The following is a 521,687-nucleotide window of genomic DNA, read 5'->3' as shown; positions in this document are numbered from 1 at the left end:
AAAAAATTGGGGAGTGTGCCTGCTTTGAGCAGGGGGTTGGACTAGATGATCTCCTGAGGTCCCTTCCAACTCTGATACTCTAATAGGAGGCATTAGCAGGAGTTAAGATAGAGGCCTATAAAATCATGACTGGTGTGGAAAAAGCGAATAAGGAAGTGTTATTTACCCATTCACATAACACAAGAACCAAGGGTCACCCAATGAAATTAATAGGCAACAGGGTTAAAAAAAACACAAGGAACTACTTCTTCATACAGTGCACAGTCAATCTGTGGAACTCATTGCCAGGGGATGTTGTGATGTCCAAAAGTATAACTGGGTTAAAAAAAGAATCAGATAAATTCATGAAAGATAGATCCATCAATAGCTATTAGCTAAGATAGTCAAGGCTGGAGCCCCATACTCTGGGTTTCCCTAAAGCCCTGACTGCCAGAAGCTGAGCCTGGATGACAGGGGACAGATAATCCAATAAACTGCCCTGTTCCGATCACTCCCTCTGAAGCATCTAGCAGAGGCTATTGTCTGAAGACAGGATACTGGGCTAAATGGACCATTGGTCTGACCCAGTCTGGCTGTTCTTAGATTGCAGCCTCATGCCTCATGTAACAGGCTATGCTGCCTCTCAAGGGCTGGAACTGTTTTATTGTATGATTCTGAGGGTCTGTGTTTTGTTTTTCCCCCCAAATCACACACACACAACTGTGCACATAATTACCATGACCGTGTGAGCAAAAAAGAATATTAGTTTGAGCAAATCTAATAGACAATTGACTAGTTGCCCATTCAAAAGCAGTAATTTTGCATTGAGATTAGCCATGTGATTGTGCATGTCACCATATAAGTAAAGAGACCCGAAGAAGAGCTCTGTTTAGCTCGACAGCTTGTATCTGTCAGCAACAGAAGTTGGTCCAATAAAAGGTATTACCTCACCCACCAAATATGCTAGGACTTACGGCTACAACAACGCTGCAAACATTGTGAAAATAAGTCCCTTTATGTTCATGTAACCTAAAGATAAAGAACCTGTGCACATGAAAATGAAACACTAAGGTCTTGGAGACAACTCTTGCTTTTTTTCTTATTGCAGAGTCTGGTGGCTCATACCAGTTTACATAGCCATTTGTTTCCACTTAATTTCTCTTGATTTATTTTGTAATCCTAAAAAAATGTAACCCTCATTTGAAATATAAAGGAGAGCAAGAACATCTTTAAACTGGAGTCTGTTTGAACACACCACACTTCGAGTGATGAGTTCCAAAGAATCTGTGCCTTTGACTACACTCTCCTGATTTGTTTTATTGCAACAATAGCAGTGAAGATACAATACGCTCATTCAAAGTGTCCCAGATTGTTTTACTGCAGAATGTGGACATTCATCCTGTAAAACAGTATAACCGTATAAAATAGTTTGTATGTTATGCGTCAGTTCATAATGTAGGCGGCAACAATCCCTTTTCTCTTAAATATGAACTTTCTGCATTCCTGGTTGCAATCTACTCTGCTGTACAGAAAAGTTCACATGCCACTGTTAGGAAATGGTGTTATCACTGACGTTCCATTGTACAGTGATTAGTTCAGTTGATTGGTTCAGTATTACATACCCTCCTATTCTGTCAGCCAATCTGTCACTCCTACACAGAAAAAAATTAACCCTATTTTGACCAAAACCTGGAACTCTCTTGAAGCTAGCGGGCCAGGGCTTTAGCTGGTACAAATCAGAGTAGATCTTCTGAAGTCATTTTACACTAATTTACACCATCTGAGGACACAGCCTATTAGTGGGAACATGAAACAGATTTAGAAACACATCATAATTGTAACTGTTACAGAGCGATCTGCACATGCCGCTTTCTCTCATTCCATGTGTTCTTCAGGTATTTCATCTCCTTAATTATGATGCCCTTTAGAACGGGACTTTGTATTTTAAATTGTATATGCGCATTATATCTTTATGAAGGCTAAAGAATGATAAAGCTATGTATCTTGTAGTTAGAACGAAGACTGATAATACAACTATGGGTTTAAAAATAAATGCAGTACTTAACACTTCTGTGCACAACTTCTTAAAGGTTACTCTGAATCTGTAGATCCATTGTGCCCATAATCACTGATAACAAGGGTTATCAACCGTCTTTTTCCCAAACAGTGCAAAACCAAATAATAAAAGTCAGTGGAGTTTAAAAATCAAATCTGCTTTTTGCTGGAGCTAGAGGGAATCCAGGAGTTCAAACAGCAGGCCACTGGAGGGCAACACCTAAGCTCAATCAGGAGCCTTAGGCTAAAGTTTATATTGCCTTATTTTTTATGAGTTACCAGTAAAACCAAATCCCAGGAAGGGGGACAGTTTGGGGTCCAAATGGCCTGGGTCAAAGCCCACTGAAGGCAAAGGGAGTCTTGTAATTGATTTCATTGGGCTTTTGATCAGTCCCCGACTCAGGGTCTGAATGCTTTGTCTAAATTCAAGCACAAACCATCAGATGCATGTGCCTTCGCCAGTGCCGGATTAAGGTATAAGCTAACTAAACTACAGCTTAGGTCATCGCAATAGGAGGGGCCTCTAAAACAGAAAAAACAGAATCCATTAAAAATTTTATCAAGATCAGTTGATAAAGGCGATATGGGGAAAAAAAGATTCTCTCTAAATATAGAAATTTTCATTCAAATCTGACAAAAATATACACATCTGGCTACACAAATACCCTTACCCTACCCTTACCCTTCACTAATTGTTCATTATTGACAGGCGGGAGGCCAGGGCTGAGGGGAAAAAAACGACAATTGCACTTGTAAAATTAGTATTTCTACAAGTAAGTCTGTTAGCAGTCTCCTAAGGCAGTGTTTTGTTGGCCAGCTGCTACTGGTAAAATTATGACCGTGCCCTCACAGTTTATTTAAATAAATAAATAATCTCACTGCTGATAAAATCGGGAAAAATGTGAAGTCAGAGATGGCAGTGTCGTGAAGCCGTCCTGCATAGCTCATACTTGTATGTTAGCGTGTTCTTTCTCCTTTTGACCTGTACATACGGACAATAGTGTATTTTAGTGCGCACGCCACTTTCTGCGTCATGCGCTATCCATGCTTCACATGGACTTGGGTCGAGTGGATCTTGAGGAGGATACATTTTTGTTGGCTCCCCTCCGTCAGTTTTGGGAACCTTCACAGTAAATATCAGAGAGTGCTGACGAGGGGATAAATAGAGGGTTTTGAGAGAAGTGAAGGAAGACAAAGCCCTGGCTGGGATGATTTAGCTGGGGTTGGTCCTGCTTTGAGTAAGTGGTTGGACTAGATGACCTCCTGAGGTCTCTTCCAATCCTAATCTTCTATAATTCTCTGATTCTAAGATATACATATATATCAAAATATTTTGAGTACTTGGTGAGCAAGTTATTTGAAACTATGTGCATATGTGATTTATAGGCTATTAAAGCTTATAATATTCATTATATTTGCTTGAATATAGGCTAGTGTTTCTCACTTTCTCAATGCCTGTCTCGAGATTACCAGTCTTTTTTCTGGTAAATTCTTTCTTTCTCTTTCGCACATACAGCCTGTTGTCACTCTGTTTGTCTGAGGTTTTTACTCGAGATTATTAGTGGTCTTGGGGGAGACAGAGGATAGAGAAGAGAACATGAAGAGAGATGTCTGCCTAGAGAAAAGACTGGGATTTTCTGCTCGGGGGGTTTGGAGCGCACAAGATAATATTTTATTATTGGTAGTATGCTCTGTAAAAATTCTTATATAGACTTATAAATTACATATCATATGCATAATACATTGTATTTTTATATTATGGCAAAAGAAAAATCCCAACAATTCATTGTTTCGTAGCGAAAATTAAATCAGAATAAATATTTGTAAATATATTTTATATATAGTCTGGATACACTTTGTATTTCCCTAACAAAATTAATCAAATGTTTTTTCATTTATTCAAAGAAGGATAATTTTCCTTATTCATGGTGTAAAAAAAATTATATATCCTCTCTTGTTTTCATGTGAGAACATAGACAAAATAGTACTAACTTTTACAGAAATATCCTGGTAAAATAACACAGGTTTTCGGCATATATATATGAATAAAAATATTATTTGTTGTATAGATATATACATCTCAATATTTATAATATACAATTATTTTTTATTGGTTTCAATAAAAACTTTCTGCTACTAATTTTAATATCAATATTAGGTATTTAAGCACAACCTCCTATAAAAACAAAACAAATCAATTTGTTGGAACAATACAACCCGCATACAATTTACTGATGGTTTGCTTATTGCCTGGGTGTAATTCATATCAATATAAGTAATAGTTGAGCTTTAAGCTTGTGGGTGATCTGCATCCTATATCCTCTATTGCCTCTTAGACAGAGGATAGAAGATGTCAATAGAGGATACAAGAGTGTCATTGCGTATTCAGACAAGGAATTCCACAATTTAGATGCCCCAACAGAAAAGAAAAATTTCCTGAGAACTATTCTAGTAAATTGTATTATTTCCTATATTATTTTTATTTTTTATATTGTATTGTTTACTTCCACTTTACTTACATGCGCAATTAGTTCAAAGAATGTGTCTAAAATTTATTTCTCTCATGATGCCATTGTTACAGAGAGGGCTGCTGAAAATGAAGATTATTATTCTATTTTTACAGTTTCGCTTTTGTATATACACAAATATAAAGCTTTCATGTTTATATATTCAGTGTCCTTTTTGTGAAAATAATAAATACTTTCTTTTTATGGTGTGGGGCCTCTTACACTTGACATAGTTTAGGGCCTCACAATGTCATAATCCAGCCCTTGCCTTCCCACTTCAAAATTATGCTCAAGGTGAGGATTAAACTGTATACCTTTATGGGGAGCTTAGAGCCTTTTATAGGTGTTATATACATAAATCAGTGGTGGGCAACCTGCGGCTCGCGGGCTGCATGTGGCCCATCAAGGTATTCCACTGGCTGGCCATCAGACAGTTAGTATACATTTGCATGGCCACCCGCAGCTCCCAGTGGCCACGGTTCGCTATTCCCAGCCAATGAGAGCTGTGGGAAGCAGCGCGGACCGCAGGGACGTGCTGGCTGCCACTTCCCACAGCTCCCATTGGCCTGTAATGGCAAACCGTGGCCACTGGGAGCTGTGGGCAGCCATGCAAAAGTAAACAAACTGTCTGGCAGCCTGCCAGCGGAATACCCTGATGGGCTGCATGGGATGGCCGCAGGTTGCCCACTACTGACATAAATCTAAAAGATAAATACTTGACAGGTAAACTTCCAGGTCATGTTTCCAGTATTGTGCCTATTCTCTTTTTTTCACAGTGACAAATTAGAAATCCAAAAAAAAAAGATTAGGGGAGAAAAAGTCTTTCAACAGCTCTGCTCTGCTCTGATCTTCCGAGAAGAGCCAGAGATGGCATGCTAAAGGAGTATACACTGCATATGGATCAAAACTCTCTGCATTTCCATTTTCTGCAAAAGTGCGCTCTCTCTCACCATCAGGAACAATTTGAAAAACTTCATAGTAACTATTGAAGCTGATTTCAAATGAGAATAGAATGAAATAAGATCTCTGAAAAAGGTGGACACTGAAAGAAAACAAGAAAGATCAATATTGCTTTAGAATTCTGTCGTATAAGAGAGTCTGGTTTGGATAATCAATCTAAAGTATGAGAGGGGACACGGACAAAGAAAATGGTTTTCAAACTTTTTGGTGTCGGGTATTCCATAATACATATTTTTCATTCTCTAATTTCATATGAAATCCCCACTGTACCAGGGAATGTGGGCCCTTTATAGGCACAGCCAGGCCTGTTCCACTGCTACGAGTTATCAGCCCCTTAAGTTCAAAACGAGGCATTCAGGGTGGTGTGGTACTGAGAAGGAGCCCCTGACTGGACCCAGAGTAAGACATAAAAGCTCCCTGCCTCAGTCTGAGGATGGGAGAGCCAGCTGTTGGGCTTCTGGATGTGAGTGTAACTAGGGTGTAGGTAGGCCTGGTGTTGAGCAGCTGACGGAGAGAGAGATGGCAAAGGGGTCATGGTGGGAAGTAGCCTGTGGAAGCTAGAACAGGTAGCTGCTCCTCTGTATGCAGAGTCTAGGGGCTTGTTCCTGGTCTAGAGTGAAGGACTGGGCTTCCCTATATCTCAGCTGCACATTATGGTGAGTGGCAATCAGGTTAAGCAGAAGCCACCTGTGAGTAAGTGAAAGAATTCAGAGCTGGTTTATCTGCAAACTTGCACTGAACTAATTACTTCTGTTTTATTATTGTGTTATTGTAGTGCCTAGGAGCCCTAACCATGAACCAGGAGCCCATTGTGCTAGGTGCTGTACAAACACAGAACAAAAGACAACCCCTGCCCCAAAGGGCTTGCTTGAATCCACACCTCTTGTTCTTTCCGTGTAAGTCTTTGTGTGAACACTTAGGGCGTGTCTCTATGGAGACTTAAGGCAGGTTTACACTACAAATTTACAGATTGTAGCGTATCTAGTGGAGATCCTGTAAGCCAGTAGTTTTCAAACTTTTTTTCTGGTGATCCAGTTGAAGAAAATTGTTGATGCTTGTAATCCAATGGAGATGGGGATGAGAGGTTTGGGGTATGGGAGGGGCTCAGGGCTGGGGCAAAGGGTTGGTATGTGGGGGTGAAGGCTGCGGGGTGGGGCCGGGAATGAGGGGTTCAGGGTGTGGGAGGGGGCTCTGAGCTGGGGCAGTGGTGCAGGAGGGAGTCAGGGCTCTGGGCTGGGGGTGCAGATTCTGGGGTGGGGCCAGGGATAAGAGGTTTGGGGTGCATGAAGGGGCTCAGGCTTTGGGGGGGCTCAGGGATGGGGCAGGAGATTGGGGCACAGGCTTACCTCAGGTGGCTCCCAGACAATAGCGCAGTGGGGGTGCAGAGGCAGGCCTCCTGCCTGTCCTGACACCACAGACCACGCTGGACCCCGGAAGCAGCCAGCAGCAGGTCCAGCTCCTAGATGGAGGTATGCAAGTCACTCTGCGTGGCTCTCACCCGCAGGCACCGCCCCCTCCCCAGCTCCCATTGGCCAGTTCCCAGCCAATGGGAGTGTGCAGCTGGTGCTCGGGGCAGCACACAGAACCCCGTAGCCCTCCTGCCTAGGAGCCGGACCTGCTGCTGGCCGCTTCCTGGGCACAGTGCGGTGTCGGAACATGTAGGGACTAGCCTGCCTTAGCCAGGCAGCACCACCGATGGGACTTTTAATGGCCTGGTCAGCAATGCTGACCAGAGCCGCCATGACCCAGTCCCTTCCATTCCATGGTTTGAAAACCACTGCTCTAAGCCAATGGGAGAGAGCTGTCCTGTCGGTTTAATAACTCCACCTGCCTGAAAGGCGGTAGCTATGTCAGCTCGAGAAGCTCTCCTGTCAACATAGCACTATCTACACAAGGGGGTTAAGGTTGGTATAACTACATTACTCAGGGATGTCAATTTTTCACACCCCTGAGAGACTTAGTTATACTGAAGTAAGTTTGTAGTGTAGACCAAGCCGTAGTGGTTTGAGCATTTGCTTGCTAAACCCAGGGTTGTGAGTTCAATCCTTGAGGGGGCTGTTTAGGGATCTAGGGCAAAAATTGGGGATTGGTCCTGCTTTGAGCAGGGAGTTGGACTAGATGACCTCCTGAGGTCCCTTCCAACCCTGATATTCTATGATTGATTCTGTGATTAGAAATTCCACAGTGTGCTTTGACCTTCTGCTGTTTTCAGTATGTCAGGGCTCACTAGGAAAGTTTTAGGTTTCAGAGTAACAGCCGTGTTAGTCTGTATTTGCAAAAAGAAAAGGAGTACTTGTGGCACCTTAGAGACTAACCAATTTATTTGACCATATGCTCAAATAAATTGGTTAGTCTCTAAGGTGCCACAAGTACTCATTTTCTTTTTAGGAAAGTTTTAGTTTGCAGTAGTAGAGCCCACATGACCAGCTTATGCTTGGTAGGCTAGTTCGCTCTACAGTCACACCCTGGCTTGCTGCTCACTAAGTTTCCCTAGAGACAAGCCCTTATTTTGAAATAAAGTGTCTTATTTTGGTGTAGTTTATTAAAAAAACCCAGTCAGCTTAACCAAAATTGAAATCAGATCCCTTGCTACAAAAGGGGAGCATCCACACAGACTTGCACCCATTGTGCAACAAAGGCGTGAATTAAAACAAACTTGCACCCATTGTGACAAAGCTCTGTCCTTGCCTCCATGGGTCCCATGTTTCCTGGCGGATTTTGCTAGCCTCAGAGGCTCACTGTGACCCTCCACATAACCCTTCTTTCTCTAGAGACAAGGGTCACAGTCTACTGAGCCATTTTCATCATAAGCCAGCGAGGGAGGTGAGGAGAAGTTATCCTTCCTTGCACAGAATCTGTTGTCTCCCAGTCTTAGTGATTAATCAGGGGGCAAAGGTGCGGGGAGGCACCCAGGCCCACCCTCTACTCCGGGCTCCAGCCCAGGGACCCTAATAGTATCAGCTATGGTAGCTGACCTTTTAGAAACATGACACGTACAATTCCCTGGGGTACTTCCCCCACAGCAGCCCTCACTTCCTCAAGCTCCACTTCACCCTTACCTCAGGGCCTCCTTCCTTGCTCCTGACATGGTGTGTGCTACTCAGCCTCTCCAACAGCACAACTTCCTCCCACAGCTCCTGACATGCACCCCTACCTGACTGGCTGGGAGACTTTTAACTAGTTTCAGCCAGCCCCTGATTGGCTTCAGGTGTCCCAATCAACCTAGCCTTCTCCCTGGCTTCTGGAAAGTTCTTAATTGGCCCCAGGTGTCTTAATTGACCTGGAGCATCTTCCATTTCACTTAACCTGGTACCAGGGATTTGTTTAGACTGGAGCTAATATATCTATCTCCCACTACTTTTCTATAGCCATCCAGCCTTGCCCCGTCACACCATATAACTATGTCTGTCCAGCCAAGGCCTTACTGACCAAGAGCTTTTATGATTGGTGCTCTTTCTTTGAGCAGAGTCAAAAACACCAGAGCACCTACCAGTCCATGGACTACTGGGAAATGGTGCCAGTGATGCTTCTGGGTGTTGGAGAGGTAGGTGACATCCACACACCTCACTGAGTAGGGAATGCCACAGAGCCTGGCAACATCAAAAAAACAGATAGGGCCAGCCCTTAACAATTCATGTGTGTGTGTGTGTGGGGGGGGGACGGGACATGAGGCTTGGTAAGGCAAATGGCTTATTGCACACAGTTTTTATTGAATAAAGACCAGGTCTAGAAGGCTGTTCATTTATATGGTTTTAAAATAACAGACTGGATCCACTCACACAGGCAAGAATGAACTGTTTTATGACAATATTGACCACCTTTAAGTATGAGACACAGGATACCCAGTAGGTTGCACAGTATACATGGTGCCCAAATCTCCTCGTGGAAGGAGAGTGAAGGAAGGGGGAAGTTCCAGAACAGCCTTTTGATTAGTCTTAAATTAATCTATCTCCTTCTGGCATTCTGCTTGAGGAAAAGGCAGTGTGATGTTTTCTCAGGTCATCTATAAAGCTATCCAGAGATTGTCCTGGGTGAGCTGAGAGTTAGGGATAGTAGTGCTCACACATCGCTAGATTAAATTACCACTTCTGCTGTGACAACTACCAAGCAGGTGACTAAGCATGGTGTGCTGTCACTACTGCTTATGATAATAAACCAGCAAATTTGATTATTTCACGACTATATTGTCCTCCCTTTCTCTTTGTTGTATCCACTTCTTGTCTCTCTCAGATGCTAAATTTGTAAGCTCTTTGGGGCATACCTCTCAACTGGATGCAATGTGTAACAAAGACCAAAATGAGGGACAGAGGAAAGAGTCATATCCCATACTGAAAAGACTGTGGAATTCACTCCGATAATGGGATGTGCACTGGGGCACAGGTTTTTAAAAGTATTTAGTCATTGCTGTGTTCAGTGTCGCAACCTCTAGCTGATTTAGACCCCTAAATATCATTTTCAAATGGGATTTAGGCACTTAGGAGCCTAAATCCCATTGACAATCAACAAAGACTTGTTTAAACTTTAGAGGAAACAATTTTTAAACACACAAACATGCGTCCTAGTTACTATGTATGCAACCCAAATCTTGCATCATTAGGCAACTGTTGGAGAGGCTCAGAAGGAAATTGACTAGAAAGTGACGCAAGCACCAAAAAACAGTAATAACCCAAAGTGGTTTGTGTGCGCCAGTGATATAGCTAAGGAATTCTCTCTCTCAGGATAGAGGCTATCTTCAAATCCAGCTGTGTCCCCTCGACTGCTTTGAAAATCAACACGATTTTTAAACCTACCACTTCTTTTAGACGGAGAAGTTCATATTGGAACAAGCTGACCTATGCTGAAAAAAATACTTCTGAATCTAGTTTCCTTGGCATTGAAGGCTTCGCCTTAAGCCATGTAGCCCAGCAGAGCAGTCACTTCTCATTTTAAAACAACATTTTGAAATGCCCTGCAGCCAGGAGCAGAAACAGGAGAAAAGAAGGGGAGAAGAGACACAAATAGGGGAGGAGAGAGAAAAGCAGGGGAGAGACAAGGAGATAACAGGGCAGTGAGAGAAGGGAGAGGAGCTTTGCCTCAGAGAAGCAAGGACTTCTGGGAAGGATTTTTTTAAAAAGGTTATAAATTACATTTAAATCGACAATGGGGGAGGAGCAGGTAGGAAAAGATGAGCGCAAACATGGGCCCTGATCCTGTGCAGGCAGACATCTCTGCAGAGATTTACCAGCAGGGAGCTGCTTGCTAAATAGAAAAGGAGGACTTGTGGCACCTTAGAGACTAACCAATTTATTTGAGCATAAGCTTTTGTGAGCTACAGCTCACTTCATTGGATGCATAACTTGGAAAATACAGTGAGGATGTTTTTATACACACAGACCATGTATTACCAGCAGGAGAGTGGGGTGGGGGGAGAGAAAGCCTTTTGTAGTGATAAACACCCATTTTTTCATGGTCTGTGTGTATAAAAACATCTTCACTGTATTTTCCACTTTATGAATCCGATGAAGTGAGCTGTAGCTCACGAAAGCTTATGCTCAAATAAATTGGTTAGTCTCTAAGGTGCCACAAGTCCTCCTTTTCTTTTTGCAAATACAGACTAACACGGCTGTTACTCTGAAGCTTGCAAAATAGAGACCATGGTTAGTAATCCATATTGTTTTTTAAAAAACATAGACATTTGATTTTTTTAGAAAAATGCATTGTATACATGGCTGTGTTTTCCGCTGATTAGAAATCAAGGAATGTTACAAAGTCGCTATTAATAAACAATAGCAATCTGCATATCTCTATCTCTTTATCCAAGGCTCTCTAAACATTTCACAAACGGAACCCTGCATCTTCAATGCCCAATTGCTGCTGAAGGGGCACTGCTTTTATCTGACTTAATTCAGTACCAAACTGGTTGTGCCTGCTGGTGGTTAACCAGGATATTAGGCTGTGGCTATTGAACCAATGAGAATGCAGGCTTTCCTAAAGCCATTTCTTAATGAGGATTATCCACTGTCCTGTTAATAGGCTCAAGACATTCTAATCCTGGTCTTGTGCTGCAGACTGTTTTGTTACCCTCGTCAAAAAAAGTGAGAATGGACATTTATTTGCATTATGCACGTCGGTCGCTATTCTGTCTGCAGCTGATCTATTGAATCAGAGTCTTTCAAATATAACAACAAAGATTTTTGAGGCCTGGCTTACCTGAACCCATTACCTTTAACTGGTGAAGGTGGTTGAGCTTTAGTAACTCAGATTATTGCAAAAGCTCAGCAGATGGCACTGTAGAACCACAGGCCTGAAGAGTAGGATGATGCAGATGGGTTAATGTATGTAGAATACGCCCAATATACAAGTGCTGTAACTTCAAAGCTTCTTATGTGCCCTCTGTTTAGTACAGCAAGCAGTGAAGCCTCACTTATTGAGTTATAGGCTGGGGCCTGAAAACTTACTGGGAACACAATTGTCACATGGGTGGTATGGAGACCGGGGACCGGACATGGGATTCCGATAGGCTAACGGGGCCATATTCCTGTTAGAGAGCAGTTGATGGTTGTGAAAGAACGAATCTGGCCCACGGAGAAGGCTTGGAACAGCAAACCATAGCAAACATAACAATGTCCTACACCGTTAATGCCCAGCAGAAATAAATACAACAAGCTGCATACAGACATAGCTGAAAGACAAAACAGGCCAGATGCTTGGCTGGTGTAAATTGACAAGACTCCATTAATGGAGCTACCCAGATTTACACCAGATGATGATTGAGCCAGAGGGTGGCTCTCTCAAAGGAAGTCCCCAGTACAAAGATTACAATTCTGCCCAAAAGAGACGTGCCCAAAGACGGGATTTTGCAAGAGCCCCTGCTCTGTTGCAGTGTGCATGCCCTTGCCTGTATGCTTACAGACCTCAGAACGCAAGGAACTGGCTGGCTTGCTGCTAATGAAGCACAGACATTCATTGCTTGCAGCACCAACCATTCGACCTGCTGGCTAGCTGAGTGCATAGGAGACTGGCAATTTGGGGAGCTGTTTTAACCCCATCCCTGCCAGAGCTCATAGGGGTGTCCCTTCCACCGAGCACAGCAAAATGCACAGGGAAATGCAGCCAACCAGAGCCACAGGGAGTTTATGTGAGAAGTCTGTAAGAGGTTGGAGATGAGATGAAAACTGACTGAGTAACCTCCGGTAACTTAGCGACACCAAAGCTGTGGATAACCCTGCCACTGGGGTGGACTTCAGGGCTTGAGCTATTGTCTGAAATGGGAACCACTGACTCTTACTGAAGAGTCACTGTCCCAAGTATTGTACTGAATATCTGAGAAAACAACATGGTTTTTACCTCTGCCAAACGGTGGGAAGAGAATGAGGAACCCTGGTTCCCCTAACCTCTACCCAGAATCGCCAATTGGGGCACATGGAAGAAAAAGCTGCTCCATAGAAAAGGGTGAAGTCACTTGCTCCCCTAAGCAAGAGGGCAGCAAGGGAGGAATTGTGAGTTTGTGTCACAACTTTGTCCTGGGGCAGCGCAGTTCACACACTGCCCCTTCTTGGCTCACAATCATAAAATACAAATACTCGCTCTTATCCAAAATGTGTCTCTGTCTAATCGCAGGCAACTGTGTATCCCGGCTGAGCCTGCAAAACTCCAGTTTTATTGAATGTTTTGGGGGTCCCCTTAGACTTTCAGAAAAATAAAGGTTCACCTGTTGCAAAGCCAACCACACAAGGAAGCATTTGTTAATTGCACCATTCTATAGACTGAGTAGACAACATAGAGAACACCAGCTTTGTCGGTCCTGGATACCAGTGCCTTCATTATAGCCACACAACCCATCAGTTGTGAATGAAGGGGTTCCGCTTATCAGGGGAATACACATTTTTTGTCCTTGGCATAATTATACCCTATACCCTGTACTTTAAACTATAAGGAAAATGTATCTCTAAAAATAGGAATCGCCTGGCACAGGGCAAATGACCAAACTTGTGCTTGTCCTTTAGCTAATTTTGCAAATGTACAACAAACAATTTTAATGGTTATCAGGTTTACCCCAGAATTCAGACTATGCCCATCACTGTGATAAAGGAGTGCCTTCCACAGCATGGTAGTCTGAACTTATGAGCATGTCCCTTTGGTTCTCTCCTGTGTTACAATAACTCCTTTTGTTCTCCAATTGTTTCACTATCTCATCTCATTCCTACTCACCAGAAATCGTTAGTGCCATTCTTTGCCTCCAAATCTCTTTGTGGAAAGTCCAGCAGAGGGTGCTGTGAGATCACTGCAGTAACAGCTGCTTCGGTATACACAGTTGGCTCATGTGCTTTTGAGGACATCTGTCTAACAGTGGCAAATTTAAGAGACTGTGATTTTTCATCTTGGTGGGTCACACTCTGGCCCCTGAAGCTCCTTTATACTATCTGACCCAAAAAAGTGACATGAAAAAAATGCATTTTTTTCCATCAGGAAAATGAAATAGTCTCCATATGTAAATGTCATTGTACAACACTGGGTCTCAAGACTTGTCTTTGCAGCCTTCCTAACCAGACTCCATGTGTCTGTTCCCTCCCCACTGTATATTCCTTTAACAGGATTTTGGAAGCTGCTTCTGGAGCCTGAGAAATCCCACAAAAAACCTGAGTCTGAGGCCAAATGCCTGAGGTGAGGCAGGTATGTTTGTGTGGCTCCCCTTCTCCACAAAACACTGAGTCTGTTGCCAGCAAGATGTGGCCCTTCAGTGCTATTAGAGCGTTTGTATGATGCGCAGCAGAAATCAAGATGTCAGCTCAGTGTATATTGCCAGATTGGAATGTACTGGAGAATCTCCATTAAACTTCCTTTCTAGTTTAAAAAAAGAAAAAAGGTGAGGGGGGGCTCAGGTTGTCAGTGCACCTGTTTAGAGAAGGCAGAGGCAGTGCCAACGTGTGGCTTAGCACACAGAAAAGTAATTTTTTTGGACCTCTTTAGGGTCTGATCCTGCGAGAGGCCAGGGCTGACTCAGGAGCCATTCAGCTGAAGGACTGAGCCTTTAACTTGCTATATCCTTAGATAGCATGATGCACAAACAAAAGCGGAGCTCAACAGCAGAAGAAAGCAGGGTACAAGATAAACACTTGGACACACTGACTCCTGGGTTTCCGTAGAAGTGTGGTGATGGAGAACTCTTTAATGGACTATCAGAAATGTTTTAGATTGAATCTAATTCATGCATAAAGGGGACAGATAGCCTAGATCTGGAAGGCTAACTTCTTGCCGCGTCTTGGAGCACAATAATCGGCATGTTAATTTAGGTAACCAGAGGGGAAATGACATAGGCAAGGACAGAAACAGGGGCCAGGTCATGTCCCAGCAAAGCCATCGAGGGGACAGTGGTGCTTTCTCGCCTGATTTTGGGCTAAGCCAGTCAAAGACAAGCTTCTTATCTGCTAACATGGTTTGCAGCTCTCATAGGCCCTGGCACATCTGGCATGGGGATCAGGTCAGGCGCCCGGACCACAGGCAGTGGGAAACAAATATTGACAATCTGACCCTTTTGAGATGGGAGGGGGGAATAGGGCCAGTTAATGATTTCAGGGATTTACTGTGCAGGAAATTTAAAAAATAGAAACTTGATTGTGACAAACTGGAACCTAAATCTTGGCGTTGAGCATTCCAGGTGACACTGCAATGCAGCAAGCTTACCTAACTGCATCGTCCAGGGGTCCCACGCGTGGCTTTAGAACAATGGAGCAGGTGCTGAAATAATGGTATCAGCGGCACAGGGGGTTAGCAGTGGTGCTGGCAAAGAAGGACCGCACCATCCCTCCTTTCCAACCCCAGCGGGTGCTCTGGGAAGTTTTTGCTCTTTTCAGGGCACCCTCTGCCAGCAATGGTGCTGTAATACATGAGTGCTGGCAGCGAGTCTCACGAGTGTTTAAATTTAGTTTGGGGGCTTATGACTTAACACTGCCAGCAGGGTGGAATCAGGAACTGGTTCTGGAGAAAGCCTACTGGTGGCAGCTCTCCAGAAGCAGCTGCTATTCCACTCCCCTTGGTGGTTTGTTTAGCACCTGGAGTACACCCAGGAATAAGAGGAGGAATTTCTTTTTTAAAGGAAAACTCAGTGAGGAAAAATATCAGGCAACTGCCTGACAATGTATTAGTCTAGAGAATAGTATCTCAGCGTTCTGTGACTTCCCTTATTGCTTGGGAGGTTCAAAACTGGATTGGACAAAACACTGAGATGTACTGTAGGAACAATCTTGTAATGCCAGGAGGATGAATTAGGCACCCTGACAGCTCTCTCATCACTAATGAGATCCAACAGCACCGGGAACCCCTATTCACTGCATGTCTTAAAGTAATCAGACAACAGTGACATTTTGGTCCTGATTCCGCAGTTAGCTCGAGATAGTTAATTTCCCAGTGGAGTCCGTGTGGCTCTGTAGGGGTTTCCGACCATGCACAGCTCTTTGCAGAATCAGGGCATTAAACATATGTCATTGGGTTTCAGAGTGAACATCCACGGTAAGAACTGGATGCTGTTGACTCCTCCCCTTGTAGTTTCAGACTCAGTAAGGCCACCAGCGCAGCCAATGCGCTCATGTAGATGGGGCCCAGCCATGTCCTTATGATCATGTTAAAACCCAGCTCAGTCCAAGGCTTTCGGCTGGCTATGGGGGCCAGTTAGGTCTGGTCTATCCTGAAGCTGTAAACCAGTTGTAACGGGGTCTGCGGAGAACTGTAGTTAGGGTGTCCTGACTTACTAGTTGGAATGTGTGTGAGGTCTAAGGTGGTGTTGCCTTAGTGAATGTTGGAAAGGTATCTCCACCGTGGCCAGAGTTAGACACAGAATTATAAAAAAGAAACCTCAGTGTCTGCAGAAATGAATGGATCACTTCTGCACCGGCGCGGGACCGAGAAGAGGTACAGCTCTCCTTGTCGTGAAGGGGTTTCCAGTAGAGGCAGGGTTTACACTTTGGTTCAGTGGCTCTCAGCACCTCTACTATAAAAATTGTTCCAGCCCCCCTGCACTTGAGAAGCATTGGAAAAGTCATCTCTGTCTGTCCCTTCAAATCCCCGTGGCTACTTGCACTGTATCTCCACTATCAGTATTCAGTCTTTCCTGGCTGGTATCTAAAGCCCCGTCTTGTGCTAGGAAACAGAACCGTGCCTGAGAAGTGCTGAATTGCTACTGGAGACAATTTGTGCTCGCGCAGACAGGACAAACCCATTGAAATGGACCCCAGCAAGTCCAGCAATTAGAAAATTCCTAACTCCTAGTTATTAAAAAAAAAAACCCCATGATGAAAATAATTGCAACGGAGTAATTTGAAGGCTTTTCAGTTGGTGACAATATTTAACATTACTCCCATTAATCAGCTAGTGTAACTCCTTGTTTTATTTGAATTCTTTTTTTAATTCACTTAATTATGAGATTTTGTGCATAGGCCTTGAGCTGGCTCTCTGAACAGGGATAAATTTCACTCAGTGCATTCCGTTATAGGCAAAGTTAGCAGAGATTCTTGTAGGTAAGGTTGCATAACACTAGAGCTGGGCTAATATCGTTTTTTTAGTTTTCTTGCAAATTTTAAAAAGTCAGAAAAATTTTGTTTGGGGTTGAACTAAACATTTCTTTTGACTTGAAATATTTTGATTTCAAACTTTTACTTTTAAAATTAAAACTGAACAAAATTTTGAAGTAGTTATTTTGAACTGAAAATTAAAAACATTTTGTTTCGACATTTTCAAAACAAAAAACTTTTGACTCTATCAGAATATAATGGGTTTTTTTGGCGGGGGGTGGGGAGGGGCAGAGGAGAATTTGACCAAAACAATTCAGCAAATTTGACATGAATTAACTAAGTATTTTGGCTAACCCAAATCTGAACTTTTTGACAAAAGAAATTTCAGTAAAAATAAAGTATTTCCCAGCTTTACCTAGTACATTCCATTAGCAGTCCCTTGTCTCAACTGTCCAGAACTCTGCCAGAGTGTTAGGCAGGCAGGCAGCTAGAATCCATGCCAGATATCTACCTCAGGATGATGTTGGAAAGTTCTGGCAAAAACGGTTCAGCTGCTTCCACGATGAAGGAAAAGGATGTTATTTTGGCTTTGTTAAATTCTGGCAACCGTTTTGCTGAGATGCTCTAATGCCTCTAATGCTTCAGAGCAAGGAATTGACATTTGACAGGACAGGTGGATCACCATGGTTCCAAAAGGTTGCCCCTTGTCACCTCTGTGAAAGTCTACCCAAGTCTGGCAGAATGAAAGGCCTCTGAAAAATGCCATTTGTACACACGCAGTAGGGGCTTAGTAGAATCTGGCAGCTAGTCTCCAAATAGTCCGTGTACACTGAGATGCTCCACCTACACATCTCCTACATGCCGACAGTACTGAGCATGTTCCAGCTCCTGGCTGCAGGGCATGAGCAGGATTTTCTCTGTAATTTCTCATTTCAACTCCAGGAAGCAATCCTGGGGGGAGGGGGACTAATTAGTATGGGATCATGTAATTAAAGACTATATGATAATGCACGCACACCTTAATTCCGGCACTTCCTAACTTGAGTGGTTGACTTTGCAACCTTAATATTCTTTTGACATAGGGTTCGAAGTCAATACATTAAACATCCATATCTATCCGTCTGGTCACAGCCATTCAGATTTGAGTCACTTCAAAGCTTTTTGTGATACTCTGTCCAAGGGGCAGTGTTCAGACTTCTCCCATCTCAGAGTCACCCCCTTGTGGCAAGACCTGCTGTTGCAGCAACTCGTCCCCATTTCTCCTCTGGACTCCAGTGGCCTGCACAGTGGCCCTCCAGCTAGGTCACACTGTGGTTCTGCCCCTTCTGAGGTACTCCAAAGTCCAAAATAAACCCCAACAAATAAAAGTGGGCTTAGTTCTTTCTGGCTTCCTTACAGAGCACTGCCTCTCACGGCTATCTCCCTAGTCATCTGGCTCTTCCTCCAGCCAGGTGGCCATGGGGTTTCTCCCTGAAGTCCCATCCTCAGGTTGGAGCCTTTTCCCAGTCTCCCCCCAGGCTGTCTGCCTTAGGGCTTGGCCTTCTCCTGGACCTTCTCTCCCGATAGGAGAGCCTTTCCTCTTACTGCAGGCTCCCTTCAGAGCCGTTAGCCTACAACTCTCTATCTCCCTTGTATCACCCTGCACTCCTTCCTTTAGGAACCAACCAGTCTGATCCTCCCTTGTTGCAGCCAATCCTTCATTACCTGTCTCCCGTCCAGGTACCACAGAATGGGCTATTTGAGCTCTCCAGCTCCCTTTAACCCTGTCACTGCCAGCGTAGGGTTTATACTTCCCAGCACAGACAGTCTGCGTAGTACCCCACAAACATTTGTTGTTGTTGTTGACTCTCATTTGGGCAGGATCAGCTAATCTAAAATTGGGAAAACCCTACTCGTATTCTTCCCACAAACAAGTGTTTAAAGCCACATTGATTTTTTTTACCTGAGCCCCCATGAAAACATTAATTTACACTAGTGGGTCGGGATGCATCGTGGCGCCTGATGCTGCAGACCTCAGTCAGACAAAACTCTTCCTCCTATCAGTCACGTCAGTGGGAGTTTTGCCGGAGTAAGGGAAGGAGACCGCTGCCCATCAGGCATATAGATTGTGATGTTAATGATGTGGGGCACCCAGCTGCTACATTAACAGGGCCATGGAAACTCTTGTATAAGTAAATAAGGGTGCATCCGCTGTGGATGCAAACATTAGTGTGTGTCCATATTCCCTCTGCATGTCTCTGCACAAAGGTCCAGCAGAGACAGCACACACATGCATAACGTGAAACTCTAGTGAAGCCAAGGGGACTAGGAGCGTATTTGAGTGCCTTGCGGATTGATGTTAAATTGAGTAAATGCCCTGCCAAGGTAGTTGAGAGACAACATTGCTTCTTTATAAGCACGGCCATTTCCTTCACACCGATAATCTGGGCCACAAGGAAAATGAATTACTAGTGTGTGTTAACTGTTGTTTAGATGAACACATGGTCCATATGTTAGGAAACATGGATTTGGTGCTTAGGGGTGTTTCTGCGATGCTATGCTGGAGCCAGGCTCAGTAGTTCAGAAACCTTTTCAGAATGGCACTTTATCGTAGCACCAATTTTATTTCTCAATTGCCCTTGCTAGCCAAAGGCTATTTATTTCACGGCCAAGTTGCAAAGCAGTGGCTGGCTAATTGGCTATTTAGTTGGAATATTTTTAATTCCTGCCAGGTTTTTTATGATCATTGCATGTTGTGATTACAGGAGCAAGGAAATGATAATAGATGAAGCGGCAAAGCTCTAGAAACACAATGCTGTACGTCCCTCGTCATGGGCTTTGCCCTCAGGCTGACACACGCTGGCAGTACATAGGTTGCAGGATGGAGACTGGAGCTGGTATTTTGTACGGACAATTAACCGTCTCACTCAGCAAAGGGGAGGGCTGTTTTTCTAAATAAACCACAGACTATTTCACTGCAAGATATTTGTCACTGCTACCCCCAAGACTCTGCTAGCTTTTCTAACTAGACACGTACAGTCGAGAGCTTAACTTGCTTGTGTAATTCCACATGTAACTTTGTATTAGCTGCACTAGTGCAGTAATTGTGTGCCCAATTTGCACACACATTTGTTCATGGATCTGGCATCAGTTCCCTTCTTTTCCAGCATTGGCTCTGGGTGTTGCAGGGCCTCTTGCAAGGTAAGACACCCAAGAGTCCTATCAGCACCGCTCCCATCACCTTAAATCTCTGTATTGCCCACAATTACTCTAGCCCCCTTCTTATATTGTTGTGTCATGTCTTGCTGCTTAGTGCCATTTCCATGTCCCCTACAGTCCCATCTGCAAAGGCTTATGCGTTCGAGCTGGTTAGAAAAGTGTGAACCCTGGAGATTGTGTAAACACCCTTTAACTTAGAATTCTTTGAGGTTGGCTGTTTTGCTTCTGCAAAGGAGCCTTTGGTCACTTCTTCCACCTCTCTTTCCTTTAAAGATGACCTGCAAAGTGAGGATGTGGGCAGGGCCGGCTCTAGGTTTTTTGCTGTCCCAAGCAAAACATTTTTTGGCCGCCCCCCCCCTTTTTTTGTGGCTTTTACACGTTTGCACGTTGCAGTTTTTTTTTGTTTTGTTTTTTTGACTGTTTAAAATTTAAAAAAAATTAAAACAGAAAATTTGTAGTTAGTGAAATAAAACAATTTCCTACTCGTGTACTCCTTTAATTTTAACAAAATCACAATTACAAACAATTTGGGTTCAACTATACACTGTCATGAAAAACATTAGCGTCTTTCAGTGCACCCAGTTTCTCATAAATTAAAAGAATTTATAACAACTGAATGTTTCTGGTTTTTATACTTGCGTCGTCTTTTAATAATTCAGTGAAATCTAAATTTTTTGCAATGGTCCTTTCAATTGAAATTCATGCGAGTCCTGACAAATGATTTTGAGACACGGTGGACTCATATAATTCTTTAGTAATTTCAGTTTTGAGAAACTCCGCTTACCAGAAGCCACTGATACTGGTAATGTTAAAAGAATGCATAATGCTAGAGCAGTGTTTAGAGTGAAAAAATCATTTCTTGCTATAAATTCTAATACTTTTAGGAGGAGAAAGTTTTAGGACTTATTAGCTCAGATAACGCTATTAATTTATCACACAATTCTACTCCATCAATGTCAGCAGCGTTATCAGTACTGAGTGCTCAATGCAGGTCTTGGCAGTGCTTCAGGTCATCTTTGGAAAACTGATTTTTAATATTTCCAATATCATATAAAAATTCAAAAGTTTCCCAATGACCATGCAACTGATAAAATCTTTCTTCAATGGATGTTACAGCTACATCCAAAATACAATAGAAACATTCAACTTTAACCCTTTCTTTTGGATCAAGAATAGGATCATCACGAGCCTCGTAACAAAACTGTCTTGGTTTTTTTTGAGGATGAATGAATTGTTGAGGTGCAAATGTCAGTTCAAAATCAAGATCCTCTGCTATTGTTGTTGCTTCTTTGACAGTTTCTTCAAATCCTTCATCTGAACGGTATTTTTTAAAATATTCCAGCATTTTATTCAAAATCATTTTTGCCTCGGATATGTCTATGGTTATGTTCTGCATAACTTTGCTAGTCAAATTAATTTGATTTAGAATATTATGCCAAAGAACTGTGCAACATGAAGATTGAAACTGCATCATTTTCTGAGCCAATGTTTCAGCTTCATGTCGAAATAAAGGATCATACGACAAGTCCTGGCTTATTTCCAATAGTGCATCGTAAATCTCTCCTGATGAATATTGGAATGGTCTAATAGCGTCTATCCTGCTTTCCCATCTAGTTTGACTTAGAGGTTTAAGTTTTTGTTCAAGATGCTTCTTCAAGACTGCCCAGCGGTGTGTGGAAGCACTAAAAAAGTTGTAAATTGCTTGCACTGTGGTAAAATATGAAACGGCATTTTTAGATGATTTGGCGGCATCACTGACAACCAGACTGAGCGAATGCGCATGGCAAGGAACGAGAAAAGCTCAATTATTTAAACTTAATATTCTTTGCTGTACACCTGCATGTTGTCCTCACATGTTCGAGCTGTTTGACAAGCCAAACTCATGATCCTGGGGAGCTTGATCCATGATCGTGGACCACATGGAGCTGGCAATAGTGTAGATGTGAACAAAAAATGAAACAGTTTCTGCACAGTGTAACTATCACTTCCATTTTCAATCAGGGTTCACTTTCAAGTTGGCTGCAGTGTAAATCCAGATAATTCAGACCTGCATTTCTAGTATGGGTTTGCTTCTTTTTAAAACTGCAAAAAAGAAACACCCCCTTGTTATCATTTGTATAACCGTAGCGCTGAGAAGCCCCCATGATGGACCAGCACCTAGCTGCGCAGTGCTACTTTCCTTGTATTGCTGTCATCTGATGTATTTCATACTCTTCATTTGTCATCTAATTGTTCCTTGTTTACCTTGAATGCAATAAAATTTAAGAAAATACAATGTTGGGACAGATCTTTGAGCCCAGTACAGCTTTACATGCCCTAAATAAAGCATAAGGTAGACCCCTCTGGGTTGATTTATCCAGCCACCCGAACTGACAGTAATCAGGCAGGAGACAAATAAATGGTTGAACAGGTATTTCACACTAGAATGCCTTGGACATGAAATCACAGCCCTGAGTCAGCCACAATCCCAGAAATAATGACAAAAGGCCCTTCTGTTTAAATTACGTTTCTGACAGGTTTTAGACATCAGAGTCCCCACTTTAAATGCAAAGTCCTAGAGGAATAAAAACTCTGGGCAACAAAATGTATATTGGGTATTGATGTCAGCGATGGAAGTGGATGGGATGGGTCTGGTTGCTTCTCTCCAAATCTCAGGCTCAAATGTGGGTCCCAAGTCATGCTCTGGCTTTAATCTAAAGGCCTCCCAGTTAGAACATGGGAGATAGCAAGGATGGCCAGCAGACAGGGCACTACCCTGTGAATCAGCTCTTCTCCGCTCTGCCACAGACTTCCTGTATGGCCATGGACAAGTAACTTAGGCCCAGATCTGCAAAGGCACCTCACTCCCATGGCAATCAGTTGAGGCTCTGGGCCTTGGTCTCTCTGTGCCTCGTTTCCCCAGCACACAGGGGGATTGTGTAGATAAACACATTAAAAATTGTGAGGTGCTCAGGTATTACAGCAAAGAGAGACTCCTGAGCTAGAAAGAGAGGTAGACCTAAGGCTCTGTATAAACTCAAAGTGAGGGAAAAAAGCCTCCAGTTGACCTGGGTAGTCAAGGGATCAGACCCAGATTGCGCGGCTTGACTAGTCACTCTAGGAAAAAGAAAAGGTATCTCAGAGCCATGATGCTGGTTTGCTGCCAAGGCTGTTACACTGAATTTCACCAGGGTTTGTCTACAGGGAACAAGTTCTTTGTACGTCTGACTTTAGTAGAGAAAAGTGTTCACGTTTTTTTTTTCCGGGGGAACAATAGTCGCTGGGTATTTTCATTCTTAGGGTAGTTCATAAATCCCTGCTTTCTTTTAGAAGGTAAAACTATGGAGGTTTTTAAGAACAAGATAAACACCTGTCAAGGATGGTCTAAGTATACTTAATCTTCCCCAGCATACAGGCTGGACTAGATGACCTCTTGAGGTTTCCTCCAACCCTACATTTCTGTGACTTCTATTTTGTAATTATACTTTTGTCTTTCCTTTGATGCCTTGTCAGGGTACCAAATGCAACCCTGAGCACTACATGGACATTTAATGAGCTACTCTAGTGAGTCAAATATTTGTAGATTTTAAGACCAGAGGTACAGATTTGGTCTTGATATTGCCAAATCTGCAACATGCGTTTATCGGTAAAATCAATCGTCAGGATAAACTTTTTGCCCCATAGTCTCGACTTGTCAGTGCCAGAGCTGGTCCCATGTGGGTTGTTTTGCAGACAATGTGACCCAGGGTTAAACACTGATTATTGCACTTTGACGATCTTGACTGTGGAATTCTGTGTGTTCCAGAATGACGCAGTTGTGTGTGTTGTTGCTTTTTCATTTCTTGTGCTCTCCTCTCCTACCTTCTCCTACGTTTCACGTCTCTCTATTCCATACTCTCACTTTCCCTCCTGTTAATATTTTCCTGGTGCTCTCTCTTGGTTTTCCCTTACCCTCTTCTCATTCTTTCCCTAAACCATTTTCCTCTTCCTTGTACCTAATACCTCATCCATCTTCCTTCTCCTCTACTTCTGGTTCCTGTCCACCCTTCCATCTATTTCCCTGGGTTTCATCTTCTTAGTTCTATCCCGCTGGTTCCCATTCTCTTTGCATGCTCATCACAGGCTTCCCTCTGAGCCATCCCAGGTCAAGCTCCATTTCAGGTCTCCAAGCTTGTTCTCCCCTTCCAACCCCCATCCCCATTATCCCTGTCCAGATCTCCCCAGGCCCATCCTCTACGCCTTCCCTTTTCCTCTCCCCACAGAGGTGCAAGTCAATTTTGGTTCAGAAAAAAAAAGGAGTCAATGCTGCTCCCAAGGCAGCGCTGGGGGCCTCAGAGCAGCGATGCCACAGAGGGAGTTGAGGCAGATGGGGAGCCGGCCTGTGACGGTCTCAGGGCCTTTTCCTGAAGTCTTTACACCTGCAAAGCTCAACAGGAGCCAGCTGAGTTCCGAATGACCTCAGTGTGAGCATGCAGTTCCATGCTGGTCCCAGGCCGTAACCACCATGAAGCCAAGCTGAGCAGCTTAATTGCTGACAAACTGTGAATGAGATACTCTGAGCCAAACTGACGTGGCCTTGGGGCACCATCAGAGACATTACAACGCACTGAGGCCCAAAGGCAAGCTAGGTCGCGTTGTGTGGAGTGGCAGGCAGGCAGAGCTGTCTCACCTGTCCGTAGAACACCTAGCACACGGTTGGTGCTCGCCAGCGCACGCACACACAGCATTATAACTGAGGATGTTTGGTCCCTTGGTGTCACTTTAAAATGGAATTTCCCAGTTAAAATGGACTAATTTAGGGGTAGTTAGTTCCACCACATGAGGCCCCATCTGTATGCAGGAGTCCAATGTTCTGATTGGCTGATCAGTCCTTTATGCCTCCTAATTGTATTTAGGGATTCTTCACAATGGCTTTAATGTCAAGGTTTGAGTTGGCAATAGCTTCCAGTTAAATTAAAGCCTCCGAAGCATTGCATTTGCAGGAAATAAAGGATAACGGGGAGAAAACACCGCTCTGCATGGCTTGTTATAGTCCATTGAGAAACCGGCAGTAACGAGAGGAAATTTATAGCTATCATGCGGGGAAAAAGGAGGGGAGCTCTCTGATCCCACTGAACTAGGCCGCAGTGAGGTGCTCAGATATGATCTCATAAGTTACCTTTTATAGAACATCTTTCATCTGATCTCAAATAACTTAAAGTGGGTGTCCCATTTACTACCCACTCATGTTCTGGGGGCAAGTAACATTACCCTATTTTACAGATGGGAAAAGGGAGGCACAGACTCACTCAAGGTCACATTGCAGGCTGCAGTAGAGAACGCAGGCCTCCCGAGTCCAGTTTCCTATCCACAGAAGTATGCTGCCTCTTTGCACTCCCATCCTTGCTCTGCTACTTGTCCTCTTGGGCTTTGATCCTGAAAGAGCTTAAAAATGTGCCATGAGACTCCAAGTTAAGCACATGTATAAAGCACTGAAGAACTGGGGCCTTAGATTGTAAAATCTTCAGAGTGGGGACCATGTCTTTGTCCGTGTACAGCACCTAACACAATGGAATACCGATCTTTTGAGCTCTAGGTACTACTGTTGGTAGTAATGAGGTATTACTATGAGGAGCATGGTCTAATATTAGAGATGCCTTTTTAAGCCTGGGGGCATTAGAATAACATGCTCATGCATATTTGCTTGCAAACGTGTTATTTCAGATAGAGAGGAACTGGACAGACATCTGAACATATTTGTTTCCTGCTTATATAAGGAAAAAAAGGTGTGCATATAAGAAACATGATGGCTAACACATTTTAATATCCAAGTGGGGATAGACCACATTGTAGTTCTTTATTACATATACCATCAGGGGAAGTTTAATCTAGAGCCAAAATCTGCCCATCAAGCCCAGTCCCGCTCTCTACTAAGCCACCCTGTAAGGGACAGCATCTTATGAGCCAACAGAATAGACACAAAAGTCTTTCCTATAAAACTTTATTCTGATACATAAAAAAATTCTATACATTTGTTAGACTAAAATACAGTTTGCATCAGTATTCTGCCACAGTCAGTTTACACAGAAAATCTAATATTAGATCAGAACTGTTAATTTCCCTTCCCTCCACCATTTACAATTTTCATTACAACACATTTCAGGTTCTCAGACAACAATAAACAGCATCACGTTAACTAGTTTTATTCCAAAAGGAGGTGGCATTCCATTGGAAAGAAGCGCACTTCTTAGTAAATGGACCAGCAAGATTCAACATTAATTGTTAATACACTCCATGGGTTTGATCCCCTTATTAGAAGTATGCGTGATCTGGATGAAAAGCCTGCACCAGGATGAAGTAGTGGTAAAGACTGTAACAACGCCATCTGCAAGTACTTAAGCCATGTTTGGTCTGTAAAACCAGTATTTCCAAACAGATTTTGACTCCCTGCTTTTTTGGTATCAAATATAGTAACTCTCTGTGATACAATCCAAACAGTACAAAAATAATGCCAATCTGCTGGTAGACGGCTGCACCTTCCTTATTGCCTACTTGCTAAGAGACCATAAAAGAGGAAAACCAACACTTGCCAAACTGCAAGAGTATATATATATATGCTTTCTGAGACACTAAGAAGGGTCTGACCTCTTTATGCCTATGAAACTCAGCTGTGAAGGGCTCCAGGAAACTTTTGTCAATGCCTATCTGGTCTGCAGAAGTAAGTAAAATCCTGTTGACTGGTTTGTTTAGGTAGCAGGGAAGGATTAAGGCAGGCCCCTTGCAATACTGGGGGTGGGCACCAAGGAGTTAGTGGACAGCAAGCAGCAGAGCACTCATCTAATGGCTGCCATCTACTGCCAGTGTAGGATTCCTAGACACATGCTGGGTCCAGTCTGCCCCCTTGGGGCCCACAACTATGGAAGGGAAGGTGGACACAGGAAGGGGCTGGATGCTGTGAAACCCCAGTTTAGCCAGCGTGCATGGCACACACTACTCAGGCTTTGAGGAAGGAAACTGGAGGCTATTTTGGAGAGGAAGGAGGTAGCTAAGTTGTGGATCTGGGCCATGTGTCATTCTAATCCACTGCTGTTCTGGAGACATGTCCCTTCCCAGCTACCGACTTTCTACCATCACTCTCTGCTCCTGGATCACAGACATGCTTGTTTTAATCACAGTGAAGCCAGGAGGGCAACACCTGCAGCCTACATGTTGAGTGTGGGAGTGGACAGCGCTGTGGGCCAGATCCTCAGCTGCTGTACATCAGTGAAACACCATTGTCTTGAGAGCAACATTTACACCAGCTGCAGATCTGACCCTGTAAGAATGAGCGTTAGCAAATGTAAGTGCAGTACTATTTCGCAGAGAGCCTCCCCTTCCCCTATTTTCTCCCAGACCTCGCCTCACCCCTAAAATTAAACATGTACCAGTCATCTTGTTTCCTTACCTGTTAAAAATCAAGGTCATTACCTACAGCCCTGTTGAAGCAAGATGTATTCCCTACTTTACTGTGGCCAAAGAGCTGTGGTTGAGACCCATCTCAGACCCTGAGCAGTTCAGCGAGGTCCACCAGCCAGCTAGTGATTCCCAATCTTCTTGGTGCAGGAGGGGATCACTTGTGACATAACTGTGCTCGGGTGTATCTACGTTTTACCATCCGTTCTCTCAGCTCATCTCTTCTAGGGCTTCCAGCTTGTAAAATAGATAAGCATTTGAAGTCTAACTCATTGCCATGTTTGGGGTTGGGAAGGAATTGTTCCCCAGGTCAGATTGGCAGAGACCCCTTCCTTGGCAGCACAGGGCACTTGTGTTTGAACTACAGTAAATGGTGGATTCTCTATAATGTGAAGTCTTTAAATTGTGATTTGAGGACTTCAGTAACTCAGCCAAAGCCTTGGTCTAATGAGTCTATTACAAAGAGAACTTCCTTCAAAATGGCAGGAAGGAAACTAGAGTTCTTGTAAACCAAGCACCACTCAGATTTGCTTTACAATGTACCACTCACCCAGGAGACAGCATGTGGTGGAGTAAGAGCCTGGTCTGCTCACACTACATTTAAGGGTGAAACTCCCATTCTTTCCCCCTCTCTTTGCACAGATGTTCCAGGGAAGGAGGGTTGGAGGCTTCTTTTTATTCTGCTCATGTTAACTTGCATTGCTTTGTTAGAAATATATTACTCCGCAGCAAAGAGACCTTGCTGACTGCCTCTCTGGCCTTTTTCTGCTGAGTAGATCCCCTACCTTACACCTGGGCTCTCACTCTCCTGGTAAAGATCTACCCAATCCCAACATTATAGTAAGTGAAGTATTTTTGCATTAGGAGCAAAGGAGGCGTGGAACTCCCTCTGACTATCAACAGGAATTGCGTTCCTAAACTCTTCTGAAAATCCCAGCAACACACATTTTTACCTGCCAAGAGAAGCACTGTCTCATCTTGTGCAAGTTAATACCTGTACTGCAGGCATTGCTGTTCTAGGGGTCGGTGCTGCCTTTAACTGCTGCAGAGAAAACAACCTTAAGGTAGTTTTAAATTGTTTGCTGCTTGTAATTTAATCTACCTATGTCTTCCGTCAAATATTTCAGAGACCAAAGCATTCTTTGAATTTATTTAAAGCATTGCAGTTCAGTTTTCAAGACTGGTGGTGGTTCTGCTTTAAAACCTTGCAGCAGTCTTAGTTCCCTGTTAAGGTATATCCACATTTCTACAGAATCTACCAAAGGATCAAATCCTGCTTGGCTTATTTGAACATCAATTGGAACCAATTTCAGCAGTAAGACAAAACAGGTTTTGATCCCATAGTACTTGGTCATTTGTTTTTTTTTAATAGAATTTCTACCAACTATTTTTATAGGATTTTCGCTGATTCACTATGGAAATTCCAGACAACCATCTGTTCTAATTCCTCTGAAATTTCCTGTAGAGAACAGGTATAGTCAGAGCATTATAATTTGCATGTTTTCCCCTTTGGGGCGAAAACTTGCCCAAAGGGTTTTAATTGTTCAAAAGCTATTTCTTTCTTTAAAGAGAATGTTAGGTGGCTAAATCCATTGAAAAAATAAATGGAGTCAAATAGCTTAATGTGAATAGGAAAGTATTTTCATGATTTTAGAAAGTCACTGAAAATCATTTTGGCTTGGTTGCATTCTCTTGCTACATTGAAGTTAAACTTTGCAGCACTATGGTACACTAACAGTTGTCAATGTTTTCCATAACACATCCCAGGCTACAAACAAAACAGTTGAGACCCCAGCCCTCTCTAATCTATCCATAAAGGAAAGTAGCTTGAGAATACAGGTGGCTAGACAGCATATGAAACATAGAAACTTACTAGTCTCTGCCCATAGGCAATAAGAAACAGCAAGTGTCCACAAAGACATTGTTTAAAAAATACATTTAAAAGTGACTTAACCGAATGTCTTTGTTATCAGAGTGTGCACAATGTTTCAGACACATCTGTTAGTTTTAGAGCTGGGTTTGGGAATATTAAATTGAAAAACTACAGGCTTTGTTCAGCCATAATGTAGCTCAGGACCTATTACTAATAAACACTTTATGAAACTGATGCTTAGATTAGGAAAATAGTGACTGTATAAGCACAGGCCAAGACTTTCAAAACTGGGCGCTTAAAGTTAGACACCCACTCTTAGATCTGGTCCACAGTACTTCTTAAATGACTATTACTTAACACAATGTGTAATATGCATGAAGACCAAAATGATCACTGTTTGGTGATTATATACTATACAAAAGTCTGCTAGATGCATCTTACTCTGAATCCACAACATACATTCATAGAATACATTTTAACTGCTCAGAGCAAGCCATTAAAGTGCATGTCATGAGGGCACGTTAGAAAGAAACTCAAATCCTGGCAGATCAGTTGGTCGAACTTTTGACTCAGCTGGGACTCTCGTCTCTACCATTCTAGACTGGGAGAGCCACCAGCCAGTGTGCTCAGCAATAGGGGGCGTCTTGTTGCAAGGGAGTTGCTTATTGCGGGGAAAGCCCTTTCAAAAGGCAGCTATCACCAGCAGAGGGAGTTATACAGAAACTACTGGAGAAGCCCTGGAGAAGCACTAGATTAGTTGTGAGTAAATGGGGCCCATAACTGGATTTTCCAGGTTGAGTGAGTCCCACTTAGGTGCCTCTCTTCTTGGTCACACACTAACAACAAGACTCTCTTGAGCTACAGAGCCAAATGAAAGCTGTACATAAGACAGACCTGCCAACAGGCACACTTGGGGTTGAATGCAACCCCAGGAATCAAACTAAGAACAGGGGCTGGGGATGCATCTTGAGTTGTTCGCATCGCATGCTTAGAGGCTAGCTGTTGAGCAGTGCTGAGATCTCCCAGGTGGCGGTATGTCCTCCCAAACATGGCAAGTGCAATGACTGCAACTGCTGTGAGGAAGAGGGGATGGTCTCAGCAGGAGATAAGTGGCTCAGAACAAAGCGGTGGGGAAGCACCTTAAATCACCCAGTCAGTCCAGGTGATCTCCTGAATCACTGCCTTGGGGAGGCGAGGATGCCCTTGTCACATGCTGAGGTCAGTGGGGCAAAGGGGACCTGGCGCACAGCTGCTTGGTGCCCCTATGCTGAAAGAGAAATATAGAAATGAGAGCTTTTCCGCAGGTAGGTGTGTTCTCCCTGTGGCCAGCACATTGTCCTTAAAGAGGAGGGTGAGGCAGGAAGGGCCGGACACTGCTCGGCCTCCACCTGAAGTGTAGCGGACAAGTCTTCTGATCTTTCAAGCCCACGTGACCAAAGCTAGGAGTATGTTGCATAACGTGCTACAATCCAAATGTGCTGTCATTCACCCAGGCTAGGATTTTAAATCCAAGCTGACCTGGTTGAATCGCTAATCCTGCTTGCTTACGCAGAGTTTTTAAGCATCAGGGGCATCCTAAGGAGATGGCTTCTCCAACTTTATCCTTCTCAGCCACCCCCTCGCCAGTAAGAGTCACCCAGTGCAGGAGGGAATGGTAGCACTGACACTAGCTTTGATAACCAGACAGGAAGAAATGTCTAAATCCTTTATCACTGCCAGTGCCCAGTGTCTCAGCTGCCACGTGTAGATATTACTGCAGGAGAAATCACATTCCCACTACCCTCATTATCAGGATAGGCAATGAGCGTCTAAAACTTGCTCTGCAAGCAACTTTCTCTAGAGACTTGTTTTCCGCCTCTCTCCCCACACACAAAGGAGGGACTAGGAAGGAAGAGGACAGCTTGTAGTCTGCTGCAAAAGTAAGTTTCAAAGAGCATCCAAAACACTGAAGTGCCGCTACAAGCCTGCGTGGGAAAGGAATGCTTCTGAACAGCCAGGGCATTTGTGATCGTTCAGTAAGGCATGACCCTACTCTGTAACTGAAAAGCATGCTGTACACACACTAAGGAATGGTACACTTGAATTGATTAAGAACTTCATAATGATAGATAACTTGAAAATTACAGCTACCCATACAAAAGTGTTGTCCATAACGTCTACACACTGTGATAATAAAACCAATTTATTTGTAAAACAGGCCCTGTTATAAAAATGGTGCACAGGCAAGTTATACAAAAATACAAAATTTGTTTCTGATTACAGTTCCAGTTGTAAGTTAACTGAAAAGCACCCCCTCCCCCCACAGCTTCCAGGGAGCAGAGAACCCAAAGTTGTGGAACTTTTCATGGCGGGAATCTGATGTTAGGTCATCAAAGTGAGCAGAATCCAAGGCTTCCGTCAGAGCACGTCAAATGACGTCTTCAGAAACAGGGTGTAAGCTGCAGTCCCTGTGGAGTAGCTAGGTATATGACAAATCCTTTTCTTAGCTTTGGAATCCAGTTTCTATGATCCTGCTGAGCCAGTATTTAACTCGCTGCCAAACCCCACTGATCTATGCAAGTATTGAGTGTCCAAACTCCAGAGCTGCAGCTGAGCTATTGCACTTTTGGCCGTTGATGTAGCAGAAACTCCTTCCGTGCACAAATGAAGGCTGCTCTAACGTCTTCCAAACGTCCTGACAGATTCATGTAATTTACACTGAGAGACCTACCCAGTGCTCCAATTAAAATCCCAGACTAAAGCCCTGATCCAGTTAATGCTTACACAGGTGCATAGCTTTACTTACACGAGCAGTCCTGTTGAAGCCAATGGAACTAATTCCTTGAATAAAGCTACACAGTTGCGTAAGTGTTTGCAGGATCAGAGCCTAAGCCAGTTTTTTGCCCTCAGACAGCTACAGTTTATTTATATTCATACTGTTTGGTTTGTGTTATGAAAGGGGTAAATCCTTTTTATTAATCCTGATCTTTATTGCAAGAAGTCTGAAAAAATTGAAGTATCAAATGACTTATAGAAACAGAAGTAGTTAGCTACCACTGGAACTGTTAAGAGCACTCATTAATTAAAAAAATACAGGATGCCTTTTACCTTCAGCAGCAGTTTAAAGGTCCGATCCTTTGAAAGGAAGCACATAAGCAAACAGTTGCTGATAAAACCCTGGTGGCATTAATCGTATGCTTCTCCACACATCCCTCTTTAATCCATTGCAAAGCTTAGCTGGAAGGGCTGCTCTCCTTCAAAAGATTTTCTTGTATGGAGTGAACAAACCATTGAGGCATTATTTATTCTTACAGAGCTCGTATTTAGTGCAATAAGTTTAAAAATTCTGCTCTGAAATATTAACTTTACATTAACAAAAATAGTTTTCTTAAAAAATTGTAACAAAAAGGAGTATATAGCATGAACAGATCGTGAGTTCTTAGCAAATACACTAAGCATTTACCATTACAATAAGCTGAACAACGGAGTATTAGCATTCATATCTGGTAAGCTTCAGGAATGAAAATTTTTAAACACTTAAGAATTAAAATGAACAAGTTCTCTTATGGTCAGTGGATAACTTTAGATACCATGGCAGTGTCATTTCCAAAGAAATGCTTACCTACCCTTTCCTGTTTTACCCACCTGCTACAGTACATACTAATATGAATGAGAAAACAGCCAAGGCCTGGCCATTTACATTTACACTTCCCAAATCTCTCTGGAGTTAAATAAAAACAACTTACAATACTCTTTGTACAGTTCGTTTCTCTCCCCGTGTCCAGCATCCTTATATCTAGTCATGAATGAATCATGAGGACTATGGCTAAGGCTGAGTTTTAATGATCAGTTTGTTCGACTGCTCGTTTGGAGAATCCATACTCTTCCAAGGAGCCTTATGAAGTGCAAAGGAGGCTACTGAACTCAAAGGGAAAAATAAAGTAAAATGGAAAACAGTTGCATATAAAACTCATCCTTCCCATTTTCTGGTTTCTCTTTCATAGAAATGCAGGGGCTCCCACAACATCTAAATACCTGAGGAGTTGGTTATTTTGATATCTGAAATTTATAAACAAAACAATGTGTAACCCCACTAGGCCCCATTAGGGTTGGTGGGTCAAATGACTGACTACAAATGAGTTATATTTATGACTCTCATTGAAACCCTTTTAAAAATACCTACAATTTTAATTGTTTTTTAAATCTGAAGCATTTCCCCAGAAGTCACTGATGCATTTGAGTTTAAATATAAAATCCTAAAGGAGCCGATTTAAACATAATTCTCGGTTACATTGCAATTTTGAGGGACACCTGATAAATCTGATACTCTACCCAATAGTTTTGATTTAATTTTTTTTTAAATAACTGATTCCTCCTCTAGATTGTATCTTAATCAGATAAGAATCTTAACATTTCCATGACCACAATGATTAAAAAAGGAACAATGATAAAGTTGCTTGTAAAAGCCACCCGTATGAAAAGAGTACATGTTTCACAAAAATAATCATTAAAAAAAGTATTAAATCCCTGTTCCTTTTCTGATTTTGGCTGCTTAGTTATATATAGTGTTTTGGAATGTCAATGGGTTCCATAATGGCTGGCTAGTTTCAAGATGAACTTGCTCCAGGGGCCTAGAAAACAAAGTCATATAGGATAGTCTTAGACACATGGCAATGGACAACTGAAGAAATTGATCCAAAAGGATCACTACAAATAGTAAAGTTTGAAATGACTTGTTCTTGAACCTACACAGTCTCTTTGGATATGACAACTCCTAAATGTTTCCACTCAGATTTTTAAGAAGTGTAATTCTAGGTAGCCATTTAAATTTCTGAACTGATCCTTCACACTCTTGAGAGAAGAAAAGGAGTACTTGATGCATCCGATGAAGTGAGCTGTAGCTCACGAAAGCTTATGCTCTAATAAATTTGTTAGTCTCTAACGTGCCACAAGTACTCCTTTTCTTTTTACAGATACAGACTAACACGGCTGCGACTCTGAAACTCTTGAGAGAGATTCCCTCTACTTTATAAATGAGGGAACTGAGGCAAAGCAGTGAAGGCCCAAACTCCCAAAAGTGGCCTTTAATTTTTGGGGACTCCACTTTAGGAACAGAGGAAATGCTGGACCAGATCAGAGCTATGGGTCCATCTTATCCAGTACCCTCTCTGATAATGGTCTTCAGAGAAAGATGCAACGAATTTCACAGTAGGCAGATGTGTAATAATCTGCCCCGCCCCATGAAGGTTTTATCCTAATCTCTAATAGTTAGAGATGGGCTTCAACCCTGAAGCATGAGGTTTTAGATCCTTTCCAAAAGGTCAGCATTAACTATTAGAGCTCTGGATGTTCTCATTATCCATATTAGTGGTCAATTCCTGCTTTTCTGGACTCCATGCAGCTGAAATTAGGCACCCCAAAATTGGAAGCCACTTCAGAAAATATGGCCTGATGATTTGTGCAAGACAATCAAGTTAGTATCAGAACTGGAAATATAATGTAGGAGTTCCTGCCTTCCTGTCCCACGCTCACACCATCTCTCTAGCAATCCTCTGTAAGGAACTAAAAGATAAATTTCAAAACCTGAGTGGCCTAAAGGTAGGCTCCTAAACAAGAGGCCTCACTTCCAAGGGTGTTGAGCATGCAAAGCTCCCTCTGAAGGCTGTGTCAGTGGGGACGTGCAGTCTCTCTTTTCACAGGGTCTACCAATGGAGGTAGGAACCGAGCTTAAACAACCAAGTCTGAAAGTGCTGGACCAACAGCTTTTAGTGTCTTTAGCAGTGTGCACTAGCTAGAAGGTGGACGTTATTAGGACACTACTTGATATAAACCAGTACTCTGAATTGGGAGTGGAGTAAAAAGCTTTAGGTTAGGACTTTCAACGCTGCTTAGAAGATTTGGACACCTAATTCCCACTAATTTTAATGGGAGCTGTGCATACCCTTAGATAGATTTGAAAATCCCAGCAGTTGCTTCTAATGTTCACTTAGTTGGAATTACTCCTTGAAGAAAATGGTAGATCATACATATGAAAACTTTCTTGTTCTATAGTTAGATATACAACAGCACTTATGCTTTAACAAATACTTTAAGGTGGAGAAAGGCCAGTCATGGCTAAAACGTTGGCCCTCCAGAAGACTGTGCAAGGGGAAGTTTGAACTAAACCACACATGAGTGAGCCAAACCACTGTCACTGGACTAAGTGTCTATACGCTGTGGAAGTTGTGCATTGGAATTACTCTGCACAATTCTAAAGACGACAACAGTAACCAACTCTTGGCACCCATAATAATGAAAGACCATTTCTAATCTAGGTTGGTATGCTAGAACTGACTGTATAAATAACGTAGCGTAACACACCTCACAGCTACAGAGTTGATCAGAGAGCAGGGACTCAATCTTCCTAGGTCCAAATGCTGGCACAGCATGGCATTATATATGCCATATTAAAAAGGAATTTTCTACTATAAGGAAATGTATTTTGATTTCATTACTTTTTATGATTTAAAAGAGTTACTACCTACTCTTGGAGGAATCAACATAAACCCCACTATACCCCATGGCAGGTACTGACGTAATAGGAAACGCTGTTCTAGCATCAGTATTAACAGGATCATCTCTAACTAGTTCAGTCAGACCTGCCCATCTCTTATTACACAGAAAGCCTGGCTCCCAGTTCTCCAAGTCCCAAGCTCACCTTGCAAGATGGATAACTCCATTATCTGTATTAGTTACAGATGTTCCTTATTACAGGATACTTAAACATGCAATGCCTTTCAAATAGGCACAGCGTGAGTGAAAACAGCTGGTGGTTAAGACTTCAGAAGCATAAGTGATGCATTGTCCCTGTATCTGACAATGTGAGATGGAAAGAGAGAGCGCAAGAGACAGCAACATAAATAGTTAGCAATAAAAAACAAACAACTGGGAGAAATGTTATTTTAAGCAGGTTGAAAGGAATCGCTGTATCCAATCCCTCGCCACATTTTAAAATCATTTGGTGTGACCCTGACGTGCATGGCCCCATTGTTTTAGGGGTCAGCTCCTAAGCGTCCTTCAGGCTTTTATACTGAATGCAAAATTCAGAATTTAGTTCACCAATGGAAAGAGGATTAAGTTGGGCTATGCTAGTAATTAATCATACACCCTGCGCCACAGATCTTACAAAATAAGACGACTGTCTTCTGTGTGCACCAACTAGCGTGTAATGGGCACTGCTGCAATCCTGATCCTAATTCAACTGATTCTTCCACTGTAGTTCTATTTCACAAGATACAGTTCCTTTCAGCTTACTTTTACAGGAGATGGTCTCAGCTGTGACAAAAACTCTGCCATCCAGGTGATAGGCAAGCTCACAAACAGAAAAAGCAGAACATCTTGAGTGATACAAAGAACAAAAACTTCCCCTGAAGAAGTGCAGTCAGTAAAGACAGAGAGGGAGAGGAAGTAAAAGTGAAATTCTTGGAGGATGGCCACCTCCTCATCTGCACCTACCATTGGTTTTAGCTCTCTGCCTTCAGCTCCACCTCCCCTGCCAGATTCTTTCATTGATTTTCTACTGTTCTCCACAAACTCCTGCAAAATAAATCAAGTGGCTTAATCTTTCTTCCGCTGGTTGTATACTGAAGTACAGCCAGGGAATGTGCAAGCTGATGGCTCACATATAAAATTCCCTGACAACGTCACAAAAAGTAATCTGTTCTGCCCCAAGAAGTGAACAAGAAACAAGAGATACCACCTCCCTCTGTCTCTTACCCCTTTGGCACTCAGATTTCCCACATAGGATCAAGAGATTCTTCAGACAGTATTAACCATCCTGCCTGTACAAACTATCACATTTACCATGTCCCCACCCATCCCTGGCATCCACATTCTGATGATGGCACAAAATAAATACAGACCCCAGCCATTATATTCTGTCCAGTTAAAGTAGTATGTAGTGTTACAACTCTATCAAGCTGTTGTAACAGAAAAAAATACACTGGGATTTCATTTTTACTTCTAGCAATGCCTTCCTAGTTTTCTCTAATCCCTCAGAACACAATTTCTCAAAACTTTTCCACATCCAGGGTCTCATCTTGTGAGATTTCCTTGCCCCCATGGACACTGCCTTTTCCATTTGTTATATCATCAAATGGAAGCAGCCAGGCATTACACCCTGCTATTAAAGATATCAGCAGATATACTATAGCTCTGTAGTATTTCAATACTTCTTTCTATTGTAAAGGTGCAAGCATCACGTAGGAAGTTCCATGCCACTAGTACTTTGATATCTATCGCATAGATGGGGTGGGATCTGAGTTATTACAGCAAATTCTTTCCTGGATACCAGGCTGGTGAATCTTGCCCATATGCTCAGGGTTCAGCTGATCACCATATTTGGGGTTGGGAAGGAATTTTCCTCCAGGGCAGATTGGAAGAGGCCCTGGGGGTTTTTCGCCTTCCTCTGCAGCATGGGGCACGGGTCACTTGTTGGAGGATTCTCTGCTCCTTGAAGTCTTTAAACTATGATTTGAGGACTTCAATAGCTCAGACATAGGTGAGAGGTTTATTGCAGGAGTGGGTGGGTGAGATTCTGTGGCCTGCATTGTGCAGGAGGTCGGACTAGATGATCATAATGGTCCCTTCTGACCTTAATATCTATGAATCCCTTTGTTGTTTACAATTCTGCGGCCAATCTGAACATTGATTCTCTGCACACACGCACACGCCCGTGCACACAGAGTGATCTTTCTAAATTTCATGTGCTAGATTATATATAGTGATCTTACTAAATTACCTGTGCTACGTGAGTGTAAGGTATTTTCAATTATTATTCTGTATTTGATATCAATGGAATCAGCTAGTATTACTTACTATACAACCTATGGCACTACACAACAGAGGTTTAGGGTTACAATCCTGACACACTTCCCAACAAGTATTCAGAAATCAGAATGTTAAGAATAATTGGGATTTGAGTCTCTCTCTAGTTTAGGCATGAGAAAACATTTCATGCGAAGTGAGAAATGGACTCCATGGTTACTTATAGCAGATAGAGAAATAGGAGCAAGGAAATTCTCTCTGAATTCAGTCTAATGTTGGCTTTAAGAGGGTTTTTACTTCCCCATTTCTAGTATATCAGATGTACGTGGGGGGAGGGGGAGGGACATTTAAATAAAGAAACTAAGACCATGTCTACACTACCACTTATGTCAGCAGAACATATGTCACTCGGGGTGTGAAAAAAACGCGATGCTTGCGAGCATCTTTGCGAGCAAGCTGGCTAACCTAGTGAGGAGGGCTTTAAACTAGGTTCACCGGGGGAAGGAGACCAAAGCCCTGAGGTAGGTGGGGAAGCGGGATACTGGGAGGAAGCACAAGCAGGAGCATGTGAGAGGGGAGGGCTCCTGCCTCATACTGAGAATGAGGGGCGATCAGCAGGTTATCTCAAGTGCCTATATACAAATGCACAAAGCCTGGGAAACAAGCAGGGAGAACTGGAGGTCCTGGCAAAGTCAGGGAATTATGATGTGATTGGAATAACAGAGACTTGGTGGGATAACTCACATGACTGGAGTACTGTCATGGATGGGTATAAACTGTTCAGGAAGGACAGGGAGGCCAGAAAAGGGGGGGGGGGGGAGGGGAGTTTCATTGTATGTAAGGGAGCAGTATGACTGCTCAGAGCTCCGGTATGAAACTGCAGAAAAACCTGATTAAGTTTAGAAGCCTGAGCAACAAGGGTGATGTCATGGTGGGAGTCGCTATAGACCACCAGACCAGGGGGATGAGGTGGACGAGGCTTTCTTCCGCCAACTCACAGAAGCTACTAGATCGCAGGCCCTGGTTCTCCTGGGAGACTTCAATCTCCCTGATATCTGCTGGGAGAGCAATACAACGGTGCGCAGACAATCCAGGAAGTTTTTGGAAAGTGTAGGGGACAATTTCCTGGTGCAAGTGCTGGAGGAACCAACTAGGGGCGGAGGTCTTCTTGACCTGCTGCTCACAAACCGGGAAGAATTAGTAGGGGAAGCAAAAGTGGATGGGAACCTGGGAGGCAGTGACCATGAGATGGTCGAGTTCAGGATCCTGACACAAGGAAGAAAGGAAAGCAGCAGAATATGGACCCTGGACTTCAGAAAAGCAGACTGACTCCCTCAGGGAACTGATGGGCAGGATCCCCTGGGAGAATAACATGAGGGGGAAAGGAGTCCAGGACAGCTGGCTGTATTTTAAAGAATCCTTATTGTGGTTACAAGGACAAACCATCCCGATGAGTCGAAAGAATAGTAAATATGGCAGGCGACCAGCTTGGCTTAACAGTGAAATCCTTGCTGATCTTAAACACAAAAAAGAGGCTTACAAGAAGTGGAAGATTGGACAAATGACCAGGGATGAGTATAAAAATATTGTTCGGGCATGTAGGAATGAAATCAGGAAGGCTAAATCACACCTGGAGTTGCAGCTAGCGAGAGATGTTAAGAGTAACAAGAAGGGGTTCCTCAGGTATGTTGGCAACAAGAAGAAAGCCAAGGAAAGTGTGGGCCCCTCACTGAATGAGGGAGGCAACCTAGTGACAGAGGATGTGGAAAAAGCTAATGTACTCAATGCTTTTTTTGCCTCTGTCTTCATGAACAAGGTCAGCTCCCAGACTACTGCACTGGGCAGCACAGCATGGGGTGGTGGCCAGCCCTCTGTGGAGAAAGAAGTGGTTCGGGATCATTTAGAAAAGCTGGACATGCACAAGTCCATGAGGCCAGATGCGTTGCATCCGAGAGTGCTAAAGGAATTGGCGGATGTGATTGCAGAGCCATTGGCCATTATTTTTGAAAACTCACGGCGATCGGGGGAAGTCCCGGAAGACTGGAAAAAGGCTAATGTAGTGCCAATCTTTAAAAAAAGGGAATGAGGAGGATCCTGGGAACTACAGGCCAGTCAGCCTCACCTCAGTCCCCGGAAAAATCATGGAGCATGTCCTCAAGGAATCAATTCTGAAGCACTTAGATGAGAGGAAAGTGATCAGGAACAGTCAGCATGGATTCACCAAGGGAAAGTCATGCCTGACTCATCTAATTGCCTTCTGTGATGAGATAACTGGTTCTGTGGATGAAGGGAAAGCAGTGGACGTGTTATTCCTTGACTTTAGCAAAGCTTTTGACACGGTCTTCCACAGTATTCTTGTCAGCAAGTTAAAAAAGTATGGGCTGGATGAATGGACGATAAGGTGGATAGAAAGCTGGCTAGATTGTCGGGCTCAACGGGTAGCGATCAATGGCTCCATGTCTAGTTGGCAGCCAGTATCAAGTGGAGTGCCCCAAGGGTCGGTCCTGGGGCTGGTTTTGTTCAATATCTTCATTAATGATCTGGAGGATGGTGTGGATTGCACCCTCAGCAAGTTTGCGGATGACACTAAACTGGGAGGAGTGGTTGATTCACTGGAGGGTAGGGATAGGATATAAAGCGACCTAGACAAATTGGAGGATTGGGCCAAAAGAAATCTGATGAGGTTCAACAAGGACAAGTGCAGAGTCCTGCACTTAGGACGGAAGAATCCAATGCACCGCTACAGACTAGGGACCGAATGGCTAGGCAGCAGTTCTGCAGAGAAGGACCTAGGAGTTACAGTGGACGAGAAGCTGGATATGAGTCAACAGTGTGCCCTTGTTGCCAAGAAGGCCAATGGCGTTTTGGGCTGTATAAGTGGGGGCATTGCCAGCAGATCGAGGGAATTGACCATTCCCCTGTATTCGACATTGGTGAGGCCTCATCTGGAGTACTGTGTCCAGTTTTGGGCCCCACACTACAAGAAGGATGTGGAGAAATTGGAGAGAGTCCAGCGAAGGGCAACAAAAATGATTAGGGGTCTGGAACGCATGACTTATGAGGAAAGGCTGAGGGAACTGGGATTGTTTAGTCTACGGAAGAGAAGAATGAGGGGGGATTTGATAGCTGCTTTTAACTACCTGAAAGGTGGATCCAAAGAGGATGGATCTAGACTATTCTCGGTGATAGCAGAAGACAGGATAAAGAGTAATGGTCTCAAGTTGCAGTGGGGGAGGTTTAGGTTGGATATTAGGAAACACTTTTTCACTAGGAGGGTGGTGAAACACTGGAATGCGTTACCTAGGGAGGTGGTGGAATCCCCTTCCATAGAAGTTTTTAAAGTCAGGCTTGACAAAGCCCTGGCTGGGATGATTTAGTCCTGCTCTGGGCAGGGGATTGGACTAGATGAGCTCCAGAGGTCCCTTCCCACTCTTATATTCTATGATTCTACGACATATGTTTCGCCAGCTTAAGTGATAGTGTGCACAGCTTCTCCCGCCGACATAGTTATCACCACTCATTGGGGGTGGTTTAATTATGTCAACGGATAAGCTCTCACCTGTTGGCATAGATCTGTGATGTAGCCGCTCTTATAGTGGCGCAGCTGCATTGGTACAGCTGTGCCACTGTAAGGTCTCTAATGTAGACATCTAGTGTAACTGCAACATGGCCTACTTTGTCCCTGTCAGATGAGGGCAACTTGGGCTCAGACACATACTCCAGGGAGGGGCTGTAAGTGCCGCTATTTGAGGACTCAGAGAGATACTGTCTGAGCAAAGGCTGGTTTGTCGGTCTGGGTAAGAAACACCAACCTGGGCACTATTGACGTGAGTCATATTTTCCTCTGTATCCAAGAGAAAGGTCTCTAAAAAAGGCTGACCCTGGGGTTTTTGTGCTGAATGGCATCAGAAGCTTGCATTAAATTCTTTATAGATAGTAGAGTTCCTTTGACTCAAGGCAGAGGGGAGGAAAACTAACCTACCATGAGAATTTTATCCATGTAGAATTCTCTACCAGGGCTTCCATCGTTGTATTTTGTATCAATGGCAAAACATAAGAAGAGGACATCCACGACCATTTCATAAATTGACAGGAAGCAGTGAGCAACCAGGAAAGCAAAGAGGCAGACGATGATGAGAGGCAGCACCCACACTGTGTAATCCCGCTGGTAGTTCAGCAACATAACCCCTGCCAAGCCTGTGCTGCAAACGATCAGGACCTGAAGCAAAGAAAACAAAAAGACAAGAATGATTGCAGAAGCCGTTGGATTATTTTTCATGTACGTGTGCACAGACTTTAATCTCACAGGTGTAGGAGAACTGGATGCTACAGTGTCACTGACTCCACCACAAGACACTAAATATGACTAAAACCCAGGTGCCGCTGGATCCAGCCAGAGCTGTTTTCAATGCTGTGCCTGCGCAGAGGAGAATACCATCTCTTCAAAGCCCTAAAAGCTAATTCACATGAGTAAATACAAAGCTGTCACTTACCCATTGTTTTTGGGGGGGGGGGGGGGGAAGAGGAGAAGATACCCTAGTAAGACAGAATCTTACTCTGCTGTTTTGTCAGTTTATTCAAATGATAAACTCCTCGGGTCAGGGATCAGTTCTAGGTCTGTACTTTTTACAGAATATAAAAATTAGTATACCCAGATCCATCAACTAATATGCTTTATAATAATTTTGCTTGCAAACACACATTTTGACAAAATATTCCTTCAGCTTGTTCCTGTCCCTCCTATTTGCAACAGGAAGGCTGCTAAGAATTACCTTGTGTATTAGGTCCCCACTGTAAAATAAGCCTTATTTCTCACACTAATTTTAACAGTGTAAGGCATTTCTACATCTCTTTCAGGTAGTTTCTCAAAAATTAGCATGAGTGGCCCTATGAAACGTCATATTGGGTGTCAATGTAGTTTTTATGAACAATACACCATATCTCTGCATTTAAAAAAATCAAACACTGCAAAATAGGTCAGTTTCCACTGTATTATTCAGATATTGCATTAAGCTGAAAGAAGAACGGGGCTGGTCAGGCAGCACCATGGAGCTAACACTGTTGTTTGGTAGTCCGCACCGCTTATTTAAGCATTACTGCCACCCTTCTGTTCACCCAATGATCTGAAAGCCATTTTTTGATGGAGACATTTCCTGTCATGTTAGAGTACTCCAGGGAACTGCACTGCTCACTTCAATACCCCCAAGGCACCTGTATCTTCATTATGTGCTCATTCCCATCACTCTGTATTGATTTGTTTATTTACTGGATTAGAAAACCACACTTAAGAGTTCAGCCCGCTGTAATCTGATTTAATACATGGAGAGGAGCATACAGAGGACAGACAGTTCTTTCCATGAAGGGCCCCAATGCTGATGCATACTTGTGGGGCTACATCTGAGGCGGCTGGACTAGTATTTAGTAAATACAAACACAAAAAGTCAGCCCAGATGGAACAGTAACGTACTGGGTTCTGGTTTTTCCTGAAGAAATAGAAAATGGAGCTGCAACAGCAGTTCTTAGTAATCTTTCTACCTTGGAATATACTTGATCCCAACTCTTTCCTCTTTACTCCCACAATGGGCAACTCCCAGCTGCCAATACAAGGTCCTGCTGCCTCCCATTCCACCCCTACTACAAGGGCTGGTTGAAAAGGGGTAACTTCTTTCTGAAGGAAAACTGAGGTTTGATGAAACAAGTTGTTAGGGGAATTGTCGGCTTTCCTTACATTTTAGATTTTTCAATGGAAAACCAAAAACTTCTGGTCAGACTTTTTTCAGCTGTCCATTGTCAAAGGAATTTTCAGCTGAACCCCTGCAACGCGCACTGTCTGACCAGTCTTACCCACCACCATCCGGAGAGTCTTTTACACTTCCCTTTCCTGCTCACGGCCCTCTAAATCATGTTCCTGACTGGAAACAGCAGGATGGAATGGGTCCCAGCAGTGGGCAGTGGGAAAACAAGCTCTCAGAGGCACAGTGTAGCTGCAGCTACAATGTACAGGGAAGGTTTCCGACAGCAAGCAGGCTTGTTCCAGGTCTGTAACAGTACACCCCTGAGGCATACCTTTCCCAGGAACAGCATGAAGTCTCCCACTGTGTTTATGGCAGCCACTCGCAGAGCATTCTCCACTAGAATGACAAAGGCATCCTTTGCTGAGGTGCAGAAGTTGGTGCTGTTGATAGCTGTGGCTGTATATGCATTCTGGGGGAAAGCAAAATGAAGAATTAGTCACAGACACACTGTCTCTTTTCCTTCAACATTCCCCAGAGCTCGTGTTCCCAATATCTATCTACCTGCCAAGAAATCATCTGCTACGGCAACAAGACTTTCTCCTTCCATCCCCTTCCACAACAGGGAACACAATGTCATGAGACACTTAATTTAATAAGAGATCTTTAAAGGTACAAATCTAATCAATAAATAATGAGGACTCAGTAACATGACACTCACTTTCAAGACAACCAGCTCCATCCCAGAATTAGGGAGGAAAGGAACTGTGTAATGAAAAATCCAGTCAGTGCTCACTGCTGATTTCATAAACAAAAAAGGCAAGGATTTGTGCTGGCTTTTGAGCCAGTCACGGCTCACCTTGAAGCTGCGAAACCAAGTCCCCCCAGGGCAGTAGTTGACTCAATAGACAGAGAACAACAGAGGAAGGAATAACCATTTTTCCACCTGCCTTGCTTATTCTTGCCATATATATCAGTTTCACAGCAAAATGCTAGTGGAAAAATCATTTGGAATCTCGCTGCAGGAGTAGGAGATGAGCAATGACATTACTACCTAGTTAAGCAGCTGGACAAAAAATCTCTCTCAGGACATACAATAGTTTGAGGGTCATGTGTTTCAGAGAAGTTGCTTTCTAGATGTTGGAAAAGAAAGCATTTTTAGTTCTGTCCAGCATCACTGACTAGGTAAGGCATAGGTAACAAAGACAATTTCCAATAATTACACACTTCACTAACAATCTTCATCAAGACAATTCAAAAACAAGGCCTGGTGAGGGCAGGCCAGGACTATGCCCACGCTAGAACTTTATGGTATGCTATAAGGTTTTGTCTGGTAGTTTCATCACAACTCTGAAAACCAAGCTTTGAATAAGGCAGCTTCCAAAAACGTATCTTGTGGTTCTACAAGGAGTACAAGTTCTGAACGACTTTAATCTGACCCAAGGGGAAAGTGAGCTCGCTTACAAAGGTAGCTGGGTTCACAATCATATAGTTTGCGAAATCAAAGAGGGAGGAGCTCCATCATACAAAACGTTTGTCTCAAATTTGAGAAACAAATCGAATAGTAAAAAAGAAATTTATATTAACAGACTATAGCACAACTCTCCCACAAGGAAACAGATATGACTAAACAACCCATCACAATTCACAGTTGTTCTCCTTCTTTAGATAATGCTACACTGAAGCTGGGAGGTATAATTCAGGTCGATGTACCCGTGACAGCTCTGCTCAAGTTAGCATGCTAAAAATAGCAGCGTGGCAGCTGAGGTGGCACCTTGGGCTAGCCACCCGAGTACATACTCGGGATCTCAGACGTGGTTAGACTCTGACACTAGCCCGACCTGCCATAGCTACCCTACTATTTTTAGCACACGAGCTCAAGCAGAACTAGTATGTATACATCTACCTGAGATAGGAACTGCACCTCCCATCTGCTGTGTCGACATAGCCTTAAAGGAAGAGACTTAAAAGAAACACATTTTCTCAAATATGTGATGCTCAAATATTAAAAAGGAGAAAAGCTCCACACTCTGTTATGATAAATACACTTTCAGACTTAAATGTACCTGGGGAGAACGGGTGCCGGGGGTGTTGTACTCAGCCATTAAACTAATGCTATATTGCTTAGACACGATTAGTCATTTTTAAAGGACAAAATGTCTTTTCCAGAAAGAGAAATGTGGACAATTTTTCACACAGGCGCTGTAAATGAGGACTAATGTAATGAGCCTCAGTGAGATCACAATGTACTTTAATTTCAGTAATGGGGACATGACTGAGGTACATAGGTTCAATCAAGTTCCAAAGTACAATTTAACATGTGTCAACTTCAGGAAAAAATTACTCCATCTTCTGGTTTAAGACTATCCTTCCTCAAACACATAAATTGTCAGCCTTTATATAAAAAGTCATAGTATATAAAATCTTACCTGATTTAAGTAAGTCAGGCACTTTTCTAGACACCAAAGGCAGCAGATGCAAGCTTTCAGCATACATCGAGCACAGGCATTTTCCTAGCATGGCAACAGGGGAAAAAAACCCAAATACATTAAAAAACCCCCAAAGGACAAAGAACATGAATGACCATTACATTTAAATGCATGGGCTATACTTTAAGGGCTGAATATTCTGAAATCAGCCCGTAAGTTTCATGAACACACTTACTTTTTTGGTCAGAACTTAGGTTCAAATTTCAAGCATTTGGAACCCAGTATTTTAATAAGAAGTAGGTTTCCCTTACTTTTCCTTTGAGTTGGGAATGAATATACATAAGGATCATTCGTGGAATCTTCACTAATGTGATAATGAAAGAACCTTTTGCCACTGTTCCTAGGTGGTAACAGACAAGGCGATTTACTGATGCCAGAATAGGAGTAAATGGCAGATTCCGTTTCTCCCTGTGGAAAATCAGCAGAGAAATAAAATAAAGCAGTATCATCAATATGGACTTCAGATGAGAAAAAACACCTACAGACAAATTTGGACTGAGTTCATAGGTGAAAAGCAATTTGGTGGTCTCATTCTAGTCTTCAGTGGACACTGCTGATACACTGAGAAGCAGGGTATAGAACAGTATTAGCTTTAATGTAATAACAGGAAGAGGATGAGTCATCAGCTGAGCTGTGCGGGGATACTGGCCTGCACTATAGTTATACCTAACCAATCAATATTTTAAGCTCTACACTTTTATGAATGTCTAATTCAACATTTTTAAGTCTTTCCCTCCTCTCCCCCAAATTTATTTTAGGATTTTCCCTATTTTATATATTGGAAAAAGCATATATACATTCATTACACAAAAGCTGTTTTCAGACCATTTGTATTTCTGAATATACCTATCCACAAAGCCAGGGAATCAAGTATTAAAACAAAATACAGTGCTGTAACCAAGTATTTATTGGGATGTATTTATAAGGGGAAATAGGGATGTATTTATAAGATGAGCTGAATGCACATTCAGTCTTCTGATATAGCTTTTAAGAAATGTATTCTTATCATTCGTATTTGTTTCCTCTAAAGCAAGCCATCACTATTTCCCTCTCTACAGCAGGTCCATTCAGCATTTAGTGAAAGAGCGCCCGATAAGTATTAAAAAAAAACAACTCAGTGATACAAGTATCATAGGATTAATGTTAATGAAGTGCCAATGTTCCAATAATAAAATGCCTCCCCTGAATTTAGGAAAACCTATTCTTAAGGTTTCAGAGTAGCAGCCGTGTTAGTCTGTATTCGCAAAAAGAAAAGGAGTACTTGTGGCACCTTAGAGACTAACCAATTTATTTGAGCATAAGCTTTTACATTTACATTTACAGATGAGGTGAGAGTTCAGGGCTGGCAGTTAAACAAAAATCTTTCTGTATGCAAATTATGTACATCTGATCTAGAAATCATTAACAACAATGTGGAACCCCAGTATACCATTTTCACAGTCACTTTTCAGACTAGAACCACACTTTAATATGCAAGAAAACGAAGTAGTAGAGGGAAATGGATATTTAATAACTCAAAATTCCCATTAAGGGATGATGGACAGGGAGCAGGTAAGAGCAAACTCATTTACCTTCAGGTAAAATACAGTTAATAAACTCACAGATGTTGAGGATGCAAAAGATCTCTTAAATCATCTAGCCCACTTCCATGCCGCAGCAGGACCATTCCTGCCTACTGTGTATTTCCTAGTTATGTACCATTTTTGAAAACCGTACATTTGTAAAAACAGCACAGCAGGGACATCAATGAAATGAATGGTTGCCGGATATCAATGAAAATAAATTACGGTAAGGTATCTTTCATATGAGAGAACATTTAAACCAAAGTCCTGGTCTGCTCTGCTCTGCATGGACACTGATGACCCTATGGCAATTTTAATAAGGCATAAAGGCTTTGTCATGGGTTGACATTTTCCTCCCTTACTCCACCACTCTTGCTGTGCATCACCGCTGATGCCCTCTGCTTCAGAAGTAGCTGCGTTTTTCCAGAGGTGCTGTATCTCTATTGTTTGCATACTACTTTGAGACCATTTGGAATGGGAAGTGTAACTTAAATTATCAGATTGTTGAGCACAGAGATTTCTTTTTTTAAACAAATATATAGTGAACTATAAAATATCACGGTTACATTTTGAGAAATTTCACTTTAGAAAGATATACTTTAAAAAAAAGAAGAGGTGAATAAGTTCAATAAGATCATCATTTCTTTCCTTAATCAAAAATGTTGCCAACAGTTGTATGTTAGCGAAAGCACTGGATATCACTTCAGTATTCCTCATTCTCACAAAATTATTGCAAGACTCATGATAGAATTTTTCTTAAAGCCTTATCTCCTAGCTCTGTGATTGAAGAACCTCCGCTTCCATTTAAAAAAAAATAAAAATTTCTAGTCCTTATTGTGTAGAAAAAAGCTTAAAAACATGATTTCGGTGCACCTAGAGACTAAAAAAAACCAAATTAAAAAAAGCTCAGATTTATTTATTTTTAATTCTCATTATTTTTGAACACTGCAATACTACCAATTAGGAGTTATTATTCTAAAAACATGGGATGCATCCCTGTCTTGCATTTGAGATACATGTGCATTAGCTGATATGAGTATAGCATGATTTACAAATTTAGGACTCATGCACAGTGATAGTACACGGAGATTTAATATATACATTTTGCTTCACATGAATATTAGTATATAATCTTGCCTAAATTCATATGAAAATGATGGCTCTAATGGGACTTTCTGTAATCTTAGAAAACAGACAAATGAGTGGGTGTAAAGAATTGAAGGACTGTATTTTTCAATTAAGTAATCCCAGTCAATTAGTGCCAATCCTCTTAATTTAAATGGAGCTTATCGGCGTTATTACTGACAACAGATGAACGTCAAAGTGCTTTTTACTTTTTTTTTTTTAAAAAATGAATCATCTAGGTCTTAATTGTGTATATGGGACGTAGGGGCAAACAAGACTGCAGTGCTTAACATCTTTAAATTGAACAAAACCAGCTAAACATATTATTTATTTTAGGAGTTTGCTTTTGCTTTTCAGCTTTCAGGCAGAACACATCTGCTCATTTCACCACAAGCTCTGGCCCCAGCTATTTTTGATGATTCAGTTACTAGGTCTCTCAAGAAAAAGCTGTCTGAAAAGTTCTCACCTTGTGAAATAGTATGTCACAACAGCCCCAGCTACAGTCATCTGTTGACATGCTAGAATAAATTCACTGATCCAGATCAGCCCTACCACATGGTACCACCACATGTATCGTAGAGGGCCCAAAACCCGGAATTCCACAAACCCTTGTTCATTTAGGACAGGGCTACCTAGAAACAAATCAGAGAAAGAAGGCAGATAGCCAATATCAACTTAGAAAGAAGGAACCATTTGTAATTCAGCTAATAACTCTCAATCATTTGAAGAGTGATAGCTCTGTCTACTAATAAAGCGTTAACACCTGTGTAGCTGGACAGTTGATAATGGAGATAATATTGCTGGGTCAGCCTGCAGAATTATTAATTACTCTTAATAATTATGCAGAGAAAGGATTTTAAAATTCTCCAGAGCACATTCAACATCCAAGTTAAAAAAAAAAAATTGTTAGCCATGTGGCAATTTGGAAAAAAATAATAAAGCAGAATGATTTCTTATTCCAAAATGTAAAGGAAGGAAACCTAAGTCATTCTGAATTTTCTGCCACCCTCTCTTCATATCCATAGTTTGCAAAAATTGCAGAAATTTATTTAAAGATCATAATTTGTATTTTTTAGTTAGGATCAAACAACATTAATGGTCACCTCTATTTCTTGATGGTGCAAGTGTTTATATGTGTGTTTTGTCTATATTTGAATAACAAAATCTATTTGCGAGAATACTAGCAGCATTTGAGAAGAGAAGATTTTTCCCAAAGAATTTTATACATATTTTAAAACCCAATAGACTTGTCTGATCCAAGTAGCACTTTCACATAAGCTCACTGACATTGTGTCAGGATTTCCTCAGGCGATGGATGCTCTATTTCAAAAAGCATTAGCATTCACTGTGGAGGTCCATCTCACCCATCAGAATGATGTGAACAGCAGAAGAGGTTCAGGAAAATACAGAGGATGGACATAACAGGTGCATAAAACAGATCCAACTTGAAAGCCATTCGTGTTTTCACTTAGGTTTGCACTAAATCTGTTATGTGAGTGGTTTCAGATTTGTATGAACCTTGGAAGACAAACACCAATACCAAAATAATTTTGTTCTAGTAAATTACTATTTGGAAAAGCAAGTTTCTTCTGACTCATTTTTAGAAATGTTATACATTTTGGCTTTTAGTAGTTTGGGAAATATTGATATATAGTATGTATGGCCTTGTTTCTGCAAAGGACTTCAATATTTGTTTAACTTTAATGCAAAACATTTTATCCCATTGACATCAATGGGACAACTCACAGTGCATAAAATTAGGCACGTGCAGGACCAGGGCTGAGGTTACCAACAGTTAAAACGGAGCAAAGCTTTTTATTATTAAAGCCCAAACTTTGGCCCTGATGATGCAACTGGGTCCATTGGGTGCAGGGGTCTGTCTACCTGCACAGCTCAAAATGCAGAATTGGGACCATAACCATTTTCAGGCACAAGAAAAATAGTGTGACTCATTGTTCCCCAGATAACAAACATCACATCTCATAATTAAAATTAAACTTATAGCAGTAAAACAAACAAAACCAAGAACAAATTCTGTTATCTCTGTCCCTTGTTAAAAACAGGGCCCCAAAATCCCAAATATTTTCCCGTAGTTAGGCCGAAACAGTTTTACGATCTAAAAAGTGTTAAAATTACTATAATGTATTAGAGCATCTGTGAAGTAGTGAACCCACTATTTCAAGTTCCATTTAACCCTCTTCCCCCATATGCTTATAACTTTCTGAAAAATACACATTTCCCATTTTGAAAAGTTACTGCCACCGTTTTGTACAGAACTAACTAAAATCAGCTAAACATTTAGGCCCCAATCCTACAAACTCCTCTATTCAGGCAAACCCTTGTACCTCTACTGAACCCCAGCAACTTCTATGGTGAATCTCTAGGCCTTTATCTTGAAACTGGGTGTGTAAAGTCCTCTTTGCTGAGGAGCATGTCCACTGCCAAGGCTACGTCTACACTTAAAATGCTACAGCACACAGCTTAGCACTTCAGTGTAGATACTTCCTACAGCGATTTCTGTAATAAATTCACCTCCCCAAGAGGCAGCAGGTAAGTCGATGGAAGCGCTGTCTACACAGGGACTTAGGTTGGCTTAATTATGTCGCTCAGGCATGTGGATTTTTCACACCCATGAGCAAGGTAGCTGGGTGGATCTAACTATCTAGTGTAGACCAGCCCTAAGCCTGCCACAAACACCAGAAAATTGGCTACTGTGCATTTGCGTTTTGAACGATGCTCTGTGCATGCATGTGTCCTTTTAGAAATGTGCATTTATCAGTTTACGTAGTGGCTAAATGGCTTGTGCTGCCATAAGTCCTTAGAGGAGCGTCTCTGGGTTTTTTAACCCTTTGCTCTACAATGAAAGGGAGGAAAATTAAATGCAAAAACCTGTTAATGTAATGTTCATGTCACAGGAGATATATTTAAAAAGTCAAGAAATGCAGAGTTATGGCCCCTACAGTAACATTAGCATATTCATATTGCACGTCTCTAGCATTTTCTATTCCTTTTACTTTTGTTAAATACATTGCATATATGTTGAATATTATGGCAAGTGACTATATTAATATTTCTGCAGGAACCTTAAAAAGGATACCATCAACCTGAAAATTACATTTATCTGCATGCGATTGTTATAAGTAATCCCTAAAATCACCATAACAGAGAGACGACAGAATACTTTCCCTCTATTATTGTTTGTTTAGTTTGTGTATTTGACAGCACCTTATCAGGTTGCTGATGTTGCACCAGCCCTGGCTGGGGACTGTTTACTGGTAACAGCTGCAGCAGAGCTGAAAATGAATAGATTACAAGCAGCAGGTGGCTGGTTGTGTGCACAGAGAAGCGGGAAGAAGGACCAGGGACAGACCTGAGCATGGCTGGTGGTGTCTATCTCAGGTCCAGCCAAAATACCCTCTAAACACAGAAAGGAACAGAAATAACAGAACATTATTTCAAAAGATGTGCTGAGTTTAATTTTTGAAGATAAAACCAGATTGATGGATTCCGCTGAAGTTGTACATTTCCTGACTTTTAAAAAACATGTATGTCTTTACTGATGTATTGACATGCTTTTTTTGTATTTAATTTCTGCAACTCTGCAAATCAATGAGACAGCCAAAAATGAGAGACTATCCAGTCTGAAAGCTACCCTAACAGGATAGCTAAGTATTCCTCTGGCATGGGGAAATCTATGAGTGGCATAAAGCTGGCATCATAAACTCTCCACCTTCCTTTCCTAGGCCCCGCTACCGTATATGGAATATGCCATAACCAGAACACACTGTGTTCGAACAGGTCCCAGCTAGCGTGACAGTCCCTTGGAGACTTACTGCTTGCATGTTACAGCAGCCCTGCAGCTGCTCTTCCTCACATCAAAGGGGGGCAAAATAGTGGTAGAAAGCCATTTCCCGGGCACCAAACAATGGGTAACTTCACACCTGATGATGAATACAGATGTGCACAAGAACACAGCAATCTCTTTCAGCACTAAAGTACTCTCTGTGCTCATTCAAAGTATTCAAAGTCAAAGGGATATACCAGAGCACAACAATTCTTATTTTCAAATTTTAACTACATCTAAAGTCTGAACAAGAAAGTACTAGTGTTTACTTAAAAGAAGCAATGTACCCACATACCTGTAGTGCCAAGGAAAAGCAGGACCATGATCCAGTAGCTCCAAAACAGGATGAGGGCAAAGAAAGTCCAAAAGGGCTGGAAGACTAGCAGTGGCAGGTGAATGAAAACTTTGCCAGCCACGTGGAACAAGGCAATGGTGAGAGCTACTCGCTTGCGCATAATTAACATTATCAAGAACAAGATAACCTGAGGAGAGAAGTTTCCAACTGACATTTTAGGTGATGAAAAGCAGACCATCAGGTGCAGTAAACAACACAGGCTCTTCAAGTAGAGCAAACTAATCACACTTCCAACACAGTTTATGTAAACCCTGCAAGCTTACATGACTTAATCCTACATCAAATATTTCGAGATTGATTTATCAATGCAAACTATTCTTAGTGACTCCTGCTATCTTTTAAATTACATTTCTGAACTGACACTCAGACTGACAAGACTATAGAACAAATTCTATCACTCAGTTGCATTGTGCAACCCAGTGAAAGCAACGAGATGGCACAGGTGTAGCTGAGGGCAGAATCTGCCCTATATTTTGAAAAAGATCCTGGAGAACTTGTCAGATAAGTTTATAAAAAGGTTTAATTACAGTGCATGCCTGTATCAAGATTACTAACTAAAATGAAATTATGAGGTATCATCTCAGCATTGCATGTTTGATTTATCTGACAAACAGGATCCAAGTGCAAGTGAACATACAAATTAAGGGTCCAATCCTGAAGCTGCTCTGTGCAAGGAAGTCCCAGCTGACTTCTGAGAGTGGCCCAGACCAGCTGTGGGTTCAGGCCCTACAATACACTCTCCCCTGGCATCAGAAGAATAGGTCTACCAGAACAGTGCCTAATAGTAGAAAGTGAAACAACAAAACATAGAGGGATATTGTTTCTGAAGCGTTTTCAATCTTTCCTGCACACATTACAAAACCTGCATTGACAAGCCAAAGAACATGGCGAGAATGACAGAAAAAAGGAATACAATTTTGTCAGTGACAAAGCACTTACCGTGAAGACAGTAGCTGAAATGGCATAGACCAGGAGGGCCTGAAGATTGTCTTTGGCTACTTGAAGCTGATCAGCAGTAAGAGTTTCATTGACAAAGTTTCTTTGCTTAGCATACAGCCACCACAGGACTCCTGTGCCTCCTATGGTTTGAATTAAAAACAGGACAAATACTATATTTCCCTCTACAGAACAGAGGCACAAAGAATGGAATCAGCCAAACACAGCATAGTCTAAACTGACAGAAAATATCCAAGTGGGCGGATGCTACTCTGAAAGGAAGGATTTTGAAGGGGGAGTGCTCTGGCTTCCCACTTGCCTGCTAATCAAACAGGTACTCTCCCTGCACTGCTCCTACCCTGCTAGGTCCACCCGAAAATCATGCACCCTTGGATCAGTACTCCTCATTTCATGGGTTTTAGAGAGAACAGGGTGAAGCCACTAGTCAGGGGAGGCATGGTAAGGACAGATACTGCTCTGATATGACAGGCATTAGAGGACTGGAAGGGGGTAGGGAAGGACAGGAACGGATGATGATGTGGTAGGATGTGTATGGGATATTAAAATAGAAGAACTGAGTGAGGGAGCCCCAGAGAGGATGTAGAGAAACAAGAAGAGCAAAGAAAGGTGGATAAGTGAAAGGGTAAACACTTCAGAGAGAAGTGCCACCAGGAAAGAGGAAAGGAAGCAACCAGGAGACAGAGAGAGGAAAGGGGAGAAAATCCATGACACCGGAAACAGCACCTCAAATAAATCACAGATAGGTGTTCCTGCCTGAAGAAGAGCTGATGCAGGCACTGGAAGTGCAGGAGTGATAGGGAAAAGCCAGCTCACCTCACGTGAGGTGGGAAAATGAAAAATAAAAATAAAAGGCTAAGAAGAGAGGGAAGCATCTCCCGTTAAACTCTCTGGTGGAAATCCCAGCCCTACTGAAGTCAATGGGAGTGGCAAAACTCCCATTGACTTTAATAGGGCCAGAATTTCACTCTCTGGCTCTAGCCATTTTTCCAAGACAGAACCTTCCCTTTGATCTGGGATTCCACACCTCCAACGAATTAACCTTTTTCTTTTGATATTTCTTTTCTCTCTCCAATTCTCCTCTCCTTTCCTCAAGGTTTGAGACTCAGCTGCGGTGTGCCTATCTAAAGTGCCAAAATCTTAGCTGATGGATTCTATTCGTTTCAAAAGATAGGTGTAGGACTCAGGAAATTCCACATTTGCTACCGACCATATGGGGCTTTCAAAAACAATGAACTAATGTAAACAAAGCAGCGTGTCTCACAAAACATAACTTTTAAGGTCTTTGCACTTGGTGCTGTGTTTCAGCATGTAATAAGATGTCAGTGGGGCAGTTCAGAAAAGCTAAGTGATCTTGAAAGTATTTTTACCGGCCCACTGAAATTTTTCTAACTCTGGCAGGTCACAGGACCTTAAATCATGGCTGTCACCTAATTTAACCTCCTGCCCATACCCAATATTTTGGCTGCATTATTGAAGATCAACAATATAAAACTTCAGTTCCACAAAATTTGAAGTTAATGGGGTAGATCAAAGCTGCCAGAAAGCAGCCCTAATGGGACAACTGGGAATTCACATTATGTAGAGGAATCTCTGGCATCTTAAAGCCAGCGTGTCTAACTCATCTCACAGCTTCAGGCTACTGTTACTTGCTCTGGGGGCCTAACTAGCCCCCTGCTCCCCCAGTAGTCCCCAGGATTGGAAGAGGTATGCAAAGAGGAGGAAAAGTGATGGAAAACCACCGATGTTCCCCTCTGCTTAAATGTACAGAGCAGAGCTCAGGCACCCCCTAAGGGCCTCTCCTAAATGTGAATGGGGCTGCTCTGCCCCACAGGGCTCTATACTGCAGTTGAAGGATTCTGAATAGATTCCTGGTGTCTCATTCTCCAGGTTGTCACGGGCTGTGTGTACTCATCCGCCAAGCAGGAGGTGCAGTAATTATCTGGCTGGGTAAAGAGCAGCAATGACTTAATCTAATCCAGTCCTCCTCAGCCAGAAGGATAGCAGTTTCCCCATGGAACCTTGAGACAGGTCAACGTAAAGCAGAAAAAAAGAAGTGGCTCTGAGTAGGACGCTGATTAACCTCGCGATTGTGGGAGAGAGATCAGAACTTGGTTCTCAAAAACAAGGAAATGAACAAGACTTACCAAGCGATCCCAAAATGACAAGAATTGTTAAGATCCAAACCAGTACTCTTGAAATGTACCTGATTATCACCATCAAAATCATGGACAGCACTGCAAAAGAGAAAAATATAATAAGCAGAGCAATTATTTCAAACAGGAACATGCTACAAAGGTGTTGTTTTTCGCGAGCAAGGGGGAGGAAATTCAATTGAACTCACTACACTAAAGATAATATTATCATCTTAATAATAATCTTATTGCATATTAATAGAATATTTTATAAAAGGAAGTGTCCCCCCCCATCCATGGCTTTCAAACTTATTATACAAATACACAAGGAAAGTCAGGTAGCCTCTACAATTCCTGCTTCTGCTAAGTAACAAGAGCATGTGTGCATTTACATAGTACACTATATATCGAACATAATTTACCCACACAGATGTATTCAGACAGTGACAAAACAAACAAGAGGACATGACAGAAGTGTGAGTTTAATATTATGAGTTGGGAAAACACTGCACAACTCTGAGCAGCAGAGGAGAACTCGCATGCAAACACACATGCTAAACAAGTGCAGATATTATGATGTATGTAATTTAAGATGTCATGTTTGTTACAAGGAAAAAATTACTGCTTTGTTCTTTATCTTTATAATTCACATTGGGTACTTTAATGAGTTTTATTGATTCTGCAATAATTTTTTACTTGCAATTTTCACATTTCCTCCTCCAATCTTTATTATTTTCCCATTTCTCATCTCTTAAATCCCCATTTTTGTGCACTTGGCATTATGGCATTATATGCAACATGCCACTTCAAAGTTCATTCATTTGGATTGGTACATAAATATTTCTGCATCTGTTTTCATAGTGCACCTATCATTTGGGAAGCTACTTCCCTCACAGAGAGCCAGCATGGGCATTGTATTAGTCCCACCGACATACAGACACAGCATGCTAAAATCCTCCTTAAATTGTCACTCACTAACATGTATTGTGTGTGCACTAGCTACATTTTGAAGGGAAAGGCATTGTGGTCGTCTTTGTGAACTAAACGATCTAACATTCTGATTTTTTTTAATTAAGGGGGCATAAAAATTGATCTGAAAGCAATCACATTTTTTATCCTCCTTTAACCTAAAGGACTAAATTAATTTTACATTATTTATTGAAAAATTTTATATAAAGTAAAATTTGGCAGTAATCCAAATATAGTGTTGCTAATAGACAGGGCCCTTTCAAATTCACGGCCATGAGAAACGTGCCATAGACTGTGAAATCTGGTCTCCTGCCATGAAATCTGGTCTTGTGTGTGCTTTTATCTTATACTATACAGATTTTATAGGGGAGACCAGTGTTTCTTAAATTGGGGGTCTTGACCCAAAAGGAAGTTGCGGGAGGGAGGTCACAAGGTTATTTTAGGGGGGCTGTGGTATTGCCACCCTTACTTCTGTGCAGCTACCCAGAGCTGGGTGGCTGGAGAGTGGCGGCTGCTGACTGAGCACCCAACTCTGCAGGCAGCAGCGCAGAAGGGTGGCAATACCCTATCCTGCCATCCTGACTTCTGCACTGCTGCTGGTGGCGGCTCTGCCTTCAGAACTGGGCTCCTGAGCAGCCGCCGCTCTCCAGCTGCCCAGCTCTGAAGGCAGCATCGCTGCTAGCAGCAGCGCAGAAGTAGGGTTAGCAGTACCGCAAAAAAAACAAAAACAAAAAAAATCTTTACAATAACATTGCGACCCCCCCGCTCCCCCCAACTCCTTTTTGGGTCAGGACCCCTACAATTACAAGACTGTGAAATTTCAGATTTAAACAGCTGAAATCATGAAATTTACAATTTTTAAAATCCTATGACTGTGAAATTGACCAAAATGGACCATAAATTTGGTAGGGCCCTACTAATAGAGCTACAAGTTTGCAAATTCTTAATTTTCTTTTTACCGTTAGATCAAATTATTACAGGTCCGCTATTATTACCACGGAGTGCAATGGAAGAAATAGTTCTGTGGGTTTCTTTGCAGCTGGTTCCAAGAAGTGATTTTGCGTTTTATTTTTTTTCAGTCAAGATCTCTCTCTCTCTCTACTACAGAGACAGATCGGCTATAGCAGAATCTTGCTGCTGTAGACTCTGTGGCACCCTACAGTCAGTCGTCATTTCTTTTTCTTTAACCACACACTCTTGACAGATGGCTGTAACAGCAGGGGTTGGCGTTTTTAAGAGGTTAAGGGCCTCACACTAAGAATCCAATGAAGTCAGCTGATCAGAAATGTAATAAAATTGTGTGCATCCAAATTTACCCTCATTTATAGAGTCTGTTTAAAACAAACAATCACTTCACTTTGGTGTGATATCAGTGATCGACAAGAAACCTAAGGCCCAGAATTGGGAATTTCCCAGCTTTTAATAACACACTTGCAACATTTACATTCATAGAAACCAAGGTTAGGAGGTTCAAAGGAGCCAAACACAATTGCTTCTTTTCGCTCCTTTGAAAATCCCAGCCCAAATAGCTAAGCCATACACACAAAAAGAAGCCTAAGTCCCAGGTTTCTGAGAGCATAATGCCATGCATTGCTCTCATTTTTAGAAGGAGGTGCAGGGAGTGGGCAAAACTGTGAGTGAAAGGGCCAAATGAGCATTAGAAAGTACAGCTGCCTCTCCTTGACTTAAACAGCTGTGGCAAGAGCACTGAAGAATGTCCAACCCCTCCCCCCCATCTTAAATAAAAACTAAATGTGCATGTATATTTCTTTTGAAACAGTTATTTGGCTACTGAGTAAAAAGCATTTGAACAGTTTCCTGAGGGCTTATTACTGTATAGGTTTTATGTTCATGTTGTGGCTAGAGGATGTTAAAAGTCTCCTATCGCAGTACTATGAAACAGCTAATAATGAGAAAAACAATTACCTAGTGATAACAAGCAAAGTCCCATTATAATCTCTTTGCTGGTCATAACTCCACTAATCAGCCTGTGTAAGACACTACTGTCACTGACAAAGGTGATCAGGGCCTCTGCAAACTTGGCATAGCAGGAAATGTTCACAGGAGCACAGCGATGGAAGAATGGAATAGGTGCACTGGTGACACAAGAAAAAAAAAATCAGAAAAAAAATTACTCCTACTTAATATAAATGCCACATCAACACACAAATGAAAGGTGAATTGATGCAATACTCTCCACCCTCATAACACCATAACAAGGAGCTGTGAGTTTAATGCAGAGGTGCTGCTAGAATGACAATGGTCACAATGAGGAGTGATGCAATTTTTACAAGTATTTCTGTAAAGAAGGCAGCATGCATATTCCAATAGAATATTACCCTCCGCCTCTCAAAAGAGAGTTTTCTTAATTCAGCTTAAACATCTGTCATTCAAGTGTCATGTGGTACACCAGCTCAAACAATGCCCTTCACTGACTTCAAAATGGAATACTGACCCACTTTTGTAGCAAAAAAGTCATCTAAAAATGATTGTACTATAGTTGCAAAAATATACATTAGTCTAAAACATGTCACCATTTACAAGTGTTGCCAAGCAGCCATGTTAAAGATATCTTATTCGTTCCCTTTCTTATGTTTATTCTGGTCATAGGATAGGAAAATTACAGTAATTACTTACATTACCTCAGCTAAATAAGTCTTTAAATGTTTTATAAAAAATGCAACAAAGAGGCCTGTAATTGTTTAATTATTCATTTTACCCTGAATGGTATTAAGAGTCCTTCTCAAGGGGTACTGACATTTTGCATTACACACCGGACCCTCAATAGAACGCACGTCTATATAGCGCGAATTCACACAGAACATGGTCATGGCCCTGGATCCCAAATGTAATTACTTTAATTGCAATTCATTTTAACGTGGTCCCCACGTTAATGCGGTACTGCACATGGATCCTAAATCCTGCGTTCTCGCGAGGGTTCGGTGTACTTCTCACCCCAGTAAACAGACATTGGGATGCAGTTCACCAGCAGATAATACAGGAGAGCACAAACGTGAGACATTATTTTCCCAATGCTGCCCACTGGGGAGTTGCATCTTCTTGTACCCTAAACTAGATCAGACTATCAAGGTTGTTTATTTTATTTTTTAATTATTCTTTTCCATTTTATTAGCAATATTCTCTTGCTTGTAATTGAATCCAATGAATAAAATATATTTTTACATTAAATTGAAGAATTTTCTTTTAACCTCCAGATTCTTTCCTTCCTCTCCATCAGTTCCTACTGACTTATTTGCAAGATTTCAGTATAATGAAGCACCAGTGCACACTATCCCTTTGGGATTCTCCTATTTTAGTAGTGATTTTGAAGCCTGAGGTTTCCTGTACCAGATACCTCTTTTTAAATTGTGAGTCTTACCAAAATTTTAACCCTCACTTCTAATGTGAAGGGTTAGACTCATCTACTTTAAGAATATCCCCTCTATGCATTATTATTTTGGGGAGGTGGAGGAGACGAGGGAGATAATATACTAAAAAAGCAATTGTCTAATTATTCAGTGCAGAATTGGGAGGAGTTTATGGTCACCCTCATAACTAGATAATTAACAGATTCCCATGCTTTTGTGAAACTGACAGACATTTCTAAATAAAAAGAAATGTTATTTTTTAAGGTTTTAAGTCAACTGTGCTGACTAAGTAAATGCGTTGCAGATGCTTATGCTGATACCCTGCTTTCAGTGAGTGGTAAAGCCAGCAGTTAAGCAGAACAGTTACACATTTAGTCAGAGCTGTTAAAAATCAAATTAAACCCATAGTAATGGCCTTCCCATTTAGAGAGCAGCCTATATATTCCCTCAACTTTTTTATAAGATGGAGCCAGTTTTGGAATGTGTTAGCATCTCGCAGGTCTCCACAGAATGTATGCAATGAAATTTGAAAAACTTGAAATTAGAGGGCTTTGCATTTAACTTTTAATTCGTGCACGTGGTCCAATTTTAAGAAAGCTTACAACGTTTCACAGGCTTATACCGAAAATTAGAGCTATCATTCTGACAAAGCTCAGTTTTTATCCTGAAACATTCAAAAAAAAAAATCAATTTTTTACATCTTGACAAGAAAACAGACATTCTGAAAAAAGCCATTAGAAGCAATATGTCCTGGAGGAGAAATATATACTCTTTATCTTTATCACACAGCATTCCTGTATTAATCTCCTCATATCCCTCTTGCTTGTAGCAATTATACTGTACATATTAAGTTACCTGTTTTTATGTGTAATAGTTAAATAGAAACTGTTATAATTAATAAAAAATAAGGTCAGTGGTTATTACAACCTTTTTTTGAATAAATGAGACTCTTGAGAATGCAGCACGAGACCTGTTTCCATTTCAGTGGTTCTGACTCAATGAGCATGTGATGTGCCTTGTTTAACAAAAAATGAAATAATAAATCTAGTCATAGTGACCTCTGCTATTGATAAGACCCCTTGCTTATACCTTGAGACATTACATACTTAAATGAAATTATAAGCTTCTAAGAATAATCTGCTGCTTAATCATCATGATCAACATCGGCAGAATCTGCCTAGTAGGGGATGAGAAATAAATAAAAAAGCACAAATATGACAGTTGCATTGAAATTATATTAAGAGTCCAGTTTAATTGGATACAGACGAGGAAATGAATGCAGAGTTAAGAACAGAGCAGTTCTCTATTAGGTGGGCCTCAAAACAAGGGTGGATGTGAGATATTTAGAGTCCCCATAACTGATATATACCAACTCATGTAGAGGAGACTAAGCCAACAGAATGGAGCGTTCTGATGCTGTGATATGCTCTCCTTTTCTCTCCAAACTCAATGGAAGCTCCTCTGCAGGGCTGTGCAGAGCTGGAACAGGTAGAGGCAGGAAGGAAGTGGAAAACTGGCTAGAGGCCCTGCTCCAAAACCACCTTCATGCAGTGAAACTGCTCTCTAGCACAGGGAAGAGTTCCAGGAGGCACTACTGGAGGGCGTGCTTATCTCTGGCAGTGCTGTGAGGAAGCCAAAACGAGTAAGGACAGAGTTCCAAAGTTGAAATGTCAGAGTCCCCCAAGATCTCTGGGTTCCTCTGCAGGTCATGAGGAACACTTTACCTCCAAAACGATCAACTGGGAAACTGCAGGGGACAGTTCTCAGCTGACGTAAGTTGCCATAGCTCCACTGACTTTAACGGAGCTATTCCATTGACTTAAATAGAATGATATAATTTACACCAGCTGATGAGCTGCTTCCAGGAAGGGAACAACAGGGAGTTTTCCTCCTCAACACCCTTCTTCCTGAAGTTTATTTTATTTTTCCATCCTTCTGACCGTTTCATTTCTTCTTCACAATGTGCTTGTTCTCTCCAATAACTGCACGAGCACAAAGAAAAGGAGTACTTGTGGCACCTTATCTAGAACACAATGTGAGTTAAAGGCAAACTATTGGGCATTTCCTTTCATTTTTGGGGGGGGGGGGGTTAAGTCAAACTTTGGGAAACTTTAAAATTTAATGAATGTTTTTATTTTTATTTTAACTTATAACTGTAGAATAAAATGGAGAAACCCTCCACTGACATAACAGCTCCTTCTGACTATTTTAAAAAGCATTTTTGCCAGGAATTTGCACTGTATTATAAAGTGACATGACACTCCATTCTACCTGCGTGCTTGCTTATTAAGCAAAATTCAATCCAATTGAATGACATGGGAATGTTTAGGAAGAAAAGTACATACAATTCTGGCAAAAATTAAAACTGACAAGCCATTTGAGTATGCAAAACAACACTGGAATTTGTATTTATTTTAGTTAGGTAGTGCAGCATCTATGCCTAGGTCTGTTGCATAGGCTACAGATCTGCAGTAAAAAAAAAACACAAATAAAGATTCAGAAAAAGTATGTTATTGTCAGCATTTGAGTTGCTGCTTATCGTAGTCAATTTAAAAACTTGGGTAAGTTATGGAGGTCAACAAAAGACATTTAAAACAACAGGTCCTAAAATGGATACAACATATCCTCTCCAGAACTTTTCTCTGTTTTTCCTTTACAAACACTCATGTCCATGCAGAGAATGTATGGCCTGACCGTGAACAGATATAATCAGACTGAGGTTCTTTAAGAAGTAAGACCTATGACTGGTCGCAACTGTTTGCATTGTCAAGCCCCTTCAATTTCAGCTAAAACACAGAAGACCAAAGCCGCAAACACCCCTGTAGAAATCTTGTTAAAGACAGCGGGACTACTCACAGAAGTGTTTGCAGGACTGAGCCCTAAAATAATCGCACTGCTGAACAACTCAAAATTTGCTGTATAGCTGAAGTGCTGACTGCCCTTTTACTTCTGGGCAGCACTCTAATCTTCAAACACACAGCTGGGCTCCCCATGCCAGCAGCATCCTCTTTGTTACAATCGCTACCGTGTACTTTACCAAAAACAGCCAAGGCAGCTCTTGGTTGAAATTTTAAGCATTAAAACTAGAGCAAACGTAGTAATACGTGAACAGGAGTGCCTTCAGGTATTTGGGCTTTTTCTCTTCTTTCTGCCGTTTAAGCATCCCAGTGCTGGAAACTTAGACACAACAGAGAACCAGCAAATGAAACAGACCCACCGAGTTTAACTGGCTGAGTAAAGTGCAAGAAGCAAACACCATAAATGACAAACGTAATATTTTATGTGCATATATCACCTTTTATTTCGAAGCCCTTCATAACGCTGTGTACAAACAGCACCGCTAAAATGCAGCCAGCCCTCAGCGTGGCAAACACATTGCAGCACATTGCACAACACTGAGTATAGAACATCAAATAGTAGTTTGAATATTCCAGTTTTAATAGCACTAGTAACACAGTAGGTTGTGGGTTTTTTTTGTTTTTTTTTTAGTGTTATGTTGACAGAGTCTCTTTAAAGATGAGCTTTGTACCAACAGAGTTAACATGCTAAAAACAAACACAGGTATGTTACAGAGAGACCTAAACTGTGGTTTGTGAGGTTTTTGTGAAATCTTTTTCAAACAAATGAACAATTAGACAAGAAGCCATTAAAACTTACCTCTCTGGAACCGGGAGCTTAGGACAAAGCTTAGAGGCCTGTGGATCAGTAGTGTACTCAGATGACTGTAGTTCATAGCTACATAAATTTGATCCTGTTGAAAGAAAAAAAATGTTACAAGATCAAAAATCTAATATTCCTGTTCCTGTCCAGCAAATCATCTTAAAATGGACAGGTTTCAGAGTAGCAGCCGTGTTAGTCTGTATCCGCAAAAAGAAAAGGAGGACTTGTGGCACCTTAGAGACTTTAACGTGCCACAAGTCCTCCTTTTCTTTTTATGAAATGGATAATAGTCCTGATTCTCCACTCCATTACATTACTTTCCCACTACTAAAACTCCATTGACTTCAGAGTTACAAAAGACTAGAGAAAATGTTTTGTAATAGAACGTTGAATCAAGCCCACCGTACGCTGCATTAGATGGGCACTTTTCTCCATGGTTGGGTCATCTTCCTACCACCTTTGATCATGCAAGAGAGAAAGGCTAAATTCATAGTCCATTTTTAAAGGAAGGAGGACATAAATCACTGGACTCCTTGAAATAAGTCTCCCCCACCCCCAACTGTTTCTTAATGCATCAAAATTGCATAGAGACAACATCCATGATTAGGCATCAAAGGAACAGATTTTTATTGGTAAACATAAATTTCACTGTACACCCACAAATTGAAAAAAATAATTCCATCGATAGCAGGCCAAACTTACAGATGGGCAAAGTGAGAAAATGCTGCCTGACAACTCAGCTTGATTTAAGAATATTTACTTTGTATATGTTGACGTGATGGTGATGATTTGAGTTTAATGGTTAGAAAGTTTTAACTTTTTGAATCGCCTACTGTCAGTAACTAATTATAGTCTGAGCCGCTCCTTCCCCTAGTTTCCCCACAACTGTGAAAAGTTAAAATTGCTAAACACTGGGAAAAAAACTGCTTAAATACAAACAGATATTATCCATCAAAATTATACAAAAAAAAAAAAAATCAAATTCTGCCAAACCTATCCACGATGAAAAGAAATTATTCAGTTTTCTTTTTAAACTACAATTCATGTGCTTTACAGGGAGTAAAGAGAGGACCAACTATTGAGGTTAAAGAGTGAGTTAGCTGAAGATCTGTACGGAGAAGTGCTCTCATGTTTATATTGTCAAACTCTATGGATGCTCAGCAGCTCTAACAAAGCTGAATCCCTCTCCACATGCTGGCCAGTTAAACCGTATTGGAGACCAGGTTGGCTACAATCAAGTTCAAACCATGTGTAAGCACAGTTTTTAAAACTGCTGAGCCAGCATCAACTGGGCTTAATGGTGCTGCACCACACAGTAGCATTTCCTCCCATTTGCTACCCCTGCAGAAAGGAGTCCTCTAATTGTACAGAGAAGGGGCACAGCCTGGGAGTACCAGTGCAAAGTATCCCATGCAGTCTCAAGAGCCTCAATTGTATGGATTAGATTTTTCAGGAAGAGATGAACATCTCTGTATTTAGCAGATCATTAAAGAAAGACAGGTGGCTGAAAGAGGCAATCAAGAATCAGGAGTTCTTGTTCCAGTTCTGCCATTTAGATAAATACTCCGGAGGGTATTCTGCGCCAAAAAATAAAAAATTCTGCATACAATATTTTAAAATTCTGCAAATTTTATTTGTCAAATAAATGTGGATGCTCTAGCATGGAATTGGGGAGCACAGGCCACTGGCTGCACAGAGGTGGGAGATAGCTGTGAAGCTCCCTCTGGGACACGTACTTAGCGGTGAGGCTGCACCAAACCCTGACATAGTGGAAAGACCGGGCCTGGCCTAGAAACACCCTGGCTCAGCAAGGCAGGATCCAAGCATGGAGGGGCTTAGCGTGGAGGGATCCAGGTGGGGGTTGAGAGGGTTCTGTGTGGGGCAATCTGGGTGCGGGCAGCTCAGTGGCGGATCCAAGTGCAGGAGTAGGGAGATCTGGATGCACAGGGGCTTGTTGGGGGGTTCTAGGTGCAAGAGTAATGGGACTCTGCAGGGGGGTCCACGTGAAGGTGGTTGGGGCTCAGCAGGGGGAGGGGTCCGACTGTGGAGGGGGACAGAGCTTTGCAGGGGGTCTGGTGTGGGGATCTCGGTGGGCGGGTCCAGATGCTAGGGGACTGGAGCTCATCGGGGGGGTGAGGCTCGGTGGGAGGGTCTGGGTATAAGGGGGTCTGGGTGCACAGGGGCGGGGGGAAGAGGGAGCTTGCAGAGCTTCCTGCAGCTGGGGGAGAAATCTGGCAGTGGGTCTGACTCGGCCTTGAATGCTGTGCAGGAAAAAGGAAGTCCTGTCCTCCCCAGCCCAGCCGGGACTAGCAGCTGAGCCCAGCTCAGGGTAGGAGCCACTAGCCGGGTCTTCCCCAGTCTTGCCCCCAGTTGTTTACCTCTTTGGTGGCTGCCCTGGGTACCTGAAACATACTGCTGGGAAGGGTTGCATGACCGCTCTTGTGGCTTCCCTTTGCTTTCCTGTCAGAAAGTCATTTTTCTGCAGGCAAGCAAAGAAATCTGCGGGGAACATAAATTCTTCGCATTTCTAGAGGCGCAAAATTGCCCCAGGAGTAAAAGTGAAGCACTATGCCTCATCTTACCTATCTGAAAAGTGGCTATAATACACCTGCCTACCTCACAGAGGTGTTGCAAAACTTATCTGTAATGCACTTGGAGCTCTCTGGATGAAAGGTTCTGTAATAGTGCAAAGCTATCTAATCTGAACATCTGTACTGAAATATAAAAATTCTGAATTAAACGTGAGCATGAACAGTCATAGACATGCCAAAGAGGGCTAGCAGTGGGAAAAGGAGCCATCAACATGCCCAGCACACTTTGTAAATAAAAGAAGAAACATTTTTTCAGTTCAGATATCATGAACCTTTTAAAGGATGCCAAAGTCAGCACATGAGGGTCGGGGAAGGGAGTAAGGAGAATCATTTGCTGATTTATGATGTAGTTATCCGAGCAAGCCTAGAAGTCTAATAATTTTGTTTCCCTCTGTTACTCATTTTTAGCAATGATCTATAAGATATTTGTATTAACAGAAGGCCCAACCCCACGTTCTCATATCTAAAGGCCCAAACCATGTCCCCTTCCCTTTGTCTGCAGAGCACCCTGCCGTCAATGGCCTAGATCTCACAGCGAAAGTGGATGACAGCAGATCTAGTGAGCACAGCCAGTGTGGGCTGAACCCCTTGCACATAAACTCATATCTGCAGGGCCTCTGTCCATATCCCTGCGCATGAACATTTAAGGCTAATGAGGAGTGGAGGTGGAGCCAACACTTGTCCTTGCCAACACTTGTCCTTGCAAGATGGAAACACAGACAGAACCACCAGCCAGAGGGTTCCAGTAGTGGCCATGCACTTTGTGGCTTGAAGGAGGAGGAAGAAAGGAGATTATTCTTTTTGCCTTCCTCTCCCCAGTCCCACAAGCAGCTACACTGGATGCTATTCTGGTGGCTGTTTTCTGAACATCTTGGGGATTCAGCTACTGTATGAGCTTCCAAGTCTGCAAGAGATAAAAGCTCTCTAGACCTAATCAGCCTTACTTGGAATAACACATTGACCAGAAACACCATTAATTCCAACTGGTTTAGGAACATTTCTGCTGGAATCCAAATAGCCAACTGAAAAATAATCAAGGGCAGCAAAATGCATTATTTCCTACACAAGGGGGTGTGCTACATTTGGAGATGTAATCAGGAGCGTGCCAACAAACTGTATCTTGTAGAAGATGGACTCGAGAGCTCTGCTTGTTCTGAGGCTTATGAAAATACTCTCTTATGCTGTAGTCCCGGGTTCTTGCTAGTGGTCCACAGGACTATGGGTCACGGTGCTGTCTTTTCTCCTTGCTACTAAATTATATTCTGAAGATATAGCATTTATTTTTAGCTCCTTTCCTAATATTAAGAAAAGGAGTACTTGTGGCACCTTAGAGACTAACCAATTTATTTGAGCATAAGCTTTCGTGAGCTACAGCTCACTTCATTGGATGCATACTGTGGAAAATACAGAAGATGTTTTTATACACAGAGACCATGAGAAAATGGATGTACCATGTACATTGTAAGGAGAGTGATCACTTTAGATAAGCTATTACCAGCAGGAGAGCGGGGGGGGGGGGGGGGAGAAGAGAAAACCTTCTGTAGTGATAAACATCCATTTTTTCATGGTCTGTGTGTATAAAAACATCATCTGTATTTTCCACAGTATGCATCCAATGAAGCGAGCTGTAGCTCACGAAAGCTTATGCTCAAATAAATTGGTTAGTCTCTAAGGTGCCAAAAGTCCTCCTTTTCTTTTTGCGAATACAGACTAACACAGCTGTTACTCTGAAACCTTTCCTAACATTACTTTTCTTCATAAACACGTGGTCCAGTCACCAGAGAGCTATGATGTGACCATGATCAGGAGGGGAAGTGACCCAGGAGACAAGCTTTCCCTTTTACTGTGGCCCACAGCTGGAAAAACTGAGAACGCCAGCTTTGAACTCTGATTTGGAAAGCAAACATTTCTTCCTTTGAAATCCTGCCTTCTGTTTTGCTTGGGATTGATCATTCAAGTACTAAGCAGTTATTAACCCCGGTACTCTTAAAAATGCTGCCACAATTAACATGAATTGCATAAAGATGCTGGAAAAGCTTGAGGACAAGGGGAACATTTGTGCCGAAAAGCCTCTCTCCAGTGGAGAATGCAAAATATTGAAGACCTTGTAAACTTTGGAGGAAGCTGCACCTAAATTATGTGACATGGCCATCTGCCTTCTATGATGCTGCAGCAGACTGAAATGAGAAATGAAATTAAGAAATGAAGATGTGTTTCAGTACAGTACTCCTTGGGGCATTTATTTTTATACAAAATGCAAACAAGGTCTTCCCATTTTTTTCTGGGAACATGTAACACCACTGAGAGTTATAGGAATAAAGCCAGTGGGGAAAATAATGCTGCTATCCACTTGGAGGACCACAGTATACTTTGCTGATGAGTTATACAACTATCTGTGAGATGATAGCAAAATGTTGAGTATATCAGCATTGTTCCTGGCTCTGGAAACAGTATTGTTTAGTGGTGGTCTGGACAGACTAGTGGAATGTAAGGATATCCCTGTTTGCATTGTCTGCAAGAACTGAATCTGGGACCTCTGGATCTAAAACCCCAAGTCCCTAATTCACACAGTAAAGGGCCATAACCATGAGCATGGAGGAAATAGCAGATTCATGACCTTCCATATATGGTTTCTTCTCTAGAGGGAGACAGAACCACACTGGTAGACTGGGTTACATGAAGTCATTTGGCCCAGTTCTTCTGAAAGGTAGTGTGGCAAAGAGGAAAAGATTTATAACTGTCATATTAGAGAGTGGGGTTCTATTCCTAGCTCTCTCTGAAGTGAGACTCAGAGGGCACACAGTCACTCATCCATAAAACAAATGACTGACAGTTGCCTCTAAAAAGGTCTATGAGACCTTGGTTAATAATGGTTATAAGTATGCAGAAATATTAACAGTACGTCAGAAGGTGAAGTGGAATACATCTGATTGTCTCCAGACAAGCAGCTCAGTGCCCACTTCCTTGAGTACAGACTATTTTGTGGGGGAGTTTGTCTCTCATCAAAATCACGACAGATCTTGTAACTGCAAGAATAAATCTCAAGATGGATGATACTTGACAGGTCTTCACAGTACAGGTTGGTGGAGGGAGCTGAAGGCATTAACAGATGGATAGTGGCAACCTGGGCTTTTGGTACCCAGGATGGGTAGGCCTGGAGGCTCTTGTAAATTTTGGGCAGGGTTTAATTCATTTGATCGTCCCAGCAGGTATTTACAGCTACCACCTTCCACATCCACACATTTGCCCCATATTCATGTGCCCAGCTAAATCTAGTCAATGTGTCTACTAAAATGATCAGCAGTGAACAGTTAACCAGGGTGCCATTTGCATTGTCATTAGGTTTCAGAGTAAATAGCCAATTAAGAAAAATGGGATCAGTTCCCTGCTCTAGCTATACAAGTGCTAGTAACATTACTTTAAAAAGAAATGAAACCTCAGATACTAGAGCACAGTTCTGCAGTAAATTATGGCTACGGAATCTGCCCCAGACTTCACCAAATCAGAAACGTGCATGAGCGCTTATTTCACATGGTAAGGTATGTTCCACTGCCAACCACTCTCTGTATAAAGGAGACAGGTTTGTAGGACAAGGAGAAGATCATCATGTGATTAAGACAAATTATTCCTATGGAGGACGAGCACAAGGGCTGTTCTCACAAAGACGACTTTTTTGAGCCCTTGCAAGTGCACAAAGTTTAAGAACGTCAGAAAAAGAAACATATTGAGACTGACCAGCTCTTCTTCATTCTGTGTCTGCTGGACCTGACAGTTTGCAATAATACTCAGTCAAATGCTAAACTGCTACAGGGAACAAATTTACCTGAATGTATGCGCTAAGAACACACATAATTTAGACCTCCTATGCCAGAGATTCCTATTTGTGTGTGTGTTTTTAAGAGGAGGCAGGAAAGCAGTTTGACTTTCCACTCCTAGAAAGAGAAGCCACAGGTTTTAATGCTCCGTCATGGGATCAAGAGGTGCTGGGCCAGATGGGGGAGGAGTCCAGTAATAAGATACAGAGACTTTCACTTCCAGGTCACTGGTAATCAGGAGTTCTCACCTAACATTAATTCAGGGGCCTATGTGAACTGAGGAATGGTGCACACATGAGAATATCACAGACCTCACCAGCATAAATGATACTCTTTACTGGCAACATTAAAGAGGATAACCATCAAATAGCCACGGCCACTGAACTATCTTTTCACTACAGCTGGTTCCAGCTGGTAGTGATTGAAGCCACAGACAAGGTGGAATAAGACAGACTGTACTGCTTACTATGCTCTACTGATACAGTGGACTTCATTCTCCAGCACTGCCACTTGGCATCTTTCAGAAACATTAAATACACTTTTAAAGGGAGGGAGAACAGGTGCAGTTGGATATTCAGAGTTTCTTGAACTCCTAATTGTCTCATAGGAACATAGTAGGCGCCAGTAAAGAGGAAGCATCAGAGGAAGGGAGAAATTAAAGCTCTCTATTAAATAGTTCTGGGATTCAAATAAAGAAGGGAGTATTCTCTAGAGCCTACAAGAGAGTTCTAAGGAACGAGACATTATTTACATCTTCATAAAAGGTATATAAATAATATCTATAAGACTGCAAAGGAGGAATAGCGGAGATATCCAATCATGGTTGCCACAGCAACTAACTGGATTCAAAAATGAGATTAAGAAATATTTATCTATCCTACAGTGAGTCAGAGAAGCCTTAAAGATGTATTTTTATATTCAGCTGCAATCCTTTATTTAAAAAAAGGCAGAATGCTGCCCAAGACCTTTTGTCTTTTCTGCTCTCCATTCTTTATCAGTAGATAGAAGCTTGAAAGAAAATATTACTGATTTCCTTGCCCCCTGGTACACAGCAATTCTCTCTCCTCCCACAGATTTTAATGGAGCTTAAAAATGAGTGTGGCTTTTTAGCTTACTTTCTTTGCAATACAGAGTCATTGATGCAAGCACAATCCGGGGAGAGAGGTTCACTGGTTATACTCCCATTCCCAGGAGCAGAATACAAATATGTTTTGTGATTTTTTTTAAAGACTTGTTTGTTTTCAGTATAAGTGTACCAGACAGTGCTGACAGATGCAGACAGTTCTAGGCTACTGTGGAGGAGTGCCCCCAAGACCTCCGTGCAGTATTACTCAACCATAAATAATCAAACCAAAACATCAGTTGTATCTGTTACAGCCATTCAAAATTGTACTTATATTCAAATAATGGCTTTAGGCTATATGAGGTCTGGCAGAAACCAAGAGGTGTAAAATCAGTTTCTCCTTGGCAACATGCCTTTAACTAGGAAACCTAACAGCACAACCAGGAGCTTCAGTAATAATTATTCCTTGGCTACGATTTTCTTAACGGTTCTCAGGAGTGAAAACCAACATTTTCTAACCTTTGCGCATTTCCACAAAATATGGAAAAAATGTACAGTTCACTCCACATTATCTCCAACACATCTGTTTTTAGGGCAGGTACCAGTGATGTGCTTCAAAGCAGTGCTTTGATTATTACGTGTACAGAAGAAGAAGCCATTATAGCTCAGACCAGAGACCACTGAGGCAATAGTTTCCCCTATCTACAGCTGCTTCCAATTTCTTCACAATAGCTGTGTGCATTTTACTTTCAGACCCATCCCAAAGAAATCTCTACGAAGTCAGCAGATTAGGCCTTCTGAACCCAACTCTGATAAGACGACTAATTCAGTGTCTCTTTCCATTTCAGTTCAATTTTCAACCTACTGGTGTAATATAAACAGTGTGTGGTGGCTCTTGGCTTGTGCTCAAATCTGCAATACCCTCAGCCTCAACTCAGAAAGATGCCTGAATGTGACCTAATCAGCTTGATTTTCTTTAATATTTTCATTCGGGTCAGCCCCTACAGCAGACTTTTCTCCTTTAGTCTTTTACTTCAGTAACTGCCCCAGGAGTAGCATCCACCTGGACCTCTGCTGGATTGGCCTGGCTACAGACCTCTGCAAGTGAGATCCAGGCCAAGATGTTTAAAAATAGAAGCCTAATTCTAGGCTCTTAAATCCACATTTAGTCATTAGTGGCCTAATTTTAAGTGCTGAACAGCCAGCAGTTCCCACCAAGGTTAATGCTAGATGCCACACATTCAGCACTTTTGACAAATCAGACCACTTGTTTAGATGCATGTGGCTAATTTTAGGTTCCTACTTTCAGAAATTTTGACCCGAGATTTCATAGCACATGCATATATAAAGGCACTTTTTGGTGACCAGGGTTAAATACACACTATGGGACATGATGAGGAAGAAAATGAAAAAAAAATCTAATTGTCTTAAAAAATTATTTTAATTCAATCTGGCCAACAAGCACTATGTTCATCCCTGGTAACTGTACGATTACTGCATGGAGTCACTACAGGGCAGAGTTCAGGTTGTTTGGGTCCTTTAACTGTGCATTTTCACACATTAGTGTGTTTGGATTTTCAATTTAATCTGAAAAGTTATAAATCCAAGAAATTGAGAGTTGGTTTGGGGATAGTTACGATATCCCTGTAATGTTTTTTATCTTAACGTACATATACGTACTCCAACGTTCCTCCACCTTAATCTAATTCTTTTCTGGGAATATTATACAACCCTAACTAAATACAAGAGTCATTAATTTAGCTTAATTACAATCCAGTTATTCAGATGTAGCCTGTGCACAAGATTTCAATGGAGTTCAAAAAATGCAGAAAGTTTGAAGAATGTGTGATTCCATTATGAAGATCATCTGAGACATTACAAGGTCTGACACCAAAGAAACACAATTTCTTAAAGGCCCCATTCCGAATTAATTTCAATCTAGGTTAGTTAATGGATTTACTTTCAAATTCTCAGAAATATCCTGAATTCGGTGGATGCCATAATGTTGGCATGGACACACTATTCTTCATACTTAAGAAAAAGGTTGAATCTGCTTTAACCCAGACTCAACTCAACCTTAACTATGGAGCTGTAACCAGCACTATCATAACATTTAGAATGCAGGCAGTAAATTTCCCGCAAGTAACAAGTTTAACTGAATCAAGCTTTGGATCCTAAACAGTTGATATAATTTAAACAGAAGTACCAGCAGGGGATGACAAGATTTCATAACTATTCTCACCATCTTGCATAGTGTTCATCAGTGATCTTGTACTCTGGTTACATTTTTTTTGTGGGTGCTAATTTATTTACAACATGAAAGCTCAGTTTCGATTCATCATCTACTTCAGTTAGAATGTTAATAATACAGAACTTCAAAATAACTTCACAACGCCCCTCTACCATGTACATTGGCCAAACCGGACAGTCTCTACATAAAAGAATAAATGGACACAGATCAGACATCAAGAATTATAACATTCAAAAACCAGTCAGAGAACACTTCAATCTCTCTGGTCACTCGATTACAGACCTAAAAGTCGCAATATTACAACAAAAAAACTTCAAAAACAGACTCCAGCGAGAGACTGCTGAATTGGAATTAATTTGCAAACTGGACACCATTAAATTAGTCTTGAATAAAGACTGGGAGTCGATGTGTCATTATATGAAGTAAAACTATTTCCCCTTGTTTATTTTCCCCCCTACTGTTCCTCACACGTTCTTGTCAACTGCTGGAAATGGCCCATCTTGATTATCACTACAAAAGGTTTTTTTTCTCTCCTGTGGTAATAGCTCACCTTAACTGATCACTCTCATTATAGTGTGTATGGTAACACCCATTGTTTCATGTTGTCTGTGTATATAAAATTGTCCTACTGTATTTTCCACTGCATGCATCTGATGAAGTGGGCTGTAGCCCACGAAAGTTTATGCTCAAATAAATTTGTTAGTCTCTAAGATGCCACAGGTACTCCTGTTCTTTTTGCAGATACAGACTAACACGGCTGCTACTCTGAAACTTCAAAATAGTTTACCTCAAACCTAAATGACTGGCCCAAGGTCACACTGAGCGAATATGGATTAGAAAACAGGGATCAAAGCCCTTGAGTACTTTTGGCTGACACTTCCCTGCAATAAGTGCTAGACTTCAGATACCCTGGCCTAAGTTTACAAGAACCAAGGCAATTCCGTTTAATGCCAATTTTAAAACATTTCACAAGCATTTGTTTTTTATACAGCAAGTGCCAAGGAGTTTTGGTTAGCCTGGATGACCTTTAGCACAAGATGCAGTACATTTTAGCAAATCGTGTAGCCTTTGGTTCAGTTCAACAAAGACAGTCATGCTGAATATACTGTAGTTATCACAGGATAATAAAGGAATTTTGATTTCCCAGCACAAGTTAGACTTACACAGAAAAACAACACCAGTCATGCACAGACAAGAGAAAGACACTAGGCTTAAGTGGCCACGTTTAAATATTTCAAGAGGCTCTGATGAAGAAATTTCTCCTACTGAATCCTTCACTTTAGTTGCACTAGAAGGCCACTGTACATCAAAAATGAGAGGTAGCCAAAATTAATACAATAAAATAAAGCCACCCTCAGATACTTGAAATTGAAGAGTTAATGGAAGTCAGCACCTCCAGGCCTTCACCAAAAGGGGCTCCAGGCAAACAATTCTCTGCTTTGTGCTCAAAACAGTAACACTGTCACTATTAGCTAATGAGCAGAAGTGTTCTGCCATGAGATGCAAAAAGATCAAGTGCCCAGGTTTAAGGGGAAAAAACCACTAACCATAGTAATGACAGCTGAATAACAGAACAACGAGAAGGGATTTTTGCCAAATATTTACATTTGGCTTCCTCACCTTTTAAAGTCCCAAAGTTGGTCACTTATCAGAGGGCTTTTCTAACACTGCTGCTTAACTCTGTTATAATTATTCCAGAATGCCTTAAGGTGGTGATATTGGTGGTCTCCCACAGTATTCTTGTCAGCAAGTTAAAGAAGTATGGGCTGGATGAATGCACTATAAGGAGGGTAGAAAGTTGGCTAGATTGTCGGGCTCAACAGTAGTGATCAATGGCTCCATGTCTAGTTGGCAGCCAGTGTCAAGTGGAGTGCCCTAGGGGTCGGTCCTGGGGCCGGTTTTGTTCAATATCTTCATAAATGATCTGGAGGATGGTGTGGATTGCACTCTCAGCAAATTTGCAGATGATACTAAACTGGGAGGAGTGGTAGATACGCTGGAGGGCAGGGATAGGATACAGAGGGACCTAGACAAATTAGAGGATTGGGCCAAAAGAAATCTGATGAGGTTCAATAAGGATAAGTGCAGGGTCCTGCACTTAGGACGGAAGAACCCAATGCACAGCTACAGACTAGGGACCGAATGGCGAGGCAGCAGTTCCGCGGACAAGGACCTAGGGGTGACAGTGGACGAGAAGCTGGATATGAGTCAGCAGTGTGCCCTTGTTGCCAAGAAGGCCAATGGCATTTTGGGATGTATAAGTAGGGGCATAGCGAGCAGATTGAGGGACGTGATTGTCCCCCTCTATTCGACATTGGTGAGGCATCATCTGGAGTACTGTGTCCAGTTTTGGGCCCTACACTACAAGAAGGATGTGGATAAATTGGAAAGAGTCCAGCGAAGGGCAACAAAAATGATTAGGGGTCTGGAACACATGAGTTATGAGGAGAGGCTGAGGGAACTGGGATTGTTTAGTCTGCAGAAGAGAAGAATGAGGTGGGATTTGATAGCTGCTTTCAACTACCTGAAAGGGGGTTCCAGAGAGGATGGTTCTAGACTATTCTCAGTGGTGGAAGAGGACAGGACAAGGAGTAATGGTCTCAAGTTGCAGTGGGGGAGGTTTAGGTTGGATATTAGGAAAAACTTTTTCATTAGGAGGGTGGTGAAACACTGGAATGCGTTGCCTAGGGAGGTGGTGGAATCTCCTTCCTTAGAAGTTTTTAAGGTCAGGCTTGCTAAAGCCCTGGCTGGGATGATTTAATTGGGGATGGGTCCTGCTTTTGAGCAGGGGGTTGGACTAGATGACCTCCTGAGGTCCCTTCCAACCCTGATATTCTATGATTCTATATCACCATGGATAACAAAGCAGCACAGTTCTGAGGGGGTGGGGGGAAGGGGAGAGAGGAGGGAATTGAGTCAGTTTCATTCAACAGTATAGTTTCTCTTATGCTTACCTTACACAAAATACAATAAGAATGTTGAAAAACAGGGAATTGCACTGCAGTACTAAATGAAAACAGGATTATTACCCACTCATTGGCAGACACTATGCTCCAGTGCAGTTCAATAGCGGTACTGATCTCACCAATCCAATACTTGCAAGGAAGACTCAGCAGCGTAGGAAGGCTACCTGAAGCAGTAGCTTGCAGCAGCTTCCAGAATGCAGGGCCAGAGGTCCATTCAATGTAAAACCCCTTTGGTCAAGTTCCTGTTAGGTCTTGCCTTTTTTCCTTCTTTTAGAAAATGAACTTTAAAAAGGACCTTCATGTAGATAACAGGGCAAGGAGAAATGGCTACTGTTAGTTTTAGTTTTATAAGAATACTAGAAATTATTCCCTTTGGTATTTCCCATCATGTTTTGTCAATTCAGTTTTAGTTCTGCTAAGTCTAAGACACCTTTATCTTTCCTATATCTATGAATACTAAACAAACGTATTTGGCTCCAGAGGAAAAAACGGATGTGCTTTCCTCATACCATTAGTTTCTGCAAATTTCTGAACATCAGCCAAAGTTTTTAGCTCTTTCCTTGGGCAAGCTGCTACACACAGAGCAATGGATTTGATCTTCCGATGTACCAGGTCTACATTGCATGGATCCAAAAAGAACACATACCTACAACAGGAAAAAAAACAAACAAGTGGCTGAATTATTTATATTGTAAATGACAAACTAAAATTTGTTTCTAGCAGAAAAATTCTACCAAGACATCAACAAATAATGTCAACCATAACAATAATTTCAGGATTCCTTATTTTAGGGCAATGCGACATAAGCACATACAGAAAGAAACTATCAGAGGTTGAATGTATGCACTGTAGGGATCCTTGAATGTACAGTCTGATATTGTACAATGGGAATACTCTAATACATTTGATCAGACTTCAGTACATTCAAGTGGCATTGTTTGTACAGCCTCAGCACTTCTATTATAAATGAGCTTCCACAGTTATAAACAGGTTGTGAACATTAACTCCTGCTTGAAACTTAACTTGAAAATCTCCAATCTTGTCCCCTGAAATACAAAGTGGAAAAACCCCCACAAAGGTTGTATGTATACCATAAAAAGAAATGAAAAGAAAAGAAAGCTCAAGATGCTTTAATCAATGTACGTAACTCAAATAACTCAAGCTTTTTGTTTCAGATTGATTTTTCACACCACTAGTCCATAATATTGAATAGATCATTTTGGTATTTATTTAGAAGCATAAAAATTGTTCAGCTATTTCAGGTAAATCTATCTACCGTGTAAGTGCAGTATTTTAAAATACCTCCTTTCCATGAACTCCATCATGATTTAAAAAACACCCAAAGTTGTGAAATGTGCATTGTTTATCAACTCCCTAGCAAACATCTCCTTCCTATATAGGTCTTATCTCAAAACCTAACTCTGGAGCTGGTCTCATTCATTCAAAACGTTAAGAACATGAACTCTTTCTATTAAAAACATCGATGAAAAATCTCTTCTGATTTCAGAAAGCCTATTTCATCTCACAGTACACTTGGAGACAGTTATAAATTGTTTTGTAACAGGTACACGATGAAGTACCCTAGCAAAAACATTTTTCAGTTGATCCAACTGTTGAAATGCTTCTCAGCCCAGTGCACTAGCAAAAATACCATTACAGACCATTTAAACAGTTTTACTGGTTTTGATAGTTTGAGATTAACTTGGGGGGGGGGGGGAGGGGACAATAAAAAGCACTTTTTGCTGAAAGTGAAGAGGGACTGAAAATTGTCAGATCCTCAGTAAATTTTACACCACACTCCTTAAGGAAATACTTCTGAAACTACAGTACTAATAATAGACCTCTATGGGAAATGCAAAGATGTCCACATGTATGTTTATTGTTAAATAATCAGAACAGGCTACGTCTAATTCATAGTGTCAGATAGTGGGGACAGAAAATACCACAGGTCATACAATCTGACCCTTTGCATATAGGCTTTCTACTGTTCCTGGCTTTTCTCACATCATTTTGACTATATGCAGTGATGGTGCCTCACTCTGGGTAGTCGGTTCTATTATCCAATTTCAACGTACAAAAGTTATTACTATTTAGCCTCAATTTCTCAGTTTCTAGTTTCACGTCCTACCTTCTGAAATGGAATCAATCCCTGTCATCATTTACATTAACTTGAATGTATTTATAAACTGCTCATGTTCTCCCCTGAATGTTCTTTTTCCTAGTGAAACTGTAGTGCTTTCAGTCTCCCTAGGTATTAGCCTCCACTCCTTGGATCATTTTTTAATTTCTGTCTCCCCCGCATACTATATCCATCCAATACTCTACAAACATTAGGGGCTGTGACACAACTGGAAACTGTGAACTTCACATTCTATCTGGCAGCTGTTTTCAAAGGTAACTACACATAGTAATACACGTGTATTAAGCCTTTGATTCCCCATTTCTCTCAGCAAAAGCACAATCTCCACGATTTAAAACACTTTTGAGTAGCTAGAATTGAAGATACTAATATTTAAAAAAAAAAAAAACTAGAAAAGTAAAATATACAAGACAGGTGGTAATCCTAGTCTTATTCCCAGAAGTGGATAGCTTTCACTCAGATCTATACCATGAATAATAATACAATAACAGCACAACTGAATCAGGAATCCTTTGGCAAGAGCAAGTTAGGAGAGACAGTCCACTCTTTTTGTTTACTTGAGTTCTTGCTATTAGTAGAGAGGTATAATTTCAGTGGAAGGGGAAAATTACACAGATTATTTTATGAGGAAAATCATGTAATTTTGAGCTTGGTCCTGTAATTTACAGGTATAGCATAGCTCTATGGTGTCATCTACATTCCTGACAGAAGCATTTTGTTAATGTATCATTAAATAGACACATATAACCTAAACACTAAAGTACTCCTTGGTTTAGAGTACATTTGACAGGCAAAGTTTTCAGTGCAGCTTCAGAATGAAACTGGAAGCTATGGTGGAGCCTACAACCTTAAATCATACTTTTTGAGAGTTACTGAGTGCTTCTTGTGAGGTGCTGAACACCCTTCAGCTCCCACTGACTTAAGTGAGTCATACTCAGCACCTCACACGATCAGGCCCTAAGTTAGAAAAGTTGACTCTGGAATTAGAAAAGCAACGTAAGTTCACTATGCTGTTTAACACTGTCACTTCTTGGGTTCCTGAGATAGGGGGACTCTTGGACTTCTGTAGGAAACCTACCTGAAGTAAAATACTTCTGTCTTCCTCTAAGAGGGACCCCAGTTCATGAACGGACATGGCTTGTGTCCAGAAGAGCAACTTATTCAAGCGTTGCCTCTCTGACTGGTGTTTCATAAGACTTGTCTGGTCCTAGCAGAGTGAAACAACTGGCAATTCTCATACTACTGGAAGTTGCAATTGTGACAAAATATTTGAAGTCACTTTGTGTTCCTGGATGAGACTGGTTAGGGATGATTTTATTCAGTTGTTCAAGTGCTTTTTTGGGTGATGCAACCAAATAGTTTAACATCAAAAGGGAACGCATAGATTGTTTCTGGAGGCACATCCCAGAACTCTGACACATACTGTTGGCAGGCTATGGTGGCTGCAGAATAGGGATCCAGACCAGAAGATAGTATTTCACAGGCTCTTGTACAGGAAAGCCAGAGTTAATTTAATGGATCTGAGCTGCTTGGAATTCCTGTCTGTACTCTTGAAGAGTCTCTTGGATGAAACATGGAGTAGGGTGACTGAGAGGGCTCTACGTGCTGATATTATGAATTTAACCATTGCCCTTAATGTAATGGGGAAAGATTTGGAGCCACTTTTAAAAGAGCTCTTTATCTTCTAGTCTAAAAAATCATCTGGAGACCCTGCTCCCTTCCCTGTGATCCCAGTTTTCCTGTGGCCAGGAGTAATCTCGGCTGAAATGAACAAAGAAGGCGTCAGTTCTGAGAACTTGAGTCTGATAACTTGACCAATCAACTTAAACATGTTTCAGAGTAACAGCCGTGTTAGTCTGTATTCGCAAAAAGAAAAGGAGTACTTGTGGCACCTTAGAGACCAACCAATTTATTTGAGCATAAGCTTTCGTGAGCTACAGCTCACTTCATCGGATGCATACTGTGGAAACTGCAGAAGACATTATATATACGCAGAGACCATGAAACAATACCTCCTCCCATCCCACTCTCCTGCTGGTAATAGCTTATCTAAAGTGATCACTCTGGTAATACCAGCAGGCGAGTGAGTTTGTGTGTGGGCGGCGGAGGGTGAGAAAACCTGGATTTGTGCTGGAAATGGCCCAACTTGATCATCATATACATTGTAAGGAGAGTGATCACTTTAGATAAGCTATTACCAGCAGGAGAGTGGGATGGGAGGAGGTATTGTTTCATGGTCTCTGTGTATATATAATGTGTTCTGCAGTTTCCACAGTATGCATCCGATGAAGTGAGCTGTAGCTCACGAAAGCTCATGCTCAAATAAACTGGTTAGTCTCTAAGGTGCCACAAGTCCTCCTTTTCTTTTTGCAACTTAAACATGTCACAGCTTTGAGTGGATCTTGACAGACTTCTTCCTCTTTACACTGAGCCATCACAAGAGATTCTCCTATTAAGAACACTGGGCAGGGCGACACTGGAAACTTCAAAGCGCTCTCGCGGGAGCGCTCCTAAGGCAGCGCCTTGAAGTGAGAGTGTGATCGCGTGCGAGCACTGGGAGAGAGCTCTCCCAGCGTTCCTGGGACTCCACGAGGGGCTTAGCTCCGAGTGCTGGGAGCCTGTTTACACTAGCACTTTAAAGAGCTCTGACTTGCTGCACTCAGGGGGGTGATTTTTCACCCCCCTGAGGCAGCAAGTTAGAGCGCTATAAAATGTAAGTGTACACAAGCCCACTGTTGTGTTCTGTTAATGCTTCATATCATGGAGGTCTTGAGCTAGAGAGAGTTGGTAGGAAGGGTCTGCTATTTTTAATGGCTAAGTAGAATCAGGTCAGTGAGCTCATTAACATTGCCCTGTAAACGATTACCTGAATCCAACTGACTGTTCCCAATGCAGATCGGGAGAGTTCATTCACCTCTAATTATTTAAATGACCACTTATGGCAGCTAGTTGACTGAGCACAAAGCTGGTTTCAGTTTTGTTTTCTTCATGGCTTTTCCCTTTCTGAGGTGAGGTTTGGCTACAGTGTTGGAAAGGCTCGGTGAAAGATGTCAGAAGAAATCTAAAGCATCCAGGGACCTTTGGCACCAATAAAGATCCATGATAAGTCACTACAGAACCCATTTCAGTTCTGCCTAAAGAACTGTGAAATTATAGTTCCAAACATGCAGGATACAAGTAATCCAAAGTACACTAGTTAAGTCAGCCACGCAAACAAAGGTAATTATTTATCTTACTTGGGCTGGTTCAACTTACTTCAAGATTACACTACAGGAATAGGAAAATAATTAATCGTACCATAATAAACCTATACATACTAGATGTGTAAATTTTTAGTTGGTAGCACTGTACCTATGCTTTAAAACAGCCAACATACTGGATTAATGAAATTACAAGATCTTTGTCAAGTGTTTTCATAATCCAAAACATATTTTTTTCTATTGATTCTTAAAACATGTTTTGGATTATGAAAAGAGGGAGGAGAATTACTTAGAGAGGCAAAAATACTTGATTAAATTGATGTAATTGTGGACATGCCCAGTTTTTGGCCAACCCCAGTAACTATCTGGAATTTTAAACTCTTCATCGGTAGTGCCTATGCCTACATCTATAATTTTTCTTAAATTTCATTCAAAAGGTAAATTGCAATATCAAAGCTACAGGTTTAAATATTCAGAAATCAGAATATGAAAGTTCAAGTTCACAGCGAAGTTAACTGCTGAAGCGCATATCTTGTGGCATACATTTAAGAAGTTTAAATGTAGACAGGTTTCCGAGGGGTAGCTGTGTTAGTCTGTATCAGCAAAAACAACGAGGAGTCCCTGTGGTACCTTACAGACTAACAAATTTATTTGGGCATAAACTTTCGTGGGCTAAAACCCACTTCATCAGACGCAAGGACAGAGTCTCTCAGACCTTAGAAGACAGGTCAGTCCTTGCTTACAGACAGCCTCCAACCTGAAGCAAATACTCACCAGCAACTACACACCACACAACAAAAATACTAACCCAGGAACCAACCCCTGCAACAGACCCCCTGGCCAACTCTGTCCACATATCTAATTAAGGGACACCATCATAGGACCTAATTACATCAGCCACACTATCAGAGGCTCGTTCACCTGCACATCTACCAATGTGATATATGCTGTCATGTGCCAGCAATGCCCCTCTGCCATGTACATTGGCCAAACAGGACAGTCTCTATGCAAAAGAATAAATGGACACAAATCAGCCATCAAGAAGTAGAACATTCAAAAACCAGTAGGAGAACACTTCAATCTCCCTGGACACTCAACAACCGACTTAAAAGTGGCAGTTCTTCAACAAAAAAACTTCAAAAACAGACTCCAAAAAGAAACTGCAGAACTAGAACTGATTTGCCAACTGGACACCATCAAATTAGGCCTGAATAAAGACTGGGAGTGGACGGGTTGCTACAAAAACTAATTTCCCCTGCTGACGCTCTCACCTTCTTGTCAACTGTTTGAATTGGGCCACCTTGATTACGTTGGCCTCATTTGCGCTACAAAAGTGATTTTTCCTCCCTTTGTAGTCACCCCTTCTTGTCAACCGTTGAGAATAGCCCACTTCCACCTTAATTGAATTGGCTCGTTAGCACTGACCCCACACTTAGAATCACAGAATATCAGGGTTGGAAGGGACCTCAGGAGGTCATCTAGTCCAACCCCCTGCTCAAAGCAGGACCAATCCCCAATTTTTGCCCCAGATCCCTAAATGGCCCCCTCAGGGATTGAACTCACAACCCTGGGTTTAGCAGGCCAATACTCAAACCACTAAGCTATCCCTCCCCCCAAAAGAAAATATGGAACGCTTCACGAATTTGCATGTCATCCTTGCGCAGGGGCCATGCTAATCTTCTCTGTATGGTTCCAATTTTAGTATATGTGCTACTGAAGCAAGCACACACTTGGTAAGGCAACTCCCATTTTTATATGTGTTGTGTATTATACCGGCCTCTATTTTCCACTCCATGCATCTGATGAAGTGGGTTTTGAAGTTTACATCATAATAACATTGATTTTTTTTTTTTTGGCTGGGGGTGGGTGGGTAGGTGTGTGTGTATTTTAGTGTCTTACTTTAAAAAAAAAAAAGAATCTGAGCTGCTACCATAATATATGTTTTTAAATTAAGATGAAGTCACACAAGGAAAGAAATGGAGAGCAAATCAACCATTCCTTCACATGACCAATAGGCTTACTGGGCAAATGCCCGATTCTTTTTCACCATGACTGAACAGGCATGGATGGCATAGTTAACAGAAGTTAAATATAAAAGTGAGAAGAGGCAAAGATATTGTTTTGCATTCCAAGTATCCTGTGTTCTTCTATTTTAAAACCACAAACAGTTAACCTTTACCTGTGCAGCAAGCTAGCACAATATACAAGTCTGTCTTGGCTTAGAGCATTTTGTATGTTCCTAACTTTGTAGATTTCATTGATTTCCTGTCATCTCTCAAGACATCTCTAGACATTTAAATGAGCACTGTGCAGAACCACTGTTCACTGCAATCGACAAGCATCTCATTGCAATAATGGAGAGATGAATTAAAAAGTTCACCCAATTCATACCAATTCTGGGTGGGGCATATAGAATTTAGCTCATGTATTTTCTCTGCATGTACGCTGCAAACTTCGCATTTGTCCATTTGCTACCTGCATGCACTGAGTAAAGAGCCCATTAAAGTCTTTGCTTCTGGGGGATCATGAGAATTTGCTAGCATTTGAAAGTCACTGGATGACAATTCTCTGAAGCAGGGTATTTCTTCTTGTAGTTTTTTAGAAGGATATATAGTACCTTCATTCTGCCCAAGCAGCAAGACTGAGCAGGTCAAATACCAGTTAGGACTGGCATTTGAACAACTTGTACCTTGTCAATGTGTTCCTAATTTTGTTTGCCAATTACTCTAGCACATCAAGATAATTTTAACCCCATAATCCTGGCAAAGCTCTAAAAGGCAATGAACCTCTTCAGAGTAGGCAGATGGGTCTGGAACTGGCTGTCAGATCCTCACTGCACTCCAAGGGTTTGTCTCCCAGCGCAAAGCATATTGAAACTATGCTGTGTTCTTTTTGTAATCAAGAAAAGGCAAAGTCAATTTCTGAGGCAAAGATGTGGCTGTGAAAACCCTACAAAACTTAAGTCAGGATACTCTTTCAGACTCTGATGTGTACTCAGCTAATCATTCCACTCAGAGGACCCCTCACCCCCACAAACACATATTATAGCTCAAGTTTTCCCAAATAGTGTCAATTTCACTTCCTCATTACATTCCCTACATGTTACTATGATTTAGCAGGAAGAGATAATGCTATTTTACAGATAATTTAACACGTCTGCTTCTGATTGGAGGCTAAAGATAAAATTACTCTATAAGAGGAGGCAAATGGAAATATCTTCAGGGATCCCCTGGAAGTTTAGAGCAAGAAACTCTTTCTTCAAGGCTTAGTTTATGATAGAGAGGCTAGGAAGAAAAAGCTTATTTTCTCCAGACTGTAAAAAGCATTACTATAAAATTTAGATGAGCGTATGAAGTAATCCCGTGCATTGTACCTCTGACACTACAAGAACTCAGTCGGATAGAAACAGATGGTGATCAGATGGGGCCCTTTTTGAAACAATTTCAAGACAGTGAAAAACAAGGCGGGGGGAGGGGGAGGCAGGGGAAATCACTTGCTAATATATAGGAATTGCCATACTAGACCAGACTAGAGCTCTATCTAGAATAGTGTGCCAGACAGTATCACATGCTTCAGAGGACTGTGCAAGAAACTCTATCATGTGCAGATATGGAATAATCTGGCCATAAGGAAAATTTCTTCTTATCCCCAGGCAGGTAGTAGTGGTCTTATGCTCTAAAAAAAAAAATAAATTATGATTTATACCACTTAATTTTTTTTAACCATGTGACATAATCGGATGTTCTTGTTAGCCATACAAGAGTAATCCTTTTCCTGATTATTCACATTAAATTACTCTTCCAAATGAAGTTGCCAAGAAAACTCCAATACTACCTCCAAATAATCAAACCTTCAGTCAAGCGTCCTTACAAAACAATCTGCATGTATTGAGTGGTTTGTTAGCGTGAAGACAGGTGAACCAAGACTATTCCAGAAGTTAATAAGGTCTTTTAGTTTTTCATTATCCTTTGCTGCAGTCTTATTTCAGACTTCATTAATTATCGTCTCGATACAGTGTAGTAGTGTTGATTTCCAAGCTAAAGGATATTTTGCTTTCTAAAGTCCTCTGAATTGTTCAGAGAGGTTTCTTGGCTTTCCTCATTCATCCCTGGAACATTTGAAAATGTTGGTCAGTCTGTAAAGCCCCAATGATCAACTGTACCAAACGGCTGGACACAACTACATAATGAGATGCCAAGAAGAAAGCGATACTCCAGATTACCTTGTTTATACGCACATTACAAATTCCACAATGCACATTCACAAATGCAGGCTACTGGTTGTTAGAGAAGGTTTTAAGCAAGAGAAATTCAGACAAGGACTAGATAGGAAAAATTAAACACATTAACTAAAAGAGTCAGAATATCCTCCCCACCCCCAATCAGGTTATTGCAATCTACTTCCAACTGAGAACAGACTCTGGTTCAATCAACCACTAGTTTGGAAAAGGCATATACTCACTTCTTTTGTGTGAGGTCTAAACCACTATTGACTATTCCATCCACCTTTACATTCTTCTGCCCACAGATATTTCCATAACTGTCATATCCTGAAACCAATCTTGCAGCTGCTCCAGTAGCTATTGAAAAGCCACAAATAAAACCCTGGGAAAAAAAACAGATAAAAGGTTCAATGGCAACTGTGTCAGAAACACAGTTTAACAATGCTCTCCTTGGAGCTGGTCATGAGGGAAGAGTCAGCTGTAATTCATCTATTTCAGAGGAAAGCAGTCCAATTTCTTGCACCCTTCTTTGAAATGCCTTCCATTTAAAAGGGAAAAGTCTAAGTCAATCAAGAAAGAACCACTGTGGGGAATAACAGACAGTTGTGAATTTAAATGCAAACACTAATTAAAAATATGATTCAGATGTGCTAAAAGTTATTTATTAGCTGAACAGGCTCAACAGTGTGCTAGGTGCTTTTACAAGACAGGCATAAAACAAAGTTCCTGAGGTGAACTGCTCACAATCTAGGCAGATAGCACACAACTGTAAAGGAGAGGGGGGCAGGGAAGGAGCGCAACAAATGCAGCATGACTAGTGAAGTTTGGGTTGCAGCTCGTTAATTTCCAGATAGTTAGGGTATTTTTGTTTGTAAGATTTTTCAAACATCTTGTTAACACTTCTGAGGGAAAGAAGGCCTATTTGGAGTAAGTGCATTTTAAGCAGAAGGGGAGGCAGGGCAGACCAGGCCAGGAAAGACATTTCAGGTATGGGGGACACATGGAAGAAAAAGAAACAGAAACAACAGTGGAAGCACACAAAAGGAGCACGTGGTGGAGCAAAGAGGGAAAAGGGGCCTTACAGAAGAGAGACCCAGGTCTCACTGGGCTATTGACTAACTTTTCAAAGAGCTTAAATCGGATATTAAAGGGGAAGTTTGGGGGTGGAGGGGAAATGCAGAGAGGCCAGCGTAAGGAGGTCATGCCTGAAAGCATCAATTATCTCTTTACAACTAATTAGGCTGGCAAGATCCTGAGCAGAGAAAGATAGTCCTTATGCTGTCTCTCTAAGTGTCCAGTGATGCCAGAGGAAGAAGATAAGAGGGGTAAGCCAAAGTTTGAGATTGGTGGGAGAATGAGTTAGTGGCGGGTGGCAAAGGAAACAAGTGCAGAAGAGCGTCTGAAGTTACAAGTGGACCCAACAGAATCAACTGAGAAGGAAAAGGCAATTGGAAGGAGGGTGTGGAGAAGTCAAACATTGACAGCTTTAAAGCCTTAGGAGGGGGAGACAACGCAGTGCTAAGGAGGGACCAATACGGAAGGAGACAAGTTGATTAGAGAGAAATTCCAAATGAAGTGCAGGTCACTGTTTTATAGTGAATTAGCTTATTCATAAACTTAACATTGGATATCAAAGCAAAGAAGGAGTAAAAGGTCATCGCTAGTAATAATTAAGCTGATTTGCAGCTCCTACTGTCAATTTCTTGAATCCATCACCACTCATGTAAAAGCTCTAGTTCCTTTTAAGCAATAGAATTTTATGTAGGATAATGCTCAGGTTCTTAACGGTTTCCACACTGTGACTCTACACTACAGCAGAGAAGTTTCAGGATCCTCCTCCATCTATTTTAGTATTCTACTCCCATCTAGCCACAAAGTGAGGGAAGGTGGATGTAACCGCCTGAACTTATTTGCAACTCCCCAAGGCAGTGATGATATGACAATTGCTCTGCACAGTGTATTGGTGTGACAAGAAAGCTGTAGGATAGTACACCATACAAAAGGAAAAATTCGCAGTTGTAGGTGTGTATGGAGTTGTATCAGCAGGACACTGCCAACAACAGACCGGGTAACAGCAAAGGGTGAAACGTAACACAATCTGGGATCTAATTTTCAAAGAGGGGCATATGCAACTGTGTGTACCTAATTTGTATGGTCTAATACCCCAAATAAATATATAGAACTAGGCATTTCTGGATTAAACAGTCAGTTATATGCACTGGAGTTAAAAATCAAACTTGTCAATGGATCGCAAAAATACCAAAGGGGTGCTAAGTGAAGAGCAAGTTAGCTATGAGCTTGCAGTGCACCAGGGTTGTAAAATAAAGACATTAAAAAAGTTTGAGATGCACAGGCAGAGAGCATCATCCCACAAACCAGGGATGTGAAAGGGAGAGTTATTCTCTAATTGGCGGTGGGTTGGACCTAGAATAATGTAAGCAATCCTCCCTAATTCCATACAAAAAAGGCAAAAAACACGATACAGAATTTTCACTAGGCTGCAATTATTTTTTTGTAATTTAACAACATCTAACTGCATCCAAGCACTTGTCAGGAGGAAGCCAAGTGTTCTGGCACCTGGGTAAAACACAGTAAGGCTTTGGCACCTGGGGCAGCTTGGGAAGAAGGTTTGGATTGTGGAATAAGCGTATTAACTGGATGGCTCTGCTAAAGTTATCAGCAGGGATATCAACAATTTTGAGGTTTACATTGCCATTTTTGTTTCAGTTTCAGAACTAGCAGCCTATTGAGATTAAGGTAACAGTTCCCTATGCTCAAAGCTATTTTTTCAAGACATCTACAGGTTTAGGATGATAGCCTTTAAAAAAAAAAATAGGCCAAGTTTAGAGTGACTTCTTCACAACCACGAGGGCTAGAAACTTATTTTAAAAGTAGCTTAGATTCCGATGCACACAATTCTGTGGCAAGACAGAGTCCATAGCAAATTATGAGACCCTGTGAAAGTACTAGATCTGTGCATAGTGACACTGCCTTACAAAAACGTATCAAAATCAAGCAAGTTCTTGTTCCGTAACTGATACTTGCCATGCTAAAGTACACTAGACACTGACTGAAGTTACCAAATTTCTAATCTCAAAATCTGATTTCTTCACGAGTGAAAACTGTCTGTGCCTATGTAACATTTAAAATCTTTCTTATTTTACTCACCATTCCAACACAAAAGAGGATGAACAGCAACAGCCATGGTATATCTGTGCAGCTGCGATCCTCCAGAGGCTTCCATTCTCGTTTGGAGCTCTTGGGTGAGAAAAAGGGATAAAGACAATGGTTACGAAGTCAATTCAATAAAATATGTTCTGCTAATAATAAAGCGCTTCAAAAAGTAGTTTTTAGGGCACTGATATTCATCTGGGTTTATCTTTTGATACTCAGCCCTGGTCTACACGGAGGGGAGGGGAAATCAATCTAAGTTACACAACTTCAGCTACATGAATAATGTAGTTGAAGTCAACGTACTTAGATCGACTTACCGTGGTGTCTTCACTGCAGTGAGTTGACTGCTGCTGCTCCCCTGTCGACTCCACCTGCGCCTCTCATGGAGCTGGAGTACAGGAGTCGACGGGAGAGCGCTCAGGGATCGATTTATCGTGTCTAGACTAGACACGATAAATCGATCCCTGCTGAATCGATCGCTGCCCGCCGATCTGGCGGGTAGTGAAGACATACCCTTAAATTACTTCATCTATACTGTAAAATGTACAATAATTATTTAAACTACAGTGAGGCTAATGGAACCATTCAATAGAAAGTCAAGGTAATGTGTCCAAGGGTAAGTGCAATAAGAATCTGCAAAAGAGAGTGGATAAGAGCAATGCTGAATTCAGAAAGCATTTCACTTATTCATATTTCTGGCTCTAGCAGAAGAGGGGAAATAAGCATCGTCACTCAAGAGATCTACAATACTAGTTACTGTACCCTTCCACAGCTACCGTATGTACAGTAATCTGCTTTCCAAGAAGGATAAAAGGATAAGCTTTTCACAAACTCGTCAGCTTTAAACACCTCCATGGCAGGATTAACAGCACAGTACAGACAGAAAGAACGTAAAATATAGCTGTCTGAGGAACAGTTTTTTAAATCTGCCTAGAAAAGGCAGCTGTGGAGTTCTGCAATTCAGGCAAGTAGTGTCAACTTATTAAAAGGAAGGAGTCTGGAGTTAAGTTAAAACTCTCAAGAAAGAGACTCTGCTGCTGTTTCAGATGACAGAAATACCTCAATGGATAAAAGGCTGGACTTAACCGTCTGCACTATAAAAATGGCTACCTGCTGCCCACAAGTGTACATTTCATAAAGTCTGTTCTACTTATAGTGGCTCATTATAATTAAAAAATTATGAAGAGGTGTTTAAGCTACGTTTCTTCCCTAGGACAGCTAGGGGAAGAATGCATATTGACTACAAAGCAAAATTAAGTATAGCACTAGAATTTTGTTCACAGATCAAAATTTTGATTTAGATCCAAGGTTGAAAAAAGTACACCTCACTTTAAAAATAATAAAGTTGCAGAGACAACAAAGCTCTTTCAGTACGTTTCCAGGAAACTACTGCTTGTAGCATCTCCCTACCAAAAGTTTAGGCATTTAAAAGGATCTTTGGGAGAGCTATTCTTCCATTCAGTAAAGGCATGGATCACAGAACACAGACTGTAGTCCAGAAGAGGTGTAGAATGGCCTTCTATACCTTTATGGGAGAGCACAAACTGGGATATAAAGAAACAACTGAAGATTCCAACCTCTTGTGTAGGAAGGGCAACCTGCCAAAACCTTAAATTTTCATTACTGGAGTTTGTTGGAGTTTCAGATGAGAATCAGAACAGGAAACTGAACTGCCAAAGCCGAGCTATTGTAAACTTTGCTGACATTTGCCATCTCCAGCACCTAGCTTTGCAGCCTGATCAAAAGCAGAAAGTCTGTCGCACATGGCTGTTGTATCACTAGCGGAAATGTGTTAGTAAGATGGTTTGGGGTATTCAAGACTCATCTTTAGCTCGATTTGCAAACACAAATACCCTTTACAAATACCCTTTACAAATACCCTTTACAAATAAAGTTATTAGAAAACTACAAACTAGATACAATGAAAGAAAAACCGCATCTTCCTCATCCTCTGCATTCGAACTACAGACCCCGTTTGAAATGAAGTTTCATTACAATGGTATCTGTTAATATTTTTAAAGTCTTTCTGCATTTGTCCAGGCTGTGCCTGAGTCCTCTAATCAGTGGCTGTTGACACGAAAATAAAGTAACAGCTCTTGGAGAATCACTGCCTTCCATGAGAGGAGCTGGCTGGGTGACCCCACTCAGTCTGGGCTGGCATAGAGGGACCTGGAAGAAATTTCAGTTTCCAGATAAGAACTCCAGCAGACCCAGACTCTGGGAACTGCAACCTCTGGAATTTGACTCCAGACCAGGAACCAGAAAGGTACCTTATAAAGGACATCCTGCAGCATGGACTTGCCTTTTGAAGTTAGCATCCACAGAGGCTGCCCACATCAACTCTAGTGCCATGAAACTGTAAGGATACCCATCTCTCTCTGCTGAAAAGGTAGAGGCTGCTCTTGTGGAGTGAGCCATGAACCTCTTTACTCCAAACACTACCTTCTCCTTCTTCATATAATGTCACTCCCAATGACACAAAGCCTTAAAAGGCAAGCTGGGGAACCCCACAAGAATAAAATCTGCCTTCTAGTTTCTAGAGTTTTATTCAATTATGCAAAGCCCTCTTCCCACTGAGCAGTAAGTTTCTCTTTATTCTGTGGGACTGGAAGGAATGAGGAGAGACATTCCCACCTAAGTGGACAGATGAAACACGCTGAAGGACACAGGAGAGACTGAATTACTGCAGAAGTTCTGACCTGACTAAGAAGCCACCTAGCAATCTGTGAACAATGAGCAAAGTTCCCAATATCATGGTCAAACAGATTGCCAATAAAAAGGAAGTTTTAAATGTGAGAAATCTCTCCTAAGATTTTCTTTAAGTGTTCATAAAACATGCCTATGAGGTGTTTAGCTGGGTAAGACTTCACTGTCAACTGTTTGAAAGAGATATTCTTACCACTTCCAGATGGCAAGTCAGAAATGCTCTCCAGTACTTTGCCTATATATTATTTATTTCAATTTATAACAATATACACAGAAGTGCCTACCCTCAGCTCTAGGTGCCTCTGCCAAAATTTAAAAATACAATCAGCAAAACGAAAGCCAACAGCTGTTAAATATCTCCAAGCCACCATAACTCCCCAATCTCAATAAAAAACAATCCGATCAACACTCTCCCTCTCCCCAAAAACAGCTTCTATTGTGCCCCTCTCCCCTCAATAGCCTGGGTAACTGATAATGGTCCCTACAATATGAGATTTGGGTTTTCATACCAGGGAGGTGGGAGAGAATAGATTACAAAGTTGAGGGCCTCTAATGGGAAAACACTCTGCAAACAGCTCCTTCTCTTTTGTACTGAATGGACTCCAGCACAAGTGCCTCTGCCAACTGCAACCATGGCAGTAAGACATGGAGCAAGAGTCAGTCTTTCAAGCACTTTGTGGTTCTCTCCCTAAAAAAATGGCTTTGAGTGTGTGGGGTTCCTTGTTAACTGCCTCATTGACTTTTGTATAAAGTCAGCTCTGTTTGCAAATACGCTGCATTTCCTAGGAGTATGTCTCTGCTACGGGGACTCTTCCAGCACAGCTATGTTGGCACAGCCCTGAAAAGTACACGTAGCATACACCGACAAAGGTTTTTTCCATTGGTGTAGGAACACCGCCTCCCCAAACAACTAAGCTACATTGATGGAAGCGCCACCAACATAGCTGCGTCTATACTGGGGGTTATGTTGGCATAGCTATGTCAGTTGGGAGTGTGGGGGGTTTTCACACCCCTGACCAATTTAGCTATACAGACATAGATTTGGTCTACACAGGAAAGTTATCTGCCAACCACACAAACTCACTCTGGGCTCCGAGAGTGTCTACACTGCAATTAGACACCTGTGGCTGCGCCCATACCAACTGACTCGGGCCGCAGGGCTGTTTAATAGTACTGTAGACTTCCAGGTTTGGGCTAGGATCCTGAGAGGTAGGAGGGTCATGGGCTAGCTGCAGGTAGACGTGCCCCGACAGTCAAGCTGGGTTCTTTTCATCTCTCTCATTATCACCACTACAAGAGGTGCTTGCAGGCCAAATGATGCCCTCAGCTACACCCATGCAAACCAACCGTCTTCAAATGATGCAACCCTTACACTTAAAACAACATCTGCAGTGAGATTTTCGCATTAAGTCATATTTGCACAAATTAAGTTCATGTAATGTCATGCTCAATGTCTTTAAAGCTCTCTCCAGGGATCTTTTCTGGCTTTGCTAAATCTCACAATATTTTTTATTTACCGGTAGTGCTAACAGAAAGAGAAGAAGCTGATGAGTTTCAAATGAAATCTTGTAATACAATTTTTTAAAAGCCATTGGATGTACTTTGGAAGAGCGTTGACAAGAATTTGGAATTACTCACAGCTACCACAGGTAATCCATTTCATTTGCTAAGTTACTGGACAGCCCCAAAGCCTTCCAGGACAACAGATGCAAAAGCTGCAGACACAAATCTCCACTGCTACAATGATCAAACACACACTTCCCACAACACAACTTTCAAGATCCATGGGTCCTACGCATGCCTATCACAACATGCGGTGTACCTCACCCAGTGCACTAAATGCCCCAACAACAACCACGTGAGTGAACCCAGACAGTCCTTACGCTCTCAGGAGAGCTCACAGGAAAACAGTAAGACAAAAAGCACGATATCACCTGTGGATAAACACTTTTCACAAAATGATCACCCTACATCTGACCTCTCAGTCCACATCCTCAAAGGAAACCTACACAACACTTTCTAAAGACAAGCCTGGGAGCTTAAATTCATAACTTTGCCAGACCCTAAAAAACATGGACTGAAAAAAAAAGACATTGGATTAATGGCTTATTATAACAATCTATAGTTAAAGCTGTGAGTTTGTCATGGATTCTGTGATTTTCTGGGACCTCTGTGATTTCTGCAGCAGCTGGTCTGGAGGCTGCCTGAACCGCTCCTGGGCCAGCCATCCTGGCCGTTGCTGGGGCAGACTCGGGCCACTGTGCCCTCCTTCTCCAGCAGCAGCAGGAGTTTGGGAGGGGGCTCAAGGCTGGGAGCTGGGGAGCAGGAGGCCGTGAGAGCTCTGGGCAGCACTTACCTCAGGGGGCTCCCCGGAAGCGGCGACATGTCTCTCCCTCCGCTCCTAGGCAGAGAAGCCGCCAGACAGATCTGAGCATTGCCTTCACCCGGAGGCACTGCTCCCGCAGCTCCCATTGGCCACAGTTCCTGATCAATAGGAGCTGGGGAGCCGATGCTTGGGGCGGAAGCAGCACGCAGAGCTACCTGGCCGTACCTCCGCCTAGGAGCTGAGGGAGAGACATGTCGCCGCCTCTGGGGAGCCGTGCGGAGCCAGGTAGGAGAGCCTGCCAGCCCCTCCAACCCCCACCCCCACCCCAGCCAGCCCCTCCCAAGCACCCATAGTGCCCCCTGGGTCACCACACACAGCCCCGAGCACCGGTGGCACCCCTGGACTGCCCTACCCCCAAGATTTAGTCAGGGGTATATAGTACAAGTCATGGACAGGTCACAGTCCATGAATTTTTGTTTACTGCCTGTGACCTGTCTATGACTTTTACTGAAAAACCCATAACTAAAATGCAGCCTTATCTATAATCCACAAATACCCCTCCCCCACCCCACCCAGCTGTTCTCCAACCCCTTTTACTCCCTATTAGTGAAGGAGTGTTAACGGGCCAATTCACCTTGAATGGTCTCTTGAAATGTGTTAACAACTTATGCCGAACAATTGTTCCGCCTTGTATTTAAGCTGTGACGCTCTAAAAGTGGTTCTACGAACACATTTTTTGGTGGCCACACTGACCCTTTCCCCTAAAATACTTAATTCACTTTAAGAACAACAAGTAAATATGCACAGATACATATATAAATTACAAAGATTTGGATGTGTAGGGTTTTTTTTGCCAGATTCAATAATAAAAATAATGCTGTGAAAAGTGGTGTGTGTATATTTGTTAATATCACTTTTCACAGCAAACTTAGTAGCTATCTGGGAGGCTGTGAAAAGTGATATTAACCAACATACAAGCATCACTTTTTACAGCCTTCCAGACAGCTAGTATTGGGGGCGGGGGGAGAGAAGGGTTGAAAGGGGAGGCAACTGGGGCCAGAAGCAATGGTGGGATGGATGTGAGGCCAGGAAGGCAGCAGTGTCCTGGGACGATGGGGGGCAGGATGGATATAGGGCCGTAGGAGGTGGCGGGGGGCCAGGGAGGTGGGTGATGAGCCCTGCTGTCGCATGGCCGGAGCCAGGGATTGGAGCCCACTGATGTACAGCTGGAGCTGTAGGTCAGCGCCTGGGGCCACAGCCTGCTGCCATACAGCCAGAGCCTGGAGCCGGGAGTCAGTGCCCGCCGATGTGTGGCTGAAGCCAGCACTCGCTGCTGTGTGGCTAAGGCCAGGGGTCAGTTCCCACCACCACATGGCTGGAGCCCGGGACCAGAGCTGTGGGTCGGGCTGGGGTGGCTGGGGCAGGGTATCAGCGCCTAAGGGCTGGGGCCGTGCGGCCGGAGATGGGGGTCAGCACCTGTCAACGCACGGCTGGAAACAGGGATCAAAGCCCGAAACCTCGCAGTCGGAGCCTGCTGCCACACACCCAGGACTGGGGTTCGGCACCTGGGACCAGCGTGCGCCACTGCACAGCCAGAGTCCGGGGCCAGCACCTGCCACCACAAGGCCAGAACTGGGGGCCAGAGACTGAAGCCCTGCAGCTGGAACCTGGGGTTGGCGCCTGAAGCCCTGAGGTTGGAGCCTGCTGCCAGCACCCGCCACCACATGGCTGGACTCAGGGACAAGAGTCAGGGGCCAGCACCTGCTGCCACACAGCCAGAACCAGAGGCTGAAGCCCCGCAGCTGGAGCCCAGGACCACGTGGCCGGAGGGGTCAGTATCCACCGCCCCGGGGTCGGAGCCCGGGGCTGCATGGGCAGGCTCCCACAGTCCTGCCACTGGAGCCTACAGACCCACCTTGGCGGGGAGGGGATTTGGGAAGAACTCACCTTGCTCCTGCAGCGCTGTGCCCCATCTGTCTCCAGAGGTGGTGCAGGGCAGCACATCCAGAAGCAACAGGGAAGGAGGGAGGGGGAAGGGTGAAAGCCTGATGATGAAAGGGATGAAAGCCTGATGATGGGGGTGGGGGGCAAAGCACGCCCCCACGAAAAGTCCCTGGCAGTCGCATTTGAGAAACATTGCTCTAAGTACATTTCCCAGACCTGAAGAAGAGCTCTGTGTAAGCTTGAAAGCTTGTCTTTCTCATCAACAGAAGTTGGTACAATAAAAGATATTATCTTACCAACCTTGTCTTTCTAAAAGGAAATATGAAAGCCATGATTTTAACAGGCATTTAAAAGGTTACATGGATGAATTAAGTCTGTTTTCATATCTTTACTTACATCCTGAATTGTGCTAAATCAGGTTTACAGCTCCACAAAAGCAAAGTGTCAAGCAAGACTTCTCAATACGAACACTCCATGTATGTGACAATTAACGACCTGATTTTCAACTCCCAAAAATATCAAGATGATGTCATACACATTCAGATCATGTATTTATCTTGAAAAGTGTATCTTATTCTATGCAAATGATTACTAGCCTTAGTGACTTATGTTCAAGTGTCCAAAATATTTACTTTATGGTCATCACGAGGTTTAACACAAATGTTGAGATTGTGTTTCCTCTGCAGTAGGCCTCCACTTTTTGCCTACATTATAACTGAAGCACCATCAAAATTGCAGTGACAAGCTTTGCCTGCAGCCCTCAATCCACATTTCTACTGATTTCAGCCTTCTGAATGGACAGATTAAAATTTCTTCAGCATTTGCTGATGCAAGAAGCATAGAGACAAGATAAGCAAAAACTGATATTTTTCCTTGCCATTTGCCCCACTGTAACAGTTTCCTGTTAAAATGATAGCATGATGTTATTTTTGTTCTGCTAGCTTACAGAAGGTATTGCCCCTGAACAAAGCATGTAACTTGAAGAAGAGCTCTGTGTAAACTAGAAAGCTTGGTCTTCTTCATCTATGTAAGGTGGGAGCTTTGTTGAGAACTGCTGGTAGATTAGCTGCTAGGTTTGCTATTTGATTAACTGTTCTTTTAATGCATAGCAGAAGTGCCTAGAGCATGAGATAGATACAGTCATACCTCAGAATTCAAAATAGGAATACAGTTTTCTTTGTACAGATGCTTTTCTTGTATTAGCCCCACTTGCAGAATCAAGTAGTGGACCTACAAATTAGGTCCATTCAGTGCACACTCAGGACATAGTGCCAATTTTTTTTAAAGGAGTAAAAAAAAATGACCCAGGTAACTACAGGCTTCAGTCTGACATCAATCCCAGGAAAGATAAGGGAATGGGCAATGGACTCGATTAATAAAGAATTAAAGGAAGGTAATATAATTAACACAAATCAACATTTGGTTGATAAGGTAATAGTGTTGATGTAGTATACGTAGACTTCTGGAAGGTGTTTGACTTTTACTGCATGACATTTTGATTAAAAAACTAGATTGATATAAAATTAACATGGGACACATTAAATGGATTAAAAACTGGCTAACTGATAGGTCTCAAAATGTAACTGTAAACAGGGAATCATCATCAAGCAGGTGTGTTTCCAGTGTGGTCCCACAGGGACCTATGCTATTTAACAGCTTTATCAAGGACCTGGAAAAAACCAAAATAATCACTGACGAAGTTTGCTGATGACACAAAAATTAAGGGAGTGGCAAATATTGAAGAGGAGAGGTCACTCATTCAGAGTTATCAAGGTTGCTTGGTAAAAACTGGACACAAACAAACAATATCCATTTTTGTATGTCTAACTGTAAATGTACACATCTAGGAACAAAGGATGTAGACCATACTTACAGGATGGGGAGCAGTGACTCTGAAAAAGATTTGAGGGTTGTGGTGGATAATTGGTTGAACATGAGCTCTGTATATGATGCTGTGGCCGAAAGAGCTAATGCGAGCCTGGGATGCATCAACAGGGTATTTTGGTTGGGAGAGGTTATTTTACCTCTTTATTTGGCACTGATGCGATCTCTGCTGGAATACTATGTCCAGTCCTGGTGCTCACAATACAAGAAGGTTGTTGATAAACTGGAGAGGATTTGGAGAAGAGCCACAAGAGCGATTAAAGGATTAGAAAACATGCCTTACACTGATAACTTCAAGGAGCTCAATCTAGCTTAACAAAGAGCAGGTTAAGGGGCAACATGATTACGGTCTGTAAGGACCTACACGGGGAATAAGCATTTAATAATGGGCTCTTCAGTATAACAGAGAAAGGTATAACATGATCCAATGGCTGGAAGTTGAAGCCAGACAAATTCAGACTGGAAATCAGCATAATTTTTTAATGGTGAGAGATATTAACCACTAAAACAATTTACCAAGGGTCGTGGCGCATTCTCCATCACCAACAATTTTTAAATCAAGATTGGCTGTTTTTCTAAAAGGTCTGCTCTAGGAATTATATATTGGGGAAGTTCTCTCTTTTAGAAGAGGTCACACGAGATGTCAAAGATTCCAAAGCCAGGACAGACCAATTAATCATTTCTTCAAATTGTTTATTTCGTGCTACATTGACAAGAAAGTTGCCACCCCCATTTGTTAACATCCTGTTCAAGTTTTAATTATTTCTATTGCAGTAGCATCTTCAGGCTCTAGCCCCTATTGTTCTAGGCACCATCCAAATCTAACAGATCCAAGCGTAAGACCATAAAAAACAGATAAATACGATACAAATGGGCAAGATGGCCTAAGACTGAAATGACATGCATTTGTCACAGCACACCAACTTCTCAGACACGGTCAAGTGTTTTGTAAGCAAACTGACAGAGGTGAGATCTGAAGAAGGACAACACTGACTTTGCAGATTTTTTTACAGGTCGTTTCTCTCATGAAGAAGTGGAGACACGAGAGAGAGTGAAAGTGCTGGTTAGAAAAATCTGACAAATAAGCAATATAGGTTGGTATCGCTCTTGGAATGTAAACAGGGATCAATGTCTCAATTACAGCTGGCTGATTTGGGTTTGTCAGAAGTTCTAGTCTTTTCAAATTTGCTTTGAATTGCAGCAGTGTCTGGAATGAAAATAACTGGGGCAGAGATCCCATTTATCAGAGAGGAGAAAGTTGCAGTATCTGAGACATGAATTGATGAGGGCCTGGCTGAGAGTTTTCAAAATGTGGAAGGTCAGATCACAGAAATGTTGTGCCTGAAGCAGCAGGGAGATTCTGACACTGCCTGGATAGGTGTATCTAGAGAGAGGACGGAGTCAAAAAGACACAGGTTTATGGGCCTGAGCAATAGAGAGGATGGTAGTTACTGACCACAGCAACTAAGAGAGGAGGGAGGTGGAGAGCTGGGAAGAAAAGCTTAAGCACTTTGTTTTGGCCACACTGAGTTTAAACTAGCAGCTGGACATCCATAAGGAAATGAAGTGGGGAAGGCAACATTTTCAGATGACAATTATGGTCGTATATGAGAAAGGCAGCTCACCAGTCAAGGAGAAAAGTCTTTGCCTTTTAGTTGTTTTTTGTGTGGTATAATTACCAGATAATCTGGGTGCACGCGCGTGCGTGAGAAAGATTTACAGAGACTACTACTGAATGAAGGTGATGTTCAAGTGCTTCTGGAAGGCCTAGAACAGGGACTTCATGATCCTCATAGCTACATGTCAATGATAATGGCAATGCTTTACTTGACTTACCATATTTAACAGTGATTCAGTTGTACTTCAGTAGACAACAATTACTCTAGGACCACACATTACCCTGCAGATACCATGAGTCAGTCCCTAAAAAACCCATACACTTTTATGTGGAAAGTGCTACAGGGGAAAGGTGCAGCTCAGGTTAACTATTTAAGTGTATGAGTACACAGTATTCACAGTGCAAGGATTTAAGATTTCAGTGCTCAAAGCAACGGCCTGAAATGGTGAAAGCCAAATCACCATTCATGTGATGATTCACCAAATCATCCATCAGCCCTTACCTTGAACTTACATAGTGCTTTGTGTTTTTAAAGCACTGTACAAACATGCATTAATTAAACCTCCTGATACCCACCTATATCACAAAGGTATGACATATTAGCCCAAGTTGCTAGATAACAAAGACAGGTTACACTGACTTGCCCTAGGCCATACAGTGGCTATCAAAACTGAGATCAGAACTAAGAGGTTACTGGCTTCTGGGCCCTCTCTTGGGTCCAGGCTATATTACAAAAGGTTGGCCAGTATAATTATAAACGGCAGACAACCCACCTAGGGTAGATGCAATTTCTACTAGCAAAAAATGTTCTCCTGCTGCTACAGCTTATACTGGTTTCCTGGACAAAAAAACAAGCAAGCAACAAACAACTGGTATAACTGCATCTACACAGAGCTTCGGCTGGTATAAAAACATCATTAAAAAAGCACCCCTAACTGACATATCGGCAAGAGTTTTTAGTGTAGATCTGGCCTCAGACAACATTCCACCCTGCCCCTCTGATTTCCCCCGCCCCAATTTACTAAGACATTTCATTACATTGCAATGACGAATAAATATTGGCTGTCCTATCAGCCCCACCCAAAACAGCATACCCCATTACATGTGGTCAGTTATTTCAGCAGGTTAGAAAGTAACTTTTAGTATGTGAATAAGACGATACATGTTTTTTATCAAAAGTCATTACTGAGCCCTGGTCTACACTACAGGGTTAGGTCGAATTTAGCCGTGTTAGGTTGATTTTATAACAAATGTGTCTACACAAGCAACCCCGTTCCATCAACCTAAAGGGCTCTTAAAATTGACTTCTGTACTCCTCCCTGGCGAGGGGAGTAGCGCTAAAATCAACCTTGCTGGGTCGAATTTGGGAGAGTGCAGATGCAAACTGACATTATTAGCCTCCGGAAGCTATCCCGCCAACGTGACCTCTCTGGACAGCACTTTCAACTCCGACACACTAGCCAGGTACACAGGAAAAGCCCCGGGAACTTTTTAATTTCATTTCCTGTTTGGTCAGCGCGGCGAGCTCAGCAGCACAGGTGACCAAGCAGTCCCCCTAGAATCACAAACGAGCTCCAGCATGGAGCGAACAGGAGACACTGGATCTGATTGCTGTATGGGGAGACGAATCTGTGCAGGCAAAACTCCGATCAAAAAGAAGAAATGCTAATATATATGCCAAAATCGCACAGGGCATGATGGACAGAGGCTACAACAGGGACACACAGCAGTGCTGTGTGAAAGTCAAGTTGCTCAGGCAAGCCTACCAAAAGACAATGGAGGCAAATGGTCACTCTGGGTCAAAGCCCTCATACATGCCACTTCTATGATCAGCTGCATGGCATTCTAGGGGGGATCCTACCACTACCCCACCACTGTCCATGGACACCTGCAAGGGGGGAGTCTCACGCAACACAGAGAAGGATTTTGTGGATGAGGAAGAGGAGGAGGAGGAGGAGGAGAATGCTTGCCTACTGTGCAGTGAATCCGTTCTCCCCGGCAGCCAGGATCTTTTCATCACCCTGGAGCCAATACCCGCCCAAGGCGGGATCCCCGATCCTGAAGGTGGGGAAGGCACCTCTGGTGAGTGCACATTTGTAACTACAGTACAGGGTTTAAAAGCAATAGTGTTTAATGTTTGATTTTCTCTGAAGACTTGGGATGCATTCGCGGCCAGTACAGCTACTGGAAAAGTCTGTTAACGTGTCTGGGGATGGACACACCTTATCAGTTATCTCCCTTTTTTTTTTTTAAATTAATAAAGAAAGAATGCGTGGTTTCAAAACAATAGTGACTTTATTTCCGTTGCCAGCTGTGATTGAAGGGGGGGGAGGGTGGTTGGCTTACAGGGAATTAAAATCAACGAAGGGGGCGAGTTTGCATCAAGGAGAAACACACACAGTTGTCACACCTTAGCCTGGCCAGTCATGAAACTGTTTTTCAAAGCCTCTCTGATGTGCAACGCGCCTACCTGTGCTCTTCTAATCGCCCTGGTGTCTGGCTGTTCAAAGCCGGCAACCAGGCGATTTGCCTCAACCTCCCACCCCGCCGTAAACGTCTCCCCCTTACTCTCACAGATATTATGGAGCACACAGCAAGCAGCAATAACAATGGGAATATTGTTGTTGCGCTGAGGTCTAACCTAGTCAGCAAACAGCAACAGTGAGCTTTTAAACCTCCAAGGGCACATTCTACCACCATTCTACACTTGTTCAGCCTATAGTTGAACTGCTCCTTACTACTGTCCAGGCTGCGTGTGTACTGCTTCATAAGCCATGCGAGCAAGGGGTAGGCTGGGTCCCCAAGGATAACTATTGGCATTTCAACATCCCCAACAGTAACTTTCTGGTCTGGGAAGTAAGTCCCTTCTTGCAACTGTTCAAACAGTCCAGAGTTCCTAAAAATGCGAGCGTCATGCACCTTTCCCAGCCATCCCACGCTGATGTTGGTGAAATATCCCTTGTGGTCCAACAGTGCTTGCAGCACCACTGAAAAGTACCCCTTGCAGTTTATGTACTGGTTGGCAAAGTGGTCCGGTGCCAAGATAGGGATATAGGTTCCGTCTGTCGCCCCATCACAGTTAGGGATACCCATTGCAGCAAAGCCATCCACTATGACCTGCACATTTCCCAGAGTCACTGCCCTTGATAGTAGAATGTCAGTGATTGCATTGACTACTTGAATCACAGCAGTCCCCACAGTAGATTTGCCCACTTCAAATTGATTCCCAACTGACCAGTAGCAGTCAGCCGTTGCAAGCTTCCACAGGGCTATTGCCACTTGCTTATCAACTGTCAGGGCAGCTCTCATCTTGGTATTCCCGTGCTTCAGGGCGGGGGAAAGCAACTCACAGAATTCCAGGAAAGTGGCCTTATGCATGCGAAAGTTTTGCAGCCACTGGGAATCATCCCATACATGCAAGGCTATGTGGTCCCACCAGTCTCTGCTTGTTTGTCGGGCCCAGAATCAGCATTCCACTGTATCATAGAATATCAGGGTTGGAAGGGACCTCAGGAGGTCCATCTAGTCCAACCCCCCGCTCAAAGCAGGACCAATCCCCAATTTTTGGCCCATATCCCTAAATGCCTCTCCCCCAAGGATTGAGCTCACAACCCTGGGTTTAGCAGGCTAATGCTCAAACCACTGAGCTATCCCTCCCCCTATCAACTAGCCCCACTGCTGCCATGATGTCCCAATTGCCACATCCCATGCTTTCAGGAATGCCTGTGTCCATGTCCTCCTCACAATCATCCTCGTGCTGCCGTCTCTTAGCCAGGTTCTGCACATACTGCAGTATAATGCACGAGGTGTTTACAATGCTCGCAACAGCAGCGGTGAGCTGAGCAGGCTCCATGCTTGCCGTGCTATGGCATCTGCATGGGTAACCCAGGAAAAAAGGTAGGAAATGATCGTCTGCAGTTGCTGGGAGGGAGGGAGGAGAGACTGACGACATGTACCCAAAACCACCCACGACAATGTTTTTGCCCCATCAGACATTGGGAGCATAACCCAGAATTCCAATGGGCAGCGGAGACTGTGGGATAGCTTCCCACAGTGTACTGCTCCGTGAGTCAGTGCTAGCCATGGTAGTGAGGATGCACTCTGACAACTTAATGTGCTTAGTGGGGACATACACAATTGACTGCATAAAATCACTTTCTAAAAATCAACTTCTATAAAATCGACCTAATTTCGTAGTGTAGACATACAATAAACACTTAATGATATTTCTTAGGGTAACTTTGTTGTGTCTGTAGATTAGCAAAGAATTCTCATGAGCTTTTTTACAAGTTATTCTCTTACTATTATAGGGTCCTTATTATTTGAGCACAGGGTCTCCTGTGAGCTTGGGTCTGTACCCGAAGGACTTTCACATCCTGAGGCAATACCTCAGAAGACAAAGCCAGTCTGGAAGAGTCACTGGGGTATGTCTACACGGCAATAAGACATCCATGGCTGGCCTATGTCAGCTGACTAGGGCTCGCAGGGCTTGGCCTGTGCAGCTATGAAGTTGCAGTGTAGATGTTCTGGCTCAGTCAGGAGCCTGGGCTCTGGGACCCTCCCTGGGTCCCAGAGTCTAGGCTCCTACCTGAGCCCAAACATCTACACTGCAATTTTATAGCCCCACAAGCCTGGGTCAGCTAACATAGGACTGCTGAAGATGTTTTATTGCAGTGTAGACATACCCACTAGGTGACCATACTTCTCTCTTCCTTCTATAAGACCTTCTATACTGCATATGTGCATCTGTTCTGCATGCTCACACAACTCAACACTTCTGGTAGGAAGGGAAGGAGCAGTCTTGATTGTACAGCACTACAAAACTATTCTCAGTAATGGAGGGGAATGAATGTCTTGCATTCTGTTCTTCTTCAGGCACTAATGCAATGATCCCACACCTACTACTTCATGAAGTGGTCCCCTACTTCTTACACCGTATTTGCAAATTTTCAACATAATTTAAGTGCAATTTAGAGTGCATGAATTGACACTTGAATTAATATATTATCGATGAGGCAATATGAAACTGACAATCTTGAAAAAGTTTGTTTACAAACCATTTATGAATTGATCAATGCCATAGGATTACAATTAAGTCATCTTTGCAGTCAGTTGATTCTAAGACTCATTGATTACTTTGTTTTCACAGGATTAGACAGGTACCTTCACTGCAGCCATGACAACATACAAAGCCATTACATATCTTGAAACCTAATAGAACTGGCAAATCGGTAACAGGTATAGCAGCATACCTGTTGATATCGGACAGCTTCAAATATAGACCTATTATGGGAGAAAAATCCATACCTTTAACCACCACTGAAAGTGTTTTAATTAAAGTGCTTCCAAACACCTATTTGAAAATAGCAGGCATTTGGCTAGAAAACAGAACTATCCATCATAAGTAAGGATACTCCACATGACATGTAAATCATTTGTGTTTAAAATCTATCCGAATATCAATACTGAGATGCTTTTTCTCTTTTTCAATAGTTCTCAAATCACAATCTCTAATACTGACCTATTCACACCAAAGAAAACACCCTATTTTCAGAGTAGTTTTCTCTGTAGCTGAAATAATATAAATTATTTCATTCACATTTTTGTATAATCAGCAGTAAATACAATCTACTTCACAGACTCCTTGAATTCCACTGCAGCTCTGAAATCACAAGACCTAAATAATAGAATATTCTGAAGTCTTATTAGAACAGTATTAGATTATATCTTTAACAGTTATCTGCAAGTTAGTTCCAATTAATTTATTTTTAGCTTCATCAAAATGTGAAATTAGGGTGAGGGAAAAAAGCAAGACAGAACCATCAAATTAGAGACCTTAGGACAATTCCACAGAGGAAGCTGCCCCTCCTCCTATGCGTTCCCCTAGAGTCTGATGAGTAGCTGTCTCAAATGAAAGAAATTTTTCCTCCTTTTACAGTTTCTAAAGTTAGAACTTGAGGACATGAAACATCACAGCTATTGCAAGACCTCAACCTGCACAGTGCTGCTGTAAGAAATAATGATCTTGCCATCCACCATCGACACTTATAGCAATTTGCTAAGTAATTGCTTAAAGGGTGTCCTTCACTCAAACTGGTTTGTCAACGGGAAATTGCATTTAATAAAATCTGACGATTTATGAGTGGACTTTGAAGTTCAACATAGTGAAAAGAACAAGCCATTTCACATTTCTAGCAGAAAAAAACGACAAGGGAACAGTTCTAAGGAGTTTCGTGGAACCTTGACAGCAGCATTCTAAGGGGGAAAACATACAGTTTGCATTTTCTATTATTTCCAATACAATTTTGGCATAAACTCATTTTAGATTTTTTTAAAAATCTGTTTTCATTGGTTTGATCTTGGTGATACAGGAACATACAGACACCACAGCAAGACTATATATCCAACATTAGAAACTATCTTGCATTTTCCCCCACCTAATAAACAATTTATAAACCAAATTCTTTAGAAGCTTCACCAATGCATCTTAAAGATAAACAAATCCAGTCTTGAAAACCTACACAAAGGCAACTTTAAAGTCTTTTTCTTTCTATACTGCCTTTGCAGTTATTTCAGAACAGCTCTTTCCCTCACAAACAAAGATGAGCTTCTCTACCTGGTGATCCTACTGTGAAGTTGTAATCTTGCATAAGCATGTGGTAAGACAAATATTGTCCTGGAAATGAATGTACTATCACAAATTCAACACCATGAACCAAATCCTGCTTGCCTTAGCCACGTGCATTGTTCCATATAACTGCATATGGAAGCAGGGAGAAAAGCTTGGTGAAAGCCTTGTATGAATACCAAAATCTGAGTGACAGCAAACAACATTGCAAAAGAAAAAAGAAGGCACAAGTTTGCACATTTCCTGTAATAGGGATATAGGCTGGGTGGATGTGGGGGTTATACTACTAATTTGCATTTATTTGCAAAAAGAAAAGAAAAGGAGGACTTGTGGCACCTTAGAGACTAACCAATTTATTAGAGCATAAGCTTTCGTGAGCTACAGCTGAGGAATCTGAGGAAGTGAGCTGTAGCTCACGAAAGCTTATGCTCTAATAAATTGGTTAGTCTCTAAGGTGCCACAAGTACTCCTTTTCTTTTCTTTTTGCGAATACAGACTAACATGGCTGTTACTCTGAAACCTTGCATTTATTTGAATACAGGAGGTATTTTTTCATGCTTTGTGTGTATATAATAAGATCTTCTACACTTTCCACAGTATGCATCCGATGAAGTGAGCTGTAGTTCACGAAAGCTTATGCTCAAATAAATTGGTTAGTCTCTAAGGTGCCACAAGTCCTCCTTTTCTTTTTGCGAATACAGACTAACACGGCTGGTACTCTGAAACATCTCAGAAACAAGTATTACTGGAAAGCTGGGCTTCTTAACTTACCAGTGCTACACAGCATTCAGCAAATCACCAGCCCGTAATATCAGTACGTTCTGAATACCAGGTTAGCTCACATGCCCCCTACCCCTTATTTTAGCAGCTATCATCTTTAGCTACAGTTAGGAAATACCATATGAAAAGCAGCTTGGAATCCCAGCTTCAAAATACTGCAAAGGATAAATCTCCAGCTCTAGTACTACATAGGGTATGGTCTGTTGAAACTGTGTTTGCTTTTTTCCCTACTTGCAATCTTTAAAAATTTAAAGATGGTCTTCAAAAACAAAGGCGTTAAGATTTGTGTCCTTTTTGCTCCATTATGATGTACACAGACAGCCTGAAAAGGATCCGTAAGAAGTTCTGCCTTTTTTTTTTTTTAAATGTCAAAAATTCAGTGTCTCTCGAATACTCCCAGGATGGCTGGAGGTTTGATACAATAACATCAAATGCAATGGAAGAGAACTGCTTCATAAAATCACGGATATTAAAAATGGATTGGATGAACTAATAGGACTTCTTCATTCCTCCCCCAATATAGAATTGTGCCCTACAGTATGTGGTGAACCAGTACAATTAAACTTTTCCAAGCACTGACTATGAACTGGTAGTTCGAATAAAAATTCAGATCAATAGGCAAAGGACACATGGCAGCACACTTCGTAAAAATTGGCTTCCAGGAGCAGAGGTTGGAAAGAATGAAAGCCTTTTCCACCAGCTTCTCCAAGTGGAAGAAATTCAAAGAAGAAAAGATGTGTGATGCACAGTTGCACTCAAGTTAGCTTGCAAAAGATAATTAGGTCAGTCAAAAAAGTACTGGTAACCCCTGAAATGCATTTAATTGAAAGTGTATTTTGCCCTTTTGGCTAATTATACAAGTATAGCTATAGTAAGTGAGAAGACTTCCTCAGAAGAAAGGAATAAAAGTAGAAAGACAGCTGACATCTTCACCGCACCATGATCCATTAACATAAGCTTGCCCTCTTTTCATAAGGGGCAAACCAAAGTGGACAATTTCAGGGTACAGCACCTGCACTGAGAAACCACCACCAAGCTTAAAATCTACAGGTTGACACAATGTTTTTACACACAAGGTAGGTTGGGAACAGCATATTATAGATTTTTATTCCAGCGTTTGTGGTTATTGTTGCAAGACTATCTTTTCTAGTTTGCATAATTTCCAGCAAAATTCTCATTTGAAGGTAAGACTTTCCAAGACTGGTCTCAATACACAGATTGCGTTTTAAAGTCTGAAGACAGCCTCCTCAGATAACTCAAAGGCTAAAAGGTTAAAAAAAAATTAACACTGCAAAGATTTCTGATACAGATAATTCAGACATGGTTTGAATGCCGTAACGTCAAACTTCACGTAGGGCTAGACCTCAGTGAGAAATGGTCACAATGGGGGGGGGGGGGGAGAGCCACCATTAAAAACGTTCCTTTGCATTCAGAACTAAAAAGTTACTTGCATACGTTGTATAACTGCATGCAGCAGGACTTAGGGGGAAAAAAGTTACCCGATACTTACTAACCAGAGGTAGATACATGAGGAAAAGAAGCAGAATGTCCTGGTGAGAAGACCAGCCAATATTACCTATAGTCTAAGAAAACAAACAGCACTGGGATTTCTAGCAAGGTCCCTGGTCCACTGTCCCTGGACCCTGCTTGGAGGCACCATCTTTTATATTATCAGACACCTACTAGTCAGAGGCTAAGTTTCAAGCACCATCTCCCCTCTATCTGTTGAAAGGGAGACTAAACTTTCTGAATACTATGAAGAGAGTCTGCTATTCTTCTCAATTCTCAGGATCCATTTGAGTCCCCATCCTCCAAGACGTAGTGCCCACCTCTGCTGCTTCTCATAGCTTTCTCAAGCATGAGCATAAAACTGACTGCTGACAGTTTCACTGGGTATGTCAACACAGAAAATCTCTGAGCCTAGGTCTACAGACTCAGTTCTGCTATGGTGCTAAAAATAGCCATGTAGATGTCTGGGTTTGAGATGGAGCTTGGGCTCTGAAGCCTGGGGAGGAGGGTGGGTTACACAACCTGAGCCCCAATCAGAGCCCAAATATCTAAACTGCCATTTTTAGTGCCATAGAGAGAGCTCTGAGAGACGGAGTCTGTAGACCTGGATTTTAAGACTTATTGCTGCATAAGGTTTTTGTTCTTGCCATTACTATTACCCCAGCTTACTGAATTGCAGTGAAAATAGTCATTAATTTTGTTCTGCTGCAGAAGAAGTGAGCAGCAGCGGCGGCTCTGTGGTTGTGTGGTTTGCAGACTCTGGAGGACATCACTGCACTACTTTACATTTAAAAGGCTGGAGACTTACTTTAATCAAAATTTACATTCCACAGAATTTTATGGGATAAGTCCCCAAACTCATGAGGGAAAACTTCCCATTTACTACTGACTAATGGGCATAATTTTTCAAGCCCACGTATGCAGGGCAGTTGAGATGCACACACACACAAAAGGGTAATTAGAATGCCATGGATCATTATTTGCCGTATGTATTAAGCGGCTGAAAATAAAACTTGCTGAGTTCCAGATGCCAGTTATACAATGCCACGCTTAAAAGGATCATGCCCCATTCTGTCTCAAAAGGGGAGACTACATATAATTGACTTAAATCTGAAATCTTAAGACTAACAGCACAAATGCTTCAAATCCATTATTCAACAATACATTGCAGCTACGACTATACTTCATGTTCCACTTGCTGAGTATTGTATTGTGCTGTGTGTATAACCACTATGCCTTCACACTGACTGCTGCTTAAGGAAGGGACCTGTTACTTGTTGTCACAGCGCATCAACTGTAAGGTCCATGTACTATACTAAACAGAAAGCAAGGAACTGAAGATCAACAATAATTCAGCCACAGTGTAAGTCTGTAGTCTTTTTTATTACAATTTAGGCTGTTAAATGTATACATTAGCAGCCAGTATGTACACAGTGGGCAAGTTAACACTACAATAAGAACTTTAGTATTTTTATTTTATGATGCATGTACATTTTAATTTGCAATTTTAATTACTACATTAAGTTTAGTTTTCTGTATTTAATAAGTTAAGATGAAACAATTCTGTGTTTAATTATAAACTGGTGAATTAACTGATAAAAGATCAATGGAACACAAATATACCTGCTGTACTATTTTTAACATTTCAGACAAGTATAACTGCAAAATATCTCACCACTGTGTGGTAACTAAGGTCAACGTTGTATAGAGTAACTCCCTATGCAGCATTCCATCTGGTAAGTAACAGATCATCCATATATTCAGAGATATATTAGGAAAACCAAGTTTTATCAACAGGACTATGAAAATAATTGCTTTGAGATTAACTCCAAGCGTTTTATTTTGAAACACCTTGCATGTGAGAGTTGAGGGGGCTGGGAAGTTGTTGCATAGCCTGTCATCACTGGCCTTTGCAGCAATGTATTCTTTTATCTGTAAAGCCAAGGGCACAACTAGAAGTATATAGAATAAAATGTTCTTTGTTTATCCCACTCATGGCACTATACTGCCTGAAAGATTCCAAGCCCTTCTCACACAAATCTTAATCTAATGCAATGAAAAGATATAAGGAAAAGAGTACATTTCCAACCTTCCTAGTTGCAGTGTATATATTAAAAAGAAAAGGAGGACTTGTGGCACCTTAGACTCTAACCAATTTATTTGAGCATAAGCTTTTGTGAGCTACAGCTCACTTCATCGGATGCTGTGAGCTACAGCTCACTTCATCTATGCATCCAATGAAGTGAGCTGTAGCTCACGAAAGCTTATGCTCAAATAAATTGGTTAGTGTCTAAGGTGACACAAGTCCTCCTTTTCTTTTTGCGAATACAGACTAACACGGCTGCTACTCTGAAACCTGTATATATTAAGACTCTGATATATTGCTTTCTTTCTGATAATGTTGTGAGGAAACACTTCCCATAGTTCTGATCAGCCAGTTTACAAGTACAGAATTATGTCAACAATTCAGTCAGTAACAAACAAAACTATTAATGGGTGGAAAGAAATAATGTGGTATCTCCAATACCAGAGAGTTAAAAAGGGAGCTGTTGATTCAACGGCAAATTCTGCTTTTCTCCCTGATTAAGGTAAAGAACTTCATAATAAAACAACACAAAACCCACATTTTCCTTCAGCTTAAGCTTGGGCTTTCTTGGATAAACCCCAAGACCATTTTAACAGAGAACAGCAGAAATTGTTATGGCACCACTACTACCCCAGTGAAGCTACACAAAACTCTGCTATACTTTCATGTAGTCTGAACATAGAGCTACTTTTTCACAACTGTTATGAAGTGTTTTTTCCCACAGCCAAGTGCCTTTCTTACCACCTTCCCCCTTCACAGTGCCCACCAAAAAAAAAAAAAAAAATCACAAGTCTGGCCCATGGCTTTGTTAAAGTTTCACCTAGCACTCACAATATGCTAGGTACTTTCCCCTGAGAAGCTCAGACTCTACAGACAAATAAATAAAAGGTAAAAATTAGTATAGTGGTCAAGGTGGGGATGGGCCACAGCATAACAATTAAGAGGTTTTCTGTAAATAAAAAAGCTATACTAATTAATCCTCTTTACATCTCATCACCCCCCTCGGCATCATAAGTTAGTGTCCCCAATGGCATCATAACTGTAGCTGGTCTTTAGAAGAAACCTTGTGCATAGATGTAAGCACAGGAGACAGCATAGATACATTTGTATGAGAAGCTGATAAATGGGCCAATGAAGTTGGCATTGATGGGGCAGCAAAGGTGGTGGGCTGATGAGAAATGAGACAAGGGCAGAGCAGTTATGCAAAGACTTCAGTGACCATTTCAAACCTTAGGTGGATGGAGCATCAGTGGAGGGATGACACGGTCTGAACAACAGACAAGGAAGCCTATGTTAGCAGCAACTTTTGGATGAATTGAAGAGGGGTGATGTGAGTGTCAGGAAGATCAGAAAGAAGAACATTTCAGTAATGAAGTCAGTCAATCATGAGGGCCCAAATGAGATATTTAGCTGAAGGGATAGAAAACAAAAGGACAGATCAGAGAAATACTGTGGTTGAAGAAGCAACAGTATTTGCATATAGCTTAAGTGTGTGAGGTAAGGAAGGAGAAATAAAAAATACTTCCCAAATTAAAGTCTTGAGTGACAGGGAAGATGTTGGTGTTTTCTACAGAGACAGCTAGGGGCAGTTGAGAAGGTGTGAAAGAAAACAGAAGGAGCTTAGTACTAGTCATGTTAAACTTAAACTGATGGTGAGGCATGCAAGGACAGATGATATCAGAGATGCATGCAGTAGTGCAGGATTAGATAGAGCAGGGGTTCTCAAACGGGGGGTCGGGACCCTTCAAGGGGTCACGAGGTTATTACGTGGGAGGTCATGAGCTGTCAGCCTCCACCCTAAACGCTGCTTCACCTCCAGCATTTATAATAGTCTTAAAAATAAAAAAAAGGCGTTTTTAATTCATAATGTGGGTATACTCAGAGGTCTTCTGCGTGAAAGGGGTCATCAGTACAAAAGTTTCAGAACCACTGAGATAGAAGGAGATAAAACAAGCTGTAAAGTAAAAAAAAAAAATAAAGAGGAAGGGGCTCACAAGTAATTCCAGAGACAGTGGTGGTGGACAGAACGAAGAGAACAATCAGAGAGATAGGAGAATAATCACAGGACAGATGATATATGCCATCATGTGCCAGCAATGCCCCTCTGCCACGTACATTGGTTAAACTGGACAGTTTCTACGTAAAAGAATAAATGGACACAAATCAGATGTCAAGAATTATAACATTCATAAACCAGTTGGAGAACACTTCAATCTCTCTGGTCACTCGATTTCTGACCTAAAAGTGACTATTCTTCAACAAAAAAACGTCAAAAACAGAGTCCAACGAGAGACTGCTGAATTGGAATTAATTTGCAAATCGGATACAATTAACTTACACTTGAATAGAAACTGGGAGCGGTTGAGTCATTATACAAAGTAAAAGTATTTCCCCTTGTTTATTCCTCCTCCCTCCCCCCCACCCCCCCAAACTGTTCCTCAGTCGTTCTTGTTAACTCCTGGAAATGTGCTGGAAATGGCCCACCTTGATTATCACTTCAAAAGGTTCTCTCTCCCCCCCACCCCACTCTCCTGCTGGTAATAGCTCATCTTAAGTTATCACTCTCCTTACAATGTGTATGATAAACACACATTTTTTCATGGTCTGTGTCTATATAAATCTCCTCACTGTATTTTCGACTTTATGCATCCGATGAAGTGAGCTGTAGCTCACGAAAGCTTATGCTCAAATAAACTGGTTAGTCCCTAAGGTGCCACAAGTCCTCCTTTTCTTTTTGCGAATACAGACTAACACGGCTGCTACTCTGAAACCAATCACAGGACAGTTCTGCAGAATTCCAGGGAGAGTGCTCAGGATGATTGACATCTGCTGCTTTTGATATTATCAAAGAGGGTAGGAATGGAATAGAAGTCTTGAGACTTGACCGGGAACAGATCTTTAGAACTGCTAGCAGTTTCAGAGGAGAGAGAGTGGAAGCTAGATTGGAAGAATTTAAAAATTACTAGGACATATTAGAGGTCTTAAAGAGGTCACCAGGGCCTGATGAAATACATCCTAGAATACTGAAGGAGCTGACTGAGGAGATATCTCAAACATTAGCGATTATCTCTAAGAAGTCATGGAAGACAGGAGAGATTCCAGAAGACTGGAAAAGGGCAAATATAGTGCCCATCTATAAAAAAAGGGAAATAAGGACAACCTGGGGAATTACAGACCAGTCAGCTTAACTTCTGTACCCAGAAAGGTAATAGAGCAAATAATTAAGCAATCAATTTGCAAACATCTAGAAGATAATAAGGTGATAAGTAACAGTCAGCATGGATTTGTCAAAAACAAATGGAGTCAAACCAACCTGATAGCTTTCTTTGACAACAAGAACAAGCCTTGCGGGGGGGGGGGGGGGGGGGAGAGGAGGTAGACTTGGTATATCTTGACTTTAGTAAAGCTTTTGATACTGTCTCACATGACCGTCTCATAAACAAACTTGGAAAATACAACGTAGATGGAGCTATTATAAGGTGGGTACATAACTGGTTGGAAAATTGTTCCCAGAGAGTAGTTATTAGTGGTTCACAGTCATGCTGGAAGGGCACAACAAGTGGGATCCCGCAGGGATCGGTTCTGGGTCCGGTTCTGTTCAATATCATCATCAATGATTTAGATAATGGCATAGAGAGAACGCTTATAAAGTTTTGCAGATGATACCAAGCTGGGAGGAGTTGCAAGTGCTTTGGAGGATAGGATTAAAATTCAAAATGATCTGGACAAACTGGAGAAATGATCTGAAGTAAATAGGACGAAATTCAATAAGGACAAATGCAAAGTACTCCTCTACCCCGATAGAACGCTGTCCTCGGGAGCCAAAAAATCTTACCACAATATAGGTGAAACTGCATTATATCGAACTTGCTTTGATCCACCGGAGCATGTAGCCCCGCTCCGCCAGAGCGCTGCTTTACCGCGTTATATCCGAATTCGCGTTATATCGGGGTAGAGGTGTACTACATTTAGGAAGGAACAATCAGTTGCACACGTACAAAATGGGAAATGACTGCCTAGGAAGGACTACTGCGGAAAGGGATCTGGGGGCCTTAGTGGACCACAAGCTAAATATGAGTCAACAGTGTGATGCTGTTACAAAAAAAGAGAACATCATTCTGGGATGTATTAGCAGGAGTGTTGTAAGCAAGACACGACAAGTAATTCTTCTGCCCTACTCTGCTCTGATTAGGCCTCAGGTGGAGTATTGTGTCCAATTCTGGGCGCCACATTTCAGGAAAGATATAGACAAACTAGAGAAAGTCCCGAGAAGAGCGACAAAAATTATCAGAAGTCTAGAAAACATGAACTATAAGGGAAGATTGAAAAAATTGGGTTTGTTTAGTCTGGAAAAGAGAAGACCGAGAGAGGACAAGGTAACAGTTTTCAAGTATGTAAAAGGTTGTAACAAAAAGGAGGAAGAAAAAATTTTTATTTAACCTCTGAGGCTAGGACAAGAAGCAATGGGCTTAAATTGCAGCAAGGGAGGTTTAGGTTGGACATTAGGAAAAACTTCCTAACTGTGAGGGTGGTTAAGCACTGGAATAAATTGCCTAGGGAGGTTGTGGAATCTCCATCACTGGAGATTTTTAAGAGCAGGTTAGACAAACACCTGTTAGAAATGGTCAAGAAATCCCTGTTGAGGTTACAGGGACAAACCATCCCGATGTGTCGAAAGAATAGTAAATATGGCAGACGACCAGCTTGGCTTAACGGTGAAATCCTAGTGGATCTTAAACATAAAAAAGCTTACAAGAAATGGAAGGTTGGACATATGACCAGGGAAGAGTATAAAAATATTGCTCGGCCATGTAGGAATGAAATCAGGAGGGCCAAATCGCACCTGGAGCTGCAGCTAGCGAGAGATGTTAAGAGTAACAAGAAAGGTTTCTTCAGGTATGTTGGCAACAAGAAGAAAGCCAAGGAAAGTGTGGGCTCCTTAATGAATGAGGGAGGCAACCTAGTGACAGAGGATGTGGAAAAAGCTAATGTACTCAATGCTTTTTTAGCCTCTGTCTTCACGAACAAGGTCAGCTCCCAGACTGCTGTGCTGGGCATCACAACATGGGGAATAGATGGCCAGCCCTCTGTGGAGATAGAGGTGGTTAGGGACTATTTAGAAAAGCTGGACGTGCACAAGTCCATGGGGCCGGACGAGTTGCATCCGAGAGTGCTAAAGGAACTGGCGGCTGTGATTGCAGAGCCATTGGCCATTGTCTTTGAAAACTCGTGGCGAACGGGGGAGGTCCCGGATGACTGGAAAAAGGCTAATGTAGTGCCCATCTTTAAAAAAGGGAAGGAGGAGGATCCTAGGAACTACAGGCCAGTCAGCCTCACTTCAGTCCCCGGAAAAATCATGGAGCAGGTCCTCAAAGAATCAATCCTGAAGCACTTACATGAGAGGAAAGTGATCAGGAACAGTCAGCATGGATTCACCAAGGGAAGGTCATGCCTGACTAATCTAATCGCCTTCTATGATGAGATTACTGGTTCTGTGGATGAAGGGAAAGCAGTGGATGTATTGTATCTTGACTTTAGCAAAGCTTTTGACACGGTCTTCCACAGTATTCTTGTCAGCAAGTTAAAGAAGTATGGGCTGGATGAATGCACTATAAGGTGGGTAGAAAGTTGGCTAGATTGTCGGGCTCAACGGGTAGTGATCAATGGCTCCATGTCTAGTTGGCTGCCAGTGTCAAGTGGAGTGCCCCAGGGGTCAGTCCTGGGGCCGGTTTTGTTCAATATCTTCATAAATGATCTGGAGGATGGTGTGGATTGCACTCTCAGCAAATTTACAGATGATACTAAACTGGAAGGAGTGGTAGATACGCTGGAGGGCAGGGATAGGATACAGAGGGACCTAGACAAACTGGAGGATTGGGCCAAAAGAAAATCTGATGAGGTTCAATAAGGATAAGTGCAGGGTCCTGCACTTAGGACGGAAGAACCCAATGCACAGCTACAGACTAGGGACCGAATGGCTAAGCAGCAGTTATGCGGAAAAGGACCTAGGGGTGACAGTGGACGAGAAGCTGGATATGAGTCAGCAGTGTGCCCTTGTTGCCAAGAAGGCCAATGGCATTTTGGGATGTATAAGTAGGGGCATAGCGAGCAGATCGAGGGACGTGATCGTCCCCCTCTATTCGACATTGGTGAGGCCTCATCTGGAGTACTGTGTCCAGTTTTGGGCCCCACACTACAAGAAGGATGTGGATAAATTGGAGAGAGTCCAGCGAAGGGCAACAAAAATGATTAGGGGTCTGGAACACGTGACTTCTGAGGAGAGGCTGAGGGAACTGGGATTGTTTAGTCTGTGGAAGAGAAGAATGAGGGGGGATTTGATAGCTGCTTTCAACTACCTGAGAGGTGGTTCCAGAGAGGATGATTCTAGACTATTCTCAGTGGTGGAAGAAGACAGGACAAGGAGTAATGGTCTCAAGTTGCAGTGGGGGAGGTTTAGGTTGGATATTAGGAAAAACTTTTTCACTAGGAGGGTGGGGAAACACTGGAATGCGTTACCTAGGGAGGTGGTGGAATCTCCTTCCTTAGAAGTTTTTACGGTCAGGCTTGACAAAGCCCTGCCTGGGATGATTTAGTTGGGGATTGGTCCTGCTTTTGGGCAGGGGGTTGGACTAGATGACCTCCTGAGGTCCCTTCCAACCCTGATATTCTATGATTCTAAGATAATTAGTCCTCCCACAAGTGCAAGGGACTGGACTAGATGACCTCTCAAGGTCCCTGCCAGTTCTATGAATCTAGAATGAAGATGAAGGAGAGAATTCAAGGCAATTGTTGTAAACTGCATATTCAATGAGTTTGAAGGTAGTGTAGGTAGAGAGGCAAGCAGGGGTTAATGGTTAGTTTTGAAGATAGAGGAGATTAGACCATAATTGTATTGGGAGGGAAAAGAAAGAGGACAGCAATGGACTGAAGGAAAGAATGCAGGGGGCTAGAATGGTTAAGAGGATTGGGATACTGGGCAGATGGACGAGCTGGAGATGGAGAGAGCTGACAGAACACATACAGAAAGGGGTGTTGTCAGGGTTCCTTCCCCACTCTGAACTCTAGGGTACAGACGTGGGGACCCGCATGAAAGACCCCCTAAGCTTATTCTTATCAGCTTAGGTTAAAAACTTCCCCAAGGTACAAACTTTGCCTTGGCCTTGAACAGTATGCTGCCACCACCAAGCGTGTTAAACGAAGAACAGGGAAAGAGCCCACTTGGAGACGTCTTTCCCCAAAATATCCCCCCAAGACCTACACCCCCTTTCCTGGGGAAGACTTGATAATAATCCTCACCAATTTGTACAGGTGAACACAGACCCGAATCCTTGGATCTTAAGAACAATGTAAAATCAATCAGGTTCTTAAAAGAAGAATTTTAATTAAAGAAAAGGTACAGGAATCACCTCTGTAAAATCAGGATGGAAAATACTTTACAGGGTATTCAGATTCAAAACACAGAGGATCCCCCTCTGGGAAAAACCTTAAAGTTACAGAAAACAGGAATAAACCTCCCTCTTAACACAGGGAAAATTCACATAAAACAAAAGATAAACTAATCCGCCTTGCCTGGCTTTCCCATACTGGTTGCAATATTGGAGACTTGGATTAGAATGGGTTGGAGAAGATGGATTTCTGTCTGGCCTCTCTCTGTCCCAAGAGAGAGGAAACACAGTAAACAAAGGTTTCAGAGGAACAGCCGTGTTAGTCTGTATTCGCAAAAAGAAAAGGAGTACTTGTGGCACCTTAGAGACTAACCAATTTATTTGAGCATGAGCTTTCGTGAGCTACAGCTCACTTCATCAGATGTTTACCGTGGAAACTGCAGCAGACTTTATATACACACACAGAAATCATGATTTTGAGCATGAGCTTTCGTGAGCTACAGCTCACTTCATCAGATGTTTACCGTGGAAACTGCAGCAGACTTTATATACACACAGAAATCATGAATTTGAGCATGAGCTTTCGTGAGCTACAGCTCACTTCATCAGATGTTTACCGTGGAAACTGCAGCAGACTTTATATACACACAGAAATCATGTGTGTATATGATTTATATACACACAGATTTCTGTGTGTATATAAAGTCTGCTGCAGTTTCCACGGTAAACATCTGATGAAGTGAGCTGTAGCTCACGAAAGCTCATGCTCAAATAAATTGGTTAGTCTCTAAGGTGCCACAAGTACTCCTTTTCTTTTTACAGTAAACAAAGGGCACAAACCAAAGCCTTCCCCCCCCCGCCAAGATTTGAAAGTATCTTGTTCCCTTATTGGTCATTTGGGTCAGGTGCCAGCCAGGTTAGCTGAGCTTCTTAACCCTTTACAGGTAATAGGATGTTGCCTCTGGCCAGGAGGGATTTTATAGCACTGTATACAGAAAGGTGGTTACCCTTCCCTTTATATTTATGACAGGCGTTGAGTAGAGAAAGGTAAAATGAAGGTAAGGATTTTATCAATTTAGCCTTTGAAGTCAGCAAATTCCTGTATGGAGAGGGATATGGCATAGAGAGAGGAGTGTTTAAGGACAGAGTCAAAGACTGCATATAAGCAAAAGGGATTATGAAATGCATGACTGTTTGACCAGAAAGATGGCAGAGCTGAAGAAGAAGAAAGAAACACTGCAATGAAATAAGTCCACGTGGCCAAGGAACTCTCTCCAGAGATGTGTCTGCATAGAACCAGGAGCAGAGGAAACAAATGGTGGAAGAGCAAAATCAATGCTGGAGGGAGAGCATGGACATCTTGAAAGGGACGGAGGTCACATCAGGCACAGGTGGAGCCTGAGGAAGGGGGCAAGTGATCTACGTTAAAAGAGATGAAGTGGCTATTAGAAAGAGGGAACTTGCATAATGAGAGCTCAGAGATGAAGAGATAGCTGGTGAAGTCAGTGTCAAGTGACCAGCTTTTCTACTGAATGGATGATTTGATCCACTGCTGAAGATCAAATGAATGAAGGCAAGGATTTGTGTAGTTAATGAATCCAATGAGACATCAACTCAGAAGTTGAAGTCACCAAGAATAAGTGTGGGAGGTTGTGATGAGAGGAAAAAGGAGTCACATGTCAAATCTGAGAGAAAGCAGGCTGGGGAAGAGTCAAGGGGCAGTAGATGACAGCAACATGGAGTAGCAAGAGAGTCTGATGGAGCTTTGCTCAAACAAGGAGATGGAGTAGAAATGCAGGAATGATTTACAGAAGCAGCAGGAAAGGGAAAAGAGGAACCCAAGACCGGCACTAAGTATTGAGGTAGGGTGGTAGAGACAGAGGCACCACTAAATTTCTAGTATCCTACCCAACAACCAACAGATTAAGTAAAACAGCAGCTGCTAAAATATTCAGACACTTTCTTTTGGATTATCTGAAGAGATCCACCAGGACCCTGGTTAAGGAATTTGAGAGTCAACTGTTCTTGAGATTTTTATGAATATAAAAGGACACACAAAACTCATTTACCACACAACTTGCCAGTCATAAGGAAATCCAGTTGAAAGATTCAACAGAATAGTATTAACAGTCTCCTGAACCCTGATTTACAAATACAAGTCCAGCTGGAAAATTTAAACAGTGCAAACCTATAACTGTACCAAGCATGAAACAATTAGTTATTCTCTACTTCTCCTTCTTTATGAAAGGTCTCCAAGGTGATACATAGATAACCTTTTTGATTTTGAACAGAACAAAGAGGGTAATAATGATGCCAGGTACACAGACTAGATGCTGAATGGATGATTTGATCCACGGCTAAGAAAAATGCAAAGGAGAGCCTGTGAAATAGTTATGAAAGCAGTTTGGAAAAGGGGAAGCCTAGTGCAACTGGAAAGCTCCGAGCAGTGTTTTTAGAGTCCTAGTAAGAAAGCTTTCTGAATGTGGCAGGACACGAACACTCAGTTCATACCATTGATGAGTCATTAGGAGCAGAAGAAATGGATATTCAGACACACACACCTTCCCCTTTTGTGACTGTCAACTCGAGACAGATGAAATCACCAAGGAAATTTACATTTATGACTACAGTGCTTGGGAGCCACCCACACTACCATTCATGTTGCCTTCAAACAGGGGCAGTAGCTGTAAAACCCTACAATCAATGACCTAACATCTAGCAGGTCAGACTTTTGCCTGCTGATGGGAAATACCAAAGGCATAGGAAGACTAGAGTTATTAGCACTTCAACTAAAGTATCGCAATTGCCCCATGTAATCATGATTTTAAAATCTATTAATTGAATGTAGTTTTAAAGAGGGGAGAGATGCAGGGCTGTGGAAAAGTAAGGCTATAGTTTGGTACCCGTGTTTATGTAGGACATAGCAACATTTCTATCCTGGAAACATGTTATTACTCTGAGCATTGTGCTCAAAGGGAATGTTAAAATGGGAGACAGAGCTGCAAACTGGAGCATGGGGTGGAGCTATTCATTGTGGCTCCCATCTAGGAGACTGGCAGCACCACCCTGGGGAGGAAGAAAGAGGCAGCAAGGGCAAAAAAGACCAAACTGGGGCAGAGTGAGGAAAGAAGCTACAGGGCTCAGTGAGGCTATGGGGAGAGGACCTGGCCCTGCAGCCTGACTGGAGCCCTTCCCCTGGCTGCTGGGGAACCTGATGGCTGGCCAGGCCCACTGCAGAGTGGGGCCAGGGGTGGGGATACTCTGCCCAGAGGAGAGCCCTGCCCTAGGAAGCGAAAAAGGAGAAGTTATTCAGAACAGATGGCGCTACTCCCAAGGTGATGAAGTTGTGTCCCCCAGTCCCCACCTTCCGCCCACCCAGGGGGCGAGCCGGCGGGGTGTGAAGCAGGGCAACAGGGACGGGGGTGTCCTGTGAGCTGGGGCACCATGGGGAAAGGGGTGCCGTATCGGGGGGCTAGGTCCCAGTGGGTGAGGAGATGGGGGGCACCGCGTGGAGGAGGGTCGCCTGGGTCCCCGAGAGGAGAGGGAATGGGGGGCGCCCGGCAATCCGGGATGGGGGCACCGGGAGGGGAGGGGCGCCCCGCAACCCGCGGGGGAGGAGGGGGGGAGCGCCTTGCAAGGGGGGATCTGGGAAGAAGGTGGCGCCGTACGGGGGGGACCGTGTCCCCCAGGTCCCCGCACGGGGGAGGGCCGGGTCCCCGCACGGGGGAGCAGTGCGGGGGAGGGGGGGAGCTCTGTGCGGGGGGGGGGGGTCCCGCTCACGTGTGCGGCCGAGCTGCAGCATCCCATGGCGGGCGCGGGTCTCTGTCCCGGGGGAGCCGGGCCGGGGGTCCCCGCTAGGCACCGGGCATCCAACCGCCGCGATCACCCGCCCCAGGGCAGTGGGGGCGCCGCTCCGGCCTCGCCCGGCTCCTCCGCGCAGGCGGGCGGGTCGCTCGGTCGGTCGGTCGGTCACTGGAGCGCGGCTGCGGCTCGAGTCCCTCGGCAGCGCCGCCCCGCGCTCCTCATCCTCCCCCGGCGGCGGCGCGACGCGGCGGCGGCGGCGGCTCAGGAGAAAGGGGCGGGGCCTGCTCCGCTCACCAACCCGCCGGCCGCGCCGAGACCGCAAAGTGCGGCGGGCGCCGAGTGCCGGCTCAGCGCGCCCGCCCGGACACAGATTGGCGCGCGCCGCGGCCATTTCCGCCCTCCGTGAGGGAAGATAGGGCGTGTGCGCTGCTGTCCGCCGCAGAAAGGGCTCGGTCCACTTCCGGCCCGAGGGGGGCTCCGCGCTTGCCTGCTGTCCACCCAGGCAGGTGTCCGTGTCCTGCCCTGGGGCAGCTGTGGGCGTCTCCCCCGTGCCTGGGGGCCCGTCTGTCTGCCCCCCCCTCAGCGTCGGCCTGTCTCTGGCCCCTCCCTCGTGCCTGCCACCCGTTTCGGCCTCCCCCCTGCTTTGCCCCCCCCGCCACCCCCCAAATCCCACACCTGCCTGACCCCCCAGTCCGTGCTTTGGTCGCGTGGCCCCCCGCCTCTCAGTGTTGCCGGGCCCGCCGAGTCAGGCCCCCAGCTGGCCCAGGACTTTTAAAAAATAATGAATTTTATTAAACAAATTGCCTCCTGGCCACTAAAGCTCCCTATTTTCCAGCTTTTCCACAAGACGTGGACTAGAAACTTCTATTTTTAAATGAAAGCTGAGCTTCTTGGGTAGATCACGGGACTTCAGTATAGGGGAGACCCAGGAAAATCAGCCCTCCGGGGGCTTTTATAAAAGCAAAAGAGTTGCCAACACTGCCTTGTGAAGAAGATATATAGGGCCTGATCATAGAATCATAGAATATCAGGGTTGGAAGGGACCCCAGAAGGTCATCTAGTCCCACCCCCTGCTCAAAGCAGGACCAATTCCCAGTTAAATCATCCCAGCCAGGGCTTTGTCAAGCCTGACCTTAAAAACCTCTAAGGAAGGAGATTCCACCACCTCCCTAGGTAACGCATTCCAGTGTTTCACCACCCTCCTAGTGAAAAAGTTTTTCCTAATATCCAATCTAAACCTCCCACACTGCAACTTGAGACCATTACTCCTCGTTCTGTCATCTGCTACCATTGAGAACAGTCTAGAGCCATCCTCTTTGGAACCCCCTTTCAGGTAGTTGAAAGCAGCTATCAAATCCCCCCTCATTCTTCTCTTCTGCAGGCTAAACAATCCCAGCTCCCTCAGCCTCTCCTCATAACTCATGTGTTCCAGTCCCCTAATCATTTTTGTTGCCCTTCGCTGGACTCTCTCCAATTTATCCACATCCTTCTTGAAGTGTGGGGCCCAAAACTGGACACAGTACTCCAGATGAGGCCTCACCAATGTCGAATAGAGGGGAACGATCACGTCCCTCGATCTGCTCGCTATGCCCCTACTTATACATCCCAAAATGCCATTGGCCAAAGGTGCCATTCACCAAAGGTGCTGGGCGTCCTCCGATCCTATTCACTTCAGCTGGAGTGCACACCCTCTCTGAATGGCAGGTCCATGGTGTATTTTGTGAGGAAACATGTACTAAACATGTATAGGCATGGAACGATTAGATTTTTATTGGCAAATGTTAGTAAATATCACCATCACTCTAGAGCAGGGTCAGCAACCTTGCAGAAGTGGTGTGCCGAGTCTTCATTTGTTTATTCTAATTTAAGGGTTTGTGTGCCAGTAATACATTTTAAGGTTTTTAGAAGGTCTCTTTCTATAAATCTATAATAGACAACTAAACTATTGTTGTACGTACAGTAAATAAGGTTTTAAAAATGTTTAAGAAGCTTCATTTAAAATTAAATTAAAATGCAGAGCCCCCCCCACCCGATCGGTGGCCAGGACCCAGGCAGTGTGAGTGCCACAGAAAATCAGTTTGCATGCCATAGGTTGCCTACCCCTGCTCTAGAGGCACAAACTGATGGAAAACATAGTTCCATTGATAAAGTTTACAGATAAGCAAAGAAAGAAAAAAGAACCATACTTTGTGTATTTTGACATGTGATGACAATTTGTGTTGTAACAGTTATAAAGCTTTATCTTTTTGAATCACAGCATCTACTTCATTAAATAATTATCCTGGCCTCTCCTTGTCTGATCCATCCAGCCCATAATTTCCTGCAACTGTGAAAATTTAGATACAAATAAAAAAAGTGCTTAAAACAAAGATCCATCAAAATTATATGAACAAATAAAAAACCAAGTTTTGACAACCCTCACTGTATATGCGCTCCTGTCCCCATTATTCCAATCTAGTCTCTCCTCTGTAACTGAGATAAAATGTGACTGAATGTTCTCCTTGTTAATACAGCTCTTGTCTGTGTGATGCTGATTTGGGGGCGGGGAGAAGGGGGGAAGCGGGTGGAAGTTTTTCCATAAGGTTCTCTGGGAGAGATTTTCCTCATACCACCTACTAAAGGCATCTACTCTAAACCACACCCTTCACTGGAAGAAAACTGCATGGTGTGGCTGCTTTGAAAACTATATACATATGTGCATGCATGCATGCATACCCTGGCTCCTGCAGGTTCATCCACATGAAGAGATCCCTGTAGCTGCACACAGCCCCCTCAGAGTCAATGAGGCCTAAATGAATGTACCACCAACTGTTACTCCATTTACATTGGTCAAACTGGACAGTCTCTACGTAAAAGAATAAATGGACACAAATCAGATGTCAAGAATTATTCATAAACCAGTCGGAGAATACTTCAATCTCTCTGGTCACGCAATCACAGACATGAAGGTCGCTATCTTAAAACAAAAAAACTTCAAATCCAGACTCCAGCGAGAAACTGCTGAATTGGAATTCATTTGCAAATTGGATACTATTAATTTAGGCTTAAATAGAGACTGGGAGTGGCTAAGTCATTATGCAAGGTAGCCTATTTCCCCTTGTTTTTTCCTACCCCCCCTCACAGACGTTCTGGTTAAACTTGGATTTAAACTTGGAGAGTGGTCAGTTTGGATGAGCTATTGCCAGCAGGAGAGTGAGTTTGTGTGTGTGTGTGTGTGTGTCCCTGGGGGGAAAAAAAAGGGGGGGGGTGAGAAAGCCTGGATTTGTGCTGGAAATGGCTCACCTGGATTACCATGCACATTGTAGGGAGAGTGGTCACTTTGGATGAGCTATTACCAGCAGGAGAGTGAGTTTGTGTGTGTGGTTTTTGGAGGGGGGTGAGGGGGTGAGAGAACCTGGATTTGTGCAGGAAATGGCCCACCTTGATTATCATACACATTGTGAAGAGAGTGGTCACTTTGGATGGGCTATTACCAGCAGGAGAGTGAGTTTGTGTGTGGGGGGGTGGAGGGTGAGAAAACCTGGATTTGTGCTGGAAATGGCCCAACTTGATGATCACTTTAGATAAGCTATTACCAGCAGGACAGTGGGGTGGGAGGAGGTATTGTTTCATGATCTCTGTGTGTATATAAAGTCTGCTGCAGTTTCCACGGTATGCATCCGATGAAGTGAGCTGTAGCTCACGAAAGCTCATGCTCAAATAAATTGGTTAGTCTCTAAGGTGCCACAAGTCCTCCTTTTCTATCCTCCTAGCGCTACGTAGTCTCTGCAGCTGGTGAAATCTGCAGTTGCTGGCTGTGCTGAAGTGGCTCTTCTAATGACAGTTACTCAAGGGGCACTGTTAGAGCTGCAGTGCCAATTCAGGCGAGCCAGGGAACAGACAGACCAGTCTCAACTTGCTATTGAGACAAGGTCAGAGCAGGCAGCAAGATATAAGATGAAGGATTTAAAACCAAAAGTTAAGCTCGATGCTGGGAAAAATATGGATTTCTAGTAATTGTCTAATACTATCAGTGAAAGTAATTGAGACAGACTAAAGCATCTGGGTATGTAGAATATACTAAACAACAACAACAGCAGGGGGAAGGGTTTATAGCCTTTACATTTCAAACCTCCCCCGCGTCCCCCCCACCCCTAATGTATGTACCTGAAAGTTCAAGGATATGGGGGCACAGTTGAGAAAATACTTTTCTTCCACCCAGAACATCACTGAGGATATTGCTGGCCCCCTTGACATAGTTTATTTGGGCAAATAGACCCACTTCCACAAGCTGCGTAGACCAGGGTTAGCATCACACTTTAGATTTTTGTGTATGTGTTTTAATTCAGGGCAAGAAGAATTCAATTATCACCCTTTCGCTGGGATCCTTCCCAGAGTAACTACATCTGTGCCAGGAAGCCATTTGGGTTCTGAGAGAAGCTATGTCTACACTAGAGATCTGAGCTACTCATAGCTGAGCCTTTAGGATTGCAGCAATGTAAGTTTCAGCGTAACTGCATCTTTGACCCCCCTCTACAGTCATCTCAAGGAATCCCCTCGGAGATCTCAGGCCGCTAGCCATCCCTCTCCTTCCTGACAGGAGGTTTAGGCTACAGCTACGCTGCATCTCACTGCAATTATCCCACGCAGAGCTGACTAGCGTTCAGCCCCTGTCATTTTCACTTTTTCTCCAGGGACAATGACAGTGGTTTACCAGTGACTGGACAACTCTTCCAAAGCAAGGTACATATATTTAAGGAACAAAAGCACCCAGAAAAAAATATAAAAAACAATACAATGGTCTAAATACCCACTAAATGTACCAGAAGTCGTCCATCTATCCTATGGGGACCCTGGTAGGTTCCAGTCTTTCCAACCTTCACCAGGGTGGGGTCCTCCCTTAGGCAAAACATCATGTCCATTTGTTAAATCAAAAAGAAGGCCTCTCTGTCATATCAAGCTTGCTCTTTTTACCTCATGTTTGTTTTTGGTCTCCTGCATCTCTTGAAAACCTGGCTTGAACTATATGCAAACTACACTGGGGGAGATACTTCGCTGAGCAGTTTGCACTCCCAAGGACTGCAGTAATTAGCCACCACTGTTTTCAGTTCCTGAAGGAGCTGTGATAACGCACCCCCATGGAGTAGAATGCAATCCTTAGCCCACAACAATTCATTAACATTCATAAAGTTAAATACAATAAGTTGTTAGATGTTTGGCTGAGTATGTGTGTTCTCCCTGTGTGCTACCCCAGCTCTGTGCAGACAGCCAACACAGCAGACCTTGAGCGAACTGCCCAATGACCACAAGATCCATTAGGGTACGAAGGCACCAGGCCAGGTACTCCCTCTAAAATAAATCTTTATACTCTAATACAAACAAATTACATACTGCCTCTGACAGTTACTGTCCCCTGACGTGGTTAGTTATCACCCATCACCTTGTACATATTGATTCAATCAAAACATTTCTATTACATACTGTCATCCTGACCTTATCTCTTAAAAGGTGTCTGTGTTCCTGTTATCCTTGGGAAATGTTTTTGTACCATCCTTGATATTGGGATGTTCTGGTACCACTTGATATCAGAATGTGTTTGAATAAGTACTTTGTGCTTAGCACTTCTTAAAAATATGTATTCCTGCAATATTAGCCCTATTCTTGCTAGATTCTGTAAGCAGGTCCTGCCTCATACCAGGCCTTTAATACAAGGGCTTATGTCTCAGGCTCTCTTCCTACTACACAACAGTCTCAAGATTTACTTGTATTTGTCACATCGGTCACAGTAAGCACCTACAATGTAGTGAATCCAGTTTTGCCCCATGTCCATACCAATTCTGTAATACACTATTGTAGTTGCACCGGACGTTAGATATTCACCCAGCACAGCTCCCTGAAACACTGGCTTCTGGGAGCCCAATGGGATTGTGAGAGAAAAGAGGTCAAACCCATGTAATTTCAAACACCTCTAAATGGAGGTGAGGATGAACGTTCAGTGCTGGGTCCTTGCTCATCAAGAAAGATTTATGGAGCTTTTGAAAAAACAGTTCTGAGGTGTCTATGGTGAAGTGGGAGAGGGTTTTCTGGCAGTACCCGTGAAGAGCCAGTAACTGAGGCCAGCACTTGATGGAGCTTGCCAGAATCTCGTGTGGCAATTCCTATGTTTACATGCAGCCCTGCCCCTGTGCTATGATCTTGGAAACCTTATAAATTCTGATAAATATGATGAAGCTGTTGCTGTAAAAACTGCTGTATCACGAATGCCTCACTGTCTACATATATTCAGTAAAGGCTTGTCACCAATAACCATGTAACTTTCACACCAGCTACAATGGAGGGTCATTAGAACTCAACACTGGCCTATACAGAGTGAAATTCCTTGGGCCACTGGGTTTGCTGAAGCTAGATGAAGATTCCTCCCTCCCTTCAGGCATGAGGAGAAAGTAAGGACCAAGGGACAGAAGTGACAAGACAAGAGATTATAAAAAGACTCACAGGGGGAAGGTGCAGAGAATCACACCGGAAGTTTGAGCAGGAGGAGGAAAGGGGAGGACCAGCCAAGGGCAGAGCAGACAAAGTTGGGGAGAAGACTCCATGTTTTAGAACCCAAGCCATGCACTGAAATGAATCATAGAATCATAGAATATCAGGGTTGGAAGGGACCCCAGAAGGTCATCTAGTCCAACCCCCTGCTCAAAGCAGGACCAATTCCCAGTTAAATCATCCCAGCCAGGGCTTTGTCAAGCCTGACCTTAAAAACCTCTAAGGAAGGAGATTCTACCACCTCCCTAGGTAACACATTCCAGTGTTTCACCACCCTCTTAGTGAAAAAGTTTTTCCTAATATCCAATCTAAACCTCCCCCACTGCAACTTGAATGGAAAGACCCTGGATGGCGCCAGAGGACCCTGACTTCTGTCAGCCAAAGTATGCCTTGAAGTGGTGAGGAAACTGAGGCAGGGAAATGCATGTAGGGTTTATTATTTTTGTATAGCTCTCTGTATTTCTTGTGCTAGTAAAGAAAGAGCAGTTGTGAGTTAAATCCTGTGCAAAATGTCTGTGCATTTTATGTTGCCCCTACCATGTAGCCCCTTGAAGAGGTAAACCAGAAGGCTAAGCAAGGAAGAGACTCTAAGGTCTCCGCAGTGGTTCCAGAGACAGAGCTGTGACCGTGCTGCCCATCACCCACAGGACAGGGTGCCAACATAAGAACTGCACCCTGAGTGTGTTCCCAGAGGCCCTGAGATAGGAACAGTTCCTGGACTCCAATGCAGACTCTGGAGGTATAAAACATATGGTTGGTGGAACCAAGTTGTTCTTGAGGCCTGGAATGAGCAGCAGATACCACACAACTAAAGAAAGAGAAAGGAAGCTTTGTGACTCCATGGCAAGCTGGCTCTGACATTGTTGTGTCAGACCACAAGGGCAAGAGCCCCCCTCTGCATGGAGGGGAGTGCTCTGGGGAAGCCAGCTGCCCCAGAAGGGTTAGGTCTACTCTTGACTTTTAGTTGTGTTTTAACATGTGTTAAATATATTTAAAGTGACAACTGTAAATGTGAGAGTAGCCAAAACACTAACATTTGCTGCTAGTCATGTTTAATGCTGACTCCACGGCAGCTTGAATTCAATCCATGCAATAGGAATGCACTTGGTCAGAAAACACCGCAGTGACATTTGGGTTAATGGCACTTTGCACCTTCTCCCTGTGAGTCTTTTTATAATCTCTTGCCTTGTCACTTCTGTCCCTTGGTCCTTCTTGGGGAATTTCCACTCTCCCTTCCTTCCTCCTCTTGTCTGAAGGGCAGGAGGAATCTTCTTCCAGCTTCAGCAAACCCATTGGCCCAAGGAGTTTCACTCTGAATAGGCCGGTGTTGAGTTCTAATGACTCACCATTGTAGCTGGTGTGAAAGCTCCATGGTCACTGGTGACAAGCCTTTAGTGAATAAAAAGAGGCCAGATGACTAGACCGAGACACATTTTACAACCACCCTACACACAACAAAAGTTGGCATATGGAAAATGGATCCTGAGCAAGGCTAAGATTTTGTCACGGTTATTTTTAGTAAAAGTCACAAACAGATCAGAGGCAAACAAACAAAAATTCACAGAGCCTCTGACTTTTACTAAAAATAACCGTACAAGCTGTGGCAGAGGCACACATCCCCAGCTGCAGTCCCCACCAGGGGCCAGAGGTGCACAGCTCCAGCAGCGGCCCCCCCACGGGGCCATCTGGGGATCATAGCCCCGGCTCCAGCCCCAGCCATGGCTCCAGCCACCGCTTCAGTGGCTGACAGCTGAAGTAGTCACAGAGGTCCAGTAAAGTCGCAGAATCCGTGACTGCCATGACCTCCGTGTCTAAATCATAACTTTAATCATGAGTCACAAATCTTAGCTGTTCTTAGTTTAATAGTAAGTGGTATCACTTCTCCCTAGTTATCCAGGTCTCCTCCTCAGAAGGAGGAATTCTTATTTTCTGTCTGATGCTTACAAAAGTCTCTTCGCTACTTATATACATCCTCATTGATTCTTTATTTCATTTCATCTAAGTATTTACATCGATCATGGTCATGAGTTTACTATCACAGTTACTTTCACAATTGAGTTATTAGAGGAGTCCTCTAGCAGGAAGTATAATTTTGTGGTTAACACTGCACTGGTTTCATGGTTGACACTAGACTGCATATCAAGAAACCTAGAATCAATTCTTGTCTGACTTTGGGCAAGGCACTTATCCTCTTTTTGCCCCAATTTCCCACTATGAAATAGGAACAACACTTTCTTTTTCCCAACCTTTAGGACTCTTGCCTATTTAGAGAGTGAGATGTTATTTTCACATTATACACAGAAGTTAGATAAAAATATAAACAAATCTTTCTGGAAGGTTGCAAGATAGCACTAGATTTCTTAGAATTCAGCACAGGAACCAAAAACACAAAGAGAAGAAAGCAGGCTGCTCCCTAAGGCAGACAGGCACAACCCACCTGCTGGCGCTAGGTTGGCTCTTTGTAGACTTACTGCACAAGATTCAGATTGCATACTTCCCTCAAGGAGGACAAGAAAACCCCTTATAATATAATTATAGCTTGTAATTTGACCACAGTTTTTAATACACTACATAAGAACAGCCACCCTGGGTCAGACCAATGGTCTAGCTAACCAGGTATCCTGTCCTTCAACAGTGGCTAATGCCAGGTACTTCAGAGGGAACGAACAGACCAAGCAATCATCAAGCGATCCATGCCCTGTTTGCTCCCAGCTTCTGGAAATCAGAGGCTAGGAAAACCCAGAGCATGGGGTTGCAGCCTTGACCATCTTGGCTAATAGCCATGGAAGGACCCATCTTCCAGGAACTTATTTAGTTCTTTTTTGAAGACAGTTAGTTGTATTAGCTAGTTTTGACCTTCACAACAGCCCCTAGCAATGAGTGCCATAGCTTGTCTGTGCGTTGTGTGAAGAAGTACTTCCTTTTTTTGTTTTAAATCTGCTGCCTACTAATTTCATTGGGTGGCTCGTGGTTCTTGTGTTATATGAAGGCGTAAACAACACTTCCCTATTCACTTTCTCCCCACCAGTCACGATTTTATAGACCTCTATCATATCTCCCCACCCCTTTAGTCATCTCTTCTCCATGCTGAAAAGTCCCAGTGTTTTGAAACCCTCTTTTCACAGGGCACATCACTCACTGCTAGTTGGCACCTCCTGCTGGTGGCTCTGGGGATTAGCACCTGAGGTAGATATCCCCTTCCTAAGTGTACATGCTGTTACTCTGTCTCTCCTTCTGGTCTGCAGCTCCATGAGCCTCAGTGTCTCCTTTGTGACTTAGCCCTCTGACTAGGTCACTCAGAGATCCCCCTTCTGGGGTACAGTCCATCAGCAATCCTAGGCAGCCTTCCCATTCACTGCCTCAGTTCTATGCCATGCCCTTGGTGGCTGATAGGGGAACCCAGGCCCATCATCTTTTCCAGATTCCAGACAGGGACCCTCAGCTCAGCAGTTCTGGGCTCCCTCTCTCTGCCCTCACTGTTCCTTCCCTGGACTGCTTCCTACCACTCTGGTTCCCCTACTCTCTCTGGATGTACCAGATCCAAGAACCCTTCTCCCAGCGAGTAACTGCAGACTATCTCCGGCAGCCCCCAAACAGGCCTCCCTCTTCCCAGGGAGTAACTTCTGCGGCCTGCCTTCCTGTGGCCTTTTCCAGTAGCCCTGTCAGCAACCAGCTACCTGGCTTTATAGGCCCTGCCTGTTCCTGCACAAGTGAGCCTCTCTCCAATTAGCTGCCTGCAGCCTAAAGCTCCCTGGTTTGCAGCCTAATTAGTTGACTGGGTCCACCTGGCTCAATTCAGCTCTTGCAGGGCTAGTGGGGGGAGCTCACCCCATCACAGCTCCTCACACCAAAGTTGTTCCATACTCTTAAGCATACACCACATAAGAGACATTCAGAGACAGTGTAGAGTTGTATCTGACCAAGTACAGTCCTATTGCATGGATTGACTTCAGGCTGCTGTGGAGTTAGGATTAAACATGACTAGCAGCAAATATTTCTGTTCTGGCTAGTCTCTGTATGTCATATGACATACCCCACATAAGAGGAAGTCCCTGCCCACAGAGAAGTTACAGTGTGTCTGCAACAATACCCAGGGTACAATCTGGACTGATGGGCAGCTGTGTCCCCTCAACTCTCCAAACGGGGGTGTCTTTTACACTGCTTCACTGTGAGAACTACTGCTCCTTCTCTGTTCACACACAGCCTCCAGCGTACAAAATCACTGCCAGCTGAATGATGAGTGCTTCTAGCCAGCCACTCCTGAATTATATTTCAGAGTGACACCAGCAAACTCCCAGTCAAAGACTTGCCCCCAGAAACATGCATTTTGTATTGCCCATCCCCCTAATCAATACAAGCTCATAGAAAGTCCATCATTTCATTAATAGAAAATAATGTACACGAACCCTGTTATTTCAAATGGAGGTGCCAAAATACTTCAATCCAAAAACATTGGCTTAGATAAACAATAAAACAAGTTTATTAACCACAGCAAGATAGATTTTAAGCGATTACAAGTAATGAGGCATAAAAGTCAGAATTGGTTACAAAGAAATAAAGTCAAACTAATACTTAACAAGCTAAATGAATTCAAAGAAAAGGTTTTTATCACCACACACTTTTATTGGCTGAACTCCTTCAGTCAGGACCTCTCCTCCCTTTCAGTGTTCCTTCAGGTGCCACTGATGCTGTAAACAGAGAGAAAGGGAGGAGGGTTTGGGGGGCTTCTCTTCTCATCTCTTATAGTTCTTTTCCCTTTGAAGGAGACAGGAAGTCTGGGGAACAGAACCCCCAGGTGTTTCTTTGCCACTATGTAAATTTCTTGCTCACACACTTCTGCCTACCAAAAAATGGCCACTTAACGAGGCAATAGTCCATTTGATTATGTTGACACATAGCTGAGGTGTTTGCTAGCCTTTTGCCTCTGGGGTACTGATCTGCATCTGTTTTCCCAGACTTGGAACATGCCTTATACAGTAGACTTTTATAACTTTACATACAATGTTGCCACACATATTTAACCAGGACAATAATGTTCAGCAGACTGTGAGTTTTCAAATGATACCTCACAAGGCATACTTTGCATAGGCATAGTTTGACTTCTGTATTTGTGGGGGGCAGCTCCAGTCAGGCCACCTGCCCAAGGCCTGCAGTTTGGGGGGTAATGCCCCAATGCTCCACCCAAGATACATTGTACAAAAACGATCAGAGACATGTTAAAAGGGTGAACATAAGATTACAGACTGTCACAGTGTTTGCATAGTGCCTTTCACAACAGGGCCCTGATCCAGATGCTACAATAATACAAAGAATGAACCACCACCACCATCTTCTTCCCACTACATGCTTATTTGTTGTGGAAGTGTACTCCACTTGATAATGTACATTATATAGAGTTAGACACAGTTACTTGCCCTGGGAATAATCTTAGAAAACCAATTTAGACAGTAACTCCTCACTTAACGTTGTAGTTATGTTCCTGAAAAATGCAACTTTAAGTGAAACAATGTTAAACAAATCCAATTTTCCCATAAGATTTAATGTAAATGTGGGGGGTTAGGTTCCAAGGAAATTTTGGGGGGCAGACAAAAGGCATTATATACTGTACAGTACAGTACTGTACTGTGGTTGGGAAGTGCCCCTGGCTTACCCCACCCAGGCACAGTCCACTGCAGGCAAGGACACTAGGAAGCACCTTCGCAGCAGCAGTAGCAGCTTAACCGGAGAAGAACAGGCACCGACTTTGGTGGGGGATGCTCCAGGCCCGCCTCTTCCCATCACCGCTCCACTCCAGGCCCACCTCTTCCCACCCCCACTCCACCTACTCTCCGGAGCATGCTGCATCCCCACTCCTTCCCCGCCCCCAGAAAGTCCTAAGCGCCACCAAATGGCTGTTTGGTGGGCTTAGGACTTTCTGGAAGGGAGCAGGAGGAGTGGAGACACAGCACTTCCCTGCTCCTCCCCCTCCCTCCCAGAAAGTCCTAAGCACCGACAAACAGCTGTTTGGCAGCGGGGGAAGCGCTGGGAGGGAGGGGAAGGAGGCAGAGAAGAGGAACTTATGCAATGCTCCCTTGTAAAGTCACTGCTCTTCCACAAAATCTGACATGCAGTGTACAGAGCAGGCAGCCAAACGACGTGTTGGTAAGTATCTGCGTGTCTGTTGTGGGGACAGTTTGACAGTTTGACCGTGTGCTTGATTGGTTGTTTGAAAAGTGTGCATTGAGAGTGCTTTGTTCCAGGTGAGCCTTGAGTGGGCCTGACTGTTATAAAAAGCCAGTCAGCTGCGAACCGCAGAGAGGCTAACAGAGGGAGTTTGCCTGGGGAGAGCCCACTGAGGCTTATATCTTGCCGGCTTCTCTGAGTAGTTATTACAACTCCTGAGGAAGCTCGTAGAAGGAAGGTAATATGGATGGGGAGCGTTCAGCTGTTGTGACCTGCACTGCATGTCACAACACTTGTATGCACTGGATGATACAAGCAGTCTGCCAGGCTAGAAATCCTTTTCACCTGGGACCAGCACTTCCTGTGCCATTGTTTGTCTTTCTTTCACAGGACAGAAGCGACTTTGTCTGTACAAAGTGCAAGCTGGTCTCCATATTGGAAGAGAAGGTTCAAGGTCTGGAGAAACAAGTATTGACCCTGCGTTGCATAAGAGAAACTGAAGATTTCCTGGACAGAGGTCAGGATATGCTTCTACGAGCACAATGTTCTGGAGATTCAGAGCAGGCTGCGCAGTGGGGACAGGAGGACAGTGAAGAAATTTGGCAGCATGTGACCTCCAGAAGAAGAAAGGGGAGCGTCCATGTACCAGCAGTGCAGATACAGGTAAGCAACCATTTTCATGTTCTCTCCACAGGTACTAATGCGGAGAGTGGACCAGATGATACATCTGAGGGAAGGGAACAGAAGGAGACTCCGCCAATTGGAAGGCATAAGATGCACTGTCCTAGGGATGGGGGTTCCACGACCACCGCTCCCAAGAGCAGAAGGTGGGTGGTAATGGTCGGGGACTCTCTCCTCAGGTGGACTGAGTCATCTATCTGCTGCCCTGACCGGGAAAACCAAGAAGCCTGCTGCTTGCCAGGTGCTAGGATTCACGATGTGACGGAGAAACTGCCAAGACTCATCAAGCCCTTGGATCACTACCCCCTCCTGCTTCTCCACGTGGGCACCAATGATACTGCCAAGAATGACCTTGAGCAGATCACTGCGGACTACGTGGCTCTGGGAAGGATAAAGGAGTTTGAGGGGCAAGTGGTGTTTTCGTCCATACTCCCTGTGGAAGGAAAAGGCCGGGGTAGAGACCGTTGAATCGTGGAAGTCAACGAATGGCTACGCAGGTGGTGTCAGAGAGAAGGCTTTGGATTCTTTGGCATGGGATGGTGTTCCAAGAAGGAGGAGTGCTAGGCAGAGACGGGCTCCACCTAACGAAGAGTATCTTCGCAAGCAGGCTGGCTAACCTAGTGAGGAGGGCATTAAACTAGGTTCACCAGGGGAAGGAGACCAAAGCCCTGAGGTAAGTGGGGAAGTGGGATATCGGGAGGAAGCATGAGTAGGAGAACGCGAAAGGGGAGGGCTCCTGCCTCATACTAAGAAAGCAGGACAAACAGCAAGTTATCTCAAGTGCCTATACACAAATGCAAGAAGCCTGGGAAACAAGCAGGGAGAACTGGAAGTCCAGGTACAGTCAAGGAATTATGATGTGATTGGAATAACAGAGGCTTGGTGGGATAACTCACATGACTGGAGTACTGTCATGGATGGATATAAACTGTTCAGGAAGGACAGGCAGGGAAGAAAAGGTTGGGGAGTTGCATTGTATGTAAGCGAGCAGTATGACTGCTCAGAGCTCCGGTATGAAACTGCAGAAAAACCTGAGTGTCTCTGGATTAAGTTTAGAAGCGTGAGCAACAAGGGTGATGTCGTGGTGGGAGTCTGCTATAGACCACCAGATCAGGGGGATGAGGTGGACGAGGCTTTCTTCCGGCAACTCACGGAAGTTACTAGATCGCAGGCCCTGGTTCTCATGGGAGACTTCAATCACCCTGATATCTGCTGGGAGAGCAATACAGCGGTGCACAGACAATCCAGGAAGTTTTTGGAAAGTGTAGGAGACAATTTCCTGGTGCAAGTGCTGGAGGAACCAACTAGGGGCAGAGCTCTCCTTGATCTGCTGCTCACAAACCGGGAAGAATTGGTAGGGGAAGCAAAAGTGGATGGGAACCTGGGAGGCAGTGACCATGAGATGGTCGAGTTCAGGATCCTGACACAGGGAAGAAAGGAGAGCAGCAGAATACGGACCCTGGACTTCAGAAAAGCAGACTTTGACAACCTCAGGAAACTGATAGGCAGGATCCCCTGGGAAAATAACATGAGGGGGAAAGTAGTCCAGGATCGCTGGCTGTATTTTAAAGAATCCTTATTGAGGTTACAGGGACAAACCATCCCGATGTGTAGAAAGAATAGTAAATATGGCAGGCAACCAGCTTGGCTTAACAGTGAAATCCTTGCTGATCTTAAACACAAAAAAGAAGCTTAAAATAAGTGGAAGATTATAAAAATATTGCTCGGGCTTGCAGGAGTGAAATCAGGAAGGCCAAATCACACCTGGAGTTGCAGCTTGCAAGAGAGGTTAAGAGTAACAAGAAGGGTTTTTTCAGGTATGTTAGCAACAAGAAGAAAGTCAAGGAAAGTGTGGGCCCCTCACTGAATGAGGGAGGCAACCTAGTGACAGAGGATGTGGAAAAAGCTAATGTACTCAATGCTTTTTTTGCCTCTGTCTTCACGAACAAGGTCAGCGCCCAGGCTACTGCACTGGGCAGCACAGCATGGGGAGGAGACGCCCAGCTCTCTGTGGAGAAAGAAGTGGTTCAGGACTATTTAGAAAAGCTGGACGAGCACAAGTCCATGGGGCCAGATGCGCTGCATCCGAGAGTGCTAAAGGAGTTGGCGGATGTGATTGTAGAGCCATTGGCCATTATCTTTGAAAACTCATGGCGATCGGGGGAGGTCCTGGACGACTGGAAAAAGGCTAATGTAGTGCCCATCTTTAAAAAAGGGAAGAAGGAGGATCCTAGGAACTACAAGCCAGTCAGCCTCACCTCAGTCCCTGGAAAAAACATGGAGCAGGTCCTCAAGGAATCAATTCTGAAGCACTTAGAGGAGAGGAAAGTGATCAGGAACAGTCAGCATGGATTCACCAAGGGCAAGTCATGCCTGACTAATCTAGTCATGCCTGACTAATTGCCTTCTATGACGAGATAACTGGCTCTGTGGATGAGGGGAAAGCAGTGGACATGTTGTTCCTTGACTTTAGCAAAGCTTTTGACACAGTCTCCCACAGTATTCTTGCCAGCAAGTTAAAGAAGTATGGGCTGGATGAATGGACTATATGGTGGATAGAAAGCTGGCTAGATTGTTGGGCTCAACAGGTAGTGATCAATGGCTCCATGTCTAGTTGGCAGCCGGTATCAAGTGGAGTACCCCAAGGGTCAGTCTTGGGGCCGGTTTTATTCAATATCTTCATTAATGATCTGGAGGATGGGGTGGATTGCACCCTCAGCAAGTTTGCACATGACACTAAACTGGGAGGAGAGGTAGATACGCTGGAGGGGAGGGATAGGATACAGAGGGACCTAGATAAATTAGAAGATTGGCCCAAAAGAAATCTGATGAGGTTCAACAAGGACAAGTGCAGAGTCCTGCACTTAGGACGGAAAAGTCCCATGCACCGCTACAGACTAGGGACCGAATGGCTAGGCAGCAGTTCTGCAGAAAAGGATCTAGGGGTTACAGTGGATGAGAAGCTGGATATGAGTCAACAGTGTGCCGTTGTTGCCAAGAAGGCCAATGGCATTTTGGGATGTATAAGTAGGGGCTTTGCCAGCAGATCGAGGGACGTGATCATTCCTTGCTGGGATGATTTAGTTGGGACTTGCTGGGATGATTTAGTTGGGACTTGGTCCTGCTTTGAGCAGGGGGTTCATAGAATCATAGAATCATAGAATATCAGGGTTGGAAGGGACCCCTGAAGGTCATCTAGTCCAACCCCCTGCTCAAAGCAGGACCAATTCCCAGTTAAATCATCCCAGCCAGGGCTTTGTCAAGCCTGACCTTAAAAACCTCTAAGGAAGGAGATTCTACCACCTCCCTAGGTAACGCATTCCAGTGTTTCACCACCCTCTTAGTGAAAAAGTTTTTCCTAATATCCAATCTAAACCTCCCCCACTGCAACTTGAGACCATTACTCCTCGTTCTGTCATCTGCTACCATTGAGAACAGTCTAGATCCATCTCTTTGGAACCCCCTTTCAGGTAGTTGAAAGCAGCTCTCAAATTCCCCCTCATTCTTCTCTTCTGCAGGCTAAACAATCCCAGCTCCCTCAGCCTCTCCTCATAACTCATGTGTTCCAGTCCCCTAATCATTTTTGTTGCCCTTCGCTGGACTCTCTCCAATTTATCCACATCCTTCTTGAAGTGTGGGGCCCAAAACTGGACACAGTACTCCAGATGAGGCCTCACCAATGTCGAATAGAGGGGAACGATCACGTCCCTCGATCTGCTCGCTATGCCCCTACTTATACATCCCAAAATGCCATTGGCCTTCTTGGCAACAAGGGCACACTGCTGACTCATATCCAGCTTCTCGTCCACTGTCACCCCTAGGTCCTTTTCCGCAGAACTGCTGCCTAGCCATTCGGTCCCTAGTCTGTAGCTGTGCATTGGGTTCTTCCGTCCCAAGTGCAGGACCCTGCACTTATCCTTATTGAACCTCATCAGATTTCTTTTGGCCCAATCCTCCAATTTGTCTAGGTCTTTCTGTATCCTATCCCTCCCCTCCAGCGTATCTACCACTCCTCCCAGTTTAGTATCATCCGCAAATTTGCTGAGAGTGCAATCCACACCATCCTCCAGATCATTTATGAAGATATTGAACAAAACCGGCCCCAGGACCGATCCCTGGGGCACTCCACTTGACACCGGCTGCCAACTAGACATGGAGCCATTGATCACTACCCGTTGAGCCCGACAATCTAGCCAACTTTCTACCCACCTTATAGTGCATTCATCCAGCCCATACTTCCTTAACTTGCTGACAAGAATACTGTGGGAGACCGTGTCAAAAGCTTTGCTAAAGTCAAGAAACAATACATCCACTGCTTTCCCTTCATCCACAGAACCAGTAATCTCATCATACAAGGCGATTAGATTAGTCAGGCATGACCTTCCCTTGGTGAATCCATGCTGGCTGTTCCTGATCACTTTCCTCTCATGCAAGTGCTTCAGGATTGATTCTTTGAGGACCTGCTCCATGATTTTTCCAGGGACTGAGGTGAGGCTGACTGGCCTGTAGTTCCCAGGATCCTCCTTCTTCCCTTTTTTAAAGATTGGCACTACATTAGCCTTTTTCCAGTCATCCGGGACTTCCCCCATTCGCCACGAGTTTTCAAAGATAATGGCCAATGGCTTTGCAATCACAGCCGCCAATTCCTTCAGCACTCTCGGATGCAACTCGTCCGGCCCCATGGACTTGTGCACGTCCAGCTTTTCTAAATAGTCCCTAACCACCTCTATCTCCACAGAGGGCTGGCCATCTCTTCCCCATTTTGTGATGCCCAGCGCAGCAGTCTGGGAGCTGACCTTGTTAGTGAAAACAGAGGCAAAAAAAGCATTGAGTACATTAGCTTTTTCCACATCCTCTGTCACTAGGTTGCCTCCCTCATTCAGTAAGGGGCCCACACATTCCTTGGCTTTCTTCTTGTTGCCAACATACCTGAAGAAACCCTTCTTGTTACTCTTAACATCTCTGGCTAGCTGCAGCTGCAGGTGCGATTTGGCCCTCCTGATATCATTCCTACATGCCCGAGCAATATTTTTATACTCTTCCCTGGTCATGTGTCCAACCTTCCACTTCTTGTAAGCTTCTTTTTTATGTTTAAGATCCGCTAGGATTTCACCATTAAGCCAAGCTGGTCGCCTGCCATATTTACTATTCTTTCGACTCATTGGGATGGTTTGTCCCTGTAACCTCAACAGGGATTCCTTGAAATACAGCCATCTCTCCTGGACTCCTTTCCCCTTCAAGTTAGTCCCCCAGGGGATCCTGGCCATCCGTTCTCTGAGGGAGTCGAAGTCTGCTTTCCTGAAGTCCAGGGTCCGTATCCTGCTGCTTAACTTTCTTCCCTGAGTCAGTATCCTGAACTCAACCAACTCATGGTCACTGCCTCCCAGATTCCCATCCACTTTTGCTTCCCCCACTAATTCTACCCGGTTTGTGAGCAGCAGGTCAAGAAAAGCGCCCCCCCTAGTTGGCTCCTCTAGCACTTGCACCAGGAAATTGTCCCCTACGCTTTCCAAAAACTTCCTGGATTGTCTATGCACCGCTGTATTGCTCTCCCAGCAGATATCAGGAAAATTAAAGTCACCCATGAGAATCAGGGCATGCGATCTAGTAGCTTCCACGAGCTGCCGGAAGAAAGCCTCATCTACCTCATCCCCCTGGTCCGGTGGTCTATAGCAGACTCCCACCACTACATCACTCTTGTTGCACACACTTCTAAACTTAATCCAGAGACACTCAGGTTTTTCTGCAGTTTCGTACCGGAGCTCTGAGCAGTCATACTGCTCCCTTACATACAGTGCTACTCCCCCACCTTTTCTGCCCTGCCTGTCCTTCCTGAACAGTTTATAACCATCCATGACAGTACTCCAGTCATGTGAGTTATCCCACCAAGTCTCTGTTATTCTGATCACGTCATAGTTCCTTGACATCACCAGGACCTCCAGTTCTCCCTGCTTGTTTCCAAGGCTTTGTGCATTTGTATATAAGCACTTGAGATAACCTGTTGATCGCCCCTCATTCCCAGTATGAGGGGACTAGATGACCTCCTGAGGTCCCTTCTAACCCTGATATTCTATGATTCTATGTTTACCTTGAATAGGGCCTTCACAACCAGCTGTCTAGACTGGAAGCATTTTGCCTAGTGGGTGTTACCCAGGTGTAACCACATTAGAAATACAGATACATCGTCAATATTCATAACTGCAGTTCCAAAAAGGATACATGCATACAAATAGGATAATCATATTCACAGATCATAACTTTTCCAATAACACCTTCCGTGACACATCTAGTACAAAATGCATCATAATTATGTCATATCATAATCATACAACTATGAAGAATACAGGGTGCAGTGTCGTAGAATCATAGAAGATTAGGGTTGGAAGAGACCTCAGGAGGTCATCTAGTCCAACCCCCAGCTCAAAGCAGGACCAATCCCAACTAAATCATCCCAGCCAGGGCTTTGTCATGGGTGTCTCTCTTATATCTTGGACCACAGAAACCTTTCACACCTAAAGTGTAGTCAAAACTGGTATGCTCCTCATGAAAAGTTTCTGTTTTGATGAATCAGCATTTTGGGATGGAAAAACTGTTCAGCTGAAAAATTCCCAATGAACGTTAACTCCCTGAGCAGTTCATAGATTCCGAGCCCAGAAGGGACTGGCCCAAGTCTGACCTCCTGTCTAGCACGGCCAGAGAACTGCCCCAAAATCATTCCTCGAGCAGATTGTTTACAAAAACAGCCAACCTTGATTTAAAAAATTGCCAGTGACGGAAAATCCACCACAACCCTTGGTAAGTTGTTCCAATGGTTAATTACTCTCCCTGTTAAAAAGGTATACCTTATTTAAGCCTTCTATATTGGTGTAAAGGGGCCTTAATATGAATGAGAAAATCTGGCCCTTTTCCCCTCAGCCAAAGCAGTACTGGTTTTGTCTATATTTCCATTTTATTTCTAGTCTCAAAATGACAGCTTAGAATTTATTGATGCTTCATATGGTGCAGAGAAAGGGAGACAGCAACACAGAGAAAGAAAGCCCTAAATGACAAAATGCCTTTCAGAGCTCCAGATCTCTAAACAAAGAGGTGCGCTTTTTAAAAAAAATGTAACCTGTTTCCAACGTGTTTCCACTCCAGGAAGCACAGGGGGAAAACAAGAAGATTAGAAGGAAGCATTTGAGAAAGCTCAAGTTATACGAGCTAGGCACGTACCACCATATCTAAGCTTCATTTCAGCTCAATGATAGCAGTGCCTTTTAAAAATCAGTCCCCTTAGTTATGTGCAAATATATAGAATTAAAGATGGAGTTTTCAAGACAGCACAGCAGTGACTTAACTCTGCTCCCACTGAAGGTTAGGCCAATGCTGAGCACTTCTGAAAATCCTACCCTACGTATCTAACTTTAGGAATCCACTCTGGAAAGTCTCCACCATGTAACAGGTTTACCCACCCCAAGAGCAACTCCACCTCGCCAGAAGCGGCATGGAGGCTTTACCCCTGTACAGCACCCCCTGTTGGTGGTCACTCCATCACTGCAGTGGTCTCGCTGTAATTCACAATGCTCTCTATTTACAACTCAGGTCTCTGGCTAGGTCACTATGTAGTCCCCCCACTCCTTTTGTATCAAAGTCACACTGGACCAGCTCTCAGGGTGGCACCTCCAACAGTCCTGTGCCACTTCCCAGTGACTGATAGGGGAACCCAGACCCTGCCTCTGCACTGGGTTCCAGCCTAGTCCTATAACCAGCAGCCAAGGTCTACACAGTCCCCCTCCTTGCTGCTGTTTCCCTGGGCTTCTCCCTACCCTGCCTTCTCAGGCTTTCTATCCCACAACTCCTTGGGGGTTCTCCCTTCTTCAAGGCTAGGATCTCAGGGCTTAGTTGCAGGGTTGTGGTGGTGGTTGTTTTTGTTTCCTCTGCTCTCAGAGTGATTAAAGACTCTCTCTCTCTATAACACCCTATTGCACAAACATCCATAGGCACCGACTCTGTGGGTGCTCTAGCTACTGGCAGCTCCCCACCCCCCTGCCCCAGCTCACCTCCGCCTCTGCTCCACCTTCTCCCCTGAGCGCGCCTTCCCTGCTTCTCCCCCTAGCTCCCAATGCTTCCCGCCACAAAACAGTTGTTTCACGGCAGCAAGCGCTAGGAGGGTTGGGGGCGGAGAGGGAACGCGGCGTGCTTGGGAAAGAGGCGGGGCCGGGGCAGGAACTTTGGGAAAAGGGTTGGAATGGGGATGGGGCAGGGGAAGGAGGGGGCAGAGCAGGGGTGGAGTCAGGGCGGGGCTGGGCAGGGGGTCGTGCACCCACCAGCGCTGGGAAAAGTTGGCATCTATGCAAACATCCTCTCTTTATAATCCTTTCCCCACTTCTCCCCCAGCAATTAGTGTTTATAAAGCCATGGGCCTCCCATCAGGTGCATCTGTGAAGGTTCATTGTTTCTTTCTCGGCCACCTTAACCCCTTCAGGGCTGGTGTGGGGGTAAACACCACAGGCTGTTTGATGGTTTTCATCCGTTTTTTGTTTATAAAGTCTCTTCCCTACAGCATGCCATAATGTGAACTTTCAAGAAACAGGTTTTGATCCTCCGTTCATTGCAAATCAGAGTAAGTCCACTGAAGTCAGACTTGTACCAGAGAAGAGAGTCAGGTCAATATGCTGCAAATCAGACTGTAGGCCATATTCACCACCTATCTAAGGTACTTTTAATGCTCCCATTGCCATAGTATTTGTGCAGCTCATAATCTCTAGTTTATTCTCACAACAGACCAGTAAAGTAGGGAAGGGCTGTTATGGGGAATGGAGACAGACTCAGTGGCGGGCCCAAGATCACATGAGAAGATGTGGCAGAGAAGGGAATTGAACATGGGATCCAGGCTAGCACCCTAATTGCTGATGGCTGTGCCAGTGGTGAATTTGACTCAGCTGGAGAAGGGTTCAAATTGGTCTCCCTCTCACTAGGAACTCTGAGAGCTTTAACCTTCCTTACACTTCAGCCCCACAAGCTTTTCGCCTCTGACGAAACAAGTTGCACATGGTTAGTCAGGAGATCAAAGACCTTGCCCTAGGGCTGAGAGTTATTCTGCACTGCCTGACTGGCATCAGAGGGGACTATCAAGCCAGTGACCACTCTGGGGAGCCCAAGGCACAGAACTAAGCCTGCAGTTGCATTCCCTAGAGCTAGTGCTGCGATGGTGCTGTGTCTCCTCACATTAAGCAAAAAGAACAGGAGGACTTGTGGCACCTGAGAGACTAATAGATTTATTTGAGCATAAGCTTTTGTGAAGCTCACTTCATCGGATGCACTGTAGCTCACGAAAGCTTATGCTCAAATAAATCTATTAGTCTCTCAGGTGGCACAAGTCCTCCTGTTTTTTTTGCGGATACAGACTAACACGGCTGCTACTCTGAAACCTGTCATTATGCAAGTCACATTAAGCAGGACGGGACCATTTCAGTACTTGGATTGGAGGCCTCCAAAGAAGAGGTAGGGTGCTGCAAGAAGTGGCGCAAGCAATCAGAGAGGAAGTCTTCCTTCATCCTTTCTGAATTGATTTCTTGGTGCCCTGTGCTGGGGGAGGTGCCTTCTTTTGGGCCAGATGTACTCTGGAGGTCCTACACACTTGTGATCATTAAGGCCCCGCAGAACTTTTAAAAAGAGTAGGTGGATATCCTGGGCCATTTCCAGTTTTATGAAGTGACACTGTCATTTAGCTGCCTTACCTCACCCTTGCTCCCTTGCAGTTTCAGCAAAGCTCGGTGATCTTCCCTTCCTGTATTGAAGTACTGTGTAGTGTTGCTTTGCATTGTTAAAAAGCTGATGGGTTTCACTCCAGCACCGGATTCCTGTGCATGAAGAACTGCCCTAAGAGAACAGCTCCTTTCACACCTGTCGGATGTTTAAATCGTTATCAGCCTTAGCCCTGCTCAAATCTGCAGCCTAGCACTGGAAGACTCCAATATCAGCGCACTGAGAAATTGAGCCCCCAGAAAACATGCCTCAAAATGAACTCGCCACTGCTGCTTAAGTTTCTTTCACTTGATCTCACAGTCGTGACCAGGACGGCATTGTTTGTTTCGGTTTGACAGGAAAGTTTCCTGTCGTCCAAATGAGATGCTGAAAGCCAAGTGCAATCTTTCCTGCGGAGACAGTGTCATCATAATACATTAGCAGCCATTGTGATCTTCTATCATTTCGCTCTGGGAGAATTGTGGCTGTGGCATTGGGGGTGTAAGACTACAGACGGAACACTACTTGCTACAAATCTCTTGCAAAGCTGCTACAATAAATCTCTCAGAGAAAAGTCTTTGTATTAAAAACTGCACAGAAGGGACCTGCGATTTGTTTTCTTAGGAAGAGGGGCTGTGAAGGGACACGCTGTTCCACTCAAAAAGAAAAGGAGGACTTGTGGCACCTTAGAGACTAACCCATTTATTTGAGTATAAGCTTTCGTGAGCTACAGCTCACTTCATCGGATGCAAAGCTCATGCTCAAATAAATGGGTTAGTCTCTAAGGTGCCACAAGTCCTCCTGTTCTTTTTGCGAATACAGACTAACACGGCTGTTACTCTGAAACTGTTCCACTCCACACTCTTTAATGTCATGGAAGGAAGCATCCATCCTAGGAAACGCAGCTTACTCTCAGTCCAAAACACGAGAAAAGAGATAAGGCAACCTCCAGCCTATTGTCTATCTCAGGTTCCTTTATAGCCTTTGGGATGGGATGTCTCGTTTTAGTGGCGTTTCCTCCAATCTCAGGAGATTTCCAAAGACCATGACTGATTTGGGTTATTTCAATTAAAAATACGTGACCATGCCAGATAGTCCCCTGGGGATTTGAATGGCAGTGCCATGGCTGTAGTATAGAGATACTGTAGCTCAGCGGTTGGAGGAAAGGGTGGTGTGGAGCCCGAGTTCACACCACAGGATAAAAGTAATTCCCACATGGCTTCAGCGGGAAGTTTTTACTCTGTGGAAGGTTTTGAAATCCAGGGTTTCATTCCCAACCTTGTCACTGATTTGCTGTCAGAAGATACTCACTCATGATTATTCCCCAGATGACTTAAATATCTCTGTGCTTCACTTCACCCATCTTTAAAATGGATGTCAAAGGGGCTTGAAGCCTAACTAATTCAGGTTTGTAAAGAGAGCCTGTCAGCCAAGAGCTCAGAATAAATGTGAAGTATTATTGTATGAATAAAAGCCAAGATTTATTTATTTTTTAAATCCACGGCTTAAGGTAGTAGCCCAACTCCATCTGTAGCCCCATCAATAAGTAGCCTGAATTTCAAATGTCCAGCGCCTCCCATTGATTTTAGTATCACTTTGGAAAAAGCAAGTTGTTTATTTAAGAAAATAACTTAGTCTTGGCAAGAGTGGACGGTTCAGCATTTAGCTCACTTCCACCATGTTTTTTTTTAAAGTTGATATTAAACATCCCACAGAACAGTAGCTTCTCTGTTTACAGAAGAAACTATAGCTGTGAACGAAAGCACCTCTGTATTCACGCCCTACGCGTCATTGTGATAATCCTTGTACAAAATACTCCTTGTGAGGTGTTATTTGAAAACTAATAATTTGCTGGTCAATAATATCCTGGTGAAATGTGTGCAGCAACGTTATATGTGAAGTTATGAATTCCCCCTGTAAGATGGTGTTAGCACATGTTCAAGCCCACACAGCCTTGACTAGGCAAAAGTTGTTAAATAGGTCTCTCCTAAACAAAAGAACATCTGCTTACCTCAATTTGCATATACGTAGGGCTCCATGTCTGTCACAGAGGTTGCGGAAGTCACGATCCCTGCTGGCAGGAGCAGGGGCTGCTCCAGTGGCCCCAGGCAGCGGTCCCCCGCTGGCCGAAGCAGCCTCATGACTAAATACCCATGACTAAATTGTAGCCTTACATATAAGTAGTAAATAGGGTCCTTGAGACAGTAAGAGGGGCAAATGGCAGGAGACAAGGCAAATCCACATTTCAGCACACAGAGGGGAGAAGAGCATGGAGCCACTTTCATCATTAGACTCCACATCACCTTCTTTACTGTTTGAATAAACTTTGCTTTGAAGGGTAATCCTCAAAAGAATCCACTTCAAAGGGAGACTGGACTATAAAAGTGAGAGACAAAAACATCCCAAGGCATCTCTCTCTCTCTCTCTTTCACCTAAGACAACAAAGGATCCAGCCCATTGACTTTGGGGGAGATCCTGACTTGAGAATTTTGTTGGTCCTTTTGCTGGGAACATGTGGTAAGGATTTTACCTTGAACCAAGTCTAGCTTGTTAAGTTTGACCAACTGGAAAGCGTTTTCTCTTTATTTCACTTGTAAACATTTTGGACTTTTAATACTGTGTATGTGTACTCACTTAAAATCTCTCTTTGTAGTTAAATAAACTAGTTTTATTTTTTAATCAAAACTAATCCAGTGTTGTGTTAAATGGAACTGTTTGGTAACTCTAGTAAAGTAGCAAACTGTTGAATATTGACCGCTTACAGGGGCAAAGCACTTCTAAAATCAGAAGTGCCCGGGAGATGGCTGGTCAATGCAGAACACATGTTTTGGTAAAAATTTGGGACTGGGAGTCTGGTGGGGCCACCCTGCAAGTAGGAGATCAAGCTGGGGAAGCCAGAGTGTGGCTGGAGTGTTGCTGACAGGTTGCTGGCCCAGGGCTGGGGCTATACACAGACACTCAGGGGGTGACCTGCAGGCTGTTTGTGAGTGGCCCAGGTTGGATTTAACATGTTGTAACAAAATGTGTGGCAAGATGTTTGGCTGTGTGTCTGTGTTTGCCCTGTGTGCTGTCCCAGCTCTGCACAGACAGTTGGCACAGCAGACCTCGGGTGAACCATCCCATGACCACAAGATCCGTTAAGGTATGAAGGCACCCAGCCGGGATTATTGTCGACGAAGCACGGTACTAATATCCCGCAGACCGTACCGCACCACTAAGACATGTATGCCTGTAACAATGTACCAGCTTAGTGAACGGCAGGACTTTCTGTTCCTCCCTCAGCCAGCCAGAGACACTCCCTCTGAGACTCCATTTTATACATTAATAAAAACAAGTTACGTACTGCCCCTCTGACGTAGTTAGTTGACAGCCTCTGACATAGCTGGTTACCACCCATCACCTCGTACATCTCACTGTCATCCTGACCTTATCTTTAGGATGGGTCAGTGTGTTCCTTTTATCTTGTGGGAATGTGTTGGTATTGAGGTGTTCTGGTACCACCCTCCTGCAATGTGGTTGCGTGTATATTTTTGTACCTTAGGAATATGTGTTTCTGCAATATCAGCCCTGTTCTTGCCAGAGTCCGTGAGCACCTTGCTCACAGCTTAACTTTGCTTTATGGCAGCAAAGTTTTGACAGCTACTTTAGTTCAGGCCTCAGGCCTCATACCAGGCCTCTGATACAAGGCCTTATGTTTCAGGCTCTCTTCCTACTACATTCAGGGCCGGCTCCAGGCACCAGCTTTCCAAGCAGGTGCCTGGGGCGGCAGTGAGAACGGGGCGGCCGTCGTGTCCCGGGGCGGCAATTTGGTGGCAGCTCCGCCACTCTTCCCGCTGTGGCGGCTTTTGGGCGGGAGCCCCGCCGCTCTTCTGGGGGGCAGCGGCAATTTCGCGGCAGATCCGCCACCATTTTGGCGGCGGCCATTCGGCGGTGGCTGCTTGGGGCAGCAAAACTGGTAGAGCCGCCCCTGACTACATTCCCCCACTTTTTCTCTTTTTATGGGGAGGATGTGTACCCGTCGTTCCAGAAAAGCATAATGCATAGATTGAAGATGACCCAGTGGGCTAAACACTGTTATGTGGTTACCTTCCTTTACCACTTAGAATCCTAGAATCACAGAATATCAGGGTTGGAAGGGACGTAAGGAGGTCATCTAGTCCAATGCCCTGCTCAAAGCAGGACCAATCCCCAACTAAATCATCCCAGCCAGGGATCTGTCAAGCCTGACCTTAAAAACTTCTAAGGAAGGAGATTCCACCACCTCCCTAAGTAACGCATTCCGGTGTTTCACCACCCTCCTAGTGAAAAAGTTTTTCCTAATATCCAACCTAAACCTCCCCCACTGCAACTTGAGACCATTACTCCTCGTTCTGTCTGTTAGGATATAGATATTCAGGCCTGTCTGCAAAGGCCTGTACTCTAAGAATTTAGGTGTATTCTTATCACTTGGCTAGTGATAGAGGTATAAAAGAAAGAATCAAAATCACTGTCTGCTGGTGTAAGGGCCTTCTCTTACTGTGACAGTCTGAGGCCCTGTTCTTAGGCTAAGGCCTTTGGCTAAGCAGCAGAGGCAGCCATAAGCTGGGAAGCGACCGGTCACATCCTCACATTCCAAACTAGTCACATTGAAATAAGGTGCTATTGGGCTGTTAGGCACTATCAGGACAGGATTGTATTCCTATCACCTCCAGAGAAAGGGAAGTGCCTAGAAAATGTAAAAGGAAACTTAGTTTGATAGCATCCTGTCTGGCAAGAACTCACTTATCAATAGCTGGGATGTGAAATCCTCACTTCTGTATTGTTTTGTCATTATAGTTCCCACTTTGCTGTTGTTTGTCTGTATAATCTCTGTCTGGTTCTGTGATTGTTCCTGTCTGCTGTATAATTAATTTTGCTGGGTGTAAACTAATTGAGGTGGTGGGATATAATTGGTTACATAATCATGTTACAATATGTTAGGATTGGTTAGTTAAATTTCAGGAAAATGATTGGTTAAGGTATAGCTAAGCAGAACTTTCAAGTTTTACTATATAATCTGTAGTCAATGAGGAAGTGACTGGGTGTGGGTGTGGGTGGGGGTGGGCATGGGCATGTGGGTGTGTGAGATGGGAACAGGGAATGGGGGTAAGAAAATTGGAATCATGTTTTGCTAAAGGGGGAGATGGGAACAGGGAATGGGGATAAGAAAATTGGAATCATGTTTTGCTAAAGGGGGAAATGGGAACAGGGAATGGGAGTAAGGAAGTTGGAATCATGTTTGGCTAAGGGTAGGAATGGGAACAGGGACACAGGTGTAAGGCTTTGTGGTGTCAGAGCTGGGAAGGAGGATACTAAGGAAGGAAACTGGAATCATGCTTGCTGGAAGTTCACCCCAATAAACATCGAATTGTTTGCACCTTTGGACTTCGGGTATTGTTGCTCTCTGTTCATGCGAGAAGGACCAGGGAAGTAAGTGGGTGAAGGAATAAGCCCCCTAACACTGTCATCAGCTACCACTGAGAACAGTCTAGATCCATCCACTTATACGTTTATGCCCCCCCATTTGTTTCTTAGTTTTTGCATTTTTTGTATGACTGATGGACAGATTGATTGCAGTTTTTTATGGTGGGCCTGGGAATGTTAGGCCTGGGACTTTGATTAAGGAATGTCGTTTTATTATTGAGCTTTAGAGGCACTTCCAAATAGTTAATATATATGAATAATATGGATACGGTGTATATATTTGTAGTGTGTATGGGTATATATGTATATGGGACGTATATGTACATATGACACCACCTTATATTCAGCATAACCATTTTTTTTTAAATTTGCTGCTGTAGTTCGACCCTTGTGGTCTTGCAGAGAGCAACACCTTTTTCATAGGGCACCTGGGGTTATTACCTGGGGTTATTACCTGGGGTTATTACCGGGCAGTCGTCTGAGTGCTGTGAAGTGCTGAAGCAGGCACTGTGCTATGTCTATGAGAAGTAAAACAGAAATTTGGAGGAGTGACATTACAAATGAGGCCTTTATATATAAATGTTTTGTAATTAGTTACTGCTTGGTACTGCTTATTCATGTTGCAGGGTTACCCTTACTGCTGATTGTCACTCTTTGGTTACTGCTTTGTGATACACCAGTAGCTGACATAGGGTTAGTTGTTTTTTTTATGAATGCCGTGTTTTAGATAACCTACTGAATGGACAGTAACCAATTTATTAAATATTGCTGGGTTCGGATTTAGTATTAGTACCCAGACATTGAACATGATTGGTTTGAATAACATGTGCCTTAATTAGGATGCAGTGTTACTGACCCCAAAGTGTGACTGGTACTACCAGGGATTTTGTATTTACTGTATAACTTAATGTTTTTTATCAATTAGGGTTTTTTGGGAGGAGAGGGGGGGCTTTATGTTGTTTCCTGACGTTCATTTGTTGATTTTTACCTGTGTGTTGGTTAAATAGTTTAGCAATGTGTAGCGAGGGGGCATGGTCTCCCTCCATGACGGATGGGGAGAGAAGCATGACCGCCCCTTGGTGGGCAGAACTGGGATACTTGCGGTCACCCCGCTGGAAGCAGAGGAGCGGGACAGGAACCAGAACTATAAAAGGCTGGCCCTCCAGCTCAATTGGGCCAGAGTGGCCAGAGGAGCAGGACGTCTCCCCCCAGCTGCTGGAGCCCAGACACAAGGGCAGCCCCTACACTGCCAGAGACCCAGAGGGACTGCCGGAGCTGCCAGAAACCGGGGACACCAAGGAGCTGTTGGGGCTGCCACGGCGAGGTGAATGACAACCTCGGAATCATAGAATCATAGAAGATTAGGGTTGGAAGAGACCTCAGGAGACCAGGTACCCGCTGACTGGGAGTGTAGGAAGGAGCCCAGGGAAGCCGAATAAGGTTTGGCTGTGTTACAAACTGCAAGTTGGCCAGTGTGTTGTGGCCGGATTTCCCAGCTGACCCAGTGGGCTGGGACGCAGTGGAGTGGGCCTGCGTCCCCATGCCACTCGGGGTTGCAGACTCCCCACCTTTCGGCCAGGAGGCCTGCATTGGTCTGATGCCTGCCTGAACTAGGATGCCAGATGGGTTTTCCTGGCTCTCTCACCAGAGAGCTAATTCCCCCTAGCCTTCCTGACTGCAGGCCAGAGCCCGGCCCTGATTGGGTGCCCCGGGACAGACAGACTCACTACTGCTCTGCCTGACTGCAAGCCAGAGCCATTAACCGATTAGGGTCCCACCCCGATTGAGGGCTATAGGCCTATAGACTTACTGCTACCCTGCCCGACTGCAGGCCAGAAGCATTAGCTGTGTACTGCCCTGCTCTGGCCGAGAGCTGGGGCTCAAAGATCCAATTGCTGCCTGGCCTGGACTGCAGGCTTGGACCTATTATGAATTAACTGCCGGCTAATCCCACCCCTGAAGGGAATCGCTCTAGGAACATTGCAGAGAGAGAGGGCATGGTCTCCCTCCCTGACAGACGGGGAGAGAACTGCGACCACCTTACTCAACGTTATGCACATTGTAAATGATGGACAGCAATAATACGGTTGCTTTTACATAGTAGCCAAGTTTAACTCAACTGACAGTGGTTTCCAGCTGATTGCTAACTTAATTGTTTATATATGGTAGATTGAGGTGTATTTGACCAGACTCTTATTTAAAAAGCACATGATTAATTGATGCTTGGGGGTTCCTTTACCGTATACCAGGGATCAGCAACCTTTGGCACGCGGCCCGTCAGGGAAATCCGCTGGCGGGCTGGGACAGTTTGTTTACCTGCAGTGTCCACAGGTTCGGCCGATCGCAGCTCCGCCTGGACACGGTTTGCTGTTTCAGGCCAATGGGGGCTGCAATAAGCGGTGGCCAGCACATCCCTTGGCCCATGCTGCTTCCCGCAGCGTGGTTCTAAGATGGTTCTACTCCAGCCATAGGATTAAAATATTAAAAGATTAAAATATTTTTAAACAGAGGTCTAAATTGACTTTTCTCGCAACAAAATAAAAAAAAATAGGTGTGTGACAGATACAACGCAGGACAACACACATGACATACAGGGACAAACAATTAAAAACAAATGGTGCCAGACTTTTATTTATAATTATACAAAATAAGGCAAACAAAAATAAAAAATAAACAAAAGGAGGAAGCATTTAAATAAAACAAGTTATTACCTTTTTATCTAAAACTTTTATTAAAAATTGATAAAAATGTATATTGTTTGCCATCTTGGTTGTATTTTTTATTACTTTATATTAGCTTCATTTTAAAACTGTGCTATGTGGTAATAAGGAAAGCCCCTGTTTTAAATATTAGTTAGTGGTTAGGAGTAGAAGCAGAGTTACCAAATCAGCGGTTGTGGGTCAGCAGTGTGGTCAGATGTTTATGTGTCATCAGATGTTTGGCTGCATGCATGTTTTCTTTCTGCCTGCTGTACTGACTCTGGCCAGATAGCCCGTACAGCAGGCTCCCATCAAACTGCCCAATAAACTTACAGACTTGGTTCATAGCGAAGGAACTTGGTCAGGTTTCAAGAAGAAAGCCAAGGAAAGTGTGGGCCCCTTACTGAATGAGGGAGGCAACCTAGTGACAGAGGATGTGGAAAAAGCTAATGTACTCAATGCTTTTTTTGCCTCTGTCTTCACGAACAAGGTCAGCGTCCAGGCTACTGCACTGGGCAGCACAGCATGGGGAGGAGACGACCAGCTCTCTGTGGAGATAGAGGTGGTTAGGGACTATTTAGAAAAGCTGGACGTGCACAAGTCCATGGGGCCAGACGAGTTGCATCCGAGAGTGCTGAAGGAATTGGCGGCTGTGATTGCAGAGCCATTGGCCATTATCTTTGAAAACTCGTGGCGAACGGGGGAAGTCCCGGATGACTGGAAAAAGGCTAATGTAGTGCCAATCTTTAAAAAAGGGAAGAAGGAGGATCCTGGGAACTACAGGCCAGTCAGCCTCACCTCAGTCCCTGGAAAAATCATGGAGCAGGTCCTCAAAGAATCAATCCTGAAGCACTTGCATGAGAGGAAAGTGATCAGGAACAGCCAGCATGGATTCACCAAGGGAAGGTCATGCCTGACTAATCTAATCGCCTTGTATGATGAGATTACTGGTTCTGTGGATGAAGGGAAAGCAGTGGATGTATTGTTTCTTGACTTTAGCAAAGCTTTTGACACGGTCTCCCACAGTATTCTTGTCAGCAAGTTAAGGAAGTATGGGCTGGATGAATGCACTATAAGGTGGGTAGAAAGTTGGCTAGATTGTCGGGCTCAACGGGTAGTGATCAATGGCTCCATGTCTAGTTGGCAGCCGGTGTCAAGTGGAGTGCCCCAGGGATCGGTCCTGGGGCCGGTTTTGTTCAATATCTTCATAAATGATCTGGAGGATGGTGTGGATTGCACTCTCAGCAAATTTGCAGATGATACTAAACTGGGAGGAGTGGTAGATACGCTGGAGGGGAGGGATAGGATACAGAAGGACCTAGACAAATTGGAGGATTGGGCCAAAAGAAATCTGATGAGGTTCAATAAGGATAAGTGCAGGGTCCTGCACTTAGGACGGAAGAACCCAATGCACAGCTACAGACTAGGGACCGAATGGCTAGGCAGCAGTTCTGCAGAAAAGGACCTAGGGGTGACAGTGGATGAGAAGCTGGATATGAGTCAGCAGTGTGCCCTTGTTGCCAAGAAGGCCAATGGCATTTTAGGATGTATAAGTAGGGGCATAGCGAGCAGATCGAGGGACGTGATCGTTCCCCTCTATTCGACATTGGTGAGGCCTCATCTGGAGTACTGTGTCCAGTTTTGGGCCCCACACTTCAAGAAGGATGTGGATAAATTGGAGAGAGTCCAGCGAAGGGCAACAAAAATGATTAGGGGTCTAGAACACATGAGTTATGAGGAGAGGCTGAGGGAGCTGGGATTGTTTAGTCTGCAGAAGAGAAGAATGAGGGGGGATTTGATAGCTGCTTTCAACTACCTGAAAGAGGGTTCCAAAGAGGATGGCTCTAGACTGTTCTCAATGGTAGCAGATGACAGAACGAGGAGTAATGGTCTCAAGTTGCAGTGAGGGAGGTTTAGATTGGATATTAGGAAAAACTTTTTCACTATGAGGGTGGTGAAACACTGGAATGCGTTACCTAGGGAGGTGGTAGAATCTCCTTCCTTAGAGGTTTTTAAGGTCAGGCTTGACAAAGCCCTGGCTGGGATGATGTAACTGGGAATTGGTCCTGCTTCGAGCAGGGGGTTGGACTAGATGACCTTCTGGGGTCCCTTCCAACGCTGATATTCTATGATTCTATGATAGGTTTATTGCTGATGAGGCATGGTGCTAATGCCCGGCTCAGTGGTTACAGGTACACTACTACATGTATGCCAGTGACAATGGACCGGCTCAGTGAACGGCAGGACTTTTCGTTCCTCCTTCGGACAGACAGAGACACTCCCTCTGAGACTCCATTTTATACATTAATACAAACAAGATATGTACTGCCCCTCTGACGTAGCTGGTTACCATCCATCACCTTGTACATTTCTATTCATCACACTGTCATCTTGACCTTATCTTTAGAATGGGTCAGCGTGTACCTGTTGGTATCGAGGTGTGCTGGAACCACCCTTCTGCAATGTGTTTATGTGTATATTTTTGTACCTGGCACTTCTTAGAAAGATGTGTTTCCGCAATATCAGAACATGTGTTCTTACCAAATTCTATGAACAGGGCCTGCCACTTGCTCACAACTTAACTTTGCTTTATTGCATCAAAGTTTTGACAGTTATTTTAGTTCAGGCCTCAGGCCTCATACCAGGCCTCTGATACAAGGCCTTGTGTTTCAGGCTCTCTTCCTACTACAGTGTGTAGCAAGGGGACAGCCTATATAGACTTCTCTGGAATTACTGGAGCAGTAGCCTTCTCAGTGACAGCTCTCTAGCAAGACAGTACCCTACTCACTCTCAGGTCAAAAGTGATTCCCCTGATCCTGCAGTAACTCTGGCCCCAATTCAGAAAAGCAGGTGCTTAAATTTAATTTCAGTCTCACTGAAGTCAACGTGCTGAACTTTGAGCTATACTTAAGCACTGTGCTGGGTTGTAATGTAAAGAAATGACATTTGAAAATCTGGCCCTTGGTTCTTTTGTCCCCAGCATCATTTTCACTGAATTTTTTCAAAATCTTTCCCCATATGTGTTGTTTTCATAACTTCAATGCAGTTTGGTTGGAATCCCTTTTGGTCCCTCTTGTTGTAACATCTGTGTTTGTCCAGGGCCAAAATGGAGCCCTCATCAGGGCCTCTGGGTGCTACTGTGATGCAAATAATAGAATAGACTTCTGTGCTTTCTTGCCTATCCGTACCATTCTGCATTGAGATTAACCCTTTAGGCTGCTTTCTATCCACCTCTGAGATAAATTCCTCCAGCAGACCTTCTCTCCCCTCAAGTTCTACCTGTGCAATATGGGGTAGAGATTTTAGTTTCAGCAGCCCAAATGAAGATTATGACTAGCTATAGGCTGCAATCAGAAGCAGGGCCCCATTTTACGAGGTGCTTGACAGAGAGAAGTCATAATTTCTGCCCTGAGGCACCTTCACAGAAACACATGACATCTGCATCCCACAAAATATATTACCCACTGCTGATTCCCTGTGGACACAGAAAAATTGGGGTTGTAAAAAAAGGGGAAAATAAACTACTGTGGGAAAACGCTTCTAGGCCAGTTCATCTGCCTCAGCACAGTCATTTGACTGATTCCCTGTAGGTGGGCAGAAAGCTAGGTGGAGTGGGCAGGAGGCTGGCCTGGTGGTCAAGATCCTGCAGTTCCATTTTCAGCTCTGCTGATGTCTCACTGTGTTACTATAATTCCACCTCTGGTTCTCCCGCTCCCTGCTCCCAAGATAAACTAGGGATAATGATATTTACCAACCTTTGTGAAATGCTTTGAGGTCTATGGGTGAGGAATGCTGAGTACTGTACATGCATATATATATCAACACCTAGGTCCAAACCCTCAGCTGGCTGTCGTGCCAGTGGATCTACTTTAATTGACTTTGGCTGAGGATGTGGCCCCTAAATCGATCCACTTACAAGTACAGTAAAGAGAAGAAAAATCCTTACTGATGTGTAATATTTATTGCATTGTGGGCTCAATAAAACACCATTGAGTTATGGCTGAAAGGTTCTCTCAAGGAGAACAAGTCCTATTAATTTCTTGAACATTTCAGTTTGTCGCACTTTATCAATCTTTGTTTACCTGGAGGCTACCGTAGAGCTAAGAAATGCACAGGAATAAATGCTGCCTGTATGCAACTCTACTGTGTATTCAACCTCACAGTCATTTCAGAGGCACACAGTCATTCAACGTTTTTGTTCTGGCTCTGTCTGTTGCCTTTGACAAACTATTCCACTAACCACCGGGATAATGTCTACCAAATAAATTGTTTTATAATGTGCAACCAGTTGGAGTTTGTCTCTGCTGGGAGTTTGTCTCATTTTTTTTGCCCCTTTTGCAATTATGAATTTAACAGCATTCTCCAGTCATCCTGGCTGCCTTTCTTGGCCCTTGACACTGGTGTAACTACAGGTTTCAATGAGGCTTCACACTCAGCTACCCCAGTTTAGACTTATAAATGCTTACATGGGAGCAGGTTAAGTTTCCAGATGGGAGGTGGAGAGGAGAGCAGTCTCAAGGAAAAGGGAGCAGCAGTGTGACGGGTTCGGTCACAGAGATCACCTGGGGACTGTCGCCTGATGTGCTGAAATTACCTTTGAGCCCGTTTTCCCTGCCAGCTTGGGACTCCAGAACCCTGCCTTGTTGAGCCAGACACGCTAGCCTACTGCAACACAGACCCAGGTCTGGGCCACGCCCCCAAAGCTTTAGACTTTAACTAAAAACAGCTCAGCAGGTTACCTATCTCCAGCACCCAGACACCCAGCTCCCAATAGGATCCAAACCCCAAATAAATCCGTTTTACTCTGTATAAAGCTTATAGAGGGTAAATTCATAAATTGTCCACCCTCTATAACACTGATAGAGAGATATGCACTGCTGTTTGCTCCCCCAGGTATTAATCACTTACTCTGGGTTTATTAATAAACAAAAGTGATTTTATTAAGTATAAAAAAGTAGCATTTAAGTGGTTTCAAGTAATAACAGCCGGGACAAAGTAAGTCACAAAGCAAAATAAAACAAAACACGCAAGTCTAAGCCTAATACATTAAGAAACTGATTACAGGTAATATCTCTCCCTCAGAGATGTTCCAATAAGCTTCTTTCACAGACTAGACTCCTTCCTATTCTGGGCCCAATCCTTTCCCCGGTACAGTCTTTGTTAGATCCAGCAGACATCTCTCTAGATAATACATGGGAACAAATAGGATGAACACACTTGGTAGATTACAAGCTTTCTAATGGCACCATACAAGGAGTATTTAGCATAAAACATATGCCAGTTATGTCATATTCATATTTCCATAAAGCACATGGAGTGCAACGTCATAAGCAGTTTGGCTGTAACTAATTGTTTTATATTCCCACCTCTGCTAGCTTCACTTGACAGTTAGATTACTACAAGGCATGCCTTGGTGGGTCTAGATCTTAAATTTGCAAGCTGGAACTGGTACAGAAGGCCTGGTTGGTAAGCAGCATCCTCTAGAGAGGATGTGACACCTGTGTCCCAGGGCCTATTCTGTTAGGTTAAAAACCATCACCTAAAAATCTATCAAGCCTTCTGAGGCCTGGGGACCAGCTTACCTGAGAAACAGCTCTCTTCCTATGACAGTGTCATGGTTATCAGCAGAGACACTGACATTGGATCCCCTCTAAATCTAATTGTAACTCAGCCAGAGGTGAGGGGTCTATTATAGGATTGAGTGGATAAGGTTATGTGGCCTGCAATGTGCAGGTGGTCAGACTAGATGATCATCGTCTGACTTAAAGTCTATGAGTCTGGGCAGTTCTCAAGCGGTTGGACTCTAATACCCTCCTGCCCCTGCTCTGAAATAGCCCAGAATTGCTGACTTCCTGGGCACACAGCAGAACCATTTGTTATGGCTGGCCTTTGAGGAGAGATCTGGCTAACAGGCTGGGTATTATTTGTAGATATGGTTAGGAATTTTTAGACAAAATGATTCCCCCACCCCTCAGAAAAGGCCATTTGTCAAAACCAAGACTTTTCATAGAAAGGGGTCAGTTCTGACAAACCTTCAGTGGGAAAGTTTCTCAGGTCCAGGATGAAATCTTGCGAGAGCCCCACCCTAGAACAGCCAATAACACAGTGGCTTAGTGCTTGCATATTTATCCCTGCCTCTGGAAACTTCCACTTCATGCATCTGACGAAGTGGGTATTCACCCACGAAAGCTTATGCTCCAATACATCTGTTAGTCTATAAGGTGCCACGGGACTCTTTGCCGATTTTACAGGTCCAGACTAAGACGGCTATCCCTCTGATACTTGACAGTGACGTAGGGCACACGCCAATGATGTGAGAGATCAGAGTTCCTGCTTGAAGTCAGAGACTTGAACTAGGCCTCTCTTGAACAGGGGGGAGGGGTAGCTCAGTGGTTTGAGCCTTGGCCTGCTAAACCCAGGGTTGTGAGTTCAATCCTTGAGGGGGCCACTTTAGGGATCAAGGGGGGGAGGGAAATTGGGGATCGGTCCTGCTTTGAGCAAGGGGGTTGAATTAGATGATCTCCTGTGGTCCCTTCCAACCCAGATATTCTATGATTCTCTCACAACCCAAGCCAGCACCCTAACCTGCCTGTTATTCTGGACAGGTCACTTGGGTGAGAGGACTGAAACTAGGCCTTTGACTTTTAATTTTGAATATTTGGCAAGGCTTTTCAAGCCCAGACAAAGATTATTCCAACCCAAAATATTTATTCAAAAAATCAAAAGAAAGCAACAATACTACAAAAGTGTCCCATCTTCTAGATACAGATGGAACCCCCTTGATGATCAAAGACTGGAAGATCCAACTGGCGTCCATGCGGTACATGCTTACCAGAAGGCCTCATGTAAATTTTGGAAACAACTAGGAAAACCTTTCCTCTCTGGCTCCAGATCTCGATTGTATATTGCACTCAGGCCCGCCGACAAGGGGGGCAAAAGGGGCAATTGCCCAGGGGCTCCCGGCCACCACCGCTGCCTCAGTAGCAGCAGCTGGGAGACCTGGGCCCTTTTAAATCACCCGCGCGGGCCGCAGGGCTTCTAGGCTTGTGCAGGGTGATACCGTCAGCAGCGAAGGCAGCCAGGTGGGCGTGTGGAAGCTCTGGCCATGCTGGAAGTGTGCGCCCAGCAGCGCAGCTGGCAGCTCGCTGGGCACCAGCCAGCACAGGTGCTGCGCTGCCCAAATGTCAGGTGGACCTTTCAAGGGGGTCCAACTGACTATTCTGCCCTGGGCAGAGGTGTCCCTAGGGTATGGTGAATCAGGGCAACTGCTCCAGGCCCCATGGGCTGGCATGATTAGCCAGTGTGGTCAGTCTTGGAAGTGACGGGTCGGTCCCGGAAGTGACGGATTTGTCCCTTCCGCCCCAGGCCTTGCACCCCCCTAGGGATGGCCCTGCCCCTGGGACCCAGAATTGCTGTGGGCAGGCCTGATTGCACTTGTTCAGTGCATGCAATTTCCATTCATGTCAATAGGACCAACATGCAGAGAATGAATGCCATGAGGGTCAAAAAGATCTGTGATGCAGAGAGAGGAGAAACTGGCCTCATTATTTTAACACGATCTAAATGGAACTTGTTCAGGGACAGTGAAACAAAACTAATGGTAATGTCAGATTCCTGAAGTGCCTCAGTGATGGTAGAGGGACTGTCACTCCTTCAGTCTTGCGGCACCAAGAATCTTCTAAAATTGTCTAGTGTTACAACGACAAGTTTCCCTAGTATAGTTAACACTTTGCTCACACTGTTCATAGGGGCCAATTCCAAACCTGCAAGTTCCCTGGACAATGAAACCAGCCCAATCCTGATATGCTAGGTGGGGGGAGTATTCCTTGGGAGCATTCTGAGGTTCACATGCTGCATGGAATGCATCTAGGTCTGGGGGGGTCGGTGGGGCTAAGCTATAGGTGGCCTAAGGAAGGGACGGCCCAAATTCCTTGTTCCTCCTTTAGAGAGGTCCTTTGGTCCCGCTCTATGCTGCAGTGGAATATCTCTGGAGTAACCTATGGGGCAGTTCCACGGGCTTGGGTGGGAAGAGGATGGTGACTGCACATGCCATCTCTGCAGAACCCAGCCCAGCTACACTGGCTAGGTGTTGGACTCATTTGGCCCCATGATTAAACTTGACTCTGCTCGAAGAAGGTTTGATTCTGTCACTCGCCGTGGAATTCAGCAGATGGGGGATGATTGTCCTGCCTTCTGCGCAGAGAGGGAAAACACAGTTATTTCTACCCTGGGTAGTGAGGGGTGAAGAGACAACCTTGGCTCCTCTTGTTGTCACAGCTGCTCTGAACAGGGAGTGAAAAAGTCCATCTTATTGTAGTTGTTCCTCCCCGGGAGCAAAGAGATATGGCTTTCCAGAGGAGCCCTCTTATTTGTTGTTCCCAGCCTGTTCCTGACATGCAATATTGGCCCAACCTCACCCTCTCCCTTTCAGGCGTTTGCCTTTAACGTAAATAAAAGGAAGAGCCTGGGCTTTCTTTGATCAGAGCACATCTGGAAGAGGGGCACTTCTTCATGAAAAATTGTCCTTTCCCACAAATCAAAACACACAACCACCCACTACTTCATTTGGAACTTTCTGCTCAGGTCTACTTCTGAGTTTGGCTGCCTTCAGGTCTCTTCCTGGTTCTACTTCTCTCTAGCTTAGAAAACCTCAGCCCAGTTATGTGCTTGAGCCTAACAAGGTGTTTTTCATCTGAAGAACTGGCAAACATTTTGATTTTCAGTCAGTGATGTTCAGTGGTCTATTATCATGTGGGTGTCATACCAACATCCCTGAGTAAGATTTTTTTTAAGGAGTGTCTTGCAGGCTTCAGATTTTTGGGGTCCGATTTTCAAAGAGTGCACAGCACCCATTCTGAAAATCAGGCCTGTTGGGCACCCAAAATCCCTAATCACTCTTGAACATCTTAGCCATTGTACAGTATGTGTATCATTAAGACAACAACATTCTACATGGGGAGCTAAAAACATCTCTCTGTGATCCCCAAACTTGCTTTTTCCTCCCATCTTGCCCTTTGAATCCAACTTGTTTTTGAAAACCACCACCATCACGGCACCACAGGTTCTACTTCTTGTTCTCTAGAGCAGCCAGGGCTTTTCTTAGATGTGGTGTAATTTCCTATTCCACACACAAAACAGGGCAGGCTTGGGAACCAGATGGAGCTGGAAGATAAAATTCACTGTGGAACACCTAGCTGGCATTTCTCTCTCCCCTTGCAGCTCCTTGCTCTATTTACTTGCTCTGATACATGCTTTAATCACCAAGAATGCAGCATGTCTATTTTGCATGACAATGTTTATTTCAGTGGGATAAAACCAAGACTGTTTGGCTTTCTGGACAGTCTACATACATTTCATAGCATCCTTGTTAACCCCAAGTATCATGGATTCCTCCAACTGGGAAAGCTAAATACAGTTTACAGGAACAAAAAATGCCTTCCAAGTGTAAGCGGTGTCAGGATGAGCTCCACCCTGACATCTCGTGGTGAGGTGTGGTAAGTTATGGAAAAGAACTTCAGGGGCTGATCTCATTTGCATAGGCACACCCACCCTGCCTAGAATGAGGCCATAGCTGCCCAAATGGTCACTTTGGCTGCTGTGGGATCCCCAGTGTCTCTGTTATTGGGGCAGGAAGAATAAATTGTTATTACCCTGATTATGGGAACTGTGCTGGGAACTGTACTGGGCCTTTTGTTATGATGGAGGGACTCACCATCAACTAAGTAGCACTTGCTAGGCAAGGGTCATGGGTTCCAAAACTCTGTGAATGGAGAGAGGCTGGGGACAGTATTAATACTTGGTGGTATGGGCTCCTGGGTGAGGGCCTTACGTGCTCATTGTACTTTCTCCTCTCTCCACTGTGGAATATCAGAGCTAATTCTGATTCTATTAGGAGTCTAGTTACAGGCTGCTGAGCTCACTTTAGGCTAATGGTGGACCAGCACTGAGACTCCCCTACTACAAGCTGAATTCACCAAAGAGCTGAACTGACTAAGAGCTGAAATCACTGAGCGTTGTGTTCAGTAGTGGGGGAGCCTGAAGATATATTGTGGAGCAGTTTGCGGGATGGCTGGAGTGCCTTGTGGACAGGCTGGCAGAGCAGTTCATAGGATGGCAGGAGCTGCTTGTGGGGAGGTGGGAGCTGCTTGTGGGTCGCGGAGCCGAGCGAAGCAGTTCGTGGGGCAGCTGGCTGAGCTGAGCTGAGCAAAGGCCTATGGAGCTGTGGGGCGGTCAGCTTCAGATCATGTAAGGTGCCCCTTACCTCTCTCCCACCCCCCCATCTCCACCCAGATTGGGAGGTAAAGCTCTGCAGATAAACTTTTGAACTCTGGGGCTCCCCTGACCAGGGACACAGCCTTTTGGGTCATTGGACTTTTGGGACTTTGGGTGATTTGGGGTTGCTGGACTCAAGAACCAAAGGGAAAGGGCACGCCCCAATTTGCTTGGGGTGGGGTTTTTTTTGCTCATGGGTTGTGTTACGAATCCTGTTGGTGGTAAGATGAAAAGGAGTACTTGTGGCACCTTAGAGACTAACCAATTTATTTCAGCATAAGCTTTCGTGATCTACAGCTCACTTCATCGGATGCATACTGTGGAAAGTGTAGAAGATCTTTTTATGTACACACAAAGCATGAAAAAATACCTCCTCCCACCCCACTCTCCTGCTGGTAATAGCTTATCTAAAGTGATCACTCTCCTTACAATGTGTATGATAATCAAGTTGGGCCATTTCCAGCACAAATCCAGGTTTTCTCACCTGCCCCCCCCCCCACACACACAAACCCACTCTCCTGCTGGTAATAGCTTATCTAAAGTGACCACTTTCCTTACAATGTGTATGATAATCAAGGTGGGCCATTTCCAGCACAAATCCAGGGTTTAACACAAACGTCTGAGGGGGGGGTAGGAAAAAACAAGGGGAAATAGGTTACCTTGCATAATGACTTAGCCACTCCCAGTCTCTATTCAAGCCTAAGTTAATTGTATCCAATTTGCAAATGAATTTCAATTAAACAGTTTCTCGCTGGAGTCTGGATTTGAAGTTTTTTTGTTTTAATATTGCAACCTTTAGGTCTGAGATTGAGTGACCAGAGAGATTGAAGTGTTCTCCGACTGGTTTATGAATGTTATAATTCTTGACATCTGATTTGTGTCCATTTATTCTTTTACGTAGAGACTGTCCAGTTTGACCAATGTACATGGCAGAGGGGCATTGCTGGCACATGATGGCATATATCACATTGGTGGATGTGCAGGTGAACGAGTCTCTAATAGTGTGGCTGATGTTATTAGGCCCTGTGAAACTGCATGAAAAAACTTGTACAGATACAGACAGACATCATCTTCCTTTCCAAATGCAAACAGATGGACATCGTACCAAAAGGACTGAAGGTAAAAAATCCATTACAATCTACATACCACACAGACTATGCTGACAGCTTCTGCCACACGCTCTCAAAGAAACTGCGGAATCACCTGATCAACATCCTCTACAGCAAACAGGGAAAGATTAAGAATGAGCTCTCAAAAATGGATACTCTCATAAAAAACCAACCTTCCACACAAACTTCCTCGTGGCTGGACTTTACTAAAACTAGACAAGCCATTTACAACACACACTTTGCTTCTCTACAAAAGAAAAAGGACACTAAACTTTCTAAACTACTACATGCCACAAGGGGCCACAGCAATGGTTCCCTCAACCCACCCAGCAATATTGTTAACCTATCCAACTATACTCTCAGCCCAGCAGAAGCAGCTGTTCTATCTCGGGGCCTCTCCTTCTGCCCCTCCACCCCCACGAACATGATACAGTTCTGTGGTGACCTAGAATCCTATTTTCGACGTCTCCAACTCAAGGAATATTTCCAACATACCTCTGAACAACATACTAATCCACAGAGACCTCCCTACCAACACTACAAAAAGAAGGATTCTAGGTGGACTCCTCCTGAAGGTCGAAACAGCAGACTGGACTTCTACATAGAGTACTTCCGCCGATGTGCACGGGCTGAAATTGTGGAGAAGCAGCATCACTTGCCCCATAACCTCAGCTGTGTGGAACACAATGCCATCCACAGCCTCAGAAACAACTCTGATATCATAATCAAAAAGGCTGACAAAGGAGGTGCTGTTGTCATCATGAATAGGTCGGAATATGAACAAGAGGCTGCTCGGCAGCTCTTCAACACCACTTTCTACAAGCCATTACCCTCTGATCCCACTGAGAGTTACCAAAAGAAACTAGGTTTCAGAGTAACAGCCGTGTTAGTCTGTATTCGCAAAAAGAAAAGGAGTACTTGTGGCACCTTAGAGACTAACCAATTTATTAGAGCATAAGCTTTCGTGAGCTACAGCTCACTTCCTCAGATGCATATCGTGGAAACTGCAGCAGGCTTTATATATACACAGAGAATATGAAACAATACCTCCTCCCACCCCACTGTCCTGCTGGTAATAGCTTATCTAAAGTGATCATCAGGTGGGCCATTTCCAGCACAAATCCAGGTTTTCTCACCCTCCACCCCCCCACACAAATTCACTCTCCTGCTGGTGATAGCCCATCCAAAGTGACAACTCTTTACACAATGTGCAAATTGTGTAAAGAGTTGTCACTTTGGATGGGCTATCACCAGCAGGAGAGTGAATTTGTGTGGGGGGGTGGAGGGTGAGAAAACCTGGATTTGTGCTGGAAATGGCCCACCTGATGATCACTTTAGATAAGCTATTACCAGCAGGACAGTGGGGTGGGAGGAGGTATTGTTTCATATTCTCTGTGTATATATAAAGCCTGCTGCAGTTTCCACGATATGCATCTGAGGAAGTGAGCTGTAGCTCACGAAAGCTTATGCTCTAATAAATTGGTTAGTCTCTAAGGTGCCACAAGTACTCCTTTTCTTTTTGCAAAAGAAACTACAGCATTTGCTCAAGAAACTCCCTGAAAAAGCACAAGATCAAATCCACACAGACACACCCCTGGAACCCCGACCTGGGATATTCTATCTACTACCCAAGATCCATAAACCTGGAAATCCTGGGTGCCCCATCATCTCAGGCATTGGCACCCTGACAGCAGGATTGTCTGGCTATGTAGACTCCCTCCTCAGACCCTACACTACCAGCACTCCCAGCTACCTTCGAGACACCACTGACTTCCTGAGGAAACTACAATCCATCGGTGATCTTCCTGATAACACCATCCTGGCCACTATGGATGTAGAAGCCCTCTACACCGACATTCCACATAAAGATGGACTACAAGCCATCAAGAACACTATCCCCGATAATGTCACGGCAAACCTGGTGGCTGAACTTTGTGACTTTGTCCTTACCCATAACTATTTTACATTTGGGGACAATGTATACCTTCAGATCAGCGGCACGCTATGGGTACCCGCATGGCCCCACAGGATGCCAACATTTTTATGGCTGACTTAGAACAATGCTTCCTCAGCTCTCGTCCCCTAACGCCCCTACTCTACTTGCGCTATATTGATGACATCTTCATCATCTGGACCCATGGAAAAGAAGCCCTTGAGGAATTCCACCATGATTTCAACAATTTCCATCCCACCATCAACCTCAGCCTGGTCCAGTCCATACAAGAGATACATCCTGGACACTACAGTGCTAACAAACGATGGTCACATAAACACCACCCTATACCGGAAACCTACTGACCGCTATTCCTACCTACATGCCTCCAGCTTTCACCCTGACCACACCACACGATCCATCGTCTACAGCCAAGCTCTGCGATACAACTGCATTTGCTCCAACCCCTCAGACAGAGACAAACACCTACAAGATCTCTATCAAGCATTCTTACAACTACAATACCCACCTGCGGAAGTGAAGAAACAGATTGATAGAGCCAGAAGAGTTCCCAGAAGTCACCTACTACAGGACAGGCCTAACAAAGAAAATAACAGAACGCCACTAGCCATCACCTTCAGCCCCCAACTAAAACCCCTCCAACGCATTATTAGGGATCTACAACCTATCCTGAAGGATGACCCAACACTCTCACAAATCTCGGGAGACAGGCCAGTCCTTGCCTACAGACAGCCCCCCAACCTGAAGCAAATACTCACCAGCAACCACATACCACACAACAGAACCACTAACCCAGGAACCTATCCTTGCAACAAAGCCCGTTGCCAACTGTGCCCACATATCTATTCAGGGGACACCATCACAGGGCCTGAGGGATAGCTCAGTGGTTTGAGCATTGGCTTGTTAAACCCAGGGTTGAGAGTTCAATCCTTGAGGGGGCCATTTAGGGATCTGTGGCAAAAATTGGGGATTGCTCGTGCTTTGAGCAGGGGGTTGGACTAGATGACCTCCTGAGGTCCCTTCCAACCCTGATATTCTATGATTAAACATCAGCCACACTATCAGAGGCTCGTTCACCTGCACATCCACCAATGTGATATATGCCATCATGTGCCAGCAATGCCCCTCTGCCATGTACATTGGTCAAACTGGACAGTCTCTACGTAAAAGAATAAATGGACACAAATCAGATGTCAAGAATTATAACATTCATAAACCAGTCGGAGAACACTTCAATCTCTCTGGTCACTCAATCTCAGACCTAAAGGTTGCAATATTAAAACAAAAAAACTTCAAATCTAGACTCCAGCGAGAAACTGTTGAATTGAAATTCATTTGCAAATTGGATACAATTAACTTAGGCTTGAATAGAGACTGGGAGTGGCTAAGTCATTATGCAAGGTAACCTATTTCCCCTTGTTTTTTCCTACCCCCCCCCCCCAGACGTTTGTGTTAAACCCTGGATTTGTGCTGGAAATGGCCCACCTTGATTATCATACACATTGTAAGGAAAGTGGTCACTTTAGATAAGCTATTACCAGCAGGAGAGTGGGTTTGTGTGTGGGGCGGGGGGGGGAGGTGAGAAAACCTGGATTTGTGCTGGAAATGGCCCAACTTGATTATCATACCCATTGTAAGGAGAGTGATCACTTTCGATAAGCTATTACCAGCAGGAGAGTGGGGTGGGAGGAGGTATTTTTTCATGCTTTGTGTGTACATAAAAAGATCTTCGACACTATCCACAGTATGCATCCGATGAAGTGAGCTGTAGCTCACAAAAGCTTATGCTGAAATAAATTGGTTAGTCTCTAAGGTGCCACAAGTACTCCTTTTCATCTTACCACCAACAGGATTCGTAACACAACCCATGAGCAAAAAATGCCAGTTTGCATTGTGTTACTGGAATGAATCCCTGGATATTGAACCCGGCCCTTGTTGCTGCCAACTCTGACGGACAGAAGGGTTAGATTTTTGGGGGCTCGTTCCTCTCTGGTGCTCACCATCAGTACACTGGCCGTTCGCAGTGGTGTTGTGCTGGCTGGATCCCATGTTTGAGCTTCCCAAAACTCACTGGCAGCCTGCCTTTCTTCCTCCTCTCTGACCTCTTTTATCAGCTGGGAGTAACTTGGGGGATGTTCCTGTCGTTCTCTAAGCTGGAGATGAAGTAGAATCGGGTTCTGATATTGAGTTCCTCTTACAGTTTGAGCCAGTCTGGTCTGATCCATCTGCTCAGCAGTCACTGCTCCCCTCATGACAGCTCTCTGAAGCAGTCTCTCCAGTCTCTGTATGTAGAAGGCTGAAGCCTTCTTGCCCTTTTGCTGTCGGGAATTAAGGAACTTACAGTAGCTGTCTTCAGGGCCCTCTACGCTCCCAAAGGTGTGTTCAAGGGCCTCTAGGTAGTCCTTCACACTGACCCCAGGGTCAATGAGCTTCAGGGTGCGAATCACATCTAATGTTGGGCCGCCAAGGCTCTCTATGAGGCATCTTCGCTTTTCTGCATCTGGTACGGCCCACTCTTGCAGCATTTCAGTGGTATGCTCTAACCAGGGTTCAAACTCCTCCTCCCCAGCAAATAATCTTAACTTACGACAAGAGTCTGATGCAGCATGGGACAGCACAACCTTTTCCAATGTTTGCCCCAGAGCTTTTGTCCAATCATCAGCCGAGGCTGCAGCCTCTGAGCTAGAAGCTGCTGAGCCAGGGCCCAACAAACCTGACATATTAGCCATTATACAAACATATAATATAATTTCCTCAAAATATAAGCACAAACAAAATATAAATTGTTTCCCAATGTAGTGGATCACTCAACAGGTGCTTGCGAGGGGTACTGACCCAGGGATCCCGGACGAGCCCCCAAAAATGTAACCCTTCTGCCCGTCAGAGTTGGCAGCAACAAGGGCCGGGTTCAATATCTAGGGGATTCATTCCAATAACACAATGCAAACCAGCTCCAGCCCCCACCCAGTGACCTGGGACAAATATATACCACCCCCGCTGGGCGCCTCCAAGAGGCAATATTTCCCCTCTCGCAAGCACATAGTCTGAGTGTAGCAAAAAGCCTTTTAATAACAGAGAGAAACAATGTGGTATTACGTTGGGGAAACACCACCAACAGGATTCATAACACAACCCATGAGCAAAAAAAATCCACCCCAAGCAAATTGGGGCATGCCCTTTCCCTTTGGTTCTTGAGTCCAGCAACGCCAAATCACCCAAAGTCCCAAAAGTCCAATGACCCAAAAGGCTGTGTCCCTGGTCAGGGCAGCCCCAAAGTTCAAAAGTTTATCTGCAGAGCTTTACCTCCCAACCTGGGTGGAGATGCGGGGGTGGGAGAGAGGTAAGGGGCACCTTACATGATCTGAAGCTGACCGCCCCACAGCTACCCAAATTTCGCAGCAGGACTCTGTCCCGCAGCTGGAGCTCCTGCGAATGCACTCTGGCATCATATCGATGTTTGTTGCGGTCTGCGTTCATCCGAGCCACCGCGGTAGCTAAGTGATAAGCATCCCACAGCTTTTCTCTTAGTCAGGATACATATTGCTGATGAGTTTCATAGCTATCTCCATCCTCTGATACACCAAAGCACAAGTCTATGGGTAATCTTGGTTTTCGCCCAAACATCAAGAGATATGGGGTGACTCCCGTAGCATCGTTCTTTGTGGCATTGTAGGCATGCACCAGAAATGCGACATGCTGGCTCCAGGTTGCCTTCTGCTCTGGTCGCAAGGTTCCCAACATATCTAATAGGGTTCGGTTGAACCTCTCTGGCTGAGGATCACCTTGGGGGTGATAAGGCGTTGTCCTAGACTTTTTAATTCCTGCTACCTTCAGCACCTCCTTCAGAAGGTGACTCTCAAAATCCTGCCCCTGATCAGAGTGTATCCAAGCCGGGAATCCATAGACTGAGAAATATTTGTCCCACAATATTTGAGCAACGGTGGTGGCCCTCTGATCATGTGTGGGATATGCCTGTGCATACCATGTAAAATGGTCAGTCACTACTAGAATGTTCCCAACATTCCTCTTGTCTACCTCTACAGACAAGAAATCAATGCATACCAATTCCAAAGGTTTGTTGCTGGTGATGTTCTTGAGATATGCAGCCCTCGTGGGCAGAGTTTTCCTTTGAACACATCGAGCGCAAGTCTCACATTTCCTGCGAACATCTTCAGCCATTCGGGGCCAATAGAACCTACTATGAATAAGTTCCAGGGTCCTCTCCATCCCTAAATGCCCAAAGTCATCATTCAGGGCCCTCATGGCTAGGGCTCTGTACTTTTTTGGCAGCACTAGTTGTGCTCATTGTTTTTGTAAAGGGTCGGTGGTCATTTGGTGTAGCACTCCCTGAATCAGTTTTAGTTTGGTCCATTCTCTCAATAGTAGTTTACCCTCCGGGTTAGGTGGGACAACCGCAGCTGGGCTTCGCCCCTCCCTTTTGGCAAGTAGTGTATCACGAATGTCAATATCTTGCCGCTGGGCTTCTTGCCAGTCAGCTGCATTGAGCATGGGCAAAGGAGATTGCTCCAATGCACTATAGTTCACTGAGGCAGAAGAGACGCATTCAGGGGGCAGGCCCAAAGCATCTGCAACACATCCCTGAAGGCTCTCACGGGCCTCTGGCTCTCGGCGACTCACACTGCAAATAGCTCTCACTCCATCTGTGGGTATCACAGCAATTTCTGGAGCCTGCGGACGCCTGGACAATGCATCTGCATCTGCATTGCTTCTCCCTGATTGGTACTGAATGCTGAACTCATAGCTAGCCAAGGCGGCCACCCATCTCTGCCCTGTAGTATCCAGCTTAGCACTTGTTAACACATAAGTTAGTGGATTGTTGTCTGTCCACACCTGGAACTGAGCACCATACAAGTAGTCTCGAAATTTCTCAGTAATGGCCCATTTCAAGGCCAAGAATTCCAGCTTCTGGGTGGGATAGCGAGTTTCACTATCAGACAATCCTCGGCTGGCAAAGGCTACAGGTTTACGTTTGCCTTCCACTTCCTGGTACGGGACTGCTCCGCATCTCACAAGCAGCTCCCGCTGTCCTATGAACTGCTCCACCAGCCTGTCCACAAAGCACTCCAGCCATCCCACAAACTGCTCCACAATATATCTTCAGGCTTCCCCACTACTTAACACAACGCTCAGTGATTTCAGCTCTTAGTCAGTTCAGCTCTTTGGTGAATTCAGCTTGTAGTAGGGGAGTCTCAGTGCTGGTCCACCATTAGCCCAAAGTGAGCTCAGTAGCCTGTAACTAGACTCCTAATAGAATCAGAATTAGCTCTGATATTCTACAGGGGAGAGAGGAGAAAGTACAATGAGCATTAAGGCCCCCACCCAGGGGCCCATACCACCAAATATTAATACTTGTCCCCAACCTCTCTCAATTCACAGAGTTTTGGAACCCATGACCCTTGCCTAGCAAGTGCTACTTAGTTGATGGTGAGTCCCTCCATCATAACAAAAGGCCAAATACAGTTCCCAGCACAGTTCCCATAATCAGGGTAATAACAATTTATTCTTCCTGCTCCAATAACAGAGACACTGGGGATCCCACAGCAGCCAAAGTGACCATTTGGGCAGCTATGGCCTCATTCTAGGTGGGGTGGGTGTGCCTATGCAAATGAGATCAGCCCCTGAAGTTCTTTTCCACAACTTGCCACACCTCACCACGAGATGTCAGGGTGGAGCTCATCCTGACACTGCTTACACAAGTATCGTAGGAATAATTGCACAAGGCAGAAAACCTCTCCTTCAGCACTGAAGGCAAATGCCTTTTGTCTTACCATGGTGTTTAGATGCTGCTTGTAATTATTAACACTGGGAGCACTGGCTGTTGGGAGTCTGAAAGGACAGGAAACAGGAAGGAGGGGGAGAGCTGAGGAGTCTGAGTGAGAGCTACCGAGGGTGCAGCAGCAGCTTGGTAAAGAGGTTTCCACTTCAAAAGTAAAGTCCTGTTGAAGTTTGTTAGTACCTTGCCTGGTTGCTACAACATTTTGGTGACGAGGATGGATCTTCTGCCTCTGAACCCACCTGCACCCTTTCTGCAAAGCCCAGGTGAGCCTCCAATTGCTTTTACTGCCTGGATCCATATGTTTGAGACTTATCTGCTTGCAATCACTGCTACAGAGATTTCTGAAGTAAGAAAGCGTGCTCTGCTAATCCACTGCCTTGGAGCAGAAGGGAAGCATATATTTTACACTTTTCCCCTTGCAGATGATAAATATGAGACTGCACTCACTCATTAAAGAACTTTTTTGTGCCAAAAGTGAATGTAGTAACTAATCGCTACAGATTTCGCCAGCGTGAGCAGAAAACAGGGGAGACTATAATGCAGCATATTGCTTCCCTGAGGAGTCTGATTGCAACTTGTGACTTTGGGAATATGGCAGATGAGATGATTAGAGACCAGCTCATTGAGAAAACAACCATGCTTCGTGTAAGAGAACGCTTACTTCTAGAACCACAACTTACACTAGAAAAAGCAATAACCATTGCTACGCAGATTGAGTCAGCTACAGCTGAAGCCAAAATAATGAGCATGGATATAAGAGGCACAGTCCAGGCTGTGACTCCTTTGCAGAAAAGTTCACTATCACTGCAAACAAATGATTACAAGAGGAAACCTAATAAAAAACCACCGAATCAGTAAATTCAAAATACAGTAAAAGCATGCTTTTGCGGTGGATCCCCACAATACCTTGCAAACTACACAGGATGTCCGGCAAAAGTAGCTCAGTGCAATCATTGCAAAAAGATTGGACATTTTGCTAAAGTATGTCGCAGCAGCCAGTTCAATCAACAGGTGCATGCAGTTACAACACCAGATGTTACTGCTGCTGAGCGTGGACAAAATCACTGCTGCACATATTCAAGAACAAATAAAGTGCACTGTAAACATTTCCACCATACCCTCAGGTAAATCACACTCTATTCAGCTAATGCTGGACACTGGCTCAGCAGTATCTATACTACCTGATTCCATCTATCTGCATTACTTTAAAGATGTGCCTCTTACTGAACCCAAACTTCACTTGGCATGCTATTTGAAAAACCATATTCCAGTACATGGCTGCCTGCCAGGATAGTTACTGTTGGTGATTGCTGTGTAACTGCAGAGTTCTACACTGTCCACAAAGGCACTGCTATCCTCGGCAGAGATGTGTTGGCTGTTTTAAATCTCAGGGTACTTAATGGATGAATTGATCTTCCTCAGCAAAGCACTCTTGCGGTACACACACCAGTTTCAACTGGGACCCAACACCAGGTTGAGGAGAAACTCGGCTGTGCTTATGGGTTTCTGCATAAAGTTAAAATGTGGAATAATGTGATGCCTGTATGACAGATGTTATGGCGCTTACCATTTTCAGTCAGGGAAGCTGTTTCAGAGGAACTGAGAAAACATATTCAAAAGGACATAATTGAGGAGATTGATTCGTCGGAATGGGTTTCACCTATAGTAGTGATGCAAAAGGGTGGAGGCATTCACCTTTATGTGGACTTAAGGGAGCTAAATAAAGCTATTGTGATTGACAGCCATCCTCTTCCTCACATAGAAGAAGTATTTGCAGAACTCTGTGGAGCAAAGATATTTTCTCCTCTTGATTTGCAGAGCGCATACTACCAGGTTATGTTGCATGAAGATAGCAAAGACCTCACAGCATTTATTACACATGAGGGACTATTTATTTTTAAACTTGTTCCATACGGTCTCGCATCTGCCCCAAGTGCCTTCCAAAAAATGATGTCATTGATTCTGAAGAATCAACATGGAGTTTAGTGCTATCTGGATGATATTATCATGTTTGGAAATACTTCTGAGGAGCATGAGAATAACCTGCAGTCTATATTAAACTGCATCAGCAAAGCAGGCCTCAAGCTCAATAGGTCCAAATGCAAATTTAGACAAACTGAACTCTCCTTTCTGGGGCATACAATTTCACAGGCTGGACTAAAACGTGATCCAGATCATATCCTGGCAATTTCAGATGCTCCTCCTCCAACAGATTTGCAAACCTTATGTTCCTTCTTGGGTCTTACCTCCTGGTATGCAAAATTTATTCCCAGTTATGCTTCTGTCATTAAACCGTTACGAGAATTACTATGGAGAAGTTCAACCTTAGTGTGGGCAACAGATGCACAAGCTAGTTTTGAAACGGTGAAAGACTTGATTGTACATAGTCCAGTACTTGCACTATTCAGTCCTGCATTGCCAACATTGTAACTACTGACGCTTCTGATTATGGACTTGGGGCTGTTCTCACACAACTTCATGAGGACGACACAGAGAGGACTCTTGCATTTGCTTCAAGGACACTAAGTAATGCTGAGAGGAAATATTCTACAGTCGAAAAAGAAGCACTTGCTTGTGTCTGGGCTACTGAAAAATGGAGAACTTACCTGTGGGGCCGCACGTTTAAGTTGCGCACAGACCACAGTCCTTTGACGACGTTGCTCACCACAAAAGGACTGGGAAGAGCAGGATATCGTATTGCTAGATGGTCTGCAAGACTACTCTCTTTCAATTATGAACTGGAATATAACCCTGGAAACCAAAATGTGGTCGCTGATTGCCTTTCTCACCTGCCTTTGCCTTCACCAGATGGTCCACTGGAGGATGAGGATGTAGTGGTTGCGCTTATTACAAGCACTCTTACTGCAGTTACAAGACAACAATTTTAAGCTGCTTGTTCAGCGTGTCCAATTCAACAAAAACTATGGGGATTTCTGACAAAGAGATGGCCCAGTAACCCTGAAAACCTTGACCCAGTTTTGCTGCCTTATTTTAGAGTTTGGGATGAACTTTCTTTGCTTGATGGCGGTGTGCTACGAGGTACTCACCAACTACTTGTGCCAGAAGAATTACAGTCAAAACTCATACACCTGGCACATGATACTCATCAAGGAATTGTCAGAACCAAACGACGACTACAGAATCTGTATTGGTGGCCAGGGATGGACTCTCAAACTGAAGCACTCATAAAATCCTGTGTCACTTGCCAAATGCATGATAAGACAGCAGTGACATGTACCCCTCCATTACAGCCTGTTCCTCTTCCTGAATCTGCATGGGAAAAAGTGGCAATTGACATTGTAGGACCCTTTGATATTGCTCCAAGTGACTGCCGTTATGCCATTACTTTAATAGACTATTTCAGGAAATGGCCTGAGGGAACGTTTACATTGCAAATCTCTTCTGCTACAGTAATTAAGTTCCTCTCTTCAGTTTTTAGCAGGGAAGGTAACCCCAAAGAACGGGTTTCAGATAATGGTAGTCAATTTACTTTCCTGGAGTTTGAAACTTTTCTAGCAGAGAGAAACATTTTACACAGGTCATCCCTATATTACCCTCAAGCCAATGGGGAAATCGAACGGTTTAACAGAAGTTTGAAAGAGAGTTTGCAAATGGCTAAACTGGAAGGGCGATTGTGGATAACCTTCACAACTGATTTCTTGAAAGCATACCGGGCTACATGACATGCCACAACACAAAGGTTACCCGCAGATTTACGGCATGGGAAACAGATAAATACTAAACGGAACATTGCTGGATTGTTAAAGGCACTACCTGATGCCCCAATTAAGGATGACGTGAGAAAAACAGTTGAACAGAACCAAGCAAAGTATAAGACTTTCACAAACAAGCAGCAGGGTGCTAAGGAACCAAAGTTTGAGTGTGGTTCCTTCGTTAGAATACGAAAACCTGGAATTTTATGCAAAGGGAACCATAAATTCACAGCTCCTCTTAAAATCATAGAGAAGAAGGGACCTTACACCTATCGACTTTCTGATAGGCGGGTATGGCATGCTTCTTATCTTGCACCTGCCTATGCACCAAGAGGAGATTACGCCAACACCCAGCCTGCATGGGATGACTTCACCGTAGTATCAACACAACAAGACATTGCACTGGAACTGGGGCTTGAGAGACGGCCTGTCAGACCCCGACGACCACCTGTCTGGACTAGAGACTAGGTTATGTAGTATCTCCAGCGTTTTCAGTGTAATATTTCTGCCAGCAGTATAGTGTCTTGTTTCATATTTGTTCCTGTGGTTAGAATAACAATGTTTATTTTAATTGGGAGAGTTTCTTAAGAGAGGAGGGAATATGGTGTTTAGATGCTGCTTGTAATTATTAGAACTGGGAGCACTGGCTGTTGGAAGTCTGAAAGGACAGGAAACAGGAATGGGGGGAGGGGAGAGGAGTTGAGAAGGCTGAGTGAGAGCTACTGAGGGTGCAGCAGCAGCTTCGTAAAGACTTTAAAAATAAAGTCCTGTTGAAGTTGGTTAGTACCTTGCCTGGTTGCTACAACACTTACTTCCTTGTTTGTCTCAGCCAGCTGTTGCAAATAGCTTTAGCTATTTAGGATGCTTTAAGGCCCCCAACTCAGGAAAACACAAAGTTTAGCATGTGCTGAAGTACTGAAGCCAATGGAATTTAAAACCCTCCTTCAGGGCTTTCCTGACCAGAGATGCTTTCAGGAATCAGGGTCTCATGAGGAAATGAAGTTTAAGACATTAGGCCAGTTTCTCCTCCTGTGCTGGTCTATTGCCACTGATTTCAATGGAGTGGGTCCTGCTTTACATCAGTGTAAGCAAAATCAGAAACTGGCCCATTTGCCTCCAGTAAAGCTTAAACCCCGCAGCTTTACTTCCAACTGCTGTTTCTATCATGGCTTTAGTAAAGATCTACACATTATTTCAGGGAAAAGAGATTTTCTAGTAGTTAAGAGCAAGGAACTGCATCTGTTCCTGCATCTGTTAGTGAAGATTAGTTTTTGAAGGCAGTTGGGTCGTGAGCAGGAAGCAGGCCTGCCTTCCCAGCTGTAAACAGGTGATGATGTTTTACTTTGCACTTGGACAGCTTTGCTCATCTATTTTACAGAGGTGGGAAAGTGAAGCACAGCGGGAAGGGATGCAGCTGGGGAATTTCTGCTTGGGCTGCTTCCAAAACCGGTTTGTAGAAGTCAATTTTGTTCACCGAGATGTTTTGGTTGTGGGAACGTCCCCAAATACCAGGCTATTCGCTCTTTCCCTTAATAGCAGCAGGAACAGTTGTGCCTTTTCCACCTTTTGCTGTTTGTGCTCCCCACGGCATCCTTACCAACGAGTGCCAGGCAATACAAATACATGTATGGGATCCTGGACAGGGAGGGGAGCATACATTTTCACTAGATGCAGATGATGTCCTTTTCATGTATTGCTCAGCTTGGAAGATTCCCCTGGCCCTTTAATAAGTTGCATTGACTCACACAGGGGCTCGCAAGCTTTGGAGAGACAGAGCCCTGTGATTGCCAGCAATTTGTCTGGATAGGGATTCTCTGGAACTCCACTTCAAGTGGATGCTTGAAGGGCTCATATATACATTACCTGTGCATAGGAGGAATCATCTGAATAACTAGAGTATCGGCTAGGAATTTAGGACCAGATTATGTCTGCTCTTTCAGGGATGCAAAAGGGTGTGGAGAGGATGTTGCCCCCCACCCCGCCAACAGCCCTTGTGCTCCTGTGCTTGTGACATCAGAACCTTTACCAAGCAAAGGTCTGCAAGTTGCAGCTCAAGCAGTGCAAGGGTGTGCTGCTGGCTGAATCCTGGATGTGACCCTTTTCTGAGCTGACTAGCAGACGGGGGCCAGCATATACTGCATCTGGTTATAGCCACTGCCTCCAGAGCTACCCTGCCTCTGTCCTATACAGGCCGAAAGCCCTCGGGAACTGCCACTCGTGCGGTACCCTCGGCACCGTCCCATGCAAGGGGATGGCTTTTAAAGCCCAGCTTTAACCGCGAGCCAGCTCCCTCACCCCTTTGAGAAAGCCTAGGTTCATCTTCCTTTGTCACTAGGTGGCAGAATTGGCATTACTAAACCGTGCAGGATTTCCTTAATGGTTACAGTTGACTTCTCGATTCCCTCCTGCAGATTCCATTGCTCAGCATTTGCTAAGGGTGCAGTGGAGGGAGAGATGGGGTGGAACAATCTCGGTTCCATTTCTTACATACTGCATGGCAACCTCTCGAGGCAGTTCTCGTACACAGCTGGCTGGTGATAGCACTATACTGGGCTCAGGGTAAAGAAGTCCAGTTGCGTCTCTATAATTACGTCTCTATAACTGCATCTGATGAAGTGGGTATTCACCGGCGAAAGCTTATGCTCCAATACGCCTGTTAGTCTATAAGGTGCCACAGGACTCATTGCCACTCTATAATTACCCAGTCTTTTCTGGAGAGCATCCCTCTAGCTCTGGCTTCTTAGCTGACTAAGAGGGGTGGCTCAGAACTTCTTCCCAGCAATTTCTGCGGTTGTTGGGCTGCCTATACATGTTGAAAGCTTGATCGACAAGAATCTGTATCTAGGAGGGGGCCTGTGGCACTGGGCCAGCATTCATGTCCATCTGGCCTTTACACCTAGCTCTCTCTCTCCTCCAGTGCACTCAAGGGGCCAAAAGAGGCCTCAGGTTTGATCCAGATCGCTGAGAGCGAGGTGAACTAAGGCACCTGGAAAATCTCAGACCTGGAGAGTCTTTTGTGGTTAGCTTCTTTGTGTTCGCACTGGGTTCCTGTGTCACACAAGCTAGGGCATCAGCTTGTTAATGTTTCTTCTAAATTCAATGCCATTTTGGTTAATGGAAAACAATGGCAGGGGGAGGGAGATGTTTTGGGAGTGGGTTTTTTACTGACATAGTGAGCCCAGATACATTAGAAAAAAGGTAAAACAGAATGAAACAATGTGTGAAGTAGATCAGATCAAAATTACAGCTACTCTAAGGAGTTAATCCTGAAGTTACTGTAATACATCATTGCATTGGTTAAGGGAAGAACTCCCCTGTCCCCCTCACATTTCATTCAGGTTCTAATATTGCACACATCAGTACAGCATCTGATATCACTGGGGCTGGGGTTAAGGGAGATTGCTTCCTCTCAGTTGTGTGTAGGGGTGATGTTAGAGGTGGGTCTGGTTTAAGAATCTGCACCAAAATCCCCTGTTTTGGGGGGAAGCATATGGATCTAGATCAAAATCTGCATTTCACACACTCTGGCTCATCTCTGTAATGAGCTGAGCCAAGCCCCAAGAATTACTGAGCCCCCACTGAGAATTCTTCTGTATACACCCACATTTCAGTGCTCTTAACCTTTCTCAACTGTTTTCACCAGCTTTGCGTATTGAAAGCCCAGAAGGCAATTGCTTCTCTTGGTGGCTCAATCAATTTAATGTTGTTTTTTCTTGCTCCCCTTGGGTTTCTTGCACTTAGATGTTTGTTTCCTATGTCTCTTCTGTAGGAAGTTTTTACTAAGAATTTCCTTTTTTCTTAGCAAATGGCAATTTATTTATTTCTCCCGCCCCATTTCTCTCACATTAGAAGTGTGCCTTCGCCACACCTTACAAATACACTCACGTAGAAACAATTAACACAGCAGCTGCGTCTCACCCCAAAGCCAGAAAATATTTAACCAAAGATTAAATCAAAACCCAACCTAGCCAGACAGCAGCTCTTATGTCCCCATATGCCTGAAAACCTGGCCTGGCGGTGGGCCCCAAAGGAGAACAGTTTTGAGCTAGTCCAGACCAAAGAGCCACATGCAAAGCTTCTGCTTTCACACTGTGGGTGGTAAAGCATTGGAGATAGCAGTGGTAACTAGGGAAGAAACGGATATGGATATAAACAGCTTAAGAAGTCAAGAAAGCCAGAGTGGCTGACTGCAGCCAGTTTCCCTCCCTCCATCAGAAGAAAAGTGTTCATGCTTTTAGCCTAGGGCTGTCGATTAATCGCAGTTAACTCACGCAGTTAACAAAAAAAAATGAATCACAATTAATTGCACTGTTAAACAATAGAAAACCAATAGAAATTTATTAAATATTTTTGGATGTTCTACATTTTCAAATGTATTGATTTCTATTACAACACAGAATACAAAGTGTACAGTGGTTACTTTATATTATTATTTTTTATTACAAATATTTGCACTGTAAAAATGATAAACAAAAGATAAAAGTATTTTTCAATTCACCTCATAGAAGTATGGGTTCTGCTCAATAATGATCCAAAGCAGAGTGAACCAACTCATGTTCATTTTCATTATCTGAGTCAGATGCCACCAGATGAAGGTTGATTTTCTTTTTTGGTGGTTCGAGTTCTGTAGTTTCCATATTGGAGTGTTGCTCTTTTAAGGCTTCTGAGAGCATGCTCCACACCTCGTCCCTCTCAGATTTTGGAAGGCATTTCAGATTCTTAAACTTTGGGTCGAGTGCTGTAGCTATCTTCAAAAATCTCACATTGGCACCTTCTTTGCGTTGTGTCAAATCTGCTGTGAAAGTGTTCTTAAAACGAACATGGGCTGGGTCATCATCCGAGACTGCTATAACAACATGAAATATATAGCAGAATGCGGGTAAAACAGACCAGGAGACATACAATTCTCCCCTGAGGAATTCAGTCACAAATGTAATTATTGTATTATTTGTTTAACAAGCATCATCAGCATGGAAGCATGTCCTCTGGAACGGTGGCTGAAGCATGAAGGGACATACAATGTTTAGCATATCTGGCACGTAAATATCTTGTGACGCCGGCTACAACAGTGCCATGCAAATGCCTGTTCTCACTTTCAGGTGACATTGCAAACAAGAAATGGGCAGCATTATCTCCTGCAAATTGTAACCAAACTTGTTTGTCTGAGCGATTTGCTGAACAAGAAGTAGGACTGAGTGGACTTGTAGGCTCTAAAGTTTTACATTGTTTTGTTTTTGAGTGCAGTTATGTAACAAAAAAAATCTACATTTCTAAGGTACACTTTCACGATAAAGAGATTGCACTACAGAACTTGTACTAGGTAAATTGAAGAATATTTTTGTTTGGTTTTTACAGTGCAAATATTTGTAATAAAAATAAATATAAAGTGAGCACTGTACACTTTGTATTCTGTGTTGTCAGTGAAATCAATATATTTGAAAATGTAAAAAAACATCCAAAAAAATTTAAACAAATGATATTCTATTATTGCTTAACAGTGCGAATAATTGCAATTAATTTTTTTAATCACACGATTAATCGTGATTCATTTTTTTTATTGCTTGACAGCCCTATTTTAGCCATAAGCTGGTCACCAGCTATATTTCTGGAAGGAGGTTTCTCCCATAGTTTAGTACTGCACAGTTAAATGCAATGTGGAAGTTTCACACTTTGCATTATCTGCCATTGGCTGCTGGAGACAGGATATTTGAGTGAGTTCTGCTATGGTAAATATTATGTTTATTCGGTGACGATTTAGGGGTTCTGTTTGTATCACTTCTGAACTGTGGATGATTTTATGAAATTGTATTAGGAAATTAGTGTGCCATGGAAAGCCTATGTGTGTGTGGATCCATCCTGGAGTAGCAGGGCTGTGTGACTTCTTTGGCAGGCCAGAGACAATGCTGGGTGATCAGCCCTCATTTTGAAAGCGTGTCTCTCTCAGCAACAGAAGTTGGTCCAAAAAAGATATTATCTCACCCGCATTGTCTCTCTAATATCCTGGGACCAACACGGCTACAAATACTGAGTGTACAAAGTAAAACAACTTGGGACAATAGATTTGCTGTAGCTGGGAGAAGACACTTCCTCCTCTTGTCCAAAAGAAGGGGGGTTTGAGACCAGTGGGAAATTACCAAAAGGCAGAACAAAAGAAGCAGGTGACCCCAGCAAGAGTCTATAAAGGGACTCAAGGGGGGAAAGTGGAGGGGAGAGTCATTAACAACAAATTAAGGTGAGGGAAATTGCTGCAGGAGGGCAGGCAATGGGGCAGAGGACCCTGCCTGACTGACAGAATACAGATAATCCTCTAAGGCAGAGGTGGCCAACCTGGGGCTCCGGAGCCTCGTGCGGCTCTTCAGAAGTTAAGATGCGGCTCCTTGTCTGGGCACCGACCCCAGGGCTGGAGCTACCGGTGCCAACTTTCCAATGTGCCGGGGGGTGCTCACTGCTCAACCCCTGGCTCTGCCACAGGCCCTGCCCCCACTCCACCCCTTCCCGCCCCCTCCCCTGAGCCTGCCGTGCTCTTGCTCCTCCCTCTCCCCCCCAGAGCCTCCTGCACGCCACGAAACAGCTGATCCGGAGGTTCCGGGGGGGAGCGGGTGCGGCTGCCAGTGGGCCGGAGGCTCTGGGAGAGGGGAGCTGATGGGGGGCTGCTGACGTATTACTGTGGCTCTTTGGCAATGTCCATTGGCAAATTCTGGCTCCTTCTCAGGCTCAGGTTGGCCACCCCTGCTCTAAGGACTCCTCAGGGAAGGGAGAGCTAGTGAGAGGCATTGTGTTGAGGATGTTTTCTATGGTCTGTACTCTCCTGTGCTTTACATGATTAAAGAGCCTGAAGATGTTGGACTGTACCAAGTGTGCATGTCTGTGTTGACGGCTTCACAACCACTGCGTGCCCCTGAGAGAGCTCAACTGTCTGCCAGAAGCTTCCCACCTTTGGGATGGAGTTCTGGGAGCGGGGTGTGTTTAAGTACCCAGGAGTCTGAGGGGCCACACTGAGCCCAGAGGGGCTAGGTGGCTGGACAGCAGGTTCCAATACTCTGATAGGGGTGTCAGGTAGAAGTGTGAGACTGTGCTAGGGACAACAGATTGGGGCAGGGGCTGGACTCCATTTAGGCTCCAGCAGCTTGAAACAGCCCCGAGAATCCAGAGCAGAGAGGCTTGAATTCTCCTCACAGCAATCCCAGTGGGTGGCCAGGAAGGGGCACCCACTAGCATCTGTGACACGATCCCCTTTGCCTGCCATAGGCACTCTTGCTTAAGATAAGCAATACAATTTTCAGTCCAATTTTTAAGATTTGATTTTTATGGCAGTTTATTTTCAAGAGGGTGGAAGCCAGGGGTTTCACAGAATAGTTTTGCACTAATTGCACAAGCATATTGGCCAATGTACACATAAGCTGGGTACTTGTAGATGCAAATGTCCAATTAGATGCTCATCTGACCATCTGCACATGCAAGTACCCAGTTTGCTGCACACTTGCAGTAACTGCATGTATAAAATAGAACACAGCTGCATGCGTGTGTGTGTGTGCAAAGTCATGTGATTCTACTCTTTTGAATAGCTGGCCCTAGAAGTCAGACCTGTTCCAAGTTCAGAGAAAAGAGCAACTTCCCCTTTGTGCATATTGAAATTCTGCAACAGGACAAAGTATTTTTAGCCTCTGACATTTGGGAGTCTGAGCACAAATGCTAACTCCTCTATTAAAACAGTAGCTTTGCAGTGAAGAATTTTTCCTACATTGCAATTGTTCTCCCAAGATACAAGCTTTTTTAGTTTTGCAAACAATGATTTAGGATTGTTCTCTTCGATTGCCAGGCTCTTTAAAACAATGGGATGCTTCAGTGCTAATTTTGGAGAAGGGGGAAAAAAAGCTATCAATGACTTTTCAGGGATATTCACAGCCAAAGATTAAATCCCCAATAGGGTGTATTGTTATTCTTGATATAATGACTGTTTATTCATCATAAAATGCTCCTCATAACATTGGTTCCTAGGGATGATTCGCAGTGTGGTGGAGAAATTCAAACAGGATTGACCTGGGCACCCAATTCAGCAAAACGTGTAAGCAGGCGGTTAACATTAAGCATGTGTTTAAATGCATTGCTGAATAGGGATGAGCTTAAGCACATAAAGAGGCAAAGAGTCTTGTGGCACCTTATAGAAATTCACCCATGAAAACTTATGCTCCAGACTAACAGACATATTGGAGCATAAGTTTTCATGGGTGAATTGCTATAAGGTGCCACAGGACTCTTTGCCGCTTTTACAGATCCAGACTAACACGGCTACCCCTCTGATACTTAAGCACATACTTATTCACAGAATCATAGAAGTGTAGGACTGGAAGGGACCTCAAGAAGTCATTTAGTCCAATCCCTTGCACTCATGGCAGGACTAAGTAATAACTAGACCATCCCTGACAGGTGTTTGTCTAACCTGTTCTTTAAAACCTCCAATGACCGAGATTCCACAACCTCCCTAGGCAATTTGTTCCAGGGCTTAAATACCCTGAGAGTTAGGAAGTTTTTCCTAATGTCCAACCTAAACTGCCCTTGCTACAATTTAAGCCCATTGCTTCTTGTCCTATCCTCAGAGGTTAACGAGAACAATTTTCACCCTCTGCCTTGTAACAATCTTTTATGTCCTTGAAAACTTATCATGTCCCCCCTCAGTCTTCTCTTCTCCAGACTAAACAAACCCATTTTTTCCTTAGTCTTTCCTCATAGGTCATGTTTTCTGTGTTTTAATGTTAACTGCCGGCTTATGCACCTTGCTGAATTGGGGCCATGGTCATCACCCTTTGGGAGCCAAAATTCCTGAGCCCTGGCAGCTATTTCTGGACAGTAATGTTATGTCACAACTGACAGTGCCTCGGAAGGCTGCTGAGGCTGCCCAAAGCCTTGCTTGGATGGTTTGTGAAGTTGGCCCGTACCTAGAGCACTGCTGCTCATGAAGCAACCAGAGAAGTAAATAGCTACAGAGAGTGGGACCAATGAACAGCCCCTCTTTCATGCCATTGTACGCAGCCTGTCTCATACCACCCCTCCATCCTTATTCTTGGCCCAAGTCAATGGCAGGCTGGATGCTCTGACACTCTCTCCTCCCCCCACAATTTTCACACTTGCTTGGAAATGGCCTTACAGTTTTTTCATCAGTGACTTTATACTAACCTGGGGTTCATATCCAGGGGCCTAAAGTTAGGTACCTAAACCCATATTTAGGCCTCTTATTAAAAGTGGCTTGATTTTTAAAAGGTGCCCTGGTTTGAGAGTGTCTTAGTGTACAGGACTCCCTCTATACAAGAGTTTGGGGAGCTGTGTTAATAGAAGTGTATCTTGGAAAACAGAGCAAGACAGGGATAAAACTGAACCATTTGCCTCGTTACTGTTACCCGGGCAGCTCGTCAGCTGGTGTACCTTGGAGCCGACCCAGTGATTTGGCATGGCATGTCATGGCACTGATTTATGCCATCTGTATGCCTGACCCTTAGAGAGATTTTTATAGATCAGAAAAGACAGGGTAGAGTTTTTAGAAGCACATGTCCCATTAAAAGTCAATAGAACTTGTGCTGTCAAATCTTAGGGGCTTTTGAAAGGCCCACCCAGTGCCTCCTCCAAGGGTTTACCATCTAATTTGTTCTCATTTCTAGTAAGACACTGGGAAGACAATGGCTTTGGGCTAGTTTGGTTTGCACTGGGAAGGTGGGGCTGAATTTGCTCTCCCTCACCCCTAATTCACACCAAAGTAAGCCCCCTGAAGGGAATGGAGTTACTGCGGTAAAACTGGTGGCAGAGGCAAATTGATCCCACTTTACATCAGCCAAACATTTGGCCCTAGAAAGTCCCACACTGTATAAACCATGGAGCTATTTGTTTCTCCTTGCCTAGTCTCACCCTCATTGTTTCTTAACTTCCACTAATTTCTCTTAAAAACAACTTGGCCTGCCATGACAGACCTTCAAGGGACGCAACTGGGGGAGAACAGCACAATGTTTGTTAGAGCTGACTCAACGGGCACATTAGAGCAGCTGTTGTTGTCCTTTAAGATTTACGGTTCAACCTCCTCCCCCAGTCCAGCAACATAACTTCACCTTTCCCCTACTTCCTTTGTTTTGCAATCATTTTGCAAATCAGCACAACAAAATGTACACAAGTGGCCTAATGCAATCAGCGAGCTCTGAATGTCTCACTGCTCTGAACAGCGCTCCCACCTCTAGGAAAGCTATTTGCAGCGTTGGGCTATAGACCGGGATATACACCTAAGGCTCACCTCCTACATCCATGCATGAGTCTGCCTTAGGAAGTCATTATGCCTCCAAAATACTCTTCTCTTAGCACTGCACGGCACTCAGTACTTCTACTTCCCCTAGGAAGGATTGTGTGTGTTTGCACTTTGCTGGAATGCAGCACTCCTACAAGGTGCTGAAAGACAGCCCTGAAGACCAGTCATCCCCAGAACCGGCAGCAGCCGCTCTCTCTGTTCCACTCAAATGCCTCTGCTCACCCAGACATACCACAGTGCAGTCTCAGGGCTCCCCTAGAGCAGTGTTAAAAGAGGCAGGGGTGAGCTGCAGAGGACGAGCAGGCAGTGGGGAGCCACAGGTCCTCTGGGCAGATGGCTCTGGCCTCTTACCCATCTCAAGCTATCCAGGGGTTCAAAGCCCTGTCTGTTCCATTGGGTGCGTTGAGGGGAGGAGTTCCTTGCAAACTGACCTATTGGAAACTCCATGACAGCAATCAGAATTCCTCTTCTCCTCCATGGCAGGGCTTGATCTGACTTGCAAGTTTTCTACTGTAGGCCTGAGCTGGATTCCTGGCTCAGACACAGACCATATGTGTGACCTTGGACAAGTCACTTGAGGAATTGTGGCACAGTTCTTCATCTGTAAAATAGTGATAATATTGGCCTACCTCACTGGGCGGGAATGAGGATAAAAATTAAAGTGTGTTTTACCAACTCATGGTTTTACTGCAAGTCTCATGATATTTGGCATTTCTTAAACTCCCAGCTCCTGGAGTCATCTGATTACATAAGAGTCTCCCCTTCATATTTAAATAAAAATTTCTAGCCCATATGGTTGCAGATGAACACATGAAAATGAGAACCCTAAATGCTCAAACAGAAGCCAACAGTTTTTAAAATGTAATGAATTTGGGGGGGGGCCTGACTCAGTTCAGAATATTTGAGGTTGGCAATAGTGAATATTTGTTAGGTGTTCACATGCTATCCTAATTAAGTTCACAAAAGTACCTAGACAGATACATTATGGAGAGACAGTAGCCTCATCATTAAGGTTGCAACTAATTTCCATTATGAAACTCTACATTTAAGTTGTGTTTTGGGAAAATGGCTTTTGGGAAAGACTGGAAGTTAGCATATTTACTTTGAAAGCAATGGAGAATATTTCTGCAGAGCTTCAGGGAAATTCAAAATGATTTGAGTAAAGGAAGATGCAAAAAAAAGGGAAGATTCCAAAACCAAATTACTGTTTCAGAAAGAAGGTCACTAAGTGACAGTATACCAGGTGAGCATTTATAAAACCAAGTCCATAAAGGAACAGTTTAAAATGTCAGCTCTTACACCACCCACATATCTTGGGCCAAGTCCCCAGGTTGGGTAAATTGGCACAGGAGGTTCACTGAAGTCAGTGAAGCTATGCCAGTTTGCAGCCGTTCAGAATCTGGCTCTTTATTCTTATCTAGCACAAAGAAATGCATATTTAGGCAACAAAAATCTTAACTCTGACCCTGAAGAAACACTATTCTTTCATCAGTAAGCTCTGGTTGTGAGCACAACACAGTACCCTTTTAAAGGCAACTTTCAGTTGTATAGGATGATGTATTTGAGGCTGGTAAATGTGCAAGTTCACATTGACAATTTTTTCATTACGCTCCACTTTTCCTATAGAACTACATAGAACATTCACTCTCAGCAGTTAAAAGTACTTTTTTGGAAACATTTTACTGTTCCTTAAGTATATTGACTGATGATGTTTCCCATTTGACAGCATCCTTCGAAAGAATTTAGTTAGTTACCACAATTAAGAGAACACATTAAAAGCTACAATCCATGAATGAGAGAGAAAGCTGCTCTGTGCAATGAAACATATATTCCTTTATACCTCATAGGGAAAGTGTTAATTATGTAGGCAATATAAGATATATGATGCCCTTAGCTATTTGTTTCCTTGCTCCTGGAGTTTCCCAAGCGACTTGACAAATAACTGGATTATTGTTTAGCAATCCACAGAGGCGTGTGTGTGTGTTGTGTATGTAAAAATGAAGAGTGTGTGTGTGTGTGTGTGTGTGTGTGTAAAAATGAAGCAACCTTTTAACCCTGAACTGGTATTCACTGGCATTGCTTCATTGACTTCTGTGGATTTACACTAGCAGAGGATCTGGACTGAAGTTTTCTGGAGTTGGACTGGATCCTATGGGCCCACTTTTCCCTGCCCTGCACCCTGTGTAGACATTTAAACCTGACAGAAGGAGGAGTGATGGCCTCAAGTTTCAGTGGAGGAGGTTTAGGTTGGATATTAGGAAAAACTTTTTCACTAGGAGGGTGGTGAAACACTGGAATGCGTTACTTAGGGAGGTGGTGGAATCTCCCTCCTTAGAAGTTTTTAAGGTCAGGCTTGACAAAGCCCTGGCTGAGATGATTTAGTTGGGGATTGGTCCTGCTTTGAGCAGGGGGTTGGACTAGATGACCTCCTGAGGTCCCTTCCAACCCTGATACTCTATGATTCTATGAAACCTGTAAGTAAGTGTCCCCAGTTCTCAGGGGCAGATTGTGCCACTGTAGCATCAGAGAGGGTGCAGCTTGCCTGCATTTCCTCTGCTTAGGGAGGGTGGGATACTGTGGACTGGGCAAAGACTCCTGGAACTGCCCTACTGTGTGTGTCTGCTTCCATGGGTCTCCTATGGGCTACTGCAGGGATGCAGTACCACTAGGGCACAGATTGATCATGACCATGCCTCCTCCTCCCATCCCTATGTCATCTCCACCTAGTCATGGAACAATGTGGGGAGCATCCCCAGTCTCTGTGCGTAATATAAGGGGGCTGTTGGAAGGATTCCCCAAGGGCTTTTACACCTGGCCAATTGTCCCTTAGTGCGAGGCTAGCTCAAAGGTACAACAGTCTGACCCCCAGCTCCTCCCTTTGTGTATTCAGCTGGTGCATTGCCCCTTTTGTACTAATCAGGGAGCATTTGGTTATAAGGATCAGGTGTAATTTCTGGAGTATTTCAAAGGACGAAAATATTTCACATCTATTTGATCAGCCATTGGCTGCAGGCAAAGTATGTTTCAGCTTATACAAGCTAATTACAGCCAATTATAGTGTGACTGGCCTCCCTCAGAATTACTATGCCTAGCACAACTCATGGTCTTGTAAAATAGGGATTTGATTCCAACTAAGCATCTGATTTGGGAAGCTCCCTGCTTATGGAGCTGGATCATTCATATAATGGATCAAAACAGGAGTTGCTTAAATTGACCCAGTTGTACCAGATTTCACCATGTTTTCATATAGCTTATTATATATAGTTACCTCTGGCAAGTTCCGTCAGAGGTGACCCTCAGACTCCATCCAAGAGACAATGTATCAGTGGGCAGATTTTAAACAATATTCTTGCATTTATGAGTCTCGTTATCCAGCGTGAGACTGATTTGTAATAGGCCTTTCTACTCCTTACTTCCCAGTGGAGTCTGAAGTCTGACCAAGTGATGACATGTAACTCCTAGGGAGACAATACCACCCAGCAGACGGGCACCAGACAGGGAATCAGAAGTCCTGGTTTCTATTGCTAGCTCTGCCATTGCCCTTGGACAAGCCACTTCACCTCTTTCCACTCCTGGTCTTGTCTTGTCTATTTCAATTGTTAGCACTTCAGGGCAGGGGCTGTCTGGTGTATGTCCAGTGCCGAGCACAATGGAATGCCCATCTGTAATGAAAATACATTTCAGCAGGGCTGATGTGCTGGGATTTGTGGTGGATTGTGAGCTAGTATTCCAGTGGTTTATCTCATCATGCAGGTAACTATAGTTTAAGGTCAATGGCCCAGATCTGGCCCTGTTGTAACTCCATTGATTTCAACCCAGTAATGGATGAATTTGGCTGTTTGTGGAGATAACCAAATCAGTACCTGCTTGGACTTCAGATTTAACAGTTTTCCTGCTAATAACTCTTGGAATACTTCATTTCCCAGTATAAATGCTCTCTCTATCTCTAAGCAACTTTTCTTTGGCGTTTCTTTAGTGATTTCCCTGTTAGGTGAACTCTGTTTAACCTGCAAAAACAAAATTGTTTTGTCCTTAATTGGCACTCTACGAACATGGCTTCTGGAAAGATTGTTCGGGTTACTTAACCCAGGGTTTCTTTCAAACTTTATCTTTCTGCAGCCCCCCAAACATGCTATAAAAACTCCACAGCCCACCTGGGCCTCAACAACTGGTTTTCGGCATCTAAAAGCCAGGGCCGGCGTTAAAGGGTAGCGAGCAGGGCAATTGCTCAGGGCCTCACGCCATGGGGGCCCTGTGAAGCTAAGTTGCTCAGGCTCCTGCTTCAGCCCCGGTGATGGGGCTCAGGGCTGCCACGCAGTGGGACTTCAGCTTTCTGCCCTGGGCCCCAGCAAGTCTAACACTGGTCCTGCTTGGCGGACCCCCTGAAACCTGCCCACAGCCCCCCAGGGGGCCCTGTCCCACTGGTTGAGAACCACTGACTTAACCCACACAATTTATAGTTTCTGCAATGAAATTGGGGTGGGGGCTCGACAAAATTATCAATTCAACTTCCTCCTCAGCTTCCCCTACTAGCAGAGGGAGAGGCATGACCAGTTTCCCTGTCTCCCATTTAAACATTGTTTGCATATTTTCCACTTAGATTAAATTTACACCTGTGCAGAAGGATTTAGAGTGATCAATAGGTCTTATGCTGTCCCTCTGCATAGGGGTGACTTTTGCAATGTACGAGTATCACTGATAACACCAAGGGCTCCTAACAGTTGATAAGAGCTGGGTTGGTATGTTAGCTTCATTGTTCATTGACGTACTAAGGGAAGCTTATAACTTTTAAGACAAACGGCTGTGACCCAGGAGTAGAAGACATTTTGCAAAGATGTAAGGCAAACTACAGTTAGAAATGCCTAGAGTAGATAGTTATGGTAATCTACTATGACCCACATTTTAATCTCCCAGAAGATGATTTTTTTTTTTAATTTTACCAGGGTTTTTCCCAGCTGTTCATCAGGCTTCTCACATAGCAAAATACTCTGTTGCCTGTAGTGGAAGTGTGCCCAGGGCTGGAGTTAGCTCATTGCGTATAATGCATTAGTTTGGAATTTTATGAGCAAGTCACTTAACTTGTAGCTGAGTTCCGCATCATTAAATACTAGGTTATTAGTGATAAGTATATTAATTATTACATTAGTGTTAATATATTAAGTTACTTTTGCAAAGTGCTTTGAGATCCTTGGAAGAACTTGCAAGTGCCAAATGTTATTTTATTTGTACAAGAGAGTGACAACGTGTTATGCAGACACTCAGGTGACCTCTGGTGGTGCCATATATTATTTAGAGAGACAGGTTTATCGAAGGGCTTTGTAATCTGTATAGCACAAGTCATTGTTCCTTCTCCTTTGAAACAGTATGAAACTTTAAAGGCCATCAAAGCTGCAAGAAGATCCACTGCCAAGCATCATAATACTTACTTTCCCCAACTTGAATACATACATCTGTGCAGCGAAAAAAGAAAACGCTCGACACATCCAACTGCACTGCTTAAGATTCATGAGTCACAGTTCTCTATGAAAACCACGGAGAAAAATATAACAAACATCTAAATGTGACAACAGCCCCAATTTGGCTTGATCGTCTTTGGGTGTTCTGGCATATTTTCTCCCCCGCCATGTCATTCAGACCAAGATTCAACATTTCGTTTATTGAAGCAGACAGGGCCCTTCCTGTTCTGCAGCATCAAAGACCATGAGACAGAGCGTAGGCGAAGCATTTGTAGCCCCATACTGAAAAGTCTGCCATGCGTTTAGTTAGAACGAGCCTACGCAACAGATGCACAAGAGCAGGTAGAGTAAACAGCTGGCCATAACAGCCTGGGGAAAAGCAGCAAGTCTTTAATGGGTAGGAGAGTGTTAGGGGGCTTATTCCTTCACCCATTTACTTCCCTGGTCCTTCTCGCATGAACAGAGAGGAACAATCCCCGAAGTCCAAAGGTGCAAACCATTCGATGTTTATTGGGGTGAACTTCCAGCAAGCATGATTCCAGTTTCCTTCCTTAGCCCTGGTCTACACTAGGACTTTAGGTCGAATTTAGCAACGTTAAATCGATTTAAACCTGCACCCGTCCACACAGTGAAGCCCTTTATTTCGACTTAAAGGGCTCTTAAAATCGATTTCCTTACTCCACCCCTGACAAGTGGATTAGCGCTTAAATCGACGTTCCCAGCTCGAATTTGGGGTACTGTGGACACAATTCGATGGTATTGGCCTCCGGGAGCTATCCCAGAGTGCTCCATTCTGACCGCTCTGGACAGCACTCTCAACTCAGATGCACTGGCCAGGTAGACAGGAAAAGAACCGCGAACTTTTGAATCTCATTTCCTGTTTGGCCAGCGTGGCAAGCTGCAGGTGACCATGCAGAGCTCATCAGCACAGGTGACCATGATGGAGTCCCAGAATCGCAAAAGAGCTCCAGCATGGACCGAACGGGAGGTACGGGATCTGATCGCTGTTTGGGGAGAGGAATCCGTGCTATCAGAACTCCGTTCCAGTTTTCGAAATGCCAAAACCTTTGTGAAAATCTCCCAGGGCATGAAGGACAGAGGCCATAACAGGGACCCGAAGCAGTGCCGCGTGAAACTGAAGGAGCTGAGGCAAGCCTACCAGAAAACCAGAGAGGCGAACAGCCGCTCTGGGTCAGAGCCCCAAACATGCCGCTTCTATGATGAGCTGCATGCCATTTTAGGGGGTTCAGCCACCACTACCCCAGCCGTGTTGTTTGACTCCTTCAATGGAGATGGAGGCAATACGGAAGCAGGTTTTGGGGACGAAGAAGATGATGAGGAGGAGGAGGTTGTAGATAGCTCACAGCAAGCAAGCGGAGAAACCGGTTTTCCCGACAGCCAGGAACTGTTTCTCACCCTAGACCTGGAGCCAGTACCCCCCGAACCCACCCAAGGCTGCCTCCTGGACCCAGCAGGCGGAGAAGGGACCTCTGGTGAGTGTACCTTTTAAAATGCTATACATGGTTTAAAAGCAAGCATGTGAAAGGATTACTTTGCCCTGGCATTTGCGGTTCTCCTAGATGTAGTCCTAAAGCCTTTGCAAAAGGTTTCTGGGGAGGGCAGCCTTATTTCGTCCTTCATGGTAGGACACTTTTATCACTCCAGGCCAGTAACACATACTCGGGAATCACTGTAGAACAAAGCATTGCAGTGTATGTTTGCTGGCATTCAACCAAAATCCGTTCTTTCTCTCTCTGTGTTATCCTCAGGAGAGTGAGATATAATTCATGGTCACCTGGTTGAAATAGGGTGCTTTTCTTCAGGGACACTCAGTATAGCCCATTCCTGCTGGGCTGTTTGCCTGTGGCTGAACAGAAATGTTCCCCGCTGTTAGCCACAGGGAGGGGGGAAGGTTGAGGGGGTAGTCACGTGGTGGGAGGAGGCAAAATGCGACCTTGTAATGAAAGCACATGTGCTATGTATGTAATGTTAACAGCAAGGTTTACCCTGAAAGAGTGTAGCGACTGTTTTATAAAATGTGTCTTTTTAAATACCGCTGTCCCTTTTTTTTTCTCCACCAGCTGCATGTGTTTCAATGATCACAGGATCTTCTCCTTCCCAGAGGCTAGTGAAGCTTAGAAAGAAAAAAAAAACGCACTCGCGATGAAATGTTCTCCGAGCTCATGCTGTCCTCCCACACTGACAGAGCACAGACGAATGCGTGGAGGCAAATAATGTCAGAGTGCAGGAAAGCACAAAATGACCAGGAGGAGAGGTGGAGGGCTGAAGAGAGTAAGTGGCGGGCTGAAGAGAGTAAGTGGCGGGCTGAAGACAGGGCTGAAGCTCAAATGTGGCGGCAGCGTGATGAGAGGAGGCAGGATTCAATGCTGAGGCTGCTGCAGGACCAAACCAGAATGCTCCAGTGTATGGTTGAGCTGCAGCAAAGGCAGCTGGAGCACAGACTGCCACTGCTGCCCCTCTGTAACCAACCGCCCTCCTCCCCAAGTTCCATAGCCTCCACACCCAGACGCCCAAGAATGCGGTGGGGGGGCCTCCGGCCAACCAGCCACTCCACAACAGAGGATTGCCCAAAAAAAAGAAGGCTGTCATTCAATAAATTTTAAAGTTGTAAACTTTTAAAGTGCTGTGCTTAAAGTGCTGTGTGGCATTTTCCTTCCCTCCTCCACCACCCCTCCTGGGATACCTTGGTAGTCATCTCCCTATTTGTGTGATGAATGAATAACGAATGCATGACTGTGAAGCAGCAATGACTTTATTGCCTCTGCAAGCGGTGATTAAAGGGAGGAGGGGAGGGTGGTTAGCTTACAGGGAAGTAGAGTGAACCAAGGGGCGGGGGGTTTCATCAAGGAGAAACAAACAGAACTTTCACACTGTAGCCTGGCCAGTCATGAAACTGGTTTTCAAAGCTTCTCTGATGCGTACCGCGCCCTCCTGAGCTCTTCTAACCGCCCTGGTGTCTGACTGCGCGTAACCAGCAGCTAGGCGATTTGCCTCAGCCTCCCACCCCACCATAAACGTCTCCCCCTTACTCTCACAGATATTGTGGAGCACACAGCAAGCAGTAATAACAGTGGGAATATTGGTTTCGCTGAGGTCTAAGCGAGTCAGTAAACTGCGCCAGCGCGCCTTTAAACGTCCAAATGCACATTCTACCACCATTGTGCACTTGCTCAGCCTGTAGTTGAACAGCTCCTGACCACTGTCCAGGCTGCCTGTGTACGGCTTCATGAGCCATGGCATTAAGGGGTAGGCTGGGTCCCCAAGGATACATATAGGCATTTCAACATCCCCAACAGTTATTTTCTGGTCTGGGAAGAAAGTCCCTTCCTGCAGCTTTTGAAACAGACCAGAGTTCCTGAAGATGCGAGCGTCATGCACCTTTCCCGGCCATCCCACGTTGATGTTGGTGAAACGTCCCTTGTGATCCATCAGTGCTTGCAGCACTATCGAAAAGTACCCCTTGCGGTTTATGTACTCGCCGGCTTGGTGCTCTGGTGCCAAGATAGGGATATGGGTTCCGTCTATAGCCCCACCACAGTTAGGGAATCCCATTGCAGCAAAGCCATCCACTATGACCTGCACATTTCCCAGGGTCACTACCCTTGATATCAGCAGATCTTTGATTGCGTGAGCTACTTGCATCACAGCAGCCCCCACAGTAGATTTGCCCACTCCAAATTGATTCCCAACTGACCGGTAGCTGTCTGGCGTTGCAAGCTTCCACAGGGCTATCGCCACTCGCTTCTCAACTGTGAGGGCTGCTCTCATCCTGGTATTCATGCGCTTCAGGGCAGGGGAAAGCAAGTCACAAAGTTCCATGAAAGTGCCCTTACGCATGCGAAAGTTTCGCAGCCACTGGGAATCGTCCCAGACCTGCAACACTATGCGGTCCCACCAGTCTGTGCTTGTTTCCCGAGCCCAGAATCGGCGTTCCACAGCATGAACCTGCCCCATTAGCACCATGATGCATGCATTGTCAGGGCCCATGCTTTCAGAGAAATCTGTGTCCATGTCCTGATCACTCACGGGACCGCGCTGACGTCGCCTCCTCGCCCGGTATCGCGTTGCCATGTTCTGGTGCTGCATATACTGCTGGATAATGCGTGTGGTGGTTGATGTGCTCCTAATTGCCAAAATGAGCTCAGCGGCCTCCATGCTTGCCTTGGTATGGCGTCCGCACAGAAAAAAGGCGCGGAACGATTGTCTGCCGTTGCTCTGACGGAGGGAGGAGCGACTGACGACACGGCTTACAGGGTTGGCTTCAGGGAGCTAAAATCAACAAAGGGTGTGCCTGTACATCAAGGAGTATTTCAGGCAGGACTGCACGGAGGGTTCCAATAAGAAATGCTGCACCAAAGTTATCGTTGTTATTGGAACAAGGAGGTTAGCCTGGCCTCTGATTGATACATGGCTAGATTAACCTCGCTGCGCCTTCTCTGTGACTGACTGCAGTGTGATCTAGACAGGGGAGGAGGAAAATGAGTACAAAACAAATCTGGTCTATTTCTTGTTCTGACCCACTCCATCTATCCTTTACATCTTTGGCTGGCAGCAGACAAAAAAGGCGCGAAATGATTGTCTGCCCTTGCTTTCACGGGGGGAGGGAGGGTGGGAACGGGTTCCTGACGATATGTACCCAGAACCACCCGCGACAATGTTTTAGCCCCATCAGGCATTGGGATATCAACCCAGAATTCCAATGGGCAGCGGAGACTGCGGGAACTGTGGGATAGCTACCCACAGTGCAACGCTCCGGAAGTCGACGCTTGCCTCGGTACTGTGGAAGCGCTCCGCCGAGTTAATGCACTTAATGCACTTAGAGCATTTTCTGTGGGGACACACACACTCGAATATATAAAACCGATTTCAAAAAAACCGACTTCTATAAATTCGACCTAATTTCGTAGTGTAGACATACCCTCAGTATCCTCCTTCCCAGCTCTGACACCACAGAGCCTTACACCTGTGTCCTTGTTCCCATTCCTGCCCTTAGCCAAACATGATTCCAATTTCCCCAGCCCCATTCCCTGTTCCCATTCCCCCCACTTACTTCCTGATTGACTGCAGACTATATAGTAAAACTTGAGTTCTGCTTAGCCAAACCTTAACCAATCATTTTCCTGAAATTTAACTAACCAATCCTAACATATTGTAACATGATTATGTAACCAATTATATCCCACCACCTTAATTAGTTTACACCCAGCAAAATTAATTATACAGCAGACAGAAACAATCACAGACAGAGATTATACAGACAAACAATAGGGAAATGGGAACTACAATGATAAAACACACAGAAATGAGGATTTCACATCCCAGCTATTGATAAGTGGGTTCTTGCCAGACCGGATGCTATCAAACTAAGTTTCCTTTTACATTTTCTAGGCACTTCCCTTTCTCTGGAGGTGATCGGCATTATCAGGACAGGATTGTATTCCTAACAGCCCTTCTTTCAATGAGACTAGTTTGGGATGGGAGGAGGTGACCGGTGGCTTCCCAGTTTATGGCTGCCTCTGCTGCTTGGCCAAAGATCTTAGCCTAAGAACAGGGGCTCAGACTGTCACAGTGAGAAAAGGCCTTATACAGACAGACAGTGGACACAAGAACAAATGGATATAAACTGGCTGTCGGGAAGTTTAGACTTGAAATTAGACAAAGGTTTCTAACCATCAGAGGAGTGAAGTTTGGAACAGCCTTCCAAGGGAAGCAGTGGGGGCAAAAGACCTATCTGGCTTCAAGATTAAACTCGGTAAGTTTATGGAGATGATATGATGGGATAACACGATTTTGGCAATTAATTGATCTTTAACTATTTATGGTAAATAGGCCCAATGGCCTGTGATGGGATGTTAGATGGGGTAGGTTCTGAGTTACTACAGAGAATTCTTTCCTGGATATCTGGCTGGTGAATCATGCCCACATGCTCAGGGTTTTTGGCTGATCGCCATATTTGGGGTTGGGAAGGAATTTTTTCCCCCAGGGCAGATTGGAAGAGGCCCTGGCGGTTTTTCGCCTTCCTCTGTAGCATGGAGCATGGGTCACTTGCTGGAGGATTCTCTGCACCTTGAAGTCTTTAAACCATGATTTGAGGACTTCAGTAGCTCAGACATACGTGAGAGGTTTATTTCAGGAGAGGGTGGGTGAGATTCCGTGGCCTGCGTTGTGCAGGAGGTCAGACTAGATGATCATAATGGTCCCTTCTGACCTTAATATCTATGAGTCTACGAGTGATTTTGATTCTCTGTTTTGTACCTCTATAACTAGCTAAGTGATAAGAATACACCTAAATTCTTAGAATATAGGCCTTTACACAGACAGGCCTGAATATCTATATCCTAACAGAGAGCAAGAAGATACTGGCTTTGATTTAAGGCCTGGGATTTTAAAGCTTCAGAATCCAAGCTGCCTTTGAGGGTATAATGCTTGTTTTTCCATTTCCTACAGTCCTGTGCCAAATGACCAACTTGTTCTCCTATCAAATCAAAGGGTATAATTTGACCAACAATGTAACAGCCAGGTCACGTTGGCCTGTGCCAGATTAATAGACTGCGGACAATGCAACTGGCTTCACAGGGTGCTGATCAGCCCAGTTTATTCATGCAGGAGGAGGAGAAAAGCCACAAAAGCCAGCAGAAAGATTTCACAAGGCATGACCACTTTACCTCTGCTGGGACCTTTCCTGCTTCAGAAGTTAAAGTGGCAGAAACAGAATTAAATCCAAGTCCCCAGCTAGTAGATCATAGAATATCAGGGTTGACAGGGACCTCAGGAGGTCATCTAGTCCAACCCCCTGCTCAAAGCAGGACCAATCCCCAATTTTTGCCCCAGATCCCTAAATGGCCCCCTCCAGGATTGAACTCACAACCACCCTGGGTTTAGCAGGCCAGTGCTCAAACCACTGAGCTATCCCTCCCCCATTAGTGCGCTAATGAAAGGCAGGATGGCTCAACAGTTAAGTCTGTGGCTGTTTTGTAAGGTTTATAACAGTCTGAACCCTTGGGGACAGATCCTCAACTGGTAACAGCTTCAACAGAGCTATCGTGGTTTACACCAGCTGGGGATCTAGGCCCAGCTCCTCCAAGGTATTTAGCAACCTAACTCCCGTTGATTGCAATGGGATTTAGGTTTCTAACTGCCTTTGAGGAGCTGGGTCTAAGCTCTTGATTTTGTAAAGATCGACAACTCCCATTGCTTTCCCCATCTGTTACATAGCAATATGCTCCTGGCATTTGCCAGTTGCTAGCTAGAGATAATTAAGGATCAGGCAGTTATTAGAAAAGATACATTTATCTCACATGGACATACTAGGCCAGAGACCTCATGTCCCTGTCTGGGATGGTTAGTTCCTATGACAGTGAGGGGCCTGTGGATATATAGTTTGTATGTTTGTTGTAGCAACCAGGCAAGGTACTAACAAACTTCAACAGGACTTTAAAAATAAAGTGGAAACCTCTTTACCAAGCTGCTGCTGGACCCTCGGTAGCCCTCACTCAGCCTCCTCAACTCCTCCCCCCTCCTTTCTGTTTCCTGTCCTTTCAGACTCCCAACAGCCAGTGCTCCCAGTTCTAATCATTACAAGCAGCATCTAAACACCACAATGTTCACATGAATCATAGCACACAAGACCATTGGGCATCTCCACAGAAGGATGTGGATCTCTTAGTGTTCCATAAAAGTTAAATATCTGGAGTCCTAGACAGCTGCAGTGGCCTTTACAACCTCTTCTACAATACAGAAGTCAGTTGTCCAACCTGTAGGTGACATTGTAACCTGCTGTAACACTGTGACAACCTGCTGTAACATTGTACTCAGAGCCAACCTTGAAGAGTATTCTGAACTCTTCTCCTAGCGCCAAATGTGACCTGCCCCTTAAGTCTACCAGGCTATTACAAACAAGTCAGCAGCCAGGAGAGACTCCTGTGATGGTGATCCATACTGGGACCAATTACACCATCTCAGGCATAATTCTACAGATTCAGGGATCTGGAGCTGCAAGAAAGACTATCCAGACAATCTTCTTGGTAATCCTTTCTGTCCCTCAGGCAAGAGAAGAGAGAAGGCAAAAGTTACTGATGTGAACAAAAAGAAAAGGAGTACTTGTGGCACCTTAGAGACTAACCAATTTATTTGAGCATGAGCTTTCGTGAGCTACAGCTCACTTCATCGGATGCATACCATGGAAACTGCAGCAGACTTTATATACACACAGAGAATATGAAACAATACCTCCTCCCACCCCACTGTCCTGCTGGTAATAGCTTATCTAAAGTGATCATCAAGTTGGGCCATTTCCAGCACAAATCCAGGTTTTCTCACCCTCCACCCCCCCACACAAATTCACTCTCCTGCTGGTGATAGCCCATCCAAAGTGACAACTCTCTACACAATGTGAACAGTCAGTTAGGTGAGTAATGTAGGAAAAAGTTTTAGTTTTGTGGAACTTTGAGGCACCTGCTCTAGAGAGAGGAGCTGTATGAATCAGATAGCCTCCATTCAGTAGTAGGGGCACCAGTCGCATGAGTGATAGACTAGCTAGTGTAGGTGGCAGGGCTTTAAACTAACCAGGAAGGGGGAGGTGGTATGATGATTGCCCAGTTATCAACACTTCATATGCCAGCCCCAAAGCCTTACACATGTGACGAATCCAATCATAAAACAGCACGTGAGGAATAACATTTTTTAATGTGTCGACATACTTATGCTAGGGACCTACGTAACGAACAAGAGGAGTTGGATGCTTACGTAGGAGGAGACACATGATACGACTGGTGTGACACTGACAATATCCGGGACAAATCTTATGGAATTAAGATAGTTCAATAAAGTCTGAGGTGGAAGGGTCCCAGAGCCTGGGCTGTTGCCCAAGTCCGGAATTCTACACTGCAATTAAACAGGCCTGCAGCCCACATCCCGCGAGAGTCCGAGTCAGCTGGCATGAGCCAGCCGCAGATTTTTAATTGCAGTGTAGACGTACTCTTAAGGAGCTCAATTTATTCAGTGTATCATAGAGAAGGCTGAGAAATTATTTGATTACTGTGCATAGGTACTTACACATGGAAAAGATCAGATATCAGGGGACTTTTCGATCTTGCAGACAAAGGGATAACATGGTCCAATGGCTGGAAGCTGAAGTTAGACAAAATTCAACCTTGATATAATATGCGATTTCCTAGCAGTGAGGGTAATTAAGCCTTGGAACAGTTTATCGGGGAGGTGGCAGACTCCCCATTGCATGGATTTTTAAAAAAAATATTATTCGATTTCCTTCTCAGAGACATGCTGTAATCCAGCTTCTGGCGAAAGTTCTACGGCTTGTGTATGCAGGAGGTCACATCAGATGATCAGCGTGGTCACTTCTGGCCTTAGAACAGAGGTCTAAGAGGCTCCTAGGGGGTCACGGAGGAATGCTCGGAGGGGGCACAGCAGGCCAGGCCAGGCCCACAAGGGGGGGCAGGGAGGGAGTGCCACCCAGCCCCACCCCCAGTTCTGTTCTGGTCCCACCCCCAGCCACAGCCCTGGCTCCAAGCCAGGCTGCTTTAAGGAGTCTCGGGTTGGACACCCAGAAATGAAAATTCCAATGACTGGCGACTTTGAAAGTGTAGGCCACAGTTGGAGAAGTTCTTGGATTACAGAACTCAGGGTGAGAGGAGAAAAGCACGTCTGCCTGTCTGTCAAGCACTCTCTTGACTCACTGCCTGGTTTAGGATCGGTGTGGCGGGATCCCCCTGTACAGTTGTCTACTACTCTTTTCATTAATGCACCAGTTTTCAGAGATTCTTTTTGTACCAAGTGCATCTGAGAATTTAACAGTTCTATAATTTGTGAATGTTTCTGAACTGAAACATGTCTCAACTGGATGCTCAGGAGGAATGAGCACTCAGACCTGTAAGTAGCAGTGAGAACACAGCTGCTCAGTTTGCAAGTACATTTGTAGTCCATTCACCCACCTCTATAGATTAGTCCAGTCCTGCCCCTATTTAAGCCAATTGCAGAATTCCCATTAGTTTCAGTGGTGCAGGATTGAACTCAGCTATTTGTTGGGAAGTTATTTGCATTTCAGTAGCAAGACAGAGAGGAAACATTTCAAGAGTAAAGCATATCACAGTTGTGCACAAGCAATGGCTTCCCAGTGGAATATCTTAGGCAGCCAACATGCAGTTTGGAGATTCCACTCTGCACAGAGCATGCCAGCCCAAGGAACAAACTTTGGAGGATTTGGGAATACAGTTGCAATAGAGGAAGACCCTAATGAAGAGAACACTCCAGCTGCTGTTTCAAAAGCTTCCCTCCGCGCTGACTCCCAACACACAGCAAAGGTATTACAATTACTGTAACTCACCTGAAATTCATCCCAACAGAGTTGAATGGATGCATGGTGGGGCTAAGCATTTGCTCTAAAAAAGGAGTTTTTTAAGGGCCACATCTGCACTGAATGCTTGGAGGCACTCACATTGGGCCAGTCTTTACTGAAGCAAGTAGGCCCAGCTGTTAACTTCATGTGAGCTACACCCATTTACATGAGCTCAATAGGTGGTGTACAAGAGGAGTGCTTTCAGCATTGGGCTCTGTGGGGAGGAATGTTCTCTTCCTCTGGCTTTTGTATAGCACCAGCCCATGCTCTTAGAGCTTAAGAAGCAAGGCAAATCTTCAGTCCCACATTTCTTTACAAGCTTATCACTGCTTTCTCCATTCTGCCATAAGGCCAGCAGTGAATTGGTGGGATCAGAGACCCAAAGAAAAAAAAACATGTTCCCTGCAGCTTGGCGAGGCACCTGTTGTATCTAGCCACAGGCTGCAAGATAAATGCAAAGGAAGACAGCTTTTGTGAATCTGAGCCACACAAACAGATCAATGGCCAATGGCAAAAAGCTGCTAAGACAGCATCTACCAAGTTAACTCTGTTATTGAATATTGCATTGGAAGAAAGCGAGATCTGTTTGTTCAGCGCATTGCTCCCAGTAAGTTACTGTTCCAGTGATGAATGTGCTCAGATCAAGAGCTTTTCCTCCAGCCAGTAAATGGACATGGATCTCATTACGAGAAGTCAGCCATGCACTTTGAAGCCAATGGCTGAGTTTCACAAGACACGTGCACCCATGAAGCTGAACACAGGGCTGAGTATGTAGAATGCAGCTGAACAGCACTATGTGGGCGTTTGCTAAAATTATTGACAGATACAAGGGTAGTGCATAAGGTATTACTGCCATTATTTTTCAGAATGGGCCCATTCCTTTTCCAGACACTATCCTATTGGGCCAGACTTTGCCAGGATTAGGTGTAGCTAAGGGCAAACTCATGGCAGTCAATAGAAATCTTCCTGATTTGCAAGGGCAGAACCTGGCACTGAAAAGCCTAGGCTACAAACAGAGTTCTCCTGTAGGCTGCACTCATAACAGCAGCTTAGACTTCTATTGCCTATTCCCTTGCAGAAACCCAGTAGCTGCCAGCTCCACTCAAGTCCCGTAGGGAAGCTTGCCTTGTTGCTCTCATTAAGTTCTGATGGCACACTATTTACAGGGCTTTAGATCAGTTTCTAAATTCTCTTTGCTTGGTTCTGTAACTTAACCCACTGCAGTCCTATGGCCACATTTTTAAAAGAGTTAGGCACCTAATCAAGTGTCCAGATTGTCAGTGCACTGAGCGAGAGTGCCACCTTCTTGGCCAACACACCGAGGATTGAACTGAGACCTACAGGCTGAAAGCAGGAGCTACTCCAGCTGGAGACTGTCACAGACTCACGTCCTCTGGAGAGCAGAACCTGGAGCACCCACTCAACAGGGGTTACCATGAGCTTTTGAAAATCTGGCCATAATTACGTATCTGTGTTGCCATCTGCTGTGATTTTATCATGAGCCTTGTGATATTTGGAGTTTTCCTTAAACTCCCTGCTTCTGCAGTCCTGTGATTACCTATAAATCTCAGCTTTCATTAAAAAACCCAAGTTTCTAGTCCTCATGGATATGAAGAAAAGCTGGAAAACATGACTCCTGAAGTCTCAAACACCTTCAGGAAAAAAAGAGACCCCACATTTTGTAAAATCTCATGAGCCCCCATAAGTCAAGTCAACCCCCGATAGCCAAATATCATGACAATGCTGGTGTCCTAACAGGAGCTGCTGAGCTCTTCTGGCCTAGCTACATTCTCAAACACATGGGGTTTCAGCCATATAGCTGCCTGTTAATATGGCTGTGAGTTTTCATGGTTATCTGTAGCTCTGTGAAGTGCTTTGGGAGGTCTCCAATGACAGAAACTCTAAAACTCAAATTAGAACCTACTGGATCCTGTGAAATCTGTTGAACAGGATGTGCCAGGTTCTCCCCTCTACCCCACTCCATGGGTGCAACCTGAACTCGGGTACCACTGAGCCCTCTGTTTCATCAGCCTGGGCTCCCTCTCATCCTGTGCTGGTGTGACAAGCTGCAGACTGCTCCCGATCCTGCACTCCCGCCAGCATTCACACAGGCAGGGGCACACCCAGCTGCAGTTATATGAATGCTTCTCCTAAGCCAATCAAGAACTTACAATAGAATGAGGCTCCAGCCAAAATGCCTCCAGTTCCCCAGCCTAGGATCCCCGAGCTGTACCACTGTGCCCTGGTCAAAAGCCTGGCCAGTATATGAGTTATTACCGAGTCTGCCACTTCTACAAAGGAAATGGGACGTGCACCAACTCTTGTTCCTGAGCTGAGATTTTTTCCCAACCACTTCACTCAAACCATACTGTTTTAGGTAAAATATAAAATAGATTTATTAACTACAGAAATACAGATTTTAAGTGATTATAAGTGATAGCAAACAGATCAAAGTACCTAGCAAATTAACCTAGCAAATAAACAAAAACCCAATCTAAGCCTAACATACAAGATAGGATTTGAATTAAGCAGTGTCTCACCCTGTTAGATAGTATAAACAGTCCACCAAGGTTTCATACACAGGCAGGCTTCCTTCTTTCCTGCCTGGAACCAGCACTTCCCCCAGTTCAGTCTTTGTTCCTCAGGTGTTCTCTTGTGTGGGGAGTGAGGCCACCTCATGATGTCACTTCCCCCTTTTATATTTTCTTCCAACTTGCTGGAAAGATCTTTTGCTGTGACTTGAGTTAAACAGTTCCCATTGTGTAGTGCAATCTTCTGAGAGGTTTCCATTGTTCACAGTTCCAGGAGTAATCCTTGTGAGTGTTTGTATTTTTCATAATGGGGCATCAACATTGTTTGAACTTTTTATTGTTGTACCTGAAAGGCTGCTTGTGGGTGTTCCCAACCTCACAACATGTTTCAGCGGCACCTACACAGCAAAACTTCACAACTTCTAATACAACGAGAGCACACACAACTTAACAGGATATTAACATTCAACAGATTGAGACTTTTAAAAAGATAACTCACAAGGCATACTTGGTACAAAACATATCCTAATGATATCACCAATGGTGAATATGGGGTGCAGAGTGTCTCTTTGGGGCACAGAGTGTCACACAGGGAGTGGGTCTAAACCCCACTTTTTGTTCCATTTCCCTCCAGGAACAGACTTAGCTGATGGGCTTTCGTAGGAAACCAGTCGTGCAAACATTTATGCACATGCTTAACTCAAACACAAAAATGATTCCACTGAATACAGTAAGAGCAGGTACAGTGCATGAAGATCAGCGAGTACTTAACAGTGTTTGCACTATTGGGGCCCAAGTGCACTTGCCTGCCAAGAAAGCAGGGTCCAACCAAATAGAAAGCATACCTGGGAGACTCACACATGGAAGGAGAGAAACAGCAGACAGAAGGAGAAGAGACAAAGGCAGGGTGGAGAGAATCAATAAGGATAGGAAGTTTTTCTCCTCTAAGTTCCTAGTTCTAGTCAAACCCACATCAGTAGTGATCTCTGGTCACTACGTCGTTATACAGGGCCAGCCTGAGGCCCTAGCAGCAGGCTCCACAATAAAGGAGAGAGCCCAAAGAAGAGTCATAGCTCCATCTTTTATAGGCTCTGGCCTGTTTTTTAATGGAAAGGCCCAAAGTTCCTTCAGCACCGGGTCAGCGCAGCAAACCAAACAGCAAGTTCCTCTCAGTCGTTACAACAAAGAATAAAACTCACCTACCTGTCAGCTTCTTCAAGTACAGCATGGTCCTTAGGCTGAGAAGTCACTGCCAGCTCCTCAGTCTCTCTTTTCCTCCACGACTGGTGACCAGGTGAAAGCTTTCTTTGCCTATGGGGCAGGTTACGCAGGTTCTCCTGGGGAGGGCAGGCCTCCTGCAGGGAATTGACTTCTTGTGGCCCAGTTCTAGTGTGAGGTGTACCTGATACCCCCCCCGCCCCCAGCCCACCCCATTGCACAACTGACGGCTGTTTGGCTGCCTGTGTGAACGAGTTAGTGATCTCAGTGCTTTTTGCAGGGGACAGGCATCCTTATCACAGAAAATACCACAACAGAATGGTAATAATTGGCCCCCTTATTGCCAGCATCAGTAAGAATCTGAATGGACATGAAGGCTGGACTATACTCTGGCTCCTCAGCCCTCTCTCAACTAGAAACTATCTGATGTTTGGCACCCAGTGCTCCATTCTTCCCTCTGCGTAAGTCAATAGAGTTACACCAGATGTGACTTTGGTCTTCTATGGTAAACACAGCTCCGCTCTTCCTACCCAGCTGTTCCCCAATTATGGCTGTATATGGGTTGACCACTGGTGTCGATGGGGGCCAAACAGTGGTTCAGCACTCCATGCCGACAGTGTGATGTCTCCCTGTGAAAAAGGGACAATGGGCAGGGTTCTGCTCACCTCATGCCATGGTTCTGGAAAGGAAAGTCAGATGTTGTATTACAGTTTTGCTCAGCTGTACGTTTTCAGAGACTGCAAGGAATCATTCATCTCTGAAAAGTTTGCCTTCCTTGCCCACGGTTTTGATACAGCAGCAATGAAACCCATTGAACTCACTTACTATTTTAGGCAGCTTCGATCATGTGAGAGTGAGTAATAATCTCAGCACTGCTTCTCATTTGCATCAGAGATTAGGAACGAGATTCTTCACCGTCTTACTCCAGGTTTCCAGCGGTGTAGCTCTGCTGAAATCGATATTGTTCCACCAGTATAAAACAGGTGTAATTCAGGGCAGAACCAGACTCTGGGTTTTAAAAAGGCCCCTTTTTCTTCTGTCAGCACTTGAATTTGTGATCTGTACCGTGCCTCATCTGGGGCTTAAATGCTATTATTAGTGCCTATAATAAAGCCTGTTAGACATACAGCTTAGAGTTCGCAACCATCTCTCAGCAACGCAGAGGTTATTTTGGAACTAGAATTATAAATATTAATCACTTGTGTCACTGGGTATTTTTGCCTCTGAACACCTCATTTTTCACATTTCTTTTCTTTCTTAAAGTCACTGACAGCTGCTGCCTTCTGTGTGAAATCTGGAGGTAAAATGTATGCAGCACCATGGATTCACATGCTGACAGATGCTCCCTGGGCCTCTGTGCCGTGTTCTCATTGGCAGATTATTTTAAATTTCCAGTATGATTTAGCAATTTAAGTCCCTATTGAGCAATGCACACAAGCCTTTTGACTTCAATGGGACTATTCACGAGCTTAAAACCAGGTGCTTGCTTAAATACCTGACTGAACTGCGGCCTCAACATATTGCAACATAACACAATGAGTCAAATTCATCCTGATTAAGTTGTAGCAGGGATGAGTTTGAGCTAATAAAACTTAAGGCCTAGGCTGGGACCTTCAAACTGTATTTTTTCACACAATGCACAGTCAACCTGTGGAACTCCTTGCCGGAGGATGTTGTGAAGCCCAAGACTATAACAGGGTTAAAAAAAGAACTAGGTAAGTTCATGGAGGATAGATCCATCAGTGGCTGTTAGCCAGGATGGGCACGGATGGTGTCACTAGCCTCTGTTTGCCAGAAGCTGGGAATGGGCGACGGGCTGGATCACTGGATGATTCCCTGTTCTGTTCATTCCCTCTGGAGCACTTGGCACTGGCCACTGTCGGAAGACAGGATACTGGGCTCGATGGACCTTTGATCTGACCCAGTACGGCTGTTCTTATGTTCTAAACTCTCACCTACATGATTAGTTCCACAGAATCTATGTAATCTTCACCCGTTACCATTTCACAAATGTATAAAGTATGAACACAAAGATCTCTCTCTTTCTCTCTCTACCTTTTCTCCTTCAGTCTGTGAAACTGTTTCTCTGTGTGTGTTTCTGTGAGGTTGGTTGGTTCCATGATCATCCGGACCTCCTCTTGCAGGAAGTCACAGACTGATGGGCCAGTCTTCTGCAGTATGCTTCTCAGGTTAGCCATGTCACTGTTCCCGTGAAATATAGCTGTTGAAGGAGGTCATTATCAGTCAAGATGAGGTGGTCCCTCAGTTAGCTTGAAGATCAAATGTAATCTAGAGTTTGACCCAGAGTCAGTGAAGACTGAAGAGCACTGGGGTGATGTGTTCTTAACAGTTTGTGTTACTGAGCAGACAGGCTGCAGTGTTCTCAACCAGCTGTGGCTTTTTTAAGAGCATCTGTTTCAGACCTTGGCAGAGAGAATGACAATATTCAAGCTTGGAGGTCACAAATGCTGGATCACTGTGTCTTAGCCTGAATTTGACAGGGGATGTTGTAAGGATTAAGTTTATTAAAGACAGTAAGGTGCTTGGATTTTATAGTAATGAGGGCCACACAAATACCTGAGGTATTTAGTAGATAGGTGGAGAGTCATTCAAGTGCTTCCATATCCTCATCACCTTAGTCCTTCATCCTGATGTAAATGGTCACTATACCATGAGAGAGCTGGGCGGTGCTGCTTGCACATGATGTGAAGGTGATGTAGAGCAGAATTTAATCTAGTACTGGCATTTTAGGCCATGCCACTATCGCCTTGAGAGGCTTCGTATACTGTAGATCTTGAAGAGGAGGGAACTTGTTGAGCGAGTAGGGCTGCAGAACTGGCCTTTAGCATGGTAAATACCCCCCCCCCCCCTACACACACACACTTTTATAAAATACTCATAATTTTGATAGGGGTTTGTTATGTACATTTTCAAAGTTATCTGTAAAAAAAATAAATTCATGTTTCATAGAAAAAATGGAGTTACACCAATAAATAGTCAGATATTGGCTTCCTGAACCAAAGGCAGCTGTTTGTAGACTTAGATAGCTGGTAGCTAATCTCTGCTAATGGGATGGCTGCCATCAAGGACTGACCCAGGAACCTCCAAAGATGAACACAGGAGTTGCTATCGCTTGGGCTAGGCTTTGTGGAAGTGGGTTGGAATAGACTCGCAGCCTCTGTAGCTCGAGTACACTAAAACTCTGGCCCGATTTTCCTGTCTCTGGCACTGGTTTTACCCTGCTGTAGCTCCACTGAGCCAGATTCTCAGCTGATGTAAACTGACATAGCTCCCTTGTCTTCAGTGATGTGAGTGAGGGCAGGATCTGAGCCCCTATGCTATGCAGCTCTTGCTGCCATCTTTCCTTTCTCTTCCCCCTTCCCACTCCCCCACCGCAACTCCTTGCCTAAGCTTCCTCTGACAGTGTATGATATTACCGCCTTGCGTTACTCCTTCTCCCCTCAGATGCCATTAGATATGACCCTGCACTCTCTGCCCTTCTGGCCAAGGTTGCTAGCAGCAGGGAATCCAAGCAGTGGCTTAGAAGATAGCAGAAAGGGCAGTTTTGGAGTTGTGTGGGACTGTGAATGACCCATGGCTTTCTGGACTAATAATTGACAGACTTACAAACCTATGGACTGGTTCTTCTCTCCCTTACATCCTCTGACACGATTGTCACTCCCCTGATTTCAGTGGAGCTACTCCCAGGTTACCCCAGTGTCAGCAAGAGCAAAATTGGGCCCGAGGGACTGGGTTACATTTTGACAGGCTTGAAACCCAGTGACAGAGCCTCAGCTGGTGTAAAGCAGCCTAGTGCCTTTGACTTCAATGGGACTATGCTGGTGCTTACAGTTATGCACGTACTTCAGTACTTTGTCCCATCCAAGGCAGAGTGCTCAGCACCTGCAGGTTCAAGGACCTTTTTGAATAAATATTTCATCTGCTGAAGCCAAGTGCATTTAACCAGGCTGGGGCTAAAATCCTAATAACCTTATGCTGAGTTGTTGCCCTCACTTTTTAAAAGCAGACCTTCCCGTTGATTTCAGGGGGTCGCGCAGCCACATGACATACCTTGAAGCTCTGCAAATAGCAGACAGTGGAATAAACGCGTGGTTTAAAACTACAGGGCCAGAGTCACTGGACTGCTCTGACTCAAGACAGCCAAAACCCAGCTTAACCCACTAGCTAAAGCGAGTGCCTGGCTGCTTTGTATCATTGCAGGAGCACACTGGGGAACCTGGACCGGGCACTGTGTGTTCCAGGCACGTCTGTAGTCATCCTCTGTGACTGACTTCTCTGAAATGAAACTAGCACTGGGAATGTAGATTGAGGGCCATTGTGACTTAATGCATTTGCTTTTCTACCTTTTGATCTTGCTAACAGAAGCAAAATCCATCAGCTTGGTTCAATCCCGAACGAACTGATGGAGAAGTGTCTAATATCAATCAGGGCACAGAGCAATATAGCTGGCAGTTCCTAATTATTTTCATTATTTGTGTCCCAGCAGAGGTCCCAGTTGAGATCAGGGCCCTGCTGTACTAAGTGCTGTAGAGACGCATAGTAAGGGGCAGTGAGGCAGTCCCTGCCCCACAGAGCTTACAATCTAAAAGACAAGAGGGGGAACCAAGGTACAGAGAGATTAAATAATTTAACCAAGGTCATGAAGGGAGTCTGTGGCAGAACTGGGAGTTGCCCCCCTAGCTCTTGAGCCCAGTCCAGCGCCTTAACCCACAAAGCCATTCCTTCCTATTCAGCTAACCACAGGTACTAGACTAGCAGGGGTTGTGTGTGTGCTCTCCCAGTGCTAGGCTAGTACCTGCCTTTGCCTGATGTCGCTGTCCATCTCATGCTTTTGTGAGCTTTAAAATGCACCCGATTCCTCCGAATGAAATGTGGGAAAGTGCGAGGCTGCTGGATTTGCGTGTGTGCTCATTGAGGACACTCATTGAAGACACTCATTGAAACAGATATTGTGAGATAATGCAGAAGTATGTAGGTCAGCCAAAAATGGGTTCTACCTCGATATGGAGGCTGGCTGTATTTTCCCTGCAGTTTGGAGATATGGTAAAGACTGACATAGAGAGAGACTGGAAGAGACAGGTGATGAAAGATGAGAATGAAAGTGACTATTGTAACTCAGTCTTTGAATTAACAACAGATGACAAGGAAACTGAACTAATTCAAGGCTAAACCATACCAGCGATCTTTATCTGTGTAAGGGAAAAGGTAAAGTAGGACACAATTACAGCTGAGCATTGATTCTGAAAGCTGGACTATGGATTCATTTTGGAAAACAGAATGATAATGAAAGACACAGGTAAAGAATAAAAGAGCAGGGCCCTGCGGGGAGCAGATTTCAACTTCCATGATATCGCAAGCTTCGTCTGTGACAAAGCGAATTCACGCACCTCTACTTCTTATGAGCTGCAATTCTGCAAGTCCTGTCTACATGACAAACAAATGATCCTTGGAGGTCTCCCAGCCAAATGTGGACTGGGCCCAAATCTGGTTTTCGCGATGAAGGTCTCACAAGATCATAGCCCAGGCTGAAAAGCCAGTCAAAGAATTAGAGCAACAAGGTGTTTCCTACAGTTGTGTGTGAGACAATCCCATTGCCTCTGCTTAGACTCAACAAAAATGCTGAGCTTTTGTAAATCAAGGCTGCCCAGGAGTGAACAAAACAGTCTGTCGCACTTCGCTTTTCTCCTCCCAGCAATATCTTCTCCCAGCTGTCTGCAGACAGTCAGACTAATTAAACAGGCACCGCTCCGACTTGTGCAGATTGCAACAACGTATAGCCTGTCACTGCTCCCGGGCTCTCCTGGCCAGTAGGGAAATATTAGCTCACCTGAGGCCTGATTCACTACTGCTCTGCACCTGGTGTTGTCCTTTAGACCGGGGCAGAGTCGGTGTAAAATGCTACCATTCTGATTTACTAGCGTTTTACACCCATCACTTTACACAGGTGTGAATAACAGTGCAAGCGTCAAGGAAGTGGATGGAGCTAGTCAAGAAGTTTTTGAGACAACAGGTTTCCGACTGAAAAAAGTTGATTCCAATAGAATTGAAATGTTTCCCGGGACTGTGCTGATTCGCTTGACATTTTTCATGGTAAAAATGATCAAAGTGTTTCATTTCAATAAGGTCAAAGAGCTTCATTTTTAACATGATCATTTTGACTTTTATACTATAATGAGCAATTTATAATAGAAGAATTGAAATTTTGATAGAGTTAAAACAAAGGACTTTGCCCGTATGAAACAGAAATGTTTTGATAAGGTTGTTTCAATATTTCCAAGATGAAATTTTTTGAATTTTCATTTTGCGGGAAACTTCAGCTTTTCATTCCAATTTGGGATTAAAAGACATTTCAAAATGTCAGAATTTCCCACAGAATGGAAATCTGGAGCTTGGACCAGCTCCAGGAGTAGAGAACCTGGCATGCTGAACCTGGTTTAGCTTGTGTGTACATATTTTGGACATCACAACCTGTTTACCCCCTCGGTGACAAACACCATGCAAAGAATATATCTAACTCTTTCTGATCCGTTTTATGAATACACTCAGAGGGCCAGATCTTCTCATGACACGGAGCTACAGTAATCCTCATATAACATAAAGCTCAAAGAATGGAGGTCAGTGAAAGATCATGGAGGTCAATGGAGCTGTACTGATTTGACAGCTCAGGATCTGGACCAGAATGTGTGCAATTATGTCTGAAGAATTAATAGCCAAGCCAGTGTGACTAGCTGTGAAGAATATAATGTGGCTTTCATAAACAGGTGTTGTATTATCATTGTAATTTTGCATGCATGCACTGTTGTTGGCAGTGATTTGGTGCTTGTGTAGCATTCTGCATGTATTCTTATTAACTATGGCTATTGTTAACGCATTTCAGAGTAGCAGCCCTGTTAGTCTGTATTCGCAAAAAGAAAAGGAGGACTTGTGGCACCCTAGAGAGTAACCAATTTATTTGAGCATAAGCTTTCATGAGCTACAGCTCACTTCATTGGGTGCATTCAGTGGAAAATACAGTGGGGAGATTTATATACACAGAGAACATGAAACAATGGGTGTTACCATACACACTGTAACGAGAGTGATCACTTAAGGTGAGCTATTACCAGCAGGAGAGCTGGGGGGGGGGGAGGGGCGGGAACCTACAAAAGGTTTTATAAAAGGTTTACAAAAGGTTCCCCCCTCCCCTGCTCTCCTGCTCGTAATAGCTCACCTTAAGTGATCACTCTCGTTACAGCTATTACCAGCAGGACAGTGGGGTGGGAATAGGTATTGTTTCATATTCTCTGTGTATATATAAAGCCTGCTGCAGTTTCCACGATATGCATCTGAGGAAGTGAGCTGTAGCTCACGAAAGCTTATGCTCTAATAAATTGGTTAGTCTCTAAGGTGCCACAAGTCCTCCTTTTCTTTTCACCTTAAGTGATCACTCTGGTTACAGTGGGTATGGTAATCCTGCTAAACTGTTGCCATCTGTGATATCTTGTGGCAATGAGTTCCACAGGCTAAGTGTGCATTGGATGAAAAAGCATTTCTTTTGATCAGTTCTAAGTTTGTCACTTTCACTCTCATTGACTGTCCCCTTGTCCTTGTGTAAGACAAGACAAACAGAAGTTCCCTGTCAGAGAGCTGGCTTTCCAGCATGGCCTCCTCCTGGTTCGACATGGCAAAGCAGCAGCTCTGCTTTTGTTTCCCCACAGTATTCTTCAGCCATAGATGTGACTTGGAACCCCAGCCAAGCCATTTTAAAGAGTTCAGCCCCTTCCAGGGTAATAGGCACTTAGCCCAGATTTAATAAACACACAGAAAAAAAGCAACTCCCACCCAGGCAGGCTCAGCCTTCCGCTCCCTTTCTTGCAGGTGGGTCCCTGCAATCACCCAGCTACAATGTCTTCCCATTTAGCAGCTGGCTCCATGGCTCACCAATCAATCAACCATTCAGGCCAGGTCTACCCTCCTGTCAAGGGTGCTATAGTCCCTGGGCCAAGCCAGGTTTCTTCCGCCACACAGAGCATCGTGTGTGCTGTCCACTCGAGGCAGCCCTCTTTCGCTGAGCTTGCCTTCTCTTAAAACCAACATCCAGCATAGGTGTAGCAGGGTGGGGCTGACTGAGTCTAGGGTGACTCTTTAACCCCTCCCTACCTGATCCAGGTTTATCTCCCCTTTCACATTCCCTATCTAACATCTCAATACCATTCATTACTTTATATACCTTTCTCCTGTCCCATCTTGGTCACTTTTTCTCTAAGGAAAACAGTCCGATCATTTCGATCTCTAGTCATAGGACAGTTTTACCTGTCTCTGAACCCACCCCTTCTAATCCTGCTATAGCCTTTTGGTGATGGAGTGACCGAAATTGAACAGAATATTCCAACTGAGGGTGTAATACTGATTTATATAATGGAATTATAATATTTTTCACTGTTGTTCTCCATCCCTTTCCTTATTTCCACTTCAATCATATTTCATCAGAAAAACAAAGCATAAACTTCCGCAAAAGAAACTAAAAATCTAAGCATGACAGAATTGGAATATTTGATAAAGCCAATATGCCAGTCATGAAGTATAATGTATGATTCCATTACTTGATTGATTGCACAGTAATTACACATAATTACACATGCACATTGTAGGGAGAGTGGTCACTTTGGATGAGCTATTACCAGCAGGATAGTGAGTTTGTGTGTGTGGTTTTTGGGAGGGGGGAGAGGGGGTGAGAGAACCTGGATTTGTGCAGGAAATAGCCCAACTTGATTATCATGCACATTGTGTAAAGAGTTGTCACTTTGGATGGGCTATCACCAGCAGGAGAGTGAATTTGTGTGGGGGGGTGGAGGGTGAGAAAACCTGGATTTGTGCTGGAAATGGCCCAACTTAATGATCACTTTAGATAAGCTATTACCAGCAGGACAGTGGGGTGGGAGGAGGTATTGGTTCATATTCTCTGTGTATATATAAAGTCTGCTGCAGTTTCCACGATATGCATCTGAGGAAGTGAGCTGTAGCTCACGAAAGCTCATGCTCAAATAAATTGGTTAGTCTCTAAGGTGCCACAAGTCCTCCTTTTCTTTTTGCGAATACAGACTAACATGGCTGTTACTCTGAAACCACACATTATTCTGGTTAATCATGGATTAATCTGAATACAATCAATGTTTTTAAAGTGCTAATGTAAGGTGGGTGTGTGTGCATATATATATAAATTATTGCTGAAGCATGAAGCAACAGCTCTAGACTGCCTAATTGTTTCCAATCTAAAGGTCTTTTTCCAAGAATTAGGAACTTGATCAAATTTTAGGGCTGAAAATCTCTAGGTCTCACCTGCCATTGAGTGAATTATTTTGCAAAGTTTGAGCAGAAACAGTTCAGCTGTTTTTGAATACAAGAGAGTGAAAAATATTATCCTTTGTCTTCGTATCTTTTAAAAAAAGTGTGTGTGTGTGTGATATTTTTTAATAGATTTAGCATCTCAACAGGAGACATCAGATATGTGAAATCTGGCCTGGAGAACAATGTTTAGTTGCTTGGAGAAAATCCATTTTGATTTTGTCAGATAATAAGGGTTTAAGATTGCAAGCATTTATATTGAATTGCCTCTATGCACATGTGCTTAAATTGGGAGGGCTTTAGGAAAACTTTGTCTCATTTGGTGTCCGGAAGGGAGATAGGTTGAGGTGTAGTGAGTGAGGCAGGGGTCTACTAATAAATAATGAGGCGAAAAATAGCATAACTCAAGTGCCTCGTCCACTATGCATAGAAGGAGGAAATGGAACTATAGGATCATGGCATCAAAGATTGTACTAAGAATAGGAGGACTTATGGCACCTTAGAGACGAACAAATTTATTTGAGCATAAGCTTTTGTGAGCTACAGCTCACTTCATCGGATGCTTATGTCAAATACATTTGTTCGTCTCTAAGGTGCCACAAGTCCTCCTGTTCTTTTTGCGGATACCGACTAACACGGCTGCTGCTCTGAAACCAAAGATTGTACTGTAATTGCAAGACATCAGCACAAGGTGGCAGGGTTAGGGTTTGTGGGCATGCTGGCACAGAAAATGTGCCACAGTAATGTTACTTTAGTGTAGGCCCACATCTTCATCTAGTAGAACTTGGCATCACTGTACAGTGACTTTAGCGGAGTTAGGCTGAGTTGTACCAGGTAGGAATCTGGCCTGGTCTGTGTGGGTGTGTGTTTGTTTATTCAACCCTACACTCTATCTATTATGTTATGTTAGGCTTCTCTTTTACCAGATCCATCCACAGTTGTAGCTGACCTGGTTGGCACTAACTATTGCAAATTGTTCCAGAGGCTGATCCAGTCCCATTGAGACTGGATCCAGCCCCAGGCCCTGATTCCGAAGACCCATAAGCACGTGCCTAACTTTAAGCATGTGAGTAGCCTTGGTGCTATCAAAGGGATGGTTCACTTGCTTAAAGTTAGGCACGCGCTGAAGTATCTTGCTGAATTAGGGCTATAAGGAATGAGTTAGAAGAAGATTACTGATCTTTTTCGGCTCAGTGCACGATAGTAGAACCATCCCAAACTGCTGTTTCAGCTTTGCTGACACCACATATATGTACCTTCTCATCCACGCATGTGATAGCTTTCGAAATCCAATCTGGACTTTCCGGCCACCCTAGCTTCCATTCCAGAGACCAGTGCTGAGCTATTTAATCTACCTCTGCCTGGCTAACAGAGGCACAAAAAGAACCTCTTTGCTCTTTCCCGCTCCACGGACCTGTGTCCCTGGCTGTGAGTGAGTCTTTCGCCCCTTTCATGGTCATTGTGCCAAGGAAAGAAAAGTAAATGACGATGCTTGTTCGAAGCTCTGCCCGGCTGTAATGTGGCAAAAGGGTTTTGTGTTGGGTCGGGGAATTGTGGATCAAAGCAAACATGGACACTTCACAATTCGCTCTCGGGGGAGCAGCAGTGGCAGCTCGTTTGACAAAGGTGGTGAGATGTCAGTGGATAATGAATTCCTCGGCAGCACAGCACTGTAGCTACGCTGTCTGCGTGTGTCACTGCGTGGAGGGTGACGTGCAGTATGGAATGAGGAATGAATCACTGGGGAGCGAGATCCTTTGGGCATGACCCCCAGCTGGTGTATCAGGGCACATTTCCTTTGAAGGCACTAGAGCCAGGTTGATGTACATCGGCCAAGGAGCTGCTCTTTCTCATTAGGGTCTGAGATGATTTTCCCTCTCTCCTAATTTTTTTTTCTCAAGCCTAATAAAATTACTGATGCTGCTAAAATTAGGGTTTTTATTGGCAGCTGCCTGGTGTTGAATCTCATCTCCCTGTCTTGACTAGTGCACTATCTTTCTGTTGTTCAGGATGTGTCCACTATTTTGTTCTGTCCTCTGGGATGGGATGTAGAGACCCATCCCGGAGCAGAACATCACTGGCTTTTCTTACCAATATGCTGTAGTGGTTGTGTAGTGAGATGGAGTGGCCTCCCACTGAGCCAGAGGGGGAGGGACCACGCTGTGAACCCTGGTGGGCAGAGCCAGGCTGCCCTCGCCCCTCCCACCAGAAGTCAGTGGGCAGAACAGGGCGTATAAAAGGCAGGTCCTGGAGCTCAGTTGGGCTGCAGCTGCTGAAGGAGCCAGACGCCTCCTGCCTGCTCCGGAGCTGAGAGACTGCCATGGACCCCAGCGGAGCTGCGGACTGGCCAGAGCTGCTGGAATCACCCGCTGACCAAGCCATGGAATAGCTGCCAGGACTGCCTTCTACTCTGACAACCCAGAGGAACCGCTATGGATCCAGGTACATCCTGATGGGGAGGTCAGGTGTGGCCCAGGGACAGCCAACCCTAGTCTGGCTGTGTTGTTATCGAAGACCCAGTCAGCGTGTTGCGGCTGCATTCCCTGATGACCCAGTGGCAGACCACTCTGCCACTGTTAGGCCCTGGGCCGGGATGCAATGGAGTGGGAGCTAGGATGCCCAACCCTCTTGTTGCTTGGCCCTGAATACTGGCCCAAGCCCCAGACTCTTTCCTGCCCCGCCCTGATTAATGGTCTGGCTTACTAACTGTTTGCTCGTCGCTCGGCCCTGAGTACAGGTCCGAGCCACAGACTCTTCACTGCCCTGATTGCAGTCTAGAGACCCCAAGGGACCACCTCTCTGCCCGGACTGCTGGCCAGAGCTACAGGTGGCGTGTTACTCTGTCAATTTCCTAACTGAGGGTGACGCCCAGTGACCTAGTGAGGCAGAGCGGCCTCCCACTGACCCAGAGGGGGGGGATCACTGCTAACCTGCTACAGGCTGATGTTTGATCTTTGAACCCTGGACCACTCCAGGGGTTTGCAGTTCACTCTCTCCCCTTCTCTAAAGCCTACAGTCAAAATGACCTTCAGGCCTGAAGGGCTGGATGGACACCTTCTACTTCTCTCCTGTGAAGTCACTACTGTACAACAGGAGACCCTCAATCTTCATGCACCAACTTTTAATGGAGCTTAATCAATCTTCCAGGCTTGGCAGACTTAAGGCTACACCCAACTCCCATTGAAATCAATAGAAAAACTCCTATTGGCTTCCAGGAGCATTTGATCAGTACCGAGGAATGAAATTAACCTGCCAGAGCACTGAGGAGAGAGTCATTGGCTGACTGCTGACCCTACTGTCCATAATCATACTCAGAATTAGACTGCTCAGGAGAATGTGTTAATCAGATGGAGGAACCAGAGCTAGGTGGCATATGACACCTTTTAGTCCATCTTTAACATTCTAATGATGGTTCCATGTTCAAAAGAATGGTTCAAATATGTTTTTATTTGAATTACTTATTTTCGTTTGTAAGTTTCACGCTTAGCATGGGCTTCTCTAGGTTGGTCCATTTGCAGCTCTAATAATCATACCGAGCTCTTACATGGGGCTTTTATCAATAGGTCTCAAAGCAGCGCCAGAAGATCTAGCCTGCCATTTTTTCTCCTGCATTCATGCTGATGGTATGTTGCCAGGCTGGTAGTGCCTGTCAAAGTGACCAGTTTGCATGCCCGACCTGGAAATATGCAGACAGCATCAATATACATTGCATTTGAAAAATGAAAATTAATAAACACAAAATGAAAACAACCATCTAACATGCTCTAACAGCCCTTTGATGTAAAGTTAATTAGCTGCTAGCAAGTATTAATTAGGCTGCTGGATACAATTTCCAGCAGAGGTTGCCCTGTGACAGAACTCCTGCATTCATGTGCTTGCATGTTTTCTTTCTCTTTACGTAGCTGACATATTTACAAGGACAGCAGGTCTGCATGATCCTAATTAAATGCAGAACATATGGTATTGTTATGCAGACAATTCTCTCGGAGGGCATTTCTTCAATGGGTGTCTTTGTCCTGGTCCCTAGGTCACTCTGGTGAGATGTCGGACATAAAGACCAACAACTGTTTGGAAAGCGCCCCTACCCCCGGATGGGATTTTCTAACGGTGCCAGAACACTCTGTGCACAGTGTTCAAGTCCAAGCAGAGCGGTTACTGGAGTTCACAAAAGATCTGCAGAAAACAGATTACTCATTTCTTGTGGAGACTTTGCTGCCAAAAACCAGTGGCGAAGTGCAGAATAATTAGCAATCTGCATTCATAGAAAGGCTTCCAACGGACATTATTCTGCCTCACTGGGTCAGGCCCCTTATTTATCTAGCTCAGTATCCTGCCTCATGCAATGGTTATCATCTGATGCTTTAAAACACAGGCTGTCAACATGGTGGGGGCGGGATGTTGCAAACTGTTTTCAGAGAGTGGTTACATAGGAGAGGGGCAGGAGTTCTGTCCTGAAACTTTTCTTTTATTACAGTGAGTCATCCATGAGACCCACTGCCTTGTAGGAAGCCAGAATCTGTCCCATAATGCATCTAGTCACACTTGCCAGGCTGTACATGAGAATCAAAATTCCTTCCTGATCCCAGCAGGATCAGGATACCATTATCTGATGCCCTCTAGCTCTCTCTTGCTTAATGTTATAAAAGTTATGGAAGGCTGGATTCTGCCACCTCATCCATGTTGAGTACTACCTTACTCTGTGAGTTGTCCCATGGGTTTACTTTTGAAGTAAGATACTGTGACATTTGGCAAACACTACTGAATTGAGTTAAACCTTACTGAATTGAGTTTGAGAATTTTAGGAGATTGTTGTAGTAAAAATGCAACAGTTTCTGGATTAGTGTGGGATTGCAGGTAATGTCTCTAGGAGGAGACATGACTAATGTAAACCCTGGGAAGTGTTATGAGCTTCTAAGGACTATGTCCCAGGCAAGATGAACTTTTAAAGCTAATTGGGGTTCCCAGGAAATCTTCAGGGGAAGATGTATGCAAATCTACTCTCCCCTCCTCACCCCCAGTTATGCAAGAATGCAGCCTTTTGATGCTTCACCCTAAGGAGGGGAACCTTTGTTTGCCGATCACCTGATTCATAAGGCCAGAGCTAGAGACATAAAGAGTATAAAGGAATGACACTTCAATGCATGGCTGTGCTTGTTCTGAGCCAAGGCCATTATGAACTTGTAACCACAGCAAAAACTCCCTGTGAGGTTTGAAGGACTGACACCTACCAAAGTGCTTCTTGGAGCTGGGGTGGTCTCTGGTAAGCTTATTAGCATGTGTGTAAGATCTTCTATTGCTTTTACCTTAAGAATAAATGTGCATGCTTACAAAGCGCTGTGTGGTACCTTATAACTTCTGGCAATTAGGCTGTTCATAGCCTCTGAGGAGAAAGCAAAACAGACCTGTCAAGGCTGAATCCCCACTCTGTCGCTCCAAGTGCAGAAGGTGGGGGCCCGCAAGAATTCTAAAAATTAATACTGGCCACTCCAGGCTGGTATTAAACTCCCACGGTCACAGCTTTCCTCTGATCTTGGCTTGGTAAGTGCTGCCAAAAATGCAAAAAAACCCAACCCTTGGACCCAGGAAGGAGCACGTGGGAATTCCTCCCTGTGGGGTACCCTCAAGCCCTTTCACACACACACACCCCTCCGCCTGGGGAAAAGATGAGAAAGAAAACAAAGGAAATTAGCTGTGGCCACCAGCTGATCAAACAGAACATGCACAAACCTCGTAGGACACAAAAATTCAAATCCTTCTTAAAAAAGGTAAATGTTATTAAAACAAAAAGAAAGAAAGTACATCTGGAACTTAGGCTTTTGCTAGATCTTTAAAAGAGGAATTTCAAAAATTAAGCACCCAAAATAGCTTTCTTGGGGGTTCCTAAAGGTTACAAGCAAACAAAAGCATCTGAGTTTAGCACACAGGAGAGCCACAAGCCAAAATAAAGAATAAACCTGATCCCATTTATCTAAATGTTCCCTATCCAAATGAAAAGGAGTACTTGTGGCACCTTAGAGACTAACCAATTTATTTGAGCATAAGCTTTCATGAGCTACAGCTCACTTCATCGGACGCATACTGTGGAAAATACAGAAGATGTTCTTATACATACAAACCATGAAAAAATGGGTGTTTACCACTACAAAAGGTTTTCTCTCCCCCCACCCCACTCTCCTGCTGGTAATAGCTTATCTAAAGTGATCACTCTCCTTACAATGGGTATGATAATCAAGTTGGGCCATTTCCAGCACAAATCCAGGTTTTCTCCCCACCCTACCCCCACAAACCAGTAGGAGAGTGGGGTGGGGGGAGAGAAAACCTTTTGTATAAGCCTGGGAGCTTATATTTATAACTTTGCTAGACACTAAAAATTATGGACTGAACAGAGACACTGGATTTACAGCTTATTACAACAACCTGTAACCCCCTAACCCGTCTTTTTGTCCTATGACTGCAGAGGTGTAAACAGGCCACTTCACCTTGAATGGTCCCTTAGAGCAGTGCTTCTCAAGCTGTCTCAAGCTGTGGGGGACTGGCAATTTTATTTTCCAATGTGCGTGCAGACCGGCAGCCGATGGCTCGCAGACCGGCACCGGTCCACAGACCACCACTTTGAGTAGCATTGCCTTAGAATATGTGATAACTACTGATGCTAAACAATCTGTTCCACCTTGTATTGAGCTGTGACACTCTGGTACCTTTCTCATACCTGAGGAAGAGCTCTGTGTAGCTTGAAAACTTGTCTCTCTCAACCACCTTGTCTCTCTGAGAAGGCATTTTGTTAAGTTTAAGCTCTAGAATGCATTATGATTTTATTTTATATGTAACACATTGTTTCCAGTAATGCTCCTTGCTATCCTTTGAATCTCTGTTCTTTGTGAAATAAACGTTGTGTTGTTTGTCCTATAAACATATCTAAGTCCTGTGTGGTAAGCAGAGCTGGGGTCTAAGGTGTGACTAGTAAGCTGCGCCGAACTGTTTCTTTGGGAATAGCAGGTCTGCTAGTTCTGTGAGTGTCCAGTGGAGAAGGGGCTGGTCACTCCGGGAGGATACTCGGAGAGTTGAAGTGTATATATTGCTAGCTAACCAGTAAAGAATGGGACCTGCAGAGCCCTGAGGGGAGTGTTTGTGTTGACAGTACCTGGTGGAGTCGGGGAGCTGACCCACAATGGGCACAGACAAGGCTCCCTCTTACTAAGGGCAGGTGATAGTGAGGTGCCTCAAAACCCCGGATAGCCCCAGGGAAGCATCACAGAAGGGCAGGAGCTTAAAATCTAAATTGCTAAATATTGAACCATAAGGCTGGGTTTTAAAGATGCTTTGGCTGCATTTCTCTTCAATTCAGGATTCAAATGGGGAAAAGGGTATCAGAAATAAACCAGAGAAATCCCGAGCGTCCTTGCCAACTGCAGAGTGAAATGAGGCATGTGGTTTCCATCTCCAGATCATAATGAGTAAGAGTGAAAGATGCTGGATCATTTGCGGTTATTAATGGATTTAAGGGCTGACATATCAAAGAATCAACAGCCAAGACTGTGTGGCAGCTGCCTGGAAAGAAAGAGTATATACAGGATCAAGACGGATTTTTCTAAAGGTTTGGAAATAAGAGAGAGCCAATCCAATTTTGGCAGGACTTAAAGGTTGACTTCACCTGGAGAAATTTTGCTAGACAGGAAATAGGATGGTGACAGCAGTGGGCATTTTCCTATTTACAATCTCAGAAACTTCCCTCAAGATCATATATGATGCTTGGATGACACTTGACATTAACCCTTTTATTTTCCAGAGACCCAATGCCTCCACTGGGGTTCTACATGGGGGCAGGGCTTTGTCCATGAAAGATCAGATATGCTCCGCTTGCACTCACCTGTCCTCTCCCCTTCCTCTCCTATGCCGGCCTGCTGTTTCTTTGCTTTCAGCTTCGTTGCTGCTATTAATAATGAACCTCCTCTTGAGAGGAATGGAGAAGAACCTGTATGGAAACTCCCCAAGATTAGTGCATTAGAGTGATGCATCACACACAAGGTGTCTGTCGTCAAAGCAGGGAAGCTGACTGTATGTGCAGGAGCACTCTCAAAGGCACAAAGTGAGCACCCTGTGCTGAAAGAACAGGATTTTTTCTTTAGTCTCTTTGGGTTACAGTAATTTTAGGGGTTACTTGTAATTAGAGAAGCACAAAGTTTTCAGACAGGTCGCTTATTTTCAACTTGATGGCATCTCTTTAAACCAAACATGAATGAATGGTCCAGAAAAAGTGGTTACTCTTTCCTTCCTACACGTTTTCAGCTTCTGGTTTCAGCTGGGAGTGACTGGTATGGAGAGAGAGAGGTGTGGTCTGATCACACACCTAGAAACCAGGAGCTCTTGAGTTGTAGTCCCAGGTCAGACACCTTTTCTCCATGTGTTCTTGTACAAATCAGTCCCCCTCTCTGTCTCCCTTTTCTCATAAAGAGTGGATAATATTTACAGAACCTATCTCACATGATTCCAGTAGTGAGCATCAGTTAAAGCTTTGAAAATGTAAATGCTAAATGCTATTTATAGCCCAGCCAGAACCAGGAATGGCTTGATATTTCATGAACTCTCTCAGTTTGAACATGCTTGATGTAAGCACCTGACTCGATGTAAGCACCTGACTGACCTCTCTTAAAATCTAACTACTTTTTATTACAGTTGTATCGATGGTGAGGAGGCAGCGTTGGGTCTTAGGAGACTTATGTTCAATCCTTAGCTCAGTGACTGGCCTGCTGGGTGATCTTGGACAAGTCATCTCACTTCTCTCCTTGAGCCACGCATGAACGTACAGAGATGGGCACCAGCAAACAACTCCAGCCTTGCACCCCAGAAATATACAGTCTTACGCTGCTTAAGCCTCCCATGGATAGTGCAAACTCATTATTTAGTTCACCACTCCGACAAAAGCATAGTAGACGTGCAACTGCCCTTGTTAACCCGAGCTCAGATTCACTTCAACCCAAATCACACTGGTTTAGGCTATATCTACACCATGCACCTTACAATGGCGTGGCTATGCTGCTTAAGGTGCACTCTGTGTCCTCTCTTTATTGCCAGGAGAGAGCTCTCCCAGCAACAAAATAAAACCACCTCCAGTGAAAGGCGGTAGCTTTGGTGATGGTAGAATGGCTCCCACCGACGAAGCACTGTCAACACCAGCGCTTTTTGTCGCTAAAATTTTGTCATTCAGGCGTGTGTTTTTTCATACCCATGAGCGACAAAAGTTTTAGCAATGAAAGTACCAATGTAGACAAAGCCTTAGGTAAAATATAAAACAGATTTATTAAAGAAAGATAGCTTTTAAGTGATTATAAGTTGCAGGCATAGAGAGCAAAGTTGGTTAGGCTTTGTCTACATTGACACTTTCATCGCTCAAACTTTTGTCATTCAGGAGTGTGAAAAAACACACCCCAGAATGACAAAAGTTTTAGCGATGAAAAGCACTAGTGTGGACAGCGCTTCATCAGTGGGAGTCATTCTACCGTCGACAAAGCTACGGCCCTTCATTGGAGGTGTTTTTATTTTGTCACCAGGAGAGCCACTGTAAGGTGCGTAGTGTAGACATAGCCTTACACAAGAAATAAGAATAAATTCGCAGTCTAAATTCTACAGACAAAGCAAGATTTGAATCAAGCAGTCTCTCACCCTAACAGATGTTACAGGCAGCTCAGAGTTCTCAGTACACAGGCTGGATTCCCTTCCCAGCCTGGGACCAATCTCCTCAGTTCAAAAATTTTGTCTTCCAGATGATCTTCCAGGTGTTGAGATGGGGGAGGAGAGAGGCCAAATGATGATGTCACTGTTCCTCCTTTATACTTTCTTTCAGCTGCTAGAAAGATCCTTGCTGTGACAAACTTAGGCCACTCCCATTGCATACATATCCTCTCTGAGGAGCCTCTGGGATGGTCATTGGGAGAGTGGATTCCCCTTAATGGCCTATCAGCACATGTCTGGCTGGTGCTGATGTGAATCTGCCCCTTTTTTGGCACTGAAAGGCTGGCTGTGGGCATTTCCCAACCTCACAACATAGGTCAGTAACACACACATAGTAATACTTCATAACTTCACATACAATGATAGTACATACAATTTAACAAGAATATTAAGGTTCAACAGATCAAGACTTTCAGCATGATACCTCACAAGGCATACATTGTACAAAACATATAATAATCAAATGATAGTGGTGAATATGGGGGTTCCAGGGTGCTATTTTGAGGTACAGAGTGTGTCAATGATACCAGTTTCTAGAAAGCCATCTTGTGCAGCGAAGTTACATTCACCTTATGCAGAAGGTATGCACCCAAAGTTACATCCCTAAAGCCATATTTTATACCCTCCCTGTTTACAAGTAAAAGGAATTGTCTATGTCATCTGAAACTAGATTTAATCAGTCACCATTTCACCTTGTTTTTCTGGTACCATGGTGTACCCCTTATCTCTTTGTTCTGAACACATGCATTTCAGGTACCAAACAGCAGGACGACACCTCCTATGTCTGTACTAGGGTAGAACAATCATATGTCTTGTCCTCTTCCTTTGGGCCATTTTGGTACAGGCTTGTGAGAGTAACTCTCTTTCTGTTGCTATGGTAAAGCATTCATCTTTCCTGATCTTGACAGCTTCCCTATTTGCTCAAGCCAAAACTTACTTCAATGAATGCAAGGGGTTATGGGATACTTAGCATAAGTCAGCAGGGTTATATAAAAATCACAGGTCATTTTTGGCTATATAGCTACCACAATGTTTGTGCTTAATGTTATTGTTGCTTAATGGGTGCTAATATGTGGATAATACATATTATTAATAGGATATGTATCTATGCTAGCCAGGCAAGATTATAGGTTATAGTCCAGGTGACACCTTTGACATATTAATATATGAAGTAGTGGTGAAGGCTTTTACATATTATTTAAAGTGTTTTACCAAAGTACATAAGTGGCAATACACAATTAACACAGCTAAAACTAATACACCTTGTACCACAAGCAAAGCTTTAAATGCAACTTCTATCCAAGTATGGGTGTGGTGGGTTGGACTAGGTCTAGAGGACCCCTAATGGAGGCCTCACAGCCCTGTCTAACCCCGCCCCAGAAAACAGCCAAGGAGAAGTCCTTCAAGCGGCCTAGAGTGGCTGCAAGGGAGGCAGCCAATCAGAGAGGTTGCTGGAGCAGCCAATCAGGGGCCAGAAGGGCCATATAAAAAGGATCAATAGGGACAGTGAAGTCAGCTGCTGCCTGGAACTAGGAGAGGGAAGATCAGGTTCCTGGCTGGGAGAGCAGCAGGACCATGGACAGCTCAGTGGGGGGCAAGATAGAGCCCAGGGTAGACTGGCGAAGACAGGGGGAGCCAAAAAGGCGTTCCTGGCTGACTGCAGGGCCGAGCAAGGACTGAGCCCAGAGCCTAGCCATACCAAGCAAGGGTACCGTGATGGGTCCTGTTGGTCTGGTTGGAGACTGAGCCCAGGGAGGGCTTCCAAAAAGGAAACACCAACTGAGGGTACCGTGATGGGTCCATGTTGGAATGTTACAGGAGAGCAGTGTCTCCAAGGAGGAAGCCTTGTAGGGAAGGTAAAGACTGTATACCCTGGAAGGGGTTTGGTTTTGTTTGTTCCAATACAAATAGGGCTGAGTCACTGAAGTACTGCCAAAGAAACCATCAGTTGCAGGGGGGTGGGGGTGGGGAGGGGTGCTTGTGAGAGGTGGGTCCCACCCTGTTACCACAAACTAAGAAACAGCCAGCTCACACCTGACCAGAGGGGGGTGCTCGTGAGAGGTGGGTGCTGCTCTGTTCCAAAGCCAAGTGATTGCAGGCACGCATTGGCCAAAGGGGGGTGTTTGTGAAAGGGGGGTGCCGACCCTGTTACAATGGGAGATTAGTATTTCAAGATCCTCATGAATAAGATCGTTTAAGACTTATTTTGCCTTGTACATCTCATTGCTAATCTGAATACGGTGTGTGTTATTTTCAGTGTAGGAATGTTTTTAAATTTACAGGGAATGGATGAATACGCATGTTAAAAACTGGTAACTCTACTTTTCAATTCTATCCTGATATCGGAGCTCACTTTGGATAATAGATTTTTTTTTAAAAAAAGAGTGGGATAGGCACTATTGTAGTACGTACCACAGTGCCATGAGGCATAAAGCAGAAATTTGGAGGCCTCCATATCTAAATTCCTTATATTCAGTTACTACACAGTATTGTCCAATAATATTATAAGCGGGGCTTAAATTCAGCCAGAGCTCTGGTACATATTTTCAACCCTCCTGGAGGTTTTATAGCATGTTGGGGGTGGGGGTTTAAGAGTTTAAACCCTGATTATAAGTCAGCCTTACTGCTGGTTGTTGACATTGGATAATGTTCACTGGGCAGGAGACAGGAGTGCCTAGCTTCTCTGTCCCATTGTACTAGCCTGAGCCACACACTGGAGTTGCAGTATCAAAACCATCACATTGCACAGGTACTGATATCCGTCAGTGGAAACAACCGGTTGTGTGCAGTTCTCTCCAGGTTTGTGTTGCTGTGTGATACACCAATATTTGAGGTAAAGCCAGTCGTTTCTTATAGATGCCATTTGCTAGGTAACCTACGGAATGGACAGTAACCAATTTATCAAATATTGCTGTGTCAGGATCCAATATTGGTAGGGAAAACATAAAAGAAATATACCTGGCATCAGACACCAAGCAAGATTGCTTTGAATAAAATGTGCCTCAGTTAGGAAACGGTGTCGCTGACCCCAAATTATTAATTGTGCTAAAGGGAATTTGCTTTCATGATTCAACAGACTGCCAGTTTACCATAGTTTTTGTTATACATCTAGGACAATATCATTGGCTAACTGCTCATCACTAATAAGGTCAGCCAGTTTTCAATGTTCCCTAATGAGTTGGTCAGGGTAGCTAACACTAACTCCCATAAGCAGTACAAGTAAAGTATCTTTACCTTATTATTTGTTGTGATTGTAATGTATTAAGTTTTGCTTGTGTTTGGTTTAGGAGCTTAGCAATGTCATGCATATTATACACCACATACTGTTTTGTGTTTTTTTTTTTAATAGCTAGGCTCTCAATGCCTTGAATTATGGGTTTAGAGATGGCTTCCACTGCCTGATGCTCAAAATAGTCAATGTGAGGTTTTTTATTTCGCTATATATTACGCCGTCAGAAATAGATATTTCAGGTTCAAATTATCCTGAAATGTAACCAAGAATTCCATCTGGATTTCAAAGTCTCCTAGTTCAAGAGATACCAGAGTGCGGAACAGTCTTTTGCCAGTCATGAAGTCTTGTGCACATTCCTGAGAAGATGCTATTATACTAATTAATAAAGTCATGTACTTTGCTTTTACACATTAACCAAATTTAGCCATATTTCAATGAGAGAGATTCAAACTCACAGGTATATACATAAACTGACTCTGCTTGATAATATACAGTTTAAGTTAGATTTGGCCCGGCCAGTAATTTTTTAGAAGATCTCTATAGTTGATTGCATACTCAGTTGTCCAGGTATGGTAGGCTGAAGTGTAGTTGACCAGTTTGTTGTTGCTAAAACACTTTTTTATATTTTCTTCTTCTGCTGACTGGGGTTTTCTTCACTGTGCACTGATATCTTCAGGTGTGTCCAGCATGGGACGCACCCTTGAACAGCTTAAGTTGGTTACCACACTAAACTTCTTGTTTGTTTTTTAACATTTCTCTTATTTTCACTAACCCAAATTTATACACGGATGAACTTGGATCCTATGTCACTAAGTCATTTATAACGCAAGCTATACTTGGTACAGCATATGACAGTCTGTGTCATTATGGTTTCACTTTTTTTTAAACACAAAAAGGGAATCTGGCTGAACCTGCCATGGTAGTGCAACAAGCACATAAAAATGCCAGAGGGGTAAGTGATTAAGACTGTGACCCACAGGTCTCAGGGAAAGTTCTGTGATCTGATATAGCTGAAACCATGAGTTCAAGTCTTACCTCAGACTGCATTTATATTCCAATTCACTTCACTACCCCTATTGATCAAAGCCATCAACCACAAGCCTAGAAGATAATCAAGTATTAGTCACCACCTGCTTTTCACAGAGAAGGTAACAGAGGAATTACACAAGTCTATGGCAAACATAAGCAGGAACACAACCCAGCACTAACATGGTAGAACCAAATTTTAGCTACTCAGCCACATGCCTTTTCTAAGCATGAAACCCTGCTGTTTTTCCAAAAGCCAGCCCAATGAGCTCCGTACCCCCCTGGGAAGCCATATCAAGTCCTCCTTTAGTGGCTGAACTAAAAGGCTAGCAGTTGCTTAAGTAGCAGAGGTCTGAGTTGAAGGTCGAGGGATCAAACCATGCTGCTGGACCTCGGTGAGATGATGTTGTGGTTACAAGTGTTGAATTTGTTTTAACTAGTTTATTTAATTCATAGAAAGTGAAACCATCCTGTAACACACATTTATAATTTAAGTACAATAATCTGTAAATTATCGTGTGGCACACTAAAACACAGGTGTTTAAAATGTCAGCCATTTGTCATCTCCCCTCTCTCTCACCGCAGAGATCTACCACTGAGGTACACCCATGGCTGGATTTCCAATTAGGCACAGTAGGCATGTGCCTAGGGGCGCCGGCATGCTAGGGGTACCTAAAAGTTAAAAGTGGGTTAAAAGTTTCATTTTTTTTACAGAAAACATGAAGGTCGGCTGTAGGGGTGGGAGTGGGGGCACTGAAGATGGTGTGCCTAGGGGTGCGTAAAGTGTAAATCTGGCTCTGGGTACACCAACTGTGGATTTAAATAACAGGACATAAACCACACAGAAGCTTAATTCGGTGACAGCTAAAGCTGCATAAGGTCACTTCCCATCAATTTAAACTGGGAAAGTATGGAAAAAACCCACATTGCTTACCGTTTGTAGATTGCCTGCAAGATTGTCACTAGTACACCTGACACTCTAGAAGGCTTTCACTTCCCCTTCCAACAGATACTAAAATCAGCAAGTACCTCACCTTCAAGGTTCCAGGGCCCTCAGCAGTGCTAAAACTGAAGAAAGAAAAGGAGGCCGTGTGGTACCACAAGTCCTCCTGTTCTTTTTTGCGGATACAGACTAACACGGCTGCTCCTCTGAAATGGAATAGTTTCTCAGACATACGGATCTGCTGATCTGTTGATACAAGAGCATCTGAGGCTGCTGTTAAAGTTTTGCACCAGAGTGAGTTTGGAAAAGAGGCGATTAAGAGGAGACATGAGAGCGGTCTTCAAATACTTGAAAGGCTGCCATAAAAAAGATGGAGAAAAGTTGTTCTCTCAATCCACAGAGGGCAGGACAAGAGACAATGGGTTCAAACTACAGCACAGCAGATTTAAACTAAATCTCAGGAAAAACTTCCTAACTGTAAGAACAGTAGGATAATGGAACAGGCTGCCTAGGGAGGATGTGGTTTTCAAAAAGAGGCTGGATAGCCATCTGTGTTGGATGGTTTAGAGCCAACAAATCCTGCATCTTGCCGGGGGTTAGACTAGATGACCCTTGCAGTCCCTTCTAACCCTCGGGTTCTCTGATTCTGTGATGAAGCTGCCAGCACTTTAACCCTGGAGAGGAAAGTCTTTAGGGAATTGCTGTCTTCGTTCCAAAGGCATTTCTATAAACAAAGATCCAGGAAACAAAGGAGACAGTCCTAGAGGGGGGGAAAGTAGCCCCAGGGAGACAATTTTGTGGTGTGAAGAAAACCCTAACTGCTAACTGAGTTTAGTACTCAAAACCGTAAAGTACAGACAAGACCAACCAGAGAACATCAAAGAAAGGCGAGGCCTCTGAATGATTTTTTAGGTTTTCCCTGCTGGGCATGATGGGAAAGGGAGCAGACTATAAATAGCCTCTTCCACCCAGAACAAGGGAAAGGAATGGGGGTTGTTTTTCTGGCTTGAAAGTTAGGTGAAGGCTACTTGTTTGTGGGGGCTGGATCTCTCGCTGCCGGGGGAAGTCAGGAACCTAATACAAATATTTTAGAAGAAGAAGCAGTGGTGGGAAGGGGCTACTGTTGTGTAGTTTATTCCAAGACTTTGAGTGTAGCTGTCAGATTGGGAGGCTGAGTCTGGAACCTAAATAAGATTGCCTGTCATGGAGACACTTTGATCTTTACTATGCTCTTATGTTTAGATTCTGCTACTAGATCCCTAGTGAGAGTCTGGTTGCTCTAGAGGGAGATGCCCTTAGCCTCACCCTCTTGCCCTGGGCTGCCCCACTCCCTGGAGGAGAAGTTCTATCACTTTTGCTTAAAAGAACTGACTGGGTGTGCCCTTTGTGGCTTGTTAGCTATTGGCGGCTAGCTTGACAACAGTGCAGTTACTCTTCAGTGTCCACTGAGGCTTCATTTCAGAAGCTGTTCTGTGGAATCCTATATCTCTCCTGATTCTCTGCAGAGCCTATGGTATGTATAGTAGTTCTATAGGTACCCAATGAGGCAGCAGATATAAGTGACAGAAAACTATTTCTAGCTTTTTAGGTTTCAGAGTTCTATTTTTGTGGAAACTGTTGTTGGCTTTCTCAGGGCATGACTACACTTGCAAGTTAGAGCGCATTAAATCAGCCCCGGGCGCCCTAACTCACTGCCCGTCCACATCAGCACGGCACGTAGAGTGCTCTGACTCTACGCTTAGAGTGCTCCTGGTACTACACCTTGGCGAGAAGATTAACGCTTGGTGCGCCTTGGTTGAAACGCCCAGGCGTCAGTGTGAACGAGGTGTTGCATTACTGCGCTCTGATGAGCCTCCGGAAACGTCCCATGACCCCCTTAAGTCAAGTGGCCACTCTTCTCATTGTTTTGGAATCACTGCAGTAATGCAGATATGCCCTTTGAAAGCTCCATTTCTGACAGCTGGCTCTTTATCTGCTCCGAGACAAAGCAACCATTAGTGTGGAATGCTGTGTGTGAGAGAGAGAGAGAGAGAGAGAGGCGGGGAGGAGGGGGTTTGCTGCTGTCTGAACTTACAAGACAGCATGCTGACACGCTCTCAGCCCCCCCCCAAAACCCACTCTGTCTTCCCACACATGCACCCAACACACTCCCTGTCGCACTCCACTCCACCCCTCCCATTTGAAAAGCACGTTGCAGCCACTTGCATGCTGGGATAGCTACCACAATGCACTGCTCTCTGTGGCCGTTGCAAGAGCTGCTAATGTGGCCACACCACTGCGCTTGTAGCTGTCAGTGTGGATAGGCTGCAGCGCTTTCCCTACGAAGGCTGCTTTAACTCAAAGCGCTCTACATCTGCAAGTGCAGCCATGCCCTCGCTCTTGCTGATGCTATTGGTCAGGCAGGCCCACACTCCAATCTGAGGCAGTACATTCTGTACCTGTATGTACCAGTGTTTGTGTGGCCTGCCATCTTGTTACCAGGACCTGTAGGGGCAGCTTTGTGAATAAACACTAGCACTCTGTGTTCACACCTTTCTGGAGAGTTTAAGCTTTCATTTAAAAAAAAATTTAAACTTCTACCTTCCTGGGAGTGAGGATAGCTTTCTCAGTATGACCTATTTAGTGCTGCCCAAATAAGTCTGTAGAGAGACAGGCAGGAACAATGGCTCTGAGAAGTGTGAACTGACCCCATTCCCGTCATTTGGTGTTAACGCTGAAGCCTAATGAAGTATTGTCAACTCCCATAGTTTTATCAAGCATCTCAAAGAATATTTGTTTTTCCTTAAAGCCCCCAGCTCTTTATATTAGATTATTACTTAAAACTCAGTTTTTATTTATTTGAAAAACCTAACCAAATTTTTCGCCCTTGTGGAGAAACCCTAATGACTCAAACTGGAAGGTAAATAAGACCCAAAATCTACTGTGACTTTTGGGGGGCAAACTATTGGTGGTTTGTTTGTTTTTTTTAACTTACCACTATAACTCTTTCACTATTCTTCCTTTTTGCAAAACCATCCCTTTGTTCGGGAACTTTGGGCATAACTTGGGTTGTAGGTGGGACTTAATAGAGTACAATCAGAACTTTTTTTTACTGTTTTGGCCCCAATAAAGTAAGACTACAGCTGTAAGTAATCATTTCTTTTGCGTATGTTGGTGACCATTTTTGTATGGAGAGAGCAGAACAGTGCAGCACTTGTGAAAACTGAACATGGAGTGAAGCTGAAAAGCAGATACAAATGCTAAATAAGAACCAGGTGGTGTTTTTAGTAAACAATGTCAAAAATATAATAGTTCTGTTGGTCTTGGGCAGGTGTTTTTGGCTATACATTCTCTTCTGGGAAAGAGCCAACTGCTTCCAGATATGCCAAAGAATTAGATTAATTATGTAAAAAAATTAACAGATACAATAGCCAAAAAATGTAAAACAAGAGGGAAAAGTTCCTTCTAGACAGGAATTATCTCCACTTTAAGAATATTGTATTCATTTTCTAAGTCCTACAAGAGCTCCTAAACCTGAATTCTTGGTACCCTGGCCAATAACTTTCAAAACTTACCAGTGACTTTACATGCCTCAATTTTTGAGTGCCCAATCTGAAACATGTTAAAGGGGCCTGATTTTCAGAGGGTGGAAATTCGGCACTTTCTAAAATGGGGGTTCCTCTGAGATGTTTCAAGTTGGATACTCAATCTGTGAGTTCCCCAAAATGACTAGTTAGTTCTGAAGATCTAGGCTTTACAATCACTTAACTTCACAAATGAAATCACACAGTGGAATAATGCAGCCCAATCAGCCTTGTCCCTCAACAAACTCTAGCTGCAATCAATAATTAGACCCACTCTATGCCCCTTTTGTGCAGATATAAATGTCTACACAGAGTACAGTGCAGTGAAGAATCAGGCCCACTGACTATAACATGACACTGCTGCTTCAAATGCTTTGCTAGATAGCTTGCAGGATTGAGCCCTGGACCTACAATGCTACTAAGGGCCTATTCTGTTACTATTCTGCTTTGGTTCAGGTGCCAAGTCCTCTATAAAGCTTTGCACCCAACACTTCTAGAGATCTGGGTGTTACTCCAATCCATGATTGGCATATTTTCCCTCCATGACTGGCTTATATCTTGTGTTCATTGATCCATTCCCAATACGCTGCTCTTTGAGGGAGGAAGATGGAACGTTGTCTCCTCCATTGGATGGCTTCTTTACCCCAGACTTTTAGAGACAGTGCCTCCTCTTTTTTAAAGGGGGTTATTGCTCCTTTAAGGTTTTTAGCTTTCTTATCATTAAGCCTCTGCACAGTGAGAACTACTTCATGCTAGAAACTTGCTTCTGAATGATGTCTGGAGCAGTCCCATTAGTTATCTTCACAGTAGAGCCACAAGAGGGGACTCCATGGACATAGGCGCTGACTCTGTGGGTGCTCCGGGGCTGGACCACCCACAGGGAAAAATTAGTGGGTGCTCTGCACCCACTGGCAGCCAAGCTCCCCTTACCCCTTACCCCACCTTCTCCTCCACCTCCCCCCCCCAAGCATGCCATGTCCCTGCTCCTCTGCCTACCTCCCAGCACTTCCCCCCGGCTGCCGCCAAACAGCTGTTTGGTGGCGTGCTGGGAGGGAGGGGGAGAAGCAGGAACATGGCGTGCTCAGGGGAGGAGGCGGGGCAGGGGCAGGGATTTGGGGAAGGGGTTGGAATGGGGGTGGGGCAGGGGTGGGGCTGCATGGAAGGAGTGGGGGGCAGGGCTGAGGGTAGAGGGGGGGTCGGTGCCTATGTCCATGGGGATGCTCAGTGGACTTTACCCAAACAACCACTTATGCCCATGTGGGTGCTGGTGTTGGTCGAGTGCCCCCTGGCACAATAGAAAGTCGGCGCCTGTGGCAAAAACTTATGCATGCATGTGTCTGCAGAACTGGGGCTCTAGATTGTAAAACGGGAAACTACAAATCTATGCTAACCAGCTCCAAACCTTAGAATCAAATATAAAATTGTAGTGGTGCATAATTGCAGTAGCTCTCCAGTCGGGAGAACAAAATTGCCATGTGATTCTTGTCATTAACCGATTGCAAATCTGAACTGCACATGTGACTGTAACATTTGTCCTTGGTGGTTCCTGCCATCTGTCAAGCAAGAATTAATTAGTGAAAAAAATTAGGGACTAAACCCTGGAAATATGAAAACAAATAAGGCTTTGAGGTCTAGTGGCAGCAAATGGGAGAGCGGAGCTGAACCAGGCCAGAGTTTGCTGGGGAAGCAACATGCTGAGACTGACAACAAGCATCATAGGTTGGTGTTCAGTGCTCCCTCTGGCTGTTTTCAGGAACTGTGTCTCTGGGGGAGACAGTTCTAATCAATCTATGGAGAATTGCTGCAGTTTGAAGAACAAAGGGTGGGGTGGGGGGGGGGGAGGAATGGAGGAGCTCTAAAACTCCAAGAAAAGCATAGGGTGTCACAGTCTCTTGGAAAAACTTCTGAGATAATCACCATGTGAGGTGACATTCAACACTGTTAAAGCAGCTACGTTGCCAAAAATAAAACCTGCATGCACCCAACACATCTTTATGGTGTATGTTTAATGAGCCATGAGAGACAAAAATGGCAGGTCAGTGATGCTGATTGTCAGATGTGAATTTTTTTTTTTATTTAGCATAGCTGGTTGAAGAAAGGAGTGTTTGTGGTAAACCATCTGTGACAAAAACAGGACTACATCAAACTAAATGCAGCTGTCTGTGAAGAGCATAGTAAGGAATTGCTCTTGGGGGAGCTGACTTGCTGATATCCTAATTATAAATGCAGGGGTGAGGAAGTGATCATTATCCTTAGTATCATAGAATATCAGGGTTGAAAGGGTCCTCAGGAGGTCATCTAGTCCAACCCCCTGCTCAAAGCAGGATCAAGCCCCAACTAAATCAACCAATCCCCAGCTAAATCTAAACCTATCGATTAGGAATCTATAGCAGTTCCAGGGCGTCTGTGTGTATAAGGCAGATCTATGCTGCATGCCTCAGGAGGCTCATCACAGAAGGTCCAGCTCAGGAAGAGGGGCTGAAGATGGCTCTAATTAATGGCAAACTACCCTGCTGCTAAGGGAAATTGCTGGAATGCAGACAGCTGTTGCCACTCCCTCTCCCACACCAGACATGCCTCCAAAAGCTCTGTCCCCAGACTGGTGTGCTCCTGTGCTGGGGGCAGTAGAGGATCATGTTGGGTTGGATGGAGAGTTCTGTGCACCAGCAATTCTGGGCAACATGTGGCCCTGCACTGGGAGACTTCCGCTGTATGCCACTCTTCCCTTCTACAGCCCCTTATGTAGCTGGAGTGATGTCCAGGGGCTACAGCAGGGCCAGAATCTGGCCCAATATCTCTTTGGTGTTTCTAATAAGCAAAGATCCTAATTACTGTTTTCAGCTCCTGAGCTGCTCTCATTGTGCCAATGCTAGGCTCTGCCCATTACAGGCTCTCACTGCTCTGCCACTTTCACTTAGTCAGGCACCACTCTGATTTGTCCTCATCTAAAAATCAAAGAGATCCAGGGCTGAATTCAAGCTGCCCCAGCACAGCCATGCTTGGGAGGCAAAAAGGCACAGGAAACCCTCCACAAACAGGCTGAAACAGGTGGCAACAATAAGGTGACTGCCAGCACTCCCTAAGCAAGGGAGGCCACTAGTGTGGCTGGTAGTTCTCATTACCCTGGAGCTGGCCTGTTTGGTTGAGATGAGGACAAGGCTATGGCCCAAACCACTAGAGGACTGCAGCGGGACGCACACGACTGTTTGAGAGAGGCCGTGGCTGCAGCTGTGGTCGTGCCCCCCTGGGGGGAGAGCGCTTCTTGCACAGGGGATCTCCTCCTCACTGTACAGTCCAGGGTCTCTGAACCAAAATTCAGCCCTAAACATTTAGGAGATGAAGCTAGTGTCCCCAGTGAATGCATCAATTTTTGGCCAGTACCACCAGCCACGCCCACCAGGGGCAGACCATTGGCTCCAGTGAGTCCTTTTCACACCATCTAACAGAGCTGGCCCCAGCGGTCCCCCTGCAGTGGAATGCTTTGGCTATGGTGCGTCACTGAATCTACTATTCTTTTAAAAAAGTCAGAGAATTAATCTTGCTTGTGGCAAGCGTTCCCTTTCCAAAAGCGTCATTGTCCAGGTTTTGGGGAATGTGACATGACAAGAATTGCTGAGGAGTAGCTGCTCTGCAAAGAATCGTACCAGGATGAGTTTGAGCATGCAGTAAGCTTGAGGTTGCCATATGGAATTGACTACTAAGAATAGAGCCAAATGCTTGCCTGGCATCTGGATTTGACAACTAGTCTGATTTGTAGGATGCCCTTTTGTTCATGTATTGCTCGGTATGTCATCACAGGCCAGTCTATTTATATCAAGTGAAAAAAATAATGCAAAGGAAAACTTTAAACATTCTAGATTTTTGAACTGTTACCAACACAGGCATGCATTTCAATGTAGGGCAAAATAATTTTTATAATTAATAAATAGCTTTCAGAGATTTATAGCCAGAGGATGACACACATGTACCAAATCAGATATAGGGCAGATCTTTGAAAAATATATCTGCACCTTGTGAGATTTTCACATCTAAATCCAAATTTGGGCCTTAATTCCTTGTTAACAGCTGCAAATCCAAGGAATTTTATCACTTGCTTCCATGTATTTTTTTCAATTCAGAAACAAAAGCCAACAAATTTCAGAATCAAAACAAATTAAATTCAGTTGTGACGTAAGGCATCCAGCTGCCTTTCTCCTGTTCTTGCAAATATGTTATGAACTTGAGGCCTAGCTGAAGGGAGAACTCTAATTTCTCCTCTGTGTGTTTAAGGACACAGACTTGAAGATGTGGTTCAGCTGAGTGACCCCAGAGCCTCAGTCATGCCAAGAGTTGCCTCTTTTTAGAGTCTGTAGTAATAAAAGTTCTATACATTGGTTATTTCATTTCACAGCACTTCTCAAATCTGATGTACATCACTTCATCCACTCCTGAACTGCAACAATCTCTAGCTTGAAATGGATCAGTTATTTAACAGCCCACAGCAGAGTTATGCAAGATTTAGGAGAGGATGTGGAAAATATTTCAGTTTCTGAGTTATGCAAGTGTACATACACTGAATTGGTGGTGTTAGTCACATGGCCTCCATGGAGATAAGTACTTAGGAGTCAGCAAACTTCTGCTGAGAATGACAAATCATGGGTAAATTGGTAGGTGATTTAAAGGAGCTCGTGTTCAATTGTTTCACTAAGGGAAGGGTAGGTAGGACTAAGTCAGCTCCACAGGAATAAGCACTCCTTGTAACTACCTTTCCAGAAGTCCATAAGCCAAAATCTGAATATTTGAATAGCAAAGTAGTAAGTCAACATGTATCTACTGGGTCGGGCCTCTGGGTGGAGTCAGGAAAGATCAAAGAAATTGGAACAACGGGAGCAGTTCAGGCAGGGGTAGTGTGTTCCAGCTCACTGTTCCAGGTGCAGTAGGTGTGGCTATATATCCTGTGACACCAAGCAGAAGTACAAAACCATGTCCAAGCAGTTCTAACAATGCAATTAAAGCACCTTGAGTATGAGGTTGTGGGACTCGTGAATTCACAACATACAGTAGCTATAAAATGAGGCATTTGGTGGATATCCTAGGGAGTTTCTGGATCATGGGCACCAGGTTTATATAATTTTTGGTGGCACCTGGAACAGAGCCATCCCATACATAAGATGGACCAGGGCAACCACCGCGGGCCCCGCACTTTGGGGAGCCCCACGCTTCAGGGGGATGCAGGGTCCAGGCAGAGCTGTCCCGTCCATAGGATGGACTGGGGCAACTGCCCTGGGCCCTGTACTTTGGGGGGCCCTGCACTTCAGGGGGACACGGGGTCCAGGGCGGCCTGGAAGGTTAGTGGGGGGCTTGGCACCAGCGAGCGATCCACCCCCTCCCCACCCCTGCTCCACCCCCTCCCCCAAATCCCTCACCCCGCCTCTTCCCAGCTTCTGCCCCTTCCCCCGAGCGACACCGGGAGCCGGTGGGGCAGAGCGGGGCAGGCTGGGGCCCGGTCGCTTGCTGCAACCAGCACTAGGACCCCTGCTAACCTCCCAGGCCGCCCTGGACCCTGCGTCCCCCTGAAGCGCAGGGCGCGGTAAGTCCAAACATTGGTGGAGCCAGGCCCATGTTCCTAAATACTGGTGGAGCACAGGACCCACGGGCCCATATACCTCGCCGCCTATGTCTGGATGCAATGATCTCTGAGACAAAGCGGCTGTAAGTATGGTGGGGGAAAGTAGGAAGCAGCTTCCTTGGCATGGGACTCTTGTTCTGGGACCTGCTGAGGACGACAGGTAGCTGGGAGTGGCTGAGTTTGGTAATAAAGGTTTGGGCAGCAAAGACCATTGTCCCTATGGTCCTCACAGCCATCTGTATTAGAGGGATGACTTGCACTCTCACCTGTCAGGTATCAAATACTGCAGAAGGTGTTCAGCTTGTTGCAGGATTGGGCCCTACAGTTCATAAGCAGAGACTTCCAACCTGTTAATCGTGATCAATCTATTCCTGCTACACTGAAACATCTCAGGAAGAGCTAATTCTCCCATATGGCACTCCCATGTGGACAGGGGTCAGACGACGGGGAAATAAGTGGCGGCATTCTCCCAGATTCCACCCTCAAACCAAGCTCCACCCATTCACAGTGCAAACATGAGATGCCAGGCAGACTTTGCAGATCTTCACAAAGGGTTTGTCCCTCTTCCTCCTGGCATGCTCTAACCAGCGGGGAAGTAGTTAGGAATGTTAACTCTGAAACCTAAGTAAGTCTCTTCAACCTGCTGAGTTGAAGAGGGTGACTAACACCTCTTGGCCATTGTTTCAGGCTCCGGTAGGACTCTGAGGTCACTGCATCCATTAACACCTGGTTCACATTTTTGGTAACCATAGGAGATAAAGAATCCTTTTTTAATGAAATGTTTAGGTTCTGGGACACAACAGGCAACCAGAAGGGAAGAGCAACGGCTCACTGAGCGGCTGCAAACCTGCCAGAGACTAACCCTGAACTTGGAGATGCTGCTGAGTAGGTAGGAGACCAGCAAAGGCTGAGACATTGCTGTGGGGAAGCTCTCATCAGATGTCAGTGGCCCCACCAGTTCTCAGTTTAATCCCATGGGATAAGTGGTATCTGAACTGACTGGTGAGAGAGGCTTCCAGTAGAACATCCACGATGGGGTGGTGGGGTGGTGGGGACCCTTCCAGGGGTGCCTACTGACCATGCACAGCAGCACGCTCCCTGCTGAAAGCGTTCACGCCAGCGAGTGGGCTCAGGCTACGTTCCCGCTGAGAAAGATGCCTGATGTCTGACTCACAGGCTGTTTGGTTTGGATAGAATGAGCCTTCTCCCTGTCTTGTGTTGTGTCAGCCTGTTCTGTAAAACCACTTCCTTACTTTACTTGCTATAGATGTCAGGGCTTAATCACTCCGTGTTGAAATCAGTCTGGGGTTACAAGAAGTCATTCACCTTCTCACACAGCTTGAAAACAGGTTGTGTGCGAAGAATAATTGAGGCTGGAATTCACATAGGTATTTAGGCACCTCGTTGCCACTGAAATCAGTGGAGTGAGGTGCTTACATACCTTTGTGAATTCCAACCTACGACTTTTGGCCTTGGATCTGTGACTTCATTGGGAATAATGTGCCATGTTTGACAGAATAAATGTACATATGCAGGCCAGATTTTTCAAGAGCTCAGAACCAAACTGTTCCCATTTAGGCACCCACTGGAAATGCCCAGACTTTCAATAATGCTTAGCTCCCATTGAGAACTGGCTGACCCAGAATCAGAGGCTATTACTGATACAACCACATTTTCACCCCCACACTCTTTGCATGGTGCAGGGAGCAGAGCTCAGCCAGATGTGAGGATCTAGCCCTGTCTCTCCACCCTCCTTTTAAACTCTTCTGAACTGTTGTGCAAGAATTGCTACATGCTTCTTCTTTCCCCCTCCCCCTTTACTCACAGTGAAATAGGGCATTAAAAAGTGGGTTTAAATTAATCTGGCACTCCAAGGCCCCTTTACATTGTCAGAACCTGTGAAGGGGCCATAGTGTAAATAAGGCCGAATGAATGAACGTAACATAAGCTTGGTTATGTCCAGGATTTTGGAGTGCCTGAGTCGGCTAGGGCTTGGGCTTTCAGGGGTGCTGAAAAGCCACAACTCAAATGGAAGCTAATGGGAGCTGTTCAAACTCAGAACCTCAGAAAATCTGGTTGTGGGTTGCTCATCTTGGGCTCCCAATCTCAGATGGCCAAAATTAGTGGATGCGTCTGTGAATATTGGCCTGAGCTTTAAGTACTGATTTGGGATTTACTTCAATAGAATCAGGGGGTAGCTGTGTTAGTCTGTATCCACAAAAACAAAAGGAGTCCAGTGGTACCTTAAAGACTTTAAGGTGCCACCGGACTCCTTGTTACTTCAATAGAATGTGCACAGAACACTAAAAATATGAGTAATCTGGCTTCAGCCTCTGGCAAGCATCAGGCTACTCACAACTGTATTCTGCTTTGAGCCTCCCTGGTTCCTGCAGCTCTACAAAAAGCATCAATTGCAGACATACAAGGACCACCCTGCATGCCAAAGTGTACTCTGTATGTCTGGAAATGTGATAAAGTGAAGAGAGTCTGGAGAGATTATAACTGGTCCTGTACATCCGAGGCTATTCTTCCCACAAACATAATAAGAAAAATATTCCATGCATGTTTACCCCTCACCAATAGCTCCTGAGTGGATCTGGCCTACAGTCCAACCCAAATTCTGCTCTCTGCGCCAATGTGACTATCTTTCCCTGACTGTTTTTCTTTTTAAAATGATGGTTTTTAAAATACCCCCTTGGCCAGCTGCCGGCATTGCCTTGTGCTCCTCTCCCAAAGGGGTGACAGGGCAATACTGAGTGAAGGTCAGTGAATACTGCTGGCTGAGAAGGTACCCGTGACACTACACCCCCTGTTCTTCACAGTGCTATTGGTATGATACGATGATGGCATAACTATGATGTATTTTATGCAAATTGGAAAAGTATCAAAATATTGGAAAAGTTATGATTTTCTGAATATGAATGTGACATTCTGTACCATGGGGGAGCACCCTGTGACCCCCATGTTCCTCATTTGTATATAATTGTGATCTTGCATATAAAGCAGGCCATTCGAGGTATCAGGGGAAAGGTTATGATCTGCTGAAAGTCATTTTTCTATCCATATATGTATATAATTAATGCATATGAAGTTATGAGAATTGTGTTGTATGGTTGTCACCAAAACATGCCGTAAGTTGGGGAATCAGCCAGGAAAGTAACCAACGCCGGTGGGGTGTCAAACAACCCATCAACAGCCATTGTCCAGCAAGGGACCTACAATACAATGACTCACCTGCATGAGGCCACACCAGGGGAATTGCTCAACCTTGCCTGGGGACTCAGCAACGCCCCCCCAGACATGCCTGGACTTGTGTGTTCCCCAAGCACATGGACTGAGGGTATAAAACTGAACACAGGGGGCCCATGCTTGGCCTTTCTCCTCCACCCACCTATAGTGCAAGCAACAAGGACACTCTGAAGACTCCAACTGAGGGGACTGGCCCAGATTTCAAGGGTGAAATCTGTGTACTATGAACTGCAATATACAATGAGTGAGAAAAACTGCTTAATCTAGATCAGGGGTCTCAAAGTTCCGGTCCATGGGCCATCTGCGGCCAGAGAACCTCCCCAATGTGGCCCGCGGGGCTCCAGCAATTTTGGGGCCGGGTCTCTCCCTTGACCCCACCTGCTGCTCCAGGGCGATCTCCCCCTCTCCCCCCAGCCCGAGCGTTCCCCGGGCGATTTAAAACAGCCCGGGGCCCCACTCACCACCAGCAGCAGGGCGGAGCTGAGTGGCTTTCTGCGCACTCGCTCCACGTGGCTGCCGGCCCCTCCCTGCAGCCCTGGGGCGGGATGGGGCTATGCCTCCGCGTGCTGCCCCCACCCCGAGCACCCCTGCGGCTAATGGAAAGCTGTGGGGGCAGTGCCTGGGGGCAGCAGATGAGAGTAAAAGAAAGATTCATTTTCCCCCTGTCCCACTCTGTTAAACTAATTGTAGTGATGCAGGCCTGGCACTGCATTTCTTATTCAGGAAAACTCCAACTGGAGTAAACCTTGTGGAGCAGGGAACGCAGGAGCAGGTCTGTGTTATATAACTGGGCCAGCACATTCTATAGCAGCGTAGCTGGCAGCCAGAGGCAGAACCATCCCATTTTCTAATAGTTGTGTGGGATTTTCAGAAATGCCCAAGCGTTGGCCCAGCTCTCCTTCCCCATTGATTCAGGGAACAAAGTTAGGCCCACGCTGAGTACTGCTGAATACCCCACCCTTTTGTGGATTAGGCACAGCAACAACAAAAGCATAGAACTGGTATGCTAAAATTAAAATGCCTGTGGGTTTGTCATTTTAAATCACAGTCCGAACTTGTTCTAAGTTGCCCTAGCCCTTGGGAAATCATAAGAACATGAGAACATCCATATTGGGTCAGACCAATGGTCCATCTAGCCCAGTATCCTGTCTTCTGACAGTGGCCTGTGCCAGCTGCTTCAGAGGGAATGAACAGAACAGATAATCATCAAGTGATCCGTCCCCTGTCGCCCATTCCCAGCTTCTGGCAAACAGAGGCTAAGGACACTTAAGAGCATGGTTTTGCATCCCTGCCCATCCAGGCTAATAGCCATTGATGGACCAGTCCTCCATTAATTTAACTAGTTCTTTTTTGAACCCTGTTATAGTCTTGGCCTTCAGAACATCCTCTGGCAAGGAGTTCCACAGGTTGACTGTGTGTTGTGTGAAGAAATACTTCCCTTTGTTTGTTTTAAACCTGCTGCATATTAATTTCATTTGGTGACTCCTTGTTCTTGTGTTATGTGAATGGCTAAATAACACTTCCTTATTTACTGTCTCCATCCCAGGCACGATTGTATAGACCTCTATCATAATCCCCCCCTTTGTCGTCTTTTCCAAGCTAGAAAGCTTATTAATCTCTCCTCACATGGAAGCTGTTCCACACCCCAATCATTTTTGTTGCCCTTTTCTGTACCTACTCCAATATCTTTTGCTGAGATGTAACCGACTGTAAGCTCTTTGGGACAGGGACCTTGGCCCAGATTCACATAAGTAGATTAGAAGTGTGAGCAACAAGGGTGATGTCATGGTGGGAGTCTGCTATAGACCACCGGACCAGGGGGATGAGGTGGACGAGGCTTTCTTCCGGCAACTCGCGGACGTTACTAGATCGCAGGCCCTGGTTCTCATGGGAGACTTCAATCACCCTGATATCTGCTGGGAGAGCAATACAGCGGTGCACAGATAATCCAGGAAGTTTTTGGAAAGTGTAGGGGACAATTTCCTGGTGCAAGTGCTGGAGGAACCAACTAAGGGCAGGGCTCTTCTTGACCTGCTGCTCACAAACCGGGAAGAATTAGTAGGGGAAGCAAAAGTGGATGGGAACCTGGGAGGCAGTGACCATGAGATGGTCGAGTTCAGGATCCTGACACACGGAAGAAAGGAGAGCAGCAGAATACGGACCCTGGACTTCAGAAAAGCAGACTTTGACTCCCTCAGGGAACTGATGGGCAGGATCCCCTGGGAGAATAACATGAGGGGGAAAGGAGTCCAGGAGAGCTGGCTGTATTTTAAAGAATCCTTATTGAGGTTGCAGGGACAAACCATCCCGATGTGTAGAAAGAATAGTAAATATGGCAGGCGACCAGTTTGGCTTAACAGTGAAATCCTTGCTGATCTTAAACACAAAAAAGAGGCTTACAAGAAGTGGAAGATTGGACAAATGACCAGGGAAGAATATAAAAATATTGCTCGGGCATGCAGGAGTGAAATCAGGAAGGCCAAATCACACCTCAAGTTCCAGCTAGCAAGAGAGGTTAAGAGTAACAAGAAGGGTTTCTTCAGGTATGTTAGCAATAAGAAGAAAGTCAAGGAAAGTGTGGGCCCCTCACTGAATGAGGGAGGCAACCTAGTGACAGAGGATGTGGAAAAAGCTAATGTACTCAATGCTTTTTTTGCCTCTCTCTTCACGAACAAGGTCAGCTCCCAGACTGCTGCACTGGGCGGCACAGCATGGGGAGGAGGTGGCCAGCCCTCTGTGGAGAAAGAAGTGGTTCGGGACTATTTAGAAAAGCTGGACGTGCACAAGTCCATGGGGCCGGATGCGTTGCATCCAAGAGTGCTAAAGGAATTGGCGGATGTGATTGCAGAGCCATTGGCCGTTGTCTTTGAAAACTCATGGCGATTGGGGGAAGTCCTGGAAGACTGGAAAAAGGCTAATGTAGTGCCCATCTTTAAAAAAGGGAAGAAGGAGGATCCTGGGAACTACAAGCCAGTCAGCCCCACCTCAGTCCCTGGAAAAATCATGGAGCAGGTCCTCAAGGAATCAATTCTGAAGCACTTAGAGGAGAGGAAAGTGATCAGGAACAGTCAGCATGGATTCACCAAGGGCAAGTCATGCCTGACTAATCTAATTGCCTTCTATGATGAGATAACTGGCTCTGTGGATGAGGGGAAAGCAGTGGATGTGTTGTTTCTTGACTTTAGCAAAGCTTTTGACACGGTCTCCCACAGTATTCTTGCCAGCAAGTTAAAGAAGTATGGGCTGGATGAATGGACTATAAGGTGGATAGAAAGCTGGCTAGATTGTCGGGCTCAACGGGTAGTGATCAATGGCTCCATGTCTAGTTGGCAGCCGGTATCAAGTGGAGCGCCCCAAGGGTCGGTCCTGGGGCCGGTTTTGTTCAATATCTTCATTAATGATCTGGAGAATGGTTTGGATTGCACCCTCAGCAAGTTTGCAGATGACACTAAACTGGGAGGAGAGGTAGGGATAGGATACAGAGGGCCCTAGACAAATTAGAGGATTGGGCCAAAAGAAATCTGATGAGGTTCAACAAGGACAAGTGCAGAGTCCTGCACTTAGGACGGAAGAATCCCATGCACTGCTACAGACTAGGGACCGAATAGCTAGGCAGCAGTTCTGCAGAAAAGGACCGAGGGGTTACAGCAGACGAGAAGCTGGATATCAGTCAACTGTGTGCCCTTGTTGCCAAGAAGGCCAATGGCATTTTGGGCTGTATAAGTAGAGGCATTGCCAGCAGATCGAGGGACATGATCGTTCCCCTCTATTCGACATTGGTGAGGCCTCATCTGGAGTACTGTGTCCAGTTTTGGGCCCCACACTACAAGAAGGATGTGGAGAAATTGGAGAGTCCAGCGAAGGGCAACAAAAATGATTAGGGGTCTGGAACACATGAGTTATGAGGAGAGGCTGAGGGAACTGGGATTGTTTAGTCTGCGGAAGAGAAGAATGAGGGGGGATTTGATAGCTGCTTTCAACTACCTGAAAGGGGGTTCCAAAGAGGATGGCTCTAGACTGTTCTCAATGGTAGCAGATGACAGAACGAGGAGTAATGGTCTCAAGTTGCAGTGGGGGAGGTTTAGATTGGATATTAGGAAAAACTTTTTCACTAAGAGGGTGGTGAAACACTGGAATGCGTTACCTAGGGAGGTGGTAGAATCTCCTTCCTTAGAGGTTTTTACGGTCAGGCTTGACAAAGCCCTGGCTGGGATGATTTAACTGGGAATTGGTCCTGCTTTGAGCAGGGGGTTGGACTAGATGACCTCCTGAGGTCCCTTCCAACCCTGATATTCTCTGATTCTAAGTATTAGGGTTCCTAACTTTCATTGATTCCAGTGGCAGTGAGAAGCTATAACTTCGTGGATTGGACCCTTAGCTGCATCGGTACACTGAAGCAGCAAGCACATTTAGGGACACTGTAAAGTACTAAACAAAAGAGTTTCTTTACTATTGTCTTATTGCCAGTTCAAACAGGAGGAAAAGAAACCTTACTTTCTAAGATATTACATTCCTCCCCAAGTTTACATGCCATACTAATGCATACTGAAGTCCCATACAAAACTTATTTTTCCATTTTTTGCTAGACTGGACTGGTGACCGCCCCGAACAGTGCAGAGCAGAGTCTGGTTTCTACTTGAGACAGGTTCTAGAGAGACTGGGGTGCTCTGTGTGGCTAAACAGATCTATCTTGATGATTAAGGAACAGCAGAGACCAGATCTAAAAGAGGAGATGTAGCCAAACCTAAGACAGGCAGGACACTGTGGGTTGAGGAGTTCCTTTAAAGGAAAATGTGGGAATTTCTGGCTCCATTGGGGTAGGGAGGGACATTCTATTCACATAGAAAATCAGGGGTGAAGGGGAACGTTATACCTGGCTATCTAGTACTAGGCTTCTTAATTCATAGTTAGGTACTGTGACAGGGTCAGGCTAGATGGCTATAGGAGAGTAATTTTTTTTTTGAAGCAAAAGGTGTTTTTTATTTGCATAACACACTTACAAAGTAAAAACAACAGCATATGCAATGTGTAACACAGCAACCAATCACAATTGTTTTCTCATTAGCTTCAGGGGAGGGAAGTGTTCAAGCTTGCCTGAGCCCAGAGCCGGGGGCTTCCTCGACTCTCGTGGTCTTCCACCCTTCCGAGTTACCTGGTGGCCCAGAGCGAGAGGGTTTCATCAACTCTCGTGGTCTTCCACCCCCTCGAGTTACCTGGCGCCATGCCCGAGTGTCACCAACAATTCCCTCCTCTGAAAGAGGGGCAGGCTGTGGGGTGGACAATCCGGGGGGGGGGACGACACATGCACCCACGTGTGAAAGGACCCCTCTAAGGTGGTGGTGTCCGCAGCAGCAATGGCTGGGGCTGGGGTCCCTTACTCTCTCCCCCAATCAAAGGGTCAGACAAAGGGACCCAGACGGGGACACCGAGCAGAGAACCTTGGACAGCACCCACTGCTCCTCAAAAGCATCAAGGGAGTTGGTGGACGCTGCCCAGAGGAACTCCGCCCGGATACGTGAACGGACCGGGGATCGGAAAACAGCCCCACAGTCACAGGAAACTCCATCGGCCAACCTCCTCTCTCTGGTTTTATAGATGACCATTTTAGCCAGGGCCAGGAGGAGGTTAACTAGGAGATCCCGCGACTTTGTGAGGCCACGGATGGGGAGTGCATAAATAAAAAAGGTGAGGGGAAAAATGCAACCAAAAACATAATAGGAGATTTGTGAGGAGCTGGAACAGGGGCTGCAGCCTGGCGCACTCCAAATATACGTGCGCCAGGGTTTCCCTCACTCCACAAAAGGGACAAGTATCTGGGACGGGGGTAAACCGCACCAAGTATGTGCCCATGCTCACAGCTCCGTGAAGGAGCCGCCAACTGATGTCCCTGATGGGCCTCGGAACCAAGGTGGAATAGAGGCTGGCCCACCGGGGCGGCCCACGGGGGCTGCTCACCCTCCAAAGGTGGCAGAAGGTCTCACCCCTTTGTGTCGGGGCGGGACACTAGGGTGAGGGCGTGAAGGGTGTGGAGCATGAGCGTGTATACATGTTTCCTTGGCGCGGTTTGGAAGCGTACCGGCTGCAGTTCATGCAGCCGGCTCACAGTGAAGGGGTAAGGGGGTCGATTGGGTCTGCGGGGCAGGGGTCCAATTAAAAGGTCCAGCGGGCCTGGGGTAGAGGGTGGGCGGGGCGTGCCCTCGAGCAGGACCTGGTCGAGGTAAGCTCGAGCAGCAGGCGGCAAAGCAGACTTCGCCTCCTGAAGTACGCGCCGGGGGGTGCGAGGTCTGGAGAGCCCCAGGCCCAGGCAAGCATCAGGGGATCCAGCCGTCTCCCCGGTCGTAGTCCAGGAGGTCTCCGACTCTCGTGACTTCTGCCAGGATCAAGCTCTGGCGCACCGAGCGGGACTCCACCGCCTGCACACGGAGCTGGGGGTTGTGTAGCAGGGGCTCCACGAGGAGATCTACCCCCTCGGTGGCCGCCACGGGCCTGGTCGTTAAAAAGAGTTTCCAAGTCCGGAGGAGGTCCTGGTAGAAGACCGGTAGCCCTGAGAGGTCTCGCGGAAGACCTCCCGGACAGAGATAAAAGAGCTGCCGGTCATATCGGAGCCCTCGGATGCGGCGCAGGATGGCGTGCACCAGTGTGCTCCACGCCGAACTGTCTGTACCACAGAGGAGCCGCTGCAGGGCCTGGAGGCGGAAGACACGGACCTGAGTGTGCAGACACTTCAGGCGCTTTTCTCCTTCCTTCAGGGGTAGATGAAGAATCCCTACAGGGGCCCAGTGCGTTCCCGACCAAAAGAACCCCAGAATCGATGTCCGGAGGTTGGTCAGGAAACCCGGGGCCAGGACCAGGGTGCTGAGCCGGTACCAGAGCATGGACAGGACTAGTTGGTTAAGCACCAGCGCTCTCCCTCGGAGGGAGAGACATCGGAGTAGACCTGTCCATTTCTGGAGCCGCTCTATCACCCCGCCCTCTAAATTTTCCCAGTTTTCCTGCGGAGAGGGATGCTTGGCAGAAAGGTAAATGCCGAGGTAGAGCAGCGACCCATGCTCCACCGAATGGTCTGAAGCGCGGGTGGGAGGGAGCTCGCCTGCCGCCAGTCTCCTACCGCCAAGCCAGAGCTCTTGACCCAGTTGACCCGGGCAGAGGAGGCTGCCGAATAGATGGCCTGGCAAGCCTCCACCCACGCCAAGTCGCTGGGGTCCTGGATCACGAGGAGCACGTCATTAGCGTACGCCGACAGGACCAGCTGCACCTCCGGCTCCCACAGCACCAATCCTGTCAGCCTCCTGCGGAGGAGACAGAGGAAGGGCTTGATCGCCAGAGCGTACAGCTGGCCCGAGAGGGGACACCCCTGCTGTACTCCTCGCCTGAAACTGATCGGTTCGGTCAGGGTCCAGTTGAGCTTAACCAGACACTCTGTGGAAGCGTACAGCACCTGGAGAAAACCCACAAACTGGGGTCCAAAGCCAAATGCCTGCAGAGTGCTCAGGAGGTACCCATGATCCACCCTATCAAACGCCTTCTCCTGATCTAGGGACAGGAGGGCGAATGACAGACCATCTCTACACCCGAGTTCCAAAAGGTCCCGAACCATAAATAGGTTATCAAAGATACTGCGGTCCGGGACTGTGTAGGTCTGGTCTGGGTGGATCACGTCCGCCAGCACAGACCCTAGCCATAGCGAGATTGCTTTCGCTATGATTTTGTAGTCTGTGCTGAGGAGCGAGACGGGACGCCAATTTCGTAAATCACGGAGGTCCCCCTTCTTTGGCAATAAGGCGAGCACAGCTCGCCTGTACGAAGGAGGGAGGACCCCGCTCTGCAGAGACTCGGCCCAGACAGTGACTAGGTCTGGGCCGAGGACGTCCCAAAACACGTGGTAGAACTCCACGGTCAGCCCGTCCATGCCTGGAGACTTATTACAGTGGGCATACGAGAGAGGGCTTCCGAGTACTCGGCCAGAGTGAGAGGCAACTCTAGCCAGTCTTGGTCACTCACACTGATCGTAGGGAGCTCCTCCCAAAGCACTCTGCAAGCGCTAGGGTCGGTCGGATCCGGGAAGAAAAGACTAGCGTAGAAGGCTCGGGCCCTCCCGCACATCTCCGCCAGTTCCGTGAGGGGGGCGCCGTCTTCTGCCAGGAGGCAGGTGACGTGTTTCTTGGCCCCCCTCGTTTTCTCCAGGGCATAGAAGAAGTGGAAGCCGCGATCCATCTCCCGAAGGAGGCGGATGCGGGATCGAACAAAGGCGCCCCGGGCCCGATGGTCCTCGAGGGCCCAGATCTCCTCCCGTTTCTCCTGGCACGCTCCACAGAGGAGCGGGTCTTTGGGGCTGGTGGCCAGACGCCTCTCCAGCTCTAAGACCTCTCATTCCAACTGCTCTATCGCCGCATTTCTCTATCGGCTGGCGCCCCGGGTGTAGTCGTGGCAGAAGAGCTGGGCGCGCACCTTCCCCAGGTCCCACCATCGCCGCGCTGAGGGAAAGGCACGCCGCTGCCCTCGCCAGGCCAGCCAGAATTGCTGGAAGGACGTCACGAAGCCCTCATCCTCCAACAGGCTGTTGTTAAAATGCCAGTAGGCCGGCCCCGGCCTCTCCGCACAGAGGGAGGCTGTCACGGTGGCTAGGAGATGGTCAGAAAATGGGGCCAGCCAAATGCTGGAGGAGTGGGCTCATGAGAGATGGAAGCGTGATAAATAGATGCGGTCCAACTGGGAGTGGCTTGACCGATGGGCTTCCACCCGGACAAAGGTGAACGTGGAAGTGTCATCCGGGTGGTGGTCATGCCAGATGTCCACTAGGGAGTGATGTTCAACTATCTCCCGAAGGATGTCCGTGGTGGCCGGGCTCTGCTCGGTCTCCGAGCGGTCTCGCTCCTCGAGGGTGGTATTAAAATCCCCTCCCAGGACCAGGCGCTAGTGAGGATCTATGGTGCCGAGGAAAGTGGATGCCTGCTGATAGAATTGCAGCCGCTCCGGGCCCGATGTCGGGGCATAGACGTTAACTAGGTTAACCACGAGTCCTTCTATATGGACCCAGAGAGGCAGCAGGTGGCCCAGTACGGCCTCGGCGAGCCCTAGCACCTCGGGCCATAGGTCGGGGGAGAACAGGGTTGCCACTCCAGCCTGCCGAATCGTGGAATGGCTAAAGAAGACCCTGTCCCCCCACTCCAGCCACCAACTGTCTTCAGCGGTCGGATCCGTATGGGTCTCCTGCAGGAAAATCACAGAGTACCCTCCCTCCCGAAGGAAGGAGAGCACCTGGGACCTGCGGAGAGCCATCCTACAACCCCAGGTGTTCAACGTTGCGATGGTGAGAGGTGTCATGGGGGGGGGGGCGGGGTGGATTCTCACTGGCAGGGACGCTCGCATCCCCCAGCGGGCCACACAACAGTCCTTAACCCATCCCGTAGGTGAGTAAAATTGGTCACGGAAGACGCGGACCTGCCAGTAGGCCACGCCATCCTGCTTCCCTGTCCCTTTACCTTCCCCTTTGAGGACCCTTGTGGCCCGGAGGATTTGAAAAAAATCCCCCCATCGCTGGAGAGCAAGCTGTACCTTGTTGCAGGAGCCACGGACATCCTCTAAAAACTTCCGCAGCTCTCCTCGCAGCTCATGGGGGGGTGGGGTTACGGTTTCCCGGTTGTTCCCCGGTGGGGCCCTTGGTGCAGCCCTGTGGTCCACTAAAACGGACAAGCAGGGTGTGGACCCCTGACGGGGTGCCTGATGGGCTGGAGCTTCTAGGCCCGCCTCAAGTTCTGGGGCGATAGGGGGTGGTGGAGGGAAAACAGCAGCTCCTAATGGGTTGGGGCAGGAGAACACAAAGGCCGCTCCCTGGGGGTAATCAGTTGGGAAAGGGAAGGAGACAGCCCCGGGGGAGGCAATGATATTGCAGGAGGTAAATTGGATAGGGGTAGGGACAGGGGCAGGGACAGGGGCAGAGGCGAGGTTCTGGGTTTCGGGAGGCAAGCAGCTGCATGGTGGCGCCTCCCGATCAGGCTCAAGGGTTAAGGGGGTGGGGAGGGAGCTCTCAGTGACACTGGGCATGCACTCTGTCGTGGATTTAGCGGCCACAGCATCAGGAGGTGGATTATCTTCCGTAGGGCCCCCGCCCGGGAAGGAAGTCGATTGCTCCGCACCAATGGGGGGTGCCCCTGGCGACTCGTGCCCCGGCCGCGTGGCACCGGCTGTCATCTGAGCAGGCTCGATGGTCGTCAGCAGGGTGCCATCAGCGGCTGGGTCGGTGGAGGAGTCCAGGGGCTCCTCGGAGGTGGGAGCGGAAGCAACAGTTAAGGGGAGGGAGCATGGGGAAAAGGGGGGTGGAGTGAGGTTGCCCAGATCGAGATTTGCTGGCAAAAGGTCATCCTCCCCCTGGGCGACCGGGGTCAGATCTAAGGCCTCGATCTCCTCGAACATGGAGGAGAGGACACTTTCCGCCGCCCCGGGGTTCTCCCCGCCGGCACCCGCCACGACGGTTGTCTCGGGGTTCACAGGGGCTTCGGGTAGCGTCAGGACAGAAGGGGCTTCCTCGAGGGTCTCAGAGGGGAGGGTCTCCCGTGGAGGGGAGACACTACCCTCCAGTGCTGCCACGTCTTTCCCGGCTGACACCGGTGGATGGGACGCACTCGTGGGCAAAGCGGAAGGTTCAGCATCGGTGTCCCCCTTCCTGGTCTTCCGGGGGACCTCTGCCTCGGGTAATTGAGGCGGAGTTTGAGCCTTCCACTTGCCTCACTTCCCTTGGACTAGGGCCCAGCCCTCCATGGCATTATCTGGGGGCTGGTTAGCAGGGGTCGTGTCAGGGGGTACAGGCGATGGCTCAGGGACTTGGGGGGGGACGGTAGGGCAGCATAAGGGAGGGAGGATTCTCCCTGGGGCAGGCTCTCTCCCATGCCTGGTGGTATCTCTGCCACACCCTCCTCCATAGGCCCCGCTAGATTGTCAGCAGGAGGGTGGGGCTCTCCCACTCGTCTGGGCGTTGTAGGGGAGGTGCCCCTTGGGCCTGAGCGGGAGTAGCGGTGGTCTGAAGGGGGGGGGCGGGTTCGGGTACCGGGCAGCCAGGGGCGTCAGCAATGATGGGGCTGATGTCCTGCCGGGTCTCGGGGATCCCAGGTGCCCCTCCTTGCTGGGCTAAGGGGCAGTCCCTCCGGACATGCCCCTGACGCCCGGCAGAGGTAGCACCGGGCTTCCCCCGTGGAAAAGTACACCCGGTAACGGATCCCCTGGTGGGGGACTAGGAAGGACCCTTCGAGCGCCACTCCGTCGCGCGCCGCCGACGGCAATAAAAGTTGCACTTGCCGGCGGAAGGAAAAAATGTGACGGAGGGTGGGGTCTTTGCAGCCCAAGGGGAGAGGGCTGATGACAGAAACAGGTTTCCCCAGGGTGGAGAGGGCGGGTAGCAGCAGCATAGGGGAGAAAAGGAGGGACAGAGGTCAGGACCAGGCGGACGCCCCGGTCCTCTAGCGGCTCTAGGGGACAAACACCCCCCACACTGCCAGGCCCCTCTCCACCGCTTCCTGGGCGGCACCCTCTGATGCTAAGAAGAAGACGACCTTCCCGTACGTTTTGGAGGCCGCCACAATGGCCGAGGGCCCCACTAACCTTGCCAACGCCCGCACGTAGGTCTCCACATGGGGCGAGGCGGGCACCAGGAGGCATCGGACACCATGCTTCCTTGTCATGGTGGGAAAGGGACCCTGGCCGCTATTGATGGTGGTGGAGGCGGTGGGTGGGAGAGATGATGAGGCGGCAGGCGGGGGGGCTGCCGCCACCTGGGTATACTTCCTGGGGGCTGAGGGAGGGACATCCGCAGAGCCGGTGGAGGGGACAGCGGGGGAGGACGCCGTGGTCGGTGGCGGGGCCGCAGCAGTGGGTGTGGCCCCTGCCATGGAGGGCCCAATGGTTTTAGCGGGGCCCTTCCCCTTCTTCTTGCCCTGGCCTTTCCCGCTGGCTGGAGGGGCTTCCCTAGAGTCTGGGGAGGTGATGGGCATGGCAGCGGTGGAGGTCGCCCAGGTGCCCCAGCGGGGGCGGTGACAGGTGGTTAACAGGAGTTGGGGTCAGCTAAAAAGGGACAAGCTGTGGGGTGGACAATTCGGGGGAGGGGAGGGGCACATAAACCACCGTACGCTTGTCCAGAGAGTCCTGTTTGGTTGGCTGGTGCTTCTGGTCCATGCAGTGGAATCAGGGCGAGCAGCTGAGTCCAGAGGCAGATGTTAGATAGTCAGCAAAGATGTGGGGGGGGGCAGTGAGGAAGGTTGTAGTGTGGGGGTTGGGAGGACACAGATGGATCGGGGTCAGCTCCGTGCCACACCCCCCATGTCCCTACAAACACAATTAAGACACAGTCAAGGCCTCCCCCCACACAAGAGCACAGTTCAAAAGTTACTCAGTCTTAGGCCCCCTCCACGGTGATTTGTAGATTCCCCGGGCGGTGTTCCTCTGGTGGACGGCTTTTTCTCTTTATTCCGGGTTTTCTTTTTTTCAGCAACAGCATTCCAGAAATGCCGGAGTAAGTGATAAGAGTCCTCTCGACCGAAGACGGGTTCGCAGACAAACAGCAAGTGGCTGGGTCTGGGGCTGGGTCCTTCCACTCCCCTCCTCTGGGCAGCGGGCCGGCAGGACTCCCCTCTCTCAGGGGGAGTTTCAGCTGGAGTGGCAGCAGCGTCCAAGGGCGGGCGGGGGCTAACATCTGGCCGGCAGCCGGCCAGCACTCTAGCAACAGCAGGAAAGAAAAAAAAAAAAACAACAAGAAAAGAAAGGGAAGAGAAGGCGGGGAGCATCTGGCCTGGTCAGGAGGGGAAGCCAAAAGCAGGGGCAAAAAGCAAGGAAAGCCCAGGCCAGAGCAGCAGGAGAGCAGGCTACGTAGGTCCCTTTTCCCTGGGTAAGGTAACAGGGAAGGTCCCAGAACAATCAGGAACCTTCTGGAGACAATTAAGACAGGCTGATTAGAACACCTGCAGCCAATCAAGAAGCTGCTAGAATCAATTAAGGCAGGCTAATCAGGGCACCTGGGGTTTAAAAAGGAGCTCACTTCAGTTTGTGGTGTGCGTGTGAGGAGCTGGGAGCAAGAGGAGCTGAGAGTGAGAATGTGGACTGTTGGAGGACTGAGGAGTACAAGCATTATCAGACACCAGGAGGAAGGTCCTGTGGTGAGGATAAAGAAGGGGTTGGGAGGAGGCCATGGGGAAGTAGCCCAGGGAGTTGCAGCTGTCACACAGCTGTTCCAGGAGGCACTCCAGACAGCTGCGTTCCACAGGGCCCTGGGCTGGAACCCGGAGTAGAGGGCGGGCCCTGGGTCCCCCCAAATCCTCCCAACTCCTGGTCGAACACAGGAGGAGTCAACCTGGACCGTGAATTCAGAAAAACAGCCAACCTGAGGGCTGCCGTGAAGCTCCAAGGCGAGCAAATCCGCCAACAAGCACAAGACCCACCAAAGTAGAGCAGGAACTTTGTCATAGTACCTAAATTAACAGTGGCCTGACTTTTTCAAAGGTGCTGAGCACCCTGGGTTTTCACTGATGTCAACACTTTGCTGTTAATATTAACAGTGTTCAGTTAGCCCAGGTTCTGTTTTACCCTGCTACCTTCAGTGTAATGGATCCTAGGGAATCCCCTCCTCCTTGAAGTTCTGGCACACACTGGGCTTGCGATAAACAAAGCATCTCTGCAGGATAATATCTGTTTATACTGTAAGTCCTCAGAGGAAGGATGTGATTTTATCTACATCTGTAAAGTACAGTCTAAGTTCATGGCCCTATATAATTTTTGTGATACTAATCCTCATTCTCAGTCATGGGATGTTCCCACAGCTCAAAGATACTATACTGCTGTTACTCTAGGGCACCAGTGTGTTGGGTTTTTTTGTTCAGTAAATTGCAGTGCATACAAGTGCTGGGACAGAGTATTCTCAGTTAACTGGGGGCAGCTATAGAATGAAACTGCAGAGGAGACTGGCTTAACCCAAACTCTGAGCACTGCTGGCAAATGGTGCAAACCTTCCTCTTTAGTATCCCAATGACAATCAGAACATCAAGACTTCCTCCCCTTCCATCCTTCTTCCCCCTTCTCCAAACAAACCTCTACTCCAGACAGGGCCGTCCTTACCCATACGCAAAGTACGCAGCTCTGTAGGGCACCAGGACATTTGGGGCACCAAATTTCCTGGTGCCCTGCACAGCTGCGTGCTGCTCCAGCCCCTGTTCTGCCTCTGCCCCATCTCTTCCCGCCTCTGCTCTGCCCCAGCCCCTCCCCAACTCCACCCCTTCCCCAAAGCCCCCACCCCACTCCTTCCTGCCTCTGCTCAGCCCCAGCCTTGCCTCTTCCCACCCCTGAAGATGCAGCAGGGTGGGGCCTGCACTCACCGGCGGCAGGAAGTGCAGCGACCCGGCCCCAGGAACGCCACTGGTAAGTGTTTGGGCCAGTTCCCCCACCCCTGCGGAGTCCTGGGGCCAGTTCCCCCACCCCGCAGAGGTCTGGGACCCCCAACACACTCCCCGCAGGGGCGCTGCATAGAGCCCCAGAACAGCTAGGGACGGCTCTGACTCCAGAGCTTTCTATAAACAGAAAAGGCAGAGGAGCCAGGGCCTCCACAAAATCCCCTTGAAAATTTGCCCTTGCTAAAACCGTTTTATGGGTGAAAGCTGACAAATGCGGAGGAGCACGTGGTTTGGACAGAGACATGGAAGATGATAAAATACAGGTGGGATCTGATGAGAAACAGTCAAATGAAAAAAGTCCCGTTCAGTTATATCATGTAATGGCAGACAGCTAAAAAGTGACAAGTTTTTAAAGTGCTTATATACCAATGCTAGAAGTCTAAATAATAAGATTGATATAATAGGCATCACAGAAACTTGGTGGAATGAGGATAATCAATGGAACACAGTAATACCGGGGTACAAAATATATCGGAAGGACAGAACAGGTTGTGCTGGCGGGGGAGTGGCACTATATGTGAAAGAAAGCGTAGAATCAAATGAAGTAAAAATCTTAAATAAACCAAACTGTATCATAGAATCTCTACAGATAGTAATTCCATGCTCTAATAATAAGAATGTAGCACTAGGGGTTACCAACCACCTGACCAGGATGGTGATAGTGACTGTGAAATGCTCAGGGAGATTAGAGAGGCTATTAAAATAAAAAACTCAATAATAATGGGAGATTTCAACTATCCCCATAGTGACTGGGTACATGTCACCTCAGGACGGGATGCAGAGAGAAAGTTTTTTGACACCTTAAATGACGGCTTCTTGGAGCAGCTGGTCCTGGAACCCACAAGAGGAGAGGCAATTCTTGATTTAGTCCTAAGTGGAGCACAGGATCAGGTCCAAGAGGTGACTATGGCTGGACCACTTGGTAATAGTGACCATAATATAATTAATTTTAACATTCCTGTGGCGGGGAAAACACCACAGCAGCCCAACACTGTAGCATTTAATTTCAGAAAGGGGAACTATACAAAAATGAGGCAGTTAGTGAAACAGAAATTGAAAGGTACAGCGCAAAAAGTGAAATCCCTGCAAACTGCGTGGAAACTTTTTAAAGACACCATAATAGAGGCTCAACTTAAATGTATACCCCAAATTAAAAACCATAGTAAGAGCACTAAAAAAGTGCCTCCGTGGCTAAACAACAAAGTAAAAGAAGCAGTGAGAGGCAAAAAGGCATCCTTTAAAAAGTGGAAGTTAAATCCTAGTGAGGAAAATAGAAAGGAGCATAAACACTGGCAAACAAAGTGTAAAAATATAATTAGGAAGGCTAAAAAAGAATTTGAAGAACAGTTAGCAAAAGACTCAAAAAGTAATAGCAAAAATTTTTTTAAGTACATCAGAAGCAGGAAGTCTGCTAAACAACCAGTGGGGCCACTGGACGATCGAGATGCTAAAGGAGCACTTAAGGACGATAACGCCATTGTGGAGAAATTAAATGAATTCTTTGCATCTGTCTTCACAGCTGAGGATGTGAGGAAGATTCCCAAACCTGAGCCATTCTTTTTAAGGGATAAATCTGAGAAACTGTTCCAGACTGGGGTGTCATTACAGGAGGTTTTGGAACAAATTGATAAACTAAACAATAATAAGTCACCAGGACCAGATGGGATTCACCCAAGAGTTCTGAAGGAACTCACATGTGAAATTGCAGAACTACTAACTGTAGTCTGTAACCTATCATTGAAATCAGCTTCTGTACCAAACAACTGGAGGATAGCTAATGTGATGCCAATTTTTAAAAAGGGCTCAAGAGGTGATCCCGGCAATTACAAGCTGGTAAGACTGACTTCAGTACCGGGCAAACTGACTGAAACTACAGTAGAGAACAAAATTGTCAGACACATAGATGAACATAATTTGTTGGGGAAGAGTCAACATGGTTTTTGTAAAGGGAAATCATGCCTCACCAATCTACTAGAATTTTTGAGGGGGTCAACAAATATGTGGACAAGGGGGATCCAATGGATATAGTATACTTAGATTTTCAGAAAGCCTTTGACAAGGTCCCTCACCAAAGGCTCTTAAGCAAAGTAAGCTGTCACGGGATAACAGGGAAGGTCCTCTTATGGATTGGTAACTGGTTAAAAGTTAGGAAACAAAGGGTAGGAATAAATGGTCAGTTTTCAGTATGGAGAGAGGTAAATAGTGGTGTCACCCAGCAGTCTGTACTGGGACCAGTCTTGTTCAACATATTCATAAATGATCTGGAAAAAGGGGTAAACAGTGAGGTGGCAAAATTTGCAGATGATACAAAACTATTCAAGATAGTTAAGTCCCAGGCAGACTGCGAAGAGCTACAAAAGGATCTCGCAAAACTGAGTGACTGGGCAACAAAATGGTAGATGAAAATCAATGTTGATAAATGCAAAGTAATGCACATTGGAAAACATCCCAACTATACATCTAAAATGATGGGGTCCACATTATGTGTTACCACTCAAGAAAGAGATCTGGGAGTCATTGTGGATAGTTCTCTGAAAACATCCACTCAATGTGCAGCAGCAGTCAACAAAGTGAAGAGAATGCTGGGAATAATTAAGAAAGGGATAGATAATAAGTCATAAAATATTATGTTGCCTCTATATAAATCCATGGTGCGCCCACACCTTGAATACTGTGTGCAGATGTGGTTGCCCCATCTCAAAAAAAGATATATTGGAAAAAGTTCAGAAAAGAGCAACTGAAACGATTAGGGGTATGGAACAGCTTCCGTTTGAGGAGAGATTAATAAAACTGGGACTGTTCAGCTTGGAAAAGAGAGGACTAAGGTGGGATATGATAGAGGTCTATAAAATCATGACTGGTGTGGAGAAAGTAAATAAGGAAGTGTTATTTACTCCTTCTCATAACACAAGAACTAGGGGTCACCAAATGAAACTAATAGGCAGCTGATTTAAAACAAACAAAAGGAAGTATTTTTTCACACAATGCATAGTCAACCTGTGGAACTCCCTGCCAGAGGATATTGTGAAGATCAAGATTATAACAGGATTCAAAAAAGAACAAGATAAGTTCATGGAGGAAAGCTCCATCAATGGCTATTGGCAGGGATGGTGTCCCTAGTCTCTGTTTGCCAGAAGCTGGGAATGGGCGACAGGGGATGATCACTCAATGATTACCTGTTCTGTTCATTCCCTCTGGGGCACCTGGCATTGGCCACCATCGGAAGACAGGATATTGGGCTAGATGGACCTTTGGTCAGACCCAGTAGGGCCGTTCTTATGTTCTTAAGGCACTGTCGCCTGGAAACTGGAGTCTTCCACTCATTGAGGGAACAGTACAGTATAACGAATGGCACCTTTGGTCACAATGCTTGGCCTCACCTACTTGCTACCATTGCTATTTCAGAGTAGTTTTGAGAACATCAGCTCTGATCACTAGCAACTGGACTGGGGACTGTAACTCATATCACATGATATATTGACCCACCTATTTTACAGTAATGACTCTGTCTCTTCCATACTGGAACTGTCTGACAAAGGTCAAAGGCTCCTTGAATCATTGCAAAGCCTAGATTAGCCTGACTCCTTAAATGAGATCATAAACAGAAAAAAGCAACTAAGTACAAAATGAGGTCATTTGTCCCCGTAGCTCTAATGGCTCCTAAAAGATATGTTATAGAGATGAAGTCATCTGTTAAGCATGATATTATTCATCAAAGTGACTAAATGAAATCTTGCCACTAGTAACAAAAGCTGCACAAAAAAATTAAAGCATAAATAAAGGTGACAAAAGATTTGTGCCTTCAACAGTTGATGACATGGAAGACTTTTTTTTTCAAAGAGTAGTGGTTTCAGTTTAAGTGTAACTTAAGTAATACTACGTGCTCTGTTTGTAAATATAACACTCATAGCATTTTTCATCTGTAGACCTCCAACTGCTTTGCAAAAGTGCATATAAATGTACTGAGGAACTGCAAATGGAAAAGAATGGGGGCTTTTACTATTACAGCTGTGTCGAGAGGCCCATCTATGATCAGGTCTCCATTATGCTACACCATGTTCATATACAGAGCAAGAGGAGTCCCTGCTCCAGAGACCTTTCAGTCTAAATCAGCAAGACAGACAAAAGCGTTTGAGAAAGGAAACATCACCCCATTTCACAGATCAGGAACTTGCACCAGGTCCCACAGGGCTGGGAAATGAATCCAGCCCGTTGAGAGTCTTGGGTTAAGTTTAGAAGCAAGAACAACAAGGGTGCTGTCATGGTGGGCATGTGCTATCGACTACCGGACCAGAAGAATGAGGTAGACGAGGCTTTCTTTGGACAATTAACTGAAGTTTCCAGAACACAGGCCCTGGTTCTAATGCGGGACTTCAATCACCCTGACATCTGCTGGAAGAGCAATACAGCAGTGCACAGACAATGTAGGAAGTTTTTGGAGAGTGTTGGGGACAACTTCCTGATGCAACTACTGGAGGAACCAACCAGGGGCCGTTCTCCTCTTGACCTGCTGCTTACAAACAGGGAAGAATTGGTAGGGGAAGTAGAAGTGGGTGGCAACCTTGGCAGCAGTGACCATGAAATGGTCGAGTTCAGGATCTTCACAAAAGGAAGAAAGGAGAGTAGCAAAATACGGCCCCTGGACTTCAGAAAAGCAGACTTTGACTCCTTCAGGGAACTGATGGACAGGATCCCCTGGGAGGCTAATATGAGGGAGAAAGGAGTCCCAGAGAGCTGGCTGTATTTTAAAGAAGCCCTATTGGGGGCGCAGGAACAAACCATCCCAATGTACAGAAAGAATAGCAAATATGGCAGGCGACTAGCTTGGTTGAACAGTGAAATCTTCGGTGAGCTTAAACACAAAAAGGAAGCGTACAAGAAGTGGAAACGTGGACAGATGACTAGGGAGGCATATAAAAATATTGCTTGAGCATACAGGGGTGTAATCAGGAAGGCCAAAACACAACTGGAGTTGCAGCTAGCAAGGGATGTGAAGGGTAACAAGAAGGGTTTCTACAGGGTTAGCAACAAGAAAAAGGTCAGGGAAAGTGTGGGACCCTTAATGAATGGGGGAGGCAATCTACTGACATGGAAAAAGCTGAAGTACTCAATGCTTTTTTTGCCTCCGTCTTCACAGTCAAGGTCAGCACCCACACTGCTGTCCTGGGCAACACAGTATGGGGAGGAGGTGAGCAGCTCTCAGTGGTGAAAGAACAGGTTAAGGACTATTTGGAAAGCTGGCCATGCACAAGTCCATGGATCCAGATCTAATGCATCCGAGGCTGCTGAGGGAATTGGCTGATGTGATTGCAGAGCCATTGGCCATTATCTCTGAAAAGTTGTGGCAATTGAGGGAGGTCCTGGACGATTGGAAAAAGGCAAATATAGTGCCCATCTTTAAAAAAGGGAAGAAGGAGAACCAGGTGAACTACAGACTGGTCAGCCTCACCTCAGTCCCTGGAAAAATCATGGAGCAGGTAGTCAAGGAAACCATTTTGAAGCACTTGGAGGAGAAGAAGGTGATCAGAAACAGTCAACATGGATTCACCAAGGGCAAGTCATGCCTGACCAACCTGATTGCCTTCTGTGATGAGATTACTGGCTTTGTGGATATGGGGAAAGCAGTGGATGTGATATCTCTTGACCTTAGCAAAGCTTTTGCTACAGTCTCCCACAGTATTCTTTCCAGCAAGTTAAAGTATGGATTGGATTAACGGACTATAAGGTGGATAGAAAGCTGGCTAGATTGTTGGGCTCAACGAGTAGTGATCAACGGCTCGATGTCTAGTTGGCAGCTGGTATCAAGCGGAGTGCCTCAAGGGTCGGTCCTGGGGCCGGTTTTGTTCAACATCTTCATTAATGATCTGGATGATGGGATGGATTGCACCCTCAGCAAGTTTGTGGATGACACTAAAATGAGGGGAGAGGTAAATAAACTGGAGGGTAGGGATAGGGGCCAGAGTGACCTAGACAAATTGGAGGATTGGGCCAATAGAAATCTGATGAGGTTCAACAAGTGCAGAGTCCTGCACTTAGGACAGAAGAATCCCATGCACTGCTACAGGCTGGGAACCGACTGGCTAAGCGGCAGTTCTGCAGAAAAGGACCTGGATGAGAAGCTGGATCTGAGTCAGCAGTGTGCCCTTGTTGCTAAGAAGGCTAATGGCATATTGGGCTGCATGAGTAGGAGCATTGCCAGCAGATCAAGAGAAGTGATTATTCTCCTCTATTCGGCACTGCTAAGGCCACGACTGCAGTATTGCGTCCAGTTTTGGGCCCCCCACTACAGAAAGAATATGGACAAATTGGAGAGAGTCCAGCAGAAGGCAGTGACAATGATTGGGGGGCTGGAGCACATGACTTATGAGGACAGGCTGAGGGAACTGAGGTTATTTAGTCTGCAGAAGAGAAGAGTGAGGGGGACTTTGATAGCAGCCTTCAACTACCTGAAGGCGGGTTCCAAAGAGGATGGAGCTTGGCTGTTCTCAGTGGTGGCAGATGACAGAACAAGGAGCAATGGTCTCAAGTTAGAATCATAGAATAACAGAGTTGGAAGGGACCTCTGGAGGCCATCTAGTCCAACCCCCTGCCCAGAGCAGGACCAATCCCAACTAAATCATCAAGCCTGACCTTAAAAACTTCTAAGGAAGGGGATTCCACCACCTCCCTAGGTAACCCATTCCAGTGTTTCACCACCCTCCTAGTGAAAAAGTTTTTCCTAATATCCAACCTAAACCTCCCCCACTGCAACTTGAGACCATTACTCCTTGTCCTGTCATCTGCTATCACTGAGAATAGTCTAGATCCATCCTCTTTGGATCCACCTTTCAGGTAGTTAAAAGTAGCTATCAAATCCCCCCCTCATTCTTCTCTTCCATAGACTAAACAATCCCAGTTCCCTCAGCCTCTCCTCACAACTCATGTGTTCCAGTCCCCTAATCAATTTTGTTGCCCTTCGCTGGACTCTCCAATTTCTCCACATCCTTCTTGTAGTGTGGGGCCCAAAACTGGACATAGTACTCCAGATGAGGCCTCACCAATGTCGAATAGAGGGGAACGATCACGTCCCTCGATCTGCTGGCAATGCCCCTACTTATACACCTCAAAATGCCATTGGCCTTCTTGGCAACAAGGGCACACTGACTCATATCCAGCTTCTCGTCCACTGTCACCCCTAGGTCCTTCTTTGCAGAACTGCTGCCTAGCCATTCAGTCCCTAGTCTGTAGCGGTGCACGGGATTCTTCCTTCCTAAGTGCAGGACTCTGCACTTGTTGAACCTCATCAGATTTCTTTTGGCCCAATCCTCCAATTTGTCTAGGTCCCTCTGTATCCTATCCCCACCCTCCAGCGTATCTACCACTCCTCCCAGTTTAGTGTTATCCGCAAACTTGCTGATGGTGCAATCCAAACCATTCTCCAGATCATTAATGAAGATATTGAACAAAACCGGGCCCAGGACCGACCCTTGGGGCACTCCGCTAGATACCGGCTACCAACTAGACATGGAGCCATTGATCACTACCTGTTGAGCCTGACAATCTAGCCAACTTTCTACCCCCCCCCCTTGTAGTGCATCCATCCAGCCCATACTTCTTTAACTTGCTGACAAGAATACTGTGGGACACCGTGTCAAAAGCTTTGCTAAAATCGAGGAATAACACGTCCACTGCTTTCCCTTCTTCCACAGAACCAGTAATCTCATCATAGAAGGCAATTAGATTAGTCAGGCATGACTTGCCCTTGGTGAATCCATGCTGACTGTTCCTGATCACTTTCCTCTCGTCTAAGTGCTTCAGAATTGATTCCTTGAGGACATGCTCCATGATTTTTCCGGGGACTGAGGTGAGGCTCACCAGCCTGTAGTTCCTAGGATCCTCCTTCTTCCCTTTTTTAAAGATGGGCACTACATTGGCCTTTTTCCAATCTTCCAGGACTTCCCCCGATCGCCATGAGTTTTCAAAGATAACGGCCAATGGCTCTGCAATCACATCCGCCAATTCCTTTAGCACTCTCGGATGCAACGCATCCGGCCCCATGGACTTGTGCACGTCCAGCTTTTCTAAATAGTCCCGAAACACTTCTTTCTCCACAGAGGGCTGGTTACCTCCTCCCCATGCTGTGCTGCCCAGCGCAGCAGTCTGGGAGCTGACCTTGTTCGTGAAGAGAGAGGCAAAAAAAGCATTGAGTATGTTAGCTTTTTCCACATCCTCTGTCACTAGGTTGCCTCCCTCATTCAGCAAGGGGCCCACACTTTCCTTGGCTTTCTTCTTATTGCCAACATATCTGAAGAAACCCTTCTTGATACTCTTAACATCCCTCGCTAGCTGCAACTCCAGGTGTGATTTAGCTTTCCTGATTCCATTCCTACATGCCCAAGCAATATTTATATACTCATCCCTGGTCATTTGTCCAATCTTCCACTTCTTGTAAGCCTCTTTTTTGTGTTTAAGATCAGCAAGGATTTCACTGTTAAGCCAAGCTGGTCGCCTGACATATTTACTATTCTTTCTACAAGTTGCAGTGGGGGAGGTCTAGGCTGGCTTTTAGGAAAAAACTGTTTCACTAGGAGGGTGGTGAAGCACTGGAATGGGTTCCCTAGGGAGGTGGTGGAATCTCCTTCCTTAGAGGTTGTCATAAATATAAAGGGAAGGGTAAACCCCTTTAAAATCCCTCCTGGCCAGAGGAAAACTCCTCTCACCTGTAAAGGGTTAAGAAGCTAAAGGTAACCTCGCTGGCACCTGACCAAAATGACCAATGAGGAGACAAGATACTTTCAAAAGCTGGGAGGAGGGAGAGAAACAAAGGGTCTGTCTTTATGCTGCCTTTGCTGGGGATAGACCAGGAATGGCGTCTTAGAACTTTTAGTAAGTAATCTAGCTAGGTATGTGTTAGATTATGATTTCTTTAAATGGCTAAGAAAAGAATTGTGCTGAATAGAATAACTATTTCTGTCTGTGTATCTTTTTTGTAACTTAAGTTTTTGCCTAGAGGGGTTCTCTATGTTTTGAATCTAATTACCCTGTAAGGTATCTACTATCCTGATTTGACAGAGGGGATTTCTTTACTTCTATTTACTCCTATTTCTATTAAAAGCCTTCTTGTAAGAAAACTGAATGCTTTTTCATTGTTCTCAGATCCAAGGGTTTGGGTCTGTGGTCACCTAGGCAAATTGGTGAGGCTTTTTACCAAACCTTGTCCAGGAAGTGGGGTGCAAGGTTTTGGGAAGTAATTGGGGGGGAAAGACGTTTCCAAACAGCTCTTCCCCAGTAACCAGTATTTGTTTGGTGGTGGTAGCGGCCACTCCAAGGACAAAGGGTGGAATATTTTGTAGCTTGGGGAAGTTTTGATCTAAGCTAGTAAAGATAAGCTTAGGAGGTTTTCATGCAGGTCCCCACATCTGTACCCTAGCGTTCAGAGTGGGGGAGGAACCTTGACAGAGGTTTTTAAGGTCAGGCTTGACAGATCCCTGGCTGGGAGGATTTAGTCGGAGATTGGTCCTGCTTTGAGCAGGGCGTTGGACTAGATGACCTCCTGATAGTCTGAGTCAACAGGCCCTGCCCCTCACTCCAGGGTGTCCTTACACACAGGCGTCTTCAGGGGAGAACCTTTTGCTCTGGAGGAATGAGCCTGCGGAGGTCGGGCGGTGGGGGCGAGGAGAAGCAAATGCCCCCTTTACTCTCTGCTGCTGCCTCCCAGCCGGGGCGCGACTCTCCTGCATGCACCCGGAGAGCGGTCCCTGGCACATGCAGGCAGCAGCCTCCGGCCCGGCCCGCTGCGGGAGCTGGGCAGGGACGCCGGGGCCGCTTTGCAGCCGGCTCTGGGCAGCTCCGCCCGGGCACGCGCTCAGCCCCGCGCCCTGGCAAAGGAGCGGCGGGGGAGGGGCAGGACAGCGAGGAGGCGCCCGGCCCTTGGGGCGCACGCGCACTCTGCCGCGGCGGCCGGGGGAGCGCGCTGACACCGAGTTACCTTTCACCCACTTCGCCGCGGCTCGCCGCCGCGGGGTAACTGGAGTTCAGGCGCTGCCGCTCACTGCGCCTGCGCGGCGCTCCCGGCCTCGCGCGGGTCCGGGGTGGGGTTTGCAGGGGGGCGCTGGGTGAGGGCCGCCCCCCCTTATCCCAACGGCCGCCCCCCACTTATCCCAACGCCCCCCTTATCCCAACGGCCATCCCCCCCTTATCCTATCACCCACTTATCCCAACGGCCGCCCCCCCTTATCCCCGCGGCCGTCCCTCCCGTTATTCCATCGCCCCCTTATCCCAACGGCCATCCCCCCTTATCCCAGCAGCCGTCCCTCCCGTTATTCCATCGCCCCCTTATCCCAACGGCCATCCCCCCTTATCCCAACGGCTTCCCCCCCTTATCCCAGCAGCCGTCCCTCCTGTTATTCCATCGCCCCCCTTATCCCAACGGCCATCCCCCCCCTTATCCCATCACCCCCTTATCCCAATGGCCGTCCCCCCACTTATCCCAACGTCCGCCCGCCCCCCCATCCCAACGGCCATCCCCCCTTATCCCATCCCCCCCTTATCCCAACGGCTTCCCCCCCTTATCCCAGCAGCCGTCCCTCCTGTTATTCCATCGCCCCCCTTATCCCAACGGCCATCCCCCCCTTATCCCATCACCCCCTTATCCCAATGGCCGTCCCCCCACTTATCCCAACGTCCGCCCCCCCTTATCCCGCCCCCCCCATCCCAACGGCCATCCCCCCTTATCCCATCCCCCCCTTATCCCAACGGCTTCCCCCCCTTATCCCAGCAGCCGTCCCTCCTGTTATTCCATCGCCCCCCTTATCCCAACGGCCATCCCCCCCCCTTATCCCATCACCCCCTTATCCCAATGGCCGTCTCCCATCCCAATGAATTCTTCCAAGGCAAAAGTCAACAAATATTGTTCACTGTTGTTGTTTTTCCTCTTCTACCTCTCAAAGGTTCCGCTCTGCCTGGCTTATGCTGCAGATACTCCTAGTGCTTGCTTGTCTTAAATGTTGGCAAGGAAATAGCATGTTTTCACTTCTGGCTAAATCTGTCCCTCCCTGCTTGAGGTTACTATCGGGCAAATCTTCAGAGCGAGTGTATAGTTCTGCTTTGCATTACTGAGTCCTGTACAGGAAAAGGTGACTTCATTGTGTGCATTTAACCATCATTTACATCTTGATTTAGGTTTCCTTTTAACTGCTTTTGGCAAAATTGTAATGCAACCCATTCCTCTCCTCAGAGTTACCTCTCAGTAATATTTATGGGTCTCCACGGTATTCGCTGTATGAATGAGTCTCTGTTGCACACAAATCATATACCGATACTGTATGGATTTAAGTACGAAAGTATTACTTCTAATGAGATTTTTGATCTTGGATCTAGCATAACTGTTTGAAAGAGACTGAGGAAACCTCTAGACCAACACCAAATTATTGTTTCAGAGCTGGCAGTAAATGATGGAAAAAGAGTCAATCAAATAAAATGAGGCCTCTATTTGCAATCTTTTGAAGCAGCAAATTGAAATTTCTTGCAATTCCTCCAAAGTTTGTGCAACTCTTGAACAAACTACAGTGAGGGGGTGAGGAGATGTGATAATTTTTAAAAAGGACAGTCTGCAATAAGTACAGTTATTAAGGCCAACCATGTAGACCTGTAAGCACAGCTAAATTCACAGTTAGTGTAAGGGGGAGAGGGAGATCTGAATTTGGCCTCCAAAGTCATTATACAGGAACTTAGCCCTGCAGTCTCTCTACAGGCAAACCAAGGTGTCTGGCCTTTACCAGTAAGGCCTTATCTACACTGCAGTTGTAACACAATTGTTCCATGGCTCAGGTTCAAGGTTAAAAGCCGCAGTATGGATGGGTCCAAACTGCCTATAACCTGTCTAAAGCCTTGTACTGTCCAGGGTTTTACCTCAGTTAAATGGACGTTATTAGATCCTCTCTACCCTGTGGCTTTTGACTGTTTCCCCCAGCATTTCCTTTGAAATAATTTTAAGTTTAGCTGTCATTAAATCCCTACAAAAGAGATGAAAGAAACTGCATGTTGCTTGTATCCAACTACTCAGTGTTTGTGTTTTCCTGCAAAGCAGCATAAGATTAACCAGCAATAAGCTAGGAAAAAGTGCTCCTTTTGCTCTTAGAGAGACGACTGTCTTCTCCCCATAATATCTAGTGATGTGCTGTAGAATGAAATGTCTTTCACTCTCCCCCACCTCTCATAGTCTTTCTGTCCTTCAGCAGAATCATAATCCAGTCTTTAGATAAAGATTTTCTTCTGTTTTTTTCCCATTGCAAGCACCGATGCATTCTCTCAGCATCTCAGTGCATCCAGGTTCCTAAGTAAAGCTATTTACTTGCCTTTCCTACGCTGTACAAAGACAGCAATGTGCTAAGGGAAATAATAGATTTGTTGAGGGTAACTAGAGGGCTTTAGGAAACAAATCATTTGTCACCTTCTCAAGCTTTGAAGCTACTTTTCAATAACAGAACAATTCCCACTCCTGTTTTTAGTAGTGGTTTTGCTATCTTTCACTTCAGGAGCTTTAAAGGGAAGTTGTACAGTTATTTAACTGTCTAGGGTCCTGTTACATATGACAATGATTCCTCTGACATCCTGGGAAGCACATTCAAAAGTGCTGCAAGTTTGAGGCCTGTGGTATTACAACTATATATATGGAAAAAACATGAATTTTTAAAACAGTTTTTACATTGTATCTGCACTCTCCATCACAGCCATTAGAGCTAGTATGGCTTTCCACTGGAACTGACATTTTTTGATACTGAACGTTCTGGTGGCAGAAGAAACCGAGCTTGTGATTGGAATGTGTGAGAAATGTAAACTTTCAAACTCTTTTTAAGTTAACCTCTATCCTTGCTCTAACAAACAAACTGGCTAAATCATCCATTTTGTTTCTAAAGTGTAGCGATTACAATGTCTTCTGTTTACATTGCAGGTGTCCCTTCAGTTTTAAGTAGTAGCTGTGGACTCATGCATACTAATAGAGTCATAGTATGCTGTCATAAAAATAAAGGGAAGGATAACCGCCTTTCGTATACAGTGCTATAAAATCCCTCCTGGCCAGAGGCAAAATCCTTTCATCTGTAAGGGGTTAAGAAGCTCAGGTAACCTTGCTGACACGTGACCCAAAATGATCAATGAGGGGACAAGATACTTTCAAATCTGGAGGTGGGGGGGAAAGGCCTTTGTCTTTGTGATACCTTTGCTGGGAACAGATCAAGGATGCAAGCCCTCCAACTCCTGTAAAGTTAGTGAGTAATCTAGCTAGAAAATGGGTTAGGTTTTCTTTGTTTTGGCTTGTAAATTAGCTGTGCTGGAGGAAATGTGTATTCCTGTTTTTATGTCTTTTTGTAACTTAAGGTTTTGCCTAGAGGGATTCTCTATGTTTTGAATCTGACTGCCTGTAAGATGATCTTCCATTCTGATCTTACAGAGTTGTTTTCTTATCTTTTTTTGTTCTTCTAATAAAGTTCTGTTTTTTAAGAATCTGATTGGGTTTTTTGGGTCTTAAAAATCCAAGGCTGGTTTGTGCTTATCTTGTTTATTCTCAAGTCTCCTGAGGAAAGGGGGTATAAGGGCTTGGGGGGATATTTTGGGGAAATAGGAACTCCAAGTGGTCCTTTCCCTGATTGTTTGTTAAATCACTTGGTGGTGGCAGCGTTTTACCTAATCCAAGGGCAAAGACTTTGTGCCTTGGGGAAGTTTTAACCTAAGCTGGTAGAAATAAGCTTAGGGGGTCTTTCATGCGGGTCCCCACATCTGTACCCTAGAGTTCAGAGTGGGGAAGGAACCTTGACATATGCAGTGCAGAAAATATGATCTAAATGGATTTGGGTAAAACATGCTTTAAAGGTGAACTGTGAAGCAATAATATACACACCCTATAGAGGTCCTGATCCTGCAGTTGGATCAATATAGGCCATATCTTATGCCATTTCCTACTCCTTTATAATATGTCTATGGGCCTCTTATTTCAAATGTAAAAAGACGTGTTATATTCTGTCTGTCTTCCTTTCTCTGCGGGACTTTAGCACTCTTTGGAAGACCTTGATAAAGACTATATCAGCTGCAACATTCCCAAACCCCCAAGGAGGGAAAAGGGAATAAATTTCAGGCAGTTTAAAGGCCTTGTCTATGCTGGCCTAGGTATTGTTTGAAAATGGAGTTACTGTAAATACAGTATTGTTTTCAAGAACTGCTCCTGTTCAACTACTTTCATATGGTCTTAAGGTTTAATGTGGATGGGTCAAAACCATGTAAGAACTGGGTTAAAAAAAATATCTAGCCCAGGTAAATAGTGTAGGCTACTAAAATGGTTTGAAGAGGTTGGATATGTCTCCACTGACTTTGAAACCATGTTAAAACCCACTTTAGCAGGAATTGTTTGAAAACTGTTGTTTTACAATATCACAGGTCCCGTTGTTCATTTTCAGTTCATCTTTTAGAGTTAAGGGAATATTTGCATTTTTGTATTAGGAATTATAGTTCCTGTCTTTTCTTCCTGTCTACTGAAATTTGTTTGGTTTTTTTTTGTTTGGTTGGTTGGTTTTGGATTTTTAGCCATTTATGCAGATATCCTCTTCCTTCTTAGGCTTAATTTAACAGAAGGAAAGAATTTTGGTTCATTCTGCTATCAGAATTTGGAGCAGCTTTTTAAGGCTCCAATCATGCAATTGGACCCATGCAAACAGACTCCTAAACTTATTGACTAAAATTTTAGTGTGTGACAAAGGAAGTATTGGGAGTTAATTTTTAACGTTATATGCACTTACAACTTTGTAATAACACATTTGCAATTACTTGATCTACCAAATTTTAGGTGAAAACAGCCGTCAACATTTATAAAACACTTTCATACGATGCAGGGACTGTCTTTTTGTTCTGCGTTTGTACAGCACCTAGCGCATTGGCATCCTGGTCCATGATTGGGGTTGCTAGGCATTACGGCAATTCAAATATCTATTGTAAAAATCACCATAACTAATTTCAAAGTGTTTGAGGTGCTTCAAGATGGAAATATAAACCTACTGTAAAACATCACAAAAAGAGCAAAGTTAACAGACACAATTAGTGCAGGGTAGTCACCATGTAACAGTTCTAAGATCCCATACCTGGAAAGATGCAGTTTGTTTGTAACAGTGGGTTTGTGAGTTACCAGTCCTGTTATTGCTCTGAAAGAATCTTTTGTAGTTTGATTAAAATCAGTGGAACGTATTTCTGCCTATGTGAACAGTGGAAACTGTCTTAAACCCACATTTGGCAGTTGTCTTTAATGGGGTTCTATGTAGGCACAGTTCTATTCAGGTTCTCAGACTGCACCCATCACCATGGCATTTGAGTGTACTTGAGGACCACAGGGGCTGCCTCTAGTGCATAAGTGGTATTTTTGAGTGGTGTACAATTATTGTTTTCAGTCTATCAGTATGTCCATAAACCCCCCTTTTCATGGATTTATAAGTCTGTCTTCATGGGGCTCTGCAGAACTCTTGCTAAAAGTTCAAAATCTTGTTTGTAGAGTTCATTGTACAATTAATATTTTGCACAATTTTTCTTTTGCCAAAATTGCAACACAGTTCAATTGAGCATGATGAGCACAATGAACAAGCCAAATCCTGTGGCTCCAACTAAACTTTATAGCTTACAGAATTACTCTGAGTGTGTGTGTGTGTACAGACTCTGAACAAAAGCACTCTTAGTGTAGGCAAAACTTCTGATTCCAAGAATTGCTCTGACAGGAAAGAGCTTTTCCTATGCCACAACTAAGGAATTGAGAGGGTTTTTTAAAGAAATGTGGCTGTTTAAAAAAAAATTCACTGGTGTTGTAGTGTAATAAAATTAGGGCCCAATCCTGTACTTGTTGATGTCAGTGAGAGATTTGTCACTGATTTCAATTAGAGCATCATCTTGGCCTCAGATTATACACTTCTTAGCTCATCACCTTATTTTTCTGCTAAGCACCTACTAGCATGCTTTGGGAATGATGTAAATAATGACAATTCTGCATCCTTGAAAAAAGAAATATGTTTATATAGAACTACTTGGAGTGTCCCCTTAAAGCAGAGACTTGGGCTCTGACATTGCGATCATTAACAGCATATTGTGCCTACCGGCCTCTATAACAGGGCCTCAAACTGGGGGTCATTAAGTTATTATGTGGGGGTCGCAATATCAGCCTCCATCCCCAAACTCTGCTTCACCTCCACCATTTATAATAGTGTTAAATATAAAGAATGTGTTTTTAATTTGTAAAGGGGGGTCGCAATCAGAGGCTTGCTGTGTGAAAGGGGTCACTAATACAAAAGTTTGAGAACCACTGCTCTATAATATGGGTTCTGTATTCTCAGATTGATATACACAGCTTTAAAGGGGCTGCTATAGCTGGCTGGGAAATGGCTTAAATTTTTTTTACAAAGTATTATAACAAGGTTTAAATTTTTTCTAATTTTCCTTGAAAGTTTCCTTTTGACATTCTTCAGGTTTTTGTTAGCCTGAAAACTGAAAATTTTCAGTTTAACCCCCCCCCCCCGCCCAAATTGGGGTTTGGGTGTACTATACATACCGTAAGTGCTCTGCTAGGATTGTATTTCACATGGCCTTCAATAAATGTGATTGCAAAACTTGTGAATGCATCCATTTGTGCACACAAAATGGATAATGGTGTGTGTTTTAGATGAGAACTAGCACAAACAGCTGGGATGGCAGCTTTTAATTTTTAAAACATTTATTTGCGTTCTATCCGAAGTGCAAACAAAGTATGAGAAGCATGTGCTTATCAAGGCAGAGAACAAACTAATAACCCATAGGCATTACTTGTATCGTCCAAAAGCAAGGTGTGTGGGAGGAGGCTGGCTGCTGAATTGCACACCTTTCTGAGCGCACTTAACAAGAAAAAATGTCCCAGCAAACAATAGTGTATAGACATGCTTCAACACTCAGTAATTTTGTGCCATTTTCTCTGCTTATAAGCCATGCATTTCTGTAAGTCAGTCTCAGTCCTACTAGGAAGGGTTACAGTAAGGCATGTGGTAGGATTCAAGTTAATTAATATTACAGAAGTTGCAAATAGAAGTACTCTAAATGTTGGACTAGGGTTGTTCTATAGCTAACTTCACCACTTAGGCAAGGGGATCCCCCAACCCTGGTGCCCAGAGTCTGCACATTATCACTGCTGAGACTTGAGCTGGGACCTTTGTGGTCTGACGGCAGAAGCTCATTCACAGGGAGCCTAGTGCACAAGGAACTAGGAGCTGTGCTAAGCTTGTCTCAGTTGGACACATCAGAAGGTGAAATCAGCTGCTTCGTCCATTATTCTTAATCATAAGAAGATACAGTGTGGGCTCTAACTTGAAGGTACTGGGTATATGAATAATGCCTGGTAACAAAGTACATGTGTCTGGGTGACTCTAATATTCTGGGACCAGCGTGGGTACAACACCAAAAACAAGGGTGAATTCTACCTAGTGAGACCTAAGTGAGCTTTTTATTTCAGTAACAATTATATTAATTTTGTTTTCAACAGTCTCTCTTTAAAACAAAATATAGCAATGTCCAGTTGAGCCAGATGAGCACACTGAACAAGTAAAGCCAAAACCTCCAGCAAACTCAACTTTTCATTTTACAGAATACATTCTGTCTGTGGACAAACTGCTCACAAAAAGCCACTAAATGGCTTTGTTTCCCATGCCTCTTGGCAAGTGTTCAGTTAGTCATTTTCAGAACAAGAACTGCAAAGGAAAGACCAAAGTAGAGCTTAATGTGAAATTGCTGCTGCTTTGCTGTGATCTGAGAACCGTAGTGCAATGGGAGGTGGAAGTCTATATCAGAAAGAGCCAGAAGACCTACAGTTCCCAGCATGTACTGCAGAAACACGCCTATGGCTGTACCTAGGCTTAAAAGGGCAATTATTACAGAAAATGGCAAGAGCTGAGACAGGATTTATTTACTATGTGAAAACAGTTGTCAAGATAAGTTGAATAATATTTAAGCACAATAGGTATTATGACTTTTCATTAAGAGATACATTTCTTCAGGAAAATTCTTGTAAGGATTATTTTAAAGTTATGCTTAATGCATTTTTATTTTCCCCTCAGCAGGGTGGATGTGTTCAGAGGCACGAGAAACAAATTTCACATGTTCTTTGGAATGGTGTGAGTACAGATATGGCTGTTAAAGTATAATTCTATCCTTTTGGCACTCCTGTGGGCCATGAAAAGTGTATGGACTTCAATTTGTGCATAGCTTTCCTGACAGCAGAAATCAAATCTTGTGTATGGTAATTTATACTAGACAACTTAAACACTGGCCTTCCATGTAAATTCACATGAAAATTATAGAACCACAGGGGCAAAGACTAGGGCCCTTAGACTTTTTATATTATTAACAATACATAGTTTTGTTTTGTTTTTAATTGCCAGCTATCCCTTACTGGTAGTTTTATACTTTAAAAGAGAGTCCCGTGTGTAATGTGATTATAAAGCTGCAAAAATAACTGCATAATTCTCTATTTTTTTTTTGCACCGTCATATGCTTGCACTCATAAATCTAAGCTTTCATTTAAAAAATTAGGACTTGTACTGATGTAACTAGAGGCACTCTTAAACTGATTTCAGGGTGCCCAACCAAGGAGGTTGCTCTGACATAACTAAGGGCACGTCTACACTTAAAATGCTGCATTGGTGCGGCTGCAATGATGCAGATGGACTGCTGTAGCTCTTAATGAAGATGCTCTATGCCGAAGGGGAAGAGCTCTCCCATTGGCGTAGTTAATCCACCTCCCAGAGAGGCAGTAGCTTTGTTGGTGGGAGAAGTTCTCCCACCAACAGCGCTATCCACATGGAGGTTCATAGAATATTAGGGTTGGAAGAGACCTCAGGAGGTCATCTAGTCCAACCCCCTGCTCAAAGCAGGACCAACACCAACTAAACCATCCCAGCCAGGGCTTTGTCAAGCCTGACCTTAAAAACCTCTAAAGAAGGAGATTCCATCACCTCCCTAGGTAACCTCTTCCAGTGCTTCACCACCCTCCTAGTGAAATAGTGTTTCCTAATATCCAGCCTAGACCTCCCCCACTGCAACTTGAGACCATTGCTGCTGCTTCTGTCATCTGCCACCACTGAGAACAGCTGAGCTCTATCTTCTTTGGAACCCCCCTTTAGGTAGTTGAAGGCTGCTATCAAATCTCCCCACACTCTACTCTTCTCTTCTGTAGACTAAATAACCACAGTTCCCTCAGCCTGTCCCCATAAATGGTGTGCCCCAATCATTTTCGTTGCCCTCCACTGGACTCTCCAATTTGTCCACATCCTTTCTGTAGTGGGGGGCCTAAAACTGGATGCAATACTCCAGATGTGGACTCACCAGTGCCGAATAGAGGGGAATAATCGCTTCCCTTGATCTGCTGACAATGCTCCTACTAATGCAGCCCAATATGCTGTTAGCCTTCTTGGCAACAAGGGCACACTGCTGACTCAGATCCAGCTTCTCATCCACTGTAATCCACAGGTCCTTTTCTGCAGAACTGCCGCCTAGCCAGTCGGTTCCCAGCCTGTAGCAGTGCATGGGATTCTTCCTTCCGCAGTGCAGGACTCTGCACTTGTTGAAACTCATCAGATTTCTTTTGGCCCAATCCTCCAATTTGTCTAGGTCACTCTGGCCCCACTCCCTAGCCTCCAGCTTATCTACCTCTCCCCGCATCTTAGTGTCATCCACGAACTTGCTGAGGGTGCAATCCATCCCATCATCCAGATCATTAAAGAAGATGTGGAACAAAACCAGCCCCAGGACCGACCCCTGGGGCACTCCACTTGATACTGGCTGCCAACTAGACATCGAGCCGTTGATCACTACCTGTTGAGCCCGACAATCCTAACCATCTTTCTATCCACCTTATAGTCCATTCATCCAGCCCATACTTTAACTTGCTGGCAAGAATACTGTGGGAGACCATGTCAAAAGCTTTAGCTTTAGGTCTGTGTAAGTACGTTGCTCAGGGCTGTGGATTTTTCACACTCCTGAGCGACCTAGTTATACCTCTATAAGTCTGTGGTGTAGATCAGACCTACTTTTCCAAGCAGCATGTAGACAAGGTCTCATTTTTTAGATTATTGTGAAGGTGACCTTTTTAATTGTATTACAAACAGGGCTCTTTGCCCTGAAACAATAGATGTGAAACAAGTGTGAAGTGTTTCTATTTATCGAAATGGAATAATGACCAGATGTCCTGATTTTATAGGGACAGTCCCAATATTTGGGGCTTTTTCTTATATAGGCTCCTATTACCACCACACCTCCTGTCCCAATTTTTCACACTTGCTGTCTGGTCACCCTAACTATGAAGCTCAGTTACATCTTCCCTACTGCTGTACTGCAGATAAGCTTGCACCCATGGGCTTGCCTACATGAGAGGGTAACTCCAGTTTAAGGTATGATTTTAAACTGATTTAGTTAAGAGTGTCCACATAGCCTTCTGTGCCAGTTTATTGCAGTTTAAATAAGGATTATTTTGTCTTAATTTAAATTAAGAGCAGGGTTAAGTTAAAGAGTTTTTCTTTAACCAAAATCAGTGTGTACACAGGGGTTTGCATCAGTTTAATTAATTTAATTACACCGGTGCAACTTCTGTAGAAGGCCAGTTAATGAACCCGTATCCCTTGAGCTCCGAGATGGCAGTAGTAGCAGGTGAGTTCTAATAGTGCAGAAATGAGTGTGCATATAGCTCCATCCATTTGAAGAGCTCACAATACTTTATGAATACTAATGAATTTAGCCTAATTAAATCTGGGCATTAATCATCCCTCAGGAGAATGGTTCTTCTAAAGTCTTATAACAAGCCCAGACCTGAATTCACATTTTGGTCAGCTTTATAACAGATTTGTAACATCCCCTTGCAGCACCTCAGAAAAGATGTTCCAGACTCCGAAAGTGGAATTGCAGGTAAGGGTATGTCTACGCTGCAATGAGAGGTGATTGCAGCAGGCATAGACTTGGGTGACCAGATGTCCCAATTTTATAGGGACAGTCCCAATATTTGGGGCATTTTCTTATATAGGCTCCTATTACTCCCTACCATCTGTCCTGATTGTTCACACTTGCCATCTGGTCAGCCTAGCATAGACATACCTGAGTTGGCTTAGCTCTAGCCAGCACAGCTGCCAAAAGCGGTGAAGCTGTGGCAACACTAGCCAATCATTACCCAGGGTTCTGGACAGGTTTATACAACCCAGGCTGAAGTCTGTGCTGTTGCAGTTTCACTGCTACCTGTCCCCAAGCCAGCTAGATTAAAGCTAGCTCAGGTATGTCTGTGCCTATGCAATCACACACCTTGACGGCAGTGCAGCCACCCTGGGGTTGCAAGTGACTGATGAAGGGCAGGACTGGCAATTTCCCGACATCTGGAGATTTAAAAGTAGCCATGCTTCAACAAAAAAACTTCAAAAACAGTCTTCAAAGAGAAACTGCAGAGCTGCAATTCATTTGCAAATTTAAGACCATTAATTTGGGCTTTAATAGGGACTGGGAGTGGCTGGCTCACTACAAAAGCAATTTTCCCTCTCTTGGTTTTGACACCTCCTCATCAGCTATTGGGAGTGGACCACATCCACCCTGACTGAATTGGCACCGTCAGCACTGGTTCTCCACTTGTGAGGTAACGCTCTTCTCTTCATGTGTCAGTATAATAACGCCTGCATCTGTAATTTTCACTCCATGCATCTGAAGAGGTGGGTTCTTTACCCACGAAAGCTTATGCCCAAATAAATCTGTTAGTCTTTAAGGTGCCACCGGGCTCCTCGTTGTTTTTTTGGGTTGTAGTGGTGCAGGTGGCCCACTCCAGCAGGGGGTGGGGTAGAAGCAGCCAGGGGAGGCTGTGGAAACCTGTAGCTAATTAGGGTGGGGCTTGTTAGGAGCCAGACAGGAGGCAGCTGCTGGGGCAGCTCAGATATAAGGGGCTGCCCAGCAGAGTAGAGGGTAGTCTTTCCCTGACAAGCAGGGAGGAGGACTGGCTCCTAGGGATAGCACTTAGGATAGAGCAGTACTGGGTAGTCTCAGGGGAGTGGAGGGTGAGCTCTGGCCTGTTACTTGCTAGGCTGCAGAGCCCTGCTAGAAAGGGCTAAGAAGGTTCAAGGGCCAAAGGGAAGCGGCCCAGGGATGATAGACAGACAAGTGGGGAGAGAGAGAGAGGCTGCCCCTAGAGAGTTCCTGGGTCAGAGTAGCGGGTGGGCTTGGGTCCACCCCCCCTGCACTGCACCTGGCCGTGGAGGAGCATGGCCAATATGGACTGCAACTTGCCCCTAAAGTGGGGGGCTAGACTTTAGGTTGTGGTTGGCCCCTGTGGCAGGTGCAAGCCAAAGGACTGCCTTGACCCCCTAGTAGGGGGGGTGAGAAAGAAGTAGTGAGCATTGCTGGAGGGCAGTGTCCTGAAGAAGACCCTGCCGAGCTGGGGAGCAACGCAGGTCCAAAACAGCAGAGTAGAGTGAACAACGGACAAGACACTACCTATAGAAGGTGCTCTGGAGCTGGACTGAGCTAATTCTCAGCGCAACCAGCAGGAGGTGCCCCCATGGTGAGTTCTGACACTATTACAAGATACAGATTAACATGGCTACCCCTCTGACTTTTCGAGGGTGACACCCTCAAATTTACTGTCGCCTCTCAAAATACTCCTATTTGGAGGGGGTGCAGGACTTGCCCTTCCACTGACATTTCAGAAATGGCCTCTCGTTGCTCTGGTCTCAAGAAGGAGGGAGATAAGGATGGGAGGAAGTGGCGAACAGAAAAATAATGGCCGGATCAGACTGGGACAGAAGGGAAGAGCTGGGAGGGGAAAGAGACTGAAGGTGGAGGAGGAGGAGGAGAAGAACCAGCTCAGGAGAGTAAACCTCCTTGAGAGAGAGAAGTTTTAAAAATGAACCTCCTGAAGAAACCTAATCTGAGGGAAAGCAAGGGGTGGGGGGGGAGAGCCCAAAGAATAATTGAATAAGGTACAGAAAGATGGTGGTGAATGGGAAGGGTGGGGAACTGAGGGCACCTTCATTTTCTCTTTGAAAATGTGACAGTCATGATAACTGCAGTCTGACCTACATGGAATGGACTGGTGGATCCAACTCCAGTAATGACCACACAAGAGCCCACGCTGCAAAATCTGCTATTGTCATTAAAAACATCTGGCATAGCTATATTGGCTCTCTCGGCCAGGAGTTATCCGTTCATTCCAAAGGCAAGTGTCGATGTAACTAAAGGTGTGATTTTTATACCCATTTAGTTAACACAATGCAGCTGTGTGTGAGGGCACTCTCCCAGTGATCTAAGGCTGGGTTTAGCTTGCTGGCCTGTTCTACACATAGATTTATGTACTGATTTAACTATGTCAATTAGGGTATGAATTTTGACTGGTATGATTATGCTGGTACAACCTCTAGTGAGGACAGTCGTATTGGCATCAGAGGCCTTCTCCTGGTACAGTTTATTCCTCTTCCTGTACTAGAATAACCTATACTGGCATAAGCACCTTTTTATATAGTACATCCGCGCTAGAGAGGTTGTACGTCTTTAACTACACTTGTTTAGTACAAGCTGTGGCTGTCGACCAGCCCACAGAAACCTTCTGTCTAAACCAGGTTTAAGGCCCAAATGTCTGGGCTCAGCAACTGTATCCATTTTGTGGCTAAAAAGACGTTTCCTGGTAACTAACTGTAGTATTCTTTTTAAAAAGTACATATTGCACAAAGGCTTTCTGCTTCACTGAAAGTCAGCATTAGTATTAATTAGACTTGCCTGCTAGATCAAGCAGTTTGCTGTAGTCTGTGTTAATGATTCTAGCTAGAACTGGTAGCACCATCTAGACATGAACTTGCCCAATACTTCCCACTATAAGGACCTGGTTTTAGTTGTTTGTAACTCTGTCCAACTTTGACTGCTTGTGCTGAAATTCCCTGTGCTGGGTGTCTGTTTCAGGCTGAAATGTTTTAGAAAGTTGCACCTAAAATGGCTCAACTATTTCAGAGAACGAGGGCTGATTTGCAGAAGTGCTGAGAACTCATGGCTGCAACTGAAGCCAATAAGAATTCTGTTTTAATGTGCTGTATTACACTAACCCCTGGTCTACATGGCGGGGGGGATCGATCTAAGTTAAGCAACTTCAGCTATGCAAATAACTAACAGCTGAAGTCGACGTACTTAGATCTACTCACCGCGGTGTCTGCACTGCCGTGAGTCAACAACTAACGCTCCCCCATCGACTCCACCTGCACTTCTCGCTCCGGTGGAGTACCGAGTCAACGGGAGAGCACTTGGAGGTCGATTTATTGCTTCTAGTCTAGATGCAATGGATCAATTGCTCTGGAGGTCAGTGTAGACATGCCCTGAGGATGCTGAACAATCAGGCCTTATGCTTCTCAATTGGGGATCCAATGTTAGTGGACACTTTGACCTTAATCTTGCTGTGCCTCCATTCTCTATCTGTAAAATAGGGATAATAATACTCTCTGACTTCATTGTGATGTTGTGAAAATAAATGCAGTAATGTCTGTGAAGCACTCAGATGTGATTGTGATGAATGGCATAGAAAAACTCATGAGGAAATGAATAATCTGTATTTATCACAGCGTTTGAACAGTGGGCAGTAAACTAGGGCCACACATTGGTCAATATTTTGTTTTCTCTTCATTGTTCATGCTGTGCACTGAATGAAGCAGGTGCCCTAAGCGGGAGGTGGGGGGGGGAATAGTATGTGATCATACAATTAAAGACTGTATCATAGCACACTTGCAGGGGGTGTGAATTAAGCTTTCACAGGCAACCTTTAGTTCTGGCATTTCCTAACTTTTGAGTGCTTGACTTTGCAAACTTACCAAAAACTCCAATAAAAGAATGTTTTATGTAATTTATCATTAGATTTCCTTATAGTGTGTACACAGGTTCCCTAATAGTAGTGTCTTACAGTCAGCCTGGCAAACAACCTGCCTTAATATCTAGTTATATCCAGAATAGTTTAATCCTAATGGGATTTGCAGAAAAATCCTGGTTTTCTCATAACTCTTAATTTTGTTCTGTTCTTGTTCTTAGTGAAGCTCTGAGCTCATTGATATCAAAACATGATAGATTGGGGTTAAGTGCAAGCTCTGCTTATCCCTACCTCCAAAGCACTTGATACTCCAGCTCTAGACCACTCCTGAGCAGAGACTCAGTTGTATTGTGTACCAAAGTGTGTGATGGCTCCTGAGATGGATGAATGTCCATGAGTAATTAAGTTAAGGCCATCTCCATTGTGACCAAATGCAGATTGCAAATTAGAACCTATAGCTTAAATTGTGAAGAGTGTGGCTAGTGACTTGGGGTGCACAACTTGAGATGCCTTAAGGAGCTTGACTTTTTAAAATGTGCAAAGCTTCCCCCCCTCTGAAAATCAGCCCATCTAATCTTGTCTCAGATTGGGCACCCAAAAACAAAGGGTGTCACTTCTCCTATCTTAGCCCAGACTTCCAAAAGACAGAACTTAGTACACTCGCCCAGTCTGCTGCCTACAGAAGGTCACTGAATCCTTCTTCGCTACTGAACCATTGCATGTGCTAGATCGCACACTGCAGCCACTTCGTTTTTGGCAACCACATAATTATAAGGGCTTGTTGGCATAAAAATCCAGTTACTAGTATTAATTTCACACTAGCCCTGGGCCTGTCTGACACACATAGGTGTAAGAAGCATCATTCGTAGGGTGCAGTCAATAAATTGTATACCAGCTGTGGTTATTCTGCATGACAACGCATACTTCCATGTTCCAGTGTCTCTAATTAATATTTGCAAGTTTTTGTAGTTTTGTTTCCTTCATGCTTACATTAAGAGCTGGTATTTTCTTAAACACAGTTGTAATCAAAAAGGTGAAGTTGCTGTACTGGAGGCTCATAAGTGTGAGAAAGACACAGCCTGTTTGTGGCTGAGTAAAGAGTGAATAAAAGCCCTTCTATTTCTGCTGGCTAATGGAGATTCCCCTTTCCATTCAAGTGGTAGAGGCATGAGATTCTGGAACCAAAACCTATCCCCTGTGTGCAGAATAGCTGCTGATCCTAATACTTGCATGGTATGTACGCAGCCCTGAACTGCTTCTCAGCTGCAGACTGGCTTGAAAAACCAAAATTACTTTTGACACATACAGAACATGAGCCAGACCCTCGATTGATGTGAACTGGCATCCCTTAATTGAAGTCACTGGGCCTATACTGATTTTTACCAGCTGAGGATTTGGCTCCTCCTCAGCAGGTTGATGGCCTGCCCAGATGGGTTCAGAAGGGGGTGGGGAAACTAGTAATAAGGTTTGTGTGCATTGTGTAGGGAGTGAGTAGAGTGTTTTGTGCGTGAATGGGGTGCTGGAAAAGGCTGGAGAGGCCTGAGACTGAACTGGGCGTGGAGACTCGAGGTAAGTCTATACAGGAATAAAAGCCCTGAAACACAGCTGCAGCTGGCCTGGGTCAGCTGACTGAGGCTTGCAGGGCTCAGGCTCTGAGGCAAGGCTCTGAAGCCCCACTAGGGGTTAGGGCTCAGAGCCCAGGCTCCAGCCCATATGGAGAAAATTAGTGGGTGCTCATCACCAACTGGCAGCCAGCTTCCCCCCTCCATCCGCCTGCTGCCCCGCCAATCAGTGCCTCCCCCTCCCTCCCAGCACCTACTTTTTCGCTACAATTGGCTGTTTCGCGGCATGCCAGAGGCTCTGGGAGTGAGGGGGAGAAGTGGGGATGGGGCATGCTGGGGGCAGAGGAAGGAACTGGATGGGGAAGAGGTGGGGCAGAGGTGTGGGCGTGAGGTGGGGACTGGGCCTGGGGTGGAGGTGGGAGCTCGGGGGAAGGGTCGGGTGAGGGCGGTGCCTGGGGTTGAGCACCCCGAGGCCTGAAGGAAGCTGGCGCCTATGCTCCAGCCTGAGTCCGAATGTTTACACTCGATATGTAATCCCCCAGCCTGAGCCCCGCTAGCCTGAGTCAACTGAGCCAGGCTCTGAGGCTTGCAGCTGTGGGGTTTTCTTGCAGTGTAGATGTCCCCTAAACCACGCTTCATCACGCAAAGAGGGAGGAGGGTGAAGGCTTTTGGCTAGTTGCGTCTGCACTGTGCTAGGTCTCAGGCAAGAGTGTCCAGCTTGCAGAGCTGCCAAGCCTATGTGTTTAAACGGACAAAGCCACTGGGTCAGATCCTCTCGGCACAGCTCTCTTGGTACAAAGCTGTGCTAGTTTACACCAACGGAAGACCTGGCCCCATTGTTTTCAGCACTCGGTCTCGTTTGCTTGACCGGGGTGGCTGACACTGCTGGAAACTGAACTCTCCTGGTTAAATATCCTTAAGCTTGTGAGTAATTAGCCAAGTTTGAAAGGCACGTAGTTAACCAGGAGAGCTTTCGTTTGAAATATGAACCAGCTTAGTGAATTGCAACAAGGGGGCTGCATCCCCCCCCAGTTTGAGCTCTGACCACGAACCCACAAAGGGAAAATAAGACCCTTGAAGCTGAAATCCTATCCTTAATCTGCCTCCCAGTTCTGCCATCAGTACTGCCCTGCACAAAGGTCTATTCTGCCATCACTGCATGAGGAGGCTTTTTATATAAAGTAGCACAATAAGGGGCTTAAAACAGCTCTCTCCTTGAACTCCTGCATACATGGGGCCAAATTCTCAGCTGGTGGGTAACTCAGTTGAAAACACTGGAGTTTTGCTAGCAGAGAATTGGACAAATGGCATTTTCCAACTAGCTGGGGAGGAACATACAAGTGTCTTCCTAAACCATGGCTAAATATGGGGGTGGGGGGTGGCAGGGATGTATGAGGGGGTTCCTCATAGCCCTATTGAACTGATGTAAAAAACACACAGATTGAATTCCATCTTCAAGAAGGATCTGCAATCATCTGTATCCATCACTAGGGACTGTCTATTCCTCGGTGTTTGTATAGTGTCTAGCACATTGAGTCCCTGATCTTGGTTGGTCTCTAGGCACTACTTTAATAAGCATGATTCAGTAACAAGCACTCCCGTGGCACAAAGCATTAATAAGGTGTTTAAATCAAACAGTGCAACTGGGAGTTGATCCAAGCATCAAGAGTAGGGTTATTGGATGTGTTGCTTCAAAATCCACCCTCCCACCCCCGTCTACATTTTCTGATATGGGATTTTACCCATTGCAGCCACTTCTAATTTCTTAGCTGTGTGCATGCTGTAGCTCAATTTCCACTTTTAAAAAAAGCTGACCTCTGCTTACACACCCATGTCAACACACCAGGACATCAGCAGCAAGACGCAGCTGGAAACCGTCAACACAGCTACAGCAAAGGGGGCTGCAAGTAAAAGGCCGTGAGCTCAACAAGTGACCCTCTCTCCTTAACAGTCTAGAGGAAGAGCATGCATCTTGAGATCTACAATTTTAGAATTATACCTGAGCAACTGCATGAATGAAAAATATGCATGCAAAATTTCCACACCCACAATCATGGTAATTGAGTGCACAATGAACCGGTAAGGTAGATGCAAAGTATGCCAGTGCTCATATCCAAAGATGTAGACCTAATTTTGCCCTTCCTTGTCTGTGTTAGAAACAGGCCTGCTCTTTCCCTCTGTATCTTCATCAGGCTCAATTTCTCTCAAGTTTCCCAACATATTCAAATCTCAAACACTGTGAAAAGGACTGCAAAGGCCTGGTGAAATTTCTCATTGATAGCATCAAGGGTTTGGCTGCAAATAAGATGTGATTCTGAGAACATAGTGTCACTGCTAAAAAGGGAGTTAGCAGTGATTGCTCAATTTCCATTTATTCCCATTGCCAACAAATTCCATAGTTTAAACACTTGTGGGGAAATGGTTGAGCAGGAAGTGTATCTGTGGAGAGCACTGACTGAGTCACTCGAGGTTTCCAAAGGTTATTACAGTTGATATGGAGGCCAAAAAACCAGAGTGGGCGTGTAAAGATTTTAAAACTGAACGCAAGGGGGTGACCTAAAGCTCTCAGGTGGGGAAAAATTTTGGTGGCTTGTGTACATGAACGCTTCCACCATAGCCGATACCGGTACCGTAGCAATGGTGGTGGGCATCTTTCCTAAATTTCCTCTGTGTCAACACAACCTGGAACCAGTTCAGGGGTGTGTATGTGGTAGAGATGGGGCCTCCTATCCATCCCTCTATAATTGGCTTGTCCAGTTCTCTTTTCTCCCAGCTTTGTGTGAGGCAGGACAGCCCAGAATGCGCTGTAGACCATGCAGCTCTGTGTGCATGTCTTCCAAGCACTTGGTCTCGTTTGCTGGGGCGGTGTGGTATTTTCCCAGCATGCAAGCTTTCCCAGCTAAAAAGCATAGGTTAGAGCAGGGAAAGAGCTGAGGATATACACAAGTGGCTGTGATAGCAACAAAGCTGCTGCATCCCTCCCACCTGTCCCAGGCTTTGTGTTACTATCCCCCTGTTGGCCCCCAAGCCTGCTGGCCTGGTTGAAGGGCAGTTTGCAGCACCACTCGTATTTGCTCTGTCCATCCCTCTGCCTTCATCAAAGGGTGGGTGGCTGGGCCAAGCCAAAGTGGAGCTGTATCCAGCATGAGCCACTCGAAATGTCGTTGGGAGGTAGGCTGCTATGTGGATGCAAACAGAACTGTTACTGCTCGTGGTGACTGTGCCACAGACATGTGACACAATCCTGATTAAAAGTGTTTAGTGTGGAAAGGATCTCAAAATGTACCTGTAAATGGTGACTCATCGAGTGGGACTGTTTCCAGTGGGGTCCCACAGGGATCTGTTCTGGGCCCTTTGCTATTTAACGTTATCAGTGACTCGGAAGAAAACATAAAAGCATCACTGATAAAGCTTGCAGATGATCCAAAAATTGGGGGAGTGGTAAACAATGAAGAGGATTGCTCGAAATCAGTGACCCATCTGGATTGGTAAATTGGATGTAAGTAAACAATATGCGTTTTTTAATATGGCTAAATGTATACATCTAGGAGCAAAGAATGTAGGCCACGCTTACAGGACAGGCCACTCTAGCCTGGGGAGCAGTGACTCTGAAAAGGATTGGTTCTCCCCCTTCCCCCCCCGCCCCCCAATCAGCTGAACTTGAGCTGCCAGTGTGGTGGTTTGGCCAAAAGGGCTAACGCATCCTGGGATGCATAAACAGGGGAATCTCAAGTAGCAATAGAGAGGTTATTTTACTCTTTATTTGGCACTGGTGTGACTGCTGCTGGAATCCTGTGTCCAGTTCTGGTGCCCACGATTCAAGGAGGATGTTGATAAATTGTAGAGGGTTCAGAGAAGATCCACAAGAATGATTAAAGGATTAGAAAATATGCCTTTATAGGGATAGACTCAAGGAGCTCAATCGATTTAGCTTAACTAAGTGAAGGTTAAGTAAGGGGTGACATGATTACAGTCTGTAAGGACCTAAGTGGGGAATAAATATCTAATAATGGATCTTCAATCTAACAGCAAAAGGAATAACACAATCCAATAGCTGGAAGTTGAAGCTAGACAATTTCAGATTAGAATTTAGAAGCTGGACTGGAAATAAGGTAAAAATTTAACAGTGAAAGTAATTAACCATTGGAACAAATTACCAAGGATTGTAGTGGACTTTTCCATTGCTGATGATTTTTAAATCAAGATGGGATGTTTTTCTAAAGTATCTGCTCTGGGAATAATTTTGGGGAAGTTCTCTGGCCTGGATTATACAGGGAATCCGATTAGATGATCACAGTAGTCCCTTCTGGCCTGGGAATCTATGAATCTAAGGCCTTGTCCAGAGCCCTGTAAATCTGCGGATAACCGCAGGTGCGGATATCCACGGGTGTGGGTTTTCTGATTTGGATGGGGATAAAATTTTGTATCCAGGCAGGGCTTTAGTCTTGTCTACACTGGGAGACTGTCCTAAAAATTAGAGAGAGAGTCCAGCGAAGGGCAACAAAAATGATTAGGGAGCTGGAACACATGACTTCTGAGGAGAGGCTGAGGGAACTGGGATTGTTTAGTCTGCAGAAGAGAAGAATGAGGGGGGATTTGATAGCTGCTTTCAACTACCTGAAAGGGGGTTCAACTACCTGAAAAGAGGATGGATCTAGACTGTTCTCAGTGATAGCAGATGACAGGACAAGGCGTAATGGTCTCAAGTTGCAGTGGGGGAGGTTTAGGTTGGATATTAGGAAAAACTTTTTCACTAGGAGGGTGGTGAAGCACTGGAATGCGTTACCTAGGGAGGTGGTGGAATCCCCTTCCTTAGACGTTTTTAAGGTCAGGCTTGACAAAGTCCTGGCTGGGATGATTTAATTGGGGATTGGTCCTGCTCTGGGCAGGGGGTTGGACTAGATGACCTCCTGAGGTCCCTTCCAACTCTAATTCCAGCTATCGGGGATGTATCTGCACTACTGTAGATCTGCCATATGCACCATTTCGGGGGTTCTCCCTCACCACATATGGATTCCAAGGCCTGAAAGGACCATTGTGATCATCTAGTCTGGCCTCCTCCTGTATAACACAGGCCAGAGACTGTACAACTTTTTAAAATAGTTCTACAGATCTGTTTCCTGAAAATAATTTTGATTTCTTGATGGAAAAACCTGGAAACTCAAACACCAACAGTGTTTGAGGTTTTTTTTAAAACTTTTTTCCATTTTTCCCCCCCATTTTTTCTTCCTCCTCTTCCCCCCACCTTTTCTTTTTTCTCTTGTTTTCACTTTTTTCCACAGGGTAAAACAAGTTGGGGCAGGGAGAGAGAAGGAAATGAGGAAAAAACAAACACCTGAATTTTTTTTTTCAGTTTAGAAGACAAGATTTTTTTCATGATTTCATACAAAAAAATCTTTTTTGTGTTTTCTCTCCAGGAAATCTATTTACCACTTTTTGATGTTTGCGGGGGGGGGAGGGGGAAACTGTTTTGAATGAAATGTTTGACCAGAACTACAACCATAATTGTACCAGTGCAGTCTGAGATTTCTGGCCTAACTATACTAAAGTTTATTTGAGCATAAGCTTTCGTGAGCTACAGCTCACTTCATCAGATGCATACTGTGGAAACTGCAGAGTGGGGTGGGAGGAGGTATTGTTTCATGGTCTCTGTGTATATAATGTCTTCTGCAGTTTCCACAGTATGTATCCAATGAAGTGAGCTGTAGCTCACGAAAGCTTATGCTCAAATAAATTGGTTAGTCTCTGAGGTGCCACAAGTCCTCCTTTTCTTTTTGTGAATACAGACTAACACGGCTGTTACTCTGAAACCTATACTAAAGTTGGCATCAATGTTACCTGTGCTCTGATTTCAGGTGCAGGAGACTACCAATAACTCAACCTTAGTTTGCTTATGCATAGCAACTTGCAAGTGTTTGAGTCCTGTTGCAGCCACTGCTATGAATAAACTCTAATTGCATAGTAAACAGTCCTTGCATCAGCTTTACCACCATTGGAGATTTATTTGTTAGGTTTCCTTGAACATGCATAAACAAATCATTAACATTGGCTTTAAAGTTGTATATCATCATTGTGTGCAATGTTGAGAAGTGGAAGTGGAAAGCAGATAAAATATTGTGGCTGATTTAAATAGGCATTAAATATCTGTGAAACAATGGTCGGCTGATTACACTGATGGGTTGCCTGCAGTTTTGTTCAAGCAGCTTAAATGGGCTGGGGGAAGTGCCTAATACTTGGTGCATTGGTACATAAGCTGTTGGCCCCAGTCTTGCAACCTCACCTCTGCAGGCAAAACCCTCATGTGGACGTGAGATTTTAGGGCCAGATCCAAAGACCATTGAAGTGAAGGGGAATCTTTCCACTGACTTCTTAATAGACTTTGGATCGGTACCTAAATATTTTAGCTCCCTGCAGTTTGCAATTATTTAAGTAAACTTAAGGTGCTTGGTGAAGATATTTGCAATAGACATGCTTGTTTATTTTGAAACCCAGGTGACTCTTTGTATATCTACAGTGTCTGGGTAGCATACAAAGAACTTGATGAAGTTGATACTGAAAACAGCAGCACAGAGAAGAAGGGGCCGATGGAACCCACTTTGTTGTCCAATAAAACAAATACTCTATTGTCTGCTTAGAGGAATTCAGCACTCTTGGTCTGGGAGTATCCAGATTTGATATACAGAGAATCATAGAATCCTGCTTTGAGCAGGGGGTGGGACTAGATGACCTCCTGAGATCCCTTCCAACTCTGATATTCTATGTAGCTGGAGAATCATGGCCTAAAATTGGACAATGCTGATGTAGGCAGTGTCAGGATGAGCTCCATCCTGACCTCTGGTCGTGAGGTGTGGCAAGTTGTGGAAAAGAACTTCAGGGGCTGATCTCATTTGCATAGGCACACCCACCCCGCCTAACATGAGCCCATAGCTGCCCAAATGGTCACTTTGGCTGCTGTGGGATCCCCAGTGTCTCTGTTATTGGGGCAGGAAGAATAAATTGTTATTACCCTGATTATGGGAACTGTGCTTGGAACAGTACTGTTATGATGGAGGGACTCGCCATCAACTAAGCAGCACTCGCTAGGCAAGGGACAAGGGTTCCAAAACTCTGTGAATTGAGAGAGGCTGGGGACAGGTATTTATACTTGGTGGCATTGGCCCGCTAGTGAGGGCCTTATGTGCTAATTGCACTTCCTCCTCTCTCCACTGTGGAATATCCAAGCTAATGTTGATTCCATTAGGAGTCTAGTTACAGGCTGCTGAGCTGAATTCGCTTTGGGCTAATGATGCACCAGCACTGAGGCTCCCCAACTACAAGCTGAAATCACAAAAGAGCAAAAACTGACTGAGAGCTGAAATCACTGAGTGTTGTGCTAAGTAGTGGGGGAGCCTGAAGATATATTGGGGAGCAGTTTGTGGGACAGCTGGAGCAGCTTGTGGACCAGCAGTTCGTGGGACGGCGGGAGCTGCTTGCGGGACACGGAGCTGAGCAGAGCAGTTTGTGGACCGGCTGGTGGAACGGAGTGGAGCCCTATGGAGCTGTGGGGTGGTCAGCTTCAGATCATGTAAGGTGCCTCTTACCTCTCACCCCCCGCCCCATTTCCACCCAGATTGGGAGGTAAAACTCTGCAGATAAACTTTCGAACTCTGGGGCTGCCCTGACCAGGGACACGGACTTTTGGCCATTGGACTTTTGGGACTTTGGGTGATTTGGGGTTGCTGGACTCAAGAACCCAAGGGAAAGGACACGCCCCAATTTGCTTGGGGTGAGTTTTTGCTCATGGGTTGTGTTATGAATCCTGTTGGTGGTGTTGCCCCAACATAATGCCACATTGTTATTAAAAGGCTTTTTTGCTACACTCAGACTCCGTGCTTGCGAGAGGGGAAGTATTGCCTCCTGGAGGCGCCCAACGGGGGTGGTATATATGTGTCCCAGGTCACTGGGTGGGGGCTCGAGCCGGTTTTGCATTGTGTTATTGGAATGGAACCCCTAGATACTGAACCTGGCCCTTGTTACTGCCAACTCTAATGGGCAGAAGGGTTACACTGAGAAGACTAACCATGCGTATGTGGCCCCACTCCATGAAGTTCCCAGGCTCAGCAGGGCTGCCATCCCATTGTGGTCTAAATAACTTCTGACTGTTGCTGGCAGTGCTACAAGTTCAATAGCACATCTTCTTTTCATCCTTTTTTAAAAAAAACGTCCCAAGGCAGCTACATTGTGAAAAGCCACCTCCTGCTAATACACTGAGACAGAAAGCAGAATTTTGAAGTGACTTAGAGTGGAACTTTTAAAGTTGATTAAGGAATTTGGACACCCAGTTCCCATTTAATTGGGTGTTCTAATCCCAGCCTTGCTTTGCTTTGAGATGCAGTGATTAGCATTTTTTATACTTCATACTCCGCATGTGACCTGCAAAGGAATAGAATTGGGGGTTGTGCCTATTTCTGTCTCCACCTTTTGCTTTTTTATGCTTTATACAAAAGAGTGTGCATGTGAGTAAATCCACATTTAACTCCAAATGCCTGAGAGACACCTGGGAGACAGTGTCTTTGATTCAGCATCTGAGACCTCAGACTTCCCCAGCAAAACCAGAGGTGACCTGACTTCATGTTCCTGATATATTTAAGATTTGGGTTTTTTTTTTAAAGGCAGAAAAAATCAAATGGTCTTCCAATCCTTTACGATACATCATAAAGAAGAAAATCAGGGTACAAAACATTTTCTTTGAAGGCCATCTTTAATTTACATCAGCTCTTAACAGCTTCCTTCATTCTGTTGTTAGAATGAATCTCAATTCACATTTTTTTTTTCTCCCTGTCCCCCTTTCCCTTTTGGGATGTGAAGGAGGCAGAGACATCCCAGGGGACCACATAGAGATTTCCTCTATGCAGCAGGATATCAGAGATAAACACACTGAACCTCCATCCGATGAAGTGAGCTGTAGCTCACGAAACTCATGCTCAAATAAATTGGTTAGTCTCTAAGGTGCCACAAGTACTCCTTTTCTTTTTACACTGAACCTGATCAATAATGAATTGAATTCATAGGGGAACCTTGTTTTTGAAGAGGAATTTGCTATTTTATCATAAATGAGATCATGTGTATCCATATTTATGGAGTCAGTGATTTAAGATAAGTTGTAGGTGGCACTAGGCGGTTATAGCACAGGGGGAAAATGACAAAGGAGCAAATACAATCATGGGACTGACTCACCAATTATAAGCTAGCATAATTCCACTGATTTTTGAAGTTGTAAAACTAGAATGACACAGTAGTGAATCAGGCCCAATGTGTGTATACTGTGAACATACGAATTGCCTTATCTGGTCAGGCCAGCAGTCCATCTAGTTCACCAGTATCTTGTCTCAGACGGGGGCCGGCACCAGATGCCTCAGAGGAAGGCATAAGAACCCTACATTAATAGCACTAGTGTTCTAGATCACCACCTGCCCTGGTTCTGTGTTCACTGAAGAAAATTAACTGCACCATCTCTCTCCTTTCTCTGAAATACTGAAGGATGTTTCAAAATGTTTCCCTGGGTGACTCTTTTAAAAAAAAAAAAATTGTCTTATGGTGGTTTGCCTTGTGTTTCTGGCACCCAGAACTAAAAATATCCTGAAGTTGCATTGTATTGGCTTTACGCTGTTTTAAGACAGGAAATGCAACCTCCCCATGGTCAACCACAGAGTCTTCAGTAGTTTAAGTTTTGGAAGTTCTGAATTATAGTATATGTATTCCATCTTTATGATCCATTTTTTTCCCTTTCACACGCCCCCCTTTTTTAAACTGGATAATACCTATCAATTGCCTGTGTATTTTCTGAATGACTGCTCTGGTAGGTAATAACAGAGCTGCATGCTAGCTATGGAGAATATATCATTGTACAGATTATTTCTCCTGAGGAAAACTAACCATTCCACCTACAGTGATGCAATAACCCAGGAGACCATGAACAGGACTCCAGGAAACCTCTGATCTTTCTGTCCTAGACTACTGTTGTTGGACCAAGCCCTCTTTTTAAAAACATGTGAACTTCAGTATCCACAACAGTTTAGCCTAGAATTCTAGACAAAGATCACAGATTAACACAACAAACTTAACAAGCTTTTTTTCAAAAGTGCTTTATAAGGAAGGGGGCAGCTCTCCTTGTTAGTGAAGAAGATATCTGAATTTTTAAGTTGTTTTACTGTTCTGTAAGCTCAGGGTCATCAATATTTCCATCTTCAGCATTGGCCCTATTTCAAGGATATATCTCTGCGTTTTATTTGCTCACAATCCAATGCACATTGAATTAAATGGGAAGTCTTTACACTGGAATGGGCCCTGGATCAGGCCTGAAATGTATGAGTTACTGCTCATCATGATAAGGCTCTCTGAAATATTTAAGTGGATAACTCCATGTCCACCTATTTTATATTTGTTGTTTTTGACATGAAGAATTAAAGATCAAAATGTTGAAGGTGCATTTGTTTTTCCTTCACTGATTTTACTGGAGCTACTCACATTTACAGTAGCTGAGGACTTGGCCGGTAGGTAAGTAGGGGGGTGTGTGGTGTTGGCTCAAATGCAGAGGTCCTACCTTGGGCAAAACTCTCATTGACTTTGGGTTGGTCTACACTATGTCATTAGAACAAAATTCCCTGCATTGGACTGAGTTTGTAATTAGCTTGTCTACACTACAGAGCCCTTCCTGCAGACCTAAAGGGCTTTTAAAACTGATGCCTGTACTCTGCCTCTACAAGAGGCGTAGTGCTAGATTAGACCTTTCCATGTCAGATGGGGGTAGTGCAGACCGCACAGTGCATTTCAACTTATTTGGCCTCCGGGAGGTGTCCCAGAATGCTCCAATGTGTCTGTTCTGGTCAGCACTTTCAACTCCACTGCACTTCAGCCAGGTAGACAGGAAGAAAAGCCCCGGGAACTTCTGAATTTCATTTCCTGTTTGATCAGCATGGAGCGTTCACCACCACAGCTGACTATGGCTGCCCAGGGCCGCGAACGCACTCCAGGGTGGAGCACCCAGGAGATGCTGGATCTGTATAGGGAGAAGAGTCTGTGCAGGCAGAGCTCCCGACCTGCAGCAGAGATGCTGACATCAATGCCAAAATGGCACAGGGCATGGGGTGGGGGGAGGCTACACCAGGGACACACAGCCGTGCCGTGTGAAAATTAAGGAGGTCAGGCAAGTGTACCAGAAGACAAGGGAGACAAATAATAGCTCTGATGCTGAGCCACAAACATGCTGCTTCTATGAACAGCTGCATGCGGTTCTAGGCGGGGGACCCCACCAGTCTCCATGGATACCTCCCAGGGGACCCAGGCAGCCATGGGCAACAACGAGTAGCACATTGTTGAGGAGGAGGAGAAGAATGCACAGCAGGCAAGTGGAGGATCCATTCTCCCCGACAGCCAGGACCTCTTTTCCGAACTCTGGAGCTAATCCCCTCCCAGGTCCCGCTGGTGCGTGACTGTGATGGCGCGGAAGGCACCTGTGGTGAGCGCACACTTGTAATAACACTACGGGGGTTAAATGTAATTGTGGTTAATGTTTATCCCAGTTGTTTACCGCAAATGACAGTGGTAGCGAGTCCAGCTTCGCAAAGGGTACTCCCCGAAAAAGCCTGTTTGTGCCAAGAGTTTCCACACTAAAAAAAAGTCCCCAGGTATGCCCTCAAACCACCTATCCTTTCATGTGTACTTACTATGCCTGCCTGCAAACTGAAATCTGCTGCCCAGTGCTGTACCTTACTGGCAGGCTCTTCTTTTGAAACACAATTTGGCCGAGTACCTCAGGGAATGTATTTACTGCTGTGAATTTTTTCATTGCAACAATTAACCTTTTGTTTTATGCTTTTCCTTGCAGCTGCAACACTTTCTCTGGGTGCTTCCTCTACTCCAGCACAAAGGCTGTTGCAGATTAGAAGTTGGAAAAAGGTGGACAAGGGAAGACCTGTTCTGTGATTTGATGCATTCCTCCAAGGCTGACAGGGCCCAGCTCCATGTATGGAGGCTCACGCTCTCAGAGCAAACATGTCGACCAAGAGGGCTGGAAAGCAAGCAGGGAACAAGAGCATAACACGCAAGAGGAGGCGATGGAGCTTATGGGGGAGCAAACAGACATGTTGAGGTGCAGGAAAGGCAGCTAGACCTTAGAGTCCTACTGCACCCAGGGATGAACCAGCTGCCCTCCTCACCACGTTCCATATCCTCCTCCTCCTCCTCCCAGATGTCCTAGAATGTGTGGGGGGTTCTGTTATCCCTTGAACTCAACTCTAGGGGATGGTTCATGGAGCAGAAGGCTCTCATTCCCATACCTTTGATAGCTTATTACGCTTTCACTGACTAGCAATGTGCCTTTGCCCCTCCCTCCCTGTATTATCAGGCCCTTACCTGGTTATCATTACTATTCATTGCTGTCTCTGTTGCATTTTTATTATGCTAAGAGGTTCTTTATTCACTGTGCACACTGTGGTTGGTGGGGGTTTAGTTTATAGGGTAGTACATGCAAAAAAGGGGGCAGGTTGGTCAGGAACAACACACACAACTACCACATCACTGTTGGGTCATTCACGAAACTAGTTATCAAAGCCTCTCGGAGATGCAGTGCGCTGTGATGTGCTCTTCTTATTGCCCTGTTGTCTGGCTGCTCGTAATTGGCAGCCAGGCAATCTGCCTTAACCCCCCACCCCCCCGGAAACTTTTTTCCTCTTTACTTTCACAGATCTTATGGAGCACACAGCAAGCAGCAACAACACTAGGAATACTGCTTTCACTGAAGTTTAACCTAGTGAGTAAATTGCACCAGCGCCCCTTTAGATGTCCAAAGGCACATTCTACCACACTTCTGCACTTGCTTAGCCTATGGTTGAACTGCTCCTTACTGCTGTCCAGGCAGCCTGTGTATGGCTTCGTGAGCCCCAGGAGCAAGGGATAGGCTGTGTCTCCAAGGATAATTATTGGCATTTCAACATCACCAACAGTAATTTTCTGGTCTGGGAAGAAAGTTCCTTCTTGCAGCTTTCTGAAGAGACCAGAATTTCTAAAGATGCGAACGTCATGCACCTTTCCCAGCCATCCCACGTTGATGTTGGTGAAATGGCCATTGTGATCCACCAGCAGTTACACCATTGAGAACTACCCCTTTCAATTTATGTACTCTTTGGCGAGGTGGTCTGGTGCCAAGATAGGGATATGCATTCCATCTATTGCCCCACTGCAGCAAAGCCATCCTCTATGTCCTGCATGTTTCCCAGAGTCACTACCCACCTTAGCAGAAGTGAATTGATTGCCCCGGTGACTTGGATCACAGCAGCCCCCATGATAGATTTACTCACTCCAAACTGATTCCCGACTGACCGGTAGCAATCCAGCATTGCAAGCTTCCACAGGGCTATCACCACTCGCTTCTCAACTGCCAGAGCAGGTCTCATTTTGGTATTTCTGTGCTTCAGGGCTGGGGAAAGCAATTCACAAGTTCCATGAAAGTGGCCTTGCACATGCAAAAGTTATGCACCCACTGCTCCTCATCCCATATCAGGATGTGGTCCCACCAGTCTGTGCTTGTTTCCCAGGCCCAGAAGTGGCGTTCCACTGTATAAACAAGCCTGGCTGCCACTGCCAGTATGTACTGTATTCCATAGCTTCCAGCACAGCTATTTGCATGGCATCACATTTTCCTGTGTTACTGCTCTTGGCTAAGCTCTGCAAATACAGCAGGACAATGCACAAGGTGTTTGTGATGCTCACAACAACAGCGTACAGCTGAGCAGGGTCTATGCTATGGTATCTGCACAAGTAACCCAGGCTTAGGTGCAAAAATGACTGTTTTGCCGTTGCTTTCTGGGAGGGAGGTAGGAGCCAAGTGCATCGTGGAAGGCTGATGATATGTACCCAAAACACCTCACAAAAATGTTTTTGTCCCATCAGGCATTGGGAGCCTAACCCAGAATTCCAATCGGGAGCAGGAACTGTGGGATAGCTGCCCACAGTGCATTGCTCTGTGAGTCAGTGCTACCCATGGTCGTGGGGATGGGCTTGCCGACGGAATGTACATAGTGGGGACATACACCATCGATTTTTGGAAAATTGGAGGCTACAGGTCAACTTTAATAAATTCAGCCTAATTTCATAGTGTAGACAAGCCCTTTGAGAGTGAGTCTGAATAAGAATTTACAGCCAGGTTTTGAACTTTCTTAGACTGGTGTCTAAGAAACCCGTGAAAGCAGTCAAATTACTCTGGCTTATTATGCCAGGGTAACTGAGAGCAGAATTCAGTCTTGCATAAAAGAATCTCAGGTTTTGATCATTACACGTAACACCAGATCAATGGAGATACACTAATTTAAACCAGCTGAAGATCTGGACTTAAATTACTCAAACTGAGTTTGCAGGGAAAACATTTCTCCCATGGTGTTTTGTGTTAACTTTTGGTAATTGAGAGAGCTTTGTGTAGTCATTTTCACTTCTTGGTCACATGCACTAGCATGACGACTCTAGTATTTGCATGCAGTGCCCTAGACTCCACATACGTGCTTTTCATTGGGTACTGCAAGAGTAGACAAAACTTTTAAAAGCACAATTTTGCACATCTGACCTATGCACTTCTAATGTGCAGCCAGAAGGCCTGCACGCAAGCCTTTGCTTGTGCATACATATCAAGAGTTCTATGTACATGTAAACAATAGCCCTCTGAAAATCTGGCCCATAATATACAGCACAGGCTGAAATGCTTATGCAGGTGTCCTTGTTCTTGCTAATTTTTACAAGCCTTTGCAAATTGTCCATGCTATTCTAGTCTTTTGCCACCCGATTCTGCTTTCCTTTGAAGCTGATGAGTTTTACCATTGATTTCATAGAAGTAGATGTGGACCTTTAACATTATTATAATACAGTACAATAAATGTATGTTTTGTGTATACTTGCATTCAGAGAACTTGAAGAGGAAACATGTCTGATTACTAAATTTAGAATATCTAAATATTTTAACTAGCAGTTCTACATCTTTTCTTTGCTTTGAAAACTGCTTTAAAACTATGGACCGGCTTGGCAGGTACTCAGTTTAGTTCCATTGAGTTGAATGGATTTGCACCAGCTGAGACTCTGAGCTCCCTCCCTTTCTCGCTTCTAGAACTTTGTTAGAGTTGTTTATTAAAAATACATATTGAATTCCTTTGTTTTGCTTTTTAAAATATACCCTGGTAGATATTTGTGACTGGGGGAGTATAGAAAGGATACAGAATAGCTATGTCTGTGTAACATATAGGTCCCACCCTCCTTATGGAGAGGATCGTAGCCGTTGTGGAGAATTCAGAACCCTCACTAATGGCTAATTATGATAGCCCTTAAATCATTAAGTACCCAAATCCTATGGATAATGTAGCACTTCACCCCTTCCTTGGGGCAGGTGGCATTGTGCAAGTTACAAGGCCTTAAGGTCCAGATAATAGTTCTCCTACAGCTCTCCAGGTGGTAACATGTCTTTGAAAGAGCTGCTGATCTGTGTATTACTTGTCTCAACCATCTGGAAATAGAGGAATGAAAAGAAACTGGGAGTAGCAGATTGCAGAAAATATCTTGATGTAATGATTTGCACTGTAGTGGAATAGCAACTGCACTTACCTGACTCTAATACCTGCATGAGGAAAGGTAAATGGAGGGTGGGATGTTAAAATCTTGCTTTTCTAAAGAGGACATTTTAACATAGGAAAATTTTTCTTTTTGTTTAAAATTAGAAGGATCTGTCCAGGAAACCGCACTGGTGGCATTTCTGATTGGTGTCAGATAACAAAAATCTAGTTTGAGAAGTTCAAAAAACCAGGGCAGATGCTTGATATACTGATTAACTTCCACTTTGTATAAGAAAATGCAATAGCTAGGAAGGAGGAAGCTTGGCACAAAGGCTGTGTTGCCACACTGTCAAGTAATAAGGAAGTTGTCAAAGTTTGTTAGGAAGCAATTTCTTGAATAAAAGTTACTAAACAGTTTGCACATCTTTCTTGCTTCCTGACCTGAGCCCAAACAAGGTCACGTAGAATTAGAGTTCAGAATTTCAGACGTATCCCCATAATACTTTACTGCAAGAAACCCAAAGACAGTAAAAGGCATGTTAAGCTTTTGTTTCCTTTGCTCTTGTAATACACAGCCTTTTGGTTAAGTGGCTTAAATCTTCTCACTTTATAGTGGAGGCTCTCTTGGTATGGGTGATAAAGTGGCAGAAATTTCTCATGGGTGTGTGAGAAAGAGAGATGCTGTATAGCTCGCCTGTCTCACTTAAATTTACTGGGGCAGTTGATCTACTAGACCCAGCAACAGCTTGCATCTGCAATGTCTCTGGCCCCTACGTGGGAAATGCAACCAAACAGGTACAAGAGAGAAAAATGCAGTCAATGAAAATTAATGAGGGATCTGAAAGAGAGCAAAGGGCCAAACAAATATTAATATGTGAAAGTCTCATAGAATCATAGAATATCAGGGTTGGAAGGGACCCCAGAAGGTCATCTAGTCCAACCCCCTGCTCAAAGCAGGACCAATTCCCAGTTAAATCATCCCAGCCAGGGCTTTGTCAAGCCTGACCTGAAAAACCTCTAAGGAAGGAGATTCTACCACCTCCCTAGGTAACGCATTCCAGTGTTTCACCACCCTCTTAGTGAAAAAGTTTTTCCTAATATCCAATCTAAACCTCCCCCACTGCAACTTGAGACCATTACTCCTCGTTCTGTCATCTGCTACCATTGAGAACAGTCTAGAGCCATCCTCTCTGGAACCCCCTTTCAGGTAGTTGAAAGCAGCTATCAAATCCCCCCTCATTCTTCTCTTCTGCAGGCTAAACAATCCCAGCTCCCTCAGCCTCTCCTCATAAGTCATGTGTTCTAGACCCCTAATCATTTTTGTTGCCCTTCGCTGGACTCTCTCCAATTTATCCACATCCTCCTTGTAGTGTGGGGCCCAAAACTGGACACAGTACTCCAGATGAGGCCTCACCAATGTCGAATAGAGGGGAATGATCACGTCCCTCGATCTTCTCGCTATGCCCCTACTTATACATTCCAAAATGCCATTGGCCTTCTTGGCAACAAGGGCACACTGCTGACTCATATCCAGCTTCTCGTCCACTGTCACCCCAGGTCCTTTTCCGCAGAACTGCTGCCTAGCCATTCGGCCCCTAGTCTGTAGCTGTGCATTGGATTCTTCCATCCTAAGTGCAGGACCCTGCACTTATCCTTATTGAACCTCATCAGATTTCTTTTGGCCCAATCCTCCAATTTGTCTAGGTCCTTCTGTATCCTATCCCTCCCCTCCAGCGTATCTACCACTCCTCCCAGTTTAGTATCATCCGCAAATTTGCTGAGAGTGCAATCCACACCATCCTCCAGATCATTTATGAATATATTGAACAAAACCGGCCCCAGGACCGACCCTTGGGGCACTCCACTTAATACCGGCTGCCAACTAGACATGGAGCCATTGATCACTACCCGTTGAGCCCGACAATCTAGCCAGCTTTCTACCCACCTTATAGTGCATTCATCCAGCCCATACTTCCTTAACTTGCTGACAAGAATACTGTGGGAGACCGTGTCAAAAGCTTTGCTAAAGTCAAGAAACAATACATCCACTGCTTTCCCTTCATCCACAGAACCAGTAATCTCATCATACAAGGCGATTAGATTAGTCAGGCATGACCTTCCCTTGGTGAATCCATGCTGGCTGTTCCTGATCACTTTCCTCTCATGCAAGTGCTTCAGGATTGATTCTTTGAGGACCTGCTCCATGATTTTTCCAGGGACTGAGGTGAGGCTGACTGGCCTGTAGTTCCCAGGATCCTCCTTCTTCCCTTTTTTAAAGATTGGCACTACATTAGCCTTTTTCCAGTCATCCAGGACTTCCCCGGTTCGCCACAAGTTTTCAAAGATAATGGCTAATGGCTCTGCAATCACAGCCGCCAATTCCTTCAGCACTCTCGGATGCAACTCGTCCGGCCCCATGGACTTGTGCACGTCCAGCGTTTCTAAATAGTCCCTAACCACCTCTATCTCCACAGAGGGCTGGCCATCTCTTCCCCATTTTGTGATGCCCAGCGCAGCAGTCTGGGAGCTGACCTTGTTAGTGAAGACAGAGGCAAAAAAAGCATTGAGTACATTAGCTTTTTCCACATCCTCTGTCACTAGGTTGCCTCCCTCACTCAGTAAGGGGCCCACACTTTCCTTGGCTTTCTTCTTGTTGCCAACATACCTGAAAAAACCCTTCTTGTTACTCTTGACATCTCTCGCTAGCTGCAGCTCCAGGTGCGATTTGGCCCTCCTGATTTCATTCCTACATGCCCGAGCAATATTTTTATACTCTTCCCTGGTCATATGTCCAACCTTCCACTTCTTGTAAGCTTCTTTTTTATGTTTAAGATCCGCTAGGATTTCACCATTAAGCCAAGCTGGTCGCCTGCCATATTTACTATTCTTTCGACTCATCGGGATGGTTTGTCCCTGTAACCTCAACAGGGATTCCTTGAAATACAGCCAGCTCTCCTGGACTCCTTTCCCCTTCAAGTTAGTCCCCCAGGGGATCCTGGCCATCCGTTCCCTGAGGGAGTCGAAGTCTGCTTTCCTGAAGTCCAGGGTCCGTATCCTGCTGCTTACCTTTCTTCCCTGCGTCAGGATCCTGAACTCAACCAACTCATGGTCACTGCCTCCCAGATTCCCATCCACTTTTGCTTCCCCCACTAATTCTACCCGGTTTGTGAGCAGCAGGTCAAGAAAAGCGCCCCCCCTAGTTGGCTCCTCTAGCACTTGCACCAGGAAATTGTCCCCTACGCTTTCCAAAAACTTCCTGGATTGTCTATGCACCGCTGTATTGCTCTCCCAGCAGATATCAGGAAAATTAAAGTCACCCATGAGAATCAGGGCATGCGATCTAGTAGCTTCCGTGAGCTGCCGGAAGAAAGCCTCATCTACCTCATCCCCCTGGTCCGGTGGTCTATAGCAGACTCCCACCACTACATCACTCTTGTTGCACACACTTCTAAACTTAATCCAGAGACACTCAGGTTTTTCTGCAGTTTCGTACCGGAGCTCTGAGCAGTCATACTGCTCCCTTACATACAGTGCTACTCCCCCACCTTTTCTGCCCTGCCTGTCCTTCCTGAACAGTTTATAACCATCCATGACAGTACTCCAGTCATGTGAGTTATCCCACCAAGTCTCTGTTATTCCAATCACGTCATAGTTCCTTGACATCACCAGGACCTCCAGTTCTCCCTGCTTGTTTCCAAGGCTTTGTGCATTTGTATATAAGCACTTGAGATAACCTGTTGATCGCCCCTCATTCCCAGTATGAGGCAGGAGCCCTCCCGTCACAGACATTCCTGCCTGTGCTTCCTCCCGGTATCCCGCTTTCCCACTTACCTCAGGGCTTTGGTCTCCTTCCCCCGGTGAACCTAGTTTAAAGCCCTCCTCACTAGGTTAGCCAACCTGCTCGCGAAGATGCTCTTCCCTCTCTTCGTAAGATGGAGCCCGTCTCTGCCCAGCACTCCTCCTTCATGGAACACCATCCCATGGTCAAAGAAACCAAAGCCTTCTCTCCGACACCACCTGCGTAGCCATTCGTTGACTTCCACGATTCGATTCATAGGAAGATACTAAACGCCTGATCTAAAGCCCACTGAAGTCAATGGAAAGACTCTCACTGATTCCAAATGGACTTTGGATCAGGCCTTGAGTGTAACATTGATCCTACTGCATAAAGTTTTGGGAACATGCCTGGAGAGTTCCCCCATGGCTTACCCCTTAGAGCATTAAGGATGAATACGCTTATTTTTCCATGCAGCAAGTGCCCGGCCTCCTTTCCCACATCTATTGCCTCCTGTTCCGCTCTATCGAATGAGCTCTCTTCTGCGACCCTCAGAAGATTTCACTTTCCCATCCCACTAACTACCACAACACAAGCATCCTGAGCGACTGTCTAGCCTCAAGCACCTCACCCATCTTCCTCCTCTGGCCCTGTCTCCCCTCTCACTCATGCTGCTGCCTCCATGTCCGTTTCTTCCTGCTGCTGGCCAGTGCCTGCTGTCTGCCCCATGCTGGCCCAGGCCTGCAGGTGGTTGGTCATGCTGAGGGAGAATTGTTGGGCTCTTGGAAGAGGAAGGTGGAATGGGTCATAACTGACTCCTCTTGTGAGTTCTGACCTGCTCCACCTCCCAGTACTGAAAAAGGTACTAGGGTTAACTTCAAATCTGCTGTGGATTTAATACTCAGTACAGATTTTGATCTCCATTTCACTGGTATAAATCCAAAGCATTGAGATGAATGGAGTTACTCTGCAATCGCAGTGATGGAACGGATATCAGAACATGGCCAGAGAATCAAATTCTATCCAGAAGTGGATCCATTCAATCCCATTGATTTAATTTATTCTTTGAGATTACATAGTTTGGCATAATTCTACTTAGTTATACCTTTTGTGTTGAATTCAGTGTGTGACCCTATACATTGCATACGTGAGTATGCACATTTATTTGGTATATTTGAGGCTCACGTGGCTAATTTTATTTTAAAGCGGGATCACTGTAATCTCTTGAGAGTCTATTTCAGGGTGTGATCACTCACTTCAGTCTCCTGATTTTTCTTTAAAGAATGAAAGAGGTTAAAAGTTAATGTGACTTTATGGCTGAGCATTGAAACACACAGAAATCCGGAGATTCAGATTCTGTTCCCACCAGCCAGATTGCTCATATTAATAGCATGTGCAGTAATGCAAAAGACTTTACTACATATGAGCAATGGATCTGCAGTGGGAACCCTAATTTAGAACTTCTTATCTCTTGTGCATTAAATGTTTTTACCATATAGAATTTTTGGTGGAAAAATTCACAATACACAGGCACAGCCTATGCTCCAGCAGCTTTTGAGACCCTCTTTCTAATAGTGATATATCAGTAGGCATTGCAGAAGGAGAAAGCTGGGGTAATAACGGAGCTGTAACAATTTACACCAGCTCAGGAGCTGCCCCCTCGTACAATAAACTAGGTAATCAAGCACATTTCCCAAGGGCTGAAAAAAAATGTTGACTCTACGTCTTACAACTAGAGCTGGTCAAATTATGCACCGCAAATAATTCTGCACATGAGTTTAGCCTTTTTTCTTTTTCTTCCCAATTGCTTCCTGACCTATTCATAAATATTAGTTGGACAAACAACTTGCAGCCGATGGGTTGTTGGTGCACTGCTAACTTTTGCCATTCATGCTTTGTTACCTACAATAAGTAACATGGGGTGAAATCGTGACCCTATTGAAGTCAATGGCAAAATTCCCATGGACTTCACAGGGCCAGGATTTCACTCCTGGTTTGTTTCCACTAACCAGAAGGCTCCTTTACACCCAAAGTTGCATTGGTATAACTGAAGGTGTTGTTCAAAAAATAGTTAAACCAGGGTAGAAGGCTGTGGAGATGCTCTTACTTCAGTTTAAAGTAGGCTTTGAGCACAAGGAGGTAACAGCACACCAGCTTTGGTCTTGCCAAGACCTTGCCAACAGGAATTTCCTCAGCCTAGACCATTTCTGCACACAGTCTGTGGAGGGAACAGCCTGTGAAAGCAGTGTCTCAGCAAACTGGGGCATTACAAACCATTGGGTACACACTCAGATTTCTCTGGGGTGTGGATACCATGCCAGGCTGGATGAAGGCATGGCTGCAGTCATGCAGAACTTGCCTGCTACTCTGCAGCGTTGTCGTGCTCTATTGAATAAAGCAAGGTAACTAATTCCCAACTGCCCACCTTGAGGTTTGACTGTAGTGAAGACCGTCACATTTTGGTTTCGCTGAAGCTGACTAGGGACAGGGTCATGCAACACCAAAATAAACCATTCAAATCAAAAGAAGTTTCCATTTTGGGGTTTGCACTGGTTTAGCTAAACAAATGCAAATGTGGGTGTAGAAACTCCAAGATTTTTTTGAAAGGAGCATAACAAATGATTAATAATGTCACCCTTCTGCCAGAGGGAGCTGGCAGCAACCAGGGCCGGGTTCAATATCTAAGGGTTCCTTTTCAACAATACAACATAGAACTGGTTCGAGCTCCCACCCAGTAACCTGGGAAAATTACACACGAGCCCGAGGCACCTCTGAGAGGCAATAATTCCCCACTCTGTGCTACAGAGTCTGAGTGTAGAAAAGAAACTTTTAATGAAAGAAGTCACCCAACGTTCATTAGGGAAAATGTCACAAGCAGGATTCATAAGCATAAAACTGTGAGCGGGATGCCCACCCCAGAGTGCGTGGGGCAGAGCCTTCCGTCTCCTGTTCTTGAGTTCTACAACCACAGTTCCTTTACTGTGCCCCCCTCTGCTCCTTCACCATACCCAGGGGTGAAAGCAATATGGAACACTTACCAGTATGGGGCCTGGCTCCGGCCCCCCCAGAAGGGGCGGAGCCTTGGGGGAAAGGGGCAGGTCTGGGGGTCAGCCTCCCCCAGCCAGCCCATTCATGCTGCCTGGCCTCGGCGGCGATTTAAAAGTGCTGCGGTAGCAGCGAGCCCCTGGCCCTTTTAAATCACTGGTCCCGGGGCAGCTGCTCCTTTTGCCCCCTGGCTGTTGGTGGCGGGGGGGGCACAATGACGCTAAAGCACTGCCATGGAGGCACTCGAAGAAGGGTCCTTCGCTGCGGCAGCATTGTAACATCGGCTGGATACGGGCCGGTACCAGCTTCGGGCCGGAACACCATAGCAGCCTGTACGGGCCTACTTTCACCCCGACCATGCCCCACTCGCAGTGATTGCCCTTGGTCAGGGAGGACCCAGGGTTCAGAGGTGCGTGCGTGTGAGGTCACCTCCCACCTGGGGAAGAAGACACCTGGCTTGCTCTGCCATCTGAGCACTTGCTCTGGCTGGCCTCTCCTGCCGCTTCAGTTCCCTTCTGCTTCTACCTGCCTCTCTGCTGTGACCTCTCCAGGTCAGTCTCTTAGTGATTTTTAGCTCTTTGCAGACTGGGCAGAAACTGGGTCCCACCACAAGTGATTTCAGCTCTGACTGAGCATTTTAAATAACAGAGGCTCCTAATAAAGCGTATTTAGTTCTCTTTGAACAGTGAGAAAGAACAGGTTAAACCAGACCAGCACCCTTGGGAACAGTCCACACCTTCTGACTGGGATACCTGTCTCCCCTCCCTTTACTTTCTCTGGCATTGGAGCCCCTGGCTTAATGAGGCCCTTTCAGCTGAGGGTGACCACCTAGTTTGGGACAGGTTAAGCACAGTTCTGCTTCCCTTTATTCATATAATAATGACAACAACATTAATAACAGCATTTCACTACCCCTGCATTCAGTACTAAAATGATTTGTAACCAGTGGTGAGCTGGAGCCAGTTCGCACCAGTTCGCTAGAACCGGTTGTTAAATTTAGAAGCCTTTTTAGAGCTGGTTGTTCCATGAGGGAGAACCGGTTCTAAAAGGGCTTCTAAATTTAACCAGCCAAAAGTGGCGCCTTAGGCGCTGACTCCATGGGTGCTCCAGCCCTAGAGCACCCAAGGGGAAAATCTGGTGGGTGCAGAGCACCCACCGGCAGCTCCCCGCCCCACTCCCGGCCCCAGCTCACCTCCGCTCCACCTCCGCCTCCTCCCCTGAATGCGCCACCCCGCTCTGCTTCCCCGCCCCCCCCGGCTTCCCGTGAATCAGCTGTTCGCGCGGGAAGCCGGGGTGGGCTGAGAAGCAGGCCACGGCTTCCCGCGCAGGCCCAGGGAGGCGGAGGTGAGCTGGGGGGGGGGCGGAAGGAGGGCCGCCCACGCCGCAGCAGGTAACCCGGGGGGCGCACAGGGGAACCGCTCCCCGCCCCAGCTCACTTCCGCCATCCTCGGCCTGAGTGTGAAGCCGCCGCCTGCTTCTCAGCCCTCCCTGGCTTCCCGTGCGAACAGCCGATTTGCGGGAAGCCGGGAGTGGGGGGGTGGAGAAGCAGAGCGGGGTGGCGGTGAGGTGAGCTGGGGCCAGGTGCAGGATGGGGAGCTGCTGGTGGGTGCTCTGCACACACCAAATTTTCCCCATGGGTGCTCTAGCCCCGGAGCCTAAGGCTCCACTTTTGATGTGATCCGTTGGGGAGTGGCCGCTCCCCCTGCCCCACCCTGAGCTGTGCTTCTCCGCCCCTAGAAGCCAGAGGGACCTGCCGGATGCTTCCTGGGAGCTGCCCCAGGTAAGCACCTCTGGGACTCCGCACCTCGCGCCCCGGCAGGTCCCTCTGGCTCTTAGGGGTGGGGTGGGCTGGGCACCCACTGCAGTGGCCCACGAGACCCTCCTGCCCTGTTCTGGGGGCAGTCAGGGGTGGATGGGGCAGGGGTCCTGGGGGGGCATCAAGGAACGCGGGGGGGTTGGATGGGGCAGGAGTCCCGGGGTGCGGGGGTGAGCAACAACCCTCTTGTGGGGTAAGGAGGAAACCCATTGTTAAGATTTTGACAGCTCATCACTGTTTGTAACCTAACACCAGCCAAAGTTGATTACTTTGAGTAACATCACTCTATCTGCTGGATATCTAAGCAGAGTAGGATTGTGTTCATGTAAATACAGTTTGCTCCTACAGTCTCTCCCCCGACCAGCTAGCTGTCAGGGGAGAATTCATTCAGACCCTCCTTACATCAACTAACTTCTGGCATGAATGTTTGGATAAATAACCATTCATACTCAACTTCATAAAACATCCAAGTTTACAGACTTTATAAGACAACTGGCAGTTGCCTGAATATGCCCAATTAATATTAAGATCCCATGGATACTAGTGGCTCATTTGCTCATAAAGAAATATATTAAAAGCCCCCCCCCCCCCAAATCATTCCTCCCTCCAGCTCTGCTCACAACTCCTCTAAGACACACACAGATATCCAGAGTAACTGCACCTTTTGCTGGGTGTTATCCCTTGCCTTGTTCATGGAGGAGAGGGAATAGAGATGGATTTTAAGGCAGAAAGGGTCATTTTGACCATCATAACAGGGCCCAGCGAGAGAAACTCACCCAGTGAGGCCTAGACCCTTTGCTAGAACAGTGATTCTCAACCTTTCCGGTAGGGCCGGCCCACAACATTTTGGCACCTGAAGAGGGGAGCTCAAATGATGCCCCCGTGCCCCCTCGCTTGGGCCAAAACTTTGAAACTCTGGGTCCTAGTGGCGCCCCCGCCCCAGTCTTGCACCTGAGGCGGCTGCCTCAGTTTGCCTCATCGTAAGGCCAGCCCTGCTTTTTGGGCACAGGACTGATTTGTAAATGTTTATAGACTGTTATGACCTAGTAAATAGTCTGGGGGTGGAGGGCCCTGGGGTGGTTTCAGTCAGGTCCTGCGTCCCAGGAGGGCTGGGCTCTGCCAGGCATTCACCCCAGGCGGCAGCTCCTGGGCTGTGGGGCTGGCTGGGCCCGGCTCTCTGCTCCAGGCATTGCCACCCTGGAGCCACAGCGCTGCTCAGGTTTGGCCTCCCCCGTCTGAGCAGAGTTGTGACCTGGCTCACGGGCTCGCAGTGCCCGTCCGTCAGGTTTGGCCTACCCAGGCTCTCCTCGTCCTGACGGCTGGGCCGAGCCTGAGTGGCGCGGGGACCATAGGCGCTAACTCGGTGAGCGTCCCGGGCTGGAGCACCCGCGGAACACAAAGAGGGCCCTGCCGCTCAGCTCCCACCCCCGCCCCCATGCCTCCTGCCTGCCGCCGAGCAGCTGTTCAACAGCAGGCCCTGGGGGGAGAGGGGGCGGGAAGAGGCGGGAAGGGTGTGCTTGGGGGAGGGGGGGAAGGTGGTGGGAAGAGGCAAGGCGGGGCTGTAGCTGGGGCAGGGTGGGGGGGTGGGTCCCTGGGGGAAGGAGTGGCGTGGGGGCGGCGCCCTGGGCAGAGTGGGGGTTGAGCACCCCCAGGGAAATCAGGAAGTCGGTGCTGGGGGCTGGGCCCCCAGAGGTTGCAATGCCCGGAGCAGGGCGGCGAGCCCAGCTGGCCCCCGGGCACAGGAGCCATCAGGGGACCCTTTGAAACCCTCTGGCGAGTGGGGTGGAGAACCCCTGATAACCAGGGGGACTCCCCGCTGCTGGCCAGCTACTCGGGGCAGGCTAGGAGGCCACGCACGCGCGGGCGGGGCGGGGCTGCGGGCGGGGTGACCGGCCGCTCGCCCGGTAGCGCTGCTGCAGCGGCAGCTGGTGGCTCGAGCCCCCCGCCCCAGGGTGCCCAGCTGCGCTGGAGGCGGCGCGGCCGGGGCCCGCCGGTGGCGCGCATCGCCCTTTTAAGAGGCGGGCCGGGTCTCCACGTGCCGTGGGTGAGTGACGGCCCGACATAAACAGCCGCAGGCGGGAGCCGCGTTTGACCGACAATAACCTCGCGGCGCGGCTGGGGCCAGCTATAAAAGGCGCCGCGGGTTCGAGTCCCCGGCTTCGCAGCAGCGGCGAGCGGAACAGCGGCGGGTCGGGGCGGCCGCGCAGCTCAGCGCTCGGGGCAGGGGGCTCCGCGCAGCCGGGAGGCCACCGCGACAGCCAGGTAGGGCTCGGCCGGCGCTTGCTGCCCTGGGGGCGATTCCTGGAGAGGCTGGGGGGTCTCCGGCCTGGGCTGCGCCGGGAGCGGCGCCTCTAGAGCTCTGTTTGCGGGGTCGCCCCTCTCCGCGCCCCCCGCTCCTTCTGGGGCAGCCCCCGTCTCCCCTTGGCCCCAGGGGACACGGGGCTTGCCCCTTCCCCCGGCTCTCTCCCTCGCCCGTGTCTTTCCAGCTGTTTGCTCGCTTCTGCTCCCTGAAACGCAGTGCCCCGGCTGGGCATCGCTCCCGCGCTAGCCCCCGGCTCGCCAGCTCGAGCCCCGGCTCGCCGCGCCGGCCCGGGACCTCCGGGGGGGAGCCCGGCCCCATCCGCTCGCGCTGACCGCGAGTAACCCCGGGCCTGCCAGCGCCGCTTCCTCCGCGACCTAACCCGGGGCGGCCGCATCCTGGCCGGGCTGCCCAGGCGGCTCTCGCCGGGAGACCGGCCCCTCGCCCGGAAGGGAGACACGGGGCTCTTGCAGGCGAGCGTCCCGCCCCGAGGCAGCGCGGTTCTGTGCGAGAAGAAAGACGGACGGGCTCCCGCGAAAGAGGGGGGGGGTGGAGACACAGCCTGGAGCGGGCGCGCAGCGCCCTTGCGCCTTCGCCGGCCGGCCGGGCGCGCAGCGCCCTTGCGCCTTCCCCGGCTTCGCCGGCCGGGCGCGCAGCGCCCTTGCGCCTTCCCCGGCTTCGCCGGCCGGGCGCGCAGCGCCCTTGCGCCTTCCCCGGCTTCGCCGGCCGGGCGCGCAGCGCCCTTGCGCCTTCCCCGGCTTCGCCGGCCGGGCGCGCAGCGCCCTTGCGCCTTCCCCGGCTTCGCCGGCCGGGCGCGCAGCGCCCTTGCGCCTTCCCCGGCTTCGCCGGCCGGGCGCGCAGCGCCCTTGCGCCTTCCCCGGCTTCGCCGGCCGGGCGCGCAGCGCCCTTGCGCCTTCCCCGGCTTCGCCGGCCGGGCGCGCAGCGCCCTTGCGCCTTCCCCGGCTTCGCCGGCCGGGCGCGCAGCGCCCTTGCGCCTTCCCCGGCTTCGCCGGCCGGGCGCGCAGCGCCCTTGCGCCTTCCCCGGCTTCGCCGGCCGGCCGGCCGGGCGCGCAGCGCCCTTGCGCCTTCCCCGGCTTCGCCGGCCGGCCGGGCGCGCAGCGCCCTTGCGCCTTCCCCGGCTTCGCCGGCCGGGCGCGCAGCGCCCTTGCGCCTTCCCCGGCTTCGCCGGCCGGGCGCGCAGCGCCCTTGCGCCGGAGCGTGTCTGTGCAGAATAGCAAGGAGGGCTTGGGAGGAGGGGCGGGCTTTCTAGTCTTCTGGACAGCGTCGTTCACTTTCTTTAGGTGTTCTTGTGGGGTACATAGTTCATGCTCCCTGCATTTATTCCTCCACTGTGATATGTGAAAGCCGGATGGGTCAGAATCGGATCTCCGCTACAGCAATGTCAGTCCATTAAAGTCAGTGGAGTTACTCCAGGTGCATACAAGATCAAAATCTGTCCCAGGACTACTTTGTGAGCGCCGGAAACTTTAAGGGAGTGTTACATCCCTTTGTTTCTACGTTATAGCTGATTACCCTAAATTGGTACACTATAACCTATTATCAGACTCTTATAAACACTGATGTTTGGTTTTCCATGGAGTGTAAATTTTTTTTAAAAAGTGTCAAAATAAAGCAACAAGATTCAAGTTGCAACTTGAAAACCACTGACATTTTTTTCACCAAAAATTCCTTTTGGTTCTAGCACAGATAATGTATAAAAATGCAAATGAACATTTCCAAATTCTTGTTTGTTTTTCGATGATCTTAAAAACATAAATAAAAATAAAAAATCAAAGACTCAAAATATAGTTTTAACCTAAATACAAAATGTGTTAACCTCAGGGAAACGTTTAGGGCAGATTCTCAGGTGGGGTGAATCAGGTAAGCCAGTGCGTGCTTAAGTGCTTTGTTGAACTGGGGCCTAAATGGAAACTGAGATTTCTTGAAAATCTGGCCACATTAATAAATTAAAATACTAAAACCCAAACAGCACAGCATACACTGTACAGCAGTGGATCCTATGTACGACCCAACACTAGTCACAGTAGAAAACAGATGTGCTTTAATTTTCATGATGTTTCATTAACAACTGGCACAGGGTTGGAACTTCACCCCTAAATGAGGAGTTAGGCACAAAGGGCATGACTGATCAAACTCCATGTAACTTCATTGACATCGACTGTTATTTTTGATTTATCTTGGTGTGAGTGAGAGCAGAATCAGTCCTAATCTTTTACTTTACCTCCAGATTTTCTTACTTTTTGTGGTGATGCTAGGGACCAAATTTTCTCTTGGTGTAAACTGGCAGAGCTCCATCGACTTCAGCGGAGCTCTGCTAGCTTACATCAGCTGAGAATTTGACTGTGGAACTTGCATTTTATTGTAATCTATTCTTGTGTGTAGATACCCAGCATGTATGTAGTTGCAGAATATGTTAAGAATATACATTAGATATGTATTATTGATCTTGCAAAAGAGAGCAATAATATTAAAAATACATTCCAGACTTTAGCCATGCTTCTGAACTTCAGTCGACTTTTCTTGGTCACACAGTAAGTCCTCTGAAAATGCAGGACATTAAAAGAATGTTAATGTCACCATGTCCCTGTTATTGATGGAATATGTTCATAGACTTTTTTCTGTGTTCTGTTATGGGTAGGTTTTAAAAAGGCTAATTCTACCTTTTTTTAAAGCATTTGTCATTGGACGAAGATCTGTGATCTTGTCTCAAGGACTGAGGCAGGGTAGGATGGAAAACTGTTGATGCAGTTTTTCTGACAAAACGCCTAACATCATGGACTGATAAAGAACACTCAGAGCACTTTATTCTTCTGAGCAGTGGATTAAAGATTACAATAGGAATGAACATCAGAGCCTGTAGTTTAAACAGGATAAATATCCACATTCAAGCTGACTTCTTATGCCCGTTAGTTATTTTTTGTGGGAGTGCTGCTTAGAAGAATGCTAGCTAAATCCAATAAAGGACCATTTTGCATTCTGTTAACTTCATTAGGGAACAGTTGGCATTAGACAGGAAAAAAGAAGAGTAGCTCCAAGACTGTACCAGTTTGGGCTAGACTGAAAGGTATATTCTTTGGGAATAAGCAAACAAAGCCCGGGCCTCTGACCAGAGTCCAGAGAGCATTTCAAAGGAAATCTGGTTTTCTTGTCTAACTGAGACACCAAGTTAGTGGTGCCCTAGAAAAGATTTGTAAGTGACCAAAAGTTATTACCCTCAGATGATCATTTGTCCCAGGTGAAATAACTTGTGGAGTATCACCCCAAAAACCTCTCACTAAATTTTGTACTAATTAACAATCCTGGCAGTTTATCTTGTATTTAAACTATAAGGTTTTGGGGGCAGGAACTGTCTTACTGTGTGTATGTATAACCCACACACTTCTTGGTTGTGGTGTTCTGTCCCCTCTATTGGCACTGAGATCACTAAGAGAGGATGAGTCTGCTCTACAGCTTTAGCTGGGGGTGGGGGGGGTCACATGGCTCTGGGCTCTGCCCCTCTCTGCAAGCAGCACCCCCACAGCTCTCCCGGCCAATGGGAGCTGCAGGGGCAGTGCATGGAGGGAGAGCCCTACTGCCAGGGTCGGGCTGGCCACTTCCGGGAGTGGTGTGGGGCCAGGGTAGGCAGGGAGCCTGCCTTAGGGGCAGCCACGTTCTACCACTGGAGATTGCAATTGACTTGTTGGTGAGCACTGATTTAGAGAGATTGAGTCTGCTTTACAGCCTTCACTAACAGCCAGTTGGCTTTTAGTTTATGCAGTAGAGGCTCATGCACTAAGTTCCAGAGGTCCCAGGTTCAATCCCACCTGCTGATCTGTGCAGTGCCTAGCATGATGGGGAGCTCAATTAGGGCTTCTGGCTGTCACAATACAAATAATATTAAAGTTAAGGGCTGACAATATGCCAGACACACATGAGAGTGCAGTGTTTCTCAGAATTGGAAGAGCTGCATATCTCAGTGGGGGGAGGAGGGGTGTATCTCCTTGAGGACAGCGGTTGGGGAGATCTTTGTGTCCATGTCGTCTTGCTGAGTTTAAGGCCCAAGTTCTCCAAAAGGACCTCTGCTCTTGCAGGTACTTTCTGTGCCTGCACAAAGCTGCATCTGTATCTGTGGATGCAAATATTAATAAACTGCTCGCATGGAATTTTCCAAAGCTCTCAGCCTTGGCCTAGCTCTGCTGTCACTGAAGTCAAGAGTTTCACCTGGTTGATTTCAGTGGGAGCAGAGTTAGGCCCAAACTCCCACCCCTACCTACCATTTGTTGTGGGAGCAGTAACTTCGGCCCATCTGTTTGTGGGGGCACAAACTAAGGCCTGATTGTCAACCAGCTTCCACGTGGCCTTCAACAGGTAGCTCTAAAAGGTCAAAGTGACCACTAACAGAACTGACCTTGTCCTGTAATTACATAACTCGGCCTTTTTAACCTAAAAAAGAAGTGTCTCAAAACGGTTTCTTTGCAAGAAAAATGTTTCCCTTCCTGTTGACCAATTGTCTTCCTTTTTAAATACAATGTGTTTTTAATTATTATTTGCCCCATTAAACTGTTGGCAATTCTTGCTGTCTAGGGGTTTTTTCCATTGACTTCAGTGGAGTCAGGGTTTTACCTTTAATCCCTGTTTGTTTACAGGGGATGGACACCACCTCCTCTTCTCTTGATGTCTTCCCATTCCCCCAGACTACCTCTTACTGTCCCTGAAGCCTTCCCCCCCCCCCTTTCATTTCTGTCCCCTTTGTTCTTTTTCCAGAGCCTCCATCCCAGGTTCATGTCATCATTTCACTAGTGCTACATTCTAGATCCTTCTCCTCAATCCCAGTCACACATGGTACAGTCTGGATTTATTGCAGTACCCAGACATGCATAGGCCAGATCCTCAGCAGATACAGACCAGGTTAGCTCCTTTGACTTCATTGGAGCGTTGCCAACTCAACCAACTAAGGATATCTTGCTCTCAGTATTTAAAATGGATGGAGCCTATTTTTCTGTTAAAACAAACAGTCTCCTTCTTAACAACTTGTAAATGCTTGACCATTATGTGTATTTTCATTTTTGAAGCCAGTTCTTTGTCTCTTTCTCCTCCATCTGGTAGTTTATACTGGTATTCTGTGCTGGGTTTCCCTCCCTTTTGAACCTCACAGTCCTTCTGCATAGACACAGAATTGTGTAGTTCAAAAAGAAAGCAATATTGAAGCAACATTGTTTTTAATTGACCAAACTTGGACTTTTCACCTCTCTATATTTTGTGTGTGAAAATAAAACCCTAAACTCCAAAAATTGAAGTGTGTATTAGAAAAACAAGGTTATATCATGTATTCTGTATAAGAGGAATTTTATGTATTGTAAGTAAAACAAATTGTCCTGAGCCAGTGTTTAGTCTTTAAAGTTAATGGAGAAAATTCTGCTCTTTTCTGAATCTGAATCCTTCCTGAGCCATGGGATGTAGCTTAGGGCTTGAACAAAACTCCGCCATCCCTGTCTATCCTGGGCTACTTTTAGTAGGCCCTCTGTTAAGTCCCATAAGTTTTCCCTGTCTGGGTCTTGTCTGATGGAGGGATTCTTTCTGTTGGAGCCTTTTGCATGTTCCTCCAGCTGCCCAATGGCACACCTGTTATGGCAGATGTTCTTAGTGCCCTGTTGGGCCATGTGATGACTGTTGTATTTGTCTACACTTTTTTTCTCATAATGAAGTCAATACCAGTGCCAGATGGTAGAGGTGAGAGAATACATGGTTGTTTATGCCAGTGTCTCTTGAACTGTTCGCTCAAGCCAGACGCAGTTTACTTCAACTGTGTGAGCTGCACCTTGATAGAAAGCCTGGATGAGAACTGGTTTTGTTGGCATACCACCGCACTTCAGGATGTTCCAGAGTGAACTGTAATGTTGAATGCTTTCTTGACATCTGTGAAGTTTATGATTAGTGGCTTTTTGCCATTGGATGCTCTTTTCCAAGATCATTCTTAAGAGGGAAATCTGGTCGATACGGGATCTTCTGGGTCAATCTAGACTGCTCTTCCCTCTAGTTTTGTCTCAGCCACTTCCCCTATCCTGCTTAAGAGGATACTGCAAGGAGAAAGGTGTGTAGCCCCTTGCCACTTACAGTCCCTTAGGTCACCAGGCTTTGCTATTGTGACACTGATGCCACTTTTCCATTGCTCTGGAACCATTTCTTGGTCTCTTACTCTTGGTGAGTTCAGTGATTCTTATCCAGGGTGACACCCATGCTCGTGGACTGACTTAAATGGAATTGTGTGGTTTGCTTAAGAGCAGAATTTATCCCCACAAATGTAACTGACAAATTATTGGTAGTGTTGGTGAATCCCAGAAACACCACTAAAGTATTCCCTCTTCACCAGAAAACGATGTGTTTGCCGCTAGTTACTGCAGTTGACCTAGGATAGTTTGTGGCATATTGGTCCCAGAGAGCAAAGCCCAAAACAAAAATGACTGATGTTTGAACTTAAGTGGGTGAAGCCTGCACCTAATACTGCAGTCTGAATGTGCACCATCAGTTGCAGAAGTCGATTTTTATCAGGATTGTGCAATTTTTGTGGATGATACATTGGCTCTTTTAGAACAGAGTTACTGTGAGATCAAGGCTGAGCAGAGCCCAAGTTCTTCAATTCTGGTTTCAGTAGGATGTGTACTACTCTTTTCAGATCCTGCTACAGAGACCAGCACATTCATTGGCAGTAAAAAGAGAGATTTTCAGCTAATATGGGCTCTGGATCTTTGGCACTGACTGATTAATTGACTATCTTATTTGATTTTGTCTCTTGGCAGATTGGAACCTCACTTTCCCTATGTTTACCTGGCACAGAGAATAAACTAGATTTTGGCCTTTTAGTTTAGGACAGCCAGTTTAGTTTATAATAGAGCTTCAATATCTCAGCCAGTTCGTCTTTCTAGTGGCTTTCGGAATGTGCATGATAGGTTAACGAATTTCATTTGGGGTGTAATATTTTAAGTTCAATGATGTCTGCAAGTACAACTCCTTCGATCCCATTGGAGCTGCATTTGTTTTCACTAGTGGAGTGAAGTATCCGGGAAAAGATTTGGCATTGGCTGAAGGGTGGAACTACCACCAAAGAACATGGTTTGTGGATGATGCAGATGGGGAAAACCAAGCGGGAGAGGAGCAGTGGTGGACTGATGTGCAGATAGCAACTGAAACAAGAAAATGGTACTTAAAGAGAGAGGAATTAACCTGTTGAGTGCTAGTGAAAGCAAATACAAAGAAGCAAGTGAGCTGCCAACAGGCAGTGAAGAAGGCCCAAGAGAACGTCCTAGATTTCCTGTACACTGAGTGTTTAAACTACCCACAGCTGACTTGCAAAAAGATCTGTATCACTGCAAAAATGAGGCAAACAAATGGAGGATGGTATTGTAAACACGTGTAAACAATCCTTTGATAGTCTTTTTTAAATGAGGCAAATCGTTGGCAGAGTTGCCAACATGTGATCCTAGCGTGGTGCCTGAGCCTGACCTAATGGAGGAATAGGTGAGACCTGCAGTCCAGATAATAAAGCCTAGTAAGGCAGAGAGCTGTGATGCTGGATCTGGTGAAAGCCTTGGGCAAGAGAGGCACAAAATGGATGAACAGAGTGGTTAAAGCCATATGGCGAGACAAGAAAATTTCCAAAGATTGGCGCAAGTCTATCCTGATGCCTGTATACAAAAAAGGAAGCATCAATGACTGTGGAAACTATTGAGGGATAGAGGTACTGGCACATGGGGTAAAGCTACTGAATACACCTTGGATGTCAGGACTAGGAGGGTGGTGGAACCCCTCCTTGAACAAGAACAGTTGGGTTTTAGGAAAAAATGAGGAACCACAGATCCCTTGTTTGTAATTTGGCACATGAGAGAGAAGTGTCTAAGTACCACCAGGACTGTGTTTGGGATTCTACAGAGCTAGAAAAGGCATATGACACAGTGGACAGGAGGATGCTTACACCAGTGCTGAGGAAATATGGAGTACCTGAGGATTTAATAGGGTCAGGGGCTGCTCTATGAGGGTTACCTAAGAGGATGCTGAGCATCTTTTGGAACTACAAGTCCCTTTGAAGGGGAAGTCAGGTGGCACCAGGGGCCAGCCCTCAACCCACCGATGTGCCGCGTCCGCAGGAAGATCCCAAAAGGAAAAGGTGAGAAACCGCTATATAGCAATAAGGGCATCCTCAAAAGAAGACCTGGAGGTACTAGTAACCCAGTGGTTAGGGCTGCCAACTTTCTAATCGCACAAAACCGAACACCCTAGCCCTGCCCCTTCCTTGAGTCCCTGCCCCCTGCTCACTACATTCCTCCTCCCCTCGTGGCCCTTACTCACTTTCACTGGGCATATGTATCCTGAAGGGATCCTATTTAAAGTGATATGGGCATCAAGCCAAGGAGTTTTGTTTAGACCAGAGAATCATAGAATATCAGGGTTGGAAGGGACCCCAGAAGGTCATCTAGTCCAACCCCCTGCTTGAAGCAGGACCAATTCCCAGTTAAATCATCCCAGCCAGGGCTTTGTCAAGCCTGACCTTAAAAACCTCTAAGGAAGGAGATTCTACCACCTCCCTAGGTAACGCATTCCAGTGTTTCACCACCCTCTTAGTGAAAAAGTTTTTCCTAATATCCAATCAAAACCTCCCCCACTGCAACTTGAGACCATTACTCCTCGTTCTGTCATCTGCTACCATTGAGAACAGTCTAGAGCCATCCTCTTTGGAACCCCCTTTCAGGTAGTTGAAAGCAGCTATCAAATCCCCCCCTCATTCTTCTCTTCTGCAGGCTAAACAATCCCAGCTCCCTCAGCCTCTCCTCATAAGTCATGTGTTCCAGACCCCTAATCATTTTTGTTGCCCTTCGATGGACTCTCTCCAATTTATCCACATCCTTCTTGAAGTGTGGGGCCCAAAACTGGACACAGTACTCCAGATGAGGCCTCACCAATGTCAAATAGAGGGGAACGATCACGTCCCTCGATCTGCTCGCTATGCTCCTACTTATACATCCCAAAATGCCATTGGCCTTCTTGGCAACAAGGGCACACTGCTGACTCATATCCAGCTTCTCATCCACTGTCACCCCTAGGTCCTTTTCTGCAGAACTGCTGCCTAGCCATTCGGTCCCTAGTCTGTAGCTGTGCATTGGGTTCTTCCATCCTAAGTGCAGGACCCTGCACTTATCCTTGTTGAACCTCATCAGATTTCTTTTGGCCCAATCCTCCAATTTGTCTAGGTCCTTCTGTATCCTATCCCTCCTCTCCAGCGTATCTACCACTCCTCCCAGTTTAGTATCATCCGCAAATTTGCTGAGAGTGCAATCCACACCATCCTCCAGATCATTTATGAAGATATTGAATATTGAGAGACTGAATCACTATGTGAACTGAGATTATTTAAGTAACTTCTTATTTTGTCATGTTGTAAACTTCCCAACTGGTAAGAGTTGGGGATAAAGAAAATTACCATACACACTGCAGGTGAGCACAAAGCTTTATCTTTCCTTTTTTAGTAGTCTACAGCCAATTTCAAGCTGCTTTCATTTATTTAGATGGCAGGCAAATCACTTTATTCTTGGTTAAAACATGAATTTGTTTTTATTAAGTGTTAGAGAACAAGACTTGGATCTGTTTATTAACACACGTAGGGCCAGATTGTTAGCTGACATGAAATGATGTAAATTAGCTGAGGATCTTGCCCATAACTATCAACGAAGAGTAATTATTGTGTGATTAAATGCTTCCCTATTGTCTGCTGAGTCAGCAGTTCCCTGGTTGCGCTGCAAAAAGGAGAGCTGCAAATATAAACCAGTGATTTCAGCTGGAGAGGAGCTCTTGCAGACTGAAGTTTTAAGGCTGTATAGGAAATGGGGAATGGGTTTGCCTAATTGGAAACCCTGAGCGATATAGAAGCTAGTGTTTGGGAATTCTGAAAGAGCTGTTTTCCAGTGACTGTAGGGTTCAGTTGATAGCAGTCCTGTGCCGCAGCTAGAGGGTTGTAGGTTCACAGCTCTTATCTACAGCTTTCAGAGGGGCAGCTGTGTTAGTCTGTATCAGCAAAAACAATGAGGAGTCCTTGTGGCACCTTAGAGACTAACACATCTATTTGGGCATAAGCTTTTGTGGGCTAAAAACCCACTTCATCAGATGCATGGAGTGGAAAATACCATAGGAAGATGCATACAACAGTACATGAAAAGATGGGAGTTGCCTTTCCCAGTGGGAGGGTGGAGGCCAGTTCTAAGGAGACAATTCAATTAAAGTGAGCTATTATCAATAGGACAAAAAATCACTTTTGTAGTGGTAATCAGGGTGGCTCATTTCAAACAGTTCACAAGAAGGTCTGAGTAACAGAAGGGAGAAATTAGCATGGGGAAATTAGTTTTTAGTTTTCTGTAGTGACCCATCCACTCCCAGTCTTTACCTACATGCCTCCAGCTTTCATCCAGACCACACCACATGATCCATTGTCTACAGCCAAGCTCAAAGATACGACCGCATTTGCTCCAATCCCTCAGACAGAGACGAACACCTACAAGATCTCTATCAAGCATTCTTAAAACTACAGTACCCGCCTGCTGAAGTGAAGAAACAGATTGACAGAGCCAGAAGAGTACCCAGAAGTCACCTATTTCAGGACAGGCCCAACAAAGAAAGTAACAGAATGTGGCTAGCCATCACCTACAGCCCCCAACTAAAACCTCTCCAGTGCATCAAGGATCTACAATCTATCCTGAAAGATGATCCCTCACTCTCAGATCTTGGGAGACAGGACAGCCCTCGCTTACAGACAGCCCCCACAACCTGAAGCAAATACTCACCAGCAACTACACACCGCACAACAAAAACACTAACCCAGGAACCTATCCTTGCAACAATGCCCGTTGCCAACTCTGTCCACATCTATTCAAGGGACACCTTCATAGGACCTAACCACATCAGCCACACCATCACAGGCTTGTTCACCTGCACATCTACCAATGTGATATATGCCGCCATGTGCCAGCAATGCCCTTCTGCCATGTACATTGGCCAAACCAGACATTCTCTTTGCAAAAGAATAAATGGACACAAATCTAAAATCAGGAATTACAACAGTCAAAAACCAGTAGGAGACCTCCCTGGTCACTCAATAATAGACTTAAATGGCAATTCAACAAAAAACTTCAAAAACTTCCAATGAGAAACTGCAGAACTGGAATTAATTTGCAAACTGGACACCATCAAATTAGGCTTGAATAAAGACTGGAAGTGGATGGGTCACTACAAAAACTAATTTCACCATGCTAATTTCCCCCTACTGTTAAAATATGTATCTTCCACTCCATGCATCTGATGAAGTGGGTTTTAGCCCATAAAAGCTTATGCCCAGATAAATTTGTTAGTCTCTAAGGTGCCACAAGGACTCCTTGTTTTATCTACAGCTGATACTGTTATGCTACTTCAGCATGCTGCAGTGCTTTCTAGTACTTAGACCAGGAGACTGAGAACTGTGGGGTCTGTTGATTCTATTCCCAGCTCTGCGTCTGGTTTAATGGGTGATCCTGGGTAAGTCACTTAACTTCTGTGTCTCTGTTTCCCACCTTGTAAAATAAGGCTAGTGATGCTTTAACAACTCTCTGTAACTTGACTCAAATTCATTGGAGGAAAGATGTTTTAAAAGCACCAAGTATCTTTTTTTATTGCCATCAAAGTACCTTTGTTTGACTGACTTGTCAAACCGGGTCCTGACTCCCCATCTCCACTGGCCCTCCAGGTGGAAATTGACAATTCTGTGGCCCTTCTAGAGAAGGGTTTTGGAGAACCCCAGTGCCCAATCCAATTGACAGCTGCACACTTAAGAAAGTTGTTCTTCAAGAGTTTCCAAGTCTTTGTGTGAGCTGTTATTGAGCACATAATAGATACTACCATTCAGAGCTCTCTGTAGTCGTTGACCCAAAGAATTTTACAAACACCTTTGCTATGGAATTCATTACTATTTTAGCACCAATACAAATGAGAGCTTACCTTGTGTACACATGCTGTTAGCTGTCCTTTCTCACTTGACTTGAACAGAACTCAGCCTAAAGTTGTCTGCTTTAAGTCCACCGGTCCAATTAAAGTTGAAGAGTTTACTGTAATTGTTAGTTTTAATATAAGCTTTTCTCCAGATTTCTGCACATTGCTATGTTACTTGTTGGAAGCTACCCTCTATATCCCATTGTGCTGGGAGAAACTGGAATTTGAAGTCTAATTTGAAGAGCTTGCAGGCAGATGGCTAAGGTTGAAGGCTGTGATTTAGGAGAGCTGCATATAGTTCCCAGGTCTCTGGCAGGTGCCTTATGTGACCTTGGAAAAGTCACTTAGGCCCAGATCCCCAGAAGTATTTGGGCACATAACTCCTATGGACTCCAGTAGGAGTTAAACACCTAAACACTTTTGAGGCTTGAGGCCTTAATCTCTCTGTGCCTCGGTTCTCCATCTGCAAAATGGGGATAATAGCACTTTCTTTGGCTAGTTTATTCAGAGTGTTAACTCTTCGTGGCAGGGATGGTCTCTTGCTATTTATGTGTAGAGCACCTGGCCCACTAGGTGGGGAGCTCTAGCATTACCACAATACTACAAGTAAGGGCTTTGCAAAGCTAATCATAGAATCGCAGGGTTAGAAGGGACCACAAGGGTCATCTGGTCTAACCCCCTGCCAAGACACAGGATTTGTTGTGATTATTTATCAAATCCAACCTGGAATTGCTTAAAGGAAAGTAAATAAGACATTTTATGCATTGAATCAGAATTTAAAGCCAGAAGGGACCATTAGTTCATTTAGTCCGGTATCTGACAGGCCATTAAATTTCACCCAATTACCCTTATGTTGAACCCAGTAACTTGTGTTTGGCTAAAGCATAACTTCCAGAAAGGCATCAGAGATGGAGACTTGACTGTTTCCCTTGGTAGCTTGTTCTAATGGTTAATCACTATCATGGTTAAATTCAAACTGGAAATAAGCCAGATAAAAATGTGTGCTTTGAGCTTTCAGCCATTGATTTCTTGTGCCTTTGTCTGCTAGATTGAAGAGCCCCTTAACCCTCAGTATCTTCTTCTCCCCAGGAGAAGGTACTTGTACATTGTAGTGAAGTCACTTCTCAATCTTCTTAAGCTAAACAGGCTGAGCTCTTTAAATCTCTCCCTGCAAGGCATTTTCTCCTGCTCTTGAATTGTTTTTATGGCTACTCTGGTTTGGTTTGATTCATTTTGGAACCTGCTCCAAAGCCGATGAAGCCAACCATTGATTTCAGTGGGCTCTGCGTTTGATCCTCCCTGCTCATGCAAGAGGCTGAATAGATAACTCAGGCGGCTGTCATCAGGGACAGCACTGGGAGTGGCAGTGCAAACCCACGCTGTCCAGCCAGCGTGCTTCAAACTTGTCCTGGTGTAACCATGTCAGTCTCCATGGCCCCTCAGTCCTTGGCCTCTGGAGAGCTGCCAGCTGTAGTGGTTACAGTTGTGGATTCTTGCCCGCTAACCACTGGACTGAGGCCCCTGAAGTTATTTAACATGGGCCACTGAACTCCCATCAGCTGGTAACCGCTGTTGGTCACAGCTGTCTGTAGGTTAAAGGCTCAGTAGCCCATTATCAATATTCTGAAACATCTGGATCCCCTGGGATTTGATTAGTTTGCTATGTTTCCTGTCTAAATAGTGATTTATTTTCTAGAGGAAAGGTCTTTCCCTGTCCTAGAGCAAACAGCTGCACTGTTTGCAGATAGATCTTTTGAAGGCTGTTGTATGTTTGCTGAGTACAGACACCAGGAGTGGAAGGGGGAGGGAAGAGAGGCAGGGGTGGATTCTCTGCCACTGCAGCTTTTTTTCTCGGTTTAAATTCTAAATCTGTAAAATGCAGCTTTCTCTTCGGACTGGGTCCGGTGTTGGGGACTCCTGTCCGACTGGCTTAGAGGCACTTTGGAACACTCTGCTTCAGAGCAGTGCAGGAGTGTTGTGCCAGTAATAAAGGGCGAAGAGAAGCACACCTTTTGCTGTCAATGCACCTGCAGCTCTTATGGCACAGATGGTCCATTGTGATAGTTTATTGCTAAAATTAATGATTTCTGCTGCGCTGCTGGATCATCCCTCAGATGGCATGTGCAGATGGGGGCCTCTGCTCTGAAATCTCTCCTGTCCCTCTGTAGGGTTGGAGAGCCACTCAACAGACAGAGGTATAGGGAACAAACTGGGGAAAGGGCATGGATAACAGTGAAAGGGTAACAGCTGGCATCAGGCTGCATTTTCTTATATGCAGTTCCTACTCCTCTATTCAGGCAATAGAACTTTGCCTATGGAGAGTTAAGGCATAAAGGGAGCCCTGACCATACAGTTGCATTAGACCTGTGCTAAATAAGCATCTGAGAGGGGCCATATAGCCCTGAGCCAGAGCAGAGGCATTTGACAGACTGCTCTGGGCCCGTGCAGATTGTCTGAGATCCATTGGTTCTGTCGGCTGCACTGTGACAGATTTGGCAATTTCCTGCAATATTCTTCGGAGACCTTTTGGGTTATTAAGCTACAAAAAGATGGGGTTGTGCATAACTGCAGGAGGGGTATTTGCATTCACTGTCCCTTAGCCATTCCCCAGGCAAACCACTTTTTTTGGTTCCAAAAGTCCATTCTCATCTGGCACTTCAGGAGTGATTTCTCTATAAAGAAATCAGCTGAGCTGCCCTGTCAGGGTTCTGTTCCTTAATCTGAAACAGTTATGAACTTGTAACCACAGAGAGAACCCTGTTGTGAGTTTGGAAGATCTGACACCAGATCTTCCAAACTCATAACAGGTACCAGAGTCCGAGGCTGAAGTTAAGGTGATCTCCGATCAGCTTTTTAGCATGCGTGTAGGATTTTTATAGTTTTTAATGTATTTTTCTCGAATGCTTTCATCTTAAGAATAAGCATGCTTGCTTGTTAGAAAGGGCTGTGTAGTAACTTATAACTGTGGGCCATTGAACTGTTCATAGAGTCTGGAGGGAAAGCAACATGCAGACGATGCCTTGCTGCAAATATCAGTGTAGGCAGGGAGCTGGGCAGCCTGGAAACGTGGGTCTCCACCCAAGAGTTAGTGATGAATGAGGAGCTGGGATCCTATGGTATCCTGGGCAGGCCACAGAGGGAGAAAACAAGTGCAGTTGCCTGGAGCTGTGACATGAACCACTCACTAATTTGGTGATTGGGGGGTTAACACCCCCACACCCAATGGATTAATCTGGGGGATGCTGTGAGGGGGAAACTTACAAATTTCTCTCACCTGGCTCCCTCCTGTGGATTTTTTCAGTGCATGTGGATGATATTCAGCCAATTGCTGGTAGGGCAGACTGCACCCTGTACAGACAAGTGGCCAGAGAGCTGTCTTCTCATCCTCCCCTCGGCTAGGTATCAGAATAGTGATGTGCACAGCCGAACCCATGGAGCTGTGCATGAGCTTAGGCAGAGTATTCTCTGCCAAATTATTCACATAAAATCCAATACACACTCTATTCTTTGAGGATAGAGAATAACCTCCCGCACCACAGTTGGTTCTGGATTAAGAGTCTTGTTGTGTTTTCCTGTGATCAAATGCAAAGGGGCCTCCTGACCATTAGATCTGCTCTTGCTTGTTCTTTAGCAGAGACCTTAGATTGTTCTCAGCCCTCCCTTGTATCTGCTAATATGACTGGGCTCTGTGCAGAGACTGCTCTGCATAGAAATAACACTGCTCCAGAGTGCAGTCACAGCCCAGTTCCATGCTCCAAGTAGCAATCAGTTCTTATTTGAATTTTGGTAGGACCTAAAGGCTCCAACTGCAATTATGCTAGGTGCCATACAGCCACTTAGTAAGAGACAGTGTCTGTCCTGAAGGTTTTACAATCCTAAATAGGCAAGACAACCAAAGGAAGAATTATCCTGATGTCTCATTGAGGGAACTGAAAGAGAAGTGACTTGCCCAAGGACGTCCAGGGAGCTTGTGACAGAGCTGGCAGTTGAGCTCATGTCTCTTAAGTGGGTATGAAAATGAAGGTTATGCAGATACATCACAGAATCTTTTCTGCTGGCCTGTTCCTGTTGATTCTTGCATGTGGGAATAGCTGGATTACTTGCAATAGTAAGCTCTATGCATTGTGGTGAGGTGTATGTAGGACAGCGGTGCCCAATAAAGCTCACTCCAGACAGCACCATCTGCCACAGTAAAGGGACTTCTTGCTGTCTTGTTGGAGAATATGGGATATATTAAAAACAAATTATGCCATAGATTGAAAGGACCAAATTGTCTGTTGGTGTCAATGTGTGGCTATCCATTGACTTCAATAGGGTGGCCTCAGTTTACACCAAGAGAATTTAGCCTATAGTAGTGAATGCATAGAACAAAAGTTTACTTGCATGCCTCCACTCCTGCATTTAGTACTTTTAGGGTTCATGGTATGTACTAATGGCTCACAAAATATTACTGGAAGGGGGAAGGCAAAGTCCCTGCTGAAACTGGCTGAACTCTGTTGTAGCATTGCACTTCTCCATTGCAAGTTGGCCTGGATTTTTACAGCTGTGCTGAAAACCCATCAGAATAGGTTAGGGTGGAAATGCTGATGGACTTTCAACTCTAGGTGACCTATTGGTGTCTTCTATAGCAAGGATCTTCCCATAGGTGGTGGTTTAATTCTCGTCCTTTGACCGCTGGAAAAACAAATGTCTGAAATATCTGAAGGAGGCTAAGGGTAAGAGCCTTCTGAAGAGATTCTTACCCACTAGAATTTTCTGATGCATTAGTAGTGAATTTGGGGAGCTACCTAGATTATGTCACAAATGAATGAGCTCTGTCAGCCTCTCAAGTCAGTTAAAATCAGAGCCAGCTTTAGGCATGCACAGAAGTGTTTTGCCCAATCTCTGTTGATGTCTGACAGATACTCAGGATGTCTCTGTATGTAGTCATCGGATTAGTAGTTGTAGATGACTGAGAGGTGGACGTGAACAGGTGTGCACAGTTTGGAATAACACATGTAGCACCCTCTAGTTTATCTGGGAAGTCCTGGCTTTGTCCATCCTATGGATTTTTGGCCCAGACTTCCCACTGTCCAGTTACACTCAGCTGATTGAATCTCTTGCTCCTAACAAAGTCAGTTCTTGCTGTTTTGCCTCCAGATTCCAAGTGCTGGGCTTTGGACAGTTGGGCATGGGATTTGCCTGTTGTCATGTGGGACATCCTGCTCCCATTCCAGGCCTCAGGTTTTCCACTGAAGTGGATTATCCCAACTATCTAGTGATTAGTTCTCAGCAGAAGCATCCCATAAATGATTGCTTGAATTTCGATACTGCCTCTGTTGAACTGAGTACTAGAGCAAACGAATCTAGGGTAAGCTCAGTTGTAAACTTTTGTTTGCTTAATGGGTGCAAGATTAGGCCCTATGCAAGAAAGGGATGAATCCTTTTTGCTGTACTACAATGGGAATTAGGAAAGGGGGAATCATGGATTCATGGCCCAGGGATGGTGACTGTGTGGCAAATGCTTGGAAAAACAAGAGTTCTGTGTAGTTGCTGGGACATTTCACTAGAGTCATCTTTGTACTGTTAGTGATCACAGAGAATCCATGTCTGTTTGCTCAGAGTCTTGTAAAGAAAATGCTTTTGGATACCCTGCAGCGATGAGTGGGTAGAGGGGACGGTAATGTTCCTTAGTTTCTTTTCTGGGTTATGTTTTGTTGCAGTTTGAAATATTTCACTTGGATACGTCACAGAGAGGTTGCCACGTGGCTCTGTTATCAAGCAGGAAAGCGAGCATGCTGTTGGTGGGAGGTGTTTGAGGGGAGTCCTTGGAGGCCAAAGCTTGTCCTTTGACCTCGTCAGAGGCCAGATTTTTCCCTTTGGATGTTCTGCAGAGCCTGTCAACACCTCGTTTTTAGCATGTCTCAGAGTGCCACGCACCAGATGTATGTGCGGCTGGAACGTCCCAGGCGGAGTTGTCCAACGAGAGGGAATCTAGAGTGAGGCATTCCCTTTGCACAGAGCACCGAGGCATTTTCTGACTGTGGAGAGGGGCAGCTGTGGATAAAGAACACTTCTAGATCCTGGAGAATCCAGTGATGTAAATGGACCTATCCTGACAATATACTGAGGTGACTATGGGATGAGATTGATCACTTCTCTTAGATCCATGTTTGGTGGTGGTTATAGGGAGCCTCTTCTCGTGTTCTCCTGCTCATTTGCTAGTGTTAAACAGTACTGTTGTCCTACAACACCGTGGTCACCCTAGGGATTTGGTATAACAGCAGTTTGGTTTAATTGGTTTTGGTAGTTACATTATGAGAAAATGACAGGTTTCAGAGTAATAGCTGTGTTAGTCTGTATTTGCGAAAAGAAAAAGAGTACTTGTGGCACCTTAGAGACTAACCAATTTATTTGAGCATGAGCTTTCATGAGTTACAGCTCACTTCATCGGATGCATACCGTGGAAAGTGTAGAAGATCTCTTTATATACACACAAAGCATGGAAAAAATACCTCCTCCCACCCCACTCTCCTGCTGGTAATAGCTTATCTAAAGTGATCACTCTCCTTACAATGTGTATGATAAATCAAGTTGCTGCTGGAAATGGCCCAACTTGATTTATCATACACATTGTAAGGAGAGTGATCACTTTAGATAAGCTATTACCAGCAGGAGAGTGGGGTGGGAGGAGGTATTTTTTTCATGCTTTGTGTGTATATAAAAAGATCTTCTACACTTTCCACGGTATGCATCTGATGAAGCGAGCTGTAGCTCATGAAAGCTTATGCTCAAATTGGTTAGTCTCTAAGGTGCCACAAGTGCTCGTTTTCTTATGAGAAAATGTCACCTTTCTCATCCTGGTTTTAATCTGGAGGTCACTGTGATGTGCAGCTTTGTGATAATGATGTTTAGTCTTCAACAACATTAAAAAGAACTGATTAGTCTGGACATTCATAGATTCAGATTTTTAAAGGCCAGATTATGATGATTTAGTCTGACCTCCTGTATAACACAGGCCAGAGAATTTCACCCAAGTTTTATGTTCATATCTTGTTGATGAATTTTGGGAATGCTTTCACTGCACTTTGCAAGCAGGAATGCAATTTAGAATCTCAGTGCTGAGGCACTGGTTTGTCAGGTGATTATCAAAGGCATGTGTGGGTTCTCCGTGTAAGTAATATCAAGCAGGGGTAGCTGTAGCTCAGTGTGTTTAAATAACCAGTTAAAGCTTTGATAGGGTGGACTTTCTAGGCTATTAACATATTGTACTTGTCAGAAATTGACAGCAAAATAAATACTAGGGATCTGATTGTTATCCTGCCCCTTGTGTAGTCACCTTACCCCAGTGCAAAGTGAGTGTGACATGCTACCAGGTCAGAATGCACCATGCTCACAATTGCTATATTGATTTGGGAGCATTTTACACTCAGTACTGCTGTAAATGGCTCTGCAAGGTGCAGAGCATTGGTTGATCAGATCTCTCGTGTTGAGGAAGATGCATCAGTGGCATCTTAGCAAGCATGTAACTAAACCTCTCTAGCAAGATTGGGAAGAGATGCTTTTCTACTCGCCCATTAAGTGTAGCTGCATTTGCTGTTGCCTATGCCCTGACATGCCTATTGTGTGCCATATGGAGAACTGTTTGACTGACCCAATGTTTCCCCCCACTATGGGCACCTCTGGTGCTGCCTTTTGCGAGCAATGCTGCTGACAGAGGCTGAAGCTTTTAAAATAGCTGCACTCCCATCCAAATGGCTGGTTTTTCACCATTATAAAAAAAAAACGTGGCGGGGAACACACACAGCCATTTTACGAGATCTCTGTAGGGTTTAACCTGAAATGAGGTTCTCAAGCAGCTGTAAGTAACTAGAGCTTTGTCTCCTGGTTTTGTTTTTTGCTTTCAGATTTGATGGGCAGGAAACAGGGGAATGGCCCTCCTGGGGATGGTGGGTTTAGTCTTGGAACTCCTGGGGAGGCGATGCTATGCGTCAAAGTCCGCGCTCGTTTGCACCCATGGCTGTCCACAGGGTTGGGTGTGGGTAGGATGGAACAATCTGGCAGCAGCACTGGAGTCAGCACGGGTGTGGGAGTGTAAGAGTGTCATGTGAGTGTCATGTGGGAGATCAGAACGTGGGACTTGTTCGTTTGCTTTCTGTTTGTAACTTAGTGTTTCCTCTCCAGTGAATGCCCAGCCACAGTGGACCCTGCCACTGCTGCACCGGGGAGCTTCCGGGGCTTGCTGAAGGAAGATGGCTTTCTGGACACAGCTGGGATTGCTGCTATGGAAGAACTTCACATACAGGCGAAGGCAGACAGTAAGTTTGAGCCATTGCCTAAGTTGCAGCCTCGTAACCCACCAGACTTAGAGAGAGCAAGACACACTGGTCCAGGATGTAATCTTGTAAAAATGTCCATATTAATATGACAGTCTGATTTTTAGGTCTCTGAAAGGACCCAATCCTGCAAGGTGTCGAGGTGACCTGGTCAGTGGGAACTGAGGGCGCTCAGCACCTTGTAGATTCGGAACCGAGGTCAGAAGAGTGTGAACTTGTGGGCCAGCATCCCGAGTACGACCATATCCAAGCCCACCCACTCGTGAGAAAAGACAGACCCCTGCAGCACAAAGAGGTGGAGCTCACCTCGGCTGAGCATTTGTGCAGTGACCACGGCATCGCTTGCGGTGGTGCTTCGCCTGCCGATCAGGCTGTATGTCAGGACTGAACCTGGGGCCTCTGGATCTAAAAGCATGAGCTTCAGCTGCGTGGCCAGGGAGGAAGTCTTGCTCCCATTAAAGTCCTTCACAAAACTTCCCTTGAGTTCCGTGGGGCCAGGACTTCATCCCTCGTCTGTTAACTAGAGGCAGTAGCAGATCCATAGGTCTCCGTGTGGTCCCGTCACTGTGCGAGGAGTGGCGCACTTGGCCAGTGTCTGTTTTCAGTGCTGTTTTCAATACCACAAGTGCGAGATGTCTTAAGTGGCTGACATGGTGGCGCCGTGTGCACAGACCTGCCTTCGGATAGGGTGGCACTGTAAGAATTCCAGGCAGCTGCTTAATCCAGTCAGGTGTGGGGCTTCAGGGTTCATCACGTCTTACTAGGGCCTGTCTTGCCTCAGCCTGTTGTGTAGCTCCAGTGGTTTCTAGAGCAAAAACTACCCTGGAGTGCCCTCCAGGGCTTTTGCCTGGGTGTCTCTGCCAGTGGGGATAGGAGAGCCCTTTCTTTGGAGCTGTGGTGCGCAGTACTGTCGTGGTGGATCTGACCTTGATGAAGTGTGAATTGCAAAGTCAGCATGAGATGTGTTATGTAGACTGGGGGTGGAAAGTAGCCTGATAAGTTGTATGACCCTTGTAAATGTCAAGAAGTTGCCAAATGGCCAGGCCTGAATCTTATTAGAAATGCTGACTTATGAGAGAGGGGGGGCCAGTCATGTTCACTAGTGGAAATGGAAACTGTGTCTCTAAAGTGTCTGCTTCAATGTGTTGTAGAAGACCCAAGTGAGCTCCAACATAAGCAGGGGATAAAGCCATGAAGGCCACGGGACTTCACTCATTTACTTCAGGACTGAGTTTATCCCATTCTACAGTACTTAAAAACCAAACAAAGTGAGGTCAAGCGAACTTTAGCTTTTTCTGGCTGTCTCAGTGATGGCAAGAGTGCTGATGAAGCCAGGAAATTCTCTGTAGTCGAGATTCTCCCACTTCATGCATTCTGCATCGGGTCCAATCATACAGAACCTGCTCCTCTAGCCCATAAGTCCTCACCCTGCAGTTTAAAACAGGTGCCCAGCACATTTTGCTAGATTTTGAGGGGGATCCTTCCGTGGAGAAGGCTGAGAATACCTGCTCTAGGCCTTATGTGAACTGATTGAAGCAGAGCTACTCCTATACGTAGAGGGCTGCAGCATGGCCAATAGGGCTGTTCTCTCCATTCATCTCTAGCCCTGTATCTCCTTCTTATGCAAAACCTGTATAAGCCCTGATCCTCCCTTGGTGTCAATTGACAGAGCTCCATGGATGTCAGTGGAGCTATGCTGGTTTGCACTAGCTGAGGAACTGACCCCTGTGTATCAAGCGTTGTTTATCCCCAGGCCTTCCGAGAGTCCTGCATTCTGAACAAAATAGAAGGTGGGTAAAGGAATTTAGTTTTAATCTATATTGACCAGGCAGAATATATCAGTTTATTGGGCAACCTGGACATAATTAGACCTCTGGAGATACCACAAAAACGTAGTGACCAATATAGAAGATTAGTGAACCGTGTGACTGTCATGAAAATGGCCTTCTGGCTCTTTCCTTGTGCTGTGTTCTTGGTTGTCTTAATTCATGTTTTTTGGTACCATCTGGATAGCTTCTGTGGTGTAGTTTTCCTGGCTACTAGCCCATTGGATAAGATACAGTGCTAATAATTTTTTTAATGAACGGTTAGTTAACGTGTAATGAAGGCCTCAGGCAGAGTAATTTTAGTGCCTTCTCTGGTGCCTGTCCTCAAGGCTTTTATCTTGCTAATGATCCAGCTGTGGGATCTGACTGGCAATACCAAGAGGGGAAGAATATTATGTGATAGAAACAAAAATGAGAGGAAAAGGATCCCCACTACACCATTTTCATGGCTAGCTTGGTAATTCTGTGTTAGAGGCTAGTGTAAATGAGCATAGGTGCATTTAAGTGACCTCTTCTCTGATTTACACCAGCCAAAGATCTGACCCAGAAAACCAGTGTGTGTGGACACAAATCAAATATCATTTTTACATCCCACAAGAACCCCTGTAATGAGCCAGCACCGCCTATGTTTCCTATCACAACTTCGCTTCCAAGTTGGAGTGAGTTTGAGCTGCATTGCAAAAGCTGGGTTCAAAGCTCAGCCTGACGTGTGCAACTCAAGTATAACTGTTGTGCTGTTGGAAGTTGTCCAGTATAAAGTATCCTGACTGCTCCCAGGGCAGGGGGAAGGAAAGGAAAACCAGGGGCAGGGGTCACAGTTGTGCAAAAACACACTGTTCTGATTCAACTTCCCTTATTCAGCACCTCCTCCTCTTGCTACTCTATTCCTTTGTAGATAGCTAGCTATCTAAGAATCAGACAGCTATACGCAGGCCTATACACGCTGCAAGATCTCACTATCTAACTGTCCCCTCACATTGAGTTAGATCCTCTGCTGGTGTAAATCAGAGGAGCTACATTGTCCAACAATGCTAAAACACCCACTGATTTCAATGGGAGCAAAGTTGGACTAATGCTGGGAGTGTGCATGGCAATGATGTGATCGTTCCCCTCTATTCAGCATTGGTGAGGCCTCATCTGGAGTACTGAGTCCAGTTTTGGGCCCCACACTACAAAAAGGATGTGGAAAAATTGGAAAGTGTCCAGCGGAGGCAACAAAAATGATTAGGGGACTGGAACACATGACTTCTGAGGAGAGGCTGAGGGAGCTGGGATTGTTTAGTCTGCGGAAGAGAAGAATGAGGCGGGATTTGATAGCTGCTTTCAACTACCTGAAAGGGGGTTCCAAAGAGGACGGTTCTAGACTATTCTCAGTGGTAGCAGAGGACAGGACAAGGAGTAATGATCTCAAGTTGCAGTGGGGGAGGTTTAGGTTGGATATTAGGAAACGCTATTTCACTAGGAGGGTGGTGAAGCACTGGAATGCGTTACCTAGGGAGGTGGTGGAATCTCCTTCCTTAGAAGTTTTTAAGGTCAGGCTTGACAAAGCCCTGGCTGGGATGATTTAGTTGGGGCTTGGCCCTGCTTTGAGCAGGGGGTTGGACTAGGTGACCTCCTGAGGTCACTTCCAACCCTGATATTCTATGATTCTATCCTGGAAGGATTCTGGACTGGAGTTGGGGAAGTATATTTAGAAGTTTTCATTGCTGTCTGCATTCCACGGGTGGCAACATCATCTAGTAGTTATCATGGAGTCCTGGGTTCCAATCTAGACTTCCTGTGTGACCTTGTGCCTCTGTCTTCCCTTTACAAATATGGGTAAATAACCCCACCTTTACACGTGAACTATTGATGAAAAGTGATGCATGTAATTAGCAGGAGAGAAACCCACTGAGTTTTAGAAGCAAAAGGAGGATGTTCAGTTTTTTTAGTTGATTGATGAGGAATGGAACGGACCCAGCAACCAAAACCATCTTCTAAAACGCAAACGGAGACCAACTTATTTTTGATCTTACCTTAGGGCTAGCATGTAGTGTGTAGGCAAGCTTTCTGAGCAGCAAAACTCAGGGGAGGAAGGAACTAGACAGGGACACAGACACTCTAGGTTCAATTTCTAGCTCCAGCACAGATGTTTGACCTTGGGTAATTCACTCGATGTCTCTGTGCTTCAGTCCCCCATCCAGATAACACTATAGGGATAATACTCTCTTCTCCCACCCTTTGGTCCATGTAGATTGTTGTAAGCGATTTTGCATCAAGGACTGTCTTGCACTGTGTATGTGTAACGCTGACAGACCTGGGCAGGAGAGAGAGAATATGAATCTCGCCCGCCTGCCTGCCACTAGATGGGACAGAACACCACACCCAGGAGGTGTGTGGGTTACATATGTACAGTGCCTAGCACAAATGGCCCCCAGTCTGTACTGGGGTCTGTAAGTACTAACGAGATATAAATAATAATTTGTAGACCAAACACGACAGTATGGGATCAGTTGTACTCTAATGTGTGCCATCAGTGGTGGTGATCCAGGTACACAGTGCTGTAACTAATAGCTGGAACTGAGTCCCTGGTTCTTGGGTAAAGGTTTAGGGCTTTGGGGGTGGGTGAACTGCACTTTTCAGCTATCCTTAACATAGGAGGCCAAAGTTTCAGCTAGCTGGCTGTGAGATGCATTGGGGGTAAGCGTCATTTCTTCGCCCAACAGACTGAAGTTAACCAGAAGTAAGCCCTCTATGGTATATTTTGTATATTCAGTGTAAGTGGCACTTAACAGCCCTAAAAGGTTCTTGTAATCCATAGCAAACAGAGAATCCACTGACTCTTTAAGAGCACCTACGCAGATAGCCAGTGTGAAGCTTACAATATTTCTGACTAATACGTGGATTGTACTGTGATCTCAGCTCCCTCGGTATTTTCAATATGAAATCCTAATACTTGTTGTCTTTTTTCTTTCCAGTTTCAGCTGCTGATTGAAGTTGCTTGGCCTCTCTTTATCTTCTTTATACTGATCTCCGTACGCCTTTCGTATCCGCCCTACGAACAACATGAATGTAAGTAACAGATGAGGCTTCTGTACCAAGGACAGGCTATTGTTTCATGGCTTGGAGGGAATGCAGTTTGACACACTGATCAAATCTTAATCAGGGCTGTTTACCATCACCTTTCCTTCCCCCTCCAACTGCCACCAACACAGATCTTGGGGTGTTATGCCACTTGTGTCCTGCTGCTGCAGCATTGTACCTAGCTGCTGCTTCTCTTGGGCGCATTTAGCATTTATATTACGTTGGCCTAAGCAGGTGCTGTATGAAAACATCTCGTTTGTGGGAATCCTCTGGAAAGCACCTCAGCCTTATTCTGTCATTGGTCCTTGAGTCTCCCTTCAACAAAAATAGACCTAGAAGAAAGCCACATCCAGAGCAGCATGTGACTGGAGTTGCTTTAAGCAGTCTGGCTCCTGCTACGGGACAGAAAACACTAACCTGGGTTACCAGTTGTAATATGGCACTGCCCTAGCATGACTGACATAAGTTTTGGGACCAGATGGGATAGCCTAAGTGTTAACCATGTTCCTAAACAGTACTAAAGGCCTGCAGTGAGCTGTAGCACAGAAGTTCAGGGACATGGTGAAAACATTGCTTAGCCTCCTTAGGCCACAGACTGACCCAAATTGTACAAGGGCACTGCTGTGCTGTAGTGGAGTCCCCCGCCACCATTTTTTGCAGTGCAGATGGGACTTTTACCTGCCCCTCTCCCAAACAGCAGACGTCAGCAGCTTGGACTCTGCTGCTCCACAAGGATGTCGCTCTGCGTCACTCGGCACCCCACTGATTGCAGTCTGCAGGCAGTTCATACGGAGCAGCTTGCAAGGCTGAGCTTCCTTGCAAGCTTGCTGATGCAAGCAGAACCATCTTCCTCACAAAGCGTTCAGAACACTGACTGCCAGCCTGTTGGGAGAGGGGACAGTGCAACTTCCAGCGAGGGCCTGGGAAAGATAAGACAGTGTGGTCCAGTGGGTAGGGCACAGCACATGGAATCTGGAAACCTGGGTTCTGTTTCTGCTGTCCTGCTGTGTGATCCTGGGCAAGTCACTTCCCCTCTCTGTGCCTCTGTTTGCTCTCCCACCAGTTGGCTGTCTTGTCTAGTTAGGTAAGATCTCTAGGGCAGGGGGGCAGTTTTATATGTGACTGTACAGCGACCAGAAACGTGGGCCCTGATCTCAGCTGGGGCTAGATGCTACTGCAATATACATACTAAAGAATATAAAAACACCAGGGACTATGTTAGCTCAGCACTCTGCAGACTCCACAATAGCCAGCTTATCTCTAGGGCATTCCTTTCCATCTTGAATCATGTGCAGCTTTTTGTTTGGGGAAAACTGGTTTGCATTGTCTTTTTAGATCTATGGACATAGAATAGTCCTCTCAGCAAGCCTTTTAAAGAGGCAAGAGGAAGCTATCCTCCCTTTAGTTACAGTGACCTCTTCTTCAGTCCTCTGGGATGCTCCCTGTTTAGTGAGCCAGATTTGCTGGTCAGCACAGTGCCCAGTCTTATGATAACCGCCTCTTCTCAGCAGTCAGCCGACTGGGGAAGGGCTCCTTGTTTATCTTTCCTTTACCTGATTACTTCTAGGTTAGGCCTAATGCCCAAGTTAAGAGAATTTTTGCTCTCCACAAAATGCACAGGGGAATCCCAAGTGTTTGATTTTTTTAAATGCAATATAACAATGGATTATTATGAAAGCAGCTTTGCTACATTAGCACAACATTCCCACATGAGTGACTGCTGTACAGAATGCTGCCTGGTAGAGCTTCAAGCCATCTGGGAATCCCTTCACAGAGAAATATTTTATTCACAATCTGGCTTCCAGCAAAGCTGAAGTGCTGATGTTTGCAGTTTTCCATTATCCAGCAAACTCTGGACATACGCAGCCTTGTGGGTTTTCTTTTTTGCCTAACTAGCCTATTGCTGTCTGTAATGCTTGGCAGGCACTGGAAGTTTCCCTGGGTGAAATTTTGTGCTTTTGCACTCCTTGAGACATTCCTAGAGTCTTTCCTTACATGTTAGTGGAGACAGTGGCATTAGGACACCTTTCAGAGTAACAGCCGTGTTAGTCTGTGTTCGCAAAAAGAAAAGGAGTACTTATGGCACCTTAGAGACTAACCAATTTATTTGAGCATAAGCTTTTGTGAGCTACAGCTCACTTCATCGGATGCATACTGTGGAAAGTGTAGAAGATCTTATTATATACACACAAAAAGCATGAAAAAATACCTCCTCCCACCCCACTCTCCTGCTGGTAATAGCTTATCTAAAGTGATCACTCTCCTTACAATGTGTATGATAATCAGGGTGGGCCATTTCCAGCACAAATCCAGGGTTTAACAAGAACATCTGGGTGTGGGGGGTAGGAAAAAACAAGGGGAAATAGGCTACCTTGCATAATGACTAAGCCACTCCCAGTCTCTATTCAAGCCTAAGTTAATTGTATCCAATTTGCAAATGAATTCCAATTCAGCAGTTTCTCGCTGGAGTCTGGATTTGAAGTTTTTTTGTTGTAAAATAGCAACTTTCATGTCTGTAATCGCACGACCAGAGAGATTGAAGTGTTCTCCAACTGGTTTATGAATGTTATAATTCTTGATATCTGATTTGTGTCCATTTACTCTCTTACGTAGAGACTGAAACTCAGGGAAAGCAGAAGAAACTCAGTCAGCCAGGGGCTCAGTTGGTGTAAATCAGTGTAGCTCAACTGATGCTCATTTACACCAGCTAAAGATCTGGCCCTGTGTGTAGCCTGAAAGCCAGAGCTATTTTCCCTGTTGAGACTTGCACTCAGACTTGCATATGGCTGCCCTAAATCCTTTCCTTTTAACACTGCTGTGTCAGGAGCTGAATTTTAATCAACCATTGTTTGACATGCAATCCTTCCCTTTTATTTAATTTATTTTTTGAGGCTTTTAGCAGGGATTGTGGAGTGGCATCCGACAACTTTTAATTCACTCTGAGTTAACCTCTTTCCTTTCATCTAATAGCTTCCAAGAATAAGTAACTGGATTCTTTCTTTTAAGCCTCTCTCTAGTGCAGTTCAGTTTCATTGAACATTCACTCATTTGCAAACAGACATGGATGAATCTTGTAAAGTGGAATGTTGTCTCTTGCTGAATCAGGAGCTGGGCTATGGAGAGAAACCTTGAAATCAGGTCACAGTGAACTCTGTGGCAACTCTGCATATGTCTTTAGAGGAACAGAGTTATCTGTAGTGTTTCAGAGTAGCAGCCGTGTTAGTCTATATCCGCAGAAAGAAAAGGAGTACTTCTGGCACCTTAGAGGCGAACAAATTTATTAGAGCATAAGCTTCCGTGAGCTAGAGCTCACTTCATTGGATGCAATGAGCTGTAGCTCACGAAAGCTTATGCTCAAATTTGTTAGTCTCTAAGGTGCCAGAAGTACTCCTTTTCTTTTTGTTATCTGCAGTGGTGATCCTGTATGGTGTTAAGAAATGACTTGCAGACAATTACAAATTATAATAGTAACTAGGCCATGCAAAAACACTTTCAAACTGAGATATTAAATATTTTATTGTGCCAAGCATGGTTAAAAACAAAAAATTGTCATCTGTCTAATCTTATCTGAAAAGGACAAGAATGTAACCAAGGGTTGAGTCACATATTAGGCTAAGCCTTTGCCATTCAGGATTTTGATAATTTTTAACAGCTTCAGCTTGTTGAAGCACTCTTGTCAGATCTAGTCAGCAGGATTTTTCCCCTTATATAAGTGATCGTTATGACTTCCACCATAGTCAAGCCAAACAGACCATTGTAAATATAGCTCTGTGGTGAGATTGCTGTCTTCATCTTGTGGAAACTTACTTTTTTAAAAATCTGCCTCCTCAGGATTTCAAAACGTGTACTTAGAAAAAAATCTGCATTACTTTAAACATTGCTGAAAAAGCAGCTGTGTTTGCAGCTATGTCACTGAAGGGGAATGCTAGCATTCTGTATGCTGCACTTCTAAATGTAGAGGATGCCTGGTTGCTGCCAGCTGCCACTTTGTGTTTCAGCTCACATGCAGAATGCAACAGAGTGGATCCCAATGTACATGCTCTCGTGGACTACGTATTGGTTCTTTCTTTGCTAATTTCCTTAATCTGAAATGGAAGTCAGAGCAAAATAAATGTTTTGCTCTTTGTGCCTGGGAAAACTTAAAGGAAACTGATTTGGTTTAGTTTAAATTCCATCTTTGTCGCCAAAGAGCTCAGAGATGGTGAATAAGCTTCCTGGTTTATAAAAATCTCATGGGACTGTGGAAGGTTTTCAGTTTTGTAGAAAGGAGGAAGAACTGGAATGATAGAATCCTAGGCTTCAATAGTAATTTTATGCAAATACTATTAAAGATAACGGCAGGAGACTCTTTTCCTAGCGCTGGTGGGAAAAGTCATTTTGCCTTCTGTGTACTGTAAATGTCCCAGTATTTCCTTTCACTTACATGGCCATAAGAAGATAGCCTCTATCATCCTGTCATTGGTAGGAGAGAAGACCCAAAGAGATCCCTGTGAAACACTGTAATAAATCTTAGTCATGAGTAATTTACATCACTGCCTTAATAGCTCTATATGAGGCAGTAAGAGAAACTTGAGGGGTGATTTTTTTTCTCCCCTCTAATAGACCCTCAGTAATCAGAGCTGGGGTTTGCAAAGGAGCCAGACAGCTGGAAGCCAATGGGAGTTGGGTTTCTAACTCTCTTAGCTGCCTTTGAAAACCCTGCCCCAGAGGTATTGCTCAGAAGCCAAGCCACTGTGAGTTAGTAGTGACATGCCCACCTCACTGGTGGACTAGTGCAGAAACTCTCCTGCTTTCCTGGCATTTCAGTGGTATGGGCTGAGTTGGAAGCATCTTTAAAAAATAAAATGGGACTCGATTAGACAGTGGCCCAAATGTTGAATCCAAACACCCCTGAATGCTACAGGGGTTCAAAACACAAATTCAAATGTTGCATGTAGCCCTGAACCAAATTCTTCTCATTAGAACCAGGGTAAATCCAGAATGACTTCATGGGTTCAAGAGACCTGTGCACACAGAGCTGTGAAGTTCTGTGTAGAGTCACTTATTTCCGTGCATAGCATGCCTGGCGTGACAGGATGACGGCAGGGAGGAGTCTGTACCTCAGACACGGCAGAAGCAAGAGGTAGGAGGGACCTAAGGGCAGCTTGAAAGGTGGAGGGAGCCAGGGCTGATAGGGGAGCCTGCAAGGGAAGCCGTTCTGCTCATCCATGCATCTGAAGGGAGAATTTAACCTGTAAGCTTTTCTTAGCTGTCAGCCTGCTCTCTCTGTGTTAAAGCATCTGCTAGGACATGCGAAATTAGGGATTGGTGAGGAGGAAATTTGGAGAACATTCTAGCTCCAAATTCAGGGCCAGGTCTTGCATTCCTTGTTCACGCCAAAGTCCTGTCAATTCAGTGTTGCCAAGTCTGTTTTATTTGTTCTTTTTGTTTTGTTTTATTTATTTTGTGTGTCAAATTTTTGGTGGGGGTTTTTTTAAAATTATTTTTAAAATCTCAAGTTTTGGGGGCTGGACTCCTAAATGCTTGGGGTTGACATATTGTTGACCTCAGTAAGAGGTTATGGTACATAATGACCAGATTGGACTCTGTGCTGTCACACACCTCTCCCATTTCCTGGCTATGTTTACGATTTTGCAGTTTTGCAAACAAAGGGGTAACTTTTCCAAACATTTGCCCCTCTGTTCTAGGTCACTTTCCAAACAAGGCCATGCCTTCAGCAGGAACCTTGCCCTGGATCCAAGGGATTATCTGTAATGCCAACAACCCTTGCTTCCGCTACCCAACGCCTGGGGAATCCCCAGGTGTCGTTGGAAACTTCAATAGGTCCATGTAAGTACAAGATCTTGCTTTTCCTTGTGACCATTCACAGGGGTCAGCCAGCCAAGCGTAAGCTGTGAATTGTGGGAGTAGCAGCTGGTGGTTAGACTGGCATTAAGGGTTAAGTTACTTCAATCACCACCAAGTGCTTTGTTCTGTGGTGGTGCTTTCCTGCAGCTGGACTCTGAAGGAACCATACAAAGAACCCATGGCTGCAGTACCCAGCCTGTGATGTTATCGATAGCAAATGGTTGTGCAAACCCAGTGTTTACTCAGGCACAGCTCCCAGTGAAATAAGGAGCTTTGCCTGAGTAAGGAATGACTATAAACAGAGGTCCAATTTGGCCTATAGAGAGAAGAGTCAGGTCTATTCCTTGACTGAGAAGCTGTTTCATTTGGGCAATGCCAGGTTAGACTGGGTGTGACCTTTCCCTGATTTCCCTGCTACAGAGAAATCACTGGCTAATTGTAACAAAGGCATTAAAAACCCCCATCAAAGGGGGGGTTGCATCTTGTACCTGTAAGGGCAGGAACAATAGTGGTGGTCTGGAACAATGGCCATAAAGCACTTCTGGGCAATGAGATTGGGTGAGTGAGATGGAGGCATGTGCGCCTTCTGCTAGTCACTGAGGAAAATACACCTTTCATACATACCATGTGATATGTGTGTAACATGAAGAGCTTTCAAGAACAGCCCTGTGTTAGGGGTTGGTGCGACTCTGCATTGCTCCCAGGGGAGCATTGGGAAGCGTTGCCTCTCAGACATGCCATGTTCCCAGGGTTCCCCAGTCTGGGGGAGCAGGGGGGAAATTCACAACATGGCACTATGGAGAAGCCTTGCCCAAGTGGTCCCACTGGGATGAAATGCAGGGGCTCCAGCTGTGGTTGGCATCCTTGTGCCCTTCCCTTACCACCTCACTATGCCCACGGGATGGTCAGCCCCAATCTGTCCCTAAGACCACGGCTAGAATCACAGAACAATCGGAGTTCAGGGTCAGTCGACTTTGGCTACCTGGAAAAGAATTGTAAAGAACAGGGGATGTATTTGTTGAGGCGCTCTACAAGCAGTGTGTTTACAAACAACCAAGTGTTTTATCCTAGCAGATAAAACCAGACAAACCTACCAGAAACACTTCACATTCTCCCCCATCTTAAATAACTGCTTTCAGATAACTTGAAGGGTCCCAGTGCACTTGGTTTTCTTTAGTCTTTCATTAAAGGCCATTTTTATTTAGGCTGTCTTGCATTGTCCCCCGGATGGTCGCTTAACACAGGTTTCACGGTACAGGAGAGGGTTGTCTTTGAATATAAAGGAATTGAGACATAAAACTGAGCCTGTGGAAGTTGGTGCAGACAGCACCACATGGGTAATGATTGCATTGTCTGCTTTTCCATCCCTGTCCTGCAGCATTTCCCGCTTGTTCTCGGATGCCAAGAGGTTACTCTTGTACAGCCAGAAGGACAGCAGCTTAAAGGATGCTCAGAAACTCCTGGGAAAACTGCAGAAGCTCGGGAACTCTGGCTCAGGTAACTCAGTGGGGAAAAAGAGCCTTGTACATTTGGCAGTAGAGTTTGTTGTTGTTAGTCGGCACTTTTTAAATTTTATTTTATTTTTTGGAAACCGGTGGAAAGGGCATAGTGTAGATTGTCCTTGCTCATCAGATCCCACCCTAAAAACATCTGTTTCTCCAGGATCAGTGTTCTGTGCAGTTTCAGTCTTTCTGGCCTATGGCAGCCACCTGCAGCAGCTGGTTTTTAATGTAAACTTACCATCCTCGGAGCTGAAGTGAGTCTCATTTGAGAAATTGCCAGCATTGTAGCCTGTTGCTGCATTTTTGGAAAATACAAGTTTGTTAGGGATTTCAGAGACAAATGACAAAATAGTAAAGCACATTTTCCAATACAGCTGGCACTGGCAGGGGAAAAACAAACAACAAATCAAAGGTTCAGAAGAATGCGGGTGTGAAACAGCTGACGCTGAGCCATAGCATGCTAAATCAAAGCAGAATATTATCCAAAATTAATTACCCCACTTCCCTTCTAATGTAACCAGGTGTATTTAGGGCACTTAATTATTTGATGTAGTCTAGAAGGAATTTGATCAGTTTCTAAAACAAAATGCTGTCTCAGGTATTTATATGGCCTCCATTATTGTAGAATCTGAATGCCTCATAGTGTTTCATATATTTATCCTCACAACACACTGATGTGGGGAGGGAAGTGCTATTTTCCCCTTTCTCAGATGGGGAACCAAGGCACAGAGTCAAGGGACTTGCCCAGGGTCATGCAGAAGGCTATGGCAGAGCAGGGAACTGAACCTGAGTTTCACACATCCCTGGCTAGCAACATCCTTCCTCTTGTTGTGTAAATGCCATCTAATTGGGCAGCCTTTATTAAGAGTTTTTTGTGTACTCCCCTCTAAAGGAATAAATATTTATTCCATAGGTTATTTTTCATATACTGCCTATGCTCTGCCTCTCCTATTAGAAACGATGATGGGGGGGCAGGGGGTTGGTTTAAAAAGCAACCTTCTAAAAACAAATGGAAGCATCCAGTTGTGGACATGCCTCTAAGCTTTGATCCTTCAACTGCCTTTGCACAGCCAGGCTCCTGCACCCACGTGGAGCCTTGCTGAAGTCAGTGGGATTTAAGTACATGCATAAAGTTAAGCACATGCTTTGCAGAATCTGGGTCTTAATGGGGAACTGCACAATTTTACTACGGTGACATTCCTCCCACATGCATTACTTGGTGTCTGTTCATGATTCTTGTTTAGGCCCCAGTCCTGCAAAGACTTAACTACTCACAGTGCTTCAAGTTATCAGGTCAGAGTTAGACTATATACTCTTTGGAGCAGGGCTTGTCTCTTTACTTCATTTCACATCCTTGGGTACTTAGACAAGTGTGAGTGTGTATTAGGACTCGATATATCCACTAATATATTGGGGGGTTATGTTCAGAGTAGAACTGTGCACAAGGTTCATTTAGAGATTCAAAACCCCAAATCAGGGCTCTGCAGCTTCTGGGCTCTAAGCAGATCAACAAACACCAGCCTAGGCCTTCAACATTTCCAGCTTATTTCCTTCCCTTCTGTCATAGGCCATGTCTGCACCCTTTTGCTCACCTTTGTCTTTGGGGGCACCAGTTGTTGAAACCCTACCCTGTCAGGCTTGGTGCCCCGCCTCAGGTTTCTCCCTGGCTGTTCCCCCCGTTGTTGCTCCTTTGGGAGCTGACCGATAGGGTCATTGTCTTGTGCCCAAAATCCACCAGGTCTCTAGAACACGAGGAAGCAGCTTGATTTGCTTGCTCAGAAGGAGAAACACAACGCCCTGCTTCTTCCCAGCCCTGCCACACTAACTAGGGAGTCCCAAATCTTCATGCCCCAGGTGTGTTCAAGGCAGCTGCTTTTGACAACTCCCCAATGCCACCTGCAGAGAGTCTGTGCCCTCATCTGACGCATGTGCGTGCAGAGAACTACGCCCAAGACTTTCTAAAGGATTTTGGTTGCTTCCATTTTTGGGTGCCCAACTTGAGACTCCTTAAAGGAGCCTGATTTTCCACAGGGTTAGTGCTTAGTACTTTCTGAACTTCAGCCCCCTTTTAAGGTGTCTCAAGTTGGTCACTGAAAACTTGAGGCACCTAAAATCACTGGTCAATTTTGGAAAAAACTTGTCTACATTTTACTGGTATGTCTTGTTCCCCTTGAAAATTAATGGCTGCACTCCTGTTGCCTTCAGATGGCGCAGAAACAAGCAGTGTCCTAATTGGGAAGAACAGTACTTTCCATAACCAGGCCCTGAGGGTGTGCTTTGATATTGTGTGTAGTGAAACTTGAAATGTGAATCCAGTTTGGATGTTTAAAGAAATCTGATCAGAGCCACAAAGCTGAACTAGATGCTGCTGGGAAGGCCAGAGGGAGGGGTTCTACTCAGGGGTGTCTCACATAGAGGAGCTTGGTCAGTACAAGTCAAAGCAAGGATGCTCATGCTGTGTGATTATAATGCTTGGTGAATTTATTGCAAAGACAAGGCTCAGAGCAAACACAGGAAAGAGCTTCATTCTATAATAAAGTGTGTATAAAAAAAAATCAACTAATTCAACTGTGTGTGTGTAAGTAAAAAACCCAACAGCTTAGCCATGACAGACCCTCCATTGTTTGTGTGGCAGAGAACAAAGCCCGATTGTCCCTTCCATTGTACACTCACTTACAAACTCTTCATTAAAACAAGTCTGGAAGTTTCCTATCAGGCTCTCCTGGCTGCCGACCTTTTCTCTAGCCACATATAATAAAGGATCTTTCAGCTTTGTCTGACACAGGAGGACCATTTCTTACAGGACCAAGAGGAGGATGAGGGATATAGCGGTACCCTACCATTCCCTGCCACCTGCCATTGGCATCTTCAATGGGGTTCACTGATTCTGCTTTGATCAAAGTTTAGTGTTAAGAGAAAATTGTTGGTTTTTTATTTTATTATTGATCAAAAAATTTCAGAACTTTTATTGGAAATGTGGCCTTCTTCCATGGAAAAAAGGCAGAAAATTTTCAAATCTGACGGCTTTTCATCTAAATAAAACATTTGATTTTAAAATCAAAGTGAATTTTTTTTCCTCCTTTTTGGTCAATTCCCTGTTTCTCTCCCTATTTTTTCCTAGTTTAAAAACAGGGACGGGGTAAACCTTAAAATCTGAAGCTAAAAAAAAATTTGAATCTAAATGAATATTTCTATAAATTGAACATGTCCATGAAAAATTTGGAAAAAATGCTAACTTTGAGGAGAAAGAAATGAAAACACTTAGCTTTTTGCCTACTAGCCCTCATTTATTCTGAATGATTAACACTTACCATAGTAATTAAACACCTGAGCCATTTCCAGGCCCCATTGTGTGAGGTGCTGGACAAATACCTAGTATAGGGCAATATTGCATCATAAAGGTTTTTATGTCAGTTGTAGGAAAGGGGTGAGGTCACAGCTTGTCCAGGGAAAAAAGATGACATACTTAATCCCCTTTCTCTTCCCCCACCTAAATAAGGAACTACTTAAGTTATTATCTTGTTCCAGCACCTTGAGTTAAAATGTAATCACTATGGACCTGCCTCTCTCCTGTACTAACATGGCCCTCTGTGCTGGTGCGATAAGGAAGTGCTGTTATATCCTCCTTTTACAGCTGGGGAACTGAGGCAGAGAGAGAGAAAGTGCCATGCCTAAGATTACACAGGAAATCTATAGCAGAGCAGGGACCTGAACCTGGGTTTTACAACTGGACCAGCTTTCCCCTGCTTTGTTACACACTGGATTTGTACCAGTGTAACTCCATTGACTTCAATGTATGCTTAGTCTAACAGAGGAGGAGCAGGCTCCATAGGTGTGTTCTCTTTGTGCTGATGTTTTCCGAAGGACACAGACCTTAAGTCTGTAATATCTACTTGTCTTAGTGTAAAGAGGAGATAGCTGCAGCTGTGAAATGGTATGGCAGGGTGACAGGGTATTTCTGACTACTGGATGAAGAAGAAAAACAGTCCTTAAGAGTGTGTGTGTGGTGATTTCTCCAGGATCATTTTGATATTTGTCTCCTGTTACATCTAAGTAAATACACCATAACTCCACTCAGGTCAATGGCGTTATGGAGGATTTACGGTGGTGTAGCTGAGGCCAAAACATGGCCGTCTTGTCTCCAGCCCCCTTGCAGCTCATCAAAACAAATGCTCAAAGCACCTGTAGCTGTTTTCTGTGGCCTATTCATCCTCATACTTCCCTTTTCCTTGCTTAGTTGCTGGCACAGAGCCAAACCTAAGTCTCCAGGGAGCGCAAAGAGACATTGGTTATCACTTGTCTGCAAAACATAGACACTCATTAAGAGTTTTTACATTATGGCATGAAACATGTCAGAGAGAGAAGGACAATGGGGAGCTGCCCATGGACCTCAGGCTAATCCTAACAGACTAAACAGCAGGAATTCTGGCACTCTGCTGGTTGCATCTCACATGTGAGCATCAAGTCCTTGACATGGTAAAGGCATTTTGTTTGTTCTTGGCAGGATTGGGAGTGTTCTCATGAAATAGACAAGCTGGTTAAAGGGAGGGAGTAGGCAGATATAGAAAGGGGTCATATGGCATTTTGGTTCTACTCAGCTTGCCACGCAGGGCTCCCTTGTTATCGTACACTCATGACTATAGCGTGTCATCACTTTCCAGAGCATATGGGCCATCTGTGTTTCATTGGGTGTCAGATATCCACAGATAATCCCGATAGCTTTCCTCCTCTTGTGCAACCATGCCCGTTGCATTCTGCAGAAGCTGGGTCTGCACCAGCCAAGGGCAGGGCAAAGTCCAGAGGTTGCATCTGACTCTGCCTGCCCCCTCTCAGCTCATCACAATATGCAGGACTCAATTGGCACAGTTGTTGCCTTTCTGTAGAGCAGTACTCAGCAGCGCGCTTCTAATAGCGGTTGCATCTTTATCAGCAGTTGTTGAACTTTATCTTGCTGAAAAGACACTCTGAGTTGGGAGTAAAGGGCTCTGTGCCTAGACCTCATACTCTGAATACCAGAAGCAAAAGCTTGCCTGATAGACAAATGAACTACCAGCTTCTAAATACACTGTGTGTGTGTGTGTGTGTGTGTGTGTGTGTGTGTGTGAGCAAGAGAACCACCAGCTTCTAAATATATATACACACACACGCGCGCGCGTGCTGTGAATGTGTGAAAGAGAGAAGATGGTACCTTATTTAATCTACCCTATCTTTTGTCTTTAAGGCTGAGGTCAGCGGGAGAAGGAGCCTGGGGCTGCTCTCAGCCATCAGTAGTAGCTGGGCCTATTGCTCACTGAAGCAACACGAAGTTAATTATTTAAAAGTTCTGTATTACCCTCCCCGCTCCAAAAATGGACCCATGCAATGCTAATTGAAATAATTGGGGGTGGGAGAGAGGCTTGCCTTTGCCTCCGCTAGGTTTTGGAGTAGGCCCTAAATCCATTTAATAACCTTCAGTTTGTTTGTTTTTGTTTTTTAAAAAGGAAGCCCTGCCTCTTTTCTGTTTGCTCTATGAAGTGCACCCAGGAGTGGTTTTTGGCATAGCTAATGCTGTCTGTGTCTAAAGCTGGGAACTTGTATCAGTTATTGAGTCAGCATTTGCCAGAGTCCTTTGTTCACTTCTTGTGAGGTCCAAAGTCTCAGTGGATCAGTTATATCATCCTTGATCTGAAAGAGCCTTCGTGTCCAGGGCTCGCTTACCGGAGGGGAGGATGCCCCTAGACCGAGGGATGGGGAAGGCCAGTTACCAGTGGTTGTGAACGCTCTGTTCCTTTTGCCCAGCCTCATCTTCCCGTTGGATTTTTTTAATCCAGACTTACTTAGAGCAACCGAACCCTTACAGGGGCTGCCATCCGTCTGTGTGTCTCCTCCTAGTCCGAGGGTCATTTCCTGCCTCCATTAGCTAGGGGGGTAGTACTGACTGCTGGGAGTTGGCCTGTTGCTCCCAGCAACAGTAATTAAGCACCATGGTTCTGTTCATTTTAAGCATGTGCTCAGCTTTAGGGGTGTGAGTGATGTCACTGAAGTGGGCCTGCTTGCATCTTAAAGCCAGCCACGTGCGTTAGCTCCTGGCTGAAATGCAGCTGCTTCCCCTGGAGCATGCAGCTTCCTGCTTTAGTACCTACCCTAGAAGGCACTGAGCACCCCCTGCGAGGCGTGCTGCAGCCAGAATGCCTTCTGTCCTCAGGGAGAGCAGAGGATGCTCAGCACCTCACAGAGTTGGGCCCATTCTCCAGAAATTATGGAAGTGACCTGCTTACCCCCCCCCCCCAGCTACAGGGGAAGGGAGACACGCATGGGATCCACTGGAGAGAGTACAGCTTTATTTCACCGCCCAGCCAAAGCTCTTTGCACAGATACATTGTCTCCTTACAACGATTAATGCTACAGAAGGCTTTCCAATGCTATAAGCACTGCTGCTTAACGGCCCTGTGAGCTCGTGGGCTATCAATCACTAAGGAGCCTTTAGGACAAAAAAAATCAACAAGAATAAAAAAATAACCCAAGCCAGGTGCCAGAGCTTCTCTCTTCCCCTGTGTTGTTGATACATGTAACAGAGCCAACTCTTCAGCCCTGAGACGAGAGCCAGACACGAGAGCCAGAGCCTAAGCCTCAGAGCCCTGAATCATAGCCGTGCCAGAAGCATAACACGGCAGTCAAAGCTCCAGCCACGCAGCCCAGTTTGCAGTGGTTGCTCTAAGACGCTGACTGTGTGGCTCCCATCAGCAGCATTTTAGGTGACAAGGAAGGGTTCACAGGGACAGAGTTTGAGTTTAGCAGCTCTCAAGAAAAATTCCCATGCTGCTTTTGCAAATTGCATTGGTGTGTGAAGGCACCCTGTGGAGTTAGCCCTGAGACGCAGCCCCCCACAAGAAATACTAGGTCTCTGGCTCAGTGTTACTGTCTGGCAATAAAAATCCCAGGGTAACACTCAGCCAAATTTCCTGTTAATTACTAGGAATCACACAACTGTGAATCAGCAGTTGATAGTCAACTCATGGCTTCCACATTCTAGGGACATCAGAATGACAGTCTGCTTTTTCACTACAGCTTCTGTTCACTTCTTACAAAAACAACAACGAAACACACAGCTCCACACAAATATCCCCCTCAAGAAGTACGTATTCCTCAGGCTCTCACTGTGGGCTGCAACTTGCCAGACAAGGTTTCAGCATGGATTGCCCTTCAAGTCTTGTCCTCCCCTTTCCATATGGAATCACTTGCTTGACTAGTATTACTTAGTAATATTATAGTAGCAGCCAGAGGCCTCTACTGAGATCAGTGCCCCATTGTGTGAGGTGACAGTCCCTACCCAAAAGTGCTTAAAATGTAAATAGACAAGGGAAATACTATCTTCTTCATTTTTCAGGGGGAGAACTAAGGCAGAGGAAGTGATTTGCCCTAGGTCACACAAGATGACTGGGGTAGAGGCTGAAAATGAAGCCAGGTTTCCTGAGGCCTACGTTAGTGTCTTCCTGTATTCTCAATACTGCCCAAAAGAGCAGCTTTTGATTGGTTTTGGAAGTGGAGGTTCCTCTACCATCTCACTTTTCTCCATCTTCTACCCACTGGCTTCAGAGGTCACATTTTGTGGTGACCCACTGGCTAAGGGAAGGGTTGGATCTGACTCCTTCCAGACCCCACAAAAACTGGTCCTATTTAAAGCAAGGTTGAGCCTAACCTCCAGTGCCTCAGGAAGCAAGCTGGCAACTTGAACGTAGAACCTCCACACAGCAGCATCTTAGGCTCAATCCTGCAAGGTGCTGCATGCCCACAATCCCCATACTTCAGCAGGCAGTGATGATGCTCAGAACTTCACCTCATCAGGCCAGTTTTACAACAACTTGATAAAAATTGGCCCAGTGAATTTGAATTAAAAATGGAGATGAGGCAAGTGGTTGGTTTGTAGTAGACATCTTATGATTGGTCGTCTGTTTTCTCAGAGTAGAAAACAAGCGTCCCATATCCACGTGCCACAATCCCAGTACTTGACACAGGGCTGGAGGGACTTGTTATGCTTTCTGAGTAGTTCACATCTCGGTTCTGCTTTGGCACCACAGATGGAATGACTTCAAATTCTAAAGAATGCACTGATCGAAGGGGTGTGTAAGTGGGCAATTAAATGATAAGCCGGGTGGATTCAATGAGACTTGAGACCAGAACTGCACACGTGAGAGCATGAAAGCAGAGAGATGTTATATCCTTTGGCAGGCTTGATGCTTGCCCAGATGCTTCCAATGTTTAATATTTCTTCAGATTTAAAGAAGAATAAAAACCCCATACAAAAAGCTTTAGGCATGCTAATGATTAGGCTTACAAAAGCGATGACCATCTATCAACGAAATATAAATAGTATATAAATAGTGAATGACTTGTATTACAATAATGCCTAGAGGCCCTAAGCAAAATTAAGACCCCACTGTGTTAGGCACTGTACAAACCCCTATTAAGAAATGGTCCCTGCCCTGAAAAGCATCCGACCTAAATACAAATTTCACTCATGATTAGTTGTTGACTTTGATACAATGGATATACTGATTCATACTTTTTGTTTACAAGTGTGTCAAGGGTTGTCTACATAAGAGTTTTAATAGGAGAAATGATGTTACTTACCCAGACCTCCATGAGCCTGGGCAGTTGCATTTAGGAATGTCTGAGCCCATTCAGAGTACTAAATAATTGAAAATCTAAAAACAAAAGCGTAAGGAACACTATGAAATTTGCATTAAAACAACATCAGGAACAGACACTTCAATTGACCTACGCTAAAAGGGCTGTACCTTTTGTCTCCACAAGTCCCAGTTCAGCGCTCTCTGCCTACCCATTTTGCCAGAGCCCCCTTACACAGGTTTCGGCATCAGGCAGGCTTCACTATGTTGCCTATGCATTTCTGATGTAGCTGAGAGCATGGATCTGGCCCGGCATCCACGGCAAGCCAGGGGAGTCTTTGCATTGACTTCAGTGGACACTGAATCGACATTACATTATGGCAACAGCATAGCCTCATTGGAAACTTTGGTGGCCCCAGAGTGTGGCCACCACCTCTTGCTGGTAATGGCACTGATGCTTTTTACTAAAATACGTAATTAACTTTAGGAAAAACAAATATGCCTATAAATATGGACAGATACACATCCAAATCATTGTAATTTATTTATGTAGGGTTTTTTTGTAGACTCAATAATAAAAAGAACGCTGTGAAAAGAGAGATTTGTATGTGTGTTAATATCACTTTTTACATCACACTTAGTAGCTAGCTGGAGGGCTGTGATAAGTGGTGTTAACCAACATGGAAGTATCACTTATCACAGCCTCCCAGCTAGCTAGAAAGTCTGCTGGGAAAAGTAATATTAACAAACATGCAACTATTACTTTTCTCAGCAAGCCCCAGGACAAATTAAGCCCGGATGGGGGGATTATAAGGGGTGGCAGATGGGGCCTGGGACAATGAGGGGATGGATGCAGGTCCAGGGGAAGACAGTGGGGGGATGGGGGGATGGATGTGGGGCCAGGGGGAGGCAGTAGGGGCCTGGGGCAATGGGGTGGATGCGGGGCCAAGGGGAGGCAGCGGGGGCCTGGGGCAATGGGATGGATGTGGGGCCGGGGGGGATAGTGGGGGCCTGGGGCGATGGGGGGATGGATTTGGGGCCAGGGGGAGGCAGCGGGGACCCGGGGCAATGGGATGGATGCGGGGCCGGGGGGAGGCAGCAGGGGCCTGGGGCGATGGGGGGGATGGATGCGGGGCCAGGGGGAGGCAGCAGGGACCTGGGGTGATGGGGGGGATGGATGCGGGGCCAGGGGGAGACAGCAGGGGCCTGGGGTGATGGGGGGATGGATGCGGGGCCAGGGGGAGGCAGCAGGGACCTGGGGTGATGGGGGGGATGGATGCGGGGCCAGGGGGAGGCAGCAGGAGCCTGGGGTGATGGGGGGGATGGATGCAGGGCCGGGGGAGGCAGCAGGGGCCTGGGGCAGTGGGATGGATGCGCGGCCAAGGGGAGGCAGCAGGGGCCCGGGGCAGTGGGATGGATGTGGGGCCAGGGGGAGGCAGCAGGGGCCCGGGGCAGTGGGATGGATGCGGGGCCAGGGGGAGGCAGCAGGGGCCTGGCGCAGTGGGATGGATGCGGGGCCCGGGGGAGGCAGCGGGGGCCCGGGGCAGTGGGATGGATGCGGGGCCAGGGGAAGGCAGCGGGGGCCCGGAGCAGTGGGATGAATGCACGGCCAAGGGGAGGCAGCAGGGGCCCGGGGCAGTGGGATGGATGCGCGGCCAGGGGGAGGCAGCAGGGGCCCGGGGCAGTGGGATGGATGCGGGGCCAGGGGGAGGCAGTGGGGGCCCGCGGTGATGGGATGGATGCGGGGCCAGGGGGAGGCAGCAGGGGCCCGGGGCAGTGGGATGGATGTGGGGCCAGGGGGAGGCAGCAGGGGCCTGGGGCAGTGGGATGGATGCGGGGCCAGGGGGAGGCAGCGGGGGCCCGGGGCAGTGGGATGGATGCGGGGCCAGGGGGAGGCAGTGGGGGCCCGCGGTGATGGGATGGATGTGGGGCCAGGGGGAGGCAGCGGGGGCCTGGGGCAATGGGATGGATGCGGGGCCAGGGGGAGGCAGCGGGGGCCCGGGGCAGTGGGATGGATGCGGGGCCAGGGGGAGGCAGCGGGGGCCCGGGGCAGTGGGATGGATGCGGGGCCAGGGGGAGGCAGCGGGGGCCCGGGGCAGTGGGATGGATGCGGGGCCAGGGGAAGGCAGCAGGGGCCCAGAGCAGTGGGATGAATGCGCGGCCAGGGGGAGGCAGCAGGGGCCCGGGGCAGTGGGATGGATGCGGGGCCAGGGGGAGGCAGTGGGGGCCCGGGGCAATGGGATGGATGTGGGGTCAGGGGGGATAGCGCGGGCCTGGGGCGATGGGGGGATGGATGTGGGGCCAGGGGGGGATAGCGGGGGCGATGGGGCGGGGGTGAGCTTGCATGGCCGGAGCCAGGGGTCAATGCCTGCGGCTGTGCAGTCACGGCTGGGGCCATGTGGTTGAACCCAGGGGTCAGAGCCTGCAGCTGGGGCTGGGGTCAGTGCTCAGAGCTGGCTGCCCATCACGCAGCTGGCGCCTGGGACTGGAGCCGGGGACCCGGGGCTGGTGCCAGGGGCCAGAGCCCAAAGCCAGGGCCACGTGGCTGGAGCTGGGGATTGGCTCCTGAAGCCGCATCAGTGGAGCCTGCTGCCCAGCCACCCCGGAGGCCCAAGCCCCTTCCCCGGAGGGTTAAGAACTCACCTTCTGCAGTGCTGGGCCCCACCTGACTCCAGAGGCAATGCAGTGTGGCACGTCCAGGAGCAACAGGTGGGGCGGAGGCTGATCCTTTGCCCCCTCTGCGCCCCCCCGCCCCAATCACCACCCAGGAGGGTTTAGCGGCTGCACAAAAAGCCCATGGTGGCCGCGTTTGAGAAACACTGAGCAGGAGACAGGGTTGTAGACTCACAGAAATATGGGCAAGAGAAAGGGCAGGGAGAAACCAAGAGACGACTGAAAGAAATGGGCTTTAACCTAAGAGCTCATTCAAAAAAATACATTAACAAACTGTAATAACAGCTGTATGAAATAGTCACCCCCCGTCGCTCCATCAAACCCACATTTAAGGACAAAGACACAGCTGCCTTCAGACCCCACTGTATGTGCTCAGGTCTAACCAACCCTTCATCCTGACCTGATGGAGCCAGAAACCAGCGTTATAAACCCTTGGTGCCACCCTCTTTTGGTTTCATCTAATCAGCCCCCTCCACTTTTCTCTCTTTTTATTTGTTGGGTTTTTTTTTTTAATGTGTATCTTTTCCTCCTCTCTTCCTTAAAACACTTTCCTTTCTCACTTCGCCCTGGTAGGGACCACCACCAAAAACCGAACGAATCAGAATGATAAGAGAGCAAGCAAAGAATATATGTAGCACTTTCCCACTCTTCAGTGGGGAGCTGCCTGTCCAACACCACAAGGGGCTGCGTAAAGGTATAAATCGCAGCACTCACCTGAGGACCCCAAATGGAGTCTAGCATGGAGTCATGCAGTTTGGCTTCTCTTGGTTCTAGAAACATGCTGCCCAACACACTACTCTCAGGTATGAAAGGTATCTCAAGTTGCACTGGGGGAGGTCTAGGCTGGATATTAGGAAACACTATTTCACTAGGAGGGTGGTGGAGCACTAGAATGGGTTACCTAGGGAGGTGGTGGAATCTCCTTCCTTAAAGGTTTTTAAGGCCCGGCTTGACAGAGCCCTGGCTGGGATAATTTAGTTGGGGTTGCTTCTGCTTTGAGCAGGGGGTTGGACTAGAGGACCTTCTGAAGTCTCTTCCAACCCTAATCTTCTATGATTCTATGATAGATCTGTGCTCTGGGATAAGGCAATTGAGAGTAGTTAACTCTGCTGTGTGCACTGTACATATAACTCAGTGGGAGGTTCAGTTAATCCCATTGTGTGCTTTGCTTGTGCTACCAAAACTAACATCTTAGTGACCAATTCAAGCAGTTTTTTAGAAATAAACTGCCTGTCTCAGTCCCAGTGGTTGAGGTTTTCAGAGCAGTCCAGGGTATTGAGACATACAAGGGGGAAGTTTCAAAAGCAGTCCATGTGGGCTAAAACTCTGCTCCTGTTGAAATCATGGGGAGCAGAGTTAGGCTAATGCTGAGTGCTTTTGAAAGTCTCGCTCAATTCTTCTGTTAAAATAAATGGAAGTTGTGTCTAAATCCCTGGGACTGCTTGAAAAATCCCAACCAGTGCTTGCATGCACGCCTTTGTGGTGGCAGGTCTCTGTGTCCCCCTCCCAGACAGTGGGCTCAGAATCTAAATGAATCCTGTTGTTTTTCTGTTTTATACCAAAACAAGACACCCTGCCAGAAAATGCAAATATGATGCATGCAAGTGAAAGGTTTCTTAGGCTATGTCTATATTGCAAAGAAAAAGGTGAGTTCTTAACTCAGGTTAAAATAGCAGTGAAGACACGTCCGTTCAGCTTTTAACTTGGGTTAGCATCTCGAGTTAAAGTTTATAGGGGAGTCTGAGGTTGAACTCAAACTGCTATCTAAGTTAAAAGCTGAGTCTTCACTGCTATTTTAGCCTGAGTTAGAATCATAGAATATCAGGGTTGGAAGGGACCTCAGGAGGTTATCTTTTTCTGCGGAAAAGGACCTAGGGGTGACAGTGGACGAGAAGCTGGATATGAGTCAGCAGTGTGCCCTTGTTGCCAAAAAGGCCAATTGCATTTTGGGATGTATAAGTAGGGGCATAGCGAGCAGATCGAGGGACGTGATCGTTCCCCTCTATTCGACATTGGTGAGGCCTCATCTGGAGTACTGTGTCCAGTTTTGGGCCCCACACTTCAAGAAGGATGTGGATAAATTGGAGAGAGTCCAGCGAAGGGCAACAAAAATGATTAGGGGACTGGAACACATGAGTTATGAGGAGAGGCTGAGGGAGCTGGGATTGTTTAGCCTGCAGAAGAGAAGAATGAGGGGGGATTTGATAGCTGCTTTCAACTACCTGAAAGGGGGTTCCAAAGAGGATGGCTCTAGACTGTTCTCAATGGTAGCAGATGACAGAACGAGGAGTAATGGTCTCAAGTTGCAGTGGGGGAGGTTTAGATTGGATATTAGGAAAAACTTTTTCACTAAGAGGGTGGTGAAACACTGGAATGCGTTACCTAGGGAGGTGGTAGAATCTCCTTCCTTAGAGGTTTTTAAGGTCAGGCTTGACAAAGCCCTGGCTGGGATGATTTAACTGGGAATTGGTCCTGCTTTGAGCAGGGGGTTGGACTAGATGACCTTCTGGGGTCCCTTCCAACCCTGAGATTCTATGATTCTATGATCTAGTCTAACCCCCTGCTCAAAGCAGGACCAAATCCCCAATTTTTGCCCCACATCCCTAAATGGCCCCCTCAAGGATTGGGTATCCCTCAAGGACACTCTGGGTTTAGCAGGCTAATGCTCAAACCACTGAGCTATCTCTCCCCACCTTAACTAACCCAAGTTAAGAACATCCCTTTTTTTCCAGTGTAGACAGACCCTTAGTGTGATATTGGTAGAACTGTCTGTGTTGGGGGATTAGAAACACAGCTCCTTTAGCGAGGCTTTATTGTATATACTGAATTCCCCTGTTCCATGCTGAGAAATTATCCCTTTAAATTTAATGAACTTCTGCTTTCCCCTTTTATTTTTCCAAGTCAATGGTAGGATTTTTGTAGGAAATTATCTCTGCAGCAGTTTGAATAGAAAGGTCAGGTGAAGCGTTAAATTTCTTTTCCCCATGGAGCGCTCTGTGGGTCAGGATGCCCCGGAACTTTCAAAGCATCTGTTTTCTTTAACAGCATAATTACATGATCCACAATCAGAGGCAGAGGTTGGCAACACGGCACAGGGTGGTACGCTACAATGTGCATTGTACTTATGCGATTCTAGCAGAACTGGACTCAGATGTGTAGTTCAGAACTGAACTTCCCGAGCAGCTCAAGGGGGACCCTATTAATTAGTGTGTTGTGGGAGTGGCGGGGGAGGCAAAAATATTCCTGTTCAAGGGCCCTCATGGGCTAGCACTGGACTGCATGTGTGTGTTAGCAGAAAGGAGAGTCTTAAGTGTAATACTGTTAGCCAGTACTGGTTGGCAGTTCTGTTACCTTCTTCAGTATGTTCTGCACTGCCAACTTACTGATTGGCTCCAGGCCCAGGAAAACTGATAGTTTTTACTTTTTTTAATGATAGCACTTAGAAACACATAACAGTATTATTCCAGTAGGCAACAAAATACGGTATCTTAAGGACACTGTTTTTATCTTTCCATTAGCTTGTCTTTACTGCCTGGATACAGCCATAATAATAGAGAGAACAAGCACTTCCCAGTTCTGATGTTAGAGTCAGTGTAACTAGTATCTGCCTGCATAAAACACTGCTGGGGTTGGTTCTGAAAACTCTGTGTGGCTTTGCTTTTAGTCAACTAAAGTACTTGCTGTAGCCTTATCTGTAAATACAGATTCTATCTGGAACTGAGAAGTAAAAATTGTACTGAATAAACAATAGAACGTTCGTACTTTCCCATTATCTTGTGCTCTCTCTCTATAAACTTGTCCGCATAGTTTATTACACACTGGTATTGTGTAATCAGAAATATATGCATATGGTTATCTTCAGTTTGCAATTATTTTCTCTCTTCAGGCTGTGTTGACAGAATTTCTGGGTTTGTAGTAAATTTTAAGCCCCAAAATCTTGAAATGTAAAAATTGGCTAATTTGCTGAACGTTGCATTTGGCTTCAGCTCAGTAGGCAGAGCCTGGACCTGGGCTAGGGTTCATGGTTTGGCTCTGACCCATGGCTTTGATTCCAGCGTGGGTTTGATAGCACCAATATCTTGTGCCATTTCTGCCAAAAATAGTGAAAAAGTGACCTTGGGAAGCTTATGACATTTTGAATAGTGGACAGATCAGCTGTTTTTGGGAGACTTCCACCATCTGGAACAGAAATCTTGTGCAAATGGTTGTTTTTGAAAGATCGCAGCCACATCAGATGTATGGCTAGAACACAGGCCCCTTCCACATTTGCATCTCACCTGGAACCAAATCCGTAGAGAGGGATTTGGTTCTGAGGCCCTACCTCCCCAAATTCAGAACTTCTCTATTCATAGCACTTTTCATCTTCAAAGTGCTCTACAGACATTCACCAGTCAATTTTCACAATATCCCTGTGAGCTAAGTAACAGCTGCCAAAGGACTAGAGTCCTCACTCTGAAATACAGGGGGGTGTGGCATGGATTTTAGTGTAACATTGGGGCAGTAAAAGACTGATGTGTTGGAAATACTATCTGTGTTGAATCAAAGGTCAGCTTTAGCCAGGCAGGAACATGGAGCATACTTTAACCAGAATATCTATGAATCCATGGGAAATAGATTTTTGCAGGCTGCTTCTTCATGCAAATCAAATGACTTACCTTTTAAAATGTTATTGGTAATATAAATAGGGGACTGTTAACCCCAGAGTTCTGGCTAAAGTCCAATATGTGTAATTCTTCTTCGAGTAGTGTCCCTATGGGTGCTCCACGTTAGATGTCTGTGTGCCCCTGCACCTGTAATCGAAGATTTTTGGTAGCAGTGGCCCGTTGAGCCCGGGCATGTGCTCTCCCTCCCTCCTGGTCTGCCTCTCGCCCCCTCACTTCCTTCTCTACCGTCTGAGGGAAGGAGCAGTTGTCCCTTCCTTATCTATGTCCTTAGCATATGTGGTGTTTGTTTCGTTACCTTTGTTCTCCCTAACAGTGCTCAGGCTAGTGTTTTGTTTTATTTTATTTTATTCCTTTGGTTTAAAAAGAAAAGAGAAAAATGAAAAGAACTTCACTTTCCTTCCCTGTCAGGGGGCATCACCCCCTCCCCCCCAGGCATCTAGTAGACTCATAATTATTTTCTTTTTCAGTAAAAAAAAAAAAAAAAAAGGAAAGGAAAGATGACGTTCTTCTGCATATTCCTCCCTGCTAGAGGGTGACACCCCTCGCCCAGGGGCTTGCCTGCCTCTCTCTGCTCCAAGCGGTGCCTCTCCTGCCAGGAGTCAGTTCCTGTCATGGCCAGACGCTCACTGTGACTGGGAGATCCTCACAGAAGTGCTTCACCCGCCACACCGAAAACTGCAGCCTCACAGGAGCTGGGAGCTGAAGTAAAAATTCCTCCCTATGGAGAAAACACTTCAGTCTGCAGGGGACTCCGGTGGGTGCTGACCCCGGATCCTCCCCGTCCCCAGAGCCTTCACTTCAAAAGGGGCTGAGTGGTGAGGAGGAGAGAGAGAGAGAGAGAGAGAGAGAGAAAAAAGAAGAAGCCACCAGCAGACTCCCCCTGGAAAGGCTCCTCCGAGCAACTGGCCACCAGAGGGGTGTTCCCCAGTGTGGCCATCTTAGCACCGACCCCCAGCAACTGGCCAGCCAGTGGAACTCCCCAGTGCGGCCATCTTGGGAACCGACCCCCAGCAACTGGCCAGCCAGTGGGACTCCCCAGTGCGGCCATCTCGGGCACCGACCCCCGAGCAACTGGCCAGCCAGAGGGGTGTTCCCCAGTGTGGCCATCTCAGGCACCGACCCCCAGCAACTGGCCAGCCAGAGGGGTGTTTCCCAGTGCAGCCATCTCGGCACCGACCCCCACCAACTGGCCAGCCCAAGGGGTGTTCCCCAGTGTGGCCACCTCGGGCACCGACCCTCGAGCAACTGGCCAGCCAGAGGGGTGTTCCCCAGTGTGGCCACCTCGGGCACCGACCCCCAGCAACTGGCCAGCCCAAGGGGTGTTCCCCAGTGTGGCCACCTCGGGCACCGACCCTCGAGCAACTGGCCAGCCAGAGGGGTGTTCCTCAGTGCGGCCATCTCGGGCACCGACCCCCAGCAACTGGCCAGCCCGAGGGGTGTTCCCCAGTGCGGCCACCTCGGGCACCGACCCTCGAGCAACTGGCCAGCCAGAGGGGTGTTTCCCAGTGCGGCCATCTCGGCACCGACCCCCAGCAACTGGACAGCCAGTGGGACTCCCCAGTGCGGCCATCTCGGCACCGACCCCCAGCAACTGGACAGCCAGTGGGACTCCCCAGTGCGGCCATCTCGGGCACCGACCCCCGAGAAACTGGCCAGCCAGAGGGGTGTTCCCCAGTGCAGCCATCTCGGGCACCGACCCCCAGCAACTGGCCAGCCAGAGGGGTGTTCCCCAGTGTGGCCATCTCGGGCACCGACCCCCGAGCAACTGGCCAGCCAGAGGGGTGTTTCCCAGTGCGGTCATCCCGGGCACCAACCCCCAGCAACTGGCCAGCCAGAGGGGTGTTCCCCAGTGCAGCCATCTCGGCACCGACCCCCACCAACTGGCCAGCCAGAGGGGTGTTCCCCAGTGCGGCCATCTTGGGCACCGACCCTCGAGCAACTGGCCAGCCAGTGGGACTCCCCAGTGCGGCCACGGCCATCTCGGTAGGGCAGAGGAACCTCCTGCTGTGAGCTCAGCTGCCACAGGTCGGCAGGAAGCTCTGGAAGCTGAAACCTGCAAAGGGGCTTCCTGCTGTGAGCTCTGCCCTGCTCTGAGCTCTGCTCTCCGCGGACAAGGGGCTTCTGTGAGCTCCCTGCTGCTCTGAGCTCTACTCTGGGCAACTACTGCATCCAGAGGGCACCCTTACCGTACCATCTCTAAAAGAGCGGCACATCGGCACCAAGACACCAGAGGCTTCCACCCTCATGCTCTGAGCCAAGGGTACCATCCCCTAAGGAGAGGGGACAGTTACCGTACCATCTCCAAAAGAGCAGCATAGAGAAACCCTTTGGTACCAGATGCAACAAAACTCCCATCTAGGAAGTGTTCTGCACCTTCCCAACCATTGATACCAACTACAGACACTCCTCTGGGGTTCCGGATGAGCCTATGGTAACACAGGTACTCTGATACTCTGGAGACCTGTGGCCTCAGTACCCAGGGAGAGACAATTACTATACCGTCTCTAAAAAAGTGGCACCATCAAACTTTTTGTACTGGGCGAAACTCTCATTTAGGGAGTGCTCTGCCCAACTATTGGTACTGACAATGTACCACGGATCCTCCTCTGTGGTACCAAATGAAGCCATGGTACCGCATGAGCTCTGGTATCCTGGAGACCTGATGATTGGGGAAGAACCATAATCCCCATTACTTGGTACCCCGGTATCGAGCACATCCTGGCACCCAGAATCACTCTTAGCATTGGGCTGTATACTGCCAATGCCCCAGTCAGCGGCACCCTTACCCACGGACGAATCTGACACTGGCCAGGAGGAGATCATTCGCTGGCCCCTCAAGGTGGCCCACCACCACACTACAAGGGTCATCCCCAATTCCATCGTGCCAACCGCCCGTGCCTGCCTTCCTGCCTGCCTCTCCCTCCCAAGGCCATATTGTAATTCTTTGGGTATATACCCACACATGGTGCGACCGTCTCCGGTGTCTCTCAGGGAGATGGTTTACTACAGCCTGGCACCTGAGCCAGTGCAGGAGAGCACCTGAGCCAGGACAGGAGAAAGCTTTTTCAGAACAGGAAAGAAGGGAGAAGGGGAAAAAAACCAAAAAACAAAAAACCAACAACACCTGAAGAGGAAACTACCTCTTCAGCACACTTCTCCTCATCTCTCCCAGATGAGACTGTGCTGCCCACCCCTCATCACTAGGTGAAGATTTAAGAACTTTCTGGATCTTACCAAGAGGGTGGCAGACGAGCTGCAGTATTCCCTTACAGGAGGTGGCAGATACACATCACAAGTTGGTGGAAATTCTGCACACTACCTTCTCATCTAGAACTGTCATCCCAATTAATGAGCTGATTCTAGATCTTACCAAAATCATCTGGCAGAGCCAGCCTCCATCGCACCAACCAGCAACAGAGTGTAAACAAAAACAACTCTACATCTCTACCCAAAGAGGCAGACTTTGTTTTCAGCATCCGCAACCCAACTCCATCATAGTGGATGTGGTTAATGCATGAAGCAAGCAGCATAATGCCAAGTCAACTCCATATGATCAGGCTTTGCAAGATGGCGTATTCATCAACAACATTACTGTTTAGAGTCATAAATTACCAAACTGTCATGGCCAAAACAATTTTGTTAATCTTGGGAAACCCAGGATGTTTCTGAAACATTACTGGAAACACAAAAAGAACAGATTCAGACCATTCTTAGAGAAGGTCTGTTAATAGCCAGACTGGTCCTAGAGACCCCAATGGATGTAGCTGTTACAGCTGCCCGCCCAGTCTCCAGTGGTACTGAGGTGGGTTGTGGGTTTTTTTTTTTTGTTCGCTACACCTCTCTAGATTGCCCAAAGAGCTACAGACTTCCAATTTGAAGGGCCAAACTCTTTGCAGAGAAGACAGATTTTCTCTCCACATCCTGAAGGATTCTCAGACCACACTACACTCCTTAGGAATCTACACTGTGGAACAGAGGAGAAGATATACCCCTCAACCACACCACAGATCACAGTCTTCTCAATACTCACCATCTCTGTGCTGTTATGAGCCACAGTGTAAGAGGCCCAGGGCTCAGAAGTGAGAACAATCTGCACCCCAGTCCATGACCTCTCAAACTGCCTCTTATAAGCACTTTGTTGACCTGGTCGGGGGTCTGAACAATGATACCGTACAGCATCAGCTGCCATCTATATACCTGTCACACCACTCAGAAGTCACCTTACCTTACTTCACAGCAGTTAGGACCAGTTCTAGAGCAAAGAGATTTATTTCTAGCCCTGAACTTACAGGGTGCCTACTTCCATATCTCAATACAACCATCGTACAGGAGATTTCCTACTGCTTACCTTTGGGGCAGGATCATTATAGTTACAGACTGCTCCACACAGGGTAGTCTCCAAGGTTCACTTCATTGTAGTGGCATACTAACCCCGGTACAGTGACTGGACTTTATTAGCACCAACCTGAGGCAGTACAAGCGAGAGCGCTCCTCTCACTACCCACATTCACCACCCTGGGACACATGTCTCTCTAATATGCTGGGGAGCTCACCTACACAACAGCAAGGTTCAGGTCAAATGGCCTTCCACAAAAATGACCTTCCATATCACTCTTTTGGGGCTAGGGGCTGTCAGGAGTGACTGTGCATAAACTCTGCCTTTCATCAAAAACAACACACAAAGGTTATGATGGACTTAATGTGACCTGTATGTTTTGTATAAATGGCCAAGGAGCTGCCAGATCTCCCTCCCTCTGCAAGACAGCATTCAAACTTTGGAACTGATGCACCCATCACAATGTGCTCATCTCAGCTGTCTGTCTACAAGGGATACAGAACGGGATAACCAACAGTCTCAGTTGGAATTTTCTCACCACAGTGAGTGTATACTGAATTCACAGGTGCTTCAAGATATGGCCACCCTTTGGGGAAACATTCACTGGCAGTTGCCCTCATCTTTCCAGCAGACAGGGCCCACTTGTATGTCTTTTCCCAGTTTCCTACCCTATCTAAGATTCTGTTGAAAATTCAACGAAACAAAGCGAGAGTTATTGTGATTGCCCCTCTTGACTATGACAAGTCTGGCTCCCTTACCTGACACAGATGGCAATATGCCCTCCTGTTCCTCTGACGTCAGCCCATTCCTCACCTGCTCTCTCAAAACAATGGGCTGACCCTTCACCCCAACCCATGGGTCCTCCGCCTCCAGGCTTGGATCTTTCTTTGTTCCAAGGCTTAGAAGCAGAATGCTCTGACAAACTGAAACACACATTGCAACACAACCACAAGTTGACCACTCCACATACCTATCTACAAAATGGAAACAACTCCACGTTTGTACCGTTCCAAACGGACAGACCAAACCTCAACTTTCCTCCCTCTGATTTTGCACTACATTTTAAACTCTCCCTCAGCTCCCTTAAGGTTCATTTCATGGCGAACATGGCTTCCCACTTGGAGTTCGCTCAACCACTAATGCGAAGACTCTTTAAGGGCATTGGGACTCTCTTCCCCCATGTGACACCACACACTCCAGCCTGGGACTTTAATCTAGTTCTCAGGTCTTGGACTAGACCTCCCTCCGAGTCCGGAGCAACTTGTTCTCTCTTACACCTGTCCATGACGACAGCTTTTCTAATTGCCATCACCTGAGCGAGGCACATAGGAGAAATAGCGGCCCTGATGGCACACCCATCACTCACGGCATTTGTCTTTAAAAAAAAAACCTCTAAGGCCATATCCCAAGTTTCTCCCTACTTTTTCTGAACTTTCCATATGAATCAACAGATCCACCTCCCTGTTTTTTCCCAAAACCACATTGTGACAACTGGGAGACAATTGTGCATATGCTAGGTATTAGAAGGACATTAGCATTCTACTTGGACAGGACTAAGGAGTTCAGGAAATCCCCTAAACTCTTCTTTTCGTCCACAGAAAGATCCAAAAGCTCTGTGATATCGCCTCAAAGACTATCCAAATGGATCTCTAGATGCATTAATCACTTAGCAAGGCGCAACTTGCTTCCGTCCATACGCACTCCATGAGATCAGTTCCTACCTCAATCACATTCCATAGGGATACCCCTATCTCCCCAATCTATAGAGCAATGATTGGGGCCTCTGTCCATACTTCCGCAGAACATTATGCGATCACTGAAGATATGGCCGCTGACACCATCTTCGACTCCACAGTACTCTCTGTAGTAAAAGACTGCTTCGAAGTCCCAGCCTCCAGTGGTGGGTACTGCTCCGGAGTCACCTAAAGTGGAGCACCCACAGGGACACGACTCGAAGAAGAAGAGGAAGTTACTCACCTGGTGCAGTAACGATGGTTCTTCGAGATGTGTGTCCCTATGGGTGCTCCACAACCCGCCCTCCTCCCCTCTACTTCAGAGCTCTCTATAGGGTTCTGTGGTAGAGGAGGAAGTGAGGGGGATTTGCCCGTGCAGTGCTAAATAGCCTCGAGGCAGACCACGAGGGAGGGAGAGCACATGGCCGGGCTCAAGGGGACACTGCTACCAAAAATCTCCGATTAGAGGTGCAGGGGCACACAGACACCTAAAGTGGAGCACCCATAGGGACACACATCTCGAAGAACCATCGTTACTGCACAAGGTGAGTAACTTCCTCTTACGTTCTGCCTCCTGTTACTCAATGTCATTGCAGTTTCAGCCAGCTACAGCATTCTTCCTGACTTCTTGGTCTAAACTGTTGTCTGTTCTGTTGCTGCATGTTGAGCAGTGGTCGTATTTCACCACAGAGATAGCTGCATTTTAGTGAAGCGAATCCTGCATGTACTGTAGCCTGTATATTGAGTCACATTTCCAACGCATTATGGAATAATTTGAGATGAAAGCGTACTATAGACATGCAGTATATTGTAAGTAAGCTGAATGCATGCAAATTGCCTGCATGTGGCGGGTTAGAACCTCAGCTGGGGGGGCACCACAGGTGCTGGAGGGGGGAGTTGCGGCCCAGGGGGGCACTGCGGTTGCTGGGAGAGCGGGGGGGTTGGTGGGGCTGGGGGAGGCTCCCTACCCAGCTCCTGGGAAGAGGAGACCCTAGCCCAGCTCCTAGCCCCATGTGCGGCCTCTGCTCCGCCCCAAGCCCCAGTTCTGCAGCTCCCATTGGCTGGGAACCAGGGCCAATGGGAGCCGCGGGGGCGGTGCCTGCAGGTGGAGGCAGCACGTGGAGCTAGGAGCTGAGGGAGGGGAGTTGCTGTCACCCTTCTCGGGAGCTCCCCACAGGTAAGCACCCCCCCCCCAGCCCGGAGGGGCCCCCCCCCAAACTACTGCTGCTGGGTGGGGGGGGGGGTGGCCCAAGACTGCCCCAACAACAGCCGGTGTGACTGGCCCAGGAGCTGCCAGAGCTGCTCAGGCGGCTGCTGCAGAAGTCAGAGGTCACCGAAAGTCACGGAAACCGGGACCGCCGTGACAAACATGGAGCCTTACCCGTGACTAATGTATCCAACTCGTCTGCCAGTCCACACGCTGCGTTCCTCAGCTGCACTGCACTCAAGTGGCGCTGAGGACCCAACCTAGCATGTCCATGTCCAAGTGCGCAGGTCTGGACTGCTTCAGCTGAAAGAGAATCGCTGCTAGCTGTCTGTAATATCAAGGTTTTAATCCTCTCTTTAGACTGAGCACTAGAACAGTGGTTCTAAACCTATTTACCGTTGTGGGCCACATATGCAGCTCTCTATGCGGTATCTGGGCCGCATCCACACAATATAGACATTACATGTAGTGCCCTGAGGCTGTCACACGGTCCGCAGCTGTGGGCTGATTGGGCTGCGGGGTGAGAACCGCTGCACCTGAAGATGACATAACAAGCCCTGGAATGATTAGACATTCCAGGCAGCAGGGGACAGTGGCATGAAGATACAGGGTATGTCTACACAGCAAAGAAAAACCCGTGCATAGCCCACAAGCCCAAGCTGGCTGGCACGGGTCAGCCATGGGGTTTTCTTTGCTGTGTGGACATACCCACCCTGTCCAGTACGTTCAAAACAGCGTACTACTTGTGCTGAACTCCAGCATGTTCTGCACTGATTACAAAGTTGTGCTCCTCAGTGGGATAATCCTGATTTGGATGGTGATATCTTTTCATGCAGTTAGTGCATGTTTGCCCTGGTTTTCATCAGGACTCCCAGGAAAGTGTCAGGAGCATAGAAATTGCTGTATCATCAGATCAGACCAATAGTTTTTCTGGTCCAGTATGCTGTCTCCAATGATGACTGGTATCAGCTACTTCAGAAGAAGTTGCAAGAACCGTTGCAGTAGGCAGTTTATGCAGTAACTTGTCCTGGAGAAATTTCCCTTCTGACTCCCAATAATCAGAGGTTGGCTTAAAAGCCGAAAGCATAAGTGTTAAAAGTGGTTGATTTTGGGGGGACGGGTAGTCGGCGGAGACAAGCAATGGATTTTCAACCAAAACAAAAAATGTTATGGGGAATTTTCGTTTTAGTTTAAATTTGCTGCCCATACACTCTCTCTCTCTCTCTCTCTGTTATTTCCCAGTACCTCATTAGCCTGTTTTTTTTTTAAAAAAATCGTATCATGTTTTATACTCAGTAAGAAGCTTGAAAATATGTTTTTCTCTTTGTTTTAGCCTGCATTTGGCAAACTTTGTTTTACTCTTGTTTGTACTAATCACAGAATCTGGTCCAGGGTCGAAGAAGAGATAATAGAGCATTTGTCTCTTTCCCTGCTTTTGTGCAGTATCTAAATAAGGAGAATGTTCTCTGATGGGTAGGATGCAGGACTGACAGTCTGCAGACCTGGCTTGTAATCCCAGCTCTGCTATTGACCTGCTGAGTGACCTTGGACAAGTCACTTTACCTCTCTGTGCCTCTGTTTCCCCTCCTGCCCTTTGTAAGCTGTCTGGAGCAGGGACTGTCTGTGGCTATCTGTATATACAGTGCCTAGCACAACAGGGCCTTGATAACAACTGGGGACTCAAGGTACTACCAGCAGAAAAAAATAATTTGTTGATTTGGGTTGGTCTGGTGGCTGTATGGCAGATTCTCCACTGGTGTAAACTGGCGTTGCTCCATTGAAGACAACAGAGCAATGCCAGTTCATACTATGTGAGGATCTGGCCTGTGGTGTGCAATCGTTCGTGAGGAGCTTGTGCTCGCTGTCAGAATTGCTCTTCTCACATGCATGTGTTGCAGCATTTAAAGCAGCGTTTTTACCCCTGTGCAAGACAGCTGAATGGGACAGGAAGAGAGACGAGCTCTTTTAACTTCCTCCAGCATGTGCAGTTGACTCAGGTGCAGCACGCAGAAGCTGCATGTTCACCTAGGGACACCTCTTCAATCATGTGGAGCCGCGTTTTTGATACTTACCTTTGCTTCGCATAAACAACAACAGATGTGACGTGTGACACCAAAGTCTCCCATTAGCCCTGGCAGAAATAAGTTTTTTGGGAATTCCTGGAAAGTGAACTCAGCCGGCAGAAAGATACGTCCTCCCATGGCTCCCCCCTTCTGAGAGCCCATTCTTTTTATTAGGGTCTCTCCTGCTGCTCCTATTCTAAACACTTTTGCTGCAGCTGTTCACCCACACCATCTGACCAAGTTTAAAGTGTGTCCCTCTGTGCTGGAGATGGAACATGCCTTGTCGGCTCCAGAGTTTATGGTTTTTCACCTCTCCTCTTTCTCCTGCGTGGATTGACGGGATGTCTGACTGAACACTAGTGAGAGGCAAACTGCAAAATGTTACCCACCTCTTCCCTCTGACCCGTCTGAGTTGCTCATTTCCCACAGTGCTCCAGGCTCCCATGGTTGCTGACCTCCCCTCCCCCGTGTTCTCTTTGCGAGGGGCAGCCCTTTCCGTGCCTCTTGTGGCAGCGGGGGGCAGGGAGCATTATCAAACACTCAACACGCCAAGGTCCAAGTGTGGGGGACAGTGTGTGACCGAGAGCTAAGAGTGAGGGACACAAAAACGTGATTTACACCGGAAGCGTAAAATGCAGCAGGGTCGCTTCTTTTAGTAGGAATGACTCTCTCTGTTGCCTGTCCTCTTCGGGGGTCTTTACTGCCGAGTGTCAGCAATTTGCAGCAGTATACGTGAGGTAATACCAAATGTGAGTTGCATATAGGTGTCGTTGGGACAATGGCCATTGGGAGGTAAGAGTAGGAGCCTATAGCTTCATCTCTGGGCTTTCTGCTGTGGCTCTGTTAGCCCTGTGAGGTGCTCTGGGATATTGCCTGGCTCACATGCCGTCTGACTGAAACCTTCCCAGCATGACCTCCAGAAGAGGAGGAGGAAGAGTGAGCCATTCTCCAGAGTTCCTGTGGAGAGGGGGTGAGGAGTCTGCATATAACCTTTCCCCCCTCACTCAGAAGAAATCTAGCAGTCAGACAAGTAAATGAAACAGACAGGAGAAAGGGAACTGCCTGAATCCTTCTTGAACCCAGACTCATAGAAATGTAGGCCTGGAAGAGACCTCTAGAAGTCATCAAGACTAGCCTCCTGGGCTGAGGCAGGGCCAAGTAAACCAAGACCATCCCTGACAGGGGTTTGTCCAACCTGTTCTTTAAAAACCTCCAGTGATGGGGATCCCACAACCTCCTGCAGTAGCCTGTTTTCCGAAAGGAAGATGTGTGAAGGTTCTGGATGGGCCTTAACATAACTGGTTGTCTCCAGTGACAACAGGCTGAGAACACTTTATGGCTTGAGAGCAGATAGGCCTACCACCTCCCACAGCAAAAGGACAACACGTTTACATGGGAAAGGGACAGAGCCACAACTGTTGGCAAATTAGGCTGGTGCATTGATGCTAGCAGATCTTGCACCACAGGCCTGCTTAGCTGCTCAATTTCCTGTCAGAAAATCAAGGTAATGTTGTGTAACTAGTTCCTATGGCTGTTTTAGCTCCTGTCAGCATCAGCTAGGAAGAGATTTAGCTGTGAGGACTAAACCAACTGTACAAGGGAAGGACACCATGTGGAGGGAGGAAAAAATTAAAAGCCAAATGAGCCCTTAAAGGAGGCTTGTGTGTCGCTCCAGCACACTCCATGGATGTGTTGCCAAAAGTTTAATCAAGGGAGTATAACAAGGGCAAACAAAAATTGCCCAGCACTGGGAATCAAAAGGGTTTGTTTGTAGCATAACAGAGCTGGGTCACTGGATCAGTAGGTCCTTTGCTAATATAGTCTCCAACATTACTGTGATTGCTGTTTCCTCTGGATAAGCAAGAGGCGCTGAAAGCTTGCAGGTCCTGAGTTCTATTTCCATATCTGACATTGGTAATTTACTAGCCTGTCTTAGGGTTTTATATTGCTGTCCAACACCATCATATCTAAATGCCTTCCTCAGAAAATAGATTAGCATTAGTGAAGTCCCGATTAGACTTCATGGAGACTCTTCTGACTTTTCTAGATATAAGAATTCTGATTGCGGTAGGGTTATTTTTTTTTGATTGGGTTGTTTGTTTCAGGTCTTTTCCCCCTCTTTTATTTTTGTGGGGGCTGATGGAAGGAGTAGGCACTCAGCTATATGATGGAGAAGTTTCACCAAAGAGACTGTTATCTCCATTTTATATGCAGGTAAATTGAGGCTAAGAGACTTGCTCAGTAAATGAATTGAAGATCCAGGCTGAGAACACAGTGCCTCCTGGATCCCAGTCCTGTGCCACGTCCCAAACAGGTGGACCAGACCTCTGATGTTGTCTGTATTGGTGCAGTGCAAGGAGCACCTGTGGCGGGAGAGAAGTTGTTGAGGAGGGCAGAGATCCAGAAGGATGCAAGGGCACTTCGGTTGTTCCCGGCAGTTGGAACAGCTCCTTAAGGTCTTTGACAGCCCGGGATATGTGAGACCAGTCCTGCTGCTGCTCTGACTTATAAATGGGCTTAGCCCCAGTATACCAAGAGGTGCAAAGGTGTCCTTCTCCTCACACCAGTTTCTGTATTGAGTCCAGCTCACCCAGAGCTGGGAATCAGGCCCATAAGTCTGAACCCTACCTAGTGGGCATCTTGGTGCCTTGCAGCCCCTTCTCAATCACATCACAAGGAAAGAAACGTCCACTGATCGTTCCCATGGATTTATCAATCTTGCATTGCCGCTTTCATTAATTGAGAGAGGCAGGTGTGTGATTGCTTTGTGCCAGGAAAGGAATCCGCTCGCCTGCAGGCACTTACAAGAATCTGTCGAGGCTAAGGAGCAAAGTAAAGGCTTCCGTAACCCGTCTGGTCTTGCCACGTGGTCTTGCAATAATGCTGTTTTTATGGCAACACAATCACGTTTATATTAGCAGCCTCTGAGATAATAAATGAAGGGTTATGACTGCACTTCAGGATCAAGGGGAAGGAATGGCTGAGGTGGGAGAAATGGAAGTTCAGCCAGAAGCCGATCAATTCAGTAATAGCAAAGGAAGCGCAGAAAATAACATAATTGTTTTCTGTCTTGAATGTCCCACTAGAAGAGTCTCTGCAGTTGCTGAAGATGCAGTCATGGCACATGGACTGACTGGCTGCCTTGTTTTCTTCAAACCTTTTAATTAACAAAGAGCAGCAGGGAGCTAGCCTCAAGTCCTGAGCTCAACACAGGTCCTTGGAAGATCTAGGCCTTAGTGTGGGTTAGACTGGGAATTAAAAAGCAAAGCTGGCTGTACAGTAGGGAGAGGAGCTCCTTTCAGATGTTAGGCTGGATCCTCAGCTGGTGTAAATCAGCAAAGCTCTGTTGACTTCAGTGGCGTTAAATTAATTGACACCAGCTGAGCCTACATCTACATCCAAACCCAGATCCAGATTCATGATTAGGGCTCATCTCTCATTTTATTTATTTATTTTATACATTTCAGCCAGAAGGGCCTGATCTGCTGCCTAGTTTGTCAGAAGCACAAGCAGTACTATGGTACTGAACTCCTCTGGTTCTGTTGGCTGCTAAGGGCAGGACGAAGGGGGTGGGCTGTTCCATCTCAGTAGAACATAGATCATCCCAACAGGGTGTGAAGAATTTCTTTAATGGCAGGGATGCATTTTGGTGATTACGCTGTAATTCCAGCATGTATGTTCCATTACTTAGCATGTTGTTAGCGCATTCAGGAACTATGACTGTGTTGTTTGCGGGCATTGTGGCAGTTTTGAGCTAACAGTCTTGCATTGTTCGCATTGGTTGTGTTATGCTCTGGTGGGTAAATAGCCTTGGACAGAATGATGCGTGTTTTGAAAGGGGTGCCTTTAAAAAAGCCTCGCCTTCTAAGGCTATGTCTACGCTAGCATTTTTGTCAGTATAATTTATATTGCTCAGATGTGTGAAAAACACCCCCCCCCCCGAGCAACATAAGTTAACCCCACAGAAGCGCCGGTGTGGACAGCGCTGTGTCGGCTACCGCTGCTCATTGAGGATTGTTTAATTGTGTCGACGGGAGAGTTCTGTCCCTTTGGCATAGAGCAGCTACACGGGAGATCTTACGGGGGGCACAGCTGCATCGGTATAGCTATGCTGCTGTAAGGTCTGTAGTGTAGACATACACTTAGACTGTGCAGTGCTGAAGGTCAGATTGATTGCACTGCTCTGCTCCCCTCCCCACCTGTGACTGGCTTCAGGGGCAAGTCAGTGTGTGGGCCTCTGTGATTTGAAGAGTGGAGACTCTGGGGTGGCTCAGTCTGTCCTGATGGAAAAAGGACGAGAGACGGGGTGAGCTCACCAAGAAAGAGGTTGGCCTTTTGGTTCAGGCACTGGACTTGAGGTCAAGATAAGTCATTGCTTTGCCACAGGCTTTCTGTGGGACCTCAGGCATGTCAGCACAGTTGCTTGTGGGACAAAGATTAATGTTGCGCCAACCTGAAACAAAATGTTTTGGCATTTCTGAATCAAAATTTTTTCAAATTTTCCATTTGGTGAAAAACTTTGACTTTTTTTCACGAATTGGGATGAAAACAAATGTAGAAACATGCCTGGGAATTTCAGCCAGATGTAATGCTGTGCACTTCTGAAAATGCTGGCTGATAATGAGGAAAGAAAACACCTGAGGGACTCTGTGTTAGTTAATTTATAGACAAGTAAGAAGACGACGTTCCTTGGCAGTCCACATCATTTTTACAAACAGGGCAGTGGGCATCCAAAAATAGCTTCTTTACATCCTGTAATAAGATGCAAGTTGCTTTGCTGCAGTTGTCCAAACACTTGGAGTTAGACAAACTAAAGAGAATGTTCCTAAGTAACAAAGATCCTGTTTCCGAGCAGCAGCAAAGCTCAGAGGAGGAGGAAATACAGGAAGAGCAGGAGAATTATTGTTCAATAAAATTTTATTAAAAGGTTTCCATGAGATGTGTGGCCTTTCAAGAGCAACTAGAAAAATAGACTCCATTTAGAATTGGGCTAAATCAAAAAGCTTGCAAATGTCTGATCTTTAAATGCCACTGTTTCTTTGTCCAGCTAATCTCTTTGTCCATTTGAATTTCAGTGCTGTTGATGATCTCACCAAAACCCAAATATACAGAGCAATTCTTTAGCAAATGCAGTGCAGTTAGGAAGTAGCCAGAAATCAGGAGGAAGGAGATTATTTGAATCTGAGTGATTCTGGGGGGCAAAGCCCTCAGCTGGTGTGAATCAGTGTAAATGGCTTGTGCTGATTTGCACCAGTTGAGGATCTGGCCCGCTTTTCTTAGTGCCAGTGCTGGCTGAAAAGAAAACTCAGTCTGTTTGTTTGCACGAGCCTGTTAGGTTTTTTTTCACAGTATGATCAATGGGCAGGTTATTAAATCATCCTGCCTGGGAGGGGGGAATGGAGTTTTCACCCTGAAGTAACCTCCTGTCAGCATTACCTCCAGCTTTCCTCAGCCCAGTTGATGGTGGCGATTATTTTTCATGTAGAACAAAAAGGCTACAGGGAACTTGTAACCAGAGATGTAGGCTAGAGAGCAATGACCGACAGTAACCCCAGCGCGCTCCTGCTGCAAGGCTGCTTTTCTTCCCCTGCTCTCTCCTCATAATTCTTATACCAGACTGGTGTCCTGCCAAGTCGAGACCGAGCAGCACAAAAGAAACACTGAGAGGCATACAGAGAGCGGGATTCCATGTTCTTGTGACATGTGGCCGCCCTGGCTTGCTCCCCATCCCCTCCCAGCGCTGTGGAGATTTGCAGCAGGCTCACTCCGATGCCTTCTCAGAAAGGCACTGAGTGTTTCTTGTAAGCAGTCAAGCTGATTAAAACAAGAACGAGAGCCCAGTGCCACAGTGGCTGCTGTTCCCTCCAGGATGAGCAGTACAGCCAGGAGGGAATACACGCTATTAGGAGTCCATTGCATTAGGGCTTGGCACGTGGGTCTTTTTTCCCTCTTTGCCATCAATTACCAATTTGTTTTGTGACTCTGCTCTTCCTTAAGTAGAAAAAGTATCAGGTTATCTACCTAATCAGCTTAGCCTATGCCTATGAATCTTCTCTGAGTCAGCCGTGTCAATTCTTTTCATAAGAACATAAAGACAGCCCTACCAGGTCAAACCAAAGGTCCATCTAGCCCAGTATCCTGTCCTCTGACAATGGCCAGTGCCAGGGGCCCCAGAGGGAATGAAGAGAACAGTTAATGATCAAGTGATCCATCCCCTGTTGGTTATTCCCAGTTTATGACAAACAGAGGCTGGGGACACCATCCCTGCCCATCATGGCTAATAGCCATGGATGGACCTGTCCTCCATGAACTTATCTAGTTCTCTTTTGAACCGTGTTAAAGTCTTGGCCTTCACAACATCCTGTGGCAACAAATTCCACAGGTGGACTGTACATTGTATGAAGAAATACTTCCTTTTGTTTGTTTTAAACCTGCTGCCTATTAATTTCATTTGGTGACCCCTAGTTCTTCTGTTCTGAGAAAGAGTAAATAACTCTTCCTTATTTACTTTCTCCACACCAGTCATGATTTTATAGGCCTCTATCATATCTCCCCTTAGTTGTCTCTTGTCCAAGCTGAAAAGTCCCAGTTTTATTAATCTCTCCTCATATAGAAGCTGTTCCATACCCCTAATCCTTTTTGTTGCCCTTTTCTCTACCTTTTCTCTATACCAACATATCTTTTTTGAGATGGGACGACCAGGTCTGCACACAGTAAGTATCCAAAATGTGAGTGTACCATGGATTTATATAGAGGCAATATATTTTCTGTCTTATTATCAGTCCCTTTCCTAATGATTCCCAACATTCTGTTCACTTTTTTGACGGCCGCTGCACAATGGGTGGATGTTTTCAGAGAACTATCCACAATGACTCCCAAGATCTCTTTCTTCCCTCAACTCTCCACTGCTTAGCGTTTGCACCTTTCACCTCAACTGCGTTCCTTTGTATTGCCAACCTCAAGCATTCAAAAGCCCTGGAGTAAGGCCCCCAAAATCATGTGGTTAGTTTAAAAGAATCAGTGATGCGGTTCTGTTCTTCACTCTCTGGTTTCTAAGACTTCAGGACACATTTGAGTCACATTTTCCAGCATTTTGCCTCAACCATGAAGATTCTGCTAAAAAAAAAAACCTGAGATTCTCATTTAATCACATGATTCCAGGAGCTGGGGCTTTTAGAAAAACACCAAATATCATAAGACGTATCCCCCAAAAATGTGAGAGATGGCAACACTACTTCCTAGATCTACCTGTGTTATCTGTATAAAGTAACCTCTGGCTCCAGGCACACTTGTGTCTGCCTGTGCTTGGCCTGGAAATGTCTTGTGGTAGGTTATGATGTTGATGATTATTAGTAGTATTTGTATTATTAATGATCAAACATTTTTATATAAGATTTAGTAAGTTTCTTATTGCCCTGTACACCAGTTCAGTCCTGCTTAAGCCTACAAAATAGAGTTTAAGTGGAGTCGTGAATCTCTTGTGCCTAGCCTTCTGCGCTGGAGTGAATTTCCCCAAAACTGAAGAGCAGTTTATTCTGAACCATTGAGCTCCCCTTGCATCTCATGTGCCTGGCGGCAGATTAAATGCAACAAAGCAGGTGTTAGCGAAGGTGCTGGAGGGAGGTTATTTTCAAAGATTCTATTTTTGGTGTAAAAACACGGCAGGTCCGACGTATCTCTGCAAGCTGCTGTATTTCAGAGCACATCGGCAGCAGCTACTGGTTTCCTTTTGTGTCCTCCATTGTGTCGTTGTCCCTTCCCCTTCCCCTCAGCCAGGTTTTGCTATTTTAGTTTGAAGATTTCACATTCTTTCTCCTTTTTGGGTTTGCGCTAAATAAAACCAAGTGACGCTTGCTTCTCACCTAACAGGTTTGAAACTTCAGGATTTCCTGGTTGACAATGAGACCTTCTCAGACTTTCTCCATCATAATGTTTCCATGCCATTGTTTGCTGTGGATGAGATACTGAATGCAGAGGTCAACTTCCAGCAGGTGAGGAACTCTTTCAAGCATTATTATTCTTATTGTGGTAGAATCTAGGAGCCTTGCCCCATTGTGCTAGTTGCCGTACCAATACAAAAAGATGGCCCCTGCCCCAAAGAGCTTACAATCTCATCTTGGTTGGTTTGCAGCAAGGCTGTAAAAGGACTTGAAAATCCATGTAGAGAGTCTGGAAATGCCTAAAAGGCACAGAACACTTGAAAAGCCAAAGAGAATTTTTCAAGGCCTGCTTTCCAATGAAAAGACACATCCAAATAGTATTGTTTGGACTATTTTACTTTTCTTTTTCAATGACAATGAAAAGATGCTCTCGTGGGTAAGTCACAGGAATGGGACTCTGGAGCTCTGCTGCAGACTGCCAGAGTGACCTTCGGCAAATCACTTAATTTCTCCCTGCCTCAGTTCCCCATCTGTCTGATGGGGAAGAGGAGGGTTCCTTTCTCCCACCCTGTGTCTGTCTTTTGTTTGGATTGTCAACTCTTTGTGACAGGGGCAGTGTGCTTGTACAGAACATCATGGAACTAGGTGAATAATTGACTTTTTTTCAAAGGATCTGAAGAAAAATTGATTCAGTTTGACCCCAAGTGATTTTTTTTTTTTTGACATTTCATTTTGGGTAATTTTTGGGTGCTTTTTACCCTTTGTTTTGGTTTAAAAAATTAGCCAAATTTCTGAACAGAATGCTGTTTTGAAAAGAAAAGTCAAAGCATGTTGTTTTGAAATGGTCAAAATGAAGCATTTTGATTTTTGTGGGAAAAAAATCAATTTTTTTGGCTGAAACTATTCACCAAATTGGACCCAAATTCGTAAGAGTGCCTGGTACAATGGTGACCTGATTTTGGCTGAGACCTGTGAAAGCTGCTGCACATAATACAGGAAGGTGCAAATACTGGAGTCCTTGACATAACAGGATGTTTTCTTTGTCAAGCTCAGAACATTGGGTTTACCATGCTTCAAAAGATCAATGGCCTACCTAGATCATGTTCCTCTTTCTGACATTGGCCAGGGCTGGTTGCTTCAGATTTCAGAGGAAAACGTATGCTCACAGTAATGCAAGTGCCCACACAGCTGCCTAGCATTGAGGGAAAATTCTTCCTTCTTCTCACCCCTGTTCTTGATCAGTTTATGTCCTGAAGGATGGTGACTTAACCCTTTTAAACTTTGATCCTTCTTAATTTCAGATGCTGGTCTCATTCATATAAATGTTTGATGTTTTCTAGAATTTGACAAAGCATTCTGCCTTTGATAGTTAACCCTATAAGTTAATAATATGTTACTCTAAAAAAAATTCTTTGTATCTATTTTAAGAAATCTGTCTGCCACCCTAATTTTTCTGAAGCTCAATATAGAATCAAAGAGAAGCAAATATTAGATGTAAACATAGGATAATCAGAGAACTTTAACAACAACGTGTGTAGTGCTGAGTATTGGGAATGTAGAGACAGCTTTTAAATAGATTAATAATTTAAAGATAAAGGAAGTAAAAGATAGATGAAATAAAACTAACTGGCATCCAGTCTTTTGACAAACTTGAACTTGATTTGGTAGCCACAGTAGCCATTAGGAAGGCAGTATAAGTGAGAGGGAAAGTAATACTTTTAGCAGACCAACATATTAGAGCTACTCTGGTGACTCTAGAGGGGAAAACTGCGAGCTAGGGTTTCTGTTGAATGACTTGAACTTACACCTTGATCTTGTCAATAGAAAAACACGTTTTGTGTGGACTCTGTCAGTATTGTTAGAATGTTTTCCAGCTCCATAATATTTTTTATTGAAGTACAGTAGTAGCCATAAACCAAAATCAACAAGTTGTACAGTCGCACAGTGGGACCCTGGAGCCTGGTAGGGGGCTTCAGGCACTACCATAATATAAATAATGAATCAAAGCAGACTTCTTTCTTCCTGGAAAACTTCATGATTTGACTTTTGACTCAGAAAAAGCATAAAATGTTCCTGAGTGATTTCGCTCGAGAGTCATGTGAGAGGCCTGACTTTACCGCTGGATTGAATATTGATTGTGAGGGGAAGGTTTGTTTGGTTTTGCGGGATAGGAATGGAGAAGGAGAGAGGAGGATCTCTGCAGAGAGAATTTAGTGCCCACTGCAGGTATACAGTCCTCTCCCCAGCTCTGTATTGAAGTTAGGGCTCTGTATCCCCCTTTGTGAGATCTGGGATTATTTCCAGGTGCGGCTTTCTCTTTCATTCTCCTCAGAGAAGTAGGAACTGGCCGTGCCAAGGAGACATTATTGGTATATAGTTAAAGCTCCAGTCAGGATTGTGTACTCTATAGGTACTGTACACATACATGAGATGAGATATAAGGTCTCTGCCTTGAATAGCAGTTTAGTCAGCTCTTGTGCAAGGGAGACACAACTCAGGTCACTCTATAGCACTCCTCAGGCCAGTTAGGCTGGGATTTTCAAAGGATTGTTGATTAGTGCCGAAGAGAGATCCACCCAGACCTCCTCAGCCAGAAGCTGGAGATTTGAGCCCCGAAAACATAGAAAGCTGTAAAACCACTTAGACTGTAGGTTTGTGGGGCAGGGACTGTCTCTGTGTTCTGCATTTGTACCACACCTAGTACAATGGGTCTTGGTCCATGACTGGGGCCCCTAGGTGCTACCACAGTATAACTAATAATAGGACTGAACAATTGCACTTAAGCCACCTAAGCCACTTGTGATTGACTGTATAAATATATGGAACAAATCTCCCAATTTTACATACACAGTGCTTCGTGGACGGGAAAGAATGGACACCATGATCCATGAGCCTGAAATAAAGTGACCCGTGTTTTGTTTTTCAGAGCCCATCCAAACTTGGGAGGGATAGCTCAGTGGTTTGAGCATTGGGCTACTAAACCCAGGGTTGTGAGTTCAATCCTTGAGGGGGCCATTTAGGGATCTGGGGCAAAAATTGGGGATTGGTCCTGCTTTGAGCAAGGGGTTAGACTAGATGATCTCCTGAGGTCCCTTAGAATCATAGAATCATAGAATATCAGGGTTGGAAGGGACCCCAGAAGGTCATCTAGTCCAACCCCCTGCTCAAAGCAGGACCAATTCCCAGTTAAATCATCCCAGCCAGGGCTTTGTCAAGCCTGACCTTAAAAACCTCTAAGGAAGGAGATTCTACCACCTCCCTAGGTAACGCATTCCAGTGTTTCACCACCCTCTTAGTGAAAAAGTTTTTCCTAATATCCAATCTAAACCTCCCCCTTCCAACTCTGATATTCAATTATTCAACTTCTACAAAAATGATCTTGACATTTTAAGAGTCCTTGGGGGAATTAGCCTGTCATTTATAATTTATTCATAATATAAGTATGCTTTTACTTGAAGTCACCACAATTTCAGACCGATTGTAATTTTCATGAAGTTGTGACTTTATGCAGCTGGGAGTTTTTTTGGTCCTGTCTGCTTGTAATTTTTGTTTAATACAATTGTTGTGATAAGTGTTGTGCCCCAAGTTACACAGAAAATCTGTGCCAGAATTGGAAACTAAACCCAGATCTCCTGAATCCCGTGGGGTCCACTGCCTTTTACCACCAGACCGTCCTTCTCTGATATTGCTGTGGTGCTGGTGATGCTGATTTTGTAAAGTGCCACCATCATTTTGTTTTTCAGAGCCCATCCAAACTTGGGAGGGATAGCTCAGTGGTTTGAGCATTGGGCTACTAAACCCAGGGTTGTGAGTTCAATCCTTGAGGGGGCCATTTAGGGATCTGGGGCAAAAATTGGGGATTGGTCCTGCTTTGAGCAAGGGGTTAGACTAGATGATCTCCTGAGGTCCCTTCCAACTCTGATATTCAATGATTCAACTTCTACAAAAATGATCTTGACATTTTAAGAGTCCTTGGGGGAATTAGCCTGTCATTTATAATTTATTCATAATATAAGTATGCTTTTACTTGAAGTCACCACAATTTCAGACCGATTGTAATTTTCATGAAGTTGTGACTTTATGCAGCTGGGAGTTTTTTTGGTCCTGTCTGCTTGTAATTTTTGTTTAATACAATTGTTGTGATAAGTGTTGTGCCCCAAGTTACACAGAAAATCTGTGACAGAATTGGAAACTAAACCCAGATCTCCTGAATCCCGTGGGGTCCACTGCCTTTTACCACCAGACCGTCCTTCTCTGATATTGCTGTGGTGCTGGTGATGCTGATTTTGTAAAGTGCCACCATCACAGATCACAAAACACATCCCATTTACTCAGCAAAGAACAAAGATTGGCTTTATCCTGTTTCTGGAGTGCAGCTGTAGGCAGAAGTTAAGGTTCTATCACTCTGAGTCCATTTGCATCCTTCCTTAGATAGGCATCTCTCCACTGGATGGTTGATGTGCTTTTGCCTTGAAAAATATGAAAGTTCTTGTACTTCGTTGGCTCCACATGATACAAGAGATTTTGGTGAGACTCTGTCACCGTGTGGCTGGCCCCAAAGAGACCAGGTCACTGAGGAGTCCTGGAAGGAAGCTGAAGTTGGTTCTTTAGAGAAGGCTGACAGCAGGAGGAGCAGCAGGAGGGGTTTGCTGACTGGTGTCCCCAAACCAGAGAGCCAGAACTGGAGAGGGCTGAAGGCAGGAGCAGCAGCAGCAGAGGGAGTTGCGTGCTTGGGAGTCTGCAGAAGGGAAACTGAGACAAGCATTGCTTGTTGTGCCACAGGCTGCCGCAAGACCCTCGGACCGACGCCTCGGGATCACTTTTGATTCCGACTGACGTCCAGTCCAGGCATACCAGCGGTTGCAAACCAAGAGAAGCAGAAATGGAGAGAAACACCACTGTTAGTTGTGTAAATCTGGTTGCCCTGCCACAATTCACAAAGCAAACCGTGACATTCCAAATAGAGTCACAGAGCTTCTCTTGTTTGTCACCTGCATTAAGCACTTACCATTGCACATCCAAAGGACCCCAGTGCCATAATGACCTGTTGAAGGGATTTGGAGATCAGTCCCTCCCATGAGAGACCCACGTATTGGATGCTTGATCAGAGATTTTCATTCATTTCCTTTACAGATATTAAACAGGAGTCCTTAACTTAAAGTACGAGGTGTCTGTGGACAGGAGTTAGGGATCTGGCCTAATGTCCATTGAACTCAGTGGCAATGTTCCCATTGACTTCAGTAGCTCAGGATCAGTTCCAAACGTTGCAGAATTACAAGCGCCAGGCTATGGCTGCTCCTTTGTGAGCATGTCAGGAAGAGAGAGGGAGGAACCAATCTCCCCCATCTCATGTCCTTTGCACACTGGTGAGGATAGGCCATTGGGGGTGTCTTGTGCTGCAGGCAAAGCTATGATTTCCCACTCACACATAGTCACACTCACACATCACTTTGTGCTCAAAGGTCTTGATGCAAAACCCATTAAAGTCTGTGGGAGTCTTTCCAGTAACTTTGGTGGGCTTTCGATCGGGCCAAGGAGCACAAACCACAGGATTCTTGTGCTCTCAACTGCCGCACCTGTATGTGAGGCAGGAGGAATCTGATCGCAAATAATTGTAGGCGAGAGAAAGTGCCTTACAGATGATATATCTCAGGAGTTTAGGCTTTGGGTCTTTCTTCCTTGCTTTTGCCGACTTCTTAGGCTTGAGCACAAACCTTTCGTTGGAGGGGCCCAGGTCCCAGACACACGTATATTGAGGTTGGTATAGAGTAGGGAGTCTACTACTATATGGCTCTGCCTGGAGTGTTGGGGATATCTCAGCCGTCGGACTCTCTTATGGAACTCAGGGGGGCCATACACTTCTGTCATAATCCAAGTAATACATGGCCAAGAACCATGAAATCCTTAGGGAGAAATTCCCTCTCCCTTCTAACCTTGAGTGTTGTGAATCATGATGTAGCCAAATGATCATTTCTGACTCAGTGATACTAGTTTAGTGCCAAGAATGATTTACTGATGGCATTTTGTATTGTTTCACAACTGTTCCCAGGTCATCCTGTCTGGCTATCGAATGCAGCTGAGAGATCTGTGCAATGGGTCAGAGCTGTCTGAATTCCTTACAATCCACAACCCAGTAGTCGCAGTGGTCAGCGAAGCCTTCCTCTGCACCATGCCTAAGGAAAAACTCCACACAGCAGAACAAGCCTTTCGTGCTAATATAGACCTTTTGAAGCCTGTACTGGTGAGTGCACTGGCTATACAGTGATTCCTAAGGGAGAGCATCAATGCTGGGAATTAATGCTTTATGAAGGGCATGATATAATGCAGGGGTGGCCAGCCTCAACCTGAGAAGGAGCCAGAATTTACCAATGGACATTGCCAAAGAGCCACAGCAATACGTCAGCAGCCCCCCATCAGCTCCCCACCCCCTGCTCCCAGCGCCTCCCACCCACCGGCAGCCCCGCTGATCAGCGCCTCCCCCTACCTCCCTGCACCTCCCAATCAGCTGTTTCGTGGCGTGCAGGAGGCTCTGGGGGGGAGGGGGAGGAGCAAGGGCACGGCAGGCTCAGGGGAGGGGGCGGGAAGGGGTGGAGTGGGGGCAGGGCCTGTGGCAGAGCCAGGGGTTGAGCAGTGAGCACCCCCCCGGCACATTGGAAAGTTGGTGCCTGGAGCTCCAGCCCCGGGGTCGGTGCCCAGACAAGGAGCCGCATCTTAACTTCTGAAGAGCCGCACGAGGCTCCGGAGCCCCAGGTTGGCCACCCCTGTTATAATCCGTGGTTGTACAAGCTTTTGGGAAATACGGGGATGGAGTGTTTAAGAATACACGAGCCTTTATTTTTTGGAATAGACTGTTTAATGCCAATAAGGAAAATGGAAGAGGATTCTGAGTCCCCAGGTTAATCATATAGTTTTCTCCTGCCACACTCCTGCTTTCTGTTGATTGGGGTGATGTGTTAAATGAGGACATTGCCTGGGAACATGTGTCTCTACACGGATTTCTCAGGAGAAAAATATTTATGCTGTATGGTAACAAATGGGCCATTCATTGTTCCTGTATTTTGATCAGATGTTGTGTCTCAGCTGGAATGAACCCACAGATGTCTGACAGAAACCTATTTAGCATTAGAACTTTCATATGTTTGCAACATGAGGAAGCTTATAGCCAATGGCAACCCAAACTCTTTGAGTAGCTTTAACACACGCGCACGTGAGATTTTAGGGCCAGATCCAAAGACCATTGAAGTGGAGGGGAATCTTTCCACTGACTTTAATAGACTTTGGATCAGTATCTAAATATTTTAGCTGCATGAAGTTTGCAATTATTTAAGTAAACTTAAGGTGCTTGGTGAAGATATTTGCAATAGACATGCCTGTTTATTTTGAAACCCAGGTGGCTCTTTGTATACCTACAGTGTCTGGGTAGCATACAAAGAACTTGATGAAGTTGATACTGAAAACAGCAGCACAGAGAAGAAGGGGCCGATGGAACCCACTTTGTTGTCCAATAAAACAAATACTCTGCTGTCTGCTTAGAGGAATTCAGCACTCTTGCTCTGGGAGTATCCAGATTTGATATACCTCATAGGACAGATAGTCAAGCATCAGTTGCTTGGAGTTTGCCCAATCAAAGGGGTTGATTATCAAGCACTGGAGTCAGATTACCTTTCAGCCCCGACTTTACTGTAATTCATGTTCTGTCTTGCACATGTCTCCCACGTGCATTTTGTCCTTACTGAGAGAGGCTACTACTGAGAATGACATAATAATGAATACAGAGAGATGAAGTAACAGCAGACAGAGGGAAGAGAGCACAAAAATGGTTCCTCTAGCGAAATGAACTACTTTGAAAAGGACTCCGGGAAGGAAAGCATTTCGGAGCAGGCTGGGGACAGGAGAGGTTGAGTTGAGATTATCTTTAGTTAATTAGTGTGTTCATAATAAGTGAAATCTGCGTTTTGTGGGCTTGAATGGGACTGAAGTGGTTTCTAGGCCTTTTACTGGCCCTCTGCACAGGCATAAACATTCACACGGCTGCAGCCTAGCCTCTCTCTGCCTGGGCACAGTTTACACCTCCCAGATCTCCAGACACACTCACTTTGAGCCAAAGATTTTCAGATGCCAGTCTGAGTATGTGCCTCTAACTGCCCAGTTTACGCTCACAGTCAGGTAGGTGAAGGTACAAGTACTGAGATTTGCACCCACAATCCAACTGCAGATGCAAAATACGGGAGCAAATTACCTGAGAATAAACTGGGCCCTGAAAAAGGAGGCCACCCACTGGAAATGTTGGCCCGTAGGTTTTCTTCCTCATGAAATGAATTTGGTTCCAGCCAAACTCGCTTAGTACAGGCTTAACTTCCTCATTTCCCACCATCCTCGGTTATAGAACTCGCTTTCTATAACAACAAGGTCACGAATATTCTTGCAGCAAAGATCGTAAAAGGATAAAAGTGAGAACACTGCCAACAAGTGGGGTAAATATAGACATACCCTTAGTAAAGTCCAAATTCTTTAGCCCAGCAGAAACAAATTCACTGGCCATGTCTAAGACTATGTTTTCAATCAGTAAAAGAGTGGCCATAAGTCATTATGCTCCTGCCACTGGGCAAGAACAAAATAGATATTGGGAGAATCCTGCTTCTGATCTCTACTTTAGAGAAAAGCTTTGTGCTTCTGAAGAGAATCTTGAATACAGCAGTTCTGAACCTGATGAGCATTCAGCCAACCTTACTTAGGAGCACAAAGCATAATTTTTCCAAAGGAGAACGGTGAAGGTTGCTGCAATGCCTGAATCGTTAAATGTGCTCTATGTGGCCAAGCGGACTGAATAAATTAACCTAGGAAATGGTCATCACACATGTGAAACACTCTAGCTTAATGGCTAAACAGTCCCTTGACCTACAATAATATCCTTGGAAAAGGAGGTAACATTCCGTCACTCTTGAACAAAGGAGTCTGTTCACTTGCAGTGTATCAATAAAAGCAGCATTTTCCTAAGGGTGAAATCTTGGAAACAAGTTCTGCTCTGCTTCTTATACAAAGCTCATAAACCCGTGTTGAAAAGCTCATTGGCCAAGGAAATTAAATTTTTAAAAGTGCCTCAGAGGTCTTTGTTTAATGGCATTTTAGTCTCCCTAGCTGTAATATAAGTATAACGGAAACTCTGGGCCATGTTTTCAACCGATGCAAACAGACATGGCTCAATTCGCTACAAGTTTTCATCATTTTCTTTTCTGAGAACCCTGAAAAAGAAGAAGGGTCCATGAGTTTGCAGCTTTGTGACTTTGTGAAAAACTCAAGCTCCCATTTAAGCAGCACATTAAGGGCTTGAGTGATAAATTCGTCTCTCTGCACTGGAGAGTGTGTGCAGCTCTAAATAAAAGAGAAGAATTAATGTTACAAAGGATATCAGTATGGTACAAAGTGCAATGAATTGGCTGGTGAGATTTCAGCACAATTAAGAAGAAGAAAGCCAGATAGAAAAATGGTGCTCATTTTTACCATACTTCGTATTCGCAAATTTTCCATATGGAGAACTTCCCAAAAAATGGTCCAAACCTGGGGACAGAGAACCTTTGCCACAGGAATAGAGGGAGGCAGTTGTGGTTAAAACCCTGGACTGGGAGCCAGGTTGCCATCTTTGCCACTGTCCTGCCACTTGATTCTGGGCATGTCTGTGCTGCATCTGGGAGCGAGCCCGGGTCCTAAACATAGCAGTGTAGATATGGCAGCTCGGTTTGGAGCACATGCTCTGGGGCGGGGGTGGGCTTGAGAGCCCAAGCTCCAGCCTGAACTGCAACATCAAAGCACCGCCTACAGAGCTATTTCTAGAGCACCAACGTGAGCCTCACCAGCGTGAGTCTCTGGGCCCCCGCTGGGAGGCTTGCTGCCGGATGGAGTGTAGACGTGCCCTGAATGTCTCTGTACCTCAGCTCCACACCTATGAAATGGCGATCGTGGTGTTTCCTAACCTCACAGAGGATCAATTAAATGGGCTTAGTTATACTTTGGCTTATATAAGCACTTAGGCAAATCAGTTTAGACAGGACTTCAGAAGGGACTCTGGGAGGGATCATCAAAAAGTCCAAAATTATGGCTGGATGGATGGCAAAAAGCCCTTGTTGAATGGATGTTCATTGTCCAAGGAAAGCAACACACATGGGCATAAAGCAGTACCAATCACTGAACTGCATATTCAGTAGAGATCTATGTAAGCCTTTCCCTTTGCATAGGCTCTTTAGGGTGATGCATGAGACCTGCCATGTGCAGTATTAGACACTCCGCGTTGGGCCCACCCTGCAGGGAGCTGCTGTTAATTCCCACAGTATGCAGAGAGTTTTCAGTGCTTTAGGCAGGGCTGGCTAAAAACCAGGGGAACGGAGGGGCCATTTCAGACTAACTTTCATGGATCTCATTTTCTCTTTCCTTCAAACTTTTCTCTAGTATTGAGACTGCTGCTGACTCAGAAAAGAGGAGTGATGCCAATCAGGGACTACAGGCAGCCATGGCTGGGGAGGGGGCATCTAGTGCTTGCCCTCAGTTAATACCCCAGATCAGTGCTGGAGGGATACCCCTGCCACTTAAATGTGGGACCAACCCTCCTTTGCTTGACAGAATGAGAAGCAATCTCTGTGAGTGGGTTTTCCCCGCGAGATAGTAAACCACACAAGTTAAAATGACAGGTTTCAGAGTAGCAGCCGTGTTAGTCTGTATTCACAAAAAGAAAAGGAGGACTTGTGGCACCTTAGAGACTAACATTTATTTGAGCATAAGCTTTCGTGAGCTACAGCTCACTTCATCGGATGCATTCAGTGGAAAATACAGTGGGGAGATTTATATACATAGAGAACATGAAACAATGGGTGTTACCATATACACTGTAACGAGAGTGATCAGGTAAGGTGAGCTATTACCAGCAGGAGAGCGGGGGGGCGGGAAAAAGCTTTTTGTAATGATAATCAAGGTGGGCCATTTCCAGCAGTTGACAAGAACATCTGAGGAACAGTGGGGGGTGGGGGTGGGGGAATAAACATGGGGAAATAGTTTTACTTTGTGTAATGACCCATCCACTCCCAGTCTTTATTCAAGCCTAAGTTAGTTGTATCCAGTTTGCTAATTAATTCCAATTCAGCAGTCTCTCGTTGGAGTCTGTTTTTGAAGTTTTTTTGTTGAAGAATTGCCACTTTTAGGTCTGTAATCGAGTGACCAGAGAGATTGAAGTGTTCTCCAACTGATTTTTGAATGTTATAATTCTTGACGTCTGATTTGTGTCTATTTATTCTTTTACGTAGAGACTGTTCAGTTTGGCCAATGTACATGGCAGAGGGGCATTGCTGGCACATGATGGCATATATCACATTTGTAGATATGTAGGTGAACAAGCCTCTGATAGTTTGGCTGATGTGATTAGGCCCTATGATGGTGTCCCCTGAATAGATATGTGGACACAGTTGGCAACGGGCTTTGTTGCAAGGATAGGTTCCTGGGTTAGTGATTCTGTTGTGTAGTGTGTGGTTGCTGGTGAAATGGGACCTTCCCACGTAGGGAAGAACTTTGCTCTGTGTAGATCTTCCCAGTTCTGATATTCAGATATCAGATATTCAGCATGGAGAGGCAATTTGTATGTGTGTTAAGTAAAGGGTTTTAGCTCTGCAGCACTGGGGCATCCCAGAAAATGACTCCAGGTTTGGCAGTGAGCTGTAGCTGTGCCGTGATTCACATGTTGCACGAGGCCATGAGGGAGCTGTGAGGGCTACAAAAAGCAATTGTGTTGGTCTCTCTGAATGACATGGGTGGCATTTTGTCATTGCTCTGGCCCAAACAGAACACTGAATAATACATACATTCCAATGACTTTAACACAGCGCACAACGTTGCCTATGAAAAGAAGGTTTTCTTTAATATAAATACAAGCGTCATTTGAACCTCCGACTTGCTGTGTCCTTTTTTTGGGATGAAGCCGCATGAGATCATCCTTCCCTTAAACAATAGGGCAGGACTCCTGTTAGGAAATAATAACAGAACTTCCAAATGCGTGATTTGTCTACCACTTCCTGGTTGAAATAGTGTTTATGACAAACATTGTTTCCCATTGCAAAGTAAATATGACTCAGATGCCATATTTACTTACCAGAAGCAACCACTGAAGTATCCTGTGGCAGGGCAAGGCGACAGATATGCAAACATTGTGCCCCTTGAAAAAATGCTGACATATTTGATTGCATATTGTGCAGAAATCATTTTTTAAAATCTCACAATTCAGCCTGTGAATTGTCCATTCTCATGTCAGAAGCACATGACCAGCTCCTGCATCTCTTACTCAGGCTTGTCGTCACAGCAAAGTTAGCTTGAGTGTTGCCCCTACCTCGAGTTCTATCCACACATACCCTTCACTGAAGTGCAGGGGTGCTATTAATCCTAGTCGACTGGCCTGCGAGGGGTATAGGCTAAGGCTCAACTGAGCGACTGGTCAGCTGCTAACACAACCGCTCTGCTGCCGTTGGCTCCACTCGAGTGCTGCTGGCTCTCTGATGCCTTCCTACAGTCCTCCCCATCTGCCCAGAAGGAGAGAAATTCTCCCACAATCCATTGAGACAGAATTCACAGAGCAGCTCAGCTTCCTGCAGCACAAAGAACTCTGGGATGTGCCCTCAGAAGTCTCAGCACCAGTGTGGACGCAGCAGCTGGAGTGCTCTTTCATGGCGTGGCCATTTTCACGTGAGCTGGGCTAACTCCAGAGGAGGAATGGGAGTGCAGATGACTCAAGCTAACTCTGCCTTCAGACAAAACTCCCAGTGACTTCCATGAAAGGTCTGCTTGTGTAAGGAGGAATGCTGGCTTATTGGGCCTGAATTTCTGCCCGCCTCTACGGATGTGAATCAGGAGCAACTCCATTGAAACCAGTGGAATTCCTTGGGTGTAAAGTGTACAGTTAATTCAGGGGGCAGTCTCACATCTGTGTTACTGTAGCATGGTCCTATAAATGCATGGTATGGCATGAACTTTTGTGTCTATGCAAGAGAGGCAGGGTGGTGTACTGGACTGGGCATTGGACTGGGACTCAGGCGATCTGGGTTTGATTACTGCTTGATCAGAGCCTTTTTGTGTGACTTTAGGCAAGTCACTAACTGTCCCTGCTCCTCAGTTCTGCCTCTGGAAAATTGGGGATAATGTTTGCTGTTCCCAGGTTTTGCCTGTTTAGATGGTGAGCCCTGCAGGGCAGGGGCTGTCTCATACTATGTACGTGTGCTGTGCTTAGCACAATGGGGCCCTGATGTGTTCTGTAGCCTCTCGGTAATATAAATAATAATGAAATGGAGCTTGTGTCTATTTCCGTGTGCGATGCTCCAGAGGGATATGCACGTACATTGTGTGAATGGAGGTAGGACCGCTCACCCTGGCATATTGTTAAAATGTTGCCACACCTTTGAGACTTCATTATTTGTGACCCATATTTCAAATTTGTCCCAGTAAGGATTAAATCTGTGGCAAGTTTGAACTGCTTTTCTTTCCTTCCTTCGCTGTGTGTGTGGGTTGGTTTTTCAAGTTATCTGAGCCTTAAGTTCCTGACCCTTAGCTGGTGTGAATGTGCTCAGCTGATCCAACGGAGGCTCTAGCCCAGTGGTTCTCAACCTGTGGCCTGTGGGCTGCTTGCGGCCCATGTGACATCCTCAGGGCCATACAGGTAATATTGGATGAGGCCCGCATATGCAGCCCACAGTGGTAAATAGGTTGAGAACCACTATCTAGCCAGCTGTTTTATCACGCTCCCGTGACTTAAATAGGCCAAGCGACATTTTACCAGACTTTTCTCCCAAAAAATCACCCCGGGCACAGGACAAACATGAGAAATCTTAGCTCAAAGGATCATAGAAGTGTCTAAGAACGGGGGCTTGTAATTGAAGAGCCATTCCTGTGATTAACAAGGAGTCCGGTGGCACCTTAAAAGACAAACAGATTTATTTAGGCATAAGCTTTCGTGGGCAAAAGACCCACTTCTTCAGATGGATTTCAGTTGCTTTGAGAGTGTGTGGCACAGTCTCTCACCATAGTCAGTGTTGTATGTCAATGGCAGTGGATTTTTTTACCTTCAGTCCATTTGGTATGATGTCCATCTGTTTGCACTTGGAGAGGAAGATGATGTCTGTCTGTATCTGTGCAAGTTTTTTGTTGAGGTTGATGGATTTCCACTCCATATGGCTAAATTTAGTGTCTTGCATGGTGTCAAGTATCAGGGGGTAGCCGTGTTAGTCTGTATATGTCAAGGTTCCTTCCCCACTCTGAACGCTAGGGTACAGATGTGGGGACCTGCATGAAAGACCCCCTAAGCTTATTCTTACCAGCTTAGGTTAAAAACTTCCACAAGGTACAAACTTTGCCCTGTCCTTGAACCCTATGCTGCCACCACCAAGCATGTTAAACAAAGAACAGGGAAAGAGCCCACTTGGAGACGTCTTCCCCCAAAATATCCCACCAAACCCTACACTACCTTTCCTGGGGAAGGCTTGATAAAAATCCTCACCAATTTGTACAGGTGAACACAGACCCAAACCCTTGGATCTTAAGAACAATGAAAAATCAATCAGGTTCTTAAAAGAAGAATTTTAATTAAAGAAAAGTTAAGAGAATCACCTCTGTAAAATCAGGATGGTAAATACCTTACAGGGTAATCAGATTCAAAACATAGAGAATCCCTCTAGGCAAAATCTTAAGTTACAAAAAGACACACAAACAGGAATCTACATTCCATTCAGCACAGCGTATTTTACCAGCCATTAAACAAAAGGAAATCTAACACATTTCTAGCTAGATTACTTACTAACTTTACAGAAGTTCTGAGTCTGCATTCCTGATCTGTTTCCGGCAAAAGCATCACACAGACAGACAACCTTTGTTTCCCTCCCCTCCCGATTTTAAAGTATCTTGTCTCCTCATTGGTCATTTTGGTCAGGTGCCAGCAAGGTTATCTTAGCTTCTTAACCCTTTACAGGTGAAAGGGTTTTGCCTCTGGCCAGGAGGGATTTTATAGCACTGTATACAGAAAGGTGGTTACCCTTCCCTTTATTTTTCTGACAGTATATAACACGGCTACCCCCTGATTCTTGTCACTGTGTCACAGTGCTGTAACATGCTATAAGCCTCAAAAAGAAAAGGAGGACTTGTGGCACCTTAGAGACTAATCAATTTATTTGAGCATGAGCTTTCGTGAGCTACAGCTCACTTCATCGGATGCATACCGTGGAAACTGCAGCAGATATTATATACACACAGAAAGCTCATGCTCAAATAAATTGGTTAGTCTCTAAGGTGCCACAAGTACTCCTTTTCTTTTTGCGAATACAGACTAACACGGCTGTTACTCTGAAACCTGTCATTATAAGCCTCAAATGTCTCATCTCAGGAAATGGTCTTCAGATCAAAGGAGAGAGGCTGTCAAAGTTGTGAGCCCAAACACCTAATCTAAGTGATCATTTGAAACTTATGTGAAATGTCTTGCATTTGAGATGTAATTTTTAATAAATCATTCCTTGCTGCATGCAGAACTAAAATAACAATCAACCCCCACATAACTCTTGGACTAACGGTAAACAGGAACCTTGACATGCAATTGTCTGCTGTGGTTTCCGGATGCAGCAAGGATTGGTTCTGAATATAAATAAAGGCTTCCTGAAAGCAATCGCCTTCCACTGTTTGACATTTGGAACTATTTTATTTTGCATTGGCTCTGGATTAGACTTTGGATCATTGACTATTTTATGGAAATTGGTTGCTTTAAAATAAAATATGCACTTGGTTTAATGTTAAAATCCCAAGGTCTCATTTAAAGCCACTAAAGCCAGAGTTCCTTCAGGGTCCGGGGAAAGAAGTGGAACTGCCCAAACCTGCCTGCACAGTGTAGCAGCAGGTAGGATGCCTCCAGGCACACTGGGGGGGAACATTCTTACCAGCAGCTGTGTTATGTTGCCATATAACTTGGGCTTCCCACTTCCCAGCTTTGGCTTCATGGGGCCACAGCCATCTCCTGATCTTTCCAGACATTCCCCCTTTAGTGCACTCAGGGCTTATAACCTTCTCACCCTTGTATTTGGGGGATCAGCATTCTGGCTGGAGCACAGAGGGGAAGGGGCCTCTGGTGCACCCACTTAGGCTGTAGGCAATCAGGAACATGGAGCACCCTCTCAGTTGAAGGCGCATGCAGAATAAAAGCAGGTGTTTTACAACTTGTGTTCTATCTGTATGGCCCTAATGACCATGGTATCTGAGCAACTCACAATCACTAATGGATATTATCCTCACTCCAGCCCTGTGAGGAAGGGAAGCATTACCCACCCTTGATGGATGAAGAGCTGAGACACGGGGCAGATTAAGAAGTTTTCCCAAGATTGCACAGAGGGAATCTGTGGTTGAGCTGGGAATTGACTTGGGTCTCCTGAGACCCTGTCCACTAAACCCTCCTCCCTACTCCTCTCTGCTTGGTATCTGAATGTTTCTGAGGGTTTGCGTTTCCCTTTTGGTTTCTTTTTGTGATCCCAAGTTTCTATTTCTCTTTCCTGTTACAGAAAGGAATTGCCTCCAATTACTCCTTACAGGATCTGTCAGGAGCCATGGAGACCTTGGTGGAGAGTCTTGGGACGCTCGTTAAAGAGGTATGCTGCTCCTTCCTGCGTCAGGAGGGAGAACCTCTCTTTGCCATCGCCGTTTCTAGCCTGAAATTGACTTCCCCAAAGCACAAAGCTGCTCCATAACCTGCACCTGCCTTACAGCTTTTTTCCTTTTAATAAAGATAGGCCCTACTCTGCAGCATCTTTGTGCCCAGAACTCTGAGGGAAGTCAGTGGGAGTCCTTTGAGCCATGCAGCTGCAGATTTGGTCCTCTGAAGGAAGAACTCTGACATATCTGTGATATGTACCGTGCCCTACATTTGCTTTTCAGAGCCTGCTTTTTCAAAGGCAGGAACAATCATTGCATTGACAACATAAACAGAATGCTTGCTGTGCCCTGGACGAGGCCTGTAGGCGCGAGCCTGCATAATGATTTTTGCTCGCAGTGGTTGAGGTGAGGTTGGTTTCAGCAACTGGTCTCAGGGAGTGACAAGGAGTTATGGGAGGGGGAAAGTAGGTTGATGTTAGAATTTACTAGCTCTGGACTTCTGGGCAGTTACGTGTTTGTTTCTTGTCCCATCTATATTTGTACATCATCTAGCATAGTGGGCACCAGATCCTGCTTGGGGCCCTCCAGGCTCTATCTGAATATAAACACAAAGAATAATGTGACAATCTGCATGTGTAAATGACAGTTTTATGGATGAGAAAGAACATTTTTGTAGGTGAAATGGTGAAAAATCAGCCCTACGTGCTTAGTGCTGGACCAACCCCCCGATCTATTTTTAAAGCTAGCTCCTTGGAGCAGAGACTATCTTTGTTCTGTGTTTGTATGGCACCGCACAGTGGGGCCCTGCTCCAGGACTGTGGCTGCTGGCCCTATGAGAATATAAATAGCAATAAGAAGTGAGCTATCTTACTTCAGCTCCGATTGTGCTGACGGTGATGGGCTGTTATTATTCTAACATGTGTTTTCTCTCTTGGAGAAGTTGACGTTGAAGCTAAACAATACCATCCCCCTCCTCCCCATTATCCTTCATCAGGGAAAGAGAGCCCGACAGCCATGAACTGGAGTAACCTCTTAGCGCCTGAGAAAGCCGAGGGCTCCTCAGGTTACTGAGCGCTCTGCTTCCAGAGAGGGGAGGGTGTTCGCAGCGGCACAATGCCCGCCAGCTCTTCCTTGGACACGTTCCCTGCCCAACCCTGGGACCTGCAGCGGTTCCCATTTATGATGAAATTGACAAGAAGATTCTAAGATCAGCGTCAGTTTGGAACCAAGGCCACAGGAGAGCCTCTCCTACGCTCCTGGCTTTGGGGTCTGGTGACAGCTGTTTCCTGTTACAGCATTCAGGCCTCTCTTTATTTCTTTTGTCTGGGGGTAAAAATAATTGAAGCCATGTGATGTTCTCTTTGCTGATGTGGCTGAAAACTCCCTGAGTAACATGCCTTTTGCTTGGCAGCTGTCCTGGGTAGGAGTACCTTTCCTTCTCCCTGTTCCAGTGCAAACAAAGGCCGCCTTTTCTCTGCAGCTCCCGTAGCATCGGCCTCCCAGACGACTTGACCGAAAGTCACATTTCATTGTTTGGGGTGCTGACTGTTGTGTGACAAATGGGGAAGGAGGATTCATTCCCTTGTTGATCTAGCAGCAGGTGTTGTGGAAAAGAGGGCACTATTATTTGCACCACATCCCCTAGCCTTTCTAGCAGAGGGTGTTAATTAGGAAAGGGACTGAACTAGATCCCTGGCTCTGAACCTGAGGACAATCCGGATCCCGGTCCTTGGACAAGTTTCCAATTCAGCCTCTACGTGCTGAATGTTTCCTAGCCTGACCTGTTGGTGAGAGGCTCCCAGCCTGCAGTAGAGAATGAGCCCAGTATTCTGGAAAACATGCATGGGCCAGATCCTCGGCGGTTATAAATCGACATAACTCCTCAAGTGGCTACTGTTAGTTTACATTTCTCAAGTGCTTCACACAGTCCTAAAGACTGAACAAAGCTGCTCACACAAATGACTTTTTTTTTTGTTTTTTAGTGGCAGGGTCTGCTAGATTGAATTATTATTATTTTTTATTATGATAGCATCAAAGGGTATGTCTGCACTGCAATTAAACACCTGTAGCTGGCCTGTGTCAGCTGCCCCAAGCTTCTGAGGCTCATACTGTGGGGCGAGACAATTATGGGGTAGCTGTTTGGAGCCCAGGCTCTGGGTCCCTCCCAGCTTGTAGGGTCCCAAAACCCAGGCTCCAGCCTGAGCCCGGACGTCTACACCACAATTTCATAGCCCTGCAGCCCAAGCTCACATCTGCAGACATGGGCCAGCCGCAGATGTTTTGCAGTGTTAAACATACCCTGTGGGCCCCATCTGAGATTGGGTGTTTTATATACATGTAGTAAGAGACAGCTCTTGTCCCAAAAAGCTTGCAGTCTGAACAGACAACAGACATAGGGTAGGAGGGGAAACTGAGGCACGGAGGTGAAGTGACTTGCCCACGGTCACACAGCAGATCAGTGGCAGGCTGGGAACTGAACCCTGATTCTCAGTCCAGTGCCCTAGCCTCTAGGCCAGGTTACTTCTCAGTCATGTTCCCACTATGAAGCCTGTTTTCTGCAATAGAAAACCACTAACATCGGGCTGAGACTTGCCATTTGAGTTTTCAGTCCAGCTCTTAAACATGTTCACCCCCTCCCCCCCCATTTCCCCACTTTAGCTGATTGTGGTACATTTTGCACCAATGCAACTCCACTGCCTTCAGTGGACTGACTGCTTGTCTCTGTCAGTGCGAGTGATGCAAAGCTCAGGGCACAGCCAGGGGAACTGCGAATGAGCTGTAGAAAGCCACATCTCCATGCTTGTGTTGCTTTCAGTAAAATATTTTCAACTCGATCCTGCTCTGTGATGTGGGATATGCATTGCGGCTTTCTTGAGATTAGAACCATCCCTTACTGCTATTGCAATGTAGCCTTCAATGTTGAATGCAGTGCAGCAGTCAGCTAGCCATATGCATCTGAAACCTTAATGATAGGTGATACCCGACAGCCAGCTTCTTACCTGTTATGCCTTCAGGCGTCTCCAGTGCTTAACAGAGGCCTATTGGTTACTCTGCTCGGGCAGTGGCATATTGGGATCCAGGGTTTGTGACCCTCACAGCGTGTTTTCTGTACGTCCCCAGGCCAAAGCGGGGAGTAGCTCTCAAGTGTTCTGGAGTTTGCCCACTGTGGTTTTATCAGAAATTAGAGACAGGAGACATATAGAAAGGAAATACAAACTATAAGGAGCTATAAAGAGTAGAGTAAATGAGACTCGAACTGCCAGCATTACTACTCAGCCTAATCTAGTCTGTCTGTTTTATTCATCTAATCTCTCTCTTTATCAATCAGTGGTATAAAATGAGTCATCCCAGACTGCTTGATCAATATACCCCTGTGGATGTGGATGTCCAAGATATTCAGAAGTGACTAGTGGGTTTGGGATGTCCAGCTCAAGCCAAAGCAGTCTGATTTCAGAGAATGGGTGCCCAGAACTTTCAGAAAACCAGGCCCTTCTCGAAGGCCAGGTCTACACTGGGCTTTACCGCTATAGCTAGCCCAGTATGCTACGTTGGCACAGAGCTCCTAGTGTGGACATGACTCACACAGGCAAAGCTGTGCTTTGGCCAGTAGAGCTTATTCCAGCCCCCCAGAGCAAAACAAGCTACACTGGGAAAAGCACAGGCTTACAAGTATAGCTGCATCTACACTAGAGGCTTCTAGCCGTCACAGATCTCACCTCATTACACCCTCAACTCAACATAGTGGAACTGCTAAAATCTGTCGTTTAGGCCTGGCCTAACTCATAGCCTAAGGTTGGAAGTTGAACAGGTATAACTGTCAGTTAGGCGGGTGATTTTGTTTTTTAACCAATATAGTTATACCGGTGAAAGCCCTGTTGTGAATACATTTATACTGGTATATAGTTATTCTCCTTTGCATATGAGAATAGCAGGTATAAAGCACCTTTATACGGATATACCTGTGTCCACATTAGGAATGCTGGGGGAAGTGAATCATACTGCTTTAACTAGCTTAGTGGAATGGATGAATTTTGTAGTGTAGATGAGACCTTTGAGTGGGCACTGAAAATCACGAGTCTCTTTTGAAAATCTTGGCCATATTTGTCAAATTTTTATTTTTAAGAGTCAACCAGAACAAAATTAAAGTTAGCCATTTTGAAACCTAAAATAACTGATGTATACCTAAGGTTATTTCCACTGTATCGCATGGTGTCTGCCTCCTCCAAGCTGTGCTGTGCACAATGACACCAGATCTGGTGGGGAGGGATATAGTGGAGAAATTTTAAAATATGCCTCAGGCATTAACATTAGGCAAATATGGAGCAAACCCCAAGGTTTTGCTTGTCTCATCTGTCTCCCATCATATCGATGTGATGTGTGTATTTTTCTAAAAATAAACACTTTTTGTGTGTGACATGGGAGTGGCTCTTGATCAGCATCAGCTGAATTTTTGCCAAGTCATTGGAACATATTTAAAACATCCACAATTCTGGGAATAAACTCAGCGGGCCAAGCTCATCCCCAGTGTAACTCCACCAACTTCAGTGGTGTAACCTCCTGGGTGAATTTGGTTTGCTCTGTTCCAGGGCTTTGTCATTTTTGACTGTCAAAATCAAGAGACATAGTACATCAGAACCAGCAGGCCAGCTACACTCTGATTGATTTTGTGTCACCGTCCATGGAAATAAAGTGATGGACTACAGCTCATTGGTTCAGATTTCAAATTGACCTGACCATGTAGGTACCAGGGTAGCATACTGGCTAGCAATGCAGAACATGAGAGCAGCTGCACGTTTATAGGTCTGGGGATGTGGGTGAGGGACATTTTGGTAGCAATACTGTAGTGCCTTCTAGCTATTATAGAGACAGGGTGGGTGAGGCAGTATCTTTTACTGGATCATTGTCTGTTGGTGAAAGAGAAGTGCCTTCGAGCTACACAGAGCTCTTCTTCAGGCTCCTCTGTGTAACTCAAAAGCTTGTCTCTCAGACCAGCAGAGTCCAGTAAAAGATATTACCTTGCCCACCTTGTGTCTCTCATATCCTGGGACCAACCCTGCTACCACAGCACTTCTTGGTACTGTGTAATTTAGTTTCTTTCTGCTCGATTTCAGAACGCCCTTCTACACATTGACAAGGAAGCAGTTCAGGTTACCAATACAAATGTGCCTTGTTGTTGTTACAATAGGTGGCGAATATAGCGACACCTCTAGTTAAGGTGGCCTGATATTTTCCAAAGGTGTTGATCGTGCACAGCTCCAGTTGAAGTCAATGGGGCGGCAGCTCTGAAAATAATGGTCCGAAGCATTACAGGCTAGATTGTGAGCTGGTATAAATGGACATCCGTGGAGACATGCCATTTTACACGCTCTGGGTGTCTGGCCTTCTCTCTTAAAGCACAGTATGTTACTGTAGTGTCATAGGCCAGTCCTGTGGTGTTTTTATTCACATCATTTGTAAGTGAGCGGACATGGGTGCTTATGTCAGAGTGACGGGGATTCTGTTTCTGGTGGAGGATAGACTCTTCCTAACCAACCTGTAGTGTTAATGCCCCTCCCCCTTGTGTTAGGGAAGATGCCAAGGGAAGTGCCCTGTGATGTTTGGCTGGCTTTATGGTTGCGGAGGCAATGAAGATCCCTGTTGTGACCCCGAAGTTTGGCTGCAGCTGGACTTGCCTCACGGCCATCAAGGATTTTCTGGGAATGCCCCTGATAAAGGGAGGGTGGGAGGAAAGTGATATCTGAGCTCACGGGCCAGTGTAAATGGGCACAAGCCCATTGACATCAGTGGAGCTATGCCAGTTTACACCAGCAGAGAACTGGGCCCTGTCTCTCAGCCTCTGAATGTTGCAAAGCTGCATCTGATTAGTTTGACTCACTGTTTATTATTTCCCTGCCTCTCCTTCTGGCTCACTTCCCCCCCTCCCCCCCACATTCTGTCGCCTGAATGAGGGGGTCCTGCTGGAATGTGAATGGGGTGCAGCCCTGAGAAGGGTGGAGTTCATGTGAGGGCAGGAGCTAGGGATTTTCTCTGCGAGTCATTGAAAAACGCAGAATAAAGGAGATGGCGTAACAGAAGCCAGGCCCCTACTGCATACATGGGACATTTCCTGAGTGCAAGGTCCCCTGCATTGATTTTCCAAGGTCTGTTTCACGTGGATGGTTTATTAAATTAATGAGGTGTTTGTGGAGACAGATGCTTTGATATCAAAATATCTGCTCCATGCAAGTGAAATAAATAAGCCCTTTGTCCCTGTGCATTGCAGCTGGTGAGCATGAAGAGCTGGAGTGACATGAGGCAGGAGGTGATATTTCTGACCAATGTGAACTCCACAAGTTCCTCCACCCAGATCTACCAGGCGGTGTCGCGGATCGTGTGTGGCCATCCAGAGGGAGGAGGGTTGAAAATCAAATCTCTCAACTGGTACGAGGACAACAACTACAAAGCCCTGTTTGGAGGCAACAGCACCGAGGAGGATGCAGCGAATTTCTATGATAATTCTACAAGTAAGTGAGACCCAGTCCTGGCCAACGTGCCTGTTCACATTACGAGTGTGTGACTCGTGAGAGGCCTCCGCTTCCTCTTGACTGTCCCACAGGCTGACAGGATAGCCAGATAATGACTCAAGGCCTGTGTGTATTTACATGATTATACTGCACGATAGGCTAGCGGAGACCGTTCCATATGATGTGAGAGGTTCTTATAATGGCAGTGTAAGGACCTGACACGGAACCCACTGAAGACTCCCACTGACTAATCTAGGCTTTGGGTTAGGCCTTGTGTGTGCTACCATGTGTTAGATTTGCAAAGTGCTCTGCCCTGTGGGTGCACATGAGGTGCTGAGCTCTGCTGCAGATCTGGCTACTGAGCCTTTGAAAATTGGGCCTTTGATGTGCTCTTTTGATTGAACTGCACTTTGTGATCAGTGAGCAACGCACGCTTTGCACGGTGCCTGGTTTTCATGGTGGATGTTATGCAGATGTCCCTTTGTCACTTTCAGAACTCCAGATCCCGTTGGTCCTGTGCAGCTCAGGGTGATAACTCCAACCCTCTTGGCTCAGATATTTCTGGTTTTAAAATGCACACGTGTGTGACATGCTTGCCCATGAGTAAGTGCCTTTGAGTTGTTCGATACCGTGTCTCTAGCTTAGCTCATGCACGTTCTCTCCCTGTTTAGCACCCTATTGCAATGAGCTGCTGAAGAATCTTGAATCCAGTCCACTTTCCCGAATTATTTGGAGGGCTCTGAAGCCTTTGCTTATTGGGAAGATCCTGTACACTCCTGACACCCCGGTCACGAGGAGGGTCATGGCTGAGGTAGGCTATGGAACCCTGTCCCGCATGTAAGCAGCACAGAAGAGATGGGGCCCGACCCATTTATGCAGTTCACAGCTTTGTTTTACGGAGATGGTTTAATTTGGCCCTACTGTTGGTTTAACCAGCTCAAGTAGAAAGGTGATTGTTCTCTGCTGAAGCCTCACAGAGAAGAAGGGGCTGGAAGACAGGAGGGGTGGCTGGGGCATACCCAGGCTGCGTCTCCTTCCCACCTCCTTTGGGGAGATACTCACTTCTGGGAGCGGTGGGAAGCAGCAGTCCTAGTGCTTTCCTGAATGGCCCTGACATGAAAAGTGAGAGTGGGAGGGGCAGGCTTTTTGTACGCTGCTCCCCATGCACACCCATGAAAGAGCCAGCCATAATTCAGCCCTTCAAAGTGGCCTACAAAGGCATTGAGATCCTGGGCACACAAATGTACTAGATTGTGATCTATTTCTTTTCAAACGTGTGATTTTTCTCCTTGCTGTAGCTACCACATTACCAATAAAACTTGGGCAGCACAGTGCCTAGACTTGCACTCTGCCCACCTGACCTGCTGCTGCTCAGACCTGCAATGCTGAAATTTTGGAATAATCCTTCCCCTTTGCTGGCAGGTGAACAGGACTTTCCAGGAGCTGGGCGTGTTCCGGGACCTAGGAGGGATGTGGGAGGAGATAGGCCCGAAGATTTGGACGTTCATGGAAAGCAGCCAGGAAATGGATCTGATCCGGGTCAGTATGCTGTCACTGTGGGTATGTCTGCACTGTAATTAAACCCCTGCGGCTGGCCCATGCTAGCTGACTCAGGCTAAGGGCTCATTCTAAGGGACTGTTCATTTGTGGTGTAGACAATCTGGCTCGTGCCGGACCTTGGGCTCTAGGACCCTGTGAGGTAGGAGTGTCCCAGAGCACCCGAGTCTACACTGCAAGTAAACAGCCCCTTAGCCTGGCCCCGAGCCAGCTGGCATGGGCCAGCCAGGGGGGGTTAATTGCAGTGTAGACATACCTTAAATTTTTTGGATAACTTTGTCCTTGCCAAAGCCACAAGAGCCTTGTATACAAGGAGTGAGCTAAAGTATTTATTTTGGGGATGTGACTGGCACTTCAGTCCTGAGCTGGTATGCTCAGCACTAAGGGGTCATTCCTGGAGACAAGTTCTCCTGCATGGTAGCTACTGCCAGTGCAATGCTACAGCATGATTCGAGAAGGAAGGTTTTAGTCTTGTCTGAAACTGTGTGTGCGTGAAATGGGAACTGAATAACGCACTAGACACAGCTGCGTCAGTTCCTCCCCTGGTGTAAGTCAGCAGAGCTCCACTGACTTCACTGGAGTTGCACCAGCTTACATCAGTTGAGGATCTGGCCCGTCTGAGTTGAGAACAAGAGATTTTTAAGTCCAGGATGTGACATATGAGTGCCCTGTAATCATGTCACACAGTGCCGTGAACTGAAGCAGAGCATGATTAACCACTGCTCTCCATCTGCCTTGCCTGGGGTCCGCTCTTTCTTCTTCACTGCTGACTATTACATGTGTATAACCTGGAGAGCAGGGTTCCTGACACATTTAACTTGCTATGCTGGGTTCTCCTTCATCACAGCAAATGTCTGTAAGTACCAGGGCAACTGCTGTCTTGGTGTTAGCATAAGGTATACCTTGTAGAAAGCAGTCACAAACCAAGCACTGATCCTGGGAGATGTCAAGCACCCTCAGATCCCACTGAGTGCAGTGGGAATTGGGGGCTCAGCACCTCTCAGCTGAAGTGAGGCATCTGGCAGGATTGGGCTCATTTTGAATTGCACGGTGTGCTTAAATTTGTGGAAGAGCCAATGTTGCCCTAGGGGCCGATCACTTGATAACATACAGTGCGTGCTGACTTACCGGAAGGAGGAGTGAGTCTGAATATGATCTCCCACCTTTGTTATAAATCCCTTCGCTTCAGCGGCGTAACTCCTGGTTTACACCCGTGTAAGCAAGAAGCAAATCAGGCCTAACATATAAAATAAATATCAGGGGCCTGGTCTGCTGCTGCATTACTGCACTTACATGCTGGCATAGCTCCCTTGATCAGGTGGACTCAGAGTCAGACCATCTGCACCTTCCCCACGGGAGTTACACCAATGTAAAACTGGAGGGGCGCAGTGATGAATCAGGCCCTTCAGAACAAGTCCGAGACAGCTGTTACCGCTGTCCCCCCAATAAAGCTAGACAAACATCAGAATGTCGTCGTTGCACTGCGGTAATCTTCCTATATCTGTTGGAGCCCTGGCGTTGTCTCCCAGTTCCCACACTGAACGGAAGTGCAAAGTATTCTCTGGCCCACCCCGCTGCATTCGTCCCCGGGGCCTGGAAATGTGAGGGCAGGACTCTCTAATCACTCTAATGGTGGTGCTGGCTTGATGGGAGTTTCTCTTGATTACGCTGGTCTGAGTAAGATCAGAATCAGGCCCGGAGACTATAAAGGGAGCTGCATACCCTGCCGCAGGGCCAGCCTTTGGATACTGGTTTGCAATCAGATGTCCCTGGAAAAGTGAGTGGTGCGTTTTGAAGCGAGATCCATGAACCAAGAGAGCTGTTGTTAATCGTCTCCATTCTAGCAGAGGCTTCCTGAGGTTCCAAAGAGTTCCAGTCTCCTGCTTTGTTTTAACAAATTCCATTATAGCTCAGTTTTCAAGGCATCACTCCTTCCCCATCACCTATCCCAATGTGTGTGCATGGGGCCTTTTATTGTGAGTATCTGGCAAAGTCATGCATCAACATTCTGTTAACTTTAGAGATGGAACAAGGATCAGTTGCATACTTATCAGGCCAAAACACAAGACCTTCCAGCTGGGGCCACTGTCATGGTAGGTCAGTTCTTTGGCCTAATGACCTTGACGGCTGTTTGTTTAAACCCAATGACATCCCTTCTGTGAGACAGGCAGGCTATAGGGTTACTGAGTGGTTAGATGCCGAGTTCCAGCCCTGCAGGTCACTGTATGTTTATGTCAAGCTCCTTGTAGCTGAAGGGGCACCGAAAGGAGAAATGTTTTTCTACCTCGTGTTTGACATTTGGGGCTGGAGCCTACTTCTGGTGAGGATATATGACAACACACCATTGACTTAAAGGGTGCAGAAGGACTTGCTCAGAGAACAGTGCGTGTTTGCTTTTAACATGAACAACGTGAATACAAATAGTGTGAGACCACTGGCAGCTGTAAGGAGTGTTTGCATGAGCGGACGCTAAGGAGACAAAATATAGACAGAAGGGACAGGAGAATGTACCCCTTTTCCATTTCTATTTTTCTTTCTTGTGTTCTCCTTTACTAGCTTGGCATATTCTTCCCTTTTTTCCTGCTTTGCCATGTTGTTTTTTTAATCTCGTGCCCATTTGCACTGTCTGTGTGTCTGAAACAGCTATTCAGGTTTAAATTCTTTACCTTTCTTTAGTCTGAAGTATGCTCAAAAGTCAGTTTCCTATTTGTATAGTTTGTAACCATTCCTTAGATTTGTTGTTCTTCTGCTTAGCCATATCCTTTGCAGGGAATGCTTCCCTCTTTTCTACTGAGCCTTATATGGTATGTAATGTTACATGTGGTAGAGTTGTATAGGAGACAGTCTTACTTCCAGTGTAAACAGACAAAGGACATACAATCCCAGTTTACAGATGGGGAACTAAGTCACGAGATTACATGACTTGCCCAAAATCACAGCAGGGTCTATGGCACAGGTGGGAATTGAACCCAGGTTACCTGGCTCCCGGTTCAGTGCCTTTAGCCCCAGGATTAGCCTTCCTCTAACAGCCCTCCTCCAGAGATTCTTTTATTAAGTGTTTTATTATTTGTCCTGCATATTTGGGATGTCCCTTCCCTTTAATATTGTGACCCACTCTGTCTGTGAGACAGATGGTTCTGCCAGCAGTTCCTCCTTGTATAACCTCTACTCCCAGAGCAACACTGTGCTGTAACTTACAATAAATACATGCCGGAGGAGGCAGGGTCAGCCTTGCTGCATTGATATTTATGCTTAGCACCTCGGGAATTGAATTCCCAGTTACACTCGATCACCTCTTCGTCTCCACTCAAAGCCAAGAATTGTTTGGAAGGTGTCAGTAGCATGCAGCAACCACCAATTAGCTGAAAAAATCTCCTGTTTTCTTTGTGCTTCTCTGCTTTCCAGTGATGGCTTTTTTGTTTGGTTGGGGGGGAATGTTTTGTAACTCTTCCCACTTTCCCAGAGACCTGAGTAAGGCTGCCACCTGCTGGAGAGTTGTTGTTATCAGAGGCTGGGAGCGTATTTACTGTGTCAATGGGCAGGCTCTGAGTGTCCAAAGTGTGTGGTTCTCTACTGCCCTCCACCTGCAGTAGAGAGAGCAGTCCAGAGTCACCTCTCAGCCTGCAAGGCAGGACATACGCTGTTGAGCACTCTGTGAATTCCTCAGATAGAGGGATTTAGATAGATCTGGAGATTCCTATTTGTATTACAGTTCAGCCTAGGCTAAGATCATGATGCCACTGTGGTAGGACCCGTGCACACTCATTGTGAGAGATAGTCCCTGCCCTGCACAGTTTAAATGCACAGGACAGACGAAGTGTGGGGGAGAAACTAAGGCACAGAACGATGAAGTGACTTGCCCAAAGTCACACAGTAGGCCAGTGGCGGAACAGGGATTAGAATCCCGGCCTGATGAGTCTCAGTCCTGTGGCCTACGCACCAGACCATGTTGCCTTTACCAAATAGCTAGACCATGATGTGAGTGGCCAATCTGTGCTGGGATTTGTGTTCTCTACTTCACATTTGGGGACAATGTATACCTTCAGATCAGCGGCACTGCTATGGGTACCCGCATGGCCCCACAGTATGCCAACATTTTTATGGCTGATTTAGAACAACGCTTCCTCAGCTCTCGTCCCCTAAAGCCCCTACTCTACTTGCGCTATATTGATGACATCTTCATCATCTGGACCCATGGAAAAGAAGCCCTTGAGGAATTCCACCATGATTTCAACAATTTCCATCCCACCACCAACCTCAGCCTGGTCCAGTCCACACAAGAGATCCACTTCCTGGACACTACAGTGCTAATAAACAATGGTCACATAAACACCACCCTATACCGGAAATCTACTGACCGCTATTCCTACCTGCATGCCTCCAGCTTTCACCCTGACCACACCACACGATCCATCGTCTACAGCCAAGCTCTGCGATACAACCGCATTTGCTCCAACCCCTCAGACAGAGACAAACACCTACAAGATCTCTGTCAAGCTTTCTTACAACTACAATACCCACCTGCAGAAGTAAAGAAACAGATTGATAGAGCCAGAAGAGTTCCCAGAAGTTACCTACTACAGGACAGGCCTAACAAAGAAAATAACAGAACGCCACTAGCCGTCACCTTCAGCCCCCAACTAAAACCCCTCCAACGCATTATTAAGGATCTACAACCTATCCTAAAGGATGACCCAACACTCTCACAAATCTTGGGAGACAGGCCAGTCCTTGCCTACAGACAGCCCCGCAACCTGAAGCAAATACTCACCAACAACCACATACCACACAACAGAACCACTAACCCAGGAACTTATCCTTGCAACAAAGCCCGTTGCCAACTGTGCCCACATATCTATTCAGGGGACACCATCACAGGGCCTAATAACATCAGCCACACTATCAGAGGCTCGTTCACCTGCACATCCACCAATGTGATATATGCCATCATGTGCCAGCAATGCCCCTCTGCCATGTACATTGGTCAAACTGGACAGTCTCTACGTAAAAGAATAAATGGACACAAATCAGATGTCAAGAATTATAACATTCATAAACCAGTCGGAGAACACTTCAATCTCTCTGGTCACGCGATCACAGACATGAAGGTCGCTATCTTAAAACAAAAAAACTTCAAATCCAGACTCCAGCGAGAAACTGCTGAATTGGAATTCATTTGCAAATTGGATACTATTAATTTAGGCTTAAATAGAGACTTGGAGTGGCTAAGTCATTATGCAAGGTAGCCTGTTTCCTCTTGTTTTTTCCTACCCCCCCCCCAGATGTTCTGGTTTAACTTGGATTTTAACTTGAAGAGTGGTCAGTTTGGATGAGCTATTACCAGCAGGAGAGTGAGTTTGTGTGTGTATGGGGGTGGGGGGGATGTGAGAACCTGGATTTATGCAGGAAATAGCCCAGCTTGATTGTCATGCACATTGTGTAAAGAGTTGTCACTTTGGATGGGCTATCACCAGCAGGAGAGTGAATTTGTGTGGGGGGGTGGAGGGTGAGAAAACCTGGATTTGTGCTGGAAATCACTTTAGATAAGCTATTACCAGCAGGACAGTGGGGTGGGAATAGGTATTGTTTCATATTCTCTGTGTATATATAAAGCCTGCTGCAGTTTCCACGATATGCATCTGAGGAAGTGAGCTGTAGCTCACGAAAGCTTATGCTCTAATAAATTGGTTAGTCTCTAAGGTGCCACAAGTCCTCCTTTTCTTTTTGCGAATACAGACTAACACGGCTGTTACTCTGAAACCTGTTCTCTAAGAGTAGCTGCAACTTGTTTATTGTCCTGTGAACTGGGAGTAGCCTTCGGTCTTCTAGCAAGCTGCCAAACGAGGCCCCTGGATCAGGCAACTTGGGCGCCCCATTTGATACTACTAATTTTGTGTCTCCCCTGAATGTTATTGTCCCCTGGGGATTTTCATTTTGTCACACTGCAGTCACTGTGATGCTGCACGCCGGGAACCTGGGCTTCTCTGATGGAAGTCCCGGGCTTTGGCAGAATTAGCAACAGGGCATGCTGAGGAGCATTTATGTGCTCAGGAAACTCTCCATTCTCAGTCGTTGTCCGGAGCTGGACTTCCAGGTCCAAGGGGAAAGAGTCATGGTAGCTTGGTACAATCTCTGCCTTGCTGGGGGGGATCGAAAACTGAGCCTAACGGTCATTATTTCCCCTTGACACCATAATTGCAGACGCTGCTGAAGAGCGAAGGCCTCTGGGACGCTCACTTGAGCGGTTCAAACTGGACGGTTCAAGATGTTTCCCTGTTCTTGGCAAAGTCCCCAGAGGACGTTCAGCCAATGAATGGCTCCACATACACCTGGATGGATGCCTTCAATGAGACTGACCAGGCTGTCCAAACCATCTCCCGCTTCATGGAGGTGAGCCCACACGCAAGCTTCTTGCTGCTGTTAGGTAACGTCTGTGCTCCCCCTTGACAGCAGAGAGGTTTTGCTCATGCATATCCTCCAGTACAAGACCAAGCCACGGTCTCTGCAAGGGGTCTAGGAGAGTCATACTGTAAAAAGCTCAACGCTTATAGGTGGTAGTTTGGTGTCTGGGTTTGCAGTGTCATGGCCCACCTTTAGGCATCTAAGTAAGTATCCTAGCCTCACTGGGAGCTGCTGGGCGTTCAGCACTTCTGAAACTCAGGCTGCTCACTTAGGTGCCAAAATACAGACAGAAGAGCCTAACTTTGGGCCATCATCTTTGAAAAAATCTTATCTTGCATGTTCCATGTGGTTTCCAGTGACGGTCCTGCCCCAACATTATGGGCAGCTGGTGATGGCTGGTCTCATCAGTGCCCTGGATGCTTGTTTTTCTGCATCTGGTATTATATAGTGACTGCAGGAGAAACTGCAGCAGTTTTAAAGCTCTAGGCTGTATTGAACTCACTGGATTCCACCTCTCTAAATGAATGACTGGGTGTTCCAGCACCGTGTAGCTTTGCCCCATCTTTTAGGTGAAGGTGTTAGCATCTCAGGGTCCCTCTTGTTTCAAAGGCTTGAATGTGTTCTATAACTGTAGCTACCAACATATAACCCTATGTAATAAACTCTGCCCATGGACTTGCAAATCTGTCTCCATTTAGTGTGTCAACCTGGACAAACTGGAGCCCGTGGCCACAGAAGTGCGGCTCATAAACAGGTCCATGGAGCTCCTGGATGAGAGGAGGTTCTGGGCTGGCATTGTCTTCCCTGAAATCTCCCCGAACAGTGTAGAGCTGCCTCCTCACATCAAGTACAAGATACGGATGGACATAGACAATGTGGAAAGGACAAACAAGATTAAGGATGGGTGAGTGCTGCCCGGCTGCCTTCTCAAGAGAGGTGTTGGGAGACTCTAGGCCTGGTAAGGATTTCTAACAGGTGATCTTTGTTCCCTTGGCTTAGGTACTGGGACCCTGGTCCTCGTGCTGACCCCTTTGAAGACATGCGGTATGTCTGGGGCGGCTTCGTGTACTTGCAGGATGTTGTGGAGCAGGCGATCATCAGGGCGCTGACTGGCACGGAGAAGAAGACTGGTGTCTATGTACAGCAGATGCCCTACCCCTGTTACGTGGATGATATGTAAGTTATGAAGTAGGTCGACCAGGTAGCAGGATCCATGTCTGATCCTGAGTCACTGGGACTGCGGCCACTGGCTTTGACAGGGGCAGGGTTGGGCCTTCTTTTACCCCACTGATTTGGTCTAGTGGTACCTGTGCATTCCTCTGCTGGTGCATGAACAGAGCTCCTTAATGTGGGATTGGGTGTATTGCTCTGTGCAGGTACCCAAAGGGTTTCTGGCTCCATGATGGCTCCTGAGGGGGCTGCGCAAGGAGGCCCTGCCCCAGGAGAGCTCTGTGGAGGATGGTGCCTCCCAACTGCAGAGTGTGGGGATGGGAGAGTGCATTATCAGGACAGTGCTGTGTCACTCCCTCTCGGTGTCTGGCCAGGCCTCAGCGGGAGAGGCAGGGGTCAGCAGTGGGGGGGCAGGAAATGTAGCTGTGCTTGGTCCCTGGGCCCTCTCCTCCACCCAGGCTTGTGCAGCTGCAGGCTGGCCCGGAAGTGGCCGGGGACTAGTCTAGAAAGGTCGTCAAGCATTGCCCTGCTAACAGAGCAGCAGCACCGCATTGTGAGTCGCCCCCTCCCCCAGTGACTTCTGGAGAGCTACACCGATTTGTACCAGGTGAGGCCCTGGCCCTGTGTGCATGCTTCACTTTGCACAATGGAGCCCTGGCCCCGACAGGGACCTCAAGGCACGATTGTGATCCTCGTCCTCCGCGCCTGTAGGGTACCCGGCAGCCCTTGGTGACGCTCTCTAAAGTAAATAACCGCCGCAATCTTTCCCGTCTCTTTCCTTCCCGCCACCAGTTTCCTGCGTGTCATGGGTCGTTCCATGCCCCTCTTCATGACTCTGGCCTGGATCTACTCGGTGGCTGTAATAATCAAGGGGATTGTGTACGAGAAGGAAGCCCGGCTGAAGGAGACCATGAGAATCATGGGCCTGGACAATGGCACCCTCTGGTTCAGCTGGTTCATCAGCAGCCTCATCCCCCTCCTCATGAGCGCTGGGCTTCTGGTGCTGATCCTGAAGGTGAGGCCGGCACCATCTCCCTCTCTCTCTCTCTCCCCACCTCAGCAGTGTTGATTTCCCGTGGGGCAGCTTAATGCAGGGCCCTGCTGACAGTCAGCCTGGTAACGAATGATCTGGGGTTAATTAATCTTCTAGGAACTTGGATCAGGCAGTGACTCACTGGGCAGGGGCTCTTGGTTCCCAAACGAGGCTGAGTGATTTAAAACAGTGGCTCTCAACCTCTCCAGACGACTGTGCCCCTTTCAAGAGTCGGATTTGTCTTGTGTGACCCCAAGTTACTCCTCACTTAACAACGACTTGTTACAGAATCAGACATAAACATACAGAAGTGTCACAGCGCGCTGTCACTGACAAAGGGCTGACTCTCTCATTTTTACCGTATCATTATAAAATGGATCAATGGGAATATAAAGGTTGTCCTTACCTTTCAGTGTGTCGTACGTAGCGCAGTGTAAACACGTCACTGTCCGTGTGGAATTTTAGTTTTTGCTGCCTTTGCTAGTGCTTCTCATGGAGCCTGTTGTAAAACTAGGCAAATATGGAGATGACGTGATGAGAACCACTGATTTCAAACAATAGAGGTGCTTCAGCGTGCAGAGTACCATGCCTAGGGCAAAATGCACTCTGGCCCTGGCACAATCCCTCCTGCTTACAGGACAGGGCAGCTAAAGCAGTTAAAGGGCAGTTCTGTTCTGAATAGCGATTCTGCAAGTGGGCCCTGTAGATTGCGTCTCAGTGAGCCCTGTTTGCCTTGTGACACATGTATCTCCTTCTTGCCCAGATGGGAAACCTGCTGCCCTATAGCGACCCCAGTGTGGTGTTTGTCTTCCTTTCCGTCTTTGCCGTGGTGACCATCTTGCAGTGCTTCCTCATCAGCACCATGTTCTCCAGGGCCAACCTGGCAACAGCCTGTGGGGGGATCATCTATTTCACCCTCTACCTGCCCTACGTGCTGTGCGTCGCCTGGCAGGACTACGTGAGCTTCTCCCTGAAAATGTTTGCGGTGAGTCACGGCGGGCTTGGCACAGAGGAGCTGTATTGAATATTATACCATGGCCAGCAAAGCGCTCGGTGGCTCTTTAGCATGTGGGGCTTGGGTGTGCAGGAGGCCATTGTTTTCCACTGTACCCAGGGCAAAGGGCCATCAGAGCTGGCACCAATTAAAAACTTCTGGGTTTGATAGTGATCAGAGAGCCTGGGAGTGGGGAAGGGATCTCTGGGCATGCTCTTCAGGGAGTACTGAGATTCCCCCATCTGATGCTGTGAGGCCTGATGCTGCCCCGCTGAAGTTCATGTCGTATTGCCCATTTGTGACAGGATCAGACCCTTAAGCTGTTCTCCCCTAGAGGCCTGTCCATCTGAGAGGAACTGGATCAGCCTCCCTTTAGAGATTCTCCACAGCATTCCTTAACTCGCTGGGGGGGTGGCTGCATACAACACTCCCTCCCTTCCTCCATACTGCGGTCTAGTCATCTGGGGAGCAAGAGGAGGGGGAAACAAACCAAACCTGTCTTCAGCATAGCAGCATGAAGAACTCCCATTGGGGCACTGCCTAGCCACATAACAGCATAGTGTTCAAACCTTGGGCTCAGGGCCAGGAGCACTGGGTGAAATTCCACGGATCGTGTTATGCGGGAGCTCAGACTAGATGATCATGATGGTCACTTCTGGCCGTAAAATCTGTCACTCTCTGAACACTTCAGTGATCCCAGTGCAGATAGGGATGGGTGCCCATCATGCAGACTGCAATTTTGAGAACTGCTCAGGCTAGTACAAGGACTAAACCTGTGCCACAATGGCTAAACTGCAAAGTAAAAGAATCGGTTAGAGGCAAAAAAGCATCCTTTAAAAATGGGAAGTCAAATCCTACTGAGGACAATAGTGCATAAACTAGCAAATGAAGTGTGAAAGGATAAGTAGGCAGGCCAAAAGAGAATCGGAGGAGCAACTAGCAAAAGACTCAGAAACTAACAGCCAAAAAATGTTTAAGTACATCAGGAGCAGGAAGCCTGCTAAACAACCAGTGGGGCCACTGGACGATTGAGGTGCTAAAGGGGCACTCAAGGAAGATAAGACCGTTGTGGAGAAGCTCAATGAATTCTTTCAATTGGTCTTCACTGCAGAGGGTGTGAGGGAGAGTCCCACACCTGAGCTCTTCTTTTTAGGTAACAAATCTGAGGAACTTTCCCAGATGGAGGTATCTGTGGAGGCGGTTTTGGAAAAAATTGATAAATTAAACAATAATAAGTCACCAGGACCAGATGGGATTCACCCAAGAGTTCTGAAGGAACTCAAATATGAAATTGCAGAACTACTAACTGTGGCATGTGACCTATCACTTAAATCAGCTTCTGTACCAGATGATTGGAGGATAATTAATGTGACACCAATTTTTTAAAAAGGGTCCAGAGGCAATCCTGGCAATTACAGGCTGGTAAGCCTAACGTCAGTACCAGGCAAATTGGTTGAAACTGTAGTAAAGAACAGAATTATTGGACACATAGATGAACATGATTTGTTAGGAAAGAGTCAATATGGCTTTTGTAAAGGGAAATTATCCCTTACCAAACCATTAGAATTCTTTGAGGGGTCAACAAACCTCTGGACAACAGCGATCCAGTGGATATAGTGTACTTGGGCTTTCAGAAAGCCTTTGATAAGGTACCTCACCAAAGGCTCTTATGCAAAGTAAGCAGTCATGGGAAAGAAGGAAGGTCATCTCACAGATCACTAACTGGTTAAAAGACAAGAAAACAAAAAGTAGGACTAAATGGTCAGTTTTCAGAATGGAGAGAGGTAAATAGCGGGTTCCTCCAGGGATCTGTATTGGGACTAGTGCTGTTCAACATACTCATAAATGATCTGGAAAAAGGGGTGAACAGTGAAGTGGCAAAATTTGCAGATGATACAAAATTACACAGGATAGTTAAGTCCAAAGCTACTGCAAGGACTTATAAAGGGATCTCATTAAACTGGGTGATCGGGCAACAAAATGGCAGATGAAATTGAATATTTATAAGTGCAAAGTAATGTACATTGGAAAGCATAATCCCAACTATACATACAAAATGATGGGGTCTAAATTAGCTGTTACCACTCAAGAAAGAGATCTGGGAGTCATTGTGGATAGTTCTCTGAAAACAACTACTCAATGTGCAGCAGCAGTCTAGAAAGCGCACAGAATGTTAGGAACCACTAGGAAAAGGACAGTAATAAGACAGTAAATATCATAATGCCACTATTTAAATCCATGGTATGCTCACACCTTGAATACTGGGTGCAGTTGTGGTCACACCATCACAAAAAAGATCGATTAGAACTGCAAAACATACAGAGAAGGGCAACAAAATCATTGTTATGGACCAGCTTCTGTATGGGGAAAGATTAAAAAAACTGGGACTTTCAGCTTGGAAAAGAGACGACTAAGGGGGGATATGACAGAGGTCTATAAAATTGTGATGGTGTGGAGAAAGTGAATAAGGAAGTGTTATTCACCCCTTCACGTAACACAGGAACCCAGGTATCACACAATGAAATTAAAAGGCATCAAGTTTAAAACAAACAAAAGGAAGTACTATTACACATAACACACAGTAAACCTGTGGAATTTGTTGCAGGGATGTTGTGAAGACTAAAACTATAATGGGGTTCAAAGAACAATTAGATAAGTTCATGGAGGATAGGTCCATCAATGGTTATTAGCCAAGATAGTCAGGGACACAACCCCATGCCAGGTGGTCCCTAGCCTCTGACTGCCAGAAGCTGGGAGTAGATGACAGGGGATGGATCGCTCAATGATTGCCCTGTTCTGTTCACTCCCTCCGAAGCATCTGGTGGTGGCCCCTGTCGGAAGACAGGATGCTGGGCTAGATGGACCATTGGTCTGACCCAGGGTGCCTGTTCTGGTCTTACTTTTGGGGTGGTTGCAGCACTATTTTGAGTTTGCAATCGCCCCCCGGTAATTTAAACCTGGGTTTTCTTCCTAGGGTGACTCAATAAAAACAAACAAGGACAACATGTTTCTGCAGCTAAAGGAAAGTCCTTTCTGGTTACTAGGGGTAGAGAATCCCCTCATTTTACTTATTTGTACAGACACACACACAGTTATTCTACTGCATTATTCGCTCTACCTCTGCTCCTTGTTTCAGTCTCTTATAAGAGCAACACAAACCCCGTCACGTTTGAGTGGGAGTCAAGCTTTCAAACTCAGGATGGCTATGCAAGCACAAAACTAGGCAATGGGAGCTTGCAGAGCCCTCAGTGAAAACCCTGGCCCCACCTGACTTCAGTAGGGCCCAGATTCCACCCTTTGTGTTTTGAGTCATGACACTAGCATGAGGGCTGAGCAGCCCCTCTCCGTTTATTTTTAAAGATGAAGAGATGAGTTTGTGAATGGTCTCAAGAGTGTGAACATCTTGCTCTCCTAGAGCCTGCTGTCCCCGGTCGCCTTTGGGTTTGGCTGCGAGTACTTTGCATTGTTTGAGGAGCAGGGGGTTGGCGTGCAGTGGGACAACCTCTTTGAAAGCCCCCTGGAAGAAGATGGCTTCAACCTCACCATATCTGCGTTCATGATGTTGTTTGATACCTTCCTCTATGGGGTTATGACCTGGTACATTGAGTCTGTCTTCCCAGGTGAGCCTTTACTATTGCCTAGAGACGTGGTGTCCTGCTCTTTGTGGGTCCTGCGTATTCCTGCCCATTCATCAAGAGCGTTTCACATTCCAGGCAGCACATGTTACAGAAGGGGGAAGGGGGCAACCCCGCACATCGAAGCCGCTGATCAAACTCCTGGACAATTTCCAAGTGCCCCCGAATACAGAGAACCTAGCCTCAGTCCAGCCAGGTGCTAGCACCTCCTATGAGATTCTCAGCCTCTTCAGTTCCCATTGGCTTTGCCAGGAGTTGAGGGCACTTGGTACCTGGCACAGGGTGGTTAGCACCTCCCAGGTATCGGGCATTTAACTATTAGAGTAAAGTGGGGTTTGGGAAGATTGGTTGTAACATTTTGAAATCATCTAATATTCCCCACCTGGCTAAAATCTCTCAATCTGTCGCCAATTTCCATCCTAGAAGGGGGATTTTCACCTATATGTGCTGCTGGTCTCCAAGGCCCGACAGCTGGAGATACGATGTGTCAGTACTTGCCCTCTGCTTTTAAACATCGAGACGTTATGGTGGATTTTGCTGGGCTCACGTGAATGCTTTCCTCCCCGTTTAGGCCAGTATGGAATTCCCAGGCCCTGGTACTTCCCCTTTACAAAGACTTACTGGTTCGGCGAGGAATCTGAGGAGAGGCGGCATGCTCACTCTGATCACAAAGGGCCGTCGGAGCGTAAGTGTCTGACCCACGCTGGGCCAGAAGGCAGGCGCTTAGGTTTAAATGACTTACCCTGGGTAAGGACTGCGTGAAAGGATGTTGGAATTTAGCATCATGGAATTAAAGCTGCTCCTGTCCTACTCGCTATTCATTCCCCTGATAATGAACAGAATGTGCGCGTGATTGTGCAGTCCTTATTCCAATAAAACTCCCACATATATCGCTGGAAATCTTGCCCAAATAAGGCAGGCAGGACTGGGCTCTCCTTTGGCATTGAGGCATGAATCTGTGAGCTGTGGCATTCCCTCCACTTCCGCTGATTTCAGTGGAGGGTGCTCAGTATCTCACAGGACTGGGTCCTCTCTGACATGGGGGCATTGGATCAGGGCCTTACAACTGGCCTCCAAAGAACTGATTAGTGCCAAGCTAAAGTGAACCTCCATGGAGGGATAACACCCAGGAAGGGAGATCAGGAATCTTCCTAGATGCCCCACTTCACTGTGGGTTCTTGTTGGCCATGGAAAGATGTGTGTTAATATTTATTGGTGGTGGTCTGTTCTATGCTGCCTTGCTGATTACTTTTTCTTCTCGCAGACTGCATGGAGGAGGAACCCATTCATCTAAGCCTGGGGGTCTCCATTCAGAACCTGGTGAAGATTTATCGTGATGGCAAGAAGGTTGCTGTGGATGGCCTCACACTTAATTTCTTTGAAGGGCAGATCACATCCTTTCTGGGACATAATGGAGCTGGGAAAACCACAACCATGTAAGGACAATATTTTTAAGGGTAGGGAAGGCACGCTTGTTAGAGTGGCTCTGAAACCTAGTGTTTTGTCAAAACACGACAATGTAATATATGCATGTGGATAGATGTATAGATTAAATTTGCAAGGCCGGAGACTCAGCAGGTGTAAATCAGTGTATCTCCGCTGACTTCAGTAGAGCTCTGCTGATTTACATCTTCTGAGAATCTGGCCCATGAAACACACCGATATTGGGGAATGGAACATTTTGATGCCAGTGAATTGTCACGGTTCCAGATCAGGACTATGGCTGACTTGGTACAATGTCAGCAACACTTTTTAATAACCTACTTTGTGACCCTGCTTTATCAGAATAAGGAAATGAATTCTGAAAGCATTAAAAGCTTTTAGGGAGTGTGGAGGGTATTTTTCTCTTGCAGAACCGAGAGCATGTGGTTCTGTCCAGCTCCCATTAAAACTGAGCTCACGTGCGAGATGTTTCTCTGATTGTTTTCCTTTGGGGAATAATCATGTGATGTGGGATATCAGCAAGACTCTATCCTAGCCATTGTCCTTTCATTCCCTAGTGCATATGGAACAAGCCCCCCCTTGATTTGGATTGTGCTGTGACATTTTGGAGCTCACTTACCATTTACTGCATTTGTCATTCAGGTCCATCTTAACTGGTTTATTTCCTCCAACCTCGGGCACGGCCTTCATCCTGGGCAAAGATATCCGCTCCGAGCTCAGCACCATCAGACAGAACTTGGGCGTCTGTCCCCAGCACAATGTCCTCTTTGACTTGTGAGTAGCAGCCAGGAAGCACAATGATGGGGTCTGTAATACAACACAAAAATGTGTGTGTGTTTATTTAAAATTACAGTGGATTCCTTTTCTCATTTTCTGACATTACCACCCTCTATGGCTCTAGGCCCACTTCTGGTCTCTCTCTTGCTTGTGTAAATCCAGAGTAACTCCATGGGACAGCGGTTAGCGAATGTGCTTACAGAAGTAGATGTAACTGGCATATCATTTTGCAAGGGGTATAAAGGCTGCTGTTTAAAGGCAGTTGAACGATGAAGTAGTGTTGAAGTAGTATCAATATAGTGGTAAATGGGAATGAACCAAGAATCAGGATGTTAAAATGCACTGTATTTGGCTACCTGCTCAGTGGTGTAATTCAGCATAGCTCAATTGAAGTGGGTGGATTGGTTACACCAGCTGCGGATCTGGAACATAATATTCAATGGAAGCTGAGGGTCATTGGTGTCACATGGGAGACATTGCACCTCATGGGCTCAAACCAGCAAATAGTGGCTTCTACTAGGGATTACTTCCCACCCAGGAGGTGCTGTTCTGAGTTGTATATGTGGTCTGGGATAGCTCAGTGATGGAGGTGTTCAGAATCTGTAGCTGGACAGAAGTAGGTTCTGTTTTATTGTTCGATGTATCTGGGGTCTATCAGCAGTGCCTTGCACATCCATCGAGACCATTTTCCCAGTTTTTCTTTTAGAAAACTGTTCCTTCCATTAAAAAAAAAAGGCTAAAATTTTCCAACGTGACTAATGATTTGGGGCACCTCAGTGTTTGGGAGTCCAACCTGAGGCACCTTAATATGGCCTGATTTTCAGATTGCACTGAGCACCTACCCTCTGGAAATCAGGCCCTTCTAAGGTGTCCCAGGTTGAGTCCCCCAAATCATTAGTCACTTCCAAAAATCTTATCCCTGTACAATATTTTCCTGCCTAAATAAGAATGGGTTTTGTAACTAATTAAAAAACGGTTCATGGGATGAGTCTGAGCCTGACTGAGCCATAGTGCCTTGCCGGTTCTGCTCCCTACCCCTTAGGCTGACTGTGGAAGAGCACATCTGGTTCTACGCACGTCTGAAAGGGCTGTCAGAAGAAAAGGTGAAAGAGGAGATGCAGCAGATGGTGCTGGATGTCGGCCTGCCTCACAAACTCAAAGCTAGAACCAGCAAACTCTCTGGTAGGTCCAACTCTTCAGCCCTTTGCGTGTCTCATCTCAGCTGCTCAGGAGGCTTCGACAAGGGCACTGTCGTTCCCTAATACTGAGAGGCAAAGCAAGGTACTACAGTGTAACCTGCCACTCAGTGTGTGTTAAATATCCACCTCCATGCCTAATCTACAACAGAGGTGGGTCTGCTACAGCTAGTAGCTTGAGAACTTAGTCCTGTAGCTCAAGATGAGGAGACTTATGCTCTTAGTTCTGGACCTGCCAAGGTTCAATCCCTGTTGACATAGGTGCTAATTCCATGGATGCTCCCGGTCTGGAGCACCCATGGGGGAAAAATAGTGGGTGCTCAGCATGCACTAATGGCCCCGCGGATCAGCACCTTCCCCTCCCTGAGCCCCCTGCCCACTAGTTCCAGAGGTCCCAGCTTCAATCCAATGACAGTCATTACAAAAGCTCTCATAGTAAATACACTATTGAATTTATCAGTAGCCAGTGTTCAAAGATCTCTAGACATCTTAATAAAATATAAAACTAAACCAGTACGTCTGGCACCCTGGGCAGTGACTGGAGCAATGCTTTGCCCTCCACCCCTAGAAAGTTAGCCAAAAGCAAAGTGGTTAAAGCCTGTATTCTCCAGTCTGCTCTGTTCGCTTTATCCCCCTCAGGCAGTGCCAGATGAGTGGATTCTGGCCCCAAACGGCTAACTGAGAATCCGCTTGTGTAGGAGAACACTCTGCTGGTGTGAGGCTGGCTGCACTGGCTCCTGCACCAGCTGCCCCGCTCCCAGTGTAGGTGGGGTGGAGCTCCACTCTGCCAATTCTCCATTGGCAGTAAGGGACTTCGCAGACTTTACACCAGTCAAATAAGTTAGATCAGCTGCTCAGCTGCTCTGATGCTGGTAAGCAGCGCAAGATCCAGGAGCAACGACCAGCTCCTTGAAGGGCTCCCCTTCCCCCTCCTTGTTCCCAGGCACGGTGCAGAGCTCTGTCATGGCGGGAGGATGGAGCCTAGAGTGATTTACCTTTATCTGTGTGCACACTTGGCTTCAGAAGGCATTTGTGTGCAGGGGGTGAGGAATCTCTCCCACAGCACCTTACAGCACAGATCACTGCTCCTTTGTTCACACCTCCAGCCTGAATTCTTCTCTCGTGCCGTCTGCTTCGCAGGTGGCATGCAGAGAAAGCTGTCGGTGGCCTTGGCCTTTGTGGGTGGATCAAAGGTTGTCATTTTGGACGAGCCAACAGCTGGGGTGGATCCTTACTCTCGCCGAGGGATATGGGAACTGCTTCTGAAGTATCGCCAAGGTAGCTATTCTTTCACCCAGTTATAGTTGAAAGCGAAAGGGCATCAGTGGTTTGTGGCTTTGATAAAATACATTGTTCTGCCTTTGCTGATCGTATGGGGAAATTGTTACTAACGTGTCATTGCAAATCCCTTGGTGCCCTGGTAGAAGACGGCAACAGACAGCCCCAGCCCTGGGCTCTGGGCACCCAGACACCTGCATTCCCTATTAATGAGACCCTTTCTGCAGTCTCGTTATAACGAGACCCTTCTCTTTAATTGATGGGACTGCATTTCAGTGCTCAAGAGTAAACCATGTTCTACGTACACTTCCCACTGAGGGAAGAGGATAGGAGGGCAGATTCTGATTTCACTGCCACAGGTGTAAATCTGGAGTAACTGGATTCATATGGGTGTAGCTCAGATCAGAAGCTGACCCTTGGTGTCTGCATTAGGGTAAAGCCCTCTGGTGTTAAGTAGGCTTACTTATTGGTATGAAACCCCTTTCATTGGTGTACCCTGAAATCACAACCCTTGCTCCAGTTGAGCAGAACCTGGTGAATCGGGAATTCAGGAGCACCACATCTTCCACTGCTCAGATCACTGTGTGTCCACTCACTGCTGGGTGTGGCTTGTTCTATTTCCATAGCTAGCACTGTAAATGCCTACCAAGACGAGTGGCGAAATACAAACAGGATGGGGACTAGGTCATGAAGGAGAGGAGAGAATCCACCGGAGCTAGTAGTTGTTAACTTATTCCATACCATTCCCCCACTCATACCAGGGACCCATTTAGCAGTATGGGGAGGGCAGGGTGCTTGCATCCCCCATGACCTAGGAACGTTGATATTGTTGACTTACTGGCAAACTCCTTGGTGTTTGTCTTCCCTTCTTTGTTTACAGGACGCACCATCATTCTGTCCACACATCACATGGATGAGGCAGACATCCTAGGGGACAGGATCGCCATCATTTCTCATGGCAAACTGTGCTGCATTGGCTCTTCCCTGTTCCTGAAGAACCAGCTGGGAACAGGCTATTACCTGACCCTGGTCAAGAAGGATGTGGACTCTTCACTGAGCTCCTGCAGAAACAGCAGCAGTACGGTGTCGTATCTGAAAAAGGTACAGTTCCCATAGCGGCTGTCCACTTCCTTTCTCCTTCCACCTCTGTCCTCCTTACACCAAATCTTAAGGCTGCCAAGAAGCAACAGTTAAAATGCAATGGAGTAAATGGGTTGAAAAGAAATCCCTTAGCACGGCACAGAAGCATTATCTACCTTGGCACAGCCCTGAGATCAGATCCGGTTAAACCATTGCATTGGAGGCTTGTGTCCATTACACCCTCTTTGCATGGCATCTTTAATGACAGTGTTTTTGGCCTGACAATGGATGCTGCTGCTTTGCAATTTGGCTGCTTACCTGAATAGATTAAATACATCACTGCTGATATTAGCTTCTGCTCTTACATCCTCTTACAGTACTTATCTCAACCCTTTGTTACAATAAAGGACATTAAGATCCTCTACGCTATAGCCCCTTCCTAGAGCATCCGGATTGCTTGGCCTCTCTGGGTGGTGTTATAAGAAGAGTGCAGCATACAGCTGGCTGCCTTTTGATCCAGTTAACATATGCTCATCCTTTCTTATGTACCTAGGACGACAGTGTCTCCCAGAGCAGCTCGGATGCTGGGCTTGGCAGTGACCATGAAAGTGACACCTTGACAATAGGTAAGGACTGAAAAAGGCATGCATGAAATTGAATCTCACCGCTGTGGTCTTGAGCAACTCACTTAACCTCTCTGCTTCTGTTCCCCCATCTGTAAAAAAAAGGATAACAGCACTGCCCTATCTGGGGTTTTGAGGGACATTTAATACTTGCAAAGTATAATGAATGCAAAGTGCTGAATAGTATGAAATTTTACCTAACGATCAAACGAGACCAGAATTTAAGGGCCATCAAAGCCGATGTGCTTGCCAATTGTTAGCACTGCACAGAGAACATTTGTGTAGTGTGGCTTGCAGGGCTGTTGATTGTGTTCTGTTTTCAAAGGTCTTCAGAAATGGTGCAAATAGAAATAGCTGCTTGGATCTGCAGCTGGGGCTTAGCTCCACTGAAGTCGATCCTTCACTGGGTTGTGTTTTACCCCAGCTGAGGATGTGTCTCAGTGAGATTCCTGAGTCTCTGCAGTGTTTATTACCGGTGACCCACAGAGTAACAGGACAGGCATCTTGTATTTTGGTTCCTCCAGACGTCTCTGTTATCTCCAACCTCATTATGAAGCATGTTCCTGAGGCCAGGCTGGTAGAGGAGATTGGCCATGAGTTAACCTACATCTTGCCATATGAAGCTGCTAGAGAAGGAGCTTTTGTGGAGCTGTTCCATGAGATCGACGACCGTCTCTCTGACCTGGGCATTTCGAGTTACGGCATCTCGGAGACTACCCTGGAGGAAGTATGTGAGCTGAAGCTCATCTGATGGCTTAGACAATGCCAAACAAGTAATTGCAGACTCCACGGCAAAATCCCCTGTGTATCCATGGGAAACCTGTCAACCAGGGAACTGGTCTGGCCCTGAGTTCATAACCCACGGAAGTGTGAAAAGAATTCTCTCCTCCTGCTCAATTTAAGTGTGCCCACAAGGGAAACGTGCATTAAAAATTGAGGGCCAGGTCTTCAGCTGGGGTGAGTGAGCACAGCTCTGTTATAGACAGTACAGCTCCCCATTTTCACCAGCTGGGGGTCTGGCCCGAACTATTTTCTAATGATCAGGTTTTTAACTTACTCTGTCAAGTATTTTCAGATATCTCGGGGCTGCTGTAAGTGCACCTGGTTCCAAGAGACTCCAAGGGGCCATTCCAGCAGCCAGGGATTGCTGGATTTCAGCAACATTTTGGTCGTATCCCCTGCCCAGACTCTCCTCCACCTAGAGATTTCACTTTCACTAGGGCACACTGGCTTTCCTGTAGCTTTGCGTCACCAGAGCAGCACAAAGAGCCAGTCCCCTTGAAGCCCTGTCTGTTGTATTCTGCAACACCTTCTGAAACACATTTACTATCATGATTTCCTCTGTAACTGGTTGGAGGAAAACCTGATTCTTCCAGCAGCTTCTAGAACATTGTTGTTGTCTTCTGTGTTTGAAAACTTGGTCCTTCCTGTGTAAGAAATCACAGGGGAAAGCCTATCCCATCACAGCTGGGAATGTTGTTCCTTCTTGATTAGAAGGCAGGTGGACTTCCACCAGTTTAATACCACGCTTCATATGTGCATCTTCATTGGAAAGGGATGAAGGTTACAATAAGTGCTTACTCTGCATCATGATTATTGAATAGTGAGCAGATAAAAAATGTCCCGTGCCATTCTTAGCTGGAGCTAATGGAACATGTGTGCTGTTCACCCCTTTCCCGCCGCCCCCCCCCCCCAAAAATACTGTCCCAAACTCAGCAATCAAAATCATAGGGCTGCATTTGGCTGCCAAGTCCTCAGGTGTCACACTGGTTATATTTCTAAGTTGTTCTAGGCCAGTGGCTCTCAACCTTTCCAGACGACTGTACCCCTTTCAAGAGTCCGATTTGTCTTGTGTACCCCCAAGTTTCACCTCACTTAAAGACTTATAAAATCAGACATAAACTCAGACAAAAGAAGTGTCACAGCCACACTATTACTGACAAAGGGCTGACTTTCTCATTTTTACCATATCATTATAAAATAAATCAATTGGAATATAAACATTGTCCTTACCTTTCAGTGTAGAGCAGTGGTTCTCAAACTTTTGTACTGGTGACCCCTTTCACATAGAAAGCCTCTAAGTACGACACCTCTTTATAAATTAAAAACGCTTTTTATACATTCAACACCATTATAAATGCTGGAGGCAAATGTTTAGGGTGAAGGCCAACAGCTTCTGACCCTCCCAAGCCCCCATGTAAGAACCTTGTGACCCCTGACCCCCAATTTGAGACCCTCTGGTGTATAATATACAGAGCAATATAAACAAATCATTGACTATGAAATTTTACTTTGTACTGTCTTTGCTAGTGCTTTTTATGTAGCCTATTGTAAAACCAGGCAAATATCTAGATGAGTTGATGTACCCCCTGGAAGACCTCTGAGTACCCCCAGGGGTACACGTACCCCTGGTTGAGAACCACTGCTATAGGCAAGGGATATTCCATATAGCCCCTCATGTTGACATGATGCATTCTGTACTGGAATCATTGGATCTCCCATGTTACATCAGGCAGCACATTATTGCTGTATTAGACCACTTCTAATTTTCTTTTTAACCTCTCTGCCTGTCAGATCTTTCTCAAAGTGGCTGAAGATAATGGGGTGGATGCAGAGACCTCAGGTTAGTGCAATCGTTTCAGGGCTGCATTGTCAAAGGAGGTTCTATGTGTACAGCTTTATACCTGGGATTTGCATGCATCATCCCTTATGCACACAACTGACAGAGGGTTAAATTCTCAACTGATATAAATTCCCATTCAAGGAATTAAGCCATTGGGCAAGCAGAATCAACCATCTAGTGGTTAGAGCAAGGGGTGGAATTTAGCAGATACGAGTTCTGTCTCCCACTTTGCCACTTACACGTGCTATAGTTTTGGGCAAATCCGTTGACCTCTCTGGGTGTCACCTTTTCCATCTGTAAAATGATGGTTCTTGCCCTGGTGTAGAAGTCACAAGTGAAAGATGATACACAAATTATTTTCAAAATCAGAAACTGGAACACTTTTGTGGTGACTTTTTTAAAGTCACAAAATAGCCATACAAAATTGTCATTACTGAGTGTCAAGACACGTGCACATATTTCTTGGAATGGAAGATTTTTTCCAGTAACTTAGTGTCCAAATGAGTTTATCATGAAACATTGAATATGTCATTAAGTAAGTTTCTGAGCAAATGATCAGCTCTGACTGTGTCTATGTTCAGTTGACTTTTCTCTTCACTACAAATGCTGCTCTTCGCACCACGAATTTGTTCTACTAGACTCTTTGTTCCTGGGAAACACAGAACAAATTCTGCTTAATGTAACAATACTCTTGAATTAACATTTTAGGATTATCCCCCCGCCCCCCAAATTTTAATTGATCAATGTGAAAACAGGACGTTTGAAGTGTTCTTAAAAGTAAGCTCCTTGGACACCATATGAAACCTGGCACATGGGTTCACTTTACATATCAATGCACTTTACATTTCCCCGCACTGGTGCTAATTTAGCAGCAGCTCAGAGGCAGTCTACAGCTGTTCAGTCTGCATATGGGAACTTCTTAAAAGTTGAAAGCAAATATTCAGTGAAGATTTCTATACAGTAGCTTGCTGGTGACACTTCAGTTCCCAGTGCTTGGGGCTCATAGAAGAATAGGGTTGTTCACTGTCTCTGTTAACTTGAGCAAATCAGCTAACATGTGCTGTCCTCTTCAGATGGCACATTACCTGCAAGAAGGAACAGGCGTGTCTTTGGAGACAGACAGAGCTGCCTTCATCCATTCACAGAAGATGATGCTTTCGACCCTAATGATTCAGACATAGATCCAGGTAAAGATGGAAGGAGCTGTACTGCAATAATCTCAACTGTCTGTCTGTGCCTCATTACTAATCTACAGTTCTAAAATATTAATGTTTTAAAGAAATGTGTTCATTGTCCATGTTCTTGGGTGAATCACAATGCAAGAAATACTAGATTTTATGAGGGCATTTAAACGAACTAACCAGCACACCTGGAAGAGTTTTGGACGCTATTTAAATTCCTTCCAGCAAATGTCCTATTAGTTTCTCCGGCATTTGTTGAAGTGTGCTAGAATTCCTGACATACTTAACCTTGGATGCTCCATCCTCATGCAGGATGTTTATTAATCTCTGCTTCCCTGCATGGGCCAAGGCAAGAGAATCTAATGTGTGAACATGCATGAGACAGTCTGTCCAAAGGGGACAGACTTAGGGCCTGACCCAAAACCCATTAAGTCAAATGGGAGCTTTTTCAGTGATTTCCTTGGGCACTGCATCAGGACATTTTATAGTAGAGAGGTGCCCATAGTGATACCTAGACTATGGCAATGTGACCTAGCCACAATAACTCAAGCAGGGGCTTTCTATGTCCAGATGTTGCTGGATCTCGGCTGTCATATCAACATTCCCCTGCCCTTTGAAATGCATCTACCCTTCCTTATGGCCAAGTTAATATTCTTAATCCTCAGGATAAATATATAATTCACCTTTGTCTGTTATAGGACACCTTATAATGAAAGGTGGACCTGGGCTGAAAAGTTCCATCTAGAGTGGAACTTTCCCCAATGTTTGGGGATGTTCAGAGCTGGCATTTCTGGTTTGGCCCACCTCTGCTTCCAAGAGGGGTTTAATCAACAGATAGTATAGAGCAGGGGTTCTCAAACTTCATTGCACCATGACCCGCTTCTGACAACAAAAATTACTTCACGACCCCAGGAGGGGAGACCGAAGCTTGAGCCTGCCCGAGCCCCACTGCTCCGGGCAGGGGAGCCAAAGCAGAAGTTCAAGGCCTTCGGCCTCTAGTCGGGGGCCTGGAAGCTGAGCCCTGCCACCCAGGGCTGAAGCCCTCAGGCTTTGGCTTCAGCCCTGGGCAGTATGGCTCGGGCTTCAGCCCTGGGACCCAGCAAGTCTAAGCCAGCCTGGTGACTCCATTCAAAGGGGGTCGTGACCCACAGTGTGAGAACCACTGGTATAGATTGTAAGGCTGAGGTTTCCAAAAGTGAGGTTCCCCACACATCAGGCAATGTGTGATTTGGATGCCCAGTTCCCTTTGGAAATGAATGGCAGCCAGATCAGAAGGTTGTCTGGAGAAGTAGTCTCAGCCTCGGTGATGCAGAAAGATAAACACTCAAATGCATATTCATGAGAGATCATTTCCCCTGGCCCCACTGCACGCCATACTCCTTTGTGCTCAGAGCGTGTCTAGGAGACACAGTGGTAAGAACATGGGCAGCCACCAGGGTTCTGTCTGCACAAGCAGGAGCAGCCTCTGAAGGAGAAGGAAATCTGCTTTTGTTTCTATGTGGGTGAGAGTCCTGTATCATTCGTTGTCAGCAGAATCCAGAGAGACAGACCTGCTCAGTGGGGTGGATGGCAAAGGCTCCTACCAGATGAAGGGCTGGAAGCTCATCCGGCAGCAGTTCGTAGCTCTGCTGTGGAAGAGGCTGCTCATTGCCAAGCGCAGCAGGAAGGGTTTCTTCGCCCAGGTGAGACCAGGCAGCAGCTCCTGCAGAGGTCACTGAAACGGCCAGTGTCTCCGAGTGGTTAAATGCATCACTCTGGGTGGCTGATGCCTATGGGGGCGGTTCTTTTAAAGGTGGCTCTGCCTCTTCCCTTGTGATTTCAGATCGTACTGCCAGCTGTGTTTGTGTGCATTGCTCTCATGTTCAGCCTGATCGTACCTCCCTTTGGGAAATACCCCAGCCTGGAACTGCAGCCCTGGATGTATGATGAGCAGTACACTTTTATCAGGTACCTTTCAAATGACCAGAAAACATTCTTTAGGACTGGTTCTGCTTTCTCTATTCACCATTACGGTCTCATCACCTAAGTTTGCATTTGTGTGCATAGCTCCAAAGTACAGTGTAAGGAAAAGGCACCATTTTGCCTGTTTGTAGCTTTAACAAGGCAAGCTCCAAATAAGAGTGAGTTTGAATGGCAGGAGGAATAGAATACTATTTCACTTTTCTTCCTCAGATCTCAATTCACTTTGTTCTCAGATGCTAAATCACACAGAAAAGAAGCTAAAAGTATCCCAAACTCTTTCCAAATGTTACAGTACTTTTCGTGTGTGTGTGTGAGAGAGAGAGAGAGAACACACACATTCCACACAGGAGACTTTCCACCCAGTTCCTTTTCCTACCCTCTTGCCTGTGTCTCTGCCCTGCCATGTTGCTGGTTTTGCTGCACAAGCCTTATCTCGGTGCCCTGACTGTGTTTCTTTGATGCGCCCATAGCAATGACGCACCAGACGATGCGGGCACTCAGAAGCTTGTGAACACTCTTGTCAATGAACCCGGCTTTGGGACCCGCTGTGTGGAAGGACACTCCATTCCGTAAGTAGAACCCGAGCAAGGGTAGGCGCAAGGAGCAGCTCTGTCATTTCTAAGCCACTGGATGTTGCTGCTGCTTTCAGATACCGGTAGATGCTGTTAATGTGTGTCACATAAATCATAGCTGCCATTGCCACCAGCCTCCGAATCCACTTTCAGGGGTCGTAACCTCAGCATGGTGGGTGCGGTGTTCGTATTAGCACAATGGCGGAGGTTAGTTAGAAGTAGCTGTAGCAATCAGCTTAGGGAAATACCAAGCAGAAGGCCTGATCCCAGCGGCCTGGACTCATCTGAAAGCTCTTCCTTCAGAGGTGTAGGACCCTTGCCTCCTATGTTGTATTAAAGTATTGATTTATGGTGGCAACCTTCGTTGCCACCGCCACTCAGATAAGGAAGGGTTGCAGGCTCAGGCCCAGCTTTTCCTTCCCCTTGCTCACTGCGAGTATTGACCCAGACTTTAGTGGGAGCTACTCGCTCCGCAGGGCAGAACAGAGCACAAAGGGGTGCAGTCGTGTACTGTGAAAACAACCTCTCTCCTTCTTTCTTCAAGAACCTGCCCCCCAGGGTTTCCCAGACCATTGCTCGTGCTCCATGCAGGCAGCCTGCTGGGAACTGTCATTGACCGGGATAGAGACGTAAGGGTGTCCCCAGGTTACCAGCAGTGGGATTCTGGCTTTGAAAAGAAAAAGCTGAACTGGCCACGGGGCAGTGTATCATTGGCTTGGTCTAGTTGTTTTGCTCCCACAGTTCTCTGCTCCGTGTTCTGCAGGATTTCTCTGTGTGTGGCTTCCACAAGTGGGCTTTCATGGCTAGCAGGCAGGATGGGAGGCCTGGAGACAGGCCTCTGCCACGGATTTTCTGCGTGGCTTTGGGCAAGTCATTTATGGCCTGATTGTGCCTGGAAGGAAGGCACAAAGGAGAACCCTCCCCGCCACCAACCCTTGTGTGATCTGGCCACCCAGAACTGAAGTCACTGCCCCCAGCTGGGTAGGGTGGTGATGGGGCCATAGCTCCTTGCCCCACACATCAGGCAGTGGGGTAGGCCGGTTGATGGGGGGTAATTATCTGCACCTGCAAAGTTGTGCAGTAGCAGGCAGACTCACCCTGCGTGAACGGGAGCTCCGAGACACACTGCCTCCTGGGGCTACCCTGGGGCAGCGCAGCTCCATGTCCACCCCAAAGGCAGAGCTGGCATTCGGGGCCCACCCAAGCCCGCAAACACCCCTGCGTGTCAGCGTCCCCGCCCCACAAAATAGCTCTCTTGGGGGCTGTGAGGCGGAGTTAAATAAAGGTCTCGAAGCTCCCCCGAGAGGAGTGATAATGGGTGGGATTGTCCAAAGTGCCCGGCGTCGGCCTGACTCTGCTCCCATTGATGTTACTGAGAGCTTTCCCTTTGCCTTCCCCGGGGGCCAGGCTAGGCCAGTGGGAGTCTGACTGTTGGTTTCAGCGGGAGCGGAGCTAGGCCCAAGCGGAGCGCTTCGGAAAACTCCATCGGCGCGTTGACCGGCGCTGACTGTTTACGTAGTGTAGCAAACTAGGTGCTAGCAGGTGCCTGGGCGGCAGTGGGAAATGGGCGGCCGTCCCTGTCCCGCGGCGGCAATTTGGCGGCAGCTCCGACGCCCTCCCCGCCGTGGCGGCTTTTGGCCGGCAGCTCTGCCGCTATTGGCGCGGCAGCAATTCGGCGGCGCCTGCTTGGGGCAGCGGAATTGGGGAGCCGCCCTGGAGCCAGCTGACCGGTCTCATAAAACGTCGCATTTGCCTTGGCTCTGGCCTCATGCAGAGACACTCCTTGCCTGGTCAGAGAGGATAAATGGACCACCGCCTCTGTCCCCGACACGGTCCTGGACGTCTTCCTGAATGGCAACTGGACCATGGAGAACCCTTCCCCGGCCTGCGAATGCAGCAATGAGAAGATCAAGAAAATGCTCCCTGTGTGCCCACCTGGCGCGGGGGGGCTGCCTCTTCCACAGGTAGGAGAGGTCCCAGCTGCTCGGTAGCCCCAGGGCAGCCCGGGGATGTGCGTGGAGCACGGGCGGCTGGGTTGGGTCTTTTGGGGGATGTGCATGAAGCCAAGGAAAACATCCTTGATTCCAAGTCCCTCTGCTTCCCCCTGGCACCAGAGAGAACAGAACACTGGTGACATCCTGCAGAACCTGACGGGCCGGAACGTATCGGACTATCTGGTGAAGACCTACGCGCAGATCATTGGGAAAAGGTGCCTATTACACACATTGTTCCCTGGCGATTGCTGCTGCCCCTGTGCAGAGACCTCTGCACCACATAACTCCTATGGGGTGACTCTGACCCCTAGAGAGCCTTAAACTCTGGGCCATCTGCAGAGGTGGCGCTATGGGAGGCTCAGTGAGTTTAGTCTGCGCTTTCTCCTGGCACACCCCAGCTTCGACTCCCTGGTACGCACTTCGGCTCTTTTAGACCCGCCTGTGTAGAGCTAACAGTCCCTTCCCGATCATCTTGGAGGGACTGATGCAAAGTCAGTGAGAGTCTTTCCATTGACTTCAATGGGCTTTGGATCAGACCCTACATTTCGAACTCACTTTGCCTGTTCTCTCAATGGCTGGTGCAAGCCAGCCCAAATCAGCAGGAAGTGTTTCCAGCAAAGTACTCCACTAGCTGAAATGTTTCTTCCTGAAGTAAAATATGAGGCCTTTAAAACCATGGCCTGAAACTGCTGGGTCCCTTCCAGGGTCAGAAGGGACCACTGTGATCATCCAGCCTGACCACCTGTGTAACACAGGCCAGAGAATTTCCCCCAAATAATCCCAGAGCAGAGCTTTTAGAAAACGCCCACTCTTGATTTAAGTCTGGTCAGGGATGGAGACTCCACCGGCCCCCGGCTACGGTTTCTGAGCAGCTTCTGATGCTTTTGGGATGCAAAGGCAGCTCGTTGGACATAAGTCTGGCAGTGGGCTCAGCCCAGAACGTCAGCCAAGTTCAGAAGCATCTCTGAGTCCAATTCCAGCTCAGGTCCATCTCTGCTTTATCCCGTGGGCAAAGGCAGTGCAGTGCAATGGTGCAGCAGTGAGCCCGGGAGCTGCTATATCCGTGTAAAGCATCAGGGCAAACTCCTCTGCCGGGTGACACAACTGAACTCCTTGGAGTTACACAAAGCATTACTCTGACCGCGTCATTAGTGCACGACTGTCTCCTTACAGTCTGCGTTCATGTGGCTGGAGAGTAGGTCTGACTGATGGTCCATCTCATAAATAACAGACTTGTTTTCTTCTCTTTGCCTTCCCAGTTTAAGGAACAAGATCTGGGTGAATGAGTTCAGGTAAGTTACTGTCCTTTCTTTAGGTTGCTTGGAACTCATTAACCGATTGAGTGCCATGCTCTGTGGGCTGCTGTCTGGTCAAATTTGCCCCTAAATTTAGTTTTTGTAAAACAAAGCTTTTTTCAAAATCTAAACCCACCAGAAATATTTCAGTGAAATGATTATTTTTAGCATTGCACTAGAAATAGTATCCACAATTACTGATCCTTTCCCTAGTCACTGGGCTTTGTGAGCAGTCAAGGGCCCAATCCTGCAAATGCTGTCTGCCTACTACACTGCCTGCTACTGTGAGTAGTTCCAGTTAGCAGGATGCTCATTCGCAAGCCCTTGCGGGATTGGGTCCTTAGTACAATCAATTGCACCATCCTAAGAGGGGCCAGGGGAGCACTGATCAGCCAAGCCAGAGAGAGGACCCCACTTTGCTGTTAGCAGTGGAACGGTAGCTGCTCTCTGCCTTGCTTCCCCGTCCTCGAACCCCAGCCCGATGAAAGGGCAGCAGACTAAAAGGTTGGACTGCAGTGTGGAAAGGCCACAGGTTACTTTTGTAAACAGTCAGATCTAATTTTGTTTGGGGGAACTAATCTCAAGTCTAGCACAGCTCTTGGGAGGAATAACCCTGACTGTCCTGCTGTCACCTCTGAGAGCTCAGCGAGCTGGAGTTCTGTTCAGTTCAGCGCATGCTGCTATGAGAGTTCGGGCATGTCTGCATGGCAGGCTCACTGCTCTGAGCTGGGTGGATTCCCCGAGAGGCTCCTGTCGAATGGAAGCTTAACAAACAAATGTAAACTTCAAGTTGCCACTGAAGGCCACTGAACTTTGAGGTATTAGGTCCCAGCACAGAGCAGCAAGCTAAAAGCCACAGGCTATAAAAAAGGGCCTTTTATGGAGGACACTGTGGAGTCAGTCTGTGCTTCACTATCTTGTCTGTCTGTGCTTTCAGGTATGGTGGGTTTTCAGTGGGCGCCAGCAGTTCCCTCCTGCTTCCTCCCAGCGATGAAGTCAGTGATGCCATCAAGCAAGTGAAGAAAATCTTGGAGCTAGCCAAGGTGAAGACAATTTCGTATGGGCTCAGAATGTGCTGATATCACAGTACCCCCTTGGGGGTGGGAGGGAGTGTGGCCAGCAGGGATTGAACCCCGGGACCTTTGGGTCTAAAAATATGAGTTTCCTCTGCTTGAGATAAAGGACCATGTGCTGAGCCACATTATGCTAGCATGGGTTGTAATATAACTGCATTTGTGGGAGGAGTCGTCATTGTTCAAATTCAGAAGAACCATTTGGTAACTGCGGTCTCGTAATACCTGATCATATAAACCCAAAGTAGAGTCAGGAAACTGACTTAAAGAGGACTAAGTCCTGAGGCCCTTATTCTGCTTTTACTCCTTTTTAACTCCAGTAAGCTTCCATTGATGTCAGTGAGGAGCCACAAAAAAAGATCCCAGTTACTATCAGCTAGCACAGCTCAGAATCTGAGAGAGAGCAGAGAGCAAGTTGGGTGTCTCAGAAACCACAACATGAGAACAGGGGGAAAAAAATCAAGCCTGATATCCTCATTCATTCTGGCCTCTCTGTGCCACTCTGATGTTTCAGAGCAGCCAGATAGCAGCTGGATCTGGCTAGCTCAGAGCTCCTCTACACTCAGATGGCACAGAGCTGGAGTAGAGGGCCTCTATGCCCCATCCAACCCAATTGCCACTTGGTGTAAATTAGAGCAGCCTCGCAGCTGCTCTAACCTGTGCCTGGGAAGTGCAAATTGCTTCAGAGAATCAGTGAGCCTCGGCCCACCCCTTTGCACTTAATGGATCTTGGCACAGGAAGGAATCTAGGCTATTGATTTTCTTGGGAGGGCAAGTATTTGTGACACCGTGTCTCCGAGAGCTGGTGTAATAGGAAAGTTCTGTGTGGGACTGTGGTGGTTAGTTGCTACCACACAAAAGAGAGTTCTGGAGTTCCCTGGGGCTCTCTCAACTTCCTGCCCACTCTGGAGTCATCCCAGAAGAATAGTGCGGGAGCAGACTCTTGAGCCCTGGGACTGCAGTGCAGGGGGGAGTGTGAGGCTGGGACATCTTACCCATTCCTCAGTCTGTGGCAAAGAAACCAGTATAAATAAGGTATCCATAGCACGGTCTATAATGAATGAAGCAGATGTGCCATTGTGTGCTGTTCACAGGGGAGTTCTGGAGATCAGTTTCTTCACAGCCTGGGAAGCTTCATGAAAGGGATGGACACAAAAAACAACGTGAAGGTAAATCCTGCCCACCCACTGCTGTGCCTGATATTCAGAGCCAGACCCTAGCACTTTAAACCAAGCTCTGTCTCTAATGGCGATCTGTATGCAGCATGTGTTCAGAGCAGGGGATACTGCACCCGAATCGTTTGCCAACAGAACCAAAGTGCCCACATCCCTGTGTGGGATTTTCCAGGAGAGAGTGGCCTCTTGGACCCCAGTCCAAAGCCCATTGACTCTAATGGATGTTGGATCAAGGTCTTGGAAATCAGTAGATCGTGGCATGTACCTGCTACCAGCATAGGAACCATGGATTGTGCTTTCCCAGTGCACATGGGCCATATGCATCCATTCACACATGCTTAGGACCTCATCCCAGGTTCCTCATAAACTGAAGTGATGCTACGACATTTGTTCAGGAGACCAGGGGGCATATATGATGCCCTTGTCAAACCGTATATTGTGCCACTGAGGTGGCTGACAATAGTTTGTAAAAAGGCAGGAAGAATCAGTACAACGTCCCACCACACGGAAGTGGCTGCAGACCTCTGAACCCCTTGGCTATGGACACGAGGGAGCCTGTAGAATGGTAGGCATGGCTGGCAATCCTATTGATGCTGGTGTGTTGCTTTTCAGGTTTGGTTCAATAACAAAGGCTGGCATGCCATTGGCTCCTTTCTGAATGTGATCAACAATGCCATCCTCCGGGCCAACCTTCAAGACGGCGAGAATCCCAGCACCTACGGGATCACCGCATTCAACCACCCGCTCAACCTCACCAAGCAGCAGCTCTCCGAGGTCGCCCTGTACGTCCTAGTATGAACGTTATTTGCGGCCTGCTGGAGACGGGGGGGCTATGGGGAATGGAAAGGAGGGGAGAAGAAAATGCCTTGGAATTAAGGAAGCTGCAAGAAATGAGTGTTTGGGGAGGGGAGCGGGTAAATAAAAGAACCAGGTTACCTTAGTGATTCAAATGTGGATTAACATGGCCAGTTGTAGTCACCAGCTGAGGATCTGGCCAGGGATTTTGCAGCACTCCAGGCTGAGATTTCCAAAGCCACCTATGGGAATTGCATCTCCAGTTCCCATTACATTAATGGGACTTGGGTGTCCATATCCCCTAAGCAGCGTTGCAAATCTGAGTCCCTGACTCTCCCAGCTGCATTATGCTGAAACTTGTTAACGCTAGAAAAGTGCTGGGCGGAGCTTTGCTCTCCTGCGCCCGCACCCTGCACATCTGATCTTCGGTGGAGTAAAGACCAGCTGTAAATCCCTACATTTTCCCATGCGTTTAGACACATGTGAAAGACCTCTCATCATTATCCGTCCTAACAATGCCTTTCCAATGAACATACCTGCAACAGGGCTTAAACAGAGGGCCCAGTTCTACCACCTGCATTCCCATTGCGTAGCGAGGCTGGCAGAATCGGGCCCCTGTTCAGGTTATGGTGCTAATGTGCACTGGAATGTCTGGAGGGAGACTCTGGCAGTAATTTATTGCCACTCTGATTTCCCTCTGCCCAGGATGACCACGTCGGTGGACGTTTTAGTCTCCATCTGTGTGATCTTCGCCATGTCCTTTGTCCCAGCCAGCTTTGTGGTTTTCTTGATCCAGGAGCGGGTCAGCAAGGCCAAGCACCTGCAGTTCATCAGCGGGGTGAAGCCGGTGATCTACTGGCTGGCTAACTTCGTCTGGGATATGGTAAGATTGCCTCGCGGGAGCTCATCCTTTAGAGCAGGTTACAATGTGTATAACACCCATTGCTGCAAAACTAAGGCCAGCTTGTGCCGGTTAGGCCCAGGCCTGCTGCGGAGGCAGTGCAGAGCCTCAAAGGCACTACGCCTTGGTTGCAGAGTTCCCTGGGATGAAGGAATGTGTGCTGTTCTCCGTGCCCTAACGGGATGCATGTGATGCGTGTTCTGGTGCCTGGTAGTTCTGACAAGCTGCTCCTGTCCCTGCTCCACCCACCTGGCTGTCCTGCCAACACAGCATTTGTCTCTCTGCACAGCTGACCATCCCTGGAATAAGCTGGTGCAGTTATGGAGTTCTGGCTGGGCTGAATTTGGCCCTGGTGCATGCATGTGTGCACACAGACGTGTGCATATGGCCACACACCTACTGAAAGGGCATGGTGAACTCCCACTTTCAGGGGAATTTACTGACATTAGCTAGCGCTGAAGATTCGACAGTGTGATCAGGCCACTGCCCTGGGACTCAGCAGCTCTGGGTTTGATTCCCAGCTCTGCTGCTGGCTGGCCTGTTCTGTGACCTCGGGCAAGTCACTTCTCCTTTCCATGCCTCTGTTTCCCCTCCCACTTTATATCTTGTCTTTTAATCTATTGCTAGCTCTCCAGGGCGGGGCTGTCACTTTGTGCATGTCCAGAGCCAGCACAACAGGGCCCCATATGTGAAAAACCTCTCATCCGTATCTGGCTATTCTGATACAAATAATTGTGACAATCATAAACACCTTGACTTATTCCTCTTCATTTATTTGAACATCCTGGGCACTGCGATTCACCCTAGGATGAGTACACAGTATGTTTCCAGTGCTGGACTAAGGAAGATGTGGAGTGGCTGGCCAGCTCTCCAATCACCACGTATAATGTGCAGATTTATTTTCTGAGCAGATAGCATCATAATTTTCAATTCTATTCCCATATTTTTACCCTGATTTCCTCCATTTAGAGCATTAAGATGCTTTTGATTTTATTTTGCAAGTAACCTGGAGCTATTTCTTCCTCCTCCAGTGCAACTACATAGTTCCAGCCACCTTGGTTATCATCATCTTCATCTGCTTCCAGCAGAAGTCCTACGTGTCCTCTTCCAACCTGCCTGCACTGGCCCTTCTCCTCCTGCTCTATGGGTAAGGTTGCATCTCTCGAGGGGATCCCTGAGGCCCCAGTGGACTGTGTGCTGTGAATGACGTGTGTTACTGTGTCTTTCTGCTCACCAGGTGGTCTATAACGCCACTCATGTACCCAGCTTCCTTTGTGTTCAAGATCCCCAGCACAGCCTACGTGGTGCTGACCAGCGTGAATCTCTTCATTGGCATAAATGGCAGCGTGGCCACTTTCGTCCTCGAGCTCTTCACCAACAACGTATGTTCCCACTGACGTGTCCTGCCGCCGCCACATCCCCCAGTGCTGCTGCTTTACATGGCCCTTAGAAAACCAGTGTCCACTCCTGGTATTCAGGGGAATGGTAGGGAAGGCTAGGTCAGGTGGTCAGAATCGGGAATGGTGGAGCAAGTGGGGCATGTTGCCCAGAAGACCTCAGTTCAGGAAGGCAAGTAAGAATGTGTGTAACTTTAAGCACACGAGTAGCCCCTTTGACATCAGTGGCATGACTCGTGCTTACGTTCCTTGCTGAAAGGGGCTTAAAACTCTTCTGCTGTTTCTAATCGATAGTCAAAGGGAAAAAAGTGAGTTTGGTAGCTACTGAGTGCTGTGCAGACAAGCTAAGCTCTGTATTCACTGGGAGATGGAAGTGAAAGCTGAGATAAGAATATCAGTCCCCTGCCCTCTGGAGACCTGGGGGAATGGGCTATCCCATGCCTGCTTGGCATTAGTTCAGCTGATGGTAACCTGTGACTATTATGGGCGCTGAGACAGTGCATCTCTCTGCCGTTACCTCGACCCAGCCCTAATTGTTCACCTCAAGCATATTATCTAAATCTTGGACTGTGAGCCCTCCTGGCTGGACTGTCTTTGTGATGTTGGTACATACAGTGCTTTGCACCATGGGGTCCTGGGGCACAATTATCATCATGTCCAGAGGGTTCTCCCATTATTTGTCAGGTTTGTTTGTCTAATCTGTGCTGTCAGAGGTTGGTGGTGGAGTGGTTGTTTCTACCCATTGGGAAGCAAATTCGCAGGACAGTCACCCTCAGCAAGCTAAGCCTCCCTGCCTTTTTGTTCTCTGCCTTGAGAAGCAGCGCAGTGGCTGATCTGTGCTTGGCTTTTGTTCCTTTAGAAGCTGAACAACATCAATGAAATCCTGAAGTCTGTCTTCCTCGTCTTCCCCCACTTCTGCCTGGGGCGGGGACTGATCGACATGGTGAAAAATCAGGCCATGGCCGACGCTTTGGAAAGGTTTGGTAAGTGACCTCACACAGTGTGGGATCCACAACGTCAGCTGGACACCCAGGGCATGAGCCTGGGAGGTGCTGAGCACCGTCCACTCCCATTAAAATCACCAGGAACTGAGGGCCCTTGGCTCACAGGGCCTGGCAGGATTAGTGCCTAGCTAACAGTAGTGAAAACAGTACAGAGGTCTGCTCTGAACTGGCCAGAGCCTGTAGCTATCCCATCTGATTCCTTACCAGGACTAGAGAGCAAATAGTTCTCAGCTGTTAGAGAGCTTGAGTTATTAGGGAGTCAACTGATTCTTTAAAAATACAAAAATGTAGTTGTGTGAAATGCAGCCTCAAGTTGAGAGGAAGGATGGTCGTGTGGTTAAGGCAGTGGGGCTGGGAGTCAGGAGAGCTGGGTTCAACTCCTGGCATCGCCACAGACCTTCTGTGTGCCCTTGGGCAAGTCACTTCATCTCTCTGTGACTCAGTTCCCCCTCTGTAAAATGGGGATAATGCTTCCTTTCACTGTCTTGTCTATTGAGATTGTAGACTGTTCAGGGCAGGGCCTGTCTATTACTATAGCTATGTGCAGCTCCTAGCACACCAAACATCTGAATATCACTATTATAAAAGTACTATGTGCACAAGCCAAAACTGGGTTACCACGTGATCTTATTATCTTTGTCCTCTCTTTCCCCTTAGTGTCACGCCCTCATTGCATCTTGTCTAAAATGAGTCTGTAAAGCTCTCTCAGGGCAAGAGCCTTTCATCTTTGTGTTGGTCTCTCCAGCCGCTGTGCAAAGCTGACTGTGTGCTTCGGCTTTTCCAAACAGGCGAGAACCGTTTTGTGTCCCCTCTGTCCTGGGATCTGGTGGGACGGAACCTCTTTGCCATGGCTGTGGAAGGGGCAGTCTTCTTCCTTATCACAGTGCTCATCCAGTACAGGTTCTTCATCAAACCGAGGTAAGCTTGCTCTGCACCATGCTTCAGTGTTGTGGGCTGGGGGGAAAGATGCACAGAAGCCTGAGGTGTGCTCTTGGCTCTGACATATAGGACACAGCTGGCCCGGTCATACTGCAAAAGACCCATGCTACAACTTAGACAATCAGCAACGTCCAATCACAATTATCAACCTTGTGTTAGTGATGATGCTTGTGCAGCCAGCCACTGTACCATCTCATTGTCAATTGACAGTGGGAAATTCTTGTGCAGCCAGACCCTGTACGTCGTTTTTCCATTTACCTGAGTGGCAGCAGGAATGGGCCTAAAGTTTCTAGTGCAAAACCACCTCCCTGTGTACCCCAAGCCAATCAAACCAGCCTGAGAAAAGCTGGGGGAGGCATCTCAAAGAAAGGACATTTTGGTCCTTGGCGATATTTTGAACTTGAGCAAACGTTAGTTGGTGTGAAATCGGTTTTGCCTGGAGGATGCTATGTGAACACAGCAATAATCAGTAGCCCAGGAGTGTGCTGGAGACCTTAGGACATGTTCCTGGATTTAACAGTGAGACATTTATAGAATCTCTGACACCAAACAGATCAGCATTCGCTATGGGTGAAGTTCCCCAGCATGCACAGGGTCAGCACATGGCCTGTGCACTGAAGCCTTGCTTTGAGGGCCTAAGTGGGATGGAAGCAGCTTGCTAGCCTTCTGCATAGGGTTGAATTGCAAACACAGATGGGCTTCCCCAGGTGTGTTCTGTTTGGATGCTGGTGCATGATTGATACCTGTCTCACCCTCTCTGTCTTTCATTTGTAATGCATTCACCTAGCATGCTTTCTCCTCTTCCTTTTCACATGTTGACTCGTTCCCCTTCGAAGGCCTGTCAGTGCCAAGTTGTCTCCTGTCAATGATGAGGATGAGGATGTGACCAGGGAGAGGCAGAGGATAATTAGTGGTGGTGGACAGAGTGACATCCTTGAAATCAAAGAGCTGACCAAGGTGAGAGATAGAGGGCTGCTCATGCTTACCTAGATAGGTAGGGAGTGGGGCAGTCCCTCACTAGTACCACACAGCTTACCCAGGACCTGATCCAGAGCCCACGGGAGTCAAGGGGAAGACTCCCACTGATTTCAGTGGACTTTGAGTCAGGGTCCAGATATATTCTATTCACAGACTTAAAAGGCAGTTCACTTCCATCAGGTAAAATGTGTTGGATGTCAGCAATGCATCTTCATCCAGAAACACACACATCTCGGGCACAAGTCTCACATGTCTGGGGTACTGTCTTGACACATTACAGTTTCTTCCCCAATCAGATACTGGGCCAGACCCTCCATTGAAATCAACAGAACTGCGCCAATTAACCCCAGCCAAGGTTCTGGCCTTGTATGCCTGAGTGCAGACACCAAAATCAGCTCCCCTGATTATCTCAACCACCAGTTACCTCCGGGAGTATGGTTAGTATGATTTGATGCAGTTGTAAAAAGCCTAATCCTGTCCCACTGAAGTCCAATGAGAGTTTAGCCATCGAGTCCAGGGGGATCAGGACTGGAGCCTTAAGGATGTCTTAGAAAGTATGAGGGGCTCAGATTCTCTCTCTTCTCCCACCCTCCCACGTTTGTTATTCTTATTAATTTGTATATCCTGGTTTCAGATTTATAGAATGAAGAGAAAACCAGCTGTTGACCGGATCTGTGTTGGAATCCCTCCTGGGGAGGTAACGTCCTATTGGTCATCTAGATCTGTGTTTGCTTTTACCTGACTATTTAGGAGCAGTAGAAGGCAGTGAGTAGGATAAGAGCTGAAATCCTTCAGGTTTTCATTGTAATAAAGAGGAGACATGGTCTTGTGCTTAAGACAGTTCCCAGCTCTGCCATAAACTCTGGGTGTGACCTTGGACAAATCACTAAATCCCTCAGGAAAACAAGGATAATCACACTCCTGGACCTCCCTTGGGGTGGCAGGATAAATACATTAGTGTTTGGTATGCAGTCTGAGGCTATTCCACTAGATAAAATGCTTTTGTTCCCTCCTCCCTTCCAAATGATTTCAGTTTGAAATAAAAGTTCAGAAACTTCCTATGAAAATGTGGTATTACACTGAAGAGCAGCTGTCAGAATAGGGGGAGCCAGCGTTAGTCTGTCTTGCTAATTCCAGATCAAATTTGCTCACACTTATACATAAAAAGATGTTTTTTTCCTATAGTCCCTCACTCTCACCCTGAGCTCTGAGAGTCCAGCGACTTCTTCCCGCCTTATGTGTCATTGTCAGTAATAAAAGATTCTGCAGGACAAATCATGCACTCAAATACACATGGATTCATATGCTCTTTAATGTTTTCAGTGCTTTGGCCTCCTGGGAGTGAATGGCGCTGGCAAGTCGTCAACTTTCAAGATGCTAACTGGAGATACAGATGTGACGGGAGGAGAAGCTTTTCTGAAGGGAAACAGGTGAGCAGAAGACACAACTCCTCTTCCCTCTGCTTTACACCAAAGAAAAACCTCTGCTTCTCTCTCCTTCCTGTGTGCTCAAATTCCCAAGCAAATATAACTCCACTGACTTTGCTAGACTGGCCCCTGCTTGCACTAGGGCTAAACCTGCCTAACTTTAAGCATGTGCTCTGCTGAGTCAAGGTCATAGGGTAACATTTTCAAATGTACCTAAACCCCAAGTCACTTTTGAAATTGAGGCTTAGGACTTGTCCACACAGCAAGTTACTGCGGAGCAAACCACGGTATGAAACTCCAGCACATCAGCTTGCTGCATAGCGAAAGTCCCAGAGTGCAGCTTGCCTTACTGCTGACACTCCAGGGTTTTCACTGTGCTGTAGCAGACCAGGCTTGCCACGCAGTAACTTGCCATGTAGACATGCCAATAGGCTCTGAAGTTACGTAGGCGTTTTGAAAAGGTACCCATCATGATTAACGGTCACATTTTAAAAGAAATTAATGTGACCCCGAATTGCTTTGGGGATCCAGTTACATCTTTGCCTAAGCCACTGGGGTTTGATACTTCCAGAATGTTGACTGGTTACACCCCTGTTCTGTATTCCCTACCTGAAAAGGCAATGGATGTTGCACCACCCTAACTATGGATCTTCTCTTGCTTTACAGTATCTTATCTAACATCCAAGGAGTCCATCAGAACATGGGCTATTGCCCTCAGTTTGATGCTATTAATGAGCTGTTGACAGGGAGAGAACATCTGGAGTTCTTTGCACTTTTACGGGGTGTTCCTGAGAAAGAGGTCTGCCAGGTACGCAAAACGGAAAGCACACACCCTGGCTGAACTGGTTACACATTTTTGCTGGCATGCATTCCGCTGCCCACTGCAATCCGTTTGTTTGGACAGGATAGCGAAATTGTCATCTCCTGTATTTTTTCAGTACCAAACAAGTGTTCTGCTCGTTCACTCCTACCTAGGACAACTGTGTCCTGCCCAAAGCAGCTGATATTACCAGTAAATCTGGGTTTCAAGTCAGTTAAACCCTCCCTGGGCTTTTCCTACTGTCACCATTACTCCTAGACTGATCTGTTGCCTTAAGGAATGCTTATTTAGGGACAAATGGTGGAGTCCTTATTCCTGTTGCTGATCATTTACTCTGAGGAGCAGTCCCACTGAGTTCACTGGGAATAAATGCTCACCAATTTAAGGGTTTCCCAGTCTGGCCACTCATCTTTTATAGGGACTAAATTTTCATTACTTGAACACTGACATTTTGGTGTTCCCAGTGCTGGAGCAGTCATTCAGGCCATTGGTATCAACTCCCTCCCTCTCTGCTGTTGATTTCTCATGCTGTCAGCAACGTGCACCATCTGCATCCCAAATGCGGGAGATCTCAACAGAGTGCTGGTCTGGAAATACTAACAGGCTGTATCTATGTAAAAGAGCTGTGGCCGTTTACACCAGCTGAGGATTTTCCTCAATCAGTTTAAGGGCCTTCATCTGCAGTGGTGGTGTGTAGTAACTGCAAGCACCTTGAGGAATCTTGGGCCATTTCCTATGAGCGCACAATGAGTCATGTTACTACAAGCCCTGGGAAACAGTAGCTTGCCACCAAGTGAATGGGCACTGAGCATTATCCAACGAGAGTGCTGTATAACTGGATCTATTTTTATTAGGGCTGTCAAGTGATTAAAAAAATTAATCGTGCTGTTAAACAAAAACAGAATAGCATTAATTTAAATATTTTTGGATGTTTACTACATTTTCAAATAAATTTTAATTACAACACAGAATACAAAGTGTACAGTGCTCACTTTATATTTATTTTTTATTACAAATATTTGTACTGTAAAAAACAAAAAAAATGTATTTTTCAATTCACCTTACACAGGTACTGTAGTGCAATCTCTTTATCATGAAAGTTGAACTTACAAATGTAGAATTATGTACAAAAAAAAACAACCCTGTATTAAAAAATAAAACAATGTAAAACTTCAGAGCCTACAAGTCCACTCAGTCCTACTTCTTGATCAGCCAATCGCTCAGACAAACAAGGTTGGTTACAATTTGCAGGAGATAATGCTGCCCACTTCTTGTTTACAATGTCACCTGAAAGTGAGAACAGGCGTTCGCATGGCACTGTTGTAGCTGGTGTTGCAAGATACAACTCTTTAGCGCATCTGGCACATAAATATGTCCCTTCATACTTCAGCAACCATTCCAGAGGACATTCTTCCATACTGGTGATGGGTTCTGCTTGATAACAATCCAAAGCACTGAAGACTGACACAGATTCATTTTCATCATCTGAGTCAGATGCCAGCAGCAGAAGGCTGATTTTCTTTTTTGGTGGTTTGGGTTCTGAAGTTTCCGCATCAGAGTGTTGCTCTTTTAAGGCTTCTAAAAGCACGCTCCACACCTCGTCCCTCTCAGATTTTGGAACAGCACTTCAGCTTCGTAAACCTTGGGTCGAGTGCTGTAGCTATTTTTAGAAATCTCACATCGGTATCTTCTTTGCGTTTTGTCAAATCTGCTGTGAAAGTGTTCTTAAAACAAACGCGTGCTGGGTCATCATCCGAGACTGCTATAACAACATGAAATACATGCAGAATGTGGGTAAAACAGCACAGGAGACATACAATTCTCCCCCAACGAGTACAGTCACAAATTTAATTGCTGCATTATTTTTTAATGAGCATAGTCAGCTGGAAGCATGTCCTCTGGAATGGTGGCCAAAGCATGAAGGGGCATATGAATGATCTGGCATGTAAATACCTTGCAACACCAGCTACAAAAGTGCCATGCCAACACCTGTTCTCACTTTCAGGTGATGTAAATAAGAAGCAGGCAGCAGTATCTCCCGTCAATGTAAACAAACTTGTTTGTCTTAGCGACTGGCTGAACAAGAAGTAGGGCTGAGTGGACTTGTAGGCTCTAAAGTTTTACACTGTTTTCTTTTTGAGTGCAGTTACGTAACTGAAAAAAATCTGCATTTGTAAGTTACACTTTCACGATAAAGAGAGTGAACTTCAGTACTTGTATGAGGTGAACTGAAAAATACTATTTCTGTTGTTTATCATTTTTACAGTGCAAATATTTGTAACCAAAAATAATAATATAAAGTGAGCCCTGTGCACTGTGTTCTGTGTTGTAACTGAAATCAATATTGAAAATATAGAAAAACATCCAAAAATATTTAATAAATTTCAATTGATATTCTATTGTTTTAAGTGCAATTAATCAGGATTTTTTTAATCGCGTTTGTTTTGAGTTAATCGCATGACTTAACTGCGATTAATGGACAGCCCTAATTTTTATAAATATGTTTCTATTTCCCAAAGACTCTTTACCTTCCAGTGCAGTAGTTCCTCACCCCTTGATATCGATTCAGAAGGTCCTATTGCCCTCTCTTCCTGTAGGTTGGCGAATGGGCAATTCGTAAACTGGGCCTTGTGAAATATGGAGAAAAATATGCTGGGAACTACAGCGGAGGGAACAGACGCAAGCTTTCCACTGCTATTGCCCTGATTGGGAGCCCTCCGGTGGTGTTCCTGGTGAGTTCACGACTGTTCATGTATTAACATTTTTTTCCACTAAAAATAACTAGGTCTGAATGCTGTTCCCATTGAGGTCTGTGACGTTTTGCCATTTAGCAATGAAGTATACATTTAAATGCATAACAAGTCATTTGCGTGTGCAAAGGCCAACCTATATGTGAACATGATGTAGTTACATGTACAAATACAGGGCAAAATATATGGCATGAGCTTCAGGCCTCTATTTTTGGAAATTTGTTCCAGAGAGTTGTTTCCAGTTACTTTGGCAATGACCGTCTAGATTTGGATACTCACTAAGAATTAAGGACAATAGCCTGCCACTGCTTTATATACAAAACTCCCTTAACTTCAAGGGAGTACTGTGCATAGATGGATGATCAGATCCAGCCCTTTATGTGTAAACAGTTTGCAAAAAAAAAACAGATAAGAAAGCAACGGTTTTATCTTTCCTTTTGTGGATTCTTGAAAGACAACTACTAAAATCCATAGTATGTGATCAGTGAGAGCTACGCATTCTATTTAAACTAGAGCTCATTAATTTTTTCCAATTTTGAAACTGATGATCAAATTTAGTAATTAGAGAAAAAAAATTAACGATGTTCACAAAATTTGTTCCCCAAATTTTGACCAACTGATCAAATTTTTACTAAGTTAACATTTCTGGGAAAAAATCATACTTTAAGTTTTGAAAAGGGGAAAAGTTTCCATGAAACTTTTTCTTCTTTTAAACTTTTCCAGTAAAAATCATTTGGATGGGTGTGGTTTTCACTCTTCACAGTTACACTATTTCATATACTATGACAATATTTATCAGTAGCATGTTATAGTAGAAAATGGTTTATTAAATGTAATTTTCAGGATGAGCCAACCACAGGAATGGATCCCAAAGCACGCCGTTTCTTATGGAACTGTGCTCTGAGCATCATCAAGGAGGGGAGATCAGTGGTGCTTACATCTCACAGGCATGTAGTGTTCATTATAGTTGGGTATATACTTCATTGTATTTCTCCAGTCTGATTTAATTGGGGGTGGATTTTGAAATCGAAACGTTCAGCTCACCTGTTTTGTTTCTGTTAACGCAGGTTGGTGCTACATGGTGGTGGTGAGTTCAGAAAATGCAGCCTTTTTGCAGGGCTAATGTTTTTTCATTTGCCCCCATAGCATGGAAGAATGCGAAGCCCTGTGCACTCGAATGGCAATAATGGTCAACGGGCGGTTCAGGTGTCTTGGCAGTGTCCAGCATCTGAAGAACAGGTGAGCGCTTTCAATTTGCTCAGGCCACAGAATGGTCAGTGGGCCTGCATTTTTAGGGCTGCCCATCCCAGTTCAATCTGAGCTGCTGGGATATTGACATGAGTGATTTTTCTCCTTCTTCAGTTCTTCTTACGTGGCTTTCTTGTTACTCTTTAAGCTACAAGAAAGGACACCCCTTTTTCAAAGCACCTAAATTCCTCTGCGTGCTGTTGTTTGCAGGTTTGGAGATGGTTATACAATAGTAGTGCGAATAGCGGGGGCAAACCCTAACCTGAAGCCCGTTCAGGAATTCTTTGGGCTTGCCTTTCCTGGCAGCGTCCTGAAGGAGAAGCATCGGAACATGCTGCAGTACCAGCTTCCATCCTCACCATCCTCTCTGGCCAGGATATTTAGCGTCCTCTCCCAGAACAAAAAAAGACTCCACATAGAAGACTACTCCGTTTCTCAGACTACACTTGATCAAGTAAGTTTCTAGTGCATTGTGAGCCGAATTCTCCTCTCCTCACATGGCTGGGAAACCCTGAGTAACTTCACGGACGTCATTGGCCCTCCAGCGTGTGACTGGGAGCAGAGCTGGGCCATTTGTCTTCAGCTGAGTATTTCCTACATGGAGATGGTAACACATCAATGAATTTCACCTTTGTAGCAAGGCAAATGGGTTACTTATGTGGGGCCTAGTGCATAGGGCACTCAGGGGACCTGGGTTCTAGTCCCAACTCTGCAACTAGCTTGGGCGTCACTTTACCTTTCTGGGCCTCAGTTTCCCTATTCATAAAATGCGGATAATGCTACTGACCTCCTTTTCTACAACACTTTTAGATCTGTTAATGAAAAGGACTACGTAAGAGCTAGGTATTATCTTCATTATCGTAATTGGCTTATTCACTGCATCTTTTTCTCCCTATTCTGAATCAAACATGCAGGCTAAATGCGACATAAAAGCTAAGAGAAACACATTTGAGGGAGGAATTATAGTCTTGCAATTGTACAGAACTGGCTGTTAGGATACCTGGTTTCTGTTCCCTGTTCCACAGATTTCCTGTGTGACTGTGGGTAAAGTCATTAACCCGATGTGTGTGTATGTGTTTCTTCATCTGTAAAATGGGGTTCAGAATGCCTGCTTACCTTGCAGTGGTCTTGTGAGGCGAAATTCATGTGTATAAAAGCCTTTGAAATCCTCAGATGAGAGGCACCATAGTAGTGCAAGGTAATACTTGACAGTGCAAGGTATATAGCACGCAGTAAACACCTGTGGTATTTATAAATGCAAGGTACACAGCACTGTAAAAATACATGGCACCTTCCAGGAGACTTCAAAAGGCAGGGCCTTTGCTTCCAAGAGTTTATAATCTAGCACAGGCACTGTGCAGTATGAAGGGAGGAAAAGGAATGGCACTGCCATTGCTGAAGAGATCTGTGTTGAAAGGGTTTGAGGAGGATGCTCGGCACAGAGGTCCCACTCTGGGGATAGTGGAAAAGGAGGCCGAAAGCAAGAGTGATCGGAAGCAAAGGGTGAGAGACGGAGGATGCAGAGGAAGGTAGGACGACATGAGGGTTATAAGCAGGAAGAAATTGATGAATAGGATGTTGAGCTCAAAGCAGTGAGCAGCGAAGCCAGTGCAATGAAGAGGGGTGCTGTAGCCAGAACAGCTGATAAGGCAGCTGAGGCCTTTGGACAATGCTGCTTACTGTGTGGCAGATTTTTTATTTTTCCACCTGGGCTTTTCTTCTGTAACTCTTATTTTAATTGACAAGAAGTAGATACTGGACTTAATCCTACTGCCACTGAAGCCAGTGGGAAATTTGTCATTGATTTCCATAGGGAGCAGGGTTGAATCCATGTTAAACAAACAGTTCATAGAGGAAAATATCCTGCACTAAGCAGAACCAAAGTGACTAAAGACACGACCCTTTTCTCTTGTAGGTGTTTGTAAACTTTGCCAAGGACCAAAGCGATGATGACCACACAAAGGACATGTCATTGCACAAAAACCAGACTGTTGTGGACATTGCAATCCTTACTTCCTTTCTGCGAGATGAGAAGGTGAAAGAAAGTTGCGTGTGAGCTACCATAGGCAAGGACATGGTGTTGAGCAGAAGGAGGAGACAGCGCACCTTCCTTTGCATGGAATGGGATATTCCCAAAGGCGAAAGCTAGAGGATACAGAGGGAAAGATGTGAACTGGACACTCTACTGATAACCATTCAATGCAATGCAATTCAATGCAATGAAAACAAAATTCCAATTCAGAGGCAGTGCCTCTTGGGAGTCATTGCCTTGTTGTACTGTTCTCAAGTGACTGACTTGAATCTAGTTCATTACAGTATAACTCTGTGAAACTGTAGTATGGAACCCATTGGACACTGTGGGCTTTCAGCCATACTGTATTTTGTTCCTACATCATATACTTTTCCTAGGGTTGCAACAATCGTTCATTGAGGAATCATGGCCAGTGCTTATTTATTGATATTTTAAAGGTGTGCACGTTCATACTCTTTAACTTTTTTCATATTGGGAGTGGAATTTCCCTGGTGCTACATGCATTGCCGGCAATGAATGCACCGAAACAGTAAGTGCCAACCAGTTACCAAAAGGCACAGTGTTGTGGCCTTATTTTGTGTGTGGGGGGGGAATCACTTGACCAGCTACTCTGTAAAGATCTTTATAGACTGGTGGAGGTCAATGGGTAATAATCCTAAACCACGACGCATACTGTGTGTAGATGGTATGCAGAGATTTGATAACCTGTCTCATCATCCGCTGCAGGGGTAGCAGTGTGCACAACTGTGAACCTTGCAAATGTATGGGACTGTCCCACTATCATTGAGACCAATCACCTGCTTCCTAACTAGCCTTTCTGTAGTTAAGTACTTTGCTGCTCCTCTTGAGGTACCACAGTAGTGCCACTTGGAAGGCTGCACAAGGACTGCGTAGAGAGCAGTGGATGAGAAGCAGAACTAGTGATCAGACTAGAGCAGCAAACTCAGTGGTTGCATATGCTGCTAATGCCCAGAGTACATTACAAAACACAAGACAGTCATTCTGCTACGTAGTGTCTTGAATTCCCGTTTCAAGGCAGCAGAAAGGTAACCAGCATCTGAAATTCTCTATTGCTTAGCTCAAATGTGGTGTCATTTCTGGCTTTGTCACTTAAACTGAAAACCTGATGAGATGTAGATTTTTTTTCAGTAGTATTATTTATGTCCTTAAAAAGGTAGCATAGTTAGGGTATGGAAATGCTTCAATTTGTTATAGGCATGTTGTTAAACAGGATCTATGCAACTCCCACTAGCACTGGCTTCAGCTCCAAAAATTTGCCTGAAACTCTCCTACATGGAAATTGAGATAGGGTTAGATTAATGTGATGTAGTTTCAGTTATTAGGTGAACCCTAATTGCAGAATTTACTTTTGTTCGTGTGGGAAACCACCTCATTCAAGTTCCCCTTGGGAACAACACCACAGTGACAGCTATCAGTCATCTAAATTTCAAAACTTTACCAAAAAATGTTTATCATGGTGAGACTTACTGACACACTCTCTCGTCTGGCTGTGCCTTGGGAGCACATCTGCACAAATGTGTTCCTCAGGTACCTTGGCCGTGCTTCAATACTTAAACCTGTGATAAAATAGCCCCTTGCTGATGCTGGGTCTAACTCTAAGCACATGAGCAGCCCCACTGACTTCAACAGGGCTATTTGTGCTTTACGTCCCTTGCTGAACCTGTGCCTCTAAAATGTATTTATTACCTCTTGATGCTCCTCCATCATGACTTGATTTTTTTCAGTAAATGCCCTGAAGTCTTACACTAATAAATATGGAAAGTGCCATGAACTGAAATTATCACTTTAGCAGCATTAGGCAATGTGATGGTAATTTATATACTTCCAGGCATCGATAAATTCAGCGTTTTATTAAATGAAGCACTGTGCAAAGGGTTAAGTCTACCAGTACTCACTGTATTCCTGCATTGGAATAAAGCAAACCAAGCTACAGCTCAGCTGAAGTGCCTTTGACATTCTGTATTCATAATTTAATCCACAGAATACAGTTGTAGAGGGGAAAGGACAGAAGAAGGGGTTAGTATACCTCATTTCTTAAAGCATAATCTGTATTGTACTTACAAGAACTCAATCAGACACTTCCCTACAGTATCCTCAGCGAGTTATTAATATAAATTAACAGTATACATTATATTTTCAAGAGCAGAGCTGTTATAAATATTGGGCCCAATCCTGCAGCTGTAACTCATACGATACTAAGGGCTGAAGGATCTGGGCTACGGTGTGATTTTCAGAGTCAGCGAACACACTGAACATTTAGTACCTCTGAAAACCAACACCACAAGTGGCACTAATTCACAATATCAACAGAAAGATTACAGCAATAGACTCAATCCTGCAATGCACAGAACTACCAGTCAGTATAGTACGAATGTGGGGTGTGCAAGTTTGAGCCCACTGCAATGGAGTTTATTTTAAACCATACAGATGGTTGCAGTTTTTTGATGGATGATTTCATTTGCAGTGCATAGACAGTGTACATATTTCTCCTAACCCTGCCAAAGAAGAAAGCCTTGAAGATTCCTAATGCACAATCTGGCTTCTATGATAAAAAGAAAGTTACCCTAGATGTTGAAGGTAACAGGAATATTTCACAACTCTTCAGTCCCTGGAGAAATCTCAGATCTTGTACATTTTTTTAATCTGTATGGAATCCAGCCTGTGCCATACAGTTCTCTCATACTGCTCTCTCACTCGATGAAATGATTTCCAACGACTTTTCTGCCCTTGGAGTTGGATGTCAGGCAAAATTATCCTAGTGCCACACATGTTACAATTGTGAACCACTCTGATAACAGAACTGCATTGAGGGCATTTATGTATTTGAAACAATGTTACCACTTACTGTATGCTATTAAATTGTTGCAACCCTTTTTGTAGTATATTTGTATTTCAATAAGGACTATACATGTTATTTTTCCCAAGATAAAGTGCTTCTCCCCTTCCTCATACCCCCCCCACCCTGCCCCCCAAAAATACTGTTGGTCCTTCATTCCAAGCACTTTATGCTGTCTGTAATGGGATCTATTTTTGCACTGGAATATCTATTAACTTTGCAAAATCTAGAGATTTCACAACAAAACTTTTAAGTTAAATCTTTCAATGGACATTTTCATTAAAAATAAATATATATATATATATTTGTATTTGCCAATAACTGTTTGTGAAGTATTAGGCATTTTAATTGCCTTGTATTAAGTCAAAAATAAAGCTGTAACAGCACTGTTCGACAAAATTTGCTGTTCTGCATTTACTGCTTAGAAGGGTGCTATTCATCTGTGACAAGCAGGAGGACCTTATGTTTGGCTTGTGATGTGAACTTCCGCACAAAGTGGAAAATTGTTTTACACCTTTCCCCATGAACTGAATGGTTTTAGTCCTTTAATGCAAACAATATTAATGTAAGTTTTACTTCTGCAGTCCAGTATGGTGGAGGGTAAATTTCAGTGTCATAGAATACCAGGGTTGGAAGGGACCTCAGGAGGTCATCTAGTCCAACCCCCTGCTCAAAGCAGGACCAAGCCCCAATTTTTGCTCCAGATCCCTAAATGGCCCCCTCAAGGATTGAACTCACAACCCTGGGTTTAACAGGCCAATGCTCAAACCACTGAGCTATCCCTCCCCCTCTGCCACATAACATCTGGTTATTAAAACTTAGTCCAGGTTAAGGTCAGAGATATTCAAATTTGATAGTAGTAGCGTAATCAAATCAGATTCAAGTTGAAGACCTAATCTAGCGCTTTGATTTTTTTTTTTTTTTTTTTTAAGATAGGAAGAACTGATCTCTAAAGAAGTCAGTCTCCACTGAGTCTGACCTTGGTCCTATCATCCTGAGGATAGTGCCCGTGTCCTCTGTAATGCAGTGAACAGCTAAGGGGGGCTATTAGAGTTGGCAACTTCAATTAGAGCCTATCTGCACTGCATACACTTGCCCATGGGATGCGACTTAACATTTGTAAAGACAGTATTTTTCCCATTTATATTTGCTTTTATTTTAAAACTAGGCTTTAGTTGTAAGTCTTTACACACAAGTTGACTTATTCAGTGTATGAAGTAACTGAATTAACATCTTGGGGCAATGCTTTGTAAACTAGACCAAGATTTGATTTTTAGTCCCAGACGGATGGGCAACATGCACTGACACACTCAGTGACTCCTTCCAGCAAGTTAAGGGGAAAGATTACTGGCTCTAAAGGAACTATTATCTCGGCTGCTGGAACCAACATGTAGAACCTTCAGAATGCTGCATTTATAGAAGTATTATAGCCTCTTGGTTGGAAGAACAGGAAGAGTTTTAGGCATGTAATATAGCTATATAGAAGATGCAAAACAATAATCAATGCTTTTATTAGGCTTTAAGCTTTACAGTCTAGCAAAGCTTTCTTCAAAAGTATAGGCATATGTACTTTAGTGGACAGTTAATCTGATACACAATCCACAAAGAAACTCTCAGAATTAATCAGTTCATTCATAATCCATTTCAGCACAATAAACAAGTATTTGCATGGAGAGGTGATCCATGTAACTTACTGTTCAGTCGTAACTGAATAAAGGGGTGTAGACCCACAATAGAAAGTATTTAAGTAAATCGCAATACAGTACTTCAAGTAAAAAAGGTGCTCCTGATACTTAAGCGGAGTTCCCTATATCACCACTTGAACAATTTTACTGCAACATTTCTCATACCTAATTCCAACCTCATTGCAACCTTATTAAAAATAATAAATACAAGCAGACACATCCGTGAGATGTATGGTCAGCATGCAAAACCTAGGCTAGGATTCCTGCTTCTTAGGGCAACAAGTAGTAACTGGGAAGATGTGACCTTTTCAGGAGGTAGCAAAGTACATTATACAGATAACAGCTCTCTAATCTCCCTTGCACTGGCACAGTTGTGAGCTTTGGCAAGGGCCTTGTACCTTTTTGTACCAGTTATAGAATACTTCTGTATGGATGCATCTTCAAGTGGCAATAAGATGAGAAATTCATGGCTAATATGAAGCGTTTGCAGAGTTCATGGCATGGTGGACAGGCCTTGAATTCTTATTGTGGCATAGAGTGCAGAGGACTATGGCTAAGATTAAGCATGTGGATTCAGGTTTTATCCACATACTGTAAACTGAAGAATATTTGGCTAGATTATATTGGTATTGAGAGAGACCCATATGACAGTTCAGGATAAAAATGCTGTATGAAAGTTGTGTTGTCTGCCATTACATCAGTTGGTAGAAAACTATTTCAATGGTGAACAAGGCATAGGAATCAGGAGCATATTTTGCTGGGACTCCAGGAATCTAACACTCTCCCGCACTGAAATTAAATACACAGAATTAGGTAAATCAAGACAGCATTCTTAAATCAATTGTATTCTGAATTTTCAGTACACATGCTGAAAAGACAGAGCCTTCTTGCTTACCAGCTGCTACCACCCTAGCATCCTCATGGGCATAATGCCTCCCTGCTGCACGATTGTCAGGGTTCTCATTCCACCAGAGCACATGAACTGTGAAAACAAAAGCAAAACAAATTGAAGAGTGAGACCATAGCTAAATTACAGTATGAAATATCCTACAGGTCCTTTGCTCTGTTCTGAAATCCTCCACCCAGAAGCAGCAATTCATCAGACAACTACATTCTAAGACATTCCTTCTGCAGAGCTTTCCTTACACTGATTTTTAACACTGCATTTTCTAACCCTTTTAAGCCACAACTCTAGTTTCAGTAAACTGTCTTTAGACCCCATGTCAAGCTGAATTCAGGGAGACAGTGAACATGATTTCAGGGAAAAAGAAATACACAACTGTCTACCTAGTCAGAGCCAGTATGTCCATATGCAGCATCCATGATACTAATGGGGCTATCCTGGTGCATGTGTGCTCTTCCATGCACTTACAGTGACATCAGAACTAGTGCCAAGATGCTGCTCCTTTTCCCCTGGCAAGAGGGAGTAATTTGGCCATATTTGAGAGGGGAAGAGATCCATAAGCAAGCATGAGGCAGACTTATTTATAAATTTAAATCCTTTCAATGATTTCAGGGCTTGCTTATCAGCAAGATGTGTATATATGGAGTTTCAATTCCCCACAGGGCTTGTGCTGGCACTGGTTCGTAGCAGGCTTACAGGGAGAGGGAGAGCTCAGTGGTTTGAACATTAGCCTGCTAAACCCAGGGTTGTCAGTTCAATCCTTGAGGGGGCAAAAATCTGTTGGATGATTTAACTGGGGATTGGTCCTGCTTTGAGCAGGGGGTTGGACTAGATGACCTCCTGAGGTCCCTTCCAACCCTGAGATTCTATGAGACAAGCACCCCATCATCATCATACCAGTGCTCGGTACTAGCATTATGGATGCAGACTCTGGGCAAGTAAAGTTATGGTGACAGAAATGATAAGACATCACAGTTTTTGATTAGCTAAAGCCATACAAGAGGCCCAGGATCCAAAATGCAGCCTCCAAAGTTGTAGTTACATTAATCAGGAGTCTGAACACTCTCATGAGTATTGCTGATTTGCACCTTTGCCCCTCTGTGCCCATGACTGTACTGGAAACTGACTAGTATTGTACCTCTGTTAAGTAATCCATATTCTGTGTGGAAAACACCAATCAGCTTCGTGTAGCCTGTATTGAGATGAGCATTGATTGCAGCTCTGAACGCTTGGCCCCACAGAGCTGGCCCACCAGGCTTCATCTGAAAAGTAACCATCTCATACACCCCTGATGGAAAAAGAATACAGTAGTACAAACCACAAAATGTCAAATTAATCGTCTGATTCTCTAAAAGGTATAAAAATTTTACAAGCCATCCTCACATTTATTGTGATTCAGTTAAAGCAGTAACTTTCAACTCTTTGGGGTTAATAGACCAAAACATTTCTCCAAATGGTCCCAAGATCCATCATGTCACACAGGAATACAGGTCACAGAAAAGAAATCAACAAAATCTCTTGAGTCTACAGAAAGATGAACAATCTGAACTAGCCCAGATCTTACTACCCTTTCTGAAACTGACAGTGTCCTTTGTGGTCAATATTATTTGTGACGACATAACCACTACATGAATCTTGGCAGCATCCATCACAGCAAGAGGTGTCCTAAGGCCAAAGCAGCAATCACTGACCAGACACCTGGGACAAACGTATCAGCTCTATCCTTCAAGGGTCTTTCCTGTTTGAGGAGGAACTACAGGAAGGGCAAGGTTTACAGATTGGACTCCAGGCTTGCTGAAAGACATGCCACCTTTAACATTGACATTCCAGGGATTAATCTGTACTGACACCAATGTAAATGTGATCTCAAACAAAAACTCTAATATAAATCAAGGTAAGTGCCACCAGGCAATATATCTTCCAATTTAATCCTCCAACTCTGGACAGCATATACATTTTAGCTCCATTCTACACATAAGTGGAAGGCAACAAATTGACATTTTTAAAAAATCTGTTACCTGCTTACTTTTAACAGGAAGTTAGCCAGGGTTTATCTACCTGTTAACTAAAACTAAATAAAAGGCCCAGAATCCAAAACTCACTAATGTAGAACAAAGGTTCTTTTTTATATATACAGATATACACACAAATACCACAGATTAAATCTCCACCATTTCCAAATAGTTGAGAAAATTCCATGTAATAAACAATATGAGGTTTGGATGGCTTGATAAATAGATGGATGAACAGTTAAAACTGGCAACACTGTTACTGAAGGATTAGAGAAGATGTAGATAGTAGATAGATAGGAAAATATTTGTGGCCAACATGCCTTATAAAAAACGCAATGAATTCTACATGAATGATGCATATTTACCTCATAGAAGGTTTTTAAAATCACGATTGTGACAAAACAAGAAAAAAAAAACATAGTTCCTAAACAGAGAGAAAAGTGAATGGATTTGTGAAAAATCCGAGTGTCATCTGCTAAACTGACCTTGTGCGTGAAATCACACTACAAATTGCAGCAATCTTATTTTCTTTTATACTGTAAAACATGAAATCTGTAAGCGAGAAGGGATACTGGATTGTCTTTTAATATCTCTAGAAAATGCATTCCCATACATTAAGCAAAGAAGCAAGTTAAGAGAAAAATATTCAGAGCATTGCTGTAGGGGGAATAGATTGCTCATCTTAGCTGTTCATCCATCCAATTTTCCAATTCATTCCCAACCATACTGCACAGGGCTTTAGCCACCACTCATGAAAGTGCAAGTTCACACACACACACACACACACACAAACGTATGCTGTGCCCTACCCTAACCTACATATTCCTGTAAAAGAAAGTCACTGTTGAACTTTTCCCTAGACTTTTACACATTTGGTTAAAACATTAAGCTATTTCTTATTATTGAATCCACATTGATAGCTTTAATCAATACAAAGACAGATAAAGCTCACCCCCTTCCTTTGAAGGCTTCCCAATCTCACACCAAGGTACCAGGTAAACGATTTCATTGTTTTGTTTATTCAAGAAGGGCAGAACTGGAGAGATGAATTTTCCTTGCCATTCTTTATCATTGGCTACTGCTTTCCGGACTTCTGCTCTATGGGCAAAGTTATCTACCAGAAAGGGAAAGACATTAAAATTCTATATTCAGCTCTGTCAGACTGGATTCAATTAAAATAAATGTATTATGAGGAGACAAACTATTCACAGAATCACAGAATATTAGAGTTGGAAGAGACCGCAGGTCATCTAGTCCAACCCCCTGTTCAAAGCAGGACCTACAAGCAGCTTTGTCAAGCCGGGCCTTAAAAACCTCTAAGGATGGAGATTCCACCACCTCCCTCTGTAACCCATTCCAGTGCTTCACCACCCTCATAGTGAAATAGTTTTTCCTAATATCCAGCCTAGACCTCCCCCACTGCATCTTAAGACCATTGTTCCTTATTCTGTCACCTGCCACCATGGAGAACAGCCCATCTCCATCCTCTTTGGAACCCCCCATTCAGGTAGTTGAAGGCTGCTATCAAATCCCCCCTCACTCTTCTCTTCTGCAACCTAAATATGCCCAGTTCCCTCAGCCTCTCCTCATAAGTCATGTGCCCCAGCCCCATAATCATTTTCATTGCCCTCCACCGGACTCGCTCCAATTTGTCCACATTCTTTCTGTAGTGGGGGGCCCAAAACTGGATGCAATATTCCAGATGTGGCCTCACCAATGCTGAATAGAGGAGAATTATCACTTCCCTCTATCGGCTCGCAATGCTCCTATTAATGCAGCCCAATATGCTGTAAGCCTTCTTGGCAACAAGGGCACACTGCTGACTCATATCCAGCTTCTCGTCCTCTGTAATCCCTAGGTCCTTTTCTGCTGAACTGTTGCTTAGCCAGTCGTTTCCTAGACTGTAGCAGTGCATGGGATTCTTCTGTCCTAAGTGCAGGACGCTGCACTTGTCCTTGTTGAACCTCATCAGATTTCTTTTGGCCCAAACCTCCAATTTGCCTCAGTCACTCTGGACCCTATCCCTACCCTCCAGAGTATCCACCTCTCCCCATAGCTTAATGTCATCCGTGAACATTCAAAAGTTAAATTCAGGGTAATTTTTTTTAAAATGACAACGTAAGAACAGTTTAACTTTCTTCAGGAATATCCTCTTTTGCCCTCAGAGTTAATCTAACAATTTTCAGAACAAACCAATTTTCCAAGCAAAATTCCCATCAATATTAAAGCAGGGTTTTTTAATGAAAGCTGGTGGCCACAGTATCTCAGTATCAAGAAGTTGGCACTAAGTCTTTCATGTATACGCTTTCTAAACCTACTAGATATTTGGCTATTGGTACAAAATAAGAAGGGACAGGGAAATGGAAATAAGAAAATAAGTAGTGGCTTAGCCTTTTCCATAAACAGATTTGCTTTAGGCTTCTAATTTTAGGTTGAGTTTTTGCTCATATGAGAATATTTTTTATTAATTCTCCCTTATGTAACATTAAGTATGCTTTGTTTGGCTATATGAAACACTACTAAACCATAAATCTTTCAGACAGCTTTTCAAACAAAGGAAAAGCATAAAATTTCTTGATTAAATTTGCCATTTTTAAGGGCTCAGTAACAATCCTAAATCCTGCTTGTTACCTTGAATAACTAGGATATATGAAAGTACACAGACGCACACACAGAATTTTCAATAATTTAAGAAAAGAAAGCCACACAAATGAATAATGAGACATACCAGTATCTTGACATAAATACAGGGAATAACTAAGCAAATTAATTTTAATTAGCTTTGTTTTTACATCTTTTTTGTTATCTAAGTGCATCAGAAAAAGACAGAGAATGATGTGTAGCCACACTGGAGCATGGTTAGAGAACAAATAAAGCAAGTAAAACAAAACAAAAACACACAAGCTTCATCCCAATTTTCCCTAATAAATTAGTTTCTCAGTGGTTTACCCTTCAAAAATGAATTTAAGTAATTAACTAAGTAAAAAGAGAAGCAATTGAACAGACAACAAATTTGGAGAAATTAACGAAGATTAGAATTATGTGTTAATCATTGCTAAATCTGAATTCAAAATATTTTGCCCTACAGATGCTAGATCAATTAGTAGGTAAAAGGATATTCTAGACAGTTGCTCAGACTTCATGAGGCTCTATCAATGTAAAGGGGGGATCTGGGGAAAATTTTAAAAAGGATACTAATGCCCCAGAGTAGAAATAAATCCTAATCTACTATACGATACCTGAAGTCTTAACCCCTGCACCTGCACAAAACTGCAATGATTTCAGGGCTGCTATGTGTGGGTGCAAGGGTCCATCCACACAGCTCTCTTTGCAGGATTGGAGCTTTATTTGGTCCCGGAATATCCTCCAGTACGACAGTGACTCCAAGCACACAAGAAAACTGATTAAACATTATCTGAGCAAGAAAGGTGAGAGAGGAATCTAAAATATTGGACTGGCCACCTAAGAACTATACATATGCACACTTTAACCTGAAGAACCCAAACCTACTTCCACTGAAATCAATTTTAAAAATTCTCATTGATTTCAATAGCGCAGGATCAGGCCCTAAGTTTGAATGTGTACTGCAATTAAGAGTCTCAATTGCAATTCCTCCATTAACTATTTTAGAGTCCTGTAAGACAGTGTAGCATGGAGATATAAAAAATGCTTCACCTTAATTCTGCAAGTACAGTAGAACCTCAGAATTATGAACACCAGAGTTACGAACTGACCGGCCAACCACACACCTCATTTGGAACCGGAAGTACGCAATCTGTGGATGAGGGGAAAGCGGTGGACGTGTTATTCCTTGACTTTAGCAAAGCTTTTGACACTGTCTCCCACACTATTCTTGCCAGCAAGTTAAAGAAGTACGGGCTGGATGAATGGACTCTAAGGTGGATAGAAAGCTGGCTAGATAATCAGGCTCAACGGGTAGTGATCAATGGCTCCATGTCTAGTTGGCAGCCAGTATCAAGCAGAGTGCCCCAAGGGTCGGTCCCAGGGCTGGTTTTGTTCAATATCTTCATTAGTGATCTGGAGGATGACATGGATTGCACCCTCAGCAAGTTTGCAAATGACACTACACTGGGAGGAGTGCTAGATACACTGGAGAATAGGGATAAGGTCCAGAGTGACCTAGACAAATTGAAGGATTGGGCCAAAAGAAATCTGATGAGGTTCAACAAGGATAAGTGCAGAGGATAAGACAGAAGAATCCCATGCACTGCTACAGATTAGGGACTGAGTGGCTACAGAAACGGACCTAGGGACTACAGTGGACATGAAGCTGGATATGAGTCAACAGTGTGCCCTTGTTGCCAAGAAGGCTTTGGGCTATATAAGTAGGAGCATTGCCAGCAGATCGAGGGATGTGATCATTCCCCTCTATTTGGCACTGGTGAGACCTCATCTGGAGTACCATGTTCAGTTTTGGGCCCCACATTACAAGAAGGATGTGGAAAAATTGGAAAACATCCAGCCGAGGGCAACAAAAATGATTAGGGGGCTGGAGCACATGATTTATGAGGAGCAGCTGAGGGAAATGAGGTTATTTAGTCTGCAGAAGAGAAGAATGAGGGGGGATTTGATAGTTTCTTTCAACTACCTGAAAGGGGGTTCCAAAGAGGATTGATCTAGACTGTTCTTGGTGGTAGCAGACGACAGAACAAGGAGTAATGGACTCAAGTTGCAGTGGGGGAGGTTTAGGTTGGATATTAGGAAAAACTTTTTCACTAGGAGGGTGGTGAAGCACTGGAATGGGTTATCTAGGGAGGAAGTGGAATCTCCATCCTTAGAGGTTTTTAAGGTCAGGCTTGACAAAGTCCTGGCTAAGACGATTTATTTGGGATTGGTCCTGCTTTGAGCTGGGGGCTGGACTAGGTGACCTCCTGAAGTCCCTTCCAACCCTGATATTCTATGAATCAGGCAAGAGCAGAGACAAAAAAAAAAAAAAAAAGAAGCAAATACAGTACTGTGTTAAACGTAATCTACTAAAAAAAATAAAGGGAAAGTTAAAAAAAAAAGGTTTGACAAGATAAGGAAACTGTTTCTGTGCTGGTTTCATTTAAATTAACGTGGTTAAAACCAGCATTTTTCTTCTGCACAGTAAAGTTTCAAAGCTGTCAATTAAGTCAATGTTTAGTTGCAAACTTTTGAAAGAACCACCATAATGTTTTGTTCAGAGTTAAAGTGAGCTGTAGCTCACGAAACCTTATGCTCAAATAAATTTGTTAGTCTCTAAGGTGCCACAAGTACTCCTTTTCTTTTTGCGAACATTCAGAGTTACAAACAACCTCCATTCGAGGTGTTCGAAACTCTGAGGCTCTACTGTATTTGTTTTCAGTTGTCAGTATAGGAGCTATTCTCTAATCCTTCATTTATAAGAGCCCAAGACAAACATCCTGTTTCATCTGTCTAAAGCACATGACACACAAGAGCAATATGAAGTGATGCTGCGCATACCAAACTTCCAAATATGGATGGCCTTATTCATGCCCCCAAACTCCGCAGTCCAGATTCCAACCATCTCTGAATGAGCTGTGCGCAGGTGGATGTGTTTATTGACCATTTCTACAAACTCCTTCATCTTTGATGGCTTAACATCATAGGTACGAATTTCATAAAACGTGCCATCACTTTGCCTGGGCCCTGTAGCCAAAGATGCGCGGACCTGAACAGAGAATGTTTAAAAAATAACTAAAGTTACTACTGGAGACATAAAACAATCTGCCAGTTCATTCTAGATTTCAGTGCATCTCATTTCTAGATAGAAGCTGGTAGCAATGCCTATAATTTAGCCTGCTTAATACTTTCCACTGTAAAGGATTCCTGACACCTTTTGAGCAGCTCTCTCACCTCCATTGTTTGCAGTAGCCCTTTAATACTTGGCAAGGGATAGCCCTCAGGCCATTGAGGTACCTTTTCTTTTTCCAATGAAATTCTGATCAGTTTTTGCCGAGATATTAACTGTTAAAAATCAGCAGTTCCCTTCTCTCATTTCCTCTCCTCAGGAAGTTTTTGGCAGGATATCAAAAATAATGACTAAACAGGAGCATTCTGAGGCCAGGCTGATGTTGCTACCAAAGCAAGAGCAGAACCAACACATAATGTACTGGGAACATCTGAGAGATGCCACAGCAGCTCCCACAGACCCAGCCCATAGCCGCAGTCACCTCTCTACTCCTAACATAAGAATAGTTATACTGGGTCAGACCAATGGTCCATTTAGCCTAGTATCCTGTCCTCTGATTGTGGTCAGTGCCAGATACTTCAGAGGGAATGAACAGGGCTATTATCGAGTGATCCATCCCCTGTCGTCTAGTCTCAGCTTCTGGCAGTCAAAGGTTAAGGGACACCCAGAGCATTGGGTTGAGCACCTGAGCATCTTGGCATTAAATTATCTTTTTCAAACTCAGTTATCATTTTAGCCTTCACAACATCCCTTGGTAACAAGTTCCATAGGTTGACAATGTGCTGTGTGATGAAGAACTTTCTTAAATACATCACTCCGCGGGAACCCCTGCTACACAAATACCTTAAAGTGCACTACATATGGTATAGATAGCCATTTAAATAAATTTTGGGGTATCCTAACTTTAGCCTTGATGGAGATATCCCTGGATTCCTTTCAGGTTCATTGTTTCTTAATGCAAGAAGATTGTCACAAAAATTTTAAACCTGCACATATTTTGAGTAACCACAATTGTGCAATGTGTTATCATTTACCCACTCAATGTCAAGCTTCAAAAGGACAAAAAAAATTCAAGGAGTACTTGTGGCACCTTAGAGACTAACCAATTTATTAGAGCATAAGCTTTCGTGAGCTTTCAATAAATTGGTTAGTCTCTAAGGTGCCACAAGTACTCCTTTTCTTTTTGCGAATACAGACTAACACGGCTGTTACTCTGAAAAAAAATTCAGAGAACCATAGAGGCAAATGGTGAATCAGTGTCAAGGTCACAGTTTCTGCCCTTCATATCCTTCATGAGTGCCAACAGCACATGTTCAGAGATTGTTCTGACATGCATTTCAAGGATTAAAGTCTGTATAATTGACTGGTTCCATAAGACACCAGTCACTGTTGCTTCATCTTTCCCCTTTCCACAAGAAGCTGCCCCAGGTCCCTGGAGGACTCCAAGGGCTCAGCTACATAACAAAATGTGGTTGTTTGAGAACATGATTGTGAGCAGTCAAGTGGATGACATTATGCCGACCAGAGTTTATTGCAGCTTACACTTACCTCCAAGTCATGGCTAGTATTGCGTCATCCAACTCAAATGTTTACGCACCATTATATTTTGCAATGTAGACAAGGCCTAAAAAGCACTAGTAAGTGCAGCACTAACCTGGATCAACTTCTGTGTGCAGAGGGCAATTGTTCAGAGTTTCCAATTTAAGAACAATGTCTTTAGAGGCGGTCACTGCATTGCTACAATGTGATGTTACAGTATCGTGTTGCAATGATGTATCAGTCCCAATAATATTGTGGGAACACCTTGAATATCAAAAGCCAGAGCCTGTTCGGTGCAAGTCAGAATGAGAGGGAACCTTGGGATACTGACATTTCAAGAAGTGAAAGCTTGCCACTGTGTTACCTGGCTGTCTGGACCGAGGAGAAGCTGAAGTTATCTTCAAAGTGAAGGTGTAAAACCCACAATGTGGCTGCCATTGCCACTCTTTGAGTTTGAATCTGTGCTTGCTTTAGAACAGCGATTTTTTTTTTTCTTTCTTTTTTGACAGAGAGACCAAGTTTCTATTCATGGAAATCGTTGGAGCGAAACAGTGAAAATGCACCTAGCACATGTAAGTTACTGCAGGGAGCCAGAGCAGAAACGGGCTAACCCTTTCTGTATGTTCACAGACAAGTAAGAGGGGCTGTGCAGCGCTCACACAGGGTTGGTTTCATGAGTCACTAAGGACCAGGACAGTGACTCCTCCTTACTGTCTGCACTGCGCAGCAGCAACATGGTCTCCAGCCACCTGCAGGGGCAGCACCAACTCAACTCCCCGCTCCCTCCTGCTCCCCCTTCATGCCCCCAGGGGTTCCCTCCCCTCTCTTGCCCAGGCCCCCATAGTGCCATGCCACCACCCCTCTCCATGCCTCTATACAGCCTCACCCCTGATGCCCCCAGCCGCTTCCCCTAACTGCCATGCCCCTCCCCCACCCAGCTCCATGCCCCTTTACTGCCTTATTCCCACCCCATACCACCAAATCCCTCCCCCACCCAGCTCCATGCCCCTTTACTGCCTCCCCACTCCCATGCCCCAGCGCCCCCATACCACCAAATCCCTCCCCCACCAGGCTCCATGCCCCTTTACTGCCTCCCCACTCCCATGCCCCAGCGCCCCCATACCACCAAATCCCTCCCCCACCCAGCTCCATGCCCCTTTACTGCCTCCCCACTCCCATGCCCCAGCGCCCCCATACCACCAAATCCCTCCCCCACCCAGCTCCATGCCCCTTTACTGCCTCCCCACTCCCATACCCCAGCACCCCCATACCACCAAATCCCTCCCCCACCCAGCTCCATGCCCCTTTACTGCATCCCCCCTCCCATGCCCCAGCGCCCCCATACCACCAAATCCCTCCCCCACCCAGCTCAATGCCCCTTTACTGCCTCCCCCCTCCCATGCCCCAGCGCCCCCATACCACCAAATCCCTCCCCCACCCAGCTCCATGCCCCCCTTTACTGCCTCCCCCTCCCATGCCCCAGCACCCCCATACCACCAAATCCCTCCCCCACCCAGCTCCATGCCCCCCTTTACTGCCTCCCCCTCCCATGCCCCAGCGCCCCCATACCACCAAATCCCTCCCCCACCCAGCTCCATGCCCCCCTTTACTGCCTCCCCCTCCCATGCCCCAGCACCCCCATACCACCAAATCCCTCCCCCACCCAGCTCCATGCCCCTTTACTGCCTCCCCCTCCCATGCCCCAGCGCCCCCATACCACCAAATCCCTCCCCCACCCAGCTCCATGCCCCCCTTTACTGCCTCCCCCTCCCATGCCCAGCACCCCCATACCACCAAATCCCTCCCCCACCCAGCTCCATGCCCCTTTACTGCCTCCCCACTCCCATGCCCCAGCGCCCCCATACCACCAAATCCCTCCCCCACCCAGCTCCATGCCCCTTTACTGCCTCCCCCCTCCCATGCCCCAGCGCCCCCATACCACCAAATCCCTCCCCCACCCAGCTCCATGCCCCTTTACTGCCTCCCCCCTCCCATGCCCCAGCGCCCCCATACCACCAAATCCCTCCCCCACCCAGCTCCATGCCCCTTTACTGCCTCCCCCTCCCATGCCCCAGCGCCCCCATACCACCAACCCCCTCCCCCACCCAGCTCCATGCCCCTTTACTGCCTCCCCCCTCCCATGCCCCAGCACCCCCATACCACCAAATCCCTCCCCCACCCAGCTCCATGCCCCTTTACTGCCTCCCCCCTCCCATGCCCCAGCGCCCCCATACCACCAAATCCCTCCCCCACCCAGCTCAATGCCCCTTTACTGCCTCCCCCTCCCATGCCCCAGCACCCCCATACCACCAAATCCCTCCCCCACCCAGCTCCATGCCCCCCTTTACTGCCTCCCCCTCCCATGCCCCAGCACCCCCATACCACCAAATCCCTCCCCCACCCAGCTCCATGCCCCCCTTTACTGCCTCCCCCCTCCCATGCCCCAGCGCCCCCATACCACCAACCCCCTCCCCCACCCAGCTCCATGCCCCCCTTTACTGCCTCCCCACTCCCATGCCCCAGCGCCCCCATACCACCAAATCCCTCCCCCACCCAGCTCCATGCCCCTTTACTGCCTCCCCCTCCCATGCCCCAGCGCCCCCATACCACCAACCCCCTCCCCCACCCAGCTCCATGCCCCTTTACTGCATCCCCCCTCCCATGCCCCAGCGCCCCCATACCACCAACCCCCTCCCCCACCCAGCTCCATGCCCCCCTTTACTGCCTCCCCCCCACGCCCCAGCCGCCCCTGCACTGCCCCCCACCCCTCCCCACACCCTATGACTGACACACCCCTCTCTCCCTCCCTCCCCCGCGCCCCCATGACGCCACGCCCCCTCCCTTCGCCCTCCTCTGCCCCTCGCGAGGGGGGCCCCGCCCGGCCGTTACCTGGGGGCAGGCCCGGGCCCGGCGCGCGCCCCGCAGGAGCAGGGCTCGGAGGCCCAGCATGGCGGCGGGCCGGACGCCTGTGCGCGCGGACAGAGGCGCTGGGGGCCGCTCCCCGCGGAGCGCGAGCGCAATCGGCGTCGGCGCGTGCCCCTGCCCACGATCGACAGCCCCGCCCCGTCTCGCTCGGCCCCTCCCGCCGCACGAGGCTCCCAGCACGTTACGGTGGCTACGGAAACGGAAGAAGGAAAAAAATGCTCAGCGCGAAAGGGCCCTCGCGCAGCGCCTGGGCCTTCTCCAGGAGGAATGGGCAATACCACAGCGGCAGGGGCGGGCTCTCTGCGCATGCGCTACACGCAGCCAATCCCGGCCGCAGGGCGTCGCCCGCGCAACGGGCCCTGGCGACAGCTGGGCCCCGTCCGAGTGTGGCGCTCGTGGCTCGGTGCCCCGCCCTGAGGAGTGGGGGCCCCCTGCACCCCCACATTCCCCCGACTCCCCCCCACTGAGCCCCCCACAACAGCCACCCCCTGCGCCCCCACATTCCCCCGACTCCCCCCCACTGAGCCCCCCACAACAGCCACCCCCTGCGCCCCCACATTCCCCCGACTCCCCCCCACTGAGCCCCACAACAGCCACCCCCTGCGCCCCCACATTCCCCCGACTCCCCCCCACTGAGCCCCCCAACAGCCACCCCCTGCGCCCCCACATTCCCCCGACTCCCCCCCACTGAGCCCCCCAACAGCCACCCCCTGCGCCCCCACATTCCCCCGACTCCCCCCCACTGAGCCCCCCAACAGCCACCCCCTGCGCCCCCACATTCCCCCGACTCCCCCCCACTGAGCCCCCCACAACAGCCACCCCTGCGCCCCCACATTCCCCCGACTCCCCCCCACTGAGCCCCCCACAACAGCCACCCCCTGCGCCCCCACATTCCCCCGACTCCCCCCCACTGAGCCCCACAACAGCCACCCCCTGCGCCCCCACATTCCCCCGACTCCCCCCCACTGAGCCCCCAACAGCCACCCCCTGCGCCCCCACATTCCCCCGACTCCCCCCCACTGAGCCCCCCACAACAGCCACCCCACTGCACCCCCACATTCCCCCGACTCCTCTCCACTGCCACGCCCCGCCCCCTGCGCCCCCAATGAGCCCCCCACAACAGCCACCCCCTGGGCCCCCACATTCCCCCGACTCCCCCCACTAAGCCCCCCACAACAGCCACCCCCTGCGCCCCCACATTCCCCCGACTCCCCCCCACTGAGCCCCCCAACAGCCACCCCCTGCGCCCCCACATTCCCCCGACTCCTCTCCGCTGCCACGCCCCGCCCCCTGCACCCCCACTGAGCCCCCCACAACAGCCACCCCCTGCGCCCCCACATTCCCCCGACTCCCCCCCACTGAGCCCCCCAACAGCCACCCCCTGCGCCCCCACATTCCCCCGACTCTCCCCCACTGAGCCCCACAACAGCCACCCCCTGCGCCCCCACATTCCCCCGACTCCCCCCCACTGAGCCCCCAACAGCCACCCCCTGCGCCCCCACATTCCCCCGACTCCCCCCCACTGAGCCCCCCACAACAGCCACCCCACTGCACCCCCACATTCCCCCGACTCCTCTCCACTGCCACGCCCCGCCCCCTGCGCCCCCAATGAGCCCCCCACAACAGCCACCCCCTGGGCCCCCACATTCCCCCGACTCCCCCCACTAAGCCCCCCACAACAGCCACCCCCCTGCGCCCCCACATTCCCCCGACTCCCCCCCACTGAGCCCCCCAACAGCCACCCCCTGCGCCCCCACATTCCCCCGACTCCTCTCCGCTGCCACGCCCCGCCCCCTGCACCCCCACTGAGCCCCCCACAACAGCCACCCCCTGCGCCCCCACATTCCCCCGACTCCCCCCCACTGAGCCCCCCAACAGCCACCCCCTGCGCCCCCACATTCCCCCGACTCTCCCCCACTGAGCCCCCCACAACAGCCACCCCCTGCGCCCCCACATTCCCCCGACTCCTCTCCGCTGCCACGCCCCGCCCCCTGCACCCCCACTGAGCCCCCCACAACAGCCACCCCCTGCACCCCCACATTCCCCCGACTCCCCCCCACTGAGCCCCCCACAACAGCCACCCCCTGCGCCCCCACATTCCCCCGACTCCCCCCCACTGAGCCCCCCACAACAGCCACCCCCTGCGCCCCCACATTCCCCCGACTCCCCCCCACTAAGCCCCCCACAACAGCCACCCCCTGCACCCCCACATTCCCCCGACACCCCCCCACTGAGCCCCCCACAACAGCCACCCCCCTGCACCCCCACATTCCCCCGACTCCCCCCCACTGAGCCCCCCAACAGCCACCCCCTGCGCCCCCACATTCCCCCGACTCCTCTCCGCTGCCACGCCCCGCCCCCTGCACCCCCACTGAGCCCCCCACAACAGCCACCCCCCTGCGCCCCCACATTCCCCCGACTCCCCCCCACTGAGCCCCCCAACAGCCACCCCCTGCGCCCCCACATTCCCCCGACTCCTCTCCACTGCCACGCCCTGCCCCCTGCGTCCCCACTGATCCCCCCTGTACCCCACCCCGCCACTGAGCCGCCCCACTGCCCCCTGCAAACCCAGCCCGCCCCCCCACTGAGCCCCCCTGCACCCCCACACTGTAACCCCCCCACTCCCTGAGCCCCCCACTACAGCCTGCCCACTGCCCCCCTGCACCCCCACATGCCCCCGACTCCTCTCTGCTGCCACGCCCCGCCCCCTGCACCCCCACTGAGCCCCCCCAACAGCCACCCCCCTGCACCCCCACATTCCCCCGACTCCTCTCCACTGCCACGCCCCGCCCCCTGCGCCCCCACTGAGCCCCCCACAACAGCCACCCCCCTGCGCCCCCACATTCCCCCGACTCCCCCCCACTGAGCCCCCCAACAGCCACCCCCTGCGCCCCCACATTCCCCCGACTCCTCTCCGCTGCCACACCCCCTGCACCCCCACTGAGCCCCCCACAACAGCCACCTCCCTGCGCCCCCACATTACCCCGACTCCCCCCCACTGAGCCCCCCAACAGCCACCCCCTGTGCCCCCACATTCCCCCGACTCCCCCCCACTGAGCCCCCCACAACAGCCACCCCCCTGCGCCCCCACATTCCCCCGACTCCTCTCCGCTGCCACGCCCCGCCCCCTGCATCCCCACTGAGCCCCCCACAACAGCCACCCCCCTGCACCCCCACATTCCCCCGACTCCTCTCCGCTGCCCCGCCCCCTGCCCCCCCACTGAGCCCCCCACAACAGCCACCCCCCTGCACCCCCACATTCCCCCGACTCCTCTCCGCTGCCACGCCCCGCCCCCTGCGCCCCCACTGAGCCCCCCCTGCACCCCACCCCGCCACTGAGCCGCCCGACTGCCCCCTGCAAACCGAGCCCGCCCCCCCACTGAGCCCCCCTGCACCCCCACACTGTACCCCCCACTCCCTGAGCCCCCCACTACAGCCTGCCCACTGCCCCCCTGCACCCCCACATGCCCCCAACTCCTCTCTGCTGCCACGCCCCGCCCCCTGCACCCCCACTGAGCCCCCCACAACAGCCACCCCCCTGCACCCCCACATTCCCCCGACTCCCCCCCACTGAGCCCCCACAACAGCCACCCCCTGCGCCCCCACATTCCCCCGACTCCTCTCCACTGCCACGCCCCGCCCCCTGCGCCCCCACTGAGCCCCCCTGCACCCCACCCCGCCACTGAGCCGCCCCACTGCCCCCTGCAAACCCAGCCCGCCCCCCCACTGAGCCCCCCTGCACCCCCACACTATACCCCCCACTCCCTGAGCCCCCCACTACAGCCTGCCCACTGCCCCCCTGCACCCCCACATGCCCCCGACTCCTCTCTGCTGCCACGCCCCGCCCCCTGCGCCCCCACTGAGCCCCCCTGCACCCCACCCCGCCACTGAGCCGCCCCACTGCCCCCTGCAAACCCAGCCCGCCCCCCCACTGAGCCCCCCTGCACCCCCACACTGTACCCCCCCACTCCGAGCCCCCCACTACAGCCTGCCCACTGCCCCCCTGCACCCCCACATGCCCCCGACTCCTCTCTGCTGCCACGCCCCGCCCCCTGCACCCCCACTGAGCCCCCCACAACAGCCACCCCCCTGCACCCCCACATTCCCCCGACTCCCCCCCACTGAGCCCCCCACAACAGCCACCCCCTGCGCCCCCACATTCCCCCGACTCCTCTCCGCTGCCCCGCCCCCTGCACCCCACCCCGCCACTGAGCCGCCCCACTGCCCCCTGCAACCCCAGCCCGCCCCCCCACTGAGCCCCCTGCACCCCCACACTGTACCCCCCACTACAGCCTGCCCACTGCCCCCCTGAACCCCCACATGCCCCCGACTCCTCTCTGCTGCCACGCCCCGCCCCCTGCACCCCCACTGAGCCCCCCTGCACCCCACCCCGCCACTGAGCCCCCCCACTACAGCCTGCCCCCTGCACCCCACACCGCCACTGAGCCCCCGTGCACCCCCACACCGCACCCCCCACTCCCTGAGCCCCCCACTACAGCCTGCCCACCGCCCCCCTGCGCCCCACCCCACACCCCCCACTGAGCCCCCGCACCTCCACACTCCCTGAGCCCCCCCACTACAGCCTGCCTCCTGCGCCCCCACATTCCCCCGACTCCTCTCTGCTGCCACGCCCCGCCCCCTGCACCCCACCCCACCACTGAGCCCCCCCACTACAGCCTGCCCACTGCCCCCCTGCACCCCCAGCCCGCCCCCCCACTGAGCCCCCCTGCACCGCCACACCACACCCCCCTCCCTGAGCCCCCACTACAGCCTGCCCACTGCCCCCCTGAACCCCCACATTCCCCCAACTCCTCTCCGCTGCCATGCCCCGCCCCCTGCACCCCCACTGAGCCCCCCTGCACCCCACCCCGCCACTGAGCCCCCCTGCACCCCCACACCGCACCCCCCACTCCCTGAGCCACCCCACTACAGCCTGCCCCCTGCACCCCCAGCCCGCCCCCCACTGAGCCCCCCACTACAGCCTGCCCACTGCCCCCCTGCACCCCCCACTGAGCCCCCCTGCACCCCCACACTCCCTGAGCCCCCCCACTACAGCCTGCCCACCGCCCCCCTGCACCCCACACCCCCCACTGAGCCCCCTGCACCCCCACACCGCAGCCCCCTCCCTGAGCCTTCCCACTACAGCCTGCCCACCGCCCCCCTGAACCCCCCCACTGAGCCCCCCTGCACTCCCACCCTGCACCCCACCCCTCAGAGCCCCCAACTACAGCCTGCCTCCTGCGCCCCCACATTCCCCCGACTCCTCTCCGCTGCCACGCCACGCCCCCTGCACCCCCACTGAGCCCCCCTGCACCCCACCACTGAGCCCCCCCACTACAGCCTGCCCACTGCCCCCTGCACCCCCACCCCACACCCCCCACTGAGCCCCCCTGCACCCCCCCCACTCCCTGAGCCCCCCACTCAGCCTGCCCCCTGCACTCCCACATTCCCCCGACTCCTCTCCTCTGCCACGGCCCGCGCCCTGCGCCCCCACTGAGCCCCCCTGCACCCCACCCCTGAGCCCCCCCACTACAGCCTGCCCACCGCCCCCCTGCACCCCCACGCCGCCACTGAGCCCCCCCACTACAGACTGCCAACTGCCCCCCTGCACCCCACACCCCCCACTGAGCCCCCCTGCACCTCCACACTGCACCCCCCACTCCCTGAGGCCCCCACTACAACCTGCCCACTGCCCCCCTGCACCCCCACCCCGCACCCCCCTCCCTGAGCCCCCCACTACAGCCTGCCCACTGCCCCCCTGCACCCCACCCCACCCCAAGCCCCCCTGCACCCCCACACCGCACCCCCCACTCCCTGAGCCCCCCACTACAGCCTGCCCACTGCCCCCCTGAACCCCCATGTGCCCCCAACTCCTCTCTGCTGCCACGCCACGCCCCCTGCACCCCCACTGAGCCCCCCTGCACCCCACCCCGCCACTGAGCTCCCCCACTACAGCCTGCCCACTGCATCGCCAGCCCGCCCCCCCACTGAGCCGCCCTGCACCCCCACACTGTACCCCCCCACTCCCTGAGCCCCCCACTACAGCCTGCCCCCCGCCCCCCTGCACCCCACACCCCCCACTGAGCCCCCCTGCACCCCCACACTGTACCCCCCTCTCCCTGAGCCCCCCCACTGCAGCCTGCCCCCTGTGCCCCCACATTCCCCCGACTCCTCTCCGCTGCCACGCCCCGCCCCCTGCACCCCCACTGAGCCCCCCTGCACCCCACCCCGCCACTGAGCCCCCCCACTACAGCCTGCCCCCTGCATCCCCAGCCCGCCCCCCCACTGAGCCCCCCTGCACCCCACCCCGCCACTGAGCCCCCCACTACAGCCTGCCCCCTGCACCCCCAGCCCGCCCCCCCCACTGAGCCCCCCTGCACCCCCACACTGTACCCCCCACTGAGCCCCCCACTACAGCCTGCCCCCTGCACCCCCAGCCCGCCCCCCCACTGAGCCCCCCTGCACCCCAGCCCGCCACTGAGCCCCCCCACTACAGCCTGCCCCCTGCATCCCCAGCCCGCCCCCCCACTAAGCCCCCCTGCACCCCACCCCGCCACTGAGCCTCCCCACTACAGCCTGCCCACTGCCCCCCTGCACCCCTAGCCCGCCCCCCCACTGAGCCCCCCTGCACCCCCCTCCCTGAGCCCCCCACTACAGCCTGCCCACTGCCCCCCTGAACCCCCACATTCCCCCGACTCCTCTCCGCTGCCATGCCCCGCCCCCTGCACCCCGCCACTGAGCCCCCCACTACAGCCTGCCCCTGCATCCCCAGCCCACACCCCCACTGAGCCCCCCACTACAGCCTGCCCACTGCGCCCCTGCACCCCCAGCCCGCCCACCCACTGAGCCCCCCTGCACCCCCACACCGCACCCCCCCACTCCCTGAGCCCCCCCACTACAGCCTGCCCACTGCACTCCCAGCCCGCCCCCGCACTGAGCCCCCCACTACAGCCTGCCTCCTGCGCCCCCACATTCCCCCGACTCCTCTCCGCTGCCACGCCACGCCCCCTGCACCCCCACCCCGCACCCCCCTCCCTGAGCCCCCACTACAGCCTGCCCACTGCCCCCCTGCACCCCCACCCCTCACTGAGCCCCCCACTACAGCCTGCCCACTGCCCCCTCACCCCACCCCACACCCCCCACTACAGCCTGCCCACCGCCCCCCTGCACCCCACACCCCCCACTGAGCCCCCCTGCACCCCCACACCGCACCCCCCCACTCCCTGAGCCTTCCCACTACAGCCTGCCCACTGCACTCCCAGCCCGCCCACCCACTGAGCCCCCCACTACAGCCTGCCCACCGCCCCCCTGCACCCCCAGCCCGCCCCCCCACTGAGCCCCCCTGCACCCCTCCACTCCCTGAGCCTTCCCACTACAGCCTGCCCCCTGCACCCCCAGCCTGCCCCCCCACTGAGCCCCCCACTACAGCCTGCCTCCTGCGCCCCCACATTCCCCCGACTCCTCTCCGCTGCCACGCCACGCCCCCTGCACCCCCACTGAGCCCCCCTGCACCCCACCCCCCTCACTGAGCCCCCCCACTACAGCCTGCCCACTGCCCCCTGCACCCCCACCCCACACTGAGCCCCCCTGCACCCCCACACCGCACGCCCCCACTCCCTGAGCTTTCCCACTACAGCCTGCCCACTGCCCCCTGCACCCCCAAATGCCCCCAACTCCTCTCCGTTGCCACGCCACGCCCCCTGCACCCGCACCCCATCCCCCCACTGAGCCCTCTGCACCCCCCCACCACACCCCCCCACTCCCTGAGCCTTTCCACTTACAGCCTGCCCACCGGCCCCCTGCACCCCCAAATGCCCCTGACTCCTCTCCGCTGCCACGCCACGCCCCCTGCACCCCCAGCCTGCCCCCTGCACCCCCACCCCGCACCCCCCACTGAGCCCCCTCACTACAGCCTGTCCGCCGCCCCCCTGTGCCCCCACTGAGCCCTCCCCTACTGAGCCGCCCTGCACCCCCACCCCTTACCCCCCCACTGAGCCCCCCACAACAGCCACCCTCCAAGACCCCACATACCCCCAACTCCTCTCTGCTGCCACGCCCTGCCCCCTGCACTCCCACCCCACCCCCCCACTGAGCCCCCCCACTACAGCCTGTCCACCCCCCTGCACCCCTAGCCTGCCCCCCACTGCAGCCACGCCACCTGCACCCCCACATACCCCCGACTCCTCTCTGCTGCCACGCCCACCCCCTGCACCCCCACCCCGCCCCTCCACTGAGCCCCCCAGCTGCCCCCCTGCACCTCCCCACTCCCTGAGCCTTCCCACTACAGCCTGCCCACCGCGCCCCCTGCACCCCCACCCTGCACCCCCCCACTGAGCCCCCCTGCACCCCCACACTGCACCTCCCCTCACTAAGCCACCCCACTATAGCCTGCCCACCGCTCCCCCTGCGCCCCCACATTCCCCCGACAACTCCTGTCCGCTGCCACGCCCTGCCCCCTACATCCCCACCCCGCACTCCCCATTGAGCCCCCCTGCACCCCCACACCGCAGCCCCCCACTTAGCCCCCCTGCACCCCCACACTGCACCTCCCCTCACTGAGCCCCCCACTACAGCCTGCCCACCGCCCCCCTGCGCCCCCACATTCCCCGACAACTCCTCTCCGCTGTGACGCCACGCCCCCTGAGCCCCCCTACTGAGCCTCCCTGCACCCTCCCACCGCCTCCCCTGCACCCGCACCCGCCACTGAGCCCCCCTGCACCCCCACCCCTTACCCCCCACTGAGCCCCCCCACTACAGCCTGCGCACTGCCCCCCCTGCACCCCCACCCCGCACACCCCACTGAGCCCCCTGCACCCCCACCCCACAACCCCCCACTGAGCCCCTCCATCACCCCCTGCACCCCCATCCCACACCCCCCCACTCCTTGAACCCCCCCACTACAGCCTGCCCACCGCCCCCCCTGCATCCCCACATCGCACCCCACATCCCCCACTGAGCCCCCCCACTACAGCCTGCCCACCGCCCCCCCTGCACCCTCACACCGCACCCCCCTGCTCCCTGTGCCCTCCCACAACAGCCTGCCCACTGCCCCCAAACCCTGCCCGCTGCCCCACCATGCCCCCTGCACCCTCACCCCCGCACTCCCTGAGCCCTCCCACTACAGCCTGCACACCATCCCCCCGTGCACCCCCCCACCGCCCCCTCCCCCCCACCACACCCCCCCTCCCTGAGCCCTCCCACTGCAGCCTGCCCACCATCCCCAAACCCTGTCCACTTCCATACCCCGCCCACCCTGTACCCTGATACTACAGCCTGCCCACCTCCACACACCCCCACCACAGCCTGCCCAATGCCGTACCCCATATCCTGCACTTCCGCCCCCCCTCCCTGTACCCCCCGTGCCCTGCCACTACAGCCTACTCACCCCAAACCCTGTCCCCTTCCACACCCCGTACCCTGCTCCCCCACACCTCGCCCACCCCGTACCCCCCACACTCCCTGTACCCTCCCACATTTCGTACCCTGCTTCCCTGCCCACCCCCGTACTCCCCACACTGCCAGTTCCCCCCTGCCCACCCCTGCACACTCCCTGTACCCTCCCACTACAGCGTGCCCACATACCGGCCACATCCACCCCCGATACCCCACTTAGCCCCTTACCCTCCCACACTCCCTGTACCCTGCTACCTCAGCCTGCTCACACACCGGCTACCTCCACACCCTGCCCACCCCCATAACCTCTACTCCCTGTAGCCTGCTACCACCACCGCCTCCCACGTCCACACCTCATACTCTGCACCCCTACACCCATACCCCCCACAGTCCCTGTATTCTGCTACCAAGTCTGCCCACCTCCACACCCCACCTCCACCCACCCCCCATACCCTGCACTCCCACCCCCCAGCACTCTGTGTACCCTGCCACCACACCCTGCCCATTCATGAACCCCATAACCTGCACCCACACACCCTTCCCAGGCCAGTATCCCCCACTCCCTGTACCATGCTCAGATGGGGCCCTAGCCTGCTCAGCTTACGCTGCACCCTGAGACCCCACCAGCCCACCACTTGCTCCTCTTGGCCTGCCTGCCAAGGGCTCCTCTTCACCCCCTGGCCAGACCCCAGTGCACATCCGGCTCCGGGCAGTCTCTGCTTCTCACCACCTGTGGGGCCCCTCCGGTCTCCCCGGAGCTGTGCTGCTTGGGACTGGTTAAGAAGCCTGGCCAGTCTCAGCCAGTTGTGGGGGACAGTGTGTGGGGCTTGGCTGGGCCCCTCCAGGCAAGTGGGTCCTGAGGGAGGCTTGTTGGGGCAGGCCCTGGCCTGGCTGATTGCACCACTCCCGGGGCCACAAAAGGTTAATCCGGCCCTGCCGTACCCTGCCTATGCTGGTACCCCCCACTCCCTCCTACCCAACCCACACCCTGTCCACATTCACAGCCCATACACTGCACCCCCACACCCTGCACACCCCATGCCCCACACTCCCTGTACCCTGCCCCATAGCCTGCCCACCCCCACCCACCTCCATATCCCATCCCTTGCACCCCCACACCCTGCCCACACATGTAGCATTTTGATTGTCGCAACTGTGGCTACTGCTCAGGGTGGACTCAGGCCAATTCACTCTCCACTAGTGCATACTATAGCCCCCTGAATAGCCATTGCACAGAAACTAGTTTGATCAGCACCAGCCTGGCCCGGATCTGAACTAGTTGCATAGCTAGGATTCAGTGTCCTAAGTACGTGCCGAGGTGAGGGAACCAGTGCCAGTAATAATAAGAAATGGAGTTCTGTCAGGGAAAGAGAGGGGAAGTAAATGAAAGGGGCAATATAATCCCCACATTTAGTTATTTTAAAGCAATGTCTTCTTGAACTGCATGGAATTTATTCTCTGCCTGTGTCCCCCTCTGCCTTTGCCCTACCCACCCAAGTCTGAGGGTGATGCTAACAACCAGGATGATGTGTGGGAGGGAAGCCGGGTCCCACAGTGAGTTGGCCCTGGGGCCTACAACAGCCATTAGCAGCTGATCCTGCAGCCTGTGCCAGGCTACTTTTTCTCCCCTTGAAATCCCTGAGGAGTTTCAAGCCCAACCCAGCAGCAGGTGCATGTGTCCATGCAAACCTGGCACGCATGCCACTTCTGACAGGAGCACTCCCCTCATTGCCTGAGTAGGAAGTACGGCACTTGAGGCCCTCAACAAATATGCCCCACTGGGAACTTAGCACCATCAGTAGGCTCCACAGTGGGAACTAAGGAGACTCCACCTGGGCTTCCTGTTCCAATGAGGTGGGGAAAAGAAGCTATTCTAAATTCTCCCACTTTCTGAGAAAAGGAAGAAGCAGCTTATGCTGTTCACTGCACCCCCTGCGCCCACCCACGCAGAGGATTGGAAGAAAAACAGTTCTCAGACATCCCCCTCCCACAGAAGTGTAACCCTTCTGCCCATCAGAGTTGGCAGCAACAAGGGCCGGGTTCAATATCTAGGGGATTCATTCCAATAACACAATGCAAACCTGCTCCAGCCCCCACCCAGTGACCTGGGACAAATATATACCACCCCCGCTGGGCGCCTCCAAGAGGCAATACTTCCCCTCTCGCAAGCACATAGTCTGAGTGTAGCAAAAAAGCCTTTTAATAACAGAGAGAAACAATGTGGCATTATGTTGGGGAAACACCACCAACAGGATTCGTAACACAACCCATGAGCAAAAAAAAACCACCCCAAGCAAATTGGGGCATGCCCTTTCCCTTTGGTTCCTGAGTCCAGCAACCCCAAATCCCCCAAAGTCCCAAAAGTCCAATGACCCAAAAGTCTCTGTCCTTGGTCAGGGCAGCCCCAGAGTTCGAAAGTTTGTCTGCAGAGCTTTACCTCCCAACCTGGGTGGAGATGGGGGAGGGGGGAGAAGGAGAAGAGGTAAGGGGCACCTTACATGATCTGAAGCTGACCACCCCACAGGCCTCCGCTCCACTCAGCCAGCCGCCCCACTCAGCCAGCCGCCCCACGAACTGCTTCGCTCAGCTTCGCAGCCCACAAGCAGCTCCCGCCACTCCACAAACTGCTCCACCAGCCAATCCACGAACTGCACCGCGTCCCACAAGCAGCTCCCACCGTCCTATGGACTGCTCCACCAGCCTGTCCACAAGGCACTCCAGCAGGTCCCACAAACTGCTCCACAACATATCTTCAGGCTCCCCCACCACTTAACACAACACTCACTGATTTCAGCTCTTCGGTGAATTCAGCTTGTAGGAGGGGAGCCTCAGTGCTGGTGCACCATTAGCCCAAAGTGAGCTCAGCAGCCTGTAACTAGACTCCTAATAGAATCAACATTAGCTCTGATATTCCACAGCGGAGAGAGGAGGAAGTGCAATCAGCACGCAAAGCCCTCACCCAGAGGCCCATACCACCAAGCATTAATACTTGTCCCCAGCCTCTCTCAATTCACAGAGTTTTGGAACCCATGACCCTTGCCTAGCAAGTGCTCCTTAGGTGATGGTGAGTCCCTCCGTCATAACAAAAGGCCAAGTACAGTTTCAAGCACAGTTCCCATAATCAGGGTAATAACAATTTATTCTTCCTGCCCCAATAACAGAGACACTGGGGATCCCACAGCAGCCAAAGGGACCATTTGGGCAGCTATGGCCTCATTCTAGGCGGGGTGGGTGTGCCTATGCAAATGAGATCAGCCCCTGAAGTTCTTTTCCACAACTTGCCACACCTCACCACCAGATGTCAGGGTGGAGCTCGTCATGACACTGCTTACAGAAGGAAGATGAAAGTGCTCTTGGTGTGTGGAACAGACTGGCCTGCCACTTCCCAAAAGACATCTCCTCCTGAGGACTTCCAAGAAGACCACTCCTGCTGCTGGTGAGGGCTGTGGGATATCTCCCTGGACAGAAGTTCTGTGTATGTAGGTAAACACACATGGGTGCCAAGGACCCGATTTTCAAAAGTGCTGAACACCCACATCTCCACCTGAAGTCAGTGAGAATTGTGGGGGCTCAGTATCTCTGAAAATCATAGCTGCATAGATTTTAAGGCCAGACAGGACCATCATGATGATCTCTTTTGACCTAGGTAATAGCCCAGAGAATTTCACCCATGATTCCTCCAGTGAGCACATGTTGTAACCAGCAGCATGAGTCGAGTTGCTGTTGTAGTGGGGGAATTTGCTCTGCGGAGGGTATTTCTTAGGATTTGTTGTATGGGTTACTTGGGGTGAGGGTATTGCTGTTGGGAAAGGTGGGTGGAATGTGGGATGAGCAGGATAGGATAACTGGGGTGCTGGTGAATGGGAGGTTGCTCCAGGTCATCAAAGGATGATCAGAGTTTTGGCTGTAGATGGAATTTATTAGGTGACAGGGAAATTGATTAGCGGGCTTCCTCGGGGATAGGGGAAGAGCAGTCGGGGGAATTGAGCAAGGAAGCGGGAGGTGGAGTTTCTGAAGAGTCAGAAGTGAAAGAGTTAAATACCAAAAATAAACAACTCTGGCACTTCCCAGCCCATATAATAGACACTTCTTTATGAAAAGAATGACAGTTAACTGCTGCCCAGAAACAGTATCAGAGCAAAGCTTTTGATCTACTAGTGTGTGGGCGATGTCAAAACCAAGATGAATTTTAAAGTTCACATTGCTGTGCTCTTGTTTTGCTTCTCTGCTTTTGCCGGTAAGTCTCCGTATATTTTCTTTCCTGTTTCACTGTGTTGCGGGGGGTACATTTTTCATTTGCTTAGAAACACTGAACCAAAACTCTCAAACTTGGATGTTGGAGTTAGCTACCTATAGCCACAGCTGAGCAACTAAATATAAGTGACCTGATATTTCAGGGGTGCTGAAGACTCACTTATCTTCTTGATTTCCATGGAGTTATTCCTGGTAGTAAGAACATTACCACATCCTATAGCATCTGGAGGATGAAATCCTGAGAGTCAATGGGCTAATTTCTACAATCCTTGGTCTTTCCTCGGCGAAAGGTCTCATTGGCTGCAAACTGCAGGATTTGACCCAATATTCTTTCGTTTAACTGTGACCTTTCTATAACAGGTGGATGATCAGTGCTTGGAATTTTATTACATGTTTTTGCCCTATCTTGCAGCTCTTATTTTATTATTTGTGAAGGAGACTCTATTGTGCTAGGCATTGTAAAAATACATAGAGTGAGATGGTGGCTGCATTGAAGTCTGTGGTAAATCTCCCATTGTCTTGAATGGAGCCAGGATTTCGCCCATAAAGGGATCATGCTATCTGCAAGCAGCTCACAGTGTTGGGTGTGATCTGGAGGAGGCACCGGGACTTTGCCTAACAGTGATCCTGTTTGTGCTGGGGCAGGGGGGAATAATTTGTGACTCTCCTGTAAGGGGTGCAGCATATTCCATCCCTCACCCTGCATAACCAGCTAGTTCCACTGCCCACTGTAGGGGGGGAGGGAGAGAAATTATGGCTTTGTTTGCTCCTTGCCCAGTTTCTGCTGGTGGGGGGAATCTGGCATGCAGCCCCAGATACTCCCCCAGGTACCAGAGCTGTGACCTAGGTGCAGAGACTGCCTAAGGGAAACATTCATATTGCCTCTTATCGTTCGATGTAGTTCTGCACACTCATTTGCCCATTGTTAAAGACAGTCTGTGCCCCCAAATCTTTCAATCTAAATTAAAACAAGAAACAACAAATGATTGTAGCAAACATACTGCGGGAGGATGAGGAACACATGGCTACATAGATTAATTCTATGCACATTTCACTAAAGTTTGATCATGGATGCAGTGTTCACCACTTCAAGCTTATGTTTTGATTTCATATGAACAAATTGTATTTCAGAGGAAGGCACAGGAAGATATGAAGGACTAAATAGAACTGGACAATTACCAAGCTATGTAAGATCTTTCTTTGTTTACTCTGTTACATGTATGAAATATTGTTCAATAGAACTGAGCAAATACTGATAATATTAATTTGAATTTTTAAACAAATTTGCTGTGACTATCTTGCACCCTTCTGCTTTCCATAAACAGTCTAACAAATAAGGTTACTGGCAGGAATGACCATGGAATAGATAATTTTAAGTGACAAGGCAGAAAAAGCAAATTTTGAACTTTTAATCACAAGTATTCAAACTGGAAACTTGAGTCAAAATTTCACTCAGCCAAGCAGGGACCAGAAACGTATCTTTTGATTTATGTGTCTGATCAAAATTCCTCCATGCAGCTCAAATTTTAAATATCAAATGCTCACTACAAATTCCTCATGAACAAGCTACAGGCTGGGAATTATTCCCAGAAATTATTAAGCAAAGAATTTTGAATAGATAATAAATATGGATAAATCACTATCTGTTCGCAGACAATGAAATGGGCAAAATTGATTGAAAAAATTATTTGTTACAAATTATTCACCCAGCTCTGTTACTCACTGTCATCAACCTGAATTCATCCCATTCCCTGTCTACTCTTTTCTGTATGTATTATTATAGAACACATGGGAGTGGAGTGGATATATTTTTCTATAAGCACACATGGCAGGGCCAGTTTTGTATAGTGGTGAAAGCAGGGGACTGTGAGTGAGCAAGTCAATTCTAGTCCCCTGATCACTCCCCTTTCCATAAAGGGAGACCAGAGAGAAAGTGTTTATCTGATTGTTACAAAAATGACTATTGAACGTGGTCCAGCATTGGACAGGCTATTTAGTTCCCTTTGTGATCTAAATGGATCTAAGTGGTGGTGCATAAAGCAAAAGAAACATTCTGTACAAAAGGGCTTAACTATGCCTAAGACTATGTAACATCAACTGATATTTGCTTAAACTTAGAGAAAGTTACTGATGACTTTAACTCCCTGGCAAATGACCAAGGATCACATCTGCTCATTCAGCATTTCCATCTTAATCACTTCCACGTTGACCATCTGTTAAGGTGGAACTTGGAGTTTTCTCTTATTTCTGTTGGTAAGTGCTGTCCTTAGCTCTTCCCCCGAAAGGGTAAGTGGGGAAGAGTCTCAAAAACACAACAGCAAGTTAGGCACCTAACGGCCCTTGACTTTCAATGGGAGTTTGGTGTCTAGCTGCCAATGAGGCCTTTGAACCCCCCCCCCCCATTTCTCTTACAACCAATGCTTTTACTAGCCAAGGGGTGTATAACATTCTCTGATTGAATGTAGGTGTCATATGCACTTTTTATTTTCAAATAACTTTTAGCAGTAAAAATTACTCTTCCATTTATCACGATCAGTGCTGTCTGAGCTAGTGACCATGGGCCAGACTTTGCGTTACACTCCAGGCTTCTCGACTGGATTCAGTGGGGATTGCTCTGGGTGTGCAGAACGCAGCCCTCTGATTTGTATTCACTCTGGCTTTCTCCATGAAAGTCTAAATAATGAAATACTGATCTCATGATTTTTCCTTCAATTTTTCCAGCCTGTGTGTGTTCATTACATCCTCAGACCAATATGTATTTTGTATTATCGCCCTGTCTGTGGCAGTGACGGGAGAACCTACCGGAACAAGTGTGAGCTCTGCAGTTACTGCAGGTGAGATTCATGTCAGGGCTCTTTGTGCCATCTGACTGAAGATGTGCTGAGCTGCTGAGGCAGATTGTTTCTCAGGGGTGACATATAACAGGCAATGGAAGGGTGCAACGCAAGCTTGCCTGGTATTTTCCTTTTATGTAGAAAGAAACTGGAGTTGACAGCAAAGATTTCAGTATCTGTTCTGGGTGTAGGAAGTCTCTATTCAGACTGGGTGCATTGTGCATCTGATCTATGAGAGCAGTACCCCGGAATATTGCATACCTGTGACCCAGCTTGAGAAAGCTTGAGAGTTTTTTCTTGTTTTCCCTAGGGAACATGACATGAATATAAAGATTGTAAAGGAAGGAGCATGTTAAAGATTGAGGATACCGCCATCTGTCTTGTCTTGCACGCCCTGGAATCCTTCAGGCTTATTAATATGTAATCCTGCCATGGTGCCAGAGGACAGACTAGATTTCCTCCTGAGGTTCCTACATTCTGATGACTATGTTCATATTGTACTAATGCTATCGTTTTAGTTTGTTTAAAAAATAAAATGGTTGTTTAAATCATTAACATAAAATGGTTCTATTCCAAATCTCTGTATTAAAATAGTTGGTTGTCTAAGGACACATCACTGATAACCCATTGGTTTGCTAAAACATTTTATTAATACATTGTGCTTCTTCTTTAACCACTTTGTGGTCACTGTTGTTTCATGTGCCAAGGCCACCGAATCCCTTGGGTTTTGTAAGAATATTTTAAAGTTTGATAATGAGACATTCCTTTCGGACAACCCCAGGAAGAATGTACAGCATTGGAGTCTGTTATCACACCTTCCAGGAAACCAAGTGCCCCACGGCATGTTTGAACACTTTAAGCAAATTTCAGATCTGATTTCTAAGGTGGTGAATGTTACATGTTAGAAAACAAGTGCAAGGGTGTCTAAGGGTATGTCTGCACTTCAAACCAGGGGCGTAATTCCCAGCCTGATGAGAAATATCCATGCTAGCTCTAATTGAGCGAGCGTGGTAAAAACAGACAGCGGTCGCGGCACTGTGAGCGGCTAGCCACCACGAGTACTTGCCTCGTGTAACGGTGACAGACCCCCGTCATCAGGATCAAACCTGGGCCCTTTGGAGCTTAGCGCGTGAGCCTCTAGCACATGAGCTGAAAGTCAGCTGGTTGTTGGCTAAGGCTGTAGAGCAGACTCAGAATCTCTCTCTCTCTAAATGGTCTCAGTGCCACTAGAGGGGACAGAACCCTACACCCAGGAGGTGTGGGGGTTACACCCGCATCTCGGACAGGTATTGTACTTGAGGTGCCTTAGCCCCATTGCTGCTTGCCTGGCACTCTATTTTTAACATGCTAACTTGATCAGAGCTAGTGGGGGTGTGTCTCCTCAAGCTGGCGATTACACCCTCTGCTTGAGACATAGACATACTCTAGGGGAGCGTATGAGCGACAGCTCAAGAGGTGCACTGGCCTTTGGTCAGCCCTCTGCATGCAGGCAGATTTGTCACTTACTATGTGCTAGCTCACACATGTTGAAAACAGACCTTTTCTCCTGCGGAAGACAAGGCCTAAGAGGAGATTGAAAGTTAAAGTCTTGGAGTCCCTGTGCATATGGATGCCAGATGAGGTGCACATGGACCATGAGTGGGATCCACATGCGTAGCACATCTCGAAGGATGACAGTTACTGTAACGTAAGTAACCGTGTTTTCCCAAACTATGACTTGAACCTTCTTACATCATCCTGCTCTGCTCCTTCCTTCTGGCCCTTTGGCATGTAACCTATGTCAGTGTACCTTACCCTTTTTACCCACTTGCAGATACTTACTGATAAATCGTATCTGACTAATTCACAGGGTTTTTTTTAACATATTGGTGCTATCCGCCCTTGTTAGTGTTGTTGAAGTGAGGACCCCATCATTGACAGGTTTCAGAGTAGCAGCCGTGTTAGTCTGTATTCGCAAAAAGAAAAGGAGGACTTGTGACACCTTAGAGACTAACCAATTTCTTTGCGATTCTGAAGTGAGGAAGAGAAGTTCCTGTAGTACTGCTCATGATCTTCTGTGTCTATGACGAGAAAACCCCTCTCCAATATTTAACTTTTCCCCTTCCTATTTAACACTCCCCTTCTTAAAGAAGAAGAATCAAGATACTTTATATTAGGAAGCAACCAGAATCCACTGGGAGGCTTGGGTAGAAGACTCTTGACCAAAAGAGATGGCAGGAAGGCAGGTTACAGAGATTATTACAACACATTTGGAGTTGGTGGAAAAACTGCAGTGAGAGGAGATATTTGATATTTGAATGATTCCCAGTGCATCTCCATTACAGCAAAAAGGTAAGAGAGAGCCCTGAATACAAATACTCTCATAGTCTCAATTCAGCGGCCACATGTAGGATAACCCTGTCTTCAGGAGAGTACATCCCAGCACACCTGGAAAGCTTACAAGTAGCAAACTCATATCCTAATAGCATTAGGCAAATGAACAGAATTGATCACTTTAATTAGCTCTTCAAATGTCAGTATTTACCAACAATGACTACACATCAGATCTGAGATCCTACAGTTTTCCCCTTACTTATCAGAAAAAACCTGGCACACACTCTAAACTACCTCTGAATTTGAGATTATCTAATAATAATATCAATAATTATTGATAATTAATAATGATAATAATTATTATATTATCATTATAATATTATAATTATAATTTAATTATATAATTATAATATTATAATTATAATCAATTATAATATTGATAATAATATCAATAATTGCAAGCACATGGGGGCAGGGACTGTGTTTCCCTGTGTTTAGAAAGCACTTAGTGCATTTTGGGAACTGCCACAATGTAAATAATCATTGTGTTAGTAGTTTGTACTATACTGTACCTTATTGACTGCAATGTGCTCTGGTCTATGAAAGCCATCTATCGCGTTCATCTTCAGGATGGCATTCATTCTCCAGTCCACCCCAATGATGTGAACTTTTCCCCCATCTATCCAGTCTGTCACTGCAATATCATTGGACTTCAGGACTGCCATCCTGTAGGAATGATTCCAGTCCATTTTGGGAGACTTCAGCTGGTGGATCATCTCACCATCTTTAGAGAAGACCTTGATGGCTTTGGATCCATCAGTCACAAGCAACAAGCCATCCTGTGTGCATGCTACATCTCCCAGACCTTTTCTTGGTTCAGATCCATAGGAAAACCCATTCTTATAGCAACCATCAGGGCTGAAGAGCTGGATCTTTTTGTTTCCACTATCTTTTACAACCAGATCTCCATCCAGAGCCATGGTCACATTGGTTGGCCAGATGAACTTGCCAGGCTCTGTCCCAAACCCTCCCAGTTCTTTGACCAGATTGTTGTAAAATATCCTTTGGATTCCAGAGAACCTCCAGCCTTTATTAAATTCAAACATGTCTTTCTAAAAGAAAGAAGGGAATGAGCTTTTAACACTCACTTTCCAGGGTTTCCACACTAGATAAAGCACAGCAGTTCTTGTTGCAGGTTTAAATTATATATTATCAAAGCAGCTTCTCTGGGCGGTACATGCAAAGAGCTTTATTTGTTGATGTATTTCATTTTAATTCTGTGTGCGAGATGGGGTGTTCTTTCAAACGGGTTAAGGTGGCCAGGTAGGCCAATTAACTCCAGAGGCTGCACCTGGAGGGAGAGCCAGGGGGCAGGGTTGATTGTGGGCAGGCTCAACTGGGCAGGAGAGGTGGGACCTATAAAGCCAGGCAGCCCCCAACAGACAGGGGGCTCCTGGGAAAGGCTGCATGGTAGGAAGGTAGCAGGCAACAAGACAAGACAAGACAAGACAAGACAAGACTGGAGCTTCTAAGGGAGGACTAGGAAGGAGCAGTGAGGGCTGAGTGGCTAGAGCACAGAACTGCTAAGCAGAGAGTCCCTGGACTGGAACCTGCAGTGGACGATGGTTCCCATGCTGGCCATTGGGGGAAGGGACACCATCAGGGCAGCATGGGTGAAGACTGCCTGGGACTGTTTGCATAGAAGGACTTTAGGTAACCTCAGAAGGGGGAAACATAGATAGTGGCCTGGCCAGAGGGCCAAGTCATGAAGAGGATGCTGGGATTCCTGGAGTGAGGTGGGTCTGCAGGGTGAGAGGACAATGGGAGAGGCACCATTTAGCAGAGCTAATCCCCACGATGGCCAGCAGGAGGTGCCACTGTGGTGAGTGGACCCCTTGACCATGTAAAATACAATGCTCTTGGAACTGACACTTATAACAGCACAACAGTAACCTACATCAAGCATCTCTGTGGACAGGTGTGTAAATTTCACCCTCAGGAATAGATCAGCCTATACACATAAAGCCTGACCTGTGACACCCATGTTACTGAATTCTTGGTCCCTCTTGAACAGAGGCTGCCAGTCCCACAATATGATATGGTGGTTTTGTGTTGTGGACACATGGGATGAGACTCCTATACCCATTTTCAATGGGGATCAAAGCTGTCCATTGAACGATTTCTAGTTGTGAAAGGCTGGGCTCAGATTTTCCAAAGAACTTCACGGCAACCAGAGTTCCCAGGGAGGGTGTGGGGAGTGTCCCTTCTTAGCAATGGAAAGCTGCAGAATTATTGTGTGAAGTAGCTAGATTTATTCAGATGTTTCTTGGGGAGCTGCTGGATGCTGAGCTCTTTTGAAAATGTGGCCATTTAGATTTGTTCTCAAACAATGAGTAGCAAAGCATTAATCCAGGGCATTGTAGTGCTGCCAGAAATACAGTAAAAAAAGCTTGAAAGCAAAATCAAATATCACTCAAATTATAGATATGAATGATCCATAACGTTCCTAGTCATGTTTCAGAGTAACAGCCGTGTTAGTCTGTATTCGCAAAAAGAAAAGGAGTACTTGTGGCACCTTAGAGACTAACCAATTTATTTGAGCATGAGCTTTCGTGAGCTACAGCTCACTTCATCGGATGCATACCGTGGAAACTGCAGCAGACTTTATATATACACACAGAGAATATGAAACAATACCTCCTCCCACCCCACTGTCCTGCTGGTAATAGCTTATCTAAAGTGATCATCAGGTGGGCCACTTCCACCACAAATCCAGGTTTTCTCACCCTCCACCCCCCCACACAAATTCACTCTCCTGCAGGGGATGATGAAGTGAGCTGTAGCTCACGAAAGCTCATGCTCAAATAAATTGGTTAGTCTCTAAGGTGCCACAAGTACTCCTTTTCTTTTTAAGTATGTGTGTAACTTTAAGCACATGAGTAGTCCTGGTAGCTTAAATCCCATTGAAGTTAGGTGCTTTGTTGAATCAGGGCTTAGAGGTGCCATGGAGAAAGGTCTGGCCCTAGTGCTGAGATAAGGAGTAGGTATCAGGAACTTTTGCACTGTAATCCTGCTTTGACACTGAACTCCCTCTGTGGCCTTGATCCAGTCACTTTACCTCTCCGCAACAATATCCTTATCTGCCAAAGGAGAAGGCTAGTGTTTACCTGACCGGTGCTGTGAGGGGGTTTTGCTAGTGCCTGTACACCACCTTGCAGAAGGAAAGCACTATCTATCGAAGTACTAAGCAGTCTCCTATTATCAATTGCGTGTCCAGTAGCGTGAAAAAGCATTTGCACATTTACAGTAGGGCCTGATCCTGAGAAATGCTGACTTTTTGCAACTGCCACTGAAATCACCGGGGATTCTGGGTGTTCAGCAGCTTGTAAGGCCATGTGGAAGCAAAGTTTGAAAGGGGAAATGTCTAGAGCCAAAGGCAGGATCCAGAGCCCATTGAAATCTATGGGAGTTTTTCCATTGACTTTGGTGGGCTTTGGTTCAGGCAATAAATTCCCCCATCCCAGTCTCAGATACTTCACCTGTTCGTCATCTAGCTCCTTCAGAAAATATTAATCTAATGTGCTCTTCATGCAAACTGATGTCCCTGTGTGGAGCCTAATAAAGGAGGGAAAACAGTGTGTGAAACTCACACCAGTCACCAAGGATTTGCTGCATCGTTTGTGATTTTTTTTCAACAGAAAAGACTCATGAGGGGACCTGTCACAGTGTGGCTGGCCCTTTAAAGGGAGATGGGGCTCAGCCCCAGCTGTAACATAGCCAACTCCTCTCCCCAGGTAGGGAAAATTAAGATAATTTGACCCATTCAGACCTTGGGGGTAGAAAAGGGAGAGACTTTAGGAGCTGCAGAAAACAGTAGAGAGGGTACCTGTAGGAGGCACTGAACTAGGATAGGTTTCAGAGCAGCAGCTGTGTTAGTCTGTATTTGCAAAAAGAAAAGGAGTACTTGTGGCACCTTAGAGACTAACAAATTTATTTGAGCATAAGCTTTCATGAGCTACAGCTCACTTCATCGGATAGAATGCTCTCTGCCTGCACATGGAGGGGTACTAGAGAAGGGCTGTTTGTCAGTGGACTGGCAATCTTGGGAGGGAAAGGGGTGATCTGGAGTCCCCTCCCCAGTCTGTGGCAGAGGGATGGAAACCCTCCCTGTGGAATAAGTGGGAGGAAGGACATTTACTACCAAGGTTTTGTGTTTGAGGTCACTCTATTTTGAAAGACTCCTGCAGCCAGGTTAGGTGGAGCTGCATCAGGGCCTGCTGAGACAGAGGGAGAGAGTGGCTCAGGGTGGTGAACCTGCCGTAAGTATATTGTCCTCTGGTAGATGCAATTTATTTCAGACTGAAAGTGCCTCGTACAGGTACCTTGGCATGGAATATATCTGTGAAGTGCCACGCGCACACATGATGCTAGGCAAGGTACAGACCGGCCAGGCACGCCAGTGTTTAGAATTTACAGTGCTTAAGGGAGGTAGGAGCAGGCGTCCCATTGTGCTTTTGAAAAGCAACTCTTTATTTTCTTTAAAAATCTCATCCCTGAGCAACAAGGCCCGTTGCGATGAATTGGACTGCTCACGTACTTAAAGTTAAGCATGTTCTTTGCTGGAGCTGAGCCTGAATAATTAGTCTCTGCGGTTTTGCAGAACACGATCTTGCATCTTTTCCATAACTTCAAGAAAGCTGTAAATTGGCTTTCAAAACATCCAGTCTTCTGAATGAAACTGCATGACTTGCAGTGTAACCTGACAGGTTTCAGAGTAACAGCCGTGTTAGTCTGTATCAGCAAAAAGAACCAGGAGTACTTGTGGCACCTTAGAGACTAACCGATGAAGTGGGTTTTAGCGCCCGAAAGCTCATGCTCAAATAAATTTGTTAGTCTCTAAGGTGCCACAAGTCCTCCTGTTCTTTTTAGTGTAACCTGATGCACTCAAACATAGGCTCATCTTCACAGAGCCCGGAGTGCAAATATTTTTCACAAAGAGGGCACATCCTGAATTTGTGGCAAAAAGCACAAACGTGCTCGTAATCTAGGTAGTCATAGAGTTTAAGGGCAGAAGGGACCACCAGGGAGACTGCCCTCCTGTATAGCTCAGGCCACTGCGGGTATGTCTATACTCTAATTAAAAACCTTCAGCTAGCCCATGCCAGCTAGGGTTGCCAGGTGTCTGGTTTTTAATCAGAAAAGCTGGTTGAAAAGGGACCTTGGTGGCTCCGGTCAGCACTGCTGACTGGGCCGTTAAAAGTCTGGTCGGCTGTGCAGCGGAGTTGGCAGCTCCCTGCCTGCTGTGGGTCCATGCAGCTCCCGGAAGCAGCAACATTTCCCTCCTCTGGCTCCTACGGGTAGAGGCAGCCAGGGGGCTCCATGCATTGCCCCCACCCAAGGGCCGGTTCTGCAGCTCCCATTGGCCAGGAACTGTGGCCAGTGGGAGCTGCAGGGGCGGCACCTGCAGATGGGGCAGCATGCAGAGCTGCCTGGCCACACCTCTGCTTAGGAGCTGGAGGAGGAACATGCCACTACTTCCAGAAGCTGCTTGAGGTAAGTACTGCCCAGAGTCTGCACCCACCCCCAATGCCTCAACCCCATTCCCCAGCTCTGATTTCCCCTCCTGCTCTCCAAACCTCTAGGTCCCAGCCCAGAGCACTCTCCTGCACCCCCAACCCCTCATCCCCAGTCCTGCCCTAGAGCCCACACCCCCAGCCGGAGCCGTCACTCCCCCACACCGAACCCCTCAGCCCCAGCCCAGAGCCCGCTCCGAACCCCTCAGCCCCAGCCCGGAGTCCCCTCCTGCACCCCAAACTCCTCATTCCCAGCCCCACCCCAGATCCCACACCCCCAGCCAGAGCCCTCACCCCCTTCCACACCCCAACACCCTGAGCCAGCCCAGTGAAAATGAGTGAGTGAGGGTGGGGAGAGCGAACGACAGAGGGAGAGGGGAGGGAGTGAGAGGGGGCGGGGCTTCTGAGAAGGGGTAGGGCAGGGTGAGGCCTTGGAGGTGTGGGGCAGGAGTGGGGCAAGGATGTTTGGTTTTGTGTGAGTAGAAAGTTGGTACCCCTAATGCCAGCTGACTCAGGCTCTCAGGGCTTGGGCTAAGAGGCTGTTTAATTGCGGTGTAGATATTCGGCCTCGGGTGGAAACCCAGGCTCTAGGACCCAGTAAGGTTGGAGGATCCCAGAGCTCAGGCTGCAACCTGAGCCTGAAACTCTATCTCAGCAATTAGACAGCCCCTTAGCCTGAGCCCCGGGGGGCCAGCCATGGGTGTCTGATTGCAGTGTAGACACACCCTAAATGCCACCCGCACACCAAGCCAACAGCCTGATGTAAATCCAAGTATTGCAGCCCCCAGAGACTAACCTACAGTGTGCCACAGGCAGACAATAGGAGGGACTGAGAGGCCCCCCGCCAAGGCAGCTGCAATGGCAGGGAGTTGGTAATTAAATTATTTTGGTTATATATTGAACATTTCATCCACCACTCTTATTAGTGAATGACCATGCCTGTAGCAGGGAGATCTTCTTGAATGCTCTGAGGTTTTTTGGCTAGTAATTCTACATTATTGACATTATTGTAATACATAGCAGCCACAGTGATAGGTGCCTTACAAATACATATTTAATTTTCATGGGAAGAAATATACAATGATGGAAAATGAACTGCTTTGCAGGAGATTTGCTTCTAGAGCTAGAATCCTGGCCAGTCAGGCTTATGCTCTACATTTTCCCTGTGGCTTGTCATCACTGTAGCAGATCATTTAAAGCAGATGCAAGCCCCTAGGAGTTTCCTGGTTCTGTAACAAGCCCCCGATCTTGCAGAGCCAGAGGAAAGGATCTCTATAGAAAGCTCAGTAAAGGAGAAAACTGCTGTACTCACCAGCACCTGGATGCAATCTGCTCTTATCTGTAAACCAGTGGCGGTTACCATGGTATTATACCTGAGAGACTGATCTGTCTCCGGTGCTGCTCCACAACACACACCTAATCTGCTCAGCTCAGATCTTTTTTTTTGTTTCATCAGCTTCAGCTCCTGTTTTCTGCAGGAAACTGTCTTCTTGTCAGCTGTTTGAAATGGGCCATCCTAATGATCGCTACAGGAGTGTTTTTTTTTTCTCCTTCTGATAATAGTCCACCTTAATCGATTGGTCTCATTAGAGCTGGTAAGGGAACCCCCACTGTTTCATGTCTTCTGTGTGTGTGTGTGTGTATATATATATATATATATATCTTCCTACCGTATTTTCCACTGAATGCATCCGATGAAGTGGGCTTTAGCTCACGAAAGCTTATGCTCAAATAAATTTTAGTCTTAAAGGTGCCACAAGTCCTCCTCGTTCTTCCTGTTTTCTGCAGATGATCCTTTATCTTATTGAAGGGCCTAAGGAAACCTAGCAGTATTCACTGCCTCCAAACTCCATATTGATTCGCTCAGAGGGGACATGCCTGTCCTCCTAACAGTGCCCAACTGGAGGTGAAATATACTTAAACAGCATCCTTCACTTGTCCCTGACTTGGGCCTGCTGTTCCAAGAAATGGGTCAGAAGTGAGAGAGCCTGGAGGAGGGCCGTGGAGGCATAGAGCAGTATCTATCAGTGGGAGTGGAGTGTAGGAGTGGGCTGTGATCCTTGGGAAGGCCAGGGGAGCTTTGGAAAGGACTCAGAGAGCCACAGCAATTATCAACACTGGGGCTGGGCTTTTCCAAAGTTCTCAGCACTGGCCAAATTCTGTTCTCAGTTAGAGCAATGGGCAGCTAACAGATTTAGGCCAGCACGGAGCACCCTTTAAATTCCCACCCCTTAAGACAAACCCCCAGCCTCCACTTAGACCTGCAAGCTGTGAAATGGATGTGGGGCTGTTCCCTGCTGGAAGGCTTATATAGGGTTGTTTGACACACCAAGCAGAGACCATTACCATGTGCCAGAGAGAAGGAGAAGATATGAGGAGAATACACACACAGGTGGGAGCCGCCGTCCATTAGCTTTGGGGTGCTATCTTTGGCTGGGACATGGATTTGAAAACCCAACCTCCAGTCAGATACACACACCTATCTTTTTCTGGATGAGGCTCAAAATCCTGGGTTTGCTGGGCCCTTCCGAGCAAAAAGGAATCCTCCTAAATTCTCATAGGCATATGTGGAATAAGGAATCTAGCCCTCAGATTTCAGCATAATGCATCAACGCCAGTACAAATGGACAGAGTGCAGTGCAGTCTGGTTTGGAAGCCTTTATCCTTCTAATTCAGTCCTTTCTGTACTGTCTCTTTGTAACTCCTCACTCTCCTGAATGGAATGGCGGGGCTGCCTGCTGATTAGCCGTTCCGTTGTAACTGTCTCTAGCGCAGGGGTGGGCAAACTATGGCCCACAGGCCACATCCGGCCTGTCAGACCATTTAATTCAGCCCTCAGTTCCCTCCAGGGAGCTGGCTTGGGGGTTTGCCTGGCTCCGGCACTCCAGCCAGGGAGCTAGGCCAGGGGCTTGCCCCGCTCTGCGCAGCTCCCAGGAAGCAGCCAGCATGACCTCCCCACTGGCTAGACCCTCCTCCAGCTCCTATGTAGTATGCGGAGGCGTGGCCAGGTGGCTCTGCGTGTTGCCCCAGCCGCAGGTGCCGCCCCCACAGCTCCCATTGGCCCTGGTTCCCGACCAATGTAAGCTGCAGGGGTGTTGCCTGCAGAAGGGGCAGTGCACAGAGCCTCCTGGCCAGGCCTCGGAGCCGGAGAGGGGACATGCTTCTGGGAGCTGCTTGCGGTAAGCGCCGCACGGAGCCTGAGCCACCGCTGTGCCCCAATCCCCTGCCACAGTTCTGATCCCCCTCCCACCCTCCAAACCCCTCAATCGCAGCTCAGAGCACCCTCCTGCACCCCAAACCCCTCATCCCCAGCCCCACCCCAGAGCTTGCACCCCTAGCTGGAGCCTTTGCAACCCTCCCCCGTACCCCAACCTCCTGCCCTGATCCCTCTCCTGCCCTCTGAACCCCTTGGTCCCAGCCTGGAGCCCCCTCCTGCACCCCAAGCCCCTCATCCCCCAGCACCCCAACCCAGAGCCCCTCCTGCAGCCTGAACTCCTCATTTCTGGCCCCACCCCAGAGCCCGCACCCCCAGCCGGAGCCCTCACCCCCTCTCATACCCCTACCCCCAATATTGTGAGCATTCATGGCCCACTGTACAATTTTCATACCTCTATGTGGCCCTCGGGCCAAAAAGTTTGCCCACCCCTGCTCTAGCGGGTGTTCGTATAGCAGCTGCTGTGTAAGTATCTGGCGGCAACATGTCCCACTGGCTCCCTACCTGCCCTTCGCAGTGAAGGATGGAAGGTGCCCAAATGTGCGGAAATCTGTGTGAGAAGCTGCACCACAACATGCTGTCAGACACAGAGATTTGATTGTTCTCTCCTGTTCTCGCCAACCAGTTTCTTGAAACGGCACTGGGAAAATGAGGGACTATCGTAGCGGAAAACGCATAATGCTTGGCAGGTCTAATACAGGGTGATTCATTGTTGTACTGTGTAATTTCAGTACAATAGAGAAACGACACAGGACAATTCTACCGAACCTGCTGCCCAAAGCAAGTGCTGGCTAGATCAGGGGCCTGAGGGCCACATTGGGTTTCCAAAATTGTGTGGCGGGCCGGTTAGGGGAGTCTGTGTCTCCCCAAACGGCCAGGCGTGGCCCGGCCCCCGCCTCCTATCCGACCCCCTGCTTCTCGCCCACTGATGGCTCCCTTGGGACTCCTACCCCATCCAACCCCCCCCCCCGACTGCCCCCCTGGGACTCCTACCCCATCCACCACTCCCTGTCCCCTGACCACCCCCGGATTCTCCTCCCCTGACTGCCCCCTGCCACCTCATCCAACCCCCCTCTCATTCCTGACTTGCCCCCCGGGACTCCTGCCCCATCCAACCCCCCTGTTTCCTGCCCTCTGATCGCCACGACCCTTACCCACACCCCTGCCCCCTGACCACCTCCCCCAACTCCCCTGCCCTCAATCCAAGCCCCACCCCCTGCTCCCTTACCGTGCCGCCCGGAGCACTGGGTCAGGCCACGGCTCTGCAACTGCGCTGCCCGGCTGCCCAGAGCCTTGCGCCGCGGCGCAGTGAGCTGAGGCTGCGGGGGAGGGGGGACAGTGTTGGAGGGGCCGGGGGCGAGCCCCCCAGGCCAGGAGCTCAGGGGCCGGGCCGGATGGGGCCTGCGGGCTGTAGTTTGCCCATCTCTGGGCTAGATCCATGCATATTAGTCAATGATACTCTTACCAGGTCATCAAGAATTCCTGCCTTAAGTGGGAGATTCTGCTACAGCCAAGGCCCTCAGAGCCACAACCACGTTTACCAGTTGTAGATTCATGGAGGTTAAGTGTGGAAGGGACAATTACGGTCATCTTGTCTGACCTCCTGCGTAGCACAGGCCAGAGAATCTCACCCCGTGGCCCTGCATCAAGCCCATTAACTTCTGGGTGCAGGCCCTCTTTCTCTCATGCACCTGGTATCACCAGAGGGTTCAGTGGTGTGGATACATGTGGGAAGGACCATGTGGGCAAGTTGTTGTGTGTGATCCCCAGTCGTACACAGTGAGCGGATTGGAAGTTAGCACTTGTGAGAGGAGCCCTGACTTGCATTGGACATTTGCACAGCAGGACCATATGTCTGCAACCTCACTGTACATTGATCACTTCATGTCAGGTGCCTTGTTCTGCTTTGGGGCAGATGAAACTACCCCTCTCCCACTATGGGGGTGGGACCCCTACAAACGCTACAGTGCCAAATGGGCATGGATTTCGAGTTGCAACCTCCTAGCAAGTAGCCTGTGGCTCCGGCAGCAGGCCTCCCAGCTCTGACATTCACTGAGCTTGCACAGCCCTGAGTATGTGCTCTCGCCGGAGCAGTCTGACATTCATTTATCCTGCTGTGTGTTGCTAGACAACTTACATGTGGTTTCTTATTTAGTACTGCTTAGGATATAATGCATCTAACAGGCTCTTGGACAGTGTGACATTTAAACATAGTAAGGGCTGCTGATTAATTGCAGTTAAATCATGCGATTAACTCAAAAAAATTAATCGTGATTAATGGGCAGTTTTAATAGCACTATTAAACAACAGAATACCAATTGAAATTTATTACATATTTTGGATGTTTTTCTACATTTTCATATGTGGTGTGATTGAAATCAAAGTGTATTTTATTACAAATATTTGCACAGTAAAAATGATACTATTTATTTTCTTTTTTTAAATTCACCTCATACAAGTACTGTAGTGCAATCTTTGTTGTGAAAGTGCAACTTACAAATGTAGATTTTTTTTATTACATAACTGTTTTGTTTTTGAGTGCAATGTAAAACTTCAGAGCCTACAAGTCCACTCAGTCCTACTTCTTGTTCAGCCAGTTGCTAAGACAAACAAGATTGTTTACATTTACAGGAGCTAATGCTGCCCTCTTCTTATTTACAATGTCACCATAAAGTGAGAACAGGCATTTGCATGTCACTTTTGTAGCTGGCGTTGCAAGGTATTTACATGCCAAATATGCTAAACATTTGAATGCCCCTTCATGCTTCAGCCACCATTCCAGAGGACATACTTCCTTGCTGATGATGCTTGTTAAAAAAATGAGGCATTCATTAAATTTATGACTGAACTCCTTGGGGGAGAACTGTATGTCTCCTATTCTGTTTTACCCACAATCTTCATATATTTCATGTTGTTAGAGCAGTCTTGGATGATGACCCTCAGAGGTTTTTAAGGCCCGGCTTGACAAAGCTTTGGCTGGGATGATTTAGTTGGTGTTGGTCCTGCTTTGAGCAGGGGATTGGACTAGATGACCTCCTGAGGTCTCTTCCAACCCTAATCTTCTATGATTCTATGATGACCCAGCACATGTTCATTTTACGAACACTTTCACTGCAGATTTCACAAAACTCAAAGAAGGTACCAATGTGAGATTTCTATATACTCGACCCAAGGTTTAAGAATCTGAAGTGCTGTCTAAAATCTGAGAGGGACGAAGTGGCGAGCATGCTTTCAGAAGTCTTTAAAAGAGCAACACTCCAATGCAGAAACTACAGAACCCGAACCACCACAAAAGAAAATCAACTTTCTGTGGTGGCATCTGACTCAGATAATGAAAATGAACATGTGTCGGCCCACACAGCTTTGGATTGTTATCAACCAGAACTTGTCATCAGCATGTCCTCTGGAATGGTGATTGAAGCATGAAGGGACATATGAATCTTTAGTACATCTGGCATGTAAATATCTTGCAATCCCAGCTACAACACTGCTGTGAGAATGCCAGTTCTCACTTTCAGCTGACATTGTAAACAAGAAGCAGGCAGCATTATCTCCTGCAAATGCAAACAAATTTGTTTGTCTGAAGCAATTGGCTGACCAAGAAGCAGGACTGAGGGGACTTGAAGGCTCTAAAGTTTTACATTGTTTTATTTTTGAATGCAGTTTTTTTTGTACATAATTCTACATTTGTAAGTTCAACTTTCATGATAAAGAGATTGCACTACAGTACTTGTATGAGGTGAACTGAAAAATATTTTTTTTACAGTGTAAATACTTGTAATAAAAAATAAATATATAGTGAGCACTGTACACTTTGTATTCTGTGTTATAATTGAAATCAATATATTTGAAAATGTAGAAAACCTCCAAAATATTTAAATAAATGGTATTCTGTTATTGTTTAACAGTGCAATTAATTGCGATTCATTTTTTTAATCACACAATTAATCACGATTAATTTTTTTAATCACTTGACAGCGCTACACATAATGTACCTAAGAAAGGTAAAAAAAGGTTACTCGAGACCCATAGATTTTGAAAAGTTAATGTCTGTATCCAGTGCAAGGAATAGAGCTGGCAAAGGAGCTGGGACCCAAAGCTGTATTCATATCTCCCCTGTAAAGCAACATGTGTGAAGATCAGTCCTGTAAGCCCTTAACTGTCTAAGTCAATCCTAGTCAGGAAAGTAATTCCAAGAAGCTACTTGCTGGAGTTCAAACTAGTTGCAAAAATTAGGATGTGAAGGATCAGCCCCTAATCTGGATTCACATCACCAAGTTCCTTTTCTCGCAGCTGTTTTTGTGTATTTCCTGGGACAAGTGCTCAGAATCTTTGTCAAGAAGTGCAGAGAAATCCAGGGATTAAGCAAGGGTCTTTCCTCAATGCCTGAGTTTAGATGAAAAATCTGAGATTAAATGATGCGTTATTAATTATTTCTTATTATAGCTATTAGATTTATTAATTATTATTATTATTATAATACCTAGCTGTTATTTAGTGCTTTTCATCACTGGAGTCTGAGTCTCAATCAGTCTCAAAGTGCTTTACAAAAACCACAAATTATCATTACCCCCATTTTATAGATGGGGAAACTGAGGCACAGAGAAGGGAAGCAATTTGGCCAAGGTCACCCAGCAAGCCAGTGGCAGAGCTGGGAATAAAACCCAGGTCTCCTGCATCCCAGACCAGTGCACTATCAATTTATACAGAAAGTAAAAAAGGCTATTCATTTTTCTACTAATAGTTTAAATCCAAATCAGTGATCCATAGGGCCTGGCAAGTTAGTAAAGCTCCCATTGATTTCAGGCTCTGCAGTTCCCAAATGTTACGCATGGAGCAGCTTCAGATTTGATCTTTAGGGCCAGGATTCAGCAAAGCAACTTTAAGCATGTGGTTAAGCACCCTTGACTTCAATGGGATTTAAGCGCTTAAAGAGAAGCACTTTCTTAAGTGCACTGCAGAACTAGGGCCCATGTAAATTATTTGAATGCTTACTTAAAGGGAGATACAACTAGTAATTTAAAAAAAATTTTTTTTGGATCATTCATAGCATCTTTCTCCGGCTGATTATGAGGGTGGCTTTTCTCTTGGGTGGCTGGAATAGGCACCTGCCCCACACACGAAAGGAGACAGATCTTGTCAGCATGGCTGCGTCCTCAGCTCTGACATAAAGACTGCACACATATTGGAAAGTGAATCACACAAGGCTCTTCCATTCTGCTATTCAGTAAAACACAGGGGCTTACTGGCTAATAGCTATCATAGCAACTGGCAGTAAATATTCTTCATGCCCAAGCATGTTTTAATATAGCTCTAATCCTTTGCCAACAGAGACTCAGTTGGGGGATAGCTTAAAACACTGGAACAGATTACAGTATCTACAAACCCCGACAAAATCATTGTGTCCCTCCAGGATTAACATTGCATCTAGCACCATCTTGCCCAGCTACTGTAACCTAACAGCCAACTAATTATAGTTGTAACTGGAGACAGGGCCACATCTCTGCAGTAAACTGTTATTGTAGCCACTAATCCTTCATTGGACCAACTTCTCTCGATGAGAGAGACAAGCTTTCGAGTTTACACAGAGCTCTGCTTTAGGTCTGGGTGTCACAGCTAAATACAAGGTGGAACAGATTGTTTAGTATAAGTAGTTATCACATATTTCAAGGGACCGTTCAAGGTGAAGCATCACATTAACACCCCTCCAGTCACAGGGAGGAAGGAGGGGAGTAGCAACTGGGATGGAGGGGGTTGTTAGTGGGTTATAGATTGTTGTAATAAGCCATAAATCCAGTGTCTCTGTTCAATCCCTGATTTCTAATGTCTAGTAGAGTAATGAATTTAAGCTCCCAGGCTTGGCTTTTGAAAGTGTTGTGCAGGTTTCCTTTGAGGATGAGGACTGAGAGGTCAGATATAGAGTGATCACTTTGTGAGAAGTGTTCCCCCCCAGGTGATGTGGTGTTTTTGTCTGTTATGATTTTCCTGTGTGAGTTCATTCGAGAGCATAGTGATTGTCTGGTTTCACCCACATAGTTGTTGTTTGGGGCATTTAGTGAACTGGATGAGGTACGCCACATATTGTGATTGGCATGTGTAGGACCCAGGGATTTTGAAAGATGTGTTAGGGTGTGAGGAGGGAGTTCTGATCATTGTAGTGGTGGAGGTATGTCTGCAGGTTTTGCATCTGTTGTTCTGGCAGGGTCTGGTGCCTCTTTGACTTGGTATGTCCTGCTCTGTGGGGAGTTTGCTTCTGTTGATGAGGTTGGTGTCTGAATGCCAGAAGAGGGGGTTCAGGAAAGATTTCTTTTCAGGATGGGGTCCCATCAAGTATAGGTTGTAGTTGTTTGATGATACCCTGTATCATATGGATTCCAGTGTGGGGTGGTAGGTGACAACTAGGGGTGTGTGGTCAGAGGGGATTTTAATTCTGTATGGAAGCAGGTTCTCTCGGGGTATTTGGGCGGCCCATTCCATGATGCAATTTACTTCTCTGGTGGAGTGTCCTTGTTTGAACGTGGTTTTGAGTGTGTTTAAGGTGTGCATCCTGGACTTTCTCCTCAGAACATATTCTGTGGTATCTGAGTGCCTGTGTGTAGATAACAGATTTCTTGGTGTGTTTGGCATGGTCACTGGATCTGTGAAAGTGGGCGTTGTGATCTGTGGACTTCTTGTGTATAGCTGTCTGCTGGGCTCCATTGCTGAAGCTGATCCTGGTGTCCTAGAAGTTGATGCTGGTGTGTGTGTGTTCCAGGGAGAGTTTAATGGACGGGTGGTGGTGGTTGAAGTTGTGGTGGAAATCTGTGAGGGAGTTCAAGTCATCTGGCCAAGGGATGAAAATATCATCAATGTATCTCAGATGTATCATTGCTTTCATGGTGCATTTGTCTCTGCAGTAGGGATGTAAATATAGTTTTAAAAGTTAACCATTTAAATGCTGGGAGTGTGATGGGTTGGGTCACAGAGACCCCCTTGGGACTGTCACCTGATGTGCTGAGACTACCTCTGAGCCCGTTTTCTCTGCCAGTTTGGGACTTCAGAACGCTGCCTGGTTGAGCCAGACATGCCAGCCTGCTGCAACACAGACCCAGGTCTGATCCACGCCCCCAAAGCTGCAGACTTAACTGAAAACGGCTTCGAAAGTGCTCCTGTCTCTAGCACCCAGACACCCAGTTCCCAATGGGATCCAAACCTCAAATAAATCCGTTTTATTTTGTATAAAGCTTATTCAGGGTAAACTCATAAATTGTCCGCCCTCTATAACACTGATAGAGAGATATGCACAGCTGTTTGCTCCCCCAGGTATTCATTACTTACTCTGCATCAATTAATAAGCAAAAGTGATTTTATGAAGTATAAAAAGTTGGATTTAAGTGGTTCCAAGTAATAACAGACAGAACAAAGTAAATTACCAAGCAAAATAAAACAAAAACATGCAAGTCTAAGCCTAATACATTAAGAAACTGACTACAGATAAAATCTCACTCTCAGAGATGTTCTAATAAGCATCTTCCACACACTAGACTCTTATCTAGCCTGGGCCCAATCCTTTCCCCTGGTACAGTCCTTGTTCTAGCTCAGGTGGTAGCTAGGGGATTTCTCATATCTGCCTCCCCCTTTGTTCTGTTCCACCCCCTCGTATAGCTTTGGCACTGCTACAAGGTGGGAATCTTTTGTCTCTTTGGGTCCCCACCCCTCCTCCTAAATGGAAAAGCACCAGGTTTAAGATGGATTCCAGTACAAGGTAACATGGTGTCATGTCCTGTGAGACCCCAACCCTTCATTGCTCCCAGCCTGACTCACAGGAAGGCCTGCAAGTAAACAGATCCATCTACAGTCAATTGTCCTAGTTGATGGGAGACATCAAGATTCCAAACCACCATTAATGGCCCACACTTTGCATAACTGCAATAGGACCTCAGAGTTATATTTTATATTCCTAGTTTCAGATACAAGAATGATACATTCATACAAATTGGATGACCACACTCAGTAGATTATAAGATTTGTAAGGATACCTTACAAGAGACCTTTTGCATGAAGCATATTCTAGTTACATTATATTTCACACTCATTAGCATATTTTCATAAAATCATATGGAGTGCATCGTCACACATACTACCTATCTTCAAATCATTAGAAGTAGCACTCTCTTTGGGATTTTGTTTAGTGGTCTTGTACAAAATTTGTAATCTTAGCTCAGGAAACTAAGGAAATTCCCAGACAAAAAAACACAGTAAGATGGATTTAAGGTTGAGCACATACCAGTAATTTCAGGCTAAAAAAAAATTACAGCAATATAGTAACTATCCCCAAACCAAGCATGATAAAGACAGGAAGTCCATCGTTAAGCAAATCCAGACATGTTAAGGTAAGAAAATGTAGAGTTCAGGAATTCACAGAATCTTCCTTGTGGTTAAATGCATCACATGGTTAATTGAAAAAGTGTATCAAGAGCACAAGTTCCATGGAAGAATGTACATGGGCTTCCTTCCTTAGGGTTCAATCCAATGCTCATTTAAGTCAATGCAAAGTCTTTCCATTGAATTCTGTGGTTGTGGGTTGTGCCTGAAAGGGAAAGCTACTGTACACTGTTATGAGCTGGGGGAAACGTTGTTATGGTTTGAGTTAAAGCCTCATTGAGATTGGTAGATGTGAACTCGCCTTCAGTTAACATGACTGTAAGCATAGGCCCCACCTAAGACAAAAGGTATGTGTGGCCCAGGAGCATGGGCAGCCCATCAACCACCGACTGGGGAAGGCTAGCCCCCAGCCCCAGCCCTTCTGCCCGAGGCCCTGCCAAGCCCTGAGCTCCGGAGCCCCAGGAAGACAGGCGGCGCATGGCCCCAGCCTCTCCAGCTCTGGAGTGCTGGGAAGATGGGCAGCACACAGCCCCATCTCCAGAGCCCTGGGGAGGCTGCTGGCCTTGGAGCCGGGAGGACTGGAGCTGCAGCCGCACACAGGGAGCATCACAGCAGGGGGTGGGGTCACGCCTGGCTGTTTGGGGAGGCAATGCCTCCCCCTGCCCATGCGACCTGCCGCTTGTGCCCAGGAGTTTCTGGCTGAGTGTTGTTTTGGGTGTGGGAAGAGATCTTACAGAAATGGAAGTCAGACAAGAACAGACACCTGAAAGCAAGGGGGCTGTCCCTAGAAGAAACTTGAGAAGAGGTTTTGAGGTCAGGGGGGAAGGCTACAAGAGTGCTCTTGCTGCTGGGAGCGAAAGAAGCTGTTTCCTTCTTCTTGATTCCCTGTGTGTTCAGAAACAGAAACTTTGTACATTCTTTGTAAATAAACCAAACTGTATCAAAGACAATATCAGTCTCCATCAATTTCTACTCCTGCCTGGAGTACCCAGAGGGCCCCAAACCTTGACTGGCTGCTCAGGTTGAAAAGGACCAACAATACCATTCTGGCCATGCCTGCAGTAAAAAAAGGGTGAGAGAATCCTTCAGTAGGATGCCTTTTCTATCGTGTGCATTGGCAATCACATTTAGTCTGCAAATGGGATTATCCATTAATAGATGTGCAGTGATCACTTGATTGGGTCAGCAGTATAGACTGACCCTGGGACCTGTAGCTCTGAAACCTAGGCAGGGCTGTACCATTTGAACTAAAGGATGGAATTTGTAAAAGAACCTACAGACTTAGGAGCACAAGCACAGTTGAAAGTCAATGGAACTTGTGCTCCTAACTTCCTAAGGCTCTTTTGAAAATCCCACTTGCAGCCTCTTACATTGGGGACAGTAGCAGGTGCCTATCCTCCCTGCCTCAGCCTCAAAGGGGGAAACGTAATGCACTCTGCAGTTGTGCTACAGAGCTATTCATATTTTCCTTTCAAACCTTCTGAGGGGGGGCTTTCTTTCACAGTACCTGGCCCAGGTGTTTTCATCACCATCAGCCCCAGCACCACCGGCTGTTGCGGTGAACTCCTTTGTGTGAACAGCAGACCACTATAACCAGGTGAGCTTTGCCACGCTTCCTCAGCAATGTACCTCAAACCTGTGCCAGGTAACAGCTCTGGCTAAGAAAGTGGTTTAGCTCCTCACCAATTCATCCTGTGGCTTCTCCGCTGAGACTGACGACAACGGAGGGGTGGTCTTTGAAATATTGACCCCCTGTTTCTGGCCACTGGAAACTGAACGGCAACCACCAACTCCCTTCGCTTAGGGAAGCAAATGGGCATCCCCAGCAATGCCAGCTTCTAATCACCACTGGCCCAGGCTAGATTCAAACTGGTGGTGGCTTGATGAGGAAAAAGTCTATAACTCATCACCAAGCCCTGAGCCACCCAGCCCTACACACTCCATGGTGAATAAAAAGGGGAGGATATTGTTATTGATTGTGTTAGTCACAAAAGCATGAAACTAGGAGGACTGGCTGGAACCGGGCATAGCCTACTATGCAGTGTACAAGCTTCCTCTGTGTACCTCATTCCTCACCTGCAACCCCTTGACTATTACTGCTCCATCTCTGGGTCGCTGAGATGTATTAGTCTGATATGGAAAAGGGAACAAAGGTGTGATTATCCCAGCAAAGTTGTGTGGGTTATTTATTGAGCCATCTACTGTTAATTGTTGAGACACAAACAAAAGCTCTAGATCAACAAACATTTTCCTTGTCAAAGGATACTTTGTGCCATATCCTGCCAGTTTTGTACTTGAGATGCAATCTTAGTCCCTCTTGGATAACTTGAAACCACCCAGTCCAGGTAAAAAGCAAAATCACACCCAGCCTCTTTGCAATAGAATACCACCATGCCAATACCCCAGCAAAGGGCACATAGCAGAAGAAGGTGCTATTTGTGGTACACAATGCAACAACATATAAGCTCCTTTAGGTCCGTGGTTCTCAACCAGGGGCCTGAGACCCCCGGGGGCCCATGAGCAGGTGTTGGAGGCCACCAAGCAGGGCGAGCACCGTAGAAAGCCGAAGCCCCATTGCATGGGGCTGAAGCCCAGGGCCCTGAGCCTTGCCACCCAGGGCTGAGGCTGAAGCCTGAACAACGTAGCTTCATGGGAGCCCCCGTGGCGTGGGGCCCTGGGCAATTGCCCTGCTTGCTACCCGCTAACGCCGGCCCTGGCTTTTATATGCAGAAAACCAGTTGTTGTGGCCCAGGTGGGCTGTGGAGTTTTCATAGCACGTTGTGGACAAGGGAGGTCACAAAGAAAAAGTCTGGGAACCCCTGTTTTAGGTTCCCATTGAACATAAAATATAACACAGGGATAGTACTGAAAGATTTGGCTTCTGCCTGCCTTGTTCTGCAGGAGGTCATGATGAGAACAGTTTACACAGAATCTCACATTCTGGGAAAGGGCCAGCTGGATCATTTAGCTTTTCCTTTGCCCTAGCCCAGAATTATCCTCTAGAGCAGGGGTTCTCAGGAGGAATTTTTGGGTGGCCTCAGAGTGCAGCCACCAACTCTTGCTTGTGGCCGCTCTCACACTTTTCCCTAAAACACTCAAGTAGCTTTGGGAAAAACAAATAAATATGCACATATACACGTCCAAATCCTTGTAATGTATTTATTGCTAGCTAGTAAGTCTGTTGTGAAAAGTGATATTAACAAACATACAAATATCTCTTTTCACAGCAGACTTACGCAGCCCAGCCAAGCCTGGGGACAAATTAAGTGCCGGATGGGGTGTTGACGGAAGGAGCGGGGGCCTGGGGCAATGGGGGTTGGTGGGTGGGAGGCTGGGGGAGGCAGTGGGGGGCTGGAACCTGAAGCTGTGCACCTGGACTCTGTGGCCTGCCACTGCACAGCCAGAGCCCGGAGCTGGAGCCCGAAGCCTCTTGGCCAGAACCTGCCGCTCCACCACTCCAGAGCTGAAGCCCAAAGCCTGAGCCCCACAGCCCCTGGGAAGGTGGGGAATTCACTTGCTGCCTGTTCCTACAGCACTGTGCCCCAGGTGTCTCCAGACGGTGGCAAAGCCCAACCCCTGCTGGCGGTCCCAGCAATCAGTGCCAACACGGTGCAGCCATGAGCAACGGGCAGGGGGAGGGGCCACTATTTTGCCCTCCCCCAATCACAGCCCAGCAGGCTGTGGCTGCAAGAAAAGCCCTTGGTGGCTGCATTTGAGAAATGCTGCTCTAGAGACATCTGTTTTGCCCAGTCTGCTTAACACCCTGCTATTATTGCTTTCGTGGCCTTTCCTGTAACCTACAGCCCATTGCAACAGGCTAACTCTTTGCCTGAAATACACACTTTAGCAGGTGTTGATCCTGCAGGGAAAGGTTCAGTGGGTTTACACTCGCTGGTGCACCTGGTTAGTTATCTCCCTCAGCTATAAGCGAGGCACGGGAAGTCCTCAGAATATATTCCCTGGGATAGACCGGTCCAGAGGGAAAGAATTGCCAAGCTTGGGGAGAAGACTCAGGCACTGTTTTCTTGTAGGATTGCGGCAACTCCTCACTTAAAGTCAGGTTTCAGAGTAGCAGCCGGGTTCGTCTGTATCTGCAAAAAGAAAAGGAGGACTTGTGGCACCTTAGAGACGAACAAATTTATCTGAGCATAAGCTTTCGTGAGCTACAGCTCACTTCATCAGATGCATCCGATGAAGTGAGCTGTAGCTCATGAAAGCTTACGCTCAATAAATTTGTTAGTCTCTAAGGTGCCACAAGTCCTCCTTTTCTTTTCATTTAAAGTCGTCCCGGTTAACGTTGTTTCGCTGCTGATCAACTAAGGAATATGCTCGTTTAAAATTGCACAGTTATCCCTTATGACGTTATTTGGCAGCCACCTCTTTTGTCCTCTGCTTGCAGGAAGAGCAGCCCATTGGAGCTAGCTGGTGGGGGCTTGGAACCAGGGTGGTCCGGCAGCGCCCCATCAGCTACCCTAAATTCCCTGTGCAGCAGTTGCCCAGCAGGCTATCAATTGCCAGCAGTTCAGCTGTCCCTTCCCCCACTGCCATGTGCTGCTCCTGCCCTCTGCCTTGGAGCTGCTCCCGGAAGCCTCCTGCTTCCTGGGGAAGGGGTTGTGGGGGGAGGGGTTTTTGCTAATGTCAGGGTGTCCCCCTCCTCCCTGCTTCTGCCCCCCCCTTTTAGCCCATCGGGCCATCTCCACAGAGCAGGGGGGACACGACAGGGCTCAGGACGGAGGGAGCTTGCTGGCAGCAGCTGCTGTCTCAACTTGCTGATCTACTTAAAAGGGCAATGTACTTAGAGTGGGGTGAGCATACTTAAAGGGGCAATGCGCATCTCTCTCTCACACACACAGGGTGTGTGTCTCTGTCTCTCTCTGCCATACTGTGTCTCTTCCCTCCATTTGTGCTGCCTTGTAGAGTGTGAGGATACATTAACAACGGGTTAACCCTTGAGTGCTAGTTCATCATTTAGCAGTAAGGCGTTCCCTGGGAAATAGCCCACCCTCTTCAACCCTCTGACTTCACCACCTCAGCCAAGAGTCACAATCATCATCGCTGTGTACAGTATTAAATTGTTTAAAACTTATATTGTGCGTGTGTGTGTATATATATAGTCTTTTGTCTGGTGAAAAAAATTTCCCTGGAACCTAACCCCACCATTTACATGAATTCTTATGTGAAATTGGATTCACTTAACATCGTTTCGCTTAAAGTAGCATTTTTCAGGAACATAACTACAACGTTAAGCAAGAAGTTACTGTATTTTGAAATTGGCTTTTGTTTAACAAACTAGCCCCTAGAAGGCAGAGGCCTATATGTGGCTGTGCATTGCATCAGCACTTCCAGTTAAACTCTGTTTCTGCAGAAACTAAACTAGTCATGGAGTGACATTTCTAGCTCTTATGGTTGCAGAGAAAAAAAACCATCTCTCCCAGTGCCAGAGCCTTCAGCATGTCAGAGGAATCCCACTTCAGGTAGCTACCTCTACGCAATTTAAGTATCGCTGGTAAAAAGGCTCTTCCGATCATTGTAAAGCAGCCGCCAGTTGCTCTGAGTAGAGCATTCCTACTCCCTGAGATATGGGGCCAGATCCTCAGCTGGTGGAAACTTACATAGTTACATGAACGGCAATAGTGCTAAGCTGATTTACATCAGCTGAGGATCTGTCCCACGGCTCCCAAGACTGCTGCCTGGAATCGTTCTACTGATGCAGTTAATTTCAGAAGTCCTTGTACTGTTCAGATGGTGAGAGTAAGGCCATTTAAGATGCCATGAGCCCCCAGGGACATCAGCCCCAGGAGGCAAGTTAACAATCAAGGTTTTTGAAGCTGTTGTCATTTCATAGCGGGGGAGGAGGGGAGGGGAAAGGAAGTCATGTTTTAATACCGGTTCAGTGTCAAATCAGAGTGACTAACTCAATGGAATCTGTCTGTTCTGCATCTGGAGTGTTGGTCAGGGATGTCAAACAAGAGAATTACTAGCTCAATGGCTCTTTAGCTCAGTTATTTGGAAGCTTACTTTGCCTGTCCATGGGTCTTTCTGGAGTTCCAGCCCCTTGGGAGACACTATCATGTTCCACTAGGTGGCAAGACTGGTTGGCCAGTCCATTAATTCCACTTGGCCATATCAGCCTCTTCCCTTTAGCAAGAGATCCCTTGCATGATAGCTGCAGCGGAAATAATACAATAATATACTGTAATAATACTCTCAGCTAGTGGCCAAAAAACCAGAACCCCAGCACAGTTCTTAGGCCAGTTCCCTCCAAAGGCTTGGAGCAGGACGCAGAGTTGTCTTGGCTTCCCAGACTTGGGCAGACTTGGGGACTTCCACAGCCGCAGCTGACAAAGCCCCCTGCCAGCTGGCCCAGTCTCTTGCCTGGGGAAGAGTTAAAGGGCACTCTAAAGAACTCAGACATGTTAGCATTTGGCCTCCCACCTTCTCCCTAGAGCAGCGAGGATGGAAATCAGGAGATTGCAGGAGTCCATGGATAAGGGGACCAGGATGGGGCTCCCCCAAAATAAAAGGGAATGGGGCTGATGGGATCCTGGCTTCAGGCAGATGGCGTGCAACCCTGACTGTCAGCAGGGGCCACATTTTTGAGATAACCTCTGGGTTATTTGTGCTGTAGATTCCTCTCCTAAGGCAGGAGGCAAGGATTTTGGCATAACTTTACCCAGAAGAGTGTAGGGTTGAGGTTTCATTAGCGGTGGCCACTAGAGGGCTCTGATTCAGGCTGGAGAGAACCGCAGACTGCATCCACTAGGTGCTGAGGCAGATACTCCTGGTGAACTGTGAGGCCTTGTGCAGAGTGTCAGTTCCCTCCCCAAATGGCACCAGACCTGCTCACCTGCTGTGAGTGCTCCCACAGCAGGGCGCTGAGCCAGGCATTGAATGCAGCACGGCTGCAGTGGGATCTGCGCCAGGAACCAGCCACATGGGGAAGCAGGTTGGGAGAGGGGTTGCTGTGACCGACCAGGGATGAGCCCCAGTGAGGTTCCTCCTGAGGGATGGAGGCAGGAAAGGAAGACGAGTCCTAGTCACAATCCAGGGAGGCAGGGGAAAGATGGGGGAGGGGGGGAGGCTGTGCTGTGTGTCACCACATCTGGGCAGATGTTTTAGAAGGACTGGGCTTGGAGTGTTTTCTGCCAATCTTAGCTGTTGCTTGCTAATTCCTTACTGAGGCAACGTCCAGAGGGATGCTCCTTAATGTTCAGCATGATTTTGTTGGAATGTTTGTGCTTCACAGAAGTCTTTTAAAAAAATCAGCAACTTGAGCCTGCTTTTCAGTGGTGCAGCACTCCCCTCACCCTCAGCTGCTGTGGTGAGTACCCAGCCCTCTTCAGATGCAGGTGTGGCAAATCAGGCATCCAAAATCTGCTGCCATTCAGGACAACTTGGCTAGCTACGCTTAGTGAGTGGCTAGAGGAGACTATTTCATCGCAACACCAAAACTTTAACTCTGAGCCAACGTGAACATCTTTCTGATGATCTTGCCCCATATTTAATAGGCATCAAAACCAGGAGCTAACCCCTCCTTGTACATAGAATTTAAGACCAGAAGAGACCACTATGATCATACCTTGTTTGACCTCCTGTATAACACAGGCCAAAGAACTTCAGTGATTCTCACAATGCAGGGAATTCTTCCCTGCTATGTAAGTGGACAACACTGTGCCCAGCAACTGGTGGTTGAACTAGAGCATCTCTATTAGAAAGACATCCAGCCTCGACTGACAGACTCCATGTACTGGAGGCTCCACCACAGGCCGCGGCAAGATTAGCCAGTTGTTCATTACCCTCCATGTAAAAAAGCTGCATCTTATTTCAAAATACATTTTGTTCTCATTTCCATTGCCAGCAGCTCCATTTGCTGGCTAGATTAAAAAGCCAGTTCTATAATTTATCTCCTCCCCACGTAGACATTTGCAGACCACCATCAAGTCACCATTTCACTTTCTTTTTGTTATAATGATTCTCTCATAATAACCAATGTTTCCCAGATCTGGAATAATGTTTGTCGTTCTTTTCTGAATCCATTCCAGTTTCTCATTATCCTTTGAAGTGTGGACACCTGAAGCGGACCCAGCATTCCAAGAATGGTCTCATCAAAGCCATGCCCAGCGGGAACAGCATCTCCCTACGCCTTCTTGACATTCCCCTTTCTTCTACACCAAGGATCACGTTATTCCTTTCTGCCATAGCATCTCACTGGTGACTCGTGTGCAGTTGCTTATCTACCATAGCACTTAAGTCCTTTTTCAGAGTCATTGCTTTTCAGTCATTGCTCCCACCCTGTAAAAGTGCCCTACATTCTTCATTTCCATTTGGGGATAAAGGGACTCTTAGCTGTTAACTTGATAGCCCCTAACTGACTGACTTATGCCCCAGACTGGGCAGGTGAGGAGGTCACGCCCATGGAGGGTGGCTCCACAATTGACTGTTGGGTCTCTGCTATACCCTCCCAGATAGTACTTGGGGTGACTGCAAAGTCTTACAAACTCCTTCTTTAATAGGTGCTATGGGGTGCTGAGCACTTTTGAATGGCTGGGCTCAGCTATGTGTGCTGAGAAAGGAGACAGCAGCAGGTGACTGTGACAGACCAGGGTGTTATGCTCAGTGGTTTGGTATTTTTGTGGTGTTTATAAGGTGAACCTTAAATCCCACTTTTTCTTCCCAGACATACATACTGGTATTTTTTAAAGGTTTTAAGAGTTGGCTAGTATTTTTATTATATTATTTTATGAGGATTACTGGATTACGGATAGGAATTTATGATTGGTTCGCGGGGAGTGAATTATTCCTTAAATATTGGTTTGTAAGGAGGGCTGCATTTTTTTTATGATTGCTTTAATAATCTGGGCACTTGTGTTGCCATTTATGGGCAGTTTTTTTTTTTATGTAATCCTTCTGCCCGTCAGAGTTGGCAGCAACAAGGGCCGGGTTCAATATCTAGGGGATTCATTCCAATAACACAATGCAAACCAGCTCCAGCCCCCACCCAGTGACCTGGGACACATATATACCACCCCCGCTGGGCACCTCCAAGAGGCAATATTTCCCCTCTCGCAAGCACATAGTCTGAGTGTAGCAAAAGCCTTTTAATAACAGAGAGAAACAATGTGGCATTATGTTGGGGCAACACCACCAACCGGATTCGTAACACAACCCATGAGCAAAAACCCACCCCAAGCAAATTAGGGCGTGCCCTTTTCCCTTTGGTTCTTGAGTCCAGCAACCCCAAATCACCCAAAGTCCCAAAAGTCCAATGACTCAAAAGTCTCTTTCCCTGGTCAGGGGAGCCCCAGAGTTCGAACGTTTATCTGCAGGACTTTACCTCCCAACCTGGGTGGAGATGGGGGGGAGGGAAGAGAGGTAAGGGGCACCTTACATGATCTGAAGCTGACCACCCCACAGCTCCATAGGCCTTTGCTCAGCTCCGCCAGCCACCCCACGAACTGCTTCGCTCGGCTTCGCTCCGCTCCACTGCCCACCAGCAGCTCCCGCCGTCCCACAAACTGCTCCACCAGCCAGGCCACGAACTGCTCCGCTCCACGTCCCACAAGCAGCTCCCGCCATTCCACGAACTGCTCCACTAGCCTGTCCACAAGGCACTCCAGCCGTCCTGCAAACTGCTCCACAATATATCTTCAGGCTCCCCCACTACTGAACAGAACACTCAGTGATTTCAGCTCTTAGTCAGTTCAGCTCTTTGGTGAATTCAGCTTGTAGTAGGGGAGTCTCAGTGCTGGTCCACCATTAGCCCAAAGTGAGCTCAGCAGCCTGTAACTAGACTCCTAATGGAATTAAAATTAGCTCTGATATTCCACAGTGGAGAGAGGAGGAAATGCAATTAGCACGTAAGGCCCTCACCAAGGGGCCCATACCACCAAGTATTAATACTTGTCCCCAGCCTCTCTCAATTCACAGAGTTTTGGAACCCATGACTCTTGCCTAGCGAGTGCTACTCAGTTGATGGTGAATCCCTCCATCATAACAAAAGACCAAGTACAGTTCCCAGCACAGTTCCCATGATCAGGGTAATAACAATTTATTCTTCCTGCCCCAATAAGAGAGACACTGGGGATCCCACAGCAGCCAAAGTGACCATTTGGGCAGCTATGGCCTCATTCTAGGCGGGGTGGGTTTGCCTATGCAAATGAGATCGGCCCCTGAAGTTCTTTTCCATAACTTGCCACACCTCACCACCAGATGTCAGGGTGGAGCTCATCCTGACACTGCCTACATCTATTAGTTACATAATTTGCATTAACATAGGCGCTTTCTGGCTTGCTTTTGGATCCAAAGCCATTAGCAGCTTAGCCCTGGTCTACATAGAATCATAGAATATCAGGGTTGGAAGGGACCCCAGAAGGTCATCTAGTCCAACCCCCTGCTGAAAGCAGGACCAATTCCCAGTTAAATCATCCCAGCCAGGGCTTTGTCAAGCCTGACCTTAAAAACCTCTAAGGAAGGAGATTCTACCACCTCCCTAGGTAACGCATTCCAGTGTTTCACCACCCTCTTAGTGAAAAAGTTTTTCCTAATATCCAATCTAAACCTTCCCCACTGCAACTTGAGACCATTACTCCTCGTTCTGTCATGTGCTACCATTGAGAACAGTCTAGAGCCATCCTCTTTCAGGTAGTTGAAAGCAGCTATCAAATCCCCCCTCATTCTTCTCTTCTGCAGGCTAAACAATCCCAGCTCCCTCAGCCTCTCCTCATAACTCATGTGTTCCAGTCCCCTAATCATTTTTGTTGCCCTTCGCTGGACTCTCTCTCCAATTTATCCACATCCTTCTTGAAGTGTGGGGCCCAAAACTGGACACAGTACTCCAGATGAGGCCTCACCAATGTCGAATAGAGGGGAACGATCACGTCCCTCGATCTGCTCGCTATGCCCCTACTTATACATCCCAAAATGCCATTGGCCTTCTTGGCAACAAGGGCACACTGCTGACTCATATCCAGCTTCTCGTCCACTGTCACCCCAGGTCCTTTTCCGCAGAACTGCTGCCTAGCCATTCGGTCCCTAGTCTGTAGCTGTGCATTGTGTTCTTCCGTCCTAAGTGCAGGACCCTGCACTTATCCTTATTGAACCTCATCAGATTTCTTTTGGCCCAATCCTCCAATTTGTCTAGGTCTTTCTGTATCCTATCCCTGCCCTCCAGCGTATCTACCACTCCTCCCAGTTTAGTATCATCTGCAAATTTGCTGAGAGTGCAATCCACACCATCCTCCAGATCATTTATGAAGATATTGAACAAAACCGGCCCCAGGACCGACCCTTGGGGTACTCCACTTGATACCGGCTGCCAACTAGATATGGAGCCATTGATCACTACCCGTTGAGCCCGACAATCTAGCCAGCTTTCTACCCACCTTGTAGTGCATTCATCCAGCCCATACTTCCTTAACTTGCTGACAAGAATACTGTGGGAGACCGTGTCAAAAGCTTTGCTAAAGTCAAGAAACAATACATCCACTGCTTTCCCTTCATCCACAGAACCAGTAATCTCATCATAAAAGGCAATTAGATTAGTCAGGCATGACCTTCCCTTGATGAATCCCTGCTGGCTGTTCCTGATCACTTTCCTCTCATGCAAGTGCTTCAGGATTGATTCTTTGAGGACCTGCTCCATGATTCAACTTTAGGTCGAATTTAGCAGCGTTAAATCGATGTAAACCTGCACCTGTCCACACAATGAAGCCCTTTATTTCGACTTAAAGGGCTCTTAAAATCCATTTCCTTACTCCACCCCTGACAAGTGGATTAGCGCTTAAATCGGCCTTGCCGGCTCGAATTTGGGGTACTGTGGACACAATTCGACGGTATTGGCCTCCAGGAGCTATCCCAGAGTGCTCCATTGTGACCGCTCTGGACAGCACTCTCAACTCAGATGCACTGGCCAGGTAGACAGGAAAAGAACCACGAACTTTTGAATCTCATTTCCTGTTTGGCCAGCGTGGCAAGCTGCAGGTGACCATGCAGGGCTCATCAGCAGAGGTGACCATGATGGAGTCCCAGAATCGCAAAAGAGCTCCAGCATGGACCGAACGGGAGGTACGGGATCTGATCGCTGTTTGGGGAGAGGAATCCGTGCTATCAGAACTCCGTTCCAGTTTTCGAAATGCCAAAACCTTTGTCAAAATCTCCCAGGGCATGAAGGACAGAGGCCATAACAGGGACCCGAAGCAGTGCCGCGTGAAACTTAAGGAGCTGAGGCAAGCCTACCAGAAAACCAGAGAGGCGAACGGCCGCTCCGGGTCAGAGCCCCAAACATGCCGCTTCTATGATGAGCTGCATGCCATTTTAGGGGGTTCAGCCACCACTACCCCAGCCGTGTTGTTTGACTCCTTCAATGGAGATGGAGGCAATACGGAAGCAGGTTTTGGGGACGAAGAAGATGATGAGGAGGAGGAGGTTGTAGATAGCTCACAGCAAGCAAGCGGAGAAACCGGTTTTCCCGACAGCCAGGAACTGTTTCTCACCCTGGACCTGGAGCCAGTACCCCCTGAACCCACCCAAGGCTACTTCCTGGACCCGGCAGGCGGAGAAGGGACCTCCAGTGAGTGTACCTTTTAAAATACTATACATGGTTTAAAAGCAAGCATGTGAAAGGATTACTTTGCCCTGGCATTCGCGGCTCTCCTGGATGTACTCCCAAAGCCTTTGCAAAAGGTTTCTTGGGAGGGCAGCCTTATTGCATCCTTCATGGTAGGACACTTTACCACTCCAGGCCAGTAACACGTACTCGGGAATCATTGTACAACAAAGCATTGCAATGTATGTTTGCTGGCGTTCAAACAACATCCGTTCTTTATCTCTCTGTGTTATCCTCAGGAGAGTGAGATATCATTCATGGTCACCTGGTTGAAATAGGGTGCTTTTCTTCAGGGGACACTCAGAGGAGCCTGTTCCTGCTGGGCTGTTTGCCTGTGGCTGAACAGAAATGTTCCCCGCTGTTAGCCACGGGGAGGGGGAGGTTTGAGGGGGTAGCCACGCGGTGGGGGGAGGCAAAATGCGACCTTGTAACGAAAGCACATGTGCTATGTATGTAATGTTAACAGCAAGGTTTACCCTGAAAGAGTGTAGCCACTGTTTTATAAAATGTGTCTTTTTAAATACCGCTGTCCCTTTTTTTTCCTCCACCAGCTGCATGTGTTTCAGTGATCACAGGATCTTCCTCTTCCTAGAGGCTAGTGAAGATTAGAAAGAAAAAAAATACACTCGAGATGAAATGTTCTCCGAGCTCATGCTGTCCTCCCGCACTGACAGAGCACAGACGAATGCGTGGAGGCAAATAATGTCAGAGTGCAGGAAAGCACAAAATGACCAGGAGGAGAGGTGGCGGGCTGAAGAGAGTAAGTGGCGGGCTGAAGAGAGTAAGTGGCGGGCTGAAGACAGGGCTGAAGCTCAAATGTGGCGGCAGCATAATGAGAGGAGGCAGGATTCAATGCTGAGGCTGCTGGAGGACCAAACCAGGATACTCCAGTGTATGGTTGAGCTGCAGCAAAGGCAGCTGGAGCACAGACTGCCACTACAGCCCCTGTGTAACCAACCGCCCTCCTCCCCAAGTTGGTTCTAGACTATTCTCAGTGGGAGAAGAAGACAGGACAAGGAGTAATGGTCTCAAGTTGCAGTGGGGGAGGTTTAGGTTGGATATTAGGAAAAACTTTTTCACTAGGAGGGTGGTGAAACACGGGAATGCGTTACCTAGGGAGGTGGTAGAATCTCCTTCCGTAGAAGTTTTTAAGGTCAGGCTTGACAAAGCCCTGGCTGGGATGATTTAATTGGGGATGGGTCCTGCTTTGAGCAGGGGGTTGGACTAGATGACCTCCTGAGGTCCCTTCCAACCCGGATATTCTATGATTCTATGATTCCATAGCTTCCACACCCAGATGCCCAAGAACGCGGTGGGGGGGCCACCGGCCAACCAGCCACTCCGCCACAGAGGATTGCCCAAAAAAAAGAAGGCTGGCATTCAATAAATTTTAAAGTTGTAAACTTTTAAAGTGCTGTGTGGCACTTTCCTTCCCTCCTCCACCACCCCTCCTGGGCTACCTTGGTAGTCATCCCCCTATTTGTGTGATGAATGAATAAAGAATGCATGAATGTGAAGCAACAATGACTTTATTGCCTCTGCAAGCGGTGATCGAAGGGAGGAGGGGAGGGTGGTTAGCTTACAGGGAAGCAGAGTGAACCAAGGGGCGGGGGGTTTCATCAAGGAGAAACAAACAGAACTTTCACACCGTAGCCTGGCCAGTCATGAAACTAGTTTTCAAAGCTTCTCTGATGCGTACCGCGCCCTCCTGTGCTCTTCTAACCACCCTGGTGTCTGGCTGCGCATAACCAGCAGCCAGGCGATTTGCCTCAACCTCCCACCCCGCCATAAACGTCTCCCCCTTACTCTCACAGATATTGTGGAGCACACAGCAAGCAGTAATAACAGTGGGAATATTGGTTTCGCTGAGGTCTAAGCGAGTCAGTAAACTGCGCCAGCGCGCCTTTAAACGTCCAAATGCACATTCTACCACCATTCTGCACTTGCTCAGCCTGTAGTTGAACAGCTCCTGACTACTGTCCAGGCTGCCTGTGTACGGCTTCATGAGCCATGGCATTAAGGGGTAGGCTGGGTCCCCAAGGATACATATAGGCATTTCAACATCCCCAACAGTTATTTTCTGGTCTGGGAATAAAGTCCCTTCCTGCAGCTTTTGAAACAGACCAGAGTTCCTGAAGATACGAGCATCATGTACCTTTCCCGGCCATCCCACATTGATGTTGGTGAAACGTCCCTTGTGATCCACCAGAGCTTGCAGCACTATTGAAAAGTACCCCTTGCGGTTTATGTACTCGCCGGCTTGGTGCTCCAGTGCCAAGATAGGGATATGGGTTCCATCTATGGTCCCACCACAGTTAGGGAATCCCATTGCAGCAAAGCCATCCACTATGACCTGCACATTTCCCAGAGTCACTACCCTTGACATCAGCAGATCTTTGATTGCGTGGGCTACTTGCATCACAGCAGCCCCAACAGTAGATTTGCCCACTCCAAATTGATTCCCAAATGACCGGTAGCTCTCTGGCGTTGCAAGCTTCCACAGGGCTATCACCACTTGCTTCTCAACTGTGAGGGCTGCTCTCATCTTGGTATTCATGTGCTTCAGGGCAGGGGAAAGCAAGTCACAAAGTTCCATGAAAGTGCCCTTACGCATGCGAAAGTTTCGCAGACACTGGGAATCGTCCCAGACCTGCAACACTATGCGGTCCCACCAGTCTGTGCTTGTTTCCTGAGCCCAGAATCGGCGTTCCACAGCATGAACCTGCCCCATTAGCACCATGATGCATGCATTGGCAGGGCCCATGCTTTCAGAGAAATCTGTGTCCATGTCCTGATCACTCACGTGACCGCGCTGACGTTGCCTCCTCTCCCGGTATCACTTTGCCAGGTTCTGGTGCTGCATATACTGCTGGATAATGCGTGTGGTGTTTAATGTGCTCCTAATTGCCAAAGTGAGCTGAGCGGCCTCCATGCTTGCCTTGGTATGGCGTCCGCACAGAAAAAAGGCGCGGAACGATTGTCTGCCGTTGCTCTGACGGAGGGAGGGGCGACTGACGACATGGCTTACAGGGTTGGCTTCAGGGAGCTAAAATCAACAAAGGGGGTGGCTTTACATCAAGGAGTATTTCAGACAGGACTTCACCGAGGGTTCCAATAAGAAATGGTGCACCTAAGTTATTGTTCTTATTGGAACAAGGAGGTTAGTCTGGCCTCTGATTGATACATGGCTAGATTTACCTCGCTGCACCTTCTCTGTGAGTGACTACAGTGTCACCTAGAGGAATGAGTCCCCTAGACAGGGGAGGGGGGGAAGCAAATGAGTACAGAACAAATCTGGTCTATTTCTTGTTTTGATCCACTCCATCTATCTTTTACATCTTTGGCTGGCAGCAGACGGTGCAGAAGGACTGCATGCCATCCACATCTCATGGCTGCTCGGCAGAAGATGGTACAGTACGACTGCTAGCCATCCTCATCTCTTGCCTGCCCAGCAGAAGATGGTACAGTATGACTGCTAGCAATCTGTATCGCCTGCCTGCTCACCATAAGACGGTTCAATAGGACTGACTGCAGGACTAAAGAGAATGACCTGGTCAAGTCACTCCAAATTTAGTCCCTGCGCCCATGTCTGCCCAGGCACTCCCAGCCGATGTGGCCAGGAGCACCTCGGACACGACGATGATGGCTACCAGTCGTATTGCACTGTCTGCTGCCAGAAGGCAATGGGTTGCTGCTACTGTGTAGCAATGCCGTACTGCGTCGGCCAGCACCCAGGAGACATACGGTGACGGTTACCTGAGCGGGCTCCATGCTTGCCGTGGTATGGCGTCTGCACAGGTAACTCAGGAAAAAAGGCGCGAAACGATTGTCTGCCCTTGCTTTCACGGAGGGAGGGAGGGAGGGAACGGGGGCCTGATGATATGTACCCAGAACCACCCGCGACAATGTTTTAGCCCCATCAGGCATTGGGATCTCAACCCAGAATTCCAATGGGCAGCGGAGACTGCGGGAACTGTGGGATAGCTACCCACAGTGCAACGCTCCAGAAGTCGACGCTAGCCTCGGTACTGTGGAAGCACTCCGCCGAGTTAATGCACTTAATGCACTCAGAGCATTTTCTGTGGGGACACACACACTCGAATATATAAAACCGATTTCTAAAAAACTGACTTCTATAAATTCGACCTTATTCCGTAGTGTAGACATACCCTTAGAGACTTTGTCTTAAAAGGGACACAATCAACTTTCACCAGAGTTTTGATTACTTTTCACTTTTAACTTTTGCTTCCAAAACACACAGCGGTCTGAAAAAGAAAACACAACCTATTGTGGCTCCCTTTGAAGTCCTAATAGGATTTTAATTAAGTAGTATGGTATGTTTTTGCATCTTTTACCCCTTCGACAATATACACTGCACATATTCTGGGGAAAATGCACATTTCTTCTATAATTTAACTTTTATAACATTAGCCATATTAATTTTTACATAAGGTGTAACTGTTTTTATGTACCTTTTTTGTGTGTGTGTGTTTTGTGTTTTTATGTACCCTTATTAAAGTGACAGTTTGATTGCATAGAGCCACCATAAGGTTCAGTGTGGGACACTATCTTTTTTTTTTTTTTTTACTACAGCTTTTATTTGCTATTTTGTTACCAAAAGACAAATCCAGATTTTTTCCCCCATTTTTTTGGTTTTGATTGCTTTGCTGCAGCTATGACTTTGGTCTTTTAAAAAGATATTGAACTTATAAAGCATTATGGTACCTGAAGGGTTAAATGCTAAATACCAAAGCCAAACAACACTAATTATTTGTGTCTGGCAAAAAGTGTTTTTTGGTTTTGCAACTTTGAATGAAAGATTCAAATGGATATTAGAGGTATTATTTAAAAACAAAACCAATTTATTTTAAACCTACAAGAGTTTTACTCACCAGGAGTGTTGGTTTAGGTTCTAAATACTCCACATATTTACACAATATATTTATACACACATTTTTTTTTCAGAGTAGCAGCCGTGTTAGTCTCTATCCGCAAAAAGAAAAGGAGGACTTGTGGCACCTTAGAGACTAACCAATTTATTTGAGCATAAGCTTTCGTGAGCTACAGCTCACTCTATCGGATACATTCAGTGGAAAACATCTGATGAAGTGAGCTGTAGCTCACGAAAGCTTATGCTCAAATAAATTTGCTAGTCTCTAAGGGGCCACAAGTCCTCCTTTTCTTTTTTTTTTAATATCCCTTACACTGCTTTAATTTTTACACAGCTGTACATAGACTACATTTGTATACATATGGGGGCAGTTAAGTTTCAAAAGAAACCCCGTATGTTCTTTTAGCGAATTTGACTAAATTGTTCATAGTCAAATGATTTAAATCAGATTGGTTTTTTTGCCTGGCTTATTTACAGACTTTTTTTTGGAAAAGGGCCCATTTTCCCTTCAGAATGGCTGCAAAGAAACCAAGATTTTTTTTATAACACTTTTTTAAACATTTTTTTTTACAACTTTTAACTGCTTAAATTCTTTTAGCTTTTGCAGAGTAAACTTTTTTTTAATTATTTGCTTATTTTTTAAAATGACACCTTTATTAATTTAGATTTTACCATTTTAAGTATTGTTGCAGGGATTTGAAATCCCCAGGCCTGTACTTACGTTTGCCTCTATGCCCTCAGGGCTTCCAATCTGTTTTTTAATGTTTTTATTTGTTGCCTGCCTGCTTGTCTGGGCCCGATTCTGCTTTTTTTGCTGAACTGTTTCTTTTTATGGACACAGGCTTTGTTCCACTACCAATTTAGCAAGAAGGATGGGCTTTTTAACTAGCCCCCACCCTTTTGGTCCCTTTTCTTCAACATTTCTTTTAAAATTGTGAAATCACCATAATACTACTTACAAAAAAATACTACACTGCCCAAACTCCTATATCCTTCAGAGTTTGGTTGAACAGAGCAAGATCTGTTTAAATCTCTTGAACAAAGTATCATCTTTGGATTGCTTCCTTTTAAACATTTCCTACACAGGTGCTACCACTATTTGCCCACACATAGAAAACACCACCTGAACATATTTCTTTATGAATTTTTTTTACCTTTATAACTTTTCTGTGCCCACGCTTGTGCTGGGACTTACACAACACAAAAGTCTATACCCACTAAAAAACCTTTGCCTGACAGAGCAGGAGGGGGAAACTTTAAGCCCCCTACCTTTTGGGCTTGATTTTGCTACAACTGAGGGTATATTCACCTATGCAATTTTCCCCCTACAGACGGGTAGGAGTGAGGACTCTAACCCTCCCTCTGATGGCCTGGCAGCTCTGTGACCGGGGGTGTATATATACCTAGACAATTTGCATATATCTTATTTGTATAGTTTTCCCCAACAGATGGGTCAGAGCAAGGACTCTAATCCTCCCCCTATTGCCCAGCACTTCTACGATTGGGGATGTGCACACCTGAGTGATTGATCACTTTATACGTATGGTATACCTTTTAGCGATATTTAGCAGTATTTTTAACAATCACAGTGCATGTCTTCCCCATTTCGCAATTCTCCACCAAAAATGTTATACTTATAAGAAACACATGGGATCTTTTTCAGGGGAAAGGGTAATGTGCCGTTTTGATTGAAGATACAACAATTAGCATATGCATTCAATCACACCACCCACCCACCCACACTGTCCTGCCAGTAGATGTTATAGTTTCCAGTCCAGAGTCTGGATCAACCTAGAGGTCAACCGGTAGGGAGGAGCTGGGTTCTGTCGGCTGCGATGCGATGCTCTGAGGAAGTCTTGGTAGGACAAACCCAAAGTTTCACGGCAAGGCACCGTGTTTATATAGTGATCTTCCTTTATTGGGACCAATGAGTTTTGCACTGTTATGCTGTAATCAATTGTTGTTTGACAAGTGCTTGTTTTTTTAAATTGTCCTCCTTATTTTTGATCACAGCTATTTTGTCCCCATTGATAGGTGCCTGTTGTATATTTAGAGTCATTAATCTGCCCTCCTCTGACATTTTAATAGGGGTGTGTTGCAGCCTTCCGGCGCCCTGTGTCCATTTCTGGTTCCTCCCTCATACATCTAGCTCAGCGATGGCCTTCACGCTTATCTCTTAACACATACATTCCTTATTCACACACAAAACAGAATTAATTTACATAGAACATTTTGAACAGGGATATCAAATTGCAATGCACAGGACAACAATCATGACATTCTTTTACTTATTTTAAAATGCTAAACCTATAACAAAATAGTGACCTTAAAACGTCTGTTACTGCCTTGAAATCAGCCCAGACACAGATTCCGGCTGATGCATCTTTACCAAATGGCTCATTAGCCCATTCCTTTCTGCTATTCAAAAAGGGTGGCTGGCAGAATATGATCAAATCATACACCAATACATTTAATACATGCTTTATTATCTCATTATTTTGTATTCTTTATTCTAAATCACACAAAATACAAACATAAAATCCTACTACTACAAGGGTACAATCCAGACTAATGAGCAGTTATGTCACCCCTGCCCTGCATGCTTGGGTGCCTTACAATGCCTTGCTGAAGTAGCTCCCACCCAGGCTGCTCACAAACAGCCTTCCAGCATGCAAGCCACACCCTGAGTGTGTGTGTGTAACTGCAGCCTCCCAGTCACACTGAGCTCTCACCAGTCTGGGTTACACAGCAGGGTGACCTCAACCCACCCCCAGTCTTAGATATTCCCCCAGAAATGTACGTCCTGTACTGTCCAGCCCTCTCCTGGCCAATACAAGTTTATAAAGTCCATTATATTTTGGTCTAATCTGGTGGCTATTGGTCTAATCTGGGCGGGGTGCCTTTTTCTAAGAACAATGTCCTGGGTTATTTGTTCCACTGCCCCAGCTGGGTCAGACAGGGGAAGGAGGTGGAGCTGGGTGCCATCTGCACAGCGAATACCTCTCAGCATGCGTGCACTCCCTAACCCCGGGTCCTCTTAGACAGGAATGGAGCTACTCAAGCAAATCTGTCCCCCATCTTTGGGATTAATAGTGTGCATCAATTCTGGACAGACGGTAAGGGGGCAGGTTCCTCGGCTGCTGACCCTCGCACACCAATGGGTACAATTTATGCAACAATGCTGAGGAAAGAACATAGGTACAATGTGATGTTTCCTCTGCCAGGGTGTGTTGGCCCGTTAAGGGCAGGTGCAGCCCAACACCCCTCTTCCTGTTTAAAGCCAGGCATTCTGGAGGCTGTAATGTAAAGGAAGCCTGTGACAGAGAGCAAGGGAGGGGAGCAGGTCCTGTGGCTTTGCGAGAAGGGAGATGAGGCAAGATCTGTAGAGAAGTAGAGTGGCTGCTGAAGTTGCAGGGGAAGTAGCCTGAGATGGGGTAGGATCCCTGAAAAGAGGTAACTTGTTCACAGCCTGGCCCAGGAGATGGGAGACCTGGGTTGAAGCCTGTGCAGGGTCCTGGTAGGTGTCCAAAGAGGCTGTGAACAGCTGGGTAAGGGACTAATGGGGTGGGGTGAAGGGTGCAGAATGTGGTGGGGCTTGGGATGGGAATTGAGTGTGAGGATTCTGTTGTAGGGCTCACAGCACAGGCTTCCAGAGAAGACTGGAGGCAGGGCAGGGTAGATACTGATGGATAGGACAGTTGAACTGTCTGGCCTGGGGAAGGGAAATCTCTCCCATCTGGAGGTGTCAGAGGAACCACTGAAGGCTATGGGCCGAGGAGGGCCAGTGTGCACTTTCATTTTGTGTTTAGAAGAGAAGGACTCTCCCTCTGGCTAAAGCACTGAGATCTCCCAACTGTGAGGAGGAGACTGTTTCCAGGAGGAATCCTGGGGTGCTGCTGGG

The 521,687-nt window shown here is 46.2% G+C and overlaps 3 protein-coding genes and 1 non-coding gene across 17 annotated transcripts; 1 reads left to right on the top strand and 3 right to left on the bottom strand.

The window, feature by feature from the left end:
- Positions 1-31,629: 31,629 nt before the first annotated feature.
- On the bottom strand, positions 31,630-122,861 carry SLC44A1 (solute carrier family 44 member 1). Of its 2 annotated transcripts, XM_073345963.1 has the most exons (16): positions 122,514-122,857; positions 89,862-89,951; positions 86,933-87,075; positions 77,641-77,777; positions 64,443-64,536; positions 59,344-59,513; positions 56,461-56,550; positions 54,299-54,438; positions 53,300-53,486; positions 49,627-49,792; positions 46,725-46,881; positions 46,414-46,497; positions 44,319-44,456; positions 42,235-42,471; positions 36,942-37,022; positions 31,630-34,078 (listed from the first exon to the last, which is right to left on the bottom strand). In XM_073345963.1, exons 1-16 carry the CDS (start codon positions 122,538-122,540, stop codon positions 34,055-34,057), a joined length of 1,965 nt encoding a protein of 654 aa, XP_073202064.1. In that variant the 5' UTR covers positions 122,541-122,857; the 3' UTR covers positions 31,630-34,054. The 2 variants fall into 2 exon arrangements, with proteins under 2 accessions (XP_073202064.1, XP_073202063.1); XM_073345962.1 differs by lacking the exon at positions 31,630-34,078 and having other exon boundaries at positions 34,085-37,022; positions 122,514-122,861.
- On the bottom strand, positions 84,091-84,197 carry LOC140912161 (U6 spliceosomal RNA). Its single transcript, XR_012159239.1, has one exon. It is a non-coding gene; the product is annotated as a U6 spliceosomal RNA (small nuclear RNA).
- An 11,781-nt stretch (positions 122,862-134,642) lies between the features above and the next one.
- ABCA1 (ATP binding cassette subfamily A member 1) lies at positions 134,643-449,623 on the top strand. 11 transcript variants are annotated; one of them, XM_073345949.1, is made up of 52 exons: positions 310,286-310,467; positions 328,405-328,617; positions 330,671-330,804; positions 335,606-335,699; positions 341,399-341,540; positions 342,937-343,055; positions 375,032-375,055; positions 376,212-376,333; positions 382,272-382,463; positions 392,782-392,868; positions 399,135-399,375; positions 400,047-400,186; positions 400,798-400,914; positions 407,134-407,322; positions 408,033-408,238; positions 408,334-408,510; positions 409,297-409,519; positions 410,301-410,522; positions 413,947-414,151; positions 414,738-414,851; positions 415,431-415,602; positions 416,252-416,383; positions 417,429-417,568; positions 418,723-418,860; positions 419,741-419,961; positions 420,494-420,566; positions 421,088-421,290; positions 423,138-423,186; positions 424,260-424,373; positions 425,898-426,049; positions 426,190-426,314; positions 426,800-426,898; positions 428,676-428,865; positions 429,016-429,110; positions 430,155-430,187; positions 431,128-431,233; positions 432,358-432,432; positions 433,051-433,220; positions 433,939-434,116; positions 435,166-435,281; positions 435,372-435,516; positions 436,391-436,514; positions 437,324-437,453; positions 438,311-438,431; positions 439,087-439,149; positions 439,776-439,882; positions 440,546-440,687; positions 443,297-443,431; positions 444,293-444,396; positions 444,596-444,688; positions 444,908-445,151; positions 446,613-449,623. In XM_073345949.1, exons 3-52 carry the CDS (start codon positions 330,739-330,741, stop codon positions 446,751-446,753), a joined length of 6,810 nt encoding a protein of 2,269 aa, XP_073202050.1. In that variant the 5' UTR covers positions 310,286-310,467; positions 328,405-328,617; positions 330,671-330,738; the 3' UTR covers positions 446,754-449,623. The 11 variants fall into 11 exon arrangements, with proteins under 11 accessions (XP_073202056.1, XP_073202057.1, XP_073202050.1 ...); XM_073345948.1 differs by having other exon boundaries at positions 328,381-328,617; XM_073345950.1 differs by lacking the exon at positions 328,405-328,617 and having other exon boundaries at positions 425,901-426,049.
- Positions 449,624-451,081: 1,458 nt separating this feature from the next.
- On the bottom strand, positions 451,082-464,476 carry NIPSNAP3A (nipsnap homolog 3A). Of its 3 annotated transcripts, none has more exons than XM_073345959.1 (6): positions 464,311-464,476; positions 459,654-459,861; positions 455,140-455,301; positions 453,314-453,463; positions 452,167-452,253; positions 451,082-452,060 (listed from the first exon to the last, which is right to left on the bottom strand). In XM_073345959.1, the coding sequence occupies exons 1-6, from the start codon at positions 464,368-464,370 to the stop codon at positions 451,984-451,986; spliced, it is 744 nt and encodes a 247-aa protein (XP_073202060.1). In that variant the 5' UTR covers positions 464,371-464,476; the 3' UTR covers positions 451,082-451,983. The 3 variants fall into 3 exon arrangements, with proteins under 3 accessions (XP_073202060.1, XP_073202061.1, XP_073202062.1); XM_073345960.1 differs by lacking the exon at positions 464,311-464,476 and adding an exon at positions 461,786-462,183; XM_073345961.1 differs by lacking the exon at positions 464,311-464,476 and adding an exon at positions 461,537-461,765.
- Positions 464,477-521,687: the final 57,211 nt, after the last annotated feature.

This window comes from Lepidochelys kempii, chromosome 5, assembly GCF_965140265.1.
Source record: "Lepidochelys kempii isolate rLepKem1 chromosome 5, rLepKem1.hap2, whole genome shotgun sequence".
NCBI lineage: Eukaryota > Metazoa > Chordata > Testudines > Cheloniidae > Lepidochelys > Lepidochelys kempii.
The sequence above is the reverse complement of the archived record's forward strand: the minus strand, read 5'-3'. Positions and strand labels throughout refer to the sequence as shown.

Excerpts from the sequence above, each read along its gene's own strand:
- SLC44A1 (XM_073345962.1), bottom strand. The coding sequence starts at position 122,540 with ATGGGATGCTGCAGCTCGGCCGCACAC. Across the intron at positions 59,514-64,442 it reads AAGCTCCCGGTTCCAGAGAG|TGCACCTATTCCATTCTTCC; the intron begins GTAAGTTTTAAT and ends TTGTGTCACCAG. Across the intron at positions 46,882-49,626 it reads GTGACATACTATTTCACAAG|GGAGAAACGGAATCTGCCAT; the intron begins GTGAGAACTTTT and ends GATTTTCCACAG.
- ABCA1 (XM_073345946.1), top strand. The coding sequence starts at position 330,739 with ATGGCTTTCTGGACACAGCTGGGATTGCTGCTATGGAAGAACTTCACA. Across the intron at positions 330,805-335,605 it reads CATACAGGCGAAGGCAGACA|TTTCAGCTGCTGATTGAAGT; the intron begins GTAAGTTTGAGC and ends TTTTCTTTCCAG. Across the intron at positions 416,384-417,428 it reads CACAATGTCCTCTTTGACTT|GCTGACTGTGGAAGAGCACA; the intron begins GTGAGTAGCAGC and ends CCTACCCCTTAG.
- NIPSNAP3A (XM_073345959.1), bottom strand. The coding sequence starts at position 464,370 with ATGCTGGGCCTCCGAGCCCTGCTCCTGCGGGGCGCGCGCCGGGCCCGG. Across the intron at positions 455,302-459,653 it reads CATCCATATTTGGAAGTTTG|ATAACTTTGCCCATAGAGCA; the intron begins GTATGCGCAGCA and ends CCTTTCTGGTAG. Across the intron at positions 453,464-455,139 it reads GAAGCCTTCAAAGGAAGGGG|GGGTGTATGAGATGGTTACT; the intron begins GTGAGCTTTATC and ends TTTTTCCATCAG.